Raw genomic sequence first — 481212 nt, forward strand, 5'->3', positions numbered from 1 at the left:
AGAAAGTTTAAAATTACAGGGCGTAGGGTGCACTTTGTATCGTTTTTGTTCCCGTGTGGGAACTGATCTATAACTTATCTGTGCCCTCGGGCTTTTTACATCCCCTTGTTAACGTCAAACCGAACACCATGCAGGATATAGATAAATAAAGCGTTTATCAATTTTATTGAGAGTAGAGCCCCCTCGGCTTTATAGCTGATATCGACATTTGACCGGCAATTTTGTTGATTCCCTGTTCCGTTTTAATATGAATAATAAACTTTGCGGCCATATCTGTGCTGATCGTAACAGACGCGTTTTGTTAGAGAGTGAGTCTTCTGTACCTAGTACTATTATTTATTCCGTGACTTTGCTTAGTATGTACCCCAATTTATTTAATAGTACTTTTCATATCAACTTACTTACGTACTTTTCAAGACAGGAAGGCGTGGGAGGATCTTGTGGAGGCCCTATGCACCTCCGAAGTGCCCTAGGACAGACAACAACAACTTTTCATATAGCTTGGGTACGGTCACAGCTGTCATCTTCATACAATTTATAGCATTTAAACCTACTACATATATAGGTATTGTAGATACCTACCGACATACCTAAATGCGCCGGTTTATGTGGCCAACTTTGACGGTTTCAACTCATTTTTTTTGTATTTATCAAGGGATAACTGGTTCTTCCATTTTGCTTTAATATTTTCATTATCTCATTCACACAACTGGCATATGTAAAACAGCATAAGGCATTTAATCAGAAACAAGTCACTATACGTATCAAAAAGACTGAACGACAAAATCAGATGCCATCATTTAATGAGCGCCGATATCGACGGAACAAACGACTTTATCGTAATCAACTTGTTGCCTGGCAGCACTGAAATTCATTATCTGAAACGCATTACTGTATTTCATTTTACCCGGAATACAGTAATTAACTAACTTAATTGCTATTTATTTTCACGTTTGCTTGCCGAGATGGCGAAATGTGGTATCAGTGTTCGAATCAATGTTAATTATAATGATTAACGATTAAATCTTGAGTGTTGTGTGTGGTCCAGCCTACTTGATTTTTTTGATTTAATGAATGCGACGTAGGTTGTGCCTACTGACGTGAAAGCATTACTTAGTTTTTGTACATAGAGTGCCCATGTTGCGCTATAATCAGCTTTTGTATGTTATAATCAATGATCATCATATCAACTTTTTTATGGGTACAATGCTATAATAATATTTCTTTATACGCACATGAAAATCTATAATAAAATACGAGTTATTCCCAGCTGTTATCACCGAGTCGTTGCCACTAATTATATATGTAGAGAGTGGCAGCAGCGAAGGAGGTAAATGAGAAGAGTTCTGTACTACAGAATATAGTATTTGCTGGGTGCCTAGCCAAAATGACAATCGTTTGCGCTTTGATAACGAAACGTTTTGTCTCTCTATTACATGCTATCACTTCCATTCCATAATTTTCGTTCGCTAAGGAGCATAAACGATTTGGCAATTTGGCTACGCACCCTGCCGGCCTAGACAAGCTGACAATACAAGCTATGGCTTCGATAACGAAACGCTTTGTGTCTCTCTATTACTCTTCCATATTAGTGCAATAGTGACCGTTGCGTTTCGATCGCTACGGAGCGGAAGCGATTGGCGATTGACATTAGATTGACGTTGGCTACGCGGCCTGGTTAGGATAAAGGGCTCATTTAAGGGCGCGCGAACTCGTATACGATTTTAGTTACATTGCGGACCATTGGGGTTACATTACAGACAAGACATCCTCTAGACTGAACATAGTAACGCTACCCCCTCTGCCACAAATATACGGTAGTTTTACTCCATCTTCGAGTCAAGTGTCGGAATCCCGTGCCGTGATTGGTCCGTGTCTTTGAACGGACCAATCACGGCACGGGATTCGCTCACCTAGTCCCCCGCACCCCAGTATTTTTGGCAGCATCGGTTTCATGAAATAATTGCTCTAAACTCCGTCTAGAGGATTCCTAGTCTATGGGTTACATCAATTCAGCCGACCCAGCAAATGACGCAATGTAATGAAACTCGCATGCGAGTTCTCGCACCGTTTAAATGAGTCCTAAAGGTGCAAGAAAACAAAGTAGTTTATTTATTTTTTTATTTTTTGTTTGTTTATAATATTTAAATAAGTTTCATAACAAAAGTTTTATGTATTCCGTATGTATGTATAAATAGCCTTACTCTATCTATATGACTGTAGGTATTATCGATTGAATAGGTATTTTGTTTCTCGGTTATGAAGTTTATAATATTTGTAAAATTCATAGAATAATGTGTATTATTATGAAAATGCAAAGATATTACTTCCAGCTAGATCATTTGACATATTCACTAAGTACAAAAATATTAATTCAAGATCTATTAAGAGAAAAAAATGCACTAAATAAGTCTTATGAAATCAATTTACAAAAATAGCCAATTAAATGTATTTTTATTTTGTACCCCTTTCCATCAGAGCAGCTGGTTGGTTGATTAGTATATACCTATATATTTGTTTAGGCTATGTACGTATGTGTTAAGCACATGGATGACTCGAACAATCGGTCTATTTTACAACTAAATACGCTATAACAATGTAGCAAGATAAATTAACAAATTTATTCCTATTCTGATATTATTTCAAATTATTATTACTCTATATTGCTCGTCTTTGTACAAAGTTTCAAGTACCTATGTATTGGTGTTCTATTCAGAAAATATAACTATTATTAATATACTTTACAATTACATACATAATTATGAGTAAATATTTATTTAGCATTGAATATCTCAAACAACTTGTAACGCACTTAACAATGAATGAGTACTCAATCCTGAGGAACTATCCATACAAAACAAAACAAAGACATAGAGTTTACTCTATGAGGGTAGGCATATTTAAATGGGTTTTAGGATTAACATGATTAAAGGAGTTAAGTACAAAAACGAGGGTAATTGTCTTTATCTGCACTGCTAAATTAACTATTTACACGTCTATTTACAAAGCTATCACATCTTACAATTTTAGTCGTATCACTATTTACAATATTGCAAATTCATTGTCTCTCGTCTTCGTGACGATAATACACGGTATCACTAATTACCTCTCGACGTAGCAAAGAAAATATTTTGGTGATAATATTGTCCTTTGCACGAAACTTTTGTTAGACGTACACTATGTGCGGCTTTTCGGGGGTCCGATGGTGGGGGATCGTTTCGTAAGCGAACTGTTGGTAAATATGCTCCTCACTATCTTCTTGGAAATATGGATTCTTATCCACACTATGCCACGGTGGATTCAATGAATGAAAGTTATTAGTCACTGAGGAACCGATCATCAGATACCGATCGGTGTCCCTCTTATTTTCTTGTTCCCTACTCCTCGTTGAATAGCCAAGTCCATTGCTTAACTTTGACACATCACCGTTTAACATAACACTCGTCATAACTTGCTTTGACTTGTCCCCTTTGCACTTTTTCAAAGGTCCCAAAAAGTATAAAACACCTCCCACGACGCTTATAATGATACTCACAATCAGCACCACAACTGCCACTATCACCCATCCGCTTGAGCACCCAAATTCAGATTCAGGAATCTGTACAAATAAAACACCCTTCAAAGGCTCCGGGCCTGCGCATTTGATGTCTTCATAATCTAGCATAAGCATAGCACTCGCATTGCCCGACTTTTTGCTACTAACTTCACACTCCGTTCCTAGTTTCCACAACCACAACAATGAGCAATTACAGACAAATAGATTCCCTGATATCTCTAGTTCTTGTAGCCTGTCAATAGGAAAATGTGATGCTTCTAGTGTTTCTAGGGCATTGTTCTTCATGTACACATGCGTGAGTTTTGGGTTTCCGTGAAACAATCTCGGTGGGACTTCGCTCATCTTCACGTTTTCATTCATCCAAATTTTCTGCAGATTTATGTTGTCAACAAAGGCCCTCGAATCAATCATTTTGAGCTCATAAAGCCTGCTCAAATGTAAGTGTTTCAGATGGAAAAGGTTTTGGAAAGATAAGGGTGGAACGCTTTGGAAAAAGTTCCCACTGAGGTACAAATGCGACAAGTTTACTAGTTTGGAAATAGCGGATGTGGGTATCGTTGTCATGTTGTTGTCGCTCAGGTCCAAGTGGCGAAGTGCGGGTAAGTTGTGGAATCCCAATGGATCTACGTTGCCAATTATGTTACTATTTAAATCTAAATGGCTCAATTCTTTTAAATATGGCATACCATGCTTAGATACCTGTTGTATGAGGTTCTCAGATAAATCTAAGTATTGTAACTTAACAACGTAGAACAAATTGATAGACGGTATGTCTAATATGGAATTATTTTTGAGCGATAAGATCTTCAACGATGACAGGGGTTCAAAAGTGTCCGGATCGAAACTCTCCAGTCCGTTGTTTGACAAATCGAGTCTCTCCAACATAGATAAATCTTGAAATGTTTGTGCGTGTACATTACGTATTTCATTATCTGACAAGTTCAAGTCGATCAATTTTTTCAAGCCGACGAAGGTGTCCCGTTCTAGTCGCTTCAGTCTATTATGGCTGACATTCAGTTGTGTCATCTCGATATTGCTTTCAAAATTCTTACTACCTAAGTCCTGTAATCTGTTGTAAGAGATATCTAGGATGGTGATTTGCGTGTAGAAAGCGAAGGTGTAAAGAAGATTGTTGATGGAGTTGTGCGTAAGGTTGATGTGGGTAGCCTCGGGGTTGAGTTGTATAGGAACAATCTCGAGACTGGCGTTGGCGCAGGAGGCGGTGCGCAGAGCATCGTCGCAGGCGCAGCGCGCCGGGCATAGCGTGCGCGCTGCCGCGCCCCACGCCCATGCCACCACCACCACCCACCAACGCCACTTCGCTACGCCGCGCGGGCCCATAACATCTCATGCGTACTCCACCGGCCCTGAAAAGAAAAAAAGAAAAGTTGATTATAATTGAAAATGTTAGTATGTATATCTTATTAATGCAAAACAACAAAGTTGTAGTTGAATATGCAAAAGTTACACTGTGGCCAATTCCATCGGCGTAGATGAGAATCTACCAACATCATTTTTCCTAAATTATTGTTATCGCAAAAACACGCCGCTCTCCGGGGGTAAATCGCCCTACAATGCCACAGAGTAAAGTAAGAATATACGAGTACAGCTTTATCGCTATCGCTTGACAAAATCTTAATATAATTTCTGCCAAAAACTGCAGATAACAAAGTGTTTTCTACGCAACTTGCGTTAGGGGAGTGAAATTGTTTGATCCAAATTAGACCGATAAGAGTCATGCTACGACGGCAAAATATTTTTTCCTTGTCTTTTGTTGTGCCGTGAGATGGAACGACATAAGTAGTACGGCAGGCGGGCAGATTGCACGGAGTCTTGAGGACGGACATTATTCATGTCCATGATTTGTTATTCAATATACCGCCATGACACGTGGCGCGGACAATATGTTTGGAACGCTTGTCATTTTAACCCACGGAATAGCACATGTAGTTTAATGCGTTTTCTACTTTATGGGGTTTTCATTGTATTTTAATGAAACTTGAAAGGTTTATCCTTTGATAGGTCTTATATAATAATTCTAAACGCATTATCTGCTCCGTAACTCCGTAAGATAAAGCGCCTCTGCTATGCTCACTGATGATGATAATCCGATCTACATATTACAACAGTTGTTTTTTTCTATCACTGATAGTTTGACATATATTCCTGTTCCTGCAATTAAGGTAGCATTATGTCACGGCGATAGTTTATTTACTGGCACGTTTGGCCTAAGACGAATGTACGCCGTATACAGAAACTAGCGGCGAGCAACCGCGCCGCTAATCCTTCCGCCCGAGCGATCCTCTACAATACCTTCCCAAATGTTCGACGATTTAACAAAGGAGCGTTTGGTACTTTAAATTAAATGTTCGGCTTTACAATTCGACGGAATGTATAATGAATAGCAGCGTAACATCTGTTAACGAAGGCGAACGATCTCGAAAGTTTTCACGCGCGGGAATAACTAATTGCGAAGGTTGGAATTCAATTTATGGGTTCTGGTGCGCCTCCCGAGAGATCAGGCTATACTAAAGTATTAATAATGCAAAACAGTGTCACGGAAAGTTTTTGATTCCAAATGCAAATTAAATTAGGAAACAAAGTTAGGAGTGCTGAGCTTGATCCAACGCTTTGTCAGATGTCGGTAGCCATATTACAGCAAGCGTTTAACAAACATTAACAATGTTCTAACTTAAGGATTTAATCACCTAGTAAATTTAGGCTAAATATACAGAAACTGCCTTCATACATCGGGTTTTCTGTCAATACGAGTGAGAACGGTTGAAATGGTTTTAAAGCACGAGAAGACAGCATCAAGTCTCCCTCGGTAACTAGATCCGCCGAACGGATTACCCCGGCTCGCCCGAATTACAGAAACCATACACAGACGCACACCCGATACACATTAGAGCTCCCCGTATAAGAACGGATTAATTCTGTAATGTTATAAATGTATACTAACATAGGTGAACCGAAAATATTGCGAATTTAATCATATCATGATATTGTAAGACCCAGTTACGTTTGTATAGGAAAGCTTTATTGAAATATAAATGTATTATCGAGTTGAACTTAGGAAAAAATAGTAAATAGGTATTCATGTTTTTTTTATACGTTATCTGAAAACTGTCCACATCTCAAGAAAACGCTCGCTCGCGTTATTAAGTTTTGCGTGCCGTTCCCAACCACCGACAGCTAGGATTTGGTAAGTTATTTGTGATTAGTTCATAAAGCGATCGCATTATATCGGTTATTATAATTCGACTGTCAGCTGTCATAATTTAGCATTAGTACAAAGTGAGCCATGGGTAGGTGCGATCAAAAGGGAGGGCACGCCCTCACTTCCGAGCCGAAACAGCTCCGGCCGGCACTCTTTTGTCTTTTAATTTCCTGTCCGCCGAAGTGCGGCGATGCCATCGTGAATTTCGCTTTCGTGAGCTTCGTTAACTTGTATCGGCCTTTGTTGTTGCCTATTGAACTTTTCCATTACGACGTCATCGATTGAAACCGCTAAATTCGTTGGAAAATTTGTGTCGCCCAAATCAACTCTCGAATCAGGCCTAGCGGAATTAACTGAGGCTCTTCGTTTTCCATTTATAAATATGTGTTTAAAAGTTTGTTTTGTTTGTGCTGCTGCTCTTAAAATGGAAATTAAATATTCCCTTATTGAAAAGTTCTGTTGGTCTGTTATAGAATTTCAATACGGGATTTCAATAAAGTGTAGCGGACTTGTGTTATGAGAATTTCGTTAGAGACTATTCTTTTTTGAATAATGGAACGCAAATTTTATGCATAACTTTATATTCAATTTGCTTTTGTTGTTTTCTGACCTAATTAGGGATTTCTATATTTAGTCTTCCTTATAAATACATTAAAACTAGGTATTTGCTTTATTCCTATACTTGGATTTTAGTTGTTATATCACAAAACTATTTACAATTATTATTTATTTATATTTTCTTCAATTAACTTGTTTGTATATCTTCAAGAAACATATGTACCTATGTATTTGTGAAAATGAGCGATCAGTTATCGTAGCACTTTATTAACTATTGATCATTAACGTGGCCTTGAAAGGTCGCGGACATGAGCCGTACATTTTTAATGTCATGTTTGTCCTGGCCCCAATTTCACCACGCCGACATTTGTCAGTGACATATGTCGGGTGACAATTGTCAAGTGACAGGTGACAAGTGACAACTTCGTAAACTGTTTTTGTATAGAAGTGCTTATAAACATGACAGGCATTTAGTTACAATTGTCCAATTGACAATGATTTGGTGAAACAAGAGTAGTTTTTATAAGTCGACATATTTGTCAATTTGTCGGTAATTCTTGACATGAGATCGGAGCTGTGTCAGGCTTGGGTGACAATTGTAGTGTTTTCGTTGTTAGCAAACCCCGTTATCATCGTTGCAGTTCATTGAAAATAAACGTTCGCAAAACTGTGTACCCTAAATTCGCCTTTAGGGTACAAATAAAAATCGCTTTAAATCGCTTTTAAATTCTTCTTAACTAGCATTAAATCATAATTCCATTATAAATTGTAATTGTTGCCTATGAAGGCGTTTAGTAATTCAACATTTAGGATTTGGAATAAGTCTCAGTATAGTTTTCATAATAAAAAAAATATATAATGCGAAATTGGGGACCGGTAGCGAAATTAGGTATGTTTAGATAGGTATTGTAAGTTAAATTTCCGACATGATTGTAAAATTGTTATGGAATAAACTATCTTATCTTATCTTATCTTATCTTATTGTTTTTTTAATAATTTACTTGGGCGAAGTTGGGCACTAACAGTAAAGTTAGGGTTTTGGTTAGTTAGAAAATGAATCTCCGCGAAAGCAATAGTGGTGATATTCTTATACAAGGGAATATATAAAGTACGAATAGATTCCTACTTTGACGTCACTGACTTTGCATTTGCAGAAAAAAATACTTAAAACGAACAAAAAAATAATGCTTTGACGCCTTGTCAACAAATAATGTAGGTATTGTAATTGTAATTGTAATTAGCCTTTATTATTGAAGCTGGTACATAACATATATTAATTTGATTTATCAACTTTAGCTTCAACTCGTCCTTTGACGTAGGCCTCCTCCATAGCTTTCCATTTGTTTCTTTCTTTTGCTGTTTGCATCCATTTACCTCCTATTCTTGTTAAATCATTCGACCATCTAAACTTTTGTGGGCCACTCTTTCTTTTATTATATCTAGGGCACCACTCTACAAGGTCTCTTGTCCACTTATCCAAGGTTTCTCTCATCATATAATGTAGGTATACGCTGCATTAAATGGGGTCGGGACACAGATGGGATCTCAATCAATATCATGTTAGTGATGACAACACGGCACATCGAAAGCAATTAACGATCTCTTGTGAAGAATTGACAAATATGTCGACTAGTAAACATTACCCTTGTTTCACAAAATAATTGTCATTAAATTTAAGATGGACAATTGTACTAAACTACCTGTCATGTTTATATGAAGTTCTATACAAAACAATTTACGAAATTGTCATCTGTCACCTGTCACTTGACAATTGTCACTCGACATATGTCACTGACAAATGTCGGCGTGGTGAAACAAAGGTCTGTCATTTTTTTGACAATTGTCGTACCTGTCAGCTTGGTGAAATAGGGGCCTGATCGATTACGTTACATTTGATGTAACTTACAATGTAGCTATAACTTTAAGTAGGAACTACAAAGCTTACATTTGTACTTCAATGTGACAACTTCTGGAAAACATGGTTGGCTATCATCCTAATTACGTCATAACATCGTAATATAGTTCAGAGCGAAGGGTTCCTCGTAATTTGCTCTAAATTCAATATCCAGGGGTAGGTTACAATTGTATTTATAACATTGAATGTCATCGGTTCCATTTAAATGGCGGAAACTATACAGTTGGGCCTAATTGCAAGAGGGCGATCGCTACCCCATGCCGAACGGGTCCACTAAAGTTATCATGGTGTTAATACAACTTGAGACGTTACTGGCACAAAGACGGTTTACGAGGGGCGCTGAGACAATAAAACCAGTGTAAAAGTCGGCTAACCGCTCTCCCTTTTCGAGAAAATACCCCTCCCGCTTATTTTATGATTCGCCTAAGACGAAGGTATGTACGGTTCATTTAAAAATAGACTGTGCATTATTTGGAAAGTTCCCCTCCGTCTCAAACATACATTTAATTTATAATATCACTTAAGACATCTTAATCTTTGGGTGTGCATGAGTGTATCTACTTAATACGATTTTCAGACGTCGATCGAAGTGCGTACGTGTCTCATGATTCGTCAGTGGTTGGTGAATCGGTGAGTAGTCGGAGTGGCGGCAAGCACTAACGGGCATAATGAGAAAACTTGGCCGGTTGGTGGAAGTCTGCCGCTCCAATAGTTGCCGAGAGCGCGGCAAAAACCAAGCGGAGCGACTAGCGGTGATTCGATTGAAACTTTACGCTCAGTTCTACTAACAAATGTTACAAGTTTTTCCGCTGTCTAAGTGGAAATAATTACTCAAGAATATCTATTATGTCGCTTTGATTACTAATAAACATGTAGATATTTTTAGTTAATTTCATTTAGTAGGTATTATTTCTGTTTTTATATTTTTATTTTTATAAATAATAAACAAATTACACAACATGTAAATTGTAATTCACGACATACCTATTAATTATTCTATAAAAATATTATATACTTAGCTACATTCATATATAATATAAGTAATTGTTAGAACATTCAGTGTTTCTGTATTTTAATATAGGAACTTTATTAAATATCTCGCAACCAAAGAAAAATCAAGACAATTGAAACTTTCACCAAAGTCAGTAAAATGGCACAGCTGAAGTGTTTTAATTAAATGGACTTGGAAATAAAATAACATGATGTAATGGACAATGAATGTTCGGGATCTGTGATCATAAACAATAATAAAAAAGTTAAATAATGATTGAAAAGTAAAATTACCGTTTAACTATACTTATTTACAGACTTTAATGAATTGGCTGAGAAACGTTTAAAAATTTGGTAAAATTGCTCATTAATGCGTTTTCCCGGTTGCATCCTAAAGCAGCCCGGAGTCCACTTTTGCAACCATATCCCAACAATCAACGCAGGCACTAGTAATGACCGATCGCCATCTGACCTTTCAACCCAGGTTGGAAACAAAGCCTGGGGGTAGTTAAATTAGAACCGGGGTTCGAACCACTAACACTTAGTTCAGCAATGTACTATAACATACGTAGGTACCTATATAATTTAAGTTAAGTAAAAAATTAAAAAGTAGGTACCTGTTTTTAACACAACACTCAAATTGAAAGTCTGTTATAACGACATCACCCGATTTTACTCACGGCAAAAATTTTATTCCCGCTTTTATTCGGTAAATTCTAAAATCCCTGTTGTTTTAGTTTTAGAAACAAATCTCGCCGGCAGCTTGCAGGCTTAGCTACTGCCAGCAAATTTTAATATCACTCGGGAAAAGCAGCCAATATTAGTTGCGCTACCGCTATTGATTTTGCAATCACAGACGGATTAGAGCTTCGCGTGATTCTTATTCGGCAATTTAATTGCTGGACGTTCAGGCTATAAGTGAGGTAAGTAAATACTACACTAGTGATGGGTCGTTACCAGTAACTTACTCAAAGTGGGAATATTCCCGGTAATGCTACCAGTAACATTACCCCCGATCGGTAACATTGAGAAACTTTGAAAAAAATATTAGAATTGTATACGTTTTTTCGTGTTAAATACTTAAATAAAAAACAATGCTATTATTTACAGTCATAAAACAGTCAAAGATTCTCTGAGAGAGTAAATTCCCAATGTTACCGGTAATATTCCCAATATTACCAGGTATTTTTCCAAAGTTACTGGGAATAATACTATCTGGAAATAATGATAAAATAATGCTTAATTGTGTAAAATTAAAGAAAATATGTGTATAAATCAGTTTAATTAATAAAATCAACATTTTGTATAATAATGATTACAGTTTTATGTAAAATATTAACTAAATTATTTAAAATAAAATGAGCTTTGTACATTTTTTATATAAAAATAAAAGTATTTAGTACCTATATCTTAGGTAGTTACGTTCTTTATAATAATACAGATAATCAGGTACACAAATCAATAACTAAAAAGTTACATAATAGGTTATTTACTATAATTTATATTAATAAAAATATTTTACTTTCATATTAAAATTAGGGACACAAATCAACAACTAAAAAGTTACCCAACAGGTTATTTAGTATAATTTACATCAGTAAAATATTTTATATTCATATTAAAATATTAATATTCAATCTGCAGACAAAACGTCATTAGATGTACTTGAATCTAAATCTTCCACATCTTCAACGTCTGAAAAATCATCTTCAGATTCGGAAATATCAGCGTCTGGAATATCCTCATTGGTCGTAGTACTTCGGTCTATAGGTTTTTGTGATGCTGATTGATGAGACAATTTCCAGTTATGGGATATATGGGTGAATCAACTTTTTCTTGTCACTCGTTGCCATGCTTACGTTCTCCTGAGTCACTCTTTAAAACCTGATTTTTAGGCATTTAAATTACTAAACACGCTTTTTTGTGAAACTATTAAACCCTTTCTATTGAGGGTCGTCTACCAAGCGTGTCAGAAGAAGGTGGTGGACAATGTCTTCTAACAAATTATGCTACTATTGTCTCTTGGCTGACCGGACAGAATAACAACAAGAAATAGTTGATCCACCCATATATGTCAATTTTCCCGCTCTGATTGTCTTCAACCGATTCCTTCGTTTCGTATGAATGTTGGAAAATGTAGAGAAGGACCTCTCTACCGCTGCAGAGGTGGCAGGCATGGTTAATATTTTAAGAGCAATTTTACCTAAAGCTGTATGGGAAAATAATGTGTCCCACCATGTGACTGGCTCTGTAGTCGCTGCCATTTTCCACACAAAATCCTTTGCCCAGATGTTTTTGTGAGTCTTGTAGTCAGATCATTCCATTAATATATTAGTTGCTTCATTCCCAAAATTAAATATGACTTCGCATCCATCAACATTTTCTTGATCTGTTAATTGTCCTCCTTGATTCTTCGGGTCCAATATTGTCGCTGCAAAATGGATAGGTTTCAGAGCATTTGCCTTTCGTTCTTCAAATTTACCTGCTCATCTTTGTCCATCAATGCTGGTCTTACATCTCTTGTATGTTGCGATGTAGAGGCACGGTCACTGTCACTTGATAGTTGATTGTCACATAATATTGTTGATTTTTTGTCATACAGTCTAAAACTCTCCTTTACATCTTGGGGACTCTTTTTACATTTCAGAATATGACATGCAAATTTTGTTGCGTTTCGAAAGTTGTACACAACACTGCAAAAGTTGCAAGTGAAACTTTTTTTATTGTTTATAGTATTTTGGGTAAAATGACTATACACTTGACTTTTCGGCTTCATTGTAACATATCCAGTCCTCCATCCACTAGTTATCACAAATAATACGTTCACTCTAACCTGTGTTCTAGATAAGACTAACCCCCTGACTAGGGGTCCAGGTAACAATTGAGATAAGAAACAGATTGAGTGAAAGAGAAAACAGATGCCAAGTGTGAAAGAGACATATTTATGTACATAACGTACTATGAAAATAACTTTTTAACCTTATTTTATCTCATAGAAATCATTACTATCATCAGTTTCGTATGTTACCATCTTTTGGGAATGTTACTGGTAACATTGGTAACTTACTAGTAATATTCCCAAATGGAAACTTACTGGTAGCGGGAATGTTTCCGCAGCCCATCACTATACTACACGTACCGATAAAAGTACGAACGTACCTACGTTCGTACTTTTATCAGCTTTTCAATAAGCATTATTGTGTATTATTAACATACTTTTTTTATCTTTTTTAGTTTCGTTAGATTGAAGTCAACAAACATGAAACCAATGATAGTTTTCCGATGTTGGAAATCGATTTATTGTTTGCGATAGGTTTTCGGAAATGGATTTCCATGTCGAATCATTTTGCAAAGCCAATGTTTGTCAGACGCTCACAGTTTATTTACTTGAAAACGTTTTTTTGCGACGCATGGGTACTGTGGTGCATAAAGAAGATGGATATTTGGCATGGTGGCCATGGTTTTGCATTTTCTCTTATCCGAAGAGCAGCCATAAATTAGCATGGAGTCAAATGTTAATTCAGGCTAACGTTTCATTGTATTTACATATGTTAAAGAGAGGCGTGAGTTATTGATTAGCTGGGTCGGATACAAGTCATAGTATAAGCGGCTATAGTAATTTATTATGCGGTTGGAAACGCTGACACGGTTTAGTTTTGAATGTAGTAACATATCTGGGTAATAAAAATTAAATTACCATACTTAGCAATATCAGTCAAACGCTAAATCGATCTCGCCGTTTTGCAATCACAATAGTAACCAGTTTCTGCTTTCGTTACTTAAACGTACTTATCTATAAAATATCAAAAGCAAAAGCGACTCCGCATCGTTATAGGTTCACAAAACAGAATGTTGCCACAAATATCTTTCAAGCACGGTTTACAGGGATGAAATAAAAAAGTACCGAACAAAGCGTCTACACAATACCATTTTCTCTTTCAGAGCAACAGAGCAGGTCTAGTGAATCAAGCTTCTCTATGGGCGCCTTTATAAACGCAATAATGAGGAGTGCCAAGGCGGCATTCAGCCGTGCGCCCTAACGAGAAGCGCCGATGAATCGCCCATGAGGCGAGCACAAAACTTGCCACTTGGCGGCGTAATAGCGAGCTCGCCTGCAAGTCGCAGCACGAGCCGCGCCGCGCCGCGCCGCCGCCGCCGGCCGCCGCGCCTTCTCACCAAGCTAAAGGGCTTTTAGGGAACACCAACTTGCTTTCGCTTTGACTTTCATCGCCGACCGAGGATTAGGCGCCTCGGCCCGATTGGATGCGGCCTACGGTTGAATAGTCAATGAGCGAATTCAGGCCAAAACAGGAGCGCACAAATTTAAAGCAAGTGCATCAGTTTACGATTTGCTAACGTTCTAATAGATGGTCGTACTGATTGCGCGGCTTCTAGTTGCTCATTGAATGGCCCGATAGCGTGTTTATTTCATTTATCTAGTCTAGATGCACTAAATCGATCGCCGTCAACCTGATTTAAAGTGGACCTTATAAAATAATAATTATAATCAGATAATTACTAGATAGATACAACAACCTACATTACACCTAAGTTAAACATTATCGCGTTGATTGGTACTTTAAGTACAGTCGACATCAAAGATATGTTCACACTATTACACCTTACTCCTTTGCAATAAGGCGAAAAACATAAACATATTACATTTAGAATTCTAGATAGGGTCTGATAAAAAATAGCATTAACTATTTTCTCAGCAATTTATAAGTTAGATGTACTTGGTGATTTCAGGATAATTCCACCCGCAAGTCTTAAACCGCAGTATACTTACGGTTCTCAATGCTTACACATTTCCAAACTTCCGATTGTAACTCGAGGAAAAAACGAACAACTGCCATGAATTGTTTGCCTGTTATTAAAACTTTTCCTTTGAGAAATGGAGTCGGTAACAAAATTAAAAAGTTACCGTTTGCATAATCATAACTTTAAGTTTGGGTGGATGGTATAAGAGGCTGAAAACTGTTTAAGGGTGGTGGGAGTTGCAAATGACGTGCTTACGTTGGTGATATCGAGCGGATCGCGCGCTAAGCCCGCAAAATGGGCTCGGGCCAAATGAAGACGCGCCGCAGAGCTCGTCTTAGGATATACCTACTGCAAAATTAGTCAATCCTATCGCTGCCATCTCTAGCAAAGTCGGTGAGGCTGAATAATGAAATAGCTCATTGAAACGGTGGATAGGCGCTATCGACACTTGGGGGCCATTGGAACGCGATCCGAGACCGAGCCGAGGCGAAAATCCCACGGATTCCGTATGAGGTATCTGCGGGCTCTTTTAGGGTTATTAAATGGAGTGGGTTTTAGGGAAATGAGCTGGGAAATATATTTATTCTTCCTTTGGCCGAGAACTCCTTGTTTTCGGTAAATAAAGAACGCCTATAAAATAAATTAGGGAAGTTCACACTTTGTCTTCATTGCGGGCGGACCGGGCGGAGTTCTCATCCACGCGCTCATATGGCGGTTTGCCAATAAGGAGCTCGAAACTAGAATAGTTTTCAACTCTCAGCCTTTTGTTTATATTGATCTGAATGGAAGTAGAATAATAGCAATAGATTTTGAGTAGGTAAACTAAATAGTTGTTAAGCCTCTATGATCAGTTCACGTTCACAGCCTACGCACACACTCCTCCTCCCTGCTTAACTAATATAAATGTGAATGTCTAAACGAATCATTAAGTACAATTTCAGCCTAAGACGATGGTTATGACTACGACCAATTTGTTAATGGAAAAGGATCTGAAAAACCATAAGGCTCGCACTGAAAAAAAGTTATCAGATCTCTTGTAGAGCCAAGCTTCTAACTCTACAAGCCTTAACTTCACCGACTCTACACCTTAGTCAAAATATGTTGCTTGACCGTTTCGTCACATGGGCGTGAGGTGAAAAATGTATTCACAATTCATTATTTTTTATTATAAAATAGTTCTTGTGGTAACGAAACGGCCAAGCCACATATTTTGACTAAGGTGTAGAGTCTGTGAAGTTAGGGCTTGTAGAGTTAGAAGCTTGGCTCTACAAGAGATCTGATAACTTTTTTTCAGTGCGAGCCTTATGGTTTCGTCTTGGCAACATTTTACATGAAAATGTTTTTGGTGGGATTTCACATCTTTTTGTAAGTTGCTTATGACAATCTTCCATCTCATAATTTAAAGGGTTGCGGGTGATTTACTACTAAAAATCCTGAAATACGTACTTGGGGGCATCTTTTATACAATCTGCTTTTTACTGGATTCCCCATACAAACTTCAACCCCCTTTTTCCCCTAATGCCTTTTTCCATCCCTTTTCACCCTTACGGGGTGATTTTGGGGTTTAAAACTTATTCTATGTCCTTCCCCATAACAATAACTATCTACATACCAAGTTTCAACTAAATCGGTTCAGCGGTTATTGATTTCCCATACATAATTCCACCCCCCTTTTCACCCCCTTAGGGGCTAAAAATTTCAATTTTTTGAATTTTTTTGTTGTTTGTGGACTAATACTATCTTACATACCAAATTTCAGCTTCCTAGGACTTCAGGAAGTGCCCTAGAGGTTTTGATGATCAACAGTGAGTGAGTGAGTCAGTGACGAAATCGGGGTTTTTTAGACATGAATAAAATCTAAAGTATAAGAGCTATGCAATTGAAAATTTTTATGCTTAATAAGTTTACTATTGACATCATATCCCGAGAGTTTTGTTTATCTGATATAATCCAAACCCAAGTTATGAGGGTTCAAAAAAACGACGAAGCGCTTCGAGAAAAGGTAGGTAGTGCCCTTGCGCTTCGCTTTGCTCGTCTTGGCGGGGGCACTACCGTGCCCCCAGATTAGACAATTAAGTGACTTTGCAGATACATAATAGCGAAAGCCATAACACTTAGCCAGAACTTCCCCTCAGATCAGCGCTTTTCTTAACGCATGATCAATTTAAATTTGTTAAGATACGCAAGCTCGACGAATTTTAGCTTTTCATATTAATACACAGATAAGATACACAGGCATCAAAAATAAAAAATAAGGCTACATAATCCTCGCATGTTCTCTTCAAACTGACATATTCGTTTGCTTCCTCTCAGTTTTATTAAAAGTGAATACAAAACGGCCTCGTGCCTAGTCTCGCCTGTTACAAAGCTAAAGCACACTCGCATGAGCTAAGCTCGGCCGCACTCCGTGAGCGTAACTTGCAACAAAATCCTACGTTTCAGTTTCCATCCGGAGGTGCTACGCGCAAGGGATTCCCGGCAACGTATTCCGCGTCCGAAACGAGACGGGGTTAGGGTGCGGCGGCTACGGTAATGCGTTTTATGAATGAATGAACGGCTGAATGGGAAATTTTACTTCCGACTAACCATTGGTTTTGGATCTAAAGCGCCGTCGGCGAACGAAACAAAGACCGGAGCATTCTTATCGCCGCAATTCTACCCTACCACCACTATTTATTCCAGAGGCGTAAAATTTGATACATAAGACTAGAAGTGCTGAAATAAAGCTCTCGTTCCCAATAGGAGTTTAATGTATTGAAATTTTGCTCTTGACGATGTGCGTCGATTCCACTGCAGTTTTACGACGTGTATAAAACTTTGCTAAGAACTGAATAAGTTTATGACGCTTAACGGGAAAATGGAGTACTATTATTTATGCCACCTGGTTTATGGGGCAATCATGACTGAGCTTTTATACTTATTATACATAATTTTGTAAATCACGCTCGCTGTGAAAGTAATATAAAATAATATCGGCTGTGCGCTCTGCATAAAAGCAGATAAAAGCCATGAGCGTGATGAGCGTGAGTTATGAGTGCAGATCCGCTGGGTCCTTTGAAACCGAAAAATCCTCCTCATCTTAGCGGTTGCATCCTTAAGGAGCCTGGGGTCTGCTTTGGCAGCCTAATCCCAAGAATTGGCGGAAGTACTAGTTTTTACGAAAGCGACTTTCATCTAACCTTCCAACCCAGAGGGGAAACTAAGCCTTATTGGGATTAGTTCGGTTTACTCACGAAGAATTCAATAAATTTCGAAGGTACATACGTTTCATGAACCTTGAACCCGCGACCTTACGTTTGAAAATCACATCATTCGTATACCTAAGCGTTGGGAAGTCAGGATGCTAAATATTTTATTCTAATTCCCGAACTCAAGATATATTCGTAAGTATTTATTTATACCTACTGAAAGTTCCGAATGGAAATTTTTAGCAACAAAATAATTAGAGAAATGGAATGAAACGGTAAGCTTTTATGCCTTAATACCTAAAGTAATGAATTTCTCTCAAAGGCCAGGGTCTTAACTCGATTTGCTCGGACTGAGCGTTTGATTACGACGGCCTGTAGTCTGTTGCCTCAGCAAATAATCAAGAACACGTAACAAGGAAGTTTCAGTCTACGTGCTAATCTCAACGCTTTGGCGAACGTGTCCTGAAAGGATGCTTAATTTCGCACATGCAATATGTACTGTGCTTAAAGATTTTGCGCCAGAGGAAATAAGTTGAATATAACGAACTATATATTGTATTATTATTATTCAGAGCCTACTGTGCCCCACTGCTGGGCAAAGGCCTCCCCCCTCTTCCTCCACTCGTCTCTATTTAGTGCAATATCTGGCCAGCCTATATATTGTATATCTTATACCTTTAAACGAGCAATTCTTGTTTATTTATTTATTTATTTATTTATTTATATGTATATATATTTCGGGGATCTCGGAAACGGCTCTAACGATTTCGATGAAATTTGCTATATGGGGGTTTTGGGGGGCGAAAAATCGATCTAGCTAGGTCTTATCTCTGGGAAAACGCGCATTTTTGGGTTTTTGTATGTTTTCCGAGCAAAGCTCGGTCGCCCAGATATTTTACTATAAATTTAGCTACTTATTATGATTTAGTATTATGCAAATACAATATTTTTGCTGCATATTTGGTCAACCACGTCGCCATGTTATAGTAAGTCATCATTCTAGGCTAGGTAAGCCAGTATGATTAATTGTCTCAAAGACATTTGACTAAAGAATAGGTTTGCTATTTATAAGACTATATTAGTTCAGGTAACGGTCGTGTTTCAAAATGTATTTTAATTTTACACAAAATCAGAAAACATTACTTAATTTATTTAAAAGACGTTAATTAGACATTCAATGGTAATATGTGTCACATAATTATAAGTCGCTTAACTTCAAACACGGATGAATCCAACTGTCAGATTCTGCGATTTTGGCATTAGGAAAGTGTAATAGGGTTATTGCTAAGAGGGTCGAATGGATTTATTTATCAGTTTGAAGTAAGCGACTCATATTTTAACCTAATACCGACATTTTGAGAGTGAACGTTATATCTAACACCGCAGCTATTCGCAAACAGACCAGTGACCGTAGCGGAAGCAGCTGTCACTATCAAACGGATAGTCGTAACTTCACGCGAGTTACGGTACCTGCGAGCTGCGTCGGCGCAAACGACTTTTTACAATTTCCACTCGAGAGGCGACAGGTGCGCGAACGGAATCCGTCTTAGAAATTATTGTGAGAAGAAAAAAGGTTTACGGAAACGCGTATTTACCCTAATTTAAATAACATTCATAACATAATTGGTTTAATTAACAAAACCTGTTGATTAGCAAAACAAATCATATCTATAGCTTGACCGTTAAAAGTTATAATAATTGTAATTATTTTTATTTTGTGTTACAAATTAACATGAGAAAAATGCCAAGCTAAACATTTAAAAGAACAATTAATCTCAAAATGCTGTAAACAATATAAGCACGAAACGGTTAAAAGCTTGTAAATAACACCGCTCGTTAAAGTTGTAACATTCGAAACATCTTCTCACGTCAAATCAGTTTCGCTTTGTTACGTGACTACTGCTAGTAAAGCTTTAATATCTCCAAACCAATATATAATTACATTAATTACCATGCTATAAACTCGAGTACAAAATATGTCTTTACTTCTTTAGTTTCCCACGAACGACTACTTCAGTGGCCAATGCCCCGTTATCCAATGATCTGAATCTTTGATACGATAATGACACTATACCTACAAAGTATTGGTTACAGAAAGTTACCGAAACTTTGCGGCGGCGAATATCGGGTGTCGAACTGTCGTCAATGCATACAAATAGTAAATTGCTCAGCAAGTTTCTTCGACCAAAAACCGCAACTATTAAACTGCTTCGGCATATGAACAAAGATAAAAGAACGCCGCTACCAAATATTTTTTATTCACAGTTTAACGAAACATATTGACTGTAAAACTGTTCATAGATCAATCCAATTTGGAAACGTGATACATAGTTAGTGGAAGATTTATTTACATTCTTCCTATACTCTGGTAACATGTTTTATAGAGGCAAGATGCCGAAATAATGGCCACTATTATTATGTCGGTTTTCTGGTTGGAATATCCTCTTATTACTTTTGAACAAGTAGCTATTGTAAATATTATTGGTGTTGAATAAAGGCTCAAACCGCAACCGGTAAACAGAGAAGTGGATTTACTAAGCTCTTCTCTGTAAAAAGACTAATAAGAACGGACTAATATTGCGGTCTCAAACCACCGAGTTCCGTTCAATATCAAATTTAGGCTAAACCAAATTCAAAACGTTCTCACCGCTCCGCTCCGCCGCGCACGAGTGTAGCCTCTTTCATAAAGCTTTAATTATTTTTCTTGTGAGCCAATACAATCATTTTAATTACGGTGGAGATTGATACTCCACATCCCAGCATTCGTCATGGCACTAGATGATATTACGCTATTATTATGAGTAGTAAAAACTATTGTGAATGCTTTATAACAGATCAAAATATTCGGCTCGCACGTTTCGTTGATGGTAAACAAAATTTAAAATCTCCGAGCATTGATACCACAGACATTAATTAGATATCGATTCAGCTCTGAGCGCGGATGTTACATTTATTATTGCTTTAAGCAATGATTAATAACACTATTATTAGCAGAAGCAAGAGCTTCTAATTTGTTAACGGTATTTGAATGAATAATTCGCTCGTTCTAAAGCACTTCAGATGGACCTACTTAAATAAGTAGGTACTTAGTTGATATTATATTCATTGATGTCGTACCGTACCTAAATAGAGATATAACAATATAACAAAGAAACTATATCCTGTGTGAGACTGGGCTACAAATACCCCGCCCTATTCGAATTCACGTCAAGTCGACGTATTTGTAATTCAACACGGAGTCTCCGGCAGGGCTGGCTCGCGGTTAGAGTTGGCTTGTCCGCAGGGAACAGCTACTTTCAGCCATAGCTGTTGATAAAGCGACGTTACGTACTTTGCCTCGTTTACCTACAGATGCTTTATAAAATGAAGACGCCTTTCGAGTTTAATAGAGACTGAACGAGGATTAATTTAAATATAAACCAAGTCAGAATACTAATGCAGTTGACCGCTGACTTAGCATAATTTTTATTAGTATTTTTCCTAATTCGTCATTAAATAATATGAAATAATATGTAATATTATTTATTACAGCGCCTACAATGTCAACGGGATATACACATACCTACATAGTACCTACTTTTATTATAATGAAGTATTGTAGGCAACAAGTTAAAAGTAACTTATTCGCAATCAAATAATTAATTATTTATTACTTACAAATTTTTCTTCAAAATATTGGCTATCATATTTATTTAGCTGACAACCCTAAGTTTTGAGACTCGTGTACGACTGTACGTATTGTTTCACCTACGGCCCAGTGCACACATATATTGTACCTACAGTCAAGAAAGTTACAGTTAGTGAGACGGTTCAGAAATGTATCTTAAGACCCGATACAATTTTCTTGTACGTAGTACCTATTTGGATCACAACTCGTACGATTCACAATGATGTATATGTCGGAGGCAGATCGTAAAATCGGCCATATCGAGATATTCCTAGGCATACCATGAAACGCCGCCATTTCATGATCTGACTAGCGACTACCAGCCATATCGTTCAAACATCAACGTTTGACGATTTGCCTAGCGACGTTTAGACATATCAAATAAGTAGGGTGTGATATTCCTAGGCATATCATGAAACTCCGGCATTTCATGATCTGCCTAGCGCGACCATCAGCCATATCGTGCAAACTCAAGGGGTGATATTCCTAGGCAGATCATGAAACGCCGGCATTTCATGATCTGCCTAGCGACCACCAGCCATATCGTGCAAACCTCAATGGGTGATATTCCTAGGCAGATCATGAAACGCCGGCATTTCATGATCTGCCTAACGACGACCAGCCATATCGTGCAAACCTCAAGGAGTGATATTCCTAGGCAGATCATGAAACGCCGGCATTTCATGATCTGCCTAGCGACGACCAGCCATATCGTGCAAACCTCAAGGGGTGATATTCCTAGGCAGATCATGAAACGCCGGCATTTCATGATCTGCCTAGCGACGGCCAGCCATATCGTGCAAATCTCAAGGAGTGATATTCCTAGGCAGATCATGAAACGCCGGCATTTCATCATCTGCCTAGCGCGACCACCAGCCATATCGTGCAAACCTCAATGGGTGATATTCCTAGGCAGATCATGAAACGCCGGCATTTCATGATCTGCCTAGCGACCACCAGCCATATCGTGCAAACCTCAAGGGGTGATATTCCTAGGCAGATCATGAAACGCCGGCATTTCATGATCTGCCTAGCAACCACCAGCCATATCGAGCAAACCTCAAGGCTCAAAAGGAACGTAAACTTGTATTAAAAGTTACGATCTGGCAACACTGGACTCGGACGCAGCGCCACCAGTGGCATAAAATGCAATTATTTTACGATGCTATCGGTATGAATGAAGCTAGGAATTCGACGAATACATTGCTCTCATCGATCTGCCGAATCTTTTATAAGACAGATCGTGATATGCCTGAGTTAATTTTAGTCAGATCATGAAATGGCGGCGTTTCATGATGTGCCTAGGAATATCTCATCAATTATTTTACGATGCGCCCGGTATGAAGCTAGGAATATCAACGAATACATTGGTCTGACCGATCTGCCGCCTCTTTTATAAGGCAGATCGTGATACGCCTGGGTTAATCTTAGTCAGATCATGAAATGGCGGCGTTTCATGATATGCCTAGGAATATCTCGATATGCCCGATTTTACGATCTGCCGCCGACATACAGTGTGTGGCCTACAACACGGGCGAATAATTAAAACGTAGATTCTACTCCTCAAACAATATAACTTTTGTTCAACAACTTTTTGAAATTATGTAGTCTTAAAATTGTCCCTTTTTCAAACAAACTAAATAATATTTTCAATGTACTTTAAATTCCGTCTCATTGACATTGCCCGTCAGTCTTGTCACCGTACAGGCATAATCAATTTCGTAATACATTGCGTGTTCGAATAAATTTTAAAGTGTTTTAAAATACAAACCACAAGTTATTTTTAAAAGTCGCTGAACAAACATTGTCTAGTTTGAGGAGTAGAATCTACGTTTTAATTATTCGCCCGTGTTGTAGGCCACACACTGTATACATCGTTTGATATATAAAAAATCAGCAGAAGTCAACTATAGTTTTATTCAAGTCAAGTGCTTCAGTCACCCGTAGCCATTTCCCATCGGCGAGTATAAGAACATTTCTGCACCAACAGATTGGACACAGAAAAATAGAGACGTGTTTATTTTTATTCTGGCCATGCAAAAAAGCCACGACGGTTTGAAGCCGTGCTACTATGCACATATTATGTGTTTTTAAATTATGTATGTATATTATTCTTAAAACCCGTTTTACACTCACTTATATAATCCTGCATTTGAAGCTTTCCTCGTAACTTTTAAGTAACCGGAAACGCTAGCGGTAAAAGAGTGTATTTCTTCTTAATACGAAATACGAGTACATTATTATAATTAAATGCCCGTAAGCCAAACTCACACAAAGCAAGCACATTTAATTATACTGTTATCTTCCTTGGAGATAGTTATGTCCATTATCCACTGTATCATCGTTATTCCATTACGGTACTGCATATAACCAAATTAAGTTATAACCTAATTAATGCAACGGGGCTGCAACAAAGCCCCAAAATTCATTATGGCCAAAGCGTTGCAGTATAAGCAATTTGGGTCGTCTCTAATTTCGTCCACCTACAAGCCACGTAACCGCTGTTGAGACGACGGATCCACGTCTAAGGATCTCCTGTTCATTAAGTGAACTGGGAAGGTCGATGGCTTTATGGCACGATTTGCATTTACACGACCCCGGCACGGATTACACCGACACTTATCCGCTGCCGAAATGAGCCAGCCACCAAACAAGCCTTTGTTTATATACAACGAATTTTTCATCCCCATTCGATTTGACGGGCCATCCTAAAGGTTTTCACGACGAAAATGCTTTACGACGCGTATTCTGTGAGCACTTTGGATTTCTCGCCGGCCCTTTTTGGATGATTATTTATCTATTTAAGCCGGAGGGCGACTGATTTTCTAGGACGGCGGGCATTTTTATTTACTTTCAACTAATTAATTATATAATGCAATGTCACAGTACCTACATTCTTTCAATATTACTTTACTATTTCATTGACTAACAATGATATTTCCTCTACTTCTCAGTCTTCTCATCTTCTTAATACTTATCAAAAAATGGTTATGATTTTCATGTATCATGTTAAAATACACTAACACATTACCTACTTAGGTACTTATAGATACGATACATGCAACACAATATTGCATTCGATCTTACGCATATTAGATAACCATGACTATCGCGTCTCGTATCGTCCTTTGTTCACATTCCTGAATCAACTGCAAAAGATAAACGTTGACTTTTAACAAAGCGCAGATAACACCTACTTCAAATAGTTGTCCGAAACCTAAACACGAGAACAAAGGACCACTAGTGCTGGAGTCTACGTGTATAAGCACAACGTTCAGAAATCCCTGCTGACCCACTTTCGGATAACCACCTTTGAATCGCCCTGACAAAAGCATGTCGATAGAGGAACATAATGTCTGTCCAGCCGTCGAAGCCTCAATTTAGAGCCCGCATGAGCCTATCGACAGATCAGGTCGTAGAACCACGAGCGATGGCGTGAAGCCGCAAGCGTTACAGAATAATATATGTATAACCATTGCTTCTTATAGGGGCTAACCCTTTTATTTACTCAAATAAAATAAGCATTGAGCAAGAGTGAGCTACCGTAAAATGTTAAATTTAAAACGTTAAAAATTGCCACCAAAACATAACCATTTTTGAGAAAAATAATCAAACGAACAAGTTAATGAAATGCGTGAATTTTTAAAAGTCAGCGTAAGCTCAAAAGCTGTCTAAACGTGTTCAGGGATAAGAATCCCTTTGTTTATCCGCACACAACCAGGATCCGTTTACTACATAGAAACTGTTAGCAATTTGTGTACGTTGTGTGTATAAATAAAGGTAGCTATTCATTGTGGGGCACAATCGGCCTATTTGCCGGGCTGTCGCCGCCGCACACAGCGATGCCCATAATCAGGGAAATTGCTTAGTAATAGAGCCCAACTAAAATTTGTATGATAATGAAACTGGGCACCGCTACCGAGCTTCCACGGTGATTTTCTATCGTTAGCCAACCTTACGTAATGGGTTTAGTTCGCGGAAAAAATAACGACACTCCATAACTGTTGAACGTTTAACGTCGTTAATTGGTTAATTATGATACGTTACTTTTATGTGTCACATCCTTAGTGCTGGCAAGCATGCACTGCATGCATCTCATAATAATAAAGCTGGATTATATTATGTAATCGACTAGCTAGTTATTGCTGTGTAGATTCTGGAGCTTCAATGGCGTTATGTTAATACAATTAACGGTAATACTAGCACTTTACGGGCAATTTAGATTAATCCTCGCCCCGTCAGCGAGATATCTCGAACTACCGAGAATTTTGATGGATAAAGATAGCTTCTCATGAGCATAGAAATGTTGTTCATTAAAATAACGCATCACGTTTCTTCAACTTTGTATAATTTTAATCATTTTGATGTACATACATATATATGTATATTATTAAGTTTTACAACGCATTTTGTTCATGTATATGTAAAGTAAATATGTAGGGCGTAAAGCAGTAACAATTTCAATTGCCCACAGGAGACACAAATCACGAGAGATAATTTCATTGTTAACACCAAACTAAAAGCAGTCACCCATAAAAACCGTCACTGTCGAAATCACTTCCACGACACAGTGTCAATTAAGCATTATTCGATTTGCTCACCCTCAAAAAATGTCGACTGGCTTCGACACGTCGATCGCATGTAAGCCTTGCACGATCATTTGGCATCTCCTGTGATTGACGCATTGGGCATATACGCATCACTCACGCCAACCGCTTTAAATCTGTCATATGTGTCCGAAGGGGTTGTCGTTGAAAAATGATTGGTCATATTTCACAGCGCGGTAACGTGTAGCGCATGTAGGTACCAAAGTGTCAACTGTTTTATTAGATTAGGCTTTTTATAATATATTTTTCCTAACAAAATTAAGTAATTACCTGTAGCTACGTGTTTCAAAAATGATTATCAATTTTTTTCAATTTTATTGAGAGTTAATATTAATTTATAACATTTTTACAAGTAAATAAAAGTTTCATTTTCAAAATTTTTGTATTACGTTACTATAGCTTAGTAACACCAAAATTCTCCCTTACACCAGCGAAGTTAATTTTAATGTCATGCAGACCTTGGACACCTTAACAACTGGCCAGAAGAAACACAAACCGGGACTCATGGAAATCAAGGGTTAATGATTTACCCAGGAGTGGGACACTCAAATCAGCTATTTAAAAAAGGTTATGTATTATTATAATAATTATAGTATCATGTGCTTGGTCTTTCTTAGCGCGGAAACGCTGCCTGCGTGATGGTCACCCTACCATTTTGATAGGTATTTGTAATTTTTAGCTTTGGATTATTTTAATTGTAATTAGTTTTAGTTTTATATTAATGTTTTAGCACTTATTATATATTGAATCTGGTTGAATGAATGAATTCATTAATGAAACCACACGACTCACACGAAACCATATAAATTGGCGACAAGAATGTCACAATTCCCGTCAAAACAAAACTTTGTTTCCGTGTACAACTTCCCCATCCAGGTGATATATTAGGAGCAGTGAATCCAACAAACTGTTGCAGTCAGTATACGAAACAGTTTTTCAATCTCACTACAAATGGGCCAACATTTACAAGGCTTAGCTTAGAATGGTGGAACAAATGGTGCGGGCACAGGTGTTGGTTTATTGAAAAAAGATACAAATCACCCCTTTCTTTGGGTGGGATGATGGGGGTTGATCCCTGTTAGGCGACTAGGTAAGCTTTTACAAGCCCTTTGTACAGGGTTTTTATATTCTATCTAGACCTGGCGTACTTTGAATTCTAATTGGATTTGAATCTTATTGGGAAAATATTACTCTGTCATGATTTTTTTTCTGCGCTGAGCTGCGTCGTAATGTACTTATCAACGTTGGGGTGTTCTTTTTGGGATTTTTTATAGGTAAGTTTAGTTTTAGTTATTTTAATTTAACTACCTAACTGTTATTGAGTTAACTTTGTCATTTAATAATAGTTTACGTGTTAAAAAAATCCATTTGTTGCATAGGTATTATTTTTGTAATAAGTTTTGAAAACTCATTAATTTATTCTAAAACTTATACACCATCTGTAAACTTGTATTGGCTATTCATTGTACTAGTATTTACTCACCTAAGTGTAGGCAGCTCAGCTTGCTGTTATGATGTGCCGTTACGTCGAATCATGAGTGGAAGCCACGAGTAAAGTCACTCCTGCGCATCTCCTAAAACAAACAATAAAAAACATTTTTAACAAAGCGGTACAAAATCACGCTATACCTAGCTTTACCTTACACTTTACCCTTTAACCCTACACGTTTTTTCAACAGAACCGCGTATCAATGAATGAAATACAATGCCCTTACATTTGTAACGCATTAAACTCACAAACTTTATTATCTCTTTGGGTAACAGTTACTACCATTATAAAGCATCGATAAAGGAGATTCTCCCTTAGGGGTCTATAAAAGAAGACCTTCATAAACAAGCAATATCTCTTTTATACATCCTCATAATTCGTTTTCGTTCTCATTTCGAGGCAAGTATGATACACAAACAAAAATGCAAGAGAACGTTTCTAAAATGCTTATTTCTATAACTTATAATATGAAATTGTCTAGGAAACGAATAAAATGGTGATTCCTTCCGTTCCCGTTTCCGTGGAGCGAGCTCGGACGGCGCCCGCATAGCTCGAATCTAACGATAAAACTTCTCCGGTAAACGTCCCGAATTCCGAAACAAAACGTGCAGAAAAGCCAGGTCACAGGAGGCACAGGTGTGCGCGGAACCAGTGCCCTCTAATCAAGCGGAAAGGTGGACCCCGCGCCGGCTGACCGAGCGACCCACCAACCAAAATGTAGCCAACCTTCGCGATAACGCAAATCGACTTCAGACTCACTCAATTGTTACAGAACCTATTTTCAACATCTAATTTTATAAAAAGTAAAAGCATTTGTGAAATGGAATGGTTTATCACCGGTCAGATAAAAAAACAGCGATATCTCCATCTCTACGAATAACCTGGGCATACACACTCTTACAATCAATTTAACAATGCCACGGGGTTACATCACTAGCTCAAATTAATGTAGTGTTTCAAACAAAGAGCCTGAGCACTCGGCTTATCTAAGAGAAAGCGGTGGACCAGCCAGCGCGCCCGGCCCGTCCGCGCAAAACGCGCGTCGATGTCCGGATAACAGAGTGAGCATTCTTTTGTTTTCATTATGGATAACCGCGCCTCGTTACCACGAAGATCTTCGTAAACCTTTTGACATTTCGCTAAAAGGTTCATTTCGGCTGATTAATGTTGTAATTCCTCCGGTTGCCCGTACAAAAAAAGACACTCGAAGCATTTATACGGCGACGGCTCGTGAGCGCGAGAAAAATGGAGGGAATTTATCTAAAGCCGTGTATCGTAGCGGAGCGGCCGACGGGCATCTATTTTAATACGGGCGCTATAGTTGAAAGGGGCACGTCGGATCTGTGTACGAAACTAAAAAGTGGATAGTGCAATTTCGCTTCGCTGCGTTTGAGTATGATACATGTAAATGGCGACCCTATTACACAGGTCAGTCTGCATCAGTCGTGCCGGTTATAGGCGTTTTCGGTTAAAACCTTCGGTCTGAAGTGGTCGGTATATTAGACGCAGATCTTCGAGCAGTTCGTTTGAATACGAGCCTGTGGACCATTCCCCTACATTATCAAAGGTTTAAATTTCAGCGGCCACCCCCATACGTTACACGTTTAATTGTGTTAGTATAATGTGCGGCGGTTGTTACAACTGTAGGATCAATCGTCGTTAGATAAGCGCTTGTTTGGGGTACCTCGCCGTGGGGTCTTATAATGTACCTTTTATGTTTTTATGGCCCAATAACAGTCGTATCATGAACTGATGGGGAATACGTGTATTATTAACTAAACGTTTGCTCTTACGACAAACCGTTTGTAATGGTTAATTTGAATGTAAAAAGTTTATCGCACTATTCAGGAAGTTTATATTAGTTTTGCACCTAATTTAAGTTGTAATAAGCTGAATTTTAGCTGAAGCAGCTACAGTTGCAACTCCGCGCCAATTATCGGCTAACTAACTCAGATGCGGTATTGTCGCGACTCGGGGCATTTGTTACCAATTTTTATTCATGACGGCGCAACGGGAACTTGTTATATACGGAAATGCTAGGACTTTTAATATTAATGAAGTTTGCAGAGCAAAGCTAAATAGAAACACCTGCCACAAAGGCGGCGCCAGGCGCGAGCTAACAATCTAGCTCATTAGTACAGAAAACTTTACTCTGCATAACTGGAAAAAAATCCATCGCAGCTTAATTCCAGTTTAACTTGTGTAATTTTTACTGCGCTTGTAACGAGGTAACTCGACGTGCCTAACAAAGTTGTATTGCAGCCAGGGTGGAGCGCTTTTCGAATCCACACCGTCGCGAACGGTTGCTTAATTTTCTTTGAAAACTCTTTAAATATTGCATCGTTTAACTTTTTAAGTATTAGGAACCCTTAAAACTAAAAAGCGAGGAGAGAAATTTTCTTAACGTTCAAGTTCGTTATGACCGGTGACAGTTAATAAGCACAGTGATCAATTGATCATATTTTATTAAAAGTGAGTACTTACATCACGATACTAATTACTATACTCCACGTAACTTCCTTTATCTCTCCACGTAAAACATTTCTACACGTCATATTTTTTTATTTATAAAGCTCGTGTTGAGAATTTTTCCAGGTGTTAAATTGAGAGGTGTTGGTGACATTTAAATGTCAATGTTTAAAATTGTATGTCAGGCTAACACATCCCTACTCAATTTCTAAAATTTCATCTAAGTAGGTATGTACTATACTGAGTCGTTACATCGAGAATGTAATTGTAACATAAACCTTTTTATGCGTACGGCGAATAGAAACGTGCGTCTCAATGAACGGAACCGATATTCCAGCAATGCGTAATCATTTTATTCTACTGAATGGTATAAAGACATGTAGGCATGTAAGTAATAGTCCAAGTGGGCGTTGTATGCCCATTCAAGTGGTTTACTAGCGACTCGACCGAATGCCGGGCATTTCCTTTACTGAACAGGTAGTTTTTCATAGATTTTATCGAGGCGACCCGTGGTTTATACTATAAACCACGGGTTACTTACATATAGTTACTTACAGCCTTTATAACAAGCATTAGAGAAAAGTAGGCATGCACCCAGCCAGGCGTGTCTCACTCCGCGATTTCGTCGCTTTGCTACAGGTAGCTAAAAGTACATCCGTTCGGCCCCAATTTTGGGGAAAGCCATAAGCCGCGCGTGGCGCTGTCGCCACCTAGCGGCTATATCTGTGCTGATCGTAACAGACGCGTTTTGTTAGAGAGTGAGTCTTCTGTACTTAGTACTATTATTTATTCTGTGACCCAGGTGCTACAACCAGTTGTAGGTAAATTAATGCTGTAATAAAGAGAACGCAGGTAGCAAATCGAAGTTTATTTTCATATTCTTGCGGGTTACCTAATAAAACAACAAAGCTCAAAAATTAAAGATTGAAACAGCAAATTGGGAGAATTTACTTAGTGAAAGTGTAATCTTGGAGCGGCAGAGTGCGGTATCAAGGTTGTACTCTTCTGAAGTTCTTAAGAACACTTGTAGACTTCCAACTTGAGGGTCATTCCACTCTGGTGACCTTCACTAACTTTATATTAAAATTATTCATACTCCGAGTGGAATTAAGTATTCTTCCTAACCTCGTTAAGTCGTTACGTACTATGTACGAGTATTTCATATTTTTTATATTTTTTTAGAGACATTTATCACTCAACATCTGCATTTTAACTATTTTAAACTATCACTTCATCCACACTTTTACATCACACTCATCACGTGATCTGGGTCCCGGCAGAATATCAGTGCCTTGCTCGAGAGAGTGAAGCGTATAGCTGAGTCGACACCCTTTTGATGTTGCTGCAATGCACACAGTGTAACCACTGCAAGTGTTTCCACTATTCCTGTCGTTGTTATATGTATATGTCTCTAATATTTGTAAGATTTTGTATTTTGTCTTAATCGATTGTGTATTATGTTAATTGTGTAATTTTCTGTTCTGCCTATATACCTATTTTCTTAATTGTGTGTTTTTGCAGCAATCAAATAAACGCTTTATCTATCTATATATCTATCTATCTCAATCTATCATTGACTTGGTTGGAATCTTCACATGGTTTGCTAGCGAAGAATTTAGGATAATAAAATACTGACTTGAGCGCTACTGATTCATCATAATCAATTAAATTGGTGATAGAAGCGTCTATAAGGACCAGAGGATTAATTAGCAACTTATTAGTATCAAGGAAGTACCAACTATTTACATATTTAGTTGCATAAAAAAACCACGACGGCATAAGTTTTCATCACTAAGGTAAGCAAAGTTGATGCGAGATTATTCAAATGCTGTTGTTATTTTTAAGGGTTGTAAATAATATTCGAATTTAACTTACACTTACAAAGAAATCTACATACCTATACCTTAATAAATATGTTTTCTAGTAAAATTTTTCTTTCTGCCAATGAATCACATTTTAATTAAATATTACTATGTACATACATTATGTATGTACATAGTTGGTATTGAAATGTACCGTTCAACGCAAACTACATAGTCGTAAATCGTGATTACTTACTTATTCACTAATGTAACATAACGCATATCAACTATTTGCCTCAATTACATATTAAGTACAATAAAGCTCGTTCAAATGCCGATGTGTGAATTTTGTTTGCTTCGTTCATTTTAAATCAACCATTATTTGGTTCGTATTACTGTACAATGTCTACATTTGTAACTGTAAAAAAAATATGATTACATTTGTATCTCAGAGTTAAAATTTATAAGTGCCACAGGCGGTTAAAAATCTCAAATTCTCACTAGATTCGGAACTATGATTATTATAATAAAAAAGTCACATAAGAAGTACGTGATGCGTATGTACCTATATCTTTACCAATTTATATTATACATTTTCCTATTAATTTCATTGATTTCGTTCTTGTAATAAATTTCCTCGCGTCTCCTTTACTAATATAACTTAACCTTTCAGTGATGAAAGCTACAACGACCTTTGACATACTTGAATGCCGGCTTCGCAGATGTACAGGTCACATTTAAGGGAAAAGTAATTATAAACCGTCATCTCAGGGTTGCCATAAAAACCTAAGGGATGAGCGTTAACCTTTACTACCCTACGCAACATGTAGCGGCGGTAATAACGTAGTAATGTGATGTAGACAAGTGATATAGCGTCCCCACCCTCGCAGGTAGCACGCGACGGGTGACAAGTAGCACCTAACACACAAGTGTTAGGCGATAAATTAAATTCGTGTTTCAATCGTTTGGATTTATTTTATCATATTTTGTACAAATACCTGAAATTTGGAATGCTATGAGAAATGAAAACTATGCGTATCATAAAATGATAAATAATTACTGAGATTTTTCACCTTTTTAAAGCGAACTCTAAATTTTATCACAAAATAACTAACAAAAACAATTGCTTGATTTAGTAATGATTACCCGAGTGAAAACTTGCTAGAAATTATAAATATGTACCTAACAATATTAACATTTTAATAACAAAACTTCCGTGAGACACAGACATATTAAATATATTACAAACGGGTCACTCACGTATTTTAAGTCGAAAAACGCTCGACATGTTTCACTCCGTACCGAGGAGTGTCATAAGGAGCTGGCGTTTACGGTGACGGACCGGCGCAGACTGGGAGCCGCAGCTTATATAACATTTATTAACATTTATAATATTAACATTTATTTGTACAAGAAGTAAATTACTTAAGGCAATTTCGTTCCCAACATTCCGCGACAGGATAGGTAGGTATTTTAGATTATTATTAATTATAACGCGCGGCTGCCAGCACACGGGGTCGTGGGGGTGAAAAAATGCAAAATACACATTTAATTTCAACCCTCTGATGGTAAGGGGGAACCCTACTAATTAATTAGACCACCTGCCTAGCAAAACACCCCATGTAAAATTGTGGTGGTGTGTAGCAAGTAAAAATAAAACTGTTATACTCACTTCGTAATTATTAAATTATGGACTTAAACGACGACGTCATGGCTCATGGTTGTCATGTGATGTCATAATGTAATCAAGGGGTAATCTCACTAATATTACTTATAAGTACCTATGACACACATATTTAGAGAGAGGTAATATAAAGGTTAATTGAAAGTTTCATTTATGCAGCTGATGTTAAAAAAATACTTCTAAAGTGCAATCAAGATCTGCATGGATTGTCCTAAGAAATATACCTAAGTATGTTTTGTTTGTATGTATGTTTTTTGGGTCAAACATAATACGCAAAAGAACTGCTCTGTTCCCGAAAGTTAAGCTAATTTCTAGCCTAATCATAAATGCAGGATTTTGAAACTCCTAACCTAATTTTGGTATGAAGCTCTTAATGTTTCAAAGTAATTTGCATGTCTGTTTGTATACCTACATAATGCACTCCAATTTTAACCTCATTGTAAAACTGCCGCCGACCCAGTCACGTCACGCGTCCGTCACTTTAGCCATTTTCAAGTTTTCGTTCCCGGTAAAAAATTGCTCCTACATCGCATGGGATAGGCAAATTTGTAAGTAATATTTATGAGAAAGCAGGGTAGAATAATGATATGTATATTATTTGGGCCTCTGAGCGAGCACCCCGGGAGCTCGGAGAGCAACATTTGTCAATGACTTCCAACGCAGGTGGGCGGTAGCTATGATCCTTGTTATTACTTTATTTTTTGGCTCATTTCAATAATCATTCTGGCTACTAACGTATGCACGTCTGGAGACTCGGGTTGTTTATTTTTCCGACCTGAACACTTTATTAGGTCCACGTGTGGTCTCGTTTATAGCCACATATTAGGTAAGTGTTTACATAAATTGTAATGCACTACATTCTCTGTCAATTTTCTGTGTGTATAATATACTAGTGTGTGTGTTCAATTCAGTACGAAGTAATAAGTAATTAAGAAATTTTAATATTTAATAAGTATGGTAGTTATTAAATAATTTAATAAATGTCAGATGCAAGTGAGCTTTAATCCCCAACAGTCATTGACCGGATCATAAACGAAAATCTTCAGTAAGTCAGTAAGCGTAGTCACGGAGCGCAACGTGAAAAACGACGTCCATTAAGGAAGTGAATACATTTAAAATAATCGGCTTAGTCGTCCGACGTTGACGTATATTCGTACTTATCTCACGAAGATACCGGCACAGATATCACCAACTAATCCCTTACACAAACATCTGAAAAAGTCTCGGTACTCCTTGTAAGGCTCAGCCGAGTAATTGAATGGCCCCAGTCAGCTCTTTCACTTGAACAAAAGTGCCCAATAATTTATGCCTATAATCTGACGCGCGCTGCGCGCACTCGACTCGTGTTCGTTTTTGGAATCAGAACTATATTCTCCCGGCGGTTCGAATATTAACAGTACAATGGCGGCGACAGTCACAATATTACCCGCATGCGTTTTCTTTATCCAATTCTTTACTGGCTGTCACGCCCGCGGTGTGATATTTATACGCTCCCGGATTAACACTATATTTACCAGAATTTATGTCCTTTGCTTAAAGAACAAATTCAAAGTTACTAAGCAGATAAAGCCCGTAAACTTGTCTTTGGTCACGAAAATAGATGTAGTGAAGTGTCCCGAACATAACGCATACCATGGATCTTTAAAGTAATCAGGATGTCTCCATTAATTTTTAAGGGCTTCCTTTGAGACGACACGCTGTATTTACTTTGAAAACAAGCAAACTTTTAATGGAGTTAGATTTCTTTGACCCTCAAACACGGTTCCTGTGAATTGTGACATTATTTATAGGTAAGTGGCTTCAAACGCCATCACCGCATAAGCCTATATTTAATAAAATCTCTTTTAATGAATGCATATAAATGAACCACCAACTAATAGCAAAGTCGTTGAGTATTCCACCAGCGTACAATCAAACACGACTTATCGATTGCGACTTGAAACTGCGAGCATGTCTCCAATTAAAGGTTACATCTAAGAATATACATCCAAGAATATAAGTATATACGATTTCTACATGGCGCCCTGGCGCTCTTGTAGATATTTTTAGTTGACTAGTTTTATAAAAGTGCTAAGGTGAATCTTAGTGACACTTAACAACGTAGTGAAGTGGCTTTCACATCAGCGAAGCGCGCCGGGATATGAATTATTACGAGAGGGGCTTGACAGTCTGTATCTAAATTTGAAGTAGTGTTTTGACACGAACATCTCTCACCGCACTCGAGTCCGCGTCACTGTGGATGTGTACAAATAATTACGAGGACAGTTCTCACCGGAACGATTGAAGCACACTCAATGATGAGATGAGGGGGCGGGACTTCGAAACTCCAAATCCAAACTTCGAATTAATAATAACTGTCACTCAATTTCCTGGTGTCACACTAAATATACGTATATATTATGCCGTTTAGCTCAGGCCCAATAATCGAATAAATATCCCGTCGCATTAAATGTATTTCAAGCTATAAAGTGTTGATGTATGATTCAATAGTTTGATGAATTGTGATCGCTTTTAACAGTCGATTAAGTGAGTTTGTAAAGATGACGGTAGGCACAAATCGCTCAGCAGGAGCACTCCGGCGTCGCGTCGCACGTCGAGAGTGACGTCTTCATCCTCGACACGCTCGCGCATTAGCTGTTACATTTCCTCGGCGCCTGCGCACATGTAACGACATTTTAAAACCCTCTTCCCGTGCCGCCGCCTCTGACGAATTAAGTTATTAACGCTTCGGGACAGCTGCTCGACACAAATCAATGTGCTCGGGAGTTCCAAGCGCACACTCCGCTCCTCCTCAACAGTTTTATGGCCATTTTATGTACCCTTTCATATTCAACTTTCAGTACTCGAGTCGAGGGTAGCAAGACGGTTGGCATCATAAAATGAATGAATGCGGGTGCCTAATTTGTGATCTTACGCTAGCCGTCGATTGTTCTTTGAAGTACTCGACTTATTATCTGTATGACTTCAACCTTTCCTTTGATGTTGTCGATATGGTAATACTCGGTATCGCAATACAGGTAATAACATCATAAATTCAATGCTTGACAAGTGAGGCGTTAGTTTGTTTAATGCCTTTAGTGGAATCTGTTTGCCCCAGTAGTGAAGCTTTGAAGTGCTTGCGTTGCGAAATTACTAAACCCATAACGAGGTGTGCTTTGACTCCCTCGTCAGCAATAATTTTACTTAACGTCAGTATATTTTGCAAGAGCATCTTCACGTTATCTTCCGGCTTGTCAGCGCCGTGTTGGAAACGTACAAGGGGGTTGGTTATAAATTATTTACCGTTTCCGTGTAAATTCTGTGTATTTGTCACCCCGGGCCAAGGCTTGTACCTATTAAGATATTGCTTCGTATTCCCGCGAGTCTCATTACCAGCGGGGCGGGCAGCGACACCTCTAATACTTCATCTTTACCAGAGGCTTGAAAAACGCGCAACTTCCCGTAACGACTAGCTAGCGTTACACGAATCTCGCCGGGGTTCTCTCATTTTCATAAAACGTCCATCGCGACGCTCTTCAGAATGTTATTTTTCCTCGCATAATATATTTACCTTTAATTTCATTAGGAGCAAACGTTCCGTGGGAAAGAGCGGAAAAGCGATTCGCTAAAAAGGTTGTTTTGATGGTAGTTACATTAAGGTAATTGGTGTACGGCTGCGAAACACCTTTATAGCCCATCGCAGCGGTCGTTTGGGGCTGCGCTAGGCCAATCATTGTCAGTCTTCGCCGCCGGCCAAATTTAATACGGGATACGATGTTAATGGAACGAATTTAAGTATCTTACGGATAAATTGGCTCTCAAGATTTATAGAACAACAAACTGCCCAATGTACATACATTCAAATTAAGTGCGTCCGAAATGTGGTATATTTTACGGCAAGGGAATTTCGTTAGCGTGTATTTTTATGTACAAAGGAAAAGGTCAATCGTGATAACCTGATAACATTCTAAAAGAAATAAAGAACCCTTTGATTGTTATTAAGTAGATATAGGCATAAAAAGCTTCACTGAGAATATTATGACGGAGATATAGTGACCTTATCAAAAATATTTCGACACACGCCGGTGATTAAGCCAGGCGTACAAGTATTCGAAGCGAGATGTCATCATTTCACTAGCGCGATAGCGTTTGCGCCCGCGCTCGACGAGGGCTCACAGATCAATTTACTCTCACAATGACTTTAATAAACTCATTCACTGCCGGATAGAGTAATAACTCCATATGAGTGAAAGATATTCTATGTCGATGCTATCTCGAGCGTGAGTCGCGTGTGCAAGAGGAAACTGGAGGCGACGTTATTAAAAAAACACATGTGCCCGAGATGCGTATCGCAGCGTCTGTTAATTACTTTTGACACGCAGCATATGATTCAATTATCATTATGATTTATTCCGAAAGAACGGTCGAATAGGCGCGGGGTGAGACGAAGAGCCCCGTCAGTTTATTTAGGCGTTAACTATCGCATTAATTCCAACGATGGATCTCCTTTCCACCAGATGGCAAGCCAATTCTCACAGGACGGTAGCACGGTTTTTTGTTGATAAAAGTCTTGTTAACACGCTACCGATTTGTGTGGGCTGCAATCTCAGCTCCGGCATTTGGACTATGCTAAATATTTTTAGGAAACATTTTTGGTCCAATACATTTGAAAGGCCAAAAGTTTATTCCCATTTATTGTGGTTGGGGCATTCAAATTATTTTATTATCCAAAAGTTCCTCAGGATTGTGGCATAGCTATAAATTGTATGATTATCGCATGCCGTATCTAAGGAGTTAGTGTTAAACACATAAAAACAGCTTTAATTGCTTAACTCTAGCGTCCCGTAACCACATAATTCACGTTAAGCTCGCTTTCACACGAAAGATCGCCCAGACTTCATTATAAGCCCCGAGCGTACCAGAACCGGTTGATAATAAATACTAATTACATGTAAAATAACATGATAGCATCGCTGTTAAAATGTGAATCGACATTCCTAGAACTACAAACTACAAGCTACAATGCTGTCGGGTGCGTCGGAAAAAATTGTCGTTACCATACATAGTAAATCTTGCGTGACACGTAATGGTTTTAAGAGCTTATTTATCGCCGTCGGTCGCTTCTAGTGATCCATTTAATATATATTATCACACTTTAAGCGTCAACAAACGTGAGAAGATAGCCGTTGACCCGGTTCGTGATATTTGTCTCATTTTGAGGATTATAAGTGATCGCTGCGAACGCCAATGTCTTCCGTTTGTTGAATCTGCTTTTACAGTAAATAACGTAGTTGGTTTAAGGCGTGTATACATATTTAGACCCGGTTTATAATGGCTTTGCTTTTCGAGTGTTCTTGAATGACAAAAGGGGACTTAGCCGCTCTCGTAAAGAATTAAAGGATCTTCAGTTAATTCTAAATACGTTTCAATGGCGCTTTTCTATTGCATCTGATGGAGCTAATGTTTTCTAAATTCATATCCGGTTTAGGTAAAAAACGTACTCCAAATTTCAAGGATTTAAAAGAAAAACGACAATCGATTTCAAAGTGGAACCACCTGGAGGTAAATTGAATAGCATACATAAAAATCGAGGGCAGACCGAAGTATAGAAATTGCTCAACATACGCAATAAAGTGGTCCTTCAAGTAAGAAGCAATAAGGATAATTATGTGTAGGTACAGTACCTATTAATCTATATGGTAGTAAGTACCTACGTATAACCAATGCTTTAGCTTTCTATTAAACTAAGCACAATTATTTATCTGCCAAGGTAGTTACATTTTAATATCACAACAATGAAGTAACGAAGTCATTAGTAGAGCAACATCTTGGCGATGTTCCCACATTTGCCACCACATGGTCAGAATTGATACTCGTGTTTTGTACGCAACGCCAGCCTGTTCTCAATTTGGATTACCTACTGTTCGTATTTATAGTATACGGTGTTCACACCAAATACGTATGCAGATTATACGGTAGCTATATAAAATGGTCAGTAGATTTTACTATTGAAAATGACGGCATTGAATGTGCAACTGGGATTTACTCACTTTTTTTAAGCGCAGAGGAAATGCGTGTTATTGCAGCTTATGTTTCCAAGTCGCCCGCTGCGATATTCGAAACACCCGTCCGTTTTTTGTGACAGACCAACTCAGTGCCATAAATAATAGGTAGGGGTTCCAAACTATACGAGCTTTGTAATAAATTCGTTGCTCCTTTTGGTAGCAAAAGAGCGGGCCATCCACGATTGAATTATGGTGATGCGTTAAGCCAGCGAACGCCGCTGGATTCCAGCGTTTTTATTTTCTTTTCATTTCGCGCTAAGCCTGCTCTTTGCATTTGTATCATTACTTTCGTATGTTTTCTTCGAAGTCACGTCTTTGTAGTATTGGGAGCCACTAAGAACGTTTCTTGTTCCGATATCCCTCGAACGAGGCGCGTATTAAGTTACATATAGTACTCACGGCTATTTGAAAAAGACAACACGCAGATGGTGCATCCGTATTGGTTTTCTTTTAAAACATGGAACGAAATCACATGGGACCGTCAATATTTCCTTTCCAAGTAAAACAAAGCCATTTGTCCGTGTTTCGTTTTAAAAGGAGCTAGGGACTTGAAAAAGTAAACTTGACGTTTAACGTGGATGTACAAGATTCAATTACACATTTTTCTTTTAGGATTGTGAACTGTTGGACGTTAAAGTAAATTTAAAAATACTGAGAGACTTGGGGTAAGTAAATGTGAAACATTCTTTAATAAACATTGGTTATGTAAATAATTCAACAAAAGCTTATTTAAACAAGAAAGGCGACAAACCGCGCCCCAGGAGGCATCGTCTTTTGATTACACTATCACTATTACACGGCCTCTTATCGATGAGAGCCGTTTTCTACACGACATATCTATGAAATAATGCTCCATAGATACCAAACCAGGCTTGGTTTCATTTTTATTGCATGCATCGGCGACAGTCATTTGAAACGGAGTTGATGGAAATACGATATTCAGTGGCGAATAACACTAAAATTCAAAACAATTAAGTTTCAAATTGTAATATATTAAAGCGTCGTAATGAGTAAATATTTCAAGAAATTCAATCTTGAATGTTTTAATAATTGTTGAGTATAGTGATTTGGATATTTCGGAGAGCTAATGACATTAAGGAGTTGTCACGGCACTTTAAAGTGGTCGGCCGGGTGAGAGCAATCGGTGTAGGATTACTGAGGCGACTCGGAGCTGGAGTGCAACGGCGACGGCGTCGGACAGGGTTGGACGATGCCGTTTGGAGCGTCTGACAGACCGGCAGGTTGCGAGAGCCTCTCAAATTACCCCCGGATAAGTCAATCATTGGGAAACGTCCACGTTTGCCCAAAATAAAACGCTGTTCGAATGTTGCGTGTGGCGCTTCGGGTATAATGCGTAGCGACAGCCGACATGTTTTGTGCGAGAAAATAAAATTGATGGTGTAGGGACCGCTCCAGACTTAAATAGCACAGTATTCGTGTTGCAGTTACACTTTTGTCTATTTTATGACTGGCGTCACGGCTCGCTCCCGTTTTCTTTTGTTTTCGTTTCTGCGTGTAGCGTTATTAGCGCTCTGACAAGTATTCGTGTCAGCCGGATATTGCTGTCACAAATTGTGGCGCATTAACTAAACGGTGGCGCTGTTGTATTTAAACGACTGTCTCTTTTGTATAGGTGCTTAACTGTTAAATAGCCCCTCTAAAGGAAGTAATTGGACAAGTGTTGGTTACGTTAGCCATGTAGAAACCGGCGGCGAGGTCCAATTTCCTGCTCCGGCCGCAGTCTTCGACGAGCAAATAGCTCTTTGCAAATCAAACAAGGGACCGTCTGGCGAATCCACATATCAACTTCGCATTGTTTCTCCCATCATTCGGAGCTAACCAGAGGCGTTTTCGATTATCCGCCCTGCGGAGAACAAAGCCTCTGACCGCAGAACCAAGTCAATTACATAGTTCAACAACTCAGCCCTTATAACTTTCATGGGCTGCCACCGGAATACAGAAAAGGGTATCTGTTTTCAATATATAGGGCGCGCGATGCGATTGACCCTTTCGAGTGTCCGCATTGACTTTTAAATTACTAATCCCGCGGGGGCAAACAGAAACAGTGCCTCTGGGGCGCTTGTTTACACGCTCGAGAACACTCGCATATCTTCATTACCGTCCAGCAGCGAGCTTGACCTGCTTGCTCAGCACTCATGGACTTCCATCAAGGGGCTACCTGGGAAACCTCATTACCATTCTTTTATTCACACAACTCAACTTGAATTCTGATTACTTATGTTTATAAATCTCCAAGTTTACGACAAGAATTTATATGAGTTTGTTTTAATAATATAGGTGTACGTAAATAATGCACGGTGGGCACCATGCGCAACAAATTGACACGTATTTAACTGAACATAAACTAGCGCGCGGTCACGCTTAGTGAAAACACAATCATTTAGGTAGTTCGGACTTGAACTGTCGGAATGTTCATCCGGAAATGATTTATTTAACTTAAACGCGCGCTATTTTAGACGTTAAGGGATACCGTAGGGACTTATTAATGTTTATCTAAGCATCGGAATAAGAATGCATCGGACGGGAGCGGCTGACGGATCCCGCCCGTTGGGAGCAGCCAAGCGCACCCATTCCGACTGATGGCTCTATACCAGGCTTTTTTCTATGTCAGACACAAACCCTTTCAACTTCAATGAATTACTTAATTTTTGTGCGTCGGGTCTGTACCCTCAGCAATTCGATGTCGAAATAAATTAACGTTATCCATTGTGAGCCAAATGCTATGAATTGGGTTTAGAATTTGTGGTTTGTGAATTGTTAGCAAGGGCTTAATATTACCTTTTTTTTATGTTAGGTCTATTTTGATTTTGACAGATCGTTGCGTAAACCCGGGCCTTACCCTACCAACACGTCTTGGCAATTTATAAAACGATAAATGAAATACATAAATGGGAGTACTTTAAAAGAATAGGTAACATTCGGGTAGGCGTTCCACTAGTAGGTACAAAAAACTTAGTAAGCGAAATAATCAAGTCACTCCAAGCCTCTTTTATGTAATAAAATTTATTCTTAGAATAGAGACCCTGTTTGAAGCTAGTGGATAAAAAATATGGATTATTTTCTTTGTTTCTAATAGTATTTTTCCAACTCGATTGGTAGGATGACAGGTGTCGTCTCCAAATAATTTATAAAATTATAACCTAATAACGAAAAAACTCGCAAAATTGTATTGAAATGACAGCTGTCTTCCTACCTCATCGAGTTTGAAAAATACTTTAGTTTAGATCTGAGCCGAAAAGTTATTAAAGTTAAATTGAAAAATGTATACGTAAATATATTAGGTAAATTAATTACACAATTATATTTTTACACATGGTAATTAAATAACACAATTCAAAAAAATAACTCGTCATTACGTTTCCCTTGTCCAGTCTTTTAATGTTGTAGCAATTTATAGTTTGTTTTTTAGCATTAGAAAAAGACGCGATCTTGACGTGTATTTTAAGACTTAACAATTTTTGATCGAGCGTGCTCGTGTCGCTGTCGGAGGCAGATCGTAAAATCGGCCATATCGAGATATTCCTAGGCATACCATGAAACGCCGCCATTTCATGATCTGACTAGCGACTACCAGCCATATCGTTCAAACATCAACGTTTGACGATTTGCCTAGCGACATTTAGGCATATCAAATAAGTAGGGTGTGATATTCCTAGGCATATCATAAAACGCCGGCATTTCATGATCTGCCTAGCGCGACCACCAGCCATATCGTGCAAACCTCAATGGGTGATATTCCTAGGCAGATCATGAAACGCCGGCATTTCATGATCTGCCTAGCGACGACCAGCCATATCGTGCAAACCTCAAGGGGTGATATTCCTAGGCAGATCATGAAACGCCGGCATTTCATGATCTGCCTAGCGACGACCAGCCATATCGTGCAAACCTCAAGAGTCAAGGGGTGATATTCCTAGGCAGGTCATGAAACGCCGGCGTTTCATGATCTGCCTAGCGACGACCAGCCATATCGTGCAAACCTCAAGGGGTGATATTCCTAGGCAGATCATAAAACGCCGGCATTTCATGATCTGCCTAGCGACCACCAGCCATATCGTGCAAACCTCAAGGGGTGATATTCCTAGGCAGATCATGAAACGCCGGCATTTCATGATCTGCCTAGCGCGACCATCAGCCATATCGTGCAAACCTCAATGGGTGATATTCCTAGGCAGATCATGAAACGCCGGCATTTCATGATCTGCCTAGCGACGACCAGCCATATCGTGCAAACCTCAAGGGGTGATATTCCTAGGCAGATCATGAAACACCGGCATTTCATGATTTGCCTAGCGACGACCAGCCATATCGTGCAAACCTCAAGGGGTGATATTCCTAGGCAGATCATGAAACGCCGGCATTTCATGATTTGCCTAGCGACGACCAGCCATATCGTGCAAACCTCAAGGGGTGATATTCCTAGGCAGATCATGAAACGCCGGTATTTCATGATCTGCCTAGCGACGACCAGCCATATCGTGCAAACCTCAAGGGGTGATATTCCTAGGCAGATCATGAAACGCCGGCATTTCATGATCTGCCTAGGGACCACCAGCCATATCGTGCAAACCTCAAGGGGTGATATTCCTAGGCGGATCATGAAACGCCGGCATTTCATGATCTGCCTAGCGCGACCATCAGCCATATCGTGCAAACCTCAATGGGTGATATTCCTAGGCAGATCATGAAACGCTGGCATTTCATGATCTGCCTAGCGACCACCAGCCATATCGAGCAAACCTCAAGGCTCAAAAGGAACATAAACTTGTATTAAAAGGTACGATCTGGCAACACTGGACTCGGACGCAGCGCCATATAGAATGCAGCGCCACCAGTGGCAAAAAATGCAATTATTTTACGATGCGATCGGTATGAATGAAGCTAGGAATTCGACGAATACATTGCTCCCATCGATCTGCCGAATCTTTTATAAGATCTGTCTTATAAAAGATTCGGCAGATCGATCGTGATATGCCTGAGTTAATTTTAGTCAGATCATGAAATGGCGGCGTTTCATGATATGCCTAGGAATATCTCATCAATTATTTTACGATGCGCCCGGTATGAAGCTAGGAATATCAACGAATACATTGGTCTGACCGATCTGCCGCCTCTTTTATAAGGCAGATCGTGATACGCCTGGGTTAATCTTGGTCAGATCATGAAATGGCGGCGTTTCATGATATGCCTAGGAATATCTCGATATGCCCGATTTTACGATCTGCCGCCGACATCGCCACCGACAGTAAATGTACCACGCAGAGTAAGGTTGGCATAGTTACGGGAGTTATAAATGTGCTGTAAAAAACAAATCAGATCTTTGTCTTATTTATCAGACTGTGGCGAAATGAGCTGGATATGTAATGTCTTATATATCAGACCCTAGCGGTTAAAGGGTTAATTGATAAACGCTCTTTAAAAATCAGTAACTATTACTTATGAAAGCAAAAGAATGTAAATAATTAATCGAATATGATTCATAATGGTTACATATTTGCTATAGCTTATTTTTCTAAATTGTTTTTCAATAAAAAGACACGTCTAGATTATTTACCTTTTTTCTAATGCTAAAAGAAACAAACTATAGAAAGTAGGTATATTCGAGGCATTTTATTAAGTAAACTACTGACGCATATTAAATTAATGAAATAATGAATAGTTATTTATGTTGTGCGCCTTGGTATTGAATTAAACAAGACAACTCGTGCTCTCTGCCTTCTGCTTCACTGCCTATTAATGAGGCGAAATAGTCAATGACAATGGATTCACAAAATAAAAGTACCGATTAAGAGTGTTAAACTGCCGTGACTGATTGAAATTCGGTCCGCCAGTTCTGGACGCCCATTGTATTCATAATAATAGAACTGTTTATATTTAGGAAGCTTTTTTTCACTTTACTACAAAAAAGTTAATAATAAGCATCCGTTTACCTGGAACGGTAAACCCATCCATCATAGCCCATAAAGTGAAATTATAGTCGTTATTATTGCTTCTACGAAAGGCTAATAGAATCGAGACTTTATATTATTTGCAAACATTGTAGGGCGAGAGCTTAAATCGATCACACCAATAAATAAGCTACATTGACTTGTCAACCTTTTACACAATAGAACCTTTTAGAATCAAAACGAGATAATATCTTTTAACGACTGAATAATGTTTAGACATAAATTACAATACGTATCTTTATTTATATAGTTATGCGAGTACGCTTTGGGACTGTTTGTAATGAAGAGAACACGAACAAAGCGGGAACGTGAGACAAGTACGGTTTGCTGCTCGAGCACTTAATTATTCCAGATGGTTGATACTTATTAACATAATTCATAAAGGGCAGATTTCAATGTGGTGTTGTTTTGACGGGCGTACATGTTAAGTTGTCGGTACATCTAATATGCAGATTAGTGAACGGATACGCTGACCGAGCGTTCCGATCCGCAGGCACCGCGGCTGGCAATTCATGTACAAATTATTATTGTTTAACTTAGCGTACGTACCTATTAGACAAAAGAGCTGAACACAGATTAGTAAAAACCATAATAAAAAGTTTGGACGTAAATTTTAACCAGTAAAAATAGTGCTTATAACGAACAACAATACTAATACAACGCAATGTAACAACAAAAATAATAACTTCAATGTCACAAACTGTCTGTTAAACATATTTTGTCATATAAATCCAGACTACGTTAGAACAAAATCTAGATGTTGTTTGTATCTACAGCGACATGTAAATCTCAACAGCAAATACAATGTTTCAAATAAATGTGCATATCATTACACTAACAGGAGATGTCGCGAGCGAGCGGGTGTGTGGTCCCAAGTCATGATATACCTACATTTTATTTTTCTTTTCTCTCAAAAAACGATTTTATCCCTATCTATTAATGGCCTACACGCTTGTAAGCCATTTTGGTCGTTTGGATCATTAGGAAGGAATATTCGAGAGTTTTAATTAATTAACAGATATTATCTTAATGAGAGTTATTACAGCGGCGCTGTAACTTATAAGAAACTGTGGTTTATTGGGTTTATCTACTTACCGTTTTATCGGCTTACTTAATATGAAAATAATATACGGCTAAAATGAAACAGATGTAAAACAGTTTTGAATGTAAATTGCAAAGTTCTAAAATAACCATCTCAACATTTGTTCAAAAACATTCAAAAATGGATTCATTTTGATGCTTTTTCGTTAGCTTAATTTAAATGTCTGTAATGAAAAACGTGTCATTAACTTTTTATATTATTTGAATTTCATATAATAAAATAATCTAATAATAAATGTTATTCAAATTGCATATATTTAAATTAAAATATTCTATATACCTAGGTATGTATAACAATAAATTCAATCATTCAAAATCTCGATGTTCAAATTTAACTATGGCAATAAACAATCAATGCCGCCATCTGCAATAATTCTATTTCACACTCCCGGTTGGCAATAATTTTATCCAATTTGTTGACTTCACCTCACCAGTCACATTTGTAGTCCAACTTAACCAACCAGACAACATTTTTTCAAATTTCCGTCAAAATTGGTTTGCCATTATTACAGTTATCCTTGTTCTTTCGTTTTATTTTTGATAAAATTATAAGTTAATGTTAATGTCACTATCATCAATCATCATATTCATCACTCACATAACTTCAGGATTCATCCACCACCAACCACCAAATATTTATCTGACGCATTAGGCAACGATCTTGTTTCAATAATAAAATGCGGGCTATAATAATAAAAAGAGACCAGTTAGAGTTAGACCAAGTAAAGTCTGCAACGATTTTGATAGCATACGCAGTACGCAGTGCCACAGAATAAATAATAGTACTAAGTACAGAAGACTCACTCTCTAACAAAATGCGTCTGTTACGATCAGCACAGATATGGCCGCTAGGTGGCGACAGCGCCACGCGCGGCTTATGGCTTTCCCCAAAAATTGGGGCGGAACGGATATACTTTTAGCTACCTGTAGCAAAGCGACGAAATCGCGGAGTGAGCCACGCTTGGCAGTGCAAGTGTTATTTGTACGTCATAATTTCATAGAAGTTTGACGTTTAATATAACACTTGCACGCGCTGCTATCAAAATCGTTGCAGACTTTTCTTGGTCTAACTCTAGATGCGTCTGACGTTTAGTAAGCTTTTTGATACAACCGAATTTAATGGATTTAAAGGGTTTATACTGCGCATTTCCCCCATTTTTTTAAATACCGGGATCCCGGTATTGCCTTTAAAAATACCGGTATTGAAAAATGCGTTTAAAAAGCGGGATCCCGGAATCCCGAAATACCGGGATCCCGGTATTGGAAGCCCTAGTACCTATGTCTATTTGGACCAGTGCGCCAAGCGAGACGTTCTGAAAATTCAAAATCCCATACAAAATGACACTTAAACGCGTACGTCACGTCACGCTATCGAATGAAATTTACACTAGGAGTACAGATTTCACCACGACTATACACTTTGTAACATTTTGGTATTTTTGTAATTTGAATAGTAAATCAGCGTTAATTCTACAGTTCACTATTATTTAACACCTGAGACCAGCGAATATTTTACGCATTTACGTATGCAAATTGGCGTGCAACACGATACCGAGATGCGTATTAAACTCAAAATAAATATGTAGTTTCAAATGAATTATTTGTCACAGGAAGTATAATAATTATAATAAAGAAAATGATACATAATACATCGCAATGACTTGGCAGAAACAGCGGCTCTCTTGCATTATCTGCCTTTTGTTTATTCATGCCATTCTTTTACCCACCTGGTGGACTGACGAACGTTAAATGTTGGTTTAGAATTAATACCTCACGAGTCTCATGACTTTGCTATAGAAAAAAGCAGACTCATTCTTGACTGAGTCATTTATCATAAGTATTGTGTTAAAATATTCTTATATTAGGTACTTGATATTATTAAATGTGTTGTAGAATAATTAAAGAAAAATCTGACCACTATTTATAATTTACGTGCCATACAGTAGGTATTTAAGAATGTTTAAATGCGTTTCACTAACAACCATAATAGGTATGATTAAAATTGTTAAATATTCAATTATCAAAATACATAGCAGACGAGTCCACAAATAGACATTTAATTTGATTTGCAGAATCTAAAAAATTAGAATGATCTAAATGACCGATCAAACTGCTAGTCTAATGGAAAGTATCTAAAATTATCTGGTACATATAAGATCAAAAATGCTAATAAGGCAATATTATAATGTGCCTACTAGAAAACAATACAGAGGACAGGTAATAGAATTCCTAAGTAATATCGAACGGAGTCCATCAATCATTCGAGATATCCGATATGATCTTATCTGAAATAAAACTCATCATTTATAGATCTGTCCGTCGGCGCTGGACGAATGTTATTAATAGATTTCTATCTGGTCATCAACTGAATCTGGTAACGGTAATCCCGGTCATTCTGTCGGTTCACTGATATCGGTAACAAATTGTATATCCCGTCACTCGAATTTGGTATGTGGCGGTGAGTTGAGTGAGCCTAGTCGGTTCTATTTATGACAGATTGCCTTTATAAATTAGTTGATCGCGCGTATTATTTTATGAACACACATTCGGCTATAAAATTATGAGTTTTATGAGGAGTAATGCGAGAATTAACTGTGTTTTAGATACAAAGTAAGCAGAGTTTTAGACTCGTAATTCGTTGATAGGAAGCTTATTAATTTATTACTAGATAACCCTTCGGGTGGCAGCACCTCCGGTTGAACGGTAGGAGAAATGGCGCGGCCATTTTTTTAAATATGCCTCTGCGTGGCAGAGGCCGCGACGCGGACACTCCCTTAATTGGCCGCGGTCGCGAGAAGGTTCGGTCATAACAAAGCCCGTAATTGGCAGAGACCGTCTCGCGGCCTCTGTGCGACGCTGCATTTCGCGCCTAAAATAAAACCGTTAAAACTATGCCTAGCTTGCTCACTCTTGCAAGATGCATTCGTCAATAAACAAGGATGGTATTCCCTAACGGTCGAATTCCCGCGTAAAACAAAGTTTGTTAGAAATGACATGATGTTCCCGCCCCACCTCGCCCACCTTACGCGCCGATTGTCGAGCCGCGAACATTCAAACAAAAACAATACGCAGTGATAAAAAATGAAATAAACTGTGTGAATCGTGTTAAATGTATTGTTTAGTCATAAATACTGCCTTTTCTACACTCAATTGTTTTATTTCCTAATTATACGTATTTTTATACATGAAAGTAGAAAAAAATTGGTAATATGAGATTAGAACAAGTCTAGCATAATTCACATAAATAGAATGGAATTCATTGGTATACAATCAAATAAGCCATTTTATGCTGAATTCAGTGATATATAGTTTATATATATCATTCATACATTTTTTTGGGAAATGGTCATATTTCTAACGCGCGCCAAATTCGCGATAATCACCCGTTGAGGCCCCGCCACTTGACGTATATTTTTCCAAAATAGCTGCGCCACTCAACCCATCGTTCAATCTGAGGTGCCGCCATTCAAGACTTGTTAATGTCTATCCGTCTTACGGCCACCGCCACTTACCGTAGAGACCTCGAGGAGGACAATGCCACTCGAAGAGTTAAGTGACAGTTCCAATTTTGATGTTTTTAATATAAAATGGCTAGCCGCAAGGTAAAACGGTAAAACCAGGATCATTTATGTTTCATAGCTTAGATAAGAATAAAATAGCCGTATAATAGGATTTAGTAAACGTAATTTGAGCTTTAGTCCTTAATGACTCGGTTGTAAACCACTAAAATGTTACGACACAGCATTAACGGCTAATAATTCGTCTGGTGACGATTTCGAAACGCATGGGCATTCCGTGAGATGCAAGATTAGTGTTACTGACAGCAACGATAACTTAAAACTTTTTTCTTGTACGCGCGATAATCGCAGCGGCGAGTGCCGTAGATGGAGGCGTACGATAAAAAAAAAACTTGTCAATATCGTTATTACGTCTATCAAAAATGGACTTAACGAGATTGTGGGCTTCTTATCCGGTTAATGATTGTAATAGCTAGTTTCGTCTATAAGTTTTTTGTGGGTCTGTACTGTAGGGATTTGTCTGAAAATACACGATACTGGTTCTTGTACAGGCAGGCTGGGCTTGTTTAATTACGCGACCGAGCTGGCTGCGGTATCGGTCGAGTTGCATGCTAGAAATGGTTTCAATCCTAATTTAGAGCATGCAAACAAGGCTGGTAAACATAGACATTAGGGCATTTTAAAACGCGTTAAGTAGATATGGAAGGAAGTTTCGCATTTGTTAGTGGTTATAGGAAAGCTACTTTCATAACCCCATGCATAACTACCATTTGTCGATTTTGTAAATAAATATTTCAAAACATTTCTGGGTATGCGGTTTATGATGTACTTACTTAGTTTCTTTAGACTTATTATACAACGTGGGCAGATTTGATTGATTAATAATAGAAATCTTCTTTCAGTTTACGATGAATGAAATACTATACCGCGTCGCCTATCAAAATAGAGAATCAACTGTGGGCGGAATTATTTTAAAGACAATCGCCTGAAGTCCCTATAAGTTGTCAAGTTAGCAATTTACATAACACATCAAGGTATAATGCTGGCGTGTCCATATTAATAGGTTTACATAGTGGAGTGCACTCGGCCAAGCCTCAAACGCGTCTTGTGGACTAACGCTTATACAAATATATTCAGCAGGTGTCCACGTATTTACATACAATTTCCTAAGACATACAGCCGATAACTGCCTCTCAGCATTAAAGCCGGTATGATCGGTTTCATAAACGATTTAGCCGCACATTGTGCTGTATTTATAAGGGATTAAGCTATTTACAATTGTTAGTGGCTTAGAACTCGATTGTGAGAACGAGTTTCTTACATATAGTTTATTATTCTGGTTGGAAACTGTAACTACCACTGTACGGATATGATGGTCGTTCTTGTCTACGTGACAGCGTGATAAAACGGTGTCCGTCACTTTCTTTCCCACGGTGTTAAACAGTGACAGTTATTTTATCACGTGGATAAAGATGGATAAAGCTATCCATAATAGGCTGGCTGGCATAAATGGGGCTGGCGTGACTCCCCTCAGTGCGTGTGTGGTGACCCTGAGCAGACGGTCGAACACATCGTTCTGGAATGCCCTCTCACCAAATTCAAGGGACGGATTGAAGACCTTGCGAACCTCAGTGAAAGGACCATCAAGTATCTGAAGAGTGCAAACCTCATTCTCTAGATTAATAATTAAATTGAATCCAGTAACTGTAATGCCATACGATAAAATAAAAAATATTCTACTAGCCAATTTAAGTGGGCAAATAAGGCCCCTCGCCTAGATCTTTATAACTCCCGATTTGCTTCTTCCGCCCAGTTGTTAAGGAAGGTGTCAAAAACGTTTCGCCCTCTCCGCCTGGACCTCGGTCGCTCGCCCACGGTCATCTATTGCATCTACTATAGTTAGCCATATATATTGTATATACCATTCAAAACAGGAGCCCATGTAAGGAAATATAAACTCAAAATAGCGTTTCTATATTTAAGTGCAACACTTGTAGGTAAAACAATATCTTATTCAATAGCAACACTTTACAGAATTAATCTGTCAACTGGATTCTGCTCACAGGAAACGTTGAGCAAACAAAGCACATTTAGTGAATTGTGGGCCACCCCAGTGTGGGGCTGCACGCCCACGGCGTCGTGACGCGGCCTGCCCTCGACCGTGTGGTCGCGGTTCGAGAGGACCAGGCAATAACTTTATGATATACATATTAAATATGTACCTACACTTGACTCAGAATGGCTAGTTCAATTCACTAGTGACCGCGTCCCGTTTCAGCCCGTTCGTTCTTACTACCTAATTAAAAATACCTACTTAGTTGAATAATGTTGAAAACATTTACTTGTAACCTTGACTTATGTTGCTGGGATTTAATTATCAGTCGCAGTGATAGAGCGAATGGTGGGAGTGCATCCGTCCGCGGTAGGTCGTGTACTACAAACATAAACGAGTATAGCAGACTGAAGTTGGCAACTCTAATATAATATATTGCTATAACTAATATTATAAAAGTACCAAATTCTAATTGTTGAGATGACACATTAGACGTATAAGTATTCAATTCCATTCAATTTCTCCATGCAATCTTACAAAGGATGAGTGACGGAAGAAAGGGGGGCCTTTGCCCAGCAGTGGGACACAAGATAGGCTATTAAAAAAAATCTTACAAGGCTAAGAAGATCCTTAGAGCTTTTACGGAAAAATATCAACATACAAAAATGCTTTGCCGTTTCATTTCCCAGCGCAACTTAGTTGCGAGTTCGCCGCGACTATGGGGACCCACTGCGATACCCACTCGCTCAAACTCGCGCATCGCGCAGAGAATACCAATGAGTGGAAAGAAATAGATACCTATGCTATTTGGCAACGCGTTCATTAAAGTTAAAAACATTTTTTTTTCTTTAGTACAGAATAAAGTCACATCTTACATTTCGTTTTACCGCAAAATTGAGTCTGTATACATACGTTTTCCTTCATAGCACAAAGTTTTTTTTTTCTATTCTAGTCACGTGAAATACATATTAAAAATGATAAACAATTAAATAGAACACAACATCTACTTGTAGACACATGTTTATCAATTTCTATTTCATTGTATAATTTAGTAAGTTTGCATAATTATTTCTTGTTTGATCATTACAGTATTTTCCTAACATACAAATGCTTTGAAATGTAACGCGATGAGACAATGTGTCACAGAACGGCCGTAAGCTGTCCTCTAATGATTTCAAGTGACATTTGCGCAGCTGGGCGCTGCTAAAAGCGGCCCAACTAATGACAATATGTAAGTACAACAATACTATCTCGTACATCATATACCATACATATACATTTCCAAGTAATAATTTACCCACATTTCGTTTTTACATGTTTAATTAAGGCTGTAATATATGTAATAAACTACGATCATAATACGTAGGTACAACTAGAAACTAACAAATTAAAGTTACAACATTCTTTTTGTAATAATTATATCTAAGTACCTGTTATTGCCGAGAATCTAAATGTAGGTATTGATCGAAGTTTACAATATTGAGCAGATACCTTTCATCATGAAAATGAAATTCTAGCTAAATTAAAAAAACTCGCATGGCTTCGAAGCTGTGAACAAATATTATAACGTACACAGTTTACTGACACCACACATAATTCTCAGAACGACATCTGTATGACTCGAAGTCGCAGCGGTGCGGTAACCAACATACCACATAAACACAGCCTGACAATGCGACCAACAAACATCACTGCTCCGCCATCTCCAACTTTATCATTGTTATTAGCTTTATTCCGACGACGCCTTTTATTGTGCTGTAAATATTTTATTCGACGATAACAGCTATCCATAGATAAAACAAATTGATCGGGAATAGGCTAGAGTTTAGGAAGGTTTACGAGATACGTGGGCGGGTTTAATTGATAGGATGAGATTGTGCGAACGACGCCTCACATATATTAATATTTAACGTCTCCGTTCCGAACACTAATGCATAATTCTTTAGATAAACGAGCGCAACACAGGCTATTAGTACAATGAAATGCTTCGGATATCACGTTGTTTATGGCCGTTTCGCATAATCAGAACCGATAAAATTGTACTGAACAGTCGAATGGCTTAATTCCTCGGTTACAGATTTGGTAGGCATCTACATATGTGGTTTGAGCGACCCCGATAAAACCACCGAGTATTTATATTACTCTATAATTATCGTTCTGACAGAGTTAATCCATCCAATAATCCAGTTGTTCAAGTACAAGCAGACGTATCAGGTAAGTACCATCCAATTTTATCTCAAACATAGGTATTACAAGAGCGTAAAGCTTCAAAATCAATATAATCATCCTTAACTAGCTGAGACTGAACGTAGCGTAGGTACATTTACTGGATTTGTGTTAACATTAATCTCACCAGAATCCGATACTGCCGTGAGCGTTTCCATACGAAACATTGCCGTAAAATATTGAGATGCGTACATATTCTTACTATAAACAACATTATTAATTCCCCTTTTTGTTAATGTATAAGCATATATATTTTTATTAGTATTTAATTAAGTGCTAGGCGGAAGCTTGGAACATTAGAAGTGTGCGTTCGAGATTACGGAGCGGAGGCGAGGAGCCCGCCCCATATTGCACGGTAATGGAAAGCCGTATTAAATGTGCCTTAACCCTAATAGTACGTTATCGAGCATCTTATGTTTTATTCAGAGGAGATTAGCAGTGGGCCGGGCCGCGTGCCGCGCAGGATTTTTCTTAACTATTCAAACCTACCTATTCAAAATCAAAATTTATAAATAAACGCGACGGGATATTAACGTAGCGCCGGCTTAACCAACCAATTTCACCTTAATAGTTGTGAAGCTCTAAACCGTAATTTCCAATTCGATTATTAATTGGATCTACATCTATGTAGGTATGTAGATAAAGCTTGCGACATTTAGACGAATTAAATACATGTAAATATATATATATGCAGATTATAATAGTACTATAAATTAATGTACCTATTATAACTGTTAAAATGGATTTTGTGATTGTGTGCTGTGATACCTACCCAATTTAAGGTTTTCTAAAGAGCCGAGTTAATATTATTATTATGTGCCTTATGCATAAAATATCATCAACTATAAGATTAACCCACGCCTAGTACTGGTACCATCATCGGCACTGTCCTAACCAATCGTACACCTTATTGCTTTGGGATAAGGTTCGATAAGGCTAAGGTTAGTTAGATAGTTGTTCCTGTTAGTACCTACAAGCAATTATTAAATGTGAACTAAACTTTCCATGTCACGAAATCAAAACGTAATTACTGTTATTATACACACATAGAGAAAGCAAAGAGCATTAATTATTTCGTTCGCCAAATCGAAAACAGGCTGAATAACAAGTACGAGTATGTCAGTGGCTCGGTGGTGTAACTATAAAGTTGAATTTTACATTTATAGAAAATTTTGACAACATTTTTGGTTGTAGATCATTTAAATTTTGTAATATGTTGTATTAGTAAAAGTGGTCGTCGACACGCAATGCATGTAGGTAATCAAACAAGATACAGCGATAACCTTTGGGGTCGCACATAATACGATGTGACTTTCATCGTTTTCACCTTTGGTCCCTTCTGTTCATGTGCGGACTATTAGGTTTAATAACTTTTGAGGAAGTTTTGCGTATATTAACGGACTTTATCCTTTAAAATTACTTTACATTAGGTAGTATAGTTCAACTTTATTTTAAACTTAAATACAATTATATTTAAACAGCATAGTCTATACTTATAGGTAACTTATAACACGCACTTACCCTTGAAATCACTAATAAAATAAAACCAGTCTCACTAAGATTATTTCACAACTTGTTATTTCGTCCCTTATTGAAACTAGGTAACGTTAAATGTTAATTTACATCGCATGGTTAATTAAATTACATGTAGAATCTTTTACAATTAACCTTTGCGTCGGGCACGCACCTTGACCATCCCAAATTAATAATAATTACTATGACGTACAATTTGAGATGGAATCCGGCTCAAAAAGGACGAAGCGGTCTCGAACCGACGCTCGCTTGACGGGCAGCTGCAGACTGAAATTATGACCATTTTTATCCGCAGCCTACACCTGCCCGGCCCGGCCACGATTGACACCTACCCCATTATAAAGATACATCGGCCCAACGATGCCCCGGGAGAAAAAAATCCCAACAATGGTCCAATAGCAGCCGCATGAGAACTTATTATTAGCCTTTATAAGCTCAGCCATTCATTTTTACTTCTTCATACAATCCTGGCCATTAACGCAGGCGTGGGCAGTGTGGGCTCACGGCTAAATAAAACTATTGTTACGCCTAACAAAACGTCCAAGTGAACATCTTCATAAAACTACATCTCACTCGGTCTATTGTTACGAAAGGTTGCGTTCGAAAGGCCGATATTTTAGATGGGAATTTATTGCCAATTTCGAAGAATGTTTACCGAAAAGTGACTGAATGGAAGGCGAGTGAATTACTTTATTGTAATGATAAAGGAAGTCAGATTGAAAACGTCCGATGAAAGCCGACGTCAGGCGACGGGGACTGTTTGATGATAATGATTTATGGCGACAGGAGCGCGACGCGATTTTAGCACGTTAATGCTAAGAAAGATAAATGTGTCAGATGTCTTTGTCGAGGGCGGGAAAAATTACATCGTCGTTGCTCAGATCACAATACGTGACGATTTTATAGGCGGGAACAGATGACTCTGTTTATGTAAACATCTTGGGAACCTTATTGCCAACAACACGAAGTAAACCGCCTACTTATTACATGAAGAAATGACATTTCCCGCCCTCGACATATCTCGCCGCGAGTAAAAGGGCTTGATGACAACTACTTGTACCTATTTCGCACTTCTAACAGTAAAGAATCTCACTTCTTACTAGGTACTTATTTTGCCGAATATGAATTGCTGGAAATCTGCTGCAGGGTATGGAATTTTCGAATGAACATTTATGTTAAGACAACTTTATGTCTAAGTTATGTACCTATATAAACTAGTGCGGCTAGTTTACATCAATAATACCAAAGTTTTGCATAAACAGAGTACATACTGGTGATTATAGACACAACTTACCTATACCTATAATAGCTTGCAGCCCAGGTGTGAATAAAATACAACCGCAAAGTGGATACAGTCACAGACTGGTCGGTGCTCCACAGAGGTTCATCTCGAGTCTAAATTTAGACCGACTGAACTGGATTAGTGACGGCGCAAGGTGTCAACCACACGCGCTGCGCTCTTAATGCGCGCTTATTGGAAACATAAACAAGTTAGTGCAGTAGGCGGGACTGGTTACAAGCGGCTTGTTGACCGCTCTGTATTGTTTCTTTGGAAATGTTCAAACGGCTCGAAATACTCACGCGAAATTGATTTCAGGAATAGTTCGTAAATAATTACATGTACCAGAAACAGATTCACCAATATTTAGGGATAATTAGTTTAGTATCATAAATCAGATAAATACTACTGAATAACATTTCTAGCCAGGACACAAATTCCATGTGTATAATTTGGATGCAGAGTGCATTGTGATCTCAGATAATTTATCGATTTGTTATGGAGGATAAAATGTTTATACAACACAAGCAACCTCTGTACAATTGTCTAATCCTTTGCAAATATGAACCTACTAAAATATATCGTAGGAAATCTTACAACACTCAGACGTAGGTATTAGAACACCTAATAGTAATTACAACGCCCATGATCCCTGTCCAGAGCTATAAAAAGTATTTATTAGCACGCACAAAATTAGTATGTTATCTGAAATGTACAGCGATGTTCATTAAGTAGGAGTACAAATGAAGCCACCAAAATTGTCTTCTGTTAACGGCAGCGCTGCGTTAATGATTGCGGTGTTCGGGGGCGAAACTGAACCTTCCGGTTATGAGGCGTCTCGGCCGGGACCACGCCACGACTAACTAGTTTAACACAGTACCTGGACTTTATATAGATAAGCAATCGGAAAACCTCTAATCTTATCTGCCGTCTGGTCTGGTGGCGAGTTAACAAAAGATTGATAATGGTTTAAGTAATAAATAAGTTCAACATTGTACATTCGAAAATTTGTTATATGAATGGAATGCTCTACCCGATATTTAAAACTACGACATAAATACATATAATTGTAATGCATTTTACATATATGCGTCTTTTGTTATCTTATTTTAGTAACAACATCAGGTAAGTATGAAAGTTTCGATACACTGATCATAATAATCACATAGCTGATTTTAACTAACCGAGCCTACATAGTAGGGGCTGTGTGAAGTTAAGGTGCTGATTAATGTCCAGTACTGCGTAAGGACTTCGTTAGCCGTCGCTCCTGTAATGACTCGCTTAATTCGAGATAATTACGCTCCCAGCAAACGTGGGCTTGAGAAATTTATCGAGACGTCTCTAGACGGAATGGAACTTGTTTTGCAATATTTTGTCCAACGTCCCACTTCTTCAAGCGTTTACACTAAAGAATAATAAAGAATAAAGAATAACGCTGGCTAACACTGCCTTCATAAACCTATAAATCACAATGGAACACTACTAAACTGCCAGTTTATTTGTTTTTAAATGCACACCCTAATTTAAATGCACGGACTGCGCCGCGCCCTTCCTATCACGCATTTTGAATTTCCGCTCATATTTTAATAACCAACATTAACGTACAGAATCACGAAACGGCAGTCATCCTGTCAAAAATCGCTTCTTTTTAATCGGGAGTGAGTCAAGCAAATTCCGAGTCAGGCGCGCCCGCCGCGACCGCTAAGCCATTTTAATATTCCTCACGAAACAAGGCGTTCACTTTATTTGAAAGTTCTTTTATTCTTGTTGTTTTTGTGAGTGTCGCTTAGACATTCTGTCAGTTAGGAATAATTCACATTAAATACACCTACCGCGCGCGGCCCTCGGCATGCCGCCCCAGCGCGAGGCGCCTACCTACAATCGTGCTGGAATTGGAAATGAGTGTGGCTGATGTTTTGTTTTAATAAACTGACATATTTGCCTTCAAAGTAAAAGGTTTTATTTGATTTGTTCTCCCGACCAAACGAGTTTCAATTATACAACGATTAGGGTCCCAACCGTTACAAACAAAAGGCAAAGTTGAGTTTGAATTTGAAAGTTTGCTTAAACGAAATTGGACCACTTTTGTGTCTATTGTGTATTAGGTATGTGCCGTTTTCTTAAATACATTTGCTCAATAAATTGGATTCTAACTTAGTTACTATAAAGGGTATAATGTCTGGTATTTCGCTGCGGCCAAATCAGTTTAAGATTATCTCTAAGTACTGAGATAGCTTTATATTATTGTTTCTATTAGAAATATTACGTCTAGACCGTCGGCACGCGGTAGGAGCAAAACGAATGCAGTTCAGCGGAGATGCAATGCGCCGACACAGGCCGGCCTATTGTTAGCGTGTTCCGTGGCGGTAAATTCTCTACCAATCCCATCATAATATCTAAATATAATTGTTGCCATAAATTCGCTGCGGTAACACTAACGAATGCTACCACTATTCACAAAATTTTTAGTTTGCCGTAACAGCAAGCATAAGATTTATTAAACACAAAATTAGCGTCCTTTCCACAATTGCTATCTAATTTCACAACACAAGAGCTAAATTAGTTATTACTTCATTTTTCGTATTTTCAAATCGCGACCACGCGCGTGACTACGCTAGTTCGTGTGTCACGAGAGATAATATTTTTTCTAGTCTAGCAACCCCGGCATGCGTGGCTGAACGACCATAGCTCCTGTGCCAACATTTTTTTTTGCTTAATTAAAACGAATACTTATTTGTACCATGTCGAGCTGCACCTGCTCGCTGCATACTTTCTGATGGACGTGGATAAAAGAACCATGATTAATCAAACAGGTTTTTGCATATGAGTTGGATTGTGTAGGTTATATATATATGCTTTTCACGATTTTAATCAAAATATAAATCGTAGATACAATCTCCTGTCTATCATCAAGATTTGATTTAACAATTTGACGGGAAATTATGTCACCATTAATTTTATTACAACAAAAAACAATCCCATATTAATTTCACAACTTGAATCATTCAAGACGTAGGTACCTACATATCTACAATTAACCTTACACATTTATCATTTTAAGTAACGTTATACGTTACTTAAAATGATAAATAAATACCCACAACACGTACCGTTAATTTTTGAACAGTGGATAGTATAGCGAGCACGCTCCCTTCTTGATTTCGTGTTGTGATATCGCTGTTAGACTGTGCCTATTAATTCTTCAACAATGCTACAACTGATGCTATGTCATGGTTTTTCATCTTGTTCTCTTTGTTGTTATTTGTAATTGATTTTTTATTTGTAACGCCGACTGAAAGGTTAACCGTTCGACCGAGATCGAACCATAACAACATCGAGTTTGTTCCGGCTCGTTCTGATAAAAGAATGTTAAAAAAAAGAGAAAGCAAAATCCAATCTAAACTCACAAGCAAACACCGCGGATCCTCAAGACAGTAGACAGAAGAAAAACAAAAAACTCTCGCTGCGATCAATCCGCCGGGGCGAGGGCAAGTGAAAAATCAAAACTCAAAAGGAACAAAGGAGCTAGAATATCCCAATAAATTACACCTGCTTCACATAAAGCGGATATATTGTTTTAAAAATAAGTCCCGGGCGAGTGATTACGGCTCCGTACCTAACCCGGACTAGAAATTCCGATAGTTTTTGCGGCGGTAAAAACTGATATTCCGTTCGACCGCATTCTGTCCGTACATTGAGTTAATGCGGGTCGTGATTGTACCTGCGTCCCTGTCCGGTGTAGGGGTTGGAATGAGATAGAGGTTTGTTTCACTCGAGAAAGGTTGAATCGCATTTTATGGTAAGTTGGCGGGACAGGTGCATCGCGTACACCTGCGGCCGCGGAGCCGGTGGCGTGGCCGAGCGAGATGCGATCGAAGGACATCGAACCTTCCTCGAGCCGCGGTACCCACTCGTATCTCTAGATAATGGCGTCCCCATAACTCTGCCGCCATGCTACATAAATTAGCAGGTGATATGTGAGGAAACGCGGGCGGGATAAGAACATTTCTATAAGACGCTCTACATTCAAGATCGTTTAGATAACGAAATCGCGCGGCACTGATTCAGCCGAGGTTCTTGGTAATCTCAAAACACGAACTGTTAATTACCTGGTCGAGTACTTATCGTGTACCGCTGCGAACTAACCTGGCATACCAACTGTTGTACAATGGTACCAGACAACCTGAGTTTTTAACAAACGGGGCAGTACATTTGTTGCATTTTTAGTTTTAATTAAAACAGTTAGTAGCTTGAATGAAACCGCGGTCAAACAACAAAAACGTGGAAACAGCAATTGGAACAGTTTTGACGAACATTGTTAGTTTGTTCGAGCTAGGTTAACTTTAACACTGCAAACGTACGCTCAAGTGTATAGTACTGTCATTCCTGAGTTGAAAGTATTTTTAATCGAATTCAGAAAAGAAATAGAACAGGATTGAATTATTTAAAGATGAGTAAGTTCCCATCAGATTTTCTGACAAGGCTCCCATCTCATCACACAAACTGAAAGAATAACTAACGATATGACGCGTCATCTTTTAAGAACCCTACGAATAAACAATGACAGCAGCCCCTTGAGTGAACGGCGAAGCATTTAGTGTAGTGTTATGGCTAAGTCGAGTGCGTGCTGGAGAGCTCGTAACGTTTTATGGGATTGCGTCCAGCTAAAGTTATCTAATGTTTTTCTCGCGTTATAGTGATAATGTCAGACAGATATACTGTAATTCGCTAAACAAGACCATTTACAAGCAACAAGCTTCCTATTTGTAGTTCGTATCGTATTGACACACTGTTTTGTCGCAATTGAATACTTTCAGTGAATTAATTTTCTTCACAACATGAGAATGTTTATAAATGTTATTCGTGAAGAAAATTAGATTTTTTTAAATAGCTACCAGATCAAAGTGAATAGTTGCGAGGCCGTAAAAGGAATTCTTAAAGAGCGAGCTCCACTTGCTAAAGATTTTTACTTACGTCATACCTAACTAAAACGATAACATTATTTTATATAAGTGGTGAGTTGAGTATTATTTTGGAGATACTGCTATAAGTTTATCCTATGGAACAACTCAATTAACAGAGACGAGTGAAGATGAAATGTTCATTACCTGAAACAAACCAAACATATTTTTTAGATGTTTGACACTTACATACAATCGCATACCAGGGTGCATAAATCAATACGCAACATGCGATCGGCCAATCGTCTAAAAATAAAACCTGTGTAAATGTGTAAGTATACCTAGTACTTTTGAGAGGCCATTGTGCCACCTAGATTTTTATCTAACCCTACGTAAGCTTAATAAATTGTACGCTAAAAATGCACTAAGGGGAAATATACGAGTTAAAAACGTTAAAATAATGAACTATAGACTACAATTTATATTTGATAAACATAGGTAGAGTTAAAATAACAGTTTGAAGAAAAGATCAAAAACATAGATAGATTTTAAACACGTGAAATCAGTTGAAAGAAAATAAATATGTATATTAAAAATAAATAGAAACGGGTCAAATTATCTAATTTGTTAGGTCTGTAGGGTTGTAGCTATTTTTTAATAACATACAACCGTACCCCCAGAACTATTACAATGGGGTGTAACATGCGGTTTGCCAATCCTTAGGCCTCCTTCCTCCTCCTTGAGGTTTGGCAATTAGCTAAGTTTACCCATCTATGTTTTAAGGGAGTTCCCTCTGCCAACAAACTGTCCTGCAGTTTGGCAGAAGAAAAAAATATGTATGGGTTTATTTCATCTGAATAAACGATTTATTATTATTCTCTTTATTTATTTGAACTCTTAGGCTAGGTTATTTTATAATATGGATATAAAAATAAAATACCAAAAACACTTACAAAGACAATACAAAATACGTATAAACATATTATAAAAAACCTAACCTAGGGCGCCGCCAGCAGCGGGGCAAGGCCCAAGCTGCCGGTGGTCAGGGCTGCAGAGAGAGGAACCGGCGGACTATCCGCGCCGTGTCCAAGATCACCGCCTTCTGTATCTGACCCTTGATCCAACCACCTAGCGAGAGTCTCTCAAGATGTTGGTCGAGACTCTTCGCTATTAGACCGTTCGCTAAAACAACTATCGGGACAATGATCGTCGAATTAACATCCCACATGGCGGTTATCTCGTGAGCCAAGTCTAGGTATTTACTGGACTTGTCCTTCTCGGCTTTCACGAGATTCTCATCATGGGGGATGGTGATGTCAACGAGCACGGCCCGGCGCTGCGATCGATCTATTATCACAATGTCAGGCTTATTGGCTACAATAGTCCTGTCAGTGATGATAGATCGATCCCAATAGAGCGTGGCACGACCATTCTCGAGAACTTGCGCAGGTGAATACTTGTAGTACGGTACTTCGCGGTCCACAAGGCCGTGTAGAAGAGCAAGCTGCTGGTGAATAATCCTGGCTACGAGATTATTATTATTATTATTATTTTCAGATTTCTGATGAAGAACCCCGTAGTTAGCTACTATGTATATTCTAAACCTTACTTAGAAATACTAAAATGTAGCATCATATAGTCAACCTCAGCATTATATGATGTGCACAGTACACCCACATATATTTTTTCGGCCCAATCTCAAATAAGCGACCGGCCGGAATATTGCTTTTACATTTGCCAAAACACGAGTGCTAAGTTTAACCAAGCAAGTATCGGTAAATCCGGACAGTAGTCTGTAGCCGGTATATCCGGTCGGAAGAGGCGAATTTTGTCCGGATATTGAATATCGATCGCAGGCCCTTAACCCTGATGTATCGTCGGTCGTTACAGAGGCCCTCTAGAGCCGATAAAAGGATATTTGCCGATTATTCAATTGCGTTCGGCAAAAAATACAATAATGATTTTTGATGGGGTAATTGGCTACTGATGGCTTCCAAAACGTTCATTGATTGAACACTATTATTGCATCTTCAATTTGTTTTTTTAACCCTTTAACCGACATAGTCTGATATATAAGACATTACATATCCAGCTCATTTCGCCACAGTCTGATAAATACTACTACTGATTTGGTTTTTACAGCACATTTATAACTCCCGTAACTATGCCAACCTTACTCTGCGTGGTACAATTACTGTCGGTGGCGACACGAGCACGCTCGATCAAAAAGGTTAATAATCACTCTAGCTACATCTATCTAATCTATCTAATACCTTTAAACGAGCAATTCTTGTATATTTATTTATTTATTTATATGTATATATATTTCGGCGATCTCGGAAACGGCTCTAACGATTTCGATGAAATTTGGTATATGGGGGTTTTCGGGGGCAAAAAATCGATCTAGATAGGTCTTATCTCCGGGAAAACGCTAATTATTGAGTTTTTATATGTTTACCGAGCAAAGCTCGGTCTCCCATATATTAGTCGTAATAAGAAAACTTTTTAAGGGTAGGTTCCATAACAAAATAGAGACGAATAACGTTTATCCGATATATTATTATGCTTTAAATAATATGACTTAAACTAAAAGTGTATTCGGGTTGATATAAAAAGCGGTCTACTTTAACATTGTATCATCTAGTGAGCGACGTCCACGGAACTTGATTCCTACAATGTAAACCGGAGCTAGGCATTGATTTGAGTATATCTGTTGCTAACGCATAAAAAAGATTGCTTTACCTGTTATTGCTGTTACCTAACTTAAAACATTAAATTTATAAGAAATTTAATTTAAAAATTATAACAATTGCTTAATATTCAGAAATACAAATGTGCACTACATGCGATTTCGGAATGTAGGCAGATGGCAACGAACGTAACGGCAAAGTACACAAATGACATATTCATAAAGTCCATAGCTCTGCAAACGTGGACGGCGTGCTAATTTTATAGGGCGTGCGAACCTTTCGTTTACCTGGGCTGCTCAATATCGCGTCAGCAGATTATGACAAGGGACTTAATTTGACTTGTCTCTACAACATCCTCGAATGGGGATTTTCTAAGTTGTCACTTATGCAAGGAGTGACACTGTATTTCTAATTGTAAGTATGTATTTCTAAAAGTCGACGCTTAATTTTGACCAAAAAGAATAGAGTGTATAGAGAGTTATTGTCATAGTATATTTTGTAGTCACTGTAAATTTACTGCCAATCTTTCGACAGATGTTTAAAACTTTTAGAACGCCATTTGACTTTGATCCTTATTCTTTCACTGATATGTGCTCCCAAGATACAAGAAAAATATTTTGAATACAATACAATTTTCACGTCAAAAAAGGACGAAGGAGTGCATAGCATACTACCATGTGTAAGCTGTTTGTAGGGACACTATATCAGGTCCAAATAGAATTTTTGTCAGGCTTTACTTCTAAAACAATAATTGTAAAATACGTCACATCAATGAATGAATACTTTTTACAATTTCACATTATAATATTGTCCACTGCAGGAAAATTTGTATATTTCGCATTCCCTTATACATTGAACCCACAATCAAGTTATTGTTAACTCGACCATTTCTACCATTGAGAGCGCTATAAACTCCGGTCCGAGATGAAGATTCAGTAACGACCCGCTCTGTATTGCCAAGCCGTGGCAAGACATAAACTTTTCGTAGCGAATCGTTTTGTATTCAGTAGTAATCCCTTTATGTCCGCTAGGGCGACACTGTCTTAACGATGATAAAGTACTCTTCAGCGTACCTACGAATGTGCCGCGAAGATATAAAATATTAAGCCGTCAGCGCGTTTCAGTTTTAAGTGTAAAATATCAAGTGTCTCCCTAACCGCGCTCGCAAAGTAAAATGTTTATGAATGTAAGAAAGTTTGTGTTCGGTAGCGAACTTTTAACGTCTCTTGGCGGTGCCCGGATTACACGGGAACTGCGTTAGGTCAACCGCTGAGACCGGATAATGGAATAAAATTGTGGACTTTTCACACCGCTGTAATTCAAAACCGCCGATGAGGGCAATTGTATTTGAAAGAGGGAGTGTGCGTGCAGATACTCCGAAGTTGTTATAAGTAAGTAAGCACCTACGAGTAGGTACATAAACATACTTTGTTGCTGGTAGCGATGATTTACCTGCTTACATTATTTTGTTGAGAATAAATAGTTTAATTTAAAACCATAAATCGAATAACATATTAAAATCTGGTCGGGATAGAAATAAAGTAGGAACCTAATTTTTCCTAGTGTGGTTCTCGTTATCAGATCTTGCAATCTTTCAGAATAAGCGAAGTGTAAATAAATTAGCAAATATATGTAATTACATATTTCACATATTTGTTAAACAATAAAATACATAATTGTTTCCCCATGCAATAAGTTAAAAGTGTTTTAAATAATAACTAGCGAACCTTGAAATTTATTGTCGATTGACAATTAGCGTAATAATGATTGATTTAAGCGGTTGTGTCGATGGATCTAGGCGTACGCGCAGCTTTTAGTTTACAGCTGCATTTAATTGTCGGCGGTCACGCAACTCTGCATCTGCCTTAATCTTCGGAACGCCTACTAATTTTCCATTCCAGCGAGTTGACAGCTGGTGCTTTTGAAAATCATTAGCGTTATATTGTAAGTAACATGTTAATGTTAGGAACAAGCCCCTTTTTCTTCACGACGGTAGATTCGTTGCGCGGTGAAAAAAGTTGAACTAAATAAATTCGTCACAATTCATTTGCCCGTGTTTAACGAAGTTTCTTTACATTTTCAAAGTTACATATTATTATGATCATACCCATATAGATAACTAAATAAATTCACCAACTTGAATCATGGATGATTTGTCTGTTTAGCGATATACGGGTTTTTTTATAGGACTGCTCCATAATTAATCGATATTAAATAGAGTAACCGGCCTCAAATCATAAAAATCTGTGTCTGACTGGTAAAACGCCTTTTGTTCAAAGGCAGACATGAAATACGAGTTAAAAAAAACGCTGTTCTATTATTATAGCTGGTATAGTCTGCGCAGTCTTTGATTGGAAGTTTAAATAGCTGGCTAACAAACGAAAGAAAACAAACGAAAGTCGCACAAGTTTGCGTAAGCATTTAGCCGAGCATAAATGGTTTATTGGTCCATAATAACAGACAAACCAAAACCAATCACGTCGCTCCTGACAGGCTATTAAAAATCGAAATAATTGGAAACGAAAGCAAAGCAGTTTATCGAAATATATTGCGCTATTTATTTTAACCACCGATGTATATAGCCTCGAGACAAATGGAGGATTAGCTTCTCGCTACATCAGCCTACACCAGCCTTGTCAGACCATTATATAGTCCAATAAAGAACGTTGAATTATAGAAATACTGTGAAAAGGAATCTATAAATTTTAAGGCAGGCTTGGGTATTTATATTTAGGGGATTTCATTGTAAAATATGTTACCGCTTAACCTTATAAATAAAGGTATTCGGGCGATCTTGTAATCTAATACCTTTAAACGAGCAATTCTTGTTTACTTATTTATATATATATATATATATATATTTCGGGGATCTCGGAAACGGCTCTAACGATTTCTGGTTGACGATGAAATTTGTTATATGGGGGTTTTCGGGGGCGAAAAATCGATCTAGCTAGGTCTTATCTCTGGGAAAACGCTAATTTTTGAGATTTTATATGTTTTCCGAGCAAAGCTCGGTCTCCCAGATATTTCAAAATTTAAGCAAGCATCATTTGCATTATACACATTTAACACGAAACTGAACATTACTAATAAATTAATAATACTCTTCATGAAATGAGTGAAGACATAAATCTGATATGTTAATTCGGCTCCAACCACCAGATTACTTTCGGCCAGTTGAGTAGAATTGATCAAATGAAAGGTGATATACATAGGCCGAACCGGGACGGGCAGCGGCCGGCCAGATCAATTTTCTGTTTACAACCGCCGGCTATCAAAGAAAACCGCCTCAGACCCACTAATTGGTAGTAATAGTACCGCGTAAACACAGCCCGAGAGACCTCCCTGACTGCCTTACTTAGGCCATCCGAATCGATCAAACAGTAAATCAACTAGAAGTATAGGATTAGCGTCGTTTATAAAATACGGCCAAACATAAATCAAATAAAAAAACGTGCTCGAAGTCTCTTGGGATTGTGAGAATTTTGCATAGGTACCTAAAGTAGTTTAAATGTTAAAGTAGCAATTTTAGCCTGCGGCTTGAGATGTTTTATATCTAGAAAGACAACAAGTTTTTATTGAAATTGAACATAAAATGTATTTTTGTTCAAATTTGTCTTAATGTAGGTATGCAATGCGAAAAAAATGCTACTTACTGAAAAGTGCCAACAAATAAAAGTTTAATACTTTATCATCGGACCTTGTTTAGAAGGTTATGTGGGTCCTACATTGTACAAGTTGGAAGTAACAAATAATACTATTACTTATTCTGTGGTAACGATTAAGTCTGATAGACTAAAACAGTGTGCTAGATAATGTTTCACATGTTTATGTGGATGATGGTGATCATGATGGGTGTCATTCTGAATCCCTAACAACGTTTGTCCTAAAGTTACTTGCCCTAACTGGTTTGTCCTAATGGGCACATGCCCTAACGATCAATTGACATAACGATTATTTTCCATAATGTAAGGTTCTGAAAAATGGTTAGGTTTTAGAACTTGCTGATACAAAGGTGCGTTAGGTTAGAAAAAGTTGTAACTTTTGTGTAATAAATAACTAAAAAAAACAAAAAAAAAACAAAGCAATCAGTAATTAGGGAAACCAAAATTAGGGTTTTTAGTGTTAGGACAACTGATCATTATGACAAACAATATTAGGGAATGCAAAGATAGGAGAAAAGATTTTAGGGATTCAGATATAGATCCATCATGATGTTTGGGTAATTATTTATCTTAATATTTATCGTTTAATATCGGCATTAAAAATTAAAAATTAAAAATCGTTCTGCCCAGGACACCTAACAGGTACGGTAAGTACCTGCATACCTTATTTAGTAAAATATTCTTCCATCATCGAACTTTCCAATGTTCTCGAAAGATAACTCAGATTCATTATATTACCTACTTGATTGTTATGGATTAAACGGACATCGGACATGGCGAATAAAAACATAATTGGTATAACTCAAGTACTACAAGTAATCCGAATAAGGAAAGAGAGCGACATTGCGAAATCCACTTCGGAGCTTTAATAGTAGAAATTGTTTTTGCAAAGAGAAATGGCGTCTGTTCGTAAAAAGTTAGAATTTCGTAATAGGGTCTACCAGATGGTAAAAACGAAGTTGCTTTGCAAACATGCTTTTTCCTAACTTTTTTTATAACACTTACGGATTTTTTTTGTTAGCTGTAAGTAGCTATAATAATTTATGCGTTAGAGATATTAATTAAAACATTAAATCTACCTACATAACACCATTATGAAAGTTCAATATTGTTCACCAGTCGAGTATTCGAAAGTTAATTCAATATTAAAGTCATTCTTGTTTTAGTAGTGTGAGTTGTGACTCCTCTTGATCTATCCGCTGTTCAAATTTGAACAAACCCAACACCAAGAGGTTGTAACCTTGAGGCCAGGACTTGGTCACGTCGACAATATTAAATTAACTCTCGACGACTGGTTCAATTCACTTTTGACCTTTCATTAATTACTCGTTCCAATAAAAACCTTCCTATTAGAGAAATAACAGAAATTTTCACGTCATAAAATTGGTAAAAGGAAAATAACGAATCAACTCTTATTACTCAAAGACGATGTCTGAACGGTATTTATCCTCATTTCCCAAATTAATTTTAATAAACAAGCCGTGATGGCTCTCAGTCACTTTGGCTAATTCTACAACGGAAGTCGTTATTTCTACAGCAATTAACATTTTGTAAACCGGCTAATATAATTTAGCTACATCAACCTTATTTGATATGAGACCATGTTTTTTTAATAAACACGTGTACTCGCAGATACATCAGTTTTAAATTAGACATGCATCAATGGTACACTTAATAGAACTTCCTAAGATTTTTTGCCCGAAAAACCCTCGTGAAATTGGGCCGGCAGCCATAGTGGGTAATTTAGAAAACAAGACGCGCTGCCCTCCGGAATGTTAGGATAGATTGGACGAGCATGGATCACGGAACACGCATATATTTAAGCATCTTCTAATCTCTGACGAAGTTGTGCAATTATGCCGACAGTCGGAATGGGTATCCGAACCAAAAAGTGTCGGTAATTTCTCCGTATGCCAAACATTTTTTGTCTTTACATTTATGGGACTCTGCAGTGTTATTATGAATGAATTTATGAAAATGATTAATGTAGATTTTCATGTTTTTATGAGGGTCAAAACAATTACACAGTAATCAAATCAAACTGAAAGGCAAAACGAGGCTACGCACTCAAAATTATTCCAATTTGCCTAAAGCGACCTCCGGGAATACTTGATACATTCAAAAACCCGTCTGGAAATTTTTTCGCGGTTTCGTTTAGTGGAAATTCCTCGCATGTTTCAACGGACATCGCTCGCCCACTGGCACCACCCGGTAGTCTCTTCTTACACGAGAAACATGCTCAATAAATATTTTAACCGTCACACGCTTCGCGATGGCTAACGAATACAAATCATAACGCCCGGCCGCTTCCTTTTTTGTTGGAAAATCACAATTCATAGCCCTATATTTGAATAATAATACGAGGGCTAAAAAAGTATCGCATTTCAAGGTGGTCAATTCTGATTTGTAATACCTACATATTTGTACTTATAGACGTCTAAGAACACAAGTGGGCAGGGACGCAGCTAGTTAAAAAGTCTTAAGCAAACTTTACTCGAAAGTCCAACATAAACAAAGTCCAGTAATCTTTTCAAGTAGCCGGAGTGATAAGACAAACAAAAACTTTTAAGTGCCTTTTTATCGATCGTTAGCAATTTGTATTTTAACTAGTTTTTGTTTCGTTGAACCTATTTCGACATAATTATTGCCAGAACTCGATATGACTTACTATGACAACTATAACAAGAACACATTTACACCAAATTTTCAGGAATGTTTTCGTTATTAAAATAAAGGATATTCTTGTTCTAATGTGATAAAACGTGATGTAATGATAGTTAAAATACTATATAGATGATAGTTAAATTAAATTAACATACCTTTTATTCATGTACAAATGAGTTTTTTCAATTAACGTCCATTCAGCCAAAAAAGACGACAGCCACTACAACTGAAAACAGAATAAGTCAACGAAAAACGCCTCTTAATAATGGCACAGTCACGTCCAAATCCAGTTCGGGGCACAGAACACACGTAATGAAGCTTTGTTAATTATCTTTCGTTTATAATATCGGGAGCGGGCGCGAGCGAAACGTGGGGAAGACTGTGACACGGGCGTCCTCGACGCGCGCTCGGCGGTGACTGGTCCACGGCTCGCGTCGTGTGTACAGAATACACCCCTAGTGCCCGCGCACCCTACGGGCGCAACGCGTGTTCCATGCAATTTTCCATAAATTTTCGCATAAGCTACGAAGCCACGCTGTCAAAAGCTGTTTCTGGAGGTCCCTGGAAACACTTAAAGTTTACCGCGTAATTGAATTACCTGTAACGCCGCTTTTTTTCAGCCATGATTAAGGATTTGATGATATAGTTATTTATAGTTTAGTCTCTTTGCTGAATAAATATAATTCCTAGTACAGTTATTTATATATTTTATGACAAATTTTTGATACTTTTTTATTTATTATTTATTATTACGGTATTTATCTAAACGTGTGTTATGGTTTAATTTTAGTGTAAGCTACAAGTTTTTATGGCAAATGGCAAAAAAACAACTCCGTTGTAATAATTAGGTAGCTTTTGCTGAAACTATTTTTGTACGTAATTAAATGCCATACTTATATCTAAATGTTACCGTAAAACATTAGTGTAATTGTTGTAGTTTCGACTAATTAATCTAAATACGTTTTTGAACAATTAGTCAGAAATAGTTGTTGCCAGGGCACTTTGCGAACTCTAGTTTGTGTGAAAATTCCCAGTTTTCCACCAGCTTTTAACAAGTGAAAACGCGTTTTCACCAAGACGTTACCGAAAACTAGTTTCACCTAAAACGGGGTTTTACGGTACCTATATCTATCTAATACCTTTAAACGAGCAATTCATGCATATTGATTTATTTATATATATATTTATATATATATTTCAGTGATCTCAGAAACGGCTCTACCGATTTCGATGAAATTTGGTATATGGGGGTTTTCGGGGGCGAAAAATCTAGCTAGGTCTTATCTCTGGAAAAACGCTCATTTTTGAGTTTTTATATGTTTTCCGAGCAAAGCTCGGTCTCCCAGATATTGTTACATTTATATGACTCTAGAATCAAAGTTTAAGGTCTGAATTGCTTTAGTCGTAACCACAGTAGTTGCATACTTGCATAGGGACAACGGAAAATAATAATTAAGCAACCAGAAGGATTTAAAGAAAAAAAAATCCAAACAGTGAAAAGTGTAGTGTAAGTACAAGTTTACTAGGTGTATATTTACCATTTACTTATACCATCAACCATCACCATCCATCATCATACCATCAACATCATCAGAAACTATTCCTTTATTTATTATGTTTAAACATCATCAGACAACCACGTCTACTTTGATAAAAGTGTAGGTACGACATTGACGGCACCGAGGTTTTAAATCTTAATCGAATCTTGCATAGATACGTGTGCACTGTATACGGCAGGTGTGTAAATTTTATAGTATTTGACCGGAACAAAACTAAATCGGTTCGATCATAAACTAAACCATTCGTTTTTTATACGACTACAACTAAACTAACGCCTCAAGATGCGTGGGAAATAAGATTTTATTCGATTCGCTTGCGTTGAATACTAAAATTTACAATAAATTATTATATTTTATTCAACTGGATTAGACCAAATGGTAGCCAAGTCACCTCTTGTCTTTTTTGAGTCAAATGGGGTCTCTGCACTTGTGATTCAAGTCAAATAAGTATAAAGTCTTCCTCCTGTACCTACTAGCCAGTAGCAATTTTAGTGTGATAGGCATAACAAGCGGACACCGTTGCCTACGGACGTTTCCTACTTCCAGATAAAAGTTATTATCCATTAAAACGCAAGTATAATAATATAATTATATACAACGATTTATTATTGTGACTAATGCCAACGCATGTCCTAGATCGGGTACCAAGTCAAGAAGACAATTGGACACTGACAAACGCCAAACAAAGTTGAAAAATGTATCGGGATGACAGAACTGTGTACGAAAAGTCACCGGACTATTTCCATACATTATTTTAGTTTCAATTGCCGTTTTCTATCAACGATTGTTACGTAAAAACATGTACCTACCTAATTTTTTTCTTTCTTGAAAGCGCTATTTAACTAACATATTAATGTATCCAACATACGAGTAACTTATACGATGGAAGGTAATAAATCAATCATAGTATGTATTTATTTTAAATTAAATGCTGGTAAATAAATAAACAAATATTAACATTATTTTACGCCATGGAACGATACAGAGCATGTCCAAGTCACTTACATACTAGTTTAACTATTGGTTAGTTATCAAATAAAAATCTATGATTCTTCAACATGTTGCCTGAAATAATTATAATGGTCGTTATTAATTGACACGACTAAACAAAAATTCAACAAAATACTTCTTTATTTTATAGGTAATGCTTAGCTATAAAATAGTTAAATTTACGTAGGGAAGATCAAATACGTCATTGTTGCCTCCATGTCACGTGATACGGACATATTCATTCATAAACATAGGTATGAATGTTTATATTATATCACATTTATTTCACATTTGCATTAAATCGAATTAAATGTACGTATTGGTCAAATTTCAAGGCATTACATCTTAATAACACGACGTTAACTACAAAAAGCTCAACATTCTTGCATAATAATGTAAGTGGCCTGTCGCGAGCCGAAATTCAATAATGTATTATGATAAAAGAACTTTTATTAGTAGGTATTACTTAGGAAAATGTTACAGTTGACACAGAGTGGATTACGCTACTTAACAAGCACAAAGCTACTCTGAAGTGCTCATTGTAACTTCAATCAAATCGGACTGATACCCATTCCATATTTACATTTCCCTCTCACTAAGCACAACCCCGCGCCATCTCTCGGAATTTTCCTCAACACAACCTACACATTATGAGTCCTTTAGGTTTCTGAGTTTCCTCACCAGATGGAGTTAGTAAAACAGGTGTTAATTGAAACATAAGACGGCCACTATATTCGTGTCCTAGAAAATGAATTACTATTATTTAGATTTAGTATTCCCTGTTATCTTTGTGCTGCACAGAAGTGAGAACTTTAATATTAAGTTAACTAAAATGAAACGTTGTAGTTTCCACCAGTTTCATTTTGTTGGAATAAAGTGGCTTAACTTTTGACATTAACACTACAGTGAAGTAAGTGACATAGTAAGGGACGGATTATGTAAAGGAAATTTGTATCTAAGGCGGCCTAGCCAAGGTGACAATCGCTTGCGCTTCGCCATCGAATCGCTTTATTGTGTCTTTCTATCACTCTTCCATATTAGTGTGACAGGGACAGTTGCGTTTCGTTCGTTAGGAGCGTTAGCGATTATCATGTTGTCTACGGGGCCAGTAATCATTTGTAAGTAGGTAAAACAAGTAGCTAAGTATCGTCGTTTCAAAACCTTTATGATTTGACCATTTGCAGTTGGATAGAGGCGCCACATACCGCTTGTTTATGGCAATTATAACCATTTGTCATGTATAATCGGGAAAGTGTAGACACGCCTTTAGTTAATATTTGGTGCTAAAGCCTGACCAGGAATATGATCACGCGCCATGTTGCGGAATTTCACTGGAACTAATTTTTTCATACTATACTGAACTGCCACCCTATACAGGGGAGATATAGGACAATAACAGAGCCCTCTTGACAATGATCATATATTACTGGTCAGGCTTTACTTTAAAGTCAGGTACTTACCTGAAATATTAGTGCGAGAATTAGGGTGAGGTCAGCCGGCCTAGCCAAGCTGACAATCGCTATCGCTTCGCGATCGAATCGCTTTGTGTCTCTCTATCACTCTTCCATACTAGTGCGAGAGTGACAGTTGCGTTTCGATCGCTACGGAGCGTTAGCGAATGGCACGTTGGCTACGCGGCCAGTAGGTATAACGACTTCTACGTGGACGACGAAGACGCAAAGAGTAGGCTCTTAATATTATAGGAATAATTATCAACCTTCAAATATAACACGATGATACCTAATACATTATCACCCAATATTATAACTTAACTTCGAAATCTGTTCCCACGCATTCGACGTGTCGCCTACTGCCACCTTCACAACTTAGAGTAAGTAATTCCAGTAATTAGGTACTTGCACCGCGACCTTACACAAATTTAATGCAAACAATACTACAAAAGGTAACGAAGAAAATAAGCCGTAGAGGCAATTAGAAGGGACACTATAATGTGTGAAAACGTCAGTTATTCTCACGGGTACACTGGTAGCCGAGTAAATGAGCCAGTCAGTGCGAAGTTTTCGTATAGGTACTCTTTTGGGGGAAACGAACCTTGTTTGATATAAGGCTATAACACAAAAAACACATACCTACCAACTAATCACACAAATTAATAAATAAAATAACTACTTACTTACTTAAATTTTAGTATGTATTAAGTACATAAGTGTATGTCATTTTAGTTTATAAATGAACAGCAAACCATTAAAAAAAAATATATGGTTCGAGTGCCATAGAGGTAAATAAAGCATACAAACAAAGTATACTTAAATCACGAAATTTTATTAGAGAAGTTCCAAAGTGCAATCGATAAAGAATTATATGTTTATGAAAATCAAGAATTCATGTTTCTGTTATCTAAATAATAATATAGGTGTCGTAATCGGCCACTTCACAGTCATATTTTGATTGCAAACCTATGATAAAAGAATAAGAAATTCTAATATAATCCCGAAATCCTTGCAAATCTACGTGTGTTTCTAATTTATCGTATTTAGCCAAAGCATATCCGTCCATACATATGTATTAATTAAGGTGTAATAATATTACCTAATTATTTATATTTGATTATCAATAATTATCAGGTAATATCTGTTTAAGTGGCGCTTAATCATAGATACCGTTAGCCGGCAGCTCATTCACCGCTCGTTGCTCGCTGACACAACCGTCAAACATAACCGTGTGCTGTAAAAGTGTTTGTTTTCTTGTTCGTGAGAGTGATAATGATACTTAAAATCTTCTGACAATGGTAAGTTTTTTACCATATCAATAAAAACCTAAATTTATTGATTTATTTTGTGACATTCGTAGATTTTGCCTGCGTAATGTTATGATAAGGACACCTAAGCAAACAAAACATGTTATTTCTCTGTTTCTTGTTGTTACGCTTTGTATCATAAAACTATGATATACGTAATATTATATTTATCATAATTTAACCAAAGAGCCAATTTCAATTTGTAATGTAAGTGTTCAGTGTTTATTAAAATATTTCAAAGTCATAAAAAACAACAAAAACCTTGAAATAACGAGCTACAACATATTTAAGCACTAAACAAAAAAATAGGTACTATAAAAAATATTTTTTATCAACTTTTCTTCACCTAGTGACAATTGAAAAAAACTCTATGGTACATATATATACCCCAGTTTGGTAATTAAGTGGATGTATTACAATATGTTGTTGTTGAAATAGTTTTATCTCGTTGACTAGTAAGTAGACTTTGATATCAAACTACATTCCATTCACAAAACAGAATCTAACGTAATCAATCGGCATACAACTGATTATATGTTATTCCCCTTTAACCGTATTTGACTGTTAGCCGTACCTATCCAACAACACGCTGAGGTGAGACCATTTCGTGGCACTTTATCCTTTTATTCTCTGTTATGTATAATTTTCTATTTTGTGTTTGTGCTCACGAATAAAATTATTTCTATTCTATTCTATTCTATTCTATTCTATTCTATTCTATCTGTATACACCAGAATATTTTTCCGTACTTACATAATATAACCGGTAACTATTACTTGTAAATCAATTTTTAATATGAAACCTTAAAATCTCTAAAAAGTAAAATGTATCTGTTGGAATCCCGATACAAAAACTTTTTACAAAAAAAACTGACTTTAAAAAGGATAATATAAAATATTATACTAAATAAATAGGATAAATAACAAGTATGTGCTAAGTTAAATATGCGTGTATACCTATGCGTTCTGCAATGTATGACCACTTAAACACCACCCTCTGCCTTCACCTACGGTTATCCAAATAAACATTTCATTATGACTTAAAATTAATTTAAAAATTTATTTTATCTTGGTACGTTCACATGTGACATTTTATAACATTATGATATTTAATACCATATAGCTATCATAATACCTACTCTTCATTAAGAAAGTACAAAACTTGTAGGAATTAGATACTTTTATACAAGATAAAATGATAATTGACTGATTGACAAAGAAAACCAAATTAGTACTGGAGGAAACTCGTTCGAAGATACCTATAAAGTGTCATGTTCACTGAGTGTCATTCTAATGGAACTTGCTATGTAAACAAAAGTCACTGGTAAATTCATATTTATTGACAATTTCAACATGGCGGTTTGTTTACATAGTTAGCAAGTTCCATAGAATGACACTTTAATATACACTAGTATTAAAAGAAGAGTGCCAGAACATAACTAGGCCTAAAAAAAACGAGACGATCTTAAGGAAACTATAAATATGCGAAGATCATAAGGAAAAAACTTATAAACTTTGTAAAAATCGTGTGATTACAGAACCCATCGGAACTCAACACTCTCTTACCTACTAATCAATCAAGATATCCCGGAATAATTAATTCCATAAAAAAAAACCTGTTTATTCATGAAATAAAACTATTAAAACGGATTATATCGCGTATATTGAATTTATTCTACATCCCCACACACATTCTGTTTCTTCTTCTTCTTCTTGCCCTTATCCCACGTTATGTGCCACAACATGTTTTCCTCTTCCAATCTCCTCTATCTTACGTCACCTCAGCACACTTCTTTATTTCTCATATCCTCTTTCAAACAATACATCCATCGTTTTTTGGGTCTTCCGTCCGCTCTCTGTCTATCAACATTCATCCCTAACATTATTTTGCCTATATACACACATTCTGTTTATTCATACTATTTTTAATTTTGTGGTTTTTGAGTCACAATAATCTTTTTCCCAGGGTGAAAGTTCCATGTCGCGGACCACAGGCTCCGTGGTGCTACAAGTGGGGGCGCTCGAGTTGCTAGCCAGATATTCCATGAACAATGGACGGGCGACGAGCGTGTTGTCGTCCCTGCACGAGTTCAGAGTACAGGAGGCCGAGCAGGTTGGCGGCAAGCAGTGGAACTGGAAGTACTTGAGGGTAAGTTGAATTACCCAGTTGATTTTGTTGAATTGATTGATTGGAAGCTGAAGTTTTCTTCGGCCCACGTGCACCATCATCATCATCTTCCTCGCGTTGTCCCGGCATTTTGCCACGGCTCAGCGGAGCCTGGGGTCCGCTTGGCAACCAATCCCAGTAATTGGCGTGGGCACTAGTTTTTACGAAAGCGAATGCCATCTGACCTTCCAACTAGGGCTTCCAATACCGGGATCCCGGGATCCCGAAATACCGGGATTCCGTCTTTTTAAACTCATTTTTCAATACCGGTATTTTTAAACACAATACCGGGATCCCGGTATTTTAAAAAACGAGGGAAATGTGCAGTATAAACCCTTTAAATCCATTATACTCAGTGTATCAAAAAGCTTACTAAACGTCAGATGCATCTAGAGTTAGAACAAGAAACGTCTGCAACGATTTTGATAGCACGCGCAATGAAAGTGTTATTTTAAACGTCAAACTTCTATGAAATTATGACGTACAAATAACACTTGCACTGCGTACTACGTATGCTATCAAAATCGTTGCAGACTTTACTTGGTCTAACTCTAACTGGCCTCTAGCCCTCATTTTATTATTGAAACAAGATTTGCCTATGTGTCAGGTAAATATTTGGTGGTTGGTGGTGGATGAATCCTGAAGTTATGTGAGTGATGTATTCATATCATATTTGATGATAGTGGACATTAAGCTTATAATTTTATCCAAAAATAAATCGAAAGAGCAAGGATAACTGTAATAATGGCAAACCAATTTTGACGGAAATTTGAAAAAAGTTGTCTGGTTGGTTAAGTTTGACTAAAAATGTGACTGGTGAGAGTGGTGAGGTGAAGTCAACAAATTGGATAAAATTATTGCCAACCTGGAGTGTGAAATAAAATTATTGCAGATGGCGGCATTGATTGTTTATTGTTGTAATAGCTTTTTGGACATATCTGGTATTCCGGTGAGCCTTTCTAATTCCCCTTTTCAATAAAACTATAATTTTTTAAGCGATTCATATCCAATACCGGGTAGATATGAGCGCCGATAGGCATTTAGCCGGCGGCGGCGCGCCGGTCAAAATTGGTCGGCGGCGGCGGCGAATCGGCGGCGTGGCCTTGAAACACCTTCGATTAATGAAAAAAAAAATTCAAACCAAAATTTTACCGAAAAAACATGTTTTTGCTGTAAGAAAGTTATAAAATAAATGCTTTTTCTTTTTTCAAGGATAATTTATTGAGTAATGATACGAAAAAAGTTTTATATCGTATAAACTGTGGATAGGCGGTATCGCGCTGCATCAAAGGCGGTCTTAATCTTGGCGAGGTTCAGGCCGGAAGATCTTAGCGAGGCCCTTATCTTTTGTGGTAAGTTAAAAATTGCGGATATACTGTATCAGGGAACGTCTTGTCGACAGTTCAGATATATTAAATAAATTACCTAAGGAATTAGTACACATTTTAGAAAATAGAAAATCATCGTAACTCAATAAAATTCTAAAGGAATATTTCACAAATGATAATGCTCTGGCAAATATACTGGCAAACAAACTAAAATAAACCCATTAGTTAAATTAAGAAAAGTAGATATTTACATTTCGAATTACTCAATGTATTATTAGGTAACATCAAAACGCGAGTTTTAGTGACCGCGCACATAATCTCATACTAGAGATTTTGCACACAAATGTATGTAGATTTAAGTACTTTTTTAGCGAAATAAATAGATTTAAATTTAATTTTTTTTTAATAAAATCGAGCTCCGTCATTAACCAACATCGACCCAACAAAACCGATTTATGTCAAAAAGTGAGGCCCAAGGCCGAGCTCCATGTAACACCGAAGACTTGATTTCGACGCCTCCCAATGCGAGGCCAGAGGATAAGCTGCAGGTAAGCATACAGCTAAGAATCGAACGCCAACAGCGCGCTTCTGTGCGAGGCGGAGCTACAAGAGAGCAGAGCGAGGGTGAAGGCTAATAAAGACCGAAGCCATAGTGTTAAAGATCTGGAGCTTTCCTGCGGGCGCATTCGTGCGACGCCAAAGGCCGAGCTGCAATGGAGCTAAGATCAGACAAGGACCAATGCTCAAGAGTTTTAAAAGAGGCCGAAAGCTGAGCTCCAAACAGGGCCAAAAACTTACAGGTTCAGATAGTGGCTTACTTCCATGCAAGCGATGCAAGGCCAAAGATTGAGCTGCGAGAGAGCAAAGCTTGAAATTTGATCAGTGGCCAAGTTTAAATAAGACCCGATTCCGACGCCCTTCCGCGCGAAGCCAACGGCTGGACATTTGGACGTGGAAACCATTAATATCTCAAAATTAACCCCTTTTTATACCTTTTAAAGACGATTAATCATGCTTGCAATGGTTAAATTCGCGGTAAATGACGGATGGTTAACAGTTGGCAAAATTAGTTATGCATTGGGTCGATACTCCAAAGATTCGAGTCTCACGTTAGCCAGAGTTGATTTGATCACAGGTAATTTTTTCATTGTGATTGACATATCTAGTGTATATACAATCTATAAATTGTAATGTACGTTCCACAATAAAAATGGAAGGAAATCAGTATGTTTATTACGAGCATATTGATGTTTAAATTGATATTTAAAAAAATCGTTTCCCCAAGACTAGTAGCGCGGTTACTAGACAAATAAATTTGCATTTACCTTCGATATTTTTGAATTATATGGGCCTAAAATACCTTTTGAATGCCTATAAACTATTCGAAGTGGCGCCGTTATAGATCTAAACTCGATTTAAGATATATTATCTGGTTCTTAAACCTCTGAAAGTAGTAGTAACTACCAAGGTCACGCCGATGCCACGCCGATAGGGCAGCGTCGGCGGCGGCGGCGCGAAAACTTCGTCGGCGGCGGCGGCGCGCCGGCGCGGCGCTCATATCTAATACCGGGATGCCGGGATCCCGGTATTGATGAAGACAGTTTCGGTATTAATACCGGTATTGTGAGAAGTCCGGTATTTGGAAGCCCTACTTCCAACCCAGAAGGTAAACTAGGTCCGTATTGGGATTAGTCCGGTTTTATCACGATGTTTTCCTTCACCGAAAAGCGACTGGTAAATATCAAATGATATTTCGTACATAAGTTCCGAAAAACTCATTGGTACGAGCCGGGGTTCGAACCCACGACCTCCGGATTGCAAGTCGCACGCTCTTACCGCTAGGCGACCAGCGCTTTTTTTTTTGACGCACCATTTCACTAAATAACCGGTTAAACCTGGCGTAACCATGGTTAACAATTCAATTTGAGACTGGGTTAACGGTTTAATCGCTTAACCCCGGGTTATTAGGAAGGGGGCCTTAGAAGGAATCTTTCTTTACGGGCACCTAGGATTATTTACCTTTTAACCGCCGTAGAATTTTTCATCGATCGTGCTCGTGTCGCCGGCGGTACGGAGTTACACGAAGTTTTGTCTTAGGTATTTATCAGACCGTGGCTATATGAGCTCGATTTTATGTGTCTTTATTATATATCAGTCTACGGCGGTTAAAAGGTTAATATACAGTAATAATGCGGGCCTATTAGAAATTGTTAAGAAACAAATATTTTTGAAGATCATTTTATGAGATGATACATAAATAATTATAGCACTAGATATAACAGGTAATCGTCTTATTACGATATCAAAACATTATTTAAATTGGAAAGTTCATAAGCAGGAAGTGCCTTCCTATGTTTCTTTATCGTACGACGATTATGAGTACTGACAAAGACGAAGTACTTTAATAATAGTCTCATTGTCTTATATTATAAGTGCCATTCATGTTTAAAAGACGTTCTTTCTCTGTACTTTTCAAAGAATAGCACAGAGGAAATAATATCAGAAACTTTAACTGGCCTCCTATGCAAAACAGTGTAATATAAAATTTGCTTAAATATTTATAAGTAATGAAAACCTAATTAAGAGTCAGACTTGGGCAATATGGTTGTGAACTATTTTGCCTCAGCCGAAAAGCCACACTTGCTCGTATCTTTATAGGTGCAACAGGACGTGAGGGTAATAAATTATTATCGATTTCAATTTGATAAGGTAAACACTCTAGGAAAATACATATTCTTTTCCTTGTTTCAGGATCAATTCGACCAAAAAGACTTAGAAGGTCTATATAGAAAATATGACGACAAATTAAGGGAATCGCTCATCTATATTTATATATCGTTATTAGTGTTTTTTTCAACGACTCACATTAGTTTAGTAATTATTAGTACGTACTCAGAGGTAAGTGAATACTTGCAATTTTTAAAATAGGCCGAAGAAACATTCTGACGCATATATGTATATACATGTAATACCAGAGAAAATCTGAAGTGGCTATTAAAAGCGGTACAGTGCCTTTCAAGAGAATTCTTATATGATATAATATAATAAGTAGATATGATTTTAATATCTACCCTGTATGATAACAGTTTTGCTTTGCATGCTGTTGCGTTAAAACTTCAATAATATCATATTGACGTTAAAAGACAATTTGCAGCAAAACTATAAAAGCAAATGAAAGGTGAATGAATTTAAGATTTACTCTTTGGAATTTAGAGTGTAAAATCTGTAAAGACATGTTTATATGAGTTATGACTTACCTATGCCATGTTATCATCCCTCCTAAATAACAATATAAATGCGAAAGTTACTCTGTCTGTCTGTCTGTTACCTCTTGACAAATTTGGTATGGAGATATGTAGTTTGAGGCCCAAGGAAGGACATAGGATATTTTTGATCAATCATCATCATCACCCTACGCCGCCGAAGTTGCGAGATGTATATTACAAAACGAGCTCCATATATTTTATCGACAGACCTCCCCATGAAATATATTTTAATGATATAATGAACCAAGTTTTTTTCGTTTGTTTAGCAGGTGTTATGGAAATCAACGTATTTATCATTTGCAATGTACATATTACGAATTGCCGTACCAATGCTGTTTTTGTGCAAATGCTTCTACAACCCGTTGAAGCAAAGGTGGTTCTGGATACCCATTTTTGTAACGTTTGTCATCACGCTTGACCTCGTGTTCACCGGTAAGGAATGTGATTAATTGTGGTCATTATACAAGACATTTTAAGACTTGATACAGATGAAAGCAGAAATCAATCGTGAATCACATCATGACGTAGTTTTATTCACCGATAACACCGAGTGCTTCACGATAAGTATAACACGAGGAAGTGTGGAAATTACTTTCATATCGCTTGGATGTGAGAAAAGAGCTCGTCTGAAAATTCATTTTATCTCCGAACGCGGCAGTTGTGAGAAAAACTAAAGATGGTGTTTATTTGTGGCGTTTCCAATAACGCTAAACCATTAATCATAGAGACGCACCCTCCCTAGGTCTCATATATTCTGCAGAAATACAAAAACTCTTTTGTTTTTCTTTCTGCGCTTAAGGTAAAACTGTTTATCTCGCCTTGTTGTTTCATCGCTTTGTGCAAAAATACCTTAACGTACCTTTATATTTCCTTGCTTAGTGTTTTGACATAAGTGGAAATGTAATATACCTCTAAATGTACGAGTAGGACTCCTGAAATGAATTAGGTATTAAAGAAGTTTTCCCTTTTAAAACACAATTTAACTAATCCTTGGCACACACAATTTTACTGATTTTAATATTGATGCGGAACTTAACTGTAACAGTGCCGTTGTTTTAATTTCACAGACATTGCAGTACCAATATTTAGTCACTATGAGGGAATGTCGCTCCGACCTGCCTACTCCACGATGGCCCTGCTCTCGATATACATCTTTCTGCCGATGAGGAACAACTTCCTCGCCATCCTCCTCGGCGTTCTGGTCAGCATAATATACATATTTATCTTCGCCTTTGTCACTTATATTGAGGATCCACGGATACAAGTAGTGGTAAGTTTATATTCATTACTAGTCATTATTTTATAAGTATATAAGTATAAGTACAAGCAATATGCCTATTCTCAGCGCCCATGACCCATGACTTCTAATTAATCGTGTATTTTTTTTATTACTTCGCCATGCGTACCTCAGGTTCATTAAGTTACATTACTATGACAGGTGAACCAACCTTTTTGTGCTATATTTTTACGTGATAATACCTACTAACAGCATTAAGAAATGATACAGACAGATGACGCTAACTTAAACAAAATACAGAAAATCTTTTATTTTCATATTTTTCTTAGTCTACGCGGAACTCATCAACCAGTGTTTTCTAGATGCACATTCGTGGACACTTTGCTAAAGTAGCAGCATGCTTGGGACATCTTGTAAGTTTATGTTTAACATTGAGTATGGCTGTTGATTTTTGTCGCAAATATTTTGGTGAACAAAAAAAAACAATCACAGATTTACTTAATTTGTTGATTAATCCGATAAAATGTTATGTAAGTATATACAGAGTTTTTTTATAAACCACGATCAATCATGAATCGATAACAGCCAATGAAACATAATATTATTATTTTACTCTTATATAATCCACTTGTATTTGAGGCGACCGTAAAGTTCGCTGACTATTCATGACTTTCATTCAAGATTCATGATATACATTAATAATATTTTGATAGTCTCTATTCTATCACATTAAAGCAGCATTTCCCAAACTATGCATCGCAACCTATTGGTGGGTCGAATATTGAGTGGGCCCTGAAACTACTAGGAAATCTGAGGGTCTGGTGACCCCCAGATTTCCTGGTGAATACTATTTTATACCCCCTTTTTAAGGCGGCCAAGAGTTGGGCCCCAAAAGTGGCAGTTTTTGTTAGGTGGGTCGGAGCCCAGTCAACTTTGGGAACCCCTGCATTAAAGTCAGGTATCCCGTTGTCAGACCGGCGACTATCATCGAGTAGTGATAAGCAAGTTCAAGTTTTTGCAGGCAAGCGATTTCTCTTAGAAAGTGTACTCGCCTGCAGTTTAAACAGTAAACGATCCCAGATGAACTACCTATCTCTTTATTGAAATCTACACCTTGCACAAGAATATAGTCTTTTGCAAAGAAATCGCTCTAACTCTAACAAACTCTAACAAACATTTGAGTAGAAAGTAGGAAAGCCAAATAAATTTATGGCAAAAAAATACATTCAGAAGAAAAGATTATAATTATGAAAACGTCTTAATTAATATTATCTAACTAACGCAATCAAAACACAAAGCACGGACGAAAGGGAATACTTCGTACAGTCTGGTCATATTTCACTCTAAAACAGTAGAACTTTTAACTTCACAACACAGCTCAAGGTAACCCTAGTAGTATGTTTAAACTAGCTGTTTTTGTTGAATCATTTGTTTAATTGTTATCGATTGATTCAATACTACTCCTGTAATCAAAACCTAATAGATATTAGATAGCCTATTAATAATGGGATTCCCCTCGTTTTAGGTGGCTTCGGACACACTGTACCTTATCGGCGTGAATCTGATGGGCGTATACTTCAGGCTTATGAACGAGATAGTGACGAGGCGGTCGTTCCTCGACCGTCGGGCTTGCGTGGAGAGTACGCTACGGTTGAAATTCGTCAAAGATCAGGAAGTAAGTGTAAAATTTCAGTGTAGTAGAAATGGGCATGCAAAATCTTATATTAATTGTGAAGTCTCTCATCCGCATTGAGCTAGCTCGAAACTATAAATCTTAAACTCTCTTGTACAGTAATAGAAGGACCTTACCCAGCAATGGAACGTATAAATTATAAAGGTACCTACTACTTATGGAGGCTGGTGGAGGTGGTGAAAAGGGAGCAAATACATGAGATCGAGCACTATTGACTTTCCTTTAAATGATCTATTTTTGAATAATGTTTTTGAACACGCATTCCGAAGTTTGAAGTAACTAAAATGTAGATAAGTTCGTCACAGTAGGCGATTGTGACTACACAGGTTGGACTAGATTTCGTAACGTTATACGTTAGTTTCCAATACTTTAATAACAATTTGCTTTCAAATATTTTCAGGAGCGCCTCATGTTGAGCATCATTCCGGAGCACATAGTATCGAGAGTTCGTCAAGATATTCGCAACATGTTTCTTGGTATAGAGTCTCATACTCTAAGCTACACCATGAGATCATTCAAGTAAGAATATTTTTTATGTAGTACCTACATTAGTATTGGAAGATAAGGTCAATATTATGCTAAAATTACACATAAAATTTAACAATCACAAATAAACTTCAAAAGATAGGACACCTACAGATGCATTTAGCCGCTTAGATGTATTTTATAATCGCTGATGTGTTTTTTTTTTGCATGTATTAAAATTCCATGTTGACCTGTAAAAGTGACCTTGTGGCCTATTTGCTGAATAAATGTTGATGTTTGATGATATAAAAAGAATAAAATGTAGCATGAGGCAGCTGTCTAGCCATCATCAGACAACTAGCTAACGACTAATAGTAAACAGATTCGTCAGTAATAAAAATATATATACAAGAAACGAATAAGTCAATACCGGAATTCCGGTCAATTAAGTTCTAAACACGTGCTTCCTAATAATCCTTTCGAGGTGAAAGATAGATAAATTATTCGCAAAAAATGTTTAAATCCATACATCGCCAATAAGTCCAATATTAGATTATCCATAAATTAAATTGATTCACTGACCTACATTACGGATAGTTATGATGTTTTGAGTAAGTACTTACTTTGTCTTTTTACAGTTATACGAACATTTAAATCGTAAACCTATTTATTATCCCGTTTCTAGAAATAATTTCAACTTTTTGATGATTTTTACGATAGAATTAATGAATTATTGGTCACCGATAAGTCAAATCCCTAGATTATCTTAAAGTGACTCACTATTCTGTCCTATACTTATGCGATGACCGCAGAACATGTACCATCAACATTATTATGTTATCGTGCTTCTGAAAACATTTTAATGTCAATGAAATTATCAATTAGAGGCTTAACCAATGGCACAAAACAAATCTATCTTGCATTCTCATTTTAAAACTTATGGACAAAGGAAGTCTTTAAGGTATTTTTTGAGTATTTGATAGTCACCACTCAACACGAAGAAAAGTACATGGTCATACCAACCCGCACCGAGCACAGTTTTTTCTTTTCAATTTATTAGGACAATAAGTTTTTGGCAAAAATTTAATTTTTGGTACAAGCTTTTATCGCAGACTGTACTTTTCCTACGACAGACAACTAATACTCATCGAGACAATTCTAAGAGCACCTAACACAATTAGGTTGCGTTGTTTCATCACAGAGTTCCTATGGTCACCTCCTGTCTCCATCATCAGATCAGTTCGACAGTACCATATTATTGTATTGTCATCAGAACTACATACAGCTGCCAATTTTCATGACGCTACGATCCTTGGAAGATGGTTAAATTAGTTACCTTAGATTCCATTACATGTTAGTTACATACAGGGCGAGAGTTCCTATGGCCACCTCCTGTCTCCATCATCAGATCAGTTCGACAGTACCTTATTATTGTATTGTCATCAGTACTACATACAGCTGCCAATTTTCATGACGCTACGATCCTTGGAAGATGGTTAAATTAGTTACCTTAGATTCCATTACATGTTAGTTACATACAGGTCGACCTAATAAAAGCTTGTTAAAAACATTAACACACATAGGGTTTAGACACAGAAATAAAGTACAAAGGATAATAAAGTGTGATGCCAACAACATCGTCCACAGTTTAACCATTAATTGTTTTAAAATTTCAGCCAATTGTACGTGGAAGAGCACGATAACGTGAGCATTCTTTATGCAGACGTCGTAAATTACACCATGATATCCACCACGCTATCGCCAATGCGGATGGTGGAGCTTCTGAATGAGTTATTCGGCAGATTCGATGAAGCATCTGAGGTAAAATATTGTTTTTGGATATTGCCAATTCAACGTCGGATTTCAATAATACTTTAAGTACTTACACCATAAATTTTTAAGCGCATGGCACACTGCATCCGAATCGAACTTCGCTCCGATATAGCTTTAATACGCGCGTCGCGTTGTATCGCTCAAACATCGAAGCGACGTGCGAATCGGATCCAGTGTGCCATGCGCCATGGGCTGCATAAGTGCACATAAATAGGTATAGCTACTTTTGAATACAATGTTTTTGCTTAGGTATTGTATTTTGTATTTTGTACCATTCCATTTCAAGATGATTTCAATAAGTAATGTAAAAATCTATTGTGAAAAAAAAAGTATTACCTATTATCTTATTGTTCCCTAACTTATTCTAGGATTAAGTTCATATATATATATGTTCTTTGACATCTGAAAGTATTATACAGTAGGGTAAATTGCAAAAAAAAATTGTCCGTAGGTAGTTAAGAGTCCGTTATTAGTCTTAAGTTACTTGATTCTTCCGTGTTTTACAATCCATCCTGTAAACTTACTATTATTTCCTATTAGGTAATTAATGGGAGTTAATTTAGGGTTTTGTGGGCCCGATTCGGATTTTGAAATAGATATCTATAAGATATCTTTTAGACATCACCAATATACGATAACGATATTTTTAGGATCTAACCTGTCAAATTTGACATTTCCGCGATTCTCGAAATACTCTTGAACGATTAACAAGATGACTTAGAGATCCAATTCGCATCTAATAGATATCTAACTCTATCTAACGTAAAAGTGACATTGGTTGGCCGAATTGAGCTGCAAAAGATAACTAGTTGAAATCTAAACTATAACGTATCTAGAATGGATAAAGATAAAGATAAGATAAAAGATAGTTTATTCAAGTAGGCATAATTACAATGCGCTTATGAACGTCAAATAAAGCTAGGTAGACCGGCTCCAACCCTACACCTCTGCCCCGAGAAGATTTAAATCCCCCCGCAATTGGAGGAGGGTATCCCATTATGGGACCGGCAACAAACTCGGCGGGACACATCTTTTCAAAAATAATTACATCTTATAATTAATTCTATCTAGTACGTGTCGTCTCTTGTGAATATCTTGAAGTTCGAATACGGCAGTAAGTCATTAAGATATAAGTACAATCAAATCTATTACTTTTCAGGAGTTCGATGTTCTGCGGATAAAGTTCTTAGGCGACTGCTACTACTGCGTTAGTGGAATCCCGAAGCCAACTACCCAACACGCTAAAAACTGCGTAGATTTAGGCCTCGATATGATTCACATCATTAAGGACGTTAGGTAAGTAATTAGATATCGGAGTCGTGTTAGTAAATAATTTATTGCAATAATTGCAAAATAAAATTATAGAAATAATTAATTTCAGCGGTGCGCGGTGCCTTTAGTTATTTAAGCGGTGGTGGCCGAGTGGATATGACGTCCGACTTTCGATCCGGAGGTCGCTGGTTCAAATCCTGGCTCGTAGCAATGAGTTTTTCTTGTCTCGAAAAATGAGTCTGGCTCGTACCAAGGAAAACATCGTGAGGAAACCTGCATACATCTGCTGTCCCCAATCCGCATTGGGCTAGCGTGAGGACTATAGCCCAAGCCCTCCGCGCATGAGAAGAGGCCTGTGCCCAGCAGTGGGACGTATATACTTGGTCAAGCAAATCTTGTCAGTAAATAAAGGCGCGAAATTCAAATTTTCTATGGGACGATATCCCTTCGCGCCTACATTTTTCAAATTTACCGCCTTTTTCTACTGACAAGATCTGCTTGACCAAGTATATATAGACTTAAATTATTATTATTATATTATTTAATTAATTTCAGAGAGAAGCGGTCATTGAACATCGACATGAGAATCGGAGTTCACTCTGGACGGATTCTTAGTGGATTAATAGGCATGAGAAAGTGGCAATTCGATATCTGGTCCAAAGATGCTACTATAGCTAATAAGATGGAATCTACAGGGAAAGCAGGGTAAGAAAATAACTACTTGTGGCAGGCGTGGCTCACTCCGCGATTTCGTCGCTTTGCTACAGGTAGCTAAAAGTACATCCGTTCGGCCCCAATTTTGGGGAAAGCCATAAGCCGCGCGTGGCACTGTCGCCACCTAGCGGCCATATCTGTGCTGATCGTAACAGACGCGTTTTGTTAGAGAGTGAGTCTTCTGTACTTAGTACTATTATTTATTCTGTGCTTGTGGCTAGTAGAACACACCAGTCATGGGCGTCATAGCTAACCTATATGTATATAAAAATCTAAATAAAATAAAATAAGAAAACAAAAATATCACGGAGTATATTTATTTATATCGTTTTAACGGAAGGATTTTACATTTCAGAAAAGTTCACGTGACCAAACAAACCCTGGAATTATTGATAGACTACGCTAGAGAATACATAATCGAACCTAACTTTGAATCTCAAAATCATCCGTTTATTTTAGAAAATAAATTAGAAACATTTTTACTCTCAAGGCCAGACAGAGTAAGTTCTTCACTTCTTCTTACTCGTTAGCTAAATCTCAAAATCTATTTTACGACCTATGTAATTTTACTATATAAGTAGAATTCAAGTTCTTTAAAGTTATTTGTCATGTACAATAATGTATGTTATTTTTCACCTCAGCAGCTCGAACAAGGGTATGCGATTTTGCTCACCGTTTTTAAGTAGCAAAGTACCCTTGTTCGAGCTGCTGAGGTGAAAACTTAATTGTTGGTATATCTTAAGAAAACATGAGTGAATAGAGGTAAGTGATGAAGAAGGAATACATTTTTCGGGTTCTCTAATATGTTCTCACTGCTGAGGTGAAAAGTTTTGTGAACTACACGAGATCAAAGTTATTTACATCTCGTGCGCTTTTGAGTCCCTTACTACGCTCAAGATTCTAAATTAGATTCACTAGTATAGAATCTTTCGCTTGCACGGGACTCAAAATAAGCACTCGAAGAAATATCAAACTTTGATCTCTTGTTGTACAAATAACTATTACTTTCATTCTAAACAATTATTTTCATGTCAAATAGTCCCTTACTACCTACTGCCTTGACGTATTTTTGAAATTAATTTATTTGCAGACTATTACAGAATACAAACCGTATCGTAGAGCATCAGTTGGATTCAGCAAAATGATTAAAAAGAGAGTAAGTCAACATCTATTAATACATTTTAACCTCAATTTTTAATTACGTTCTTAAATACCTACCTTTTTGCTTAACTGTTATTTGGTACAAAATTTGTGAAATAATAACTCGACACTGTATTTCTAGTAGCGGTCGGAAAATAAAAACCAATCAAATTATCGGAGAACCACAACTTTTATGGACGAAAATTTGGTAGAATATCAACAGATGTTGAAAGCAGCCGACGCTCAAATGGCAAAGGAAATCGAAGATATGACCAGTGGCAAGTAAGTAAAAAGAACACACATATGTATGTACCCTCTATGTGAAATTTATTTACAAACATAGATACAAATATTAACTTTATATTTTAGGGAGCATTTCAAAAAAGAATCGAAGCTGAACAGATTTACGTTGATGTTCGAAAACTACCAACTTGAAAAGACATTTTTATTACTACCGGACCCACTTTTCAAGTATTACATCACATGCTGTCTCGTCATATCTTTCCTGATAGCATTCGTGAATGCATTGACTACCGACTGGTATGTATAGTTGATGTAGTGACGATTAACGATTAAGATGGTTACTGAAATACATACTAGTCAATATAATTATGTTTCAGGTATTGCTGTTTTCTCTGGTACACATTTGTCGCTGTCCTTTTTCTCATAGGGGGCCTTATAACCATGCAACCGCTAACTTGGTTCCAATTTTTTTGGAACAAATATAAAGGACTGGAACAACCTCGAAATCGCTTCTTACGGAGGATATACGATATATCGGAGAGCATTACCAGATCAGCAAGACTAAGGACAGCCATATACTTGCTTATTAGTTTCTCGTTAGCGGCAACTTCTATGGTCAGTGTGATCGAATGCATAGAAGTTAAAACCGATGACCCTGATGTTCAAGCAGTCACCGTTTTGTCGAACTGTTATTCTTCGTGGGTAATATTTGTTATACTTTTCGATAATGCTTCTAATTTTCATTTTGTAATAATTAATAAAATATTCATAATGTAATGTTTGTCTTTCAGCACGTGACACAATGTTGGGGTTTAGCTTTACTACTAAACTTTTTGTTTAGCAGAGTATTTTTCATTTTCAAGTGGATCGTGGCTGGTGGAATGACCATATTTTACCTGTGGGTAGTGTGGGAAATGAAAACCTCATTTTTCGCAGAAGATGCTACATTTAATGTGGGATTGGATCCCCGGGTATCTCACACACTATCCGTCGTTTTTATAACCATCACGTTGTATTTCATAGATAGAACCACTGAGTATAGGAACAGACTGGATCACTTGTGGCAGTTACAGCTTACAGAGGAACAACACGAAGCTGAGACTATGCTAAAGGTTAACAATATGCTTCTAGAAAACATACTGCCGGCACACGTAGGTTTGTATTTGACGGTTGTTAGATATGTTAATATTGTCAAATCTTACAATAATAGTCGAGATTCATTAATTCATATATTGTTTTTTCTTCCAGTTCAAGTATACTTAGATTTAAATAGATCTATAGACGAACTTTACTATGAAAAATATGACAATGTGGCGGTAATGTTTGCATCTCTAACAGACTACAAACTGGGCGTTGAAGAAAACGCGGACGATAAACTAATGCTAAGTATATTGGATGAAGTGATATCAGATTTCGATAGATTGCTTTTGACGGGCACATCAGATTACAAAGTGGAAAAGATTAAAATGGCTGGATGGACGTACATGGCCGCCTGCGGTTTGGATCCTAACAGGAGAGAATCAATTAATTCCGACTCTTATCATGACCGCCAACAAAACACTCCTTACAACCGTGCGATAGTTGTCACCATGGTCGAGTTTGCTGCTGCAATGATGATGCAACTACAAAATTTTAACCGCGGATCTTTCCAATGTTTCGAAGGGCTAAATCTGCGCATTGGTAAGCATTTTCTATCCCCCGCGCAAAACTAGGGTGGTATAAAAATACCTACTTGTGAACCCACTACATATTATGATCAAATTCTAGCCTTTTATGTGTTTTATAGGTATCTCTAACGGAGAAGTTGCAGCTGGCGTAGTTGGTTCTATTAAACCATTGTACGATATTTGGGGGCATGCAGTCAACATGGCTTCCCGGATGGATTCAACGGGTATAACTGGCAAAATCCAAGTAAGAAATACATTATAAAGATTTAAAAAATATATATAAATAATAACTTTAATAATCAAACACTATTTTATTCAACAGGTGACAGAAGAAACAGCAATGATTCTGGAGGAGTGTGGAATTGTAACTATGTATCGCGGTGAGACATTTGTCAAGGGAGCTGGCTACATCAAAACGTTTTTCGTCCCACTTGACGAAAATTATGACTTAGTTAAAAGGGACGTATGTACAGCAGGTTACAGAAATCGACACTACAGTGCGCGCAATATCACCTCGTCAGAATCCGACTACGATCCTGATTTTCCTGTTTATAATACTAGACAGCTGTCCGGCAATAGCGGAAGGCAACTATCAGTAAATAGCGAAAAACAGAATTCAGTCAATAGCGATGGCAACTTTGAAGTATCGTCGATCATCGAAGATTTAGAAGACGAAAACGACACCGAAATTCTAACTGGCGTAACATCAAGCAATTCTATTAGTGATGATATCATATCAATGTCGTCTTCAGTGCACAGTGATACATATTCAGACTCCGAAATTGAAGTTATGGAAACTCGTTGTTGATATTTTGTAGTAATCTCGTGAAAACGTACTGTTTTACTTAATGTCTAAAGTCTATGATCCGAAAGGATCTAGGTACCAAATGGAAAAAACGGGTATTCGATTAGAAAAGTAGAATGTCTCGTGTAACCAGTGATAGTGCCTTTTATATTATTAGTTGTAGACTAGCAAATAAGTACCTAACAATAGTGAAATTATAGAAATAAAGTATTTATTACTAAGTTATAGATTAATTTTTCTATAAACTAATCTGCTTCAATGAGCTATATTCTAGCAAACATTCCTAATTATTAGTAACGTTTATTTTAATAAAAATACTAAACCAACTTTTAAGTATAACACGATTTCCACGTAAAATTAGATTGACACGCGTAAATTGCTATCGTCTCTCAAACACCTGGAGACATTGTACAATACATCAATGCGATCCTTTCCTGGTTTCTTGTTGCATTCCTCTAGAGCCTTCTTTAGAACTGCTTGATGTTGTTTCGGTACAAACTTCAGGGCTTCATCCTCAATGTAGTATCCATTTTTCTTCACAACTTTAAGATCTTCAAGGGTGCAGTATAAAAACTTCAAGAATTTTTCATCTTTTGTTCTCTCTTTACTCCTTAATCTTTCCAGTACATCTAAATTGAGTCCATGCTTGCTAGTACATTTGATAGCACTTTCAATTACTTTTGCAGTCTTCTCTGGTTCTAGTTGTATTACCTAAGAATAAAATGATATCAAAATTATTCAGGTAGTGTGATCAGTCTACTTATAGAGTCTTGAGGAAAAGAGTCGTGAAATGTATGGGATCCAATACATTCTACGACTCTTTTCTTTCAGCACAGACTCTAGACTGTCAAGCCATGTAAAAGAATTGATCTTGACATAACATCATGTAAATAAAACGAAATTAACTTTCTGCAATCTAACTGCTTGGCCGATTTCGATTTTCAGTTTTTAACGTAAAATGTGTGAAACTTTAATATGATATGCATACTTGTAATAGTACATTGTGTATTAAGGGCGGTAAACAAGAAATTCACACAGGAGGGTGAATTGAAGCCCGAACCCGAAGACGAGGACATAATTAACACGAGTTCGTAATTCATGTACCGGTCGGCAAGCACAATATTTGTCATTACACTTGTGGGGGGGAAAAGGAAATAAATAAAACTTCTGACTAATTTCAGACGTACATTATAGACCGCATTGCCTATACGTAATTAAGTTAAGTACGTACGCCTAACACCTTTTTCGGGCAAGTGTGATGAAACACCTTTAAACGTTTCAAAGTTTTTCTTAGGTTGAATGTATTCAAAAAGAATAATCCAGCATCTTATGTTTTTAATGGTTAAAAAGCTTAGTTTCCGAATCATAAATATAAAATAAATAATACTTACCACTTCACAAGTACACTCCAAGGCAAATATTAAGCACAAGGCGGTTATGTAACGCATTTTAGATACACTGGTCGTAGTTGGAAATGCAAGGTTTGTTGATGCAGCGACCTTTGAAACCTAAGTGAGGTATAATCCATTCAAATCCTTTTTATATAGCCTACATGGGTTGAGGATAATTTAGTCAAGTTATTAACCGGCCAAGTGCGAGTCGGACTCGGCCGCGCTCCGCACCATCAACAAAAAATAGAGCAAAAAAATTGTGTTTGTTGTATGGGATTTGTTGTTATAGCGGCAAGCGGCAACAAAGATACATTATTTGTGAAAATTTCAACTGTCTAGCTATCGCGGTTCATGAGATACAGCCTGGTGACAGACAGACGGACGGACGGACAGCGAAGTCTTAGTAATAGGGTCCCGTTTTTTACCCTTTGGGTACGGAACCCTAAAAAGCAAGTAGGAGTTAAGTTATAACACTGATGTCATATGAATTTTTCCTTATTTTTTCCATGTAAGTACAGTAACTAACTGCCTAATTTACTTTTATGGTTCACTTAACAATTACGTTAGCTAAATGTAATCTTGATGTGACTAACGAATAATAGAGGTTATACAATACCTCAGGTAAAATATACGTATTAAGTAAAATGAAGGTACTCTCTTAGTTACAATTGTATGCACTTGAAAGTCCCTATATCCGGTTTAGCCCATTGCATTGGTTGACTGATAGAGAATGCTTTAATAGGATTAAGTCCGCCATAGGATTAAGTGCAATGAATATTAGACATTTTTTTAACAAGCAGCGAGCGATACTTAACTACAAATTATATTAAAGGAAATACCACACACAGAGGTTGCGGGTTCAAGTCCTGCCGGAAGCGTAATTTTTTCCTTTAACCTTCTGAGACCCAGAAGCATTTGTTTTGTTTTTGAATTTAGAACCCTTAGTTACTCAACGAAAGTTCAAAATATTTTTTGGAATATGTATAAAAAGTTGTACACGGGGTCTTAAAGGGGTCTTAGGAGGTGTAAAAAAAGATCAATTAGTAATTAAAATTGCTTATTTAATGGAACGGTCACGGGACGCCGTCCCCTTTCGTCTTAATTAAAAACCGTTTTAATTCAATTTATTTATTTACAAACAATCGTAACAAATAATGCATACAACAAAAACAAATCCCATTAGATTGTGATAAATTACATTTAAATACAACAAAATGCTCTATCAGATATGAGATTATGAAGTAATGAATTAATCCTAATGTTTTAAATTATATGTACATCCGATATAAAGATGATCATTATTTTTGTTAAAACACAACATGAGTGGGAGTAGCGCGATGATAACACTTGAAAACTTCAAAAGCAGTGTCAGCGGAGTCCCTGCCTTTCTTTGCCCTACATTCTTCCAGAGCCTTCTTAACTCCTGCCTTATCCGCGCCCTGGGGCAACTTCGAAAGAGCCACGTCGACGTTCAACCTTCCATCGCGGTCCATAATCCCGGACTTTTGGAAGAAGCAGAGCATAAACTTCTTCAACGCTTCGTCATCCTTGAAATTTTGCTTCTTCGCTTCGGCCAAAACTTCGGGTTTGACCCCGGATTGTTTCATGCATTCTACGATGTACTGTTGAACCTTGTCCTTTTGTGATTGTGATAGATGCACATTCTGAAAACATAAATAAATGTGATACAAACAAAATAAAAATAGGGTCCTTCTAAAGTACATTACATTTAAAAAATTAAATATTAGTAACACATTTTGTTCCATTGTAATTTGTATCCAATACGAGTACCTACCTATGAATGAACTTTTTTATATTCAAACTGACGAAGCCTGTTGCGGATATCATCCTTGGTATGTTTGGGACGAAGCATGTTGCTGATTTGCATTTGTAGCCACCGGACGAAGCCTGCGTTGAAATCTTTCAAACTGTTGTCATTCTAAAACTTTTATGCAACATTGTTTATGTACCTATACCTACCCCAATACACTACCTGACTACGATGTATGTATATGTGTGATGGTCTTAATGCAATCTTAATGCTACTTTAGCAAATGATAAGGGTCATAGAGCTATACACACGAATCCCAGAAACATATAGACAAAGATAACTTACATTAGCACAAGTGACTGCAACAAACGCAGCTAATACCAGCAGGGTCTTCATCTTGGCGGAGTAGTGATGTTCCAAAGCAGCTGAACCAGTTACTGAATTATGTTACCACACAATAATCCCTTTTATATAGATCACGAAGGAAATCGAGTCGGGGTCCGTACATAGGTGCGAGGAAATATATATTATGGAAATCATTAATCCGCTATGTCAGGGTTGACATCTTTCCGGAGGTTCAATAAAATTATTTCTGTAATCTACCAGTACGTTACTAACATAGGAACGTTTATTTAGGTCACGTCCATTACAAGTAGGTATCGATCGATATAGTCAATCATATACCTATTTCCATTTTCTCTTTCTTACATAAGGAATGGGATGGTATGGTATAACAAAGATCAGATTATTGAGAGTCGAATTTCTCCAAAAAATTTCTCTTCGTATTTTAGCTCTGGAAAATGGGCCTGCTTGAGGTTTTGTGCACAACCAGGTCGATGTCGGGCGGCCTCTGCTCCTCTGTCGTTACGGCAGGTTTTTCGCCATTTGTGCATAGTTTTTGCTACGCCTTATTACAAGCTCTGGCCATCTTAGTATCGACTTCATAATGATCGCTATTCGCTATTAACGAACGATTAGTACATTTTTGAATCGGGAAAACTGCTATGAGAATAACATAATAGGCATTATGTAGGTTCTTAATCCCACACATGAACGGGTAGTCGTCGGGATCACCACATGTATTTTCAAACAAACACGTCTTTAATTCTCATTCTAATAAATGGATCAAAAACGCTTAAGTACCTATATAACCGAGCTACGTGAACTGACATAGTTAATAAAATATGTAACAGGTTCGTATATAAATTAACAATTTCTTGCAAAGGAAGGTGGCCGGTTGGCAGTGACACGTCGAGTCAAGTTCTAGACTAGATCGTAACCAGACAACTAGGTCACAGCGATTAGACTGTTTTTACGCATAAGTCATTTGAATGTGTTTTGCACGAAACAGCATTTTCTGTCAAGAAAAACTTACACACATTTGAATCAAATAAGACTTAATTAGTGGCACAATTTTCATGTAAAAATTGACGCTTAGTCGTAGATTAAAATAACAATTCAGTGGAACGATGAAACCTTATAAACGACAGGGTGGAAGAACTGTTGGTGCGATTGTTTACTTCCACTGCTATTTTTCATAGTCATTCAAATACCTACCTACTTAAACATTATTAGTTTTTAAAAACTGGTACTAATAAGTATTTATCTATGCATGCAATTGGTCTAACCTTACTTTAAAAGATTTAATACCTTCCTTTGTGTTTTGTAATTTCGAATGACGAATTTATAGACTATCGTAAAGTACCTAGGTAATAACCTAATAGGTATTAGGTACCATACCTTCTACAAAAACTATTAATATATTACCTAAAATATTTCCCTTGTACCGCTTAATTATATGATGAATGTATTATATTAAACCATGATGTTGATAAATTCGTTACCAGTACCGATTGCAAAATAAAATGGCATCGATTGACTTTAGGTTTTTGCTAATCGGGCGTCTCGAATGGTTGAAAGCAGGCTGATAGTATCATTAACATTTTCCGTGTCAATAAGGTTTCTTCACGGTCTCTACACTCGATCGGAATTAACTGTTATACAACGGAATAGCTTCCTAGGAATGATAGCACAAAAAACGCTAACTAGACAAAAATAAACAACATTTTTGCCAACTTACTCTACTTAGCGTGATGCTTCCATCGGAATCCATATGAATTTATAGATACCTATTAGGTAATATTGAGTCGTACCTACCTATGTATAACGCCTACAGCGGAAGAACGGGATTTCCTGTTACAGCTATGTAATGGGCAACTATTAGGTACTGGATCTTTTGCAACTAAGCGAAAATTATCTAAAAACATTGCCCAACTTTCACCAGAAATCGGATAAAAAAAGGTTTTCCCTCACTGGCACAAAACCCTGCAGATTAAGTTCTACGGCTTCGGTAGCCTGAGTGTCAGAGGCAGTACTGGCAGTGTCCACCCACAGCCATAATAGGCCTACGACGTGCGACGGCCAAGGAAGTCGGTGTTAGGTAACGACGGATCAGCTGAAGACGGATTGCTTGCAAGAATTCAGGAATTATAGTAAGTTTGTGTGCAGCTTTGGCGCTCTTTAGGGGAGGGATATGTCCAGCAGTGGACTAATATAGCCTGATGATGATATTAGCAAGTAAAGGAGTGCGATATGCAGCCCTAAAATAGAAGTGTTTCCACATGGGAGGTTAATTTTATAATCAGCTGACTGTTTATAATTCGATTAGCTATTATATTTTGTTAATTATACTAACGACCTTGGTACCTAATTAAAGTAAATTAGACAGACACCTTAGACATAATACCTACCTAGTCGGGTATTAGAAATAGTTAGCCGTTAACATGTGAATTGTGAAGGATATATAGATTGGAGAGATACAAAAACTTAATTTTGGCACATAGTGTTTGCATTACCATGGCATTAATTAACAGGTACCACAAAATTTTCGCGTTAAATTGTCAAAGGCGCAACTTGACCTCGTAAAGTAAATGAAAACTAATCTGGATTACCATGTCAATACTCGTACCTACAATGAACTAGCGAAGAATGTGTCAAGATCAAACTATCAAATTTGAAGACAGACCTATGATACATATATGTCTACCATCAGAGTGCCACATAACCTTCCGTCAATATTTCGAGTCAAATTCGGTCTTCATTTTTAGGGTTCCGTAGCCAAATGGCAAAAAACAGAACCCTTATTATATTCGTCATGTCTGTCTGTCCGTCCGTATGTCACAGCCACTTTTTTCCGAAACTATAAGAACTATACTGTTGAAACTTGGTAAGTAGATGTATTCTATGAACCGCATTAAGATTTTCACACAAAAATAGAAAAAAAAAACAATAGATTTTGGGGGTTCCCCATACTTAGAACTGAAACTCAAAAAATTTTTTTTTCATCAAACCAATACGTGTGGGGTATTGGATAGGTAGGTCTTAAAAAATGATAATGAGGTTTCTAATATAATTTTTTTCTAAACTGAATAGTTTGCGCGAGAGACACCTCCAAAGTGGTAAAATGTGTGTGTGTGTGTGTCCCCCCCTGTAACTTCTAAAATAAAACAATGATAAAACTAAACAAAATATATGATGAACCATGCAAACTTCCACCGAAAATTGGTTTGAATGAAATCTAAGTAGTAAGTAGTTTTTTTTATACGTCATAAACCCCCGGAATCCTTCATGGGCGAGTCCGACTCGCACTTGGCCGCTTTTTTTAAAGTATTGATTAGGAAGGTATTTGTGATGATGACTAATAGACTTCAAATATTTTAGACGGACTATTAAAACCGTACCGTATTCTCATGTCGTTCTAGACTCGACAACATGGCAGAAGAGTCTTCTGAACCTTCCTGCCAGCTCCGTAGACGCCGCTCCGCGGGCAACCCGAACCTGCCCTTGAACCTCGAGGTGGGGTACCAGGTGAATGAAGGGGGGCCCAGCCACGGGACCCCGTCTCCGTCTCCTGGGTGCATCAAGTTTGCTGCGAGCTCGAGGTCGCCCACGTCTTCTTCAGCCCTTTTAGAGTTTAGGAAGAAGCAACAGTCTTTTGATATACAGGTAAGATTTTTATAACGACGTACCTATAGGGTTTGCACGACGGATCCGAAATGTATGGGAACATCCGCGGATCCGGATAATTTCATACATTTCGGATCCGGATTGCAAACCCTAGACGTACCTAGTTTCAACGCTACGTAACTATCGCTAAGTAAAAATAAGTACCTACAAAATAAACCAATTACTTAATTAAAGTAAGCGCACGCTTCAGTTTTAAATTACAAAACTCTAATTTTTTTGATTTATCTCACATCAAAAAAAGTATGTGTTTGATCTTTTATTCGAGCAATACTAAAATTATGAAAATGTTGTAAAAAACATTTTTATACATAAGTTGAGTTGAATACGTAATCTGGAATGGCCCAATGAATTTGATTGTTACGCGCTAATGAAACTATGAAAATAATGTATTCAGACTAATTGTAACTATACTCTGTTTTATATTATATCCGATTAACTAAAATCTCAGGTCGATTGACAAATTCTCTACCCCAGCGATCGGCAACCTGCGGCCCGTGAACCTGTCACTTGCGGCCCGCGAGCCTCCCTGGCTATTTTGTATGTAATATTGACAAACGACAATATCTGGTAAAGACATAAATATTAACAAAGTACGGCCCGCGTCAACTTCGTTAACTACTATGTGGCCCCTGGCTGCTAAAAGGTTGCCGACCGCTGCTCTACCCAATCTGGTTTTTTAGTGTACAAAACTTTGTTTACGGAACACTTATTTACTTAAATGACAGTTGTTAGTGTTTGTATACCGGTTGTTTCCTGTAACAGGAGCAATAAATTAAAATGTAGGCTGCACTCCTCAATCTGACCAACATTTGTTCAGCAACTTTTGAAAATAACTCATGTTTTGATTTTTACTACACTTTAAAGTTCATTCTAAGACGCAATGTATTGTTATGTTTAAAGCGTGACAAGCAACGTCAAACATACTGATGTCAGCGTACATTGAAGGCAATATTTATTTTGTATGATAAAGAGGAAGTCTAAAGGCTCCATAATTTTTTAAAGTTGCTGAACAAATGTTGGTCAGTTTGAGGAGTACAGCCTTTAGTTTAAGTTATTGATCCTGTTACAGGAAGCACTTGTATAGTTTGTACATGTTAGTACATACCCAGGGCCGGATTAACCCTAAGTCAGAGTAGGCAACTGCCTATGGGCCCCGCCTCGCCTAGGGGGCCCCGGCGGCCCCGCGCGCGACGAAAACAATATTTGTTTCATATGGCCAAAATTCATAAATATGTATTGTTTTTATTGTACCTAAATATTTATACCTACTTAATGTCCAATATCAGTTTCTCAGATACACGATCATTAGATGATATGTAAATTATGTTATTTTATAGATTTAAAGTCTGTAATATCGAGCTTGATTTTCAGGCTCCCGAGGGCCTAATCTAATACCTCATCTCCGAGTAACTCTTGCTTAAGACATATTATTGTCGAGTAACATTTGACGATTGGTTCGTGTCAGAGCGCTACTTTCTTACAGTTCGACCTTCGGCGTCGCTTTTTATCAAATATAAAAATTGATTTCAGAAGCTTGGCCTTTTGCCTCGCATGAAAGCTCACCTCGCTGGTTATAAGTACGCTTCGGGCTTGTTAAGTAATGTGGAGATTGCTGAGCTCGACCGTCAGCCTCACTTTTTACCTCCATGTTTGGTTTGTCTTCCAAATTTCCTCTTCTTCAGCTTAGCCTTTGGCCTCGCTGCGCCAAGCTCGGCCTGCGGTCTCGCTTTTTAATACAATGGATATTAGTTGGCGTCTGTGCTCTAGCTGAGCTTATCCTGAAGCACGGCTTCGACCTCGCATGAAAGCTCGGCTCACTGGGGAACTTCGGATTTTTATGCCCGGCCCGGCCTTTTTAACACGCTTTCACAATTTTTAACAAAAAATTTCGCGCTCGCTGCGCTCGCGTTTTTTTGCTACTTTTCTGGTTGACCCTGTCCCTACATGCTAACTTGACTGGTGAATTAATAGAAAATTAAACCTATGGAATATCTTTATTATTACGTTAATTTTAATCATGTGGCTCGGCGTATGGTATTATCGTCGGACAATCGCTGTTCAGCCTGGCACAATATTTAACTACCTATTGAGAAAAAAAGGGCTCTCCCCACACTTCGTACTTGACGCAAAAAGGAATCGGCAAAAACTGATAGAAAAAAGCTTTATGACCACGCAATAAGAGCGAAAAAGACATAGCTCGGCATGTTCGGATCGGCTCAACCGACACCTGAAGGTAGAAATTAAAACCACAAACTTACTTCCCTGAACTGAAAAATGAACATTATGTATGCAGAATTGACTGTAAGGGCCTAAGGGGGCCCCGAGCATTGCACTGCCTAGGGGCCCCGACATGCTTAATCCGGCCCTGTACATACCTATAGCTTAATTGTTTTGTTGATAGATCGAAGAGTGTGAAGAGGAAGAGATATTAATAGAGAGTGATGAAGAAACCGAGCCGGGCACCCCAGCTCCCATGATCAACCGTGCCGTGACGCCCACGCCTATACAGGACTTCGCTGCCAACGTCGTTTACACCGAAGGTAACATTCTCATTGCTATACATACCTACCAGGGATGTTGCGAACATCCGCATCCGCATCCGCAACCGCGGAACTTCCGCATTATTTTCAACATCCGCATCCGCATTAAATCGATGCGGAGCTTATGCGTATGCGGATGTTGAACAAGCCGGTACAGGAACGTCTTAGCGGCGGCGTAAGTGCTAGGTAATTTCGTCATTACCTATAACGAAATCGTCTAAATCCAGAAAAGTCGGCCAAGTTACTGTTTATTAAATATGACGCACCTATATTCTTGCTCAAATACGTCAAATACTAAACGTTTCGTTTTTTTAAAATAAAAAAATACTAAAATTTAATATTTGACGTTTTCTAAGTACCTAATCTTGACATCCGCATCCGCATCCGCATCCGCATCCGCGGATGTGAGCCTTTAAATATCCGCATCCGCGGATGTCAAAAATCTGCATCCGCAACATCCCTGATACCTACATCAGGCGTCGCTCACTCCGCGATTTCGTCGCTTTGCTACACGTAGCTAAAAGTACATCCGTTCCACACCAATTTTGGTGGCTATAGCCATTAGCCGCGCGTGGCGCTGTCGCCACTTAGCGGCCATATCTGTGCTGATCGTAACAGACGCGTTTTGTCAGAGTGAGTCTTCTGTACCTAGTACTATTATTTATTCTGTGCCTACATACATATAGTCCTCACGAAATGCACGAAAGTTCGAGGTAGATTGTTGAAATTTTTCTTGCCATTTGGAAAACACCAAATTTCAGTGATCTCTTCTATAAACCGGTGTAACACTGTAACATCGCATGGCGTAAAACCAGAATTATTTATATTAAAATATATAATTTAATAATAGGACTTTTAACTGCGGTAAGAAATTACGGCCTTTTAAAATTTACAGTTTATTTCGGCACAGGCCTAATTGCAGGTGACTGTACTGTACCCTTCGAGTTTGAAAAATACGATACAAACCTTCTAAAGCGCGCATTTCCTACATATCCCACACAAACATCTAGAGAAAATTGATAGCTTATTGAAAAAATACTTTATTAACCTTTTCGACGCCGTGTCAAACACAAAACCTGTCACACTGACGCCACGTCACCGAAGTCTCAAAACTGAAATTGAACTTTATGCATATGCACGTAGGTCTATGTTGCTCTGTGATATGTGACCGATTAATCGGTCTTTGGCGTTGAACCTACGGTGCGGATATATCGGTCATTGACGTCCAAAAGGTTAAAGGCAATTCGTTTTTATCTTTAATTCACAGGTCCACAAGTAACAGATTTCCTGAAGGTCAATGCTATAGAACAGGACTGCCTCACAGACGTTTCAGACGCGGATTCGGACGCCGAAGGCGACGGCGAGGAGTAAACGTGAATCCTTACCAAACATGTATTATTCTTCTCGTTATGAATATTATAATTACTTATGTATGTTGATCTTATCGCAATAAATATAATGAGTTGTTGATAATTTATATTTTGCTAGGTACATATTATTTTTTTTAGAGTTGTGTCCTGCTTTTATTAGAATGGTGACAAATCGTTGTTCAACTTCACACGTCTGCCATAATTTAAGTTATAAACTCAAAACAAAAAATAAATAACTAACCTAGGGAGGTGAATTCGTGAATGCTCCAGATCGCAGGTGTTTGTGGCCCGAACCGAAGGTGAGGGTCATAAATATGCCTCGCGATGCGGGGAGAAAATCCCACTTACGGGCCTAAGGTGACGTAAAATCTTTTATTACCGAGATGAGATAAATGAAGTAAATCCATGAAATATTTTTTAAGTATTTTATTGCACTGTATAATGACTACATATAATATGGAGATGTGTATTGACATCTTTTGCTATTTACAATATTTTGGACTTCATTTTTAACAGTAATTTATCATTCAGCAATTATAAAGTTAAACACAAAATTAGTTTTATGTCATTAGTTGTGATTTGTGATAGGTACTTAGAATTTAACATAAATTCTTAGAAATTCGAATAATTCTATCAAAATACATCACGATTAAAAATTTGGTCTAATCTTGCATGATGGCAGGCGTATTTTAGTAAACAATAAACCCTTTTCGCAATTTTGTTCAAGTAATAAAATTTCTAAAAAATAGACTGAGCTTAGCATTATATTATAACAATGGGTTAGACTTTCTATCAGATCAAAAATTGGATAAATATAGATATAATATAACTGGAAGGAATATTTTGAATCGAAAAAATTAAAAAACTGAATAAGAGTTAAAATCGCGAGCCTTTACAATAAACTTAAACGGCAAATAGTTGAATAAATACATTACGTGCTCAAAATCCTTATGACCATTGAGTACCTACTCAGGTAGGGTACATTCAGTCATATACACTGGGCAAGAGTCTTGTTCAATACTCTGGTCTATATAATATAAAATTCTACATTCTAAATTATAAAGATCTACCTATCAGGGATGTTGCGAACATCCGCATCCGCAACCGCGGAACTTCCGCATTATTTTCAACATCCGCATTTGCATCCGCATCCGCATAAATTCGATGCGGAGCTTATGCGGATGCGGATGTCGAACAAGTCGGTACAGGAACGTCTTAGCGGCGGCGTAAGTGCTAAGTAATTTCGTCATTACCTATAACGAAATTGTCTAGATCCAGAAAAGTCGGTGAAGTTACTGTTTATTAAATATAACGCACCTATATACTTGCTCAAACACTAAACGTTTCGTTTTTTTTTTTATAAAAAAATACTTAATGTAATATTTGACGTTTTCTAAGTACCTAATCTTGACATCCGCATCCGCGGATGTGAGCCTTTAAATATCCGCATCCGCAGATGTCAAAAAATCTGCATCCGCAACATCCCTGCTAGGTAGCAGGGATAAATAGGTATTTATACAAGTTTGATAATAGGAAAATGTCTATGTACAGTGAAGTCGAACTCTGGCGGCGTCGTGGAGTCCCGCTTGTGTCCGCCAGCTAGCAGCTTTAATACTACGAAATTTGTTTTTGCTACTTTTAGAAGATCGGTTATCTGTAACAAATATTTAAAAAATTCTTTACTTGGTCAATTTATCTAAAAACACCATCTAGAACTACAAAAATAACAATAAAATAATTTCCTATAAAACTACATAACAATAAATCTAGCTTCTTAAAATCTGTCTACATACAATAAATAATAAGCAAAAAGAACTTACTGTAAATTACATTCATGCTTGTTACACAATATTACACAATTTGTACTGTGTAATATTATAATTCAAGCTATTTCAATCATAATTTGACAAAAAAATTACTATAATTTACATTAATATTATTTCGTTTTCAAATATCACAATATCTATTAAAAAAATATGTAGATAAAAAATCTACTGGTATTTTATTTAAAGCAACGACGACCCTAACTATGGACTTAATTCAACTACACAATTTCTTAATAAAATAATAATTAATCGAATGTGAAATTGTCGTATCAGGTACCGTGCGATCTTAAGACGCATGGACTACAATTTCAATAAACTTATGAGCAGACCAATAAAACACAGTATCAAGCAAGGTATACAAGCTTACCTCTTGATCCGGAGTTGTGATTGTTTCTAAAAGCGATCTAGCTTGCTGAAAGTGTTTGCACCCCCCTAAATATAGTATCACAGGATTTTCGTATCTGAAACAAAAAAAATACAAATTATTAAACATTCATGTGTGAGGTGGTCAAAAATCATGGATGGGTTCAAATCTCGGTTGACGTACAGAGCAGAAAAATGGTTCTTGAGAAAAATGCAAAAAGATGCCAAATATTCGGTATGAATTGATATCATACACAGACAAGAGGTTAATTAACCAACAACCACTACAAATTTCGCCTGCTTTTTAATGTTATTTTTTACGCCTGTGGTTGCGGGGGGGGGGGGAGGATTTACACTGAGATTGCTTGTAACATCTTGCTGAGTCAGCTGCGTCATCTCTAAGAACTCATGTAAGTACGGACAAAGGTGCGAATCGTTTCGCATTGCTTTGTAACGCATCATTACGCTGAAATTGCTTATAACGCTTAATTTATCACAAAAAGTCAAGGTAATGAGTTCAAGCATAGCAAGTAAGTTCCTAAATAGTCCCGATGGTTCTGGTTCAAAAAGAAGATCAAAGGTAATGTATGTCCTGGCGAACATTGCCAAACTACGGGTCAACTATTAAACTTGTAACAACTAAGTGTAAGGCCTGAGTGGACACTCGAGTTGGGCGTGCGGCGGGGCGGGGCGTGCGGCGGGGCGGGGCGTGCGGCGTGCATGTTAAACAAATGCAAGCGTATAGGAGCGGCCTTAGTGCACGCCGCTCAAATCACTTGTGAGCCCGACGCCACGATGCACGCCCCGCCGAACGCTCCGCTCCGAGCGTCCACTCAGGCCTTATGCCGGAACCACACTTCGCTATGCGTTATTTGTTATGCGACTACGCTGTATTCGCTCAAATATTTGTTATGTGAGCGAACAACAAACACGGCATCCACACTTCGTGCCGGTGTGCCAAACTTGGTGCCGGTGTGCCAAACATATGTGGTGCGTTTTGACTTTGAAAAGCGTAAGCGAGTGAATGAGTGAACGAAGTGTGGGCAGTCGAGACACATATTCGGCTTATTCGTGTCCTTTGAAGTGTGTCAAAAAACCGACAGGTGGACGGATAGGCGTATTTGCTATTCGCGCTTATGCGTTATGCGGGCAAATATTATAGACAAATGAACCCTCCACACTTCGTCGTATGCGGCCGAATAACGCGCATAACAAATAACGCATAGCGAAGTGTGGTTCCGGCATTACACTTACTGGGCCGGCTGCGTCATCTCCGTGAACTCGTGGTAGTGGACTTGCGGGGGCGTGAGCACGGACAGCGGCGCGAAGCGGTGCTTGTAACGCACGGCTTCGTTGTCGAACTGCGATTGCGGCTGCCGGATTTTGCCTTGCAGTTTGAACGCTACTAAAGCCTGTTGAAAATATAAGGTGTAATAATGGATAGAACTTTTTAGAACAAAATCTTTACAACTAATAAACTGAATTAGATGTCATGTAGATATATTATAGTTTATTTTTTTATTCCGTAGACTGAAATGACATTTCATAGTATGAACATCATGTGTCATCTCATACTATGAAATGTCATTTTAGTCTACCGAATAAAAAAATAGACTTTAGATAGATATTAAAGAAAAAGTAACGAAGCCCTCCAGTGGTGAAGGCCGGATTCGAACCGGCGTCTTTAGCAATCCGGGCTAGCGCCTTGAACCCCTTGGCCACCCCGCCACTGTCGAACCCCCAATTTCTTGACTATATGCCATCTTACTAAGGGCAGTTGCACCAACCACATTTGAGAGACTGATCAACGTCAGCCCGCGCGCCCCGGCGCTTTACTATGAAACTTTCCATACATAAATAATTTGCGAGCTCTTTAACGATACGAACAGTTTGGTGCAACCGACCCTAAGACTAGGCGTCTAAAGCTTTGGATTTCTCCGAAAACGGTGCCGTCATATGACGGCCATCATATAGACTGCCGTCTTTACGGTGCCGACATGTGGAAAGTACTACGGCGTCATAACACACCGTCATCCACCAAGGTCAAAGCGGCAAATTTGAAAAATGTAGGCGCGATGGGATAACGTCCCATAGAAAATTTGAATTTCGCGCCTTTTCCTACTGACAAGATTTGCTTGATCATCTATAATTTACTTGGAGGATGAAATATCATCAGAAGAGGAAAATAATCGTAGTACGGAATCATTTATTCAAATCTCGTGTCATTTATTCAAAATGGCGTCACCGCTATCTAATAAAAAGTTCACGAAACTATCGACACCGTCATGACGGCCGTCATCTTACGTTACGTTGACAATCAACGTAACGTAAACGCCGTCTAGGAAACCGCGCCATCTTGTTTACATAGACAATGTTCTAGTGACGTCAGTCAACGCTATATAGCGGCCGTAATATGACGGAGGAATCCAAAGCTTAAACAAGTAAAGCAGGTGTTAACCTTATAGTATCCCCCGCACATGTTCTGCATGACCTGGCACATGAGCGCCTCCCTGGCGTAGGGCCGCGTGCGCTTCTTCTTGCGCGCGCCGCGGCGGGGGTCGCCGCCCCCCCCCCCTCCCGCCCATGTAACGCATCGTAACGTTTTACAAGACCCCCCCTCCCCCCAAATTCGTTACCTATTGAACGCTCCCACCGGCGTCTTTAGCAATCCGGGCTAGCGCCTTGAACCCCTTGGCCACCCCGCCACTGTCGAACCCCCAATTTCTCGACTATATGCCATCTTACTAAGACTAGGCGTCTAAACAAGTAAAGCAGGTGTGAACCTTATAGTATCCCCCGCACATGTTCTGCATGACCTGGCACATGAGCGCCTCCCTGGCGTAGGGCCGCGTGCGCTTCTTCTTGCGCGCGCCGCGGCGGGGGTCGCCGCCAATGTAACGCATCGTAACGTTTTACAAGACCCCCCCCCTCCCCCCAAATTCGTTACTTATTGAACGCTCCCACCGGCGTCTTTAGCAATCCGGGCTAGCGCCTTGAACCCCTTGGCCACCCCGCCACTGTCGAACCCCCAATTTCTCGACTATATGCCATCTTACTAAGACTAGGCGTCTAAACAAGTAAAGCAGGTGTGAACCTTATAGTATCCCCCGCACATGTTCTGCATGACCTGGCACATGAGCGCCTCCCTGGCGTAGGGCCGCGTGCGCTTCTTCTTGCGCGCGCCGCGGCGGGGGTCGCCGCCCCCCCCCTCCCGCCCATGTAACGCATCGTAACGTTTTACAAGACCCCCCCACCCCCAAATTCGTTACCTATTGAACGCTCCCACCGGCGTCTTTAGCAATCCGGGCTAGCGCCTTGAACCCCTTGGCCACCCCGCCACTGTCGAACCCCCAATTTCTCGACTATATGCCATCTTACTAAGACTAGGCGTCTAAACAAGTAAAGCAGGTGTTAACCTTATAGTATCCCCCGCACATGTTCTGCATGACCTGGCACATGAGCGCCTCCCTGGCGTAGGGCCGGGCGCGCTTCTTCTTGCGCGCGCCGCGGCGGGGGTCGCGCCGCGCGGCCGCCTCGCCCGCCAGCCCCTCCGCGCGGCCCAGCGCGGACACCAGCCAGCCGTACAGGAACTCGTACAGGTACCTGAAGGGGAACATGCCATTGGACATTTTATATACACCGTGTTTTTTTTGATTTCCGTTAATTTCAAGGATGCATTCCTGAGCTTAAATTAAGTAACTTTCTCAAAGACACCGATATTCTAATTAACTCCATTTCGGAGATAATCAATAATTTATTTTCCTATAAGGCCTCTACAAGCGTGTACACTTGCCTTAGGGCCGGTTTACATATTGATGTGTTTAGAATGAGTTCATACATTTGCTACTAAACTTAAGTATGTACAATCTCGGTCGATCGATGTCCGAAATTACATTGATATGTCACAGATTTCAATTGTTTCGTTGAGTTAAATGTAATGCACGTGTTACAACAACGCTATATACTACATTTAATTACTTTTTAAACTTTTTTTTTTAAAGCAAAACTCTCCCTGTCCTATCCCAAGGGCTCAAATATGAGCCGTAAATAAATTTTCCAGATTTCCCACGAATTTCAAAACCTCCCACTTCAACTCCCACGGCTCAAATGGTGAGCCATCCTGGGAGACAACGACAAAATTAGTTTTCGGGTCGTGGGATCGGACGAGTTAAACGTACCTAACTATACCCCGAAGTTAACGGAATTCAATAAAAACACGGTGTATAGTATATCGTCCGATGACTACCAAAACTCACTATCATATTAGTACCAAAATAAGGTTGAATTTTGTTTAATATTTTTTTAGTAATATAAGTCTGCTACATTTGACATTATCCATCAAAACGTTCCGTAATCGTTGGACGTTCTAGTCAAAATCTGGCACTATGTAACATACCACAGGCCGTAATCGGAGATCAATCGCCAAAATTCCCATCTATGAGAAATTGGTCACTATACCTAGTCTTTACCTTTACTTTAGTGGGTCTTTACTCACCAGAATATGTAATGGTACTCGTGCACGCTGTAGAGTTCTAGTTCCAGCCCGGACAGCAGGTAGGCGATCATGACGCGCAGCACGTGGTATAAGAGCCACGTGCCGAAGCACGCCCGAGGCGCTGTGCCGGCTGCTCCGCTCACCACTGCGTCCACGCTTTCTGCCTGCAATTAATCATTTGCATCAGGATTTTTTTAAATCGCATACATAGTTAGTCGTTAACCCTGTGATCGCCATAGCCGACCGAGGTTATAGCATTAATTAATTGAAAGGCTAAATTAAATTAAAAGTTCTATATTGTCGTGGTGGTCAAGTAGAGGTCTCTTATATATTGACATGCATAAAAAAATATTATTCGCGATTGATTCTATACATTCTTATGTTGCGTGTCTGCCCTGTCAGAAGCCCCTTTTTAACAGACTAAACGTTTGGTTGTGACATAAAAAAGTAACGCTATATCAGGAAGCCAGGGTGATTTTTGACCAAGGAGTTGAGTTACTCTGATACTAACCTCTTCTTGCAGCGCTGCGAATTCATCTAACAATAGGGCCAACTTGTCTCGCTGGCGCGCACGATTATGTCCGCAGACCTGCAGTAACACTGCGAACGGACGAACGCAGCGAGCGAGGAAGTTCTCTACAAATTCGCGTGCCTGCAAACGAAGGAATTAATAAATTGGTATTCAGAATTATGTAAAGCTAATCACGTTTGCGGCCTTGATGTAATCAAAATATTCGCCTCTTCAAGCGTGATTTATTGACATGATTTATTGTATTATATTTGTTTATTGCATGACGAAAAAAATGTTGCTAAAATCGCTATGAGACATGAAAGTCATTAGTCATAAATACCTGTGGTGTAGGTATAGGTGACTTGGGCGTCAACGCCGGCGGATTGACGAAGCTTCGAACGGACTCTCGCAGTATCTCGACGAAGGCGTGCGGCGGCCTGGGTTGTCCGGGCGGCGCGTTCATGGCGCTCTGGGCCATACTGGCCGTGCTGGCGGGAGACGGGCTGAGGTACAGCAGCTGCAGCGCCGAGCGGGACAGGATGCACGCGCGCTGCCGGCTAAACTCCATGAAGAAGTCCTGTCGGATGAAAAGTTTTATTAGGTCGACCTGTATGTAACTATGTAATGGAATCTTGCAAGTTAAGTTTGATCCACTTCCCGGTTTCCGATTGAGCTGAAATTTTACATACACATGTAAGTTGGGTGACAATGCAATATTATGGTACCATCGAGCTGATCTGATGATGGAGACAGGAGGTGGCCTTAGGAACTCTGTGATGAAACAACGCAACCTAATTGTGTTAGGGGTTTTTAGAATTGTCTCGATGAGTATTAGTTGTCTGTCGTAAGAAAAGTACAGTCAACGATAAAAGCCACACCAAAAATACCAAAAATGAAATTTTTGCCAAAAACTTATTATACGGTGTCTTTAGGTACATTTTCATTCACTCATTCGTCCAATCATACCAGCTCTTATGAATTGACCTGTAGGTACAAAGTGGCAATTAATGGATGAACAAAGAATTGGGACATGAAAGTAAAGGGTTGAGGCATTAAAGACGGTCGGACGATCTTGTAAAAGCCGGGTTACGCAAGACCGCACTTCGTGGTGACCGATGGGGAAGACCTATGTTCAGTAGTGAATATATGTGGCGGAAAGTTTAATAGGGGTGTAACATGTTTTTAATTCAGTAGTAGATGGATGAATGACTCGCATTTGGCAGGGTAAAGCGAGACGCACATACCAGTGCCGTGTGGAAGTTGGTGCAGGAGGTGATCTTCCACGCGCGCCGCAGCCTCGACACGAGCTCGTCGCAGTAAGCCAGCGCCTCGGCCCGCGGCTTGATGCGGGTGTAGCGCGGGAACGTGGGCGGGAGCAACCGCTGGTTTACCATCGGCTCGAACCCCATTGGGTTTGGCGGGGTAAAGCGAGACGCACGTACATACCAGTGCAGTGTGGAAGTTGGTGCAGGAGGTGATCTTCCAGGCGCGCCGCAGCCTCGACACGAGCTCGTCGCAGTAAGCCAGCGCCTCGGCCCGCGGCTTGATGCGGGTGTAGCGCGGGAACGTGGGCGGGAGCAACCGCTGGTTTACCATCGGCTCGAACCCCATTGGGTTTGGCTGGGTAAAGCCAGACGCACATACATACCAGTGCCGTGTGGAAGTTGGTGCAGGAGGTGATCTTCCAGGCGCGCCGCAGCCTCGACACGAGCTCGTCGCAGTAAGCCAGCGCCTCGGCCCGCGGCTTGATGCGGGTGTAGCGCGGGAACGTGGGCGGGAGCAACCGCTGGTTTACCATCGGCTCGAACCCCATTGGGTTTGGCGGGGTAAAGCGAGACGCACGTACATACCAGTGCAGTGTGGAAGTTGGTGCAGGAGGTGATCTTCCACGCGCGCCGCAGCCTCGACACGAGCTCGTCGCAGTAAGCCAGCGCCTCGGCCCGCGGCTTGATGCGGGTGTAGCGCGGGAACGTGGGCGGGAGCAACCGCTGGTTTACCATCGGCTCGAACCCCATTGGGTTTGGCTGGATAAAGCGAGACGCACATACCAGTGCCGTGTGGAAGTTGGTGCAGGAGGTGATCTTCCAGGCGCGCCGCAGCCTCGACACGAGCTCGTCGCAGTAAGCCAGCGCCTCGGCCCGCGGCTTGATGCGGGTGTAGCGCGGGAACGTGGGCGGGAGCAACCGCTGGTTTACCATCGGCTCGAACCCCATTGGGTTTGGCGGGGTAAAGCGAGACGCACGTACATACCAGTGCAGTGTGGAAGTTGGTGCAGGAGGTGATCTTCCACGCGCGCCGCAGCCTCGACACGAGCTCGTCGCAGTAAGCCAGCGCCTCGGCCCGCGGCTTGATGCGGGTGTAGCGCGGGAACGTGGGCGGGAGCAACCGCTGGTTTACCATCGGCTCGAACCCCATTGGGTTTGGAGAGTCCGCTGAAAAAAAAATACTTGTATCCTTTGCTGAATTCAGAAGTCAACTAACTTAAAAGTCGACAGTTCAATCATCAACAGAATCAAAGCGGAAATTAAAATCTATGAAAGAATTCAGATTTATGAAGTTCATTATTTTTGGTCTATCTCAGGTAATGAAATTTTGAGAAGTGATATTTTAAACACTGTTTTATCATAGCGTCTATTTAAATTAAAATTAAATGAATTTAATGAATTTAAGAGTAAAAACAATTGTTATCAGCTTTATAATTAATAGATTACAACGAAAACAGTAGGTTTGTGTATTTTTTTTTACAAAAATATAAATATTTACACCCAAGCCTGTTTTATATAAGGACCAAATGTCTATATGGCAATTATGGCACCAATTATAGCAATAAAAAAAAAAACAAAAACGAAAGTCTAAGTCGGACCCAAGATTCAGTGCCACATATTTAACTTATATTATTTCTAAGTTAACCAGAGTTTTTCTTGGTAATCTACATTTCCGCTTAAACTTACAATTCTCTACAGGTTGAGTCCCCAGCCCAGCCGTCTTGATGATGACCTTCATCATCTCGGAGCAGCCGTTGAGCAGGGCCACGCAGTCCGCGCCAGACTGAGGGTCCTTCTTGGTAATCAGGAGGAGCGCCTGGTAGAACATCCTGGTGAAGCGGATGCGGGCGGCTAGCGCGGTCCATACGTTGTCCTGGAAATGTGGGTTTTCTTTCACTTTTGGATGAGTGTGGACAGTTGGACAGTGTGTTTTACTCTCTTCATTCTGCAGTGTATCATCATGTTCTAATGTGTAGTAAAAATCAATTGAAAACTGAGCTCTGGCTCCTCAATACAAGAAATATGATGCAAGCTTTGCTGTATCTATGTGAGCGAGAATTATATCAATATCACTTATCTGTCACACAATTTATCCAATAATTTTATTTTGCACGACATTTTTTTTCTTATAAAAATGAGGATTAACATATTCATTCTACAAACAATAACTTGGCAATGTTTTAACAATTCAACATAGTAAACATAAATAATTTTTCAAGGAACTTGATTTCCATACCATTTTGTACCTCCTCACAGTGACAATAACATGATATCCCTAAAGAGTAGCTTTTATATTGATAATCATAGTGACAAGGTACGAAATGGCACATAAATCAAAGTTCTTTACTATAACTTAGTATTAGAAACATGGCGACAACGCAATTTAGATTATAAAGAATAGGTAATTAGGACCCACCTCCTCACCAGAAGCCCTAGCCTTCTTATTAAGCTCCTCCTCCTGTTCCCGGAGCATGGCAATACACTTCTGCTCCGGGACCTCCAGATTGGGATCAAAAGTGTTACCAGTCTGCGGGTTTGAGCCCAGGCGGTAACCATAGCCCATTGGTTGGAAATCCTCTTCTTCAAACACTTGGGCTCTGAAAATTTTAAGAATTATAGCTTACACAGTACATTATTAGTTGAACACTGTTTGCCTTGCCTAGTCACCCAGCTTAGCAATTAACTTTAAAAAAGTAAACAAGTAATATAAGCAAAAAATTGTAAACTAAAATTAAAAACTACAACTAACTAAAATTTAATAAACTGGCAAGCAATTAACTTTAATATACTTACTACAAAATATAACAGTGCCACTTAGCATCATCTATTTTATGGCTGTGAAATAATTTCTTATGGTGTTATTCAATAAACGTCTGCTAAGTTAATCAGCTGATGATCGTCGTTTGTCCCTCTCTATGGCATAACGACAGATAGGGACAAACGACAATCATCAACTGATTAAGTTAGCAGGCGTTTATGAATAATGCCATTAGACTTTACATCTCTTCTACATATTAATAACTTTTTGCTTTGAAGATTTGCTTTTCATCTTTTACATAAAAAAGACATGAACAATTGTTCTGAAAAATGTAAACAAAGAATTAACAATAGGTACCTACTAACTTACTTGTTAATACAATCTCTTATACAATCCAGCAGCTTATAAACAGCAATACAATATGCCTTTAGTGTCCTGTTGTTTATTGAATGAGGCTGATGCAAGTACAGGTTCGTGAAGACAGTCTGCGCCAGGGAATGACCTTCCAACCATGAGACAATGCAGGCCATTGTTGCATCTATTATACCAATCAATTCACTTGGCTCTAGGTCGTCAACCTTCAATTTCCCTGCCTGAAAACATAGAATGAACGTGAAAATTCATTACTATATGTTATATTTTGAGTAAAATTAGTCAGCTTAGAAGTAGCTGTACAGATAATGACCTTCCAATGTATTTTCCTTGACAAGAGGGGTGTAACACACTAGAACAAAACAAAAGATGTGTCTTCTGTTCCCTAAAGTTAAAAATAGAGGAATACAAGCTAGATTTATACATATGACCTAAAACTGATCCCAACATACCTTTTGGCTGTAAATAACTGTGTACATTTGCTTTACTAATGTTCTTAATAGTGTTTATGGTCACAAATAATTTTAAATAATACAAATTAGAATGTAAATCTCTATATGACTTCTAGATATAATTCCGGTGAAGATTATTTTGACCACAACATTATTTAAGTCTTGCACTGTCGCATCGGGCACGTGTGACCAGTTTTAGTAAGCAAAATAAAGCTTGGCATTCAATGTGTTCTTATTCTTAAGTCCCGTCTCCATATTGCGCGGCAAACTATCGAACATTCGGCTCGCGAGCCAACCCGGTATCCATTGCGCGCGGCTGCCTCGCGAGCCAATGTTCGATGGTTTGCCACGCAATATGGAGACAGGCCTTTATTCTTGTTGTTAGGGGCTATATGAGGCTCCATAACCTATGTATCACTGCAACCATTGCTGATCTATTGTGATTGCCACCTACTACAACTCTCGATCCAAGCCTGCAACTTCAAACAGCTGCAGGATCTTCTTGATCTCGAGAGACTTTAACTCCTCCGGGCTCATTATGTGTCTGCCCAGGATGAAGTCACGAGTGCGCATTAGGCAAGGGCACTCTGCGAGGATGTGCAAGGGCGTCTCCTCTGCCTGTGTTCAATGTGTTAATCAAGAGTGAAATATGTGAAGTACCTGAACAGCCTGCTGAAAGTTGAGTGGTTTGGGGTTGCCTCGGTTACAAAGCATCCCAGCATCCATCTTTGGGTCCATCATTTCAATGGCCGACATGGCTTCAAATAAGCCAAACAGGTGGCCATCATGTAAGAGTTCACCTAGTTGTAAATCTGTAACAATGATTTAGGATTAGCCATGTTGGAGTGAGCATGTAAGTGAAACATGTCTAAAAGCTGGTTAAACATGCTAATGTTACCTTGTATATGTTTGAAGAAATCAGTGGTGACATCAACCCAGTTGTATGTGACTTCAGGTGCATCCGGCATAGACTCCATGGTCCTATTGCAAAGAAGATTTATTACTATGGACACTATGGTCGTCTTGTTGTCTTTAGTTAATATAGTTTTTTACCTGTAATTACAGCTAGTGATACCTTGCAATAACACAAAATGTATAAACAATATAATGAGCAATATTTAGCAACTTCAACTAATAAGAAAAATGCATTTGAGTAAAGTAACGGTTACAAGTGCATTACAATGATGTATGTTAAACAAAATATTGTAAGATGAGAAATTATTGTGACAATGTTATTGAAGGTTAACTTAGATGAAAGAGTAATAATGAATGAGATATAAGTCTTCCATGAACAGCCTTGTATTTATAAACGTAAACAACATATATAATACAAAATTACAAATCCAATACACACAAAACCAACAAGAATAAAGGAACACTAAAATTCATGCATTTCTTACTAACCCAACACCATCGAAATAATCGTCACTGTCACCCATGTTACAATAAATTAATGAACTAAACAATGGTGAAGGTAATTTACCATGAATTTCTATAAAACCGGGCGGGGAAAATCAATACATAAGAGTTTTCCGAGCCGAAATTAGATATTTTTACCGACGGCGAGCGCCGAGCGCAAAGGAATACATCAACCACAGATTATAAAATTTTGTACTTGTCATAAGTATCATTAAACAACTGTACCGATATTCGGAACCTAAAGTAATATATTGAGAGTGGCAACACTGTAGTTAGTCGTATTGTCCTTTTCATATACGTCCATCTCTCTCCCACACCCCCACCACTTCAGGCAGTTGCGTTTGACAATTTTGACAGTTAGAAACAAACGCAAATTACCTCATTGGCTTGCTGTTTTTCCATCTGGAAGGTCGTGAAGCTAAACTGCTGGTGAGTTTTTGAATTTGTACCCCAGTTTAGCTGACTATATTGAAAAACAGTTTCTAACGGCTTTTGCCGTTCGAAATAAATATTTAAATTTAGTTGTCCGTTAAACTATCTAGCAAATAAAAATGATCCGGAATAGTGATGTGCAAGTGTTTTCAAAGGCTGCCTGCGCGTATCGTGGCTATGCCAATGAAAATACTAAAACACATGGTAGAAAACACATCGAGCTGGTAAAGCGTGCACGTGTCACCATTATAATTTAATTTTATTAAGTCTCTTCCGAGTCTTGTTAGTTTAAATCTTTGTGTGTGTATAATAACGGTTGAAATTATATAATACTTAAATGGTGATGTGTGGAGGTATACCCTTTCAAGTGATTTGTGTTTTCGAATACGAATGGATCAGATAGTTAATACGTGTTACGTAGAACCTACGTATTAAGGTAGAAGCTTATAGACGTGTAGGTTTTTTATCTGTCCAAGTATCTATCAGCAATTTATCTTTTTATCCCGTTCCGGGTTAATATAATATTGCAAAATTAATTTTTTGGTAATAAACTTGCTGATAAATAACGTGTACCCGAATAGGAGTCGACGATATTTCCGCTCTAAGGGACACAAGGTAACGAACAAACCTACATCGCAAACATTGCATTTATTTTTGTGGAAAGTGAGTACTTCGGCAGTACATAAACTTAAATCTGACTAGACATAGAGAGAGATTAGCATGGCTCTGCGCAAGAATGACATGCGAATTCGTGAAGTATTTCACTCTGTATCTATCAACTTATATCTCTCCAACTAGATCTTTGATTTATGTAGGTAGGTACCTACTTAAATATATAACTTAGCAGGTACTTACAGCTTTAAAGGTTAAGGAAAAGAACTCTTGCATGTAGGTGCTATATGTGCTTGTGTTATTTTGAATTTGAATAACTTGATTATTAATTCTATACGTAACTACATACAAGAGGGTCAATTCTTAAGCCTACTTACCTACCTACATAAATAGTACACTTAAATTAAACGTTTCAAATAAAATCGGAAGCATGTGACATGGAAGGGCATTAACGATACGGGAATCTTTAGATTGATTCATTGACGAAGACGCATGGTTTGGTTCATATTGTCAGATTATATTAGTTAACTGTAGAGTTAAAGTTTAGTTTTGGCAAATCTGCACGTCACCGTGAATGACACTTTCTAAAAGTGCCTGTTAAAGCCTGCGTAAAGCCTTTCACCTTGTCGAGCAAGGAACCCGCAACTTAGGGAATATTACCCATAAACTCAGGGTATTTGATTTGAATGATACTTATTCTTAAACTTACGTTTGTTATGGTTCCACCTGCTAAGGTGCGCCTAAGAGAATCTTTTATTCGTTCACAAACTAACGTCAAGTTATTTGTGATGAAACCAATATATTATGTACCTATCTAAACCTGCGCAAGGCTGCCATGTTTACACCTGCGTAAGGTGTGCCAAAAGAATCTTTGATTCGTTCACAAACTAACGTCAAGTTATTTGTGATGAAACCAATATATTATGTACCTATCTAAACCTGCGCAAGGCTGCCATGTTTACACCTGCGTAAGGTGTGCCAAAAGAATCTTTGATTCGTTCACAAACTGACGTCAAGTTATTGATGATGATATTATAACCTATGTAAGCCTGCGCAAGGCACGTCAGACATATTCACAGAAATATAAATGATATGGTCATAACACAGGCGTGCGAGTAGACCACAATCACAAAAATATTACAAAGATTAAGTTTTAAATATCTCTTTTTAGAGAAAGTAAAAATCGTTTAAAATAATGTTTTGGGTAAAAATCAGTCGAAATAGGCAAGGCTTCGTTATTAGAGTTTTCATTTTTGTTTACCAATCTATTTCAAGGGTCCCGAACACCCTATTGGCTAAACCCGAAATTGGGCTAATTAACTGTGGTAAAAGTGAAAACTGCTTTCCATTTACATAACATTTCTAAAATTATAATAGGTAAAATAAAAACCTAAGATTCCAGGCCTATCTCGACTCATTTTTATTTTAAAGATGAAAAAATCTTTGCACCCTAATATAAAATTGTGGTCTGGAGACGCTAAGCCTCATAACTTGGGTGGCATAGATAATACTAAGAGATTTAGTCACCTAATTTCGACTATAAGCCCAGGCAGAATATTGATAATTAGAATAAGGAGTGGTCAATCCTCCAAGGTCCATACAATCTGTGGACTCTAATTAAATCAGGCTCGGTAAGCTCACGACACGACAGAGCTTACGATTCCATTCTGAAATAAGCTATGTTTACAATATATATTACCCATGGTGTGAAACAAACAGCCTGCTCAAGGTGTACAAAGGGTCCGTTTAACGGCCCTATAAACATCTACAAACCTTTGAAGTCTAGGCCTGCTACAATATGACAGACTAGAAATAAATACATATGATCCCAATGTAAGAGCAGCTCACAGTTGCATAAATTATATTTGGCTGGAGAGCACTTGTCTTTCAGTTAACATGTTTACGAGTACCTACCTATGTACACGACATGACCAAGGTTACCTACCTTTTTACATAATTATTATATCCCTGACTGCCATGGTATATTAGGAAAATTATCATGTGCTGGCGGTGCTGCACAAGCATGTTTGAAATAAAATATACAAAACTGGCCTAACGGGCGTTTATGAATTATGTATTTTACACCCTTGTGTCTGTATTGTGACCCTGGAAGTTTTAAACCACCTGTATCGTAAGTGCTCCTATGCACGGATTAAGTTTATAATAAACTACCCATGCCCTAACCTCAAGGGCAAGTGCTTCTATGCACGGACCAGATACTGTTATCACTTATTTCACTTATCATGACTTGTCATAGTTTGATACTACACGTTTAATAAATTTAAGACCGTGGAATGTACCCACTACAAAAGGTTTTTAAAAATAGTGACTGAATGGTTTGCACGAACGGTTCTAGCACAGTTTCTGGGCGGTCACGTCTAGGGCATGACCCTCTAGTTCTCAATTTATACAAAATTATAGCATTGTGATACTGTTCGCTTTGCACAATAAAATAGGGGAACAGGAGCACGCCTTGCGAAAAGGCGAAGCTATTTTGAAACGCAAACCTTTCAAAAATAGATTGAAATATATAAATAATTATGTTTTTGGTGTGGAACATGTAATTGTACACCCAAACAAATGCAATCATTTATTATATGTTAGCAAAACTCTGCCAAAGTGTTAGTCTGTCTCTACAGTGTAACCTGAAGGCATGAATGCACATGAATCTCTTGAAACATGGTGGATTAACTAATTTACACCCCGTCTGTGTCTTGCTCCTACCAAATCCACAAGTTGAGGACCTCAACCTATCTAGGCACCCTTCTTGCTCGAGACCTGAAAAAATAATCTCATGCAGTCAAGTGTCGGAAAACCAGGTCCACACTCTTAGCACTACCGTGAATATATCTAAGAAGTCTGTATACTGCCTTCCAGGAGGCGGGATGTTAATAGACTAGCCTATATAGTAGGCCAGAGATATAGTATACAAAAGCACACTGGCCCAAATCCAGTAATATTATATGCACTTCAGAATACAAAATAATTGACTATTCTGCGTATATTTGATATCAAAAAGTTACAATTACCTACCCTTAGGTCATAAGGAGGATAAATATACATAAATATCAAATATATTCGACAAAGTGTTGACCCTAGCATTGGATAAAATAGGTTCCTCTTAAACGGCATCTGCGCTGTTGGCTTTGGGCCCACGGGTGCCCGGCAAAAGGTCGGGGACCCCATGGTTCCGCACAGTTATTGCAAATAATGTAAAATCACAAAATAAACACAAATTTTCATTTTGGTTAAAAACACATATGCGATGAGCTAAGGTTTCGAATTAAGTACCTTATTCTTAATCTGGAAAGAGAAGACTGAATATTCAGAATTAAGCTATGTCTATGAATGGTTTACATAAATTAAGCCACTTTAGCGTTCAGAAACAATCAAGTTTATGTCTACTAGTAGGCACCAGATAAGGTAAACTACTCATACTGCATATATAGACAACAATGAGTACAATTAAGGTCACTTGATGATAGCTAAACATGAATATAAGCAGAATGAGCTGCACCTATACAAATATAAAGCTCTGTGGCAATTCTACATTTACCATTTGAACGCCAAGAGCACCAAAAAGCGTCGTAACTAGTGCCCACATGAGTATTATGATATGGCTTAAGCTCTCAAAGTAACCTTCACAATTTTAAGTAAGGTTTGTTTAAGTCCATTAGCTCGCGTTCGCGTTAGTAAAGCGTACAAACGATTAAATGCATTTTATAGCTATAACCAAATAAATAGCTCACACTGGCTCACAGTCATTAAAAGAATTCAGTAAAATCATTAAAAGTATTCCCTATGACATTTTATTAAGTACCTACCCAATATTAACTTTGTGGGTAGTGATATAACGAATATTTAAAATATTCGTCTACTTAATCCTAAGGGATTCTGGAAATAAGAAAGGTCTTGTCCTTGTTATATCCTGCAACTGCTTACCTTACTAGATAATTATTATCAAATTTGTCAATAATTGGGAGTTATAAATAAAAACTACTCGAGTACTTTATGATTTTTATCTTTTCATATTTTAATTACATCACTCCATATCACAGATGTTGTATGCTCCCTGAAGAGTAGACTGACTTATCTTCTTTTACATAGTCTCACATACATATAATTAAGTACTATAGCACCCTTGTGGTGACTCACTTATTTTCGTTGAAAATTTATAAGTACCTACATTAAATACGTATATAAAATGGAAAGTTAGTATCATAATATAATGGTATATAAAATTGTATGCTTTACTAAATACCTCTCTCCTCACATGTATTAAAATAAAGGGTGTACTACATAATTAATTAATTAATTAAACACTCCTAATAAAATAATATTACATATACATAATATGTAAGTACATGTATAATCACATTGGCTTGGCGTCTTCCCACCACCAGGCGATAACAAACACGTCTCAATATATTACTTTAGGTTCCGAATATCGGTACAGTTGTTTAATGACAGCGTTTTACACAAAAATAAAACGCTAATTAAATAACTTACCATATTCGGAACCTAAAGTTTTAATCCTGCCTGGTGTAAATATGTATAATTTTGAGACAATGAGGTAATTTGCGTTTGTTTCTAACTGTCAAAATTGTCAAACGCAACTGCCTGAAGTGGTGGGGGTGTGGGAGAGAGATGGACGTATATGCTAGAAAAGGACAATACGACTAACTACAGTGTTGCCACTCTCAATATATTACTTTAGGTTCCGAATATGGTAAGTTATTTAATTAGCGTTTTATTTTTGTGTAAAACGCTGTCATTATTGTCACAATCATAGATAATTATAGTTTGTCAAAGGACTGTCTCATTTCAAACATAGACAGTGCCGCGACCTTAGTCCGCTCAATTCAATAATAACCGCGAAAATCGAAGTTCGCGAATTGCGGGCATTTTTCGCGGTAGCCCCTCAGATGGCAGATCACCGACGAGTGCACTTATGGAACTTTCAGTGGCAGAGAAAGCGCTATTATTGTTTCTCCTTGTCACAGTCTCACATTTTTTTTATTCCTTACCGTAAATTTAGTATGGTTTATGGTGAGCAACAAATAACTCGACCAATCATTTTGTCGTATTGCCAAGTATTTATTGCTCATGTTCTGTCCCTCACGAACGCACGCGTATCTATAGCTCAACTATAGATAGGATCGTACCATCTATGACTTTGCATGATTTTTATTTAACAGTACAAAAGGCGCGAAGTACAAAATTTATATCCTTCGCGCCTATATTTCAAACATTTTCCTACATTCTAATATTTCTAATTTGCCGCCTTTTTGTACTGACAAAGCTGTCTTACTACAGTTATTTAAAATATAGATGTTCAAGCAGATCATGTCAGTAGAAAAAGGCGGCAAATTTGAAAAATGTAGGCGTGAAGGGATATTGTCCCATAGAAAATTTGAACAGATTTTTTGATTTGACAAGATTTGCTTGATCAGCTATAACATTTATTTCTTTAATATGGTAAACAAAGCCTGTGCACTACTATACTTGGTCAAGCAATTCTTGACAGTAGGCGCGAAGGGATATCGTTCCATAGAAAATTAAAATTTCGCGCCTTTTTTTACTGACAAGATTTGCTTGACCAGCTATATAAATATATCGCATCGCAACGTCTACGCGCCTTGCGAATAGTCTTTTGGAATTACAGCAGTTGACGCTGAGGGTTTCCATCTTGTTGCCTACAAGGAAAGAATAACTTAATAATTTCACTTCATGATTCATGCCAATAAGCAGGGATGTGTTGCCTTTTTCAATTCACCTTGAAGGATCTGCTAGCCTGGGGCCTAAATTGGAATTAATAACATATTTTAAAACAGCCTGCTCTGCGGATTATACGGCCTGGCTTTGTTTTGCCGCCTACAGATACGCTCTATGAAAATAAGGGCCACAATTAGGGTTTGCAATCCGGATCCGAAATGTATGAAATTATGCGGACCTGGATCTGGATCTATTTCGGATCCGTCGTGCAAACCCTAGCCACAATCGTTGGCACACGATATTCGTCCCAGCATGACGCTACTCCATCAAATAAATTCACTTATCCAGAATAAAGATTAGAATGCATGTCTACTCTATTACAAAACAAAAGAAAACGCTTTGTAAAACTTTAAATATATTTAACAAAGTTGACAATCGGGACTTCAGTCGTTGGCGAGCTTTCGGTCACGCTGTCGAAGACATCACTGTCTATTTGTTCAAGTTCAGCAGTAGAGTTAGCTCCGTCGGAGGCCACTGGCTTAGTTGTAGTAGCACTGCCAGGTTTGGACAGCATTACTCCCTTCAATCCCATGTCCATGCAATCGAAGTGAAGAATCTGATGACGAACAGTAAAAACTTAAAATGTCGAGTTGATGATTGAAGACAACTTCATGGCGGAGAGGGGCTACCGCGAAACCCAAAATTCGCAAATTGCGGGGATCTTTCTCTTTTACTCCAATGAAGGCATAATTAGAGTGACAAAGAAATATGCCCGCATTTTGCGAACTTCGATGTTTTGGTTGATAAATACTTACCAAGACAGGAGCTTTGTCTATACGAGTGTCCATGTCCATGCAAACATGGACCCCTTGATCTATGAGGGTGATGTCGAACAGGCGTATACACATGTCGACGAGGCCAGGCGGTAAGTACGGAACTGGGATGGGAATGCAGAATGGCGGAGCGTTTGCAGCTGGAAGTTTAATAAAACGCATTAGTTTTTAAGTACCTTCATATAAATTGTATTTAGAATACTCGGTATTGCAAAATCCTATGGATGGCAAAAAGTAGATTAGGTAGTCATCATTATTATCGTCATCATTTTCATCAGATTCGTACGCCCCACTGATGGGGCCTCATTGTCCAAGGAGTTCCTACGCTTCCCCAATCGTAATAAGATTTTTTATGGGACCGTATTCGAGATCGACGTACTTATTGAGACTATATATTATAATTGTAGGTAGGTACCCATTTATTTACCTACCTGAGAATGAAGTCTTGTAAACAGTAGCGTTGTTCATTTGTACGTCCATTTCGATCATAGAATCCGATGGGTCAAAGGTCAGTACTGCACAGGCTGTCAATAAACAAGATAAATGATTAAAATCTTGGTAGATTCCAAGTACTTCATCGCCAATAAATACGCATAAAGGGGTAACCATAAGGTGACTAACCAAGCTACCGACGGTTTAGGTCACCCTGCCCTTGGTCGGGGTAAAATGGACGATGGGTGGCAAATTCAACGTTGTTACACAGTCGGAAAATAGCAAGATCACCTCGGCCGCCGGAAGCTTTATTGGCAACCGTTTAGCCACAACACAAGCCTTCTTGAGCTTACTGTGGGGCTTAGTATTGACAAATTGTTGTGTAAAAAAATGTCCTATAATAAGCCTAAAACGTTTGGACACATGTGATGTTAAGCAAACTTTCAGAGCCATCTTTCACTGCATCAAGTAAAACACAAGCTAATTTGATATCAATAAAAGGTGAATAACTCATTTATTGCATAATAAGTGTTATAAAATGAATATAAAACTAAAATTAAGTACAACTAATACTAAAGCTAAAAAATTAAAAATACCTATCAATAAAATGTTTTACATAATATTATATCTGTTAGCTTAGCTCGTTTCTTTAAAAATCGATACAATTAAAAGCTTAGTAAAATAAAATAATTTCTATGGGTGCTAATGCTAAACTCACTTTTTCTATCAAAGTTGAGGCTCTGTATCCTGATCCCGGTACAGCATGTACATCGAAGTTCCTTACACGAGCAGGGTCCTCCTGTGAACGGGAGTCGCAGCATCCAGCCAGGCTTGTACCACGGCCGGGGCATCATCCGCGTTATTGTCTAAAACAGTTCTAAACATTATCTCTGATATTAAAATTTGACCTTCCTACAAAAAAATCGTTATATATACTTGGTCAACCAGATCTTGACAGTAGAAAAAGGCGGCAAATCTGAAAAATGTAGGCGCGAAGGGATATCGTCCCATAGAAAATTTGAATTTCGCGCCTCTTTTTACTGACAAGATTTGGTTGACCAGCTATAACTAACTTTTTTAAATAGAAAAAAAATGCGAACTTTTTGCATTAAATAGCTGGCTGAATACCTACTTTTTATATTTAAAAAAATGCTATTCTAGAAAACAAAACACGCGCGGCGCAACGCTCGGCATCTTTCACTTCAATGGATCGTAGGTATAACTTTATTGTTAGTGTTATTAATTAATAAAGTATGTTAATTGTTTTTACTAAAATTACCTTGTTCGTTTCTAAATCATAATACACCGAAAAATCCGTTACGTCCATGGCATCATTGGAGAAGAAGTGCTTCCCAATTTTCTTCTGTTTCCATGACGATGCTAGAACATGTCAAAACACAACACGGTAAGTTTTTGTTGAACATATCTTTACACTACTGATAAATACAACTTTCATCGACATAAGTTACCTACTTAAGTACTTATGAAATTTTATTAAACTTAAAATAAATTTAACACATAAGTAGGTAGGTAATTAACTGATGATCAAATTTTTGTACGCACAACAAACTTAAGAGAATGGAATAACGTTTAACCTATTAACCATTAACATGTATTTACCCACCAAATTATACCATTTTATTTCATAAGTAATAATAATGACTGTTTATAACTTTATAAGTATTTTTTTTAATGAAAAACAAGGTGAAATATGTGAAAAACTCAACGTACTTACCAGCAGCGAAACTCGCGAATCCCGCCAAAACCAAAATCACTACTGTTCTCATTTTACTAAAACTTGCTTATAACTTATAACCGCCTCAAGGGACACCATTCAAATAACTAGACACATGTGTAATATCGGCTAGGGTTCGATTTGCGTTTAGTATGCGAGAGACGCCGCGTGCGCCTTGCGGTACTTTCTAGTGAAAACGTCCGCGGCCGATCGCAAAGAGCTGTCTTTAAATGCACGCTGATTCTCTCTCATAATACTTACCCATTATATGATCGTGTTTTCCAGTAAGATCAAGTTTATTCTTTGTAACATTTATTCATTATTGATTAAAAATTATTGCTCAACAAAAAGAGGTACAGGGGGGGGGGGACTTTATGCGATATGCCATTCTCTACCAGTCAACCTAAATGTTAACGAATATTCATGAACTTGCAAATACAAATCTTTAAAGTACCTAGTCACAGAAAAAAATGATCTGGTCATGGATATTCGCGCGCGAAATTGCTTTGACAATGGCCAGAATTTGCCCGGAAAAGCCTTCCCCTTTTCCACGTACCTATCTAATTGCTGGAAATATGGTGAGTTCGTCTGTTACGTCCATGGGCTCTACATAGACAGGTAGGTATCAAAACCTTGAAATAAATAATTTTGACTGTCTAGAGATATAAAATTTAGAAAGTCTATTTTAGATGAAAACCACACGCATATGTTATTATCAATTACGTACCTACCCTAAATTTAGATACATCATAAATGCGTTTTGTTATTCCATTAGTAGAGTGCTATTATTTTTCTTTAAAATAATGAAACGTTTATTTTGAAATAAATCATTTATACTTAATAATGACTATGACTATATAATTTTAACAATTTTGAATCATTTTTTAATATCCTTATTATAAGTCTTACAATATAAAAATAAATAAGTCCCTACAGCTCTACATGTATAGTATGATCATATAGACTTAGATTTATTTGATGATGACGATCACTATTTTCGATCGTCATCATCAAATAAATCAAACAGTGACTTGACATTGTTCTCGTCGTACTCCTCAATGTCATCGTCGCCAGAATCTACGACAGCATCCACCCCCCCGCCAGGGTTAGGTATTGGGATCCCCCCATTTTCCTCCGGCTTTACCATCGCCAGCCCGTTTGCACCCATTCTGAAACGACATATTTTAATATCTAGTATCTAAATACGATGTATAATAATTTATACTGAGCAATAAAGTATTCCCCTATCCATTATACCTGTTTTTTAACACTTAACTTGAAGATTAGACCATGACTGTATAATATAGCTCCAGTTTTTAATGAAAGATAATTTAAAAAAAAAGAGTTAATATATAATATTAGGTTTTCATTAAAGTGACAGATTTCAATAGCCTATTTTGTATGCAGGTAAAGTAATCATAAAAATACCTATTATTATGACTGTTTTTTACAATTTAGATTGAAATAAAAATATTACAGGTACGAAAAAGTATTGTTTATTATCAAAAATGGTATCCGTGGCTTTAATTTGGTACTACTTAATTTTGTAATTATCAATCGTCACCCCTAGCGACCTATAATCAGAATCGTAATATAGGATAATGTGTGAATTTGAATTAGACGTAATGAAAATAATGACCCATTCTTAGACATACACTACTACAATGCATATAAGTACACTAGTAGGTACAATCCAATGTAATAAATACAGTTCAAATATCCCGTGGAGCGCCCTAACAAGACACGTGTGCTAGTAACTAGTATTATAGGAGTTCCATACTACGGTAATTCTGGGGCACTCCAGGGGATATGTGACTGACTTTGTCATTTTAAAGTCTATACTCACCGTAAACAATCGAATGCCATATTGAAGAGTTCAAACTGCCGCCATTGACCCGTCATTGCAAGGCAAAAGTGAAAGTTTCTTCCAGGGAAAAATACATTGTAAAATTTGGCGCAAACTTTCAAGTTCTTTAGTCTTGGTGGATTTATACATATCGGTTTCGGGTTTTTTCCTGCAATATATAAGGAGGTTGTATTATAACTTTACTATAATTTATTAACGCATATGTGTAAGTACATACCTACTATATATTTTTGTGTCCTTAAGTAAAGTGCAATACTTAGTGAAAAGATTTCCTATTGTTATATACATCAGATACAAAAATAGCCGATTTTGATCGGTTAATTTAAAATTTTTATTAATGTCCCGACCCTTTATAGACAGGAGTGAATAATTTTGATATTTCGGCCCATGACTGTTATTGCACACAAGTCTAATAGGTATAAAGTAATGACATATACATAATTCTGTAATATTCAAAATAGTTTACCTGACATAGAGTTTTCATAAAGTACCCTATCGTTCATAGACATGGCTACATCGAAAGCAAAATCCCCAGGATGATAAGTGACCTTCATACAAGCTTTCTGGTTAAACAAATCCAAGACTAATCCCGTACAACACTTGCACACGCCAAATGAACATGTGCATCTCCTCGAGGGTTCATCATCATCTTCTTCTGGTGTCGATGTTGTATTCTGGACTTCTGGACTCTGCCTAGATCGTAACGATAATTCGTTCATGCGTTTAGATTTTAATCGTTCTAAGAATATCAAGGCACTATTGGGAACTTCCAGGTCTTCCAAATCTTGGAAATGTAGAGCAGTTTGTGTTAGGTTTGTCTTTTCTTCGACTGTAACTGAGAAAATTGAATGAAGACAAAAAAATTATAGTTACAGTCAATATTACAACTGAATAATAAAAGCAAATTATAAGCAGTATTAGATATAGATATCGACAGTAAATTATTAAAAACTTAACGCTTATTTTGTAAAATAACTAAGGCGCGAACTTTTGTTTTCGTTTCGTTCTCCGCGTTTTGTAAACAAAACTTAATTCCGAACACCTGTTTTTTTTGTATATGTCCACTTAAAGAAAATACATTCGTTTAAATTACCGTTTCCGTACGCTGGTGATAGAAACAAAGCAACTGACACTAAAAACACAATGAGGTTCTCCATTGCAGAAAGCTTTCGACGCGAGGCGGCGCGGGCGGTTCGCGAACTAATAATCCACGCTTCAATTCGCCTGCATATTTGAAGTTGAACCGGTTAGTGGCGAGAAAAGACCTCCAATAACTTTAAAGTATACCTAACATGTATATTGTTCTAGATATTATGGTACTTAGTTGATTTACAGAAGCATTCATAATGATCTTTAAGTTATAATCGTTTATTTATTTATTGAGATAGGATAAATCAGAGTTTAGTAGGTTAGTAGGTACTAGCGGTCTCTGGATATGGCATTAAACTACTAATCAATTTCTAGTGGAAATATAAATGAAAAATGGGCAATTTTTTTACTATTTTTTGTAATACCTATACAAATTAATAGATTATATCCTACATTCACATACACATTTGTACGTCGGTTATTCATTTAAAAATAAATAGGCACTAAAGTTAAAAATAAATAAATAAATTATTATTTCTATTGATCAAACAATTAGGGGAATTTTCTTCCATCGAAGAAATCTCCAACGGCATCTCCTATATCATCGAGCGGTCCTCCATCGTCATCATCGTTATCAGAACCACCTCCAAAGATTCCTCCACCCCCACCAAATAGACCCCCTTCATCCCCTCCGCCAAATATGCCTCCAGCAACATTGGAGAGGAAGCCATCGCGGTTATCGTCGTCATCATTGTTACCAAAAAGGCTTATGGGACCGGGCCCTGATGATATTGGTTTTGGGCTTAGTCCAGTTTGAAGGCCTTTTGTACCTAATCTGTAAAAAAAAGGTCATTAGATAACATAACGCCTCAAGAGACAAACAGCAAAATCGTGCTATTGCGTATAGGTGAACCGCCCACTTTCTAGCAAGTTTCAGTTAAACTAAGAAACCTAACCCATTTACCTTTTTTTTAAATTTCATTTTAGGTTACACCTGTTTTTTTTTTTATAAATGTATGATTAAAATTTTTTTGACAAATTACCCGAAACATCTAAAGGAAGCGGAATATATTTGAAACCCAGCAATATCCGCAGTGATATCCAAACAAGCGAACGCGTTATTATTACGGATCCTAATATCTGAGAGTTCTGCGCAGATACGGACGAACGGTGCTCTACCAGGATTGAAGCAAATTGGGGGTGGGTTGTCAGCTGTAAAAAAAGGTTTTTATTATAATAATAATAAAAATGTAAACTCACAAAAATGCTTATTACAGTAAAATTAAGAAAAGTAGGTACGTAGATACCTGAAACTCTTTGCCGAAGGACAGTCCGATTATTAACACTCATTCTGAGATCAAATACAAAATCTTCAGGTACAAAGCTTATATTCCCACATGTCTTCATCCTAAATCTTTCCATAATAGTTCCCGTACAGCACCCGCATTGCCCCCGCACACAGGAACAAGGGAATCTAAATACGGAGCCGTTTACTTTATCTGGCGTCACTGTCGTGGAAACTTCTTCATCGAGTATAGGTGCCTCTGTTATGTTGGGTACAACTGCAGGGGTTGCAGTTACTACATCTTGGACCACTGGTGCAATGACTGCTTCTTGCACTATATTTGGCTCTGTTACTTCTAAATCTTCTCCGTCTTCTTCCACATCATTTGTATCGTCAATATGTATAGGTAGAACGACAGTTGCTTGTTGTCTTAAAACTGGCGTAGGATTTAATGCTTGCTTCCAAATAGTCTTTGGAATTTGAAAATGTATTACTTCATAGTTTCTATCATTAGTATAAATAATTTCGCCTGAAAATATTAAATGAAGTTATTAATGATGATAAGTAACACATTTTTGTTGGTATCATAAAATTTTAACGTAGGTAGGTACTTACATATTCTTGTTTGATATAAGTTACTATAAATATATATAAGTGTGAGTAAATTTAATTTTATCATGGCTTTGCTTTACTATGCGGCTTGCCAATTTCACTTTCGATAAATGAGTGTCCTGGCAGGCTTACGGGTTTAAATTATATGTGAAGCGAGACACCACAAAGTATTTAAGTGATGTGTGTGACTAAGAACCAATACTCATTTTAAATGCACAGTCTACGAGCACAAGAAACAAGTTTTAAATATTTAATGTCGGAACAGGAGAAAGTTAGATGTCCATTAAAATATTTATGTAAACATGAGCGTACAATGTTTTGGAGTTTGGTTTGCGTTTTCTTCAAGTTAATCAATCTTTAGATTTTGTAGTTCAAGATATTATCTGAGATAACATTGAATGATTGACGATGTCACGTAAATCTCATTGTGGTTATATAAAATTACGAGTTGACAGATAGATATACGAGTATTGTGAATACGTACTTATTTGTATTAATTTATTATTTATATTATTTAGGAAACCATTTTTTTACTGAAATTAATTAGGTAGGTACGTATACTGTGATTTATAATTCCTACTTGATCTAATCTAGTGGTTTGGTGCACAAAAAGCAATCTATTGTATGTAATTATGTACTTATACACTAAGCGTGCAGTCAGGCTCATGTATGGGTCCTGGTATGGGGCCTAAAGTATTTAACTTATTTCACAAATGTTATTTTAAGCCCGATCCAGATGTTTAGCCAGCCTCAGTATGTTTATGGATCGCAATTATGCTTTTGAGGGAGGAAGCCTTTTTAAAACCTCGTTCCACCTCAAAGCCCCTTAGCCGAAAAGAATGTATTTCGAGCTTTACTTGATGCCTAGTGACTGCTTCTAAATTAAACGTTTGGAATTGAGATTGGTTTCACTTGATAAAATCTTGCTTAGGTAATAAAATCTTTCTTAATATCAGTAAATACGGAGATATGGTCCTACATAAATTCTTAATCCTGACCTGCATCAATGCATCCAATGAAGCCTCCATAAGCTACAATGCAAAGTTCAAGGTAACAAATAATAAACCACACATTATTACACAACATGTTCTTTATTTTTTAAATCAGTCAAAATAAATAATCACTTACATGTTATAATGCTATTTACAGCGATTCATTAAGTTATAAAAATAAATAACCTTATACGTTAGGTACCTACTTAGATCTAATTTTCTTTAACGTCATACTAGATCCCAATTACCTCGCATCATTTTGTTTTGCCTTCCTCTGGGCTTTTTCTTTCTTTGTTGGTTACCATTTCCAGAAAAGCCTAATGTATGACTCAATTCATCTAGTCCAAAAATATCAACATAGTCTTTGTTACCTTTTTTACCATCTTTTACTTTTTGGTTTTCCTTTTCCTTATTATCGCGATTATGTTTCTTATTTTTTCCGAATAAACCAATTTCCTTTCCGACGGTCTCGCCGATTTCTGATAATCCGATGACATCTAAATCCTTGTAGTCAAAATCACTCCCTCTATTCTTTTTACCCAATAAACCAATTTCTTTCCCGACGGTCTCGCCGATTTCAGATAAACCGATAACATCTAAGTCCTTGTAGTCAAAATCGTTGCCCTTATTTTTTTTAACAAATTTAATTTTTTCATTCACATCATTAGGAACGCCTTGACCATTTTGAGACCGACTTTCATCAGCTGATTGAACCGGTTTCTCTGAAATACTTTCTTCTGAGTGAGAATCTAAATCGTGAACTATTTGCACCAAATCGTCGTTAACAGCAGCAGCCTCAGAAGAGTGGTGAAAAGAAACGGTAGTTGATGTTTTGGGGGTGATGGTTTCAATTTTTTCGTAATTTGTTTGGTCCCTGTTGGTAGTAATCATATTTGATACCTTAGCACTAGTAGGTAAAATAGGAGTTACAGGCATTACAGATAATTGTCCAGTTAGTTGAGCTAATGACATTTCAAGACCAGGATCGCCAAACTGCGTTTCATCTTTAGTAGCTAGATCGGCTAATGTGGACATAGGTTTTTGTGTCACTATTACTACTGGTTCAAATGTTTCTTCCTTTTCGGGGCTTACTAGTGGAATATTTTCTGTTGATGGAAGTCCTGCAGTAGTTATTTTAATGATAGGTGTCGTTTCCGTGGACAGAATAGTTGAAGATATTTCAGTAACCGGTGTGACTTCCACAGTCGAAGAAGGCGGCCGTCTAGATGGACGAGACGGACGCCTCCCTGGTTTGCGAGTAGGCCTTCTGCTCACGGGGCGAATCCTCACGGTAGTCGTTCTAACGGTCGTTGTGGTAGTAGGCCTGGGGGTAGTAGTTCTCGCTGGCCTTCTGCTTGGTCTTCGAGTTGGTCGAGGTCGCCTCGTAGTTGTAGTAGTCGTTGAAGTAGGAGCTTGTTTCTTAATCTTATTCTTGTTTTTTGTCTCTTTGCCTCCAGATGAACCGCCGAATAAGTCGCCCAATATGTCGTCGCCTAGAAGGCTGAAGCCCGTGTAGTCTGCACCATCTACGTCATTAACAGCGTCGAGACCTGGAAAGTAAGAAAGAGTTTTTCGTTTCTATAATAATTAACGGCATGGTGGAAAAATTTCGCATACCTATTTAGAATATATAATAAAATTATAGGTATTCTGCTTACGTATTATTTCAGCTAGAGATATTATAAAAGTGTTACTAGTAATACTTAAGTCTAATAATATTTTTGTCTAATTGTCTTCTGTCTTTGAAAAAGATCTTCGAGGCTTTTATTATAACGAGTATGGAAATTTGATAAGTCAGTGGATTACATCCCTGGTCTTTGCCTAATTTCTAATGTAATAATAAAATAAAAGTTAATTTCTCGCATTTCACTTTATTATTGCAGTAAATAGGCTCGATGTCAAGTATTTAATATTTATTAATGGTATCAGTCGATCCGGTTTGTTATTATGAGGATCAAATTTATATGGGACCCATGACATTGAAGCATTTGAAGCAATACAAATGTCACATATGAAAATCAAAGTCTTACCCTACGAACGAATCGTACCAAACACGCTCACGTATATCTGAACACTCCTCTATTGTCAGATATTTTTAAGCGTCTCGGACGCTCCGATATATCTGATGGAGACTGTACCTTTTTTGTATGTTAATAAAACTTAAATTTTGAAACTTCTAGATAAAGTCTTGTATTATTTTACCATTTCCGTATATTGTTTAGTGTATAATTGTGATAAATTGCTCATTTTCTAATAACAATAACACGTATGAGCCGATAGATAAGTCACTAATTGGAAGGTATATGATGTAGGTATAATACTTAGTGTAAGGCCTGAGTGGACGCTCGAAGCGGAGCGTTCGGCGGGGCGTGCACCGTGCAGCGTGGCGTCGGGCTCACAAGTAATTTGAGCAGCGTGCACTAAGGCCGCTCCTATACGCTTGCATTTGTTTAACATGCACGCCGCACGCCCCGCCCCGCTGCACGCCCAACTCGAGCGTCCACTCAGGCCTTACACTTAGTGTTGTAATCGAATTATTTGTTGTAGAAATTTTATATTAACTATTAAAATGGTGCTTACCATCGTCATCGTCGTCATCATCGTCATCGTCTCCGACAAGTCCAAAAGCATCGTCGTCATCATCATCGTCATCGTCATCGTCGTCATCATCAGCCTTCTCATCCTGAGGAATTAGCGGTAGCGGGTCAGCCGCCTCTGACGTCACTCCTCTAGGACCGAACTTAAAGCAGGAAACTCTCACGGCTGCTTCTACAGTGCTCTTAGATTGAAGTTCTAGGCCTAAACAGGCCCTAAATTCTTCACCAGCACGGGCAATATTGTAAACTCTTCCGCAGAATTTTGAAATGCCCCCTGGCAATGGCATGCATACAGGAGTCGGCTTGCGACCTGTTAACCAAAAAATATTATTAAGTAAGCTTTCTGCAAACCTAAATGAAGCGAAATGTAGATAGTGCCATCCTCGACAGCGCTCTCTACCTATTGTTTTTCCGTATATACTTAAGGATACAACTAAAACAGAAGTAGGACTCGTCTTTCTGGATAGCATGCAAATGAGAACGACGGAAATTAACATATCAAATGAATAAATTTGTTTTTTTTAGCTGTGCCTACTTTTTGTTTTTGGTGTGTCATCTATCTGTTTTTATAAATAAATAAATCAATATTATGGGACAATCTTACACAAATCGACCGAGTCCCACGGTAAGCTCAATAAGGCTTGTATTGTGGGTACTAGACGACGATGTATATAATATATCCGTACACGGCGGGAAGAAGTTGGTAACTCGCGGGAAAAAATTAAAGAAATTTGAGCCTTATGCAATTTAATTTTAAGTTCAAATCTCTTCAATAAAATATCTCGAGTTATCAACTTCTTCCCGCCGTGTACTGATATATATACATATAAGTTCTTAAGTACATAGAAAACATCCATAACTAAGGATCAAATATTTGTGATGACCACACAAATAAATGCCCTTACCGGGATTCGAACCCGGGCCGGGACCTCCAGCTTCGTAGGCAGGGTCACTACCGACTAGGCTACGGAGGCCGTCAAATGACTTCGTTTGATACGCATTTGAGGTGTAAAATGCAGTTACATACCAGAGAGAGTCCGGTTAGTGATGACCTTCTTTCCGAAGCTCAGTGAAACCGACATTTTATCGCCATTAAGATACCTTAGAGATGCACAACCTGTAAATATAATGAATTCACAATGAACATTTTAACCAATAAACGGTATCTATTAAAGTCATACAAATATTGATTGGTACTTTTTTACAAATTGAACTTATTTATCTACTCGTAATATAACAGGATAGAACAGGATCGAAAAGGATAATTAAATAAAACAGAAATCTAAAAGAAGGAATTTCTATTATGTTCCTATTTTTGAAATTAATATCTCAATGGCGTTATTCATAAACGGCTGCTAACTTGATCAGTTGATGATCGTCGTTTGTCCCTATCTGTCGTTATGCCATAGAGAGGGACAAACGATGATCATCAGCTGATTAACTGAGGAGACGTTTATGAATAATGCCGTAAATGTTTAAATAAACTCTGAATGTTTAGCAACATTACCTGGTCCATCTAAGTTAACTACGGGCAGCTGGAAGTCCCTGCAGCAGTTGCAGGATGATTCCGAGCACTTGCAGTACTTGTTGATGTTATTGCTTGCGTCATCCTGTTTCTCATCGCTTCCGATGCGGACACTCTTATTGCTATTCTTCTGCTTTTCTATAAAACAAAAATATACTTGGTCACGCAAATCTTGTCTGTAGAAAAAGGCGGCAAATCGAAAAATCGCTGGTTAGCAACACTACGTTTGAATTGAAATCGAAAATCGCGTGTCATTTATATCTTATATCTTATCTGTGGAACTGTTTTATTTACATTTCATCGTTGTACGATGTACATTAAGTAAGTGCTTTTTGTTCGTTACCTAGGGATACCGTACTTTATTTTGCTTTACATTGCTACTGACATATCCGGCTTGACTGACTTTGTTAACATTACCAATTTGCTTCCAGAGTCTTTAAAAAGTCTTGTGTTAGATCCCAATAAAATAATATAATCTTCTTTATTATCCTCCACTATTTAAATTTAACGTTTCCGCATTAAATGCAAGAACCAGGTTACGCGTTCCTTAATATTATAACGCAAACACTTTTAGATTTTACGTGTTAACCGAAGATAATCGTAAATTATTTCAAATGCTTTCGCAATACTTGAAACAAATATTAAAATCCACAAGTCCATCACTAAATTAAAATATTTGTCATTATTCTAGTTTTTAAGACGGGTTGCGTGTTCATAAAGTATAAACCACTCTTTAATTAATAATGCATACTGGAACGAAATGTAACATGCACACTGACTTCAAAGCGTAACCATTGCGTTTATCACTCACTAAAGCCTGTGATTTACACACTGATTAGTAAGTGCGAGTTCATATATTTGCTACTCAACGCAATATGCAATGCAATGAAATGCAATAAACTTAATGTCTTTCTTGGTACAGAAAATTTGTAGGAATGAACGCAAACGCAGTTATTAGTATTTTTATAACATTTTAACAAATAATAATACCGTAAAACGGGGTGAGTAGGTTTTGCGGGGAGAGGGGGGTTATGAATGGGGAGAGAAGGTTTGAGAGGGGGGTGAGAAGGAATTTTAAGGCTACTGCTACAAAAATAATGTATTCCAATTTAAAATGGAGCTATAGTAATACGCATAATAAAATAAAATCGATCCAACAATCTTCCAAAATCACCTTTGTATGAAATTCCATCTCACCCCAATTACGAGTAGTACTGTTTATCGTCAAATTTATGAAATGGAACTACCCAAAATAAAATAAAAACTAAAATACAAACGTCCGGAACACTTATTATATACAGCATTCAGTTTGCATATGTAAAAATAAAATGTTATCGGAGTTTCAATGTCAGTTTTGCCCCTACTCACCCCATTTTACGGTACAAAAAGTTTGTAGGAATGAACGCAAACGCAGTTATTAGTATTTCGACCCTGAATTGTTTCATAATGTTATAACAAAAGACTATTCTCTCAAAAATGACTCACTAGACTGTGTTCGGAAAGAGAAGAGTCGTGGAATGTATGGGGCCCAATACATTCCACGACTCTTCTCTTTCCGAACAGACTCTTCATTCATATTCGCCTTAGGCCACTTGCTCCATTCCACTAACTCGGGGTTAACCAGTTAAACCTGGAGTGACCATGGTTACCAGTACAATTTGACACTAGGTTAATGATTTAACCGCTTAACCCCGGGTTAGTAGGATGGTGCAAGTGGGCCTTACAATACACTTACTTATACTCTTAGATGCGGCGAAAGCCAAGAGCACGAATATGAGAAGAAGCTCGAACACCAGGGAGAGCCTCATTGTAAAGACTCAGTCCCCGTCTGAAAAGAAAAATACTACAATTAAGTAATTAGGTACCTACATTTAAAAAAATATATGCGGACATACATTTTTTTAAATGTAGGTATGCATTTTGTTTTGAACGAATTTTTATTTACTTGATTTAGAAAAACTTTACTCATACATACCTAAATTTAAGTAGAGTTACATACAATGTTTTTGACCTAATAGCGAAATATAAATAGGTATATACCTACATTTTTTTTTTCATTTACAATTTAATCTACCTTGTAGGCCAATTTTGTTCAATTTGGCATGAGAAATAAAAGGACAAATCCGGTATTTTATTCTAAATATTAGTAATTTCTATAATAGCAAGGTTTACAAGAAAAACCATTTAACTTCCAATCCAATTTGGTTCGCATAATATGCAAGTTTGGTTACTTTTTTAAATATAATAAAAAATATGTACATGATAAGAAATCCTATAGTTATATTTTTTACAAAGCTAACAGTAAAATATGTACAAATGAAAAGTAAGACAAATCTTCTCCAACTTGACCACATACCTATATCTAAGATGTAACTATATTGTTTGATACAATCTATATAATATAAGTCAAAAATGTTATCCTATTGAATTGTATTTTTTTCTTATGCAGAATTTGCAGGATTTCAGTGGGAATGAAGCATGAATTCTCGATTTGTTAAAATTAGATCTGTTAAAGGGTTAAGTAGTATAAAATGGAAAGTGGTATAATATGTAAAGCGGTGTAATATGTATCTGCATTTATTTTACACTAGCGACCCGCCCCGGTATCACACGGGTTAACAGATTACACATAAACCTTCCTCTTGAATCACTCTATCTATTAAAAAAAGCCTCATCAAAATCCGTTGCGTTGTTTGACAGATCTAAGCATACATACAGACAGACAGACAGCGGGAAGCGACTTTGTTTTATACTATGTAGTGATAGCTGAAAGAAAGCCGAATGCATCATTGATTATGAGGACCTGATGCAACCCAAGTAACTCCGGGACGCGACCTAGATTGCGCTTTCACGAAACTTTTCCGTCACTAACACGTTAGTGATGCGTTTCTTGTTTATAAAACTTACAAAAATTTTCTTTCTCTTCTAAAAGTTCTTTAGAAAATATTGAGGTTGGGATACATTTATATTTCAATGTACTTTTTGATACAAAATAGCAATAAATTGTCATCACATAATAAATCAAATATTATTAAATCCCTTCTAATTATTAAGTGTAACCGAACATTACAATTTCAATGTACTATGTATAGGAAGTACCTGTATGAATGAAGTTATCATGAAAATTACAATTGTAAACAAATAACTAAAAATATAAAAGCCTACATTTTTTTAAACGTGTTTACGTATATACATACAAAAAATGATGCAGACTTTCAAACTTGTAAAATGTGCCCTATCGCGCGTTGAAGTCTTTCATTCTACGTAAGTAACTGTAATAAAATAATTTATTTTAGACCAATAAAACACATTTCTAACAAAACAATGTAAATACGAAGTTTTGTATAAAAATTGTTTTTGTATAGATATAAATTAACGCACTGATGATCAGTCCTTCGTCGCTGGTATATTTCGAAAAAACTTTTTGAGAGAGATATGAAATAAGGGATGCTTATTGAATTTTAATATGTCTTGTTTTTATTTGTAAAATGGTACTTACTCAAGTAGAAACTTAATTACATTCACCTACTCACTATCATAAATATCAAAACAAAGTTAAATACTACATAACTTAAAACTTACCCGGATCAAAAATACTTTGATTAATGTTATCAATCAAATCCAATTAATAAAAATAAAGCCGCCTTTCCACTGTTAAAGTCCACAATTAATTAATAATTCGAATATCACAATACTATTCTAAGAACGCAGAAGACACCGGCTTAACACCAGCACTGATTTGATATAACCGCCTCCAGCTCGGGCCCAGAGAAATGTGCAGTGACGTATAACACCCGCCGAGAAAGGAAAACTGGCAATCGTGCGTCCCTTTCGCTATCCAATTAATAGAAAGGGATAGGCGATAATGAAGACTCACTTGGTTGCGTATGTAGAATTTAGTGTCAAGTCAATGTTGTTGACGTGATTCAATGCAGGAAAAGATCTCGGCGCCCGTGTGACGTACATGGTGAAATGGTTCAAATGCGATGGTTTTATTGAGGAATCAATAATGTATAGAGTCCGTGCGGAAAGAGAAGAGTCGTGGAATGTAAGGAAGCCCTTACATTTCACGACTCTTCTCTTTCCGCACAGACTCTAATGTAGTGTATTGTGTATGGAGTTGTTATACGTCTCGTATCACATAATATACTTTTGATATTAAATCGGTAGTGTCGCTGATTATACGAAATTATACTAACGATAGGTAACATCCTATTTTAGGGTAGGAAAGTCTACTTTAATGAGCCAAGAGTATAATATGTATAAATTCAGACCAAGCTAACTTGGCAGCATTTTTGATGGCACAGACTGTGCAAGTGTTATTTTAAACGTCATAAGTTAATAGAAATTTGACGGTTAAAATAACACTTGCACAGTCCGTGCTATCAAAATCGCGGCCGAGTTAGCTAGGTCTGACTCTAGTAGGACATGGAACAAGTTGTGGTTACTAAAATTCATATCCTTCATGTAAAAAAAAACACTACATTACTATTTCAGCAAACCGTAAGGAAACGGAAAAAGTAATCTTGTCTGGACCGTTCATCGATTCACGCAACGCAATGCCGACAGCTGCTACGCATTGGCTGCGCACAAAAGCGGTTAATTTTTAATTATCAAGCCGTTATGTAGATACCTATATGTTTGCGTAACATAAATAGAGTCTGTTCGGAAAGAGAAGAGTCGTGAAATGTATGGGGTACATTCCACGACTTTTCTCTAACTTAATTTGGGGCTGTAATAACCCCATCGCCCGCTGGTTTGCTCAGTGCAATCAGTCAACGCAGCGCAGCTTGTGGCGAGTTTGGGGAGCTCACGTACCCGAGTGCTCCTGGGGAGTTATATGACCTGACATATGGCTGGGTAGTACAGTCTTCTGTCTCTGGCTTGCCTAAGCTGGCCGTCCAGATTGCTGCGAGCTGAGACCTGCGTCCTCGAGGCTAAATATCCCATCCAATAGTAGTTCATTTTAGATTCCATCACCTCTCAATAGTACTTACTCAGAACACCATTGTTCCGTGATGACCCTTAAATATGTTTAAAGTCCAATGACACCTCTCTACCCCCCTGTCCTCTATACCGGGTGGTGCAGTTTACCATGTAGTAGGTATCTAATCCATCCGTTGAACCCTATAGCTTAGATATTTTTAGATGCCATTAAACCTCAATAGTCTTTAGAAGCGCCTTCCGGTTGCTGTCTTTGAGTGCATCCCTTGACACAGTTAGGGGCAGTTTCTACCCTAACATGAAAAAGTGTTAAAAAATAATCAATCATCATTAATTTGCCAATCCTGTCTATAAATTCACGCTTCAACTTGATTTAAAGTGTATAGGTAATAATGAATTATGCGTGTTTTTGTTACTCCTGTTGAAGAAACTATGAAATTTGTAACGCTTTGCCTGTTCAATTTTTTATCGTTGCAGGAAATGAAGCATCGTTTACAATGTTGTTTAGAACGTCCATATTGCCAATATATGGCGACTAACTTTCGTTGTAAAAATCCGACAAAACTTATATCGAGCAACCTAATAGACAGTTACGGTTAGTATTTGGTCCACTGTCTCGGCACTGTCCACAAGGACAAAAATAGTTGATGAGACGGTCTCTGCGGACGTATCTCAATAACATAAATATGGAAAGGTAGAAACGCTAGTGGGTCTAAAATTTTCCCTGTATTAATTTTGAATGTCTAACAAGCGTTTATTAGAGAGCACCACACGATATATATATGCAAAGAAGTGACGCGTTTAAGATGCTTACGGATGCCAAGGGGTTAAATAAATATATAAAGTACCTAATTAGCCTCTAAAATCAATAATATTTTTTCATTAGGTACTTAGTTTATTGCCATTACTACAGTATACTGGCAATAATGTCAGCTTGTCTACACAGCCTTCCAACAGGTAACCAACAGAAACGCCTATACGAAATTACTGGCAATGCGGAATTCTCTACTAAATACCTGAAACTTCATAAATTAAAAATATTTATTATAAAAATAAATATTTTTAAAATAATTTAGGTACCCTAAAATATTTTGGTACATATATATGTAAAAAAGACACGTAGAAAATATTTTTTATGTCAACATTTTATACATTATTTTGACCCTTTTGTGTTTGCCAAATTGTCATGACATGATTCTGCGAATATCCGAAGAGGCACTATCAGACCGCAAAAACCCGCCAAAACTATAAAGTAGGTATACCCATATAGGTATTGCAATATTTAAAACGAAGTCAATTTTGGTTTCATTTCTATCATTAGCGCTAAATGCGGCTCGCTGAAATTGCTTTTCAAAGGCCCTTTGCCTGGGCAGTCAGTCCACCCGGTTGTGTTACACATATAGACCGTAGGTAGATGGTATACGATCACCCTCGTACCTAAGAGAGAGTGAAATAGCAGATCAAGCTGGCTGGCTACGGAATAGTTTTATCGTAATTTCTAGAAGCTCCACGAACGAAAGTTCGTTTATGTTGAGAGTAGAAAGAAGAAAAACTTTGTTGAATTTGATTATTTAGTTGGTAATAATGGTCTAATCTAAATAATGGTTAACACTCTTAAGTATCGACTGTCGATATATAGGTATGTCTAATTTTATATACTGTTAAGGAACTTTTATGTTACAAAAACGTGAATTATATTTGAATGAAAAGCGGACTTCATTTTTCACAATAGGTAACAATAACCATAATATGACCTCTATCCGGATCTTGTTATACAACGATTTTACCATAACCATGTCAAAACGACGCGTATAGGACGGCGCCCAGTGCTGCGACGGTCACTTTCTACAAGAGAAAGTAGTCAGGATCGGCCAAGACTTGTTTTTATTTGTTCTACCAATTCCACTGGCTTGGAGAAATTGTTAGCAAGTAGGTACACTGCTAACTATTACATACAAGTACCATGCTAATTTCACTGATGCAAAATATTACAGGCCATGCTAATATTTGAGGAGATGGTAAGAATAAATTCAGTATTCTTGGAAAAGTGGAAAGTAATTTTAGGATTTATTGCAAGAAAAGATATGCACACTAAATAACAGTAAAAAAGCACATCTTAACCTTTGAGCTTAAGTTTATAGGTGTAGCCTAGTAACTGAGGTTTAGCTACAGACTGGTTGAAGGAAAATATAATAGGTACATAAACTAGTTTTAGCCCCAAAACTCAGCTATTTTCTACTAGCAAATCACTGTGTAACTTCTTTACTATGCGCCTAAGAAATATAGTAGACCTATAATTGTATAATTTTGAATCTGAACTTGATTATTAATGGAAGCTCTTGTATCAAACTATCATTTTTATTTATTTTTTGCTAAAAAGAAAGCTGATTGCGTGCCGATGAGAACTATAATTAGATTACAATTTTCATTTTGTGGTCATGATCACAGCTTTATGTTTAAAACATCGTCGCCTATATAATGAAACATAATTTTTAAATACTCTATCAAGTTACGATGTTGTAGGTACCCTACAATAATACGAGCCATTAGACACGGCGGTCTGCTATCGCACAGGTGGCTAGGCTATATGTGGCCAGTGATCGGGCATTGACCTCGATGTGGGGTAGTGGGCCGTACTGCACTGGACGTGCACCGGCATGCAGCTAGGAAACAATCGGGCCTTCTTCAAACTAATGGTATCTACGTGGCTAATTAAAGAGCTAGGAGAAAGCTGGGAGGAATACTTATTATGAGGTTTAATCGCATAAAATTCTAACAGGTATACAATTTTTAATGTTGATCTGATAAAAAGTATTTATTCACGGTTGGTTAAAGTAGACTGCCAACATAAAATATTCGTTTTATTAATACTAATTTTACCAAACTAGGCTGTAAATAAGTAAGGAACATCTCTATATATAGATATTTAAAACAAAATCGCCGCTGTTCACAGCTAAGATAACATGTAAGATGTGTTGAGTAGATAACTAACTAGTGAATTCATTAGGTTCATAAAAAAGAGGCATCCGTTTATGCGAATAAGGGTTTCATCAGAAAATTAGACTTTATTGCCTTTAACTTTAACAACAAGAACATACGAGCTCCAAACTGTTGTTAATAACTTAAATTATCAGTATAATTAGGTAGTAGTATATTAGTTAGTATTATTAGCTATGTTGTACTTAGTTTCTTTTCGCAAAAACGCTTATATCAGTCGATGTTTATATGTTTACATGTTTACATTATGAACCTCCAGGTCTTTTTTTTTACATATTATGTAATCTTATCTATATTTTTTATTTATGACTGTATGTGTTCTGAACAATAAATAAAAAATAAAAAAGAACTTTGTTTAAGTCGACTGGAGACGCGTGGCGTGGCCCTAATTGCTGTACCTATTTATTAACTTTGGCCGAAATATTACTAAATACTTAATCAATGTTTTATTTTTCTTTTATAACTCGTACGTAACAAAACATAATAATACCCCAAAATAGAGTAATTTACATAATTACGTAATTCTAAAGTTACCTACTCGTGGGTAACCAACCCAAACATTTACGTAAACGAGGCATAATCCGACCGCTTTCTCGATGCATCTCACCGGTGCATGTCATTATATATTGCTTTATGCTTTATTTAAATTTCACCTTCTATTGTGAGGTGAAACGGGCTGGAGCGAGATCGGAGGAAAGCAGTGTTCGCTCGGCGTCGGCGACGACCGCCTCTTCCTATCCTACCGCTCACGAAGCCTGCCTACTTTCCGCGCGCAAGATTAAAAAAAATCGTATTCATAATTCCTGATTAGGTACATTAGTCGATATGTCGGTCAAAGTTATTCTCGCGCTGGTTCTAATGATAGCCGTAGTGGTACACTCGGCGAGCATTTTAGGTGAGTACTTTGTTTGATTAGTAAGTACTTGGCGTTCGCGACGCGTCGGCGGAATCGATACGATGAGTTAACTAAGTAGATGCTTAATGAGAAAGCGTGAAGTGAGATTTTGTATGCACATAGTTTAACGGAGTTTGTACTTTTGAATAATGGTTTGATGAATTTGATTTCTTTTACGTGACTCTAAATGTATTATCCAATATCAACTTTTTTTGTAAACATACGTTTTAAATGAACCATGATTGGCAATTAATTCCTCCAATTTGCATTGAACACGCATATCGTTTGCTTTCTATTACTTAAGTATTATATAAATAATGTTATAACGTTTATTTTCTAGTTGATGTTCGTGGCATCCTTACCTACTGACTATGAATAATTATTTGGTTAATAGATACGTAGATACTTTATTAATTGCAGCAAAAAACTTGCACATAATACCTATTAGGTATACCTACTTGCTACCGTTATGTTACGCATTGGTATAGTTATAAAATGGTATAATAAATATATTAGTATAATACCTATACCTAAATTACTAACTTCGACTTTATATGAATTAAACATTCTAGATCATAGGACTTAGTCTGGCTATCGAAAGTTACTCCTATTTGAAATGTATTCATGCGGCAAATCTATTCAACATATTACATATTCCCACATTAGTTTAATATGCGGACAATTACGTTATTCATATTTTAGGATAGGTAGTAAAAAAGTTACATAAATAGTTACAGTTGTTACACAACTAACAACACCATGACCAACATCATAACACGCACAAAAAAGAACTGTCCGCACTTTCATCAACCTTCATAATAGACACAAAACGAAACCCAAGTGCGAGTGAAAGTAGAAAATGCATGCGTGAAAGTGACCACTAAATAGATATGCAAGTAATTTTGGACGTGTAAAAACTACGGATTGTAGAAAATTGAGAAATAGTTTGTCGTGGGTGCTTATGATTCTATTGATACTTTGAGTCGTGATATTCTACGTGAATACAATTATTTATGGACATACAGAATTTCTTGTTTTTTAATGTTCTTTTCAAAATAGTTAAAGTGAAACCGTAAGGTGTGCGTATTCTAAACTTTAAGTGTTCAAGAATGCTTATTAGAATCTCGCTAGCTTCTACATCTAACGTTCAGTAATGAACTCAATAACTCACCTCATTTATTCAAGTATAATTTAGGTACCTAGTAATTTAAGGGCTAAATCTTAGGGCTACAATTTAAAAAAGGAAATGTAGGTAGATAGGTTGCCTAAATATTTAACTTTGAACATTGTTTAAAACTCATTCTCAATTTATAAACAGATTTCATAGACAAAGATGTAGCTAAAACGCTGATCGACACGCCTGAACTGCGCAACGAGCAACCGAACCGCAACTGCATGTGCAAGGGACCGGCCTGCGTGTGCTGCGTCGAGTTCAACATGACCCTCGTGGACTTGGGAGGACCAGGTACCTAGACCAAGATAACTCTGCAGCGATTTTCTAGCACAGAACATGGAAGTAATATATTAAGAGGAAAGGGGACGGCCGTTTCTCCATTAAAACGTAGTCCCCATTTTCCTCTCCGGATATTGACATTATGGACAGTATTTTTACTTAATTTGATGTATATTACCTATGCCTCTACGTTTGATTTTTTTTTCGATTTTTTGAATATTATAAAAATTAGGAGCGAAAAACAGATCTCATACAAATTTTTTAATGCTCCTAACTCTTAGGTATACATAATAGGTATTTAAAAAATCGAAAAAAATCAAACGTTGGGGCATAGCTGTGATTGATATACATACAACAAATTTTGTCAAAATATTTTCAATACTTAATGTTATTATCCAGAGAGGAAAATGAGGACTATTACGTTTGTATTAAAAGGCGATTTCCCGCCGGTCCTCCACTTTCGTCTTAAACGTCATAATTTCGTAGACGACTGTGCTTTGTGCTAGAAAATCGCTGCAGATTTATTTTGGTGTAATTCTGCCTATTCTATTTTAATTTTCCTGTTTGCTTTGCGTGTTTTGTCCTCGGTTACGCTTAAAAGGTAATTTGTGCTAGTTAGTCCCAAAAAAAGCAGACCAGTTTTTCAGTTACATAATCTAATACGAAACAGATGAACATAGTATTTCGGCTTCACCAATTAACAGGTCGACGTTATGAATTTAAGTTTCTAAGCTCCAATTTGTTATTCTTAGCCACCAACATAAAGTTAAGGAGTAAATATCAACTTACAAGTGACTAACTTTAACATTGCCAAGCTTAAGTGGAGTTGGGCGGGACATGTTGCTAGGCAGAGTGATGGCAGGTGGACCAAAATGTTGACGGATTGGTGACCGCTTACGGATGAAAGAAGCGCCTGGCGTCCCGTCCGTTGGCTCGCTGGGTGGATGACGTTCGAAGTATCGCGGGACACTTTTGGATGAGACTAGCACAGGACCGGGACAAGTGGCGTACAAGAAGAGAGGCCTATGCTCAGCAATGGGCTACCGAAGGCTAAAATGATGATGATGAACTTTTACCGTTTGTGAATTTCAGGATGTGTCCACATGAAGTACGTGTCTCCAGAGGAAGGGTTTTCAGTCAACGTTTCTTATGGCAAGAACCTTATCCACAGCGCGAAAATTCAAGGTAAATTACTTAAACATTGATTATTTATTCTTGAACATTGATTGCTTTTGAGTTATGATATGAGATCGACGTGTGTTATTATTAGATTAGTTGAAATATAAACAAGACCGAATTGATCCCATAAGTGTTCCGTGAAAAAGTTTTGTACGGAACACTAAAAATTTAAAAAACTTAATAACCTCTCCTTTTTTCACTTTTGTCAGATACGATATCTTCTAGGGAGCGTATACGTGGTTATTCCTATACATTATTTTAGCGTTAACTATTATATTATAAATCTTTAGTTTTTAGCCCTCTCGCGCATGAGAAGAGGCCTGTGCTGTGCCCAGCAGTTTGACGTGGCTGAAATTGTTTTATTATTTCTATTCCTCAGGAGCTAACCCCGCTCCAATCTGTTTGGAAGTGTTCGGTAAATTCGCCCAAGTCTGCGCGAAGTTCAGTGACCTGGCGCCTACGGCCGACGGTCTGCGGGGCTGCTTGGAACTAGAGCCCCGTCTGTTAGGCGAGACCCAGCTGGAGTTCCCCATTGGATGCTTCAAGTCTACTGCTGGAGGGATGGAGATGGAAGATCCGCCAGCTGAGACTGAAGAGTAAGTTTTTGGGATTTGCTTGTTGATTTTTTGTTGAGGCATGTCATCAGTGACAACTTTATTAATGTAATAATTATGGCAATCTAATGCGATTCTTTTGCGAGTAGGTATATTAATATCTGTTCGGGTCCAACTGTTCAATTAAAGGAATTTAAAGTCAAAAATTATCGTCAAAGTTGAACGTTCCAAACAAATCCTTCCATTCCAAAATACCATAATTGATATCAGCGTCGCGTATCAACCTAATTAACGAACAACAGCCGCAATCGTGAAATACTTCGTTTAAATAGCTGTGGTGATATAATTTTTCATTATCATGTGCAGTGGCGGATTTCCCATAAGGCACAGTAGGCTCGAGCCTAGGGCGGCGAGATATTAGGGGCGGCAAATTGTGACAAAAAAATCGCTGATGATAACAAGAAATAACTTAAAATTAGGCCAGGCAACGAATTCTCAAAAAAATGTATAGAGGTAAATGCTTGGAGCACAATTTTTGACTTCGTAACTTTGTTTGAACTAGTTAGGAGGTGAACATATCAAAAGTCCCCGGCCGTAGCCCTTGAGCCGGGGGAAGAGGGAGGTTTGAAGGTCCTATTTTTCGGTTTTTCGCTTATATCTCGGAAACTATGCGTTCTAACGACTGATCATTGTACAAAATGAAAGCTGATTAAATTTGCTACAAGTTTTATTTAGTACCTACAGTTTTTAGATATCTTGAGGGCCCTCCACAGTTATGCGCGAATCGCGGCGCGAAGCCGCGAACGCGAGTGTGGCGTCGATTTCACAGATTGTTCACGCCTTCGCGCCTTGTTCCCCGTTTTTTGTCGGTTTTTCGGCCAGCGTTAAAGGAGGCGCGAAGCACGAACTTGCAAGTCTCCACAATACACACTATTTTGGCTCATCAGTTGCAAGATAAATATTAATTCTATTATATACAGGGTGCTTCCTGTAACAGGAGCAATAAATTAAACTGTAGGCTGTACTCCTCAAACTGACCAACATTTGTTCAGCAACTTTTGAAAATAACTCATGTTTTGATTTTTATTACACTTTAAAGTTTATTCTAAGACGCAATGTATTGCAAATTTTGTTATGTTTAAAGCGTGACAAGCAACGTCAAAAACACTGATGTCAGCGTACATTGAAGGCCATATTTATTTTGTATGAAAAAGAGGAAGTCTAAAGGATTCATAATTTTTAAAAGTTGCTGAACAAATGTTGGTCAGTTTGAGGAGTACAGCCTTTAGTTTAATTTATTGCTCCTGTTACAGGAAGCACACTGTATATCGGCTATATTTTACGGTTTTACAACAAAACAAAATGGAAAAATAGCTACAGCAAGTATGATGCCTTAGATTGTAACAATATTTTTTTAGACCTCAAAGGCCATCTAGCGTTAAGCAATGGTAATACTTGCATTGATCGTATTAACGTCGGTCCGAAAGCTAATTAGTTGCTGAAAATATCGACAGAGGGCGTGAGTAGCTCGCCGTCTGATTTTTCTTCAATAAAAGGTTTACTTTTATTAATTTACAAATATTAAAACACAATTAAATATTTTATAACTTTCTTCTTTCCTTTTTTGGAAATTATTTTTTTTATTGAAACGAGTTTCGGTCGCTGTATCTGCGTCGTACGCGCAACGAGACGCAGCGGTGGGAGTATCTGTGATTCGATCTGTCAGCTGTCATCGGCATTTCGGATGAGATGTTGTAGCGAGAGGATTCCGTTTTCTTCAAAGGCCAGTGTGCCACATTGTTTTTTAAATCGCGGCTTAAACCGCTTAATCGTAAGTATTTTTCTTGATCTACGTATCAAATTGTTCGAGACGTGTTCAGTGCTTATTGTTTTATTACTTATTTTCAGGTTATGATAAGTAGAATATTATGTTCTACTTATCATAACCTCTGAAGGCCCCATGCATAGACATGAAGGCACGGATTTACAAAGCCGGCTTCTTTTCTGCATTGGGTAAGTTGCTCAACCGTTCTTGCGAATTTTAACCCTCGTCGAGGTACGGCAAAGCCTCATACTTATTGTTTTTAAATTATTTCCAGGGCTTTCAAGAGGAGGTTTCGTTTACCCCTTCAGTTCCCTAGTTAGTCAAGGGCGTCGGCATGAGCGAGGTTGTGCTCCAGGCCGCGCTGAGCTGGTGCTGCCCTTGACCACTTAACTGGCATGGACGTTCGGAGGCGGCTGCTGTGGCACCGGGGTGGTTGAGCTCACCACCACGCGGCTGCAGGGCCCAACTCTCGTGCTTTTTTTTTAACCCGAGGTCAGAGTGTTCCCTATTACATATTTTATTAAGGCGCCCAACATTTAATTACCTTTACCAAATAGTTTACCGAGGTCTTCCAGCATCCTGAAACACAGACTCACCCCTGTGCTCTAAATTAAATACATATATATAAGTTACGACTGAGCTAGCATAGCTAATATATAGCATTACCTACTTAAATTCCTAATCAAAATATTAAATGTACTTGTTATTACAGATTTCTTTATTTTATTTTATACCACTAAAGGGCCCCCCGCGAACCCGTAACAGTGGCGCCCAACGTGGGGCTCTAGTGTGTTCAAGCTGGAAGACCATTATTTTATTAATTATTTCCTTTTGTAGTTAACGCGGTTAAGTACCATGTGATGTGTATAATGGAGGTTATAAAGCTATAGCCATCCTTTATTCTTACCAATACCTACTTATTCATTTACCTTAGAGTGTTGCGTAACTCTGTAATTAAAACTAAATATTTTGTACTTTAGAGGGTGTAATATTATAAATCTTAAAGCTTGTAGTTATAAAGGTAGCAAGTTAAATAATCTCAAGTAGAATGTTATGAACAGTGTATTACTAGTATTTCTGTACCTATTTTAGTGTACATTTATCCTCATTGGTATGGTTGGCAAAATAATTGTTTAAAAATAATGGTTTCTCGTGTTAAAAGTACAGTCAGTTGGAATTATTAACCCTTGTTTAGTAAGTTACCAAATATAATTAGTGAATTTTATTTATTAATTGCTGAAAGTGCTAACCATAACCTATATGTTATTCCTTTACCGAAGTGAAGTGTAAGCAAATGATACCTACAATTTTCTTTTAAATAGTACCGCAAGCTTGTCCATTCTTTTTATACTTAGTAGTTGAAGATGAATTTGTCTTTTTGATGTGAACGATGTACAGTCAGCAGGTTATTTTTTTTATAATGTTGTACTAAAATTATTACTGTTGTTCCGGAAGGTGCTTAATTTAATATTAAATAATATTACTTATTATAGATGCTACAGTCAGGCACATTATTGGTGCTGTATATAGTATTACTAACTTAATGATAGTGAATTGCGGTTTTGTAAATGGTAGCACAATATATTCATGTAAAATACTTATGGAACCTTAACACAGTAAGTTAAACATGTGAAGAGCATTCAGGGTGATTCTTTAAAAAAAAATCGACATCCCTTTAAGTTTTAAAATAACTGGGTGACCTCTTAGTTCTTTAATAGTTTAACTTAATCCAGCGTGTGCATTTAACAATAACCGGGTTCATTTCCTTGAGGGTTATCTTTAACTTGAGTCTTTTTGTAGTGATATTAGAGTTGTTTCGTACGGGAGTTATGTTTATTACCTACTTTTCCTTATCTATTATCTCGACTTAAATCGAGTTTTTTCCTTATCGTTGTTACTTTAGATGGAGTAAATATTTACCTTATTAGTTTACTATCGGTGATTGCGCGTTAGTTTTTGTTGTTGATGTTCGGTAGGAGTTTTTTTTGTGTGTTGCGGGCAGGAGTTTATGTACGTAGTGTCCGGAGGGGAAAATTACCTTTCGAACACGCGTATTACTTTCTTTCGATCGTGTCTGAGCAAACGTAACTCAGGCACGTGGTTTGTTGTTGTTGGTGGGCGGAGAGGACGATTTAAAGTCTCTTCGCGTGTTTTACCGGGGTGCTGGCGCTTTAAACCAGCATTCCAATCGGCACTGGCTGGTCGGGTTTTTTGGCGGATTTTAAACCGTCAAACTCTTAATAGCAGTGTCGTATTCCTTGTTAACGCGTTGCGGTATGACTTAAATCATATGCGTGAACGTTAATGTTGATGTTAGGGGGTTGTTCTGTGGTACACGCCTTAAAGCGTTATCCGCAAACATCGGATTTTTGTGTATCAGACTGACAGACTTGCATTGCCGGAAATGGAGTCTGTACAGTCGACTTCCTTGTGTCTCGTGTTGTTTCGAACGTTACCGTCTGCCTGTCGTTCAGACACAGCTGGTTAACGTATCGTTGTGTTGTGGTATTGTCTTATAGGTATTAGCGTCCAGACCTGTGTCGACTTAAGGCACGGCCTGATAAGCGCGCGTTACTTAAATAGTGTAAAGTAGCAGTCACCGATCTTAGTTAAGTAGTTTAATTTCACTTGGCTATATGCCGTCTTCCGCTGTATATCTTGGACGCATAACCCGCGGCTTGGGCCGTTCGTTATGTCACCAAGAAATATACGCGATGCGACGTTTCGTAGTAATGTAGCTTAGTGCTTTACTTGCGAACGTCAAGTCTTATAAATTCAGTTTGTGGTTTAGTGCGTGGGTTCGATTTGGGTGGTTGTTTTTTTATTTTTTTTATTATTTTTTATTTTCTGCAGATAGATGTTTGGAGCTGGAGACCAGCTCAAAATTTTGCCTACGTCAAAATTTTATTCGGGAAGGGATGTACTGTAACAATATTTTTTTAGACCTCAAAGGCCATCTAGCGTTAAGCAATGGTAATACTTGCATTGATCGTATTAACGTCGGTCCGAAAGCTAATTAGTTGCTGAAAATATCGACAGAGGGCGTGAGTAGCTCGCCGTCTGATTTTTCTTCAATAAAAGGTTTACTTTTATTAATTTACAAATATTAAAACACAATTAAATATTTTATAACTTTCTTCTTTCCTTTTTTGGAAATTATTTTTTTTATTGAAACGAGTTTCGGTCGCTGTATCTGCGTCGTACGCGCAACGAGACGCAGCGGTGGGAGTATCTGTGATTCGATCTGTCAGCTGTCATCGGCATTTCGGATGAGATGTTGTAGCGAGAGGATTCCGTTTTCTTCAAAGGCCAGTGTGCCACATTGTTTTTTAAATCGCGGCTTAAACCGCTTAATCGTAAGTATTTTTCTTGATCTACGTATCAAATTGTTCGAGACGTGTTCAGTGCTTATTGTTTTATTACTTATTTTCAGGGAGAATATTATGTTCTACTTATCATAACCTCTGAAGGCCCCATGCATAGACATGAAGGCACGGATTTACAAAGCCGGCTTCTTTTCTGCATTGGGTAAGTTGCTCAACCGTTCTTGCGAATTTTAACCCTCGTCGAGGTACGGCAAAGCCTCATACTTATTGTTTTTAAATTATTTCCAGGGCTTTCAAGAGGAGGTTTCGTTTACCCCTTCAGTTCCCTAGTTAGTCAAGGGCGTCGGCATGAGCGAGGTTGTGCTCCAGGCCGCGCTGAGCTGGTGCTGCCCTTGACCACTTAACTGGCATGGACGTTCGGAGGCGGCTGCTGTGGCACCGGGGTGGTTGAGCTCACCACCACGCGGCTGCAGGGCCCAACTCTCGTGCTTTTTTTTTAACCCGAGGTCAGAGTGTTCCCTATTACATATTTTATTAAGGCGCCCAACATTTAATTACCTTTACCAAATAGTTTACCGAGGTCTTCCAGCATCCTGAAACACAGACTCACCCCTGTGCTCTAAATTAAATACATATATATAAGTTACGACTGAGCTAGCATAGCTAATATATAGCATTACCTACTTAAATTCCTAATCAAAATATTAAATGTACTTGTTATTACAGATTTCTTTATTTTATTTTATACCACTAAAGGGCCCCCCGCGAACCCGTAACAAGATAAATGACAGTTAAACTCGATCAGCTGATGCTTTTCAGCCATCTTGGCTCGAACTAAACTGTGACCCGAGAACCGAGAAGTTTCACCGAGAAGTTTGCGAGTGTGGAGTCATACGTCAACGTCGCGATATGTTCGCTCGGCGAAGTCGGGCCGCGATTCACGCACAATAGTCTGGAGGGGGGCTTGTATAGGGCCCTCCACACTCGTGCGCGAATCGCGGAGCAAAGCCGCGAACGTGAGTGTGGAGTCGATTTCGCAGATCTGCTACACTGTTAAAATCTTTCGGGTTCCTTTCCTTGTGAGCACCGTGAATATTATTGATGGAAATTCAAGAGCGGTTATCTCAAAAACTAAACAAGATACTCTAGATCAGCCATTCTCAAAGTGTGTTCCGCGGAACCCTAGGGTTCCGCGACACCCCTGCAGGGGTTCCGCAAGAATTTAGAATTATGCTTATTTAATAAAAAAAATACACTTCTAAAAACTATTGTTTTATTGTAGGGTTCCATTAAGTATTTCGCTTTCCAAAAGGGTTCCGTCAAAAAAAAAGATTGAGAACCGCTGCTCTAGATCGAAAAACTCGACTGTATAAAACTTGTAGCAAATTTAATCAGCTTTCATTTTGTAGGTATTTATAATGATCATGTCACAACGACGCATAGTTTCCAAGATATTATAAGCAAAAAACCGAAAAATTGAACCTTCAAATCAAACCCCTCTACCCCCGCTCAAGGGCTACGGCCGGGGACTTTTGATATTTTCACCTCCTAACGAGTCCAAACAAAGTTACTAAGTTAAAAATGTGTCCCAAGCATTTCCCTCTATACCTTTTCGTTGCCTGACCTAAATGTAGTCAATATTATGGGTGCTGATGCTGAAGGGGCGGCTACAGGGTCTGAGCCTAGGGCGGCAAAGACTGCAAATCCGCCACTGATCATGTGAAGAAGAAATCTAAATTATATAATATCTATTTTGGAATATTTTTAATTTCCAGGACCACCGAAGAAAACACTGAAGAGAATACCGAAGAAAATGGCGGTTTCGATGCTGAAACCTTCCTGCTCGGTGTCTATCAAACCGCTGAGCAGGGCGTCGCCTTCCTTAGCAGCATCCTCGACCTGCCCAACAAACTGAACGCCACCAGAACTACTACCACCTCCACCACCACTACTCAAAAACCAGAAGAAACCAGCCCTGCCGAGGCTTCTCAAAGAAGAGCCCCCAAGAACCTAAAACATCCCAACCAACTGTGATATCAAGATATGACAAACGACTGATCGTATTGTTTACAAACAAAATATGATCGCTCGGGTATTATTAAGAATGCATATCGACAACTCAGTCCTATTTTAATACTAAGTACAAAACAGCATTTTTGATGTTCGCTTTTCGCACAAGGAAAAAGGCTTCCGAACTGAGCAAGGTTTCCTATTTATTATTACTGTTAAGTATTAAGAGGTTTATTAATAAAATAAAAGTTGTAGGTTTCGTAATTTATCTGTATATATTTTGAAAAGGTTATTTATTGCCCGCATATTTTTGTTTTTATCCTTGAGAGAACGGGGGAGCAGCATTCGTTTCAAGCAGGTACACACCCGTAGAACTGAAAAATAATAATGAGATTATTCACTCATATACATACAATCCCTTAAAGGTATTGTGCACGGGTATCATGCATGTGATTTATCTTTATTTCCTGTTCATTCCAGACTATTCAAATGTAGACATCAAATTTTTCATCACAATATGTAATTCGAGTTGAGAAATTAAGAGCCAACAGGAGCTAAGTTTTAAATATTTTAGGTAAATATACCCGTCTCGCTAACGGAAGCGGCTCGTAAAACTAGTACGATAAGGACAAGGCGAAAAATCCTGCGTAAAAATCTCAAAAATCAAGGTTTCGTACTCGACTGTTTCCTCCTCCAAAACTTAACCAATCGTAACCAAATTTGGAAATCTAAATGATAATGATATTATCTGTGTCGGATCGTTTTGCTTTTTTGACTAATTGATATCATTTTTGAATAGCACGCCTCTCATTGCGGCATAGTCAATTAGGCCATTTTGGCCATTTTTGAAGGGCTCTAGCGCCTTAAAAAAACAAAAATATCAAAAAAAGCAAAACGGTCCGACACAAATATTGACTATATTAATCTGTGTTGAAAAAATCATTGCTCTAGCTTCAAAACCCACGGAGGAAACAGTCGAGTACGTTTGTATGGAGAAATGACCACTCCTGTTGGCTCTTGGCGAAACTGACAGAAATGGCCAATCGGTTCCATTTCCCAAAATACGCCCAGACGTTTTGGTTACAATATCAATTCCATTTTCCTATTTCGGACACTGTTGGGAAATAAGATAGATTAGAAAGAGAAAATTATATAAGCCTTACCCAATTTTTGGCCTCAAACCGCCCATCTGTAAACGGAGAGGCAACAGGTTGCACTGTTGCAAAACTGCAGCCAAGTAGTTGATGCATTGTCTTCCAGTGAAGCCTCCACTGACGACGGACTCTGCGAAGTAATGTATTGCTCTCTCGTGGTCGCAGGCATGGGAGTTGCAGCCAGGCATGGATTCGCCGCCGTTTGGGTAGAAGTCCACGTGAGCTAAGCTGGATAGGTAACCGTTGATGCCGCAGTTAGTGTGGATGACTTCTGTGTAGATAGCATCAGTTTCTTGGAAGCGGTCGGGGTGGTTTATCCAGCCGACAAGAGATGGATCCAAAGCTGGCAAAAGACAACTTATTAGGTACTTACCTATATAAAATTTGTATGGAAGAACCAAAGTTTAGTCCTTTCATTGATGTTCGAGAGTCACTGATTATAGACACGTTTTGTTAAAAAAGAGTTTAAAGTGTCGATTCTATAATTTTCAGTGTTCATGTATTTCAAAATTCATTACATTGGAACTGTCGGTCGTGAGTACATACGTTGTACTTCAACAAAAGACTTCAGTGCGTAAGTAACACAGTTTTACGTTTACTTTTTTTATGAATCGATGTGAGTACAAGAAATTCAGGGAGTGCCTTCTACAAATGGGTGATCTCTATAATTTTACTAACCAGTAACATAGGCAACATTTCCTCCCAAAGTCCTCCCAATGACTCCAGCCTGGTGCCCACCGATACCATGCCCAACGATATGGTATTGCACAGGGCTAGAGAACGTCTCCTGGTTGAGCCAGTTGATGAACGCAGCTACAGCGCGACCTGACGAGATCGCGTTGTCGATGGCAGATGTGATGAGGCTGTCTGAACCAGCGCTCCAGTCCACGACGATCACATTCACGTCCTCGGCGGTGAGGAAAGCTAAAAGACAAAATATTTCTAACGGGCAAGTATGTGTGTCGGGTTCGGAACACTATGCGACAGGGGGCAAATATCTTAGAAGGCTTAGAAAGTATTATAAGGTAAACGTATTAGTGTTCGACATGCTTATGCCCAATAGATGACACCCTGCTGTCACCTATATTGACAATGACTTAAGTTTCAAGATGACATGTACTGGTACCGAGTCGAGCACCAGTACGTTTACCTTAGATTAAATATTTTTCATTAAAAGATTTCTTATAAAATAAATAGGAACCCGTTCAAATGAAATGTAAAAAAATAATACCTGTATGTTAATACTAACCTGATATTAATTGAACATGCTTAACTCAAATAACATTAGAGTCCGTCTAAGCTAACTTAGCACCGATTTTAACGTCTAAGCTAACTTAGCACCGATTTTAACAGAACAAAGTGTCATCATATTTTCATAGAAATTAGACATTAAAAGTGTTAAGTACCATAAGAATACTATTTTTTACAATTAGTCTGTTTGACTACCGAAAGAACAAGTCAGTGACACTTAAAAAATAAGTCTTATTTCTAATATTTAACCTTTTGGACGCCAATGACCGATATTAATCGGTCACAGACAACAGAGCAACATAGACCTACGTGCATATGCATAAAGTTCAATTTCAGTTTTGGCACTTCGGTGACGTGGCGTCAGCGTGACAGCTTTTATGTTTGACACGGCGTTGAAAAGGTTAAGGTAAGTAGCTTTCTCAATACATACAAACTTTCATATTCATAGCATAGTGAAAAATCTAGTAGGTAGTAGGTATAATAGTTGATTTGTTAATACCAGGTACAAGGTTGGTTATGAAAGCTGAGGCAACGCCACCATCCCTCCAGCCATGAATAAGTATGATGGTCCTCCGCGAGTTGCTAAAGTTAGTCTGTTGCAGCAGAGCCGCGTTGTTTATCAGCAATGGCTGACTCACTGATGGATTTTCCCTGGAAATGTTACAATAAACCCCGTTATCAATTAGGGTTGGCAAAATTACGTGTTCAAAATTCGCTTTTAGTACGTAACTTCGTATTAATCAATTCGAGTATAATGAATTTAATGACATGTACCTACCTGTATTTACTTTTTTTACACGTTCTTCCTGTAAAATTCAATGATTATTGACGTGGTGGATTACGTAAACAAAAAGATAATCAGTTATCAAAGTTAAGCCGAAATTACATGATTAAAAATTTACCTACCTACCTAATATGTAGAATAGTAGGATAGATAGGTAGATCGAATTCATATTTGTATAATAAACATAATATCGTATGCTGCCTGCTATACGGCCACTTCTTCAATTTGCAGGTTATTGGAGATTAGATCTTAATTAGACATATTAAAGTTAAGTATCCTTTGAAAATGTTGGTGCACAAGTGGGTGTAATAGCAGGCAGCATACGACATGATTACGAAAATAATAAAAAAATGAATAAAGGCAAAACAAACCACCTTAGTCCCTCAAGAAGTTTAGGTAGCTAACGCAGAAAGTTAACCATCTCCTGTTGATTGGTTATGATAATACCTACAGATTACTGACCTGGTGAATAGATGATACACATTGGATGCCAAAGGATCGAATCGAGCGACATCTAAAATGTCATCGAGAGTCATCCACATGTCCACAAGGTGGTAGTTTCCTGCTGAATCCCGTGCATGCTGGTAGCGGAGATCGTCCAACTTCCTCAGGATAGGTTTCGACGGCAAAGCTGTGAAAAAATAGCGTTAGAATGTAACTTATGATATGATCAGCTAAATATAAGTAAGGTCAATACGGATAAGTGTGGCTGGCCTCCACATTGGGGCCTGTTCACACTTACCCGTATTAACCTTATAATAGTTTAAGAGTGCAGCTATTACATAAAATAGATAATGATATAAACAATTACCGGCGCTTAACCCAAATAAGCAGACGAGAAGGATAGGAGCGTGTTTCAGCATTGTGTCCATACACGAAATGCGTGCAAGCATTTAAATTCTTATAATCAATACATTCTTAAGAGATAATAAGCCATTTCATCATCATAAATCACTTTTATCGATGATCTTGTCTACAAAACTTATCAAAAGTTGCATTAGTAATTAGTATATTTTAAGGCATTAAAACCAGTAGGTACTCGTAATACTCGTATGCCAATGACAAAAACAAGTCAGAATATAGAAGAAATTCAGGTAGTTCGCTCAATGCCTACCTCAAAATACTATCTCGCCCGAAACTGAAGCAGCCCAAATGGGGAAGTATATTAATAAATCGACCATATAGGCTATCATATTATGGTCCTTGCGCTTGCGTCTCCTATTATAAAATCGTTAGGATTTTGGTATTGTGTGTTGTTCCCTAATAATTTCCAATGATTCAAACATTCAGCTAGTTTTGACAAGTTTTAGCCACCATATTTCAGTGCAGTTTTCACTAAAGTAACAAAAATTCTATGACACATTAGTCAGATATAAATTTTCTAAAGCCGGAAAATAACAGATTATTATCTTTATCATAAACAGTAGCACCGGGAAATACGTACGTAACAATTTCGAATTTTATTGCAGTAAATCAATTATTATCAATGGGATTATGTGTTCTTAGAGTCCATTGATAAATAGACGTTAAAACCTGTGGATTTTGGAGTGATACTATCATTTTCGGCTAAACATGTCATACATCAAGTGCGCGTTGGTTTTGTGTGCTGCTGTGGCAGGTAGGGAAACAATATGGTGACTTTTGTGACAACACCACAGTAATTTTTAGGGACCTCAAAAAAAAAGAAACCCTTATTTATAGGATCACTTAGTTGTCCATCCGTCCGTCTGTCTGACAAGACTCTTTATTTCGGGAACGCGTGAAGGCATCGAGTTGAAATTAAAACCATGTACTCAGGTCTAGTCTCTTGAAGCTGTGAAAAAATCAAACCTGTAGGTTAACGTAAAAAAAAGATACGACCGTTTTTGTCGCAAACAACTTCAACATTTATATTAGGTACTTCCCGTTGACCTAGCTTAACTTAACGTTGATATGTACATTATTAAGATTCATCAAGTATTTAATACTTGGAAGGATACTTGGATATTTAATAGTGTTAAGTAACCACTCAGTTGCTTCTGGTAACTAGAGCTACCAACTTTGAACGCCTACAAATTGCTTCTGGTAGCCAGAGCTACCAGACGACCATTGTACGATTTTTGATTTTTTATCTGTGAGTGGCGGCTTGGAAGCGGTTTAAACTATGTTCCGAGCATAGACAAATAACATGGCAATACAGAAAAAAAAAATTAGCCAACATGATAAAATAAAAATATTTTAAACAGCTGTCGGTTTCAAAGTTGTGCGAAAGTGAAGTTGCGGAAAAGTGGTCGGTGTTTTAAAAATGCCGTAAGTATTTTTAATTACTCTTTTACTATCTAAATTTTATACCAAACGATTATGTATTTATCTAACTAACAGATAGAATGTATATTTCAGTTCTAATGTAGAATTATGAATTACTATCTCACTTCAAAGTAGTTAAACGGTGATTTTTTTCGGTTACTTGCGATTGAAATAAGATAAGACTTTGAAGAATAAGTCATATTTTTCAAATAAAATATTGTTATTTAAATAGTCTAAATATTAAGTTTCATTTATAATCATAAAATCATTTAAACCTGTGATATGTTATACAGGATTAGCGAAAGAAACAATTGTAAGTATGTGCCGGGCGGCTGGTAACTCTAGCTACCAAAAGCAATTTAGCGAACGTCTCGCTCGGACGTCGTAAGGCATGAGGCACACTAGACGCTTTGCGTGCCCGTGTGGTACATTCTTGTTATGTGTTCCTACTAATGTTTCAACTACTAAGATTGTGTTTTGGGGAAACCTGACATTATTTGCACATGGTTATTGGTATATCTTTTATTAGTGCATGGTCATATACAGGGTGTCCCCAGACTATGTCACATGAAGGAAAAGTACCTTAAATAACGTAGATAAGAATATGACGGTGACTGAAAATAATGTCTGCATACTTTTTCGAATGCTGGACCTACCTGTGCCTAACGCACTCTGTGTGCCCCGACCCTAGTCACCAGCGGCGGCCATTTTTTCAACATGGCGGCCAGTCCTACCGGCGTCGGATCAGGTGTTGCGGGTGTTTTTATATCGGCTTTGTTTATTTACGTTTAAATTAGTGTAATTCCGTATTTAGCAGTTTTCTTTTGTGTAATATGGTTTTGTTCTAACATTCTGTGATTAATGATGTGAAAAATTTATAGTGAAAATGTGATATTGTGTTGTTTTTGATCGGCAAAAGAACCCGAAACTGCGGTGGTACGTAATACTTTCTTGTTATTTACTTGTAAAATCGTAATGAAAGCGATAATTGCAAACTGTGACTATTCTAATTAAAGATTATTAGTTACTTGTTCTTATTAGAACTATATTTCCGTACTTGAGTCTCTTTAACCATTCAAAAATACATCATGAATCAACGAAACATTTCGATCCGTCCTGCGTATTTCTTGCGTGACGTGTCATAAAATGAAATGATGTTTATTTAAGGATTTTTAATATACACTTATATGGTATTTGGTACTAAATAAAAGAAGAACTAATCTACTTTTTTTTACGATACTAAAAAATAGGTGTTATCGCTTTAGTTTTTTTTTTTTAAATACATCTCTGCTTGAAGGTTTCGACTTTTTTAGTGTGTCAAGTTTACGCATTTTTTATAATTATTTTTATTTTAATTACCCATACATTAAGCAACGGAATCAGATTCCTTGTTTTATTAACTATTCTGTGTAAAAAAATCATAGCAAATGGTTCATTAGACGCCAATTAATTAATTTTTCAATAAGACACTGCATCGCGCGGACATTGGCTTAAAATCGCGAAGCAATTTACGCTACAATTTTTGAAATCCAAAAGCAACTGAGTGGGTAACAACAATAACAAACAAAAAAGGATATAACCTCAAGATAAGTCTCTAGATTAGGTAAATAATAGCTACAGTTTAATTGAAGTTTTATTTTGTGGCATTTTTACGCACACATTTTTAGCCTAGGTACTCTTGTTATTTATCAGTAAACATGTCACATGTGAAATAAAACGTAGGTAATGATAATAATATAAACGTAATACACCTAGGTATTTGCAACGATTTTTAAATATGTTATCTTTCACTTTAAATGTTAATTCTTCTTATCTTTATTATTTATTATAAAGATTAAAACACGTATCAGCTTAACAATTTAAAGACATTGAAATATTTCGATGACAATAGCTAATACTTATTACCAATAGTAAAACATCAGTCACATATATGTATAAGTTTGTCAAAGGACTGTCTCATTTCATTATTATTAGTAACAGTAACTAACTTGTAGATTAAGTAGATTAAGTTCAATACTAACAATATGTGGACCTAATGTTGTCTGTAATAAATAAATTCATTCATTCATTTCAAACATAGACAGAGGGAATCATACTATCTTTGTCTTACACTAGTACTAGCACCCAACAGAAAAGGAAGAGAATAGTTTTTTTTGTTCTTATTTACTGACATTTTGGTTTGACCAACTTATAAGTTATGTACTCATATGATAAAAGGAATGAGTGACGTACGCCGCAGCATTACTGACGCGGTTATGACATTCAATCCGTCACTCATCAGAATTATCTGTTGCGGCGTTACTTCTACTGCTGCAGTGTTGACGCGCGCGATGTCGCTAGCCATGTTTGTGCAGATTGTTGTAAGTTGTAACACCACCATAAAATTCAATTCTAATAAATCTATTCCATCTATCTAATACCTTTAAACGAGCAATCCTTGTTTATTTATTTATATATATTATATATACAGTGTGTGGCCTATAACGCGGGAGAATAATTAAAACGTAGATTCTACTCCTCAAACTAGACAATGTTTGTTCAGCAACTTTTAAAAATAACTTGTGGTTTGTATTTTAAAACACTTTAAAATTTAATCGAACACGCAATGTATCACGAAATTGATTATGCCTGTACGGTGACAAGACTGACGGGCGATGTCAATTAGACGGAATTTAAAGTACATTGAAAATATTATTTAGTTTGTTTGAAAAAGGGACAATTTTAAGACTACATAATTTCAAAAAGTTGTCGAACAAAAGTTTTATTGTTTGAGTAGTAGAATCTACGTTTTAATTATTCTCCCGCGTTATAGGCCACACACTGTATATTTATTTATACACATATTTCGGGGATCTCGGAAACGGCTCTAACGATTTCGATGAAATTTACTATATATGGGGGTTTTCGGGGGCGAAAAATCGATTCAGCTAGGTCTTATCTCTGGGAAAACGTGCATTTTTGAGTTTTTATATGTTTTCCGAGCAAGGCTCGGTCTCCCAGATATTTTCTATTAAGACATGGTTATTAAAGAGGCGCAGCGACATTGTGGCGCTGCAGACTCTAACCTAACTGATAACTAAGTATTTTCTACTGCAACGGAAACACATTTTATTATTAATTTTTGTTTTTATCGACGACCGGTTTGGCCTAATAGTGGGTAGTGACCCTGCCTGTGAAGCCAATGGTCCCGGGTTCGAATCCCGGTAAGGGCATTTATTTGTGTGATGAGCACAGATATTTGTTCCTGAGTCATGGTTGTTTTCTATGTATTTATGTATTTGTATATTATTAATATCGTTGTCTGAGTACCCACAACACAAGCCTTCTTGAGCTTACCGTGGGACTTAGTCAATTTGTGTAAAAATGTCCTATAATATTTATTTATTTATTTATCATCGTTTAACGCCAATGACCTACCGTTTAATGATTTTGTTTTCTCTTTCAGCTCACGGGTTTAACTTGGCACCCTTAGATGTTGAATTTCATCTCTACACCAGGTGTGTAAACAAAACCACATTTTAAACTAACCCAAGTGCAGTATAAATAACGTTTTTTTAAAAGTTGTTTATATTTGAAATTGTGATTTTAATTGCAGACCCATGAGTCAAAAAAATAAAACATGACATAGAACCGTTTAAGACCAATCTTTGCAATTATTTTCTATCGAGCCGATTTCGTTCAATCATGTATCGAGTACGGCCACGGTCTTTGAACTGAAATATAATGAATACTAACTTTTTTCTTTGCTTTACTAAAAAAATAGATTTTCTTAAAAAACTGCTTAAGTAACATCAAGTTCAAGGACAATCAATTGATAGTTGTTTTTTTATATATTTAGTTTGTATTTATATTTAAGCCCCTTAAGTAAGTTTGCATTTGACCTATCTTTCCAGGACTAACCCAACTGTGAGCCAGCCTATTACTCCGACGCTCAATTCTTTTCTGACGAGCAACTTCTTGCCGTCGCGCCGCACCTTCCTTACAATTCATAGCAATGGAGAAGGAGTAGCCGGAAACTTCAACGCATTCGTGGTTGGAGGTCAGTACAGTCGTAAAAAAAAAAATTTTTTTGTAAAGATGTGTCCCGCCGAGTTTGTTGCCGGTCCCATATTGTGATACCCTCCTCCAATTGAGGGGGGACTTAAATCTTCTCGGGGCAGAGGTGTAGGGTTGGAGCCGGTCTACCTAGCTTTATTTGACGTTCATAAGCGCATTGTAATTATGCCTACTTGAATAAACTATCTTTTATCTTTATCTTATCTTTACCCATACTTACTTATAAATCTATCAATTATAATATAACTAATCAAGACTGCACAAACAATTCAGCACATTATAGAGGATTGCCCCATAACGCGCTATGCCAACGGACCTCCTGAAGACCTGATCGTCCTTAGCGACAAGGCCACCAAAAGGCTGATTGGACTTAATCTGAATGTATAACTTGTTTGTTTCTGTTTATTATACTACGCCATACGATTAAATAAATAACTAATCAACAGAAATATGTAGAGAAGAGGTGTCATAGTTAACTTCGGTTCAGCATAGCATAATTATGAGCATGTACAGTAAGCTGTAGAGATAACTTACCCCCCTGCATAGAAACTAGTTTGCAAAGGGTCAGTTATTCCTAGCTTACAGTACACCCCGCCGCAAAATTGCATGGCCACTTTAAGAATGAATTCATTCATAACATAATGTGTCTATGCAATGTTGTAGCTCGCGGTATATAAAATACACCATACTTAACCCCTCGTCTGCGGCCTGTCATATTTGACCATTGAAAAAGTGACCTTGACATGTAAAACAATAGATTTAAATTCCCAGTATTCCCGCGCACGGATCCGTGTCTTAAGCATACGAAGGGAAAGCTCCACTTCTGTTAACTCTCATACGATTGTCTAGAGATCCCGAAAATCAACCTTCTGCAGTTTTCCAAATCAATAACTCTGTAGGTATTTACAACTATCCTCACATGCAATAAGTACATGTGATTGACTGATTACTATCTCTCACACCGTGAAGTTCATGTAGAAAATATCTTCTAAGGTTTACTGACGTCTGCGGACGTGAACGTCATCGCCGTCGACTGGAGCCGCGCCTCTTTGCTCTACACCATCGGCCTCGCCAACGCGCCCCAGGCTGGAGAAATGATCGCAGAGATCATCAACATCCTCATCGTCAACTTTGGCTACTCGGCCGACATGGTCACCATCGTAGGTGTTGGTCTCGGAGGTCATCTCGCTGGTATCACCGCACGAGCTATCAGCGGAAATGTGGCTCATATTGTTGGTAAGGAACCACGTTTTTTTATAGTACGAATGTTACGCCACGTTACCTATGCTTGTATTTTAACTTGAACTACTACACTATAACACTGATTTAACCTTTCACGATTTTTACACATTATTAAGTTCCCGTTGTACAATTTACTACACTATAGGTATCATAGCATACTTTGCATTTATTCAATTTATTTTTGAATTAATCGATGAACGTGGTTTTCTCATTAAAGTAATTTAATTAAAAAACAACAGCCATTAACACCACAATTAAACACATTGTATAATGTGTAAAATTCATGAACTAATTTAAATGTTCAGCCAAAAAATATATTTTGTGTTACGTATTCAGCAACAAATCAAACGGTTAATAAGAGTTAGGTTAGATTTTTTTTTTGCTGACCAACAGATTTTTCAGCTGACCAAACAGAAGAGTTAAATCATATGACATATCTGTAAAATTACGTTTCAAATGTTATAACAGCTAATACGTAAATGTTGTTTGACTTCGTTTTCCAGCGATCGATCCCTCTTTCCACGGGTGGACTCACCATCCCGATATCCTCAAGGCTGAAGACGCTGGCACAGTGGAGGTCCTCCACGCTACCGCCGGAATCCAGGGATACGACTATCCTCTGGGTACCATCGACTTCTACCCCAACGGTGGATCATACCAGAACGGCTGCGGTGCGGACGTCTCATGTGGTCAAATTTTCGCATACGCGTTCTATGCTGAGTCTTTATCCGCGGAGTTGAACTCAAACTCTAACAACCAGTTTATCGGTACTGCTTGCGAAAGCTATGAACAAGCTATTGCAAATAGCTGCTCTGGCGCAAGAGATGCCATTTTCGGAGGCACTGCTGTCAAAACCAGGTACCTATCTTCCTCTCTTCATCCAAAAATATCCTAGCAAAACCTTTATAAAAAAATATTTATCAGAATTTTAAAAGGTACTAAGTATTAAGTTAAGATTATATAATTTGCATAAACCCCATTGATCGTTGATTATTAATGCTTTATAAGGGATGAATCACGCTAGACCGGGCCAGGGCCGTCCGGAGCTTCCGGCGCTTCGTTTTCTATGGAAAGCACCACGTAATCACCGATCAGCCGTCATAGAAAATGACATTTCGGACGCCCCGGCCCGGTCTAGCGTGAGACATTCTTAACCAGACTAGCTACAGCTACGGTGCTTTAACTTCCTTTTGTGATTGTTTCAGCGAATCTGGAATCTACACTTTCAACACCAACGCCGTACAGCCGTTTGCCCAGGGTTAAAAGGTTACTTATTATTAAAAATATTTAAAAAAAATTAAATATATAAAAAATCAAGTAGACGTATTTTTATTTTTTGTTATCTCGTTTTATGACATTACATTGATTGACATTATAATACAAAAACAAAATGTTCTCTACATTTTATTATGAATCCTTCAGCGGCTTTAGCTGAAAATTTAACATAGTTGGTCATTTACATTTAATGAAAAAAAAAATTAGAATATTTATTTCAGACACCAGGTATCTATATTTTTGTCTACAAAACTATATTAGTAGGTAACAAAGAAAAATAAAATAAAAGTAAAACTATAAAAATAAACATAATAATAACATTAAATAACAACATACATACATTTAACATTTAATATTGAAATGGTGTGGTAATCGAAAATGGTCTTTCTAATTGTTGACTTCAATGTTTGCATGAAGACTTCCTAGATCAAACTACTTTACTCTATGGAGCACCCGACTTTACTAATATGGCACATGATTAGAACCCCCATGACCGGCAATTTCGTAAATTTTTCATAAACGAATTAGACAAAAAAACATATATAAAGATCGAACCTAGAGTACGTTGGTATCTCTGGAATCCGCGGCTGAGAAGTGCGCCCAGAAGGTTCTCCTCTAGCCGGGCAAACAAAAGAATTTACAGTACATATGGGGCTACTTTTCCGCACTAGTGCGTAAAATAGCACTTTTCGTGCGTATGTCGAAACTTTAAAGTGCCATATGTACTGTAAAACGTTGTTCGCAACTCGTGTCGATTTAAAACACTCCCTTCGGTCGTGTTTTAATTTATCGCCACTCGTTTCGAATTTCCTCTTTTTCGAACTTGTATCGAAAATAACTATTTTGTCTAAGCCGAAACAGAGAAGTTACGCGCGTGCGGTCAATAAATTTTAATTAAACAAGTAACATTCCATTTCTGACAACAGTTGCACTACTGTTCCGACACGTCGATGTTGTTGTTAATTTCCATACTAAAATGAATGACAAGAAAATGAATGACAGTAACGTCGCAACAGTAGTGCAGCTGTCGTTGGAAATGGACTGTCACTTTTTAGTGAAGTTTCAAGTCGGTATTCGTTCTTTTGTTTCACCGTTAAAGTTGTTTTGGTTAAGTATAACAGTAAGACATAATATAACCATTTTCGATAACCGTAAAAATTACAACATCAATTCTATAAATATTTACTTTTTCTCGCTCTCTCGTCAGATCAAATCTTTGGTTTATTATCGACTCAGTAAGGCCAAGAAGAACCAGTTGTCAGACCGTAAATACCGCTTCTGAAAAAAAAAACATTGTTATTACTATCTTAATAGTAACAAATAAAATTATATAGAAATTCGGCGCACGTAATAAACGCTCAGAATACTTAGTTATAAACTTGTCTGCATTTTACATGTTGTCTTCCAAGAACGATGACCGGTCTGGCCTAGTGGGTAGTGACCCTGCCTGTGAAGCCGATGGTCCTGGGTTCGAATGAACACAGATGTTTGTTCCTGAGTCATGGGTGTTTTCTATGTATTTAAGTATTTATAAATATGTATATATTATACAGTGTGTAAATCAAATACGGGCAATAAATTAAACCAGATATAGAATTTACCCGTCTTATCATTAATTAAGATGTTTTTTTAAGTTACACTTAATTATGACCCCGTGATTAATTTTTTCCACATGTACCGAGCAGCAATGTACTGTAAACATTAAGAAACAGAAGATGATAATGACATTACGAGATACGAGCTTTTCATAGTAACTGCCAACAAGCGTTGACAGTTACTTTAAAAAGCTCGTATCCCGTAACGTGTGTGGTGTATTACATTGCGGGCCGAATTATTTTGTATGGTTAAAATTTTCAATGCATTTCTAAGTAAAATCTATCTCAATATACTTTTTAGGTCCTATGCTAACCACCGTTTAAATGTTCGCCCATATTGAATTTTCACACTGTATATATCGTTGTATAAGTACCCACAACACGAGCCTTATTGAGCTTACTGTGGAACTTAGTCAATTTGTTTAATAATGTCCTATAATATTTTTTGAATTATTTTTAAGAAGAACTTGCTCATGAAAATCGGTTACTGGCTATTGCGACAGCATGCTATGTGCTTTTACAGCAAACACATGTGCAATGGAATAGGAGTTTTTATTTGACTTACCCTCGTTTATTTACGTCACTATTCCCCATGTTGAACTGCGCACCAGTACACTGATTGTTTAGGGCCTGGTTCAGATTATCGCAAAGCCGGCCAACCAAATGGTTGAAGTAAACACTAGACGCAAATAGGTCAGGAGCTCGTCCGTGGGAACAGGAGCTATCGCTACATCCTGGCTGCAAGCTCCTGCCACCGTTGGGGTAAAAGTCAGCGTCACCAATAGGGTTGAAGATGCCAAGAATATAGCCGTCAGTGTGGATGCCTTCTACATAAACACCAGAGTTCGAATTTATAGCATTAGGGTTAGTTTGCCAAAGAGGACCAGCTGGATCCAACCCTGAAAGAAGACAAAGTCACTTCAATAAATTTATTACTTTTCCTGGAGTTCAAAAGCAATGTTTGCTAATGCGCAACTTACCAGTCACTCTGGCAGGTAGTCCACCCGCTTGGCGCCCAGCTACACCAACAATATGAGCCCCTAAACTAAATCCAACAAAGTGTACGTTTGTCCACACTCCTCCTCCAGTAATTCTGAGCCAACCTACAAAGTCGCCAAGCGCCTGCCCAACGCTGGGAACACCCAGCACAGCGGTGATGTAATTTGAGCTAGCAAGCGCGCGCCAGTCCACTACAATAACGTTGGCATCTTCCACGGCGAGGAAAGCAGATGTAATGAGACCGTTCACGCCAGAGTTGCCGCTACCGTACCAGCCATGAACGATGACTTTTAAAGGTCGACTGGCTACGTAGTTCGAATTCCACAAGGAGTCAGCGTTGCCGTGGATGATGACTTGTGGAGTAGTGGGATTCCATCTGTAAAATAATCGAAGTCTTAAACGGAGGATACAATTCAAAAACTGGGAAGACTTGTACGGATATGATGGTTGTACTTTTATAGACTAATTTTCATGCGTCACACTCCCAATAACATTTATGACGAGTTGATATTAGACAGACGAAAAATGGCGACAACTGTGAAAAATTGTGACTCTTTGTTTATATACATGTCTTGTAAGTTTTGTAATCTGCTTTAAATACATATTACCGTGTATACAACCAATACGCGTTGTTCGCTCCGTTTCTGGAATTAAGTAACGCATAATCGACTGGCTCCTGCAAATCTACTAGATGATTATTTCCATCGCCGTCGGGCATCCAAATATATCGGCTCTCACCCTCGACATAGTGGCTATTATCGCCTAGCGTAGGAATTTCATTATTGGCTGAGGCACAACCTGAAACACACAAAATAATAACTGATAATATTGACAGATTGCTAAGCTCTTATTAATGTTATGTTTTGCTTAGCACTAACATGCTACAGCGGAAATGAAAACCACTAGGAGCTTCATAGTTACTCGGGTAATTTAAATTGTAAAGTCCTCTGCTTGGGTATTTATGCAAGGGTTATCAAAAAATATTTGATAACCGTAGAATTGAGCGCTAATTAATATATTCAACAACATCAATCAATCGTCTTTATCAGATTTCTGCTATAAAACAGTCCTATGACTATGACGTCTATGACTAAAGATATTCCGTTCGTTCGTATTAGAGTACAAATATGCCACACAAATGCTTCTGGTAGACCAGTTTTGACATAATGTTAGAATCGTCAAATCTATCTTTTTTTATTGAGAGAAGAATTTTCAATCAGGAAACTGAAATATAATGACGAAAAGTCCGCACCTAGGTAACTTACACCTTCTTTTTGTTATCCCAGTCCATTGAGTAACGAAAGTTACGAAAGTGTCACAGAACAGGCCATCACAGGACACAGATCATGTTCCGCAATCAGCACAAAATAATACTGAAATCTCGTAAATTAATTATGTCCAACCACGATTAGCAACTGTATTGGAATCAAGAGACGATGGAAAAAAACAGAATTTACCTATTGCGCTAGAATGTGGTATACGAGTAGATGTAGTGCATAAATTGAATGGGTTCTCTTATGCAAATGCTTTCAGCAACAGGAAATGCTAAGGTCACATCCATTTTGTTACACTGTCTGTTATTTTCATGTTTAGTTTTAGGAAATCCTATTTATTTATTATTTATTTTTCCTGTTTTACATTCTTGTATGTGTACGATTATGTGAGTGGCAATAAATCATTATTCTATTATATTATATTTAAAACTGAAGTAGATATCATCATAATAGTTATATCATAATATATACTAAAGAAAAAGTGACAAAGCTGTCCAGTGGCCGAGTCAGGATGGAGTTAGCCGCGAAAGCTCGAGTACAGCCGCGAAAGCTCATGACGCCGGTATCTCTCCGGCCTAGACCACTGGTCACTTTTTAGGGTTCCGTAGTCAACCAGGAACCCTTTTAGTTTCGCAATCGTCTGTCTGTCTGTCCGTGACTTTGCTCCATAATCGTTAGTTAGAAAGCTGCAATTTGGCATGTGCAGTGTGGGATGTCGTGAGATAGGTCTTTCAAAACTAAATATTTTTGAAAATAATCGCTCCGAAAGAAACAAAAATTGTGTTGAACCATAGATGCATAGGTCACGTGATGCTTTCCATAGAATACATTGCGCCGGAAGCTCCAGCCTGGACACGGCCCGGTCTAACCTGAGTCACCCTGAGTCATCCTTTAGTCGTTAACCAGGGATATTAATTATAATAAAAAATTGTGTTCTTGATCAAAATATTTATTGACGTGATGAAGTCAAGATCCTCAGTAAGGCCAAGAGGCACTGGTCGTTAGTCCGTATAATCCATTTCTGTAACGAAGTTAAATACAGTAAGGTTGGAAGAGAAAATAATAAATTACATAGATAATAACGTGCATTGTGCTAAATCCGATTAACAGTTTTGAATGATTCACGGTTAGTTTCACAAACCAAACAAAACAAAAGGTTATCACGGTTCATATCCCGGTCGATGTAAGTCTAGTAAAACGGATTAATTACCTAATATATCTGATATATAAAAAAAAGGTACCACGAACATACAATCAGCAAAACATCAATTTTAAAACTCATTCAATCTTCGAAATTGTTTACCGTATTTAATAACCGTAATATTTCCTAAAATGGTGGGGCAGAAATGCCTAATGATAATAGTCATGAGACATTTGAGTATTTTTATTAATTATGGAATTAAATAATTATTTTCAAAAGGAATTTTCCGTCATTTTATGTTAATTATTGTTAATTTTAAAAAGAGAATATAGTTAGATTAATGTAGCATTAAAAATAATGTAAATAGGCTACAAGTATGTTATGAGTAGGTATTTTCTTAGATACAAATACTTACCCTCGTTTTGCAAGATTGCCGTTGCCCATTTGTAAGGTGCCTCCTGTGCACTGGTTATTTTGAGCTTGGTTGATGTTGCCACATAGACGTCCGTTCAGATGGTTGTTACGGACAGTGGAGGCGAACAACTCGTAGGCACGGCTGTGGGAGCAGGTGCTAAGCCAGCAGCCGGGCTGGGGATTTCTGCCACCGTTGGGGTAGAAATCAGCGTTAGCACTAGGGTTAAAGATGCCGAGAAGACCTCCGTCAGTGTGAATACATTCAACGTAGGTGCCAGCATTGCCACTTATGGCGTTACCGTTTGCACTCCACAGTGGACCAGCAGGGTCTAGGCCTGCGGACAAAAATGTTTATGCAGTATCATATATCGTGTAAATAGCGACAAAGGAAAATATTATTAAAATCAATTAGAGAGAGATAGCTAATGGGAAATAAATATCAAATAATGGCTGTAACCCCAATTTAAACATACCAGTCACTCGGACGGGCCACCCGCCTGCCGTGCGGCCAGCGTTGCCGACGACGTGAGCTCCCAGACTGAATCCGACCAGGTGGACATTGTTCCAGTTTCCACCAGCGGTATTGATCAGCCACACCAAGAAATTTCCCAGGAACTGTCCAACACTGGGAACACCAGCGGCGGCAGTGGCGTAGAGACCGTTGGCCAGAGCACGCCAGTCCACAACGATGACGTTGGCATCAGAAACGGCCAAGAAAGCATCTCTGATTAGAGGGTTGATAGCACTGTTTCCATTACTGTTCCATCCGTGGACGATAACCTTCAGCTGGCGACTGGCGACATAGTTGGAAGACCAAATGGTGTTAGCATTCCCATGAACAATTACTTGCGGGTTGGTGGGATTCCATCTAAAATATAAATTACAGCATATTAGTTGAGACCCCAAAAAAATGGTATAGGTATATTTTTAAATGTTTCGATGCATATTTTAACTACTTATACGATGCATTATAATGATCGATTAAATTTGAAAGTAGACTATTTCATTAGGACCTGGTGTAGAGCCAGTACTGATTGTTGGCGCCATTTCTGTTGCGCAAGAAAGCTTCATCAACCGGTTCCTGCAGGTCTACTAGATGAGGTACTCCATCGCCATCAGGCATCCAGATATAGCGGCTTTCGCCCTCGACATAATGGCTGTTATCCCCTGGCACTACAGGAATAGCGCTTCCAGCGCACACTGAAAGTACAGTAAAAAAACCCTTGTACCACATTACTAGTTATGTAACTTGGTTATGTACGGACATAACCAAGTTACATAACTAGTAATGTGAAAGGACAAATAATTCCTATTCCAGAACTGGGTTTTGTAAAAGGAATTTTTATTTCCTGGTACAAAACTTAGGTCACGTGCCGGTAATGTAAAAGGAAAGAAAATTCCTACTACAGTACCATATTTTAGTAATTATCCTGACTTGTGCGTCAGGAAATCCCATTCCTATTAACATTGCCAATTATATTGTAGTTGTTGGTTATGTGCGAGGCAATTAAAGTTCCTACTCCAAAACCGGGTACTGTAATAGGAATTTTCTTTCCTTTTATATTACCGGCACGTGACCTAAGTTTTGTACCAGGAAATAAAAATTCCTTTTACAAAACCCAGTTCTGGAATAGGAATTATTTGTCCTTTCACATTACTAGTTATGTAACTTGGTTATGTACGGGGTACAAGGGATATATTATATAATAAAAATAGTTTAACACAAACAATATTCTACAGTCAATATAACCTCGTAAGTCCCCGCGTACTTGTACAAGTACAAATTAAGGATAGCACTTCAGACCTGACATTTTAACTAGATAGATGGCGTAACTGCCTAATGTACTTACTCAAGTACAAATTTTTCATTCCCCATTTACCGGGTAGTTTTTTTACAACGGCAACACTGACACGGTCATTCTCATTCTATTTTCTATGGTCAATTTCGCCATGTTAGACAGGTAAAGTCAACTGTCAGTGTCAGTGTCACTATTTCGCAAGATGGCCACACAGTCAGGTCGCTGGCCAGCACGAGGTAAGATAATCGGTTTATATTCAAGTAATCACTTGTTTTTTCTGTTGTCATACGAATGTATTAGTATATTTAAATTATAAATATTGTAAAATAAACAATATTTCAAAGAAACCTGTATATTTAAGGAGGATCGTGATTGGTCAAAATAATTTGTACTTACGGTAGTACGTTCGGTCTAACTTACAAGTATTTTTTTTTCTTATTCTAGCGTTTGATGAAAAGCAAATATCACAACTTCTCAATAACTATGACTTCAAGGACTCGGATAATGAAGATATGTTTATATCTGAACCCGACCAAGAATCAAATAGGGACTTTTCTAATATGAAGATGGAGAAATAGAAGTTGTAGTACGCGGACGTGTATCTAGTCATCGATTTCAAAGTGCTCGTGGTCAATGAGGTGGGCGTAGCCGTGGTAGTAGCACAAGTGCACAAGGGCGCGACGTGGGCAAAGTGCAAGGGGTAGGTCTGGAGATCTAGTCCAGATTTTGAACACCCAAATCCAACCTTCGTAGATGTAGTATGGTATTAAAATAATGAAAAGAGGTTTTTTAATTCACCTTTTTATAAGAAGAAGATTAGTTATGTTGTAATAAATTAAAGATTTTACTTTAGTGATGTTTAGACAAAATATATGATTTAATTTTAATATTAAATAAATCCTTTAACTTTTTTTATTATACTGTGTAAAAACCCAATGTACTCACACAAGTACAAAATATTTTCAATAATTTCCTTCTTAAAGAGGTGCTATACATAATAAACATACCATAAAAAATACTGAAAATAAGACCCCACTTCAAAAATATCTAAAATCGACATCTTTTTGTTTCGGTCTGAAGCACTATTCTTGGTTTGTACTTGGTATAGTACAGCCGGCAGATATGACTACTGCTGTTGGAAAAACACAGGACTTACGAGGATAAGCTAAGGTCAAGACGGGTGGGGAAACAAATTGTATTATTAATTTCTCTTTACCAAGTTTCTCTGACCACACCTTACATTATACGTAATTGAGTAAAAGCGAAAATATAAATATATCCGAGACTTTATTTCCAGCAACAATTGTTTAGGTATAAAAAATACTAACACGCTACAAGGACGGATAACGCCACCAACCGCTTCATGGTTATTGCTAATTTGCAACTTCGGTGTCATGTTATATTTTCAATCGTTTTATTCCATTTTATCATAAAATGATACCACATTATCATAATTAACTTTTTTTTTGGAACCGATAATAACAACGTGTCCTTCTCTCAGCTGCAATATTTGCAATATTGTTTCTAGGCTAGGATTCCGTACAGCTGTATGTTAGTATAAATATCTAATAACCAAAGTGGTGTTATACAATACAATACAAATACTCTTTCTTGAACACCTCATTACAGAAAACGATACAAATAATACAGAAAAGAAGTACGTAATCGTAATCTTATTGGTTTTTATTCGAAACCTTTTTTATTCTTGAATAGAATATGCGAGGAGCCTTGATTTAATGTCATGTAATAAGACCAATAGTATATTTTATGTAAGTGCTAAGTACAAGAGAGTCGTCTTCGTTAAGTAAATTTACTGATGCGGCTCTCAATGGTAGGAAAAGGATAGGAAGGAACAAGAAGTATAGGAATCGAGCAGAGAGTGACGTGTGTGCTTTATTGCACACCTTAAAGAAACAGTAGTACAAGTTATAAATCTTTAGGGTACAGGGAAAACAATAGGTAGTCTTAACTATTGCTAAAAGGCGACTACTCCTCTAAATGATACAAACACTCCAAACAAGTAACCACTTCTTATTCCAAACCCATAGTTTTAAGAAAATAACCAAACTAACGAAGCAAACACGAAGGAACTAGGGCCTTAAAACACTTATAACAGTTATTAACCTTGCAAATCTTGCAATATTTACCACATAATAGTTTTTCTCTGACCACTGAACTCTTAAAATCTACGCCTACCTACTTTTTGATTAATTACAGAACAAAATATGATAAAAAGGATTATTGCGATAACATATTATAGAAATAAAAGACAGATTGATATTGCATTCTTGTCTGAAAATGAAGTTGCTGGTGGTCATTTTTGGCATAGTTGCATGTAAGTTATCAATAAATACTCGTAACTTTATGTAATTCACGTTTAATTAATAATAATAATATATACGTCCCGCTGCTGCTTGGCATAGGCCTCTCATACTATGCTATGTTTAATTACACATTGCAAAAAATTAAATGAATGTTAATCATAGATACAGTAGTACAAATGAAATAACATTGGTTATTTAATAATATTGTTCTTGCTTTTTGGGGTTTTTATAAGTGAGTTTAACTTGAAAAAGGTAAAATTTCTATTGTTTGACAGCCTGTCCAATAGTTGTCAGCCCGTTTGTCACCCCTATCTCTTTGAATTAAGATTGAAAGTGGCAACTATTGGATGGAGCTACAAATCTTTCAAAGTTTTTCAACCTGTGTTATTTTAAGTCACTGCATATCTTTATATTTAGGTTGTTCCGGCACTGCCATTCAGTCGGTGTACCGGGAGACAATATGCACTATGTGGAAGGCGAGAGTCGCTACGTCTGGATGCCGGATGGTGAAGCCAAGCCCGTCCTTGTAGATAATGTAGATCTACCTGGTTGGAAGGCAATGTCCAAATGTCTGGGAAGCCGAACTAAGCACATGCTTTGGCGCTTCCTTTCACATGGGCAATGGAGACTGGAATAAACGAGGGTACGTAAACTATAACCTAATTACCTATGATTTTAGCACGTGAAGTACGAGAAATAGGTACCTACTGTATGTATTTAATGTGTCTTACGTATATTATTTTTGTTACAGAATCGGTATGTATTCACAGGCGCCAGCTGGCCTTTTTAAATACATAAAGCTGAAAGGAGCGCAAAAAATAGAGAAAAACATTTTATGAATGAAATTCACTGTCTTTCTAAGCTTTGTGGTATTCTTTACTTTGCAGACGTTTCTGTAGGTACATAATACAAAATTAAAATACATTTTGCTGAATTAACTACGTGTGGTAGAAACTGCGATTTTTATTTTTCTCAATAAGTAGGTAGGTAACACCTATGTTGTAATTGAGGAATCAGCAGACACATAAAATGTATATACTTATGTATATATATGTAAGTAGGTACCTACTCATAGATAATGTCCCATTTTTAACTATCCCGGTCAATTATCAACAGGTCCTACATTTTTCTTGCCGTGGATTGTCCTTTAATTTATCCATACCTATATAGATATCTCATAACATCTAGTGTATATAATATAAATGTATTATAAATCACTACATAGTATAATACAAAGTCGCTTCCCTGTCTGTCTGTCTGTCTGTATGCTTAGATCTTTAAAAGTACGCAACGGATTTTGATGCGGTTTTTAGGGTTCCGTACCTCAAAAGGAAAAAACGGAACCCTAATAGGATCACTCGTCTGTCTGTCTGTCTGTCTGTCTGTCCGTCCGTCCGTCTGTCACAGCCTATTTTCTCCGAAACTACTGGACCAATTAAGTTGAAATTTGGTACGCATATGTAAGTTTGTGACCCAAAGATGGACGTGTAACGTAAATAAATTAATTTTATATATGGAGGCCATTTTTGGGGGGTAAATGAGAAAATTAAAAAATAAAGTTTTTCTAACTATATCGTGTTACATATCAAATGAAAGAGCTCATTGTAAGAATCTCAAATGTATTTTTTTTTATAATTTTAGGATAAATAGTTTAGCGCTTATTCAAGAAAATAGGCAAAAAATGACCATTCCCCCCCTTATCTCCGAAACTACTGGGTCTAAAATTTTGAAAAAAATACACAAAATAGTTCTTTACCTATAGATGACAGGAAAACCTATTAGAAATGTGCAGTCAAGCGTGAGTCGTACTTAATTACTTAGTCTTTGACCCTACCCCTACGGTTTTTCTTTTAATGTTTTCTCCGAAACTACTGGACCAATTAAGGTGAAAATTGCTACACATATGCAAATTTGTGACTCAAAGACGGCCATGTAACGCAAACAAATGAATTTTAAACATGGGAGCCAATTTTGGGGTGTAAATGGGAAACTTACAAAATAAACTTTTTCAAACTATATCTTGTTATAGTTTGAAAAAGTATCAAATGAAAGAGCTATTTGTGAGTAACTCAAAAAAAATTTCGGTTATTTTAGGATAAATAGTTTAGCAGTTATTCAAGAAAATAGGCAAAAAATGACCATTCCCCCCTTATCTCCGAAACTACTGGATCTAAAATTTTGAAAAATATACACATAATAGTTCTTTACCTATAAGTAGATGACAGGAAAACCTATTAGAAATGTGCAGTCAAGCGTGAGTCGAACTTAATTACTTAGTCTTTGACCCTACCCCCACAGGTTTTTTTTTTAAATGTTTTCTCTGAAACTACTGGACCAATTAAGGTGAAAATTGGTACATGATATGCAAGTTTGTGACTCAAAGACGGACATGTAACGCAAACAAATGAATTTTAAACATGAGAGCCACTTTTGGGGGGTAAATGGGAAACTTAAAAAATAAACTTTTTCAAACTATATCTTGTTACATATCAAATGAAAGAGCTCATTGTGAGTAACTCAATTTTGTTTTTAGTAATTTTAGGATAAATAGGACAAAAAACGACGAAGCGTTTCGAGAAAAGGTAGGTTATAGTGCCCTTGCGCTTCGCTTTCCTTGTCTTGGCGGGGGCACTGCCGTGCCCCCAGATACGAGTATGTAGTGTATGGTATGAAGATGAACCTAACGTAGGGTTGCCATACGTCCCGGTACGCCGGGACATGGCCCGGTTTGAAGCATGGTGTTCCGGCGTCCCGGCCGATAAGAAAATTGTCCCGGTTTAAAAATCATAGTTATTTAGTAGGGGGCTGGACTTAGTAAATAATAATATACCTACATTTCTACGTTTCATATTGCCAAATTAAAAAAAAATGTTTTATGGTACCTACTTTTAGCTAATGTCCAATATCAGTTTCTCAGACACACAATCATTAGATATGGTTATGTAAATTATGTTATTTTATAGCTTTTAAAGTCTGTAATGTAGAGCTCGAATTTCAGGCTCCCGAGGGCCTAAAACCTCATCAATGGAACTTCGGCCCTCCGAGTAACTCTTGTACATATGACACATATTATTGTTGAGTACATTTGACGATTGGTTCGTGTTAGAGCGCTGCTGTCTTACAGCTCGACCTTCGGCGTCGCTTAATTTTTAACAAATATAAACATTTGTTTCAGTAGCTTGGCATTTGCCTCGCAAGCTCACCGCGCTGGTTATAAATACGCTTCGGGCTTATTAAGTAATGTGGAGATTTCTGAACTCGACCTTCTAGCCTCACTTTTTACCTAAATTTTTGGTTTGTCTTCCAAATCTCCTCTGCTTCAGCTTAGCCTTTGACCTCGCTGCGCCAAGCTCGGCCTGCGGTCTCGCTTTTTAATACAATGGACATTGGTTGGCGTCTATGCTCTAGCTGAGCTTATCCTGAAGCACGGCTTCGACCTCGCATGAAAGCTCGCCTCACTAGGGAACTTCGGATTTTTAGGCCTAGCCCGGCCTTTTTAACACGCTTTCACAATTTTTTCACAAAAAATTTCGCGCTCGCTGCGCTCACGTTGCTTGTTAACCCTGAATCTACATGGTAGCTTGACTGGTCAATGAATAGTTATTAAGACACATGGAAAATTTATCTCCGAAACTACTGTGCTGAAATATTGAAAAAAAAAACACAAAATACTTCTTTACCTATCGATGACAGGAAAACCTATTAGAAATGTGCAGTCAAGCGTGAGTCGGACTTAATTACTTAGTTTTTGATGCTACCCCTACGGGTTTTTTATAGACATTTCACTCACGTTTCACATGAAAAAATACATTGTTAAAAATTGTGTAATGTACGGAACCCTTGGAGCGCGAGTCCGACTCGCACTTGGCCGGTTTTTTTAATAGATAGAGTGATTCAAGAGGAAAGTTTGTGTATAATTTGTTAACCCGTGCGAAGCCGGGGCGGGTCGCTAGTTGACCTATAAATAGAAGATTAGTGAAGCCTCACTATAGTTCGTTTTTTTAGCATTAGAAATAAGGTAAATAATCTTGATGTGTCTTTTAATTGAAAAACACATTTTAAAAATAAATTACGGCAAATATGTAACAATTATGAATCTGATACGATCATTTATATTCTTCTGCTTTCATAAGTAATAGTTTTTGATTTTAAAAAAGCGTTTTTCAATTAAAAGACATGTCACGATCGCTTATCTTCTTGCAAGTTCTTTCTAATGATAAAAAAAACGAACTATAAGCCCTATCCAGCTTTTTTTATATTAATTGTAATTTTAAAATGTATCCTAATTTTAAATTTTAAGTCTTTCGTCTTGACCTCAATTTTAATTTTAAACGTTTTCCAATTTTAATTCGACATGTAAATAAGCTTTGTTTTAATTTTCGATTGATTGTATATATAATTTTAAGTTTAAGTGTAAGTGTATAATTTATTTGACATGTAAATTGGCTTTATGAATAAACGAGTATGAGTATGAGTATGAGTATCCCTTAATAATAATTTTGTAAGTAGGTAGGCCACCGCCCGACAGAAAGTATGAATCAAGCGTCTAAAATCGCTACCTAAAAGTCATTAAAAACTACATTTAATTTAACTGATTGAGTAATTATAAAGTAACTAATGAAATTACCCACGCATCATAAGCATTATAAATACAACAATCGCACTTTCCAATATTACGGAAATGTTCTCATCTGCTATTGTATTCGCAATTTTAGCAGGTGAGCAGATTTACCATATATGGGAGATGTTCATTAGTTTCATTACTTGCTACTTATATATATATATATATATATATATATATATATATAGAGACATCATGGCCATCATCATATCAGGCACGACAGGAACTTCAAATACAAATACAAATGTTTATTTCTTAGAATATGGTAGATACAATGATGGTCAAATTACAATAAGTGCGTCATATTCTGCCTCTATCGGCGTAGAAATATTACAATTAAGTTGCTATACCTACTTGATTATTGCTAACATGCATATATATTATAGTATTTACATGTCCAGTTTTTATAAATCTTATACATAAGTACCTAAGAAACATACATACTTCTGGGATCCCCACAACACTCGCTAATGCACCAGTTTCAAGCATTGATTTCCTGCGATCTTAGCCGGACCGTCAGTTTTCCTACTTAGGTACCTATAGTTTAAAGTCATCCGTGCGTCTTCTGGTACGTGGCTGCCACTCAATTACCTGTTTCATCCACACCCAACACGTTTATTCTGTGGCAACTCAACAGCTCAAAAGCTATTCTCAGCCTTAGTTCTTCTACGGATGTCTTCATCCCTAATCTAATTCTCAATGACAGAGACTCCATATAAATTGTAATGTAATGTACCTAATAATGAAATGAATGTGTAAATAATGAAAAAAAAAGATATTGGAAAGAATACAGACATTGACTTATTTATGAGAATAGCAATCACAAGAAATTTAAAAAAAGATATTAAAAATATTGATAAGTATATTTAACATCGATTCGATTTTAATATAAAAAAAATTAAAACATACATCATTAATTTTTAACATCGTGTTTATACATAAAATTCTTTTCTAACAATCGAGTAACAATATTATGTCATAATATTTATACATCGTGTTTATACATAAAATGCTTTTCAAACAATCGAGTAACAATATTATATCATAATATCACGGTTACAGCTGTATCTGCAAGAAATAACAAAGATGTAAGCTTTGAAAACTGGAGTGGTTACAGGCCTGGTGACAGGATCTTCTATTTTCCCGGGGACAATGGTAAAATATACAAAATCGATTCCTGGGAACCAATCGATAGAGATGCAATACGCAATTACACTTGCTGTCCAGTCAATAACGGGTATTGGTTGTATACAAGGTACTATTAATTATAAAGCCATTTTTTAAATCTTACAGGTAGGTTTATCCAAGCTATATATAGGGTAACTTATGCCTATGTGGTTGCTGAGTCTACAAGGGTCGACTCTTAGTGAGCCATCACAAAAAGCCGAGAGAAGAAAGATCTTCAAGGATACCACTAACATAACAAAAGGTTTATTAGTAAATGACAGTTATAAATACTTATTATAGTACCTAGTTAATAATCAGGCTTCGTTCTTAAAGCAAAATATTTTCACAGGTCGAATGCAAAGGAAAAACAAATTCTGATAATGGGGAATAAAACGAGTGTAAAAAAATCTAATTTCGACCCGAACAAACCTACCGTCTTCACTTCACACGGATGGTTAGGTGACGGTAACACCGAAATGAATAAACTTCTTACTAAAGGTTGGTATATATTAAAATCCATGTTAAGTCTTAGTCGATATATTTTTTTGTAATTATTTAGTAATAAATACATGTACATAATTATATATTTTTTTACTGGGAACATTTGCGCCTGGAATTGCTCGTGGTGAGTTTTTTGATTAGGTGTTATTGAATTAATTTTGTATTAAGCAGAAACGTCTGCGAACGATGCTATTAAGCTTCGAAATAAATTAAAAGTGGAAGACAAAAGTCCAAGACAGTCATTTTTCCACTTTTAATTTATTTCGAAGCTTATTGATATCTTTAATTGTGTTTATTTATGATTAAAATTTCATAGGGTATTCGTTTTTAGATTTTAAATTTAAAGTAGGACATTTTTCTTGGAAAATATGTACATATGTTAATTGTGTAGTTTATAAGATGTTTTAATTTATAAGTAAATTTGTAAAAATATATAAATCCAATATTTATCATACAATTTAATTATTTATCTGTTTAAGTGTTCCTTAAAGACGCTGATGTAAACGTCATAGTCCTTGATTGGAGTGGACTGGCCAAGATGGGATATGTGACAGCAAAGGAGTCAGTCCCGAAGGTGGGCCGAATGTACGGACAGTTCATTTACTGGCTACATCAAAACTTCCACATGTCCTTGCAGAATATCCACCTAGTGGGTCACAGTCTGGGTGGCCACTTAGTTGGCAGCGCGGGGAGAGAGCTCAAAGGGGCAGCACAGAGAATAACAGGTTATGAAAACTTACCGAGTTCTCGTCTCGAATCTCATAATTTTTTACGGCCATATCCCTCTGCCTTCATCCCCCTTCTGGCTTTTTCTGGCGTTTTGTTTTTTACATGCTAAACTACTGTGAATCATTCCTTCACATGACACATATTAGTATAGAGAACCGATATTTGAAATATATGGTTTCAGCCTTTTTCGCTACTTTGGTTCTATATACATATATTATGATCCGTATTTCATTAAGACATACCTGTTTCTTTCCGTGAAGTTTTATAGATCTATGTAAACGTTTGGTCATAATTTAGCAGTAGTCACTCTTTAATAAAAGTAAGGAACTATTTGCCTTAAAACCTCCGCAAAAAATCCTTTACATACAAATAATTACCTACAAATCAAGCAGAAATCGAAATATTTTTCTTATTATCGTTTGATGATTTCAATGGATCTTATTTGAATTAAGTATTTGCTCTTTGTACAGCCCTGGACCCAGCTGGCCCTCTATGGTGTTGCGATAAGCGCCGTCTATCCAGAAGAGACGCACACTACGTCGAGGTCATCCACACGAACGCCTACATGGCCGGCTACCCCAAACCTTGCGGCCACTCCGACCACTACCCCAACGGAGGCTCGTTCATGACCGGCTGTCATGTTCTGGACTTGATTTGTCATCATTCGAGATCCTGGAAATATATGGCGGCCAGCGTTGAGCATAATAAGTTTCTAGCTAATAAATGTGCTAATGTTTGGGAAGCATTTCACAATCGATGCTCTGGTTATGGAGGGCTGATGGGAAACAGCTTCATCGCAAAGACACAGTAAGTAGTCTTCATGTCTTTCTTCATTGCTCTCACGCATCAATTTGCAAGCAAATTAAATACCTTTTAAAGATTTAATATAATTGTCTTAAATCAATCTATGTAAGGGATATCATACTGCGTAGTATTTACCTATAGGTACCTGTTATCACTCACTATTTTTATTACTTATTTAAAGATAACTAACTATAAACATGTAAGTAACACAACTGTGTTCAGCAATATCTTAGGATTTTTTAAATTATTATTAATTATTCGTCATTATTAATTATCTCTATGTTCGTTACAGATTTGGACTTTATAGAATAAACACACTTGCAGATTATCCCTACATCGATATAAAGTTTGCTAATTTTTATTCTCCATTATTAAAATTGTATTAGAGTAAAAATTGCCTGTCATTCTACCCATTACTGTGTACGCACAATACGGCTCCAGTAAAGTTATGGTACCTTCTTAGAAAATGTGAAATGAATACTTAATTACTTACAGCACGCGGGAGCTCGATCGCTTCACAAGCTAAATGAATAGATACCTAGTACCTACTTGAGACAACATGAGTCCAATTCGAATTTACATGTTGCATTTTGATAGGTATCAAAATCACAAATTCACAAATTCCAGTAATGAAGAATGATTACGATATAACTATTAAATTTAAAAAAATGTAAACCCCCTGCGCCAGTTATGTGCCAAAAAATCAAGTCCATCGATCGATTGGTGTGGTAACACCCTTAGTGGAGCCGCACCCTTAGAACTTCTGGTGAACGTATAACAACGACACAGACTACCTAGATAAGATAAGAATATAAACATAATGTGGCTTTCCATCTTTCTTTCTTTTCTTTTAATTTTAATTTTCCTAAGTATTTAACCTGTCCTTGTCCTTCTGGTCTTGAATTGTCAAGCATAATATAAAGTATTAGCTGAACACTACAAAATATTCTACTATTATTCTACAAAAGAGCAATATATCCCAATATTTGTAAAGGTATTTTACATGTAAATTACGCATTTTAAAATACATTATTTACTTCGTAACATGTAGCCGCAACGCCGCAACTTACCTATTTGTCGTCATAGATATATTCGTCATACAGATATGTGTATCGAATGTTTTCTTTATCTTTTACTTCGACGGTAAGAAACCAAAAAAATACATGATAAATTTCGTTTTAAGAGCAACTAAAATTACGTCCAAGTCCAATTTTTCCCTAGGGTAAATAATACATGATGATACTAATTTAAAACAGAATTAACCACATCAGTAGTGATAACTTAGCTATAAGATAATTGTTAATAATTGAACTATAATGGGATTATTGTGATTAATACTACTCTAGTGCAAGTTCTGGATTTTGAACGAGTGGCGCAGGTAGGTACTCAATAGGGTATTTGACACATGTTGAATTTTATAACTAAATATAGTTAAATAGATAGAAAATGAGCAATTTATCACAATACATTGGAAATTTAAAAAAATATATGGGAATAATAAAAAATACAAGGCCTTAAAGTTATATTTTTTTTTTTATTCGAAATAGAAAAGAAATAATGATACCATTCGATTCCCTACATTTTATTAAAAAAAATATTGTATGGCAACCATATACATAAACGTAATATTTCACCAACAGTATCGCAATTTCCTTGTTTTCCATACATTGAAACGGCTTCTAACGTTACATGATGACGTCACGATGTATTGCCATTTTCTATGAAGCGTTTCGTCAGTAAAGTGCGGGTGCCAGACTTTGACCATCATATATGACTGTTGTATTGCTTTAAGACAATGGGTCCCATACAGACATTTGATCCTCAAAACAAACCTGATCGACTGATACCATTCATAAAAAAATGTCAAATACCCTATTAGTGTACGACACGATACAGTCGGCATTCAGACTGTTCTGAAGCTGAAAATAGTTATTAAATACAGTCATGTGCATGCAAGTAGGCACGTTCAAATTGGTCTGTAAGCCGATTTCTGTTTTAACACATTCACCGCTAAGCTACGATCGCAGCGCTCCGTCGTAGACGATAACATGGATTTCAAGGTATGTAGCGAAAATGCTTGGTAAAAGCAAAACGACAACGTTTAAGTATAATAAATACATATAATTCATCCTATTTACTTCCAACTTCTGGGCACAGGCCTCCTCTTATGCACGAGAGGGTTAAGTTGGGGCTATAGGCCCCACGCTAGCCCAATGCGGGTTGGGGATTTCATATAAACCTTCGCGGATGTATGCAGGTTTCTAAAAGCTAGAAAAGTATACAAGATATAGGCAATTAATAATAATTCGAACTTGGCTAGAGCTCTATAGTGTACCTACGTAAATCTTTAAAAAAGAAATAACATTCGTCATATTATTATCGTTTAATCAAAATTTTATCAAATTTGATAATCACATCAAGATAATCTAATTAACTAAGTACTACTGACATTATAAAACAATGGCCAACAAATAAACTAGTCGTAGTTTCTATCAGCTTTCGTGAAAATGAAGTTGTTTGCCCTGATATCCGTCGCTATAGCAGGTAGTTTAATATTATCTGATATTATGGCTGCATTTTAACACCGACAGTAGTCATTTGTTTCACAAGGGAGCAAAGTTGTTGTTTAACCTCTCGTCCTATAATATTGATACTCGATCATGAGAAAGATTCCGAAATTGAACCACGTGCGTAGCGGCACCAGGGTTAAACAAATTTTGCTAACAACAACTATATAAACAACTAAAAAACATTACAACTCAAATCCAACTGAACGCTATCATCTTCCTCGCGTTGTCCCGGCATTTTGCCACGGCTCAGGGGAGCCTAGGGGTTTGCTTGACAACTAATCCCAAGAATTGGCGAAGGCACTAGCTTTTACGAAAGCGTCAGCCATCTGATCTTCCAACCCAGAAGGTAAACTAGGCCCTTTTTGGGATTAGTCCGGTTTCCTCACGATGTTATCCTTCACCGAAAAGCGCCTGGTAATGATACTTCGTACATAAGTTCCGAAAAACTCATAGGTAGGAGCCGGGATTTGAACCCGCGACCTCCGGATTGCAAGTCGCACGCTCTTACCCATATTTAAAAATGTTTATGTTATTCTTTTGCTAATGAAAACTTACTTGTGAAATTAAAAACTTATTTAAAGTGACATAAATTACTTACCTATAATTTATAGCAAGGTATAATAGGTATAAGTAAAAAACTCTCTTTAAAAGTTGCATTGTTTGCCAGTTACGTCTGCGAGCGTCATCAAAGACCCTACCGAGGGTTATCAGGATGGGGACAGATACTTCCTGTTTCCGGGCGACGGGGACAACTTACTCCATCTGGTCGACACACTCGAGCCCGTCGACGAAGAATTCATCCGGGCCTACGAGCGAAACCTGGATAGCAACGGCTACTGGCTGTTTACACGGTAAAATTTTACTCTGCAACTGCAAGGCTTCAGGGATTTAACCTTTTAACCGCCAGCAATTTTTGATCGAGCGTGCTCGTGTCGCCACCGACAGTAATTGTACCACGCAGGGTAAGGTTGGCATAGTTACGGGAGTTATAAATGGGCTGTAAAAACCAAATCAGATATTTGTCTTATTTATCAGACTGTGGCGAAATGAGCTGGATATGTAATGTCTTATATATCAGACTCTGGCGGTTAAAGGGTTAAAGTTCAAATCATCAGGCTTCTATATCACCAACTTCACAATGCTAACAATGCTACCTAACAATCATAACCTCAATTAATTTCTGGGTCAGTATGTAACGATAAGTAACGACAGTACCCAGCGTCAATGTTTACCTATTGACCAGCAATGGATTGACCACATAGACGCAATAATTTATAACTAGTGGTTATAAATATATGTAATATCATTGCATTGACGGTGAATTATCATTGTCAGGTGGCAATAGTCGGCGTGGGGCCAAGAAGTAAAACTTGTATAGGCCAAGGTTTCTGTGCATCCCATCCCATCCCCTGGTATGTACCTATGGCTACAGTGTTAATTACCATTTGTTTTTGTCCAGGGCAAATCCTCACGTCGCTCAATTTCTGCTAGATGGAAACGTGAACAGCGTACTGCAGTCCAACTTTGATTTGAGAAAGGATACAGTCTTCCTAGCTCATGGATGGAATGGTCATGGTGGAAATGATATGAACACTCAACTCACTGAAGGTACATATAATTAAGAATGACTCACGTTAGCAAGGGCGGGAAGGCCCTCCTTTTTCCTTTTCAGAGCCTCAGTCACCTAAGAAGTGTTGGACCCGCCCCGTTCATGTTTTGTTATTTGGCACTTATTATTTTAATTATTTTATCTTTTCTTTTGAAAGACGACCCATAGGTATACCACGACGACTAAATATGTAAGTAATTCGTAACAAATTACATGTAATTTTTTTTGTAGGGTAGGTCGTAAACACATGATTTTCAAAATTCCACATTTTGAATTTTGATATCATGTACCTATTCACGGTAAACGCAAAATTATGGTAGACTTAGCATATTATTCTTAGGTAGGTAGAGTCGGACCAAGAAAAGTCTGCAGCGGATTTGATAGCCCCCGCAGTGCAAGTGTTATTTATACGTCATAATTTCATAGAAGTTTGACGTTTAAAATAACAATGGCCCTGCGTGGGCTATCAAATCCGCTGCAGACTTTTCTTGGTCCGACTCTATATACTCGTATTTTAGTACGACGACAGCTAAGGCTTAGGGAGAGGTTAAAAAGTACTTAAATCATAATTTTCTTATAAGCATTAGCGGTACGCAGCGTACTACGTAGGCGAACAATACGCGCGGGGTGAATCAATCCTTTGATACCTATAGAAGTGTCCTACGTGGGCGATCTCGTTGCGAACCCGAACGCCATGAGCCCGCCGCGCCACGCCGCGTCGCGTTGCGTTCGCGAGTTGTTCGCTTACGTAAGACGCAGCGTTACGATATAGAGCTTCGCTTAAAACCGTTTTGAACGTATTTGTTCTCTTCCAGCTTTCCTTCAAGTGGCTGACGTGAACGTCATAGTCGTGGACTGGAACCTCCTCGCCAACCGCAGCTACATCACGGCCAAGAATGGCGTCGCCGCAGTTGGCCGCGGACTCGGCCACTTCATCCGCTGGCTGAGCCAAGGATTTGGGCTCTCGCTGGATACAGTGCACTTGGTTGGGTTCAGTCTTGGTGGACATTTGATGGGCAACGCGGGCCGAGAGCTGCAGGGCCAAGTTAGAAGGATCACAGGTGATTTTAAATTCAATACGAGACTCAGGTTTAGGTACTGTTTTCTGTTCCTAAAAGTTATGAACATATAGGTCATATAAATGTCCACAATTTCGACACTCCGAAAACTACCTTAGGGACGACTTTGGGCGATGTGAATCACAGTCAGAAATTTCCTTTCAGTATGTTTAATTTCATTTTCTTTAAATTTTCCTATACACTAGCAATGAGTGCCAGAGCTTAAGAGAGCAATTATGGATATGTGTGTGTTGTAAGTAGTACCATCCATATTTTGGTAGGTAATTAATCCTTTGGTAGAATTCGTTGTATGCTAACGTAGTTTTAATCTCGCTCACCGCCTCTCTATCTCTGATAAAAAAAAGTACCTAACTGCAAAAGATATTTCTGACTGTATTTTTTATTTAGCTCTGGACCCGGCCGGTCCCCTATGGGGCAGCGACAACAACCGCATCGTCTCAACCGACGCCCGCTACGTCGAGGTCATTCATACCAACACCGCACTGTTCGGCTACTCCGACCCCTGCGGCCACTCCGACCACTACCCGAACGGCGGCTCAAGCATGCCTGGCTGCTGGTTGAACAGCTGCTCACACTCGAAATCCTGGGAATACATGGCTGCCACGGTCAAGTATGACCATCTCTTAGGCAACGAGTGCGAGACCCAGAGAGATGCTAGGAGGGGCAGATGTTCTGGCCCTCTTCAGTCAATGGGCAACGGAGATGTCAACAAAGAACAGTAATTTTACATTGATTTCTTACTTTTATTAGGTCTCGCCGTATAAGCCAAAAATGATATTGGTTTATTCGGTTCCGTTTTCAAGCTTTGAATTATTGACAAGCAGCGTGAATGGTTTTGTACATAAAAATGTGGATTGTGTTTACTGAATTCTTGTGTGATAATGTCAGCCCAAGTAATGAAAATGCAATATAGAAGCAATATCATTATACATATCGGACAGTTGTTTTAGTGCTTCTTGTAGCTGCTTAAAACTAAGATTTTTCATTAATATTAAATTAATTAAAACACTGCTTCTACATTAAAATTATGCATTAATATATGTACCTAAATGGACATATACTTAATAGGTAGGTATAGGTATATTTAATGAAACAAATTAAAGTAACGCATAATGCTAAACACCTAATATTATTTTTACAGGCTCGGCATCTTCAGAGCAGACACCGCAAGAAATTACCCGTACTAAATAATGTTAAAAATTCAAATGTGAAAACAATTTTGTAAACACATATGTACGTACTTTTTAGGTCCTTATATTTATGTATTTTGTAATAAAAAATTACAGATTGACTTATTGAATGAGAAAGACTAGGCGGCGTACTTCTGATGTTGAGTAAAAGTAGTCATTTACTCAACATCAGAAGTAACGCCTTTCTGAAATCGCCATTTTTATTTCATATTTTGTACAAATTATCAATAATAAAGTTCCTATTATCATGTAAAACTTATTTATTTACACCTAGTTTCACTTTACGAAATTTATCTCTTCTGTAGTTCAACATCACCATTGTTCACTTTGATCTGAAATAAATAAATGAAAACATTATATGTACCTTAAATATGAGTAATATGACAAAGAATAATCAATAATTATATTTTGTTAGACGGAACATTAAATAAAAAAATATTACAAATCGGCCTTGTTACGAGTATTGCCTTAATTTTTGCCTTAGTTTTAAATGTTATTACATATTTATTTTGTTACTCAATCATTTATTGATTTATTCAGATGTTTACATTGCTAGAAACTAAATATTCGAACTCAAAGCTTATAATTCCCAAAATTATAAGCTTTTTATTTTATTTTAGGGGTTATTACCACACGCAACGATATTTCCGAATTAGGCATAATATCTATTTAGTTTAAGACGTATGAAATATTTGATAACATATGTACACAGGATGGTGTAAACAGTACCGTCTTTACCATAAGGGCACACGGGGCCCGTGCCCAGGGCCCCCATCCTCAGGGGGCCCCCAAGGACAGACAGTAACAGTATATTTGATGACCCATAATAAATAGAAGATCATAGTAGTAGAAGAACATGTTAGTTTAATTAGCTTTCTTTAACTTTCCAAAAGGGCCCCAAACTCTTATGTGCCCAGGGGCCCCAGCATAGTTTAAGACGGCCCTGGGTGTAAAATGTAATAATAACAATAGAATACTATTATAATCCAATAATAGATTGTCAGCAATTGACACGGTTTTCAATCACTCTCTGATAATTGGTGTAAATATTGTTGAATTAGAACTATTTACTAAATCATTGAACTCAGAAGTGGCATCGATTGTTCTTTGCTTGTTATTTTGTAAGGAACTATATTGTTTAAGTAATAAAGGTGACTCCCGGCGGCGGCGGTTACTATAGAGCTACCACAAAAACAATTGATAGATTACTTATTTTTAGATACACCTATAGCTCTTTTAACTTGTTTTATCTATCCTGCTAGCTAGACGTTATAAGATAAAAGACCTGAAAAATTACTTAAACGTTAACGACATCTGTTAAATTATTTAAAACTGATAGTCCGTTTCGTTTGAAGGCTCGCTAAGAAATAGGTAGAAATATTAAAGGGAATATTAATGTATTTATTTAGGTGTTCAGTTCAATTCAGTTCAGTTTCTTTATTGGTAAAAAATATTTTACAGGTCACATATTTGAGGCGTGTTTTCTCGAAAAACTAATCCTACACCTTCTTCTTTGTCGGTCGGAGATAGTAAAAATGGGCGCGTACAATTATTTCGAGTAGGTATTTAGATCTGTGCATTATTAATTCTTACATATATTTACGTCACCTACCAAATTAGGTAAACAGACGATATATGGTCATCATCTTATGTACCTACTCGTAAAAGAAAGGTAGCACAAGATGGATCGGTGTGGAGCTCCCTGGGGGAAGTATTTGTCCAACGCGCCAGCTAACAAAATGACGTACTTGATCTTAGAATAAATTTAAAAGTGGAAAAATTACTGTCTTGGGTGAGACTTGAACTCACGGCCTCTGTAGGTATCGATACTCCAACGCCCTGCCATCTGAGTCATCCATAGCCAGCAAATTTTTCCACCATATGGGTCAAGGGGACCCTAGCGACATCTACCGTAAGAGCGTTACACTTCTTACACGGCTACCAGAGTTCCAAGTCATATTGGAAATTCACCACAGACGCAGAGATTCGTTCGCAGACGTTTTTGCTTGTTAAAAATTAAGACGTACCACAGAATAAATAATAGTACCTACTAGGTACAGAAGACACACTCTCTAACAAAACGCGTCTGTTACGATCAGCACAGATATGGCCGCTAGGTGGCGACAGCGCCACGCGCGGCTTATGGGTTTCCCCAAAATTGGGGCGGAGCGGATGTACTTTTAGCTACCTGTAGCAAAGCGACGAAATCGCGGAGTGAACCACGCCTGGCTGGACGTACCTGATATTTGCGTGCAATCCATCTTCTTATGAACGGCGCGTAAAGTCGCAACTCGTTGAAGTGTTTCTCTTTTTTCTTCTGTGGCCAGAGGTTGATGAGACACGCCACGACTATGGTTACGATGCAGCCGAATGCAGTGTACCAAAAGTACGATATCCTGTATAAGTAGGCCACTTCACTGGAAATTAAAAAAAGGTAATGAATATTTATATATACTTGGTCAAGCAGAATCTTGTCAGTAGAAAAAGGCGGCAAATTTTAAAAATGTAGGCGCGTAGGGATATCGTCCCATAGAAAATTTTAATTTCGCGCCTTTTTCTACTGACAATATCTATAACTTTATATTAAAATGATGTACCTAATATAGTTATGATGATGGTAAACAGGTACATGTAAACAGACTTACTCCTCGGTAGCCTCCAGTACGGTTTTCTCGGGGAACGTGTAAGTACAGTTGTGCAGAAAACGGGGTTTCTCCTCGAAACGCAGGGAGCCGTGCGCCTGCGCGAGTTGCGCTTGCGCCGCCACCCACCAAGAAGTAAGCAGACCGAACACGCCCCCGCTCAAGGCGCTCTGAAAATATAAGGTTCTCGGTGACTATAGTGGATGGAACAATCCGCCAAAAGTATCTGCCACACTGAAATACCTACTTTTCCAAATACATAGATATCTCTACAGTTCGCGTTGGAAGGCTTGTCACAGTCTAATTGTTCTAAATCTATACATATAAATAAATAAATAAATATTATAGGACATTTTTACACAAATTGACTAAGCCCCACGGTAAGCTCAAGAAAGCTTGTGTTGTGGGTACTCAGAAAACGATATATATAATATACAAATACTTAAATAGATAGAAAACAACCATGACTCAGGAACAAATATCTGTGCTCATCACACAAATAAATGCCCTTACCGGGATTCGAACCCAGGACCGCGGCTTCACAGGCAGGGTCTCCCACTAGGCCAGACCGGTCGGTCCACATATAGAGACATATTGACATATCTCATTTTGTTAAGTTGTAATAGAATAGTATATAGATACTTTTGACGAATAGTCTGATCCGATAATTTTGATGCTGACTGTACCAATCTACTTTATTATGTTCATAAGTTAAGCCCTTCATCCTACACGTGCAAGCCACCATCCAGTAAAAATATAAGGAAACTAAACCTTTTAGGGAGCAGAAAACGCAAATAAGGAAATATTTACAAGGTATTGTTCTATTACTACAATATTTTTAGTATATCTAAAAAAAAGACCAGTATTAGTACTTACCGTAGAATCAATAAATGGTAAGAATAGACCCATGAGGAATACTCCAGTCAGAGGACCCATTGATGCCGATGACAAGCTCATCGACAATTGTAGAACGGATCCCAACTTCTCAACAATAAACACTAGGCCTATAACATAAAGCACGTCTCACATTACCATACAGCTACAAAACATATTACTCATTACGATTTCAAAATGTACAAAATTAATACCTACAAATACAACACATTAAATACACTTTATTTTATTACCTTCACACCGCAATACAGAAAACAATACATTATGAGTCCTTAAAACTGTCCCACACTGCGAAATTTTATTTACAAAAAAACTGTAAGTATATTATATATACCTAGTCTAAAATCAATCGAACTAAATTGAATTGCTGTTTTTACATACCGACACATACGCATCCAATAACTACGACCACGGCGCGCATAAGAATTTGTGTCTCCTTGTGTGACGGCTGCCTGAAAAACGGCTTCCAAAAGTCCTCTAGGACTACAGCAGACATTGAGTTAAGCCCAGTTGACAGCGAACTGAAACAATCGAAGTGAAAGAAAATTTTAACCTTACAAGGGAAGGTTCCAATTTTATTTACGTTGAAATATGTAATAGAATAGTCTAAAATAACAGACACGATGAGAAGTATATGAAACTTTGAGACGTGTTTTTTTTTTAAATATAAGTTTCAGCCAAAATAGCAAAACACATGTCCATTATTTTTTCATGTTGTCCAACATACTCGTATATTCGAACTTGTATGGCTTTTTTCTTGTATGGCTGGGCCTTAGGAGGATACTCAACCAACCTGAGTGCTGCACTAAACACTCCAGCTACAAAGATACCCGGCAAGCCGTTCCATTCTCCCAGGACGTCCATAACCAACAACGGCAAGATCTGATCCTTGGCGAGAGCCAGCTTGGAGTCCAGGGGATCGCAGTCGTAGTATCTAGCGTACGCTAACATTCCGCTGAAGGCACAGATTAACACTATCAGTGTTATTCCACCTAGAAAACCCCAAACTGCCCTGAAAAATTAAAAAAGCATAGCGATAAAAATATGATAATTATAATTTCACAAAAGAAAAAATAAGTGGTTGTAACGCTAAGCATTTTCTAACAGTCAACTTTCGGAAGCGGAACAGATCTTGAAAATTCAGCAAATATTAGGAAATATTGGCTGTAAATTCCTACAGCGAAAATTAGGCAATATTCCAATAACCTATAGTTTATAGGTAACTTATAGGTGGTGATTTGTGCTTACCTTTTTGACGACTTCAAATCCGGTAGGGACAGAAATCTCTGCATCATAGATTGATTGACCGCTATATTGCCAGTCCAATAGAACATGGACCCAATGGAGACGGACCAAATAGTATGTCGATCAGTCAAATCAAAGTGAAGTCTGGAAAAAAACTTGTTAATTTAACTAATTACGATAGAAAACACTTTCGGTAAGGCAAAGTGGGTAGGTACTATACAACTGAGGAGGATGGTAGGAAGTTATTACTACGGATTGATTGAAAACCTGACTGAATGAAGCTGATTTGTATTATGTTAAGTAAAGTACAAATGTAATACGTATAATAAACTATTAGTTTTAGTCCCAAAACTCAACAAACTGCTACTAATAAATCACGGCGCAATTTTTTTGCCAACTGCTGAGATAACAAAGAATTAAAAAAAAAATAGTTTAAGTATACATTTACATTGTACAAAGTGGGTAGTTAGTACCTCTTTTTATGTATCAAATACCTGTATAGATACTTATCACCACCACTTGGTAAACCATTCGATTTATAACAATTAAAAAAAATACGATCATTCAGGTTACGGACAAAAAAGTAATATTTACGAGGGCATTTCTATCCTTCCTGTATTCCAGTTCCGTCGCCAGACCTCGCCAAAGCCGCCAACAATGATTGTCCCTTTGATGATGACTAAAATCATTGCGCCAGTCATCACTACAGTTTGTATCACGTCCGTCCAAACGACGGCTTTTAAACCCCCCTGTAAAATAATGAAAGAATGTTAAAGAGAAGAAATGGAGTAGATGTGTAGGTACACTCAATTTCAATTGAACTTAGGTATACGTATAAAGTTAATCACTTAGTTTTCACTTAAGTACCAAGTTAATGTCGTTAGGGCTGTACAAAGAACTGGAAGGTCGATTCTAAGTTAACAATTTGCTATGGTTTTGAACTGGTTTTGATATGACCTTGACAATCGTCTTGATGCGCGCGCATCTCACGTGCGACTTTCGCTTAGACACCAAACAGCGCGGGAGCAATCTTCAAGGTCGTATAAAATAAATTCAAAACCTTAACAAGTTAAATCTGAATAGGGCTTCTTGACTTCATATGGACTTTTTAGGCAATTTGACGTTATTCCTCTATTAAGTATTTTCCCTACATAAAAAAGAGACGCTTTCCATAATGTCAAGCTCGCACAGTGCCATTGACCACCGGCATCATGGGCGGGACAGCAATACTCGTATAATTATGCGCGTGCAATAGAGATAGCAACAGTCGGGTCAATGTACGAATATCTAAGATGTCGAAAGCCTCTCTGCTTTAGCAGAAAACCTATAGCTACAAGTTAAGGAGGACTCACGTTAGACCGGGCCGTGTCCGGGCCGGAGCTTCCGGAGCTTCGTTTTCTATGGAAAGCATCACGTGATCACCTGCCATCTGTCATCGAAAAGTAAGCGCCGGAAGCTCCGGCCCGGACACGGCCCGGTCGGCCCGGTCTAACGTGAGTCATCCTTTACAACGTAGCGATATCAGCCCACATTGCAGTGAAGGAGTAAACATGTTGTATTGCTACAAGCGTGGATTTATATACAGTGAACATTTAACAGTTAATAAAAAAGTTCTTACCAATGATGTATAGAATATGCAAACAAAGCATACGATTGGGGTGACGATATGAATATTGACACCGGTTACTGAAATGGAACGGACAGGAGACATTATTAATACGCTTCACAAAAGTATGATTCAAACTGCACCACTTACTCAAACATATTTCCGGAATTAATGATACCTAAAAGATGAAGTTAATAGGGTTAGGGACATTATAAGCAACGCACCTTGGTTAAATGCTAAAGCTGGCACGTATATCACAATAGGTAACCACGCCATCTAAAATTAAAAACAAATACTTTTATCTTATCTAAACATCAGACATGAATTAATTAAATACATGTTTGTTATTGAATTTAAGTTTATTATTGAACTATTAGGTACTCACCAAATAAAAACTAAATATGATAGAACCAAATAATCGAATACGCTTATCGTAACGAAGTTCTAAGTACTGAAATAAATAAACACACATTTAATATTCACCTCTCACCTCACTCACTTAGCTAATAATCTATTATAGTGTAGATTAGGTTAAGTTTCCGAAAATATTGTAAATTCTTATTTATAATAAACAGTTTAAATTTTTTTTTTATACAAATATACACGAGACACCCAAACAAAACAAAGAGGATCAAATCGGAAAAGGATATCAATATCGTTGAATCGTAATTAATATTTCTACTGCGTATTTATACAGTTCATAGTGAGTTCATATAAGATAAATTCGAATTGCGACTGAATTGCGAAGACATTGATAAAATAGTGATGTTTCGCGGGAAATGCAGCCGGCAGCAATGCGGCGTGGCAAATGGAAATGTAACCAAGGTGATATTGGAATGGCAACTACAGCATTACTGCCGCGGCGTTCACACGGTTGCTGTCACTGTCAATTTCATTGATAAAATAAGTGAGGGCCGCCTCGTCGCCGCTCACAACAGCTGCAGTTGCCGTCCGAATGTCACCTTAAATAGTCCCATAAAATCAGAACAGTATACACACCTCATAAGCCGATGTTATTTGCAAATCGTGCAATACGGGCATGAAAGTAAAAGAGATGACGACAGACATTAGGCAGGCCCCGATAAGGAAAAAGACGTATGATGTCCCGTATAAGTATAGCTCCGTCGGTGTACCCAGCAAGGAAATACCTGAAATAAAGCTGTAACATATTTTTGTAGGTAAAGATGTGGTAATCAAACTCCAAAGCATTTATACTCTCAGGTTTACCTAGTCAAACTTCCAGTCCCGTCAGTCTAAGTCCAAAACAGGCGGTCTAAAATGAGTTGCGTTCTCACGCGCAAGTCAATACTTGAAGTCGCGCCAGATGTATAGAGTCGCGAGAACGCAACTCATGCTAGACCGCCTGATAACGTTTTTCTATAGTGTACCTATTTAACAATGAAATGCAAAAGATCAAATGGGGGTTTGGCCTGATAATTGATAAAACAGTTAACGAATACCTGCTTCGAGGGAGGTAAGTTGGGAAATGGGCAGGATAATGATGACGATTGAGCGAGATCTTTATTATCGATTTGATTGTTTTGCGTTTCAGTATTTGACTATCCAAGTTATTGACTTTAAAAGTGAGACCTAATAAGTAATATAGGTAGTTATCATCTCGTAGCATTGTTAAATCCTAAACAGAAAATATAATTCTGTTTTTAGCCTTAGATATTATTTTTAATTTACTATAGGTAATTAATTATTTTACAAAGTTACCCTCGCTTAAAATACAATATTTATTTTAAATAAGAGTATGTTAGTAAGTAGTAGTAATGACACCTGCGCATAGACGAGGATTATATTTATCTAGAAATCTTTATCACTTCTTAAAACAATTAATAATGATATTGCGATGTACGATAGATATCTTAGTATGATAATTTTTTAATAAATAGTGGTAAGTGTAACGTACGGTATCACCGAAGTTCCCATTATCAATAACCATGAAGCTGTTGGTGGTACTTTCCGCTCTTATAGCATGTTAGTAATTTAATTATTAATTTCAACACATACGACAACCTTTTTTTAAATTATACATGCTATCTTACAGTTAAATTAAGTGGTTCAAAAAATATCAATTAAATCAAGATTATACTTCAAACAATAATCCTTTCTTCTCTTTTTTCTGTTACTTAGTGTGCGCTGGAAATGCTGTCCCTCTGGTGCCAGGGGATAACAGCCACTATGTCGAGGGCGAAAGCCGCTATATCTGGATGCCTGATGGCGAAGGAGTACCCCATCTAGTAGACCTGCAGGAACCAGCTGATGAAGGCCTCTTGCGCAACAGAAACGGCAACAATAATGCGTACTGGCTTTACACCAGGTCAGAAATTATTATTGATAAATTTTTCAAACATAAAATACCGTTCTAATACTATGTATAATTAAAGCCTCGACTAATCATCATCTTCCTCGCGTTATCCCGGCATTCTGCCACGGCTCATGGGAGCCTAGGGTCCGCTTGGCAACTAATCCCAGTAATTGGCGTGGGCACCAGTTTTTACGAAAACGACTGCCATCTGACCTTCCACCCCAGAGGGTAAACTAGGCCCGTATTGGGATTAGTCCGGTTTCCTCACGATGTTTTCCTTCACCGAAAAGCGACTGGTAAAATATCAAATGATATTTCGTTATAAAAGTTCCGAAAAACTCATTGGTACGAGCCGGGGTTCGAACCGCGACCTCCGGATTGCAAGTCGCACGCTCTTACCGCTAGGCCACCAGCGCTTCCAAAGCCTCGACTAATATTAAAATTACTTTCAGATGGAATCCAACCAACCCGCAAGTAATTGTTCATGGAAATGTTAATACCATTTGGTCTTCCAACTACGTCGCCAGTCGCCCGCTGAAGGTTATCGTCCACGGATGGAACAGTAATGGAAACAGTGCCATCAACCCTCTAATCAGAGATGCTTTCTTGGCCGTTTCTGATGCCAACGTCATCGTAGTGGACTGGAACGCTCTGGCCAACGGTCTCTACGCCTCTGCCGTCCTTGGTATTCCCAGTGTAGGACAGTCCCTAGGAAATTTCTTAGTGTGGCTGATCAATACCGCTGGAGGAAATTGGAACAACGTCCACCTGGTCGGATTCAGTCTGGGAGCTCACATCGTTGGCATTGCAGGCCGCACAGCAGGCGGACAGGCCATCCGAGTAACTGGTATGTTTAAATATTAAACTTGATAACAGCCATTATTTTTAATGTACATAACTTTAGCTATCCTCTGACTTTCGTTATTTTTACTAGGTATACATATATACTGGGCACTACTTTTATTTACGTAGGTCTAGACCCCGCCGGACCACTATGGAGTGGAAACAGTAACGCATTAAACGCCAACGCTGGCGCCTACGTTGAGTGTATTCATACTGATGGCGGTCTCCTCGGCATCTTCAACCCCATCGGTGATGCCGACTTCTACCCCAACGGTGGCAAAAACCCCCAGCCCGGCTGCTGGATTAGCACGTGCTCCCACAGCCGTGCCTACGAGCTGTTCGCCTCCACTATCATTAACAACCATCTGAACGGACGTCTGTGCGGCAACGTCAACCAAGCTCAAAACAACCAGTGCTCGGGAGGCACATTCCAAATGGGCAACGGCGTTCTTACAAAACGAGGGTGAGATTCTTATTTTCAAGATAACAAACCTAGCACAACACACGGGTGTGTTCGAGAAATTTTAACTTTGCTGGTACTACTTTCTATAAGTAGAAGGAACTTACACTTAAAAGTTCCAATATCACCAAATGTACCTACCTATTATAGTGAAGTGACTACCTACGTGGATTTTTGTTTTGTTTCGATTTAAATTGTTGTCTTTTTCAATAACCCACTAGCATGATCTTCTAGATCCTGTAATCTATTTTGCAATTTTTATTAGTTTGTTTTCAAATTTTAATGTATTTGTCTTTGTTTCAGAGCTGGATTGTTCGGATTAACGACGGGCCGATCTTGGCCTTATTAAAGATCTTGACTTTGTAAAACCTGAGTAAATTAAATACTTTTTAAGTTATTTTATGTATATGACCCAAGTACTTAGTACCCTTATAGATTGAGATTTTTATCAAAAAAGTTTCGAAACAAGTGAAAATATTTCGGAAGTTTAAATTAATGAAACTCTGAAAGCAACATATATTATGTACTTGTATTAAGTTTAACTTTAATTCACCATTATTATCGTTTGTCGTTATCACTTTGTCAAGTGTCACAGTGACATTAATAATGAGATCTCTATCGGCTTTCATATTAACGGTCACTGTGACTAGGTACGAAAAGGTACATAAATCAAATCCTTCAAGTTACTCGACTTAAATAGTTACTGTATAAAATACTTAAGCTTACCTTGCAACCAAAGAGAACGTGACAGGAACAATGCCCATATCCCTTCCACCCATCAAATAATCCTGCACAGAATTCTGTTTCTTTACACAGCCAAAATATAGCCCAATTCCAGTACACACGCCTAACATTAAGACGAACACCGAATAGTCAATCATTGTGAAATGTTGAAAAGATTTTCTAACCACTGACACATCTATTGGATCATCCATTTTGTGATTTTTGCACTGTTCTTTTTGTCTAAACCAAGACACTTCTGTTCCCTAGAGGTCGACGCCGTATGAATGAATTTTCCAATTATACGCCCGCGATTTTTGTGCACTACTCGGGTGGACTATTTTAAACGACAAATTGCTGATGTCCTGTCTGGAAATAGACCTCAAGCTGGCCTCAGGTTTGAGTGGGCGTGTAATCATCAAGACTATAAGTCGTCAACATACCGGTACTCGCACTTGTAATGAATTGGACTTCCTTCGGATTTAAGATGCTTAAGGCGTTATTCATAAACGTCTGCTAAGTTAATCAGCTGATGATTACGTTTGTCCCTCTCTATGACATAATGACAGATACGGATAAACGACGATCATCAACTGATTAAGTTAGCAGCCGGTTATTAATAGAATAACGTCATTAATGTTTCTTTTAATGCTAGCAATTCTAGCAAATGTGACTTAAAATAGCCCTTCTATTGAAATGGGAGCGGCTTTTAGGCGGCGGGTTCGTGTTACTCAAGCCCTTACTGGCTCAGTGCGTATTGAAAACTCCCCACTGCTTTACACATATGACAGCTTTTGAATTTAAATATAAAAAGCTGAAAAGCAAGTGAACAATTCCCACTGAAAACTATCTCGTAATTTGATAAGTGAAGACGAGACTCGGCGTGGGGCGCCCGTCGCCCCCCTACGAGATTGGCTGGTGTCCTTGTTAACAGATATTGTTAACCGGAGGTCGATTCTAATTTAATTTGTTTTGGTTTTGACACGGCCTTGACAATCGTCTTGGTGACTGGCGCGCATCTCAAGCACGACTTTCGCGACTTGCACGATCTTTAAGGTCGTATCAAATTAAGATAAAAACTGTAACAAGTTGTTAAATCTGAATCTGGCTCCAGTATCGCATCTTTATATAGTCTAGTTTTTCGCAGTGCTGGGATGCTGATCAATTGATCATGAGCCCTTGTTATCACTCTTTTAAAAATGATTCTCGGCCAACTTAAAATATATCATCTATATCGGCCATAGTTTTAAAATAGATCATCATCATCATGTCACTCACGAAGATGTGTGCCAATGACTCGTATGGTCATGTAATTAAAGGTTATACTAATTAGACAAATCTGCGCGTCATCGTGGATGATACGAACTATATCCGCGTATCCGTTAGTAACTAGTTGCTAGATAGATACCATGTGTGCAATTTGTTAGATTTGTATAAAGGTTATTGAGGATAAAGAAAAAAAGTGTCATTTTGCTAAACAAAAATGTAGAAATAATTTATTACAAATTAATTGCTTATAAATAATACAAAGCTTCGTTACAAACTCAACTTACTTCTTCGCACTCAGAGATGGGCTTCATATTTATACCGGACGAATTGACTTGATTGGCTTCCTGGCAAAAAAGAAAATCATTTTGAGTTTGAATCAAAGACAACTGCAGATTTCAACTGAATCAGCTATACGAGGTTCTTTCTATCTTAATTTTTTTTTATCATTGAATCCATACTAATATAATGACTATATATATACTCGTATTATAAAGTAACGTAACAATTTTTAGTTTGCTGATGACATGAATCCAATATACTTTCAAAAGACATAGTAAATATGGGATAAATATAGAGAAGAAGAAGAACAATAGAAAGAAAAGAAGACGACACGCGGCTCTACGTAAAATTTAATTCGAACCGACCTTATTGTTTCCGAAAGCCTTTATATACGGTTCTTCGCTGGGATGCGGCGGGTCCTTATACAGCCTCCGCAACTGTGGCGCCAGTAGCTTTGGTGCGGGGGGTACGTACGCCGCACCACACGCGCGGTTCACGCGCGATACCGATGCGCCTACTGCGATGGTGACTAACATGCCGGCGAGGGTGTACCACATGTAGGATACGCGCAGGATGGGGTTTACTTCGTCACTGCGATAACAAATTAAAGAAGAGTTCATTAAACAAGCATATAAAGAAAACCCTACAGCGTACTAAATTATTTAAGCGAAAATGCTAACCAACTTCAAATTGTTATAGATTCTAAAATATGGTAATTGAAAGTGAAAAATTATCAAATAACCAAAGATGATTTTCAAATCCCTATAAACTAATACCCCGACATAATATTAATATGTAGTACGACTAGTACGTCGATTTTTACTTTATTCTTTATCGTCGCTATATTGTTTATTTTTTGCACTGCCATATCTTTAGTGACACTTGGCCAATTAAGACAAATCTATTGACCTAATAAGAATCATCAAAATCGGTCCTCACGTTTAGGTCTCTTTTTGACGTGATATATAACGTCTTATAAATCGATAAACACCGGTAGCATGCACCAAAAAGTGTCACGTTATGGACAGATCTTCATGGTAACGTTATGTATAGTATGGCTCTTCTGAGGTGAACTTTTCGCTTCGAACCATAATCTTTCAAACAAAGGCCATTGTCTCTATTATCGCAAACCCGCTAGCTCGAGCGTTAGCACGTGCCAGTACAACATTCATATTGAAAAACAACCGGTATCGTCATAGTATTAAGGTTCAAATTTAATGTCACTGATATTCTAGATATTACGTTTTGGTAGTGTAGGACGATAGACCGCCCCGAAGCGATACGGCACTCATATTATTTTGATACTTAGTGTGGTGTTAAAAATGAAACGTGGTTATCTAATCTAATACCTTTAAACGAGCAATTCTTGTTTATTTATTTATTTATTTATATATATATATTTCGGGGATCTCGGAAACGGCTCTAACGATTTCGATGAAATTTGCTATATGGGGGTTTTCGGGGGCGAAAAATCGATCTAGCTAGGTCTTATCTCTGGGAAAACGCGCATTTTCGAGTTTTTATATGTTTTCCGAGCGAAGCTCGGTCACCCAGATATTTTATGATAAAGCGTTGTATATTTGTTATATAACAAAATCTAAGGTAACAATGTAAATTTAAGATTAATAAGTTTAACATAGGTATAATCAACATTTTTACCGTGTAGGTATATAAACAGTTACTTACTAAGTACTAGATAAAATCGTGTCATAAAAAATCTGATATAATAAATTTTTTGCAATCAAAATTCAGGGTCACGTAAGCAGGTCGTCAAGTTTTTAACAATATCGGGCAGAGTACTTATATAAATAACACGAAGCACACGGTTAGGATATTAGAAACCGACTTAAGCCTGATGTAGGGTCGGTAAATGATAACATAATGTGCCCCACTACTCATGCACACGGATCTTGCACACCGCTCTTCTCATAAACCTATTGTATTTACCTATGAAAAACAATAGTGGTCAGGTCGCAAATCCTTATCAGTGTTTTTATTGTCACTATGCGTCGGCATCACATCAGAGGTGCTAATTTCACAGTAGGTATCGTTATTTTAAAGATAAGAAAAAATAACAATGCTTGCAGCTGCACCTTTGTAAATTATTACATTTACCACCGCAAGGTAATAATTTAAATAAAACAATATAATAAATATGTAACCACGTTTCATTTTTAACACCACACTAAGTATCAAAATAATATGAGTGCCGTATCGCTTCGGGGCGGTCTATCGTCCTGCACTACCAAAACGTAATATCTAGAATATCAGTGACATTAAATTTGAACCTTAATACTATGACGATACCGGTTGTTTTTCAATATGAATGTTGTACTAGCACGTGCTAACGCTCGAGCTAGCGGGTTTGCGATAATAGAGACAATGGCCTTTGTTTGAAAGATTATGGTTCGAAGCGAAAAGTTCACCTCAGAAGAGCCATACTATACAGATTTCCATGGTAACGATACGGCCAAGTTGATAATAATTCAATTCAATTCATAAATAAAAGTATGCAATTTTTCATCAATGTTTTCTTATGATGTTATCACGCAACATTATCGTCCGTAAACCGACTTTACAGACAACCATATTTTTTTTGTAAATAATGGAAACTCACACAATAACAGGAACGTCAGCAACAGCCGCAGCCGTGTAGTTATACGAGCACCCGGCCGTCGTGAGCGGTTTGTGTCCGTGGGTTATAGCTCCTCGGACGATGGCGAACTGCGCCGTCAAACACCATGTCGCCATCGTCAGCAAACCACTGGCACCTCCGATCAGCGCTCCCTGGAGTAAGAACCCTAAATTAGTCTTAAGTGGGTTCTTAATTCTTTATTGCATCCATGGTATTCATATCATACAATTGTTTTAATAAAGTTAGTATCTCATGGACCCTGATTAGGACATAGCAAGTTACATATGAAGTACTAGTTTATAGTCGAATCGACACGTTTCGCAGCCAAGTAAAAGGATAAAGGGTGGACTCACGCAAGAGTCGATGCGTCCATCACTTTACTTTTCTATATAAAGCATGACGTGATCACCGATCACCTGTTATAGAAATGAAGTGTCGGATGCCTCGGCCCTGACTCGGACTGTTCTAGCGTGAGTTAATCTTGAAAGTAGTGTTCTTAGTATACTAGAAGGGGAAAATACGCGCCAATGTCCAATAAAATACGAGTACTTAGTTACTACAGACAGAGGAATCGAAACGAGCATGTAGAGCAGGGATGTTCCGGATGCCGATTTTTTGACATCCGCGGATGCGGATGCGGATGCGGATTTTTAAAGGCTCAAATCCGCGGATGCGGATGCGGATGCGGATGTCAAGATTAGGTACTTAGAAAACGTCAAATATTACATTTTTAGTTTTTTTTTATTTAAAAAAAAAGAAACGTTTAGTATTTGAACAAGAATATAGGTGCGTTATATTTAATAAACAGTAACTTGGCCGACTTTTCTGGATCTAGACCAGTGTTTTGGGGGGTCGCGGCACTTGTCCAAGAGGGTTGCGAAGTTCAGCTTTGAGAGAAACTTATGGAAAGCAATTTCATTGTTTAAACTTAAAAATAATCCAATCCTTTAAAATTTAATGTTTAAAGGTCGTTAATGTACATATTAATAAAACAAATCATTACCTATCTGGTAAACTGTATTTTAAAAGTGAAGGTTTAACTGTATTCAGTGTGAAGAATGAGCTTGTTTCATTCTGACTCTTAATTTGTCAAACCGCGGTTCCTGCCGCGACACGCAGACGATTAAATCATTTTCCAAATTCAATCTATTTATTCCTTTTTTTGGTTTTGATATCGACCATTGATGAAAACGTAAGCTCGCATAAATATGAAGTAGCAAATGGGATCAAAACTTTAAGGGCTTTTTTGCCAAACACTGACCAGTGGTTCCTTTGTTATAGGTACTAGATAGAAAAACGTAGAAACGGGGTTTGGGGGTCGCGAAAAATTTTAGTGGTCATAAAGGGCCGTGACACCATAAAGTTTGAAAAACACTGATCTAGACGATTTCGTTATAGGTAATTACGAAATTACCTAGCACTTACGCCGCCGCTAAGACGTTCCTGTACCGACTTGTTCGACATCCGCATCCGCATAAGCTCCGCATCGATTTTATGCGGATGCGGATGCGGATGTTGAAAATAATGCGGAAGTTCCGCGGTTGCGGATGCGGATGTTCGCAACATCCCTGATGTAGAGGTTGTACCATCACGCTCCGTGATTGTTGCGCCATTTAGGGTCCTAGATAAATTGGTTGTTCAATACTTACGCTATAGAATTTCCAATTTAGCAAGAACCCTAAATGGCGTAACAATACCGTGTGGTGACTGTACATACCTAAACAATCTTGAACTAGTGTCGTTGAAGTTTGCAAAGCTTACAAATTGGTGTCAGAAATGAATTTTCATTAACTAAAAAATACTTACAGAGGCGTCGACCCACGGCATCAGAATGCCCATCGTGAACACACCCAGCAGCGGACCCATGGTCATCGCTTCTAAAGTCATTGTCAGTTGCAGAATCGTTCCCATCTTCTCCACGACAAATACTAACGCTGCATACAGAAACGGATGGCATATAAATAATTAAATGTACCTAATATACCTACGCTATGGCCAAGTCATTATACGTATTACAAATTAAATATATCTTATTAAAACTGCACTGATTAAAATAACCGACTTGGTTTCACATTACATCTCAAAACTTTTTTGTAGTAGAAGCTTCGATCAACACGGAAGGGATGCGGCATTCGCACTATTTCCCCTCTGCCTAGGTACAAGATCAACTGATCTAGCGCGGGTAATAAAACTAGTTGCGCTCGGATTTTTAACTAGACCGAGTCCAGAGGCGCGAGTGAACACACCAGCAGAAAAAATGCCAATTGCTCGGTGTTTTTTGTTGTAAAAAGAGGTCGGGGACATCAAATTTACAAAAAGAAGGTGTTACATTTCACATGTAATATTTTTTTTACATGTCATACGTTTAATTACATTTAAACACAATTATTATATTTTAGTCTCATGTAATTGCTGGATTTATCGATTTTGCTCGCCCAGTACAAATTGCGGATCGGTCGAGCGACAAATCTTCTCATATCTCAGAAAACATTAAAATTCTTTGACGAAAATGTGTTAGTGTGCGTGTTGTGACACTTGTGATTCGTCCGTACACAAAAACAGATCGAGGTGTGCAAGATTTGTCTGTGTAGGGTGTCATTTTCTATGTATTTGTGTCGTCAGTACAGATTGGATTTTGTATGTAAGTGTGTGAGAAGTGCGACTATGTGCACGTTCCCCCCCCCACGAAAAATGGCACAATGATTTGAATGTCAAGATATCGCTTGGGCCTATCCCTTCCGACCTGTCGGAAGCCCGTGTTGATCGAAGAGTAGAAGCGTTGCGAGACTTGCACCTTTTTACATGTAATGTTTTTGATGGGATTTGAATTTCGAATTTTAAACAAGCTCACTGACCAGCAATTTCGGAACTAAAGTTTTTCATTAGAAAGGAGATGGGTCAATTATACATAGTGCTGCAGACATTTTGGACTAGTCATTGAGTTTTCACTTCTGTCGGCACTCCCAGAGTGCAACCTGTTGTTTTTTTGTGTTCTAACAGTGTAGGATCGGTCTCGCGAAAATACACAGGACAAACTAGACATGTACTTCTAACTGACGCAGAGGACCTAATCCCAGAAAAATCGCGCTCGCATTCGATGAATGTAACCTACACTGTTACCTCTATTTACAAATAAATCATTTGACTTTGAATCGTCGCACCCAGTCAGGGAACACTTAAGTGAATTTAACAAACGAACACTACAGGCATTTATAGTCATTACCTACGCTTACTATGCCCAACAGCACAACGACTCCCCTCAACAGCCAGTTCGTTTGACTTTCCGTGAGCTGCTTCTTGAAAAATGGTTTGTAGAAGTCTTCTAGCACTACCGCCGACATTGAGTTTAGACTTGTGGACAAGGAACTAAAAGCAAAGAAGATACATCTTTAGGTACGTATAGTTTTAACTAGGTTTTAATTGTAAAGAGGCAGGACATTAACAAATTTGCTGTAAAAATGTGTTTTCATGACCGTTCAAATCTAGCAGTTCAACGTTCTCGTCATCTCGAGAAAAAGCTGCTTGAAAACCTAGTTTAGGCCACGATTTATTATATAACTTTAACAGCGATCTATAATTTTTTGTCATACCTCAGAGCAGCGCTAAATATGCCCGCCACAAAAACGCCGGGCAATCCAGGGATATCACCGAGGACATCCATAACGAGCAGTGGCAATAGTTGATCCTTCTGCTTCGCCAACTGAAAATGTATAGGTACTCTAAATTAATACGATATGGTAGCCTAGCCAATATGACAACCGTTGGTAGAAAATGCCATCGGGGTGATAGATGCTGCGTCAATCCAATATTATGCATATCATTTACATAGATTAACAGCAATGGTCCTATAATAGATCCCTGTGGGATTCCGTATTTGATTTCACAAGGATTGCTTTCCGTTTGACCTATCTTTGTAATTTTTATCCGATTATTGAGGTATGATTCTAAAATTTTAAATGCATTTCCAACAATACCTATAGAATTCAGTTTTGATAGTAAAAGTGTATGGCTCACTGTAACAAATGCCTTTTTTAGGTCAATAAAGGTACCAAGTGCAATGTTGAAAGTCATCAACGATTCTCATCTTGTCTAGATCCCCCAACAAAGTAAACGTTGTAATAACTTCGTAAGCTTATACAGGAAACTTGCCAAATTATGGTTTATTGTTTTGTAATTATAAATAAATTATTTTTACCTTGGTCGTCAATGGATCACAGTCATGGAATCTAGCGTAGATGAGTAATCCACAATACAGGCAAAAGCAGTAAAGAGTGGATATGCCGATGCAGAACAATATTACGGCACTGTAAACAAACAAATAAGTGACTACAAATTTCAAATTGACAGAGCTACGACTAGATACATACTAGGTACATATTTCCTATTTCTAAACCGTGTGTTTGGTTCCTTAAACATTGCAAATGGACACAAGACAAATTTAGATTCAATATAGAAATTAGTGAAATGTTTTTATTTATGCTACGGGTTTGGTAGTAAAAATACTTTTTTATACATGAACTTAATAGATACCTAAGTACATTAAGGACATAGGTACCATTTAGCTCCGCGTAGGGTCGGCAGCGCCAAGTATCGCTGGACCATGGTTTGGTTGACCGAGTTGGCCTGTAACCAATAAATCAGCCCGCCGATCACGAGGTTCCAAATTGTATGCCGCGCCGTAGGGCTGGGATCCCAGCTGTGAACCAGTAAGTAGCAATCGCCATTTACAACATACCTAGCTATAGCTAGAAAGTTATCGAAGGTGACGTGGCTATCATATTTTATAAAATATGATAGCCACGTCACCTTCGATAACTTTCTCGTGTCAAATAGGCCCCCTGTGAACCTTATATGCAGCTGCAGGTTTATATCTAGAATACTTAATCCAGTGGTTGATGTCATCGTTGAGGATGTGCTATTCCTATGAATATTTATAGCCATGTGTGGGACGAATAAAATGGAGGGACGAATTGATGATGAGTGTGGACCATGCATTTATTCTATGTGGGCAGAAAAATAAATAAGATGATAACCGGCATCCAGCTGTTCCATATGCAAATGCATATCCTGTGACTATTTGTAGTTCTAAGTGACTATATGAATACTATATGTATATCAAGGGCATTCTCGTAGTACTCGTAATGTTACTAATGTTGGTAAGTTTGCCGTTTGGATTACCTAATTTCCATTCGAATTAAATTAATATCATCAGTCAACAGTAGGTAGATATTATAACAGGCTTATTGGCATCATATCTGGCTGTTGGGCACATGCTTTCTTAAATTTGACAAGAGGGTTCGGGCTATAACTCCATACTAGCTCAATGCGTATTGGGGACTTCACACAAATCTATGGCATCTGTCTTTTTGTATGATGCCACAGAGAATACTGAATTAATTAAGTGCCCATAGAGATTCAGACTCTGGATCTCTGAAAAAAAATCAGCTCATGTGTGATATTATGCCTTACTTCGGTAATTCTATCCTCCCAGAGTCCATGTTGCGCTGCCACACGACCCCGATGCCCCCCACGTCGAGGGTACCCTTGATGGCCACCAATGCCATCGCCCCCACCATAGCGGTGATCTGAATCACATCCGTCCACACCACGGCTTGAAGGCCACCCTGGTAAAGAAAAAAAGGGTTGAAAATTATGGGCATATAATGTTAAGGTAGACTTGCGAATTCGTTTCAAATGGTGTACAGACAAAGACAGCACACTATATAGTTGCGTAGAGTTAGATCGAGAGAGAGTCGGTTTTTGTAATAATATGGAAATAGTTATTATAATACAATATTTAGATATTCTAAGAGATATTTAAAAACTTGAGATATCTTACAGGCTATTATGTCAAATCAATAGGTAGGTACCTAACCTACCTATTTATTGACCGGGCGAACCATAAACTGTAAAACGTGGACACGTGGACAAGCACGCAGAATCTTCATATGAAATAATTAAAAATTAAAGATAAGGAAGACACTTACTGCACTCGTGTAAAATATGCAGACCAAGCACACGATCGGTGTGATAATATGTATATCAACTCCAGTAACTGAAAACAATAATAGTAAAGAGTCGATTTCAGTATTTATTCATAACCGAAACGAGGTGAGGCTATCGTTAAGAAGTTACGATGGTGAGCTAGGGGTAGAAGAGGCGTAGCTGCATGAAACTACATACTTTAATATTTATGAAACTAGTTATGTAGAATTTTAATGTGTAAATTAAATAGTTTTAGGTACAAAACTCAGCTACCTTCTACTAGAAAAGCACTGCGCAACTTGATCTCCAACCTAGCCTAAGATTAGTTGCAGACCTATTTCTATAAGATAAGAAAAGATGAGTGAGTAAGAATAAAGACATAAAAAAAAATTCGTCAATGGAAAAAAATATCACCTTGGTTAAACGCTAATGCAGGCACGTAAATAACAATCGGCAACCAGCCTATCTGTAGAAAAATCAAGATCATTAGTTATAGGTATTAGTGTAGGAATAAAATAGTAATTAGCATTGTGCGGTGGAAAGCGCGCTCTTTCTTTCTTCCGTGGGTGGAAATGTCACTAACTTCATATTATTTTTACTGAACGAGAATTATGCACTCGAAAATTCATTCAAGTACTAATCAAAAATATATTAGAGAGAATAGGCTCACCAAAGTAAACGCGAATAAAAATGATCCAAATAGTCGTACCCTGTTGTCAAATCTCATAGATAAGTACTGAAACATAAGAATAAGTAATAAAAGTAGATAAAATTTCCTCTATTAGACGACACAACTAGGTACTTATATCATTTAAGAACCTAAGCCCTGAATAAGAGAGTACCTACTAACCTCATAGTTGGAAGTGATTTTGAGTTCGTGGAACACGGGAAGATATACTTGAGTCATCACGAAGGACATCAGGAATATCCCACCCATGATGAAAGCGTACTGCGTTCCGTACATATACACCTCGGTGGGAGAGCCCAGGAGCGTTATTCCTGATACAAAACTGAAAAGATACTTAAATAATTCATCCAAATAACAACTGAAATACGTCGATTGACGTTTAGTCTACAGTAGTTTTTTATTTTGTCAAACTCTAAAAAACCGGCCAAGTGCGAGTCGGACTCGCGCACGGAGGGTTCCGCACCATCAACAAAAAATAGAGCAAAACAAGCAAAAAAACGGTCACCCATCCAAGTACTGACCCCGCCCGAGGTTGCTTAACTTCGGTCAAAAATCACGTTTGTTGTATGGGAGCCCCACTTAAATCTTTATTTTATTCTGTTTTTAGTATTTGTTGTTATAGCGGCAAGAGAAATACATCATCTGTGAAAATTTCAACTGTCTAGCTATCACGGTTCGTGAGATACAGCCTGGTGACAGACGGATGGACGGACGGACGGACGGACGGACAGCGGAGTCTTAGTAATAGGGTCCCGTTTTTACCCTTTGGGTACGGAACCCTAAAAAATGACTAAACGTAAGCAAGTGTAAGTATCGTTTTGATGTCTGCAACAAAAATGTTCTGATCAATCCTGGTAGGTTTCCACCCAAAACCTAACAGGTTATGGGCCCAAGGTACGCGAATAATTAGTAGGTACGTTGTTTTTTTGGCACAAACTGTACAACGGTACGATTTTGGGCAAAAAGTGCTATATTCATTGGAAAATGTCAATTGACGATTTGGTGGTGACGACCTCGCCTTCTGCATCCAGCTCCAGGATCGCAGTCAACTTTGAAAAGCTCAGTGGAAATAGCAAACTATGGAAACGAAGTTTTTGATGCGTATGTATTGTACCTGATTCACGAAATCCTGTGTGATTGCACTCAGATAAAGGTGTAGCGAAGTCTTATTAGGTACTTATAACAATGTACCTATAATAACATTCGAGTGACAGAAGATTGCGGAAAATGAATTCGGTCAAAACAGAAACTTTAATAATCAGGAACACGGAAAATTCGAATTGTTGCAAAAAACAGTTTTGAATGATTCACGGTTAGTTGCACAAAAATTACGAATAAGATCGATCCAGCGATTTGATTACACCTAGCTAGGCGTTATGAGGTACGTACTCACCTAGCCACCAAGGACATAGCAACCGGAACAACCTTCATATTCCTTCCGCCCAGCAAATAATCGCTCTGCGTCGTCTGTTTCTTCATGAAACCCCAATAAATACCAACTAGAGCACTGATCGCTAGCATGAACACAAACACTACGTAATCCACCCACGAGAATCTTTGCATTTGATGCACCATCTCATTTATATCTCCATGGAGGTGCCCCATTTCTGTTTCGTATGAAACTTCGTTGGTGGTCAAAACTATTCACTAAGAGGGTGACCCGCGCGTCTTTCGATAGGGGTATTAACAGCTCCTAATAATCCCTTCACCACAGACGTTTTTTCCACGTAAAAAGAAATTGTTTTCTGATATCATGTCCTAGTCCACAAGGCGCCCTGAGCTCGAATGGCACAGACCAGCAATCTGGCAATCAAACAATTACGATAACTCGCAATTTAAAAGAGGATGTTGCGAGATCCCCCTACGGGCGAATCGGGAACTGACTAATACTTGAAAATAAGTGAGTAACAGTGACCACCGAATCCTGCAACTTTGCTTGTTAATGAAGACCTTGGCTTGATCAGGCGCTTATGAAGACCCTGTGGTACCTGGGTAATTACTTCCTTGCAATGGTGTATCTACCTCGTCATAAGTAGATACGATAACTAAGGAATTTCTTTTCAAAAGGGTCATAAATAGACACGATACCTAACTGAGGAGTGTCTTTCTTTTCATAAGCCCTTTTGAAAAGACACTCCTCAACTGCAGTGTTGCTTAAAGTCTTATAAATTATAAACCTAATAAGTACCTAGGTCCTATGCTAAAAGCTAAAACTATTATGCAGGGGCGCAATTTGAAAAGTAACGTAACAGTATCCCTGGGAGAAGAGTTCTCTACATAGAGTTTCTTGTGATAGTTTGTCTCAGAATTGAATCACTAGTGATTCACAAATGTTGTAGTCGATATTAGAAAGAAAGAAAGAAAGAAAATACATTTATTTATGACACACAGAATGACAAAAACTTATTGACACATATACAATGTATATATTATATAAGATAAAGTGCAAATGCCATAAAAGGGTCACAACTCAGCATGTAGCTGGCAAAGCCAGCGCTGTTCTTCCGTTGTGACCCAGGTGTACGCCGTTCGACGACGAGGCGGCTATGCTTCAATCATGGACCTAGAATATTACGGACGGACTGTCACCTAAGCCAAACTGTGACACTGCAATGGCGGACGGTTTGAATGTGTGCGTGTAGACGAGTGTTACCATGTAACACAAATTCTCCCCTAATGGTGAAACAATTATTTTTAATATCGTCCTTGTTTTCAAATAAAAAAATTAGGACTGTTTTACGTTAGACAATAAAAAAGGTGTGTACGTATCTGATTTTATAGGTCTTGAAAATGCGCAATATTGCACAATTACTTTGTGCAAACATTATTTTCAATACCTAATGATATTTAGCATCGTAATAAAATCAGTTCGTCATGTTTTTTTTAATTTATACATTTAACTTGAAACATACCTGGTTTTCAACAAAAAAATTATAATACATAACAAACAGACGTTAACTATCAAACATGCATGTATTTAGTTAGTATCGGGAAATTACCATACCGACCTAGTTTGAAATGCACAATCAATAATTTAACCATTTACCTAAATGATCTCTTAATACATAATGATTTAATAAGAAGGGTATCAATTACCCTACTTTCGGGAAATTACCCTATTCATGTTACTGGTCACATTCCTGTTTTGCAGTTTGATAATTTATAAACAACAAATTATCGTGATTTTACGTACTAATTGATAAACTTAAGTATGAAAAGTTATTCCGTGACTTTTTTTCTTTCTATCGGTACAATTCTAGCAGGATTTAACTACGCATGCTGGCATATTTTATATTTTTCTTCGACATGTTTACTTCAATGACGTTTCGATTCGTCTGACGGCAAACTGGTGGATGTGGGCTGTCAATGTGTGTGTGTAACGCGTAAATACTATGAAACTGGTGGATGTTGGAATCAAAGTTGTGTTGTAAGCGAAACTCTGTCCGTAATATTCTAGGTCCATGGCTTCAATTATATTAGTGGGTACCTACCTACATCTTCATTTTCATTTACACAGTACACACATTTAAAGCCGAAACCCTCGGCGCTTATGATTTTCCATTGCATATAAATCTGAGTTTTTTAATAGAAATAGCGCACAATCTAAATTTTAAATTGTGGTTCTTATTTCGTAACCTAAACATAGGTACCTACATGAACTTTGGGTCATTAATTCGAAGAAAAATCATGACAGCGCGATTCAGGATTTTGACTAGGTCAGTGGCTGGCCGGCTCTTCAAGTCACTTAAAATATTACCACTTGGAGTTCCCAGACTGAAGAAAATAATATTTGCGGCTCTACTGAAAGTCTACTGCGGTTTTGCAGTTACATATTCTAGTTTGCATTTCGTAAACTAAACAAAAGTTGCATAAATTCGGGGTCATTGTCATTACAAAATCTTATAACGTGATTCAGGATTTTTACTACTCGCAATAGTGCCATCTAGCGTGAAATTCGGTAACTTGTCCTTGTTTTTTTTTTCGTCCACCTGGACAGGCTAAAGCTCTAAGCCATACTGCCTGTAACTTGTCCTTGAACAGCATAATGTAATCGTTCCGTTTGTACGTTGTTCTGGACCTATGTTTTGGACCATGTCGCGTCAACTGTCACGGTCTGTCAGTGTCACTCAATTCAACTGTCATATTCACATGTACTTAGTTTATGTTGTTTTTTGTTTTACAAACTGAAACTCTATAAATAAATAATCTAATTTTGTGCTACGCTACAGTGCTGTTCACTTAGAACATGGCTAACTTATTATTAAGTCCTTCGGAAAAAGTATTTATTCTTCACGGCGTACAAGTAAGTATTATTCCTAATTCCTAACCTAGTCCAAAACATTAATCAGAAGTTATCCTTTAACTAAATGTCGAATTATAAGGAGCGGCATTCACCTTAGCTTACTTTGCCCAGTACATTAGCAACTCTTTAGTTATTAGCTGTTTATGAAATTAAACGAGCGTCAATAATAATTTACTTAACATTTCAATTGCAGGATGATTACCGTTCAGATGGCCGATCAAACATAGATTACAGGCCTATGGAGTTAGAAACCGATGTAGTCAGCCATGCAAGCGGATCAGCCAGGCTTCGCTTAGCCAATACAGATATACTTGTTGGTGTAAAAACAGAAATTGATGTACCAAAACCTGACAAACCAGACTTGGGAAAGATAGAATTCTTTGTAGATTGGTGAGTTGTCTACATTAATATATAGAGGTACCTGCCTCAATGGGTGCAGGCATCAATTAAATATCATTGTGAGACTAAAAGTGCATAGATTTCTTTTGATTTTTCTATGGTGCGACGTGTTAAAGAGTTTGTAATAATGAACATATCTTCTGGGGTGGTTACATAAGGAAAACAATAAGGACTAGCAAACTATACTATAATTAGCATCAGATTCAAATTAGGTACCTTACTTATTACTCAAAAGTTAAGTACCTATTTTCAAAATGCCTACATTGTTTACCTTCTGTCGAGTAGGATTTTGGCAATTGACAGGGGGCATTATTTTTATATGTAGTGTATGAAAAATTATATTTTACTTGAAAATAATTCCAGCTCTGCAAATGCAACCCCAGAATTTGAAGGTCGGGGAGGAGAACAGCTTGCCAACAGCATAGCAAACCTCATGCAGCGGGCCTATCACTCCTCACAAGCATTTGATCTCAAGCAACTGTCCATCTTACAGGGAAAGCAGTGTTGGAAGCTGTACATTGATGTTTTGGTAAGAACTTGATTAACACATTCAGTGCCGAAAACGCGACTATTGGGTATTTTATGATTTCGCTCCCAGGCCAGAAGACCCAATAGTCGGGATCGTGATACTACAGCTTTATAAGACGAAATTGTTGTGGCTTGGCGCAGATGTATTGTATACCTGGGTGGCAATAAATGCGTTAAAGTTATGTTTTCAATAATATACAATTTTAAACCCTATACAGTTTGATTCAGCATAAAGCTTATTATAGATCTTTCTTGTTTCTACCATGTCATTCAACAATCTGTTTTTGCATTTCACTGGATCTGTATAACAGGAACACTCAGTACTTTTTAAGCAATGCAAATAGTAAGCAAGCATTGTACACATTCCACACAATTGTGTAGAAAATAATGCCCAATATTATTATGTGAAGGTGCATCCAGGAGCCCGTTTCTCAAAAGCTTGTAATAGAAGTGCAATTCCCTTTCTAACAAAAGCTGTCAAAAAGTGACATCCGCTTGTATTATAAGTCACAAACTTTTGAGAAACGGGCCCCGGGTCTGATTAATTTGAAGCTACCGCATTATTCAGACTTTTTTAGTACTTGAATAAACTATCCTTTATCTTTTTATCTTATCTTTATTCACCAATCAGTTGCAAATGAACCACTTCCACCTCATATGCATTTCAAAGTAAGATGTGCATAGCATGAGAGGTTTGGAAATGATAGCCAGCGCCAGATACACCTCTGAGTCTTCTGACAAACCATATGCCATTAACAATTCAATTCAATTCAATTATTTATTTATTTCAAATCCATACGATCCATAATTGTTAGTACAACAACAAACAAACAAACAAATCTTAAAATTAATTAAGGTTAGTGATAATTAAAATACAAAATAATAATAATAAATCCAATAATAAATCTACAAGTAAGTACAGACAATAAATATAACTATATAACTAGGCAACCTAAATGCACCACTTCTCAGCATCTGTGGCTGCCACATGCAGCCCATTCCAGTGCATGAGCAGTGGTGCATCTACCTTACCTGCCAACACAGCTCATAAATATTTGCATTTCCAGATACTTGAAAGTGGTGGCAACCTGTGTGATGCAGTCTCCCTCGCCGTCAAAGCGGCGTTGTTCAACACCAGGATTCCTCTCGTAAAGGCAGCACTGATGGACGGGGGAAATGTTGACTTGCAGCTGTCCGACGATCCCTATGATAGTAAACTTTTAGATGTTGGAAGTGCACCACTCTTGGTAAATATTCTTGTTACCTTTGTCGCATTAGGGTAGAAACACATCATAGGACTTTTATAAGGCCTGATTTCTCAATTGTTTTGAAAGGTCAGGTGACAGTCACTTTCTTGAAAACTGGTTAGTGGAATAATCCCTGCGAATAGGTTGCCAAAGCCAAAGAAAGGCCTTAGTTATAAGGAAAAGGGTTAATTAAATCCAACCTGATTTTCAGTTTAAGACTGTATTTTTAAAACCCAATGTGAAAACATCAGATTTCCACCAATAAATTATCTTGTCTATACTCACATGGCGTTGTTTGAATAGGTATCAACAACCAACTTAAAACATTAATGTCATGTCATTATTACAATTCACAGGTAACATTATGCAAAATCGGGGACAAGTGCGTCGTCGACCCATCAGCCGAAGAAGAAAGTTGCAGCGTCATCTCCCTCGTAGTTGGAGTCTCGGGTAACCCCCGACAGTACAGCAAGGAAGCCCTGGAGGCTCCCGAAGGCGGCAAGTGCACAACTATAGCCATGAACGGCCCGGGCAGCGTGGCGCCGAAGACGCTCAAGGATGCCATCAACCAGGGAATGTAAGTGCCAAATTTTGTATGGATACCTATTTGCTTCGTGGTTGGGGTCTGCTAACCATGAGGTACCACACCCTGGAAGAGACCCTAAAAGCACTTGAAAGGAGCAAGTGCATTTTGAACTAATGATAGCCGTATGAAAAGGAACCTTGCACCTAAGTGATGTCAGGATGCTAAATCTATGTATTATCCAGAAACGTAATTTGAAAAGAGTTAATGGAATTGTACTCAGGTCGTTAACCTTTTGGACGCCAATGACGGATATATCCGCACCGTAGGTTCAACGCCAAAGACCGATTAATCGGTCACAGACCCCAGAGCAACATCGACCTACGTGCATATACATAAGGGCGCGTGTACACGGTGCCGCCTCCGCGCCGCCGTCGCCGCACCTTCGCGCTATGTACACGAGACGCGTAAAACCCGCCGCCACGCCGCCGCCGCACCTTCGCGCTATGTACACGAGACACGTATAGCCCGCCGCCGCGGGTTTACGCGTCTCGTGTACATAGCGCGAAGGTGCGGCGGCGGCGGCTTTACGCGTCTCGTGTATAGGTGAACCAGGATCTATTGAGGGTGCGCCATGTTGCGGAATTTCACTGGAACTAATTTTTTCATACTACACTGAATTGTCACCCTATACATGAGAATAACAGCGCTCTCTTGACAATTATCATATATTACTGGTCAGGCTATACATAGCGCGAAGGTGCGGCGGCGGCGCGGAGGCGGCACCGTGTACATGCGCCCTAAAGTTCAACTTCAAGTCCGTGTGACAGCCAAGGACCGGAAAACCCCTCTTTACGCTTAATCCTATCCATTCGGTAACCCAATCAATTCGGTTACCGTATCATTCGGTAACCCTATCATACTGTTACCTGATTGTAACGGTAAGCTTATTGAAACGGTAACCTTAACCTTTAACCGAGTTAATCTCAAAACCCCATCGCGTTAGGGTTTTTGTTAGGGGTTTTTAACCGGTTTTTATTCAGTTATGGTAACCTTTATTATCGGTTGCTTATTGGTTTGCTACATTCGTATTTAGTGATGTGCCGTCAGTCAAATACCTACTAAAAGAAAAAGTTAATTTATTAATAGAACTAATAGTTTATTTTGTTATTTTTGTATTTTTTTTAATTTTGCTTATTTTAATGTTTTTGTTTATTTTAATGTTTTTGTTTATTTTACTTATTTTGTCTATTTTTTTATTTTGTTTATTTTACTTATTTCATTTATTTTATTTGTCATTAATTTTGTTAATTTTATTTATATAATTTATTTTGATTATTTTGATTATTTTTTTTATTTTGTTTATTTTTTTTTATTTTTTATTTTATGTATTTGATTTACTTTATTTACTTTATTTACTTTATTTACTTTATTTACTTTATTTACTTTATTTACTTTATTTACTTTATATTTACTTTATTTACTTTATTTACTTTATTTACTTTATTTACTTTATTTACTTTAGTTACTTTAGTTACTTAAGTTACTTTATTTACTTTATTTACTTTATTTACTTTATTTACTTTATTTACTTTATTTACTTTATTTACTTTATTTACTTTATTTACTTTATTTACATTATTTACTTTATTTACTTTATTTACTTTATTTACTTTATTTATTTTATTTATTTTATTGATTTTGTTTATTTTATATATTTTATTTATTTCGTTTATTTTATTTATCTTATTTATTTTATTAGGATAAAGTTCATTTATTTAACTTAAAAGGTAATAATAAAAAAACATTACAACTAACTATGAATGGTGCACAAAGCTGGAGCTGCTGCCGAAAACGCCGCTAAACTAAAACGGGTTAAATACTCAAATCTGGAGCCGACCTTCGATTTTGTACCAGTAGCCATAGAAACCAGCGGGCCTTGGTGTGCTGATGCTAAAAAATTCATAAGAAAGTTAGGTCAACGCCTACGAGAGAAAAGCGGCGACCCCAGGTCCGGCGCATTTTTAATCCAGCGTATCTCGCTAGCGGTACAAAGAGGGAACGCCAGCAGCGTACTAGGTACATTCAGCCGGGTACCTATGGCCTAAATGCATACAATACCATTAATTTTTATATTTACCTAAGTATATTAAATTTGTAAATTTCTGTACCTTCAAACTATGAATAGTATGAATTAAAAATTTAAAACCTAAACTAAAATTAAAATAAACCTACTTAAAAATTAAACTAATACTTATAATATTATATAAAAACTAAAATGCAATACTAATAAAATAGATGTAAATAATATAATTTATTTGTTTTTATTTATTTATTTCATTTATTTTATTTGTTTTATCTATTTTATTTGTTTTATTTATTTTAGAAACTTACAAAATTAAAAGTAGTAGTATGTAACTACAAAAGTTAAATTAATTCAGAATAACATTCTAATTGAATAAAACGTTATTTAGTATAATCCTACATCTGGAATAAATATTCCGTTTTGTCTTTTTCATTTAAAATAAAAGTGTCATGATTTATTCACTTTCTATTTATTCTAAAATAACGAGTGCAAGAATTATTCTTATTCAAATCGATTGGAATAAGAATGAAATTTCTGTTTTTATTCTTATTCTTATTCAAGTTATTTTTTGCCCAACTCTGCTCTAGATTACTCTCGTGTTGTTGAAGGTGACTATTGAACAAAATCTGGAAAATATCTTTCATGTATGAAGTCAATTATTTGCACTTCCTAGTACCTAATAACATGAAGATAATAAATATACCTACACAGGCGAAGCAACATGCGTATTTAAATCGAAACGCTGCGCTCCGCTGGCACGCGCTACAACGCAAGTGCACCGAATGTTTAAAGGTCGTGGTATTTTCTATTGTATTAGGATATTTAGGATTAAGCAGAATGCGGTGAGAGTCATAGTGACAACAATAAAGCCTTGTTATTGTACTACACTACAGTATTGTTATCAGTACTCTGCCGTGTCATGACTAATTGATGTAATTGTAGATACATGAGTTAGTGGTAACAAGGTTAAATGGCATTTATTTGGTCATATTATACGTCATATTATATGTAGTACAATGTATATAGATAGTAAAATGAATTTCACCCCTCTTTTCAATGGTCGGATTGATTTGAATTTTTTGAAGCCTTCGAAACGGTGATGATAATTTTATAATGAAGCTACATAGAAAGTAAACTGCGAAATTATAATTATGATGGTTCAATGTATATTTCTTTGCGTATTAAGTATGTATTTTGTTTATTATTCCTACCAGCCTTGAGGTCTTACGTATGCTATCTCTTTCACACCTACGGAAAGTGAATGAGATAGTAAATTACTGCAGGTAAGAAAAGAGTCCTACGCTTATCACTATAATTAAATAGATTTGCAGAAAGTTGCAGGCGTGTTTGCACTTGAGACCGTCATTTATTACTCATTGGCAATAACAATAGGATTAAGTCGTGGCGTGGTGAATTCTTTGTCAGCATTTGCTAAACACGTGCGGCAAGCGTTGTGTCAAACGATATACCTGTTAATTTCCGTCTAAATAATAAATGCAAATTTTAAATATCAGAAGAGCTTTTAAAAACACCATAAGTCTTGGTAGTAACTCGGATACTGAAACCACATACTATAGTTCGTTTTTTTTAGCATTAGAAATAAGGTAAACAATCTTGATGTCTCTTTTAATTGAAAAGCACATTTTAAAAATAAGTTACGGTAAATATGTAACAATTATGAATCTAATACGATCTTTTATAGTCTTCTGCTTTCATAAGTAATAGTTATGGTTTTTAAAAAGTCGCTTACCTTCTTTCAAGTTCTTTCTAATGCTAAAAAAAACGAATTATAAACATAATTCGAAAACAGAAAAAAATCATGAGTATTTTCCCCATTTGTTCCTGCCCAACGTGATCGCCGCGATACATGAGGCGGGGACATATGGGAATGATTTAAATGAAGCGCCTATTCCCATCTGTGCCCGGCGGGGAGAAATAGGAATACACCATATCAAGCCATTCCTTATCCTACCTTTAAAAACATCTTTTTTCAGGGTTCCGTACCCAAAGGGTATAAACGGGACCCTATTACTAAGACTCCTCTATCCGTCTGTCTGCCACCAGGCTGTATCTCATGAACCGTGATAGCTAGGCAGTTGAAATTTTCACAAATAATTAATTTATGTTGCTGCTATTACAACAAATACTAAAAACAGCATATAATAAATATCTAAGTGGGGCTCCCATACAACAAACGTGATTTATTTGCTGGTTTTTGCGTAATGGTGCGGAACCCTTCCTGCGCGAGTCAGACTCGCACTTGGCCGGTTTTTTATTTTTTACATTAATTTAGGCACAGCCATTGAAGAGTTTCGCTATCCACCATCCGTTCAGAGCAGCTGAATTGTACCTGATGATTTAGTTATCACATTAAAATAAATACGGGTATCGTCCAATACCAAGACTATGCGGCAGTAAATTAAATTTGTAAGATTTTATTGCATAAAATCAGGTATAAATTAGTCAAGAAACATAATAGTTTCTTGTCTAATTTACTTCCATCTATACGTAACGCCTATACGGCACCCATACTACATGTTTAATCCAGGAATATTATTTAGAATATAAAATCATGATTATATTTATTTGATTAAGAATGAGATTATTCTTATTCAATTTTTTCACATACGAATTATTTCCGATCAAAATTATTTGAATAATTTTGACGGGAATAAAATCAACATGATTTTATTCTTAGGAATTCTTATTTAAATAATGATTTTATTCTTGAATGCCCAACACTGCTTACTAAGTATGTATGTAATTATGTATCTATTTAATTTAATCAAAACTATTTCACCTACCAATGTTATAGATACCCAATGAATATGTATAATGAATTCTGCCCTAGTAGCACGGTCGCATTTTTATCGTTTATCACCATGCCTGTCACGTTCTAACAAGTATGTAAGTGCGAAAGTGACGGGCATAGTGATAGTCGATAAAAATGGAACCGTGCTGAGCCCCCTGGTATTAATGAAAGATTTGTAGTATTAAAATAAGTTTATAACTGCTATAGATATTTTCTGATCGCTGCATTAAGCGGTACAAGGTAAATTACGACTTAGCTCATACAACTCACCGCATCTGAAAACATTTTAAACTAAAGTCTATTTTTTATTCGGTAGACTAAAATGACATTTCGTAGTATGAACATCATGTGTCATTTCATTTCATACTATGAAATGTCATTTTAGTCTACCGAATAAAAAAATAGACTTTAATTGCTTATTATAAAATAAGCTCATAATAACTAGTACATATGTCATTTGTTAACAATGGTAAAATATCTACCACAATCCGCTAGCGCATGTATCTTTATCACAAAGTGTTTTTTTTTTAAATCACTTAAGATAAATTATACCTAACTAGGTACCAGTAAAATTACTAGTTAGGTGAAATTTTTTCTTTAAATCAGTCTTTAATCTGTAGGTACATATCAAGTGTGAACCCGAAAATAAAAATAATAATCTAAGTAGCATAAAATATATCTAAATAATAGCAGATATTACTAGGATAGGATGTTGTTTACTTGCGACCCCTTTTCTAAAAATTTCTAAACTAGAATTGACAAAAACAATAGGAACACACAGGTATAAAGATAAACAAAGGAATGGCCGCGCTGCGCCGCGGCTGTCGCTCTAAAAATAATACTGTAATTGCTCACTTGTTTTCAATTTTAGCTTAAGGACTCAAAGTGCAATATTGTTTGAATTGTCAATAAGCGAAGTTACCGGCAAAAAAACTTGTTTGTGCTGGAGGCTTCATAGACCGCCCATGCCAACCACGGTTATTCAATAATAAGTTGAATTTAAGTCTGCGTAAAGTTTACAATCGTTTGAACTGGTTCAAAACCTTATTATGAGGTAACAGCATAGACGGGGTTTTTATTTCGGTTACCGGTAACAGGGGTTAACTCGATCTGATACGGTTACCGAATCAAAGTGTTACCTTATCAGACGGTTACCGTTATGGTAGGGGTTTTTATAACCACTTCTAAAATAACCCTATGAAAAACCCCGGTTAAGGTAACCGGTTCCGGTCCTTGGTGACAGCTTTTGTGTTTGACACGGCGTGGAAAAGGTTAATTAAACACGAACCCCCATTGTTAGGAAACTTAATTCATTCTTTTGTTAGAAAATAATTACCAGATACAGATTAGATAAATAATGAAATAATGTTTTTCGACCAATTAAATTGCTGTGCAGTAAGCCGAATTTTATGAATTTCGTTCTCTTTTCATTTCAGAATTGCTGCCAAATGTCTAGATGAAGCTTTAGGTGACGCACTTCTACGAGAACGAAAGGAAACTATCGGCCTAAAAAAGCATTCCTATGGATTTCTCAAATAAAATCTTAACTTTAACAGGTTTTTTTTAATAAACTCAACTTTTTCCCGTATGCCTTTATTTAATTAAGTATACATTCAGATACATTTTCGTAATCTATAATTAACATTAACCCTTAACAATAACATCACACTTTAGATATCACATCCTTCCCTGTCTAGTGTAGGCCAAGCCAGTCTTTTCTTCCCTCACATTCAAATCTAGTTCATTAACACATTCACTGCTAGGAACCCACCTGGTGGGCGCTCGTGAACTTTGCTCAGATGCCGGACAACCCGCTTTTATACGCAGCTATAGACAACCGGTTTCTGGGGTAGTGCGCCGTTTTTTGTCTGGCAGTGAATGTGTTAACAGCAAGTTATTATAGTGCGTAGTTGCTATACCATTCCACACACAAGTGATTACATATCTTGGATATTTCCAGAACTATGAAGTCTATGAACATCAAAGAGAAAATGACTGAATTGAGGGAACATCAAAGCAATAAATTCAACACGTATAAGCATATTTTAACAGTAAAGAAATATAGAGTACCAAACTTATACTCTTGCGAATCAAAAGTAAATAAAAAAAGAATAATTCTAATAAATACAGTGTAATCGTTGAATAAACTTAGGCAAGTAGATAATCTACATTATAATAAATGTCTACCATTATTTTATAATATTCATTATGGAATTGTATTCAATTGAATAATTGCATGAATACAAGTCAAGTATAATCTATAATTAAAAACAGTCTTAAACTGGTAATTTCAAACATCAAGATTCCTGTGCAGTTAGTTAATTCCCAATTTAATAATGCTCTTAGAATATATCCACTTAAAAGTGATAATATCTCGTTATAATGACGATAAAGATATAGTTATGGATAATGTGTACTTTATTTAAAATAATGCGTGATTATTCCTAACAGATGGCGTTATTGTCGCGCCACTAACTTCCTTCAGGCACTTCCTTACTTATGAAATGGATTATTCAAATACTAATTTTGGTGTTATTGATGTAACACTACACTCTGTTCAGAGAGGTCACTGATGATGGTGTTGTGTTGTCGCTGCTGTCATTGTTTGTGCTAGTCACTCTTATGCCGGGGCCACACTAACGGGCCGTTGATAATCGCGATAATGGACACTTTTTATACGGCCACACTGGGATTATCGCGATAATGCTCTGGTTTCCTAGTATAGCGGTGCCGTCATATAGCGGCCGTCTCCATACAAATACTACGACATCCATATTTAGCCGTATTATTTAGTATGGAGACGGCCGCTATATGACGGCACCGCTATCCTAGGAAAACCGATCTTAATCAACGGCGTTTGCCGTTAGTCTGGCCCAGGCATTACGATCTTTCCATTGAGTGTGACAGTGAGACAGGAAGTGCCCATATCGCCGCTTTACTTCTGCTTAGGGTTGACAGGGGTGAGCAGGTCGAGCACGGCGGCGATATTGCCATCCTTGCTCTCGAGCAGCTGAGTGAGCCAGCCTCCGTCGTTGGTGAAGCCCATAGACAGCATCTGCTGAATGGCGGCCTCGATGTGCGGAGCTGGGGGATGGAGATACCATATTGAGTAAAAAAGCGGCCAAGTGCGAGTCGGACTCGCCCATGAAGGGTTCCGTATTTAGGCGATTTATGACGTATTAAAAAAAAACTACTTACTAGATCTCGTTCAAACCAATTTTCGGTGGAAGTTTACATGGTAATGTACATCATATATTTTTTTTAGTTTTATCATTCTGTTATTTTAGAAGTTACAGGGGGGGGGGGGGACACACATTTTACCACTTTGGAAGTGTCTCTCGCGCAAACTATTCAGTTTAGAAAAAAATGATATTAGAAACCTCAATATCATTTTTGAAGACCTATCCCCCAGATACCCCACACGTATGGGTTTGATGAAAAAAAAATTTATGAGTTTCAGTTCGAAGTATGGGGAACCCCAAAAATGTATTGTTTTTTTTCTATTTTTGTGTGAAAATCTTAATGCGGTTCACAGAATACATCTACTTACCAAGTTTCAACAGTATAGTTCTTATAGTTTCGGAGAAAAGTGGCTGTGACATACGGACGGACAGACAGACGGACAGACAGACAGACAGACATGACGAATCTATAAGGGTTCCGTTTTTTGCCATTTGGCTACGGAACCCTAAAAAGAAATATTTATTTGAGTTGACAATAAACTATGGGTATAACCACATTTAGTTGGGTCTGTGTCTGTATGTTATAAAATATTAACAAGTCATTATTCTACTCATGAGTGGCAGGGACTATGGTCCGTCGTAGTCGCAGATTAGCCAACGCGTTTAAAGCGGTGGCGTATGTGGCGTGTACAGCCACCTGTATAATATTTTACACAGCGAAAGTAGCTAAATATGTGATTCGCTCTTATTGCGCTATAAAGCCTATAAATAAGATCGTGTCAAATATTTATGCGGTCTTTTTTGTATAAAATATTATTGCAGTTGTACCGAGGATACACAAATGGTGATGGGAAGAATCAGTGTCATTTATTCTCGATTTCTAGCCTTGAACCAGCCCACAACCAGCAATCAGCCCAATATAGTGCTTAAGGAGCAGTTTCACCAGTCTCATCGTCTCCCATATACTTAATGAAGAAGGATATTTGGGGTGAAAAAACACTTTCAATCGATATTAGGAGGGGGTGAAGATAGCGTGAACAAATGACAAACATATAGGACTTACACAAACGACGGTATAAGGACCCTATTCAGCATGATGCAACGGCAAGCCGTGGAAATTGTTACTAGTTCTATGGAAGAATAAAATAAATAATAAATATTACGGGGCAATCTTACACCAAAGCTTAAACTATCAAGATTTTTGTAACTAATTGCAGTTATGTTGCGGTAGTGTGGTAGACGATACATAAATTATATAGGAAACTGAACCTCGATAACAAAATCAAATATATCATTAATTTATCGTGAAAGAACATCATGAATACTACTCGCCTCGTGATTATGTTATTAAATAGTATCGCCATAAATTTAAATAGTAGAAGTAGAACAAAGCGAATCTAGTACATTTATCTTATCCGTTGAGGGTTTTCAGACCGTTATTGCGATGGCTATCAGTGACACATCAAAATACTAGTGACTCATGAAGAGATAAAATTTAACATTATTGAACGTACAAAACAAATTCCGTTTTGTCTATGTATAAGTATTTCATTGTTTTCGGCATGGAAATGTTTTCGTAATCTTTGACACGAATTTTTAGACGTGTGCCAAGTTTCGTATATTAAGACTTTATAAAATAAATATTCTGGATATAGCAACGATTTGCTTTTTTGCAATTTGAAATGTAAGTGGTGACAAAAGGTGGCCAAGTGCGAGTCGGACTCGCGCACGAAGGGTTCCGTACCATTACGCAGGCAACAGAAATACATCATCTGTGAAAATTTCAACTGCGGTTTACGATATATGACGTATTAAAAAAACTACTTACTAGATCTCGTTCAAACGAATTTTCGGTGGAAGTTAGCATGGTAATGTATATCATATATTTTTTTTAGTTTTATCATTCTCTTATTTTAGAAGTTTCCGGGGGGGGGGACACATTTTACCACTTTGGAAGTGTCTCTCGCGCAAACTATTCAGTTTAGAAAAAAATGATATTAGAAACCTCAATATCATTTTTGAATACCTATCCATAGATACCCCACACGTATGGGTTTGAGGAAAAAAATTTTTTTTGAGTTTCAGTTCTAAGTATGGGGAACCCACAAAATTTATTGTTTTTTTTTTCTATTTTTGTGTAAAAATCTTAATGCGGTTCACAGAATACATCTACTTACCAAGTTTCAACAGTATAGTTCTTATATTTTCGGAAAAAAGTGGCTGTGACATACGGACGGACAGACAGACATGACGAATCCATAAGGGTTCCGTTTTTCGCCATTTGGCTACGGAACCCTAAAAAGTACAATTTATAGCTGGTCAACCAAATCTTGTCAGTAAAAAAAGGCGCGAAATTCAAATTTTCTATGGGACGATATCCCTTCGCGCCTACATTTTTCAAATTTGCCGCCTTTTTCTACTGTCAAGATCTGGTTGACCAAGTATAGTTAGAATGAGTTTGCGGTGTAATTATAAATTACAATTTACTTACAAGGGTGACGCTGCGGCTGCGGTTTGGGGGTTTGCGCGGGCGCGGCGGCGGCGGCGGCGGCGGCAGAGGCGGTAGCGGGGGCGGGAGCGGGTGCCGGGGCGGGGGCGCGCTGCGCAGGCGCAGCGGCAGCCTGGCTCTTAGGCAGCTCGGCTTCTTTAGTATTCAACACTAGATATTAAAATTGGGTCAATGTTTGCATTAACAAAGGGAGCGTTCAAGTATTACGTAACGCAATTTTTGGACATTTTTGACTCCCCCTCCCCCCCATGTAACGCGCCGTAACGTTTTTCTGTACTCCCCCCTCCCCCTAGTAAAACGTTACGTAACCACCAAGTGACCATTTTTTAACCTAAAGGCCACAATTATGTGGCGTAAAGTACCGGAAAGTCGCTAAAATACCTTTGTTATTGTTAATATTATTAAAAACAATGTTACGTAACGCGTAGTTCAAACCCCCCCTCCCTCCCCTGTAACGATCGTAACGTTTCACAAGACTCCCCCCTCCCCCCAAATTCGTTACGTAATACTTGAACGCTCCCAAATGAGACAAGACAATGAAACAACTTGTGGCTCGTGAAATGAGCCCGCGCCTTCCTTGCAAATCTTCCAATACGGGTAACTTGGCAGCTACCTACTCAAGTTACAAATTTTAAGGGAGGTATATACTTAGCAGTACGTTTTTCTGCATGCATCAACATATATTGATTTTAAACATTTACAGAAGTATTCTATTTGATAAGTCTAACAATTCTTTACTGAACTCATAATATAACAAAGGCTGAATGAGGATAATCAGTGAATGCACCAAATCAAAGCAATTACACATAGAAAGTAAAGAAAGACCACAATTACTGTAACATTAACAAAGCGACTAGACAAGTTGGTAGAGTAGAATCATGGAAAATAAAGAATAGAATATTTTATTGTATTCAAAATATGATTTAATTTGACCCTTGGACCACAATATTGATGATGTCATTAAAGACAGGGCGACATGCATACATGGATCAATTACCTGCGGTAGCCATATTGAGAGGCGGGTACAGATTACCACCGGAGATGTTGACGCGCTGCTGGAATTCTTCGGGAAGGTTGAACCCAATCGGGCCCTGTTCCGGAGCGGTTGGCTGTACATTCACATAAGCCAGGTCCACCAGATCTGCACCGAAATGTGGTGATTAGGAACAAAGATCATACTTCAATGTGATATTTCATATGAAGAGGAATTAATGTGATTAATAATTTTACATAATTGACTTGTTGCTTTCAGATTGCCTGCTTTGAACTATGTTCATTATAGCAAATAAATAATTGGGATAGATTTAAGTTTAGTTTAGAGATTGTTATTTTAGTCCCAATATAATATTTATTTGAATTTTCTATATAAGTCGCTGCTAAAATACTCCTATTGCCACACTCTAAATTTGTCCTACAAATATATAGGGTTTAAAAACGCATAACTGAGATATACATACCCTTGTCCTGATTGACCATCATCCAGTCATCAGCTTTGTCCAAAGACGGCTCCTTTTTCACGTCATTAGAAATCACAGACTCATTGGACCTGACGCTGGCTCTGTCAGAAGTGCTGGCTTTATCAGACTCGACACTTTCTGCGTCATCAGCGGTCTTCCTATCACCTTGACCTTCCTCTCGCACGTTCTGGTCACGAGGAGTCAGGTTAGCCAAGTGGGTTTGAAGAAGTGTCTGGAGAACGTTGAGGTCCAGTCCGAATGGGAGGTTGAACGGGGGAAGTTCAGGGTTTGGTGTTGTGGTGGTGGACGGTTTGAAGGGGCACTCTGTGGGCTTTGGTGTGGAGTTGTCTGCTGGCTTCGGTGTGGAGGTGTCTGTTGGCATGGGGTAAAAATAGAATATTTATATCTCATGTTTTGAGCTACATGGTTAACATATTAAATAGGATGCGTAACGCGTGACCTGACAACTTAGGCCTAACTAGTGAGGAGGATGCACATAATATTTGTAAGTAGGTTCCATGTAAAGTATAAACTTTACACAGAATTAATATTACACAGTGAGTCTTTGTGGTCGCAACGAACTTTCTCGCTTTGCGAATTGTCGTACCAATGATTTTATTTTCCTGTTACAATACACTAAAGCAGCGGTCGGCAACCTTTTAGCAGCCAAGGGCCACATAGTAGCTAACGAACTTGACGCGGGCCGCACTTTGTTAATATTTATGACTTTATCAGAAATTGTCGTTTGTCAATATTACATACAAAATAGCCAGGGAGGATCGCGGGCCGCAAGTGAGAGGTTCGCGGGCCGCATGCGGCTCGCGGGCCTCCGGTTGCCGACCGCTGCACTAAAGTATTATCGTAATTAGTGATTTATTGTATTACCACTAAATTTTAAATAGAAACTTGATATATATATATATTTGCAATACACACCTGGCTTGGCTTCAGCGGTTGGTCTGAACGGGCAGCCCATTGCCGGCTTGAAAGGGCACTGCGTCTGCGATGAGCTAGGCTGCGGCTCAGCCGTATTAGGCGGGGTCTGCTGTTCCATCTTCTGATCCTTGTTCAGGTTATCAAGGTCAATATCGCCGGCCAAGTTGGCGAACTCGTTCATGTAGGTGGCGAAGGTGTCGAGCCAGCTGGGGCGCGAGCGGCGGTCGCGGTGGTGGTCGCGGTGGTGGTCGCGGTGATGGTCGTGCTTCTTGTCGGCGCTGCGGTCACGGCGGTGGCGTTTGTGGGATTCTTCCTCGGCGTTGGTGGCGACGGATTTCAGGAAGTGGCGGGAGCGCTTGATCGCCGCTCGGATCATGGCACGCTGTTAGATTTTTTTAAAACATGTTCTATTTTTATTTCGACGTGAATAAATTTTTGTTTTTAATTATAATTGTATATTTAATTTTAAGTTTCATTTTAATATGGATTTCCATTTTATTTTTAATTGTAATTCTAATTTAATTTTGAAATGTAAATTGGCGTTTTGAATAAATGAGTATGTATGACAATTATGATCATAAACTTTTCGATAACGGTACGACACGTCAAGCTTACAGAGACAGTTTTCGTATTGGGATAATAGGGATTGAATAGAGCCAGACATTGTATCAGTAGCCTACCATAGCCCCTTAGATATAAAGACTATAATCCCATGTAACACTTATCTAACGTTTAGGTACTAACCGGCATGCTCGGAGCGGGCACGCGCACCATGCAATGCTCCGGATGGTTGCCCAAATCGAAGTTGGCGCACACGGTGCATTGGTAGCAGTACCCACCATGGTCCCATATATAATATAAGGATAACAACTACAACCCCATGAAATGGGTAGCTGTCCTAGTAACATTAAGGTACTAACCGGCATGCTCGGAGCGGGCACGCGGACCATGCAATGCTCCGGATGGTTGCCAGCTGCCTCGCAGCGCGAGCACAAATCGAAGTCGGCGCACACGGTGCATTTGTAGCGGTAGCCGGATACTGGGGTCTCGCAGTTGTCGCAAACCACGCCGATATGATGCGCGGAGGGGCCTGTGATGCCTGTTGAACAAATACATATGTAATCTTATGTACTTTTAGATTAATAAATAAAGAATTTGCTCATATTAGAGAGTGAGGTGGATAGGGTGGGAGGCAGAGGCAGGGGTAGCTTCTGTGCCAACCTGCCAACGCAACATCACTTTACAAGGAGTTGAAGGGTTTACATATACCAAAAGCCGTCACAGTCAAATAAGATTTCTTTGAAAAACATGTCACTTAAAATGATAAAAAAATCTTCATTAGACATCTGTTTTGAGGAGATGACACTGATGTCAAAAGGTCATGTTTGTGTCATATTTGTGATTGCATATAGGTAGTAAGTACGTAAACAGACGTAAGATATAATAATAAAAACGCAGATTTTAAAAGCCTCAGTAAGGCAATTACAAGATGTTAAGCAATCCTCTACTAGCTCAAGGTAAGGTATTCCAAGTCATTGGCCTGGCGCGTATCATTGAATATAAGATTTATATGCGATTGTATATAATTAGAGCACACAATACAGTGATGGTCATAATGTTGCAAGTGCATAATGCATAACTAACCGAAGATACTAACATAAATTACATTTAATAATTAATAAATGCTTTCAAAGCATTGTTGATAACAAGATCCCATATCAGTTCAAATTCAAAGTAGTCAAACAGCTTTGCCACTTATAAAACAAGAATAGGGACAGAAAAATAAATTAGCATATTAAAATCGGAATGACGTGGGCATACTCATAGTTTATGGATCAAATTCACCAAATCGTGTATTCATGTGTAACAGAACTTTCAAATCTGCAACATCACCTCTTGTATTTGACGCAATGGTATAGCAAATGGCGGTTTTGTGTTCAAGAAACTTGAATGAAATCGCACTTACTTCTTTTTCGTTTTTGTTGAGCAAGAGCAAATCATAAATCTAGTTGCTAGTTGCAGGATAAGTACTATCATCAATTCTGCTTTATCATTATGCTACATGAAGTACATGACTCAGTGCAACTTCAAAGTAACTGGTTGTGTCTTGTTGTATTTAACCCTTTTATCGCCACGCTTACGGTGCGTGTCGTGTCCGAAAGCTGTAGCCGCGCGCAGTTGACGTCTTAAGCCCCGTCTCCATATCGCGCGGCAAGCTATCGAACATTGGCTCGCGCGGCGAGCCAATGTTCGATGGTTTGCCGCGCGATATGGAGACGGGGCTTTAGACAGCCAAAAGGCTATGTATATCTTTAGGCAAGTTACCAAATGTAGAAGTTAAATGGATGTTCTGTTTTTGTAACATACCATATGAAACTACATGTACAAATGTGTACGCAGAGGTGCCGAGCTAACAGCTTTGCTGACTGTCCCTACCAAGTATCAAGTATACTTTTTATTTAAAAAAACCGGTCAAGTGCGAGTCGGACTCGCGTTCCAAGGGTTCCGTACATTACCCAATTTAAATAATGTATTTTTTTATGTGGAACGTGAATGAAATGTCTTTAAAAAACCCGTAGGGGTTGGATCAACACATGCATGACTGCACATTTCTAATAGGTTTTCCTGACATCTATAGACAGAACTATTTTGTTTTTCTTTTTCAAATTTTAGACCCAGTAGTTTCGGAGATAAAGGGGGGGAATGGTCGGACAGACAGACAGATCCACGAGTGATCCTATAAGGGTTTCGTTTTTTCCTTTTGAGGTACGGAAACCTAAAAACTAACAAATCTTAACCCTTTATAGGGTGCAATCACGGTGCAATCTATATTGTACACCCTTACATTGTATGTTTTTCTTATACAGGTAAGATTTAAAGCACTATGAAGTGACACTGAGGTTAAAATTGTAGAACTTGTAAAATCTGCTTTAAAAATTACTTACCGCAGGAGACCTCCGGAAATGCAATTGTGATGTCAACATCCTTGTCCTCCCCGTCTTGTATTTTAGGTTTCACGGTCAGCTTGTAAATGTGGCCTTGGAGAGAAGACAGCGCTATCATCATTTCATCATCTGATGAAATGGAAACTTCATCACCATCCTCATCTGAACAAAAGGAGAAACTAGATAAGAACAGAAGGATTCATAGACTCAATGTGTAATATGCTGACACATAAACATATCAAACACACATTAATTAATAAATGTTATTAACGGTTCTAACATGATGAAATTTCATTATTTAAAATTAATTAAAAAGTAATAGACATTATTTAGGCAAGTATGGTTGAACTGAAAAATATACCTACTGGCCAGATGGTTACAGGAAAAGTTAAAAGCAACAATAATGCTGTTTGTTTGGTTTAAGAAATTTCAACGTAATTATACCTTTTTTTTTTCGATAGTTTTCATATAGCATTATCAATCTTAATTAACTTTGATGATTTATATCATTATCAGTGCCAAGAAGCGCTGGTGGCCTAGCGGTAAGAGCGTGCGACTTGCAATCCGGAGGTCGCGGGTTCGAACCCCAGCTCGTACCAATGAGTTTTTCGGAACTTATGTACGAAAAATCATTTGATATTTACCAGTCGCTTTTCAGTGAAGGAAAACATCGTGAGGAAACCGGGCAAATCCCAATACGGGCCTAGTTTACCCTCTGGGTTGGAAGGTCAGATGGCAGTCGCTTTCGTAAAAACTAGTGCCCACGCCAATTACTGGGATTAATTGCCAAGCGGACCCCAGGCTCCCATGAGCCGTGGCAAAATGCCGGGACAACGCGAGGAAGATGATGATCAGTACCAAGAAAGCAGACAGTATTATATATACTTATACATATAGTATATTGACCCTTGTTAGATACAAAATGCTCACAAAGTTTTCTCTAGCCGAAATGGGCAAAGTAATCAAGTAACATTATTTTCTTTTAACCTGAAATGGGCAAAGTAATCTTGTAACATTGACTTTTGTGTGGTCCCAATTTTAAGTATATCATAATATGAAACAATGGTTATTTTTTATTACCTTTCCACATAACAGTGTAAGCCTTGCCCTTTAGTCCAGGGAAGACATCTTGCAGCTTGGCGTTCAAGTAGTGGAAACTGGTAACCACACTCTTCTCAATCCCGAAACGGCGCACCTCTGGGGGGCCATCTTGGGACCAGAAGGTAAACACCTTAAATTGTACTAGGTCTTCCATTGTCTGTGAAAATCATATTGATTTAAAAAAAGTTTTAAATTCAAGAAAAGTAAAATAATGAATACTTAGAACATTAATTCAGCAGATTAATTTGAATGTTGTTAAGTAAGAAAAACGATGTTTTACAAATACATCATTGTAAAAAGTTAAATCTTGTCAGTAATATTACTAATTACCATAAGTGATGCAACATTAAGAGAGAGAAAAGTCTATGATAACTCACTGCACAGAACTTTTGGAAATTAGTACTAATGTTAAGTACTCATTACTCTGCAGAGCAACTATTTTAAAATCCAAGTAAACAACTGGTACCACTTTCCTTTATGAGGCGCCATTTTGTTTGAAACAAATAAATGAACTACAAGTACAAGCTTACCATTAAATTTACCGACTTTTAAATGTTTTCAACAGAAAAAAGAAACGTACAAAGTCGTCGAAATATATTATGCGGACGCAACAGGTATTCCAGAAAACCAAAACTATTCAATTATCGACTTGTTCAAGATACTACGTTTACAAAATCAGTAAAAACAAACAAGAAACGTGAGTCCTCCAGCACGGCACAGAGTGAATGTTGTTGTCGTGCGGCGCGCCAGCTTAAATATACGGTGCAAAATATTATGATTCATCAAATACTCACATACATAGAATGTTGGAGAACGCAATACGAGAGATAATCAATAGTTGTGCAACTAAAATGTCAAAAGTCAAAACAAAAAGTCATGTTTATGTCGCTCCTTTACACAAAAGTTCTATGTTTACAATGTCGTTGATTTTTTATCACTAATTGGATCAAATAATTTACAACTATAAAATGTGAATATTACAGAAACCGATGACCTTGTTTTTGTCACGGCTTTCAATATCATATTAAATAAAATTCTATGAATAGCCATTAGTTTTAAAACAACTTTTCTCATTTATCGTTAACTGCACTCTGCGTGGATTGAAGATACAAAACTATTAGCCTTGCCCCGGAATCTAGCTGATTTAGAATTAAAAGTAATCGAATTTATGCCTCTGCAACGAGGCGGGAAATTTAAAAAAAAAAGCAAAAAGGAATCGTCGAATTCCTTTACAAACATGTAGTTGGTATATATGTAGTCTGTAAAGCCATTTCAGTCAGTAAAATTTGCGACAAATTTAAAAATGTAGTCGGTCATCGTCCCGTAGAAAAACAAAAACGCGCCTTTTTCTACTGATAAAGTTGTTTGACAGACTATATTTCTTACTTACACGTGCATGCATGAAACCCGTACGTATTGAGGCACTTGCACAGATTGTTTGCCGACTCCATTTTTAATTAAATAACGAGAATTTAGTGACGTAAAGAATTCTATAATATTTGGCCCCTATATACTGAACCCCTCAGGATGAAAAAATGGGATATGAGTGAAAGAAATTAAAAAACAACAATATTTTAAGTAGTTATTAATTATATTATAGTACAACAGCAATACATAAAGAAACTATATAGTAAATTATAGGAATATTATACTAATCTTGATGTTCCTTACTATTAACACTCTTATTAATAACAACTTTCTTTTGGGTTCCATACTTTTCTTGGTCAACAAACTTAGGAGGTCCTCCTATCTGTGTGGTTTCAGGAACACTTAGCTCTTCATTAAGTTTTTTGGCCAGGAAGTATATTTCAGCAAGAGCTATCACCAGAGCACACATTACTCCAAGGAGCAGACGGAATCCAAAATCGAGGTTACCAACCATCCATTCAACTCCTCTGAAGCCAAACAGGAATCCAGCAAATATTGAAATGATGAATTGGCCAATGGCGATCAGCTGCCTGTTCAACTGTTTCACTAAAACATAAAAAAAAGTTTAAATATCAGTCATATTTTTGTACTTGATTAATAAAATGTAAAACTGATTCATAGGCCTAGGTTTGATTGTGTTGTGAATTATTATTATTACTATTAGTAAGCTTTTTTCAATAGTTCCAGAATGTGTTGAAAGCTGATAATTCAAAATAACTAAGTATAGTCACTAGTGACACTAAAAAGTATTTACATGTAAAACACCTAAAGGCTGATCAGAAGACTTTCATATAACAATAAGATGTATGTTAAGATGTTATTACAAAGTATAAAATTCATTTGTTTGGAAAAGTTTTCATTGGCACAGGGTTAGATTTAATGTTAATCAGAAATTGGGAAAGCTTTATTCATAAAAAATTAGGTACTTACTTTGGAAAGCAATGGAATCATCAGGGAACCTGATCCTTACATTATCAACCCCTTTTGTCATTTTCCTGTAATCTCTAGCCTCTTGTTGAGCCCTCAGTTTCACACACCTCTGTTCCAATACAGGGTTCCTTTTAATGACACTGTTTTCGGGCATTTCAATGTGAACTCCTTCCATAAGCTCATGTAAATATGGGGTGTCTGTTTTAGTGCTTCTAACGGTGTTAAGATAAACATATAGCCAGTCTAGATCTGAAGTGTTTAGAAATGGACCATCTCTTTCTTTTTCATTATTCTGTGACAGTTTTTCAATTTCTGTTGGATCTGATTCTAATTTTCTCTTTTTGTCCTCACTACCATTTTCTTTGAGCACTTCTTTTGGTACATTATCAACATTCTTGTCATTTTCATCAATTACCTTCTTCTCAGGTACTTTAAGGTTTAATTTTTTAACCTCTACTTTAATTTTCTCTATTTTTGATATGTCAGAGTCGCACAATTGGTACGCTTGTTCTATGTTCTTCAGTTTTACTTTGTCCTTTCCTTTATTAGGTTGTGACTTGATAAATTTCAAAATGTTTTGAGGTATTTCATAATTGGTTTTAATTGTTTGGAGGAACTTGATAAGTTTTTCCGATGGGCAAATTTTTAGGGTAGGATCTGTGAGGGATGACTTTTGATCCATTGTAATTATTTGGTAATGTTGAGCTTGTGGTTTAGGTCTGCGTAGAGATCTCTCAGCTCTTCCTCTTTTTCTTCAAAAGCGTTGTCAATCCTTTGGCACTTAAAGTTCATATCATCAATGAACTGATCCCATTCCTTTTGCCTTTTTTCACGATTTTCAGCTTGTTTTTGTTCAAAAGTCTGAAAAGTAAAATTAAGTTAAATTCTCATTTCAAATTTATCTAATATCTAATTTCAAAAGGGATATTGTCCTAATGCAGTCAACAGCAAAGATATCTTCACACTGAAAATGTAAGACATATTTTTGTCAAAAACTACCTATACCTAAAACCTATATGATGAGGTTTTAGTTACTGACAGTGTCTAAATAGTGCATGCAATGCTGATATTCAGGTAACATACCTTCTGTACTTCTAGATAATCAGCCTCGACTGCTTCACACAACTGGAGTGCCTGGTTTAGTTTCTCGCTGAGCACAGGTAGTGCAGCCTCACTACCTTTCTTTATCTTGTCAACCTGGCTATCTTTAATGTCAGTGACCTTCTCAAGAATGAAGAACAAGTTCTCTACTTCACGATCTCCGCGTTTTTCCTAAAATAAACTTGAATAAGTAAGACCCCAAGGAGTTTAGTTATTTGCAATTAAATTTCATATCTACTTTGAAAATTGTTTTGGCTACCTCGAATTCCTTTAGCATAAACTTTATTTCTCCATTTAAAAATGGTCTATGATCAAATAATCTGGCCCAAACTTCACCAATTTCTGAAATGAAAATGATTTTGACATCAAACATTTGACAATGCTAGTGACCTAATTTGATATTCATTACATGTTTTTTGAAGATTTACAAAATATTTATAGGTATAATGATTGCTGTCATGATGTAAATCCAAGATAATTGAGTAATTTTACATTAATAATTTTAGTAAAAACAAAGGGTAAATTGATGACCTGGTAATTTCATGTACCGATACAACTATTGCATCATGAGTTAATTATTAGTCACAGGACACTATGAGGATGGAATTTGAAAAATTATTAAGCAACGTGATAAGCAAAATCGTACAGTTTATTCCTAAAGATAAATTAAAAATCGGAGCCCTTCGTACAAACCTCGTGACAGTTCCGTCATCATTGGTTTACAAATAGCGTTTCGATCACTTCTTATAGGAACAACACACGTTTATTATATTTATTATGTACTAAAAACTACTAAAGATGGTAATATTATATAAAGATCTATGTACTACATATGACAATTTTTATTCACTGGCACTGCTGGCGTTTTAAATGACTCTATATTACTTATAAGGTAACTACTACACAATTTAACTTGCTAAAAACAAAACGCAATTAATAACATAATGTTGCCATTTATAAATTCAATTTGCAATGACAGCTAATGTTGAACCTTAAAAAACAATGATAATGGCCATTGAATTTCTTCATGATTTCTTTGAAAAATTAACCTTTCTAGTGAAACACCATTTACTTACATTGATAAGCTGACAAAAAGTCGAAGAAGATATAATTATTTGAAAAAAAAAAGAATAGTTTTATTTTGCTTCTAGCAATACTGAACGAATGACTGACAAGAAATCAATTTAATACATTCATTCATTCGAAACAATCTCTTTCTCGTTCTAATCGGTCTATCAATTTTCGTTCATTCAGTTAGTGAGTTCATTCATCGCGTAGTAGATGGGCGTACGTTAAATTAATGGATTGAATTCGATATTGTTTTTATTTGCGCAGAAGTGTCGCATAAGGCGACAATGGTGGTTAAAGGTTTCGTTTGATTGTTTGTTAACTGCATTAAGTGATGCGTTAAGCGGAACTGAATGTGAAGTTTGGGATTTTTTAGTGTGTAAATTGTGATAGTGATCACCATGCCGGGTCTTATAGGCATTGGTGAATTTATCGAGGAAACTCGTGAGGATTACAATTCGCCGACGACTTCCACATTCGTGTCGCGTATGCCGCAATGTCGGCAGACCATCGGTGCATTGGAAGAGGTAACAGTGTTTTTGTTTGAATAACCGTTCCCTAATAATGTCGAGATTTTACAGCTGGCATGATAAGGGATCGGTGATCGGTGCGCCTGGCTGGACAGGAAATGTGTTAACTTTGTGATTAGATTTTCCTCAATGAATTACATGGATCATAATTCATAATTATAATAGGGATTTCTAAGGTATTTTAAAATCATTACATGTATTTGCGTAACAAATAAAATGTCCTAGTCATTTACGGTACCTATTCACGTAAGCAATGTTATGAATCACAAATAATATTGTATGTACTTAAAATACCTAAATACGTGTAAATGTTCTGTTAACTTAGTGCTTAAAACGCTGTTTATCTACAACTACGTAATGACCTAGTCATCAATGCTTTGCTTCCATTACCGGTAATGATGTCAGTAAATATTTACTGAATTAGGAAATATGCAAACATATTTTCATACAGGAGGTTGATAGGCGTTGTATATTGGCTTTTCATAAACGCCTGTTCTGTTGTAAGCCCTAGCTAGATAATCGCAATCATTTTGACGACGAAAAAGTGTATTATCTGATTATATCTTTGTCTAAGTTTCGCTTCATGTACAAAACCTCAAGTCATCTTATGGGCACTAACTACGTCAACAGACAGCAGATTTCAAGTACGTATATACTAAATACCTACATACAGCTTAGGTTTGTGCAGTATGCAAAAGAGCGTGCTCGAGTTGAAAGTTTAATTCTACCTAGGTAGGTATGCAAAGAGGTTTTTATTAGTGATGTACCGACTATGGTTTTGGCCGACTAGCCGACTAATCGGCGCTCGGATGGCCGATTAGTCGGCCAAGTTCATGATCGTTACTTCACGATAAAGATTACATTCGTATGGCAACTGTAGTAGCTTTATTCAAGTTCGGATGCATTATTAAAACAACTTTTTTGCTCCTTGCGTCGTCGCGCTTTCAATATCAACTGAAAGATGTTCTCTGCTACTGCGACGATACACCTTCATAATTACCTATACATGAATTTAATATGAACACAAGCACATTTTGTACCCTAAAATGCCCTAAATACGTATTTGAATAGAATGGGCAAGTAACATTTGATTAATATTGCCTTTTTATTTCATTTATGTCCTGGTTTCTGTAATTAATAATAGGCCGACTAATCGGCCTTTTTTGCCGACTAGTCGCCGACTAATCGCCGACTACAAATGTGGCCGGATGGTCGGCATTTCAGACTAGTCGGTACATCCCTAGTTTTTATCTAAAGCTGCGCTGACCGTACCATTTATAAAATAACTAAACCAATTTTAATGCAGATTGCACTAAACTAGCTGTGTTTTCACTTACGGTTTATAGGGAGTGCGCCCGATAGGTGAAGTGGGTATCTATTTAATTGCGCCTTTGTTGCTAGTTTCTAACAAATGCCCAAGTACTAATACCTACTAAACAATAAAAAATCTACCTTGATACTGATACAAAACTTTTGTGTTGAATGACTGCCACTCGGAAGACCTTTTATAAGTGATAAGTTAGTTAACTACGTAACTACCTATTTGTCGTCACTTTATCTTATGGAATCAGAAAGTGACCATTACGATGAGAAAGCCGGCCTCCGATTTGGTTTGGGGGCGATTTGGAGTCAATCGACCCACTCGTCAAAAATTGTGTACCAAAACCTATCGTTTTCCGGGCGGCGCGTGAGCGGGGCGCGTTTTATATGTAAAAGCTGCGCGCCCCGCTCACGCCCAGCTCGGAAAACGCGCCTGTGTGACGAAGCCTTTCATTTACCTACCTCGCCAATATTTCCATAGTTCCATACCTATAGCTACACCAATTCACCAATGTGTACACAGGACCATTACGGAGCTATAATTGATTGTGATTTCGTGATCATACGTGTGATTAGAGCTGCGTAGTGTGGGTGACGGGAGCGCGACCTTGCCATCACGCCCCCACTGCAAGAATAACTGTATCTATGCAATCTACAACTATCTAGTACTTCCATCTATTATTTACTCGACCAGATTGAACAAGAAACGGAAATTAAGAAACAAGAAACTTATGAACAAAGGAGCCATACGCGCGGTGCTTGATGGCTAGGGCCGCAAGAGCAAGATAGATGTTATACGCCTTTGAATGATTCTTATAATTATTATAGTTAGTTGCACTTGCACCTAATAGGTGATGTATTATCATAATTACATATGCGCTTTGTTGGCCCTCTTGAAGTATAATCATTTTCGGTTTAAGGGTCTAATGAAAGTTACTTACCCTCAACACGAAGTATCTTCAGCTATTTCACTTGTCACGATGAACACAATACATAGTATTATACCTATATACACAAACAGAACCCAATTGTGCAAGTTCGAAATCTGAGAAAGATACAATAACTCGATGCTTTACGGACGGCTAACTTTAACGATTGTTATAACTTGTAGGTAATGGCCCCTTTGCATTGTCTGCTAACTTTACATTGTCTTTTTATTTATTTACCTATACTTCACCTCTGTAGTGAAAACCACAAGATTTCTAAAATATCCACTTTTATACGTTACGAACATGTTACGAAATTAAAACAACCGACAACTTGTCCCTTGTCCGATCTTTCTTTCCTAAAACAAGTTTACAAACCTATAATTTATCGTTCGTCAAGTATAATAAAGTTACATTTGGAGGGTTGTTAGTTGTTAATTACTGTTTAAGGGTAAATGTCACATGTGGGGGTATTAAGTGCCCAAACGTTACGCTTTACCCTACACGCCTACTCAATTAGTACGGGTTATTAAAAATTAAGTATTCAGTAGGTAGGGCTTTTTTTACAAAGGAATGATAAAGTCGTATTCGTGTAAATAATATTTTAACAACAAGAGAGTTAATGAACTGTGACTACATCTTTGGTCCATTAAATATTCGTCATTTTCTACATCTTATACCTTTAAACGAGCAAGTGTTGTATATTTATTTATATATGTATATATTTCGGGGATCTCGGAAACGGCTCTAACGATTTCAATGAAATTTGCTATATAGGAGTTTTTGGGGGCAAAAAATCGATCTAGCTAGGTGTTATTTCTGGGAAAACGCGCGTTTTTCAGTTTTTATATGTTTTCCGAGCAAAGCTCGGTCGCCCAGATATTTATAGTTAAACAAGACTATATGAATAATAAATAATATTTCTAGTTGTTAATTGCCGTTAAAGGCTATGCCACATTTATATTAAGTAGTCAAACGTTACGCTTGCTCTGCACTGTCCCCTCCTCCTCAATTAGGCAGCAAAGGGTGCGGGTGGGGTTATTAAAAATTAAGCATTCCGTAATAAGGGCTTTCCTACGAGAAAAAACGTAGCGCAGAACGGGCCGTTTTATCGAGATAATTATTGTCCCTAATTGTTCTATTATCTACTTTCAACACTTCACAGTTGCTTAGCAAATGGTTAGGCTAACTAATTATGGAACTTTGACCATGTTGGCAATTGTTAAAATTGTTTTCCTATTACCTAACCTATTATTTAACTTAGCTTGTATAGAAAAGTCAAATCAAATGCCTGAAATGCCGTTTGGTTTTTAGGGTGTTGTATTATGTCCAGTCCAGCCGTATACATATAAAAATAACATTTTGATTATTTTACGTCATTAGCTAGACTCTGACCACGTTAAATTTTAACAAACTTGGTTGTAAGAATGCATACATCCATCCCTATAAGCTCCCCGTACTTGACGTAGAACTTGGCATTTTAACTAGGTATAGCGTGGTTCGACTCTAGGCGAAGATAATATAACTTCCCTTCATGTGGCTCATTTTGTTTCTGATTTTTGTGGAAAATTCTGTTTGCCGATAGATTTACCAGATGTGAGTGACTCATTATTGACTGCATGTACGCGTCTTTTAATGCCAGCTAGGTCAAAAGGCCATAACAATCACTGCATTCTACCAATTGGAATTAAGTGACGATCGTATAACTAAGTTAGCACTTAAGATTTGGCTCCGTGCCAACTGCTAAACGGAGCAAACTCTGCAAATTGATACTTTATCTTTGTCGGAGCAGAACTCGCTAAAAGTGTACGTGCATGAATGTAGTACATATTAGGTTGCAATAAGATTAACTTCTAGGTTAGTCAAAAGGTGACTTAAATACTATATTTGCGTTGTAAGAGGCGCTGTTCAGTTTATGCGAAACATTTGGATTAACTTTCTGTGTAATTATACCTACAAAAGTTGTTTTGCTTATTTATTTTATTTTACTTTATTAGGTACACTAAACAGATTTCGTACAATATAATGGGTAACATACGATTGCAGATTATGAGTACAAACAAATCATTTTAGTATTAAGTACCTATGTACTGTGTTTTGATATGTACATTATTGCAGTTGATAATTTTTTCAATGTGATTGTAAACAAATGGCTTTGTTTGTATTTTGGTTGAAATTTGGTTGTTTTTATTGCAATATTGGTTTGCATGGAAATAGAGGCTCCAGTTAACGCACTTTCATTTACTTAAAGATAAGACAGTTTAAAGGCTTCGTCACACAGGCGCGTTTTCCGGGCGGGTCGTGAGCGGGGCGCGCCGCTTTTACATATAAAACGCTCACGCCCCGCTCACGCCGCGCCTGGAAAACGCGCCTGTGTGACGATGCCTTAATAATTAATTTCGGTAAAATACTAGTATCTTAACATAACCTTGTTATCTTACTTTCCTCCAACTGTGACCCTTGCCTGTTGTAAGTCAAACCACGATGAGTCACCACATGTGAATGCGCCGGGTCCCGGTGCCAAAGCCGACCTAAAAAAGATGCGCATACGTTTCTAGAGTTCCGTAGTTTTCGTACTCGAAAGTTGCTAAGCTAAAAAGAAGTTTGGAAGGCGGTTGTTCTTTCAATTAATTTACCGTTTGTTTAGAATAATTTAGATGTTTAGGTAGATATTTAGAATAATTTTGATGTTTAGGTAGATATTTGTATTTGTTGTTCCTGCATATATAGGTACACAACATAAAACTAGCGAATCCATTAATAATCGATATCTTTTTAATTGTTTTACCGCACGGAACCCACAACGCGCGAGATTGGATTTTTCTCGACGGTTTTTAAAAAATAGGAATGCACGTCTGACTCTTACGGTATAGGCATCTAATACAAAGTCTACCTACTACCTATCGCGCAATTTGAACCACTTTTAAGTGTAACCCCTGATTACGCACATATGTTGTATTCACAGACACTCACACCAACGGTATTCAGAATTACATAGGGGTAAGTAGGCTATGTCCATTAAACCAAGCAACGGGTTGCACTCCGGGAGTGCCGGCAGAAGTGAAAACTCAATGACATTGTAACAGTTTTTTGATCAGGTCACGTGTCCGTCTTACGAAGCGTCTTACGTCAACATATTTTTTCTTAACTTTTGCAGTTTTAATTTCCTATATGTATTAGGTATGTACATACTTCAAAGTTATATAAACAATTTTCAATATTCTAATTGAAGGCTTGCATTTCTAATTTGCTAGTGCTAATTTTTTTCCTGTGCGGTCACTGTCCCATTACACATGTCATGATGTCACCTTTAAACTTAAGCCATTGTCCTAGTAGACGTTTACCTATATTCTGAAACTATTTAGGTTTACTTGTATCGGATCTAGTACTCTTAATTACGTTGGTTAGCCGAGACGATACGTTTGTAAACAACGTGAACAACCCTGCCTATAGCGCGTAACACCTGATGCAGCTGATATTGTTCTTATGCGCTTTCGTTACGTGAGCTCTTGTAATGTCCTACTTAACATAATTACACTCATTTAAGGTAACTATTCCTATACTAAGTAATAAATGAGAATTAGTTGTAGGTACATTCGGTTCGGAAAGAGAAGAGTCGTGGAATACTAATATACCTATCTTGTGCTGTATTTTGTTTATTAAAATAATTAATTTACAATACCTACGCGTTTGCATCATCTCATTATACAGTCCATCCATTAGATATCAGGTATATTGTTACCATTATACCTACACGCTAGTTTCTAGCACGTTTTCGTCTGCTTGGAAAGTATCCACCTATACTATATGTATTTCAACCGTTTGGGAATTATTTCCGTGGAAGAAACTATCCTCGTTGTTTAAGTAATAAACTGTACACCTGTGTGCTGTATTATTCAGAAAGAATAACAACAAATTGAATTTAAAAAAGTAAAATAAAAGCCGATTGCCATTACGCTTCGCAAGTAATTTTTATTACGTGTATAGCTTAGCTTGTTGTCACTCCCACAACCACTATAGGCTGTAGGTTGTACCCAATAATTAGAAGTACATACATATATTTACATACGCTTGAAATACATAACCCTACTTCGGAAGTCGGATAAAAACATTTATAGACCCATCAACACTCGCATACTTTTGCCTCTTTAATACACGAATATGTGCAGGATTTGATTCCAGAACTCCGGCTTGCGCTCGTGTCGTGTCGAATACAGCAACGTGAGTCACGATGAAAAACCTGAACTCTACAATAGACTAATTTATAAGCGTCTCGTTATAACTCCCTTGGTTAATTATAAAAACAAGCGCTGCAAACGCATAATCGGATTCCTTTACAAATCTTTTAACAAAGCGTTTTGTACCCGTCTCGTCTCTAATTCGACGTGCTTCAAACTTCCATTGTATTGTCTTAAGATTTTACGCGCGAACGTTTTTTAAGACAACAACATATATTTATTGTTTAGCGAGCCTTTGATGAGTGCCGGTAGTTTTCTAAAATGTCCGTCTCGTATTGTTTTCAACCGTATTCTTCTCTGCTAGATATTTTTATTATGTACTTTAAAGAACACAGTAGCTACAGTCTGACGTAGTTAGTACGATTACCCGAATAATATTCCTTTTTTTCTGTTCTGTTTTTTAGGGTTTCGTACCTCTAAATGAAAAAAAACGGAACCCTTATAGGATCACTAGACTTAGGTATATCGACCGGGATATGAACCGCGCGTTATGATTACCCTTTGTATTGTTTTCGAGCTCCCGATATCACGTATAGAATATACCACTTATAAGTCATAGGATCGCTTTTTTGTCCGTCCGTCCGTCCGTCTGTCTGTCTTTTATGTATATTCTGTGATTGTCATTTTGTCACATGACAGAAACAGAACCTACGTCAGTTTCCACCAGACAGAAGGGCACTACACCCTTAGTAAAACCCTCATAATAGTCATAATATTAAAGTTGTAGTCTAGTTCGAGCCAGTCCGTTGATATTTTGATATTACCTATGAAATGTCACTATTTTGTACTTTAAAGCTTATAATTTTAGTATGATGTTGCAATCTTGGGTAAGATCAATTATATTATACCTATCTATAGATCTTTAGATCTTTTAAGGATACGTGCCCACGTGTTCGAGATTTTAAGTAGCCTTACACAAGAGCACTCAAAGGCATTATTAAATCAAAGTTAAAGTACCTGCGATGTTACCTGAGGCAGCGTGCTCAAGTGCAAGCAACTTTATCACGATATGCACGGTGCAGTTTTGGCATGCATAAAGCTATTATGCAACCTTATTTTAGAAGCAGGTTAGCTTTGTTTTACGTACATGATGTCATAATCATAATCGTCAACTGTTTTGTTCAGTTAATTCCTTTTATTAAGTACCTTTTATTTATTTAGTATGGATTGAAAAGTAACAATAAATTGTATAACTGACCACTTTTGAATGTAAAAATATTACATTCAGTAAAGTACCGACTTACATGCAAAATGCACTGATCGAGTAGGATCATTCATACTAATAGTAAAATAAAATAAAATCACGATAAACAAAACGAAAGTCCGTAAACAAGTTGCAGCTGGTACGAATATACTTACGTTTTCTTACCAGCTTTCTCTTTTAATTATGTGCGTACATATCCGATCTACGTGATTAACTTACTTATCTTAAATACCACTATGCAAACTTGTGACCCATTCAATGCTTGATTCATATAAACATAAGACAATCAACCTGCTTAGGCCCGCTGCTGAACTGAACATCAGGTTCGACTGTAGTTTTTATTGAAAAGTAGTCCTACCTACCTAAGTAAGTAAGTAGTAGTAGTAAGTAGACCTAGGGAATTTCTTATTGGGAAAACTCAACATAAGCTCGTGTTGTTTTATCATTTATCATCGTCATCATCATAATTCTTAAGCGCCTGCCTGTGGCTCTTGTCGGTAGACTAACCGCCATTCCGTTCTTCTCTCTGCCACTGTTTTGAGCTCCTGATACGTCACTACGTTGATTTTCTCTTTGGCCTGGTCCAAAAACGCACGGCTCGGTCTTCCTCTGCTTTTTTTCTATTTTTCCTTCAATTATAGACTTTTATCATCAAATCAAATTCAGCACAATATTATTTCTGATCTTCAGAATCCATAATGTATGCAAATTATAACTTTTTTGAACACCAGAAATAGTTTCATTGATAAATTTAATAAGTATGGAATTTGATTGCCTTCCGATGACTAATTTTATAGCAGTTTCGTGTTGCCATTCCAAAACATACGGCAAGAACCGACTTAGTCTTGAAAGTAGTTTCAAATCCCCGATGCCACATCAGGTTACAAGGTCAACAACTTTCGCCGTCAATATTTGTGTTTGGATCGGGCACGATCTTCGCAAGTCCCTTCTTTGGTCAGTGCTTTCTTGTTTTGGTTTTACGCTACAGTTTTGCTACAGTCTTATGTTTCATTTATTTATTTGCATAATGTTGCAAAGTCAACTGCAGAAGCAAAGTAATTATAGGTACGGGCAGACATTTTCAAAACGATCTGAACATCAGATCTGATTACTAAATAAGAGTATTGTATTGTAGGTATACTTTGTATATTTGCTAGGTATGTAGTTATACTTTTTTATATTATCTAATTTACCTATATATTTTTATATGCGGTTTTCCGCATCAAAACAAATCCTGTAACTTTCGAGTTTATTGCGAACCAGACTACAATCAAATTTAATTTAGAATACAAGTATAATTTTTGTATAGTGGAAGATTCCAATCATTCCGTACATCCATATATTATACAATAACTAGATTATGACCATACGCCGTTTTATCCCAAAGCGATATAAAAATAAACCCAATTCCGTTCTACTTTCAAATATCCACTCAGCCCTTTTCTATATGAATTAACCCGTATTCACTGTTTCGGAACGGAACATATGTAGAGTTGTTCATATTCGTAATTGGGTTGCTCTGAGAGAAACAACATTGATGATGATGACAGGTAAATGTTACGTAGGTATAATAAAAATAAAAAAAGTACTTAGAGAGCTAAGAGTAGGTTTGCGGGTTATCAGAATTCAGAGGCATAAGAGCGTAAAAAAGTCATATGCAAAGTCAAATATTGATTGAAGAATTTTACACTTGCTTAAAGCAAGCGTGCTTGAATCCACTAGCCGATAATTTTTTGTCAGCCTAGAACACATATAACAGCATTCGAACAATCCGTTGGTTTCGGTGGCAAAAAAATTGATTATGTGCGTTTTAGAACTAAAATTCATTGCGTATAAGTATCACAAACAGGAAAGGAAAGTAACCTAATTCTGCGTCTGACCCAATAATAAAACTATGTACTTACGCATGTCGTATGTAACAAGTAGCAAATGTAAATAAATCTTGTTAGCAATTGTGTCGACTCCTTTCGCAAGTAGCTTCGTCATGCGTCGGTGAATGCAACCGAGAAAGCGAATCTGCTTATTATCATTATCTTGTGCATAAACGTCAGCAATTACCTATGTAAGTTCCGGTAATATATTCAAGTAGGTAATATATTTACAAGCCGGCTGACCCACTTACCATTGGCTTTGTTTTTGTTTTGTGGATTAGGACCGCTCATCTTGTTAAGCATGTGCCCGGTTCAAAGAGACTACCTAATTTAATTAACCCTTTGTAGTATTTTTTTGTAAGGTTAGTCGTGGCAATTGCAGGGTGGTTCAAATTCAATCTTATGACGTTGCAATTGGAAATCGTGTATTTTACAGGCTTGACTGACAAATGTGTACAATGGATACTCGTGCCACTACCCTTATATTTTACCCGTACTTATACATATTTATAAAGTAAGTTGATACATCTATTTCATGGTAATTTGGCTCTATTGACGGTACTATGATAAAAGTTCTTTGTTTTGCCAAACATCAATGCCGACATTGGCGAAACGTATCTCTTCTATGTAAATGTATTGTCTGTATTTGTAACTGAGGAAAGAATATTTTCACGACGAACTTGAATTGTAATTTACCAATAGTAAACATAAACAGCGATAAGCTCGTAGAGGTAGATTGTAGTTTCAATTAAGATCAAGTGTTCAATTAAACGAATCCACTCGAGCATTCTCCAGTTAAAGCAGCAATCGATTTGAGGTCTCGCACCAAAACAGCTTGCATTTTTATTACACTGAACTAAAAACAACCAATAACAGCTCGTTGTAGCTATGCACATACGTCATTTACAGCACGGTATACTTCCCTAAGTCAAAAATGCCGTATGTCATAGTGAAATTTAAATAGAGAAACGACCCTCTGGTTTAGTTAGCATCGTGCGATTTGGTCGTTCGGTTGCTCCATACGGAGGGGGCATTAATAAATCGCCAGTTGGGGCGACAGATGTTCGGTTACAGCTGAGGCTGCTTTAGACGCGTGGCCATTGTATAACTGTGATGCAGCGAGAACAATCACAAAACTTATTTGCGGAAGAAGAGTGTTTAATTGATATAGGCAAGCACAGGGGAATATCACGTTGTTTCTTTTGGAGCAGAACAGCCTATCTGGGGAAGTAAAGTACCTGGAGGTAAATAAGTACGATAGGAAAAACAGACAGACGTTGGAGATAGTAAAAATACCACTATTTTGTTCTGTTCCTGGTAGTAGTTTATTAGATCTCTCTAGAAGTGTTTTGAAGAGGAGGAACATGCATTTGGCTTTTAAACTTAGGTACAGTGAATTCGATACATAATAGGCATGTTATGTACTCTGTGAAATGGGGATAAACGGGCTTTATTCACGTACTGGTTCTAACATCTCACTCAAACGAGAATAAAATTATCAAAGGGTTTTTATTTCTTTGACACGTTATCCCATCATGAGACGGGACTAAGTAACTTAACTAATTATTGATGTATACACGTTATTTTCCCGTTTTTACCACAGGAAGTCGTGCATTTGCAAATGTAAGTGACGCTGTATCGAATCTCTGTCAACCCTTTTGACACCCCAAAATGTTTTAACACCCTAAAGTGGGGTTAGTAACGATTGGAAGTTTATTTTTGGTCACGAACGCGGACAGTTAATGAAATGCTGTCCATAAATTACCATAAAAAACAAACCAGGTAAGGAAATTAGTATAAAAAACATAAAATAAAAATGTTAGGTTCGGTAAGGCATGAAGACACTGATTTAGTACAAAGGCGAATTTTATCCTTTTATGAAGTTGCTTGCTAATCCTTTATGTTAGCTGTGTTTTTTTATAAATTGTCATTATTATTAATGTAATTTTAAATGATAGGTATTTAAAAAAAGCTGTAATAAGTAATTATTTGTTAAAATAAGGTTTTTTTTTTGTTTCAGACCTTGGATTTCGACCGAGATGGCCTAGCAAAGCTAAAGAAGGCCATAAAGGCGATACACAATTCTGGTAATGGTATGTAATCGTGTTTTTCTCAGTCAAAAGGCACCACTTTGTTCGTTATCTGTTATTGCGTCTTTATCGCGTTACGTATTAACAACCAGTACGATACGACTGTTTGCCGAAATATGCTTGTCGCTTTATAGTTAATGCTTTCTTATTATTTTAATGACAGCTTGTGGACTCCAAATTTTCATTATCATCTTCCACAAAAGCATGCCAAAAAGACAAACGTCAAACCGCATGTTCTAAAGTCCTAAGCGTTGTAATTTCAGTCAATATGACAGTCACTTGCAAGACGTTACTATTTCCACATTATTTAAGTTTCGATTAAATATACCGTTCTCTATCAAAGATTGTCATCTTGGCTTAGCCCCCAGTACGCATAGTACGATCGTATTTGTCTACGTGATAGCTTGATAATTTTAGTCTATTTCAATCGCGTGGTGATAAAAAGTGGCACTTATTTTATCTCATGGATAAAGCTATCTATTATATTACGCTTGCTGGTGTGGGCATACCTTCCCTGGCCCTAGTAACACGTTAATTTAGAACGCGAGACGCGTTCCGCTCCAAATATAAGCCAAACTGAATGCCAAGCGAGTTAAGTATGCATCGGACAACTATTCCAGTCCTATCTATTCATACTGCTTCCTCCATCCCCTATTTTTAGTCGGAACGAGACTCGGGAATACAAAACAGTAGATCCATATTTATCTCGCGTTCTTCCGACAGTAATGCGGGGCGGTATTCGATTCGTTTTATGACTGCTTGCAAATGTTGTGACATGTCCGTAATCATGCATTGGCGATAGGCAACTCACACAGAAGTTGAATTACCCTCATGGTATAAAAAACATGTTTATTCAATCATGTAACAGTTATTTACACACGTAGTAACCTTCTGGTTTTGAGATACATAATTAAAAAGTAAATTGCGTGAAGGGATGTTTTCCCTTGGCGTTTTAGTATTCCTCATCATCATCATCAGCCTACTCTCGTCCACTGCTGGACATAGTCCTCTCCTATTGCACGCCATTGAGCACGATTTGCGGCAACTCTGATCCAGCTCTTGCCAGCTCTTTAGTATTCATTGACTTGTTACTAATTATAACGTCCCAAATCGCAAAGAAACCAAAAATCAACCAACAAAAAGCAACCAAGCAGTTACGAAAATGGACTAAATCCTATTGTCAGAAAAAAATAGTAATATGGACCAACATTGATTTAGCCATTTTCTGCTGTATATATAACATGGAATTGAAAACATACATTTACCTTGTGTTACTATTGTACAAGCCGTTACTGTAGTTCGTGATTTACCACTCAATAGTCAATACGGTAGCCTAGAGGCTGAACAGACTACTGAACTAGAATGACCCAAATATCGCAATAATAGGGCTGTCTGTAATTTACCACCGATATTGGGAAGGGAATTCAAAGCGTTCATAGTCACGCAGTGCTTTTCACTGATTACTTGATTAATTTGATTATACATATTGTATTTTAATATACACTAAGTTACGGTCCAGGTTTCCGCAACTCGACGAATAGCTCCTAATTTGTGTGAGGGGAGATACCGACCGAGATAGGTTGATTCAGCCAGCCCAAATCCTAGTGAAATCCTATCAAATCTTTGATGCTCTCAGAGATCTCTCGGAGATATGTGATGTTTTGCCCTGTACGGAGGCACTCTGCTGCATTCCAGCGTCTATTCTGTCTCGTATAACGTCTAATACGACGACGTCGACGACGTCGTATTAGACGTTATACGACGTTATTAGACGGTATATATATATATGCTTATCTTATCGAGGAAATTTTAACACTTCAAACTTACCTCATGGAAATATATACAAATAATTTACCCATGCAGGTCATTGAAGCCTCTTGAGCCTCTTCTTGGTTTTAATTACATTTAAAATGGAAATACAAAACAATTTGAGCTTCCCGAGCTTCCCTTTTTTCTTTGAATAAAAATGTTTACCAATGAAATTATTCAGTAAGAATAAACTATTGATTATTTTCAAGATTGTACACATGCAGTTTAATTAAATGCAGAGACAACTAAACGGCAAGCGTTCTAAATATGGAAGTATTGCGTGTCTTACCCACTTGGGCGTAAAGAACTTGAGCTCCAATTAGGGTATAAAGATGCCGTAAGTGCATGCAATACAGATGTATACACAATACGTCTACTATATTAATGTTGTAACTTTTTATAATGAATACGCCGTATGATTAAATGATTGACAAAAAAAAATTGACAGTACTTTTGAATTTTTCACCTAACCGTGATCCCTATTATTCATTAGTCTCTGGAAATACTTAGACCAATATGCCGAATGAACAGTCGATAAATCACGGCTTGGATTAAAACAAGAATTGAATGTCTGTCCGCTGTCGCGAGTGCATTTCCCTTAACCAACTTGTCCAGGAAAGTGGGTCACGTCTGGTTTCGCTCGCCACAGTACAATGTTAGTGCAGTACATCAAATCAAGTTTCTAAACTGAATGCATCATCCTTGATTGCTTAGAATCTGAGAAACACATTCGTTTGTTTAGCACTTTGAAGATGATGCAAATGTGTTTACACTGATTAATCATTCATTTAGAGGCTTTATTTGAGCGTAATATTCAAGAGCAAACCAAACAAGTACAGTGACGGTCATAAACTTATGGCTTGTGGTATTTGCTATGTACATATATGTTATTCCCCGATTATGAGTTTTTTTTCTGAAAATGTTTACATTACCGAATATAATCCTATATAAAAAATGTTTTGGAAAGATTAGTTTTGTAAAAAGTGCATTGCATGTATTTCTACAGGTTCCATGTAATCCATACCTTACGTGACTTAAGTAGGCAGAGATGTACAAAATGGTTTTAAAAAAGCATTTAAATACAAAATGCAAAATACTTTTCAGATTTACTATTTCAAATGCAAAATACCAAATAGTTTTGCGTTTTGTATTTCAAATGCTAAATGCAAAATAGGTATTTTCAAAATGCTTTTTCAAAATAAAATACCTTTTGAAGTTTTGACCAAATCTCAGATATTTTTGTTTATTTTAGGTATTTATCATGAGAATAGCCATAGAATAGATAATGTTTGTCATTTTCGTTTCACATTGACACTAGTCAGACATAATAGTCGGTTTAGACTCTCGTGGCTCGCAAGCTCGTCGAGCTAATATAATTTAAACACTAACGGCACGGCATAAGGTTTATAACCGAATGACAAGCCGAATGCGAGTGTGTCGAGGCGAGCCACGAGACGCGCCGCGAGCCGAGCCGCGAGTCTAAACGGCTATAAGGCGCGCACTCTGACCAAAGAAAAAAAAAGCGGCCAAGTGCGAGTCGGACTCGCCCATGAAGGGTTCCGTATTTAGGCGATTTATGACGTATAAAAAAAAAACTACTTACTAGATCTCGTTCAAACCAATTTTCGGTGGAAGTTTACATGGTAATGTACATCATATATTTTTTTTAGTTTTATCATTCTCTTATTTTAGAAGTTACAGGGGGGGGGACACACATTTTACCACTTTGGAAGTGTCTCTCGCGCAAACTATTCAGTTTAGAAAAAAATGATATTAGAAACCTCAATATCATTTTTGAAGACCTATCCATAGATACCCCACACGTATGGGTTTGATGAAAAAAAAATTTTTGAGTTTCAGTTCGAAGTATGGGGAACCCCAAAAATTTATTGTTTTTTTTCTATTTTTGTGTGAAAATCTTAATGCGGTTCACAGAATACATCTACTTACCAAGTTTCAACAGTATAGTTCTTATAGTTTCGGAGAAAAGTGGCTGTGACATACGGACGGACAGACGGACAGACAGACAGACATGACGAATCTATAAGGGTTCCGTTTTTTGCCATTTGGCTACGGAACCCTAAAAAGGGCGCGCATGGCTAGCAGACGCCTCTATCGGTCAAATTCGGCAATGCAAGCGTCATTCGTTCATTTCATTTTGTTTGACTGGTAATGTTGGCTAAACTTAATCACAAAGTATTTTGCATTTTGAAATGAATATTAAAAATGCAAAATACATCTCGAAAAGTATTTCAAATAAAATACAAAATGTTTTTTACTAAAAGGCATTTAAATGCAAAATACAAAATAGGTATTTTGTATTTGCATTTTAAATAGAAGTATTTCAAATAAATCGCATCTCTGTAAGTAGGTACATACATAAAATAAAATATTGATCAAATTGAACAAGAAGCTATTGTAAAGAATTGAAAGTTATTTATACTGAAAGGTTTCCCAAGTATCTAACACCTGCTGCCAACCTATGTTATGTTTAGCGAATATGATAGATATTCACACGATTCGGAGAATATTTATTGCGTTCAAAATTTTTGGGATGCCCGGTCAATAAACCTGTTGAGGCGTGAAACTCGTGGCTCAGACCAATCGTGACGTGGTTACCAATAGTAAAAGTAATCAAATACGTGATGTTTTCGTATATTCGTGCTGTTGGAATATGTGTTTTCAAATTAAATTGTACTTAAATTAGTACCTACAATACAGTAAAATGTACTTCACTCCCAAACCGAACAAAAAAATATAGTTCCGTTACCGACGGTAACTTACCGTAGTTTATTATGCTTGTACTATAGTTCGTTTTTTTAGCATTAGAAATAAGGTAAACAATCTGGATGTGTATTTTAATTGAAAAACACATTTTAAAAATAAGTTACGGTAAATATGTAACAATTATGAATCTAATACGATCTTTTATAGTCTTCTGCTTCTTCTGATCTTTCATAAGTAATAGTTATTGATTTTTATAAAGTGTTTTTCAATTAAAAGACATGTCAAAATCGCTTACCTTCTTTCAAGTTCTTTCTAATGCTAAAAAAACGAACTATACTAAGACTCTGTGAAGTCAAGCAAAATATGATTAAAGCACATCAATAGCCAGACCTAACAACAAACCAACAAAACAACGCATTAACTATATTAAAAAAAATGCCGTAGCGCATAATCCATGTTGCAGTACTGCAATCCGTGGTTCAGGTTTAACTTTCCAACGTGGGTTTGTTTACTGCGGCTGCGCAAGCGCTGGAACTCGTCGCGCGAGTTGGGATCTTGGGATTGCACGCAGCCGGCAAGGTCGCGCGCAAAAACGACCTAATGAAACCTTAAGCATTCCTATAGTGTCACCTAAAAATATCACCTAACCGTATATTACCTGGGGAGATATTGTTGGGACGTAAATAATCAAGAATATTTAAATCTTAATAACAATTTATTTAATTTACCCTAATACTAATATACACTATCTCGTTTAAGTTTAAAGATAAGGTTAAATTTTCTAGAAGTAAGTTGTAGGTATTAAGTTTAGATTAAGTTTGAGTCTAGCAATTAAGTTTTTAGCTTAAAGTAGTAAAGTAAGAGTTATTTAATAAGTTAAGGCTAATAATTATACTAGAACAAGAGTGGGTTCGAAGCCTAGATTCTGGGTCTGTCTACTAGAGAGTTGGCCGGTCTTCTAGTACAATACCCCACGTCCCTCGGATGTGCGTAGCGTGGTGGAGTTTGACTTAAGGCCAAGAGACGAGGCGCAGCCAAGGTCAAGGTCGCCCAAGGTCGACACGGAGGTAGCTCACGACGGTAGCTGAGCCGTCGGAGGTAGCGCTTAAGGCTTCATCAAGCCCAAGGTCATGGTGGCAAAAATGCCAACCCCGTAGGGAGTTCCTGGAACGCGTCCAATAGTAAAATTAGGCCTGTGTTCAATATTCGCCCTGGACTGGTAACCATCACACGCTAGCACTAACAAGGGTGGGTATTTATTTACAATGAAGCAATCATTGAGTGTGATGGGCAGTCCAGGTACATGAGAAAGCGGTGCGGTGAAACGAGCATCAGATACTGGTACAACTATACCACAGTATGGCAAGACAAGGTACTAATATAATTAAAATAGCGGTTTGAAAATAAATTGCGCAAGCAAACCCGCAGATAACGCTAGTATTAGGTTGTAGCAATATCAGATACTCGTAACATTACAAGAGGAAATCGGTGCAGCACAGTAAAAGAGTGATTATATTTATGGTTAAGCGAACCTTTCCTTATAAACAACGCCTAAATGTGTTGCGAATTAAGCAGATATCTTTTATGTTCTAATAACAAGCGCTGTAGCACATCTTAGGTATTATTTATAAGCAAAAGCAATACGCAATTAAATCGGGCAAAATCATCTTGCGAAGAAAAAGCGGAAAAGAAAGAAATAGAAATGTAAGGATAGAAGAAACAAACAGCCCTTTTATGCAGGAGAAAAGCTTATGGTCTAAAATTATGAAATTAGTATTATTTCTACAGCACTACTGATTCACATTAATCAATACAAATAATTCCCACTATTAAACATGAAGAAATTTAAATGAAATGTATGGATAGCCTCGAATATTAACACGTGTACAATCTAGACAAAGAAAGTCCAAAGGTTACAGCTAGCGGTATTTCTCGGTTGCTACGTTACATCAATTGGCTAAAACAACTTAGGCAGGTTAAAATGATTAATGCAACACTTACCCAATATGGGATTCACTGATTTTAAGGAAAAATTTAATTTTTAATTAAATATAAAACACGTCCGCGCAGTAGCGATCGCTCCGCGGACAGGATTTAATATAAAGGGACGCAGCCTGTGCGTAGCAATGCTGGGAGCGGAATGCCGCGACCCGCGGCGCCCGCGAGCGCGGGGACTCCCGCGGTGCGCGACGGAAGGGCGAGGTGACCAGCGGCCGGGACCGGTCGGTCGTACGTATATATAAAATACCTATCACAGCGTAGGATATCTGTCTGTGCGTTGAAGAAAGAAATAGTTATTTTATTATTAAACGTATGAGAGTATAAGTCAAAATTAATAGTAGGTTACAAAATATAAGTATTTGTTTACTATAAATACAAATACTTTTATTATTCAATGAGCGTAAGTAGGTATAAAATAAAGGTATCCTAAGGCGGCAAATAACTTTGTGAGCGTTAACTATTTTACATTCACGTTATTCGTGACAGTACCCCCTCTCTTCGGAATAGGATTTTTCCTAATAAAAATCCGCCTAAATCACTAAGTTAAATGTTTATAAGGTTAAAACTAGACGTCGAAGTCACCACCCGCTTCAGTTTGGGGCATTCTTCTAAGGGACAGAATGACTCTGGTGAAGGCTTATTAAGAGGGCAACCCAAAGAAAAAAAGAAAAAAAAAAACGACACAATAAACTAACTATTGCTTAACTAAGACTAAGTAATTGTAAACTACAGCCTGGTTCTACGGAAATTTACGAACGCAGCTGCTCAGATCAGACGGCTCTTACGTCACGCTTTCTGGCGGCGGTAGGGAGACGTATTCTTCCACCCGTCCCTACACGGGGATGTCAAATCAGGGTGAATAGGCCTTATTAGATATCTTAAAATCTTTTATATGCCAGGCACCTAGATCGCGCCCTGACATGTCTTCTACTACATAAACTAAGGGGGACAGCTTTGCCTTCACACGACATTTCTGAAACTTGGGCGCGAGCTTTTTACTAAAATAAGCGCCCTTGTCACTTTGGAAATAATTACGCTTAAAAACTATGTCCCCGACTTGAAATTCGACATCTTTGCGTCTAGTATTGTACCGTGCAGCATTCTTTTGGTGACTTCGCCATAAGGTAGTCTGTACACGATCAAACATTACGGCTAAATGGCCAAGATTTTCCGCGTATGGTTCTCTGGGAGCAAATATCAACTCGTTTGGGTTGTCATTATCTATGTAATGCGACCCGCACGTAATAAGTTGACGACCATACACGAGAAGCGCTGGAGTTTGGCCAGTTACTTCATTTGTAGAAGTATTAATCGCGAACTGAATTTTTGGAAGGTTCACGTCCCATGCTCTCTGATCTTCTCCCACAAATGTTGATAAAGCGGTGACAATAGTTTTATTGTACCTTTCAACCGAGTTAATTTGGGGAGTGTACTTAGGAGTGAAGTGGACATTTGGTATTTTATACCTTTTAAATAAATTATCCATTTCCCGACTAGCAAACTGACACCCGTTGTCTAAAATAATAGTTTGAGGTACCCCGTGTACTAGGATCACGTTGTCCTCGAGTATTTTAGACGTAGCCTCAGCAGTAGCACGACGCAAAGGAAATATGAGGCAGTACTTTGAGAAACAACACATTACCACGAAGATGTAACTGTTTTGTTTCCTACTAGTAGGCAAAGGTCCAACTAAATCTACGGAAATAACTTGCCAGGGCCTGCGGCAGTCTTTAGGCCTGCCCATTTTACCAAGGGTTCCGTGCGTAGGGTCTTTATGAGCAAGGCAGACCTCGCAATTAGCGACATAATTGACAACATCCACGTACATTTTGGGCCAGTAATAAGAAAGACTGACGCGTTTGTATGTCTTGAAAACCCCGAAATGACCAGCAGTTGGTTCGCTATGACACTTAGACAGCGCATCTACACGTTGTTCCGAATAAAGGACCTCCTTCCAATTGAACTCAGAGGTAAGAGGATTTTTGTTTTTCATAAGTCTGTACAATCTATTTCCTTCTACTATATAGTTCGGATAACTGGCCGGAGAGTTTAAACAACCTCTGAAGATGCCCAAGTACCAGTTATCAGTAGTGGCAGGTGGGGTAGTAGAGGCTGTTACAGCAGCTACGACGCATCTAGATAAACTATCTGGTATTACATTGTCTTTGCCCTTCCTATGCTTAATAATACAGTCAAAAGCTGATAACCTAACACCCCATCTGGCTAGGCGGCCTGTAGGGTTTGTCAAGGAGAGAAACCATTTGAGCGCAGAATGATCAGTAAAGACCGTAAAAGTACGTCCGTTCTCTAGGTAGCACCGCCAGTGCTCAAGGGCTGTAATCACAGCAAGGGCCTCTCTTTCCGTTACGCTATAATTTTTTTCAGGACCTGTAAGTGTTCGGCTCATGAAAGCAACCGGGTGCTCCTCACCACCTATAGATTGACACAGCATAGCGCCAATGCCATAATTACTGGCATCCGTGTGGACTTCAAAAGGATGGTTAAAATCAGGACAAGCTAGGACAGGTGCCTGGGCGAGGCATTTTTTCAGTGTTTCAAAAGCGGCAGCCGCATCAGTCGTCCACTCAAAGGGTGGTGACGACTTCTTAGTTGATGTAAGTTTATTGAGAGGCCCTGCTATGGTGCTAAAATTGGGTATAAAACGCCGGTACCAGGAAGCAGCACCTAAAAAGCTTCTTACTTCCTTTTTACTAGTTGGAACCGGATAGTTTACCATAGCTAAGACTTTGTCTGGATCCGTCCGCAGGCCTTGTTGATCGACAACGTAACCAAGGTATGTTAAAGAGTCCCTAAAGAATCTACTCTTTTCAGCATTAATAGTAAGATTAGCGTTCTTAAGTTTATCAAGGACACGCCCAAGGATAGAGACATGTTCTTCAAAAGTTTCGCTTATGACGTCATCTAGATAACAAAAGACCTTAAGCTCAAAGTCTGGCATAAAGAGGGAATCTACTAATCTTTGCTGCGTTGCCGGAGCATTAGTGAGACCAAAAGCTGTGACGTTAAACATAAAGGTTCCACGACCTGGTGCGAAAAATGAAGTTTTTTCCCTATCTGCCCCGTGGATAGGTATTTGCCAAAATGCCTTAGAGAGGTCAATACTAGTCAAAAACCTCGCGTTCTTTAAATTGTCTAGGATCTCTGTGACATAGGGTAAACCATAAGCATCTTTCTTTGTGACCGCATTTAGTTTTCGACTATCTAAACAAAAGCGCGGCTTACCGTCCTTCTTACGTACAACTAAAACTGGAGAAGACCAAGGGCTTTCACAAGGAGAAATAACTCCTAACGACAACATTTCATCGACCTGTTCAGCAATAATCCGTTTCTTTTCAGGCGACAATCGGTAATATCTTTGCTTGATGGGTTCCGCATTCCCAGTATCTATACGATGGGTTATTAACGATGTTCTACCAAGGCCCTTTTTCTCGAACGAAATGTCATTAAAACGTGTAATTATTTCATCTGCCACTAGTTTTTGCGAGGGTTCAAGGTTATTGTATGAATGCAGGTGTATATCCTGACGGATAGAAGCTATTTCAGTAGACCTAGATTCATTAGGGGAAAGATAATCAATGTTGTCTAGCAATTTAGGCAGAAGTTTGAATGCTTTCCAAAAGTCAATGCCGAGGATGAGAGAATTTTCTAAATTAACAATTACATGTACCTTCAATACATGGGTTTTGTTGTTGAAACTAACGGGTAATGGTACATAACCGAGACAGTGTAACTTGTTGCCACCTTCTGCAGTAATGTTTGTTACGTTAGGTAGTAACTTTATGTCTGAATTAGTTTTAGAGAGATGCAAATAAGTTTCGTTACTAATAATAGTTAAAGCGGACCCGGAATCTAAGAGGCCGTACATTTCAAGCTCAGGAGTAATAGTTACTTTAATGAATGGTCGAGGATCGACCGTGGGTTTTGAATTGAAAATTGTTGCAACCTTATAAGTGTTAAAGAAATGACGAATGGTCACGAGCCAATTTTTCCAATCTGAATTCTCGTGTCGTGGTGTGCAACAATTTTCATCTATCCGTTTTTTGGAACCGTTTCGACAGACGATTCGATGGCACTAGTTTCCTTCTTCTTTGAGGGATTGCACTGCGGGCAGTCAGGAAAACGGTAACCTTGAAGGCCACACTTAAAACAGATTATAGTACGCTCTGCTGTACATTCCCTCATTGAATGCGTATTTACACGGCAACGGTAGCAGTACTTGTTGTCTGTAACAGCTGAAACGTTAAGCGTTTTATTGAAGCTAGGTTTAGCGAATGCTTGTGAGTAGCTTGCAGTGGGCTGGGTCTGGTAGTTAGTAGGGCCGGCCCTTGGGCTACTCTTTGTAATGTCCTTCCTAGGCTGGTAGGAGTACTCCGGAGCTAGTGTAGTTGAAGTAACCGCAGGTGGTTCTTTAAAATTGTCTGACCGAGCTTTAATTTGTTCGTAGTTCCTACAAAGGGTGCGCAAGTCTGCAAGCGAGCTTAAGTTGGGACAAGTAGCAAGAACGCTCGAGTAACAAGGGCGTATGTTATGCAAAATAATCTCAAGGCGTTCTTTTTCACTGGGCATTGTGTCTAATCTACTAAACATGCCATGCATGATCGCTAGGTAAACAGTGATTGACTCCGTAGGACCCTGGCTACGATTACTAATTTCCCTACGCATGAGATAATCAAAATTGGCTGCATCGAAATCACTTTTTAGCATAATCAACAAGTCCTCCCAGGAATGAACAGAGTCCTTAACACTGCGATACCAGTGTAAGGCATCCCCGGTAAATATTTCTGTAGCCAATGAAAGCATCTTCTTATCATTAACATCTTTAGCAAGGCGGAACTCTTTAGCGCGTGCAATAAAAGCTCGAACACAAGACTTGCCGTCATATTTGAGTTTAGATATATCTGAGCTTAGACCGCGGTCACAAGTAACCTTAATATTATAATTATTTATACCGTCTGCATTTGAGGCTTCAGCGTCAGTGGGAAGTTCGTTGGAATCGTCAGTTAAGTTACCTTGGGCTGAAAAGCTAGGAGTAACTTGGGCTGTATTGCATTTGATAGAAGCAGGTTGAGTGACAACCTGAGGTAATAATGCCAAGATTTCCTGAAGGGACGAACATTGTTCGTTATAGAACTGCTGTGTCTCGTGTAGCAAGGCTGATTTTTCAGGTGCAGCTTCAAGTAGACTAATTCGATTAAGCCTGTGATAAATGTGGTTAAGGTAAGTTTGGGTACGTTCGAGTAAATTCTTTTGATGGGGGTCTTGTTTGAGACAAGCTACGTTAATTGCCGCTTTAGCTAAAGTGTGTTTTATACCGGCGATATCATCATCAAACTCATAACAAGAATCGAGAATATCCTCTGCTGGATACCTAATCGCAAGCTTAGATATTTGCTGCCTTAACTCCTCCACCTTATCCTTAGGCTCCTCTGCCCGTATTTTTACCTCGTAAATTAATTCTGACTTAGTCAACTGTAAGTACTTAATTGGGCGAAACATTCTGTTTTTTTTTTTTTTTTTTTTTACTATATAAGTGTAGGTAAGTATTGCAAAAATCAGATTTAGTATATAGTGAGCGTGATAAATACTAGGAAATGAGACTATGAAATTACAGCGATTTAATAATCCTTAACTAAAATAATGACACCTTATATAACTACGTATTTACTAATCTGCGACATGCACACACCAACACCAATAATGCTGATAAAAAGAAAACTTACCAACCCTCAGGTAGACCCAAAATCTAAAACAAAACAGTTGGGCGCCAAACTGTCACCTAAAAATATCACCTAACCGTATATTACCTGGGGAGATATTGTTGGGACGTAAATAATCAAGAATATTTAAATCTTAATAACAATTTATTTAATTTACCCTAATACTAATATACACTATCTCGTTTAAGTTTAAAGATAAGGTTAAATTTTCTAGAAGTAAGTTGTAGGTATTAAGTTTAGATTAAGTTTGAGTCTAGCAATTAAGTTTTTAGCTTAAAGTAGTAAAGTAAGAGTTATTTAATAAGTTAAGGCTAATAATTATACTAGAACAAGAGTGGGTTCGAAGCCTAGATTCTGGGTCTGTCTACTAGAGAGTTGGCCGGTCTTCTAGTACAATACCCCACGTCCCTCGGATGTGCGTAGCGTGGTGGAGTTTGACTTAAGGCCAAGAGACGAGGCGCAGCCAAGGTCAAGGTCGCCCAAGGTCGACACGGAGGTAGCTCACGACGGTAGCTGAGCCGTCGGAGGTAGCGCTTAAGGCTTCATCAAGCCCAAGGTCATGGTGGCAAAAATGCCAACCCCGTAGGGAGTTCCTGGAACGCGTCCAATAGTAAAATTAGGCCTGTGTTCAATATTCGCCCTGGACTGGTAACCATCACACGCTAGCACTAACAAGGGTGGGTATTTATTTACAATGAAGCAATCATTGAGTGTGATGGGCAGTCCAGGTACATGAGAAAGCGGTGCGGTGAAACGAGCATCAGATACTGGTACAACTATACCACAGTATGGCAAGACAAGGTACTAATATAATTAAAATAGCGGTTTGAAAATAAATTGCGCAAGCAAACCCGCAGATAACGCTAGTATTAGGTTGTAGCAATATCAGATACTCGTAACATTACAAGAGGAAATCGGTGCAGCACAGTAAAAGAGTGATTATATTTATGGTTAAGCGAACCTTTCCTTATAAACAACGCCTAAATGTGTTGCGAATTAAGCAGATATCTTTTATGTTCTAATAACAAGCGCTGTAGCACATCTTAGGTATTATTTATAAGCAAAAGCAATACGCAATTAAATCGGGCAAAATCATCTTGCGAAGAAAAAGCGGAAAAGAAAGAAATAGAAATGTAAGGATAGAAGAAACAAACAGCCCTTTTATGCAGGAGAAAAGCTTATGGTCTAAAATTATGAAATTAGTATTATTTCTACAGCACTACTGATTCACATTAATCAATACAAATAATTCCCACTATTAAACATGAAGAAATTTAAATGAAATGTATGGATAGCCTCGAATATTAACACGTGTACAATCTAGACAAAGAAAGTCCAAAGGTTACAGCTAGCGGTATTTCTCGGTTGCTACGTTACATCAATTGGCTAAAACAACTTAGGCAGGTTAAAATGATTAATGCAACACTTACCCAATATGGGATTCACTGATTTTAAGGAAAAATTTAATTTTTAATTAAATATAAAACACGTCCGCGCAGTAGCGATCGCTCCGCGGACAGGATTTAATATAAAGGGACGCAGCCTGTGCGTAGCAATGCTGGGAGCGGAATGCCGCGACCCGCGGCGCCCGCGAGCGCGGGGACTCCCGCGGTGCGCGACGGAAGGGCGAGGTGACCAGCGGCCGGGACCGGTCGGTCGTACGTATATATAAAATACCTATCACAGCGTAGGATATCTGTCTGTGCGTTGAAGAAAGAAATAGTTATTTTATTATTAAACGTATGAGAGTATAAGTCAAAATTAATAGTAGGTTACAAAATATAAGTATTTGTTTACTATAAATACAAATACTTTTATTATTCAATGAGCGTAAGTAGGTATAAAATAAAGGTATCCTAAGGCGGCAAATAACTTTGTGAGCGTTAACTATTTTACATTCACGTTATTCGTGACAATAGATTCTATAGTATAGAATGACTTGTGTGTTGTTTGAGGAAATGTTTATATTTTTTACTCGATACCTCGTATAAGTGGTCTAGGATTTCGTAGAATTTCATTCATCTCTGTCATGGATATCTTGTTGAATTGCTCCGTATTGGTAAAACCGGTATACCTGTATACATACATATATTTAGTATATTTTATTATTTCAGCAGTTAAAAGAAAGTTGCCAGTTTTCATTCTCAAACCAGTATATTATGTTAGGTCATGGATGTTGTGAAGACGTTGACAGTTCTAATAGTCTGGTAAAGGATGCAAAAGGAACGCTGAGTAATAAACAAAAACTTGTTTTATATTTATTTTATTACTCGATGGTCATATATACTGATCTAAAAATTCGCAAAATTGCATGAATTCGCATGGGAAGCTGCTGGTTAAGTTGTGGTAAACCTAGTTTGCGAGCACGTATAGAGTTTTCCTCTTCTCGGAGACGTGAACTAGTTTAAAGTCAACCACTTTATTTATAGCTTTTAAAGTTTCCCTCTGCCATTCTTCAAATATTGGCAACTAATATGGACGCGTTAAAAGCAAAATCACAACAATGGCACTTTTGGATCTCTTCCAAGACTCAACCGTTTTACTGCATTTATAGTCGGTCAGCTTTCGATTTATGAATTTTATGATAAACAGCTAAGTACAGCTATGTAAGTACTTACTCGTCTGCATAGCTACCCCGCCTGTCTTTTGTTTGTTTATTGTGTGATCAACAACATATTCGACATCTACATTTTATGTTTGTGAAAAATGGATGTCCTTGGCTAAAACGATAGACTCAGAAACTTGACTAAGATCTTGAAACATATTATTTAGTTACTGCAGTTTGTACTCTAGAGAACCGCCTAATTTTGCTAGTTAGGGTTCCGTAGCCAAATGGCAAAAAACGGAACCCTTATAGATTCGTCATGTCTGTCTGTCTGTCTGTCTGTCCGTCTGTCCGTCCGTATGTCACAGTCACTTTTCTCCGAAACTATAAGAACTATACTGTTGAAACTTGGTAAGTAGATGTATTCTGTGAACCGCATTAAGATTTTCACACAAAAATAGAAAAAAAACAATAAATTTTTGGGGTTCCCCATACTTAGAACTGAAACTCAAAATTTTTTTTTCATCAAACCCATACGTGTGGGGTATCTATGGATAGGTCTTCAAAAATGATTGAGGTTTCTAATATCATTTTTTTCTAAACTGAATAGTTTGCGCGAGAGACACTTCCAAAGTGGTAAAATGTGTGTCCCCCCCCCTGTAACTTCTAAAATAACAGAATGATAAAACTAAAAAAAATATATGATGTACATTACCATGTAAACTTCCACCGAAAATTGGTTTGAACGAGATCTAGTAAGTAGTTTTTTTTATACGTCATAAATCGCCTAAATACGGAACCCTTCATGGGCGAGTCCGACTCGCACTTGGCCGCTTTTTTTTACTTAATTTGCAAAATTAGTTAGTAACATTCACTCCGTCTATTATACACCGTCCTTCGTCCTAATAGCCAAGACTCGACCATTCCATACAAATGGGAGGAAAATGCCCCGAGGAGAAATTGAAAGGCGAGAGGCTCTCGCTCAAAATTTAGTATTCAGATGCCGTCGGGATTGAGCTACCAAATGTGGGCCGCAACACGGACCTTCATTCAGCCCGCTGTTTTCGTGTTTTACCTAAATTTGGAAGTTTAATTTAATTAAAGTTGATGTAAACATGTTTCTTAGCTGTCAATGTTCCCCAAATGAACATAGGTATTTTACCTACCCGGGAATAGAAACGGTATGAATTAGCGACGTACACTTTTAGGAGTTGATTTACTAATATTCAAGTCAAATAATGGAGATATCGCTGAATCTATATTCTCCTACTGCGTATTTTTAATGAAAACAGTAATATTCCTTGGCCAATTATTGACGATTGATCGGCTTTGTGGTTTACCGTGAAAGTGCCACAAAGAAAATGAATGACATTACCTACTGTTGGATTGACCGTGTTGTGGTCGGAAAATAATAGCAATTAATTGGAATGGAACTGCTTATTCATGTCATTATTACTCATTGATAACCAATTCCTGGGATTAGTTGCCAAGCGGACCCCAGGCTCCCATGAGCCGTGGCAAAATGCCGGACAACTCATTGATAACGTCTCAACCGGTCATTCATGCAATTTCAATACATTTAAAATTATGGATGAATGGAAAACATTGTATGTATGTGACAAATGCGATATCCTTGGCATAACTTTTGGCTCTTGGTTACAATTTTGACTGTATCGATCATATCGCCCTTGTTTCACAATATTGGTAGGTACTAATAGTGCTCCTTTCAATGCATTGCGATTTAGAAAAACATGCCATTAATCGCTGAACCTGAAAACAATGAAAAATAAAACTCGTAACATGCAATGCCGAAACAATGGTGCATTTTATTAGCCGCAGTTTTATTTGTCACAACGTTGGCATCCATCTGTCCGTCTAGACGAAATCTTTGTACATACAGGGTGTCCCAAGAAGTAGTGATATACTGAAGCTGGGAGGTAGAGGACCTAGAGGGCTATCTGAATCACCCCCATGTATGTTCCGCGATTTTTCGTATTTTCGGAGTTATGATTTTTTTTAATTTTTCACCTATCGCCGAGTACGATGAGATTTTTATTTATGGTGACGTGAATTATTGCGCTAGATGCTTAATTTTTTTTGTGTGCTACGCTGATAGATAGGCCAATTCAGTATGGTAACATTTACTATCGTAAGATCTTTGAATGGAATTAAAAAAAAATAATGCCAAGAAAGATAAAATTACCCAGTATGTTCACAACTTCAAGGGCGCTTAGAAAAATAAAACATACTGGGTAATTTTATCTTTCTTGGCATTAAATTTTTTTTAAATTCCATTCAGAGATCTAACGATAGTACATGTTACCATATTGAATTGGCCTATCTATCAGCTTAGCACACAAAAAAAATCAAGCATCTACCGCAATAATTCACGTCACCATAAATAAAAATCTCATCGTACTCGGCGATAGGTGAAAAATTAAAAAAAAACATAACTCCGAAAATACGAAAAATCGCGGAACATACATGGGGGTGATTCAGATAGCCCTCTAGGTCCTCTACCTCCCAGCTTCAGTATATCACTACTTCTTGGGACACCCTGTATATGCTTTTATAGAATAGCAATTTGTATGATGACTGTAGCTTTCGTTTACGCATCTGCTTATTTTTACGACGTGATGGATATAGTCACGAAAGAGTGTATCATTGTGTTTAATAGAAGTTGCCATAAATGTAAACAAATCAATTCATCTGCCTTCGTCTACATCCATAATCACTTAACTTTGTTTGTACATCGTTTATACTCGTTGTAAACATTACAAATTTGATTGAACCAACACTCATTAATTTTAATTAAGTATTTAGCCAATTTCTAAAAATGAGGAGATTCTCTTCTGTGTTTGTGCTTAATACGAATAAATTATTTCTATTTATACCCTAAAACGTATGTGTTTTTTTATGTTTATTCGTGTTTTATTTATATCTTTTTAGGGTTCCGTAGCCAAATGGCATAAAACGGAACCCTTATGGATTCGTCATGTCTGTCTGTCTGTCCGTCCGTCTGTCCGAGTATGTCACAGCCACTTTTTTCCGAAACTATAAGAACTATACTCTTGAAACTTGGTAAGTAGATGTATTCTGTGAACCGCATTAAGATTTTCACACAAAAATAGAAACAAAAACAATAAATTTTGGGGGTTCCCCATACTTAGAACTGAAACTCAAAAAATTTTTTTTCCTCAAACCCATACGTGTGGGGTATCTATGGATAGGTATTCAAAAATGATATTGAGGTTTCTAATATCATTTTTTTCTAAACTGAATAGTTTGCGCGAGAGACACTTCCAAAGTGGTAAAATGTGTCCCCCCCCCCCCCGGAAACTTCTAAAATAAGAGAATGATAAAACTAAAAAAAATATATGATGTACATTACCATACAAACTTCCACCGAAAATTGGTTTGAACGAGATCTAATAGTAAGTAGTTTTTTTTTAATACGTCATAAATCCCCTAAATACGGAACCATTCATGGGCGAGTCCGACTCGCACTTGGCCGCTTTTTTATAGTCGGGTGTCTTTTTGTTACAAATAAGTTTATACTGTTTATATACTTAACTTTTCAGTATATTTTATAAGTTCACATTCTTTATGACCCATTTCCATTTTTAGGACAGTTTTTTTTGTTCTGCTGGTCAGTTTAGTTTAGTTTATTAGCGTTGTTTAATCCATTGAATTCATTAATGACCTCGATAACACGTTAAAAAAAAACAAAATCAAAATGTTTAATCAAGAGCCTTTTCATATCCGCTAGGGCAATTAAATAAATGATATGAAGCTCTTTTTAAGAAAGCAAGAAGGAAATATTACAGCTACTAAGAAACTTACCCAAGCTTGTTTACAACGAGAGTTAATCCAGCTGCGAGACTAATTAAATGTCCAGCAAGGAAGACGGATTTCGTTGAGTAGGTACTGAACAGATTTATAGGGATGATGAAACTTGATAGCTGTTAAATCAGCCCTAGTAGCACGGTCGCATTTTTATCATTTGTCACCATGCCTGTCACGTTCTAACAAGTATGTAAGTGCGAAAGTGACGGGCATAGTGATAGTCGATAAAAATGGAACCATGCTGAGACCGCTGGTCATTGCGTAATAAGTTTAGTAACAGAAAGGGGATCTCTAAAGCAATTAACTTACTCCAAACTCTGTTTAGGTATTATTCTATATGCTTATTATTTATCACAATAATCACTTTGTTAAGATCTAGCTAATTTACAGCCCCTATCTAGCCTGAATTATTTGAAAGTTAATGAGATTTCGGAATTTTTGACAGGAATGTCTTTGAGATACTCAGAATTCGTGGCTAAATGGCTAAACGACTTGACTCTACTATCTGTTTTCAAGTTCACTTTTGTACGTATCTATATGTGTTCTAATATGGATTCATATCTTTATTTGGTCTAATCACTTCAGAGTGGGAGCCCGAAATCTCAAATCGAGGATCTGGCAGACCCTGCCGGCGATGGCGGGATGAACTGGACTCCTTCTTAAAGGAGTGGCCAGACATAGCACTGGACAGAGATCTGTGGAGAAATTAGGGAGAGGCCTTTGCCCAGCAGTAGGACACAACAATAATAATAACCTTAATTTGTAATTTTTTGTTCCAGCCCACGTGGACAATGAGATGTACCTCTCCCGGGCGCTCGAACGCCTGGGCGGGAACGCTCTCAGTAAAGACTCGGAGCCCGACATCGGAGCTGCATTCTTCAAATTCGCTGTGGTCACTAAGGAGTTGTCCGCGCTTATGAAGACGCTGGTGAGTCCCGGTGTCAGATCACCTCAACTATTTACGAGATGGAGCATACATTTTTATAACTTAACTCGCGGTTAATACACACTACTACTACTACTACTACTACTACTGGTACTAACTTATTAGTATGGAGTGCGACCGCTTATATCAGTTGCGTCTACAAAAATTACAATATTTACAATACAATTATTCCGTGTTAATTGTGAATAGGTGAGTATTCATTTAAAATATTTTAAAGTGACGTTATTTATCTCGAGACTTTGCATGTAGGATTAAAAAAAGAGCGAAGACAACTTTTTCCGTATAACTTACTACTCAACGGATGTCAGATAAAAATACCATGTGTCTGATGTCTGCATGATGTGTCATACTTTCTTCAAAATTCTGCAAGCTGTTGTAGTAAGAGCTGTTGCAGCTGTTCTCAAGTATTCCTTCTCATCTGTAAACTGTAACAAACTCGAAGTAAAATTTATCATACTAAATTCTGCGACATACCTACGTTTTTTAAAGACTTTATATAGCTTTGGTGCTTGAGTTGTTGTGCTTTAATTTAAAGCGTTTGGCACTATATATTAAATAGTTAATTCAATTAGGGAACTTGAGAACTGTCGTTAAAGTGCTTCCTCGCTAGAGATATCGAGTGTTCGTGTCCCGGAACTTAATACTAATTAGTGTTCTTCCGGACATTCAACTATTCATTGGGTATTTACTCGTACGTGCAAGAACATGTTGTTTTGTTTTAATCCGTTATTTCTCTCTATTTATATTTTACAAAATTTTAGTTTTCTAAATATTGACATATTAAAAGAAAAAAATATTGAATTAAGTTAAATTACAATATAAACTATACACTTATAGACAAACTACAATAGGTTCCTAAACGTTACCGTCTATCCGCATAATATTAAACCGTAATTGGAGAAAGCAATCAAGATGAGTTATGGCACTTTCAATTTCAGCACTGAATTTTAGAACCAGTTTTAACGGGATACCGTAATAATCGTATTAATCGTGATAAAAATTGATTGCTTCGGAAATTATAAGCTAAATACTCATAACGACGCAATAAATTAAATGACGCAGTTAAATCCATTTCACTCGCTTGTGTTTTGCTCATTATTTTAAACGGCGCGTTTATGGCTAGCATTTCTTGGTTCTGTCATTTTAATCCACTTTACAAAAGACCACAGTCATCATACCGCTACTCTTCTGATTTCTCTCACTGTGCGTACTGCGTAGGTGCGTATTAGGCAGATATGTAGCTGTGTTGTGATGATAAGGTTGCCTTGCCAGAGCTTCCAAAGATGCACTGTGATGTCGGCAAAGGGTCAATTGAAATAAGAACCTTGACTTTGAATTAGGCTCAGTGACGTGCATATGAATATAGCATATCATAACCGCAGGCGGCCATAAGGCTATTTTTATTGTTAGGGTATCCATTTAAGACCAGAAGGGCCCTTACCTATTTGCAAAAAAAAGTTTGTTATTGTAGTTTAGTTATTGAGCACTTTCTCACTGATAGAGTGAAGCGGTAGAAAAGTGTACCGAACAACCAGTTTGCCGGCACTAGCATGTGCCCCAGTTTCGCGTGTTTGCACAAAACTGGTACTATCCTTCCCCGCGCCGAAAAGTCGTATCTCCACACGAATTTCATTATGACGTACGGCTTTTTAGAATAGCAATATAAAGGCCGCTAACCGGCAATGCACGCCTATTGTCCAACTCGATATTTTTCATCTGACTGGATATGGATCATTTGTTCCATATTTGCATAAACTGTTTGATACATGAGTGAGTAACTTTGTGTTTAGAAAGCATAAAACGGTTATTTTACAGCATACATTTTGACACTTAATCGCAGTCTAAATAGAACGACAGCTAATTTATATGTTTTCTTTCGTGAAAAACATTGTAGGTAACTAGGTAAGGTACTAAAGGTACACACTTACACAGTACTTAAAAAATATCATTTTGTGTAATATTTCCGCCGGAGCTAATTCGGCTTACTTATTTCGAATCTTTAGGGATATCCTCAATTGTTTCAAAATAGACAAACCGGTGGGACTGCGTCAAAAGACTCTAATTAATTTCCAATTTGACTCGGTTTCGTGGTGGATTAAAGAAATAGAGCCCTATTTCACTAAGTGTATCTAAAATGGTAATGGAATTAAATGAAGCATAAACCATAACACACAATTTGTCAAGTGAATTAAACCCTCTGTGAGGTGAGCCTTTATTACGTATCAATCATAAAGTGGATCGTAATTTAATTTCAATAGCAAATTTTTGACAACAACATAAAAACACAAACACAGTTATCTTTTTAGGGTTCCGTAGCCAAATGGCAAAAAACGGAACCCTTATGGAATCGTCATGTCTGTTTGTCTGTCTGTCTGTCCGTCCGTATGTCACAGCCACTTTTTTTCCGAAACTATAAGAACTATACTGTTGAAACTTGGTAAGTAGATGTATTCTGTGAACCGCATTAAGATTTTCACACAAAAATAGAAAAAAAAACAATAAATTTTGAGGGTTCCCCATACTTAAAACTGAAACTCAATTTTTTTTTATCAAACCCATACGTGTGGGCGTGTGGATAGGTCTTCAAAAATGATATTGAGGTTTCTAATATCATTTTTTTCTAAACTGAATATATATTAGTGACTGTTTACTGTGTACTGTTTTATATTAGTTTTAAGTATGTTGTGTGCCCTAGCAGGGTGTCATGGACCGACATTATTTTGATTATTTAACCTTTCTAATTTTATGTACATGATTTTACAACAAATAAATGAAATGAAATGAAATGAAATAGTTTGCGCGAGAGACACTTCCAAAGTGGTAAAATGTGTGCCCCCCCCCCCCCCCTGTAACTTCTAAAATAAGAGAATGATAAAAAAAAAATATATGATGTACATTACCATGCAAACTTCCACCGAAAATTGGTTTGAACGAGATCTAGTTAGTAGTTATTTTTAATACGTCATAAATCCCCTAAATAATGGAACCCTTCATGGGCGAGTCCGACTCGCACTTGGCCGCTTTTTTTTATAATTCTGAATTCCATGGAACCGACCGAAGCTGGTAAAACTTATTTTCTCCGAGTAATCAGATTAGACTCTTTGTAACATTACAGCATTTACAGCAAGTTCAACCGACTGTTAAATGAAAAAGGCTATAATAAGTAAGAAAAGCGCAAGCCCTTACAAATCCCTGTTGCTTCATTGTCATTCTAATCGCTTACCAAGTGCGGGCGAGTTAATCGATCGGCAAACGATAAGATATTTGTTGCGGATCTCGAGGTCTCATTATATTGGTTATCCAAAGAAGCTCAGCCTATGAGAACCCGGCCAGCCTTCATAATCCGGGACGTGACGGAAATTGAGTCATTGCGGGAGCTACTATCTCCAGGGATCTATGGCGCGGGGAAAAGTGATACTTTTCCATCTGTCTACAAAACGTTCATTTAGTTATCGCTGCTGGATTTTTACTAAAGGGACAAAAAAGAGAGGAGGTTCAATTTTTTCAGTATATTTCATACACACACTTGAAATCACATCTCACTAAATGAAGGAACATAACATAATATATATGGATTACTCGTAGTTACTACTTGAACTGTTGGAGTGTATGATTTCACCACCAATTTTTTCTTTTCAATCGTTCCATGATTTCTTAACTCTCTCTTCTTCCTCGCGTTATCCCGGCATTTTGCCACGGCTCATGAGTTCTTCATGATTTCTTAACAATGTGACCGATTATAACGACGCGGTCGAAGTCTATACATATAGACTGCTCTCTCAATGGAACCACAAGCTTTCTTAAACTTACTAATAGGTATCCGTACAGCTACCTAAATGGTACATGATGCCTACAACAAGCGATTTCTGTATTAAAGTAGGTATGTCTTGACTCGTTTTTTTATCGCCATTAAATCGTGATCATCTATTAAAACGGTACAAAAGTCTCGTTTTTCGACCGTTTTAAGGCAATGTACCGAGAACCGTTATATTTCGCCTGCCCACAAAACGTTTGGCCGCGCCTGAATTATTCATACATTAGCTAGCTATCCCAGTTCGCCAGTTAGGGCCAGTTTCTAGTTTTCCCTTTTCACGTTGTCTAAATTGCGAAAAGCGAAATTTACGCCATATGCAAAACAGGCCTTTTCTATCATATTAATAACGTAATCGTATTATATATTTTTTGAAAAAGCTATTATATTTTAATTGTGCTACTCATACCACTTCACTTAGCCATAACGAAAGGAACATTTGACACCTACAAAAACAGAAATCACAAAGAAACAGCAACTTATTTAATAAATAGGTATCGAAAAGGATTGAAACAGTTCACTTAGTATGAACCTCTCCTTCAATGACACGTGATATCAACCTTTTTAACATCGTAAAAGCTAACCACCGCGCCGTACCGTTTAGCAGCGTAAAACCTTTAGAATTAAAAGAACCTTTGAAACTCTTTATTTTGTATCGCTACTTAGACAATCTATTTAATATTTAATTACTTTGAAATTGAACATGTAGGGAGCTTAAACCCGGAGGTTGAATATAATTATGTTTCTTTTTTCCAATTTCCAATCCGCTCTAGGGAGGAGAGAGGGAAAATGATAGACGAAAATCCACCGACCGGAGTCGCAGGATCAGCTAATACAAATATAATTGTAGATTTATACATTGATAAAATTGGCAGAGATCGGACATTTTCATCTGCAGTGATCGTTTAATAGTCCCATTATAATTTTAAATCTGATTTCCTATGAATAAATCTTTTATAAGAATAGTTACACATAATTTGCATAAACTCTTATCCGATGCCAGGCCATCCATTATACTCCCTGGCTTCGCCTTCCATTTTCTATTAACAAAGGTACATTAATTCTCTAGTGAATCTCGAAGCTCATTTCTGTAAATGCATTGTTTCAAGTTAGATAAGCCATATCGTATTATAATCGCTAACCAATGTAACACGATAATGATAAAGCATCTACCTATCGCGTGTTTATTATTGACAGAGTAGTCAATGTTAATAAAGACTGGCAATCTACATAGAGAATTGCGTTTTTCGTCAATGTAGTTGTTGATCTTTTTTACCAAGGTCCCGGCTCTTTCCGATTTATAGCTGCTGATAGCTGATATTGCCAATTTGTCATACACGCCATACAAAATAATGATCCTAACCTAAGTATATCTAGCTACAAGTGGTCGCTTCTGCTAAACCAGTCTACTTAAGCATCTATTTGAGAACAACCCCTCTTTTACTACGGGCTCCCTTCTTTTTGATCGTTCTTCATTTCAGTTGTTATATATTTAGTGTCAGTTTATATAACTCGCTGCTGTTTTTCTTAGATAGCTGCCTTCCAACTTGGTCCTATATCTTAGTTTATCAAGGAGTACGTAGTGCTCGACGATCTTTATAAATATTATCGACTGATCGATGGGTACAATTAGCAACTTTTCTTTTGCCAAGTACAAGTATTTATTATAGTATTCACTCGTTTCTATTGTCGGTTAACGGATGTATATCACGGACTTGTAGATGTACAACCAGAGCTGGAATTTGAAATTATTAAGAAATTCCGACGCGAATGATGCGGCTCTAAGAAGTGTTAGGTATTCGTGTTATTTGATGATGTAAGTATTTCTTGGAAGTCGGTCGGAATACCAATATCACTTATGCGTGTTGAAAAATAGAAAATACTATACTTATTACAAGTACTCTTTATTTATTGCACATGCCATACTAGAAAATAATGCCTCAATACTAGAAAATAATACAGAGAAATCAGGAACTCAAGTATAGACAAAGCCAGCGGTCTTATCGCTAAAAGAAAAGCGATCTCTTCCAGACAACCTTTAAGTAGCGGAAATAAATAAATGCTCAAAATACAAGTACAAATATTTATTTCTTAGAATATGGTAGGTACCAAGATGGTCAATGTTTATTTTTATATGTATGTTTTTGTGCGAAATGGTATAAATACTTAAAGCTTTTTAATAGGCGTATGTTTCCTACCTAATTAGCGCTTTCTCTGTTGGTTTCTAAAAGAGCCAGGGTTCCGCTTCGCAAAAATATTGGCCCATACAAATGCTACAGAACGCAAAATATGCCATATAAGTGACAATCCGGATTCTTCAACCCTCACATTGTATTATTTATTTACTGAAAAACCTAGTAACTGGTAAATATCAAATGTTCATCGTAGTTAAGTACAATAGTATTGACACGAACCTGGGTTCGGTTCGAATCCAAAACCTCCGGATTGAAACCAAAGCAAAGCTCTTTCAACATGTTTACGAAAATTACCTGCATCGCGAAACAATAACCGTTTTATGAACCTATTGCCTTTCCTGCATATAGGTTCCGAGAAACTCATTGGTTTATACCAGTTCCTTTCAAACCCAGATTGAAACTAAAGCGAAGCTCCAATACGTTAAACGAAAATTAACTGCATCGGTTAATAGCCGTTTTATGTATCGTCCTTCTTGGAACGTTCGACATTCGAAACGCCGCTGACGCAAATTGCGTGGGCGCAGATTTACTTGCAAATGGGTCACGGTGATGACCCATTATTGTTACCTTGCCAGTTACGCTACACTGATTCGGGAGCGTGTCTGTTGATCTTTGCTGGCCTTGTGTACATCGAACGAACCACTAAATTTCTACATATAGACATTGGAATTCCAGTGGATATTAAAATAGCAATATTCTTAAATAAGTTTGTATACTTAATTTTATAGGTGTTGCTACTTCTTAAAATAAATAAATGAACAAATATACTATTCATTTTGCCAATCAGCAATACACAACATTTGCCAGGATGCGCAACAGGTATGGTGTATAAGAACATGTCCTACTTTGTATTTTATCATAATGCTATTACGATACACCCATCATACGATGTATTTCGAAAGTCAAAACGAAACATATACTCGGATTTTAATTAATTTTATCACAAAAGCAATTGACAGTAAGTATGATGTTGGAATCTTCGAATTTTGAAATAAAAAGATTTCAATACTTACGTAGTTTTAAAATATATGTGGTTTGATAGCATTGGTCGCAGCTGCAAATAATAACAGCTACAATCAACAATGTATGGAGTTTATTTTGATTTAATTTTTTGCACACTTAATCTCGAAGTTCTAAGTAAAATAGAGTCTATCTATTTCGCTTACTAAAATAACAAGGCATATGAGCCTAAAAGTTTATAGAAAGAACCTTCGTCTATTTTTTGCCAGATACCGCAACGCCCGGAACCTTACGTTTATTCAATATTTATCTGCTTATGAATTCTCTTGGCTATTCATCTTCCTTTCGTCAATATTGCTATTATAAATGACGGAAGGAAGCTACGCTACGAGAATACAAAGCACATTGTATCAGACAAATAAAGCAAAATCGAGGAGAAAATATCCCGAGCATTCTTATCACGATACACGACCTCCTGCGGGCTCAGCACGGTTCCATTTTTATCGACTATCACTATGCCCGTCACTTTCTTACTTGCGTACTTGTTAGAACGTGACAGGTATGGTGATAAACGATAAAAATGCGACCGTGCTACTAGGGCTGGTTTATTTTAGGCCGCTTATAAGCGTCTTATTCTGCCTGTAAGAAAAAGTGAGCCAAATTAGCTCTGCAGCGCCTATAGTAGCCGCAAACCGAACTATAAGCCATATACCTCTTTCAGTCTTGATCTGACCACGCAAGGAGGAGTTTTACTATCCCAGTAGTTAGTTAAAATTGCGGATAGTATAACGCAATTGAATCTATTACGAAGTAGTAAAATGGTACCCCAATGTATAAGTTTGATACATTTGGGCTTGTTTGGCAGCTCGGCTACAAGGTCCTGAACTTTTCTGCGCAGAATCCTCGGCCTGCCCTTGACATGGCGTGCAATCCTTTGTCCTTCGAACCCGGGGCTATGTGCTATGACGTGTTTGAAAACGTGCAGATGAATTATGAAGTGGTTTTTCGATTGTGCATTTGGTTATTTTTTATTATGTTATAAACATGTATAATAGTCCTTATTTTTTGTCCGATTGAGCATCGGAACAGCATTGACAAAATTTATGTTTAGTTAGTAAAGACAAATAATAATAAAAAATACAGCTAATTTTATGTCCGAAATTCGTAGATAATTGGTACCATAACAAGTATTTAGTCCTGTCCGGATAAAACGATGTATGACGTGCGGCGCCACAAATAACAATAAAAACATATATGTCTAGTAAAGAAAGAAACTCATAAGAGTCATAAGTGTAGTAAATAACATTTTACAAAGTCTTCAAGAGAAAAATTAAAGCATCCCAGCCTTTTACTTTCATACGAAAAGATAACAAACTGGGTTAACCGCCTCTTTACTCACTCGTAAACGATTAATTACGAAACCAGACATAATGTTCGTTCTGCAAAACATATTAATATCATCTTGAGCGTGTGACACCCACTTAACATACAATGGAGCGGCATAAAGCCGCACGTGCTCTCATTCCTAACAATGATCATTGTTACATCAACATTTCATTAACTATAAATATTGCCGAGCGCAAAAACTGCTTCAAACGCCGTGGAAAAGGCATGTGCTAAGTGTCGTGCTTTGACAACAAGCGTTCGTGTATTTGTAATTTGTAACATGTAACTGATAAGTCATAAGTTTTAAGTCACAATACTAGGGCTGACAAGCAAATATTCCTCTCCTCCATCTGCAAGCTGAGGTTCCTGGAACCTACATTTTGGCGTTGTATTTAAGTTTATAAGTACCTACATACATAATAACATAGTTTTGCCTTGTATCATAATTGTAGATAACTTACTACTTAATAGGGTTTATAAGCCGTTAGCACCTATGTAACATCAGTGCTTTTTATACTACATACATAAATTACACGTATAAGGTAGTTCTATTGCCTAATACTTATATTTCTCGTCAATTAGATTAAGCAAGAGTAAGTAATTCAGGCAACAAGTTTTAAATGCCAGTGGAATCCTTTACTTTCGGTAAGCAGTTGACTTATCTCAACTCGGGGCTGCACTTAGCAAATTATTGTTAAGTCTCTTGGCCGGCATCGCATTACAGTGCTATTATCTCTGGAAAATATCCTTTGTTCCACAACACTAACAAACAGCTCGTTCATGTTTCTGTCAAGGTTGAGATGGCACTTATACAAAGTCCTAGGTTACCCATTGTCCTTATTAAAGCGACGACGCTGCTGCGCGAACTTCAACCATATATTTTGGCGAACAGCCCTAGTAGCACGGTCGCATTTTATCGTTTGTCACCATGCCTGTCACGTTCTAACAAGTATGTAAGTGCGAAAGTGACGGGCATAGTGATACTCGATAAAAATGGAACCGTGCTGAGCCCGCAGATTTAACCCTTTATTTATCGCAAAACGTGGAAGGTCTGCCCTAGTAGCACGGTCGCATTTTTATCGTTTGTCACCATGCCTGTCACGTTCTAACAAGTATGTAAGTGCGAAAGTGACGGGCATAGTGATAGTCGATAAAAATGGAACCGTGCTGAGCCCGCTCTGACTGTCGTGTGTTTAAGCCTCCTCGAAGCTCAATAGTACTTCGTTTCGGTTTCAGAATAAAATGCAAAAAGACGAGATAATGCCTCCTGCGTCCCGTTGCCAATTTTTATAGGTACGGTGATGACAGTGATCTAAACAGATCAAATAACCATTTGATCGCTATTACAGTCGCTTTAAATAAGCCAATACCTGATTTAGCAAAAAATTTTGACGCGAGGGCCGTGAGGTAACTAGTACGCATAATAAATAACAAACATTTAATCAATTAGATTTCAACGAGACCATTACAAGAGACAGTAGGTAATCGGTGCCTTTTGTCGTTCACCTATGACAAAGGTTTAGTGTAAGGAGTCTGTGTTGTGTCAATATCGACTTACCTACTAACCAAATCTACCTTACCTGTATGTGTAGGTAGGTTAAATGCAAATGACGCATCATTGTCGTCTCTTAGCATCTCATATTTCATAACAAGCAATGACTAACGGCTATTCCTTTCCACAATCGCTTCATGACGATGAGGTTTGATTTTTGTTGTTGTGAAAACGATGAATTCTACTTGTTATCGTAGTATTAAGTCGGTTCTATTTTCTGGTTTAGTTTAGAGTGCACACAACCTTATATCACTACATAGTATAAAACAAAGTATACTTTAGCTATAGCTTCCCGCTGTCTGTCTGTCCCTATTTATGCTTAGATCTTTAAAACTACGCAACGGATTTTGATGCGGTTTTTTTAAATAGATAGAGTGATTCAAGAGGAAGGTTTATGTATAATTTGTTAACCCGTGCAAAGTCGCAAGGGTCTCTAGTGATACATAATGTACTTAACTTACAAAAACCCTAACGCCAGCATCATAATTATGACTTCTCACTTTACGATGCCCAATACAAGCAACAGGTGACGTCTATTGATCCGTCAGACCTTGCGGGTGAAAAGATACTCAGAGATAAGAGCGATAAAACGTAATATCTAGCCTTTTCTGGTGATAAAGCGGAATAGAATATGATTGCGGTGCTCGATTCCAGTGTGCAATTTCACTGCATCGTGGAGATAAGGGGTTTGTGCCGCGTTACGGTTAGTGGCGTGAGAGCGCCACGTCAAAATTATTTGAGAATTATGCATGAGTAATAAGATGCCTACATTATACAAGTATGTTTAGGTTTTATCAAATTATTCACTTCAGACTACGAGTATAGACGATACAGTAAAGAAATGGTAGTAATAAATATAAATAAAATCTTAAATCATATAATGGCACACGTCGTTTATGGGTTTAAAATGCAAGGATTCATTTCCGTTATCTACTGTGAAAATGTCCAGATAAACCCGGCGGTTGACTACCTATGCTTTTTAATTTTCACGCAACGTTTCCACTCGATTAAATCGCGACATTTTACAAACCATTTGCGGGACGTGTAATAATTAGCAGGTCGACAACAATGTCCAGGAAGGGCTTCATTATGCTGTACGTTCTACAACCCTTTATCTCCCCTCGACTGACGGAGGCGTTCACTCCATTGATTCCATAATATGCCATGTATTTACCCTTTACTTTTTGAGTAGTACCAGTCTAACTGTGGACTTGGGGTCCGTAACAAGAATGCGATATCTGAAAAAGCATCTATACTGGTTTACCTCTCGCCTGCGCTCAGGTCGAGAAAAGATTTACACCCAGACCCTCTTTACAAAGCCTCTCTGTATCCTTTAAGATCATTTACAAAGTTTATTAGGTTCGTAGCTCTTTTAGGCCAGTTTCTCAATACTTCCCAAACTTTATGTAGCAAGAATAAGAGCCACTTAAACCGTACGTGCTCCAGATATTAAAAGTGCATTAGGGGCAGCGATGATGTATGCAGCGAGTGTTTATTTAGAATATTACGTAAAATGCTAAAAATACTTGTAAGGTAGAAAATAAACCGAGATGAAATCAGTGAACTCGATCCAAACTGCATCCGCTTTATGCAAACGTGGGGACCAAGTTAACATGTTCATTCACTGAGGTTGAAGTAAATATCTAGCCGTGTATTCCCATTGGATGGACGATCGCGGGCGTTTCGTATCATTGGACGAACCAGGGTAACGTGACTTCCAATCGCGAACACATCCAATGTGCGCAAATGCAGCAAATGAATCTGGGCCCGATTCGGATTTTGAACTAGATATCCATTAGACATCACCAAGATATCTCAGTCTCAAACGAGTGTCAAAAGTGACGTTTTTGTTTGAAAAAACGTCACTTTTGACACTTGTTTGACACTAACATATCCAATCCATATCGTTTCGATATCTAATATTTGACATATCTTTAAATCTCCGCGACAGAATCCGAAACGAGGAGATCCGGAATTTGGAGTTGCCCAGAATGCCCAGCGGCACGCTGAAGAAGAAGAAGAGGTTCACGATGTCGTGATACGTAACAACTATGTGTACATACGACATACCTATATAGGAAAGAGATTTTTTATGTATTAAACGATTGGAATGACTCCGTGGCTCGAAATTGGTTTAACTTGAGTTGGCAGTCGATTAGACTTCGTAATTCTCGCCCGGCGTTCATAGAAATGGCTGTTTCCTTGCCAAATTCTACACCTGCATATGAATTGGCAACGTTATTCAGTTCACGGTGCTTGGCGCCTATTCGGGCATTTTATTTGCAACTGTCATTTCAAATTGCAGGGTGAAGCAACAATGAGTTAGGTGCATCAACCTTGGATTACCTACCTACATATTTAGCAACAGTAATTGCTCTACTGGTACAGCAATTATAAACAACAAAGTTTCACATTAATTTTACACTTTCTCTACTTTCTTATTTATGATCTCTCTCTTAAAATAACATCTTTCGGTCGAATACGCCATACGCCTTAAGCCAACGTTGCGAATGCAAGCGTTATGCAATGCATTGTGGCTGCGCCTAGGCGACGCTTCCAGACAATTGTGCTTGCTGGCAAATTACTGTTTGCTTGACTGGAAATTGCATATGTCTGGTGGACAAAGCCGTTTTATTCTCGGCTACATATTTTAGTGCTGTGAATAAATCATGGTTTTGTTTACGGGGATGCACTCGCAATAAGTTAACTTTATTTGTTAAGAAATACCTTGGCTCTTGGGACTTGGTTTTCCAATGATACTACACGCTGAATTGAAAACAGCAATATTTCTCCGTAATGCAGAATGCAGCGTACGGCGTCAACCGGAGACCAAAAGCTTTCCAAGCAAGCACAACACTTTCCAAAACTAAATCGGAGATCACAACTCGCGTCCGATAACTAATGAGAATCCATGTATCGTTTCAGCTGTTAAGAGTTCCAACGTGCTAACTAAACGCCGATATATCGGTATCAGCTCCGATGTAGGATAGGACAAGGTGAAGGGCGGGTACCATATCAGTTACATCACACACTTTACGTGCCCCCATATGATATAACATAAGTGGGAGTCTTTAACTAATGTATCCAAAAACCATTTAAACTGATAAATTCCATATTGTCCACAGATGCAAAACATAAACAACATAGTAATGTTCCCGGTGGACAGTCTTCTAAAGGGTGACCTCCGAGGCGTCAAAGGCGACCTAAAGAGGCCATTCGACAAAGCATCCAAAGACTACGAGTCCAAGTACCTGAAGATTGAGAAAGAGAAGAAATCGCAGGCGAAGGAAGCTGGTCTCATTCGCAGCGAGGTCACTCCCGCGGAGATAGCAGACGAGATGGAGAAGGAACGGAGGCTGTTTCAGTTGCAGATGTGTGAGGTAAGTTATCTGAGTCAGTGATTCTTATCTTTGAATATCTTATCAGCCGTATGACAAACGTATGTTAAGTTGCCAAGCCGTTGGAGTGCATAATCATGCCTGATTGTGCAGATATTTTAGAGCAGCCTGTTCAATGGAGATATATCTGACAGCGACTGTTCCTACTAAACTAGATGCAGTTAAAATATCGATATGGACAAGCATTCAAAAAGATCGTGTAAGGTATACATACCTACATAATTTTTGACGCTTCGTCCGCATGCGTACAAAATACCAAAGCGCATAATAGCGATTTATCACAAGTGTAATTAATTGCCTTATATTGATCACCCCTAGCTTTCCGAATTCAGGCTCTGGATGATTAATCTTCTATCCTGTGTACCTCTCAGAGTAAATAGAAACCATAAATTTAAGTCACGGTATTATATTGATGCAAGTGCATATCGCATACGTAACCAAATGATTGATTATCTCTTGGGTTGGGAGGAAAGTCGTCTAACATTAACGAGGTCGAGATTTCATAAATATTTTTCTGTGAATAGGCAAAGGAAGGTAATTTTACGACGTTATAAATATACATCTTCAGGCATTGCGTAGTGTCTATTGGGGAAATGCGGCCAGTGTCCTGGGGACTATGCCCCAGGTGACATTAGGTTTCGTCATAGAGAAAAAAATACATAGAGTGCTCACTCCATACATCAGTTTTAGTAACAAAAAGACTATTAGCATCTAGCATCGAGTAGCGGAACTATCAGTACTGCTACTCAGGGATCGGATACCAGTATTTTTTTCAAACCGGTTTCGTACAATGACCCCAAACCGTTATTATAATGTTCTTGGTTTCGCTAACCGGTATTTTAAATGGTTCAGGGAACAAACGTTTGACGCCGATTCCGTTCTCAAAGAACGGAATTGAAACGTTCTTTCGTATAACCATGTATAACGTTTTCGTTCTCTGTTACCGGTTATGAAATGGTTTTGGGAGCGAACGGTTCTTAGCTAATTCCGTTCGCGGGAACGAAAAGCTAATTCCGTTCTCGAGAACGAAATCAAAACGGTTTTCGCCAGCCGCAGCCCCAAATACATTTTCCGAGAATTAGACAAGGGCAAGCGGCGGCGCGGTGGCCATTTCAAAGTATCGTCCTTTGCCAGCGTGGACGTTAGAGTTGGATTGGTTGCATTATATTTATATTGTAGTATAGTAGTATACTTTAACTTTTATTATTAGTACTTAGATTCCAAGATGGCGGCCATGCACTATGTCATAAAAGTCGTCATGGGTGTCGTTTATAAGGTTTTAGGGGGTGCAGATTTCGAAAATGATGGCCATTTTAGAATCCAAGATGGCGGCCATGCACTATGTCATAAAAGTCGTCATGGGTGTCGTTTATAAGGTTTTAGGGGGTGCAGATTTCGAAAATGATGACCATTTTAGAATCCAAGATGGCGGCCATGCACTATGTCATAAAAGTCGTCATGGGTGTCGTTTAAAAGGTTTTAGGGGGTGCAGATTTCGAAAATGATGACCATTTTAGAATCCAAGATGGCGGCCATGCACTATGTCATAAAAGTCGTCATGGGTGTCGTTTAAAAGGTTTTAGGGGGTGCAGATTTTGAAAATGATGACCATTTTAGAATCCAAGATGGCGGCCATGCACTATGTCATAAAAGTCGTCATGGGTGTCGTTTAAAAGGTTTTAGGGGGTGCAGATTTCGAAAATGATGACCATTTTAGAATCCACGATGGCGGCCATGCACTATGTCATAAAAGTCGTCATGGGTGCCGTTTATAAGGTTTTAGGGGGTGCAGATTTCGAAAATGATAGCCATTTTAGAATCCAAGATGGCGGCCATACACTATGTCATAAAAGTCGTCATGGGTGTAGTTTAAAAGGTTTTAGGGGGTGCAGATTTCTAAAATGATGACCATTTTAGAATCCAAGATGGCGGCCATGCACTATGTCATAAAAGTCGTCATGGGTGTCGTTTATAAGGTTTTAGGGGGTGCAGATTTCGAAAATGATGGCCATTTTAGAATCCAAGATGGCGGCCATGCAATATGTCATAAAAGTCGTCATGGGTGTCGTTTATAAGGTTTTAGGGGGTGCAGATTTCGAAAATGATGGCTATTTTAGAATCCAAGATGGCGGCCATGCACTATGTCATAAAAGTCGTCATGGGTGTAGTTTAAAAGGTTTTAGGGGGTGCAGATTTCGAAAAAGATGACCATTTTAGAATCCAAGATGGCGGCCATGCACTATGTCATAAAAGTCGTCATGGGTGTCGTTTAAAAGGTTTTAGGGGGTGCAGATTTCGAAAATGATGACCATTTTAGAATCCAAGATGGCGGCCATGCACTATGTCATAAAAGTCGTCATGGGTGTCGTTTATAAGGTTTTAGGGGGTGCAGATTTCGAAAATGATGGCCATTTTAGAATCCAAGATGGCGGCCATGCACTATGTCATAAAAGTCGTCATGGGTGTCGTTTAAAAGGTTTTAGGGGGTGCAGATTTCGAAAATGATGACCATTTTAGAATCCAAGATGGCGGCCATGCACTATGTCATAAAAGTCGTCATGGGTGCCGTTTATAAGGTTTTAGGGGGTGCAGATTTCGAAAATGATAGCCATTGTAGAATCCAAGATGGCGGCCATGCACTATGTCATAAAAGTCGTCATGGGTGTAGTTTAAAAGGTTTTAGGGGGTGCAGATTTCGAAAATGATGACCATTTTAGAATCCAAGATGGCGGCCATGCACTATTAGCCAGAGCAAGGTACGGTCGGCTAGGTACCATTGACACTTCCATCGCCCCGAGCGCGAATATTTAAAAAAAGTATCGTGGTAGTGCAGTTATAATAAACTACTTAAAACCTTAATCTTAATATGGGACATTATCTATATATGAAAACCTTATTGTCGATGGCGCTTACGCCGCACAGCGTCGCGCGGCATTGTATTTACATCGGAGCATCGTTAATAATGGCGTAAGCGCCATCGACAATAAGGTCCCTTTTCATAGATAACATCACATATATCTACTCGCACAAGACATGTACCAGTGAACGCAAATATCATGGAAGACTAGATTGGAACTAATTATCAGCTTTAAACTGAGCAAGAGTGCTGTTAATAAGAAAGTAAATTTTAAGTAATTGCAGACTTTCCGTCTTTGCGTGCGCGTTAAATTGAATACAATAATAGGCCAATTAAATAGGGCTATACTGAAACACACCCAATTTGTCAGTAGAAAAAGACGCGAAAAAAAAAATTCTATGGGATGTCAACTCTTCGCGCCTACATGTTTTAATTTTGCCGCCCTTTTTCTACTGTCAACTGTAGACATGTGTAAGTAGTAAGTAATGCTCGTAATAATCTCTTCAAAAATCATTCATTACGCGAGGGTGCATCCGCGCGAGCACCAACCACTGGCCGAAGTGCGCGTAATGGATTCAATTCCACATAGATTGACGCGCCGATATGAATGGTCAGTTCAAGTCTACTCACAGAGCGCGTAATGTGTAATACAGCTTGTGATACTGTCATGTTTATTCGCCCGCCAGGTAGTCACGCCATCATTGTGTTGTTATCTCGCTCGCACTCGAACTCAGTGCTCGCTCGCTCTCGCTCTGCGATGCTTTCGGCTATCTTCGGAACAATTCGGATCGGTCCGCGTGGCCGATCGCCGCGGTTGCATTTAATCATTTTTCTACTCCAGCACTTAAATGTGTCAATTAAATGACTGACAGTGATATCTAAAGCAATGTCATTTGAATGATTTGTCTATAGGCTCATAAGATGACTGCTAGCAGTCATCTTATGAGTATAATACAACTGCTTTATTTTTTTTAAAGATACAAGTTCCGATCATCTTGATTGAAAGAGGTATGTTTTCATTTACAATAATAACTCTTTTTTTTTTAAATAATAACTCAATTTTTTTTAAATAATAACTCTTTTTTTTTAATAATAACTCTTTTTTTTTGCTGCAGCTGTCATAGAAAAAGTAATGTATGCAACAGCTCATAATTGGTTCTTAAAATTCAAGGGTCGAAGTTACAAAACTCGACTACGTCTCGTTTTGTAACTTCGACCCTTGAATTTTAAGAACCCTTATTATATCACTGTTGCATAAACTACTATTAAGTTGTCGCAAATTTCACTAATACCTATTCTTACGAATATGATTTTCTGCATCTGCAATAGATTTAAAACTCTAATGCGTCCCTGTAAAGCTTATAATGTTTTTTTTTATAATACGAGAAGGACTCGGCCAAAACAAGTATTTTGTTTGAGATTTTGAATTTGACGAAATCAAAACCATTTTTTATCATTGTTGTGAAATGTTTGATTGTTTGATTAACTTTCGCGGTTCGCGGCAGCCGGGAAACTAAGTAAGAGTTAACACTGCTTAATACTTGTTTATCCTTTAATTTAATTGTGAATTAGTGCGTACCTAGACTGAGTTTAGTAGTGGTCGTAGTAGAGATTACATTAATTAATGATTTATAAGAATTAACAAAAAAATCTTTCACATAGTGTGATAGCGGTGATAAAACGTAACGCGTAATAAATCAGTTCAGATTTAAGTGATTTTTCAATGATTATTAAAAAAAAATGAATGATGACTGCTGATATAATTTTAAATAAAAATTTTCAAAAAAGAATTGGCAGAATTTACTAATTTGCATACCTAGCACTTGAAATATATAGTGTGAGATCCAACTACAAAGTATTCAAGTAGGTAGTTTACGTATAGATTTCAATAAGGGACCGGACAGCTATCAAGCAATATGAATGAATGAATGAATGAATGATGCTTTATTCGAAACACACATACACACCCAGAAAACCGCCTATAGAAACCTAATATTGGCCATTTTGTTCGCGACGCAAATCACCAAACTGTGAGGTGCGGGAGGGGTGCTCACGGCGTTGCGATTGGTCGTTTCAAACATGGTGCGCTGACACGTGTAGGCGTAGGGATGGGACATGTTCATTACAGGCAGTGGTACTGGTACGAGTTGTACCGTAATTTATTGTGGTAAAATTAATATCATTAAAGTCCATAGAAAAATTACTTAAGTAATAATATTAAAACAATATCATCGTTAATTAAGTACTTAAAAAATGTATCTAATATTTTTACTATGCATATTAATGAGCTAAGATTCTTATCATAAGAATTTATGTATGAAATTAAATATGTATTCGATGTTGCATACATTTTGTGGTGAAACTTAACGGCAGGGTTGCGGTACGGTAGTGTCAGCCTTGAAATATTTCATTAATGTTTAACGTTCATGGATATTTGAAGGTGGTTTAGCTTCTTAAGAAAAACATGTCATTCATTTATCATTCATAAATCAATTATGAATTTCAAAAATGCAGATAGTTGTTATACTTCGTCACTTTGGTGGCAAACGCAGCCTATGGACGCTTGCATATAGGAGACTGTCACATGTTCGGCTCTGAAAACCTGCTAAAAATATGATTATTTTCTTATTTTGATGCTACCTCAATAATGGTCATACTAAATATGTACTAACTAAAAATTAAACTACATAATACCTACTAAGATAAACTACCATGTACCCAGAGATGTACAAAATGGTTTTAAAAAAGCATTTAAATACAAAATGCAAAATACTTTTCAGATTTACTATTTCAAATGCAAAATACCAAATAGTTTTGCGTTTTGTATTTCAAATGCTAAATGCAAAATAGGTATTTTCAAAATACTTTTTCAAAATAAAATACCTTTTGACTAAATCTCAGATATTTTTATTTATTTTAGGTATTTATCATGAGAATAGCCATAGAATAGATAATGTTCGTCGTTTTCGTTTGACATTGACACTAGTCAGACATAAATAGCCGGTTTAGACTCTCGTGGTTCGCAAGCTCGTCGAGCTAATATAATTTAAACACTAGAGTCTGTGCGGAAAGAGAAGAGTCGTGGAATGTATGGGGCCTAATACATTCCACGACTCTTCTCTTTCCGCACAGACTCTAACGGCACGGCAAAAGGTTTATAACCGAATGACAAGCCGAATGCGAGTGTGTCGAGGCGAGCCACGAGACGCGCCGCGAGCCGAGCCGCGAGTCTAAACTCTAAACGGCTATAAGACGCGCACTCTGACCAAAGAAGAAAAAAAGCGGCCAAGTGCGAGTCGGACTCGCCCATGAAGGGTTCCGTATTTAGGCGATTTATGACGTATAAAAAAAAACTACTTACTAGATCTCGTTCAAACCAATTTTCGGTGGAAGTTTACATGGTAATGTACATCATATATTTTTTTTAGTTTTATCATTCTCTTATTTTAGAAGTTACAGGGGGGGGGGACACACATTTTACCACTTTGGAAGTGTCTCTCGCGCAAACTATTCAGTTTAGAAAAAAATGATATTAGAAACCTCAATATCATTTTTGAAGACCTATCCATAGATACCCCACACGTATGGGTTTGATGAAAAAAAAATTTTTGAGTTTCAGTTCGAAGTATGGGGAACCCCAAAAATTTATTGTTTTCTTTCTATTTTTGTGTGAAAATCTTAATGCGGTTTACAGAATACATCTACTTACCAAGTTTCAACAGTATAGTTCTTATAGTTTCGGAGAAAAGTGGCTGTGACATACGGACGGACAGACAGACAGACAGACATGACGAATCTATAAGGGTTCCGTTTTTTGCCATTTGGCTACGGAACCTTAAAAAGGGCGCGCATGGCTAGCAGGCGCCTCTATCGGTCAAATTCGGCAATACAAGCGTCATTCGTTCATTTCATTTTGTTTGACTGGTAATGTTGGCTAAACTTAATCACAAAGTATTTTGCCTTTTGAAATGAATATTAAAAATGCAAAATACATCTCGAAAAGTATTTCAAATAAAATACAAAATGGTTTTTACTAAAAGGCATTTAAATGCAAAATACAAAATAGGTATTTTGCATTTTGTATTTGCATTTTAAATAGAAGTATTTCAAATAAATCGCATCTCTGCATGTACCTAATAATAACTACAGATTCTACACATCCATTATTCTCAATTAAAAATAAAAGAGAATCACAGTTATATTTTACATTTCTTGGTACAAATTTGGTAATACAAACAAATGGTACAATACGGTACGAGCGAAAGCACGAACTGACGAAAACATCATCGTCACACCACTAGCCGTTAACGTGAAAGAGATAGCACATTGCATTTTCAAGTTGACGAAAAGGGACGGGCATACTTCACTGCTGCTCAGTGCAACCATATTGACCAGTATATATAGTATGAACCTCGCGGACCAGAAACAATTTTCAAGAACATAATTAATTTGACCATCCTGTGGAATGTTATTCCATCTGTTTTGTAAGTGGAAGTCTTAGATGACTAACCACACCATTTTACACTGCAAAATCCCATTATTTCCCACTGTGTTAAATAAATTGCGATTTATTTTCGTAGACACGCGCACTGTTAACAGATCGTGGACGCAACTGATCGGAGCGGCGCGCGAGCAATATTGTATAAGCGCTATTGCTCGCACGAGTGGTGACCGCGAGTCGTCCTATAAGCTCTGTCTATAGGGGTTGGTCTGTGCATACACAACAACACTAAAATAGGCTTAAATCTACATAGGTAAATTAGTAGGTAAGTAACAGTGTTGCGAGGGGTTCCAGAAAAGGATAACACTCAGCATGTGTCGCAGCACATGAGTTGTGTTACGACGCTGATTTTCAGTGTACCCATTGACACTTAAAACAAACACAAAACAACACAGAACATAAAAACAAAACCGAAGCAGAATACAACAGAATAATACTGATTAAACTTTCACGATTTTTACACATTATTAAATTGTACAACGGGACTTAATCGCGTATCTAAGTTTTAAGATTTACCTCCGACGTTTCGAGGACGGCGTTGTCCCCGTGGTCTCGGAGAACGTCAGAGGTAAATCTCAAAACTTAGATAGGCGATTAAGTCCCGTTGTACAATTTAATAATGTTACAGAGTTTTCCTCTATTGATTTAAATGCCATCTAGTGAGTTTCGCTTTATCTGGTATTAATATAACTCGAGTACTAACAGTGACGTGCTTAGGGGTTTCAAGTAATGCGACGAAATAACGCTAGATGGCGTTAACCTCAATTATACATAGTGCATTTTGCACTAGTCATTGAGTTTTCACTTCTGCCGGCACTCCCTGGGTGCAACCCGTTGTTTTTTGTTTTTGTTGGGATGTCATTACTTTTTGTACAGAAATTATTAGTTCAACGTCATCTTGTACAAATTTCAACTTGCTAGGCCATCTGGATATGGGTTATTTTTTTTATGTTAGGTTAGTCAGTCCGTGAGAAAAATCCAGATTTTAGATATTTGTATGTTAATAACCGATTGAGTTATATTCATAAAAATGTGAGATTCTAGTTAGCATTAAAAGGTCTTAAGAAATCAACAAAATTTCATATACATATGTTTATTTTTAATAGACTTTGAGGTACGTAGGGGTCAAAAGTGGCTCCATGTAATACAACATAGGGCAGCTGCGTCGCCAATTCTCTTCTTTTGAACTTGGCTTAACACTTGGTGTGCGTGTCTAGATAATGTATCATACCTATATCCACACATAGTGCGCTAGAAATTTTGAGTTTCACTCGGCAGCTGCTCTCCTTTCGTACTTTGAAACCCTCGCAAGTCTCGCAACTCTCAATGTTCCATTATTTAAAGCACCCGCTATGCTCGTGGTTTAAAGACAACACCTCCCTTGTTAATCACGTAATTGTTTTAGCCTCTTTTAAACCAAAACAATTTCCAACTACTTGAATTACCCATAAATAATCAAAAATTGAAGATCTACCACGAGCATCAAAAATCCAAGTTTCGTTATCTGTCTGTCAAATATACAAGTGACACAGATAACGACATTTTGCGATAGGCCATATGTTTACAAAACAGGCCAAGTGCACGTACATAATTATCTAGATGCCTAATGGACGTCCGTTTGTCAAAACTTTAGTTGTGTGCTTGTTTGCGACTACAGTAATATAATAACAAATAACATTTATTTCAACATACATGGTTAAAATAAAATTCTTATCTGCCATGCACGTTTTTTATTCCTACAAAAATAATGAAGTCTGCAATTTGCAGAAGGGTCTCGTACTATAATAGAAAATTTGTTGTGTTGGTTAATGTTCTTATTTTATACTTATCAATCACGGAACTTAGGGACGTAGACTTTGAATAGAAATAAATCAATATGATGCGTTTGTTGAAATATAAAGTCTGTCAAGCCATTTCCGTCAGTAGAAAAAAGCGGCAAATTTAAAAATGTAGGCGCCAAGAGTTATTGTCTCATAGAAAATTTGTATTTCGCGCCTTTTTCTACTGACAAAGTTGTTGGATAGACTATAATATAAATTCCTAGCGTGGGCCTACACACACTTCGCTGTGACAGAATGTGAAAGTGTCACCAAAACTGTCAAATGACTACGATAATAAGTATTCCTTTTATAATGCCACTCCACACTATACCATTCTGAAATTAAATAAGAACGGTGGTAGTCAGGCGCAATTTTTATTTTTGCAGTGGTTCATAATCGACGTAGGTATATAATTACGAATATAATTTGAACATCAACCAATATTAGAATAATATTGGAAATTATATCAGTTATTTTTAATTAGCTATCATCATTCACGCGCGCGTTTATTTCGCTCAGACTTGGCCGCACAAGTATTTGGTGCGAGCGAGACGCCCGCGCACGTCACTTGTAGGTACACACCTATATACCACGCACACACTGTCCACGCGTCCTTGGCACGAACTCCCGCCACCGCCCGCATCAAAACTGTCCCCGCGCGCAAGGAAATTTAATCTTTAGCATTTGCGCAAAGAGTTCAAATTTGGTGGTGTCATTTAGCGAATTTGTTAAAATGCACTTATTTATTACTTAGACCATATTTCTGTGTGATTATGTAATTAATATCACTTTGAACGTTATCAGAACAAAGTCTGCAAGAAATTATATCTATAACCATTTTTTCTAGCATGTTTAAGGCGTAAATATATATAAAAGTAATACAAATATTATTTATGTAGGATTTTCGGATAAATAGCTTAATGAGGTAGTTTTATGGCAATTCAATCAAAGACGTAGTTATTAAGCAACATCGATAAGCAAAAAACGTAGTAGTTTAAAATTGGGGATTCTGGCACATGTTTAGTTGTTTTGATTCCCAATTTAGCAATTAAGTTTCTTTGAATACTGGAACAGTAAATGTTGCTGTCTATCCAATGCGGAGGTCAATTTATGTTATGTGACGCTGATGAACTGATCAATCATGTTGTGTTAGAAAACTTAAATCGGATTTAAAGGTCCCTTTGTAGTTTTTTATAAATAACTCTTAAACGGTGACCTGTAGCTAAAATGTTCTGATACATAAGTAATCTTCATAAAATTGTCTACATTAAATATTCTATACGCTTTTTCGCTAGGATCAATATTTAAAAAAATATTTAAGGGAGAATGTTAATTATAATCAATTGTTAATATTTTTTGTAAATAACTCGTAAATGGTGACCTGTAACAAAAAATGTTCTGATACATAAGTAATCTACATAAAATTTTCTACATTAAATATTCTGTACACTTTTTCGCTGGGATCAATATTTAAAAAAATATTTAAGGGAGAAAGTTAATTATAATCAATTGTTAATATTTTTTGTTAATAACTCGTAAACGGTGGCCTGTAGCAAAAAATGTTCTGAAACATAAGTAATCTACATCCAATTTTCAACATTAAATGTTCTATAAAAAATTTCGGTAGGTTCAATATTTAAAAAAATATTTAAGGGAGAAAGTTAATTAATGGGGAAGTTAGTGCACTGAGTTGTCCCTTTTGTCCCAGGCGATGCCGCTTGACACAATTGTTCCTTGGATCATACTTAATTGATCTGAAGTCTTAACCTGGATATTAACTTTTGATTTCCCCCCAAAAATGGAGAGGAGAAAAGTGGTTCCGGCGGTACACTGCGCTCTGTTTGATATAAAGCCGCAATCCGATGATTGATTGACATAATTGTTCTCCAAGAAGGAGGTTCGTGGCGTATTTGTCTTTGGTACGGTCGTATAGAGGGCGGCTGGGTGACCTCCAGAAAATTCCGACTTTTGGTCTACCGCTTCCGGTCAGAAAAATGTTTGACGGCCCGGCCAAATGGTCAGACCTAGGTGGGGGATGCTCGACCAAATGTCATAGAGGGACCCTGGCAGTTTTTGACGCTGACATTTTTTTTTTTCAAAATGGCCGACTTTTCTATTTTAATTTTTTCAAGTTTTGCCTAGCGCGCTGAAATTTTGGTCACGGAAACTCGGGGTCCCCTAGATTCCTATAAAAATTATTTTTTTGAAAGATGTTTTAATTGCGGAAAAACTGGGCACTTTTATTTTGTATGGCAACTTTTAAACGGTGCGTGATAGGTGGGGGGTGCTCGACCAAATGTCATAGAGGGCCTCTAGGGAAATAAAACTGCATTGAAAAAAAATCAAAATGGCCGACTTTTTTTTTTAATTTTTTGAAGTCGGTCTGAGCGCGCCGAGATTTTGCATGGCAAGAGATAGAGGCTTCTAGATTCCTATGAAAAAAATTATTTTTGGAAAAAACCCAAGATGGCGGAAAAAATGGCAATTTTTATTTTGTATGGCAGCTTTTAAACGGTGCGAGACAACCCCACCCGGTTGCTCGACCAAATGTCATAGAGGGCCTCGAGAGTAATGGAATAGGGATGATGACACATGTTGAATTTTATAACAAAATCTAGTAAAATAGATAGCAAACGAGCAATTTATGACAATAATGTGGATATTAAAATAAAATATTGAAAAATTACCAAAGTACAGGACCTCAAAGTTTCAATTTAATTCAATTCAATTTATTTATTTAAAAGACAACAATGGCCCATAATGGTTAGTAACAATTAAGATTAAAAACTAAGTGTTAGTGGAACAAAAACAGAAAGCGATTTACAACCAGTGAACGCATATAAACCATGGAAGTATTCTGTCCGCTCAATTATGACCCAACGTAAAGTATTCGATTGTAGGCGGTGCTTACAGACTGTTCGATTGGCAACTTCAGTTCGGCCTAGATGACATTCAGTGACGGATGGCTAAGTTGGTTTATAAAAACTACGTTTTTTTGTAATTAAAAATGTCTTCATGTGTCGTAAAGTGGTGCAGAAGTTGTTTTAGTTCATATCAAGGACAGTGGAATCACTTTTCACTTGTAGTAAACAGATAACTTTAGTAAAATTTGGAATAAACATGACGACATTTTTTCAATACTACCGTGCTAAGCTAAAACGTAACAACTGCATACGACTTTCATAACAACATACGACTTTTTAAATTGCGAGGATAATAGGGATGGTTTTATGCCAAATGAAGTAGACTATTTTATTAACTTATGTTTGCTTTAGGCATTTTCTATATACAGTAGAATCCGCTTATAATGACATTGAAGGGAAGTAACAAACATACTAAGCGGATGTCATACAAAGCATAGTTAATAAACTTATTATTTTATTTTTTCCAAATTAATCTCAAACTATTTTGTGAGAGATGAGTTTTATTAACCTTATACCAATTATCAACTTTCACCGAGAGTAAAAACTAAAACAATTTAAACGCCACAGACGTCCTCGCAGGGAAAAATGTGGGGCCGGCCTCGAAAACCAGCGAATTTGTCAGTATAACCGGACATAATTCCATAAAAATAGTATTTATATGTCATAGTAAGCGGTTTATCACTGTAAGCGAAATCATCTTATCCGACTTTGTCACAAAGAATTTCATATGAAAACCAAACTTCGCACTGCCTATTGCATTTAAAAAATTTCAAAATGGCCGACTTTTTTTCGGCGCTTCGCCGACGCTCGCTTATCAAGACAGTTGACTTGGTAGAACGCTTGGAAGCGCTGCATTCACGCAGCTCGGCCTTCGGCCTCGCTTTAAATTACTGGGGATTGCACGCTTGGGAGTCGGTGTGAAGGCTCCGGGCCTTTGGTCCTCCGTCGGGGTCGGCCTTCGGCCTCCCCAGCCTGAAGCTCGCCCTTCGGGCTCGCTTAACACAGTTTTTGTATAGGATTTTGCTTGGTTCGTCAGTCAGCGCGCTCGGACCAACTTGAAAAAAAAAGAGTCGGCCATTTTGAAAATTTTTACATGCAATTCCATTACTCTCGAGGCCCTCTATGACATTTGGTCGAGCAACCCCACCTTAGACGTGTGCGCCGCGCCGGCGCGCCGCCGCCGCCGGGCTTTTTTGCCACGCCGCCGCCGCCGATAAATGATCGGCGTGAAATCGGCGTGACCTTGAGTGTTGTTAATTAGCTATTGCATGTTGGTATTTTGATTACAATATGGATTATTTGGAATTATATATGTTACAGTGGTCAAATATACATCAATTTTGACACACCCATTAATGTAATTGAGAATCCTCAATATTCAGCGTCAAGAAAGATGAGAGAGCGATATATGAAGTAGGCTTTACAATTGAATAGGCAACGAAATCTCAAGGCTCATTTACCATAAGACCTCTGCAAGGTGGTGTAACAACAAGAAATACATCGAAATGGCGGCTCTTCTGAGGAAAATTGAAGATGAAAGTTCTAGGAGGTCTTAAGATAACCATTTCAAGACCAAAGTAAAATTAATGGTAGTAGACAGGGCAAACGCACTCCCATTTACCGACGCACGACGCACGGCGATTACGAAAAAGGGAGCTAGTTTGTATATCTTGGGTTGATAACCAGTGCCGGTGGTTGCACCGCAGAGAAACGCCGCAGAGCTGGCATGGCTAAGAGTGCTATGGCTAACCTCGACAAAATCTGGACGAACAGAGGTATTCGAATGCAACTAAAGTGCGCTTGGTACGAGCTGTCGTGTTTTCAATATTCCAGTATGGAGCCGAAACGTACGTTTGTTTGTGCGTAATGTGGGATCGATAGCTTCACCATTCTTCTCAACGAGTGGAGTGGGCAAATGGAAAGAATTAACATAAAATATTCAACAGTAGTTAGTGATGATATCATTTTCCTGGAGGCTCTGATTAAAAAGAGCTCAAATCTCAATATCGCCACTCAGCTCTTCACAATATGCCATGGTGAGCCCTTAGATTCTTCGGACATATTATGCGGTTTCCAATGCATGATGTAGAGAAACATGAAATTAGGCCGAATGAATGGCAAACGTACTCGACTTGGAGCATGTGTGAGATGGTCGAACGCTATGAAAAGGTCGGCTTGCAGCAGTTTATGACCGGGCGAAATGGAGACAAATTACATGTGGTCGTGATCCTCAGCCTCAATGAGAAAACGAGAAAGAAGATCCGTCTCAGTAAACCTGGTGCTTGTACGACAAGAGAACCGTTAAAAGGAAACCATAGCAGTCCACTATATCTAGCAAATTTCTAGGATATTTGGAGTTCTGTTTTGTTAAAGTTCGTCATTTTTAATACGACAAGCCATGGAAAGCATGATCGAAGGTCATTGGGACCAGGTAACCCCTTAATGCAAGCCAGTTACTAGGGAAATCAAGTTATCATGCCTATCCTATATTGAAGTACATATATTCATTTATAAATCCTATTTCACTCTAAGGCTGTTCAAAACTATACGTAGTTCACTGACCAGCAACCTAGATTGATCAAATTGTCAAGAAAAACAACAAATTAATGATTTTACTTTAGAAACCTGAAAGTCAAGGTCACGCCGATTTCACGCCGAAAACACGCCGCCGCCGCCGATTTTTTGGCAAACGCCGCCGCCGATCATTTTTTAATCGACGCACACGTCTACCCCACCTATCTCGCACCGTTTAAAAGCTGCCATACAAAATAAAAATTGCCATTTTTTCCGCCATCTTGGGTTTTTTCCAAAAATGATTTTTTTCATAGGAATTTAGAGGCCTCTATCTTCTGCCATGCCAAATCACGGCGCGCTCGGACCAACTTCAAAAAAAAAAAAGTCGGCCATTTTGAATTTTTTTCAATGCAGTTTTATTTCCCTAGAGGCCCTCTATGACATTTGGTCGAGCACCCCCCACCTATCACGCACCGTTTAAAAGTTGCCATACAAAATAAAAGTGCCCAGTTTTTCCGCAATTAAAACATTTTTCAAAAAAAGAATTTTTTATAGGAATCTAGGGGACCCCGAGTTTCCGTGACCAAAATTTCAGCGCGCTAGGACAAACTTGAAAAAATTAAAATAAAAAAGTCGGCCATTTTGAAAAAAAAAATGGCGGCGTCACAAACTGCCCTGTCCCTCTATAACATTTGGTCGAGCATCCCCCACCTAGGTCTGACCATTTGGCCGGACCGTCAAACATTTTTCTGACCGGAAGCGGTAGACCAAAAGTCGGAATTTTATGGAGGTCACCCAGCCGCCCTCTATACGACCGTACCAAAGACAAATACCCCACGAACCTCCTTCTGGGAGAACAATTATGTCAATCAATCATCGGATTACGGCTTTATATCAAACAGAGCGCAGTGTACCGCCGGAACCACTTTTCTCCTCTCCCTTTTTGGGGGGAAATCAAAAGTTAATATCCAGGTTAAGACTTCAGATCAATTAAGTATGATCCAAGGAACAATTGTGTCAAGCGGCATCGCCTGGGACAAAATTAACTTTCTCCCTTAAATATTTTTTTAAATATTGAACCTACCGATTTTTTTAATAGAACATTTAATGTAGAAAATTGGATGTAGATTACTTATGCTTCAGAACATTTTTTTCTACAGGCCACCGTTTACGAGTTATTAACAAAAAATATTAACAATTGATTATAATTAACTTTCTCCCTTAAATATTTTTTTAAATATTGTCCCAGCGAAAAAGTGTACAGAATATTTAATGTAGAAATTTTTATGTAGATTACTTATGTATCACAACATTTTTTGCTACAGGCCACCATATACGAGTTATTTACAAAAAATTTTAACAATTGATTATAATTAACTTTCTCCCTTAAATATTTTTTTAAATATTGATCCTAGCGAAAAAGCGTATAGAATATTTAATGTAGACAATTTTATGAAGATTACTTATGTATCAGAACATTTTAGCTACAGGTCACCGTTTAAGAGTTATTTATAAAAAACTACAAAGGGACCTTTAAATCCGATTTAAGTTTTCTAACACAACATGACTGATCAGTTCATCAGCGTCACATAACATAAATTGACCTCCGCATTGGATAGACAGCAACATTGACTGTTCAAGTATTCAAAGAAACTTAATTGCTAAATTGGGAATCAAAACAACTAAACATGTGCCAGAATCCCCAATTTTAAACTACTACGTTTTTTGCTTATCGATGTCAATGTCGTAAGCGCCATCGGCAATAAGGTCCCTTTTCATAGATAATAGCACATATAATATCATACACCAATAAAACATGTTTTTGGAAAGCTAATGAAATGTCTCGTATATTTTGTAATTACATTAATTGCGGTAAAGTTATAATAATTTATTAAGTTAGAAGCATGTTTTAGCAGTACTTATGTGCATGCACGGTAAAAAATCATATGTTTTCAATTATTTTGAAAATGACTAAAGTTATTACTACAGTTATTGAAAACCAATTATAGTACGTTTAATATTCTTTCAAATGGTATCTATCACCAACTGATCAATAAAATAGTACCCGAGAAATAATGAAAAGTTGACGCCGGTCACCCGCCATTTACTTACGTGACGGCGCCTAGTGACCCATGCTGAACAAAATTCGTAATTACTTGGTTATATATCATACACCAATAAAACTTATATTTTTGGAAAGCTAATGAAATTTCACGTACATTTCGGATACCGGGCGTCGGTAACATAGTGAGGTGAGTTTTCACTTCTATCGGCACTCCCGGAGTGCAACCGTTGTTGCTTTTTAATCTAATCTAAAATACCTTCTGTAGGTAGTTGACTGCATTACTGCAGGAAATATCAAAAAGGTCATTTTATAGAAGAAAAAAAACATATTTAACCGCCTTCAAAAAAAAAGGTATTAGGCATATTTCCTGCAGTAATGCAGTCAACTACCTACAGAAGGTATTTTAGATTAGATTAAAAAGCAACAACGGTTGCACTCCGGGAGTGCCGATAGAAATGAAAACTCACCTCACTATGTTACTGACGCCCGGTAACACGATACATACGTTTAGCGGAGGTATTCTATTTATTGATTATATATAAGTATATATTATTATCATTCTCAAATTAGATCACACTTTTTCATTGACATGTTTATTTACATACTGCCATGACAACGTCAAATTATTTGAACATAGGTAAAGAGTCTTGAAAAGGAGTCCGCAACATAAATGTCAAATAACATTGAGTTTTTCTTTATTGATTTAAATGCCATCTAAATTAACCTAACCTAACCAAACCTATTCTATTGAAGCGCGGCACCCTACCGCGGCGCCGGGCCCGGGCCCGAGCAGCGCTCCCCGATTATGAGTGGCCATCTAAACCTTACGCCCCTTACGGTCACGTGATCGCCTTACGCTGTCTCAAGTTTATCATTTTTTCCCCACCTCAAAAAGTGCCCAGCGCCGCTAAAGAAGTTTTCACTTCAAAAACTATTTTAGGCAATAATACGCCCCGCCCGCAATACGCGCCTGTGTGACGGAGCCTTTAGGGGCCCATCTAGTCAGCGACAAGTCACCGCCTGCCTCGATAACGTGTGTTAGCATTGTTATGACAGGTGCAGGTCAGCACACTCACAGTTAACTCTTAATTACACCTAAGACCTATCACCTCGAAAGTTGCAACTCAAGTAATCAAAACAAAAAGATCCTCAGTGCCGTGCGCCTTGCCGGCCGGCGCAGGTGCACAGCACAGCACGTGGATGGCTAACCGAGCGAAACAAAAATACGGACTATCTTCGTGTGGGAAAGAGAGAGCACAAGGCGGCAGCTCTGTGTCGGCGTCTACAAAGGAAAAACTAGGCGCGCGGCTCGGAACAGTTTAATAATGGTTTTGAGAACGAAATAATTCCGTTCTTAGGGAAGAACGTTATAATTCCGTTCTTCGGGAATATCGGTTACCGAAATCATTTTGTTCTTTCGTATAACGTTCTTGTAATAAACCGGTATTTCAATTATTTCAATGAACGAAATGATTTCGTTCTTCTTGAATATCGGTAACCGAAATTATTTTGTTCTTTTACAAAAACGTTACCGTAATAAACCGGTATTCGTACGAACGAAATTAATAACGGTTTAAGAGCGATATCAAATGGTTTTTGGGAACCGTTCCCGATCCCTGCTGCTACTTGACAATATGTAGATGTAGCACCGACCGGAAAGTCTTATGCTGTTGAGATAAGACTTTCCGGTCGGTGCTACATCTATTGTCAAGTAGCAGTACTGATAGTTCCGCTACTCAATGCTAGATGTAGACACTGAAATTAATAGTCTGAACTGATGTATGGAGTGAGCACTCTTGTCTTTATTTCTCTATGGTTTAAAATAAAGGTATATACATTTTGTAAATTTAAAACTGCTGAAAACTACAAATTAAAATGTCTGATTCTGATTACAAACATAAATGGATATGCTTTTTAGGGTTCCGTAGCCAAATGGCAAAAAACGGAACCCTTATAGATTCGTCATGTCTGTCTGTCTGTCCGTCTGTCCGTCTGTCTGTCCGTCCGTATGTCACAGCCACTTTTCTCCGAAACTATAAGAACTATACTGTTGAAACTTGGTAAGTAGATGTATTCTGTGAACCGCATTAAGATTTTCACACAAAAATAGAAAAAAAACAATAAATTTTTGGGGTTCCCCATACTTCGAACTGAAACTCAAAAAATTTTTTTTCATCAAACCCATACGTGTGGGGTATCTATGGATAGGTCTTCAAAAATGATATTGAGGTTTCTAATATCATTTTTTTCTAAACTGAATAGTTTGCGCGAGAGACACTTCCAAAGTGGTAAAATGTGTGTCCCCCCCCCTGTAACTTCTAAAATAAGAGAATGATAATACTAAAAAAAATATATGATGTACATTACCATGTAAACTTCCACCGAAAATTGGTTTGAACGAGATCTAGTAAGTAGTTTTTTTTTTATACGTCATAAATCGCCTAAATACGGAACCCTTCATGGGCGAGTCCGACTCGCACTTGGCTGCTTTTTTGTCTTTTTGACAATACACGTAATACCTATATCTAAGAATAAGGGTATCAAAGCATTTTAACTAAGTTTTCTACATTTATGAATAACAGCATAAATCTATTTTTTTTTTTGTGAATATTAGTATCTTCAGACAGAAGATGTAATTAGGAATAGGTATACCCTTATTGACTAACGAATAGGCACCTTTAGCTTAATTAATAACGTAACTACCTAACTGCCATGTCTACCTATAAAACTTGTAGTTTGTCCTCTATTCCCGTTTCTGATTAAAATTAAACTCTTACTCCGCAACCTCGTTTCCAAGTAGAAAAGTGCATCGGTGATTTCCTGCTTTAACAACAAATTAAACTTAAGCTGTTATTTTTATCGTATGTTGCTAGTTACTGCCGGACGTTTTAAACTTTTTATACAGCGTTTAACCTACATCCGACCCACCTAGTTCCGATGTAACGTTTCCATTTAATTTTATTACGTAGGTATATCGTGTACGTGGTGTAAACAAATTATATTTTGTTTTTTTTTTTGCTGAATATGTAGGCCATATACTGATCTGCTTTTACTATAGTGCCAACGTCGAACTCACGAAAAGACTTAGGGGTTATTTCACATGCATCTTTTTAGGGTTCCGTAGCCAAATGGCAAAAAACGGAACCCTTATAGATTCGTCATGTCTGTCTGTCTGTCCGTCTGTCCGTCTGTCCGTCTGTCTGTCCGTCCGTATGTCACAGCCACTTTTCTCCGAAACTATAAGAACTATACTGTTGAAACTTGGTAAGTAGATGTATTCTGTGAACCGCATTAAGATTTTCACACAAAAATAGAAAAAAAACAATAAATTTGTGGGGTTCCCCATACTTCGAACTGAAACTCAAAAATTTTTTTTTCATCAAACCCATACGTGTGGGGTATCTATAGGATAGGTCTGCAAAAATGATATTGAGGTTTCTAATATCATTTTTTTCTAAACTGAATAGTTTGCGCGAGAGACACATCCAAAGTGGTAAAATGTGTGTCCCCCCCCCTGTAACTTCTAAAATAAGAGAATGATAAAACTAAAAAAAATATATGATGTACATTACCATGTAAACTTCCACCGAAAATTGGTTTGAACGAGATCTAGTAAGTAGTTTTTTTTTATACGTCATAAATCGCCTAAATACGGAACCCTTCATGGGCGAGTCCGACTCGCACTTGGCCGCTTTTTTTCACTATTCCGTGGTTAGATTCATGTTTCATAAAAAGTAAAAGACGCTCAATATGACCGCCTACTACGCCCCTAAAATATCTCTAGGAACCACAGTCGTATATTTATTACATGTTTATGTTAATTGAATCAATTCAGCAAATGAAGTACTTCCACCGTTAGGGTCAACAGTTCAAGTGCGTGCCAAGATCGAAATCTGTGCACACGAAAGTTAATCACAAACCTGTTCTACGACCTTGTATTTGAATGCTTGTTAATTTCCCTAAATAGGAAGCCATCGTATGAATAACGGGCCTATAATGCTCTCGAAATTAGCATTCTCCGTCTCCGGTTGACGCCGTATCCAGCGCAGAGCTTTACGTTCTAAGTAAAGCTGTCTTCCCATACAATGTGACGCTGTTCTGTGTCTACCGGATACCAAGACCTTACTCTCTTGTTACTCTTTTCTTTATGCCTAAGAGTGATAATGTGTGAAATTCCCTCGCGTCATCTGAAGCACCTACTGGATGGACTTTATTTAATCATTGAGGTGTTGTTATTAGTACTGTAGGTTATATGCTAAATTTATTTTCCTATAAAAACGTCACAAAACATGCCACTGTATCTCTTTGATCTGATTTGATCACCTAAAAACGGAGATCTTCCACGTGCTTATTGGTTTCCCAGAACCCCAACTATGATCAGATTTCCGAGGAATATCCCTGTAACTGACTAAGGCAATATCTCTGAAAGAGAAAACTAATTAAGCCATAGCTTTCAGATCACGTACAAAACAAAAACTGGTGGTCACAGTAATAAATCCCCGCGACTAGCACTTAGCTTAAGCTTCAGGCAAGGAAGAAAGCCAGGCAATTAATGGTTAGTGCGCAATTTGCACTGGCTTCCAAGCGTACGGACCTGTTGGTCTCTACCTATGTGTGCGCACAGATATATACGAACTAGTAGACGATCAGTAGCCTAAAGCAGTCGACAAGGATTACTTCACTATCACTTCAGACATTCTTTTACGTTAGCTCATTGAAACATATTTATTTCGTCTGGAAACGATAGAGCACTACACGACCCATTTTTCGCATACCTATATTTGTACTCGACTCAAATTCTTTTTTTCATCGATAGTAATAAAGGCAAATTTTATTCTTCGTCGTCGGTCAAGTAAAATTCGGTATGATTATCGCCTCTAAGAGTCTTAAATCACTAAATAAATTTCAGCACATTGTGACCTATTGTTGACAGTTCTCGGTCAAGCCCTGCAACTTCTGACAACTGAATTAAATTTCTAAACTAAACTAAAACTAAACTAAACTAGCAGTTGCAGGATCCGGGCGTATAAATGTCTACCCCGAAGTGAGTTACTAGTGCGCATTAGGGTAAGGCCCCATACGCACTAGCGGCTGGCCGCTTAGGCGGTTCGATTGAGCGGCCAGCCGCCTGACGCGGTTGATATAGGCCAGCCGCGATGAAACCGCGATGCAACCGCGTTAAGCGGCTGGACCGCTCGGCATTTTGGGTCCATTAACGAAATGGACACCGTTGAGGTAGCTTGTGTTATATATTTGTACTACCTACCTAAAACAACGAAAGAAAATTAAAAAACCGGCCAAGTGCGAGTCGGACTCGCGCACGGAGGGTTCCGCACCATCAACAAAAAATAGAGCAAAACAAGCAAAAAAACGGTCACCCATCCAAGTACTGACCCCGCCCGACGTTGCTTAACTTCGGTCAAAAATCACGTTTGTTGTATGGGAGCCCCACTTAAATCTTTATTTTATTCTGTTTTTAGTATTTGTTGTTATAGCGGCAACAGAAATACATCATCTGTGAACATTTCAACTGTCTAGCTATCACGGTTCGTGAGATACAGCCTGGTGACAGACGGACGGACGGACGGGCGGACGGACGCACAGCGGAGTCTTAGTAATAGGGTCCCGTTTTTACCCTTTGGGTACGGAACCCTAAAAAGATACAGGATTCATCCTTTACTAGAAACACGCAACGAATTTGGCCAGTTCGCAAGCTGTTTTCAAGAATTGAAGAAGCAAGTTTTATATGAATGTTTTTATTACAAAGTTTACAGGAGAGCGAAAAGAAGCAAAAACAATATTTCTCGAAAAGTTTTACATTTAGGAAATATTGAACTTATTTATCATTTAAGCACATATGTTTACTATTTATAGTTCTATACAAGTATTGTGAATATAGTGGTAATCATGAAATAAAATCACTTTTATTATTGCCATATCCGTATTTGATGAGTAAATGTTAAACGTACAATGTATGATATAACACAAAAGTTTTGGATATGTCACACTTTTGTGATAATTTTCTGTTAACAGAGTGTAATTATCCTATAGTAAAATGTGGATATGGCACAACATTTTTGAAAAATATGTTTTTCCAAAAACCGATTAGCGTCAATTATAGCATATTTTTTGTTATTTTAGAAATCATTAAAAAACGATTTTGCTCAAAAATGGATATGGCACAAACGTATTCTCACTATTCTCAGCCGGCGCTATATCTACATGCTAAATAATATTATACATATGTGGGATTATGATAGGCCTCGTAATTAAAAACCAAAATATCACTTTATTTGTTTTATTTAACTACGCAAAACTAATTTTATGGAATATTAAACACCTTAACGCACGTTCGCTCTCTCACCATTCAAATCGTTCTCCCCGTCCCTTTCGCACCTCTTGTCATCCTTCTCTCTCCCTTACGTTCCGTTTCACGCTATCCCCTTACGTTCCATTCCTACATTCTCGGCTGTCCTGCACATCATTATCTGCCCCCAGATATACTCACACGTTCATTCATCTGCACATCATTCATTCAACATTGTAAAGGTAAGTACACGGTAAGTATCTTAACTCTATCTTACATCAGTATAGTGTCATACTCTGAAATAAAAAGTTACTATTAATTTAAGCACATCTGCTGCATACTACACATCTAAGAAAATTGAGCATCTTAATATGGCACATTAACAATTAACTGAAATCTAGAAAACACTGCTAATATTTTAACTCTCATGGTACGTTTTAAACATATTGAAAACAGCTGGCAGCATAAGTAACATAGGAACATTTTACAACTTTTTAACATTTTAGCTGCCTTTAAAATTTAACCAACCATAACATAACAAAATATGCATCTTAGCTTAAAATTTTAGGAACCAGGAATTTCCTACACAAGATCAAGTTTATATGCAGAAGGTCCGTCTTTTATACTAATTATAACATTTGCCAATCGAGAAATAAGAGAAAAAGGGCTAGACTACTACCTTATCACTCGCAGTCCTCCTCAGGCCATCTTTTCATGAAGTCCGCAGACGTGGCTGTCTTGTTGGGACCCTCTGTGCCGCTGTACAACTTCTCCACGTCATATCGGTCGTTGCGCTTCACCTTGGTTACCTTATAGGGTCCGAGGAACTTTGGCTTGAGCTTAAGCCCTGGCCCAAACTGCGTCCTCTTAATTGCGACGAGATCGCCTACCTCGTACTTGGAGCTCTCTTTCCTCTTCTTATTGAAACTTTTCTTATTTTCTTCTTGAATCTTCTGTATCTGTTCTTTAGCTTTCTGTCTTAGACTTTCTCTTTCTTCATCAAACTGGGATATGGTTTCCTGTTGTAAAAGGTTCAATATCTCTACATCCTCCTTGCACTTCATCTTAGTGCCGGTCAACAGCTGGAAAGGCGAGGTATCTATACTTCTTTGATAAGTACTGTTTATAGCTCTCTGTACTCGTCCGACATGCTTGTACCAAGTAGACTGGTCTTCTATGCATAGCTTCGTTAGCATGGGGATCATAATACGGTGAATGCGTTCCGCCTGACCATTCGCCCTTGCTATTCCAGTGGTAATCGTCACATGCTGGATTCCTTCATCTTCGCAGTACTTCTGAAAGGCTCCACTAGTGAATGCTGTACCTCTATCTGTGATGATACGTGTGGGGTTACCAAACGTCTGCTGCTGTAGCTGCAACTTACTAATTACTTCTGCGCTGGATGTTGACTTCGTCGGGTAGAGCCACACGAACTTCGTGAATGCATCCACTACTGTAAGTATATGATTGTAGAGCTTCTTCGTTTCTGTCAACGGTCCTATGTGGTCCAGGTGCATGTATGCAGTGGAGTACCTTCTTTAGCAATAGGATTTAGAAATCCTTCCTGCTTTCCTTCCTTTCTTGTTGCTAATAAGCATGGTATGCAGCCTGTCACTACCTCTTCTATTTTTCTATCCATGTTTCTTATGTAGTAATCTTTGCTTATAGCTTCCTTCATCTTTCTCATAGCAAAATGACCGTTACTATGCACCTTCTTGATAACTTCTTTCTCCATTACCTTAGGCACCACCAGTTGCCATTGGTCTCCTTTGTATAGTATGTCATTTTCCACATAAAAGTCATTGTAATGCCCATCTTTCAAAATCAGCTGTTTAATGGCATTGAGCTCTTCATCTCTTTCTTGAGCTTGACCGATCCTCTCATGTAGGCTTACTACTGTGGCCACATATGGATTCCTGCTAAGTGCATCTGCGTGCGGCATCTTGGCACCAGCTCGATGCTCTATCTCATAGTCATACTGGTCCAGTAGTAACACCCATCTTGCCACTTTCGGTGTCAACTCCTTCTTTTTCAAAGTAAGCTCAAAAGCTTGACAATCTGTCACAATCTTAAAATGTATACCGAACAGATAGTGGTGGAACTTCCTCACACTCTCCACTATAGCTAGAGCTTCGAGCTCATAGCTCGAATATCGGCTCTCAGCTTCACTTGTACGTCTACTTCTATAGTATACAGGGTGCAGTTCTCCATCTTCATTGGTCTGCAGAAGTATACCTGCCAGAGCCTGGCTCGACGCATCAGTGTGAAGTTCGGTATGAAGCTTCGGGTTGAAAATCTTGAGCACTGGCTCACTCGTTAACTTCTGTTTTAAAATATTGAATGCTTCTTGCTGCTCAGGACCAAAGGTAAACTTTGCATCTTTTTTCATCAAATCCGTTAAGGGTCTTGCTATCTGTGCAAAGTCCCTTATATACTTTCTGAAATATGAGGTTAATCCAATGAAGCTTTGGATCTGCTTAACATTCACAGGCTCAGGGTATCGCGCTACTGCTTCTACCTTCTCTGGACTTGGCTGTACTTGACCTTCTTTAACCAGATGGCCTAGGTACTCAATCTCTCGGCATATCAGCTTGGCCTTCTTCCAGTTAATTTCAAGTCCATACTCCGCAGCAACCTCCAACACCCGTTGCAGCCTTAGTAGCGCCTCTTGCTCTGTCTGGGCTGGAATTATAATGTCATCTATGAATACCATCATAACACCTTCTTGCATCAACTCTTTAAATATAGTGGTAATGAACCTCATGAAATACTTCGGACTGACTGATAACCCGAAAGGGGCTCTCAGGAACTCCCATTGGCCGTGATGGGCCACAAATGAAGTATAGGGCACAGACTCCTTACTAATCCTTAAATGGAAAAACCCATTTTTAAGGTCTAGCACACTGAACAACTTAGCATCTCTCAACTTGTCAATTAAATCCTCTATCAGTGGCAGGGGAAATTCATCTTTAACCATCTTACTATTCAACAATCTATAATCAACACAAACTCTGGTTGAACCATCTTTTTTCTTGACAAGGACTAGCGGGCTACTATATTCGGAATAACTCACCTGTATAATTCCTTTTTGCATCCACTCATTAACCTGTTCCTCCACAATGTTCTGCTCCACGATGGAAAGCCTTCTGGGACGCTGCGCCACTGGGACATCATCTTTGAGAATGATCTTCAGTTCGATCGGCGCCTCTCTGGTCTGCACGGGGTTGTATTCGGCGACCAGACGCTCGACCTCTTCCCTTACCGTACCATCGCGTACGTGATCTGAAACAGTGAATACCTCACACACACAATCCAGACGCGCCAGCCATCCCTCATCCTCAAGTGGCAAGAACTTTACGGAACCTTTGCACATAACCATGGTCACAGTGTCAAGAAATTCCCGACCTACAATACATTTATACGGCATACAATCATTAGGTACAACATGAAATATTGTGTCATCATAGCACGTCTCGTCGATGATCATATTAGCGTAGAACTTGCCGTAAGGAAATATATCCTTCATACCGAGTCCGGTAAACACAGAGTCATCATCACACATTTTCACCTTAAGTTCGTCGAACGAGTCCTTATTTATCAAATTGAATCCACTGCCAGAGTCTACTAACGCCTGTATTTCCACTCCGCACAAATTAATTGACTTCATCGGCTTTTTCTTATTAGTTTTCGTCTTCGATTCGTCAACTTTAGTCGCAATGTTTACATCATGCCGGTAACTGTCAACGCTGTCATCCGCCATGTTGACGTCTGCCTCCTCATTGGCCAGTATTCCAAACATGGCCGACTGCCGACGAATATCCACCGCTGCAGACTGCTTTACCGACGGAGATGCTTGCTGTCTCGCTTTCTCACCCGCGCCGCTTATGCGAGACTGCTTTACCGACGAATCCGCACCGCCAGCCGCGCCGGCGCCGCCGCCGCCGCGTTCCTTGGATTTCGATGGACATTCTCTGCTTATATGACCAAAATCGTTGCAAAAATAGCATTTCACCCCTCTAGAACATGTTACCGCCAGATGATCTTCTTCACCACATTTGTAGCACCTTTTTCGACTTGATGATGACGATGAACTATTATACTTCGTGTATTTTTCTATCTTATTAGGTTTAGCTTCTTTGTCTTCTTTCTTCGTTTTAGTCTTCATTTTTTCATATAAAAGCAACTTCTCCTTGAGTACGGGATAAGTAGTAGCCCCGTATAATATAGATTTATTAGGTTCGTAGTCCGTAATGCCGTCAACGATGTATTGTATCGCGACGTAATCCGGAAACTTAGCTCGCTTACCGAGCTCCTTCATAATGAGCATGTATTGATAGTAAGACTCTTCTCTTCTCTTCTTTCTGTTGCCCATAAGCTCGTGCATTTCCTTAGTGTTGATTGCATCCGGGAACTCTTTAAGCAATGCCGCCTTAAGCTCGTCGTACTTCTTAAAGGTTTTCTCTGACTGCAACCATAACGCCGCCGTGCCCACCAAGGATCTACGCGCCACCACGAGCTTCTGCGCCTCCGTCCAGCTGAAGATTTCCGAGTTATCTTCTATATCTTGCGCCCATTTCGACGCCGTGTGCGCTTTATCGTCGCCGCTAAACTTCGTAATACTGTCCGTCATGACAGTGAGGTTTAAAAGGCTAGCACACGCGTCGGCCGCCATTTTCTCGTCTTCAATTTCTGAGCTTAGAATACTCAAAATTCTTTCTTCGTCTTGATCGTCGTACATCAACCTTCTTATTTTTTCGTCGTGTCTTCGTGTTGGAATGGAGAACAATCTTCTTTTGCCGTGTTCTGGTACCGCCGCCGTCTTTCGCCGGTACGTTGCGCGCGACCACGTGCCACCGTCGAACAACTATTTGGTTTTTAGAGGCAATCCCGGACGAGCCCCCAAAATTATGTGGGATTATGATAGGCCTCGTAATTAAAAACCAAAATATCACTTTATTTGTTTTATTTAACTACGCAAAACTAATTTTATGGAATATTAAACACCTTAACGCACGTTCGCTCTCTCACCATTCAAATCGTTCTCCCCGTCCCTTTCGCACCTCTTGTCATCCTTCTCTCTCCCTTACGTTCCGTTTCACGCTATCCCCTTACGTTCCATTCCTACACATATATACGTGGACGGATACGTCGGCTACAAACTCATCGGCGGCTCGCCGCACCCTGAACCGCCAGTGCGTATAGACAAGTTGGCGGCCAGCCGCGAAGCGGGCCGCAGCTCTTCATTCAACCGCCGCGGTTGAAATTTTGTGGCGGTCAAGTGCGTACGATCACAAGCGGTTGCATATTAAATTGGAAAAGCGGCTGGCCGCGCGGCCAGCCGCCCCCGCGGTTAACCGCTAGTGCGTAAGGGCCCTAAGGCAATCTGTCAAGATGTGCAAGGACATCTCTGCATTAGCGTCTATGCAGAGTCTATTAAGATATGTCTGTGTCTGCCACTCCCTGCTAACCGCGCCCCGGGCCCACAATATGGCCCACTCATTATAGGCTTCACTCACGATATAAACGCTCTACATATTTCACGGCCAGTTTTTTAGGGTTCCGTACCTCAAAAGGAAAAAACGGAACCCTTATAGGATCACTCGTGCGTCTGTCTGTCTGTCCGTCTGTCACAGCCTGTGTTCTCAGAAACTACTGGGCCAATTAAGTTGAAATTTGGTACACATATGTAAATTAGTGACCCAAAGATGTAACGTAAACAAATGAATTTTAAACATGGGGGCCACTTTTGGGGGGTAAATGAGAAAGTTAAAAAATAAAGGTTTTCAAACTATATCGTGTTATATATTAAATGACCATCCCCCCTTATCTCCGAAACTACTGGGTCTAAAATTTTGAAAAAAATACACAAAATAGTTCTTTACCTATAGATGACAGGAAAACCTATTAGAAATGTGCAGTCAAGCGTGAATCGGACTTAATGTACGGAACCCTTGGAACGCGAGTCCGACTCGCACTTGGCCGGTTTTTTTCTATATCCGTTCCACTACTGGGCAGTTGGGCACAGGCTTCCTCCAGGAAGCAGGGGTCTCTACGCTAGCTCAATGTTGATTACGGACTTCTTGGCAGTATATTCAGACTAATCCTACATGAGTTTTTCGGAACTTATGTACGAAATATCATTTGATATTTACCAGTCGCTTTTCGGTGAAGGAAAACATCGTGAGGAAACCGGACTAATCCCAATACGGGCTTAGTTTACCCTCTGGGTTGGGAGGTCAGATGGCAGTCGCTTTCGTAAAAACTAGTGCCCACGCCAATTACTGGGATTAGTTGCCAAGCGGACCCCAGGCTCCCATGAGCCGTGGCAAAATGCCGGGACAACGCGAGGAAGAAGAAGAAGTGTACAGCGTGTTAGTACTTATATGAAGAATGAAATGTTCAACAAAAACTTCGCCACGTGCTTAAAAATACAGACTTGATCGACTTACTATACTGTAAAACTAGGTTATAATAATATATTAATATATTCAACTATTTAATCATGTGTGAATGACCGACCTGAATATACTCGCATTGTCTAGGGAAACACGTTTATCTCATTACACTTCATTCATAATGATAATTACAAATAAGTGCATCATTAGCGCATAATAATTGCATCGCGTGCTTCGCTTTAATGGTTCTCTATATATCAGCAATTCAGTAAACATGATATGTGCTGTGGTGTATGTAAGTAATTAGTGTAGTTTTGATAGCACGGCTCACTTACCCACTAGAACAAACAAGCAAAATAAAAACAAATCACGTGCATAATGCGAGTGATAATGGTGTGGGATGCTATACAGCGGCGTTGCGCAGATCTGCAGGGTCTATTTTCGACTCTAAGCCATATTCCGTTAGATGAATGTCTATTTTATACTAAACATGATTTACTATGCGACCAGACCGAGACATCGATGTCTGAACATCCTTATAAGTCAGTTAATTTTTTCGCGATTTCGGGGTTGGCTTGATCTCATCTCTCTCTCTCCGTATATTTCGTATTGCCCTCTCGCAGATTTTGGTTAAAAAATCCTGTGTTAAATCGACTATCGACTATATTTGGCGATAAACAGTACCAATTGATTGTTGGTTGCTCTGGTTACTATATAATACAGAGTCCATAGAAGGAAGCCTGTGGTAGATCGTATCTTATTTTAGCAATTCATTAACCAATCGAACGGGACGTCCTCATTTCTATCTATGATTAATGTGGGTGGTATATGTAGCTGGTGTTTTTCCTTAATTTAAGTAAGTAAAAGTTTGTTTCCTAGTTTTGATATTTACTCGATCTTATCGCAGGTGACTCAAGCGCGTCTACTTGTCCATAAGCAAACAAACGACGGACCCATACATTTATTTAGTTTAAAGCTATACTTACTCGCGAGGTCTACAGCTCACATAACCATATATATAAGCCATTATATGTATATTAATTTGAATAAATAATCACATTGCAACCACAATTATGCTATAATGCGTCACTTAAATCTCGGATTGCAATGCTTATACAGCCAGCCATATTGGGACATGCATTGTCTCGATTAAGTATTATGACTATTTTCCATTACATATAACTCTAAAAGGGCATATCTGATTACAATAAAATTAGCAAATTGCTAATTTTATTGTAATGTAGGTTACCTCCATTTAATTTGTTAAATTTGAAAACTTGTTCCGAATAAAAAAAAATTGGGCTGGCATGAGGTCGAACTAGTAGTTGATGCATGCGGAAAGAGAAGAGTCGTGGAATGTATAAGGGCCCAATACATTCCACGACTCTTCTCTTTCCGAACAGACTCTAATATTGCATAAATAAATATGTACTTAATATTAATTTGAAAAGTAAACCTAATGTCATGTTCATGTCTTAGATAAAGCAAAAAGGTGGTGACAATTTGGATGAATGAGGTTCGTGTCACTCCCGAGTAAGAATCTAGGCTAGATTTTTATTAAACGACTACAAAAGAGGGAGGAATTCATATGGGAATAGATACGTCGCTTGATTTGTTTTTGATCTTTTTACTTGTTACCCACATATATAATACATAAATATAAAATGCGTAATTTTAAATAGTACCTAGTTTATGTTTGCATTTATTGTTCTATTATTTCCCGTAAAGCAAGCAACAATATGATGCCGACCGAAGTTTTCAGAATTTAACAAAAACACCGTTTATTATTTAAAATAGTACTACTTACATCGAATCGTAGCAAATTATATTTCAATCAACTTGACTTACTACCTTTCTCTACTGAACCCAAAGTTGCGGTCATCACAAAGGCCGTTATACGCAAACCGCGTACTCCTGCATACATTGAAAGGTCGCAGGTTGTCACTGACACTGGTTTACCGTTACCAAGTTTGGTAATGTATGTGAATTGACGCGGACAATGGCTAAGTGTAAGGCCTGAGTGGACGCTGAAGCGGAGCGTTCGGCGGGGCGTGCAGCATGGCGTCGAGCTCACAAGTGATTTGAACAGCGTGCACTAAGGCCGCTCCTATACGCTTGCATTTGTTTAACATGCACGCCGCACGCCCCGCCCCGCTGCACGCCCAACTCTAGCGTCCACTCAGGCCTTACACTAACTTGTACAGACGCCATCAGATATATTGGAGCGGCCAAGGTGCGCATAAATATCGGATCACGCCTTCATTGTCTAGTTAAGCCCCATTTAGACGGTTCAAGAACTTGCATGCAATATTCGATGGGTCTTTGAAATATGTAAACCTAAAGCCCTACCTTACTACTCAGAGTTGCAGGACTGCTAAGGGGTCGTCCAGAAATCATGTGATCATATTTGGCCTATTTTTGACGCCCCCCTCTCCTTTGGTGATATTTGGTGATTTTAGCTGCGACAAATGTTCTATCGAAATCTGAACATGTAGGGCAGACTGGGGACAATTGAAACAATTTACGAGTATGGTTGATGGCCTGTAACTATACACACTTTTATTTATACAGTTAGAAAGGTATGCGTATGTATGGTATACGAAAAAGTATACGTGTACCTGTACTTCGCGCACTTTATACGCCGAAAATTTTAACGGCTTCTCAACACTCGACAGGACTCAAAAACGGCTGGCCGTGTGGCCTGAGTATTGCGTCATATGCGTAGTTATTGTACTTAGTAACTTATAAAAAATTGACTTATTTCAATTGTCCCCGGTGTACCCTACTCGTAAGGCCAGAAGTTGCCTTACATGGAAGTATTTAGTCCGATTTCAAGCAAGCGATCATGTTACTACTTTAATCCAAGACTCGTTGCGCATTGTATTTGATTACATAGCGTGCACGCCTAAAAACCTAAATGTTCAAACGCATAACTTTACTCTAAACGTGATTACTTACAAATTGTTGCATGTCAACACTTTTTGTGTTACGTCAACAAATGAAGATACGATGTAGGCATACTAGGTATACTCGTATTGTGTAGTAAGATTAAGACATATCATAACGGGCCTAGTGTTAATAGATCTGTCTTAATTGTGGTGTGTGGAGAGATAGAGCAAGAGATAATTTTGAACACTTTTTATATACTCGTAGGATTACCTTTGAATAGTCTTGCCCTTGCCATCGACATGATCGACATAACAAAAGGCAGAAGGCCTACCGCGAACCACGTTCGACGTGTTGCCTCCCTGTCACACTTACGTACGAAATTACAAGTGCGACAGAGATGCAACACGTCGTACGTGGTTCGCGGTAGCCCCTCTGGACCGAACGAAAACAAATGTAACAAATCGAATGCTAATACTTCATACCATTGGTATGAATTGGCTGTTTTTGGTCGATATTTGGCGCCACTGCCTATGTCTACGTGCATTTGAGGCATGTTTTGTGCTTGTCGAAAATATATTTTGCAGGCATGTTTAAATTAAAATGTGGTAGGTATGTATATACATATGTATATGTAAATATATTTTTATCAGCAAAACTTTGTAATTGGTGAAAAAAAAACCACCACATAGTTGTCATATGTTTACAAACTGAAGTTGTCATAAAACCTATTAGCGCCGCAGTAGAAACAAGTTATTAGGATGCACATGGAAATTGAAAGTTAAGTTCGTTGACACCGTGCCGCTTGCAAAATCGATGCGTCTGTCTCGCTAGAATGCCAAATTATCTCCAGCCGATGCCAAATGGCTGTTAGTTCATGGACACTTTGCGACATCGTAAAGAACGACAAATCTGGCCTTATATAATTTATCTAGGGTAGCCTTATAGGAACAACAGAATCTGTTTTAATAATACTGCATTTACATATAAAGTACTGACGAAGGAATTGTAGTACTGACGCAAGAGTATTTTTATAATTAAAAGAGGAAATGTAGGTAAGTACTTAGGTTATTATTCGCAACCGATGCCAAATACCAATTCTTGTCTCAAGGACTCGACAAGAATTTTAAGATAAGTACCATGGTTCCTACTTAAAGTTTAATTTTTTTTTAATGGTTTTCTACTAAATAAGTTTTATTGTTTATTCATTTGAGAGAATTGGGGTTTTGTATTACCTATAATAAACATTCATTCTTTAATTAAAACTAGAAATGCAATAAAAAACACAAAGTATCAAATGTACTTAGTAAAAGTATAAAAGTATACTATTAAAGTTTTAGAGGTTATATTATAAACCAATTTTTTTAAATTCAAAGCGTGGTGATGCCAAACAGCTCGCCTTAATTCATGGACACGTTGCACCATCTGTGGGGTGACAACAAATCAACGTCTAGTCTAAATTTATCAATAGGGTCTTACGAGACGAGGTCGCCAATTGAATTGATGGGCTGATTGGATGCAGTTTATTCTCGCTGTCTAGCCCGTATTTGTATAAGGTTACATGGGATAAGAGAAACACTGGACTAAGAGAAAATACTTGCACGGAATCCTCGTACTAAGTACATATTTATCTTGCCATTTCACATTTATCGTGTGGATAATGTCGATAACTGCACATGCACTTAATAATTCCACATTTATGCCTGTTCGTTGATATTACATCTATATACAGCGCTCAAACAAATATTTTCCACCATCAGACTACGTACGGCTCAATGCTGCGTACAGGCCTTCACTCGTGGGGCGTAATTAGTTTTAAGTTATTCTCGAACACGGACACAAAACTAATCGTTGATTTTTTTGTAGAAGGTCCCTAAAAATGCGTTAGTAATAAAAAATCTTAGGCTACGTATTATTTAGGTTTCCAAGAAACCTAGGCCCTAGCCATAATTAGCTCCAACCACGATCTAAACCAGTTCTTTTTATCATCAGCATCACGAAAGAAACCACCACGCAAAGGTCTAAAAAGCAATTCCAAAAGGCCTTTGCGTGATAGAGATTCTATAAACTGATATGTCACACATACGTACCTAGTTTATCACTCGACTTTTCTTTATGTTGCTACGCTCAGGATTTACGAAGGTTCTTATGTACATTTTTATGATCGTAAAGCTGTATGTTGGTGTACGTACATAATTCGACCTCGTTGGTTGATCTGCTTCTATTATCTTTATGATATCGGAATGTTATTTGTATTTTATATAGGTATATCAATTGCAGGATTGGCTTGTAAACTTTTCAACACACACACACACACTTTTAAAATACTACCAAAATACTACTAAGTAATCGTCGCCAGATAGTACCTATACATATAGATAATACCAGCTTTGCATAGTGTGGGGCTAGGTTGATCTGTGTAAGATTGTCATTTCTCGTCAAACATTTGTTTATTTCGATTAAATCCCTAGTCGGCAATGAATGTAGGCACCTAAATATTAAAAAAATACTTAGTATATTTATTGCAAGTTTTATATAAAGATTTTTTATTCTTCATTTCTGTCTTTGATTTACTCGGCTCGGCTAGTTCAGTATTCAGTCCAGTGATCTAAAAGTTACATCGCGTTGGTATTGTTGTTTGTCGCCCCGGCGACAACGCCGCGTTCTGCTGGTTTCATTTCCTGGCCGCAAGTTTAATTTCAGATCCTCTAAAACCAATCTGGCTACACAAAGGCAGCTAAAGTTACATCTTTAATGAAATTTCCATTAAAGTTTGCATGTATGTATGTATTTTCCTATAAGCATTCCTGTATACCTGCCCTGCTTCGCACGGCTAGTCAAGTATTTAGTCCAGCAATCCACAAGTAATACGGCGTCAGTATTGTAGCCCCTGCGACGTTGCCGCGCTCCACTGGTTTCATTTCCTGGCCGCAATCAGATCCTCTCCTCAAACTAACCCGATTTACCATTTGACTAACGGAGTGGACGTAGCGGAAACGACGGAGCGGGCGGAATACGAGTTACCTCTGTCTACTAAAATGTTAGTTATCAAAGTTTTTATGGAATAAACATTGACTCGGCAATTTAAACCTCCGGCGAGTTATTGACATACAGTAACTGTAGGTAGTATGTTGAAACTTTACCTTTGAAATTTATATAAACGTGTTGACATGGTTCCATGATGGCTAAGCGTTCCAATTCATTGACTGTGTTTTCTTTTCATAATCAACAGTGTCTTAAATATTTCACCAGGTTCCTACTTACGTAAATACCTACTGAATAAAATATCAGCACGTCTAGCACGTCTTAGCGCAACTCCGTACTCCGTATGTCAAGTCGCGCTTGATGTACGAGTAGGTATGAACTCTCGCGATTTTTCACAAGAAACCTATTGAAACCTATGTGTTCGGATAAAGGATTTTATTAGTTGTCTGAGTAAGCTGAGGTTATACAGATTATACAGTGTTGATAGCACTTGTCATTCTTCGGCTCGTGCGTCATGGTTCTCTGAAAGTAAATTAGCTTCGTCGTAGCGTTTTTGTTGCTATCTCAATGTCGATTAAGATTTTCTGTTAAATTGAATCAATTATTCTAACGCTTATTAACAAAAATGTATCGATTTACGAGGAAATAATAATTATTCATGTTATTAAAGAGGTCGTCATACGTACAACATAAAATATCCTAGTCTTTCCCATTGATCTTGATAACCTTCCAATGTGAACCCCGTAAAAGAAAAACAAAACGATCATACAAGTTACTCTTTAACCACAACACAACCACAATAAGTGATGCTACTGTTGAATATGGTACCTACACTAAAAACAGATGAAAACGGTTTTTGTTTTCAAAGGGATTCATTATCAAAGTGCAGCTCATTTTCACTCCTCCCGAGTATATTTTACTGAAACCCCGACGTTTTTAAATAAAAAGTTCATAAAAGTTCGTCTGTGATTCCGATTGGCGAGCCTTTGTAGCTTACAAAAATAAAATAGAAATGAAGCCCTACCGCCGGTGCGGTACGGGCGTCAGTCAGGTCGACGACCGGCCTTGCGCCCGCGCGCAGGGCCGCTGCAGTTCTGACCCTTGCTTTGTTACTGTGCACGCTCTTCCACCACATCTAACCTAATATTGAAAGGCTACAAAAGACATGCGGTAATAAGTTGACAAAGGTGGATTTTCTGATTTATATTTTCATGGAGTGTAGACTTGAACAGAACTTGTAGTCAAAATGATATAGTAATGTAATCGATGATGTAGGTCCGCTCAGCAGGTTTTAAATGTCCATGCCGAATTTCCTAGATGTGGATGTCCGTACAAAAAACAGTATCAGCTAGTTAGAAAGGAAGGAAATGCGTTACTTGTTACTCTTATTTTAAAATGTAATTTTGGCCGGATGTTCATATCCGCCGTTATAGAACTCGTTTCAAGATTTGTAAGGGCAATTTCAACGCACAGAGCATACTTAGTTTGTTTTTTATTTTGTATGTACCTAGAACTTTGTGTCACTTAATTCTCACGGCAAATCGAATTAATTTCATCTTCATCTTCAGAGAGTCAAAATCGTAAAAGGCAAACCTTGAAGTTTGGTCGTCCACTCGCTACACGCAATACCATTACACTCTAGAATCTAGATAATAAGTAATAACTTTGTTACTAAACTAAGGTAACTATTACTACTATTAGTTTTTGATACGGTAATCAATGATGTAAGGTATCGATAAGCTCGTGACGCCAGCCGGCGAGTCGCCAACAGTTGTGCAAGGTCGCGCACCGTATTATTATTGCACAACCGCAACTTCTACGAGGATGCGCGTTTACGCGTCATCAAGAGTAATTTTAACTCGCGGAAGGGCAGCTAGTAATATTTGTGCGTTTCCACAGACAGTCCGCATGCCGCGTCCGGCACACGCGTCCTATTTGCTATATCAATTGCGTACTCAATTTTAGCCGGCGCTGAAGCTGGCGAGCTTCCATCTATAAAAACTAATTTAATCCCCTTGTTTTAGTACCTGATAAAGTTCAACGAGATAAAGACAAAGAAGGGCATAGAGTTACTACAGCATTTGGTAGAATATTACCATGCGCAGACGAACTATTTCCAAGATGGACTGAAGACGATAGAGCATTTTGGAGTGTATGTGGCGGATTTGAGTGTACAGCTTCAGAAGATTCGGCAGCAGCAGGACGACGAGAGGAAGAGGCTGCTGGAGTTGCGGAATATGCTGCGGGCAGCTGCTCCGCAAGACAGGGAGGTGGGTTACAACAGTAATAATAACAGACATATAATTATACTGCTATAGTACAACGCGGCTGCATGCCAGAGGAAAATGCGCGGTTGTCTAGACATCTTAGTCCGCATTCGCGAGATGCTGCTAACGCTCATTGCTTGGAGCGGTATTTCACTAGTGTAAATACTAGTTCATGAATTGATTGTAGCAAGTTTAACATAGGTATAATAGTTTCAGCGGAAGTGAGACGTGAAATCTTAGATAGTATTTCAGAATTTATAAATATTTCTATAATCCTAACTAATTGTACCTATACATACCTATTACTCAGTCACATGACAAATAAAGCAACTATAATAGCATTACAAAAATACATAATATTTTATCTTTTAGTTAGGAGATAACTGCCTGCACGATAACTGCACGGAAGCGCAATAAACGGTTGTGCAGTCATTGTGCCTGTTGTTGGTCATACTTTTCTATTTGTATAATTATACGTTTGCATTATAATACTCGTGGTATCCTTCAGACTGATTATCTGCCAGCAAATTTTGTTTTTCAGTCTTATCTTCAGTCTACTTATAAAATGTTCCAATTTTTCTTTGCTATCTCTTATCTTAAATTTGATTTGTTTTAAACCTGCATTACTGCATTAAATTAGACTTTATCGGCACTAAAATATTTTTTTGTTTAACTTCGCTATCTCTTTTTAGGTAGCGTCATCGTTAGGCGGTTACTCGCTGCACCAACTTCAAGGCGATAAGCAACATGGCGTCACGAGAAGCGGCTATTTGCTCAAAAAATCCGAAGGCAAAGTCCGAAGGGTGTGGCAGAAACGGCGCTGCCGAGTCACAGCCGAGGGCTACCTGGACATTTTCCACGCGGACGAAAACAAACCGCCCGCGAGGGTCAATCTTCTTACGTGCCAAATCAAAGTCGCCGCTGATGATAAGCGAGCGTTCGATCTAGTCTCATGTAAGTACCTACACTTTACATTACCTTACACTATGTTACTGGAGACGTTGGTAGATTCACAAGGAGTCAGAAGAAGTTGCTGCTAATGAAAGCTGAAGGTTACTTGGATCATCTCTTTCTTTGCAGCATACCGATATACCGATCCTATTTAAAGTTAATGGTGGTAAACTATTTCTAAAATTCCTTTTCGCAATTCCAGATAACCGTACTTACCACTTTCAAGCCGAGGACGACAGCGAGCAGCGAGCGTGGGCGTCAGTTCTAGTCAACTGCAAGGAGGGCGCTTTGATGAGGGCCTTCCACCAGCAAGCGGGAGAAAGCAACGATTCGGGGCATTCGTTGTTGGACCTACAGCGGTCCATTATAAGGGCTGTGAGAGCTATGCCGGGGAACCAAGTGTGTGCAGACTGCGGGTCTACCAATGGTAAGTGTTAGATCTGGGCGTAAAAGGAAACTATGAGAAGTCCATACGAAGATATATGTACGTTGTCGAAAGAAATAAGCACTGATTACAAATTTAGTCTGTTTAGTAGTAAGGTCGAAAGAATGTGATGGCATCGCGCATGCGAACAAAAGCTGTATATTATTCAAACATTTAAACTTGTTCCACGTGCGTTTATGCAGTTACCTATAAACAAGATTCTTTTAGTTTACGAAGACACTTTCCAACAGTAAGTTAATCACTCACTTAACTCAATCAGTGTTATGTTATACAACACAACTGCCAAGGCGTGTTGATACTGTTGATAGGCTTTCCACAGGAGGCAAGGGGCGAAAGCCGTGTTACAATGGTCTTTTACAAGGGCTATGATGGCCAAGCCATGAAACAAACTGTATGTCGACTACGAATCTACTCGTACTTTAAATGGTAATTTATTACAAGTGAACTGTTATAGTGTATTCCATATGGAACTTAAAAGGATGTAAGCAAAACATCCACTTCAAACTGTCATTCAGCAGGAATAGTGTCAATGGAGGAACGATTGAGTCATTTATGATCCATATGGAATGGACCATAAGTACCTACTGATACACGGGACCGCGGGCCGAATGCCAATTAGCAGACGTACCTACTATTTAGTATTATGGCTTTGCATTTTGTAATGACTATATTGCCAATCGTTAAAGTTGGCAATCCGGTTGACGCAAAATACTTAATTGGCGCTGTTCTGTCATCTTTAGTTCAGTTATTCAAACCAGTATGTCCTATAATGAGTGCCATTACTTCGTATTGATTGCGTAATATGAATGAGCTGAAAATGAGTCATACAAAATACGATAGTAATCGTACAGTAAATAATACAAGAGAAAACAACTTAGGCATCCTTATTAGGTATATTTTATAACCTGAGTATTCTACCACACAGTCATAACATAATTAATATTACTTACCGTGTAAGATAATATTGAAACATGCAAACATATATATATATGTATATGTACCTTTGTTTGAAGAGTAATTATGCTCTACTATACTATACTATACTATATACGAAATAAAGAAATATGAAATATAATATTACGCCGCATCAGAAAAACGTGATGGTACATGTTTAAAACAGTAAAATTGCGTGACTGTGGAATCGATTCTATTGTTTCGATTAACCTAATCGTTATTAGACGAGAAAAAACTCCCATTGAATAATCCGGAACAGTAGCTGATCACTTTGTTGCTCTCCAGATACTTATCTACTAGATGTAGCATTAGATTAGATTAGATTTATTTATTTCACAACATATGATTACAGTACAATTTACGTTAATGTCAATTTATAAGAATCTATATTCATTTAAGACGATTCGCGGTTCTATACTAATTTAGTTGGGGTTAGGGTTGCCATGCACTAAACTTTTAAATCCAGATTTGTCGTTTAAAAGGCCGGATATACCGTTTTAGACGTTTGTATATAAACAAAAACCATGGATAGGAAAAAACCGGACACTTATGGCTAATACTGAACCTAAACACCTGGCATTCTTAAACGTAACCCTTGATTTTATGTGCATCCTTGTTTATAGCCTATACATACGCACATTGTAGGTGTAGATCCGATTTATCGCAAATATTTTTATTTTACGTGAGTAAGAGTGTGTTACAATTGATCGGATGCGCCAAGTTATGTGGCTCTGGGCGTAGTCCTTACAAGATCACCCTTGTGTACATTTGTACAAGGTTCATAATGCAGTGTCCAAATGAGGTAGTCTATGAGTTGATCACTATGTTATACCACGCGGTGTTTCAATTTCACACGCTCAGAGAGGCCATGACCGCCAGTTAACGCGTTATGAAACATCCGAATAGCACGCATTCCAGAGTAATCTGTTGTGTGTTTACAATGTTTCCTCGTATTGTTTGTGCGTGAAGACCACGCTCTTCGCGCAAGCTCCGAGGAATCGTAAGGGAGCCTCGCTTGCTCGGCGGTATACTACGGCCGCACTATGCTGCTCGCGCTGCTCTTCGTGCTGCCGCGATGTTACCCGCTCCGGCCACACTCCCTCGCCACTACTCGCGCGATTAATCGTGACGCTCCATACTGGTCCTTTGAGTCTCGCCAAAAAACCGACAGAATAGGGTGCGGTGGGCATGACGAAGAGCATGACGAGTAGCGCGGCGACACTACGTCTCTGCCTACTTTCCTCGCTCCTTTCCATGCCGCTCGTCGAGTATTTGGCTGGGGTAATACCCTTTCAGGTGCACAACAAGGCGCATACTGTCGCTTCCTCAGTTTGAAAATCCTCAGAGCTAGAGCTTAGAGCTAGTGAAACCTGAAACTGTACAGTTTGCATGCGAAGTCCAATGAAGCGAAGTAAAACCCTGCTCGTCCCACAACACCCGAGCCTTAATAAAGGCCGATCGCAGCGTTTATCCTCTCGCCAACTAGGCCCCGAATTGTAAGATATGTTTCGTATCTGATCCGAATTGAATTCTCTGAAATTCTAGTCCGAACAATTGAATTTTGTTCAAATCATTGGAACCGTCTTGAACGCTGAGCACAAACTAACCTAATACTTACCTAGATAAAGTTTTCTCGGAGTTTAGAATGAACTTTTAACCCATATTTGCATGCAGTCGTAGAGCTCAGGGTACCTACAGTTTCGTTTACCGAAGTTCGAATATTCAGTTTAGAACTAGTTCCTCACCGTGTTACCTAGGTTTGTTATTTAACTTTGTGAAAACGGATTATAGAGATTAGGCCACTGTGTTAAGTATTAGAAACATTTCATTCGAGTGTAAATTACAATATTAACCCAATTTTTTCGTACTAATATGACGCTACTCAAAATAATCATTCTACTATATTATTGCTTATCTTACTAACGGTTATTTTGTTCCCCGACTTTGCTTTAAATATTAATCGAGTCCAACCAAGACTCCGCTTCTTAGTACTCTCAAAAAAATAAGAGAAGCGTTCGTAAACGACACTGTGGTAGAATACTCTAAAACCGAGACCATGACCGATTAACTGTTATGTTATGAAACCACAGCCTTGACCACCAAAAGCCGCAGGAAGGAACTCCGTTTCCGACTCGTATCTACACTTTAATTACAGAATCGTTATCAGCACTCGATTATTATTGTTAATTAGTGCAGAAACTTTTTACGATTGCATGCATAATTAGGTTCATTTGAATGTTAAATTAGAATTAACATTTTGTGCAGGTTTTAACACAATTACCTTATTGATTTTGAGAACGGTGTACGTATATAAACATATTATTCTATACGAGATTATCATGCTCACCTTTTCATTTTATGCCTGTGTAAATACAAAACCATATGTGTTGGGGGCACAGAAGTGTAACCGACAAGTTCAAGACCCGTTACGTGGTATTAATTACTATTTAATATTTATATTACTATTTTTTTAAGTTCCGGACATGTGTAATATAATATTTAAGGTTGTATGTCACGGACAAACGGACTGCTGAAACGAAAAGCTTAATGCTACATTCATTCTTTTGATAATGGGTTAACATATTATTTTGCCTCATTCCAGATCCCACATGGCTATCAACAAACTTCGGTGTAATAGTGTGTATAGAGTGTTCAGGAAGTCACCGGGAGCTTGGTGTGCATATATCCCGGATCCAGTCTCTTACGCTCGACCGGCTCAGTACATCGCAGTTGCTTATCGCGAGGCATATGGGCAACCAGATGTTTAACGAAATTATGGAGAATATGCTGGATGAGAGGGACAAGTTGACGCCGGAAAGCTCAATGTAAGTGGAGTTACATACAAATAAATAGGTTGTTTAGTTTGAGTATCGTTGATATTGGGGCAAGAAGATTCGAATTGTTACAGTACGCTTTAATTTTTAAGCAAAAACAAAGGTTTTCTCTCTTTAGTTCGCGACTAAACTGCGTAGTCATTCTCAACATTTAATTAGTATTTTGATGCCATAAGATAACTTACTCTATTTTTATTTGTGTTCCATAATACTAATTAATATTTGGGAGACCGAGCTTTGCTCGGAAAACATATAAAATCTCAAAAATTAGCGTTTTCCCAGAGATAAGACCTAGCTAGATCGATTTTTCGCCCCCGAAACCCCCCATATACCAAATTTCATCGAAATCGTTAGAGCCGTTTCCGAGATCCCCGAAATATATATATATATATATATATATATAAATAAATAAATATGCAAGAATTGCTCGTTTAAAAGTATTAGATTAGATAGATTAACATTGTGTGCATAATATTTTCAGGGAAGAACGGCTAAGGTTTATCCGAGAAAAATACGTATACAGAGCGTGGGCCGCGCAAACGTGTAGAGATGCGGCAGAAAAACTATCCGAAGTTGAACATGCAGTCAACAACGGGCACTTACAAAACCTGCTACAAGCGTACGCCGAAGGCGCAGACTTGGCTGCCACACTACCATGCTCAGTAAGTACGTTGGTCTAGAGTAGTTTAGTTATTGTCTTGCCCTTCAATTACATGATTATTCGATTACCTATTCGTACATTCTCTAAAAATAAAGTTGATAATAAAAGAGCTATAAAAATAAATTTGACTATAAAAGAGCGAACTTGGCTGTGACTCTAACTTGCTAGCTATGTATGTGCAGGTAAAGTAATTCAATTATCGTTCCGTTGTTGTCCCTTGTGTACAACGGAAATTTTATAGCGCATTGTCTGACTTTATTGCGCATGTAACTATAATATGCTAATGTGGATATTTACTGTCAATTTTTCACATAGGTACATAGTCGTACATATTTGTAACTACCTACGTTTAAGTTACTGGGTGAATTATATATATAATTTTACTGTGTAATGCTTCTAGCACCAGAATAATGTTCTAAAATATTTTTTGCTCTAAAGCGTATGGTGCTCTTTAGTTATTACGCGAAAGAACATAATCCTAATTTAGTTATGGGCAAACCTGTTCCACGTTGAGTATGATTGTTGTTATCTGGCAGAAAATGTTATTAAACATCAAAAACGATGAGCATTGTAATAAGCTAAGGATACTTTGAATTCCCTTTCTCCGAATTCTTTTTTTACCCCTCAACTACCCGGAGCGCCTTTTGTCCTCGAAAAACAACCTTGAACGTTTACATTTAGGATAGAATTTTGATTATCTTCAATGGGAAGCCGAGGGTTTAAAAAATCTACAATTTCAGGACTGCGGCGAAACGGCTTTACACCTAGCAATCTCCCGTGAACTCGGCGATGGTTCCTTCCTCCACATCGTTGATTTTCTAGTCCAAAACGGAGGCGCCACACTCCTAGACAAAACCACGTCTTCGGGCATGACCGCATTACATTTATGTGCGGCGACGGACCGGACGGAGCCTATGAAGTTGTTGTTGAAGGCGGGCGCGGATGTTAGCATTAAAGATGGGAGTGGGAGGACGGCTTTGTTCATTGCGAGGACGCTTGGACATCATGCGTGTCAGGAGTTGGTAAGTGTTGGGAATCGTTTTTAGGGTTCCGTAGCCAAATGGCAAAAAACGGAACCCTTATAGATTCGTCATGTCTGTCTGTCTGTCTGTCTGTCTGTCTGTCCGTCTGTCCGTCTGTCCGTCTGTCTGTCCGTCCGTATGTCACAGCCACTTTTCTCCGAAACTATAAGAACTATACTGTTTAAACTTGGTAAGTAGATGTATTCTGTGAACCGCATTAAGATTTTCACACAAAAATAGAAAAAAAACAATAAATTTTTGGGGTTCCCCATACTTCGAACTGAAACTCAAAAATTTTTTTTTCATCAAACCCATACGTGTGGGGTATATATGGATAGGTCTTCAAAAATGATATTGAGGTTTCTAATATCATTTTTTTCTAAACTGAATAGTTTGCGCGAGAGACACTTCCAAAGTGGTAAAATGTGTGTCCCCCCCCTGTAACTTCTAAAATAAGAGAATGATAAAACTAAAAAAATATATGATGTACATTACCATGTAAACTTCCACCGAAAATTGGTTTGAACGAGATCTAGTAAGTAGTTTTTTTTTATACGTCTTAAATCGCCTAAATACGGAACCCTTCATGGGCGAGTCCGACTCGCACTTGGCCGCTTTTTCCTTTTTTACACACTCTTCTGGCATATGATTGACATGATATCTGTAATTTGGACGTGGGCCTGTGATGTGATGACCTAATCCACTGTGGTGCCCAACTCTCAGATAAAACCATATTTTCGGGCATGACGGCGTTACATTTATGTGTGGCACTTGTAGATGGCGCTCTCGACGATGCATGGCACGTTTTTTTATATGGAAATCGACTGCCATAGCCTAAGGCAACCGTCAATTCTTTGCCATAGACAATCAAATTGACAGTCTTAGCCATTCAGAGTTCGAGTACGCTAAGTGTTTTATCCCAAGTGCTTATCAAGTATGACTCCTGTACATTGTCACTTCCGAGTCGGTGCAAACTTAATCTAGTACTACCTATTGTAAACACATCCGAATGATTAGTATAAATACATAACGTTTTTTGTTTCAGCTGGAAAATGTCGACAAACGGGAGAAGAGTATGTTTGAGAACATCAACATCGATTGGAATTTGTCGCATGACGATGGCTCGACAGACTTCTCTGATGACGATACCGTCATCGATGAAAGGGTAACATTAGATTAGATCTTACCTTCTTGTCAAATGTTGTTGAATTAATTTCATTTACAGTACATATGGTGTTACTTTCCCGAATTAGTGCGGGAAATAGCACTTTCCGTGTGTATGTTGAAAGTTTAAAGTGCCATATGTACTGTAAAACGTTGTACGATACTTGTGCGAATAGTTAATTCACAACTCGTGTCGATTTATAACATCGGTTGTGTTTTAATTTATCGCCAGTATCGCCACTCGTTTCGAATTTCCTCTTTTCCGCACTTGTATCGTAAATAACTATTATTTGAGTTTGTAACTATTTTTCCACAAACCCTAATTTTCCCGCCTCTATAGAATGAGAGAAGTTAAAGTCGGAAGTAATGTAAGCACATTACAATTTTTTTCTTAGGTACCTTATAATTTGACTTTCATTATGTAAAATTGGAATGTAAGTATGTAATAAAAGGCAGTACATTTTTACATATTCTCTGGACATCTAAAGTCTAGCTTATGTTGTACACGAATTAACGTGCAAAATCCAATTTTCCAGCAAAACGGCAGCGTGACGCCCGAGAAGAAATGCCCTCGCTCGCGGCCGCCGTCATACGCGGGCTTGGGCGAGCGGGAGCGGGAGCGGGAGCGGTCGGGCGGGGACTCGCCCGTGCTGCGCTCGCGCTCCTCCACATGCGACTCGCTGCACCACCCGCCCACGCCCACGCCCGGCACGCTGCCCAGGAAACCTAACGTCTGTGAGTCTACTGCTTTTATCTCACGGCCGCCGTCATACGCGGGCTTGGGCGAGCGGGAGCGGGAGCGGGAGCGCTCGGGCGGGGACTCGCCCGTGCTGCGCTCGCGCTCCTCCACATGCGACTCGCTGCACCACCCGCCCACGCCCACGCCCGGCACGCTGCCCAGGAAACCTAACGTCTGTGAGTCTACTGCTTTTATCTTACAATAGGCTACATGACTAATTTTTTTTATGGTATCAATAGATCGGTTTTGTTTTTAGGATCAAATGTCTATATGGGACCCATTGCATTAAAGTAACACAATTAAAAACAATTAAACTAAGCATAAAAATAAACTATACGTAAAACATTTGGTCCATTCGCCGTCCATTGGCAGCGTGCCCAAAAGGCTGGCAGCATTGCCACGTTGTATGGCAATGCTGATCCGCTGTACTACGAGTAGATATGACCCATCCCTCTGGTCATGCGTCAATCCCACCAACCTGCGGCTACATTCCTTAAAAACCCCCCCAAAGCCCCATTGTCTCAACCCCAAACGGCTCAAATTTTCTGTGTTAAAAAAAGAGGGACGGGTAGTCTATCTCGCCGCGAGCAGGGCCGTCTTAAACTATGCTGGGGCCCATGGGCACATATGAATTTGGGGCCCTTTTGGAAAGTGAAGAAAACTAATTAAACTAACATTTTTCTACTATTATTTTTTATTTATTATGGGTAATCAAATATACTGTTACTGTCTGTCCTTGGATGGGGGCCCTGGGCACGGGCCCCGTATGCCCTTATGGTAAAGACGGCACTGGCCGCGAGATACTGTCGCGCCAATCATGTGCTAGCCCGGATGGTAAGATTTTTTTAGGGATATTAGTAAGAAGATGGGCGGCCTGATTTATCGCCGTGATGACGTATATTTGCTGTGATCGCATTTGATACCCATTCAGCGTAAGAGCTCGTTCCCACTATGTCGGATGTCGTGGCGATTTTTAATCGTACGTTCCACTAGCAGAACATTTTATATGAAGCTGTTCACACTCGTCCGACAACGATTTTGTGTCGGATACGACATAAAATGTCGTGCGTTTTGCCAGCCCTCCCAGCCCGGAAAAAAATCGTGTCGTGTCTCGCTCGCGTACGAGTGAATATAGCGCTGTTCACATTTTGTCGGATGTCGGAACGATTTCGCCCGCGCCGATTTAATTCAGCTATCAAATTCTGAAATATTCCTAGAGCTGGCCACACACACTAGGTTTTGCGTGTCGGTTTTGCTTGTGCAAGCAAAACCAACAGGCACGACCGAGTTCCATAGGGCACACACACGTAACGACAAACCTGCACAAACTCTCAGTTCAAACCATCATGGCACCGGTAGCGGTGGTTGTCGTAGACGCAATAGCGCTATTAGGTTTATATTTCGTCAGCCATACACGCATACAAACCATGAATCCACTCCACACTTAAAAAATAATAAAACTGGCCATGTGCGAGTGGGACTCGCGCACGAAGGGTACCGTACCATTATCTATAAAAACGGAAAAAAATCATGGGAGCCCCACTCCGACTCGCACTTGGCCGGTTTTTTAGTATTTGTTGTACTAGAGGCAACAGAAATAGATCATCTGAGAACATTTCAACAGTCTAACTAGCATAGTTCATGAGATACAGCCTAGTGACAGACGGACGGACGGACGGACAGTGGAGTCTTAGTAATAGGGTCCCGTTTTACCCTTTGGTTACGGAACCCTAAAAATCTACTAAAAATCCTCTACAATTGCATTTCGTTTGCGAGACGACATTGTTGCACAGTGACTTGCGACCTATCCCCTCGGCAATCACTGGATAACTGAAGCCTATCAAGCCTGCCAGCCACACACGTTCAGTTATGCCTGCGCAAGCGAAGTGCGCAAGCACAACCGACAGGCAAAAAATATAAATTTTGATATTTTCAATTTTGCTTGCGCAGGCAAGGAGTTTGCTTGCGCAGGCAAGGAGTCATGTCATACACACGTTCAGTTATGCCTGCACAAGTAAACTGTGCAGGCATAACCATCGGTTATAACCTAGTGTGTGTGGCCGGCTTAGGGTAAATCTTTCCCTGAGAATTGGGTGTACCCAATATCTCCTTTTTTTAACTGCCTCTAATCGTTTCTTTCGCAAATAATACAAAACCACAAACATTTCGTCGACGTTCATCTTGTACTAAGCTTCGCTACCCACTCGAAAAATACACGCCAGCTGCGATCGTGCACGACAGACGACTAGTGGGAACAGTACCGCCGACACCCGATTGAAATCCGGATCCGACATCCGACATAGTGAGAACAGCGGCAACGACACACGATTAAAAATCGCCACGACATCCGACATAGTGGGAACGAGCTCTAAATCCCGCTGAAAGTCAGTTGTCGGTATGTTTCAGACAACATCGGCAGCCTGAAGAAGCGGCTGGCGCCGCTGCCGCCCGCCGTGGCGCTGCCGCACCCGCACCCGCCGCACCACCCGCGCTCCACGCCCTCCCCCTCGCAGGACAGCACGCGCTCCTTACACTGTGAGCGATCACCATATATATATGTCGGAATCGTGGGCGTATCATACTATTAGGAGCACATCAGGACCTTCAATTATGGATGGCGAGCCCTCGTCAATGAAATACGTTATTCAACTCACAGTCTTTACTGGATAAGACTGATTACAAATCATAGCACACGTTACACTTCTTAATCAAAGCAAACCAGTGGATTAGACCCAGGAACCGCCACAGACGTCATCTTTTCCCGTTCGTTCTCATCATGTTCCCATCTGAAGATTGATTGACAGCAACACTTCAATTGTTCTGGCTTTCATTTGTTTTTGACAGCGCACTCTATGATGCCTTGGCGGAACTGCGCCGATCGCCACTCAGGTGTACACCCTAGTTTGCTCTATTTGTCAAAGATTGCGTGATGAAACGCCTCTTAAAGGCGATAGATGGCACATTTCAGCCATTCTCCGACATATACATATATGAGCGTTTTCCAAAAAAAGTGTACATGTCATTCATGTCTTCAAAATATTGACTTCTTGGGCTCATTTTACTCAGAATCATTTGTACATTCACGCCTCGTACATGAAAAAATGTGTCCCAAAATTTTGTATGAAAAAATTTTTTCCAGTGCGTCACGTTCATACAAATAAAAAAAAAATCATACAAGAATGTGACGATCAGGAAAGGAAATTTTTGGACACATTTTTTTATGTATGAGGCGTGAATGTACAAATGATTCTGAGTAAAATGAGCCCAAGAAGTCAATATTTTGAAGACATGAATGAAATGTACACTTTTTTTGGAAAACGCTCATATACAGCCTTTCATCACACTGGCTCGTAGAATCCATAGACTCTACAATCAGTGCTTATCACTAATAAGCTTATAAAAGTAGCCATACGTGTATCGTTACTCTCTCGAGTCAAAATAAAGGCATGATGATGACCCATTTTTTAGATCTTCACAACTACGATCACGGCCACACTGGCGATTTGCGAGCGAATTGAAAGTGAGGCGAGCACGCAACAAACTCGCCGCGAACGCGCAACGATATCACCGCGAGCACGCAACGACTTCGCTCCCATTCTAGTATGACATTACACAGCTTAAACGTTGCGCGCTCACGGCGAGATCGTTGCGCGCTCGCTGCGAGATCTTTGCGCGCTTGCGGTGAACTCGCTACGCGGTCGCCTCGCTTTAAACTCGCTCGCAAATCGTCAGTGTGGCCGCGCTCTACAAGTATATTTTGTTTTTAGGGTTCCGTACCCAAAGGGTAAAAACGGGACCCTATTACTAAGACTCCGATGTCCGTCCGTCCGTCCGTCTGTCACCAGGCTGTATCTCACGAACCGTGATAGCTAGACAGTTGAAATTTTCACAGATGATGTATTTCTGTTGCCGCTATAACAACAAATACTAAAAACAGAATAAAATAAAGATTTAAGTGGGACTCCCATACAACAAACGTGATTTTTGACCGAAGTTAAGCAACGTCGGGCGGGGTCAGTACTTGGATGGGTGACCGTTTTTTTGCTTTTTTTTTGTTTTTTTGTTGATGGTGCGGAACCCTCCGTGCGCGAGTCCGACTCGCACTTGGCCGGTTTTTAGTTATATTTATTGTGCAATTTTTCTTTTAAGTAGGAGCAACAGATATTCTGCATTCGGCCGAATAGTAGGCAACATTCGGCAGAATACCGAATATTCGGCCATGTGGCCGAATAGGCCGAATACCGAATAGTTGCCGGATATTCGTGGCATCTCTACTGATGATGACACATTTTTTAGATCTGCACAACTACGAGTAAATTTTTGTTTTTTTTATACTTAAAATGAAGTAGATGCAGTCCAGCCCTAGTAGCACGGTCGCATTTTTATCATTTATCACCATGCCTGTCACGTTCTAACAAGTATGTAAGTGCGAAAGTGACGGGCATAGTGATAGTGGATAAAAATGGAACCGTGCTGAGCCCGCAGCTGTAATTTACAATAGTGGTAATAGTTTCTGATGTGTTTGTCCGTCAGTGTCCCACGGCGGCACGAAGCCGCGTCCGGCGCAGCCGCCGCCAACGCCGCCGCCGGGCTCGCTGCTCAACGGCGCGCACCGCGACGAGCCCACGCCGCCACCGAGGAAGGTATGTACTATCATACTATGACGACCGGTCTGGCCTAGTGGGTAGTGACCCTGCCTGTGAAGCCGCGGTCCTGGGTTCGAATCCCAGTAAGGGCATTTATTTGTGTGATGAGCACAGATATTTGTTCCTGAGTCATGGTTGTTTTCTATGTATTTAAGTATTTGTATATTATATATATCGTTGTCTGAGTACCCACAACACAAGCTTTCTTGAGCTTACCGTGGGGCTTAGTCAATTTGTGTAATACTGTCCTATAATAATATTTATTTATAATATTTATTTATTTATTTATTTATTTATACTATATGTATATATTTCACTCGGGTCTCTATTGTTTCCCAAATAGTTTTAAGCCATAATGTATTGTTTGTCCGAATTTTCGTTAGTCATAATTCATTTGGTTCAGAAACGCGTCACTTTTCAGGATTGCCATAAAACAAACCTAACCTAACCTAACCTGTCTATAGGATAACCTAACGAAAATCCTGAAATGTTAACGGATTCAGTTTTATGACTAATGATAATATGATAAACAGTACATTATGACTTAAAACTTTATGGGAAACAACGGGACCCCATTTCACTCTCCTCTAGAAGTTAAGGTGCGCTCAGATCAGACGGTCTAGCATGAGTTGCGTTCTCGCGACTCCATACATCATGCGCGACTTCAAGTATGGACTCGCGCGCGAGAACGCAACTCCAGGTAGGCCTAGGACATGATTGGCGCGACAGTAACTCGCGGCGAGATAGACTATCCGTCTTTTTCTAACTATGTTAATGAAAGCGGGACGGGTAGTCTATCTCGCCGCGAGATATTGTCGCGGCAATCATGTGCTAGCCGGGCTGGTGGACGCGTCTATTTGCGAAAGGCTCACTGACTGTTAACGTATGTTAGTGTGATGTACGGCGCGCGTGCAGTGATAGAACGATTACAAATGTATTTAACAATACTTTGCCATCGTATTTTCTCGGAAACGTTTGTATTAGTCATGCTGCTTCACCCCACCTCAATACTTTTTGTACTGTGACTGACTGAAATAGCATAACACGTTCGTGCGTTTCCGTGGAAATACGATGATAAAGAATTATTCACTACATCTGCACTAAACGACACGCTAGTGCAAATACGAGTGGCGTTTTAATCTATTGTTCAATTATTCAATACATATCAAAACGGAGACCGAAACAGTAACGGATAGGGATAACGAAACGAATCCGTATCCGTTTCCGAGTCCTTATGTTAGAAAAAGGACTTACAAAAATACAAGCCTTTAATGTTAAATTTTTATCTGATAAAGACACACGTCAGTGTGTCCTGCCAAGTTCAATAACTACTACATCATTATCCATAACATAAAATGGTCAAACTGTAAATAATAACTCAATGTAACACTTAGATTAACAGCTAAGAGTTCACATGAATCCTTCAGTGAACTCATCACGAGCAACTAACAAGGAGTACAGATTATGTTTGTTTTTGCTTCAGAAGAAAAATAGATTGCACCTGGATAAGGCGAAAGCGAAACTGAGAAGGGTAACGAAAGAGAGCTTTAGTGTTACTCGCTTACCCCTGTTTGATTTACCCCTGACTTTTGTTTATTTTCATGTGATACAGGGGGGTCTCTATTGTTTTCCAAATAGTGTTAACCCATAATGTATTGTTTGCCCGAATTTTCGTTAGTCATAATTCATTTGGTTCAGAAACGCGTCACTTTTCAGGATTGCCATAAAACAAACCTAACCTAACCTATCTATAGGATAACCTAACGAAAATCCTGAAATGTTAACGGTTTCAGTTTTATGACTAATGATAATATGACAAACAATACATTATGACTTAAAACTTTATGGGAAACAACGGGACCCCGATGCGGGGCAATAGTTTGTGCGTTTGGACCGCTGCTCTTATTTGAATATTGACAATCACTTGGTAGATCTTCTTTATAGGGAATTATTAGTACCATTAATAACTACTAGCATCAAAATAATTAAATAAATTATTTTCTTAAGCGAGGTTTAGACTAACAAGAACTTGCATGCAATTTTGACTACATTGCGGTATCTGATCAAACTTTTAAATGCAGTTTACCTTAGTAGTCGGCAATGTAACGTAAATTGCATGCAAGTTCTTTCTAGTCTACGCCTCGCTTTAGTCATTCAGACGATGATATTACAAAGAGGTTTATGATACCAACTTATGAATAAATTGGTGATCCTTTTTTAGTGATTGTCAATATTAAGCAGGTAAAACCTTAAACGTCGCAAATTTACTTTCAGAGAGAAAGAAAATTATATTCGGTTTGGGACAAATTATCGTTATTGGCAGAAAACTCTCTTGGCAATGTTTAGTATGTTTAGCAACACCATAAGTTATGTTTTATCTATGCAATAGTAAGCATTGCGTAGCTTATGGTTACATTCTGCCATTTTGCATGATATACTTGCTTACAGCTTAACCGTAACGATTTTAAGTTATGATTTTAATTATTAATACTTATTTTGCATTAGCTCTCGCGTTATATCTTTTAGAAATAGAATATTAGACGTTTATTCTTAGTTTATACAATTAATTTAACGCTACATAGACGACTAAAAGTTACGGTTTGGTGGTGACATATTCAAAATAAATAACGGTTGATTTCAGTGTTCGTGCCGTTTTTTTAACAAACTTTTTGTGTGAATAATTAATTAATTAACAAGGTCACAAAAACACTACTAAAACACACAGCTAGCCATTATAGCATGATTTTATACGTCAATAATTAAACAAAATCTAAAATTCGAAGCATTTGGTTAGAATATTTCGATGTTCATAAAAGTTTTAATTATGAATCTATTAGGCTTTTTTGCTCATTATCCATTTAATTAAATACACCTTTCGCATCTACAATAAAAACACGTGGAATCACTAATTTTTTCTTTGTTAAGTCTTTTTTTTTGAAACACAAAAATTTATAATGGCACGATAATATTCAATCTAATATTTTATTTATCTTTATTCCAAAGAACATGTAAAGGGCTCATTTAGATGGCGCGCAAACTCGTATACGATTTTAGTTACATTGCGGACCATTGAGGTTACATCAATTCAGCCGACCGATCAAATGACGCAATGTAATCAAACTCGCATGCGAGTTCTCGCCCCGTCTGAATGAGCCCTAACTGTCGAATAAAAATTTATATAAACACATTATTATTTTCCACGATTCAAAATTTGCATATTCTACATCATTGTGTTTTCTCGATGAAACCCGTCATTCAATTAATTCTAAAACGCACTAACCTTTCTTCCGTCATTCCAGGAATGTTCTAGTCAAGACTCATCACTGGAGCTGTGCGACATATCGGATGGATTGGACGACAGTCGCCTCGGCGCGTTGTCGTGCGACAGCTCAAGATCGCGCGAGCGCGGGCGGCGGAGCGACAGCCGGTCCTTGGACGTTTCCGATACCTCCAGCGTGCATTCGAGGTCGCCATCTGCTTCTATTACCATGGTACGTGCTTATCTAGGGAGTAGTCGTTCGAGCTAGGCGTTATATCGGACGGGTTGGACGACAGTCGACTCGGCGCGTTGTCGTGCGACAGCTCAAGATCGCGCGAGCACGGGCGACGGAGCGACAGCCGGTCGTTAGACGTTTCCGATACCTCCAGCGTGCATTCGAGGTCGCCATCTGCTTCTATTACCATGGTACGTGCTTCTCTAGGGAGTAGTCGTTCGAGCTAGGCGTTATATCGGACGGGTTGGACGACAGTCGACTCGGCGCGTTGTCGTGCGACAGTTCAAGATCGCGCGAGCGCGGGCGACGGAGCGACAGCCGGTCGTTAGACGTTTCCGATACCTCCAGCGTGCATTCGAGGTTTTACCATGGTACGTGCTTCTCTAGGGAGTAGTCGTTCGAGCTGGGCGTTATATCGGACGGATTGGACAACAGTCGACTTAGCGCGTTGTCGTGTGACAGCTAAATGTCGCGCGAACGCGAGACGCCGAAATGACAGCCAGTCTTGGATATGTCGGATACCTGTAGCGTTAATTTGAGGTCGCCATCTGCTTCTCTTACCACGGTACTGGCTACATTAATCGCTTTAGCCTTCAGATCGATTGCTAACGTGATCATTTCAGTAATTTAAAAGTTCATCGTCATTAACTTAAAAAAGTTATTCTCTTGTCGGTGGAGTATCTTCCAGCATCCCTATCTTGCGCCAGCTCGTTGACTTTTTGATACGACACGACCCCTACTTTTTAGGGTTCCGTACCCAAAGGGTAAAAACGGGACCCTATTACTAAGACTCCGCTGTCCGTCCGTCCGTCCGTCCGTCTGTCACCAGGCTGTATCTCACGAACCGTGATAGCTAGACAGTTGAAATTTTCACAGATGATGTATTTCTGTTGCCGCTATAACAACAAATACTAAAAACAGAATAAAATAAAGATTTAAGTGGGGCTCCCATACAACAAACGTGATTTTTGACCGAAGTTAAGCAACGTCGGGCGAGGTCAGTACTTGGATGGGTGACCGTTTTTTTGCTTGTTTTGCTCTATTTTTTGTTGATGGTGCGGAACCCTCCGTGCGCGAGTCCGACTCGCACTTGGCCGGTTTTTCTTTTACTTGCTCTAAAAAGCTGCGTCTGGGATCGATTTTGGGCGCAATTAATTGCCATATGTTTCAGTCTTAGTGAAGATTGTTAATCCCATATTTCCGTATCCCCAGATGGGTGTGGGCATGCGCCGCTGCCGCGCGCTGTACGACTGCTCGGCCGACAACGAGGACGAGCTGTCCTTCCGCGAGGGCGAGGTCATCGTCGTCATCAACGAGCGCACCGAGGACGACAACTGGATGGAGGGACAGGTCGAGGGCACACCCCGACGCGGCATGTTCCCCGTCTCCTTCGTGCACATGCTGCCCGACTAGGCGGGAACGAGACCGGTGTAGGTTTGATAGTCGCTACACGCTGTAGCTGTTCCGTTTAACACGCCCAGTGCAATCTAAAATGCTAAGCTCGATTTGAAAGCTCATTCTAAGGTATACCTTGTTAATTAGGGATAAGGTATACAGTCGATTGTTCAAACGATGGATGATATTGTCAGTTGAGATGTATATTTATATATACCGAACGTAGTCGTACATTATTTATGGGTTTTTTTTGTGCAATGATGTGCTTGAAAATTCAAATGAAACTAAAAATAATTTCAAGTAACGTGCATAACTTATTCGTATTATGTAAATAGTTTTATTTAAATAATCAACAACCGTAAACGCCAAAGAATATTTCACGCTACGAAACGCATGCAATACACATTTTTCAGCTTATATAGCATTGGCCGTGTTAAATGTGGATATATTGTGTTCCTTTCAAATTAGGGAATAAGAATAGCACTGAGAAAGGTCGATGCAATGTCTTGTAAACGTGTCGTGTCATACGAAATTGGTTGTATTGATGTTCTGTGTTCAATAAAGTGGGTTAATTACACTATACGATCAGGGGGCCCGGTGTAAAGGCCATTCCACACTAGCCTCTTTGGAGCGTCAGCGTCTAGTCAGCGCTGCGCCGACGTTGCGTCGAGCAGAAGCCATATAGTTGACTAGTTATCGACGCTCGAAAGACGCTAGTGTGGGGTAGCTCTAAAGAGCCCCAAAGGCCTTTCCGAGCTGGTTTTCAAGCCCGGTTCATAAATACTGCCTCTGGTACATCGTGTAGGGTAAAAATCCCGTAATTTTGAAATCGTACGTGACTGTACATTTAAGTGTTCAGACCAGCTATCATGGTCGCATTTTTATCACCTGTCATGCTATGCGTCACTTTCACACTTACATATTTGTTAGAACGTGACAGTCATGGTGACAAATGATAAAGAGCCGGCCATCTTAGCCCTACAGGAGTGAATTATTAAAATTTATTGATAAATTTTGTCTGAACGTAAGTTTCTTGTAACTCAGGCAGTTTGATCTGTCTGTATGTGTGTTACACGCTCTGTAAGACTGTAAGCGTATGTTTTTTTAACTCGCGTAGGCGGGCCCTATATTTGTCATTTCGTACTGAGCATCTAGAATATAAGAAGTAAATCATGACATCGATCATTTCATTACATTTACGACGATGAAGTCGGTCAAAAAATATTAAACCCCATTTTCGGCTCCATCCGGATTGAATTAAAAAAATCCTTCCTCTGTGAAGGACCTCTATAACGTTTGAAAATATATATTTCAAATTTGAAGGTCCTAGTTTCAAGGGATTAGGCTGTGAGTTGTCTGTCAATATCTAGGTAATGGGTGATAAATAGGTTTTACTTCATATTCCCGGGGGCCATAATTTGTCTAACTAACAAATACCTACAAAATACCAAGGTGTAGGGCTAGCCTTAGCGAATGAGATTATCTCACATATTAAACTATGGTCTGCAAAGTTGGCCTAACGCTATTCATTTCCAACTCTATGAGCTTATTTTAATTCTAGCATGTTTTAATACTCTGTATTTAATATACACACTGTTAAAATAGTTTCGAAAATAATTCAATTGTTAAATCCTGTAGCGCACAGTAACTGCAGTTAAAACTGCATGCATTCGATTTTGTTACTTATTTAAACACAATAAGTCTTAAAATTGTTGTTACTGGATACTAGCGCATCAGTCTTATCAAGGCCAGTATCGTACAGGGCTTAGATAAACTCCGCACACCAATTTATAATCAATGTGATATGTCACTCAATACCATTTATATAGTAGTTATTGTTTTTATACAGGAATTTTAATACTCATACATTTGAACCATTCCAATTTTCATACTTCATGAAATTAGTGCGTTAAGTTTTAAAATTGCCTAAATTGAAACTCGCGAAGCCGTTGCGTAGCTTTATATTGCTCTAATGACGACACCGAGTACCTATTTCATATAAAGATTACTATAGTCTGACTTAATATTGTACAATTTTAAAGGGCAGTGTTAAAAATCGTCTATCTCTGCCTTGTATTCCAGGAAAAACGACAGGATTATTTAAGGCAGCGGTCGGCAACCTTTTAGCAGCCCAGGCCCACATAGTAGTCAACGAAATGGACGCGGGCCGTACTTTGTTAATATTTATGACTTTATCAGACATTGTCCTTTGCTAATATTACATAAAAAATAGCCAGGGAGGCTCACGGGCCGCAAAGTGACAGGTTCACGGACCGCAGGTTGCCGACCGCTAATTTAAGGTAATGATTTTATATGAAATAGTTCAAAGTACCATCGCCAACACTGTTCACTGTCCATCGTTGTACCTTATTACAAAAGGCATAAGGTCCACCACCGATGGACAGTGTTGCTGCATGTTTGTAGGTACTGTAAGTTTTGCCAGTAGCTAGTCCGTCCCTTCGCGGCTTTGTTCACTTCCGAAACTTAAGTTTCGCGAGGGTTTTTGATACATTTTTTTTTCAATTTTCAACTTGGAATTGTAAAAATAATTGACTTACGTAGCTTACTTCTTTTGTCATACATTTTTCGACGTCTAAATAGCTTGTTCGAGGTGTTATTGAATAACTAAAATTAGTAACTATTGAACCAATATATATTAAGAGTTAGAAAAGCCTAGGATGCGAGACTTCAGCAGTTACATGGCAATAAATTAAAGCACCAGGAAAAATTCAAGTCAATGAAAATAGTTCTTTACAATTAGTAATTAGATTTTACTATATATGTGTAGTGAGTAACATAAGCTTCCTGTCTCGAAATCAACATAACACAAATACAATACGAAACTAGTGTGTTCGATATAATTCAGATAGAGATTTGCCAAAAACTATGTGATGAGTAGTGGAAAATATCAGTTACAAACTTCGGACCAGTGACTGTTTGTTATCTAGTTTGTTCTTGTAGAATATTGAGGTGTCTTAGATTGTTGGTGCATGTCTACAGGGTTGGGTATATTGAGAGAGACCTCAGTCGCTATAATGATAACAAAATAATAGGATAATACACACCTCGCAAGTACGTCGCAATTAAATTTGACGACCACTTGTTACAAACTTGTAAAGTATGAATGTGTTAGCATATTAATGCGATTGTTATACTTACTGACTGCGCCAGTACGCAATACTCGTAACTGCATTAGAAAACGAATTTAAATTTAAACCTTAATGTCGAGCAATACAGTACACAATCGAACTGGGCTAGTGTAAGGCCTGAATGGACGCTCGAGTTGGGCGTACAGCGGGGCGGGGCGTGCGGCGTGCTTACACTTACACTTATGCGCCTTGGGGCAGTCGATTTTGAATAATTTGAATATACATTCAGAGTATTTTCTCATCACGTGGTTAATGTCCTGCGACTTACCAAATTATGTTCAACAAGACCAGAATTCGTATCGTATTCGAAGCTAGAAACTATATAGTCCTTTGATCTCTCTCAATATACATAACTAAACTTGTTGTAACTGTAAAATTTTAACGATTTCCACGTTTTCAAATAGATGATATAATTATCGAGATACAGATCTATTTCAATATTCTTAGCAATAGTTGTAGAAGCTATATTATGAAAGAACAAAACCTGTTATGCAGAAATAGTGTCGACACATTCCCTAAACTGCTTACGATGGTCGTTTAGATTTACAAAAAAAAATCTATCATCTCTTTCGCACTTAATAACTTGCGAGAGAGAGAGAGAGAGAGAGATATATATATATATAAAATTTATGTCGACCATCGTAGGTTTTCTTGTAACTACTTAGTTTGTTTGTATATTGGGTTTATTTACTCGCATAGTTGTTAAGGATTGCAGATTGTATAGAGTTACCCACATTACCGCATGCGATGCCATACATTAGTATTATTTAAACAATTACATCATGTAGTTTGTTAAGGTAATAAACTGATATGAGTAATGTTTGCTTGTGAGTTTCGAATAGCTCGAAATTCCGTTTCTCCTTATTGTTTAGTTTGATAACTTTCCGTTCCAAAGTGCGTTGTTTTTTCTTACGGTAGTTGTTGCTACTCGCTTTAAGATGAATAGGTGAATCTGCGTCAAGCAGGCTTCGGTAACTGTTGATTTGATCGATTGGATCAGTGTACAAGAAGGCTACGAGTTCGCTCTAGGAGTTCTTGTTTTCATTTAAAAATAGATCGAAAATTTATCAATCGTTGCAAGTGGGGAAACAACACGAAGTTGAGATTGGATCGCCCAGACTGAATTTGCCATGCTTATTACAGCTACCTTCTGATATTGGCGTTTATCGAGCATAGATAACCTATTCGCATTCCGCTAATTCGGTTAGTTTTGTTACAAATGTTAAAACAGTTCCTCAATTTTAAGGTGAGATGGGCCGAATCCGTTATCCATATCCGTTAAGTCGGATTTTCGATTCGATTTTATATGCAGGCAATATATAAATGCACACAACAACGATGTCCTTACCCATCTCACGTTAATTGTTAATAATATCTGTATGCTACACGATCAGTTAACTTTCCGCGCTCGCCTAATTCAACTGACAATATTCTTGTATGGTGGGCCTTAGGAGGTCATAAGATAAGATACATTCAATGGAAAGAAATTCTTAGCCGAATTTGCTGAAATACGGCCAGTGAATAGGTACCATAACTTATGGATTAAATATCCAGTTATCAGAGCATCATCAGCATAGATGTTAGATGCGGATCTGTTATCACCAGTTATCACACTGATGAGAGCGTGACAGTGCTATGCAAGTATATAGCGATGTTCCGCTCGCACATCGGAACCTTCCGAACCGTTCGTGTGTATCAGGATGGCGGGTGTACATCAACAAATGGAGCTGCGGTATACGTCAGGAGTTAGTGCTAGCAATGTGCCAAATGTGCGCCAAAATTGGAGCAATGTGCTCTTTAAACTCCAGAGATATTTAAGAAATAGATGACGCCCGCCATCCTGACGTCAGGTTGGCGGGTGCATTTCCAGATCCAGCCAACGGCTGCCTACTCAAGGGTGAAAGTACTGCCTAAGGTTAGTGCTCGCAATGTGCTTCCACATGTATGAAGCACAATCAAATTCAGAGAGCGGTTAAAGAGAAATATGGAATTGAATAAATATATATATAGACGCCTGCTCATTTTAAATAGCAATATTACATCTTCATTGCAGGCAGTTCAGGCGCACACAAATCATGCAGGCGCTTTACACAAAAAGTGATTAATAACATGATACTGGATACTAAACGCGTCTTAAGTCGATTTTTTTATTTATTATTTTTAATAGACTTGTTACTTATTGAACTTGCGAGAAACACGCAAAAAACTCGTTTTGGTACCGTGAAAACGAACACTCGGTAAAATATTTATATTACTCTACGACCAACTATTACACACATTAAGTATTACTATTGCTTGAAGCTACAACATTTTCTACAAATGTGTCTACGTTAACCCATTCAAGGCCAGCGACTCTGCGTATGTAGGTATTAGTCAAGTGTGCTCAGAGCATAAAAAGGTCAACTACGGCGTTGCGTGAACAAGAGATTTCCTTTGGCAGGATTGGTCCTTAGGACCCAAGGATGGATTTAAGAGGAGCCACCCAGATTTTTGATGCAGGTGGGGGGTGGGGGGGTTTTAAGCGTCTGCGACGTCTGAGGTTAATAAGTTTAGGTTCTAAGTCAAGTTTAGTATAATTTTCAACTAAATCAAAGTTGTAGACATATATTTCATCCAAATCGGTTCAGCGTTTATTGATTCCCCATACCACCCTACACCTTACCTTTCATTTTAAGGGATTTTTTCGGGATAAAAACTATCCTATTCTTTTCCACGAGACTCAAACTATCTCTATACCAAATTTTATCTAAATCGGTTCAGCGGTTATTGAATCCCCATACAAATTTCCACCTCCCTTTTCACACCCTTAAGGGATTATTTTTGAGATTAAAAGTATCTTTGTTCTTCCCTGAGACTCAAGTCATGTCTATACCAAATTTCAACTAAGTAAATTGGTTCAGCGGTTTAAACGTCAAGAGGAATTTAAATAAAAATTCTTCATATTTTATGTGTTTTTACTACGGAATGGTAGAAATATGATATCATAAATGAATTCCGCATCCCCGATTTATAGAAAACGATACCAAACCTAGTAGCTTAAATAATATAGATAACTAGATACATTTTGAGCCCCCCCCTCCCCCTAAAATTTTACACCAAAAATCAAGGTGGCTCCACTTTTTAAATCCATCCTTGGGTCCTAAGGACCAATCCTGCCAAAGGAAATCTCTTGTTCACGCAACGCCGTAGTTGTAGCGCTGGCGGTTCACCAAAAAACGCTGCAAATGGTGTTAAAGGTATGAAAAACGGTACGATTGATCTTTAGGACATTTGAAACAATTTGACCCGAAGCAACAACTAATAAAAAAAACGAGAGAAGTTATGAAGTCATCTTTTTTTTGTATGGAATTTAAAAAAAATTTTTAGAAACCTATCGTGTGTGGTATTAAACGAAAGGGCTTTCTGAGCCAATTCTAAAAATATATCTTAGCTATTAGCTATAATTTGAGGTATATTTTACAAAAAATATTGAACGGTATTGTATCTGGAGAAGCCCAAACTTGGTATGTTTTGAAAATTATTTTTATTATAATTAAATAAAAATTACTGAAATGTAATGATGTGATATATTTTTAGAATTGGCTCAGAAAGCCCTTTCGTACCCTAAACTTGACACTGTGCATTCTTATGCACGATACACTTTTTAAAAATCTACGCAAAAAGTTAACAGCTTCATACTATTTTTTGACGCATATTTTTCGACTTAATAATATACTTAATTGGTAAAAAATTGTTTTATGTCGCGTGCATCACTGATTTTGAGTGTAGCACGCAAAATGGCAGGCCGCAAAGCTGCGTCTACGCATCGTATGGGAAAAGTGGTACTTTTTAGTGTTTTCCTTTTAGATTTCGGTCTATTTATGATTGTTACATAAAAACGGAATATATATTCTATACAATTACGTATTTTTATTAGTCATTGCATTATTGTTATAGATAGCATGAACTCGTTTTATTGTATGTATCTACAAATGCACACCGCCAGCTTCTCTACTAACAACATGCTTTTTTAAATGTATCTTTAAAGGAACACTGCCAGGTTGAGGTTGCAGAATATTTACTGTCTTACTAAGAAATTATTAGGGTTTTAGGACAAATTACGATATTCTATTTATTAAAAGTATTTAACTATATTACTCAAGTGCCACAAATATTACAGATAAGGCTACATCAACAAAATAGAGCTCGCAATCTGGTTGCTCTTGTTCCTCACCCCTGGGTCAGATCAGAAATAAACAGCAGCAGTTGCCTTCATCTTTACCATCTTCTCTAGAGCACCTACACCTGTTATCAAACAGCGATCATGAAACACCAGATATCAACCTCAGCCCAGCGACCACTGCTAGCCATGACCAGCATGCCACCACCACCATCGCCAAATCAGATAACAACAACAATTGCCTGACATAACAACAACAAACTATGAAAAACGCTGGGGTGTCCATCAAATCTGGAGTTCGTCGGACTGTTTCTTTTCAAAAAACATTTCTTTCGCAACTTAACTAGACGGAGCCCCGCTTCGCGGGGCTCCTATTTCTGAGCGGTTTGCCCTTCGGGCATCTGAAGCTACCTAACGAACCTAACCTACCTACCTATTGATTTAGTGAGACGTCCGTGAAAACATTACACTTTGGGGAAAAAAGCGTAGGTAGGTAAGTAGGTTAGGTTCGTTAGGTAGTTTCAGATGCCCATGTAGTGCGGTGGGACCATGGTAAAAATAAATTAAATTGCAAACATTGTCAAACTCCGGTTACGTAGGCGACCGAAAGAACTGGTCACTCTACAATCTAAATAGTAGATACGATGCGGCTAAACGTAGGCCGCCTTATTAAAGAACGTATCGCAATGACAATCCGGCTAATCGTCGAACCGCCGCATTTCAAAACGCCCCTGTTTTGTAAAACGGCTAGCCGTAATGTAATACGGCGGATTATACGATCTGACTACGACGTCTCTCCTAGGATACATACCTCATTAAATGTTAATTTGTGCATACTTGGCAGAGTGCAAAGATACGTTGTATAAATAAAAAACTAAAAGAATAAGATTTTTTTTGTACCCTTTATACCAACCCTTAATATCCCTTTTTTTAGGATAAAAACACTAAATTCGAGTAAAAAAAATCCTGCCAAGTTTAGGGTTAATACCACACACGAAAGGTTTCTGAACAATTTTTTTTTTAATTCCATACAAAAAAAGATGACGTCATAACTCCTCTCGTTTTTTTTTATTTGTTGGTGCTTCGGGTCAAATTGTTTCAAATGTCCTAAAGCTCAATCGTACCGATTTTCATACCTTTAACACCATTTGCAGGATTTTACTGATTTTCGCGGTGTATGTACCGCCAGCGCTATTGACCTTTTTATGCTCTGAGCACACTCGACTAATACCCACATACGCAGAGTCGCTGGCTTGGAATGGGTTAACGTAGACGCATTTGTAGAAAATGTTGTAGCTTCAAGCAATAGTAACACTTAATGTGTGTAGTGTGTACGTAATAGTTGGTCGTAGAGTAATATAAATATTTTACCGAGTGTTCGTTTTTACGGTACCTAAACGAGTTTTTTGCGTGTTTCTCACAAGTTCAATAAGTAACACGTCTATTGGAAAAATAAAATAAAAAACTTTTTGTGTAAAGCGCCTGCATGTTTTGTGTGCGCCTGATGAACTGCCTGCAATGAAGATGTAATATTGCTATTTAAAATGAGCAGGCGTTGATATATATTTTTATTCAATTCCATATTTCTCTTTAACCGCTCTCTGAATTTGATTGTGCTTCATACATGTGGAAGCACATTGCGAGCACTAACCTTAGGCAGTACTTTCACCCTTGAGTAGGCAGCCGTTGGCTGGATCTGGAAATGCACCCGCCAACCTGACGTCAGGATGGCGGGCGTCATCTATTTCTTAAATATCTCTGGAGTTTAAAGAGCACATTGCTCCAATTTTGGCGCACATTTGGCACATTGCTAGCACTAACTCCTGACGTATACCGCAGCTCCATTTGTTGATGTACACCCGCCATCCTGATACACACAACTTATTAACCTCAGACGTCGCAGACGCTTAAAACCCCCCCACCCCCCACCTGCATCAAAAATCTGGGTGGCTCCTCTTAAATCCATCCTTGGGTCCTAAGGACCAATCCTGCCAAAGGAAATCTCTTGTTCACGCAACGCCGTAGTTGACCTTTTTATGCTCTGAGCACACTTGACTAATACCTACATACGCAGAGTCGCTGGCCTTGAATGGGTTAACGTAGACACATTTGTAGAAAATGTTGTAGCTTCAAGCAATAGTAATACTTAATGTGTGTAATAGTTGGTCGTAGAGTAATATAAATATTTTACCGAGTGTTCGTTTTCACGGTACCAAAACGAGTTTTTTGCGTGTTTCTCGCAAGTTCAATAAGTAACAAGTCTATTAAAAATAATAAATAAAAAAATCGACTTAAGACGCGTTTAGTATCCAGTATCATGTTATTAATCACTTTTTGTGTAAAGCGCCTGCATGATTTGTGTGCGCCTGAACTGCCTGCAATGAAGATGTAATATTGCTATTTAAAATGAGCAGGCGTCTATATATATATTTATTCAATTCCATATTTCTCTTTAACCGCTCTCTGAATTTGATTGTGCTTCATACATGTGGAAGCACATTGCGAGCACTAACCTTAGGCAGTACTTTCACCCTTGAGTAGGCAGCCGTTGGCTGGATCTGGAAATGCACCCGCCAACCTGACGTCAGGATGGCGGGCGTCATCTATTTCTTAAATATCTCTGGAGTTTAAAGAGCACATTGCTCCAATTTTGGCGCACATTTGGCACATTGCTAGCACTAACTCCTGACGTATACCGCAGCTCCATTTGTTGATGTACACCCGCCATCCTGATACACACAACCGTTCTAGTTATAACTAAAAGCGAAAATATTCGGGCGCGGGAGATTGATTGTCTGGCATACATTCAAAATTCACTTGACAGGTGTATGTTGTATGTTTGGTTGGAAATTGAGTATTAATATAATATATTTAATTATGCATGAGTGAATATTTAATGCAATAGATATTAACGATGTATATAGATATCTTAGTATAGAACGTACGAACATAGGCGTCTGTAGAATATTAAATCTATAATTTATTGTAAAGTAGATTTAGAAAAGTGCTGACTTTGTCTTGCGTTATGTACTTTTCTATAGCTCATATGATATAAATGATATTTATTTATATATTGTGAAAATCTAATTGTGATGAAATATTTTAATGCCATTTTTAGCCTGTCGGTATGTTACTTATTGAAAAGTTATTTAACCAAATGATGCTAGTAGTGTAAGATGTTTTATTCTTTATTGTAGTATATTAACGGAGTTGTAGCTGAATAGTTTTTTCTATTGTGTATTATGTGAATGACAATCTGTATGAATATATTAATACATCACTTCGATGTCTACAATTTGCTTTTTATTTATTTAACCATAAAACCCATTTTGAAACGAAATAAGCAGCTCGCTGAGGACTGAGCTGGGTGGGATAGCAGCCATGCCAGCCATCATTGTTATTGAATTATTCTTTTTAATACATTTCTCATAATTCTCATTTAACAGACCAGTTCGTGGCGAACATCGAAGTCTCGTTATCTGCCTCTCTATAGTTCTTGCATATTTGAGCGATAGAGAGGCAAATAGACGAACGATCGAGGTGGTTCGCGGTTACCTATAGCCCAATTAATTATGCTTCTGATAGCTAGACCTGCTACCTCAATTATGGAGCTTATAGGCATATGTAGGTATGCAATCTTACTGGCAAGTTTGTGCAAAGTTAGCGTGGTCAGAGTCTAACTATTGTTCACACGAGTGACAATATTTTTGTTAAGTATGTAGGTCATATAGTTAGGCCAGGGACTGCTGCTGTCTTCATTTCTAAAATAGAAAGAATCATACTGTCTTTGACTTAAACTAGAATTAGCACCCAAAAGAAAAGGATGACGTATAGTTTATTATTCTTATTTACTGATAAATGTGGTTTGCCACACTATACCTGTGCAATGAACCTAATGTCTCTCAGGCAGTCTGGCTTAGTGCTTTAGACGAGAAGAAAATGTCCTTCACTCAACACTAAAAAAAAACAATGGTGTCACTGTCAAATGTGATCTGTCATTGTGCATGCTTAACAACAAACTTTGATTGCATTCGTCATTAGTCAAAGTTTGTTAATGATATACAACGCTAAAAATAAATCGTAATAAAAAGTTCTTATCATTATTATTCGCTTGAAGTGGTATGGTTATGTAACCGGCAAATCTTACGCAATATTAACCCCTCATCTGACTTGTTTGTTTTGAAATGCAAATGAATACGTTGTCGGATAAAGTGATTTTCCACTTGTCTTTATCATTTGTTATAATTAACTTTAAAGTCTAATGTCAATCAACGTCACTTAGAGCATTTCGTTATACATATTTTATAGAATCAGGTAGTTGTCTCATGGGTGTGATATGAAACGAAAATAGTCATAATACTTGTTTATAGCTGCTTACAACTCACATTAAACAAGTTTGTATAATTGTCATATCATGCCCCTTATCTGTTTTATAAATATACAGTTGATATTAAGTATTGAGTTAGTCCTCTGTGACATTTTGTGAAAGGCAGTCCTTTATCAACATGGCTAGTCGCAAAAGAGTGTTTGACTTATTGAGGACTGTTAATCAAGCAGCGTAAGTATTAATTACTATTTAATAGTTTTCAATCTTAAAGGTTTGACTTTTGATACCTACAAAAGTAAGTTTATGACAACAATGTATCTATGAATTAAATAAAATCTCTGTATTATGTAGTTTATTAACTTCATTTGTTACTAGGTAACAATTCAATCTAGCAAGTCAATTTTAACATATTTTTAATAGTTTACTGATATGAAGTACCTATATAATTATGTAAAACATAGGTAATTTAGGCTCAATGTTACCGAGCTAATCAGATGTTAGACCCAAGAAGTGGATTTGAAACTTCTTTTTTTGTAACTACTTGAGTTTGGGCTTATAATACATGTTCAATATATAATTTATACTACATATATAATAAATAATTACACTAAGCGATTGATTTTGTATTTTTCAGATGCAAATGTCCAGCACACGGTCACCGGGGTAATGTCCAAGTATCTAATGCGACCCCTATACCATCCACTGCATTTGAGGCAAGTTTACAAAGCATTTAAAACCTTCACTATGTTCATTAGCTTTACTCGTAATGAACCATACTGGTACTTATACTAGTCATACTCATAGTGCTCATACTCATATAAATATAGAATTGAACACTGAATGTTAATTACGGTTTCACTCACATAGTTTTAGTCACTCGCGCGACATATTTCGTGGAGCCTAGTAATTCGACACCTGAATGTGTTTAAAGTAAACTTGTTCACATTTTTTTTCATTGTTGACTGATAAGCGAGTCTTATCTGGTGGAAAGCAACAGCAGCCTAAAGGCCCCAGTACACAATGGGCCATCGCCGGCCACTCCAAGGGATGCAGCCATGCGGTAGAATGAGATAGCAATATCACTTGCTCCCTCTAACGCATAAATGCGTCCCTTGGAGTGGCCGGCAATGGCCCATTGTGTACTGGGGCCTTAAGATGTAGATTCAGTAACAGCCTTTTCACCTTGGATATAAAGAGACATATTTACATATTTTATATGTAGACGTAGCTTTTGTCTATGAACTGGTACATGAGAAGTCAGGAATGATATTGCTATTTATAAGGAAATTAAACCGTACCTAGTATTTGTGGGTTCACTTAGAATGTGTAGTTTAATAAACATGGTAATACACCTTTGTTTTACAAATACCTTATTTTAATTGCGCAGTCAGACTAGTCCACGGGACAAAGAAAGCGTGGTGGGCTAGTTCAATGTTACACTTGGCACATCAAAAACAAACAGCAAGTAACACCAACAATCCATCATTACAGATCAAACACTCAACCGTCCGTTATGGCATCGGAGTCACACAAGAGGTTGGATATGACTTAGTTAACCTAGGAGCCAAGAGTGTGTGCGTCATGACGGACCCAAACGTCGCAAACCTGAGCCCCATGAAAGCAGTACTGGAAGCACTCACAAAGTCTGGAGTCAACTATAAGGTGTATGATAATGTTCATGTGGAACCAACGGAAACTAGGTAGGTCATAGGATAAGTAATGTCTAACATGCACCACTATTACTATCTCACTCACTGTATTCAATAGAAAGTGATAGGTAGACTCGCTTGGTTGGTTGCTCAGCGGATGATAACAAAAATCTGTAGTCATTCTCATAAAAAGTGACTGATAAAATACTGTGTACACACCATCAACACAGAGTCAAGAACAGTAATGTGTCCTTATCTCAGAATACCTCTTTAAACAAAACATGCACAATTATTAAAACTAAACCTGGTATTCCATGTCTCATTCTAACACCCCGATTCAAACTACTTACCACCACATAGGGCCACAGTTTTGTCATGGTCTCATGGTATACTATTACCTATGCATTTTTTTTCTACCTTAACTCAAACACTGTAAAGGGTATATTAAACCCACCGCCTAATTTTATGGTTCTCAAAAAACAGGCTGTATAATGATTACTACATAAGGTTTATGTAGTAATCATTATACAGCTCCGCCCGCGTGGAATTCGAACTATGTCAATGAGCTTCACCCCTAATTTTCTCTCCCTCTCCCGTGGAGGCGGAACTTGAAGTAAAGTTGACAGATGGATACGCTAGAATGTAGTATGTGTGTATCAAAACCAAGGTGTACCTATGCTGTAGACCCATGATGTCTGTGACAGAGCGCGGGGATTGGTGTTTACTGTGTATGTTTGTACCAAACGTGGATTTTCTTCCAGTTTCAAGGACGCAATAAAGTTCGCCCAAGAGAATGACTTTGACAGCTTCCTGGCAGTCGGTGGAGGTTCCACCATGGACACTTGCAAGGTAAGTTATGGCTAGGGATCTGTTGGCTACTGAGAGCCTACCGTGAACCACCTCGTGTTGCCTACCTCTCACACTTACGTACGAATTTACAAGTGCGACAGCGAGGCAACACGTCGAACGTGGTTCCCGGAGACCCTCTGTTCTGCCCGTTCAGAGAGCCAGTTTTCCTTGTGTAACATTGTATAATTTATTTTAATTTCATTGAAGGTTGCCAACCTGCTGTCCTGCTATCCAGGCTCGGAACTGATGGACTTCGTCAACGCCCCCGTTGGGAAGGCCAAGCAGATCGACAAAGTCTTGAAGCCTATGATAGCTAGTCAGTTTTTAGTAACCCGTGTTTTGTTTATTAGATAAGAGGGAGGTTATCATGGTTCCCATATTGACCCCTTGTGTTGCCCATGATAACCATTTGATAACCAAAGACGTCAACACACGCGCTTGGTTATAGTTTGATATGAACCTTCGTGCATTCCGATAAGGTTTACTTACGGTGGGGGCGGTGCACAACATGATTGGCTTTCATAGGGTTAAACCAGTTCCCGATGTCGGATTGGACTGAAATTTTGCATAGGTACTTATTAAGATCGATGACAATACATAATTTTGTCCCATCAAGGTTATCTGATGATGGAGGCCAAAGGTGGTCATAATTGTGTAATAAAAACATATTTGTTTGTAGATATATGTAGTGCAAATTTTATGTGTAGATACCTATAGGTGTAGGTATTAATCTCTTCCACATCATTAATGAGCTAAAACTGAAAATTGATACGATTGGTGCTAAATTCTAATACATAGTCTACCTATCTACCGTTGTATTAATTAGTGCACTTATGGCATTAGACAATTATCGGTTAAAGAATCACAATGAATGCTAAACGTAGACGGCGCCAGTTTTATATGACAAACTATTGTTATCTCGAGTGAAGCCATAAGCATAATGATTCGTGCAGAAATCGATCACATCCCAATGAATCCTAATTAGTTTCGTCTCTGGTTATAGGTCACAGTCATAAAGGCTGTTGTTTTCACGAAAAATAGTGCTTAAGCATTCTTTTATCTAGGAAGTCTAGCGGAGCCCATTTAAAAAATAGTCACATTCAGGAATTTTGGGTGTGCTCACTTGGTACTGGTTTTCTGAGCAAAAACGGTACCACAACCAGGTATTCCCGATTCCTGCCGTACAAAATCAGTAGGAGGAGCATTCCTTATTTAGTATCGAATCGGAAAAGCACTAAGATGAGGGAGGAGGACATGACCTGATAACTTTTGGATATATGTAAGGTTTTCATGAAAAAAATACCACATTCTTGGCTGTTCATAATGCCGACTTCACGACTTCTATGCATCAGCGCCTTATTGACAACGAAAAACCTGGTATATTTTGCTTGAAAATACCATGATACATCTATACTCGGTCAACCAGATCTTGACAGTAGAAAAAGGCGGCAAATTTGAAAAATAAAATAAATAAATAAATAAATAAATATTATAGGACATTCTTACACAGATTGACTAAGTCCCACAGTAAGCTCAAGAAGGCTTGTGTTGTGGGTACTCAGACAACGATATATATAATATACAAATACATAAATACATAGAAAACACCCAAGACTCAGGAACAAATATCTGCGTTAATCACACAAATAAATGCCCTTACCAGGATTCGAACCCAGGACTGCGGCTTAACAGGCAGAGTCACTACCCACTAGGCCAGACCAGTCGTCAAAATGTAGGCGCGAAAGGATTTCGTCCCATAGAAAATTTGAATTTCGCGCCTTTTTTTACTGACAAGATTTGGTTGACCAGCTATATTTAATATTTTTCCAGTCCCAACAACCAGTGGAACCGGCAGCGAAACGACCGGCGTCAGCATCTTCGACTGCGAAACCATTAAAGCCAAGACTGGAATCGCAGGCGGCGCCCTCCGCCCGCTCCTGGCCATAATAGACCCTCTCCACACCCTGACAGTACCGCAAACTGTGGCCAACTATGCTGGCTTCGATATCTTCTGTCACGCCTTGGAGAGTTTCACGGCGATACCTTATACGAAGCGGGAGCCGTTTCCCAGTCCGGCCGCGAGATCTCAAGCTTATCAAGGCAGTAATCCTATATCTGATGTTTGGGCCAGATTTTGTCTGCAGGTAGGTCTTAACTTTTTTCCTATTCCAATTTCGTGTCTTTGAGCTTACTACATATTATTCTACCATGCCTTAGAGACTCACTGAGATAGCGACCCATTTTCATCAGAAATTAAATTAATAATCTCTTTCAGAGTGCGCACTAGATGGCGCTGATAAATAAGTTTCATGACTATAATTAAGTATTTTTTTATGATTTGTACTTTTGTGCCTGTGACAGCGGGTAGAAAAGTCAAATTTTACGTTCCCAACTTATACGTAAGCCACCTACGTAAATAACGCCGCCTACAACAATAATGATGCACGCGGCTTTGCATGGAGATTATCAGTCTTTCATAGTTACAAGCTAGCGGGAAATAGTATTTTATTTTAATGGTGTTTATTGTCTTTTACACCACCATTTGCACACGCTGCCCAATGGGTGAAGAATTTAGATATCGTATTGTAAATATTGTAATTGATAATTAGCGACTCTGTAAATGCCATACGAATAAATAAATTGTCTTTTACAGACTATCCAAAAATACTTCGCTCGCGCAGTATATAACGCAGATGACCTCGACGCCCGTTCAGGCATGCACCTCGCAGCAACTATGGCCGGCGTCGGTATCGGTAACGCCGGCGTGCATCTCTGCCACGGACTCGCCTATCCCATCGCGGCGCGGGGCAAGAAATTTATACCGAAGGACTATGGGTACGTAGCTAAACTTCGTCAGGATGCCTACTATTCACGCAGAATACCTGCTATTCGCTAGCTTAGTGTATAGCGCAGAAGATCTCCACGTCCGTTCAGGCATGCACCTCGCAGCAACTATGGCCGGCGTCGGTAACGGCAATGCATCTCTGCCACAGAGTGACATACCCTACCGCGGAGCGGGACAAGAATTTTATACCGAAGGACTATGGGTACGTAGCTATAGGCTTCGTCAGGATACCTTAGAGTTAGACTATTCGCTAGGTGTACAACCTATGTATAGGAAGGACTATCGATAGGTATACGTAGCTATGGTTACTGTGTCGCCAAGACATCACAACCATAATTTATACTTAGTAATTACCTATAGTTTATACCAAAGGGCTATGGATACGTTGGTTTATAAAAAAGCTTTAAGTAGTATAAAATGTATTGATCTATCGCAAACGTTAAATTTTCCTTTCTTATTCTGTATATCAGTTTATCAGTGTCGTACGCAGCGCGATACCGACCGGACGTGTACTTTCTGCCGCTATAATGGCTAATAACGTAATTAAGTGTGCGACGTGCAATATTGTGATATGTGAACTGCTAGCATTTGTGCAAAATAAAATAGGTGTAATGGAGGAGGAAAGTTTAGTGCGATTGTGCTCAACAGCTTTTTCGGTGAAGGATATAGAGGCCGCAAAGAACCTATTGTTTGCATCTATCTCGACGAGCATTAGAAAAATCACAAGAAAAAATGTCGGCAAAGAACAAAGAGACCTTCAAGATATTATTTCGATTTTTAAACAGACCCAAGCTGAATTAATGCCCATTTTTGTTGCCAAGGAGTTACACTTGCTCCCGCCCGTTACATTCGATTACGTTGACATAACTAGGACGCTAAAAGAATTAGTAATTATGCGAAATGAGATTGATAAAATAAAAAACAGTTATGCTACAGAACTTCAACTAAACGAAATTAAAAATGAGCTTAAAGACTTGAAGGAATCGTCTGCTATAAATTACAATTATTGTGATTTGAACGTAAATAAAATAAGAGGAGGCGGAGGTAGGTTAGAAAGTAATTGTTATGATAGTGGACCTACAGGTCTACCTCACATATCAGAAGATGCAAGTAACGGACATTCAAATCACAGTCCCCAGGCATCGGCGAATCAGCGCACGCAAGATGATTACAGAAACCTTCCGTCCCTGTCACACTCGTCCCCGCAACCGGTATCACCTGTGCGTCAGTTGCAGCAACAATCACCTGAACGCGAGAAGAGCGCGGGCGCATCACATGCACTAGCGCGAGTGACTGAGACGGAGAACGTCGAACGCAGCCCCCGTAGCAGAGAGTTTGACGTGTGGTCCAAGCGACAAACTGAGTGCGTTCTAGAAAGTGACGAGATGAGTGGTAGAAATAAAAAGGACCAGTCAGAATGGAAAACTGTTCCGGCGAGGAAGAAAAGGAAGAGGTTTATTGGTGTTGAGGGAAAAGCTAATATCACTGCATCGGATGCGAAATTTAAAGCCGCGGATATACAAACGCCTCTTTTTGTGTACAGAGTAGATAGTGAAGTCAGTGAAAGCGACATAGCCAGTTATATTATGCAAAAGACACAGGTTTGCGTAACAGTCAAGAAAATAAATATACAAAGACACAATCGCTATAGCGCATTTAAAATATTTGTACCATACACCAAGTTGTCTTTGTTCCTTGTAGATGATTTATGGCCGGCGGGAGTTAGATGTCGTAAGTTTGTTTACTTCGATAGGCAGGTGTATGAGGATAAGAAAATAACGGTGCGATCAGCTGACAAGTCTCAATTACCTATTTAAGAAACAGATATATTATGGCTAAAAGTTCTCAAATAAGAATAATAAGTTTTAACTGTAAATCGATCACCCGTTCAGTAGAGTGTGTAAGACAGTTATGTCAATCAGCTGACATTGTTATGCTACAAGAAACCTGGTTGCAGGCAGAAAATATAGGATTTTTGGGCAGCATCGACTCGAACTTTGAATTCACAGGGAAATCTGCCATTGACAGTGAAATTGGCCTCTTGCGGGGGCGGCCTTATGGCGGGGTCGGTATCCTGTGGAGGAAAAATGTGTTTGACGCGGTATCGGTTGTGAAGTGCAATAGTGCGCGTATAACGGCTATTAGAATACAATCGGCTGGGCGTTCGCTAGTGTTATTCTCTGTTTACATGCCTACCGACTGCGCGGAGAACGTTGCGGAGTTTACGGAGTGTATGGGCGAGATTGCGGCCGTAGTGGAGGAGTGCAAGGTAGACTCAGTGCTAGTAATTGGTGACTTTAATGCGCATCCCGGTAATAGGTTTGGAAACGAGCTTAAGAATTTTTGTGGCGACCAAGCCTGGCGTTGTGCGGACATTGAGATGCTGGGACAGGACTCGAACTCATATACATACGTGAGTGATGCACATGGTACGACGAGTTGGCTGGATCATTGTATTGTATCTGAAGCGGCGTGGCAAATGATAGTGAACATTAGGATACAATATAATGTCTTCTGGTCTGATCATTTACCTCTTGAAATAGTATGTGATTTTAATGTATTAAGAGTTAAGTCAACAAATGAAATAAGGGAACCGAACAAGATTGTATGGGGTGAAAGAAAGCCGTGTCAAATTGCTCTGTATCAGGAACACTGTAATAGGGTACTAAGATGCATTGATTTTCCCCATGAGCTAAGAGACTGCTGTGATCGACTTTGTACTAACACAGATCACAGGCGAGTTATTGATGACTTATACTCTAGTCTAATAGATGCTTTAAAACATGCCGCATCTGTGAGCTGTGAGAGTACAAAGGCGAAGGTCTGGAGAAAGAAACAAGTGGTCGGGTGGAACAAGCATGTGAAACCACTTCATGCGGAGGCTCGACTTAGTTTTCAGACTTGGGTTCTGCATGGTAAACCTAGGTCGGGGCGCTGTTTTGACGTCATGGTAGAAACAAGGAAGAAGTTTAAACAAAAATTAAAATGGTGTCAGGACAACGCGGACCGGATTAAAGCGGATATTCTTGCTAGACACCATACAGACAAGAATTTTAGCAGTTTTTGGAAGCAGACGAGTAGGATGGGTCCTGGGTCGAGCCTTCCCGTGAATGTGATGGGTGAAATGAATCCGGAAAGAATAGCGGAACTATTCAAAGCCCATTTCAAGGTCGAGTCGCCGTTGGGGCCATCAAGGGATCCGCCCATTACGGTGCAGCTTGGCTCTAGAATGCTTATAAGGTTTGCAGCCGGTGAGGTGAAAGCGGCAGTGAAGGGCATGACCCGCGGAAAGTCACCTGGGCATGATTCCCTTAGTATAGAACATCTCCAGTATGCCGGGGATCATTTGCCTAGGGTACTTGCCATGCTCTTCACTCTATGCATTGGTCATAGTTACTTGCCTGACGAGATGATTAAAACGGTTGTAGTACCTGTACCTAAAAACCGTACAGGCGACTCGTCGGATATAAGTAACTACAGACCAATCTCACTGGCGACCATAGTAAGTAAGGTGTTGGACAGTATGCTTGACAAGGCGCTGGAGAAGGTTGTGCCGCTTCACGACGGCCAGTTTGGGTTTAGGTCAGGTCTATCAACCGAGGCTGCGGTTCTGTGCCTCAAGCATACTGTCCGATATTACACAGATCGTAGAACACCAGTTTACGCATGCTTCTTGGACTTATCCAAGGCATTCGACCTGGTGTCCTACGATCTCCTATGGAAAAAGCTAAGCCGAGCTGCGGTACCTGGAGAGCTGGTTGAGCTGTTTAAATTTTGGTACAACAATCAGAGTAACAGGATAAGATGGGCGGGTTCGCTGTCTGACTCCTACAAATTACAGTGCGGGGTAAGACAGGGAGGCCTAACTTCGCCAAGGCTATTCTGCCTATATATGGACCACCTAATTGATGAGCTTAGCGGTACTCGAGCGGGTTGTTCAGTCGGAGGGCAGTGCTTCAACAACATCAGCTACGCTGATGATATGGTGTTACTTAGCCCTTCGGTGTGCGCACTGAACAAGCTACTGGCCATATGCGAAAGATACGCAGGGGCACATGGCCTCAGGTACAATTCCAATAAGACTGAGTTACTAATTTTCAAAGCTGGCACAAAAACATACAACATAGTACCACCAGTCATGTTAGGGGGCGCTCAGTTGAAATTAGTAACCCAGTTTAAGTACCTGGGGCATTGGGTCACTGAGTCTCAAAATGATGACACGGACGTAGAGAGGGAGCGCAGGGCACTATCAGTAAGAAGCAACATGTTGATCCGCAGGTTTGCGAAATGCACAACAAGTGTTAAATTAACCTTGTTCAGATCGTATTGCCAAACTTTTTACACTTGCAGCCTGTGGATCAACTGCACAAAGAAAGCGTATAGTGCGCTGCGCGTCCTCTACAATAACGCGTTCAGGATGCTGATGGGGCTGCCGCGGTACTGCAGTGCTTCGGGGATGTTCGCGGAGGCACACACGGACGATTTCCATGCCATTATGCGCAAACGCGTCGCGTCCCTGATGCGCCGTGTACGCGGCAGCACCAACGGGCTCTTGAGCGCGGTCGCAGGGGCCCATGAGAGCCCAATATTTGGACACTGGGCGAAATCTCACGCGCCACATGCGCAGTTTAATTTAATTTAATATAGTTTAATTTATTTAGGAATGATTTATTTAATTTATTGTATGTTAATGTATTGTGTTAATCTTTGTGTGTACCCTCATTGTTTGTTTGTAATTGTGATATGGATATATTGTCCGAAATAAAAGCTTTTTAATTTTTTAATTTAATTTAATTAAGCACTAGCGACCCACCCCACCTTCGCACGGGTTAACAAATTATACATAAACCTTCCTCTTGAATCACTCTATCTATTAAAAAAACTGCATCAAAATCCGTTGCGTAGTTTTAAAGATCTAAGCATACATAGGGACAGACAGACAGCGGGAAGCGACTTGTTTTATACTATGTAGTGATTTTTACTATTTTTGTCTATACACACTGACCAAACATGTGACGTTAACTTGTTAGCACTTTCATACTCTGTACCAAATCTGTCTTTTCAAGGTTAGTATCACTTAACAAATCGTTAAATACCAAACTGGATTAACAGAATGACGAAGCGTCGCTACAAGGAAAACGTTCATATATTTTCGCTCAGTAATTCCCCTAATTATTTATGCAAGGTTTTACCAGCGGATTCGTTCTGCTTATCTAGACTTTAAACTCTTGGAAGGTCAAGTACCAAAACCAGTAGGTTACATTTTAATAAATCTGCAGTATCTGTATATTGCTACAAAATGTTATTTGCGATCGGTTGGTTCCATTGGTCAATTATGGTGACTCGAAAATACAGACTAGAGTATGTTCAGATATTTTTGACTGACTGGACTACCACCCCACAGACAGGACATCCTCTAGACTGAGCATAGTAACGCTACCCCCTCTGCCACAAATATACGGTAGTTTTACTCCATCTTCGAGTCAAGTGTCAGAATCCACCCATAATTCCAAAATGCAAGAAACATAATGACCTTGTCTGTGCTAAGAAATGTAGGTTTAGCTTACAATCGTATATAACCGACTTATCGCAACACACGTGCGTAAGGATAAAATGTTATGTAAAACATGTTGTAATGTAATTCTAAGAAAAACAGTCACTCGTTTATACGAGTATAACGTGAAAAATTAATTGTAAATCGTTTCCTTAGCACGAGGCAGGTGATTGCTGAATTCCATAATAGATGGCGTTACTAGTACTGTACTGTTTTATTACCTAGTGTATCTATTAGAAAAGCGATGGAAAAGCCGAGCTAAAATAAACTAAATAATATCGATAAGTGAGTGCCCAGCTGTGCCACGTATTTAATACATATCCTTTTTTTCTACGATATTCAAAACAATTGATATCATTCCCATCATTCCCATGCTGTTGCGAATTTTACGATGTAAACATTAGACAGGCATTCTAAATATCTAATTGACGTCACCACAGAATAAATAATAGTACTAAGTACAGAAGACTCACTCTCTAACAAAACGCGTCTGTTACGATCAGCACAGATATGGCCGCTAGGTGGCGACAGCGCCACGCGCGGCTTATGGCGTTCCCCAAAATTGGGGCCGGAACGGATGTACTTTTAGCTACCTGTAGCAAAGCGACGAAATCGCGGAGTGAGACACGCCTGACGTCACTTATACTGATGACCATACGCTTCTCCTCCATTTAATCATAACTTGTGACCCTAAACCCTAACTTCTTTTTAGGAAAAAGCCCATGATCCCCCACGGCCTCTCAGTCGTGGTGACCGCCCCAGCAGTGTTCCGCTTCACCGCCGTCAGCGACCCTGACAAGCACCTCGAAGCCGCTAGCCTCCTCGGAGCTGATACCACTGGCGTCAAGCAGGCAGATGCTGGGAAATTGCTGGCCGATACCATACTCAAGTACATGGATTTGATGAAGATTGAGAACGGATTGAAGGCGCTTGGGTTTTCTGGAGAGGATATTCCGAATTTGGTGCAAGGAGCTCTGCCACAGGTTTGTTAACTATTTTAATGTTAAGTAGATTGTCACGATAGGCTGATAGGTACTGGATTGTATTGATAATACGATACTAAAGTACCAACATCGATTATTGATGATGAAAAATGGATCGAAAGTGTGCGTGGATACGCTATAGGGCCTACAGGGGGTGGTTTAGATACTGAATATACTTATCTACCTTGTAAGTTGTTGTTAACTCGTTGCTTTGATTATTGAATTGTATTCCATAAGGAGTTAATGTTTTGTTTTACTTTTCAGCAACGGCTGTTGAAAATAGCACCGCTCCCACAATCAGAAGAAGATTTATCAATGATTCTAGACGAATCAATGACCGTCTTTTGATAAGAATACATATATTATCTATGTGATACGTAAATGTACCTAATAATGTTGTTAAAAATTGTTTAAATAAATATTGTCAATGTTACATCGTTTTTTTTTTTGAAAAATATATTCTACTCAAGTAAGAATGGGAGCAGTTTAGATTACATTAAACAAACAACAATATTTTTTAGTACCTAGTTTATTTTTAATAATAAGTACATAAAATAAACCTAAAACTAATTTGTATTATATATAATATGTATACCTTAAATTAATTTGTTGTAAAAATTTGACTTTTCATTTGATACTTTCATTCTTTAATTAAAACAAGTGACGCGCTAGATGGTCCCGACGAACGAGATGAAGCTACCGTATTATGAAATGCTCTTTGTTAGTACCTAGTGCCCGACTAGCGCTTACAACTACATCACGTACTGCTTACGTAAATTACAGCAGCTGTTAATGTTGCAAGTTCTTAATGTAAAAGGTGCCTCCGCGCGGCTCAGACCGCCTCTGGCACGATGTTGTTGTGGTGGAACGGACTGCTTTCATACATATTGGAAGCCTTCACTGTGACACTGTGCAGAGGCTGGTAGCGGTTCAGCTTAGGGGTAGCCGGACCCGTCAGGTCCTCCGATAGCTGCTGATATACCAGACCACAGTCTTTTTTCGTGCGGCCCTGTTGACTCATGGCAGCAATTATGGCACTATTGTATCTCATTTGCTTATCTCTCCTACTGCACACCACCATAACTACCTTGGCGATAATGAGCATCAACAATATAGCCCCCAGGATGGCGATGAGGATAGGCCACAGGTATAAGTAGTGGCCGTGCTCGTCTTCCTTGACCATGGAAGCTTCCTTAATGTAGGGATAGAAGTCTGGTTCGGGGTCGCCGAACACGTTATCGTTCTCCAATAACTTAACATCGATTTCAACTTTGCTGTCCTCGCGGATAGTTGGCACGGTGGATTTGGCTTGTTTGCTCAGGGCGGGCTTCTCTTTCAGCTTGACGCTGAGGTCCATGTCGTTGCTGTCCTCATCCTCACCGGAGTCGTCATCCTCTTGATCGTCGTCATCCTCATCTTCGTCGTCGTCAGAGTCATCGGCACCGTCTAAATCCTCATCATCGTCGTCTTCTTTGTCGTCGTCAGTCTGATAAGTGTCTTTTCCGTCATCGGCAATTTTGCCGTCGTCTAGAGTCTCCTTAAGGTCGAAATTGCCCACATCGTCTTTGTCGATTCTCTCCCAAATTTCCTCATCCGATACGCTAGGAAGAGGCTCGACTGGGTGAATAATAGTGGAACCGCAAGTTTTCTTTGTAAGAGCCTCCCAGCTGTACGTCCCTTCCTCTTCCTTACCGTCTCTGGCCAGGTTGGCGATGCTGGCGGACTCGCCATTAGATGAAACCTTCTGCTTGCTTAACCACGTCATTAGGTTTTCAAATTCACGGCCGCAAGCCAAAGGATTGTTGCTAATGTCCAGAGTGCGCAGTTTTTTCAGATTTTCCACTTCAGGCAATTTGATCTCTGCAATCCTGTTATGTGAAACATTCAGGAAACTCAAGTTGCCAAGAAGTGTTTTGGGATGATTCTTTTCCAACTTCCATAGAGAAGTCAACTCAGCGTGGCTCAAGTCCAGCCACTGTAACGTGGGATTATGAAGGAAAACTTCCGCTGAAAATGTTTTGATTGGGTTGCCTTGCAGATTCAGCCTACCGAGCTCAGTATTCTTTTCGAAGATCTTAATGTCAAGTGTCGTCAACATATTGTTGGCCAAGTTGATGTCCACTAGTTTAGGGCAGCGCGAGAATACTTGATTACTGATTGATTTGATCTTGTTGCCGGACAGATTGATCTGAGAAAGTGCGGTGAAAGTCCTTAGTGCGTTGTCGGAAATTTCTTCAAGGCCACAGTTTGAAGCCTCAAATAAGTACATATTGAATTGATCAGCGGAACAGTTGAATCCATCTTCTGGCAGCTTCTTCAGTCTAGGGTTATAAGAGATTTTGAAAATATCCAATTCAATGTTTTCTTTGATAAGAATGCTTGAAATGAAATCGAGATTATTATAGGAGAGGTCCAAGTAGTTGAGTTCAATCAGCTTGTGGAAAGCTTGGTTGTGTATCTTTTCAATGTTATTTCCGCTGAGGTTAAGATTGGCAATGTACGTCATTCCATTGAACATAGATGGTCCGACAAACTTGATATTTGTCTGACCAGCATTCAACGTAAGCAAGTCGGAAACTTGTAAGTCATATACAGTATCAATTGGATTCCTTTGAATGTGGAGCGTGGCAAGCTCGGTATTTTCCGAAAAAATGTCATTGGGTAGAGACTGGATGTTATTATCGCTCAAGTCAAGTTCTTCCAAGTCTAAGAGCTTCTTGAACGTATCGGGATCCATTTCTGACAAATTATTGCCAGCCACATTCAGATACATCACGCTAGGTAGATTTTTGAAACTGTGAGGGGTAATGTATTGCATGTTGCAGTAGGATAAATCAAGTTCCTGCACGGATGATGCATTCAAGAAATAATCCTGTGTGTTGGGTGCAGGGAACTTCAAAGGGTTGTTGGAAAGAGTTAGCAACAACAATTTCTTGTTGTTCGCAAACGTCTCAGGGTGAAGACTCTTTAGCTTATTGTTGGATAGGTTGACCGCATAGAGGTCCTGCAGGCCATGAAAAGCGTTAGGGCCGATCGTGCCAATCGTGCTGTTCACAATTTTCACAGTTGCGATTTGGTGAAGGCCGAGCTTCTTGAAGATATAATCGTCTAGATTAATGGGGAATCTTGGATCAGCGTTTTCAATCACTATGTCTGTGATGTCATCGCCGAATTTCTGCGTGCCAATTTCGAGACGGTTGCATTTGGCTATTTTGTATCCTTGGGTGGCGGTGCAAATGCAATCTCTAGGGCAGGGCTTGTCCTCACTGAAGAGAACTTTCTGGTCGTCGGCGGTCTCGTAGTCGTCATACTGGTAGAGGAAGTTGTCGTCCTTGTCAGTCTTAGCAGTCTTGTTGGCGGGCTCGCTAAACGCTAGCGTGCACGCCACCAGGAGCAGTAGTAACTCCCGGAGCCTCGTCCCCATGTCGTAGCGAACTCTGAAATGCGAAAAATACCACTATTAGAACGGATTACATCAAGGCTTTTTCTCGAAACCACGCGGTCGGTCACGTTACAAATAACAGTGCTTAACAATGGTATTTCCTTTTCGTACTATTTTTCAACTTTTAGTTTACCAAGACCACAATGGACTTAATATGTTGTGTTCAAAGCAAGAATGAATAATATTCTTTTGTTTACCAGACATAAAATCTATTTGCAGGTGCCGGATAAAATAAATTGTGCTGTTATTTGCCTTGTGTAGAGGAGTGATCAATTGAAATTGTGCCTGCTTGGAGAATGCGATAGTTAACAGCTGGCAAATGAGTTAGTGTAGATATAGGCATGGCGCGTTATAAAACAGATGGTCCTGGCATTGTTCTAGTGAAATCTTATCTGCGCTATGTATGTCCATCTGTCAGTCTATTGGAGGAGATATGTGACACTCGGCAAGCGATTGTTCTCTGCTACTTAGTAAGGTCACTGCATAGGATGCTTTTTGTAATATATTATATTATTAGTCAAAGGGACAATTAATCTCGATGGCATTCGATTTCGTCTCATTTAGTTTTTAAGAATTTGCGAAAGTCACAAAACAGCTATTTTGGGTTTGTTTAATCATAATCAAATTGGAATATGATCTAACGTTGGTCTACAGCGAGGAAAATGACAACCGGTTGACCTTAACACAAACACGAAACAATGCAAATCGTATATTGCCTGTAGGTAAGTGAGAAATTCAACAGTGTCGCACATATTTTTGCTTTGATTATTACCTAACCTACCTGTTCGACAAATTTAGCAGATTTGGAATACGACTTATGTACCTACTTATTTACCTACATATTTGTTCATTATTTTTTTATTGCACAGAATAATGCAACATGGATAAAAAACTGACTTATAGACATAGAGGACTCTCTGACAGTCTGCCTTCCTTTTATGTACCTATTTACCTAACATATTATTACTAACGTAGTTAGGTAAGTTTAATAAGAATTGCCCTATACAGTTAAAACTATTGTATTGCTCGTTTTAGAGATTTCCCTCAGTTTCTTTGCTAGCTTAAGTATTTTAGTTGAAATACTTAAACATTTTAGATGCTAATATCTAAGTATTTAATTTACCCTTAAACCTGATTAGTAATTATTTATAAGTTCTCGCATGGCGTGTAAGGTCAAAAGTTTATTTTGTATTGTGGAAACGAAATCGAAAAAGTCGAACTTTTATATTCAAAAAAAGGGCTCGGTTTAAAAGTTCTTCACATCAAATGATAGAGTACCTACTTAATAATCGCGCCGTGTTACACAGCTCTTCCTTCGTCAATACGAATTTACTACCTACACTAAGGGCAGACAAAATGACTTCTAAAGAACTGTTTGTGCCGGCACTGCATACAATTTTACACATTCACATGCAAGTGTTTAATAAAAAGAGAAACTATTCGCTGAATAATTATTCATTTAAGTTGAGTAATGTTGTTTCAATTCGTAATTCCAACCAAATATTTACTGTCTATTAACTATGCGTCATTTTGATGAACTGTCCGAAACATACCTTTGATGATTATGAATTCTAAGAAATGATCACTAATTGCACTAAGAATAACAAAGAAAGTTGACACTTTAAGGAATTTATACTTTTTAGTTACGAGTATGGCGGTTCACTGTTAGAGAACGCATCGCTCTGAGGATTCAGGTAGATAACAAGAGATTAGATAGCGGTGGGTGCCGGTCCACCCACCTTGAATCAACAATGATACATTCAAGATATAATTATGTATTGGACGTGTAACTTGTACCTACCACAATACATTAAATCGAGCGGAACGAGCGGAGCGTTTTTAATCACTTTTGAACTGTAAAAATGTTTGACCAGTAGGTAGGTCTTATTTGTGACTAACGCACTTAAGGATCATTTATCAAAACTTAAGATTTTGAACAGTAAGTACTTGTAATTGTTGATTCTTTACACAAAACTACCGGGTGACGATTTAAGTAGGTACGTAAGATAGATACCTACTCAATAACTTTGATAGAGACATCAAGATGGTACTGCTAAATAAGAGATAAAATGATAAATATGTTTGTTAATATCTCTACCTACGTGACGAACGAAATTAATGTTTGAGTCATGTTACTAGTTTCTCTAGATTAAATGTTTATGTAAAAAAAAACAGTAAACAAATGTGACATCGTTTTACATGAATATAAACGAAACCTTGCAAAACTAGACCAACTAAGTACGTACCTAAGGTAAAGGGCCCCTGTTTCGGCAGGTTAAGGCTCTTGAGAGTTTGTATATTACTAATATTACTAAGCATATCAACACCTTGAAAGCTTTTGAGTAAGTTATATTAGTTCTTTGTTAATAATTTAATGTATAAACTATAGGGTTTTAGTTGAAACTTTTTTTTATATGAATTTTTTCGTGAACCTCTTATTTGGCTCCCATTTCGTGATACAAATTTAGCTCAGCTCCTAAGTTCGTGAATTCGTGTCCCCTGTTTCGTAATAAAGTTTTCTTAGAGTAATTGGTGATAATTTGCTGATAATCATTTTAAATTACCTACTTACGAGTAATTGTAAGGTCAAATTAAAAATAATATTGAAAAAAAAAATTAAATTGAGAGCTAAGTAGCTTAAAGCTTTTTGTACTCGTCGACTTTAATGGTTGAATTAAGACTTCGTAAACCATATGGGTACTTTAATACTTGATTAAAAGCCGAAACTATATAAATAAAAATAAAAAAAATACCAAATTTTTTTTTTCTTACAAAAAAAATATTAACTATTTTATACGTTAAATATAAACATACACAAAAATAAATCAAATAAATTGAATTATAAATAAAATTGTGCTAGTAGTTAATATGAGAAATTGAGAATATACGTGGAATATACTTACCTTAAAAATAACTCGGGTCACATTCAAACTCGTTTTATGAGAATTCTAGTGAAAAAAACATATACCGAATTTCGCTCATACGAAACTTCATGAAATACATGAATTGTTTTCTAATTTATTTTTTTAATTATCTTCGTTGTTATATTTAAAAACAAGCACTCAAAATGTATCTAGAAAATCCTTGTTTCGTTAGTGGCACGAAATAAGAGACACCCGAAAATATAATGACCGCTATTTCGTGAGTCGATTTATTGCAATTTTAAGGTATTTCTATGCATATATTCAATCTTTTTTCTTATCAAATCAATTACTAAGGAACCCACAGAAACATTCCCAAAAACTTTTTTTCGAATGGGTTTAGCTTTTCCTTCCTATAAGCTTAACAAGTGAGAGCGCGCACCTTACGCCTAAAAAAAGTGCACGCATACAACACAGTTGTTCGCGGCCGTCTGACAGTTTCGACCGTCGTATTACTCTCAGTTTAATCACTAAAATATTGGTTATTATTTTATTGAAGAGATTAAATAATACAGATTTTTTTCATATGTATAATTTGAATAAAAAATATTTGTATTTCTTATTATTTGCGCCAGAAACAAAACTAACGAAATAACGTACTAACACGAACTTGGGGCCCTTTACAACGTTAAACAAATATTATATTACAAGATTGATTGATTAGGTAGCTTAGGCGTAGGTATACAATAACAGCGTAGACTAGGTATTTGGCATATTGATGATACCGAAAGCTAAGTTACAACACCTTTCGCATATTAAACACTAGTCGTTAGATAAATGATTCGCTTTGCATACAATCGGAACTGGGGGCCTATGCTATGTCGTAGTGCGTGCAAAAATGCAAATCGATTAACCGGCTGCATTTAATCGGGACAATTTATGAATCACTTTTATATCCCTGGCCCAAATCGGATAGTGACGTAAGACATCTTTATTCCTTCGATGAAAGTCTGTTGAACCAGATGCATATGATAAAGTAGGTCTCAATACCGCAATACCGAGTGTTCGATTTGATACAGGTGTCATGTTCATGATTGAATTTACACTTTGCTGATATTAGGTGAGGGTCAATCGGTCCTGGCTAGGAGTACGGGCGGCCGATTGCCTTTGAGTTATATTTGGTAAGTACGTATTTGATTCTCAATTTCATTCAACTGTGGCAATTCACATTTTATTTTATTTTCTGCTACTAACTCTCGATATGCCTAGGTAAAATAGTGTGAAAATAACAGTAGCAAAAAGGAAAATCCACAGCTGGATGAAATTGAGTCAGAACAATGCAAGCGTTTAACGCTCTTTAAATTCAATATGTAGAAATTAAATTAATTGCATCCGCATTTTACCTACATTTCTATAGGAGTTTGACTCAATTAAGTACCCTCACCATGAGTTTATGCGGTTTTAAAAACACCGATGTAAGTACGAGGGAGATGCTCTGTGAGCTAGTTTACGCAGTCGCACGATCAAATGGTAAATATGCAGATAAAGTTGATAGACAGCAAACATGTCTAATTTGCAAAAACTACCCACCTTTGACCTTGTCCAGCCAAGCGGGAACTTCTTTATTGCAACCTGCAACAACAAAACCAGTTATTAATCACATGCCGTATGTAGACAAACAATTTTATGGCAAGCACATATGTGGCGTGATACGCTACTATTATTATAATTATTTACAGGCGCGTACTTTATAAAAGTGAAAACAAAAACAGATGTCAGAGGTCGGTGGCCTATAATGATGAATGTTCCTTGTTCACGTTTCAATTGCTTTGCTCTATCGATTTTGCATTGGAATTATACGTGCATTTGTATACTTAGTGGTGATCTAGCTCACGCTTAAACAGAAAATACCCGTGCGTAGTCGAGTATCATGAAGTAGGTATTATAAATATTTAATTAGCGCGAACGACAATTTTATTTAAGTATATTATGTGTTTGGACTACGTATTTTTTTTTGTCAATTCAGTACACTTTATTAGTACACAGCGCTCAAACGGTGCCAAGGGAGGTGGGGTGGGTTTTTATATACGAAAATCCTTGCGAGCCCGGGTAAGACAGCACCCTGCCTCTTCTTTAGAGCAAATGTGGTTAGAATTGCACGTCCAAGGTGTAGGTCGGTTTGCTATCGGCACGGCATACAGGCCAGAATCTGTATCTGTCGAAAGTGCAGTCGACGCGCTTAACGATTCATTGGACTTTTTTGCATCTTGTAAGAACTTGTTTCTACTAACCGATTTTAATATTGATGTACAACTGGGGGATAAAATTAACGTAAAAAAATTAACGACATTCTTATCACACCGTAGCCTTGTGCAACTCGTAAATGAGCCGACGCGGATTACACCTGAAAGTTCAACCATTTTGGACTTGGTGATAACAGACTGCCCTGACGTTTGCAAAACCATCCATGTACATCACAACCCTAAGCTTAGTGATCATGCGATGATATTGGTAGAGTTGTTAATCAAAAAACCAAAGAAACCTCCTCAATACACATATAAACGACTACTGAGCCAAATAGATATGACTAAATTTAAAGTAGACCTGGAAAATATGCCTTGGTGGGAAATTAGGGAATTGACGAACATCAATTGTAAGGTCAACCGTTTTAATTGTCTTGTCACTGGTTTATTCGACAAGCATGCCCCGGTACGCCGAACACAGGTCAATCGTGGATCTCTTCCATGGGTTACCGACACAATTAAAACTATGATGCGTCTCCGTGACAACGCCTTAAAGAGAGCTCAACGAACTAAAAATGAATCGCACTATAACCACTACAAAGACTTACGAAATTTCACTACCGGGGCCCTGGAACGTGAAAAAACGGCATATTTCTCGTTTTACGTCAATAAAAACAGGTCACATCCCAAACAAATGTGGAACTATCTAAGAAGCTCCTTAATTCTAGGTGAAACCGAAGCACAGTCAATTCCACAACATCTATCCGACGCTGACGAGATCAATAATTTCTTCTTAACACTTCCAGGAACCCATGAGACGGACCGTGACATGCTAGCGTTGTTTGAGCATCATAATCAGGCAAATGTATTTACATTAAAAAGCTGTACAGAAGATCAAATCCTCAAAATAATTAACTCAATAAAAACAAACGCTAGTGGCTGTGATAATATCACAATAGAAATGATCCGCCTCACGCTACATGTTACCCTGCCAATAATAACACATATAATCAATGCATCTATTGCATCTAGTACCTATCCGGAGGCTTGGAAGCTTGCTCGGGTAAAGCCGATACCCAAATCGAATAGAACCGAAGACTATAAAGATTTACGCCCGATTAGTATCCTCCCGGTACTTTCAAAAATTATTGAAAAAGCAGTCTGTGATCAACTCACAAAGTACTTAGAGGTAAACAATCTACTACCAGCTACGCAGTCAGGTTTTCGGAGCAAGCACGGAACGGCCACGGCATTGGCCAAGGTCACAGATGACATCACTGCAGCGACAGACAGGGGTATGGGATCTATCCTCGTCCTACTAGATTTTTCCCGCGCATTCGACTGCCTTAACCAGACACTGCTGCTTTCGAAAATGGCTTACTACGGCGTAAGTGCATCTTCATGTACATGGTTTCAATCATTCCTCACAGATCGAAAGCAGTACGTAGAAATACCAACGGAACAAGGCAAGTTGATAAAGTCGAAAACGGAAAGAATCAACCGCGGCACACCGCAGGGATCAGTTTTGAGTCCGTTGCTCTTCATTCTGTACACAGCTGATATGATTAGTAACCTGAAACACTGTAACGTACACTTATACGCAGATGACACTCAATTATATTATTCATTTGATCCAAAAAACCTTAATGAGTCCCTTAATAAGATAAACGAAGACTTACTAACTATAGCTAAGTGGTCGCAGAAAAACAATCTTGTGTTAAACCCATCGAAGTCACAGTATATAGTTATAGGAAATAAATGGCAGCGCGCAGCTATCAAAGAACAGAACCCAAGCGTACAAATTGGTAACGAGCCTATCAACCAAGTTGAAAGTACTAAAAATCTGGGTCTCGTTGTGGATGGCGAGCTGCGTTATGTAGAGCATGTTAATTTAAAAATTCGAAATGCCTTCTACAGACTCAAGGTATTATATAATATCCGAAAATATCTATCAGTGAAAGTGAGAGAGATACTAGTGGAATCGCTGGTACTCTCTCATTTTAACTACGCAGATGTGGTGTACGGGCCAAGACTGTTAGCAGTAACGAAAAAAGCTATCCAACGCGTACAAAATGCATGCGTTCGTTTCTGTTATGAGGTGCCTAAACGAGCACACATCACTCCATTTCTTAACGACAAGAAACTACTAAACATGGAGAACCGTAGGCAGCAACATTTGGCTTATACAGTTAGAAAGGTTTTAGACCTCCAGGAGCCCTACTATCTATACGAAAAGCTAAAATGGATAAAAGACACACGCACCAGGCCGCTAAGAAACTGCACTAAACTTGCCATGCCTAAATATAAAACAGCGTTCTTTAGAGGGAGCTTTAAATTTGCTGCTTCCAAAGTGTGGAATGACCTGCCTCCGCCCCTCCGTGAGCCTATACCGCTTTTTAAATACAAACGTTTAGTAAAGGCTCACTTATTAGACAAGCAGAGTGGAACCCTCCCTCCCCACTAAAGTTAAACAATGTATGTGTTCACACCTCACAGACGCATAGACATATACACACATATACACACACACACACACGCACGCGCACACACACACACACACACACACACACACACACACACACACACACCGCCATACAAACACAATCGCGAGCATTTGTAATACCAATCATAATATTAGTTTTCAATTTATATAAATCCACTGTTGCAATATAGTACAACTGGTATTACTTTTAAGTGTCTAAAATGTTAGCAAGTGTTTCGTTTTCTCTCTCATTGCAATTATGTACTATTTTTTGACTGTATTTTAAATGTAGTATTTTTCATCTGAAATGTTAGTAGTAAAACCCTATGTATACAAACGAGCACAAACGTAGGTACTGTAATTTGTCATAAATAATGTAGGTAATATTCTCCGACCGTCCTTAGTCTGGGACCGGTCTGAAAACCAGCGCCGGGCACCTAGGCCCGGCACACGCTGAGACTGGAACCCTTTGCCTAATACAAAGATCTTCTCACTTTTGTTTTGTATATGATAACAACTGTTTTATTTTATTATGTAAGTAATTCTAACTCTATTTTATGTTCATGTATGTGGCAATAAACAATTCTTATTCTTATTCTTATTCTTATTCTTTATCAAACTACATAAGTAGGACTTGTAGTCATGCTTGTTATGAAAAAAAAGCTGCACTTTTGGAGGAAAGCAAGCCGCTTTGCACGATGATAGTGGAGGCCCATTAAAACATTTTGTTTCGAGGAACCCGTAATTTCGTCCCTTAGAGGCCGAGGTGAAACGAGGTCTGTTAAAAAAAGAAAAAATATCCTACAAGTTTCACGGATCATCCAATTTCGTTAAATTTGGTGTCAATTGAAAGAAAATTACATTCTTAATTATAAAAAAAATAAAAACAAAATATTATTAAAGAAAAATAGTGTGAAAAGATTGAAAACCTATTTTTTCCTTTTACGGTTTATTTGTGCAAATAGTGTCTTCCACATTGAATAATGTTTAGAAAAAAGTACTGTACCATAAAATTAAACACATTTTTCATCATATACTGAAAACCGCATCAAAATCGGTTAAGCAGTTTATGAGATCCATGTTTCAGAAGTTGGCTTAGTTTTATTTATTTATTTTATAGACCAAGAAGCATGTAAATCATAGTAAATTTTAAGTATTTTATGGGTATTTACTTTATTTATTTTAAAAATATGTGTATATATTCACAAAAAACTGGACAAGTGCTAGTCGGACTCGCGCACGAAAGGTTCCGTACCATTACGCAAAAAACGGCAAAAAATGTACGTTTGTTGTATGGGAGCCCCACTTAAATATTTATTTTATTCTATTTTTAGTATTTGTTGTTATAGCGCAACAGATATACATCATCTGTGAAAATTTCAACTGCCTAGCTATCACGGTTCATGAGATACAGTCGGATGTTTACCAGTTCTGTTCCGTTTGGACAGACGGACGGACAGACAGCGGAGTCTTAGTAATAGGGTCCCGTTTTTACCCTTTGAGTACGGAACCCTGAAAAGGTCTATTCGCCTTCATTCGTACTTAGCTCACCTGGTACGCTGCATGCAACGTATGTTTGTGAAGTGCAGCTTGAGTTGAGGGAAGGTTAGTTACAAGTTTGTTCTTTAAGTACTGTAAAAAACCGTTCTGTGCTCTGCATGTGCATAATACAATTTAATAAAATGGTTTCCAGGGAACCAAATAAGCTTACTTAGGTATAAGCTTACTTAGGTATAAAGGCAGGAGGTACTTCAGAATGCTACTGGACGCTGGACGTGTTGGAGTCTCAGGGCCTAAATAGGGCTGACGGAAAAAGGCCAGATTGTTTGACACTGCTGAAAACGCAGCCCCGTTTGGGATGCGACGTGTGTAAGCACACTTGCCCCTTCACACCTACCACAGGGCGCGTCGGAGCAGCCGCCGAAAATACAGCAAAACTTAAACGAGCGAAATATTCTAATTCTAATTTGGAGCCTGCCTACGAATTTGTACATAGGTACCAGTAGCCGTAGAGACCAGCGGCTCTTAGTGTGCTGAGGCAAAAAAAACGATCAATAAGTTAAGACAATGATGCCTACGTGAAAAAAGGGGCGACCCCAGGTCCGACGCATATTTAGTGTAAGACACGTCGTTAGCCACACAGCGAAGCAACGCGAGCAGCGTTATAGGCACAAGCTCATCGGAACCATCTACCGCAAAAGTACTGCAAGTTCCCGGCCCTAATTCTGCATCCAAAAAGGAGTCGAACAGGATGATCGACCCACTATCTCCAAAGCTGTTTACCTCTTGCCTACAGGAAATCGTCCAGAAGCTGGTGGCTAAAAGGGAAACAATGGGCATTGACGTCGGCGAAATAAGGTTGAAAAACCTGCGTTCTTCCGACGGCATAGTCTTGTTTCCCCACACTGCACCTCATTTAGAGAAAATGTTAGACCTTAGACCAGCAAGTCTTGAAGTCGGATTCGAAATGAACAGGACAAAAACCCAGTTAATGGTCAATGGAGTGAAACGTAGGGTCACGGTAGATGGGCAGGATATACAATTTTGTTGACGAATACACCTGCATGGGCCAGATAGAATCATTCAATAATATGCAGTCCAAGGAAATCGATCGACGCATCGAAAACGCCTGGAAGACCTTCTGGTCCACGAAGGGCCATCTTCCACTGGCATCAAAACACAAACACTTCAACATGTGTATCCTTGCTTATCCTAACAACCTACAGCGCATAAACTTGGTCATTAACAGAAGCCCAATAATAGTCCCAACTCAAGAATATGACAGTACTAAAAATCGCCATTTAATAAAACTTAGCCAAATTTGAAAACTTGAATCTCATAAACGGCTTAACCGATTTTGATGTGGTTTTCAATATACGATAAGAAATATGTTTGCTTTTATCATTTAGTGCTTTTTGTAGACTTTTTTCTATATGGAGCACACTATTTGCAAAAATAAAGTGTAAAAGGAAAAAATTAGTTTTCAATTTTTTATACATTATTTTTGTATTGACATATTTTGTTTTATTTTTTTTTACGATAAAGAAAGTCATTTTCTTACAATTGATACCAAATTTAACGAAATCGGATGATCTGTAAAATTTGTAGGATTTTTTTTCTGTTTATAACAGACCTCGCTTCACCTCGGCTCCTAAGGGACGAAATTACCGGTTCTTCGAAAAAAATCGTTTTATTGAGCCTCCACTATCATCGTGCAAAGCGGCTTGCTTTCCTCTCAAAATGCAGCTTTCGGGCAAAAAAGCTTCATAACCAGTAAGACTATTGATTCAGTCGAATTTCTAGTAGTCTTGGGTTACAATTTTACAAAAGTTAATAATCCAAGCAATACATATACACAACATATTACGTAGATACATATCTATGTGTCTTCTAATAGTTCCAAAGACAACTCCGTTTTTCGTTAGGCCTTGAATAGTTGACATATTAGATCATATTAAATCTGCTTAAATGAGCACATTCGATAGCGATTCGTCGAGTCCGTGTCGTAGGACAGGCCTAGTCAACTTGTGCAAGTACTAATACTGGTTCTAGCTCGCTTCGGGGCGTCGTGTCGTAAGTAGGAAGAAATATTAAAGGATACTTTATTGCGTATTATAGTATCAACGTAGGTACATGTTAGAATTTATGAGTTTAATATTGTTGCAGGTAAATAAGGAAGCGCTGGTGGTCTAGCGGTAAGAGCGTGCGACTTTCAATCCGGAGGTCGCGGGTTCGAACCCCGGCTCGTACCAATGAGTTTTTCGGAACTTATGTACGAAATATCATTTGATATGTACCAGTCGCTTTTCGGTGAAGGAAAACATCGTGAGGAAACCGGACTAATCCCAATGCGGGCCTAGTTTACCCTCTGGGTTGGAAGGTCAGATGGCAGTCGCTTTCGTAAAAACTAGTGCCCACGCCAATTACTGGGATTAGTTGCCAAGCGGACCCCAGGCTCCCATGAGCCGTGGCAAAATGCCGGGACAACGCGAGGAAGATGATGATTGTTGCAGGTAAATCTTTAGACTCGGGCGTTTGCTAGACCTATCTACGATGTAATAAAACCATCCTTTGGAACTAAACCTATTTAAGGAGTGAAAAATATACTATTATTACTACTAGTAGTAGTAGGCAAACTAATAGTAAAAATTTAATAATTTATCCCGAAATGAACGACGTAAACTAAGTATAGGTATATGAAGGAGTTCCCTCCATTTCTCCAAAATCCAGGAGATGATGACAATGGGACAAACTAGGAAGTTACCCTATCAAATAAAATAAAAAAGATTTTCCCAAACAAATGCTCAAGTATACCTATAGGTATACTTGAGCATTTGTTTGTTGGTAGGTTACCTATTGTTGTTCTTAGAGTGAAACCTATTGACTGAAACATACCTACGAACTGCCGTATTCGAACTTCAAGATATTCACAAGAGACGACACGTACTAGATCCATTCCAGATACGTTATAGTTTAGATTTCAATTAGTTCTCTTTTACAGCGCAATTCGGGCAACCAATGTCACTTTTACGATAGATCGTGTGTGACGTTTAGCGTCGCATTTAGAGTTGGAAACAGGTAGGAAGGAAATGAAAGTTGGAAAGAGGTAGGAAGGAAATGAAGGTTGGAAAGAGGTAGGAAGGAAATGAAAGTTTAATTTAGAAAAGTTAATTAATATTAGGTAATTAAAATTACAATAAGTTAGCTAGGGCCGTGAGTCCTTATAACTGAGCCGGCAAGAATGAAATAATGAAACAAGTCTTTAATAGGAGGCACTTTCCTGGGACTCTACTTCGCAGGCGGGCGGTTGTAGATGGCTCCGCTGAATAAAGCAGGCATCGCAGTCGCAGGTCCAGAGTATTCTAAGAAGGCTCCGCACTGTGGTCCAGGATCCTCAGCTCGGAATGGAAACCTTCCAGATTGTGGAGCATGCGCATAGCGCAACCCGGGGTAGTGCAGGCTAGTGGGTTTTCAGAGTCAACCCCAGACTTGATCCCTAGCAATATTGGTCTTATTAGAATATGCACACAACGGTGACTGCGTCATCTGGCCCGCAAGGAAAGAAATATCAGGAAAGTTAACCTTTTAGCATTTCTTTAGTGTTCACGGATGAAGCAGTCAGAAAAGAACAGATTAGTTAACAGCATAAAAGAATACAACGTAAAATTATTCCCATAAGAAACTTAGATTAAAGATTCGCAACACTTACCCGATCCGGGGAAATGTACACAGCATAATACTAATAGGGCATGATCTAAAATAATATCAAGTTAGATAAATTACATTATTTTAGAGATATTTAGTATCTTTTTTGCATAAAATTGTCGACGATGTCATTATTTTTCTTCAAGTGACAGACTTCTGAAAACTATTTGAAAATGTTTTCTAAATTTTTACAATCCGCCAGCACAAAACGCTTAGCGCAAACGAGGTTTTATAGCAAACCGTTACATACCCCCCTTTTTAGGTTAGGATTTTTGCTAAGAAAATCCGCTGCTAAGTCTATTTTACTTAATAGAAATACAAGTTATCAATCAGGCTTCACACACAAAATACCTCTTCATACTTACAACACGCAGACAAACAAGCAATAAACACTATAGAAAAGTGTTTTTGCGTCCATACAGGCTGAGTATTTTACTTAAGCTAGAATAAAATACTCTCATATAACTACTAATAGATGTTGATTAGTCTAACTCTAAACCTCAGTATTCAAGTTGTTCCGCATACTTTTCTTTTTTATAAAACTTTGTAGAAGTCTTATATCCTAATATAAGAGGCAAACAGCTCATTAACCGGTAGGGGATAATGGCAAATTAATTTCTCGAACTTTGTAGAAGTTCATTAACCGGTAGGGGTTAATAAAAAAATAATTTGTACCTATTAAGTAATTAGAAAATTCAAAGAATATGATAGCGGTTTAGTTAGTATATAACTACGAGTTTCATGAGGATAGTTTTACAGAATTAGACTATAGACGTAGATAGACGTAGAGATAGCAACAAGGGAAGAAATTAATTTTAGCACTTTAAGGATGACAACATAGTCTGAGACTTAGAAAGCCTATCCTTGACACTATTTAGATCAATCGCAGGGTCTAAGTGAGATTCTAAAATATCCTCAGGTGGTATGTTTAATTTTACCATCTGGCTTCGGAGATCTTGTACTAAGCCAGCTGAACCACCTCTGAGAACGACCTCGTATTCAAGCTCAGCTTTTTGCAGAGACAAAAATTTAATAGGGTGAGCCATGATTAAGTCACACGAATAGGGTAGGTGTTGTGATTACACAGTAGGTTGAAATACAGTTTTAGTTTCTTAGTATGTGGTTTTAAAACCCAGTTAGTTAGAAGCTACATTAGTAAGGTAAAGGCTATGGAAATTACCATTTCCTTGACAATAATTAACAAAAATAGAAAACCACGTACCAAGGAACTGCTCTAATCAAACTTAAACTAAATATGACAGTACAAAAATGACTTAAAAATTAGAATGACAAATGAAGCTACCTACATCAGTGAAAACCAAAAAAAATGCTAAAGACCTGTTTCGGTAGTGCTCAGCTCAGTTAAACCTAGTATGGGCGCCAATGTGACGTTGGGCGCCAATGTGACGTTTAGCGTCGCAGTTAGGGTTGGAAGGAGGTAGGAAGGAAATGAAAGTTGGAAAGAGGTAGGAAGGAAATGAAAGTTGGAAAGAGGTAGGAGGGAAATGAAAGTTTAATTTAGAAAAGTTAATTAATATTAGGTATTTAAAATTACAATAAGTTAGCTAGGGCCGTGAGTCCTTATAACTGAGCCGGCAAGAATGAAATAATGAAACAAATCTTTAATAGGGGATCCTCAGCTCGGAATGGAAACCTTCCAGATTGTGGAGCATGCGCATAGCGCAACCCGGGGTAGTGCAGGCTAGTGGGTTTTCAGAGTCAACCCCAGACTTGATCCCTAGCAATATTGGTCTTATTAGAATATGCACACAACGGTGACTGCGTCATCCGGCCCGCAAGGAAAGAAATATCAGGAAAGTTAACCTTTTAGCATTTCTTTAGTGTTCACGGATGAAGCAGTCAGAAAAGAACAGATTAGTTAACAGCATAAAAGAATACAACGTAAAATTATTCCCATAAGAAACTTAGATTAAAGATTCGCAACACTTACCCGATCCGGGGAAATGTACACAGCATAATACTAATAGGGCATGATCTAAAATAATATCAAGTTAGATAAATTACATTATTTTAGAGATATTTAGTATCTTTTTTGCATAAAATTGTCGACGATGTCATTATTTTTCTTCAAGTGACAGACTTCTGAAAACTATTTGAAAATGTTTTCTAAATTTTTACAATCCGCCAGCACAAAACGCTTAGCGCAAACGAGGTTTTATAGCAAACCGTTACACGTGTTAGATATCTATTAGATGTGAATTAGATCTCCAAGTAATATCTTGTGAAAATCGTTCAAGAGTATCTCCAGAATCGCGGAAATGTCAAATTTGACAGGTTAGATCTTAAACATATCGTTATCGTATCTTGGCGATGTCTAAAAGACATCTAATAGATGTCTATTACAAAATCTGAATCGGGCCAGAAGTTACAATTAGAACATAGATGCCTGCGAAGTTTCAAATTACAGTATAAGTACCTACTTAGCGTAAAAAGCAGCAAGATTGGACAATAACGCGTTAATTGCAATGAACGAAATCAGATGCAACACAACACAGTACGAACCGTTACGCAGTACTTAGGCTTATAAATAGTTTCGGAGTTGGAGAGTCGGAAGTGACGGAACCAGTCGGAAGTTTGTGGTTGAGAGGAAGCGGAGGATTTAGTTGCCTGCGGTCGGTGTGTCCCCGGGCGACGGACTATATACAACCCCTATTAGATATGTACATTTCAGCCATCTCCCGTTTTACTTGAATGTTGTTCAAATTAGTAGCATTATTGACGATAAGTTTGAGTCTGATTTGTTGTAAGATTTTAGAACCTGTAGGTATATATCTATAATCAGATAGCGTATCTATCGAACGCGGTTTGTGCAAATTCTGAATTCGGTATGTCTCGCTTGTCAAACTTATAAATAATGTTCCATTACAACATTTAAAAAAATCTGCTACCTAATTGAGAACCTCCTCCTTTTTTAAGTCGTTTAAAAATACGTAGGTATTTGCAGAGCTAGATGCCTATTGCTTTAGTTCTACGTCAGTTTTGTATCACACTTTAGTAAATACGTAAATGCAACAAAACAAATACAATGCGTAGCTGTTTACTTCCACGCAACATTGTATGTACCTTCATATACCCGTACCTACTAAAATACTTAAAATAAGTATTGCCCAATCATGCATGACCTTCGTCACAACACTGTTGCAGTTCACAACTGTTACGAGTTCAAATTTGCTTACATGATGCGTAAAGTTCCATCACCAAATTGTTCAGAGTGTGATGTAGAGGAAGACGTCTATCACATCCTAATGGAATGTGTTCGCAACGAATCAGTTCGCCGAGAGATTGACGATGTTAACTTTTTTAGGATTGGTGGATGTAATTATATATTATCCCAGCCGCTGTCAGAGGCTGCTAACTTAATTTATAAGCTGGTAAATGTAGGATTAAGTAGACGTTAAGATTTATGTAATATATACAGAGCGACATCGTCACTCAGTGACAAAGCTCTTAAAATAAAGAAAAAAAAACTGTTACGAGTTGTGAACTGCAACAGTGTTGTGACGATCGTCCATAGAAGCACGACATCCGATATTGTTTTAGGAATTACGTCATCATAAAGGACATTTAACCATGGACTGGACTCCATATGTAGTATTCGTAGGTAGGTAAACATCTAACAAGTTAGCCGTTGTAGGTACTTACCGAATAACCGAATAGAGGTATTGTATCAAAATGAATGTTGGTGATGTTCTCAATCATTATTATCATTAAGTATCGTTAATAGAGATATTGAGCTTTTGATTATTGAATGTTTCTTGCCTGGATAATAGTCGTGAATAGTCGGAAACTGTATATTTTAAGTCATGTTATGTTATGGTTTGGTTGTATATAATATTTGGACATTGCTTATCATTTAAAAAAGCAAAATTTTCCTAAGCCTCAGAGGTTTCAAAAGGCCAATGTATAAATAGTAGTTTAATTATTAGTTAACACGACAAACGTAAAACTCTCTAAATTAAAATTTATTTCGCGGTCACTTTGCGAAAATTTACTATTTCAGGCAAGACCCCGAAAATTAATATAATCATTCATAAATTCGTTTATTCGTCTGGTTCGTAATTTATGGGGTAGTCTGTGGCTGGCTAAATTTATTTTACTTTGAAGGCGTTACTATTCAAATGCGGACAGCGCCTCTATATTAGTTTTAGAACTAGCATCGCCTTGAATGCAGATAAGGTCGTTAAATGCTCCGGTATTCTCTTGGCAATACGTGACAAATTCTGTGCAATCCAGTGTAACGTGACCTCTTGATACGTAATAACTATGAGTAAGTGAAGAGCGCTGCTAGACAGGTTATTCTGGCGAACTTGCCCACGCTTTCCATGCGATTGAAATGATATACGCCTATTCTTAACGAGTGCTTAGACACATGAACCAGAATAAGTTTGAACTACGAACGCTCATTGATCTTTGTATCAAGGGTTCAAATTATGCTTGCGATGAGCACACATAGAATTTATGAAAAGCCTGCAAGCTAATACAGTCTGGCCTGACGCAACGGTATTTAATAATTGCCACTAAAATCGGGGAATTCACCAACGGTTTGCAAAACATATTTCCTTATATGTATGCTAAATTTATTCATTTTGAGGGTGAGGTTTCTTGATGTTTATTTTAGTATTAGTACTCGCCAAGTCCTGGTTAAGTAAATGCATGCAAATTACCTAATAAACTATACCTAATTTACTTAGGTATTTAATGCAATCACAACTAACAATTGGTAACATCGTGCATTGATATTAAAATATCAAAGTATTCATTCAGTAGCCTAAAAGCATGATTATTTTAATTGCAACCGATTCGATTAATTTTGATATTGAAGTAAATATTAGATGTATGGCGCTAAATGTTTTTTTTTAATAAATCTAGAAAATCGAAATACTTTGTAAATGCCTTTTTATCGCTCAGGACGACTTCGACATTTTCCTAAACTTGGCACTTTCCTATCTTGTCTCTTTTTTAACTTGCCATTCTTACCTGGTCTCTTTCCCAAACTTGTCTCTATCTTAACTGGTCTACCCTCTGGACGACACGCCATTTTCAAAAATTGACGCTTTCCTAACTCGTCTCTTTTTTAACTCGCCATTTTCTGATTTTATGTAAGGTATCGCATTGGAGCGAAAAAACTAGCAACTAAACAAAAAATACGAGTACCTGTACTTAATGCACCTGTGACTGAACACGAATGCATAAAGTTTGCTGTGCCTAAACTACATACATGCACCTGAGGACCAAAACTAGTTTTTTTTATTTTTTCAAGTTGGTCCAAGTGCGCCGAAATTTGGCATGGCGGGAGATAGAGGCCTCTAGATTCCTATGAAAAAAAAATTTTCGAATCTAGAGGCCTCTATCTCCCGCCATGCCAAATTTCGGCGCACTTGGACCAACTTGAAAAAATAAAAAAAACTAGTTTTGGTCCTCAGGTGCATGTATGTAGTTTAGGCACAGCAAACTTTATGCATTCGTGTTCAGTCACAGGTGCATTAAGTACAGGTACTCGTATTTTTTGTTTAGTTGCTAGTTTTTTCGCTCCGATACCTTAGATAAAATCAGAAAATGGCGAGTTAAAAAAGAGACGAGTTAGGAAAGCGTCAATTTTTGAAAATGGCGTGTCGTCCAGAGGGTAGACCAGTTAAGAGCGCTCCCACAAGGAAAGTCGAAATAATGCAAAATTGATGATATTCCTCGATGACATTCAGTACTTTACGCTCATTATTAGAAATAATGAGTACTTGTTCCAGTAAAAGCGTCTTCTTATCTTTAGGAATTACTTTGTAAATATTAGAAAAAGGACTTATTAAATTAGTAATGATTTTTTTTCTGATGGTCGTTTCCGAAAAACCACGTCTAGTACTGAATTGTCAGCTCGTATTTGTAAATGTTGAGAAGTTTACTCTGGTAAAGCTGGCTATTTTGTATTACTAATACCCTGTACTTTAGGAATTACTTTTGACATTTTTCCTAAATACCTGTTAGAAAGAGAAAATCGAAGAAAAACAAACTCAATTTTCTCTCCGAAACAAGTGTCAATTCCTACGAAATTCTACTTAATATCGAAGTAATTTTCATACTCAAGCAATCTGCAGCGTTTGCTTATACTGTTGGTATACATTAGTGTTTATGAAATTCTACTATAATTTTTTGGCAATTTTTTGAAAACGACTCTAATATTACCGATGACGCGCGGTCGTGAGCTCAGTGCCGCGGCAGAGCTTGTAGAGGTAGGACGTGTGTCGGTCGGCTCCGCACGTTTACAACGGCGTCGACGAGGTTTATTATCGTTGTGTGCGGCAGGCGCCGTGTAAAATGCTATACTGTGTGCGTGACGCTGCGTGTAAACGGCGACTGAGAAACTTTGATCCTACTACTGTGTATTTGGTTTTATATAGTATAGTAATGCAACCGGACCGCATTAAAAATATTTGTAATGACCTGATATTTTATAGGTACTAAATGAAAAAAATGGCTGAATTCAAATGTTTTTGATGACATCTCAGAATATACATATATAGGTCCACATCCACAGTATAGGAGTCTGATGATGGAGCTGGAAGGTGGTCAACGGTACCAGTCAACCACGCAACTAAACCACTTCGTGTTTGGGCTCGTTTGATTCCTCTCAACGAGATCTTTGACACAAGATATAACTCAGGGTCTGATGATGGAGCTGGAAGGTGGTCAACGGTACCAGTCAACCACGCAACTAAACCACTTCGTGTTTGGGCTCGTTTGATTCCTTTCAACGAGATCTTTGACACAAGATAGAACTCAGGGTCTGATGATGGAGCTGGAAGGTGGTCAACGGTACCAGTCAACCACGCAACTAAACCACTTCGTGTTTGGGCTCGTTTGATTCGTCTCAACAAGATCTTTGACACAAGATAGTACTGAGGGTCTGATGATGGAGCTGGAAGGTGGTCACCGGTACCAGTCAACCACGCAACTAAACCACTTCATGTTTGGGCTCGTTTGATTACTCTCAACGAGATCTTTGACACAAGATAGGACTCAGGGTCTGATGATGGAGCTGGAAGGTGGTCACCGGTACCAGTCAACCACGCAACTAAACCACTTCGTGTTTGGGCTCGTTTGATTCCTCTCAACGAGATCTTTGACACAAGATAAAACTCAGGGTCTGATGATGGAGCTGGAAGGTGGTCAACGGTACCAGTCAACCACGCAACTAAACCACTACGTGTTTGGGCTCGTTTGATTCCTCTCAACGAGATCTTTGACACAAGATAGAACTCAGGGTCTGATTATGGAGCTGCAAGGTGGTCAACGGTACCAGTCAACCACGCAACTAAACCACTTCGTGTTTGGGCTCGTTTGATTACTCTCAACGAGATCTTTGACACAAGATAGAACTCAGGGTCTGATGATGGAGCTTGAAGTTGGTGACCGGTACCAGTCAACCATGTAACTAAACCACTTCGTGTTTGGGCTCGTTCGATTCGTCTCAGCAAGATCTTTGACACAAGATAGTAGTGAGGGTCTGATGATGGAGCTGGAAGGTGGTCACTTGTACCAGTCAACCATGCAACTAAGCCACTACGTGTTTGGGCTCGTTTGATTTGTCTCAACAAGATCTTTGACACAACATAGTACTCACAGGGTCTGATGATGCAGCTGGAAGGTGGTCATCCCAGACACGAAGTGGTTTAGTTGCATGGTTGACTGGTACCGGTGACCACCATTCAGCTCCATGGCATCAGACCCTCAGTACTATCTTGTGTCAAAGATCTTGTTGAGACGAATCAAACGAGCCCAAACACGAAGTGGTTTAGTTGCATGGTTGACTGGTACCGGTGACCACCTTCCAGCTCCATTATCAGACCCTGAGTACTATCTTGTATCAAAAATTTTGTTGAGACGAATCAAACGAGCTCAAACACGAAATGGTTTAGTTGCATGGTTGACTGGTACCGGTGACCACCTTCCAGCATCATCATCAGACCTTGAGTCCTATCTTGTGTCAAAGATCTTGTTGAAATGAATAAAACGAGCCCAAACACGAAGTGGTTTAGTTGCATGGTTTACTGGTATCGGTGACCACCTTCCAGCTCCATCATCAGACCCTGAGTATCACCTAGTGTCCAAGATCTTGTTGAGACGAATCAAACGAGCTCAAACACGAAGTGGTTTAGGGGTCATCCATTAATTACGTCACACGTTTAGGGGAAGGGAGGGGATCAAGAAAATGTGACATGTTGTGACATGGGGGAGGGGGGAGTCACAAACATTGTGATGTCACTTTAGCCTCATCAGTAACCGAAAATTAATTTATATTTTTTTATTCGTTGTACAGTTCAATAATGAGATTTTGGATGTAACTTTCGTTGTGTTATAAAATTACTAATATTTATATGTCGGAGCGAGACACCAGAACGACATATTGCAGTGTTACAGTTCATAGCTTTAAACGCCTGTATAAAGTCGATTAGCAATGTTTGGCTACGTATTATTTGCTTGTAACGAAATAATAAAGTTGCGTAGTGAATAACGCCACCATCTATTGGCGTATTGTTGAACTAAAATGACAGGTAGAAGGCTTTGGAACGTCAAGATGTGTATCTTGAGTGAACGTAGGCACGAGCAGGCAATTTTGTCGTTATGTTGGTAGACTGGTCAGGCAGGTTTACCAACTTGAATTGGAGGCGGGAGCGGTTGGCTCCGCCCCTGGAACTGGCTTCCTTCTTCTTGATCGGACCGCGCTAGAGATCGGACGTTAGCCAAGCTCGTGCCTAATTCGCTACGTTCCTGAAGGCTTATACCTGAAGGATTATTCTGAAAGCTTATAGATTCTCACGTTCTTTAACCGTTTAGCTAAGTGTTTTATTCCAAGTGTTATTTTGATTTCTTATGTGCCATTATAAGCTTACTTTTGTAAAATAAAGAAACTATGTGTTGTTTTGAAAAGATGTGTCCCGCCGAGTTTGTTGCCGGGTTAAATCTTCTCGGGTCAGAGGTGTAGGGTTGGAGCCGGTGTAGTTTGACTTAAATAAAGATATGAACGATTTCATGTGATCTTTTTATTTTTATTGAATCCGATTCCATCGTAAGATCGTTTAGTTATTTTGATTATTTAGTACTGAAATATAGTAGACACTAGTATGGTTAACGAATCCGAATGTTTATTTCATGCACCGGTAGCATACCTACTATTTTGGCTGTGAAGTAATACATCGAGGTACCATGCCCACCACCCGCTATCAATAGCCCCACACAATTAGCCCCCCTCTCCCTCTTCGACATATATATCAAAAATATTTTTTTATTAAAAAAATTATGCCGAGTTAATATTGTCGATTTCGTTGAAAACAAAATTGCCTAAAATGTGACGTCACACCAGGGGGGTGGGGTTTGCAAAATGTGACCAAGTGTAACAAGGACGGGAGGGGTAAAAAAACCTAGAAATTCGTGTGACGTAATTAATGGATGATCCCTTAGTTGCATGGTTGACTGGTACCGGTGCCCACCTTCCAGCTCCATCAGCAGACCCTGAGTCATATCTTGTGCCAAAGATCTTGTTGAAATGAATAAAACGAGCCCAAAGGTTTAGTTGCATGGTTTACTGGTACCGGTGACCACCTTCCAGCTCCATCATCAGACCCTGAGTATCACCTAGTGTCCAAGATCTTGTTGAGACGAATAAAACGAGCTCAAACACGAAGTGGTTTAGGTGCATGGTTGACTGGTACCGGTGCCCACCTTCCAGCTCCATCATCAGACCCTGAGTCATATCTTGTGTCAAAGATCTTGTTGAAATGAATTAAACGAGCCCAAACACGAAGTGGTTTAGTTGCATGGTTGACTGGTACCGGTGACTACCTTCCAGCTCCATCATCAGACCCTGAGTATCACCTAGTGCCAAAGATCTTCTTGAGACGAATCAAACGAGCCTAATCATGTTACTACATGGTTGATTGGTATCCGTGACCACCTTCATCATCATCATCAGGCTTCATCATCAGATGCTTAGTACCAGCTCGTTTCTAAACCCTCGTTGATACAAATTAAAGGTTTTATTATATAGCTAAAATAGTTTCACTATACAACCTATACCATATGCAATGGCGAAAAATGAAAATAAGCGAGTACCTAAGTAAGTACTTACGTATAATTTCTTTTTAGTAATAATGACCTACATAAGTATGTATATTTGCACTGGATTTAGTATTTTCGTACCAAATAACATTTTTAGGACTTTGATATTAAAGTACAGTTAGTGTTGTTATGGTTGATTTCAATATGCTTCACGATCGGATCAAGAATGTTTAATCCATCATTGTTAGTGCGACCGAGGGAAAATGCGGTGGAACGGATCGGCGTACTGAGCTCGCGGGGCCTGCCGCAGCGCGTAAAATACCTAAACTCGCTCATCCCCGAAAGGTAATAGCACTCTTAAGATAGAGACAAGTTTGGGAAAGAGACCAGGTAAGAAAATGGCAAGTTAAAAAAGAGACAAGATAGGAAAGTGCCAAGTTTAGGAAAATGTCGAAGTCGTCCTGAGCGCTTTTTATCTATCTTATCTCAACAAGGCGTATCATTGATAAAATCTAGTAGGCACTAAAATGCTATCGTCCGGACAATTGTTCAATCAATGTACCAATATCAAAATAGAAATCATGGATACTTCTATCTTGTACCTTGTAATTGATTAGTACCTACAAACAATAACAATAAAAGTATGTGTGTGGCAGAACATGCCGCTCTGGAATCTATTGGACTTTTCAGACATCGCAGACGTTGCAATCAAACTCCCCTCAACACCTGATCCAACCCGACGCTGCAACCCATAGTATCCATACTTAGTTAAAATTATTTAAGATGATCACATGAAACACGAATTCTTCAATATATTTGTAACAAAAAGTCCTTCCAAACATGAACTCTTTTAGGTACCTATGCTAGAAAACTCAGGTTCTCGTCTCGATCGTTCATGTTAAATAATTTTACTTCAACCATAATAGCATAACATATTTGGTGCGACTATTATCCTATTTGCCAAGCGGTTTTATGGTGTAAGACAAAAAATAATGTAGGTATCTCAAGCCGCAGGTCATTCAAATTGGGACAAAAAGCGTAGGTGATACAAAAAGATCGTCATTACCGACTGACCAAATCCCATGACTGTCTAATTTACCGTCTTATTTTCTAAGATTTTCAATCGATTCAAGCGTTTTTGCGTTCATGTTCACATGACTATGAACATGAACGCTATCGGTATATTAGGTATGTAACAGATTTACAATTTAGAGTTACACAAGTTATTGTGTAATACAATAGTTGGTAATGATGGGCCTATAATATGTCAACTATTTTTATTTCCTTGTAATTATGCGATAATCGTCTGATTTTCCTAACCTTTTAGCTGTCACCAATAATTAAACAACAATTTTCAGTTGTTTATTTAATAACAATACGCATTGAATAAAGGAATTTCACAATTGTCGATACAGCTAGGTAAAGGTACATAAGGAAAGTTTAGTCCCCTCCCCTAGCCAGCTAACCAGATTTTAAAAATATTTTGCTTAAGTATATATGCAGTTGCATAAGGCATCTTTTGATACGAAAAGCCACATATATATATTATGGCCACATATATATATTATGACTTAAACAGCTAAATTCGACTATGTGACCCCGACCGAATACATGTTGATGTATAAATCTCGATGTTTATGTTTCAAAAGCGGCAGCTAATTTTAATATTCGCATTTTTATTTGATAACTTTACAAATGTCGTACTGATGAATAAATTCAGCTGAATAAATACCCTGTATTTTTGTTTGCTTGGCTATTTAAAGGCAGAATGTATATTATAAATCGGTGAATATATGTAATGAATCTAGAAGGTTATACATAGTAATATTTAAGAGCAAATTAGGGCAGAATATTTATATCTCTAATCTCAGCGCGACGCCGTGATCATCTTCCTTGTTTTTGCAAACGGACCAGAGCGCGTATGTAGTTTTTCGGCATTATCAAATTACTGGCTGGGACCACCTGGTACGTCCATATTATGTTCCACGCCACGTAATATATGATAATTTATGTTCGGTCTCGTTTAGAGTCACCGCCGGCGTCTGGTGACTATTAAAAATTCAAACGTTCGGTTTTCAATTGGGCACACAAAGCTCTTTTATCACGGTGCTGTGTATAACGACAATACATCTTTTGTTTTCTGATTACGACATTAAGAATTAATTGTACGTAACCTAGTAAACCTTTGCTTGTAAAACGAAGGATTCTTTACCAAAATGATTAAGAAAGAAGATTAAAAATTTGAATCGTATCATATGCAAGTTAATTTTTAGTGCTCCGTACAATAATTGACTCACGGATCACTAATTTTGGTACATTCCTTAATAGTTTTACTTGACGCATAGGCCGCATAGGTAATTATGCTTGCAATATGAAGGACTCTGTCTTGTATTTGTATACTTGTGATTAGGTATGACACAACCCTGTTTTTCCTTTAGACTCATAGCTTCCATCGGATCTTGCAATTTGCTGCATAACTTGGCACTTCATTATAATAGATAATCTAAAAGGACACGCTGCCAGATAAAGTTTATTCGTTATCTTAGTATGCGTTTAAAAAATTTCAGATAACAATGGGTGTAACGACCTAAATGCAAAGTCCTTGTACTTAATTTAATTTTCGTCATATGGATGATTATAATAAGACATGTGTGCGTATAGCAGGTGGCTTGCAGGTGACGCCCAGACAGAACTAAAGTAGGTAGTTGAGGAGACAAATAAATAATAACATCTGTCTACCCCTATAATATTCTATGTTGAGTGACTGATCAATGATGCAGGTGACATTAAAGGTGTCATTCGGATGACGACGCGAAGTCACTGTCAATTCTCTTGATAAAATGAGCTTGATGGTTGTTATAACTAGAACGTTCAATCCATCACTCATTTTATCAAGGAAATTGGCAGTGATACCGCCCGCACCAACGCCGTAGCAGTAATAAGTAACGTTGCAACATTAATGCTGCTACAGTTTCCATCCGATGGACATCTTAAGAATACTCTCAGGTCTAGAAAATACAGCGTAACGCCATCTATTAGATCCAAAGACTGTTAAAATCGGAGGCGTTGCTTAACACATCTTAGTGAATCGCGACTTTCTATGATAGGTGTTGGCGACTGGCTGGCGTGCGACCTCCTTTATACCTTTTAAAACTATATACTTTTCTACGTTTTTGAATTCTTGGCTTTCCATGTCAGTCTGTCTGTCACCGCCTTACTCTTAATATTGTGCTGTATTTTATTTATTAAAATAATTTAGATACTAACAAAACCTACGTGTTTCCATCATCTCATCATACAGTCCACCCCGTTAGCTATCATTAGGTACCTAACCTAAGTGACAGTCTTTTATATATTTTGTCTTTGGTAGTTGTTAAACCAGTTCCGTCACAGCTTGGGCACACGCCATGGTTTTGTCTGTCTCCCACTGATGAGGACAGCTCATTATGTCGGTCTGCATTTCGAATTGGTTATGCGACAAAAAAGAACAGTAGATTAGCCTTACTTGGCGATCAGATGTTTCGTTTTTGAAAAGGTCACCTTAAAGACATTCATCAAAATTAAAGTAGCTAATTATAGGTGGATATTATAATAAATAGAATGACTTTGCAATCGCATACGGCGCATTACGAGTACATGTAGGTATACCTAACTACCAGTATGTGTATCCATAATTTTATTAGTGGTAGCGCTTTGTTCAATTAAGACTAATTTAAATATTTATTTATGTAGCCAGGTGATTGCGAAAAATGCCGTGTATTTACTATTGCCAAGTGTGCTATGTATTGAAAATCTCAAATTTTGATGAGATCTCTACTAGGTCACACCTATGTAATTAGTTAACTAATAATTTAGGTACAGTTGAATTATAACTATGGACCGGTAGATAGAACGCTGATGAATACATTAACCGACTTGACTTTACTTGTAGAGATCTCAAAACTTTATGCAGTTTTTGATGGGATACTTATGACGTCACACACGCACTTTATGGTTTAAGTCTATATTAGCACAAAACTTAATTGTTATTTAATGTATGCAATCTAATAAACAATGCATATTACCAAAATTTACCTCAATATAAATGTAATACCGTCTTAATTGAGTGAATAATTGGTATGTGGAGCGAATGTGAGCATGAGTCAGAGTCGTTCGACTGGTAAACTACAATCTATCTATATATATAAATGCAAGTGTCCTGACTGACTGACTGACTGACTGACTGACTGACTGATTCATCAACGCAGAGCCGAAACTACAAAAGCTAGAAAGTTGAAATTTGCACACTAGGTTGCATTTATAAAGTGTACAAGAGATAAGAAGCGATTTTGAAAAATTCAACCCCTAAGGGGGTTAAAAAGGGGATGAAAGGTTGTATGGGGTACAAGTTTTATTTTAAGCTAGGAATTCAAAACTTTGTAAAAATGTATTATATTAAAAAACAAGAAAACTAATTTCAGCGTTTTTGAAAATTCATCCCCCAAGGTGGTGAAAAAGGGGTTGAAAGTTTGTATGGAGATCAAATATTTTTCTGAGTGTGGGACTTGTAGCTTTGTATATGGGGATATTATTATAAGACAAGAAAAGTAATTTCAGCGTTTTTGAAAATTCATCCCCTAACAGGGTTAAAAAGGGGTTGAAAGCTTGAATCCATTACAAATGCTTTGAAACTTCTTAGAAAGGCATAATAGCCGATTACAAAATAAAGTAATTGCGACGTTTTTGGAAATTCAACCCCTAAGGGGGTTAAAAAGGGGATGAAAGTTCGTCTTGGGGTGCAAATTTCATTTTAAGCTAGGAACTTGAAACTTTGCAAATAGATATTAAATTTAAATACAAGAAAACTAATTTCAGCGTTTTTGAAAATTCATCCCCTAAGGTGGTGAAAAAAGGGTTGAAAGTTTGTATGGATATCAAACATTTTTTCGAGCGCGGGACTTGAATCTTTGTATTTGGGGATATTATTAAAAGACAAGAAAAGTAATTTCAGCCTTTTGTAAAATTCATCCCCTGACAGGGTTAAAAAGAGGTTGAAAGTTTGTATGGGGTACAAGTTTTATTTTAAGCTAGGAATTTAAAACTTTGTAAAAATGTATTATATTAAAAAACAAGAAAACTAATTTCAGCGTTTTTGAAAATTCATCCCCCAAGGTGGTGAAAAAAGGGTTGAAAGTTTGTATGGATATCAAACATTTTTTCGAGCGCGGGACTGGAATCTTTGTATTTGGGTATATTATTAAAAGACAGGAAAAGTAATTTCAACGTTTTGTAAAATTCATCCCCTAACAGGGGTAAAAAGAGGTTGAAAGTTTGTATGTGGTTCAAATTTTATTTTAAGCTAGGTACATGAAAGTTCGTAAAAAGATATATTATTAAAATGCAAGAAAACTAATTTCAGCGTTTTTGAAAGTTCATCCCCTAAGGTGGTGAAAAAGGGTTGAAAGTTTGTATGGATATCAAACATTTTTTCGAGCGCGGGACTTGAATCTTTGTATTTGGGGATATTATTAAAAGACAAGAAAAGTAATTTCAGCGTTTTGTAAAATTCATCCCCTAACAGGGTTAAAAAGAGGTTGAAAGTTTGTATGTGGTTCAAATTTTATTTTAAGCTAGGTACTTGAAAGTTCGTAAAAAGATATATTATTAAAATACAAGAAAACAAATTTCTGCGTTTTTGAAAATTCATCCCGTAAAGTGGTAAAAAAGGGGTTGAAAGTTTGTATGGATATCAAACATTTTTTCGAACGCGGGACTTGAATCTTTGTATTTGGGGATATTATTAAAAGACAGGAAAAGTAATTTCAGCGTTTTGTAAAATTTATCCCCTAACAGGGTTAAAAAGGGGTTAAAAGTTTGAATCCATAACAAATGCTTTGAAACTTCTTAGAAAGGCATAATAGCCGATTACAAAATAAAGTAATTGCAACGTTTTTGGAAATTCAAACCCCTAAGGGATTTAAAAAGGGGATGAAAGTTCGTCTTGGGGTGCAAATTTTATTTTAAGGTAGGAACTTGAAAATTTGCAAAAAGATATTAAATTTAAACACAAGAAAAGTAATTTCAGTGTTTTTGAAAATTCATCCCCTAAGGTGACGAAAAAGGGGTTGAAAGTTTGTATGGATATCAAAAATTTTTTAGAGCGCGGGACTTGAATCTTTGTATTTGGGGATATTATTAGAAGATAATACAAGTAATTTCAGCGTTTTGTAAAATTCATCCCCTAACAGGTTTAAAAAGGGGTTGAAAGTTTGTACAGGGTACAAATTTTATTTTAAGCTAGGAACTTGAAACTTCATAAAAAGGTATTATTTTAACGAAAAAAAAAATTCAGCGTTTTTGAAAATTTATATCTCAAGGTGGTGAAAAAGGGGTTGAAAGTTTGTATGGAGTTCAAACATTTTTGTGAGAACGGGCTTGAATCTTTGTACAGAGGCATATTATTAGAATACAAGAAAAGTAATTTCAGCGTTTTTAAAAATTCATCCCCTAAAATGGTTAAAAAGGGGTTGAAAGTTTATATAGGGTTCAAATTTTATTTACTTCAAACTTCGTAAATAGGTAGTTAGGTAGTAGGTCTTATTAAATAGAGGACATGAAAATCTTCTAAGGGGGTTGAGAGGGATTATGTCGAGAACAATTTTATTTAGTTAGGGGCTAGAAACTTCGTAGGTTGTGAAAGACAAATCTCATGCGTTGTATAATATTAATAATTAACAAATGATTAACCGTCCTACTGCAATATTTTGCTGCATAATGTTCTAAGCTAATGTAGAATATATAACCACCAATATACAAATCCACGCGTACGAAGTCGCGGGCAACAGCTATCTATCTATCTATATATATAAATGCACGTGTCCTGACTGATTGACTGACTGACTGACTGACTCATCAACGCAGAGCCGAAACTACAAATGCTAGAAAGTTGAAATTTGGACACGAGGTTGCATTTATAAAATGTATAAGAGCTAAGAAGCGATTTTGAGAAATTCTACCCCTAAGGGGGTTAAAAAGGGGATGAAAGTTTGTATGGGGTTCAAGTTTTATTTTGAACTAGGAATTAGAAACTTTATCAAAAGGTATAATATTAAAAAACAAGAAAACTAATTTCAGCGTCTTTGAAAATTCATCCCCTAAGGTGGTGAAAAAGGGGTTGAAAGTTTGTATGGAGAAGAAAAATTTTTTTGATTGCGGGACTTGAAACTTTGTATATGAAGATATTATTAGAATACAAGAAAAGTAATTTCAGAGTTTTTGAAAATTCATCCCCTAAAAGGGATAAAAAGGGATTGAAAGTTTGAATCCATTACAAATGCTTTGAAACTTCTTAGAAAGGCATAATAGCCGATTACAAAAAAAAGCTATGGGACGTTTTTTGGAAATTCAACCCCTAAGGGGGTTAAAAAGGGGATGAAAGTTTGTCTTGGGGTTCAAATTTTATTGTAAGCTAGGAACTAGAAACTTCGTAAAAAGGTATTATAATAAAAGAGAAGAAAACTAATTTCAGCGTTTTGGAAAATTCATCCCTCAAGGTGGTGAAAAAGGGGTTGAAAGTTTGTATGCACATCAAATATTTTTTTGAGTGCGGGACTTGAATCTTTGTACAAGGGCATACTATAAGAATACAAGAAAAGTAATTTCAGCGTTTTTAAAAATTCATCCCTTGAAAGGGTTAAATAGGGGTTGAAAGTTTGTATGGAGATCAAACATTTTTTTCAGTGCGGGACTTGAATATTTGTATAAAGGCATATTATTAGAATACAAGAAAAGTAATTTCAGCATTTTTGAAAATTCATCCCCCAAGGTGGTGAAAAAGGGGTTGAAAGTTTGTATGCACATCAAATATTTTATTGAGTGCGGGATTTGAATCTTCGTATAAGGGCATATTATAAGAATACAAGAAAATTTATTTTAGCGTTTTTAAAAATTCATCCCTTAAAAGGGTTAAATAGGGGTTGAAAGTTTGTATGGAGATCAAACATTTTTGTGTGCGGGACTTGAATCTTTGTATAAAGACATATTATTAGAATACAAGAAAAGTAATTTCGGCATTTTTGAAAATTCTTCCCTCAAGTTGGTAAAAAAGGGGTTGAAAATTTGTATGGAGGTCAAACATTTTTTTGAGTGCGGGGCTTGAATCGTTGTATAAAGGCATATTATTATAATACATAATAAGTAATTTCAGCTTTTTTAAAAATTCATCCCCTAAAAGGTTTAAGAAGGGGTTGAAAGTTGGTAGAGAGTTCAAATTTTATTTAAAGCTAGGAACTTCAAACTTCGTATATAGGTAGTTAGGTAGTAGGTTTTACTAAATAGTGGACTTGAAAATATGCTGGGGGTTGAGAGGGATATCGAGAACAATTTTATTCAGTTAGGGTCTTGAAACTTCGTAGCCAGGTTGTGTATAATAATTAACAAATTATTAACTGCAGTCCCTACTGCTATCGTTTTCTGCATAATGTTCTAAGCTAATATAGAATATATAACCACCAATATACAAATCCACGCGTACGAAGTCGCGGGCAACAGCTAGTTACCTATAAGCATATGTTAGGTCACGTATTCCAATTGCCGGCTTTCCGAGGTGTTTTATACCTCGGGGGCCTAAAGATGATAATATTGATAATACTCGTAGTTGATTTGATAGAAAACTCCAATGGAAACTTAAATAATGTATGGAAATGGTCACGTGGCTTTTCCTAGCATCTGTCACCCCGATATGTTTAATTTTTAATTTTAGTTTGGCGTTTGTCGATGTACAATTGTCTCGGCCAACTAGCGATTAGACTTAGTTTACACTGGTACTATGTGTATGGCCCAAACCGTGGTCACCTTTAATAACTTATCAATCACACTACGGAGGTACATATACGGTAAATACCTATTTATACGTTTCATCGCTGTAACCAGAGCCTATTCAGGCTATGCAGCGGGGCCAGATGTCACTTCATCGAGTCGAATGTGTATTCTATTCTAACTCTGACTTCGAGCTGTGAACTACCTTGTGTAATTGCGGAGAGGATTTGGGCTGGAACATATCTTAAAGTATTCGACTTGGCAAACATTTTGAATAACACTAGTTCTTTCAACTTGTATAGGAAGCAGGGATGTTGCGGATGCAGATTTTTTGACATCCGCGGATGCGGATGCGGATGCGGATGTCAAGATTAGGTACTTAGAAAACGTCAAATATTACATTTTTAGTATTTTTTTATTAAAAAAAAAACGAAAGTTTTAGTATTTGAGCAAGCATATAGTAGGTGCGTTATATTTAATAAACAGTAACTTGGCCGACTTTTCTGGATCTAGAGTCTAGACGATTTCGTTATAGGTAATGACGAAATTACCTATTAGCACTTACGCCGCCGCTAAGACGTTCCTGTGCCGACTTGTTCGACATCCGCATCCGCATAAGCTCCGCATCGATTTTATGCGGATGCGGATGCAGATGCGGATGTTGAAAATAATGCGGAAGTTCCGCGGTTGCGGATGCGGATGCGGATTTTCGCAACATCCCTGATAGGAAGGAGCAGGAGCGTATTCGGCCCGCTTTTGTTACGCTTGCTTACTTTACACGCTCTTGCAATTACATACGTATTTATATATAGTTATAATTTTACAGTACGTAGTTCAATCACTAATACAATACAAACAAATTTAATAAAATGCTTAAAAAATTACCAAACAATCGAAACTTTGTACAACAATTGATAATTAATCTTTGTGTAGATAGACTAGTACTTGATGAACAAAAGAAGAGAATATCTTTATGTACTATCGAGAGAAGCTAAGAAGACGCAATGTTAGATGAGTTGATATGCACGTAAAATAAATTATTTATGACTCTTTAATATATATTTATTTCTATCCGATGAAGATATTAAGCATAAATCTAGGGGGCTGATCTACTGTTCCTCAAATTCAAATGCTCTCTAAAGACCTAAACTAACACAAGGAATACGTCGAAGTGCAAGTCACTCGATCGAGGTCTTTACAATGGCTCGTGATTTCCCTCGGAGGACTATTCAGATAGTTATTTCTTGTTATTAGACGATTACGGATACCTATAATGTGTCACCTGTCAACAGTGACATTTCTGGTTGAAGAAATGCTGACAAATCGTACCCATAACTGTTTGTTAACAAAAAAAAAATACAACCAGAATAGTGCTCCTGCAATCGAGACGGATCAAATTCCCGGCCATTACTCTGAATTGATGCCACGAAGGGCGCATTTAGAGTAATGTGAATGGAAATAAAAAAACCATAAAGCGAAATAAAGCCACTTATTTAAATGAGTTATTTTTAGATTAAGAGCATAAAGTACCGTGAGTCTATAATTTTAATCAAAATCGCTGCCAACTTAGCTTAGTCTAACTCTAGTTCATCATTTAGGAATACCTATGTACACTACAAAGGACGTGTACTCTGTCTATAAACTTCTCTATATATGTTGTTATTTGATAAAACATACTACAAAAAGTAGGAAATTGATAAAAAAATTCTCCAGAAACAATACAAACGTAATTCAGTGCGAGTTCAAAATCGGGCATCTAATCTCCTCAAGATTATTAGATAAGTCTTTGCTCTTACGTCAGTTTCGCATTAACCTTCAGAGTTTTTGCGCTAAACGTTTACAAAGCAAGCTTTATACCTCTGTCTTCATGACTCAGATGTAAGCACACGCTTTTCCCCGCAAAAAACCCGTGACGGCGATAAACTGAACTGATTTCATCACTGAGGTTTCTTTTGAAGATTTAGATTCTTTTACTTTACCTACTTACAAACGCAAGTTTTGATGCTAAAGTATAAATAATTATAATTTCTGAGTGTAGAAAAACATGCATTGCATTATACAGGGGCAAGAGTGAAACTACATGTCATTGTGACAAGGCTCAGCGACACGTGCTCTTATTTCCGTGGCTACCGTAATTGAATCGATTAAATGAAATAGTTATTTACGATACAAGTGCGGAAAAGAGGAAATTCGAAACAAGTGGCGAATTACCTATTCGCAGGAGTATTGTACAACGTTTTACAGTGCATATGGCACTTTCAACTTTCGACATACGGACGGAAAGTGCTCTTTTCCGCACTAGTTCGGGAAAGTAGCACCATATATACTGTAAAATAATGTATTTATTCCTTTAGCTTACCTTACGGTAAAGTGATGTTGAAAACTTCAGTATATTCTAGCGTTCAAGGTAATAAAGTAATATTCGACCTATATAAATTCAGTATACAGTTTTGTACACTCCTATAATTAGGTACTAGGTCAATCATTAGTCCGGTCTATTTAAATCTCAAAAACGGCCGTGTGATATGATGACGTCACGGCCGGGCAAGTCCGGCTTGGGACATATAACTGGTTATGAGGCTACTTTCTTTGACTCCGCTTTGAGAGCCGTACCTACATATTTTGATTTGTAGCAATGAGCAATGAGCATTAGAATTTCTCTCATCTACTTCATAAGTTTATTGAACAAATATATATGGGAATAGTTGAACAGGTCTCGTGTTTCTTTAAAGGAAGCGTTATTTGTGCCAGTGTTATTTTATTTCTATATGCTATATGTTTTACATTGTATGGCTTTTTGTATTATATGAAGGTACGACCCTTCATTATTGGTTGATGTATGGTTGATAACGCAGAAAAATAATGTAATTATGCACACCTCGTTAAAATTAGGGCTCGCGGTCGTGTCCGGGTTTCGTGTACACGTGTTCGGTACCCGTTTCCGTACTACACGTACACGGTTTTCTGACCCGTTCTACACGTGTAGACGGGTACTCGTGTAATTAAGATCCGTGTATCCGTGTACCCGTGTACCCGTGTACACGGCGAAACGGATCTTAAATACACGCGGGTCTAACCCGTTCTTGACGTGTAGCGGAGATTAAAGTTATGTATAGCTTTAAATAAAACACAGATTCAGGGTCAAGAGCCCCGATTGTTTACCAGTTTTATCGGATTTTCAAATTGGGACTTGCAAGTTATATTTGACCCACTTCCGACGAAGCTGAAAATTTCCATACGTGTGTAAGAGCTGAACTGATGATGGAGACAGGAGGAGGCCATATGAACTCTGTGATATAACAACCGAATTGAGTTTGGGGTTTTTAGAATATACTCGTGGAAAGAAAAGTACAGTCAGCGATAAAATCTTGTACCAAAAATGAAAGTTTTGCCAAAAACTTATTTATTCTTTATTTGAATACTCCAGGACCCGCTTATTTTAATCGCTTAATATCGCTTTCAAATAATTGCTAAAAACGACACCGTTATTGGTAGAGTGAACAGAAATGAAAATATTTATTTTTGTGTACTAGTTAAAATATCAAATTGTATTATAAAAAGAAACATAAATGCTATTATTATTCGACACAGGCTGTGAAATGCTTTACAACGGTTCTCATTTTTAACACGCTTTTATTAGGTCGACCTGTATGTAACTAAATTGTAATGGAATCTTACAAGTTAAATTTGATCCACTTCCCGGTTTCCGATTGAGCTGAAATTTTGCATACACATGTAAGTCGGGTGACAATGCAATATTATGGTACCATCGAGCTGATCTGATGATGGAGACAGGAGGTGGCCATAGGGACTCTGTGATGAAACAACGCAACCTAATTGTGTTAGGGGTTTTTAGAATTGTCTCGATGAGTATTAGTTGTCTGTCGTAAGAAAAGTACAGTCAGCGATAAAAGCGTGTAACAAAAATGAAATTTTTGCCAAAACTTTTTTAACTTAAAATGCACCAGATGCTCTGAAGGCTACCTTCCAGACAAAGCAGAGTAATCATGTAAAGGACATTTTATTCCCTTTAAAGATAAAGACATGTTCGCATACGCTAAACGTGTTTTTTTCTTAAATCTGCAATTTCAACACATGGCGAAATATGCAATGTCGAAGCGTTATCATTGTGAACACATTGCACAACTGCACCTTTGTCGATCAAATACGTTATACAGGGAGATTATTATATCGCGATTTTTTTAAATTTTACATACCCACCCAAGTAGCATTTCAAGCTGTATAAAAGCTGTATATAAGTTTATTTGTATACTATAAGCTGTACACTTAGGCTGTACAAAGTCTGTATAAGCGCTTATACAGCCCTTATAAGTTAAAAAAGGGCCCAAATTATACAGCTTTTCGCGTTATTGGAGCTGTAGAGTAGCTGTATATAAGCTGTATAAATTGTATAATAGCTGTATTATAGCTGTAATTTGGTGTAAAGGAAACCTTAACACTACAGATAATATCTTATAAGTATGATTTAAGAATATAAGTTGTAAATAAGTTTTTAAAAAGAAATACAAGAGAATAAAAATAATTTAAGAAACTAAAATGTCTTCTTGTTCATTCGTAATATTCGTAATGGCGACAAATGTTATAAGTGGATGATAAGTAAGGGACTTTAAATATTAATAAAGGACTTGGGAGCGGATATTACATGGGTACCTAAGTGCCGATTAATATTTATTGTGAACCTGTGTATATTTACCGGCAAAATATTCACGCGCTTGCAAAATAATCAAGAGAAACACAAGAAAAAAAAAATTGCTAAGTTAGTGTTTGTTTTTAAGGTTAGAATGTATTTTTTTTATTAAATATAATTTCTTTTGCTATAGTCATTATAGTCAATTTATTTTAAGCTGGTAATCTTAAAACGGCTTTAGTTTTTGCTAAATATTTGCAAGTATTTCTTAAATTACATTTTTAAATACGTTTTTATTCATTGTAAAATGGCGACAATTTTTAAACAGCCTACAAGATAGTTGGAGAGCATTATAATCTTAGTAGCTTTACTATGTAATTAGTGGAGTAACTTTTGGATTCAAATCAGCTTTAAAATAGAATATTTTTAATCGTTTGGCTGTATTTTGGTTCTCCTTACATAAGTTATAATCCTTCAGTTTTATAATACACTCGGTGAGAACTCGTAAAACTATACTATACTTATACGAGTGTCAAATTACGCCACAAAATTGCTTTAATCGGCTCTGTCAGTAATACAGAAAAAAGCTGTACTATAGCTATCATTTATTCTTTTAGTTTTATAATACCCTTATAGGCAGAACTACTACTTATAGGAGAGTAAAATAACACCATAAGAAATAGTTTTAAAACGGAGTTGACGGATACTTTTGTACAGCTACAAGTACCAAGTGATACTACAATACAGCCAATATACAGCTTTTACGCTAAAATTAGCTTGTAGTGTCTCACAACTCTTAAAGTTTTAAAACGGAGTTGACAGATACTTTTGTACAGCTACAAGTCCCAAGTGATACTACAATACAGCCTGTATACAGCTTTAAGGATAGAATTAGCTTGTAGTGTCACACAACACCTAAAGTTTTATAGTAGATTTTTTATATTCTGATAAAGCACCTCATACTTACGCAGTATCCTTTATAATGCTTTTATACAGCTTGAGCTGTATAATAACTGTAAAATACCTTTTATACAGCTTAAATCTTTTCTGACACCCTTATACGTCCCTTAAATTACTCTAAGTTCTAAATTGGCTGGTATATTGACTTTGCCGACACTTACATGCTACTTGGGCAGTGACTAGACAGGGGGGCCGCGCGCGCCCTGGCGAGATTGGGCAGAGCAGCTGACGTAGTGCCAATAATGTAAAATATCGTTGTTTTTAATACAATTAATTTAATTTGAATGGTTCATTTTCCCGACTTAAGGCCCAAAATCCCGAAAAATTGATATTTTTTCCCGATAATAGCGCCTTTCGATCTGGCAACCCTACAGGGGATCCAAGATAAAAAAGCATCAAACAAATCGTACATCGACAAACACCAAATGAAAAGTTGAAATGTATCGAAATGACAGCTGGTACGAAAAGTCACGTGATTATTTCCATACATTAGTTTCGATCGTCGTTTTCTATAAACGAATGTCATTTTGGCTACGTCCCTTGTTATACAATTTAGTGACTCGATCTTATTTCGTTGTCTAGTTGCATTATTAAAACATTAGTAGAACTAAATTAAAGGTACCAACTAGGTATGGGTACCTATACCTATTTTATTTTATTGGGAAACAAGCAGCTTTCAATCTTATACAATATGAATTAATATTGATAACACACAAGTCTAAGCAGTTTCCACTAGTAAATTAAAGCAGATATGGTCAAAGGGAATTACTTGATGTCTGTATTCTTAGGCCACCATTAACGTACCTACATTATAATATGTGCCAGATAAAAAACTCGAGTTTTGACATAAAATGAATGAAAACCATCCTGCTGTAACTAAACCAGGTATAAATAGCTGTAAAGCGTACCATTACATTGTATTCCCAACAAATAGGTTATTTAGGTGTGCGCCATTGTGTCCACAAATGCCGTGGCACCATAAATCCAAGGCCTTGAACCGATATGCCGTGGGCCGTGGGGCATAAAACGTATACCATGGCATATAAATCTAACAGGATATTGACCCAAATCGGATAGGTCAGATGCTGGGGACAGCCGAATTAGTTTGTCTGGTGAACTTTTGACCGCGTATGTAGTGCTTAAACCCTGGGTTAGCATTGTGCAAGTGACTTTAACACCTATTCATAGTGTCATACCTACATGTATATTTGATTATACTTAAAAGTGTGAGAGAGACTCAATGATTCACATGCAAATTTGTGGTGCATAAGCTGGCCCCAAATTTTCAAAAATGGCCCGTGGAATTGAAAGGCCAACGTTTGCTTTCATACTTATCTACTTATTACAAAGGCAAATGTTTGTTAACTCTAATTTTATTCGTTATTTTCCAAATAATTAGGACACTTTTGGTTACATTATGATAAATTCCTTATCTTAGCCTTGCAAGCTGTTACTAAGTATTGAATTGAGTAATAAATTCACGGATTCGTATCAAGTTCCGGGAAGGATTGTTTCAGCGGCTTCTACATATAATGTGCGATGTTTTATTGTTGACATTGATAGGAGAAACATACCGACTGCTGCCAATACAACAAAAACACATTAGTAAAAATTTAAAAATTCAAAGCATGTAAGAAAATGAAAGCGTCAACCCATCGATAATTGATATTACATAGTAAAATGATGTAGTCTTGCCAATATGTGGGTTAACTGCTAACTACTATAAACGACTAGTGTTAACACATAAAATGGTGTCGTGTTTTCGCCCAGACTTTATTCCGTGCGAGTTTACAACGGAAAAAGTAGGTGTTTCGTAATTCGATGAAATTTCTTTTACAGCCAAAGGTAAAGCGTGAAATATGTATGAGAATGCACCATAAATAACCATCATCTAGCAAAATGCTATAGCATAAACAGATTAAATGGCTTAATCATAATATGTACATATTTAGAGTATCTGACACCACCGTTGTTCACGGAGACATTTAACTAAAATGTCATTGAAGAAATTGGCTATAATGACATTTACGCTCGTTTATAGAATTTATTATATACTTCGTTTTTATTAGCATTAGAAATAAGGTAAACAATCTTGATGTGTCTTTTAATTGAAAAACACATTTTAAAAATAGGTTACGGTAAATATGTAACAATTATGAATCTAATACGATCTTTTATAGTCTTCTTTCATAAGCTTTCATAAGTAATAGTTATTGATTTTTAAAAAGTGTGTTTCAATTAAAAGACATGTCAAAATTTCTTACCTTCTTTCAAGTTCTTTCTAATGCTTTAAAAAACGAACTATTTATAGCTTGACAGCAGCACTTGGCACTAACGACTTGTCGATTGCTTCATTAACTAATCAATAAAATTGTCAGTCAAGAATAATATGGGTGGTAAAAATCGAACTGAAATTCGAAAGAAATTATTATAAACGCGAATGCGGTTATAGGCTTTGCAAGCAATTTTAATAATCTATGTCACTCCCACAACAGTGACGAATCAAATGACTAAATAATGTAACACACACCTACAGACAGACAGAGAGACATACATCCATACCTCTGACAAATTTTTTTTAGAAAATAAATGAGGGCGCCACTTCCTACGTAACTGTCACATTATTGACGTAAAATGCTTAAACATGGCAACAATTTAGTAAGTACCTATGGATTTTATTTATTTCTACTATTGTATGTCGCGCTATTGACTATGCATATTGTTAATAATACATATATAATTCTCGGTCGGTACATACGCTGGAAAAACTTAACCCTTCTACGGCAATCATGTAAAAAGTATCGAGATGCATCAGGTATGACGTAGATAAAATACCTACGTCTGCTTATTGCCTGCCCAACAACAATAGTGGTATCGACTCATCATCATCATCATCATCATCCTGGCGTCAATCCCAGCTGTGCCCCCGCGCGGGGCGCGAGGACCCGGGGTCCGCCTTCCGACTCCTTCGTGTCCACTTTGCCCGATCTTCGGCGTCCCTGGTGGTGAGTCCGTTGGCACGCATGTCCTCCTTAACGACATCAAGCCATCGCTTCCTGGGCCGGCCTTTTCTTCCCGTACCGGGAGGAGGCGGCTTGGCCAGGCATTTGTTACCCACGTAACTTGCCGGTCTGCGCGAGACGTGGCCATACCAACGAAGGCGGCACTCTTGCAGTTTGTCAGCGATGTCACGGACGCCAAGACTACCCCGGATGTGGGCGTTTCGGACGCGATCGTTGCGTGAAACTCCGCACATCCACCGCAGCATCTTCATTTCCGTGTTACGCAGTTCCTGCTTGTGCCGCTCTAGTAAAGGCCAAGTCTCGCTGCCGTACAGAAGGGCAGGTCTAATGATGGTCTTATAGACCTGTCCCTTCAATTTAATCGGCATTTTGGGGTCACAAATAACCCCAGTCATCTCCCGCCATTTGACCCAGGCAGCGGATATTCGGGCTTTGACGTCGCTGTCGATGTCCCCGGTAGTGCTAAGTACAGATCCTAGGTACTTAACTTGATCCGTGCGCTTGACCATGTCCCCGCCTATGCGGACGGGTAGAGGATCTGTACTATTGCAGGCCATGTACTCTGTCTTCGCCACATTTAGTTTAAGACCGCCGTTCTCTAGCGACCCCCTCCATCTGTTCACCCGCTGGACAAGTCGGCCCTTATCAGAGTCTGTCAGCGCGATATCATCAGCATACATCCACGCCACGCCGCCACACATACATGCAGCCACGGTGGCTGCTCATGGTAGTCTCGGATGCTGGCTGACAGTGCGTCTAATATCACGCTAAACAGAAACGGGCTGAGCACAGAACCCTGACGTCGACTATGACGTCGGAAAAAATCGCGAGATGTAGGTGTCTGTTGCTTTAAATGAGGATGTAACAAAATATCACGCTAATTCTTGGAACTAGGCATAAATAAAGAGGAAAACGAATATTATGGGTATCTTTTTTATACAAGGTTCCTTCAGAAATTATATATTATTATTATTATATGTGAATGCACAGACAGCTTAAAGCTGATACGTGCACATCAATGTCCACTTGTGTTTTGTAGTCTACGAAAGTAGAAATATAGGAACCTATATAAAATTAATAAAGGAACGAGTGGAATTCTCTTTGAAAAATATATCGAAACCTACGGTTGATGAATCCGACTGCACAAGTCACTAATACGTGGCCTTTAGTGATCGGATCTATCATTTGATATTAAGGGTAAAAAATAACGACTGTTGCGTTTAGGCAGGGTTGATCGAGTGACAACCCTACCGTACCGTAGTGGGGACCAAGTGCGGGTATTTGGAAAAATTTCGTCAGTCTTCTTCATACCGAGAATAAAATGTCACGTCAAACGCCAGGTCAAATATATACACGATTATCGATATAAATATATATATACGAGATATTTTGTTTAAAAAATTATATTGTTAATATTGTGAAAGTGCAAAAATCGATATAAAATTTGCAATTAGAACGGAGAATGACTCACTTAGTTTTATAGCAAAAATTGTAATGTTTCAACAATGGCAAGGTTTCGTTAAAACGAATTGAAACGTGACTTATTTCCCGTACAGATAACTTGATAACAAACTACAGAACTGTTTCTTTCAGCGGCGCTCTCTTCCGTGCCTTTGTGGATCGTTCGTTTTCAAGACCTTGAGCAGGCCAGTTTGCTGATTGAAAGGTAGGAAAAAGTATCTAAGCAATTTCTTTGTAGATACAACTCACTGTTAACTTTTTTCTATAGTTATAAAATCACTAATGATTAAAAAAAAATAAGCAAGCTGATTGAGAGACTAATCTCTCAATCAGCTTGCTTATTTTTCGATGGCCCAGCGCCGGCCACTCCAAGGGATGCATTTATGCGTTAGAGGGAGCCAGTGATATTGCTATCTCATTCTACCGCATGGCTGTGTCCCTTGGAGTGGCCCATCGTGTAGAGGAGCCATTACATTGTTTGGTCAAATGGTCACACTTGGGGCCAGTTACAGCTTGATGCAATTTGTGCATGCGTGGAATCAGTGACGCAACTAACGAGAAATATTTGACAGGTTGCTTTATAGATTCTACGATGGACTAGCGTTACCTAGTTTGCGTCTGGAACAGTGCCATCTTTTAGGAAATTTTGACATCAAACTACTTAAACAGCATAAGAAATATACGAGGGGCTCGTTTCTCAAAAGCTTGTAATTTGTAATACAAGCGGATGTCACTTTTTGACAGCTTTTGTTAGAAAGGGACTTCCACTTGTATTACAAGTTACAAGCTTTTGAGAAACGGGCCCAAGGATAGGTATAGGTTGAGGTTCAGGGACATGTATTAGACGTAACTATACTTTTGACTGTTTTAATTTAAAATAAACGAGGTCGCGGGTAAACGTTAGTAACTTAGTAAAATAATCAGAGAGATTAAATTCCATTGCCTGTTACGCCTGATAAATTGTTATGAATTTCTCAATGAAATACCGAATGCAAAATGACGACAATAATTTATTCTTCCATAGAGCCTAATGCTACATTGGCATCTACATTAAGTAAAGAAAGAGTACTTAATTTGTTTAAAGTTTCTGGAATACTGTAATTATAATAAGTATACAGATTAATAATGAATTAAATGCGCACCTATAAATGAAATCACAACTGTATTCAGATCGAAATAAAATTAAATTTTGAGCGCAATATTAGGCGTATGACTTAATCCTTATTAATTTCGTCGCCTACCATCAGTTGTTTCACAGTAAAATTGAACTCGCCGTGAAAAGTTAGTTTATCATATACGTCGTACGTAAATAAAATATTTGAACGTTTTAACGGCTTATGTCAGACATAGGAAAACAAGCTGGGTGTTGCCAGTACAAAAATAATTCCAGTCAAGGTTGAATATTGGCGCCACCGTCAATCAAAAATGCGCCAATGAGTAGTTAATATAGCTACAGGTGTAAATCTTCGGATATCGTGTCCTGAATAAACGATAAGGTGTTGTATTATGCCTACCAATTAGCGCGCCTGCGGTCCATTTAAATTGCTGTGATTGAAATATAGAGGGCGTCATTCGCGAAGTATAATATATTTCTGTGATCATATACTAGAAGAGAATTACAATTAGGTAGGTAGGTTTAGTTCGTGTTTACTGTAATTTTAAAGAATTAAGTTTATGCTACAGCGAATAATAGAGTACCTAACTGTATGGAGAAATGTAGAATTGATAATTGTTATAAAAAAACCTATAGATTGTAGTATATTATAGGTAGGTAAGTCTGGTAAGTACCAAATCAATACACTGTGTTTTGTGAAAATGGTACGAGAAACACAAAGATAAATTATTAAACTAGAATTACCGATTGCGGTTTCACCTAATCTGACGACATAACTGTTTTGTTATGACATTTATTAACATGTTTATGCACCTATATTAAATTAATAATGTATAAATGAGTAATCTAAACATTGCGGACTCCTGATTTATCACATAATAGTAGTAATTAATTACATCGATTAGTAGAAACACGTCGTCTCTTTATTATTCGATTGGTGTTCATGTTCATTGTGATCAAAGGAGCTATTAATTTATTTTAAGCGATGACGAGTCATCGGTATGCCCCAGTCCGCAAATGCGACAAAGATGGATATATTATTCGAATGTTTTAATTTAGAGTCTTAGGTGCGATTTCTTCTGCGTAACTTTACGTTATTGGAGAGCGCTGAGGGGCTACCGCGAAAACTGAATTTCGCAAATTGCGGGATCTTTCTTTTTTACTCCAATGAAGGCGTAATTAGAGTGACAGAGGAAAATGCCCGCAATTTGCGAAATTCGGTTTTCGCGGTAGCCCCTCTGTTATAATGGTTGGTCCGAGCTTCAGTCTTGTCTATACTCTGTAATGGATTAGTCTGAACACAAGGCTTGTCGTCTCAACAAACAACTAATTCGTTTATAACCTTACTAGCGACCCGCCCCGGCTTCGCACAAGTTAACAAATTATACATAAACCTACCTCTTGAATTACTCTATCTATTAAAAAAACGCATCAAAATCCGTTGCTTAGTTTTAAAGATCTAAGCATATATACAGACAGATAGACAGACAGACAGCGGGAAGCGACTTTGTTTTATACTATCTATATATTTTGATTTACGATTACGACTCCATTGATTGCCGCATTGAATATTTGAGATGTCTAGATATGAGATGTCTACATACTTTTTTTACGAATCTAATTCCTTAGATGTATCTGCATGTGACTTGTCGAGGATAACCTTAAAACGAAAATTCGAAAACGAAATATCTAAGTCATACAACAGGTTTATCAATTTCTTGATAATAGTGTTGTGTTGTATAAATAAACCTGGAGCAAGATAAAAAATAATAGGTACCTACATTAATTTGATTATTTAAAAAAACACATCAATTTGATTAGGTATTTTAAGGATAAGTACCAGATTTATTTTCGCTAAGAATTAACTAGGTATACATACTTCAATATTGTAGTCACATGACTAAAAAACCAATATCTAGTGCACGCAATTTTTACTTATTTAGTAGGCTAATATCTGTAATTAATAACAACTAAAATGCAAGTTAACAACATTGTTGTTTACACTATATAACAGTACCTACCAATTTAATTTTAGTGCTGACACTAAAAATAAATTGTACATTAGTGCAATTTATGTCAATAAAGAGATCGCTCGCTTAATAGGCTACATGACTAATTTTTTGTTATGGTATCAATCGATCGGGTTTGTTTTTAGGATCAAATGTCTATATGGGACCCATTGCATTAAAGTAACACAAAAGTCAGAAATTGTAGTCAAAGTCCGACAGTCGCACTTCACTCGCGAAACGCCCTATACAAAACGGCCAGAGGCCGTGACGTCATCGCCCATCTTGTAGTAAAACAAGAAAATTGCGTTTTTGTCGGTGAAATATTGCGTTTATGTATATAGTTGCTATACAATATTTTTTTGGATGAAATGTAAGGAATCGAATGGTACCCTTACTTTTATCGTTTTTGGAAGTTAAAAAAAACTTAAATTTTGAAACTTTCAGGTCCTGTAATTTTGTAATTTTTCAATATTTTATTTTAATATCCACATTATTGTGATAAATTGCTCGTTTGCTATCTATTTTACTAGATTTTGTTATAAAATTCAACATGTGTCATCATCCCTATTGGTCAAGTATGGCACATGGCACCCTCACCAGCAGGTACCTATATACCTATTGTATTAATATTCCTTTCCCATCCTTTACTTGACAGCCTACTTATGAATTCTACTAAGCCATAATAACAAGAGCTTAACGATAACAACTGTATGTTTGAATACCTCTGTGTAGGGTTCTAGTAAAATAAGTAGGAGTGTTAAAATTACCCGAGTTTTTTTCGCGACTTTATCGATTTTAAACCAGCTTTTTAGAGAACTAGCTTGAAGTTTACTGGGGCTATAGGCGATTAACTAGATGCTACATTTTAAGTTCTTAAGCATAAAGTAAATTAAGTATATTTAAATTTAAAACACATCAATAGGTACAGTCAAAAATACAAAATACTGGCAGTACGGACATAGAACAATAGATACCTACTTATCTACGCCCTACGGACACCTATAATATAACGGAATCAGGAAACTTGGAATATAATATCCGTGTACAGCGAGCTGTCAAAGGGCATAGGTAAAGGGCTTATGGCAGACTGGGGCCAATATCGTTATCAGAAGGTTAGTATTAATATTCAAACGCTTGTTTGTAAGTACAAGAATAGAATAGCATTTTATTTACAGAAAACACGGTTTATATACAAAAATCAAAGAAAGAGACATATTTACAATAGAGTGAGACAGAGATAGTTCCCCGCGCGGGGCGCGCGGAAGAGTGTGCGCGCGCGCGTGCCACTGCGCATGCGCGGCGCGAGTCGCTCTCAATAAAACCGAATTCTGCGCCGGCTGAGGTCCTTTCGCTCGCCGGCCGCCGTGGAGTCAACATCGTCCCGTCGTGCGCCGTGTCTCGCTCCGCTGCTACGCTCTCGCTGGTTGAAGACACGACGAGTCCGACGGGGATGCTGCAGGCTTCGGATATTAAACCGTCCTTCTCAGGACGATATAAAACTGCTCTTTTCAGAGCACGCAAACTGCCCTTCTCAGGGCACGTCCTGTTTCTCTGTTTAATCGCAGAGTTGTCAGTCGATCGCAAACTGTTCTTATCAGAACAATTCTGTGTTTCCGTTAAAACACACGATGTCAATCTAGTGTTCCCACAGGGTTCCCCCTCAAGCGAAGCGTACCGGCAGGCGAATAGTGCGGCCTCGGCGTGTTGTGCTCGTGCTTGTAGGTACTTGTGTGGTCGGGGTTGTGTCTGGTTCATTTCTTCGTTTCAGGATTCCTTTTTTCTGTTGTTGGTTGTTGTTGTTTTGTTGTGATGTCGGTAAACTCGGTGATACAATCGGTTGCGTAGTTTTGTTCGATGTTGTAGCTGTAGGTATACTCGTAGTTGTAGCTGTAGGTATTTTCGTTGCGATCGTAGTTGTAGTTATGTTAGGCGTTTTCGTTGAACTCGTAGCTGTAGGTATATTTGTTGCGGTCGTTGAAGTTGTAGGACTTGTAGGTATGTCCGTTGTACTCGTAGTTGTAGGTATTTCTTGCTCGGTGTCGGCGATGATAAAAGCGGGTTTTAGGCGGTCGATCGAAATATTCAACTGGCGATTAGGTAGCTGCAGTGTGAATACTTTGTCGTTGCGTTTTAGTACTCGGTAGGGTCCGTCGTAGGGTGCTTGTAGTGGCTTCTTTACGGCGTCGACTCGTACGAATACTTGTTCGCAGGTTTGAAGGTCGCGGTGGACGAAAATGGGTTTCTTGTTGCCATGCGGGATCATTGCGGTCGGCGTTAGGCTTTGTATGGTCGCTCGTAGTTTTTCGACGAAATCGGAGTCCATGGTGACATCTTCGCGCGTAGGTGTTAATAATTCGCCGGGTAGTCGTACGCTGCAGCCGTAGGTGAGTAGGGCTGGGCTTACACCGGTGTCTGTTCGTAGGGCGGCTCGTAGTCCAAGTAGAACGCTAGGTATTATGTCGATCCATGACCTCTCGATTTGTAGTCTGGCCTTGAGCGCAGCCTTGAGGCTTCTATGGAATCTCTCGCAAATTCCATTCGCCTGAGCATGGTACGGCGTTGTACGGGTTCTTTCGACGCCGAGTAAGCGGGTGAGTGACGCAAATACTCGACTCTCGAATTGCCGTCCTTGGTCGGTCGTGATGGTAGCGGGGCAGCCGAAGCGGGAGATCCAGCCTTCGTATAGAGCTTTAGCGACTTCTTCGGCGGTGATCTCGCATAAAGGTATCGCTTCGGGCCATCTAGTTGAGCGGTCGATCATGGTGAGTAGGTATCGGTGTCCGCTGGCGGTAGTAGGTAGAGGTCCTACGAGATCGATGTGAATGTGTTCGAATCTCGTAGTTGGCGGGAAACTCGAAATAGGGCTTGTGGTGTGTCGTTGAATCTTCGCACGTTGGCAGTGTACGCATACTTTTGCCCATTTGCCTACGTCGGCATTTAGTCCGGGCCAAAAGTAGCGTTGAGCGACGAGTTTTCGTGACGTTTTGATTCCAGGATGACTTATGTTGTGTACTGCGTTGAAAGCGGCACGGCGATGCTCTTCGGGTACGTAAGGTCGTAAGTGCGGCGTCGATGTTTCGCAGTAGAGTTTGACTGTAGTTCCGGGAATTGTGACTTGTTTCATCGATAGGTTGTCTTGCTGTGCGAGTGATCGGATGGTGTCGCTATCTCGCTCTTGCGCTCTTGATAGTTGTTCGTAGTCGATAGGAGATGGACTTGCGATGGCTTCGATGCGAGATAGGGCGTCTGCAGCGGCGTTTTGCGTTCCGGGTATGTGTCGTATATCAGTAGTAAATTCACTGATATACAACAGCTGACGGGTGCGGCGCGGTGATTCGTTGTTATTGCTGGTTTTGGTGAATGCGTAGGTGAGCGGCTTGTGGTCGGTGAAAATGATGAGTTCTCGGCCTTCGAACATTTTCCGGAAGTGCTTCGTACTCAGGTATATTGCAAGTAGTTCTCGATCGAAGGTACTGTAGCGAGTCTGGGCGTCTGAGAACTTCTTGGAAAAGTAGCCGAGTGGTTGCCACGTGTCGTTGATAAATTGGTTCAGTGAAGCTCCCGCGGCCTTGTCGCTCGCGTCGCTGAATATTGCTAGCGGGGCGTGATGGGAGGGGTGCGCGAGCAAAGCGGCGTTTTGGATGCTCGCTTTGCACGCGTCGAACGCTTCGTCAGCTTCGCCGTCCCAGCTAATTTCGGTCTTGTCGCGCTTTTTCGCATTGTGTAGGTATTTGCAGAGTGGTGCTTGAATTTGTGCGGCGTTTTTTATATTTTCGCGGTAAAAATTCAGCATGCCGAGGAATCTTCGTAGTTCATCGATGTTTTTCGGCTTAGGGTAATCGATGATTGCTTGAACTTTCTCGGTAGGTGGTCGAATGCCGTCTTTGCTGACTTCGTAGCCCAGGAACTTGACCGATGGCTGTCCGAATACGCATTTCGACGGGTTGATTGTGATACCGTAGTCTTCGAGTCTGCTTAGTATGGCACGTAGATGTTTCTCGTGCGTGGCTTCGTCGGACGATGCGACAAGTAGGTCGTCGACGAATGGAAACACGATGTCGAGGTCGCGCAGTACTTCGTGAATGAAACGTTGAAACGTCTGTCCGCAGTTTTTGAGTCCGGGGCACATTCTCGGAAATTCGAATAGGCCGAATGGAGTTATGATGGCGCTCTTTTCGACGTCTTGAGCTGCTATTGGTAGTTGTTGGTAGGCGCGGTTGAGATCCAAGGTCGAGAATGTTTGCTTGCCGGCGAGTTGGTAGGTAAAATCACGTATGCGTGGGATTGGGTAGCGGTCGGGCTTAGTGATTGCGTTAAGCCGTCGGTAATCGCCACACACACGTAATTCGCCATTCTTCTTCGGTACGACGTGAAGAGGTGATGCCCAAGGGCTTTTGCTTGGTCTGCATAGGCCCTGTTCCATCATGTTGGCAAATTCTTTCTTCACGAGTTCGTAGCGGTGCGGTGCAATCGGACGTGGTCTGCAGTGAAGTGGTGGTCCGGTTGTTTCGATGAAATGTTCAACGTTGTGTTTCGGGCTGAGCTTCATGGAGGTGAGACGAGTTGTACCAGGGTAGTCGGCAAGTATGTTGTGGTACGATTGTTTCACGTCTATACTGCGCACGGTAGGTATGTTTGCAGTACAGAGTTGTGCGTCCGTATATAGTAGGGTCTTGCCGTCGATCAGTCGTCTCCTGGTGATGTCGACTATGATGTAGTGGTAGGCCAGGAAGTCTGCACCGATGATGGGCTTCGACACTGCAGCGATGATGAACTTCCATCGGAATGGTCTTCGTAGATTGAGATCGAGCTCCAGCGTCTTCTCGCCGTAGGTAGGTATAACTGTATTATTGGCGGCGTACAGTTGGAAAGGTAGAGCTTGCGCCTTCGTGCCGGGTGTTCTTGGTAGGACGGAGATGTTCGCCCCAGTGTCTACCAAGAAGACGAGTTTGGTAGCTCGGTCTCGTACGAAGAGGCGGTGTGATTTGGTGGTAACGCCGGTTTCCGCCGCAGCCAACGTTACGCTAAGTTTTCCGATGTCGGAGTTGCCGGGATTGGTTTGAAACTGCACGGCTGTGCACATTTCTGGGCGTCCATACCAAATCGACGGTGGTAATGGCAGTACGGCATCGGCGAGCTTCTGCGGCTTCGTGGGCTTCGGTCTTGAGATTGGTTCCGTGAACGTGATGGGAAACGGCGGTTTGAGCGGCTGTAACGTTGATTATAGTTTTCGCGCGGTCTCGAACGGAGCTCGGCGACTTCAAGTGATAGCCTTCTTATCTCGCCGATGAGGTACTGGGTGTCGAGAGCTGACGTAGACGGTTGAGGTGGTGGTGGCGGTAGCAGCGAAGGTGGTAGGACTGCGGGAGAAGAGACTGCGGCGATCTGGTGCGACGATGTTGGCGTGTGCTCCAACATTTTGTCGGCGAGCAGCGCGAGGTCCTCCAACGTAGTTTTAATTTTGAAAGCTTCGCTGACGGTAAGCACGGAGCGTATGTGTGGCGGGAGATGATCTAGCCACATCATCTGTATGGTAGTCTCGGGAAACTTTTCTTTGTTGAGCGTCTTCATGCGTCGTAACAGCTGACTGGGCTTCTGCTCTCCGAGCTCGACTTGGGATAACAGCTTCTTCGTCTGGGCGCTGTTGCTCTCTTCGTACACAGAGATAAGCCGGTTCTTAATTACGGTGTAGTAGTTCTCTTCTGGCGGGGAGTAGATGAGATCGCTTATGTTCTGTATGTCTTGTTTTTCCAGCTGCGCGATCACCATCTGCGCGAGTTGCGCCTGGCTCCTCTTCAGCTCTGCAGTGGCCGCCTCGAAACTGCAGAACCAGAGTATTGGCTGGTCTCGCCAGAACGGTGGGACACGCAGAGAGAGTGATATCGCCGCTACATCATGAGATAGGAGTGCTGCTGCCGGAGATGGGCTGGTTTCTTCCGCCGGGGCATCGCTTTTTTTCTCGTCATCGGGACCCATGTTCTTGGTTGTGATTCTCTTCTTTCTTCTTATCCAGAGTCGGTGGTCACCACTATGGCAGACTGGGGCCAATATCGTTATCAGAAGGTTAGTATTAATATTCAAACGCTTGTTTGTAAGTACAAGAATAGAATAGCATTTTATTTACAGAAAACACGGTTTATATACAAAAATCAAAGAAAGAGACATATTTACAATAGAGTGAGACAGAGATAGTTCCCCGCGCGGGGCGCGCGGAAGAGTGTGCGCGCGCGCGTGCCACTGCGCATGCGCGGCGCGAGTCGCTCTCAATAAAACCGAATTCTGCGCCGGCTGAGGTCCTTTCGCTCGCCGGCCGCCGTGGAGTCAACATCGTCCCGTCGTGCGCCGTGTCTCGCTCCGCTGCTACGCTCTCGCTGGTTGAAGACACGACGAGTCCGACGGGGATGCTGCAGGCTTCGGATATTAAACCGTCCTTCTCAGGACGATATAAAACTGCTCTTTTCAGAGCACGCAAACTGCCCTTCTCAGGGCACGTCCTGTTTCTCTGTTTAATCGCAGAGTTGTCAGTCGATCGCAAACTGTTCTTATCAGAACAATTCTGTGTTTCCGTTAAAACACACGATGTCAATCTAGTGTTCCCACAGGCTTTTCATTAAATAGGTATGCACTTTTGCTGCTGTGTAATGTAAACATCCATCACCATCAACCAAATAAAGCCCTTCGCCTCCTTAAATTCCAATTTCGATTATCCTAAATGGAATAAAAGTAAAACTAACTAGTTCAAATAAATCTTTATCAATTCGACTTGAACGAGGCAGAAGAGAAAAGGAAGTTACCGTTGAACGTTTGGTCGATAATTTCGAGAGCCATGGGAATGGTTCCCGTTACTTGCCTCTTATCTGCAGTTACTTAAGTGTTGAGTACTTAACACCGACTGTCAACAATATCCAATTACTAAGTGTTTACTGAACAAAATTGTAAATGGTTGAGTTCAATCGAAACCTTGATTGTAAACAAATTACGGGAATAAAATAGGAATAGTGCTATACAGTCTGTAAGTAGCTATTTAATCCTGAGAATAGGAAATAAACACGAAAAATATAACTGTTGTAACGATTAATTTATCGCCAGTCAGTTCGTACATATTTATACGTAACAACTTATTTACATAATATCATTCCGATAAAATCGGCTAAATACATTATTTGACGCTAGAGAATATCGACTAAAACTAGCCAGGCGGCCTCCACAACTTGCTTAATGTTTACCTTAATACTTATTGCCACCGACGCGCACAGAAATAAAAACACACACCCACAAAATAACGCCGCCAGGTTAGGCGAGTCTATTTATCAATGGGATGTAAAGCTTTAAAAGGTCTCTTAGAAATGGTCGTGGAACAAATGCAGCGAGAGTTGGCGTATCACTCCAATCGCGCTGGGTCTCTGTAATGAGAAGGCTTGGGAAAACCACTATAAATTCTTTCACAAAGATGTTACGGATCTAAAGGTCACATTTCATTGGTTTTCTCGAGTTCTTGACTCACCTGCGTTCGCGCGACTAAAGAGAATACATCGCCTGAACAGTGAACACCCATGAATGTGTTTGTACCTACCCGTAGCTAGTTCTTCCTTATTAAATGAAGCGAGCGCCTACAACAAAGACCTAATACCTCTGAGTAATTCGTATTTACAAACCGTATCCGGGACCAATAATTCCTGCACATAATTTACAAATTCTAGTTCGTTTTCGGTCTCTAATTTTAGAGTAGTTAAACAATGATGCACACGGTCGATTTGGGCTAACTCCGGTCGTTTGCCTGTGAACCGCCATCATGTGGTCCTTTGTTGGCACTATTTAGACTGTAGACGCGTGCTTCTGAATTCAAAAGTCAGACACGGTCAAGGGAACGTGCGTGCTGTTTCCAATATCAACAAATGGAAATCATTGTACCAGAATTTTATTGAGGACTGATCACAAAAATATATATTTAAGTAGAGTCTGTGCGGAAAGAGAAGAGTCGTGAAATGTATGGGTTCCAATACATTCTACGACTCTTCTCTTTCCGTACAAACTCTACGCAGTTGTGATGTTGACAATGAAATTATATACCTACATATAAGTAAGTAAATAAGTAGTAAAAAACATCAATAGGTACTTAAGTATTTAGAAAACTTGAGAGCTCTTAACTAATCTCGACTCAGTGTTTCCTATATTTCACAATAGTTCAAACGTTTCAATTGTCATCAAATCCGTTGAGCATGACTGCAGTATTCAGAAGATTCTTGGAAACGCCTAGACATTCACTGAATGTGGTTACATAACGCGAGCGACTCCTCATTCAAGTTCAAGTCGGAAGTGTTTTTGCCCCGGTTCAAAGTATTCGGTTAAAATTCTCACGTGATCACTTCCTTTAGACGGGGAATGCATGGCGGTTGGCGGGATGGTGACGCAGAGCGAAAGAAAATAAATAAAATGCCTCGAAGTTGGGCAACGATTTAGCGGATCTTTAAAAGGATACTAAAATGCTAGCCTGGTTTCCAAAGCTCGAAATTTCACTTGACGAACCGATTTCATGCTATGCATTGGACACTTAATAAATCCCGAGTTCACTACCCATCGTAATTAGCTGCACGTTGGGTATGTTGCTAATTAATTAAGTCATATAGGTAGCTACTGTACCTAGGTACTAAGATTTAATTATTACGAAACATTTTCCATGAAAATGCAACTTATGTCGATAATTATGCTTGTTAACTTTAAGTGCACATTTACATCCCATATTCCATAACTACAATTTAAACATCATCATGCATACACATTAATATCTTTAAATAATAGGTTACCTGATCAAATGAGCTGTTCAAATGAATTAGACTAATGTAGGTGTTCCTGTTAGTGATGTTCGGTAGTAACCTGAGTCTTATCTATCTATTCCGAGAGCCGCTCAGGGGATCAAAATATCTTGTTTTTATAGCGCTTCATTGTTTGAACTAGAAATTCCATAGCGATAAGTTGCGACGCGCGGTTAATTTATCGAACAGTGTAAGCGTTCGCTCCAAATTTTAATTGGTGTCGTACACCAATACATATTGCTGTTTTTCTTAGCTGTTGACAGGATATTCTAATACCTAAACTAATTATAAGCATGACTAAGCGAGTATGTAATAAGACCAGTGTAGCAAGAAGGCAAAGTTGTAATTGGTCGCTACTTTATAAGGTATAACTGGAGCACCATTCTGAGAGGAAAGACACTGATAGGTATCAATAGTTTCTACTACCTTTGAATACGTATAGGTATATAATATTGACATTTAAATACTTACCTGGTTGTATCTAACTTTAGCTGGTATAAAATATTCCTTGTTGTGTTACGTGCAATCTAGCAGTCAATCCTGGTAATCCTAACTTTGTATACTGATAACCTTGTATGACCTTTATAATAATATTCAACCATTAATTACTTGTAATTAGCAGAAAGGTCAAAAGATACATAATTTGCGACGAATTTATTAATATAAATGTGGTATAACATGTTGCTAAAGTCGTCTGCTTTAGGTTAGTTTATTGTTGTGACTTGGATGCACAAAAAAAAATGTTTTGATTCTTTATCACAAGCAAACAGTCTGTCTTGAGGTTAGTGCCGTGTTGATATTTCAGCATTATCAAGATATAGCTGATTGAGGTTATCGGAAAACCGGAGGATAACGAATTCATAACACAACAACAAATAACCTCTGGTAATACCGATAGCTATCTTAGTCAATGGAAGTGTCAGATTTATATTCATAAACTTGCCAGCGGAAAACACCGCCCGACCATGCGGGATTATTATATAGGAAATGTGCACATTCCGTGCCTCCGGAAATGCCTGTTTGATTATTTGAGGAATTGCATCCCATCCCTTGTTCTACCTGGTTGTGTATTTTCCCATGGATTATGAGATTGCAGGTAAGTTAAGTTCTAGGATAAACCAGTCTAACGTGACCTTGAGATCCGTAGAAACTATAGCTATATGTTATGTAGTTGGGAGCTTACTCATAAGTGCTTGTTGCTAGGCCTACATGAATAAAGTATATTTTGACTAGTTACACTAAATAACCCATTTCCTGCCATAGCTAAGATTATAATCGTTTATATTGTCATATAATCGTATCGGTTATAATAGTTAAATGTCAATCGCAAAGTATGTACTTAAATATACAAAATGTAAAAGTATCGGGATGCCAGATGCGAACGAAAAGTCCCGTGATGTTCTCGTGTCCCGTGAAGCTTTGACTTCCCTGGTACTTAAGCGTTTAGAATGACATTTCTATCGTTGGATTGGGGTTTTATTCATTCGTTTTCCAGAAGATTCGATTTTTATTGAATCCAAAATGAAGTCATTTACTGTTATAATTAAACTGTCGCGAGCAAGGCGGTAAAGCAGCTGAAACATCCATGCAATATCCGTTTACCTTAATAATGCCTCCAATTCGCAAGCTTTGTGAATACCTTGTACTTGTGGAATTGAATTCGTCTTACCTACGTATTTATTCTACAATTCAATATTTAATTCTTAAACCGCGACCAAATAAATGTTGATAAATGATGTATATGATATGTGATATGAATCCGAGTCCAATTGCATCTTAAAACATAACAGATATAGCCAAGGTGCTCACAAATAAATGAACACGCCTCTATTGTCGAGGAGTTAGAGTGCATGTTCAGATATTTCGGGATCGACGTCGTAGTAAACGTTGTTCAGTATGACCTACATGCTACAAAATCATCTTTTAAGAGTTAAGTTTACATTTAGAGCATGGTGGACATTAGGAAATCACCCTATGTATATCCTATCCTATATGTATTATGTAAGTAAGTTGTATGTGGACCTATCAATATATTTATTTAGTAGTTGCTTTGGCGGTAAGTTTCACCTTCAAGAAAATTAAGATTAATGAAACGTACCAAATAAAAGTGATCATTTGTTGTCATCAGCACACCGTTTAATTGGCTGTTCAAATAGTTCAATTAAGTTGTGATATTGTTTGTCATCTAAGTACGCTTTCACGACTCAACGGTTAGTTCAGATTAAGATTTATTAGATACCTTGAATTTCGGTCCTATATTTGAAGACAGTTTAAAATTTTAACTTTTTTTAATTTTTTTAAGTGAAAGAGTTAGCGTTATGTTAGGTCAGGTTAAACTGAGACCTTACCGTGAAAATCGAATTTTCGTTATCTGCCTTTCCATCGCCGGAATATGCAAGTATATGCATAGTATGCATAGACGAAATTTCTATATATTAATATATACAAATAAAAATATTAAACGTACCTATGTAGTAGGAGTAGGTATAAGTGTAGTCAATATGCAAATATGTATACAAGATAAACATGTAACAAAACAACTGGGTAATGATAAACTTCCCTATTTATCTCCTATGTAACCTAAATTTGGGTATAAGTAGATAAAAAATATTTCCTGGCAGTTATTTTAGCGGAAGCACTTACAAAATACAATTTTCCCGGGGCCAGGGACCCGTCGTTTTCTTCTCCAGTCGCAGCAGAAAGGAAATTGTGTTGAATTTAAATGAAATCACGACAAATGCATTTAACGACTCCAGATGCTTCATAGAAAATGTCTATAAGAAATGCGATATAGTAAAAAGTAAAATCAAAAACGGTTTAGAACGTTTAGGAATTTTAGAAGTACGAGTAGTACTTTACTTTTAGGGACACAGCTTAAATGATACAGCTTTCTCGTATATAATGTATATGTACATCCGTATGTCGAAATATTGATGTGCCTAAGGAAACTTTTAAAAATTGCGAAATGTTTCGGAAATTTAACGTAGGAAAAATACGGAAAATTTCTTACATTTTTGTATGAGAATTGAAACTTTCTAATTTTAAATTTAAATTTCCCATATTTCCTAGTGAAAGTTTCATGAAATTTCCGAGAATTTATAGAATTTAATGGAAACTTTCCGCAACTTTAACTGCCCGCAACTCCTGATCCCCACTTTAATTATTTGTCCTAAACCAGTTAATTTGCCTGCCTTATTCTAGTTACATTAATTGCCCGCCTCCGTCAGGTTTGAGGTTAATGATACATATAATTATATCAACTGACCAGATCTTAGTAGTCATTAATATAATACCTACGAATAATTATTGAAATTGACGATTCTTTTCGAATCACAAAATGTAGAGTAGTTGTACAGCTGTTATATTTTTAGGAATTTCACGGTATTTAAATGTTTACAATAAATTCTAGCTACGCTGATATTTCTTGCAGCTGTGTACGTATTTTTCTAACAATAGGAGTAATGCCTAATTGAGTAACGTTCTTTTCTTAGTATTCGTTTTAAACAGCTACGTTTAAAATTAATCTAATTTTATATACCCATGAACAAAACTGTTTTTTATACATATTGATATTTTTTAAAGTAAAAAAACCTTTCGTTATAATTATACCCCGCATCGCAATTCGACATAAGCGCGACATTTCAATTCAGAATAGCCGTAGTCGATATGAATATGTACCAGGTAATATGTTTGCAAGGTTTTATTTAGAGCTTACGTAATGTTTGGTGGATGACCTACGCCGCTGTTTACTAAGTGACTACAGCTACATATTGTATCGCATTAAAGTTAGCATTTTACATACGAGACCCATACCGCCTATACAATAACAGTCACGACGTAGCTTAATAATGTTAATCTATTCAATTAAGAAACGATACCAGATTTTTAATTTCATTATAACTAGGTACCTTTTAGTCCGGTTACGTCAAATTAAATATTAGTTATTGAAGTTGAATTGAAGCTACTTATAATTTGGCTGGAGAGTCAGTAATAATACAAGCAAAAAGCTTAGAAAAACCATTTTCTGGAGATCACCCCAAGTATTTACTGTCTAGACTATTTATCAAGGTACTGATAGTACAGGACTGGTGTAAAATTTACCTACATGTAATGTGAAAATAACTACTGTTGTGTTGCTCAAAATTAATTTAATTTTTGAAACGATTCCACAACGCGCTACAGCGTATAGGTATAAATGCAAAAGGTGCTAAATATATTTCAGATAGCTTGATTGTTTAGTACCTTTTAGCTTTAGTTAGGCAGAATAAAGGTTTGCCGACCTGCGCCGGCGCAGTAGAATGCCTGGAATGCTCCTTGCGGTTCTCGGAATAATGTCCGCCCATTCCTGCCCTTAGGCCGCATTTTGCACCATTAGCCTGTTCCTGCGCGTGATTCGATATTTTAGTCCAGCTATTTCCGTTCAATTACCACTTAGCACACCTGCTTTCAATGCAGTGCTCTTATATAGGTAATGTTCCTTAATACATTTCAACAGGCCAATTTTCATGGCAATATTCGAATGTCTTTGGCTTCTGATTGATACAATTACTTTTAATTGCGATCTCCAAATTGCGAGCAACATTAACTGAAGTCATATAGGCAAAGACGTTTTTTCCAAAGGGATCGCATCTGGACAAAATGCCATTTACGTTGTAGACTTGAAGAATTACGTTTATTTTAATATAATTGCGTTTTTTGTCCGACATGCCTGCTTGGCTACGCTACGGCAGATGAAGCGAGTTTTTGCAGGGCATCATTTTGCGATGGGCTCTGTAATACTCTGTATCCATGGTTTTTGCTGCTTGGCAACAGCCGACCCGCCTAATTGCGCCGATTGATTGTGTCTTGTGATCCGTCAACAGATTACTACGAGTACAGGAGTCTAAACACTATGACGTAACATTCTTATTGCGACCACAATCGCACAATGCCATTTCAATTATATAGGTCAATCAAGCATAGATTAACTGGGGAATTCAATTACCTACCAAACAGAATGGATAAGAAATACCACGCTCTTTAATTACCATTCACTGTAAATCGTACATAAACTATTAATCTTTTAGGAAATTTTACTTAAGATCCTAATTCATTTTAAGCCAGGATTAGCAAAAAGCATTAGAATGGGTCAGATCTCGTAGATATGGTTGTGTATAATGGAGTGCTTAAGTGTTTGATATTATCGGGGGAGTTCGATGGCCAGATGTTAATGTATGTTGTCGTCTTGAGCCAAAATGGCGTATGTCATTATGAAATTCGTATAGAGATACAACATTTTGGCTCGGAGCAGTGGTATAGGGGCACATGGTAAATGCAAACGGGAATGGTTTAGCGGAACGAGCTATAGAATAACCGAGATTAATGCTAGAGCGAGACGGATACATGAATGGAATCAATTCAATAGAGGAACGAATGATTTACGAGTAGTGATTGAGGCTAGGCTAGATTGCAGGCGTTTAAAAATAGATTTATACGCAAGTAGCAACGGTTTCAGCAAAATATGTAAGACATTTTGTATTTTTCACTGACGTCATTCGCTGCCTGATATGGTGATCCACTCATAAGAAACTTTTTGTCATTGTTAAAATGTTTTGTAACCGTCAGCGTCAAATGTGTAATGAAGTAATGATTAAATGCAAAATAATTAAGTAGTAAAGAAGGAAATGCCTTTCTACGAGCGGTCTGTGCCCACCTTGGGTAAAATAAACAAAATAGGATTGTTGAAAAAATCGGATCTCGGAACAATACAGACTTCTGACAAATACTTTGCATTACAATCGTCCGTTTATTTCACAATGATTCTTGAACAAGGAGAGACAGAGCGACATTTACGTTGATTTATGGTTATATTCTAAACAAGAACAAAGACCAATTTAGAGTCAAGATCTTCAAAGAAACTAAGCTACCTAATAGAGCGTGCAGTATATGTTTAAGGTTACGTGTATTTTGTGCTTTTCCGGACCGTATAAATAGGGTCCCAAATTCTTTAGGCTCTGTTGAGTGACAACGAAATTTAAATGGGATCTTTGGAGGAAGCTTCGCTCCATCAATCATCAATTAAGGCTTTGAAAATGGTCAGTGAGGTGTAGACGGCGGTGGGCCTTGACAGCCGACCGTCACTTCCTCGACTGCCAAAAGGCCGCATCTTCTTTATACCTACATGCAACACTACACCTTATGTCGTCAGCAGACAAATCGAAGTAACACTTACGCAACTTTAATTTTAAATTCTATCGTCTTGACAACAGATATTTGAGAAGCTTTTAATGCCGCTTGAATTTCGCTCGGGAATACGTTTTGTAGGTTAACATTCTGAAGTTACTGCGACAGAGTGATTGAAATGGAAAATTTACGAATGCGCTTACAAACATGTGATCATGTGATAGAGCGTTTGGAAGCGCAGACTGCACACAGATAAGACTGATGGTACCTGCATTTATTTACCTAGGTAGGTATACATATATTACGCTATAATAGCGTATGTAAATGTCTTTGTACAGTGTTTGTCACTGAATTGGCATAGGATTGTACAAGTCGGATAACACAAGTAACTTTGCGCTATGACTCTGAGTACTTGGTAAAGCTAGTTATTATTCTTATGATTTATCGTTTGAGTCATTTTACTCTTCATTATAGGTATAAGGTATACTACTAGTCTAGGTATAACGGTGTTTCTGAACCGTCGCAATTTCGTTAGGTATGTGGCATTCCTTTTAAATGACTTAAGATACCTATTACATAAAACATTAAGGTACATAAAACATTGATCATGTGATGATCTTAACTACTTATGCGCAATTAAATATCATTAATTTAATGCTTATAAATAAACTACTTACTGATAGTTTTAAATTAATATTTATAGTTTTTATAGAATCCTCAGAATGCAAAATGATAATCAAATGTATCGAGGTAGAACTAGGTAATAAAAACATTGCTCAAAGACGTGACCAGCGATTAAGGCTTATTTCTTAGGTATATGTTGCAAGACGGCCACAAACACACTTTCAACAGATAAGGCACTTCGAAGAAAACGCTCTCTCGAACCCAAAACAATACGTTCAAAACACAAAGACACTGACCACGAATATTTATAAGCACTCGACACAAACAAAGAGCACAAAGTCACATTTACACTTCACTAACTCAGCCTGACGTTATTTACCAAAAATGTCACATTCTGTATACGTATAATGTATAGAGTTGTATAGGTGCGCGGGCGCTGGTGGAGGCAGCGCCGCGTTGCGTCGGCCCGGAGCCTCCGACAGTACATACCTATATGCACGCACCGCCCTCGGTAAATTCTTTGCATAAATATACGTGAAAGCTTCACCTCACAAAACGGTACCTCCGCACTTTATAAATCCACGAGAATAATATAAACTGTTCCCTTACCTTAACACTGCGCAGTAATGATGTATTAGCACGATCGATGGCACAACAAGCGAAAAGTAGACACAGTCACGTTTGTGGATACGAGAGCAATGGCGCCGACCCGTTGGCGTTCCGTCTCGTCGAATGCTACTCACAGACTCGGAAGGCTAAAGCCTTGTTTGTTCGGTGACGCGAACCCTAACAACTCCGTCCCTTTCTTGATCGCACCCGCTCCGCCCACGCTGAAAGAGCTAGCCATATTTCTACCAGTTTCGCGGTTACCTGTGGTAGAGCGCAGCAACCTACATCATCGGTGCGGTGCCTCAAACAAAGTCTCGTGTTTGCTGTTCGTCTCCAAAATGCTGCAAAACGCTGTAATCTCGTATACAAATACAATGATGAAAAAGAATAGGGAATATACTTTTAGAGTGAGGTTACAATGAAAATGATTTTGCAAAGGTTGGCAGAGATAACTAAATTGAATGGAAAATACCTGAGAGACGAAATACAAAGGAAAATGCTTTTATAATTACTAAACAAATACAGTTGTAAAATGGTTGACTAATTGGCATCAACAACTTGATCATATAATAAATATTATGGAAGATTATTGTAGTTTGGATAGCATTATAACTACATATTATAAGTACCTATTATATTATAACAAAAGTTATAAGCATTTACATCAAACTTATAATAGTAGTTTATGCAACAGTGATATAATAAGGGTTCTTAAAATTCAAGGGTCGAAGTTACAAAACGAGACGTAGTCGAGTTTTGTAAAAAAAGACCCGAGAATTTTAAGAACCAATTATGAGCTGTTGCATACATTACTTTTTCTATGACAGCTGCAGCAAAAAAAAAAAAAAAAAAAAAAAAAAAAAAAAAAAAAAAAAAGTTATTATTAAAACAAAAAGAGATTATTAAAAAAAAAAGTTATTATTAAAAAAAAGAGTTGTTATTTAAAAAAAATTGAGTTATTATTTAAAAAAAAAGAGTTATTATTTAAAAAAAAAAAGAGTTATTATTGTAAATGAAAACATACCTCTTTCAATCAAGATGATCGGAACTTGTATCTTTAAAAAAAATAAAGCAGTTGTATTATACTCATAAGATGACTGCTAGCAGTCATCTTATGAGCCTATAGACAAAGCATTCAAATGACATTGCTTTAGATATCACTGTCAGTCATTTAATTGACACATTTGAGTGCTGGAGTAGAAAAAAGCTTTAGACGTACTAAGTAATAATGAAGTTCGGTCAATTAAAATTATAATCTTTGTTTTTCACATTTAATTAAATAGATACCTATCCAAAACGAATCTGCATTAATTATAATAAGTAAAATTATACAAGTAAACTATTTAAACTCTTATAATTTACATTACAAACAACAGATGTCGCTGTCTTGCTAGTGCCATCTACCGGAAAGTATGAAAGTAACTAGCTTTACCGGGCGTTCTATTTGGTAGAGCTAAAATGATTCACGAGGGCGCGATTCAGTACGTTGTCGTGTTTCAGTGATGCGGTGTACTTCTAACAGAGGGAGACGCCTCTGAATTTTTAAATGCAAACTTTTAAATATATTTGCCAATTAATAAACAAATGTTGACCAATATTTAACGCTAATTAAGTGCTCTACATATTTACGTAACAAATGTATCAACTTCGTTGCCTGTATGAAAAATTAACCATGATCTGACAAACCAATGTATGATGAAGTTGTAGAAGGGAAACAAAATAAGGTGGGTTTGATTATTTCTAGCTCTGGTACTGATAACTTGATAAGTATTACATTACCTACACAATTAACAAAAAAGATTATATTACTTAAAACTTGCACACACTGCAACTGTACGTCATTTTTTGGCTCCCCAAATGTGTATGTAATAAGCTATATTATTATTTTTTTATTGTAGTTGTATTTATTTTATAAAAATATTGAGATATATTTATTTAATAAAAAAGGTTAATTTCCGATTTCACCCGGTATAATGTAATTTACAAACCCGATTTATTTGACTTATTTTATTTTACATCATTTACAATCGCGTACACGTCTGTTATCTTTAACACGGCTGTCATGTAGTCATGTCGATCTGTCAATTCGATATTGCAATGTGGTAGCGGTAATTGTCGTAATTTAATTGCGACCAGTTTTGACCAACAATTTGCATGATGAATATCGATATAATTTATTTAGTGATAAGCAAGAAGTAATTAAGTAAATAATCTGTCTGCAGGCGCAGAATAAATAATAGTAGGTACTAGGTACAGAAGACTCACTCTCTAACAATCAGCACAGATATGGCCGCTAGGTGGCGACAGCGCCACGCGCGGCTTATGGCTAGCCACCAAAATTGGTGTGGAACGGATGTACTTTTAGCTACCTGTAGCAAAGCGACGAAATCGCGGAGTGAGCCACGCCTGCGGCAGGTACATTTAATTGAATATAACTATGGATAGTTATAAGGTAACGACAGGCAGTCTTATAGCTGTCTTTCTTTGGATAGTACGTAGGTAAGTGATAAAGGAACGGGTAATGCGATAAGAATCAGATTGAGAAATATACATACATATATTAAAACATGCATATAAATTAATATGTATTAGTACCATATTTGATATTTATTATATTTACCTCTTATTTAAATGTTCACTAAATAAATATGTAATTTATTATTTAGTTATGAGGAATAATAATTGGTTGATGTTGACTCTCTGCCCCAGACGGATCGACCCTAGCACCAACTTGTCCAAATGTCCATCTATTGCTTAGGTACATTCTCTCTCATCTTGAATGATGGACTTACTAAAAAGAATTAGGTACTTAAATTACGTATGTTTAATTTTGTGTTTTAATTTCACACAAGCGTGTGAAACAAATATTGAAATATTTACCGAAATCTTCAAAATTTAGTTAGTGTATTGTTTTGTTTCTTATTTACTGAATCATGCTACGTGATTTCATATCGCTCTATATAAAAATATCTCCAAATTGATAATTTATGATACAGTTGAATCAGATAGTCTACACAAGTAGTGGCTTAACAGCCTCGTATCAGATAAAGCAGCATTTTGCACCAAGTTCACCATTAAAACCATAGTGACATCGACATAATTGCCACCTTGGAACCGCTTTCCAATACCGGCCATTTCTCATTTGCGACAATAAATTGATATAACATTACCTTCTTATTGGGCTGTTATTTTCATCGCTGGTTGATTTTTGCCTCCGACGACTAAAGGCCCTTCTGACTTAGGGCTGGGGCCCGTTTCTCAAAAGCTTGTAACTTGTAATACAAGCGAATGTCACTTTTTGACAGTTTTTGTTAGAAAGGCACTTCCACTTGTATTAAAAGTTACAAGCTTTTGAGAAACGGGCCCCTGGTTGCTGAAAATCATAAAAATCCTTTTATTATGCTTTCATAGCACTATTGTGCCGGTGACAGATATCCAGAAAATTCAATTTTACGAGTACATTTGGTTGAAAAAAAAAATAGCGGTAGGGTGACAGTTTTCATACGCATGAAGTTGAATAAAAATAGTGCGTTTTAGCGCCACCTACAACAATGACGAGGCTCACGGCATTGCTTGGATGTTAAATACTCTTAATAATTTACTACTCTCTCCGCAGTATTCGGAAGACATGATCCGTTCTAGAAAAGAGAACGATACCACAACGATACGATATTTACCTACTAGATATCTGGTAGTTTAGATTTCAACTAGATATCTTTTGAAGCTCAATTCGGGCAACCAATGTCACTCTTATGTTAAATTATCGTAAACTTATCGTAGTAAGATCGATTTGAGATCTAAAAATACATAACGAGATGTTTTAGACATTGTGGAAATCGTTCAAGAGTATCTCCAGAATCGCGGAAGTGTCAAATTTGACAGGCTAGATCTTAAAAATATCGTTGTCCTATCTTGGTGATGTCTAATAGATATCTAGTTCAAAATCCGAATCGGGCCCTCTGGCTATTTGGAACTTTTTTTTTTGCGATAGGTATGTTTGGTAGGCTGTAGGATGAGCCTGCTTAACTTTGCTCTATAAAGTTATTGAATCCATTCAGGCTCTTATAAACTGCCATTTTACGACTGTAACATTAAGCTCACAGTATACTGGCTCTGAGTAGGACACACTTCTACGCTGGGGCGATAGCAATATGCCTGGCTTTGCGTTGCCTTTGTAGGCAGGTTTGCACTGTATATACACTGTATACTGTATGTCTGTATGCATGTTAATGTAGGATACGAGTAAAGCGCATTAATTGCATAAGATTTTTATGACTGGTGGGTTGCGTATTGTAAAAGACTGTAAGTACATAACCAACGGTTATGTCATTAAAATTAACTATAAATAAATATATATATATATGTCGGAGCGAGACACCAGAAAGACGTATTGCAGCATTACAGTTCATAGTTAGACGCCTTTATAAAATCGATTAGCAATGTTTGGCTACATATTATTTGCTTGTAACGGAATCATAAAGTTGCGTAGAGAGTAACGCCACCATCTATTGGCGTATTGATGAACTAAGATGACAGGTAGAAGGCTTTGGAACGTCAAGAGGGGTATCTTGAGTGAACGTAGGCACGAGCAGGCATTTTTGTCGTTATGTTGGTAGACTGGTCAGGCAGGTTTACCAACTTGAATTGGAGGCGGGAGCGGTTGGCTCCGCCGCTGGAACTGGCTTCCTTCTTCTTGATCGCACCGCGCTAGAGATCGGACGTTAGCCAAGCTCGTGCCTAATTCGCTACGTTCCTGAAGGCTTACACCTGAAGGATTATTCTGAAAGCTTATAGATTCTCACGTTGTTTAACCGTTTAGCTAAGTGTTTTATTCCAAGTGTTATTTTGATTTCTTATGTGCCATTAGAAGCTTACTTTTGTAAAATAAAGATTTGAACGGTTTCATGTGATCTTTTTATTTTGAATCAAATAATTTTGGAATAGTGATTGGTCGTTGTGATTATTTAGTACTAAAATATAGTAGGCACTAGTATGGGTAACGAGTCTGAATGTTTATTTCATGCGTTGGTAGCATACCTACTATTTTGGCTGTGAAGTAATACATCTAGGTACTACCCCCACGCGCCCACCGCCATCGGGACCATCCGTCGCCGACATTATATATATATATATATATATATATATATATACTTATGTATTTAGGCATTATATTAAACTATGTATTTGCTTCCGACGCCTACTCGGCAGGATTTCCAAAAACAAAGCTCTTAATTTGCATTAAATGATTTAGAAACCAAATGTTGTAAAGTTCAAAATAAAAATTACTTGAATATTGGACCTATTTTATTAATTACTTCAATGAAATTAAAACTATTTATATTTGAAACAGAGTCACATTTATATTTTTGCATTCGATAAATCAATGGAAGTTCGCTCTATTTCCTACAATATTGATTTTGAATGTTTATTTACATGTTTCGTTACTAATTATAACAATTATGTCATCATTCATCAACGAAATATGTCTGTTACTTCTGACACATAGTTAAATCGTCAGATGACAAGCAAATGTCACTAATTACTATAGAATATTTAAACAAAAATCAACCTTCTTTTCTTACTAATATGGTTCACTATGGCTATGAACTTGTGGTGGTACTTAGTGACTTTTGCTTGTCACCTGACGAAATATTAATTACCGTCTGTCTTTGTCATTAACCTTTCCAGGGATTTAGCCGAAATAGCATCATTTATCTGACTTAAGTTAAAAAATACCTCAATTAGTACCTAATTACCATGTCAAAATTAGTAATTACTTTGTTACTAAAAAATTAAAAACTGCTAAAAGCATGTTTTCAGTTGGATTCCATAGCTTTATCACCAGAACACACAATTAAACATATCGATTTCGTATGTATAATGTAAACACCATATAATGGCGTGTAAACGTCACGTTAGCGTAAATTTAAAGCTTGTTTTGTCTGCATTTAAACCTCAGTTAATTAAATTGCATCAGAGCTTGACATTGCCTATCTCAGGACATATTGCACCAAGCAGAATCGATAAACCGACTATCGGTAAGCAAACCCATAGACAGCTGTTCAAGTTTTCTATATATATATTTTCAAATAATCTAACATTAACGAACTATGATAACGTTAACGTATTCGACGCAACAGGCCCTAAATTAACTTGGTAAAATTTCTATACCTACTACGTATAAAATGTGTCCAAGCTATGAATTTTCTACGTCAACCTGCAGCTTGAAGTCACAAAGCTCGGCTTTCTCCGTGGGAGGCTTATCCATACCAGCACGGCTACATACAAAACGTTTTGCACAGTTTCAGTTTGTTTCTAGTATATTTTGACCCCTAATTTCATAAAAAAATGTGTATTTTTTGTAACATTACAAGCTTGCCAACCGTACCTTGATCTTCCCCAGCCAGTGGTTCGGTACTAGCTCTTGCTAGTCATAGTAGTCATGGTAGCGATCTAAAGCCTAAGTAAAATTGTGCTTCCGAATTTGACAGTTGAAGTAGATTGCGCTGTACAGCACCATATGTTTTGTATTAATTGAACTGTCAAAGTTCAAATTTAAGTACATACAAACTCTGGTACAATATATTGTACGGAACTTTACAGCGACATCTATATTAGATGTCAAATTCGGAGGCACAAAAATTTCTTAGACTTTACTTCTTTTCTACCATCTCTATTGTCATCATAATTCTTTGCTTGTAATATTGAATCTAAAATTCTAAATAAACTATTTGTTTGAAAATAAATGCTTACCTATTGGCGAAACGGTCAGAGTAAGCTTTGCTAATTTCCTTCGGCAACCTACGAGCTTCATTGTCACCGCTCGCAGTTTCACTCAATAGACTCTGAAATAGACTTTCAATCTGTTTAACAATTTATACTGCCTTGGCACTTTGCTAAAGGTAAGGTATACAATGAAAGAGCTCTTTATCATTAGAAAACAAGAATCTAACTAATATTTACACCGATCCCGTATCAGTAACATTACAACATTTACAACCAGCCTTACATAGGTAATTACAAGAAACATACTTATTCGTTAACAGAGTAATATGCAAATATTTTCTAGTTCTATGAGAAGACATTAAATAAACTACTTTTACAACTCGTTCATACGGCTGTCGGCCTAACGTCAAAAGTAATGAGATTACCGCTTAAACGATATATTCATCACCCCAGGGCTAAATAGGCTAGCGCAAATAACTAACAACAGGTTAGTGAAGAAAGCTAAACACGACCATAGAGAAATATAGTAAGACAAGAGTGCTCACTCCATACATCAGTTCAGACTATTAATTTCAGTGTCTACATTTAGCATCGAGTAGCGGAACTATCAGTACTGCTACTTGACAATAGATGTAGCAGTACTGATAGTTCCGCTACTCGATGCTAGATGCTAATAGTTTTTTGGTACTAAAACTGATGTATGGAGTGAGCACTCTATGTATTTTTTTCTCTATGATACGACCAAGACATTCGTATCTAAAAAACGACTAAGCATTTTCATATGAATATGGTTCTTATGTCTTTATTAGCTTGACTATACAGGATGCTTCCTGTAACAGGAGCAATAAATTAAACTAAAGGCTGTACTCCTCAAACTGACCAACATTTGTTCAGCAACTTTTAAAAATTATGAATCCTTTAGACTTCCTCTTTTTCATACAAAATAAATATTGCCTTCAATGTACGCTGACATCAGTGTGTTTGACGTTGCTTGTCACGCTTTAAACAAAACAAAATTTGCAATAGGTACATTGCGTCTTAGAATACCTAAACTTTAAAGTGTAATAAAAATCAAAACATGAGTTATTTTCAAAAGTTGCTGAACAAATGTTGGTTAGTTTGAGGAGTACAGCCTACAGTTTAATTTATTGCTCCTGTTACAGGAAACACCCTGTATATTTGGGACTCAATTTAGCCAGTCTGCTGTTATAAGACTTATAAGCCATTAACAATTAACCTAGATGATACTGTGTGTTTACCAATCATACACAGCGTCCGATAGATCAAGCCGACAATTATCTATATTTACATACGGCTGTTATACGGTACATAAATGTACGTGCGAAAGTTTTCGTACATTCGGCATAGACTGACATTTTTATTAACAACTTATTTTTTATCTCTCATATTATTTACTACACACGAAGCGCTGGTGGCCTGGCGGTAAGAGCGTGCGACTTGCAATCGCGGTCAATGGAGGTCGCGGGTTCAAACCCGTGCTCGTACCAGTAGCATTTGTAACCGCTTAACCTCGGGTTAGTGGGATGGTGCAAGTGGCTCTACTAATCCTGTTAAATAAGTATTTGAAATCTGTTTTTAAACACTGGAGCAACATTTTACTACCTATAGGTAAATAAGAGTCAATGAGCTGAAGATTGAAGTTTTATTAATTTTGTCTGTTTTAAAAGAAATGGCGCCATACCATATAGAACTAGAGGAAAAAAAAAGTAAAATTAGGTATATGGAAACCAATTGTGACTCCACAACGTCGAAAACATACAAGGCTTTTAACGTGCAAATTTAGAGATTTACAGGTTTCAGTAAAGTAAGAAAGAGCGATATTTTCAAGTGAACCTAAGGGTTTACGTTGTTTGTTTTACTAAGAATACCAACGTAGCTGTAGACGAATTACTATAGTAACTAAAGAGACGTAGATATATAAAATCAAGTTGTAAAACTATGAAATATACTGCAAATTGGCAAGAGTCACGTCAAATATTGCGTAAATCGAAGGTGTGGCCGATCCTTGCAAAAAACCCATACGTCAACGCAAGTCCGAGAAGTTTTGCAAGTCGGTCGTTGCCGTGCGCACACGCATCCTGCCGTGTGTTCCCATCGGTTACGCGAGCACAGGTAAGACTAGCTCTTAGGAGATCCAGGGTTGACATGACCCTTTAATAGGTATCCACAAAAAACAATTCATTCTATTATGTACTTTTTAATGTATTTTATTTTTCTTAACCTATGCCTACTCGTATAGATCATAGAAGATCACTGTTGTGGGGACGATTAGAAATGCTGAATTTTGAATAATTTTATGACATCAGTCTATCTATCTAACATACATGTAAATGTTATTTTTTACCCAGAGCGCCGAGCGAGAGAGCGTCATTAACATTATACTGTTTTGCCTAATGGCTCCTCTACACGATGGGCCAACGCCGGCCACTCCAAGGGACGCATTTATGCGTTAGAGGGAGCAAGTGATATTGCTATCTAATTCTACCGCATGGCTGCGTCCCTTGGAGTGGCCGGCGTTGGCCCATCGTGTAGAGGAGCCATATAAGACTAATTCGCCCGCATACTCTGTATTTAGTCTGTAGCTGTAGGTGCATGTTTTCATCACTCCTATACAAATCAAGGATACCAGTGTCGATTCCGTCCACCAATTTTCTGCTCCTACTCTAACATTAGCTTAAGGCAGTGAACAGAAAAGGGACAAAGGTATTCGACGTCGATATGTTACAGAGTTGCTAAACATAAACAGGTTGTTTATTGAACTGTAAACAAGACATCCGTGACCCCGACGTGTATAAGTATGACGCACAAGAAGCTGTTTCGTTTTGCGCACGATAGTAATTAATATTTGTAAATATCAATTTTGAGGGTAGGTATCTGAATTGTATGTGTAGGTATAGTTAAATCAAAAGTAGTGGTAGTCTCATCCTCTCTACCAATTCTGCCATTCATTTTGCTCTTTGAAGTGTACTGTCATATCTTTTCTCGTATTTACATGTTGTCTCTCCCTAGTTGTGATAAAACTCAAGTGGTCTATGAAAGTTGTAGTTTCGATCACCAACATTAAAAATGCATGTACCTATAAGAAAAAGGTTCATAAAGGAAAAAGACCAATAAAAAATATGCTCATACAACGTCAATAATAATGAACACATTATTATTGATGTAAATAACGTTAACTTAGAAGATAAACCCATGTATTTTGTATATTTATTTAACCTGCACATAAAAGGTAAGGCAACAATATATGCGACTAAGACCTTCCTTAATGTGACCCCATCTACAACACAACACTGAATGAAAACTATTTATTAGGCATTTGACTACGCTTGGGTATTGTGATTCCGTAGCAACTTTACCTATGGCTGCCAAGGCGATCGGTCCCCTGCAGTTTTGATGAAATTATAACCTTAGCTCGCTAGTTGCGTAGTAGCTCGGTATTTGGCAAGATAGGACAAATAGGCAAGAAGTACTTATCTCTGCGGTGAGAAAAGATGTATATCATGTACTACATCTCGTACTTCAACATTTAACCATAATGGCCCAAACATTTCCGAATTTTAATGTTACGTAATTGACTGGAAAAAACAGTTGCTAGGAACTGACTAGACCAAACATGTGTAGGTATGTAGGTAATTAACCAAAAATATTGTTTGTTTCTCATTGGTCAACAAAATTAAGACCGGGGCTAGGCAGTATCGACATCCGTAAGTTAAACTGTTTTGACAAAGGTCAAACTGGGTTTTGCGACGTACTGCTGCTGACGAGAGTACCTACCCTACAGTACATATATATTGTAGCCTGTTGAGTAACTAGTCATTTAAAGCCATTTAAATTGACGTCCATTATTAATTGTTCATCGCACTCGTCTTTACTGTTTACTTGTCTCTGTAAACTTATATGGCAGCAATATCAACAATGTTTCTCACTTGAAATAACACTCGACTTTTACTTCTATAAATAAGCCAACATTGCGTGTCATAAAAACTTTATAAGTATGTTAACGTTGCTGTGTCTAGACAGTCCATGTGTCCAATGTAAACAACTAGGTAACGTATGCAAAGACTACTAGACATGATCACAAACATTCCAAGTACAGAAGAGTAAAAGAGATTCCTAAGTCCTGCGGGGGCAGCATTTTATCGCCTGTCACCATGCCTGTCACGTTCTAACAAGTATGTAAGTACGAAAGTGACAGGCATAGTGTCAGGCGATAAAAATGCGACCGTGCTACCGCCGCTGGTTGGTCAAACTAAAGAGACCGTGAGAGAAAATATATCGTCGGGGAGATGCAATTTATCATCATTCACACAATCTATTAGTCACTATTAAATAGTGCTAACTCGTTTGTCGGCGCGAAATACCGACACATGCTTTCTAGTTTACAATTAAAAAATATATATAAGTTTTTTACATGTTTTTACTAAGTATGTGTTAATTCTAAGCTTACTTTCTTCAAGTTATTTGTCAGCCGTTTTTGTCGAGAATTTATTTTAGCATACTTTCTTCAAATCAAGTCTCTTTCAACAGCAGCTTTCTTAATTTGCTAATAGTTGCAATTAATTAAAAAAATTATATATATTTTTTACATGTTTTTACTATGTGTTTATTTTAAACTTACTTTCTTCGAGTTATTCGTCAGCCGTTTTTGTCGAGAATTTATTTTAACATACTTTCTTCAAATCAAGTCTCTTTCAACAGGTATTTAATTTGCTAATAGTTGTAATTAATTTTAAGACAAGCGAGGACGTATAGAGACACAAAATATAGTGGTGACTGAATAAATTATTTCACTACATATAATTTAATTATGAAAATATATATGGCTTTATACTTGTATCGTAACTGTGAGTTTTTAGAAAATAGTGTACCTAATTAGCGTGACTAGCGTGAGTTGTTAAGAAAAGTCAAAATATCAAAATATACGTTCGAATTGGCCCCAATGTGAAGATCGTCTACTTTGATCTAATTTTTTCAGTGATCCAAATAATCTTGGTCGACCCCAGTCTTTTTTTACCAATTACCTGTGTTCGTAAATGAAATGCAACTAAATAGTCCAATCCGTTAATTTGGCCGCCGAAACGGCGCCTAATCATTATCAGAACAAGATTTATGAAGCAGATGCTGTTATTTAGATAAAAGCAATTAAAAGCTATCAACTTTTCTATCGTGTTTATTTATGAGTAGGTAGTACACATTAGTTTTAAGATAGGTAATTTACTCACTTAGGCTAGGTTGCCGATTTGCCGATAATGTAGGTAGATAACTTTATAATGAGAACTTATTTTTTAGGTACTCAAAATAAAATGAAAACGTTATCACTACTAAAAGCCGATTTTTCAGTCCCCAGTTAAACAGACGGATAGGATTTATTCCATTGATAACATATAATATTTAAAACCTTCGCGTTTTGAACACATATTAACCACATATTCGCGGTGCTGGAACAACCTCCCGCCACCAATAAGAAATGCCAGTTCACTGTACGTGTTCAAATCTAAACTGAAACTACACCTTCTCAAGGAACAAACGATCTCCACCTAGCCGACCTACCCTCACCTGTATTTATACCGACCTCTGTGTTATAGAGTTTATATAGATATATGTATCTATTTATGTATTGTCCAAATATTTATAAATAAACATGTCCCGGTTTTATAAATAAATTACAGTGTCAACTGCACATTCTGTTGTATTCTGCTTCGGTTTTGTTTTTATGTTCTGTGTTGTTTTGTGTTTGTTTTTAGTGTCAATGGGTACACTGAAAATCAGCGTCGTAACACAACTCATGTGCTACGACACATGCTGAGTGTTATCCTTTTCTGGAACCCCTCGCAGCACTGTTACTTACCTACTAATTTACCTAGATGTAAGCCTATTTTAGTGTTGTTGTGTATGTGTGTTTCGAATAAATTATCATTCATTCATTCATTCATATTGACCAGTGAAACCTGTGTCGAAACGTCGGTATATAAAGGTAATTGAATAAATTTCCCATTGATAACATGATTCTCATGTGCCATTCTCATAACTTAATGGACAAAGTCAGTTTGGTTTCATAATACCTATGGAAAGTCAGGCTACACGAGTGAATACAAAGACTACGTAAGAAGTAATGATTTTTATGTTTGTAAAGAGTCGTTCACCGGTTCGTTGAATAGGCGACTTGTAATTACGGAGCCGTAGACGATGCTCGTATTCAAGTTGATTCCGCGATTTTTCGTATCAATGAGGCATCGAATTGGTTTTCAGAATGTATTAAGTACGTCTGTATACAGGCTGCAGTTTATCAAAACATGAACTCTAGGTTCAACGTGTGTTAACTAATTTAAAATCATGTACATTTCTTTATATGTAGTCAAAAGTAAAAGGAATGTTTTGTTCCTAACCCAATTGATCTAACACAGATAACGTACATAATTAATTGATGCATAGAATATAGATGTTACTTTTTTTCTGTGAACGTTTTGTTCATTTTTATTTCATTAGGTAAGTACTTCCGTAGTTCACAGACGAAATTATTCGAGACGAGCACTGAGGGCCCGATTCGGATTTTGTAATAGATATCTATTAGACATCGCCAAGATACGATAACGATATGTTTAAGATCTAACCTGTCAAATTTGACATTTCCGCGATTCTGGAGATACTTTAGAACGATTTCCACAAGATATTACTTAGAGATCTAATTCACATCTAATAGATATCTAACACGATCTATCGTAAAAGTGACATTGGTTGCCCGAATTGCGCTGCAAAAGAGAACTAGTTGAAATCTAAACTATAACGTATCTAGTACGTATCGTCTCTTGTGAATATCTTGAAGTTCGAATACGGCAGTGAGACTGCTGATGCTGAGAAGGGGGCAGCTACAGGGTCTGGGCCTAGGGCGGCAAAGACTGCAAATCCGCCACTGCACTGAGCAGTGTTCTTATAATAAACCCAGGATTGGAAAATGTTCGAAACTCTCGCATAATCATCGACATTTTTTTTTCTTTTTAAGTTAATTCCTTAAGTAAATTAGTAAACACTCTGTAGACATTGCACGGAATGCAGCGGTCTCGATTCTCAGTTCACAGGAAACCGTCTGCTCGGGTTACTTGCCGACGATATCATTATGTGTGAAATGTACGTTTCAATGTTGATGTTCAAATTACTTTTTTATGCGACGGAAGTTACCTTTGATCGTTTCCATAAAATGTGTGAATAATGTGAATATAAGTCTATACTTTGACGTCTCTTTAGACGTCGTGGGAAGGCTCCACACGAGATACGACGACTATTTGTCCAAATTCACATAACAAGTCAAATGCTCTGTCAATTTATGGAATTCCTTACCGTCTTCTCTTCGAAAGTGTCAATCGGTCGCATCGCTGAAGGCGAATTTAAAAAAGTTATGGCTTTCTGACGAAACTTGAATCTAAAAGATGTATGCGGTTAGGTATTTTTAGTATATAGAATAGAATAGAATAGAATAGAATATAATTTATTCGTAAGCACAGACAATACATAATATAAAAGAAACACAAAATAAGATTAAAGTGCCACGAAATGGCCTCATCTCAGCATGTTGCTGGTGGCTTCCAGCGCTGGTCTTCCGATGAGACCATCAAGTGAGAAGAATCACGGAGGGTAACAGACAAGAAGAAAAAGACATCAAATAACGTAAAGTGAACAAATAGTAAAATAAAAGTTACACAGAAGGAAGATACAACATAACGACTATATTAAATTAAATTAAGACTAATTTATACATATAAAACAACATTAAAACAAGCATCGTGCTCGCAACACTGTATTGATCCGGTCCAACCATACCTTGGCTGTACATTACAGCTGCATATGCAGCTAGCGCCAACGGTGGCTACACTAACTAAAAAAAAAAAAAGGCAATGACAGACCAGACCAATATCGAGCGTTCATGAAATCAATTTTATAAGATTATATATATATATGTATATAGATATATATGTATTATATCATATAGAAGGGTGCATTACATTTTTTATAATTACTTTTTATATATTATAGTTTGATATATCGTTATTTCGAATAACGTAATGAATGGCATACTACCGTAATCCTAGTTAACGGTACACATAATGTTATTATTGGTATAATGGTCATAAGGTATATTCACACTTCGTCTAATATACATTGCCATAATTATTACATACTCTAAAGCATATTATTTGTTATAACAAGTGATATCGCATAATTATTTGTGTGGCATAATAGTTGCATGACATAAATGGGTTTGGTTAGGTTAGAACTGCGACCCCCCTAGAATAAAGTACGTAGCAAAAGAAGTAGGATAGCATCATAGCATAAAAGACGTAACTAGAAATTCAATATTTTATTAAAAAATAATGCAGCATGCACAGACCAATAATAAAAAATCTTTGGTCACTCTTAGATTTATCATACTAATGCAATCGTGCTAATTTTTTTGTCAGGCGTGTTTACACTATGATAATCTGTATTTAATTATCGGGTCTGTGTACTAGATATGAAAAATATGTAAATATTATGTTATTATTCAATGAAATATGACAAAAAATGTTATACAATATATGTATTTATACTTGATAAAATTGTATAAAGTATTACGTTATATAAACATATAATATAACAAATGTCATTATAGCACATGTGTATATATTATTTAAAAATTATATTACAATCATGAAGTTATATTTTTTAAACTGGAGCGAGTTGTCACTTTTTTTGCCATACTAATTTGAACCTTATCACCGAGACAGAAAGTTGTTCGTATCAGACTAGAGAAAACGGTCCACTTGAGATAGAAAAACCCGAGCCCTGTGTCTCACTCGCACATGTTGCCAATGTTAAAAAGATACCATTGTGGTAGAAATTATATCATTAAACTACTGAATTTAATTACCTTCTTATACAATTTTAGTGCGATATTCAGATTACAGTTCTGATATATTTTAAGTAATTTGTAAATAATTATGATGCCAATATTATTAACTGATTAAACCAAGCGCATACACAGCAAAAAAAACCTAAATTTTAGTATGGTAGGATTTGTAGTAACTTTAAATATTAATTGGTATCCCCAACTTGATGACATTTCTTCAAAACACGTGAATGCGAAATTTCTTAAAAATTGTGAAGAAATGTTATGTTAAAGGTTGTTGGAGTGAAATAATTGCTAATTGTGGAATATTGTTTCACAAGAAAGCCACAATTATTACATTTTACTATAAAAATACAAGACAACATTGTCAAACTCATTAGGGTGACTATGATGTCGGCACGTTGTGAATCGGTCTCACAGAATTCTTATTATTAACGTAGGTAATGTAAAAGTAAGTTTAACTTAATAGGCATGTCTTTATTTCGGCATGTTTAATTTAAGATTTGTTATAGAATACCTAATTGAAGGGATGTTTACAAAAACAACATAACTGATTAGAGCGGTTGTTATTTTTTTTAAGAACATGTTCGTTTCAGGTGTCAACCAGTGTAGTCAGTTATGTTGTTTTTGTAAACATCCCTTCAATTGCCAAAATTAAAAACCAAAGTGCTTAACTCCTTAAACATTACAGACTCTCATTTATACATAATATTTTGTTACGGAAAAGGTGTGTCAAACTGTTTATATATATGCAATCGATTCTTTATAGGTAGGACACATTTCCGTCAATAGAAAAAAGGCACCAACTTTAAAAAAAACGTCATATTTGCTAAACAGATCTTCAATGACGCTTACACTTAAAAAAAGCTGAAGTGGACAAAAGGGAAGCCTACCTTTATGAACATACCATGAGTGAGTGCTAAAGAGGCCGACTACAAATGAAAGAAAAAACCCGACTACTTAAAATTTCACTTTATTTAGAAAATGTCACACCCTACTGATATATTTCATGTTATCCTAATATCCCAGATACAGATGTCTTATGGTCACCCTAATTAGAACGAGATGCAGGGCTCTAGTTTGACTTCTCATGTGGACACACTTTTTGGTCAATGTACTCGATCCAGTTTATTAACTCTAAATCCGTGATTACAATAGGCATTATATCAATGACAGTTTAGATGAAATCACAATATAACAAAGGAAATGTATAATAAAAATTACATTATAACATATAATAATATATCAAATGGCGTTATAACAAATGTATGATAGTTTTCTTATGATTATATTAAGCATTACACACCCCATATAGAATGTATTATATGTATTATATATTTCAAATATATATAGCTGTTTACATATTTGTTATATTTCATATCCCATACTTTGTATATACTTATAGTAGGATATAGGTTTGACCTATCTTGTAGGATATTAAATCTTTTATCTTTATGCCGATTAGTACAGCTTTTATGTCTACCGTTCTCCAATTCTCCCTCAATAGCTCAAGGGTTACCTGGAAGAGATCCCTGAAAGGGATAAGTTCGCTTTTGTACTAATGATGTGTGTTCTTTCATGTTTTATGTTTCTTTTTGTACAATAAAGTATTTTAAATTACTACTACTACTACTACTACAAGTAGTTGTATTGTATCCTTCCTTGTTGGATCCTTGAAAGGGGCTATTATTTAGTATTAGACATATTTCGGGTGTTTTTCTACCTTTTTTGAGGGCGCCCGACAATCCCATTGGTGACCCGTGAGAGACTGCTTCATGATAGACAGGCAGAATATGTTGGAAAGTGTCTTCGTAAACTGAAAGAATCTTGTTTTATAGGTAACTGCATAAACGCACGTGGAACAAGTTTAAATGTTTGAATAATACAGCTTTTGTTCGCGTGCGTGATGCCGACACATTCTTTCGACCTTACTACTGAATAGACTAAATTTGTATTAGTGCTTATTCTTTCGACAATATATATTATCTTCGTATGGACTTCTCATAGTTTCCTTTTACGCCCAGATCTGTCAGGTTATGGACCCTTCCACTTATTATCTACACCAGCAGTTAAATTATTATTTATTTTCAAACATCTAGGGCCCATAACTACTGTTTTGATTCAGGCGACATAAAGGCGTAGATCTGTTACGTAGGCAGCTACGGCGTAGGATTTGGCAGGTTCCCCGGAACCGCCGGAAAACTACACCCTTCGGCCAGTCTCTTGCAGTGCACTTGCCCATTGCCACTATCCGGTCGTATAAATCTATAGGTAAGTTCTTACTCGGATCAGGAATACATTGTATCATAATTGTGCATCATTGAAATGGCTAGTAGGTAGATACATTTCCTTTTTATGAATACGTACTTATAACCCTCGTTCATCGCAACAGTACTAAAAAACCATGCGGGTCCTTTTATCACACGTTCAGCCTTTACGCCGAAGTCATTGCTGATAAGTTTATCTAATTTTTAATGTGACTAATTTCCGCTACTTCGCGCGATCAACAAAAGTTCGTTGTTCTGTCTGCCTGAACTTGGCAATGAGTCATGTTTAATAGATAATACGGTGTTACGGGCACAGAGCGGTGAGATAGGCCTCAAGCCACAGTGGAGACAGTGGCTCGACTTAGGAGCCTATTGAATTCGTCAGAATAAGGTTGTGATTAGGCTATTCTTTATATCCTCACTGTACATGTATTGTACCTGACGACAGTACAGAAAAAGAAAAAAAAAAGAAATCCACGAATAATATAAACAAAAAAAGGCTATTTTGCCAAACAAAACAAAATGTAGGAGCGCCCAGTAAAGTTAATCATGACTTATCTTATCTGGAAATTGGACATTACCTAATTACCTGTTATCTTTATAAGTTAAAATAGGCGAGAGAAGCATCATGTTAATTTTGACAACTGATGACATTTTTGACAGTAAATTTAGTTGACTGACATGACTAACCTTTCTATGCATTTCCAACTTTGCTCATTGTACCTGCTTATTTATAGACGTGATGGTTTTACTTTTGTTGTTTGTGTTACTCACGGTCTTACAATTAATAGACGTGTTATTGAACACGTGGCTAAACTTTAAACATAGGTAAATATGTATTTTGTTTTGTGTGCTTACTAAGAAATGTGACGACCTTATACAGATTTTTGCGAATCGACATGGCAAAGAGGAAAAGAGTATTTTAAGTATTCGCTTAAGTTAAACTTATTAGTCATGTATGTGTACAAATAATAAATAATATTAAGCATAAATTTGCACTCAAGCTTGATAGATAGTTACCTACACCATTTCTAGGTTCTTAGTCATAGGCCTCTCGTGATAGGTGATCAAAAAAGACAAATCATGTGTTATAAGGTTAATTCAATTTAGGATTGATTAATAACTGAGATAACGTTTTTTTTAACTCAGAATCACGAAACACTATCGATTATATTAGGAGAAAAAAAAACTAAATTTATAAATAAGCACAGAATATAGTAACATTCGAATTTTCTTTACGTAACTTCCATACAAGTGCCCATGGGAATAGTAGCGTTAATGGATTAGAAAGAAACGGGATATAATTTGTCTTCTAGGAGAATCAATACTTAAGTGTTCATAATTCTGAGCAGGAAAAAACCTAAACTGTCTTGAAATCTTAAAAAATACTATGAACTTACTAAACAACGATATAAAATAAACTTCTAAATTCAATCAGGAAATTACTGTATACCAAAAGTCGTTAACAGTTGTTGCCTCTAGGGAGTCTAGGGGATATCTCATTGTCTTAAACAGATACTTTTTTTGGTTGATGCAACCGGACCTTACGTAGGTACTTATAGTTTCAATATTGCGTGCACTTAATGTCCCACATTATGATACTGTAACATACTCGTAATTAATGAACATACAAAGTAGTCACTACACGATTATATTGATATATAAAACAGTACTTAGACTTCGAAACACGTAGAGAGAGGTAAGTAGCAAAAAACAAGCATCAAAGGTTCGTACACATTTGATGTCTGTTTTGGTGCACATCGAAGACATACATTTTGTGTAAAAAAAATTTTCTGTAGCGTATTTTGGTGTCCCACTGCTGGGCCAAGGCAAAAAATAATTCAAGTTATTTTTCTTTGTTGTACCTACCTTGTTTCAAATCATAAATCTGATTTCCAATGATTTTCACTAAGTCGTTGGTCCCATTAAATAAAATAAATAAAATAAAAAGCCTTTATTAATTCTCTACGATATTACAGTATGTTGTGTATATAGAATACCTACTTATGTTTAAAAAAGTTTGTTCGTAAACGACCCCTCTTTGGGTGAAGGCCTCCTCCAGAGTATATTTGCATGTATAATTGTGTACGTATGGCAAATAAATAAATGATTATGATTATAATGATTAGATTTCGCCAAGTTTTTCTATCCTTGTCCTTCTGTGGCCAATGCTTGCCAGCTGTAGCCACTATTTCATCGCTCCACCTTACTTTCGTCTTCCCGTGTTTCCTAGTCCCGGTGGGACCACGCCAAATATAGCGTGGTTATTTTTGCCCATCTTTCCTTGTTTGAGCGTGCTACGTGGCCACACCATTTCCATTTCAGTTTTATATTATACAAAATACAAATACAAATACAAATGCATTTATTTCATTACTTTTTACATCAGTTCTTAGGTATAATATAAGGGTAAGGGATATTGACTGAGTCACGGATTGTTAGCGTTTATTTGAGTCAAAATACTGGAGGCACTCAATGATGCGGGCTATATTTCAATCGCACTATGAGGTCAATAATCTAAAAACGAGCAATGCAGTGCAATTTATATTTAATGCAGTATATTTACGTACAGGTCACAATAGCGTCGTCATAATGAACTCACGTCATGCTGCACATTGTACTAGGTGTATAATTTACTAGTTACGCGAGAAATAGGTTGCGGTCATCAAGCTTTTTTAAGGCGATACCAGAATGTTATTATGAAAAGCAAATTTCAAATTTGTCGAAAAATATTCGATTTTGGCATGTTTTTTAATTTTTCCAAAAAGTCCTAATCTCAAGAGCGTCCGCGAGGGCCATAAACAATACAAGTCTCTTACTGGTGGGCGTGATCTAAAAGAACTTCCATTCCAATGAAGGATTTCCCAGGAATTCCAGCGCTGTAAGTCCGTCAAGATTTAAGCGGAACTGTAATTGGGTTAAAACATACCTACTTATAGGTTTTAAGTCTTAGTAATATTTATATGGAACAGACATTTTTCATCTCCCGCATTTTGGTATTTTTTTTATCTCATGGCAAAAAATGCAACATATAAAATGACGAGTAACTGTTACTGAAAAGTTTACCATTGACCCATCTTTTCCCCGACCAGAACCTGTTTAACCTAGGCACGTACAATTTCTAGTGTGTACATTTCTAACATAGATATATGTAGTCTTCTACTAAGAAGAAGGTAGAAGAACTTCACTCTTATCTTATTTATACTAATGGGTTATTAGTTCCACGATAAAGTTTGATAGAGAATTAAATTAAGTACACCTTTTTTAACTTCATCTAGTTGTAAAACCTTTCCTTGGAAGTAATACGATTTAGCTACAGTAGCTTCGGCGATGACTTGGTTTGATGCATATCGACCGACACCCGATAATTGTTGAAGAACGATGGCCGACTCCCACGACGGTTTGTGCGGTACAAGCTACAGAAGACATGGCACTTATGTCCAAAAACATGTGGTGAAAAACAGGCCAAAGGATCTCTAGATTGACGTGTATCTAAAGATACATAAATTTTAGCACTTACATCCTTATAGAAATATGACATGTGAATAATTATAGTAGCAACTTCGTATGGTTATGCCATGCCCTCATTGTAAATAATGAAGTGGAGTACTAAGTCCGTTTGTAAGAAGACTACCGTGCTAATAGGCTGTTAGCATTAGTGACACAACGTTCACTTAAGTTCGTTAGCAGCGAATTTGTTTTTTACAAATTAAATACGTGCATTTCTGAATTCAATGGTTCACTTTTAACTTGGACAGCGCCCGTAGTGGAAGCCTCAATGGTTTATACTCGTGTAGCAGACATAACATGTGTTACTGGTTATGAGTTAATTGCTGGTGTAGCGTTCGAGTGCCACGTTATAATTACTGCACGCGCTTTGATTGGATGCTTTAGATGTTTTGAAGGTAGTTTTAATAACTAGTACTTATATTCAATTAACGATGAAAGTTGGGTAATACATAGTATTTTTTTAAAGTAATCAATATGAAACGACTTAAAGGTGACATTCGGATGGCAACTGCAGCGGTACTACTATTGCGACATTACTGCTGCGGCCTTGACGATGCGCTCTATCTGTCATCATCCTTAATAAAATGCTCGAATATCCGTTACTCATTGTATCAAGGAAATTAACAGATACTAATACGCCCGCGTAAGGCCGCAGCATGAATGCGGCTGCAGTTGCAATCTCACTTTTAGGATGCGGATCATTAAATTTCTTAACCTTTTATGTATAGACAATGACAAGACCAATCTCACACAAACTCAGCGCTTGGATAAAAATCCATTTGTTTTTCGTCTAGACATTAGAAAACCAATTACCCATTAAGGCTCATTAAAACTTAATTGTTTCCCTTTAGAAGAGTTTAACCAGCAATTACACACCAATTTCTTCAAACTAACAAATAATTGGTGTATTGGCTACCACCACTTGACTGCCCAACCGAAAACCATTAGCTTACCATGTTAGTTACGTTTCGTTGCGCGAGCATGAAGAGTCGAGTTCTAAGTAAAACCTGGGTAGGGTGACCTCAAGATTCCAAACAGCTATGCCAAAAATTCAAACATGTATTCTGTAAGTGGGCCTCAAGGACGCTTTTCTCAAGTCAATAAACCATTTACAGAGAAATCATATAGTGGCATGAAAAATACATAGCAACATATATAAATAAAACAGATAATATCTGAGTTAACCTTACATTACAATAATTTGACAATAAATAATTAGTACAATATAACAGAAATATAGTTTTCATGGTTAGTAAGATTTTGAGTAAAGGCTCTCCAAGTAACCAAGAAAGCGCAAATGCGCTTACATATTACAGTAGGTATAGGCAGGCGTGTCTCACTCCGCGATTTCGTCGCTTTGCTACAGGTAGCTAAAAGTACATCCGTTCGGCCCCAATTTTGGGGAAAGCCATAAGCCGCGCGTGGCGCTGTCGCCACCTAGCGGCCATATCTGTGCTGATCGTAACAGACGCGTTTTGTTAGAGAGTGAGTCTTCTGTACTTACGAGTAGTACTGTTATTTATTCTGTGGTATAGGTATTATATTGGCCTGTGTTTGGCTATTGGAATAACGAATGCTCACTCAAGCAACTCGACTGATGAAAGAACGCAGTAAATAAGTGTCAATTCTAAAAATATGTATATGTCGGAGGCAGATCGTAAAATCGGCCATATCGAGATATTCCTAGGCATACCATGAAACGCCGCCATTTCATGATCTGACTAGCGACTACCAGCCATATCGTTCAAACATCAACGTTTGACGATTTGCCTAGCGACGTTTAGGCATATCAAATAGTAGGGTGTGACATTCCTAGGCATATGAAATGTCGGCATTTCATGATCGGCCTAGCGCGACCATCAGCCATATCGTGCAAACTCAAGGGGTAATATTCCTAGGCAGATGATGAAACGCCGGCATTTCATGATCTGCCTAGCGACCACCAGCCATATCGTGCAAACCTCAATGGGTGATATTCCTAGGCAGATCATGAAACGCCGGCATTTCATGATCTGCCTAGCGACGACCAGCCATATCGTGCAAACCTCAAGGGGTGATATTCCTAGGCAGATCATGGAACGCCGGCATTTCATGATCTGCCTAGCGACGACCAGCCATATCGTGCAAACCTCAAGGGGTGATATGCCTAGGCAGATCATGAAACGCCGGCATTTCATGATCTGCCTAGCGACGACCAGCCATATCGTGCAAACCTCAAGGGGTGATATTCCTAGGCAGATCATGAAACGCCGGCATTTCATGATCTGCCTAGCGCGACCACCAGCCATATCGTGCAAACCTCAAGGGGTGATATTCCTAGGCAGATCATGAAACGCCTGCATTTCATGATCTGCCTAGCGCGACCATCAGCCATATCGTGCAAACTCAAGGGGTGATATTCCTAGGCCGATCATGAAACGCCGGCATTCATGATCTGCCTAGCGACCACCAGCCATATCGTGCAAACCTCAATGGGTGATATTCCTAGGCAGATCATGAAACGCCAGCATTTCATGATCTGCCTAGCGACGACCAGCCATATCGTGCAAACCTCAAGGGATGATATTCCTAGGCAGATCATGAAACGCCGGCATTTCATGATCTGCCTAGCGCGACCACCAGCCATATCGCGCAAACCTCAATGGGTAATATTCCTAGGCAGATCATGAAACGCCGGCATTTCATGATCTGCCTAGCGACGACCAGCCATATCGTGCAAAACTCAGGGTGATATTACTAGGCAGATCATGAAACGCCGGCATTTCATGATCTGCCTAGCGACGACCAGCCATATCGTGCAAACCTCAATGGGTGATATTCCTAGGCAGATCATGAAAAGCCGGCATTTCATGATCTGCCTAGCGACCACCAGCCATATCGAGCAAACCTCAAGGCCCAAAAGGAACGTAAACTTGTATTAAAAGTTACGATCTGGCAACACTGGACTCGGACGCAGCGCCACCAGTGGCAAAAAATGCAATTATTTTACGATGCGATCCGTATGAATGAAGCTAGAAATTCGACGAATACATTGCTCCCGTCGATCTGCCGAATCTTTTATAAGACAGATCGTGATATGCCTGAGTTAATTTTAGTCAGATCATGAAATGGCGGCGTTTCACGATATGCCTAGGAATATCTCATCAAGTATTTGACGTTGCGCCCGGTATGAAGCTAGGAATATCAACGAATACATTGGTCTGACCGATCTGCCGCCTCTTTTATAAGGCAGATCGTGATACGCCTGGGTTAATCCTAGTCAGATCATGAAATGGCGGCGTTTCATGATATGCCTAGGAATATCTCGATATGCCCGATTTTACGATCTGCCGCCGACATATACATTTTGGTATTTATGTTCAGGAAATAAGGTTTAAAATTGTATCGATGTTATAAGAACGTTTCATAAAATTCTTGTATCAGTTAAATCATTCTTCTTGGGACGGCGGATCAATCGATTGATAATGGTAATGGTATGTGTGGTGGTGGCGCCATTTAAATTAGCGATGAGCAATAATTAGTATCCGTAATGATTATTTATGGTTCTTATAAAAGTAATAATTGTGTCCAATGGAAGGACAAAATCAGTAGGTGCGTTAGTTTTTTTTTATCAGTAACTAATACGTTAGTTAATCGAGTAATTTAATAAACTACTTGAAAAACTACTATGTTAAAGAAATTGTAGTAAGTTTTCGTGTGTATGTTTATAATTTCCTTCCTTTTTATCTAGGCCGAAATGCTACAAGAATCGACGTATACGAGTCCTCTATATATATTTTATGGTATATAAATAAGACGAAAACGACTATATATATTAGCTACCCTAAAGTCCACATAAATGGCAAATATATTAAAAAGATAGGTACTTACGATAACAGTTATGTCGATATTTCAATTTGTCAGTCCCTCGTTTTTGCTAGAAGTAGTTCTATGCATTTAGTGTTATAATATTTTATACTATGGTAATTCTCATGCATTGGAATTCAATTTATCTTAACAAACATTTAATATATATTGTGAAATTCTCCTTACCTCCTCTGAATGATATATATGTATAATATTATTATGTTCTTTATTTATTTTTGGTCTTAAGTTAGGTTATTTTATAATATGGATATAAAAATAAAATACAAAAACACTTACAAAAACAATACAAAATACTTATAAACATATTATAAAAAACCTAACCTAGGGTGCCGCCAGCAGCGGGGCAAGGCCCAAGCTGCCGGTGGTCAGGGTTGCAGAGAGAGGAACTGGCGGACTATCCGCGCCGTGTCCAAGATCACCGCCTTCTGCATCTGACCCTTGATCCAACCACCTAGCGAGAGTCTCTCAAGATGTTGGTCGAGACTCTTCGCTATTAGACCGTTCACTGAAACGACTATCGGGACAATGATCGTCGAATCAACATCCCACATGGCGGTTATCTCGTGAGCCAAGTCTAGGTACTTGCTGGACTTGTCCTTCTCGGCTTTCACGAGATTCTCATCATGGGGGATGGTGATGTCAACGAGCACGGCCCGGCGTTGCGATCGATCTATTATCACAATGTCAGGCTTATTGGCTACAATAGTCCTGTCAGTGATGACAGATCGATCCCAATAGAGCGTGGCACGACCATTCTCGAAAACTGGCGCAGGTGAATACTTGTAGTACGGTACTTCGCGGTCCACAAGGCCGTATAGAAATATTATTATTATTATTATGCCGAAGTATCATAACGATATATCCGTTCATAAACGTGGTTATACTTTTACTTTTAACTTATTAATCATATAATGAGATATAAATACATTAATCACGTATCGTCTGTAATTATTAATAATTGTTTCTTAGTATATATTTTGACGTGAAACATAATTTAACCTTTCAATTACAAAGGCCTGCCAATGCCATTCCAACTGCTTACTAAACGCAGGCGAGCAATCGCTGCCAGATTACTGAGATGGGTCTGGCAACAAATAAGTACGTATGACGTCCTTAACTTTCAGGAAAATCATAGGACGCATATAACTCATACCTATTAAATAATTTTCATATAACTCACATTAAAGATTTTGTAAGGTACATTGAGGCGACTTCGAAAGTGTCGTGAATCTTAGAAATTTGGTTCTCCTGAGACGAATGGTCCGTAAGCCTCATGTGACGCAGTACAGGCCCAGGCCAGGACTGTGGCTGTAAATCACAGTAGAAAGCGGTAAAGTGGTGCAGGTAGGTTTATTTGTCACGGTTACTAAAGATACATAATAAACCCATAAATTACCAATATTTCTAGTATTAAAATGTTAATAGGGTTGCCGAGTAAGATTCGAAATGGGTGGCACTGGACACTTCGGACAATTTCTCGGAGCTTATTTGTTAAAGCTTGAATTTAAGGCTTTACTTTTCCTTCAGTTTAAGTAATACTTATTTCCGCAACGCGATCTAATATTTAAATGCTTGCAAACGACTCAATGATTACTATAACTATAACCACCTATATAGATGTAGATATATACATAGGTGAAGATGCTCACGTTGTTTTCTTATTAGTAATAAGAAAACAATAAGTAATAAGTTATTACTTACGTAAAATTAGTACACATGTAAGGATACTATCTTAACTATTTTGTTGTATTTTTAAGAACAGATTGCATGACCAACCACATTTAAATTAATATCAAGAATATACGTTCTACGTAGAGCATTATTAGACTGATTTTTCTTATCCAATGTTACAAGATATTTAGACGATGCGAGGGTATAAATAGTACTTGACTATCTCTAAAAGATGATCCTATAGAGGCATCCCTAATTCCCAATAGTAAAACGTATTAGAAGCAGTGATAAATGCAGATACCATTAACATTCCATTGGTTAAGTCGTCTTTTTGTACACGGATGTCATTCCAAACGGTTACCGATTCCGAGAGAGTTGAGGGCGCAAACGCCATGACTACCTATGAAAAGTATGAAATGCTCTCTGCGAGACAATAATCGGACATTTATAATTTTAAAAAAAGGTCAACTAGTTAAGTGTTGTACAATTGTACAAATAGAGAAATATATACTTATTTAATTTATTATATCACCTTACTCTATTTTGCGTCTAAATTTCATTAATAAAAAGTGTCGGGTTTTAGCTCGAGAACGAATGCCCCTGGATATCACGTGTAATAAGTAAACACTTTTCGAAAGGTCACGTTTTATTGGTTTGCCCGAAACGTAAATTCTCCCGTTCTTGCGCCGCCATGGGAACACACTGGTCAGGATTGGAGTATTAGTGTACAATAACTAATAAGGACCAGTGATTTACTAATACTGCATCTGACGTAACATACAACATATCCAATTCTAATATCTATTAGTATTACCTACTAAAAGTCTTAAGATTTATTTCTTTGTAGTAAATTATGGGCGTTTTTTGTAGTTACAGCTTTATGACCATGTTGAATTTGGGATGTTTTATGAGTTTTTGTTTTGACATTTTAGAGTAATTTGTCAATATGTTGGTGTATCTTTGTATAACAGTAAAAAAAAACTTGTTACTTTCAACCTTTCCTATGCTTTCAACTGTTTAAAAGCTCAAAGTGTAAACAGTCGTCCACCGCCGGTTTATCGCACTTGAGCTTTTTTGCACACTTTACAGCTTTTACTTAAGCTTCGCACTTGACTTTTCCCTAAACAGATAGCAAGGACGCAGTTCGACTTGTTAAATGAATGCTCGGGACATGACACACTATATGTGGCTAGTTTTCGATCAACAATGTTACTCCTGAAGTAACAAATGTTTACATACAAAATGCAGTAAACAAAAGAAAGTTGGTATGGACATAATACCAATAGAACAATATGCCAAGCCTGGCATAAGATATACCATGTCGCGTGGTTCAGAAAACTATTTAGAATTGCGCCCAAGCTCTCGAACAGGGACTAGGTAATTTCCTAGTATTTTATGGTAGACTGTAATGAGTTTAGAAGACTTGAATGAAAGATACGATCTTCTCATCTGGTACCTCTAGAGCAAAGGAAACTCAGAGCGGCACACCGTACCACAGTAGCAAACCATAGCAGTAGTGGTAGCTTTTTTTACAAAAATGGTTATTTCCGTATCTTAAAGAAACATTCATTGTAAAAAACACGCACAATAGAGTCGGACCAAGATAACTGCATGGCATTTGCAATGAAAATATGACGTTTATATTGACACTCCCTCACTTTGTTCTAGGTATTCAAATCAGTGTAAAGCAAACGGGCTCTAAACCACGAAGCGAGTTCTCTCTCTAACCCTATTTGTCATTTTATTTTACAATATCTGGGAGACCGAGCTTTGCTCGGAAAACATATAAAAACTCAAAATGCGCGTTATCTATAAGATCTACCTAGATCGATTTTTCGCCTCTGAAAACCTTCATATAGCAATCGTTAGATCCGTTTCCGAGATCCCCGAAATATATATAAAAATAAATATATACAGGTACAGGAATTGCTCGTTTAAATGTATGTATAAGATAAAGTTGGTGTAAGTAGTTAGCCATAATACATATAAGCATTTATTTCATAATACATATAATTTGAATTGAACTGTAAAAGAGATAGCAGAACCGTTTAACACTAGCCAAGATTTGTAGCTTCCTTGCCAATTACATATAAAGATTATTACCTGGATTTTAACTTCCAACGGTTATTCGTGGTATGGCAATATAAAATACTAATTAGAAACCGCTTTATTTTAATACCTGGCTATGTTATAGCTTGCAATTATGACAGTTAAAATAACTGTAAAGCTGGTTCTGACTAGTGTAAATATAGTCATTCGGTCGGTACAAACACTATTTTTAGCGCACAGCAGTGGCAAATTAACTTAGGGTCACTTGTCGAACATTGAAACAATCGTACACAGTGAAACTTTGCGATATCTCGGAAACTAGGTGTTATCAGCTAGTGCCGTCTGTCAAGCAAGGGCAGGCTCAGGGACCCCCAGCACCTCCCCAATATGCGAGCGGGCCTCGGAGAAGGAGCACGATGCTACGAGCGTTATTGTGAATTCGTGCGACAAAAGTAATATTTTTCATTTATGTTTCGCAATTTTTTACCAAGATATAGAGTCTAGTTTGGCGTTATTTAATTTTTTGTTGTGTTCTATGTGTATTAAAGTTACTTTGGAGCCAAATAGTTTTAAATTTCTTTCACTCTTTGGTGCAGTTTTTTTTTAATTGATTCAAAAAACACCCCCTAGTCTCACAGTGAAACATTTTTATGTAGTAAACAATGAAACATGATGTTCACTGAACACCAGTATTAGTACACAATGAAACAAACTCAATATTTTTTTAATTAATTAAAGACTATGTCCGAAATTTGTGAAACTAAAATACCATGAAAATTGATAATAATTTGTCTATCATATGACAAAATATAAGATACTTAACTTTAGAAATGGCTGAAATAGGATAGTTTATATGTTGAATGTTTCATTGATGACAAGGTTAAGGTCACATGTCTAACATTGAAACAGTCGTTTATAAACACTATGTCGCAAGAAAGTGTATGATATCGAGCATGGAGATGCTTAAAACCCTCCCGCGTCCACCTAGTTGGCAATCATGCTCCGTGGACATAAAAGGCGCCTTTCTCGCAGCATGCCGTAAGTGCCGACCAGATTTTCGATTCACAATGAAACTTAGGTGTGCGTACAATGAAACAAGTCTTTCGCTTTTAGATATTTCAGCAATCTTATAACGATTCCATATTTCGGAAACCTTTTAAATAACAAATTTCAGCCTACCACTATTTTCTCCTTTCCTTTCTCATTAATTGATTGCAAGGATGTATGTATTAATGTAACTTATTTATTACAACGTTTCAATGTTTATTAAGGATGTTTTATGGTAGACTGTATATATTACATCTGTTTCACTGTAAAAATTAGAGTGTTTCATTGAAAACATGCACAAGTACACAATGAAACAAAACTCATTTTTCAAAAAAAGGTTTACAATACAGAAACTGTTAAAGATAAGTAGAAACCTTGAATGCTATACGATAGCCAACTAAATTGTTTATCTTCATGCGAAATGTCACACTCGTAACTTTAAAAACACCAGAGATAGAAAGGCTTGAACTTTTAGTGTTTCATTGATCAACAACTAACCCTACATATTTTTCTTAATATATATCTCACTGTGAGACGGAGTAAGACTCGACATTTGCAGTTTGCACTACTTCAGTAAAAAAAATCTAGAGGAATCCTCCACGAGAATCTCCACAGTCAAACAAAAATGTAGTTTGTGGAGCTTTGTCCTTTACAAAAAAGTTGTAACTTTTGTGTAATAAATAACTAAAATAAAAAAAATACTTAAAAATCAAAAAACTCCCATTAACCACGGATATCTATTTATTTATTTAACTATGTATACGAGTACGAGTATTTGATTTAAAAAACATTACTAGCCCTCTTGAGCGTGATTATTCGGCTCGTTAAATAATAGTTATACCTATTTACGATACAAGTGCGAAAAATATGAAATTCGAAGAATAACGAGTGGCGAATTTTATATATTGTTATTTTACTACGCACTCGTGCTTTAAAAGAGAGAGCTTCCTTTATTTAAAATTGTATAGCAAAACACTTGCAGCACAATCCATTATATTTTATGCAGAATTAATTAACATTGAGGGCGCGCCCGTCAAAGCACTATGATTATCCGTGATTGTATACTTTCAGTCTATAAAGAGGAGCGCGGGTCCTACAGCTAGTACTGATAGCACGTTTGTTAGACCAGTCATAGGAGGACTTGACCCTAACAATATTGCTTCCATACCCGATCGGAAAATACTATGTTAATCTAAGAAACGAATCAAGTCAACCTTACAATCATTACATATTACCATGAAAAAATCGGTAAGGAATAGTGTTTGATTGCAAGATACATTGGAAGTTGAATGAGATCTAAATAAAAATACAGCAGCGTTATCGTATTAATATAATATGTACTAACAATTTGTCGAGTCATAATATACTGGTCGTGATATTTTTATCAATGGCAAGTCATCGTGCCAATTGAACTTGAATGTTTGATACAATTACAAAATTACATTACGTACCTGTTTTGTATTGATACAAAATGACACTTCAATGGTTGGAGTAACTCTTTTACGAGTGAAGTTAGAAACGAATGAAAGTGGCATTAAACGGCTGACAGCTTTTTCATAATCGTTGATTGATGTGATGCGCCCACGGCACTGGGCAGAGAGAAAGGTGGAAAGTGCCCGTTGTCGTCACTTTGCCAATATTTGTATTGACAACTTATCGTACAGTCACCAGGAATAACATGTTATACAGCGAAGGCCGCAAAAATATCTGACACGATCTTATTTGTGGTGCAATAAGAGCGCGTATCATATTTTTGCGGCGTTTGTTGTGTAACATATTATTGCTGGTGACTGTACTCACTATACACACTAGACTCGATGATTACTTAATATGTAGACTCATTAATAAGCCATTGTGTATCTTTGTCTCCACGTACAAGTGATCATTGACTTTTTTTTATGAATTATGAGGCAAACAAGCAGACGAATCGCTTGATGGTAAGGAATTAAAGGCTTTTGGACTATTGGTCGCCAAAGAAACACTCGTAAAATATTAAGTAACCTTCCTTCTTAAGTCAGTTGAAGAGATGAAACTGGTATTGCTAGGCTATAGGTACTGCGTCAGTTACACCATAAAAACTGAAAAACCACGACGTAACATAAAATGAGACTTACAATTTCGAAATTGAATACCCAACCAAACTGCATAGTCATCGACCTAACAACCGACCGATGCCAGATTAAGAAAGTATAACATATAACATCGCCAAGTCATCACGTCACATGGGATTAAGATCTGTGTGCCGGTAAGCTCACAACCTGCCACAACGCGTAGGGATACACCCATCTTGACGTGTTATTCAAGTTGCAACGAAGTTAAAGGGTAGGAAACCAGTATATCATCCCTAATCAGATTATACCAATTCTATATATAAAGTATAGTATGGCTCTTCTGAGGTGAACTTTTCGCTTCGAACCTTAATCTTTCAAACAAAGGCCATTGTCTCTATTATCGCAAAGCCGCTAGCTCGAGCGTTAGCACGTGCCAGTACAACATTCATATTGAAAAACAACCGGTATCGTCATAGTATTAAGGTTCAAATTTAATGTCACTGATATTCTAGATATTACGTTTTGGTAGTGTAGGACGATAGACCGCCCCGAAGCGATACAGCACTCATATTATTTTGATACTTAGTGTGGTGTTAAAAATGAAACGTGGTTATTTATGATAAAGCGTTGTATATTTGTTATATAACAAAATCTAAGGTAACAATGTAAATTTAAGATTAATAAGTTTAACATAGGTATAATCAACATTTTTCCGTGTAAGTATATAAACAGTTATACGTACTTACTACTAGATAAAATCGTGTCATAAAAAATCAGATATAATAAATTTCTTGCAAACAATATCGGGCAGAGTACTTATATAAATAACACGAAGCACACGGTTAGGATATTAGAAACCGACTAAAGCCTGATTTAGGGTCGCTAAATGATAAAATAGTGCCCCACTACTCATGCACACGGATCTTGCACAACGCTCTTCTCATAAACCTATTGTATTTACCTATGCAAAACAATAGTGATCAGGTCGCAAATCCTTATCAGTGTTTTTATTGTCACTATGCGTCGACATCACATCAGAGGTGCTAATTTCACAGTAGGTATCGTTATTTTAAAGTTAAGAAAAAATAACAATGCTTGCAGCTGCACCTTTGTAAATTATTACATTTACCACCGCAAGCTAATAATTTAAATAAAACAATATAATAAATATGTAACCACGTTTCATTTTTAACACCACACTAAGTATCAAAATAATATGAGTGCCGTATCGCTTCGGGGCGGTCTATGGTCCTACACTACCAAAACGTAATATCTAGAATATCAGTGACATTAAATTTGAACCTTAATAGAAATAGAAATAGAAATATTTATTTGCTTAAACATACTACTATGACGATACCGGTTGTTTTTCAATATGAATGTTGTGCTGGCACGTGCTAACGCTCTAGCTAGCGGCTTTGCGATAATAGAGACAATGGCCTTTGTTTGAAAGATTAAGGTTCGAAGCGAAAAGTTCACCTGAGAAGAGCCATACTATAAGTATACAGAGGGCCTACCGCGAACCACGTTCGACGTGTTGGCTCTCTCTCGCACTTGTAAATTCGTACGTAAGTGTGACAGGGAGGCAACACGTCGAACGTGGTTCGCGGTAGGCCCTCAGGATGTCTCATTTAAATCGGTCAGTATGGGAAAGTCTGAAACTATAAGACATACGAAGATCTGTTCGTAGGAACCATGTCATCGATTTTAATAAGAAGAAAAACTGCATTCATACATTTAAAAAAAAACCTGTACTCAAAATAATAAAAAGGCGGTGGTAATTTCGAACACTTGCTAAAATAAATTAAAGAATATGAAAACAATGCATTTTATTCATTTTAGACATCATGTTTCATAGAGCCATTTACTGCTTAAGACCTACACAATCGATATCTAAATAGAAATAGTGTAGGTACCTAGGTTTTTTTTTAAACAACCGGGTTCGATTCCCGAGCTGAGTACAGGTTTTTTATTAATATATTAATGCAGTTTTTCTTCTTATTAAAATCGATGACATAGTTCCTACGAACAGATCTTCGTATATCTTATAGTTTCAGACTTTCCCATACTGACGGATTTAAATGAGACACCTTGTATAGACACTTAATTTGGGAAATATATTTTCCTATTTCGGCATATTATGAAGCCATCAAATCTCCATGGAAAGTCATCCTAATTACCCAACCATCAAAGGTAACGTTACTGAATACTCGTACAAGGTAAAATTCTTTAGCTTATTCGGGCCCACGCTATTTTGGTCAACATTACGGTTCAGCCACGATATTGAGCGACTTGCGACGGCGGCAGCGACAACCATCGGTGGGAATGAAAGGTCCGCTCGCTGTGTCTCGCTCTAACCTATGGTTATCGCTGCCGCCGTCGCAAGTCGCTCAATGTCGTGGCCGAGCCGTTAGGCTCGGTGAGTTATGGGAATAAGAGAGTTAACACACCCTTTTCATTCATCGTTAAGGCTTTCGTCGGAAAAATGCCATTGATATTCCTATTTGGGATTCGTGGCCTTTCCTCGATGGTACAAGAATGTTGTTTTGACATGCGATTTTCTCCCACTTGTGCATAGATCAGTTAAACTTATTTGCTACAGGATAATAAGCACTTTGTACAATTCTTGCTAATACGAAGTATAACACGGAATAGAATTGTATAATAGTAAGTAGGATTAAAAATATAGAGTAATTATGAACATAAATTGCGACAAGCATATTTATTTCATGATTTTACTCCTTCTCATTATTTATCTTTAAGTAATTAAATTTTTGTGTGTGCCTGAAGCACGAAATATTCTTTATCTACCCAAATATCATAAACCCTCCATGATGCGTCCAAGAACCACACATTATGACCACCATAAAAATATACTGTTTTGTTAGAACAAATTTCTTATCTGTAACAATGTTATTATTGCTAAATAATAACATCGATTTCGATAATATTATGCATTCAAATTTCGAACATCTTTGAAAAACAAAGAAATTTGATTTGACCTCTATTCTAATATCAGTCGAGATGACGTTTAGTTCGAAATGAATTGTTAATTTTCAAACAAATTTGACAAATGTCGCACGTAAGTAAGATATCGAACGATATGATAGTTGGGGCCGACTCTAGTTTGTCTCTGAATTAAAAAAAAACTATGACAGCTGCCAGAAAACTTTTCAATACTGCCATTACAGGTTAACATTTGTTTTGTTGCATAAAATTGTTCAATTTGTTGAATTTAAACCATAAAATGAGCGATCAAGGTGATATAGATATTTCGGCGACGCCTCCTGATATCCGTGACAAAGCAACTAACGTTATAAATGACTTATTACCAGCTAAGTCAAGGAAACAATACAAAGGAACATACTTCTGTCCGAGCTGGGCAAGTGAATTATAATAATTGCACCATCCAAACTGTAGGTAAATAATTATTATTCTTCTAAATCAATTTCTTCATTTTCGCATTTGTTTTCTGTTTTATTTTACTAATAATTATTGTTAGTGGCCCTGACAACACCGCGATGCCGGTCATAATATGCGGCTCCTGAATGCATCATGAAGGCTTATGATATGTGGGTAGATAAAGTAGTGTATGTAACTGTACATAATTAGGCATTAAAACACTCGTGTGATCCTTTTAAGAAACTCACTTCGTTCGTTTCTTAAACCCACACTCGTGTTTAATGCCCTTCATTATGTACAGTCACATAAACTACTATAAAACTGCTGTAACATTTGTGAATTACTTTTTGTTTTTCTTGGCAGTTTCATATAACTAAGTAAGTTTAAGTCGAAGGGTTTTTGGAGTACCGTAAAATGTAAGACAACGGCTTTTAAGTTCCATGACGACCACACGCGCAAAAACATAATTTTCAATTCTTAAATCACTTAAAGTATCATTCATTAATTCGTACGAGTAGTTAAACGACATCTTTCGCAAACCAAATAGTTCTCCTAAACAAAACGGTTTGTCGACGTGACAAACGCGTCTTAAACACGTATGGCCGACGTGACACCACATTAGCTAGATAAAGATCGGAGGAATGGGCAGGCAATTATGGCGCCGTTACCCTGCATTCGAATTTCGAATTTGGGGTACTGGTCCACTGGGCTGGGCCGAGGATTCGTCGTATAAGGAAACACACTGTCAGTGACAAAGATATGTACCTATAGTGACATATATGACATGGGTGTGTGTTTTTTATGGATATAACTTGAAGATACTAAGAGTAACAATTTTATGACAAAGAAGGAACCTGTATGTAGGTGTAGGATCTACTTACATATTTACTTAACAACTAATTTTACTTGCTTAAATATTTGCTTGAGATTATTTTTAGATATTGCCACTGTTATTATTAGTTTCACATAGACCATAGATATCAGTCACAGAAACAAACCGTTTAAAATGTTTAAATGTGCGTCGCACATGTTATCTGCAGTTCAAAACCCCACTACACTTAGAAATTATGTTATTATTGGATTTCAAAGCACATAAGCCCATTTTGACGTTGTACACCAAATTCACATGCGACCTAGGAAATGACGCGTTCCCATTGTCGCTTTATACATTCTTTGTTGTTAATTTTTAGACCTGTGGGAGCAATATATCGATGCGTCCTTTAAAAATAAAGGACTGTCGTCGGTAAACTAGTTTTTTCGACTTTTATCCGATTATTGACATGTCCTTTCACTTCCCGCCACCCTTCAGCTATTTAAGTTGCATGTTTTTATTGCTATGACATTCAGTTATATCTTAATCAATTACTGTGCATAATTATAAATGCCATTAATTACTTAATGAGTTTTTTCACCATTTTGCTAGTTATGTTTGCTAGTGGAAGGAAGGTTATTAGCTTATTAGGTATATCAACACATAAAATAGACGTATGCTATGTATAAACATAGTTTCAATACACAATCGTAAAAAAAATTAAATCATTTTTAGAAATACAGTGAAACCTGGATAAGTGAGACTTCAAGGGACGATCAGATTTGTCTCACTTAAAGAGGTATTTCACTTACCCAGGCTCTCAGTTAGCCAGGTACAAATAAATGTCTGTCTCATTTACAGAGGCTCCCATTAATAGAGGTGAGAACAGAGGATATATTTCAGTTATAGAGGTGGTTAATAAGGTTTTTGTAATTATCTTTAAAAATAAATAAGGTAAAATAATCCTTGACCCTAAATATTTTTTAAATCTGTTTAAATATTTCTTTGAATTTTTTTTGAATGGTTCTCCAAAGGATATATTTTTCAATTAAATTTGATACCTACGGACTTCATTGCGTCTTAAAAATGTATTAAATGAAAATCTGTTTATTCGTGTTACTTATCAAAATTTCAGCTTTCTTTTCGATAGTTTTAACTACATAAAGTAACTAAATGAAACTTGAAGTTGTTTAGACACAATTAAGCAAATGCCGAATTTGTGCTTAGTCTATACTAAGAGTTACTAAGAATACGGAAACTGATCAATAAAGTCCAAGTTAGAGAGGTCATTGATTGACGTTATCTCAGATACAGAGGTCAATTCCTATACAATTCTAAAAAAACTATTAGGAAAATGTAACCTTATAAATATAGTCTCAGTAAAAGAGATAAAATACACTCTCTGTCTCAATTATAGAGGTAAATGTGACTATAAAATCACAACAACTAATCCCAGTTATAGAGGTTCGTTTTTTCTCACTAACAGAGGTAATTCAGTGCTAAAGTGTCGGGACCGCACCATGAGTCCCAGCTATAGAGGTTTCTCACTTATCCAGGTCCCACTTAACCAGGTTTCACTGTACATAGCTATTAAACGACAAAATCTGTTTCTTATTACTCGACCCGATTACCCGATCTGATTGTGTGGTGTGGTGGTGCTGTCAGAACCACATACCTACCTACCTACTAATACATAATTATATTAATGAGCCAATTTTAATAAAAAGCCTTTTTGATTTTATTAGAAATGGAAGAATCGTAAGAAAAAGTGAGTTTTTACTACATTATATAATCAACATTTCTCAACGTACGATAGAGATACTGTGTTTTATTTTCTCCTTCGTTAGGTATTAATTTCGAAAATGACCAATAGGTAGGTAATCATTATTACCTAGCTATTGGTTATATGCCTGAAATAAACGATTTCAATTTCAATTATTATCAGAGCGCATTTCTTTTTCATTATTATATAGTTATTTATGACTAGTCCCTGCCTACAACCTTGCCTGTGTAGAACTCGTTAAACTATACCCTAACCTTAGTACCCTCGAAATTCGTTCAGCCATTTTTGCTTGACGAAGAACAAATATCTAAAAAAACTATCACATTTATAATAATTATAGTTATTATAGTATGAATTATCTCAGATGATTTTTTCGGGCTCGAGCACTAATCTGTTAAACAAAAGCCTTTGTTTCTTTTAAGAGCGGTCTTCAGCACGTGCCAAAGTAACCATGTCGTTTAAAAAGCAACTATCGTGATAGTATTAAGGTTCAAATTTATGTGACAGCTCATTGTGAGAACAATCAGGGTGGTATTTTCTTTGGAGATAACAAAACGTGTTATCTCCAAATGGGTTGTTTCATGAATTTGAACCATATAAATAGAATGATAAATTTGCTTTTTAAACGGGTTTGTTCCCGTTACTTAAGTAGGGTCTATTAGCAGTAAACAGATGTAAGCACTGCATAAAGGAAACAATACCTTTTGTTTAATAGACTAGAGCCCGAGCCCGATAAAATCATCTAAGATAATTCATACTATATATAGCATACCATATATATTAAAGAAGATACCTATTTAGAACTCTTCTTTTACCAAACAAAATAAAGAAAATACAAAAAAGCCAAAGTTAATGCGCATAGTAGTTCAGTAATTCTAACAAATTGTAACGACATTGAAGCAACACCTCGGTTGTATTTTCCAGAAAGGTTTGTTAGCCAGAATAGTTTTTGTAACATTGAAACAAAAAAGTCGCAAATTCTAGAATTCTTCTGGTCGTGTCAACACACACCGCGTTTTTTGTTGTCTGAAAGAAACCGCCTTTTTCTGCTAATTTACAATAGTAACGGGCTTTTATGATCTGTTAATTATCTGTGAGGCCGCTGCAGTAAATCTCGGGGTAGCTAATTACTTAACTGCGCAGTAGTATCTGTATTAATCAGTATTGGGATTAGATCGGTCTGTGAAGTTACGGTGAATACATATAGGAATTTATTTAAGTCTTTAATAAATAGTTGGTTTGCTTTTTATTAACTGGCGTTGGAAAAAATATCACACTTTATATTATATTGTAAAATAGAAGTTACGGACCCCAGCCCCCACGGGTATAAAACATAATAATGGCAAAAAATGGGTGTAAAGCAGTGGTTTCTAACCTTTTCAGTCCGGTCGCCCCTATGATAACTAGGGAACCTGATTTTACCCCTCCTCCCAAAGGTAATAAAAAATAAAACGTGTAGAGTCTGTGCGGAAAGAGAAGAGTCGTGGAATGTATGGAGCCCAATACATTCCACGACTCTTCTCTTTCCGCACAGGCTATACGTTTGTTGTATTGTTATATTAGGTTAGCTTATTACCCCGGTAAAATACCAGTTTTACCCCCACGGGGGTAATTACCCCCAGGTTAGGAACCACTGGTGTAAAGCTATCGCATGCCTGAAAAAAAAAATGTTCTGAATTAGGGCTCATTGGTTCAGTCTGTTTCTCAAAAATCTATTAAATACGCACATACTGCTACTTTCAGTACATATATTCAAAATGTACCTAACAAAAATACAATAAAGCACGACCATATTTTAATGTGGACGTAAATATAGGCGTGCTAATTTCAAAAAGCTGTGATCCTACCCTTATTATTTCTAAGGCGAGATTTTATATTTTATAGAAAGTTAATCAAGTTGCCTACTGATTACAATAGTTTACTATTCTACCAGCCCCAGCGTATAATTGGTGGGTGTGTCTACCCAATAAACAAGAGCTCCATAAAACATTCAACCTCCCTTTAGGAAGCTGTCGTTGCAATTTCCATCTGGGCCCTAAGACGAAAGTGGAGAACCCGCGCAAAATCATCTTTTCATACAAACGTAGTCCGCATTTTCCTCTCTGGATATTAACATTATTCAAAATATTTTGATACAATTTGTTGTATATCAACCACAGCTATGCCCCTACGTTTGATATTATTCGAATTTTTAATTATTATAACAGTTAGCAGCATTTAAAAATTTGGATGAAATCTGTTTTTCGCACCTAACTTTTACTTACTTCTACAACAATCAAATAATGTCAAACGTCCCCTACGACCCCTACGTTTAAATAATGTATAGCCATGGTTAATATTGATATCAAATTATGTAAAAATATTTTTAATAATTTCAATATCCAGAGAGGAAAATGGGGACTAAGTTTGTACGGAGAAGCGGCCGTTCCCTTTCCTCTTAATAAGGCCAGAATAAAGCGACGTTTACCATGCTAGTGTGTACCTATTTAACCAGGACGCAGTTCCGTTCACAGCCTAGGTCGTAGGCTAGACCAAGGCAGGCGCCCGAGCATATCGACACTCGATACGGTTGCTGATCGAGTCGTCATGTTACAGCACCAGCTTATACCTAAGCAGAAATGAAAAATGGGCGAATTTGAATCTTGTGCCGTTGACGTAGCAATGGAGAACCTGTCAGTGGACAGTCAAGTAGTTCAAGTGGAAGATCATGTTGGCGTCTCGCTAACACTAAATATTTCCGCTATAGTTAATAGTGTTGGTGAAGATTCGAGTCCAATGAATCCGTACCTACCTTTAAACACTCGGGTAATTAAGCTTTTGTAAATTCTTTCCTTCTTTAGACAGAAGTCTTCTGGAGAGATTATATCCCTTTTTACTGTTTGACGTTTATTGTTGAGAGATTTTTGTTGTTTCCATAAAAGTCATAATTTGAATAGATAGGACCTTCAAAATTGAAAATATTAAAAGAGAAAGCGCAGTCTTGTAAAACAAGTTCAGTTCAGTTTCATAGTAAGGTTTTGCAGAAGTCGAGTTATACCCGTTATCTTCTCGATAATTTAGGCATAGCTCACAATAAAATTACTGTTGCGGCAAAACTTATTATATATTTTTTTAACTATTTTTGTTATCCGATATTTTCTCTACACTTTATCTAGGTTGGCCAACAAAGGGTGGTTCTATTTGGGATTTCTAACGTTACGCTCCTTATTGATGTCATGGAGGGTTTGTCAAGGATATCACATGACATCTATAGAATTTCTTTTACGTTTGTTCAAAGATCTATTATATCGTTGTGTTGGATTGGATTATCACACAGTTATTTATTCTATTAGGTTTCTTTTGTCTTGATATTTAATTACTATAATTGGCGGTCTTCCTACAAATCTTAAATATAATAGCGTACTTATCTAAATCGAATGAACTTGAGATCTTTAGCACAAATTTCTATGAAGGCCTAATTAATTGAAACCGTTTCACGGTGATTTCATCGAATCATTAATGGGTGTTAATTAAACTTCACTTACTCCTAACTACAGTGGTTTTAAAAGAGCGAAAGTAGCCATACCATTTGCATATTCGCTCCTTTACAGAAACGCCGACTCTTTCAATATTATGTGTCCTCGATGATTAAATACATGTACAGTATAATTAATAGCAATAAGTATCTAATCTAGATTAATTATGAAGTTGTTTACTTAACCTAGGCGAGGCTTATGAGCTTGAAAGCGTAGTAAGAGCACAAACTACAAGTATCAGTTACTGTAGCTGACATTCTAAGGGAGATGTTATGTGGAAAGGAGAAAGGTTAATAACGGTAGGGACAAGTAAAAGGTAAAGACTGGTATTCCGTGCATAGTTTTATTGTTGGTGTGACTTTAGCAAGGATATATAATAGAGTTTTATACGTTGCACGCCGCTTGGCCTCCTTTTTTATGTTAGTAATTTTGTCTCATTCATAACGCTCCCATAATTATGTTATTCTAAGCGTCATATGAATCGAATGCCTTGCTCAGTGGTGCTACTCGTATAAACTAACATATGAATCATAACATACGGGATACGGGACGTAGCGCTGTATTGACATATGTATCTTCCTTATTTAGTACTTGTCAATAATAATAGCTACCCTGTGGCTTTTAGCGGATAATGCACAAATCGCTGCAGTCACGAATGTCTACGTCTACAGCCTCCATCACGAGTGAAATTGTTGTGATAAATAGGTACATATCCCGCGCAATTCGACCACCCGCGTTGCGGAGACAGAGGTCCATTTGTCACCTGAAGACAGAACTAATTTAATACCCCCCCACACGACACTTAAATCACACAAATTTAATCTTTAATCCGTTGACATTGAAGGTATAATCGGGAATACTTGGTTTACCAAGACGAACTTGGTGTATCTACTCATAAGACATTGAAGAGTTGTATTAGAAATCGAGAGGTTCAATTTTCATGGGAGGAATTTGATTTTACGATGTGTAGATATCATTAGTTTGAAGCGCTGTTTTCACTAAAGGTATTGGAAATTTAACATTGTCATAGGAGCTTATGAGAGTGTTTCATTTAAAGATTTGCACACTATCTGCAAAACTTCGAAACTGCTGATTACCGCACCATTTAAGACACTGCAGTACGAAGATTCTGCCATGAGTAATGTTTAAACACAGTGTTTAAGGTAAGTACACAATTAAGTACCTAAACATTTGCTACAGTATTGTAAGATGTTATTTTCATAATTCGTTAACCAAAAAACACTTCCTAGATTACGCCATACTACAGCGCGATCAGGCGACTTAGTGAATCTAGCAAAAACTGAGACCAGGAAACTGTGAACCTAAAAAGCTACGGTCACTCGTAGTATCTGCTAAATTAAGCGTGAAAGTAATCTCTAAATTGATTTTAAATGGTAGACCTGCCAGCTTGTCGAATTCTACCACCATTTTAATAACTAGACGGCCGTTTTGTATTGGCACTTCCACTTATTATTAGTAATATTGCCAGTGACCATTGGGCAGATATTTTTTTAAATATTTACAACTCTAAAGTTTGATTAACAATAAGTGTTCACGACCACTGAACTAAAAAAAAACAACGGGTCGTACTCCGGGAGTGCCAGTAGAAGTGAAAACTCAATGACTAGTGCAAAATGTCTGCAACACATTAGCTCTCATTAGATGGCATTAGATGGCGTTAACCTCAATTATACATATATAATTGAGGTTAACGCCATCTAGCGTTATTTCGTCGCATTACTTGAAACCCCTAAGCACATCACTGTTAGTACTCGAGTTAAATTAGTACCAGTTAGAGGGAAACTCACTAGAAGGCATTTAAATCAATAAAGAAAAACTCAATGACATTGTAACAGTTTTTCGATCAGGTCACGTGTCCGTCTTACGTCTTATGTCTTACGAATCTTACCTCTCGCGAGTTTAACATTTTTTCCCATTCATATAGAATAAAGAACTGGATGCCCAATCAGCCGCAAAAAATGGCCCCACAAAAGTAACATTGAAACAGATCACGCGTTACTTTTTCGTTTAGTCTTGTTCTTGTTTGAAACGCTCAAATGTGAAGTTGTCAACAATTACGAAATGTGCCGTTAAAGTATGTAAAAATAACAATGATAAAACAAGGAAAAAGGATGGAATGTATTTCTTTCGGTTAGTTCTTTGGATAGCATTACATAATTTATGTAATCTGGTGGTAATTTTATGGTTTTGAATAAATGAATTTGTTAGTACCAAAGAAGGGATGTCAAGGAACAAAAATCTAATGAGTCGATGTGAGGTCAATATTTATTTTTATTTTTATATGGAATTCGTAAGGAATAATATTATGTTTAAATTCAAGATTTCCAAGAAAACCTATGCGACGTGCAAAGTGGACTGCTATTTAATTATAGCAAGAGATAGGGGTGATGCAGTTTTAAACAAAGCAAAACGGCACTTGTGTGATCGGCCCATTTCCCTGTTTCTGACAACCAATAAGGGCTTATATCGACTAACTGTAAATGCTAAACCTGTCTGAACACAGTGACAACCACAGGATTTTTTTGGGTTATTTCCACCAACTCGCTTTGGTGGTAACTAGTGGGAATTATTTTTCCCAGTAGTTACCAGTGGTAAAAGGTGGGAAAAAAATTCCTAGTAGTTGCCACTGATATCAACTTGGTGGTAACTAGTGGCAATAACCCGATTTTTTTTATAAAGTATGGACTTTATAAAAAAAATCCAATCAGTACCTAAATGTCCTCGTGCACCCATGCGATGAGTAAATGTAGATCTAAAATACACAGTTATTTTATTTAATAAGTTGAATTTATTTCAAGGAAATTAGTATTTAAAGACGTATACTTACTTATTAAAAATTTAATTTGTTTGAATTTGAACCACGAATTAATTTTATTTGAACTCCCGATTAAATTAAATTTGTTTTATTTATTACTTCAATTGGTTTTTCTGTACATACCTATTAAAGTGTACCAAAGTGACTCCATTCGTTCATTATTCTCGTTTGACGTTGCTTGACGTAAATACGTTACGTTTAGTGCCATCGGACTAAATTTTTTAACAGTGTTGGTACTTATGTATGCAAATTTGACACTTAATGCTTACGACATTAAGCTCTTTTCTGTACGAAACATTTATCTTGACTCAAAATTTACGTAAGCGTTTTTATCATCAATGCAAATGGTGCGAAACGTCATTGGGATCCACATTTGTTGACGTTTTTGTTCTGCTTTGTGTGTCTATTTCTTTTATATTAAGTCAGTGTTTTTTCCCCATCACTAAAAGTGCACAGCGCCGCTAAAGAAGTTTTCACTTCAAAAACTGTATCATATAAACACAGTCAGGAGTGTAGTTATTTTGTGAATATGTTGAAGAAATGTAAGAAATAAACATGAAAGAAGAACTACATTTAATACAAGTAGGTACCCCTTCTGTCTATGTTACCTAAGTATCTTGTAATACTGGTCGGCATATAACTATAATCAATCCGCAATATTTAAATGTTTGTTAATCAATTATTATAAATGGCAAAACATATTGCGAGTATTAAGATACGAATGATTGATTATATCAGCGGTACTTAGTTATCGAGAGTTGAAAGGAACGCTTTCACTGGAGCGTTATTTACTCGTAGTAAGCTCATGTTTGTGATCGATTTAATGAATGCCAGTATGTAATAGGATTAGTCGGTATTTAAAAAAGTTTTTTGAGAACTTTCATCTCTGCTTCTTTGATTACGATAACTGATGTTGTTTATCTTAAGCTTTTTAATGCAAAGTCAAGCTTTCGGTAGATGTTCCAAAAAAATGACATTAACAATACAGTACACATAGGTATGTAATATTATGTCTATTGTGTTTCAAGACAATTTAGTATAAATACCGAGGTACGCCACGGTGCTGATTAAACAACAGCTTTATAATTGTACAGTCGTCACCTGTATAACCTGAGGACTGCCATTTCAAAAGTATGTATGATTGGTTAATATGGATTTTATTTCTCCATTATCTAAAGGTTGTCTGGAAGAGATCCCTCCTTAGCGATAAGGCCGCCTGTTGTTTCCTCTATCTTCATGTATTATTTGTCTTTCCATGTACCTACACTTATTCTGAGGTGGTGCAATAAAGAGGATTTGTATTGTATTGCGTTTTTTCTAATATTATCTCTCAATAAAACTGTACTTTATTTATAAATAAAATACTGATTTATTATTTAGAAATAAACAGTCAATATTTGAAAGGTAGTGACCATTTTGAACGCTGCTCTTAATTAGTCTGGCAATTCCGGTATTACAGGACCCCCATGTCCCGCATTTTATTGCACACTCATTAATTGCCATTTATTAATTGCTGTTTTAAATATATACCGTTGTCACTGCTATTCTCAAATTGTAGTTAATGGCCTCTGCCTGGCAGTAAGGACTTTTAAAAAGTCTCGCCAAGAAGTTGGTCAAAAACATGATATCAGGATGTGATTGGACAAACACGACCATTATTATATCGGTACTGGTTGCCTAGCTAAGATGCAAATCGTTCGCTCCGTAGCGGACGAAACGGTAATCTCTCTTCCTATAACTCTTACATAATATTAGGTAGAGCGACAGAGAGACACCAGTAGCGTATCATTCGCTACGGAGCGAACGATTGGCATTTTGGCTAGGCACCCAGTACGCATATAATGCAAATGGTCGTGTTTGTCTACGTAACAGCGAGATAATCTATCAAAACGCGCAGTTTTGAATCAAAAGTGATATTTATTTTATCACTAGGATAACGCTACCCGTCATTACTGGTACGAGTAGGTCTAGAAAAAAGGATATTATGTTCAAAAGTGTTTCGTCGGCACAAAAGTTCGACAACCACTGATAAATGTGTAAACATTATCATTAACCGTTTCCTGCGTTTATGGAGACTGGTTGGGATTTTGCAAATTCTCAGCTAATGTCGGGCAATTAAGTGAATGTTGGGAAAAGTCGCGAGAGTAGATACCTACCGCTTACTTTAAATTAATACGTTTGTTTACACAAACAAAATTAGGTATATTTTATTGAGTGTTTTATCTAATCTCTGGAATTGAGATTCCATAATTGGGAGAATCAACATTTTTCTGTAGTTAACAACAAATTGTTTGTCTACCTAGTTATAAGAAACGACATCTATCGTAGGTATTAAGTAATTGTTTTTTCAAAAATGTTTGTTTTATTAAGCGCATTGCTTTCTTACAAGAGTTACAATTAAGTAAACTAATAATTGGGTAAATATGTAAAGATGATGTAATTACAGGTACATCCATCTTTCACTTAAGTACCAAAGAAAATAATGAATTTGTAAGTACCTATGCATACCAAAAAATAAATCCTTACAACTAAATGATTAAATAAAACTAATATGGAAACTAAATATGTAAAACTATTTTTAATCTACAAATGCTTTCAACTAAAACATGCATTATTGAGTTTTGCGGAGCGTACATATATCCATATATGTTTAATAAATAAATAAGGACTAAAAATATTCCTGCAAACTAATTAGGTACGCAAATACTGGTAGTCATTTTAAGGGATTGTGATTACTCTTTTAGGCTACTTAATCATTCAACTGTAGTTAATACTTATTTCATTTAATTAATCGCCATAACGTTAGCGTTTAATTGGTGAAATTAATCGCAATTAAGCATTTAGCGAATCAATTAGGTACAGTCAATAGTTCTTGGATAAGAAATGTAAATGATTACTTTCCTCTCTGGTTGTGATGCAACTATCCTCTGGCTTGCTGTCACTAAGTACCTACTTACTTAGGCTTTCATTTCATTTAATAGCATAATAAAATTAACATTGTGGCTAACATGTAATAATAAAACAACGAAAAACGCAAAACACTAAGAATTTGTCTTTAGTCAAAAGTATTCCTCACTTTTTTATCGGTAAACCTGGGCGTATTCTGATTGTAACAGGTTATGAATTGATCGGGATTTGTTATGGACATGATCTATCAGTGTCGAAAGAGACGTTTCTGGTTGAAGGAATGTCACTTTTGACATTGACAGTAATACACCTAATCACCTACTGTTCATCGCCTTGTCGATTGCCTTCAGCGTTCCCATGCAGCTACGAGAAACTTAGCAGTTTTGTCTGTAATTGTACCCAGGGCCGGATTTCCGCCTAGGCCCACAAGGACCTAGGGGCCCAGGCAACCTAGCAATGGTTTTAGATGAAGAAGAGGGCCCCTAAATTCTAAGTAGGTACGATACCAAGTGCCTAGAACCCTAGGTCTCTAAATCCAGACCTGATTGTAAATACACATAAATGAATGTACGAGGCTTAAATGTGGTTCATTTCGCATGGGCGCGTGTGAAACTGATAAATGTCGCATGCACGAATGCGCACGGAAACCGATGATCGATCAGGTTTACCCAGATCAATTATTTAACACCAGACCCACGCTCCACTCTGTCCGCCCGTATGACATGATTACGTACAACTTTCTATGGAATTAGCCCGTTTAAC

At 37.8% G+C, this 481212-nt stretch overlaps 24 protein-coding genes and 1 non-coding gene across 36 annotated transcripts; 10 read left to right on the plus strand and 15 right to left on the minus strand.

Moving 5' to 3' along the window:
* Nucleotides 1-2111: 2111 nt before the first annotated feature.
* LOC134647280 (protein artichoke-like) lies at nucleotides 2112-72003 on the minus strand. Its single transcript, XM_063501562.1, has 3 exons — nucleotides 71705-72003; nucleotides 27946-28036; nucleotides 2112-4923 (listed from the first exon to the last, which is right to left on the minus strand). Exon 3 carries the CDS (start codon nucleotides 4895-4897, stop codon nucleotides 3167-3169), a length of 1731 nt encoding a protein of 576 aa, XP_063357632.1. The 5' UTR covers nucleotides 4898-4923; nucleotides 27946-28036; nucleotides 71705-72003; the 3' UTR covers nucleotides 2112-3166.
* Nucleotides 72004-76726: 4723 nt separating this feature from the next.
* On the plus strand, nucleotides 76727-174243 carry LOC134647275 (adenylate cyclase type 2-like). 4 transcript variants are annotated; one of them, XR_010096817.1, is made up of 20 exons: nucleotides 76727-76847; nucleotides 78822-79004; nucleotides 83102-83248; nucleotides 83883-84048; nucleotides 84684-84886; nucleotides 86379-86528; nucleotides 86947-87065; nucleotides 88688-88832; nucleotides 90004-90140; nucleotides 90672-90821; nucleotides 91186-91330; nucleotides 91921-91986; nucleotides 92116-92252; nucleotides 92340-92510; nucleotides 92591-92915; nucleotides 93005-93368; nucleotides 93462-93893; nucleotides 94000-94124; nucleotides 94203-94760; nucleotides 174229-174243. XR_010096817.1 is itself a non-coding variant. In XM_063501551.1 (19 exons), exons 1-19 carry the CDS (start codon nucleotides 76845-76847, stop codon nucleotides 94686-94688), a joined length of 3654 nt encoding a protein of 1217 aa, XP_063357621.1. In that variant the 5' UTR covers nucleotides 76727-76844; the 3' UTR covers nucleotides 94689-94867. The 4 variants fall into 4 exon arrangements, 3 of the variants coding, with proteins under 3 accessions (XP_063357621.1, XP_063357622.1, XP_063357623.1); XM_063501551.1 differs by lacking the exon at nucleotides 174229-174243 and having other exon boundaries at nucleotides 94203-94867; XM_063501552.1 differs by lacking the exon at nucleotides 174229-174243 and having other exon boundaries at nucleotides 83886-84048; nucleotides 94203-94867.
* Nucleotides 95043-96217, minus strand: LOC134647648 (uncharacterized). Its single transcript, XM_063502003.1, has 2 exons — nucleotides 96077-96217; nucleotides 95043-95396 (listed from the first exon to the last, which is right to left on the minus strand). Exons 1-2 carry the CDS (start codon nucleotides 96131-96133, stop codon nucleotides 95043-95045), a joined length of 411 nt encoding a protein of 136 aa, XP_063358073.1. The 5' UTR covers nucleotides 96134-96217.
* LOC134647294 (general odorant-binding protein 56d-like) lies at nucleotides 97339-98356 on the minus strand. The gene is made up of 2 exons (XM_063501582.1): nucleotides 98193-98356; nucleotides 97339-97740 (listed from the first exon to the last, which is right to left on the minus strand). Exons 1-2 carry the CDS (start codon nucleotides 98241-98243, stop codon nucleotides 97384-97386), a joined length of 408 nt encoding a protein of 135 aa, XP_063357652.1. The 5' UTR covers nucleotides 98244-98356; the 3' UTR covers nucleotides 97339-97383.
* On the plus strand, nucleotides 100192-105784 carry LOC134647529 (uncharacterized). Its single transcript, XM_063501880.1, has 4 exons — nucleotides 100192-100339; nucleotides 101609-101852; nucleotides 104275-104449; nucleotides 105681-105784. Exons 2-4 carry the CDS (start codon nucleotides 101619-101621, stop codon nucleotides 105782-105784), a joined length of 513 nt encoding a protein of 170 aa, XP_063357950.1. The 5' UTR covers nucleotides 100192-100339; nucleotides 101609-101618.
* On the minus strand, nucleotides 107297-119389 carry LOC134647296 (N-alpha-acetyltransferase 35, NatC auxiliary subunit). Its single transcript, XM_063501584.1, has 14 exons — nucleotides 119230-119389; nucleotides 118724-118806; nucleotides 118486-118637; nucleotides 117371-117594; nucleotides 116660-116840; nucleotides 115930-116116; nucleotides 115229-115410; nucleotides 113319-113555; nucleotides 112979-113119; nucleotides 112468-112631; nucleotides 111389-111575; nucleotides 109227-109384; nucleotides 107977-108070; nucleotides 107297-107437 (listed from the first exon to the last, which is right to left on the minus strand). Exons 1-14 carry the CDS (start codon nucleotides 119262-119264, stop codon nucleotides 107297-107299), a joined length of 2166 nt encoding a protein of 721 aa, XP_063357654.1. The 5' UTR covers nucleotides 119265-119389.
* On the plus strand, nucleotides 120344-120447 carry LOC134647698 (U6 spliceosomal RNA). Its single transcript, XR_010096849.1, has one exon. It is a non-coding gene; the product is annotated as a U6 spliceosomal RNA (small nuclear RNA).
* LOC134647289 (uncharacterized) lies at nucleotides 126402-129266 on the minus strand. Its single transcript, XM_063501574.1, has 6 exons — nucleotides 129004-129266; nucleotides 128548-128648; nucleotides 127987-128134; nucleotides 127268-127360; nucleotides 126819-126976; nucleotides 126402-126619 (listed from the first exon to the last, which is right to left on the minus strand). The coding sequence occupies exons 1-6, from the start codon at nucleotides 129053-129055 to the stop codon at nucleotides 126413-126415; spliced, it is 759 nt and encodes a 252-aa protein (XP_063357644.1). The 5' UTR covers nucleotides 129056-129266; the 3' UTR covers nucleotides 126402-126412.
* LOC134647530 (uncharacterized) lies at nucleotides 129995-133500 on the minus strand. The gene is made up of 6 exons (XM_063501881.1): nucleotides 133267-133500; nucleotides 133003-133171; nucleotides 132523-132794; nucleotides 131337-131705; nucleotides 130850-131018; nucleotides 129995-130172 (listed from the first exon to the last, which is right to left on the minus strand). Exons 1-6 carry the CDS (start codon nucleotides 133379-133381, stop codon nucleotides 129995-129997), a joined length of 1272 nt encoding a protein of 423 aa, XP_063357951.1. The 5' UTR covers nucleotides 133382-133500.
* Nucleotides 134919-142932, minus strand: LOC134647278 (uncharacterized). The gene is made up of 6 exons (XM_063501557.1): nucleotides 142568-142932; nucleotides 140706-140813; nucleotides 138953-139108; nucleotides 138473-138562; nucleotides 137429-137755; nucleotides 134919-136398 (listed from the first exon to the last, which is right to left on the minus strand). The coding sequence occupies exons 2-6, from the start codon at nucleotides 140776-140778 to the stop codon at nucleotides 135077-135079; spliced, it is 1968 nt and encodes a 655-aa protein (XP_063357627.1). The 5' UTR covers nucleotides 140779-140813; nucleotides 142568-142932; the 3' UTR covers nucleotides 134919-135076.
* On the plus strand, nucleotides 147431-158393 carry LOC134647288 (uncharacterized). Its single transcript, XM_063501573.1, has 5 exons — nucleotides 147431-147806; nucleotides 149125-149271; nucleotides 150352-150444; nucleotides 150818-151034; nucleotides 157919-158393. Exons 1-5 carry the CDS (start codon nucleotides 147737-147739, stop codon nucleotides 158175-158177), a joined length of 786 nt encoding a protein of 261 aa, XP_063357643.1. The 5' UTR covers nucleotides 147431-147736; the 3' UTR covers nucleotides 158178-158393.
* On the minus strand, nucleotides 158447-178829 carry LOC134647531 (uncharacterized). Its single transcript, XM_063501882.1, has 13 exons — nucleotides 178752-178829; nucleotides 176638-176824; nucleotides 176098-176492; nucleotides 175626-175959; nucleotides 172777-173171; nucleotides 172362-172695; nucleotides 168688-168890; nucleotides 162154-162225; nucleotides 161805-161973; nucleotides 161058-161209; nucleotides 159986-160231; nucleotides 159317-159650; nucleotides 158447-158527 (listed from the first exon to the last, which is right to left on the minus strand). Exons 1-13 carry the CDS (start codon nucleotides 178786-178788, stop codon nucleotides 158470-158472), a joined length of 2916 nt encoding a protein of 971 aa, XP_063357952.1. The 5' UTR covers nucleotides 178789-178829; the 3' UTR covers nucleotides 158447-158469.
* LOC134647285 (lipoprotein lipase-like) lies at nucleotides 171389-173712 on the minus strand. The gene is made up of 5 exons (XM_063501570.1): nucleotides 173674-173712; nucleotides 173404-173593; nucleotides 172777-173171; nucleotides 172362-172695; nucleotides 171389-171479 (listed from the first exon to the last, which is right to left on the minus strand). Exons 1-5 carry the CDS (start codon nucleotides 173708-173710, stop codon nucleotides 171434-171436), a joined length of 1002 nt encoding a protein of 333 aa, XP_063357640.1. The 5' UTR covers nucleotides 173711-173712; the 3' UTR covers nucleotides 171389-171433.
* Nucleotides 178830-184421: 5592 nt separating the features above from the next.
* LOC134647649 (pancreatic triacylglycerol lipase-like) lies at nucleotides 184422-187963 on the plus strand. Of its 2 annotated transcripts, none has more exons than XM_063502004.1 (6): nucleotides 184422-184465; nucleotides 185431-185623; nucleotides 185885-186033; nucleotides 186516-186761; nucleotides 187236-187572; nucleotides 187862-187963. In XM_063502004.1, the coding sequence occupies exons 1-6, from the start codon at nucleotides 184429-184431 to the stop codon at nucleotides 187953-187955; spliced, it is 1056 nt and encodes a 351-aa protein (XP_063358074.1). In that variant the 5' UTR covers nucleotides 184422-184428; the 3' UTR covers nucleotides 187956-187963. The 2 variants fall into 2 exon arrangements, with proteins under 2 accessions (XP_063358074.1, XP_063358075.1); XM_063502005.1 differs by having other exon boundaries at nucleotides 187248-187572.
* A 2105-nt stretch (nucleotides 187964-190068) lies between these two features.
* LOC134647287 (pancreatic lipase-related protein 2-like) lies at nucleotides 190069-194027 on the plus strand. The gene is made up of 6 exons (XM_063501572.1): nucleotides 190069-190113; nucleotides 190807-190990; nucleotides 191599-191747; nucleotides 192564-192809; nucleotides 193215-193545; nucleotides 193969-194027. The coding sequence occupies exons 1-6, from the start codon at nucleotides 190077-190079 to the stop codon at nucleotides 194012-194014; spliced, it is 993 nt and encodes a 330-aa protein (XP_063357642.1). The 5' UTR covers nucleotides 190069-190076; the 3' UTR covers nucleotides 194015-194027.
* A 192-nt stretch (nucleotides 194028-194219) lies between these two features.
* On the minus strand, nucleotides 194220-321490 carry LOC134647282 (sodium-coupled monocarboxylate transporter 1-like). 3 transcript variants are annotated; one of them, XM_063501563.1, is made up of 14 exons: nucleotides 321484-321490; nucleotides 204748-204984; nucleotides 201404-201563; nucleotides 200790-200855; nucleotides 200629-200680; nucleotides 200417-200484; nucleotides 199393-199547; nucleotides 198802-198942; nucleotides 198347-198565; nucleotides 197935-198074; nucleotides 197536-197663; nucleotides 196663-196829; nucleotides 196257-196434; nucleotides 194220-194349 (listed from the first exon to the last, which is right to left on the minus strand). In XM_063501563.1, exons 2-14 carry the CDS (start codon nucleotides 204954-204956, stop codon nucleotides 194308-194310), a joined length of 1725 nt encoding a protein of 574 aa, XP_063357633.1. In that variant the 5' UTR covers nucleotides 204957-204984; nucleotides 321484-321490; the 3' UTR covers nucleotides 194220-194307. The 3 variants fall into 3 exon arrangements, with proteins under 3 accessions (XP_063357633.1, XP_063357635.1, XP_063357634.1); XM_063501565.1 differs by lacking the exon at nucleotides 321484-321490 and having other exon boundaries at nucleotides 201404-201552; nucleotides 204748-204884; XM_063501564.1 differs by lacking the exons at nucleotides 194220-194349; nucleotides 321484-321490 and having other exon boundaries at nucleotides 196302-196434; nucleotides 197565-197663; nucleotides 204748-205209.
* On the plus strand, nucleotides 202314-204389 carry LOC134647286 (pancreatic triacylglycerol lipase-like). Its single transcript, XM_063501571.1, has 5 exons — nucleotides 202314-202387; nucleotides 202544-202730; nucleotides 203171-203565; nucleotides 203691-204024; nucleotides 204325-204389. Exons 1-5 carry the CDS (start codon nucleotides 202351-202353, stop codon nucleotides 204368-204370), a joined length of 999 nt encoding a protein of 332 aa, XP_063357641.1. The 5' UTR covers nucleotides 202314-202350; the 3' UTR covers nucleotides 204371-204389.
* Nucleotides 206227-217450, minus strand: LOC134647263 (sodium-coupled monocarboxylate transporter 1-like). The gene is made up of 14 exons (XM_063501539.1): nucleotides 216991-217450; nucleotides 215760-215919; nucleotides 215580-215645; nucleotides 215324-215375; nucleotides 214912-214979; nucleotides 214394-214548; nucleotides 213480-213620; nucleotides 213120-213228; nucleotides 212515-212624; nucleotides 212148-212290; nucleotides 210731-210858; nucleotides 208907-209076; nucleotides 206655-206880; nucleotides 206227-206354 (listed from the first exon to the last, which is right to left on the minus strand). Exons 1-14 carry the CDS (start codon nucleotides 217200-217202, stop codon nucleotides 206286-206288), a joined length of 1809 nt encoding a protein of 602 aa, XP_063357609.1. The 5' UTR covers nucleotides 217203-217450; the 3' UTR covers nucleotides 206227-206285.
* LOC134647650 (exosome complex component RRP42) lies at nucleotides 219770-229046 on the plus strand. Its single transcript, XM_063502006.1, has 6 exons — nucleotides 219770-219900; nucleotides 220094-220290; nucleotides 220663-220828; nucleotides 221895-222074; nucleotides 222431-222651; nucleotides 228932-229046. Exons 1-6 carry the CDS (start codon nucleotides 219844-219846, stop codon nucleotides 229032-229034), a joined length of 924 nt encoding a protein of 307 aa, XP_063358076.1. The 5' UTR covers nucleotides 219770-219843; the 3' UTR covers nucleotides 229035-229046.
* Nucleotides 230413-240483, minus strand: LOC134647279 (protein ref(2)P-like). 5 transcript variants are annotated; one of them, XR_010096818.1, is made up of 10 exons: nucleotides 240420-240480; nucleotides 239605-239782; nucleotides 238525-238686; nucleotides 236500-236678; nucleotides 235580-235961; nucleotides 234644-235015; nucleotides 234184-234327; nucleotides 233169-233336; nucleotides 231741-231807; nucleotides 230440-230579 (listed from the first exon to the last, which is right to left on the minus strand). XR_010096818.1 is itself a non-coding variant. In XM_063501560.1 (9 exons), exons 1-9 carry the CDS (start codon nucleotides 240423-240425, stop codon nucleotides 230431-230433), a joined length of 1725 nt encoding a protein of 574 aa, XP_063357630.1. In that variant the 5' UTR covers nucleotides 240426-240483; the 3' UTR covers nucleotides 230413-230430. The 5 variants fall into 5 exon arrangements, 4 of the variants coding, with proteins under 4 accessions (XP_063357630.1, XP_063357628.1, XP_063357631.1 ...); XM_063501560.1 differs by lacking the exon at nucleotides 231741-231807 and having other exon boundaries at nucleotides 230413-230579; nucleotides 233169-233321; nucleotides 240420-240483; XM_063501558.1 differs by lacking the exon at nucleotides 231741-231807 and having other exon boundaries at nucleotides 230413-230579; nucleotides 240420-240482.
* On the minus strand, nucleotides 241196-242665 carry LOC134647264 (uncharacterized). Its single transcript, XM_063501540.1, has 2 exons — nucleotides 241984-242665; nucleotides 241196-241599 (listed from the first exon to the last, which is right to left on the minus strand). Exons 1-2 carry the CDS (start codon nucleotides 242663-242665, stop codon nucleotides 241277-241279), a joined length of 1005 nt encoding a protein of 334 aa, XP_063357610.1. The 3' UTR covers nucleotides 241196-241276.
* LOC134647265 (biogenesis of lysosome-related organelles complex 1 subunit 5) lies at nucleotides 242671-243825 on the minus strand. Of its 2 annotated transcripts, none has more exons than XM_063501541.1 (4): nucleotides 243778-243825; nucleotides 243344-243426; nucleotides 243067-243255; nucleotides 242671-242844 (listed from the first exon to the last, which is right to left on the minus strand). In XM_063501541.1, the coding sequence occupies exons 1-4, from the start codon at nucleotides 243797-243799 to the stop codon at nucleotides 242671-242673; spliced, it is 468 nt and encodes a 155-aa protein (XP_063357611.1). In that variant the 5' UTR covers nucleotides 243800-243825. The 2 variants fall into 2 exon arrangements, with proteins under 2 accessions (XP_063357611.1, XP_063357612.1); XM_063501542.1 differs by lacking the exon at nucleotides 243778-243825 and adding an exon at nucleotides 243616-243747.
* LOC134647295 (arfGAP with SH3 domain, ANK repeat and PH domain-containing protein) lies at nucleotides 244241-345225 on the plus strand. Its single transcript, XM_063501583.1, has 17 exons — nucleotides 244241-244679; nucleotides 256262-256334; nucleotides 275777-275925; nucleotides 288973-289227; nucleotides 326524-326769; nucleotides 327459-327720; nucleotides 327920-328144; nucleotides 331719-331941; nucleotides 332432-332612; nucleotides 333352-333633; nucleotides 334679-334798; nucleotides 335334-335532; nucleotides 337943-338071; nucleotides 340070-340179; nucleotides 341666-341713; nucleotides 343482-343673; nucleotides 344889-345225. The coding sequence occupies exons 1-17, from the start codon at nucleotides 244554-244556 to the stop codon at nucleotides 345087-345089; spliced, it is 3021 nt and encodes a 1006-aa protein (XP_063357653.1). The 5' UTR covers nucleotides 244241-244553; the 3' UTR covers nucleotides 345090-345225.
* Nucleotides 345226-356837: 11612 nt separating this feature from the next.
* On the plus strand, nucleotides 356838-368972 carry LOC134647266 (probable hydroxyacid-oxoacid transhydrogenase, mitochondrial). The gene is made up of 9 exons (XM_063501543.1): nucleotides 356838-356937; nucleotides 357341-357419; nucleotides 358198-358406; nucleotides 359117-359204; nucleotides 359412-359520; nucleotides 361035-361348; nucleotides 361858-362039; nucleotides 368316-368586; nucleotides 368851-368972. The coding sequence occupies exons 1-9, from the start codon at nucleotides 356885-356887 to the stop codon at nucleotides 368932-368934; spliced, it is 1389 nt and encodes a 462-aa protein (XP_063357613.1). The 5' UTR covers nucleotides 356838-356884; the 3' UTR covers nucleotides 368935-368972.
* Nucleotides 368973-369099: 127 nt separating this feature from the next.
* LOC134647267 (leucine-rich repeat-containing protein 15) lies at nucleotides 369100-433253 on the minus strand. Its single transcript, XM_063501544.1, has 3 exons — nucleotides 433107-433253; nucleotides 376480-376521; nucleotides 369100-372023 (listed from the first exon to the last, which is right to left on the minus strand). The coding sequence occupies exon 3, from the start codon at nucleotides 372008-372010 to the stop codon at nucleotides 369419-369421; it is 2592 nt and encodes an 863-aa protein (XP_063357614.1). The 5' UTR covers nucleotides 372011-372023; nucleotides 376480-376521; nucleotides 433107-433253; the 3' UTR covers nucleotides 369100-369418.
* Nucleotides 433254-481212: the final 47959 nt, after the last annotated feature.

The sequence above is a fragment of the Cydia amplana genome, chromosome 4 (genome assembly GCF_948474715.1).
Source record: "Cydia amplana chromosome 4, ilCydAmpl1.1, whole genome shotgun sequence".
Taxonomy (NCBI): Eukaryota; Metazoa; Arthropoda; class Insecta; order Lepidoptera; family Tortricidae; genus Cydia; species Cydia amplana.

Excerpts from the sequence above, each read along its gene's own strand:
- LOC134647295 (XM_063501583.1), top strand. The coding sequence starts at position 244,554 with ATGCCGGGTCTTATAGGCATTGGTGAATTTATCGAGGAAACTCGTGAG. Across the intron at positions 289,228-326,523 it reads TTCAGTTGCAGATGTGTGAG|TACCTGATAAAGTTCAACGA; the intron begins GTAAGTTATCTG and ends CCCTTGTTTTAG. Across the intron at positions 340,180-341,665 it reads CCACGCCGCCACCGAGGAAG|AAGAAAAATAGATTGCACCT; the intron begins GTATGTACTATC and ends TTTTTGCTTCAG.
- LOC134647275 (XM_063501551.1), top strand. Across the intron at positions 79,005-83,101 it reads GGAACTGGAAGTACTTGAGG|GATCAATTCGACCAAAAAGA; the intron begins GTAAGTTGAATT and ends TCCTTGTTTCAG. Across the intron at positions 92,511-92,590 it reads AATGCATTGACTACCGACTG|GTATTGCTGTTTTCTCTGGT; the intron begins GTATGTATAGTT and ends ATTATGTTTCAG.
- LOC134647282 (XM_063501563.1), bottom strand. The coding sequence starts at position 204,956 with ATGGATGATCCAATAGATGTGTCAGTGGTTAGAAAATCTTTTCAACAT. Across the intron at positions 201,564-204,747 it reads ACGTTCTCTTTGGTTGCAAG|CTTTATTTCAGGTATTTCCT; the intron begins GTAAGCTTAAGT and ends AATATGTTACAG. Across the intron at positions 200,856-201,403 it reads AAATAACATCGGCTTATGAG|TACTTAGAACTTCGTTACGA; the intron begins GTGTGTATACTG and ends TATTTATTTCAG.
- LOC134647648 (XM_063502003.1), bottom strand. The coding sequence starts at position 96,133 with ATGCGTTACATAACCGCCTTGTGCTTAATATTTGCCTTGGAGTGTACT. Across the intron at positions 95,397-96,076 it reads TGGAGTGTACTTGTGAAGTG|GTAATACAACTAGAACCAGA; the intron begins GTAAGTATTATT and ends TTTTATTCTTAG.
- LOC134647280 (XM_063501562.1), bottom strand. The coding sequence starts at position 4,897 with ATGGGCCCGCGCGGCGTAGCGAAGTGGCGTTGGTGGGTGGTGGTGGTG.
- LOC134647287 (XM_063501572.1), top strand. The coding sequence starts at position 190,077 with ATGAAGTTGTTTGCCCTGATATCCGTCGCTATAGCAG. Across the intron at positions 190,991-191,598 it reads GGCTACTGGCTGTTTACACG|GGCAAATCCTCACGTCGCTC; the intron begins GTAAAATTTTAC and ends GTTTTTGTCCAG. Across the intron at positions 192,810-193,214 it reads CCAAGTTAGAAGGATCACAG|CTCTGGACCCGGCCGGTCCC; the intron begins GTGATTTTAAAT and ends TTTTTTATTTAG.
- LOC134647531 (XM_063501882.1), bottom strand. The coding sequence starts at position 178,788 with ATGAAGCGGTTGGTGGCGTTATCCGTCCTTGTAGCGT. Across the intron at positions 176,493-176,637 it reads CAGTACTGGCTCTACACCAG|ATGGAATCCCACCAACCCGC; the intron begins GTCCTAATGAAA and ends TTTATATTTTAG. Across the intron at positions 173,172-175,625 it reads GGCAATCTTGCAAAACGAGG|ATGGAATCCCACTACTCCAC; the intron begins GTAAGTATTTGT and ends ATTATTTTACAG.
- LOC134647650 (XM_063502006.1), top strand. The coding sequence starts at position 219,844 with ATGGCTAACTTATTATTAAGTCCTTCGGAAAAAGTATTTATTCTTCAC. Across the intron at positions 220,829-221,894 it reads AGCTGTACATTGATGTTTTG|ATACTTGAAAGTGGTGGCAA; the intron begins GTAAGAACTTGA and ends TTGCATTTCCAG. Across the intron at positions 222,075-222,430 it reads TTGGAAGTGCACCACTCTTG|GTAACATTATGCAAAATCGG; the intron begins GTAAATATTCTT and ends TACAATTCACAG.
- LOC134647285 (XM_063501570.1), bottom strand. The coding sequence starts at position 173,710 with ATGAAGCTCCTAGTGGTTTTCATTTCCGCTGTAGCAT. Across the intron at positions 172,696-172,776 it reads ACTACCTGCCAGAGTGACTG|GGTTGGATCCAGCTGGTCCT; the intron begins GTAAGTTGCGCA and ends GTCTTCTTTCAG. Across the intron at positions 171,480-172,361 it reads AGTGACGTAAATAAACGAGG|AAGCGGTATTTACGGTCTGA; the intron begins GTAAGTCAAATA and ends TTTTTTTTTCAG.
- LOC134647530 (XM_063501881.1), bottom strand. The coding sequence starts at position 133,381 with ATGGAAAGATTTAGGATGAAGACATGTGGGAATATAAGCTTTGTACCT. Across the intron at positions 133,172-133,266 it reads CCTTCGGCAAAGAGTTTCAG|CTGACAACCCACCCCCAATT; the intron begins GTATCTACGTAC and ends CTTTTTTTACAG. Across the intron at positions 131,706-132,522 it reads AGATTTCTTCGATGGAAGAA|TTACAGTCGAAGAAAAGACA; the intron begins AATTCCCCTAAT and ends CAATTTTCTCAG.
- LOC134647266 (XM_063501543.1), top strand. The coding sequence starts at position 356,885 with ATGGCTAGTCGCAAAAGAGTGTTTGACTTATTGAGGACTGTTAATCAA. Across the intron at positions 357,420-358,197 it reads TACCATCCACTGCATTTGAG|ATCAAACACTCAACCGTCCG; the intron begins GCAAGTTTACAA and ends CCATCATTACAG. Across the intron at positions 361,349-361,857 it reads GGGCCAGATTTTGTCTGCAG|ACTATCCAAAAATACTTCGC; the intron begins GTAGGTCTTAAC and ends TGTCTTTTACAG.
- LOC134647289 (XM_063501574.1), bottom strand. The coding sequence starts at position 129,055 with ATGAGAACAGTAGTGATTTTGGTTTTGGCGGGATTCGCGAGTTTCGCT. Across the intron at positions 128,649-129,003 it reads ATTCGCGAGTTTCGCTGCTG|CATCGTCATGGAAACAGAAG; the intron begins GTAAGTACGTTG and ends GACATGTTCTAG. Across the intron at positions 126,620-126,818 it reads TAGACAAAGCTCCTGTCTTG|ATTCTTCACTTCGATTGCAT; the intron begins GTAAGTATTTAT and ends GTTCGTCATCAG.
- LOC134647267 (XM_063501544.1), bottom strand. The coding sequence starts at position 372,010 with ATGGGGACGAGGCTCCGGGAGTTACTACTGCTCCTGGTGGCGTGCACG.
- LOC134647265 (XM_063501541.1), bottom strand. The coding sequence starts at position 243,799 with ATGATGACGGAACTGTCACGAG. Across the intron at positions 243,427-243,777 it reads GATGACGGAACTGTCACGAG|AAATTGGTGAAGTTTGGGCC; the intron begins GTTTGTACGAAG and ends TTTTCATTTCAG. Across the intron at positions 243,256-243,343 it reads TTATGCTAAAGGAATTCGAG|GAAAAACGCGGAGATCGTGA; the intron begins GTAGCCAAAACA and ends AGTTTATTTTAG.
- LOC134647529 (XM_063501880.1), top strand. The coding sequence starts at position 101,619 with ATGGCAGAAGAGTCTTCTGAACCTTCCTGCCAGCTCCGTAGACGCCGC. Across the intron at positions 101,853-104,274 it reads AACAGTCTTTTGATATACAG|ATCGAAGAGTGTGAAGAGGA; the intron begins GTAAGATTTTTA and ends TTTTGTTGATAG. Across the intron at positions 104,450-105,680 it reads TATACATACCTACCAGGGAT|GTCCACAAGTAACAGATTTC; the intron begins GTTGCGAACATC and ends TTTAATTCACAG.
- LOC134647296 (XM_063501584.1), bottom strand. The coding sequence starts at position 119,264 with ATGGGTGACAGTGACGATTATTTCGATGGTGTTGG. Across the intron at positions 112,632-112,978 it reads TCGCAGCGCTGCAAGAAGAG|GCAGAAAGCGTGGACGCAGT; the intron begins GTTAGTATCAGA and ends GATTAATTGCAG. Across the intron at positions 107,438-107,976 it reads TCACAACTCCGGATCAAGAG|ATAACCGATCTTCTAAAAGT; the intron begins GTAAGCTTGTAT and ends TATTTGTTACAG.
- LOC134647264 (XM_063501540.1), bottom strand. The coding sequence starts at position 242,665 with ATGGATCAAAAGTCATCCCTCACAGATCCTACCCTAAAAATTTGCCCA. Across the intron at positions 241,600-241,983 it reads TGATTCCATTGCTTTCCAAA|TGAAACAGTTGAACAGGCAG; the intron begins GTAAGTACCTAA and ends TTTATGTTTTAG.
- LOC134647263 (XM_063501539.1), bottom strand. The coding sequence starts at position 217,202 with ATGGGGCACCTCCATGGAGATATAAATGAGATGGTGCATCAAATGCAA. Across the intron at positions 215,376-215,579 it reads TTTTATTCGCGTTTACTTTG|ATAGGCTGGTTGCCGATTGT; the intron begins GTGAGCCTATTC and ends ATTTTTCTACAG. Across the intron at positions 212,291-212,514 it reads ATATTTAGCGCTGCTCTGAG|TTCCTTGTCCACAAGTCTAA; the intron begins GTATGACAAAAA and ends CTTTGCTTTTAG.
- LOC134647279 (XM_063501558.1), bottom strand. Across the intron at positions 235,016-235,579 it reads AACCGCTGAAGCCAAGCCAG|ACACCTCCACACCGAAGCCA; the intron begins GTGTGTATTGCA and ends CCATGCCAACAG. Across the intron at positions 234,328-234,643 it reads GATGGTCAATCAGGACAAGG|ATCTGGTGGACCTGGCTTAT; the intron begins GTATGTATATCT and ends ATTTCGGTGCAG.
- LOC134647278 (XM_063501557.1), bottom strand. The coding sequence starts at position 140,778 with ATGAGGCTCTCCCTGGTGTTCGAGCTTCTTCTCATATTCGTGCTCTTG. Across the intron at positions 139,109-140,705 it reads CGCCGCATCTAAGAGTATAA|AAAAGCAGAAGAATAGCAAT; the intron begins GTAAGTGTATTG and ends TTTGTTTTATAG. Across the intron at positions 137,756-138,472 it reads CACTAACCGGACTCTCTCTG|GTCGCAAGCCGACTCCTGTA; the intron begins GTATGTAACTGC and ends TTTGGTTAACAG.
- LOC134647294 (XM_063501582.1), bottom strand. The coding sequence starts at position 98,243 with ATGAAGACCCTGCTGGTATTAGCTGCGTTTGTTGCAGTCACTTGTGCT. Across the intron at positions 97,741-98,192 it reads TTGCAGTCACTTGTGCTAAT|AATGTGCATCTATCACAATC; the intron begins GTAAGTTATCTT and ends TTATGTTTTCAG.
- LOC134647288 (XM_063501573.1), top strand. The coding sequence starts at position 147,737 with ATGTCGGTCAAAGTTATTCTCGCGCTGGTTCTAATGATAGCCGTAGTG. Across the intron at positions 149,272-150,351 it reads CGTGGACTTGGGAGGACCAG|GATGTGTCCACATGAAGTAC; the intron begins GTACCTAGACCA and ends TGTGAATTTCAG. Across the intron at positions 150,445-150,817 it reads CCACAGCGCGAAAATTCAAG|GAGCTAACCCCGCTCCAATC; the intron begins GTAAATTACTTA and ends TCTATTCCTCAG.
- LOC134647649 (XM_063502004.1), top strand. The coding sequence starts at position 184,429 with ATGTTCTCATCTGCTATTGTATTCGCAATTTTAGCAG. Across the intron at positions 185,624-185,884 it reads GGGTATTGGTTGTATACAAG|GTCGAATGCAAAGGAAAAAC; the intron begins GTACTATTAATT and ends ATATTTTCACAG. Across the intron at positions 186,762-187,235 it reads GGCAGCACAGAGAATAACAG|CCCTGGACCCAGCTGGCCCT; the intron begins GTTATGAAAACT and ends CTCTTTGTACAG.
- LOC134647286 (XM_063501571.1), top strand. The coding sequence starts at position 202,351 with ATGAAGCTGTTGGTGGTACTTTCCGCTCTTATAGCAT. Across the intron at positions 203,566-203,690 it reads ACAGGCCATCCGAGTAACTG|GTCTAGACCCCGCCGGACCA; the intron begins GTATGTTTAAAT and ends TTATTTACGTAG. Across the intron at positions 204,025-204,324 it reads GGCGTTCTTACAAAACGAGG|AGCTGGATTGTTCGGATTAA; the intron begins GTGAGATTCTTA and ends TCTTTGTTTCAG.